This window comes from Pezoporus flaviventris, unplaced genomic scaffold, assembly GCF_033815535.1.
Source record: "Pezoporus flaviventris isolate CSIRO_AGI_PZ_B2104156 unplaced genomic scaffold, CSIRO_AGI_Pfla_v1 ptg000031l, whole genome shotgun sequence".
Classification (NCBI taxonomy): Eukaryota; Metazoa; Chordata; class Aves; order Psittaciformes; family Psittacidae; genus Pezoporus; species Pezoporus flaviventris.
In genome coordinates, this window is record NW_026892579.1 from 19,687,696 (window position 1) to 20,248,051 (window position 560,356).

The 560,356-nt window shown below is 39.5% G+C and overlaps 6 protein-coding genes across 19 annotated transcripts; 3 read left to right on the forward strand and 3 right to left on the reverse strand.

Annotated features, from left to right (window-relative positions):
- The first annotated feature begins 24,147 nt into the window (after positions 1–24,147).
- Positions 24,148–194,013, forward strand: ME1 (malic enzyme 1). The gene is made up of 14 exons (XM_061460391.1): positions 24,148–24,493; positions 64,547–64,680; positions 71,269–71,418; positions 95,362–95,437; positions 96,586–96,747; positions 119,012–119,115; positions 156,990–157,099; positions 165,743–165,840; positions 167,572–167,685; positions 180,348–180,453; positions 183,220–183,362; positions 185,145–185,318; positions 191,376–191,474; positions 193,663–194,013. Exons 1-14 carry the CDS (start codon positions 24,392–24,394, stop codon positions 193,813–193,815), a joined length of 1,725 nt encoding a protein of 574 aa, XP_061316375.1. The 5' UTR covers positions 24,148–24,391; the 3' UTR covers positions 193,816–194,013.
- Positions 194,014–195,234: 1,221 nt separating this feature from the next.
- On the reverse strand, positions 195,235–198,860 carry RWDD2A (RWD domain containing 2A). The gene is given in 4 exon segments (XM_061460392.1): positions 195,235–196,550; positions 196,553–196,649; positions 196,652–196,810; positions 198,646–198,860. Coding segments are annotated over 4 exon segments (873 nt in total). The 5' UTR covers positions 198,793–198,860; the 3' UTR covers positions 195,235–196,080.
- A 625-nt stretch (positions 198,861–199,485) lies between these two features.
- Positions 199,486–209,961, forward strand: PGM3 (phosphoglucomutase 3). Its single transcript, XM_061460402.1, has 13 exons — positions 199,486–199,590; positions 200,474–200,679; positions 201,716–201,900; positions 202,406–202,473; positions 202,781–202,914; positions 203,071–203,266; positions 203,966–204,123; positions 205,118–205,201; positions 205,881–205,979; positions 206,295–206,411; positions 207,126–207,248; positions 208,027–208,200; positions 208,939–209,961. Exons 2-13 carry the CDS (start codon positions 200,476–200,478, stop codon positions 209,023–209,025), a joined length of 1,629 nt encoding a protein of 542 aa, XP_061316386.1. The 5' UTR covers positions 199,486–199,590; positions 200,474–200,475; the 3' UTR covers positions 209,026–209,961.
- Positions 209,962–210,097: 136 nt separating this feature from the next.
- DOP1A (DOP1 leucine zipper like protein A) lies at positions 210,098–274,506 on the reverse strand. Of its 8 annotated transcripts, none has more exons than XM_061460394.1 (39): positions 274,402–274,506; positions 261,288–261,479; positions 259,798–259,979; positions 257,839–258,009; positions 256,051–256,240; positions 255,400–255,498; positions 254,151–254,250; positions 252,756–252,865; positions 250,317–250,425; positions 248,486–248,606; positions 247,727–247,846; positions 244,883–244,997; positions 244,408–244,437; positions 243,761–243,994; positions 240,525–241,149; positions 238,109–238,383; positions 237,340–237,492; positions 232,843–232,943; positions 231,322–231,581; positions 228,649–230,656; positions 228,424–228,535; positions 227,347–227,523; positions 225,593–225,718; positions 225,139–225,273; positions 224,618–224,673; positions 224,011–224,115; positions 223,292–223,358; positions 222,853–222,997; positions 222,325–222,404; positions 221,659–221,768; positions 221,335–221,484; positions 220,154–220,215; positions 219,173–219,325; positions 217,806–217,942; positions 216,979–217,034; positions 216,046–216,210; positions 214,458–214,587; positions 212,398–212,457; positions 210,098–210,690 (listed from the first exon to the last, which is right to left on the reverse strand). In XM_061460394.1, exons 2-39 carry the CDS (start codon positions 261,423–261,425, stop codon positions 210,388–210,390), a joined length of 7,470 nt encoding a protein of 2,489 aa, XP_061316378.1. In that variant the 5' UTR covers positions 261,426–261,479; positions 274,402–274,506; the 3' UTR covers positions 210,098–210,387. The 8 variants fall into 8 exon arrangements, with proteins under 8 accessions (XP_061316378.1, XP_061316380.1, XP_061316377.1 ...); XM_061460396.1 differs by lacking the exon at positions 274,402–274,506 and adding an exon at positions 273,671–273,865 and having other exon boundaries at positions 252,756–252,838; XM_061460393.1 differs by lacking the exon at positions 274,402–274,506 and adding an exon at positions 273,671–273,864.
- Positions 274,507–278,563: 4,057 nt separating this feature from the next.
- UBE3D (ubiquitin protein ligase E3D) lies at positions 278,564–368,078 on the forward strand. Of its 7 annotated transcripts, none has more exons than XM_061460404.1 (10): positions 278,564–278,681; positions 279,218–279,417; positions 281,483–281,573; positions 285,363–285,594; positions 291,453–291,522; positions 293,962–294,031; positions 294,840–294,948; positions 299,704–299,873; positions 333,220–333,358; positions 366,415–368,078. In XM_061460404.1, the coding sequence occupies exons 1-10, from the start codon at positions 278,620–278,622 to the stop codon at positions 366,433–366,435; spliced, it is 1,164 nt and encodes a 387-aa protein (XP_061316388.1). In that variant the 5' UTR covers positions 278,564–278,619; the 3' UTR covers positions 366,436–368,078. The 7 variants fall into 7 exon arrangements, with proteins under 7 accessions (XP_061316388.1, XP_061316391.1, XP_061316387.1 ...); XM_061460407.1 differs by lacking the exon at positions 366,415–368,078 and adding an exon at positions 353,743–353,946; XM_061460403.1 differs by lacking the exon at positions 366,415–368,078 and adding an exon at positions 337,532–338,205.
- A 165,404-nt stretch (positions 368,079–533,482) lies between these two features.
- TPBG (trophoblast glycoprotein) lies at positions 533,483–535,280 on the reverse strand. Its single transcript, XM_061461810.1, has one exon. It carries the CDS (start codon positions 535,081–535,083, stop codon positions 533,959–533,961), a length of 1,125 nt encoding a protein of 374 aa, XP_061317794.1. The 5' UTR covers positions 535,084–535,280; the 3' UTR covers positions 533,483–533,958.
- Positions 535,281–560,356: the final 25,076 nt, after the last annotated feature.

Here is a 560,356-nt window from a genome sequence, read left to right on the forward strand (position 1 = left end):
CTCTGAATCTGCAGAAAACTATAGAGGGAGCCTAGAAATATTAGCTCAAATGGCTAAAGTTACGTTTTCGGAATACCTCATAGATGCCAAACCCTCAGGTGGCTAAATTTAGATGAGGTAAATCCCACTCTCAGTGTGGTGTCAATTCAGTGGTGCACTTAATCATGAGCTGTTTTATAGCAACTGTCTCCTACTGATGAAAATTAGAGAATAATATGATGTTGGTTTTTTTTTTCTGGATCTGGGTTATGAAAAAGTATACTTAAGGATAATTTTGAAACATACTTTCTTGATAAAATTATATCAACATTTTTGAATTAGAAGATTTATTAAAGAATAAATATTTTTTATAGATTTATGGAAAATAAAAAGATCCAAGCAGCAAGAAGATAATAATTTTTTAATTATTGCTCATTTGAGATACTTGTGTTCTTATGGGGAAATGATTGTGAATTCCTAATTAAAGTGTTAATGCCCAGTGACTTTTGGAATAAAGTCTGAAATATCATATTTTGTGCTCCTAATGTCTCCTTTGGTATTTGTTAGGATACTGTAACTGCAAAACATTTCTGTAAATGGGAACTGTAATCCAGATCTTTATGTAAAGTGGAATCCGTCTCTCCACAATTTCCAGAGTTTTGTCTTTTATGGGAAGACCGGATCAACATTGTTCTATCTTTCTCAAAATGTGTAGCAGGGGTTGTATCTTCAGACTAAATCTCACCCAGTATTTTAAACTTCATGATTGTGTTTTCCCATGTCACTGCTTTACATTCTCTGTAAGAAAGAGCAGATTGAAAAGAGAAAAATTCCAGTACTTGAGAGGTGGTTGTTTACACAAATTCCTTTCTCCACTGTATCAGTTACAGAGAAAAGTGAGATATTGGTGTTCTGTGCTGTCATACATTTTATCAAGCCATGTATCCAAATTCATTGTAAGAACACTGAATTTCAAGATTTTCTATTTGTAGCTTAGCAGAAATGACAGGTTTTCTTTCTTTCTTTCTTTCTTTCTTTCTTTCTTTCTTTCTTTCTTTCTTTCTTTCTTTCTTTCTTTCTTTCTTTCTTTCTTTCTTTCTTTCTTTCTTTCTTTCTTTCTTTCTTTCTTTCCTTTCCTTCCTTCCTTCCTTCCTTCCTTCCTTCCTTCCTTCCTTCCTTCCTTCCTTCCTTCCTTCCTTCCTTCCTTCCTTCCTTCCTTCCTTCCTTCCTTCCTTCCTTCCTTCCTTCCTTCCTTTCTTTCTTTCTTTCTTTCTTTCTTTCTTTCTTTCTTTCTTTCTTTCTTTCTTTCTTTCTTTCTTTCTTTCTTTCTTTCTTTCTTTCTTTCTTTCTTTCTTTCTTTCTTTCTTTCTTTCTTTCTTTCTTTCTTTCTTTCTTTCTTTCTTTCTTTCCTTCCTTCCTTCCTTCCTTCCTTCCTTCCTTCCTTCCTTCCTTCCTTCCTTCCTTCCTTCCTTCCTTCCTTCCTTCCTTCCTTCCTTCCTTCCTTCCTTCCTTCCTTCCTTCCTTCCTTCCTTCCTTCCTTCCTTCCTTCCTTCCTTCCTTTCTTTCTTTCTTTCTTTCTTTCTTTCTTTCTTTCTTTCTTTCTTTCTTTCTTTCTTTCTTTCTTTCTTTCTTTCTTTCTTTCTTTCTTTCTTTCTTTCTTTCTTTCTTTCTTTTTCTTTCTTTCTTTCTTTCTTTCTTTCTTTCTATCTTTTTATCCAATATTTCTCAAGCTAGTTTTATGTTTCTTTTGCTTCCTTCTGGTTCCCACTGTTCTGGAATTCCAGTGCACGATAATCCTTGCACAAAAGGAAAACAAAAAGTAAGACTGCACATGATCTTGTGCCTTTTGCAGACGTTACTCTGTGAACTGTGAAAGGTCTATATAAACTTCAGAAACATCATAATGTTGAGCTGCTAACAGAAAGAAAATTAAACAGCAGTCTCCAGTTTATAGGCCTATCCTGTCACCTCATGATTTTGGAGAATGCAAAATACCCACATAAATGACATTCATGTTTGACCTGTTCTTGCAGAAACAAGTGATGTAAGGACTAAATACAGATATCTGCAACATATCCTACTCCAAATGCTACTCCAGGTTAAAGGACTCTTCTTTTTGCCAACAACACTAAGACTTGACTCATAACTGTCAGATCTTTGCTCTATAACACATATAACTGAAAACAAGACACAAAATGAACATGCACAGGAAATTTCATGAGCTACTTTAGCCACATGAGTGTTTTACATAGTAAACCATTGTGACTCTTCCTTTAGCTGTCTGTGGGTAAATATTCCCTGTCAAAGCAAGATTTGTAATTTCAGGTTTCAAACGAAATCACCATTAGTTTTGATCTGAATTTGGAACCTTCATATTCTTACTGTATCTGGCTATCAAACTTCTCTTATAATAATAAATTATTTGAAGTTATATGAAACGTTTTCAGAATTAAAGGCAAAAGCAGAATACCATAACATATTTCAGCATTTTTTATTTTAATGAACTAACTACAGTTCTGTTTATAGCTACGGCAAGTCTGGCAGAGACATCAATTATAGAAAAAAATAAAAAATAATTAAATAGACAAATTACACCAGCAAATTAAAAGCCTTTACAGTTTTGCCAAGAAAACCTGTGGCTAGTGAAATTAAATACTGGATCAAGCACAGCTTGGCAAAAGGGAGACAGGAAAGACTCATGAGTCTGGGAATCTGTGCCTGAGAACATGGACAGGATTAGTAAAGGCTAAAGTGCATGAAGAGAACCAATGCCTGCTTGAGAGGAAGATGTAAGAAACACCCCTTTGGCTCCTGTCCCCAGAAGTAAAAGGACTTCTAGTATTAGAAATCTTTGTCATACTGTTTAGGGTTAGAGGCTGCAGGGCTCAGTAGATAAGGAAGGAAGAGATGGAAGGAATCAGCTTCTCTGTACAAGTTAGCCTCAATTCCATGCCAGAAGGGAGAGGGCTGAAAAGTCTGGTGCACAGGGTAAGTACTGAGTCAGGGAACCTGAATGCCAGATGAGAAAGGCAGCACTCTAGCACCCTCATGCCTGTTTGGGAAAGGGTGTAATTCACAAGGCTAACTGCTGCATTTTGTCATTCATTAAAGAGAACAGCTGAATTCCCATTTAATTTACTGACAGCAAGTTTTAATACATTACCTTTGCCTTTAGCTTTTCGGTTATCTACCTTGAATATTGCATTCTGCATTCTCAAGTCCAAGCATCTGGGGAAATAAATGATTTGTTTTCTCAGGGGATTTTTCTGAAGTTAGATCATAAACTTTCCTGCCAATTTAGCTCACAGAGATAATATATGAAGACTGATGTTTTAGATCTCTGACTGTAGAAGAGATCCGATTACTTAGGGAAGAAATGGAAAAGGTTATCACTGGTGCCTAAGCATCCTCCTCTGAGCTTCAGGAGGTCTTCTGTTTCTAAAAGCAGCCAGAGTCCACTGTGGAAGGGGAAGGTAGGGGAACATTTGCCTCCCATGAGCCAGAGTTTCTTGAAAATTTTCTCTTTCAGCACACCCTTTTCCTTCAAGCTCTTAAAACAGAAGTTAAATCCAAGAAAGACCTTCAAGAACAAAGTAGGTACCATTGACAATGCTTGCAGGTGTATTAACTTACTCACTGAAGTAAATTTTAAAGTATGGTCATTACAAAGAGATGCAAAAGTAACATAAGTGTGATGTGATTGAAAATCACTACTTGTCCAAGTAATAAAATGCCAGATAAAATCCAGTAGAGATTATCATAAAGTGATATGTATGGGAAGAAACAATTTCAGCTTAACATATACTATGGTGGGCCCAGAGTAGGCGTTTAACATTACGGTCTGAAATCATGTCATATAGTTACTTCAATGAAAATATCACCTCAGTGCTCAGCAGACATAAAGTTAGGAATTATTAGGAAAGAATAAAGAAAATAAATGGAAAAGAGTACTATGCCACAATAAAATAAATTTAAGATGTCGCCACATCTTGACTATCGTGTGCAGTGCTCTTTAGCCATCTCAGAAGTTATATAAATAAAACAATGGAATGGCAACAAAGAGGATGCAAATCAAACAGGTTAAATATGAGCAAATGGAAAACTCATTCTGGAAAATAGTTCATCTAGAAGAAAAAGATGAAGGTTTATAATATCCATGATTAATCTGTGAATCTCCCTGCCACATGATGTTGTGGATACTAAAAGTTCACTTAAATCAAAAGTGGCTTGGACAAACTCATGGAAGCAAAACCTATTCCAACCTTTTAATGTAAATGCAGCTCCTCTAGATCAAATGCACTCTCTCTATCGCAGTTAGCTTTGAGCCAGAATTCATTCAGGACAGTACTCTGAGGAGTGTCACTACAATGTTTGCTAGTAGCCACTGTTATGTTTTTTTTTTTTAATAGAGTTTGACTTTGCCTGGCTGCAGAAGAGAGACAGAGAGCACAGTTTTCTTTACAGTCAAGATGTCTATTGACATATTTTAGATGTAAAAACAGCTCCCTCAACTGAGACAGGTATCTCAGTGAATCTTCTCAGAAGTGGTGTAAGCTGTGTAAAAAGAACAGCTCTGGGCATTACAGAAGGAGAGGGAACACCTTTTTTCTACAGAAGGCACATTAGCTGATGGGATATTGTTAATCTTAAGATGCAGCTCCAACACAAGATACCATTTGTCATATATTTTTTCAAAAGAAGAAGAAGCCTTTGTGGTTTTTAATGCATGTTATGCCATGAATTTCTGGGGAATTGTCTCCAACAGCTCTGGCCTTTTGCCATCAGTTCTCACAAAGTGTGCATCTCTGAGAGGTGCAGGCTAGCATTTCAGTTGAATACCAGTGCTTATTTCTTGTGCTACCTTTTGTTCACCTTTATGAGCTGCAGGATACTATCTGCTTATCAAGTATTCAATGTGCTCAGTATGCACATTTGGAGACTGTGTTTAGAGTTAAGTGTGTCTTTGGTTTGACTCAGTACAGTTTTCCTAATAGTCTTTACTTATTTAAGTGCTCTCCTATTGTCTTGAATAAAGACTCCTAGAGTCTTGAATAAAGGACTTTGTCCTTGTGCAATTCCACTACAAATTAGTAAAGCCTAGTGAGCTCACCTAATTTTTGGAGTGAGTCTAGATCAAGCTGTAGATGGAAGAATCCTGCCCAGTTAAGGTCTATTTGAGCCCTCTTCTGTGGTACCTAAACTTGAAGGAACACAAAAGTACCCTGCCCTCCCTGGCCTTATTTGCTGCACAGTTTCAGTAGCTCCAGCCCAGCTAGTCAAGTACGCTTGTGAAGCATGGCAGATGTGAAAGACACTATGAAGCCATCAGGCTACATCAGGCTGAAAAAGAAGGTGGGCCGAAGAATCCCAATTACTTGGCAGCTGCTGTAACCACTAGGATATTATGTGGATGGGGAGTATTAGAACCATTCAAAATAGTATCTACAAGTACATTTTAGGAGCACCAAAACCTGCAGGTCTGAGTGGACCCAGAAGACTCAGGCACAAGAATGGCTCATTGCATTCTCCCAGACTTCCCCTCACCCCACAAGGACAGACAGGTGTAATTCTGGGAGAGGCCAGAAACCACATTGTGCCCTTTTCCTATGTAATGGGGAACTTAATGCCAGTTTAGGCAAAAGTTGGATGTGGGAGGATAGAGTAAGACTGCAGATTAAGACCTTGGCCTCCCTCAGTTCATGTCTGGTCTTGATCATGAGTCTGATTAGCTGAAGTCCTCTATCACGTTACCTTTTTTAATAACGAGAAATCTAAGGCAAAGATTAGGGAAAAATAAAAATAAAAAAAAAAACAAAAAAAGAAAAAAGAAAAAGGTACATCTCTCAGGGGAAGTTACATGGCCAGTCTTTAGACACATTCCTAGTAGGCACTGCTCTTTCAACAAAAGATGTTTCCGCTCCTGGTAGGAAACACAGCTCTCAATACAGTCAAGGACTGAGAAGGGAAGTGCTACCTTCTTTAGGGAGCCATAACAAATCCCATCACCAAGCCCCAAGACCTGCAAAGAAAAGCAGGGATTCAGACCCTGTTTCTGCAGAGTGCCTCACTGACTGAGACCAGCAGCAATGCAGAGACTGCCTATACGGTTTCTATAGCAAAATCATTATTAGTTTATTTGTCAGTTGAGCTGAAGATATTTCCATTTATACTGCCTTTCCCATAATTTGCATGTCTTTCCCATATGCTAAGAAGATGCTTGAAATGATCCTAGATACAGGGGTAACAGCCTCTATACTGAAGCAGTCAATGAAAGATAGAAACAATACAATGTTATCAGCTGTAAGGGTTATTATCTCTTTGTCTTCCCAATTAGTGTGGCCAGCAGCCTAGCAATACCTTTTCTGCAAAGTTTAAAAGTTTAACTAACATGCTTAGGACTGCCAAAATATATGAAACACGCACAATTAATATCTATGTGAAATATATAATTAGATATGGAATATATGAATACTTCATAACATTTGAACTCAACAACCTCAGTTAATGAGTATCTACAGACATGAATCTGCACAATTAGACTGTTTGGAATAGTTTGTTTCTTTATATCTGCAATGCAGCACATTATGCTGTTGATCCTGTTGACACAGCAGCAGTCAGCATCTTGTCTCCTTTACTCCTTTTTTCTGTTGCAAAGACTCTTCGTCCAAAAGCTGTGAGAACTAAAAATTACTTTTTCAGGTATTTGAACAATTATTTTTTTTTCAAGTTTAAAGGAAAATCCAGTAAGTTATCATAACATGAAGAAGTGCTTTCACACAGCATCTCTTTTCTTCATGGAACGGTGTCTTAAATGTTTTCCCCTCTCCATACAGAAGAATCAAGTATGGTTAAAGGTTTTATAGCAGCTACTATAACACAAATGAATGACAATGATCCCCTCGTACAAACCCCAGGCTGGATATCAGAAATCAGGCCTTAACTCCCAAGTACAGCATGCCCTTACATCATCCCTACCTGCGGATTCCTCAGACTACTGACTGTTACTGGGTGGGTCGGTCACAGGAGGGACCCAGCACAACTGTGGAGTGCAGTGAAAGTCATCCCTTGATTCCTGGTGACCTAGATCTTAGCTATGCCCCCTGACGTTGTTTTTATGCTTCTCAAACTAATTTCTTCATTGCTTCTGCAAAATATATTACGGTCCAGGTGCTGCTACATTCTAAAGTGTTTTAGTAAGTAGCTTTACACTCATTTATCAAATAATTGAACCTGGCACATTCCTTAATACCTTTATTTTTTCTAACTAATTGTAAATCATTCATCCTAGATCAAATGTAATCCCTAATGCTCTGCTGGACTTTAATCAAATAATAAAACTACTGATACAGAAACTACAATAGGATTTCAAATCAGTACAGATTATCAGGATAACATTACAAATGCTTCCATGTCACATGCCCAAAGACTGCACTTACAAAATGCCTTCTTACTGGATGTGGTGGGTTGACTGGCTGCATGCCAAGGTGCCACCAAAGCCACTCTATCATCCCCCTCCTCAGCTGGACAGGGGAAAGAAAATATAGCAAAAGGCTTGTAGGTCAAGATAAGTCAGGTACATCACTCAGCAATTACTGTTGCAGTCAAAACAGACTCAGCATAAGGAAAACAATTTAATTTATTGCCAATCAATTTAGAGTAGTATAATGAGAAATCAGGACAAATCTAAAAAGGCACTTTCCCCCAGCCCATCCCTTTTTCCCAGGCTGAACTTCACTCCTGCCTTCTCTACCTCCTCCCCCTCCAGTGGCGCAGTGAATGGGGGTTGTGGTCAGTTCACCATGCGCTGCTACTTTCTCCTCACGCTCTTGCCTTATTCCAGTGTGAGGTCCCTCCTGTGTGAGACAGTCCTGCATGAACTTCTCCTGCTTGAGTCCTGCCCCAGCCTGCAGTTCTTCATGAACTGCTCCAGCTTGGGTCCCTTCCATGGCGTGCAGTCCTTCAGGAACAGACTGCTCCAGTGTTGGAGAATAGTTAATAAATAATATGTGCAACCACTTACAACCCCTTCTTAAGAAACAAAACCATTTACAGCATGTTATGCCTTAATAATTTCAGTGCTTTTTGGATGTTTTTGCTGTTCATTCCCATTCCTCTAGCTGGCTGGCATTTCCTCAGGACTTTACAGAGTTAAGAAATCTATTTTTGCAACATACTGTAGCGCAAGGTCTTTGCTGACAAAGTGGGACAGCCAGTAAATGCATGATCACTGAAGTGTGCAGGCAGGCTCTCTGGCAGAAGGTCAAGTCCTTTTCAGAGTTTGAACTACAAAGCTCTTCTACCTAGAAAGTGTCTTTATAATATCTGTGTTCCATTTACTCTTAAAGCAAGTTCACAGGTTTCCACTGTTTATTCAGGGACAAATGCATCATGCAGTTTTTCAGTGCCACTGCCAAATCAAGTTATTGCTGGTATTCTCCTCTCCCCAGCCTTTTTGCATCCCTTCCACGTGCTTGTGTATAGCTCTATGTGGGTCATACAAAGTGCAGATAATTACTTAGGTTAGCAAAAGATCCAGTGGGAAATCGTCAATTTTAATCAAATTGAGCTGCTGATCCACTTTACTGTGTCACCTCCTTGAACAGCTACAGCAGCACAGAGGTGCTGTGGAAGCGAGTGACTCGGAGTGGCACCCCTGCACATCAAACCATGGCTTTAGTGACTACAGTCGATGCATCTACCTCACACTACTTTGTGTCCATCCTTAATTAAGTATATACTTATTACATAAGTGTTTAATGACAGAAGTAGGTCAATTCTACATGTTACCAACAGGCTGTAACATTCATTTACTCTCTTGGGGCTTGAAAAATGACATAAGAGGTTTGTCTTGTGGTAACAATTTACAAGATGGCATGGCTGTGGACAATAAATTCATTGTCTTGAGAGCAGCAACAGTAATGCAGTGGGTGCTGCAGTGAAAGCTGAGATTTTCTGGACCTTCTTAAGAACATACTTGGAGATCCTGACTAGAGAGAAGGGAGCACAGATAAGAGGTTCCTCTTCCTCTTTGCATCTTGCCTGAAATGGCTCAGGACTTAAACCTTTATTTCAGTTGCTTGAAGTGAGTCAAGCTTTATGTTTTATGTAAGGGGGGCCCTTATAGATCAACATTTTTAAAAAAGAATGTCACACTTAAAACTTATTTTTCTTTTTCCCACTAAAATGCATTGTAAATATGAGTGCCAGTTAGATGATCCAGAAGAACATGCCCCCTGTAAATTAAAGTGTTTGCCTTTCTCCTCTCAGATCATGGATTAAGCTGCTTGCAATTCCTAACTCCAAGTTGAACTGTCTTCCAAAAAAAAGGTTTGCTTTTTATTGTTACCATAGTAACCATATACCTGAGTCAATTTTTTCATTGTTTTCCTGTGAATCCATGTACTTCCATGTTTCTAATTAAAAAATAATGTGGGATTTATTAGCTATGTTTTCAGTATACTGGGCCGAACTCACTGTTCATTATTGTTTGATGAAATAATAAAAAATTCAAATGTGTTAGATTCTTTTTGCTATTTATTTTTGTCATTAATTTAACTTTTACGCAAACATGTACAGTTTATCATAACCTTAACATCATTACAGAGAAAAGCAGACGGGATTTTAGGGCCCTCCAGTCTAGTGTAATAGTCTTCCTCCTGCTCGACAAACAAACCAGGAAGAATAGATTGACTTCCTTATTTTGGACCCATCATCTGACAGAAGCAAAGACCAAAAGATCCTTCTTGGAGCAAAGCTTTACCCTTAAAAGTGTTAGACACTGATCTTAGTCCAGCAGCTAAGTACCCAAAGACTTTGATAAATGAGGGCCCTAGCTCTCAGCACCTCGCAGGAGAGAGTTCATAGTGAGGCAGCCTCTGCAGGAGATCACTGCTCTTAGAAATAAGCAGGCTGCTACAATAGGTGGTTCAGTTTACAGGAGAAAGAAAAAAAAAGCTGAATATAAAGGCAGATTTAAAGTCTTTGCTTCATGCAGAGTCTTTTTAATATAACTTGAACTAAATCTATGGTGCCCAGGAGTCTGGATCACCGTTTGAGAGAAATTAGTTTGAGGTAGAGGTCCCTTCCAATCTCTAGCATACTGTGCGCGTGTGTGTGTGTATCAAACACATTTTGGGCAGTTACAGGGAAGGCTCATCATGCTACAGATTGGTATGAATGCCACCTATAGGTGTAAAGGAGAAGATTCAGGAGCTAAACCTTAACTCCAGTAGACCTATTAAAGAGCTTGTGGTGGGAAGGGAAAGGGAGGACTGAGAGGCATTGCGAGGCTGGCAAGATCTGTAGAGCGTTCAAGTCTTATGAAGACAGCTGCTAACAACTTCAGGACATAATACCTACCATGTCAAGGCCAGTATGAGGAGATCAGTATCAGTCATCAGAAACAAATAATATGGAAATATGACAGTTGTAGTGTGGAATCCATGGACAAGATAAAGAATATATACTTAATTCATATGTTTTTAATAGGTAAGGCATAACATAGCTTCTTAAAAATACATTACAGTATTACAACTGAGGGAAATAATTAATTAGAAAAGGAAGGCAAGGCATGGCTGAGATAGATAGCACTTCAATTTGATTTCTTTCAAACCTCAAAACTAAATTCTAGTATGAACTGCCTCAGGATTGCTTGAGCACAAACCCCTTTGTTTTCTTTAGAAATCCCTGCCTGAAGAGAAAAAGTGCTTCCTGGTTATTAAAGACAGTGGGTCACTGGTTCCTGCATTCAGATACATTTAAATAATGTAGTTTTTTAAAATTTAAACATGTCTCATTGTATATAACCCTTAGTAAGGAATGTGCACTTTGGTGCATATGAAAATATCGGTTGAGACACCAAGACGCTTGATTTACTGCACATACACCATTCATTAATTTTCCCTGACAATTTATATGCATAGCTGTTGGGTTATCCAAATATAAACTTGCACATACCCTGGGAGCTTGGAAGGTTCACACCCTTTTTAAATGCAGGCAACCTTTCTTCTCTGTGAATTCCCATTAGGCCTTGATAATGCACTTGCCAGAATGCTGAAGCTCAGCAGGTGTGGTCTTTCTGTAAATTTTTCCCAGTGGAAGTTTAATGGGAACCTCTCACACATATAAAAATATAATACTAGCACAAATGTTTGCTGGATCAGGACCTCAGTTTTAAAACTCAGGGGGGCAGGGACTCTGTCTTTTAGTATACTAAAAGCACATCGCATCCTGACTTTAGATCAGGGTCCTAAATGCCACAGAATGTGTAACAATAACTGAATAGTTGCTGAAATATTCCCTAGGAAAGCTGCAAAATCATTTAAAAGCACAGTTCTAGAAAAGCCATAGGCTCATTCTGGAAACCAAAAGAAATTCAGCACTTTGTATGATGGACACTTATTTCCTCTGTATAATGTTTTGCAAAATCAAAGTTAAAGAGTGCAGCTATGTGTTTCCAGATAAGTGCCACAAAGATTATTTACTTGGCCTTTAAAAAATAGTTTGGTAATTAAATGTTGTGCAAAGGCTACGTGTTACTAAAACACACTCTCTCATTGCATCTTTGCACTGTCATGCTTACATTAGGACACAGTAATTATAGTGGTGCTCTTCTGAGATAGAGATTGAGTTTCTGACCGCTTCTGTTCCTTACCCAACCATAAAATGTCCTTATAGCTAAAACTGAACATATCAACATCTGGCCTGAGAGCAAGCACTTTGTACCATTTGAGTTGAAGTACTATTTAAAGAGAAGTTAAAATCAACACCTCGTAATACAGGAAGGTTATCCTTGCCCTTTCAGCTGAACAATCTGTTCAAAGCCCCAAGTCTGGTTTCACTGCATGTCCCATGTAGCTGAGCCTTAGAATAAACAATTCCTTTGGGGATTCAAGTCTAAAACACACGCTGGATTCTGGCTCAGTTGGAATAAATGTATTTCTAGCAAGAAAGAAATCAAATTAGCTCAGTTTTGAGGCACACATGATTAGAGAGGGCAAAGCAAGTATGCAGTATAATTTCATTACAAAGGAAAAATCAGAGTTAGTTTCAAGAATAAGAATTACAGAGAAAGATACTGCCTTCTCAGCTATCTATTTTATGTGTGGACCATGAACACCATTGCCTTCTGCAAAACTCCTTTCCAGTCCACCTAAATTTCACTAGTTAATGTTGTACCTACATTACACAGTGAAAAAAAATAATAATCTGGGACTCCTGAACTGGTAGTAAATAATTATACTTTTATTAACAGGTATTCTGGTAACAAAAAGAAAAAAAAGCCCACCACCTTTAGATGCTTGTTTTAGGAGGCAAGATCTGTCACCTTATGATGGAGCAGCACTATTTCATGTGATAAAGAATACTGACGTTTCTTTTTAATGTATGTCAGTAGTACTGCCTATATCCCTTTGGGTTTCCTCATGCCCAAATCCACCACCTGCAGTCTGAATTACCAGGGATAAGTACATACTAAACTTTATACTTTTGGCACCTCAGGTACACTATGATTTCTGGGAACATGGACCGCATTTATTGTGCCACACTAACTGGACTTGCTTTGGGATCTGTCTGCATTGCAAGAAGCCCTTTGCCCTTTCTCACCCTTCATGCAGATGTATTTGAAGATATTTGTCAAAACCCTTAAAGTTCAGTTTTCTATTTACATCTTTCAATTTCTACTAGGGTATAAACTAGTAAATGGATGTGATCTATTCTTGTTTATAAACTTAAGGTGGAATAAGCACATAGTGATATCACAACATACAGGTCTTGAAAATGACAATTATTTCTTCATGGCTGGAGAGCCACAATAAATTCATAACTTCCTTTCTGTAGACCAGTGCAAATCCAACAGAATTAACATAATACAGTGGGATCACTGTTATGCTGACTTTAAATGGCTAGTTGAGTCTGAGCAGCTGATTAGTGCAGAGGTAAGTTGCCACTATAGTTACCAAAGTATAGCTATGTGCAAACCGCGTATGTCTCCTGCAATCCTGATTAGTGTTGGCCAATCAACCATTAAAACATTTGCGACCATGGAGGGTTTGTGATTTGAACAAAGATTATGGGCACAAGAAATAGAAGTTCTGTCTTTCTGTGCTTAAACCACGATGCTTTCAGAGAGCGGGGAGCTACACTTTGTAGGGAACTTTTGTATGTATTGGAACAGGCTTCCCGGGGAAATGGTTGAATCACCGTCCCTAGAAGCGTTCACAAACTGTATAGATGAGGCCCTCAGTGACATGGTTTAGTGGTGGACTTGGCAGTCTGGGGTAATGGTTGGACCTCATGATCTTAAAGGTCTTTTCCAACCTAGTTGATTCTATGACTTTATGAACAAAGATAATGCTTGCAACCATAGTTACTGAAGTATCACAAATAATGTTACCTGTAGTATTTGTTCACTTTGAGGGCAAGTTCATGAGAACCATTCCAAGAACCACAGGAAAGATGCATGATACCAGGATGTTGAGAAAGTCTTGTCTTTTCTGACTCAAGAAACTGTCTTTATGTCAGAGAGCTTGGCAAAAGAAAGTCTGACAGTACACTTTCAGCTGCAGGAGGGACATGGAGTGAGATGCAGTTTCAAAATCCTTGCAATACCAAGTGAGTGGGTAGTAAACCAGCAGATTACATTTAATCCAAATATTACACACAATGGATTAATTTACTTAAGAGCACTTAGGAAACAGGTCACTGAGCCACTGCAGATTATTCTCTGAAAACTGGCACACAGTTTTAGAAGCAATAAAAAAAGTGAGTAGTTTCAGAAGCTATTTATACACAGAAACTGAAACAAAAGACAGATTATGACCATGATAAAATCATACATAGCATACTTGCATCTTGGACACTGTTTCAGTTCTAAAGGCTTTAGTGGTCATTTTTACTTCAACGATTTTTAGAAAAACTAGAAAAAGTATAGAGGGTAGTCTGAGGTACAAAAAAAGGATTTGGATAGTGTAAGATTCAGCTTGGGCAAGAAATTACTGCAGTGGGAGAAAAGAGAGTTCTCTGTATTTTGATGGTTGTGAAGAGTATAAATAGGTAATGATTATTATGAGAGCTGAGAACACACACCACCACACACTTTGAAACAATACATTGTTAATTATGAAGCACATCTCACCAGGATATTGTATAAACCAACAGAGAGAGAATGCCAAGGAATGCTGTGTTTCTTATGATCTTTCCCAAAGAAACCACTACCTGCTGCTCTTAAAAACGCTTATTGTGATAGACAACCCCTTAGTCAGACCAAACATGACAGTTCTCATATCTGCTTGCACATTACTTAAATTGTAGGTAAGATTTTACTGCACACAGAATGATTTGGATACTGATCACAGTGGTTAATACCTTTATATGATTGTGGCACACTAAGCTCTACACCTATGCAAGGCTAATTGCAAGTGGTTTTATATGTTGTGGTTCTGTGGCTGTAGACATAGTATTACGGTCCCAGCTAGGCTAAGCCCACGCAGTTAATCATCATAAGATGTCTTCTGTGCTCACATTCAGGTGTTACAGAATAATGGAGGATAATGCAATTCTTTAATGGTGGCATATATATGGGAGCTTAAAAGATACTCTTAAAGCTACTCTGTTTTAGCAACAGTGCCTTCCTTTTGAGTCATGTTGGAGCACAGACTGCATAGCCTGTATAGAGGTGGGATTTACTGAAAATAACACCCTGTTTTTAATGGTGATTTAGAGATTTGTGTAATGACATATGGGAAATCCATACTGTGAACATTCCTTAAAGAGTTATGAGGACTCTACAAGCAGTACTGGTAGCAACAAGTAGTGGTGTGTAGCTTTATTTAGACAGAATGTTCTCTTGTGATAGGATTGAACCATTTTAGGGATTTTTTTTTTTTATAATTTTACATAAACACTCTTAAACATCTTTGGAATAATGTTTTTGCTCAGGAAATCTCTTCTTACTTCTTACAAGTATGAATCAGTAAAACAGCTCACAAACTTCAGCAAGAAGACATCTGATTGTTTGCCAGGTAAGATACCTAGAGCTTATGGTGATATTTTTTTCAGTCCACTCTCTGTATTCTAACCAGAATTTACCATTTACTCATATTTCTCCCCAGAGCTTGTTTATAGCCCAATTTTTTTTCATATTTGAGAAATGCTTCCTGAAATAAATAAACTGTGTCCTTCAACTGTCCCTTGCAGTTAATTATGTTAACTGGGACAGCTATTCTTTGGACATTTTATAAAACACTGAAACTCTCATCTGAATTAGGCCACTAACTAATTGCTATGCACAGGCAACAAGGCCACATTATTTCTGAGATCCTGTCATCACTGCCCTGTAAGTGAAAATCCACAGTAATGGTGAATTATCAGAAAATTTGCTGTTTAAACAGTCTCTGTTATTCCTTTCTTGGGTATGACAGAAAATAATACTAGATATTTTTCCAAATTAAGTTTCAGGAGAAATAACATTATAAAAGGACATCATGTTATTTGGAAAATATCAAAACTCAAAATGACCAGGTTAGTTCATCTTCAAAATATTGTCTTAGAAGCATGGCATCCTGTTGGATTTTTAGTATGGCAAATTACTGTTATATGTGTAGGAATAGAGCTTTGTTTATCTTTATTAAATACTTGTTAGCTCCATGTTAAGAATTTAGGGTATGCATAGCCACTGCATAAAAGCTGTAGTAAGCAGACCTCTGAGGGCCTCTATAGAACTGTATAGAAAAGCTCTTTGGACAACAGGGAGAACAGGTCTATCAGTGAATAAATTTATGGGACATTGACTGCTACGACCTGATGTCAGACACCTGAATAATCACAAGATTAAGAATGACCTCAAAAGTAGTTGGAGAGAAATGCTTTCCTTTATCCTCTACAGAAGTGTGAGCTGAAAAGAATCATCTCTGGGGACTACTCATGAGCCCTTACTCAAGTGCTCTCTTTTAAATGCTAAGCTTGGTAAAATGATAAGCAATATTATTTTCCCCGTATGTTTTGTGCTCATGCTAAAGCTGTCGAGGCCTGTTATGGATATTTACAAACCAGGCATCATAACACCCATTGATGCCTGTGATTCCTTGTAGCTGCTCTACAGACTCCTGTTAAAGCAGAGTGGTAGCAATTCATTATCTCAAAACCTTTTGCTTCATTCTTCTTCCCTGCTGATTTAACTGATTTTAACTTTTAATTGGTCTTGTCTAAATGATTTTTACATAAAAAACCTATGCACAGCTGGAATTTCATGCACCAAATCTCCTGCGCTTTGGCAAGGGAACTGCATGTAATGGACCCCACACAGCTTCCTTTGCATAAGGGAGGGTTTCTGATGAACTAGGAACAGAGCTTGAGCTTCTGCCAACATTTTTGTCAGAAGGTTTGTTTTTAATGTTGCTAATGATTTGGAAAACAAAATGGAGTTTGTGCACAATCTTCAAAATGTTTATGGTAATTAGCACATGGAAAAGAAAAAGCCCTCAGGCTGCCCAAATCACCTGCCCTTCTACAGGAGAAGAAGTAGTTAAAAGAGGAAAATTTCTGAGCATGCTTTGTCAGTTGCTAAACCATTAAAATTTCTGTGCCAGACATAACCATGGAAGCAAACAATGGAAATTCACTCACTAATACTATTCCAAAATTATCCTAAAGGTGCTGAAGTTGTTTGGAATTATGTCTGTAATTGGCAGAGCTGAAAGAATTGACCCCATTTTTATAAACAAAGGAAAGAGTCTCGCACAGTTACGATTCTTATTGCTGGAACATACATCTGATACAGTAATTTAAGTAAAAATGCTGTTTGGAGCCTTTTTCCTAAATCTTATTATTCCTAGCAAGACAGTGAACTCCCAGTATTAAGACAAAAATCATTCCATAAAGTCATAGTAATTTAATTTTGGCGCAGAATAATCTTCAGCTCAAAATTCACTGTTAGCGCAACTAAAGTGAAGCCAAGAAAATTTGTTCTGGGACATTTAACCAAACAGTCTAAAAAACTGTAATTCTACTAATCTGAAACATTCTTCTACATATTATCTCTAAAATATCTGAGATGGAGACATGTGTGCACATCTTAACCACTAAATCGATACATAGTGTTAAATGAAGGCATTTGCACTAGTGATGAAAGGATAGCACTGTCAAGATTTTGTATCTTTCACAGAAGCCGGCTTGGGAATCTAGAAATATTTTACATTCCTCATCACCAGCCAATTCAGGAAATTAATTTAAAAGGATATTTCAAGGAAGATTTGCTTCAAGCATTTTGTGTAGTTTGAAGAGAAGGAATGTGATTTTCCATGCTTTTATGTAGGTCACTTAAGTCACTCCAGAGTGTCTGTATATTCAAAACAGAAGCATTCTAGAGCCCCTTTTCAAATCTATTACTGCTCACATTAGACCTGTTCTTGTGTGATTAGGTGACAACTAAAGCAGCAAATAGTTAGGCCTCTACAGGTTGGGTTGTTGGTTTGGTTTGGTTTGGTTGGGTTTTTTTCTGGTAGAAATAGGAAAATTTTTAGGGAAGTCTGTGCATTAATTAAACTCCTTAAATCATAAATTGGGCCAGAATAATTTTTGCAAGCATGTTGCATGGTAGCATATGTATTTTATTTGCCTTTTGATAGATTTACTACCATAAGAGGGACATGGTCTACAAGTCAGAACAATAAGACTGGGATGCAGAAAAATTAAACAATGGAAGTTGTTAATGGTACCATACATGCATGGATATTTTCTCACAGTGTTTCAACACATACAACAGCATAGGCTGGCCAGGCATGATTTTTTTTCCTGCAATGGCAACTGTTAACAGTGTTAACTAAGAAAAATTGCAACAGGAATTTTTACTGACTCATTATATTTATACATATTTTATGTATATGTTATACCAAAATAATTTTAGTATTTCTATGAATCTGGTGTCAGAATCCACATTTATGGAGTCATAAGGTATTTGCCACCATTGCTGAACAGTTTATTAGATTTAAGGCGTGTGGAATAAAACCATTGCAAGAAATCGGTAATGTGTAAGGGGTATGAAGACAGTGCTGGGTAAAACTCCCACTGGCCAAACAGATATATACGTCTGCGGAAAAAAAAGACAGAAATAGAACAGTAAGATCACAAAGTTGGTGTGCCTTCATGAAGAGGAACAGCCTTTCGTGGCTGTGATAAAATTCCTCTAGAGAAGCCTGCATGTTCAGGGAATTTGTCATTCTCAGCAGTATTCTACCCACAGAACCATGTAACAGACCAGGTTGGAAAGGATGTCTGAAGATTATCCATCTCAACCTCCTGTTCAAAACAAGCCAAACTTCAAAGCCAGACTGTCAAGTTTTGAAAATTTCCAGTCGTCAAACTCCTTGACCTCTCTAGACAGCCTGCTCTGGTGCTTACCACCCTTCTGGTGGAAAATAATGTACTTAAGCCTGACCGGATTCTCTCCACAAGCATCTAGTTGCTACCACCTCTTGGCTGCATTCCTCATCTCTGACAAGAGCCTGGCTCTGCCTTCTCAATAACTATCTGCCATGCCAGGGTGCAGTGGGGGCCAAGGGCCTGGGGGCTCCCTATGTGAGCCACCATGCAGTGTCTCATCCCTTGACTCCCAGTGAAGGAGGAGGGCAGGCTGGGGCAGCCAGGGGCAGCCCCCCTGTCAAGGTCTGCTGCAGTGCTGAGGCTGATCTGAGGCTGAGCTGGGAGTGTGAAGCAGGGTCAGGCCCATGGAGGGTAACCAGGGTCAGATACAGCCCGTGACAGCTGCATGGGTCTATAGTGATGAGGCTGCCTGAGGCCAGGCTGGGAAGGCAGCCTGCGGGCGGCCATGGTCCAGGCCAGCAGGACCCATGGCCAGGCACAAGCAGGGCTGTGGTGGAGCTGGGGACCAGCAGTGTCATGCGTCGCTGGGGCAGTGCCCCATGGCCCTAGGGGGTGAAATAGGATCCTGGGTCATGGGCAGCCCTGGGAGGGAGGGGAGCCCTGGGAGGGAGGGCAGCCCTGGGAGACAGGCAGGGCTGGTGGTGACCTCAGAGTGCTGGCACTTGGGATATTTCAAAACTACTGTTAGATTCCTCCCTTAACTTCAGAACTGCATTGTCCAGTTTAAAATGAAAAAAAAATAAATCCACCTTTGTGTTACAAAGAACACTTTCAGATAGTAAAAATCAATTTTGTAAAAAATAATAACCTTTTACTGCATATGCTGTTTAATTTTTGGTTCTCCCTCAGCTTAACTAACTAAAAACATGCTTCCCGACCACCAAGTACTAGTCAGGATTGCTAACGCTACTGTAAAATGCTTACAGGACAGACATTAAAGGCTTCAGGTCTGGTTTTATATCATTAAACAATTCCTCTTCTTTAAAGCTAACATTGTGCCTCTGCCAAATTTTACTTGATTTTGCCAACTCAATAAACAAGTTCATTTGCTGACCTGGTGAGTCAGCAAGGGAGCACCTGAAGAGCAGCACAAAGGATTTTCAGCCACTCCAGCCTATAAATTGGCTTTATCTGGGGCCCAATTTAAATGCCTCTGTGCCAGTGCATGTAGCATGGGGACCAAGCAAGAGGAGTTAAGAGATGTGGGCATGTCTGCAGGACCTTACTGGCATTATGGAGATGTGGTGGGATGGCTCCTATGACTGGAGTGTTGGAAGGGAAGGATCCAGGCTTTTCAGGAAGGATGGGCAGGAGAGACGAGGTGGTGTCACCCTCTATGTCAGTGACTAGCTGGAGTGTGCAGAGCTCTGCCTGGGGATAGACGAGGATCCAAATGGAAGCTTATGGGTCAGGAATAAAGGGAGGGCAGGGACAGGAGACATTATAGTGGGGGTCTGCTATTGGCTACCGGTCATCTGACTAGGAAGGCTGAGTGGATGAGGCCCTCTATAGACAGATAGGTGCAGACTCATGTTCATAAGCCCTGGTCCTCATAGGCGACTTCAACCATCCCAGTTACCTGTTGAGGGACCACACAGCAGGGCACAAGCAATCCAGAAGGTTCCTGGAATGCACAGATGGTAACTTCCTTCTCCAAGTGACAGAGAAACCAGTGAGGAGAGGGGCTATGCTGAACCTTGTTCTCACCAACAGGGAGGGGGAATTGTGAGACCCCACCTGGATGACTGTGTTCAGCTCTGGGGCCCCCAACATAAGAAGGATGTGAACCTGTTGGAGTGAGTCCAGAGGAGGCCACAAAGATGCTCGAAGGCTGGGGCACCTCTCTTGTGAAGACAGGCTGAGAGAGCTGAGCTTGTTCAGCCTGGAGAAGAGAAGGCATGTACCTAAAGAGCGCCTACAGGGTTGGGTGGGACTTAGAGCAACCTGATGTAGTAGAAGGTGTGGCAAGGGGGTTTGGAAATAGATGAGCTTTAAAGGTCCCTTCAAGCCAAACCATTCTATGATTCTATGAAATTTAGAATTCAATAAATATTTATAACTCAATAAACAAATTTATAGAAACAAAGGTTTTTATAAGTACATTAGCAAGAAAAGGAGGGCTAAGGAGAATCTCCATCCTTAATTAGATGCAGGGGAAACACAGTGACAAACTATGAAGAAAAGGCTGAGGTACTCTGTGCCTTCTTTGCCTCAGTCTTTGATAAGACCAGGTGTTCTCTGGGTACTCAGCCCCCTGAGCTGGGGGGCTGGACTTGATGATCTAAAGGCCTTATACAACCTAAAAGATTATGTGGTTCTATGAACTCATTCAGCCTGCATCCCTGCCAGAAAGGGCATGGGGTTATAGCAGATCATGAACACAGCATGAGTTAATGGTGTTGTACTATTGCAAAAAAAGCAAACATTGTGCTGAGAAGCATAAATAGAATCACCATCAGTAGAACACGTGAAGTAAAGCTCTCAGCTGATTCAGGGCTGACAAAGTATTGGCTGGAGTACCATGACCCACAGGAGCACCCAACAGTTACCATCAGTTGGTACTGGTCTTGGTGGGCTAAGTCAGAAATGAAATACAAGTGCCATCCTTAAAAAGCTCGATGTTTTTGTAACAACGTAGTAGTTCCCTTTCTCCCAAATCAGCGGTCTTCCTCAGTGACACAGCAGGATATGGAGATCTCAGTGGTCCAAACAATGGTTCGAGGGGGCCCAAATCCTACGATCCACCCACCATAGCCTGAAAGAGGGACATTTCTCAAGTTCCATTTGTAAATATTTAAAATCAGTCAGTCCCCTTAATCAACTGCTTCAGCAAGAAGGAAGTATTTTTTTTCTGTACTTAATCTCTCCTTACATTTGGTTTAGAAGGTAAGTTATGAAGTATCATTTGCTGAAGCTTTTTAACACTAAGGTGAAATGTGCTTCTGGTCTAGTTGCAGATGCCCCTGCTCATTGCTGGGGGGATTGGACTAGATGACCTTTGAAGGTGACTTCCAACCCAAACTATTCTATGATATGAAGGTACGCTAGATGACCAGTGTACCTGGTCATCTAGTCTTTTCTTTTACTAGGACTATTTCAAGTAGACCTTTTCATATATCCATAGTACTTCTGAGGTGATTTGAGAGAGTCAAGAAGCTGCGACTGCCCCATTCCTTGAAGTGTTAAAGGCCAGGCTGGCCAGGGCTTTGGGCAACCTGGTCTAGTGGAAGGGGTCCCTGCCCATGCAAAGGGGTTGGAACCAGATGATCTTTAAAGTCCCTTACAACCCAAACCATCCTGTGATTCTGTGATATAATTCTATAGCGGGTGGGAGGAAACCATAAATACAGGTACTTATAAAAAATTGTGAGTATGAGTTTTAAAAGTATACCATATAGAAACCATTTGAGAAACAGAATTAGGTGCCTTCCAGAAGGGCAGAAACACCTTGATAAAACACCTTATTTTCTGTCAGAAACACCTTGATAATATAGAATGCTCACTAATCATTTATCTGAATGTAGGCTAACATTTGCAAAAAATACCTGTATCATGTACACAGTCATAACAAAATAATTCAGCTACTTACAAAAGCTTTATTTATATTCTTGTAATACAGCTTTATCGTGCAATGCAGACCTCTTTCAGGATATCCACCTCCAACTGCAGATGAACTGCTGAATACTACCCCTTTGGCTCATTTTGAACTATTTTTGCAGTTCAAATATTGTGAGGTCATGGAAGAGTAACTCTAAAATTGGTCTTGCTCAAGGTACTGTGCAAAGGCAATACAAACATGACAAAAATTGCAGGAGGTTACAAACACTAGCAAGGAAAGCAATCACTAGCAGCAGACTCAGACAAATAAATCTCTGCTAATCCTGTTAAATGCTAAAACATTCCAGGCCTCAGGTGGAAGACTTCTACAGGTGACAGAAGACACCACTTTTTCTTGTTTTTCTGGTCTTGCTTTTGAACTAAAAAGGTCTGTTGCTATCCTTATAAATTAGAGAGACATTTATCCTAGCAGATAGTTATGATTTTGCTTTTATTAGTGTTTGAACATAACAAACAGAAATAGACTCTATTTTTAGGAAGACAGTGAGGAGTAAATTTGTACTTAAAACACAGCAGTTAATGGTTTCTAAAGTTTGATTATATATATAAAAAGATCAAATGACTTCACCTGAATCAGCTTTTTCATTGCATACCTTGTATAACTGGGGCAAGGTAAGTGAGCACAAGTTCTTATCAGGGGGTCAGATCTCGGCACAGGTACAGTGGCTGAAGTAACTTTTGGCATCAGTTTTTTTATAGACAGTGTTGCAACACAAAGATAAAAATTACATCAGTACACACTGCTTTCTCTGGGGCATAAATATTGCATTTAGGCTAGCAGTCTATCAGGATGGTTTCAGTGTTCCCACAAACAAAGGAAAAAGAATATCTCCATATTGCTTTTTATATTTACCATGACTCTATGTTGCTTTTTATTCTTACCATATCTAAGAAAGACCTGAAGTGCTACTGTGATACCTATTGAACGTAATACTCGGGGCTTGGGTAGGTAGATCCTTGGCTATCCAGGCAAATACAATGAAGGCTGAATAATCAGTCTCAAAGACTCCAGGTTTAAAGTTTGTTCAAATCTTTTTATTAATACTGATTTCCATAATACTTTCTGAGATGGTGGAGCAAGGGAGAAGTTTATTTCCTGAATTTGCTGCTGATTTGCTAATCAAGTTTCCAGAAACAGAGACTTGGAACCCTTCCAATTTTCCTACATTAATTAACCCCAAATTAATTTTTTGGAGCTACTCAGCAGGGAATTCTGTGAAAGCCTTTTTTTAAAATAAAATATGATGTAGTAGAATGGCTACAAGGCCTACAGATCAAATGTGAAGAGATAAGTTTAAAAGAGCTGCAATTGTGATCTGTTTGCTGCTGCTTGACAACAGGTAGCAAAACTCTCTATCCTTAAGTATTTTTATAGCCACATTATTTCAAGCTGTGTCATTTCTGTAGCAAGGCTATGGTGCCCATATGGAAATCACTTCTGCTTTTCCATACATGAATTTAGAGGAACAAAGTCACAGTCATGCAGTACACAACAGATTGTATGCAAAAAATTTCAGAACATACTGCAAACAAACACTAGGGATACCAGTACAAACCAACTCAACAGCTGCTCTGCCCTAATACCCTGTCCATCCCCATCAGGTGTAACCACAAGCAGCATAGCTGAGGCCAGCACATGGTTACCTCCGCAACCCAGAGCTAATTACATCAAACACATGCTCCCGACTGCACAAAGCTATGCAGCCCATCCCCTCTGGAAAAGGTTGGATTTCACAGTCATTTAATAGTAGAAGTGAAATTTGACTGTTGTTAAAGAACACAGGCCTACTTTGTGCATGTGGCCAGCTCCAGGGGGTATGGCTTGCGTGTGGGATCCCACTCCGGTCCATGAGCTCTATGTATCACATACGTGGTGGTCCCCCAGCGTTAAGTGGCCATGGCTGCTGCACCAGCTGCTGCACCAGCTACCACCAGGCTCTGGATAAAACCCAGTGTTATAATGGAGAGCCGCTAGTAGGATTCCCCTCAGCAGGTGATTAGAGCTTAGCCTGTTTCTAGAGGGCACAGAGCCAACCGGAGGGGCTCTCTGAAGCGGTAAAAGGGAGGGCGGCCTAACCCTTTAGCAAATGCCGGGCCCGGAGTGATATCACGCCACCGGGGGCTGCCGGGCGCGGGGAGGGTTGCGGGCCCGCACCACCCACGTTTCTCCCCCTCACACCTGGCTGCCCACCCGGCTGTGCGCGGAGCTGCCGGTGACTCAGCGGCAGCAGCGCCCGGTGACACTCCTAAAACACACCCCCCCCCCGGCGGCGGCGCCTCGCCGCGGCTCTGCCCCCTCCCTCCTGCAGGATCATCCCACCCCGCCGGGCGGTCACCTCAGCAGGAGGAGTCGCCACTTCTCCTCGGCTCCCGCAGCGACCTGACGGCAGTGAGCGGAGCTGAGCCGAGCCGCGTCATGCAAGGAGAGAAGACAGCCGAGTGCCGGGACGCCGGCCGGTCCCGGCAGATCACCATGAAGAGGGGCTACGAGGTGCTCCGCGACCCTCACCTCAACAAGGTAGGGGCAGGTGCGCCCGCTCCCGAGCCCCGAGCCCCCGTACGCCCGCCCGCGCGGGACGGAGAGACCTGCCGCGGCTGCCTGCGGGGCCCGGCCCGAGGCGGCGGGGACGCCCGGCGGCCTCTCGTCGTGGCCGCCGCCACCTGTCGCAGCGCAGCGCCTGGAGAGCGCCCCGCACAGCTCCGTCCGGTCCGGTGCCGCACAGCGGCTGGCGAGTCGGGGCCGCCGGTGGGGCGGCGGTGCGGGGCAGCGGTACTTCCTGCGGGCCGGGCGGCGCTTCCTCTTCCTCCGTGGCGGCGGGGGGCCCGTGGGCGGCCGTGTGCGCCCGCGCCCCGCCATCGTCGGCCGGGGGCGCGGAGCTCGTCGTGAGCAGCGGCAACAGCCCCGCTGTATCTTCTGGAGAAGAGAAGCAGCAGCAGCCCAGGGAGGATGCTGCTGAAAGTTACGCAGCTCTGATACGAGATCCCGGTGCCGTGTCTGTGCTTTCCTGGTACCCTCCTTCTTTCCCGTCTCTCTTTCCCACGGACGCCCCAGCTTGTTTCATGCTGACAAGCCTGGCAGTTCGTGCTGTCCCCTGGTAGGTGAGAAAGACAATTTATCACCACTGTTCCATTTGCAGTTGTGAAATTCAACTCCAGTTTACCCCCCTGCTCTGCATCAGTCAGCTCTTAAGAGATGCCGTAGCATAGTAAAGCCTTTTTGTCACATCTCTAATTTGTTTAAGAATAGTAATTCATCATGTTAAAATTTACTAAACATGTTAAACTAATCTGGAAAAAATTAATCTGGATGTTTGCACACCTCTGACAAAGATGTGAATTTCAGATAGTAAAATACTTTATTGGTGTGACAGGCCCCTGAATTTGCTGCTAAAATGAAAAATGCGTTAAAAAGGTAGCTAATAAGCCTCACCTAGCACATAAAATCTTGGCCAGCTCCTTAGCCCCAGCTGTGTTCTTGCAAGTTACCTTTAATGGTGCTCTGCCTTGTACAGCCTCTGCATTAGGCTGTATATGCAGTCATTTTAGTTATTGCTGAGTTGGATAAATTGATGCAAACTATGTCTCTAGTTTTATTGGGTAGGTTGACTCATCATTAAAAGCTCCATATATTAGATGAATAGTGCTTTTATTAGCCTTGGTGCTCGACTACAAGGTTTCCTCAGAGGCTGTCTAATGTCTCTGTGTGTAGGCCCATGAAGGTCTCCTGAGGTTAGGTAAAAGGAAAATTAATCAAAACAAAACTCCCAAGAAGAAACCAAGGAGAGGCTGTTTTGCTTGGGATTGCTTTTAAGCAGCTCTAGTATTCATGGAAAAATCTTATTCAGAATAATCAGGAAAGCCAACCCAACAAAAAAACCACCTTGTTTTAAGAAGTAAAATGGGGCTTATTCCAAAATGTATTGAATACAGGGTACTCGGAGGCAAAGCAAGAGCATTGCTACCTTCTTCCTCTCAAATACATGCACCTTGCCTCTGAACAGCCTAGCTAGAGATGAGGTGCTAAAGAGGAAGGGTCTTGCTTGATTTCTTGGCTTTGGCTTTCTTTTTCCCTTCCCCCTCAGCTGTGGTACTTGTACCATAGCAGAGAAGCTGGAAGAAGGAGTTGTTCATTACCAGCCACATTTACCCAGCTAACAGAGAGTTCGGTGTTAGAAAATGTCAGCTGAAAAACCTGGTCTTTATGCCCATGAGAGTCTGGTCCTGCTCTGCTGAAGAATGGGTAATCCAGTTTTCTGACTGAGATAGGTGACTTTTGGTGAGTGTGGGTATATTACACCCTACTGTATACATATATACACATGCATATGCATATGCACACCCCTTAGTATACATATATTTTGTTGCCAAATATATATATGGGCAATAAAATATGTTGAGTACTGCCAACATGATTGCCAGTTTGATAGCTTGAGGCCTGCCTGTGTGTGTGGGAGCTGGTATTCCCAGTTCACTTTCTATTGCCAAGGCTGTTAAACAATCATGAGGTTGCAGAGAATTCAATTTGAAGTTGGGGGGAGGAATTTCCTTTAATGATTCTAAAGTACAGGGGTTGTTTACAGTTCTGCAGAAGTGCCAGAACTTTCTGCTATCTCCTGGGCCCTGTCTAAGAACCGCAATTCGTCTGTATCGGTGCTTTCTCTTGGGTACAGTGCTGATCCTATTTGCATATACTGGGTAAGAGTAGACTGAAAGTACTGAGTAGTGCTATCTAGCAGCGACTCGTACTAAAACAAGACAAATGATGTTTCAGGGTCTCTTAAGCCAAGACAGCTGGGCTGTCAAGCAGGTAAAGCTGAAGTATGCTACAATATGGGGAAGTATGGGGCTTGCGTCCTCAAATAGTACACTCCTTTTCTCAGACAAGTCAAAATGAAAATTTTACAGGGAACCATTTATACTGGGATATCTTTAAAAGTAGATGTAAAAAGAAATAGGGAGCTATTTTTTTAAAATATTTTTATTAATACCTATCTTCATTTTGTCCCCCACTTATGGAACAATAAAGCTGGATTTCTGCACAGTCAGTGCATGCATTACTTTTTATACTTTGGCTGGTGAGAGGTGAGAGAAAGGGCTGTGGAAATGTCAGAGTAAACATCCAGGTTTCTTCTTTTCCACTTGCTTTCTACTTCTGCCTGGACGGCAGAGTTTCCAGAGCATACTAAGCACTGAAGTATGTTGAAGCCCTAGGCAATGTCATTCTTAAATCTTTTATGTTCCCTTTGTAAGTAATTCACAAACGTGTATGGACTGTACTGAGGAAAAGCTTAATAAAAATGTTTGAGGTTGTTTTATGCTGGGGCATTTTGCCTGTATGTAAAATCATTGCTGCTTTTACAGCTCCATCTCAGCAGCAATGATGCATCAAAAATTGAGTCATCATGACTTTAATTGCTTGAGGACGCATGTCCAAGTCTGTGGACAGTTACTGTGATTCAGTTTATCTTCTGAGATTTTAGGTCCATAGTGTTTAAATGTGTATTTAGAACCTTTTTGTTAGGTTTTTTTTTTCTTCCCCTTAGACAACTAAACACATTGTAAATAGCAATTACAAGGAAAACGAACATAATTTCACTTCTTTTCATTGAAATAGATCACATTTAGAAACCTTTGGCTGGGATTTCTATGCTCTTTAAACTGATGAGCTACAGAAGTGTGAAAGCAATTTGCTCCACTTCTACTATAAATCTCATTTATGCTTTACTCAATGTATGAGCTTACAATTTTAAAGCACACAAATAATTTGACACTAAACCTTCATCTAATTTTTCTTTTTTTTAACCATTTAATGTTTAAACAAATGATAGTTTCCCATAAGCTACTTGTTTGCAGAATCTTGATGTGAGGATATGCAAATGCATATTTCAATACTAAACTTTTTCAATAGCCTGTATTAGTTGCCAAATCTAAACACTTGAAAACACTGAGAAACTTTGCCATTGGAGTAGCGCTTTGCTTCTAGGCTGCTTTTGTATTCTTGCAGAGTAGTTCAGCAAGCAGGAAATGAGTGATTCTGTGGAATCTAAGTGCTGGAGGGCTCTTGTCCTTCCCCAGCTGCTTAATTGTTACCCCTCTCCTGACAGTGCTATCATCGTTGCCGAGTGTAGTGTGCATGTAAACTGTTGGTCCCTCTTTTTTATTTTCCTTTTATTCAAGTTGTCCTGAGGCGCTGGAGAATTTCAGAACAGACTGTGATGGGGCTGCTGGACATCCAGGAGCTCCCAATCAACCCCACCTGCCAAGACATTTATGTTTTATCCTTACCACCTCTTGTATGTGATACTGTGGGGTCTTAGTAGGTTCTTAACTAAGCAGTGATATTAGTTGTTGGCTGGAGCTGGCTGTCAGACGTGCTATAAGATTTACGAACCATAAGACATGTAAAATGCTCACTATAAGACAAAAGAACCATAATGGAATAGACCAAAGGTCCTTTTATCCCAGTGTCTTATTTCAGACAGTGGCCAAACTGAAGATCGCAGGAGAAGTGAAAGACTGAAGGATGCCTCTAGTGACACTTTCTCAGAATAAACAATTCCAGGCTGAGGGAATGAGCAGTTTATCAGGGGGTTATTAAGATATGAATGCTTGTCTTTCCTATCAGATTACACTTGCTATCTGTACTAATTTAGTATAAAGACAATTGTAAACCTTTTTTTTTTTTTTGAATTTTAATTCAACTGAAATTATCATCTAGCTAGACAGAAGCATGGACTTCCCATTTTGCCTGTATGTTTCAGAGAGTGGGAGGAGAATGCTTGTGAAAACCAGATATATTTTGTTCTGTATACAGCTAGTTGTTTCACTAAAATCAAATTTGATTTTGAGAAAGTATCATCCTGTAAATGGTGTGAGTGACACATAGAAAAGGTCTTGTGACTGACATTTGTTGGTGACCCTGTAATAGGCCTCAGAAAACCTGACTTCAGTAAAAAAAACAGGAGCATCCCATTTACTGGGTAAAAGAGAAGAAACATTTAAGAAACTCCTCTAAACAAATCTATTCCTTTATCAAATACCAAGCATTGGAAGCCTTTCTCTCCTTGCATTGGTAATGTTTATATTTTCACATCATGTGTACTCTGGATGGGTCCTCTGGAGTGCCCAGTGCTCGCTAGTTGTTGCATTTGTCTTAGCTGTAGATAGATATTCCACAAAGAAAAGTGATGAACCTGGGGTTGGGGGAGGAAAACACTCCTTAAAATGGCATATTAGCAGTATCTATACTAACTTGTAAAATAGGTTTTCTGGAGGTTACTTGATATTGCAAAGGATGATTTCATATTAAGTGGTAGTAGGCATGATAGTGTCTTTTAGATTGGAAGATGGTCAGTTCTATATGAAAGTAAAGGTATAATTTGAGGAAGTCTTTTGTGGGCATAGTTGCTGATCGCTCTCACTGTCTTCTGCCTCCTTTTTTCCTATGAACATTTTACCCTTTACAACCTTGTAGTTTTTAACACTAATATTTCCAAGTTCTTATCCCCATCAGGTCACCTCGCATAGAGATAAGCATATGCTCTTTTTCTGGTGTTTGACAAAAGTAAATGGTATGGTGGTTGTGCTAGCACAAAAAGCAAATCAGTCTGGTCTGTCTGAAATCTTTTAGAGTGAACTTGTGTAGATTTTGCCTGTTTTTTGAGGGCATTGCAGTTTTGATGTATTACTGGGTTCTCTGACACTGGAGTTGCTGTTCTGTGGACTGGCAGCCTAAACCAGGAGGTTCTTCACGTATGAGGTTGGTTCATGCCAGATGTATTTGCTCTTCAACAGCCAGGACCATAAGCTGCAGACTGGCAGAACTGCAGTCTGCAATTTACTGTGGCAAACATGGTGCCAGTGTTTTCCTTCTTGCAATCACCTTTTTGAGATGTGAGGGAGGGTTGAAATGCAGGATGTTTTTTGTATGGGTACTTTTATTTACAGTATGTATGAAGGACTTTAAAAATTAATTCTGTCGTTTTTTTCCACCTTTCTTACTTTAAGGCAGGTTTTTACTGCATACTGTTAATGAGGAAAAAGTCTTGGGAAAAGCACAAAGTATTTCAATTGGGTTATTTTACCACCATCTTCTGTTTCATGTATACAGCTTGCAGCATTCATTGCTTCCACCTGCTTTGTTCCTGACCTAGTAGGTAATTTGCTGTGGTTGGTGTTGATATTATTTTCTTCCTGTTGGCCTCTAGTTCCTTGCTTGCAGTTACGAAAAAGAGTGCTGAGACAGCGAGTTAGGAACAAAGTTCTGTGACATGAATTAAAAGCAAATAAGATGGAGAAGTTGTGTAGTAAGCAATATAGCAGTGTTAGCTGAACAGTGGTATGAGTTGTCACAATTAGAATTATTTTGCTGTGAAGCTGTTTCAGGTATTAAAGATGCTTTTCTGTTGTGCAATTTTCTTGGGAACTTCAGTAATTGAATACAAAATTGACCTTTTTCTTTAGACTGAGGAATCCTTCGCCTACTGGTTCTAAATGCTACTTGAATAGAAACCTTAATCCTGGCACAGAGCGCCTTGCAACAGGATTTGTTTATGTAAAATAAGTTAAATGCACTTTTCTATACTAGATTTTATACAGATGCTAGGCACTGAACTTTGGTGGTGTTATTTTTAGTCTTACTGATGGATGCTGACACCAAGTAGGATAAGAGCTCACTGAGAAACTGTACTTCTGTTTAGGTAAAATACACTGCAAAGAATATTTGTGCTTTCTGCAGAAAGTATCTCTCAACATACAGGAGTTCTTATTTTGCATTCTTCACTTTATATATACAGTTCTGCTGAGTCAGTCTCTTGTGTTGAGCTGTCTCTGAAAAAAAGTTTTGGCCATAGCAGCCACAAGCTTCTGTCCCCTGTCCCTGCTTCCTTCTCAGAGGAGAGGAGGAAGTGAAATGTGTGACAGAGATGTTTCTTATTAATCCATGACCCCAAGTTAAGTGTACCATCTTTGCTTTGTCATACCTTTCCTTTCCCTATCTTGCCCAATCAGCTGAGCAGTGTATTTGGTGCATAACTGGCTCATGGCTGCTGTAGCCCAAGCCCACAGGGGTTGGTGTTGGACTTCACACCAAAGGTCTCATTGCTCCAGATCCTGGTTAAGGGACCTGTTGCCCCTGTGCTAAATATGTTTCCAGGGAAGTTACGGAGCCACGGGTGGAGGAAGGCTTACCCTTACAGCTTCTGAGCATAAGGGATTGTCTGACTCCAGCTGGGAGGTTTTTCAAGATCCAAAGCTATTCTGCAACTAGGAAAGCTGCCAGTTTTGGGAACACCTCCTGTGATCATCCACAGTGGTAGCTCCTGTAGAAGTGGGTGCAGAGGCTACGTCTCTACTAACACAAACCAAATGGATTAATGCCTAGTGCTGTACGTGTGTGCTGACTGGTAGGGTGATGCATCTCCGGGGCTCTGGCTGGTGCTTCTGGGCCTCTTCCTCTCATCTGTTTTTTTGACTCTCTCCTTTGCCATGATTTAAGCCAGTAATTCAGTTTGGCAGTAGTAGGGTGTTAGTTAAGCTTTGTTTGAATGTCCTTCTCTTTTATGGAGGGGCTTTCTCTTTATTTTGTGCCAGGGCAGTGAGGGCCAGGCCTATGACTTGGAGTAGTTTTACAGTAATTATCTCTGTTGTCTGGTTTAACAAAACATGAAAGAGCTAAATCTGATACAGGAAAAAGGCAATAAAATGTTGTAGGATTACCACTTTGTAATACATGGTAGCCAAGGTTTTGGGCAGCAAAGCTGCAGACAAACTTGAAACAGTTGTCATGTGTTTGCAAAACTGGAATGGATGGGACTTGGCGCTTCCTAATAAAAACAGCAAGATTTTGCATTAATTTGTCAGAGACCAGGCAAAGTCTTCAGTGTTTCCAGTGTTTCACCTGAGACAGGAATTCAGGTCTTCAAATAATGATGCTGACATTTTCTAGTCAGAGGAGGAAGATGAAAGGGGAGGATCTGGTTTGAGACCATCTTAAGAACCTTAATGTACACAAGTCCATGGGATCTGATGAAATCCATCCGCGGGTACTGAAGGAACTGGTGAATGAAGTTGCTAAGCCACTGGCCATCATATTTGAGAAATCATGGCAGTCAGGTGAAGTTCCCGATGACTGGAAAAAGGGAAATATAACCCCCATTTTCAAGAAGGGGGAAAATGGATGATCCAGGAAACTGCAGACCAGTCAGTCTCACCTCTGTGCCTGGCAAAATCTTAGAGCAGATTCTCCTGGAAGGCATGCTAAGGCACATGAAAATCAACAAGGTGCTTGGTGACAGCCAGCATGGCTTCACTAAGGGGAAATCCTGCCTGACCAATTTGGTGGCCTTCTATGATGGGGCTACAGAACTGATGGACAGGGGTAGAGCAGTTGATGTCATCTACCTGGACTTGTGCAAAGCATTCGACACTGTCCCACACGACATCCTTGTCTCTAACTTGGAGAGACATCAATTTGATGGATGGACCACTCGGTGGATAAAGAACTGGCTGGATGGCCGCACGCTAAGAGTTGTGGTGTCCAGCTGGAGACCAGTAACAAGCGGTATCCCTCAGGGGTTGGTGTTGGGACCGGTCTTGTTCAACATCTTTGTTGGTGACATAGACAGTGGGATTGGAGTGCGCCCTCAGCAACTTTGCCGATGACACCAAGCTGTGTGGTTCAGTTGATATGCTGGAGGGAAGGAATGCCATCCAGAGGGACCTTGACACGCTTGTGAGGTGGGCTGATGCCAACCTCATGAAGTTTAACCATGCCAAGTGCAAGGTCCTACACCTGGGTCAGAGCAATCCCAGGCACAGCTACAGGTTGGGCAGAGAAGAGATTCAGAGCAGCCCTGCGGAGAAGGACTTGGGGGTGTTGGTTGATGAGAAAATGAACATGGGCCAGTAGTGTGTGCTTGCAGCCCAGAAAGCCAACCGTATCCTGGGCTGCATCAAAAGGAGAGTGACCAGCAGGTCGAAGGAGGTGATCCTGCCCCTCTCTCCTGCTCTTGTGAGACCTCACCTGGAGTATTGTGTGCAGTTCTGGCGTCATCAACATAAAAAGGACATGGAACTGTTGGAACAAGTCCAGAGGAGGGCCATGAGGATGATCAGGGGACTGGAGCACCTCCTGTATGAAGATAGGTTGAGAAAGTTTGGGCTGTTCAGCCTGGAGAAGAGAAGGCTGCGTGGAGACCTCCTAGCAGCCTTCCAGTATCTGAAGGGGGCCTATAGGGATGCTGGGGAGGGACTCTTCATCGGGGACTGTAGGGATAGGACAAGGGGTAACAGGTTCAAACTTAAAGAGGGGAAGTTTAGATCAGATATTTGGGAAGTTTTTTACTGTAAGGGTGGTGAGGCAGTGGAATGGGTTGCCCAAGGAAGCTGTGAATGCTGCACCCCTGGCAGTGTTCAAGGCCAGGTTGGAAAGAACCTTGGGTGACATGGTTTAGTGTGAAGTGTCCCCACCCATGGCAGGGGGATTGGAACTAGGTAACCTTAAGGTCCTTTCCAACCCTAACTGTTCTGTGATTATATGATTCTATGAATTTGGCTTGACACTGGAATATTCTGTCTTGTCGTTCAGGGAGAAGGGTATCATGCACAGCCAGCAGCCCTGCTTCCTAGCTTCCTTTTTACTGAGAGTAAATTAATGGTAGAGGAATTCAAGAGGGGAAGGTGGTAAAAAACTGGCGTCAAATTAGCCCTTAAAAAAAACAAACCCCTTTGTCACTGGGAGAGCTTGAGTGCCTTTAACCTCCGCAGACTTCTAAAACATGATTCCTAGCAGACCATTTAGAAGGAAACGCTGAAATATTCATTCAGTGTGCAAGGTAAATGTTTTTGGCTAGCGGAACCTTTCAGAGACTAGTCTGGTTTGATCTAAAATGATGAACATTGTGGTATCTATTTTTTTTTTTTGCTTAATTAAGATGACCTTAAATAGCCCAAATCTATGGGTGATTTCAGAGAGAAAAAAAAAAAGGCTGTGAAGAAAGCTAAATGTGATTCTGTTAAAAACATCTCTGACTTTGCATGAGAATTAATTTGTGCGTAGTGCTCAGTATAGATTTTTTTTTTTTTTGGTAGGAGTTAAAAACATGAAGTGCATGCATAAGCAAAGAAGTTTTGGCCTTATCAAAGCTTAAGCTTTGCGAATATAATTTGTTGCATAATTCAGGAAGCAGAAATCCTGACTTAGAAGGAGGAGGTCACAGGGCACCCTGGAGGCGGTTCTTGCAGGCGCTGTGTGCTTTCTGCTGAAATCAGTGTCTGTAGTTTATTTGGATACTGTTAGTGCCTATTTCTGTGTGAAACACAATACTCTGTGCAGGGCTTGAGGTTGTTTACAATGTAGAGGAAGCACAGGAATTATGGAGTAAACACTTTGTACGTACATAAAGAATACATAATGTAGAATTGAAAAAAAAAAACAAAAAACAACAAAAGCTTGTATGCTCTGAATACTTGTGTGGCTCCCAGCCAAAGATGTAGAAATATGTCAAGATGTATTTAGCTGGTATAAGAGTTCTGAAAGCAAATTATTACTGTTTTGCTCTTTAAATATAAATGAGGCATAGAGCAGCAATGCATTTTCTCATTACATACATACGCTTGTTCAAGCAGCAACTGTTACTTGTTTCTGGCTTAGAAAAACTGATTTTTTTTTTTTTTTTCTCCAATAACCAAGTTTAACATTAAAACTTACGTCAGTGTTCTGCTTATACTTTTTGTGTATTCATAAAATAAATATCCTTATGGTTTGAAAAGTTACAAACATCTTTGGTTCAATGTAACTTTGCTTAAATGAATTCAGTCTTCTATCTCGAGTTAGCTCTTTAGATTCATCTGTCTTATTAAAGAATTGTGTGTATTTTTGGAACAGAGTAGGTGCTATGAGGCATTAAATGATTTTGGCATCCAGTTCAGATGGGATATCACAGTTTAGCTTTCTTCCTCTTGTGCCCTGTGAGTAAGATGCTTTTAAGTTTGCTTTTGGCATGGAGATCAGATAGTACAGAATTACTGCTTTGCAAGAGAATTAACAAAAATTGCTATGAAATACATAATTCTCTTTTCCACAAAGGCAAAAAAAAATAAAATTGGCTTTTACTAATGAAGTTAAAAAAAAAAAGTCTGTGTCTTAAATCTATCCTGGAGATAAGTGCTTAGTGGTAATTATAAAGCATGTTATAACATTTTCGGTACTAGTGTCTAGCTGACTTATTGGATTTCTTCCTACAGATACCTAACTTTAGAAAGCAGATTTGTGTGTGGAGGTATACTTACAAAAGAGGCAGTAAAGCCTCCTTACTGAAATAGTACAAAAGAGCTCAATAGTTACAGGTAGAAGTCAGAATAGAACAGTGTATTGCTAAAATAAAATGAATGCCCAAGTCTTTGAAGTGCTTAATGTTGGTTTGGTTTGTCTTGAATATTTTATTAAAGTTCTGTATTTATTTTTGGAGGGGTTGAATGGGAGCAGTGCACCTGAAGCAGAGGAAGCCTTTGTATTAGATGGTAGGTAGAGGCCTTTTTGAAGGCACTGATCACGTTCCTGCATCTTTGCTTCTAACACGCTTCTGCGCTCTCTCTTTGCTTATCTGAAGTTATCTAGATGATAAACTTAGGTTAAATGTATGAGGCATCAAAATGCTCTGCTTCACCAGATCATAGCTGATTAAGTGTATGGTACTAAAACTCTTAAAAAGGATTTTGCAAGCTTTTTGTAGGACCTTTTTTGCCATCGTTAAACATGTTTAAATAACAACTATGTTTCTTTTTGTAACATAGAAAAGTAATTTAATAGCAGAAAAAAAATTTAAGATTCCTTTAAGTACAGAATATTGAACCTTGATTTATGTCTCCAGGGCATTCAGTTTTTACAGTCTGAGAGCATAAGAGCAGTGTGGTTATCTTTTTTTGTGTTGTTTTGTTAAGACAACATTTCATGCCAAATTCTCTGAGGTTGAGGCTTATCAATTGCATTGCTTTTCCTAAGTGAAGGCTGGATAAAGCCTTCCTCTTGCTCATGTGACAGGGGATTTGGCATGGCTGTCTATTAGGTCAGTAAAGGTTCAGGTAAAGAAAAAATGAATGGCCCTTAAAATAGCTTTATAATCCTGATTTTTTTGGTTGTTTTGTTGTGGTGATGGTTTTTATTATTATTTTTAAAATTTTTTTAGTTTGAATAGAACATATTTAGAACACTGCAGTAGTTGAATTAAATACGGTGATTATAGGTGAGGATAAATAAATATATATGAACATGTAAACAGTTACCAGGAGAGGTGTCTTACTGTACAGCTTTTTTTTCTGTATTGAAGGTGGTGTTTGCCACATGCACTCAGCAGCTGCTTGAAAGGAACACATTCATCTAAGCTCAGGAAAAGCAGAACATCTCACTTTGCATCTTACCTGGAGAAACAAGTCTGGCTCTGGTTCTGTCTTGTAGCCAGTGGCCTTGTGTTTGCCAGAAGAGTGAAAGTGTTTGAGGTCAGGAGTCTGAGTGAAACTGGAGCCTCTGCTCTCCTGCCAGGCTCTCTGACATACTGAGCTCTCGTGCTTCTTAGAGTAACACGGGTAAACTCAAAGTAGAAAATAAAAAGTGAATTCTTTCTTCCGAGGTGTAATTCTTAGGAAAAAAATAAAATCAGTAGGAGAAAGAAACACACCTTTCAAACTAGTATTATTTTCAAAACTTTTTTTTTTTGTAGTTTATGGCAGTATGTACAGTCTGGTTCTATAGTTACAGAGTCCTCTAACTTTATTCTACTGTGGGGATGTAGTGGGTAAAACACAAGTAAGAAGAATAGATGAATATAGTTTAGTTGTCATAATGTTCCACCAGCAATTTAGACAGGGTGTGTGACTGACGCCCTTTCTGGTTTACTTTGAGGTACAATTCACAAATGTTTAAAGGCTTTCTTTGTATTGCTTTGTAACTATGTAATGAGTACGGGTACATAAATTTCCCTTCTCATAATTAGTGAGCTCTACTTCAGCAAGAGAGACAGAATATTGTAGTAGATTGGGCACTGGACTGGGAACTAGGTCATGCACTTGTGATTATTAAATCTTAGTCATTTAGTTTTCTCACCTGAAAAGGCAAGAAGCATTTGAGAAATGCTGAGGATTAAAACTAGGATAAAGTATTTGGTCTTGTATAATTAGTCTTTTTAGATAACATTTTGCTATGTTGTCTTTTTACAGCTATAATCTAGTTTCTGTATATGCTTTTTGTTTTTTCCTTGGTGACCCAAATCATCTTCTAGTTTTTGTGGTTATCAGTCTGCAGGCTGCTATTTGTTTTAAAGTCACATCTAACTAAACCCATGTCTACTCTGTATAGTACTGACTTGTTTTGTTCATGTTGTTCTACCATATTGTAATTACAAGTATAGAGGGTATTAGTGGATGTGCAGTCTGCTGCATGTACACTTTCCTAGATCCATGAAAATCCATTAGACAGGAGTGCTAATCATGGCCAGTGTTGAATTCTGGGAGGGGGTTGGTGTGGGGGGTGCAGTGGGGGGATGAAGGAGTAGTTCTGAATAGGAAGGAAGAAATCATCCATCTGTGTAGCTAAACCTGCTTCTGGCTTCAGGCCATGCTGTGCCACATGCAGATTAGTTCCAATTAGATGAAGTGGTAGCTGACCCTTGGCTGCCTCCTGTAAGCTTCCTAGGCCTGAGCAGCATTGGTAGAGTTGCATTCCTTCCAGCTGAGTGGGGAGTAGAGGTGAGAAAGTGTTCAGTATTTATCAGCTGAATGCCTGAGGAAGCTCAAGTCAATGCTTCCTGCAAGAAAATGTATTTCAACCTTAAGCTAACCACTACTTGCTAGTTTTTAACTCGGTGAAACTTCATTTCTTCAAGAAGCTAGAATCCATGTCTTCAGGACTAAAATTCATGCAATGATGTCAGTAAAGGCTGACTTTTTAAGGGTATATTTAGCCATGTGAAGGTTTTGCTAACTATTGCATAGGCAGGGTGATATAAATTTGAAATACACTCTTTTCCCACTGTTAATATGCTAGAAAAAATATCCTGCATAGAAGATGTCTAAAGGCTGAATAAAACTTATGCCATACCTTGTCTAGTGGAGCTGCTATTGCCCTCAAAAATATATTTTTAAATATCTTATTATTCTTTTCTTTGATAAATTTGCTAAAAGCGATGCACATGTATGTCCTCTAAACACAAGGAAGTCCATGTATTTTCTCTACATATTAATTATGACATTCTTAGAAATTATGCTTCAGTGGTGTAAATAACCAGCAAATTAGGATTTTCTTTGAAAAATGACTTGCTGAAGGTTTAACAGTAAGCAAAATTAATTACTTTTCTTGTCAAAATATTGAATTTATTTTAATCCTCCTATATTTTTCAATAATTTATTTCAAATTGATTCCTGTTTTCTATTCAGCAGTTACCAGAAAGCCTATGAATTAATATCTGTGTACCTAATCCTGAAAATAATTATGTAAGTAGCTACAGAAAGGTAATGCTTGTCTGGCTGTGCTCCAGATTGGCATTAGCGCAACTCTCAAATTATATAGTGGCAAGCATTACCCCCCCCCCCCCCCCAAATGCTTACATACATCTATTTGCTTAAACACATAGTAATAATCTTTCAGTTACTATGACGAAACATGGCATGTACGTACAAGCCCTATTTATTTTGTACTGGCTTCTTACACTTCATTACTTAGGCAAAGCTGTTATGTGGAGAACAGAGCAATAATGCAATAGTTAGACATACAGCTGTAGAAAACTGAAGCTGGATCTGTTATGATGAATCTGCTCTGCATTCTGTGAATCTGTTATCTTCAGCAAATCTTAATAATACTAGCCTCGTTAATCTTGTTTTGGTGCTGTGGGTGTTGGAATCCAAGTACTAGCACAGAGAAATTCAGCTTGGGTTGAAGGTGGTATGACTTGAACAGGAATTTACCCTGCCTGTCTTTTCTTCAGCTGACAATATATGTTGTTATAGGCAAATGAATTTCTGTTTGCAACACCAAATACATATTGGCAGGAGCAGAAGCTGTTCTGGGTGCAAACTTTTCTTTTGAGTCACAGCATAAAGAGAGTGGCAGCATCTCTAGATTATGTATGCTGCTATTCCACTCTGCCTTGAAATGAGTAGTTAGAGGAAAATGCAAGTTAATGATTGAGAGGCATTGTCAGGTGGTGCAGCATATGGGACTGAAGTATTTGAAGTATTCACAACAGCAAGTCCTGGGTTTTAAAATAATACCTTCTAGACAAAATTACTCCCCCTACTGTAGTTTTCCATGCTAAGGAAATTGCAAAGAGAGTGTTTTTGTGTAAACTACCGAATTTAGTTTGTGCTCTGATGTTTTATCTGCCTGTCGTGGTTTAAACCCAGTCAGGTAACTTGTTCACTCACTCCCAGTGAGTGGTGCCGAGCTGACAACAATTGAGGTCCGTGTCCGTCTCCCCCCCCCTCCCCCCCCGCACCGGGGCTCTCCCCTTCCCCGCTCCCGGAGGAACGGGGAGGAGGATCGAGAGAGTGCAACTCCTACGGGTTGAGACAAGAACAGTCCAGCAACAAATCACCACCGCTACTATCAGCTAAAACAATGATAAGGGAAAATAACAAGGGAAAAGCCCCTGTCCTTCCGGGTAACTCCCAGTTACCCTCCACCCCGGGCATGACGTGCTGTGGTATGGAATACCTCCCCGGCTAGCCCGGGTCAGGCGCCCTGTCTCTGCTTCCTCACAGCTTCCCCTCCTCCCTGGCAGAGCATGAGCCTCACAGAGTCCTTGGTCAGGGTAAACATCACTTAGCAACAACCGAAAACATCGGCTTCACCAACACTGTTCTCAAGCTAGAAGTCAAAACACAGCACTGCACCAGTTAACACAAAGGAAAAACATGACTGCTACTGCTGAACCCAGGACACTGCCTCATAGGTTTTGACAAAGTGTGTTGAATTTTGGGGAGCCATTTTTTTTTTTTGTGTATGTTTATTGGTCTGTCTTCCAGTGCTTTGGCCCACATTTAGCTGGTTTATGCAGATGTGTGAAACCCACATGAGTGTGTGTTCATTTCTCTTCCCCTGCTTGACTCAAAGAGTAACACAGAACAATAATACAAACCAATTGAAAATTAAAGTACCTGGCATTCTTCCTCATGAAGTTAGTTATTTCCAGTGTCTGGTGCTAAAAACTGTGATTGAAATGATCCTTTTTTTCCTAAAACTAGAAAGACCACTGTCTGAATGATACTTAGTGGAAGGAGCTTGGAAAATATCACAGGGAATGCAAGTGGAATATTATTATAAAACCATATCCTATTGGCAAGGATCTCAGGAGGTCTCTAGTTGAACCTTCTACCCAAAGCAGGGTTAGGTATATAGAGAGAACAGGTTTCTCAGAGCAGTAGCCTGTCAGGTCATGAAAACCTCTGTGGACAGAGTCTGTACAGCTTCTCTGGGCAACTGTTGCGGTTTAACACTGGCTGGCAACTAAGCACTGCACAGCGTGTTCACTCACTTGCACTTATTGGGGTGGGGGAGAGAAGTGGAAGAGTAAAAATGAAAAAACTCATGGGTTAAGATAAAAACTGTTTATTAGGTAAAGCAAATGTCATACATGCAAGCAAAGGAAATGAAGGAATTCATTCACTTCCCATCAGCAGGCAGTTGTTCAGCCATCTCCAGGAAAGCAGGGCTCCATCATACATAATGGTTATTTGAAAAGATAAACACCATAATTCCGAATGTCCACCCCTTTCTCCTCCTTTCCCCAGCTTTGTATGCTGAGAGTGCTGTCACACAGCATGAAATATCCCTTTTTTCAGTTGGGGTCAGCTGTCCCAACGTTTTCCCCTCCCAGCTTCTTGTGCATCACCAGCCTACTCACTGGTGGGGTGGTGCGAGAAGCAAAAAAGGCCTTGACTCTGTGTAAGCATTGCTCAGCAAGAGCTACAACATCCCAGTGTTATCAACACTGGTTCCAGCACAAATCCAAAACATATCCTCATAGAATAGTTAGGGTTGGAAAGGACCTTAAGATCATTTGTTTTCAACTCCCCTGCCATGGACAGGGACACCTCGCACTAAGCCACGTCACCCAGGACTCCATCCAACCTGGCCCTGAACACTGCCAGGGATGGAGCATTCACAACTTCCTTGGACAACCCATTCCAGTGCCTCACCACCCTCACAGTAAAGAACTTCTTCCTTATATCTAACCTAAATACTAGCTACTATGAAGAAAATTAACTCTCTCCCAGGCAAAACTGGCACAGCAACCTATATATGTGTTTGTGCTCACAGGAAGAGGTATTTTCCCTTATATCCAGTCTGAGCCTCTCGTTTTATCTGGTGCCTGTTGTCTCTTGTCCTTCTGCTGTTTACTGCTCTGGAGAGCTTGGCTGTGTCTTCTAGATGACCTCAGCACAGGTGCTGGAAGGCTGCTGTTAGGTGTCCCCCCAGTCCTTCTCCAGCTTCAAGAAATCCAGTTCCCTGGGGGTGTGCTTCAGCCCATGGTTATCTTGGTGGCCCTTCTCATATTAGGGACCCAAAGTTGGACTCCTGTCATAAATGCAGTCTAATGAATGTCAAGTAAAGCATTATGATAATTTTCCTCAATCTGTCATCCTATTAGTATGCTATACTGCTGCTAATATAGCCCAGGATACTGTTGGCTGCCTTTGTTGCCTGTGCATACTGGTGGTTTCTGCTCAGTTTGCTGTCCGCCAGGTCCTTTTTGATAGACCTACTCCTCAGCCAGTCAGTCTGTCACCAGCTTGAATTGTTGTAATCTGTGTTGTTTCCTTTCCATGCTGAAAATTTCCTGTCAGCCATTCCTCCAGGCTGAATTCATTTTGGTGGCAGCCAACCCTGCTCTTGGGTGTATCCACATTACTCCTATTTGTTGTCATCTGCAAACCTGATAAGAATATACTCCATTGCCTTCATAAATAAAGATAAAGGATGGTCCCATTAGAGACTCCTGCAGCACTCCAGTTCTTACTGGCCTGCAGGCAGAGTTTAACCCATTAACTGTTTACTTCTGAGACACATCATCCAACACCACTTTTCTTTACACGGATGGTTCTCTGCTGATCTAGACTGTAGCATCCCAACTTGTGTGCAAGGATTTTTGGGAGTCAGTTTTGAAAACCTTGCTTAAGGTGAGATAAATGGCTTTCTGTCTCCCCTTGTCCATAAATCCAGTCATTTTACTATAGAAGGCAATCAGATTGGTCGGGGACTTGTCTTAAGTCCAGTCTGTAATGTCCTACTTGCCTCATTCAGTCCCCTTAGAATCTTGAACTGTGCTGGTCCATGACCACTTCACCAGAGGCTGGCATTTATTGTTGTATCCCCAGTCAGGTCTTCTTACCTGTGAAGAGCCAATCCAGCTCTGCATCACCCCTGGCTGGCTCACCCTGCATCTTCTGTGTCATTCCTGACATTCTTCAGTAATATCCTGTATTTTTTTGTGTCCTCTTAAATTGCTGTTTGATCAGAAGTGGAGGAGATTGAAGTCTACCATAAGAACAGGGGCTTGTGATCTGGAGACTCACCTTGGAGGTACTCAAGGACAAGGAAGGTTTTGTTAGCATCCACAGAGATTTCAGTTATTCAGCTAAGCATTTATATTCTCCGTATATAAATATCAGGAGGGGAAGAAATAGCTGCATACACATAGCACATGTGCATGACCTCTCCGTCCAACTCATAAATTCTGTTGAATACAAGTCTCTTGGCAATATCATACAAGTTTTGGAGTACTATAAAAAAAAGAGAAGCCGTTGTGCCTCTGGTTCCTCTGCTGCTATCTGGGGAATTTTCAAAGAGCTATCAACGCTTCTGTAAAGGAAATATAGTGCAAATAGAGCACCTCCTTGAGAAGCTGGGAAATATTTATTCAGGCAAACCCAAGGCAGTGCTTCATTTTGTTTGCAATAAGTAGCTGTTGAAGGGGAAAGGTCTAGCAGAATCCTGTAGTTCTCATCCCATCCTGTTCTGTCTGGCCTGAGAGAAGGCCATCTGGGTCTGTTTCTAGAGCAAAATTGTTAATATTAATTTCAAGGAATTCTCTCGATAACTAAGTGGACAATCAATCATCACTAAAGAAATTTAAATCTTGGGTTAAATCTTCTGGCTGGGTCTACAGAGGAAATCAGCTGTGAGAATTTTCTTTTTCTTTTTTTTTTTTTTTTTACCCCATTTGTTTCCACTTTCCTCAGCTCATTCATTTCTCTGAGGTTTCTCTGCATGGAAATTAAACTGCAAGCCACAGCCCATGCATGCTGCAGAGGAGATATGTCAAGTACAGGTTTGAAAAGCCTCCACACCAACTATTTCAAGCTGTCATCTGTTTCAGTTGAGTGAATTGTTAAAGTAGTTCTTGCCTCCATTACTAAATAAACTAATATGAAAGCTGGCACAAGCAACTTGAAACTTTACTGGCTAGCTACCTACAGGTGGGTTGCTGTAACTGAGGGTTCAAACTGAGTGGAAAAGATGGTGTTTGTCTTGCTGTTGTAGCTGGTTTTGATCACCTGCAAAAGGGGGCAGTTCATCTTGCTAGATTTGTGTTTCCGATGTTTGGAATATTTTGTTCTCCTGTTTTTCCTGACCGTTTTCAGCTATAAGCTGTTCCCATGCCAGTTACTTTTCATAGCTGTTTTACAGTTTTGAGGTTTGTTTGAATTTTCAGTGGTTTCTGGGTGCCTTAATAGTAGCCTAGAAACTGAGACCCAGAATCACAGAATAATTTAGATTGGAAGGGATCCCTAGAGCATATCACAGAATCACAGAATGGTTGAGGTTGGAAGGGACAGCCAGATGTCATCTAGTCCAATCTCCCTGCTTGGGCAGGGTCACCTAGAGCACATGGCTCAGGATTGTGTCCAGACAGCTCTTGAGTATCTCCAGGGAAGAAGACTCTACAACCTCTCTGGGAGACCTATTCCAATGCTCAGTCACCCTCACAGGAAAGAATTTATTTATATGTTCAGGTAGAACTTTCTGTGTTTTAGTTTATACCTGTTGCTTCTCATACTATTGCTTGTCACCACGGAGTCTGGCCTCAACCTCTTGACACTCTCCCTTTACATAACTTACATGCATTTATGAGATCCCTCCTAAGACTTCTCTAGGCTGAACAGGCCCAGCTCCCTTTTTGTTCAAAGCAGGGACAATTTCATAATACCTCAATGTGTGAATGGAATGAAACCACATCAAATAATCTGGTGGACCTACGGCTGATAGGAAATGGGATGCCTATGTGCTTTTACCTTTGGTTTCCTGAGAAAAACTTGCCCCACTGCACTGAAACCTTGCTGAATGTGCCATCTGCTTCATAGAAGATTTAAAGCAACTGTCATGGCATTGACTAGCTAACTGACCATCTTTCTTATGGTTTCAGACTGATTGCCTTCCTTCTTGTGATCTTAGCCTGCTCAGGCAGGCTGAGCTCTACAGGTTCAGTAATCTTGGTGACTGGAGAAGAAACTCATCGTCTAGAACAAGGTCGGTTATGGAGGTCACAAAAGATAAGACCAAATTATAAAGTTTGGCTAATGAAAAGAAATCATATTAGGGCTGCAGTTGACCTGGGCAGTGATAGTGGAGTAGAAATAGCACAAATCATTGGGGTGAGTCAGAATCTCCATTGGCCAGGAACCTCTTTTTAGGGAGAAAGCCAAAATCTGCTGCTATTGCTCCTCTTGGAATTACAGGCCTCCAGTCTGCAGTTGTTCCAAATAATGTGTAATACTTTGACTGCACAATTCAGAATAATTTAACTATATTATTCTTGTTTATGTTCCTGTGTCAGTGGAAATGTAACAAGTATACCATAGAAAAGAATGTGACACTTTCCTATATTCTATTGAAGAGAAAAACAGAGCACTCTTAGCGTTCTGTGCTCATGTTAGAATAGTTTCTTCACCAATGTTTTACATCTTAGTTAATGTGCTTACATATATAGATTTGCAAACTGTATGCAAGTAGTAAACACTGTGTACTTTATGGCCTGTGTTTTCAATAGGAAATAGTGTTGATCTGTAGACCAGATGCACATGGTATACAGCATAAATTATTTTTTTTTAGGAGAGTCTGAGGCTTGGAGCTATTTAAAAGTTTATTTTTAAATTTTTGTGGAAGGTGGAGGGTTTTTTTCCTACTTTTTTTTTAATCTGTTTTATTTCATTTCATTAGTAGGGAGCAAGAGATTTGGGGTATTTTTTTATTTTTTTTTAATTAATTTATTTATTTTTCCTTTTGGGCTAACTGTAGTCAGATCCTATGATCCTACAAATAGTTTGCTGTAGTTGAGAGAAATATGTTATTTATAGAATGTAATAGTGAAAGAGTGAAAAAATTTACATGTGGACCAACCTATGTTTAACATGCTGTTGTCTCTTTGCACTCGCACATAGAAATGGCTTAGGGAAAACCACCTCGACTGGGACAAGTGCTTACTCTGTGTGTTTGTGTGGCTACAAAGATAGGGTCTAGTTCTTAATAGCCATCAAAATATTTGGTGCTCTGAGTCAGACTGATGCAGATGTATATCCTGCAGTTGCTTTACCTGATACTCTAAAAATTAAGTGGGATCCAGTGCATAGATACATTGAATCTTAAGAATCCAGAAGTGTTTTCAGAGAGCGGTGGTACCAGCAATCCCTCCTGTATTTATTCTCAGCTTCAAGAAAAGCAGAGCTGGCTGTTTTATTCTCTCTCCTTCCTGACAAAAGTTTTTGTATGCTTAAACCCTTAGCAAGCATATTTTCAGCTTCCTTTCCTTGGCTCTTATCTAATCACTTTGGATAGATAGTCTTTGGGTCACTGGTTTTTTGTGTGTTTACTCCAACCATATTTGAAAGTTAAAAAACAAAGTAGAAGGACATGTAGTAACAAAGTCTAATCTTGAAATTCCTGTGGCTGTCACTACTGTTGTATGGCTACTGCTATCTTCCTATGTAATGTCCTATAAAAGTACTATTTTATATGTGATATTGAAAAGAATAATACAGCAGACTGCCTTTATGTGTTTTAAGGTGTCTCTCACTATTGCTTAGGATCAAATAAGATGCAAACAGTTGCATCTGAACTAGAGTTCAAATGGGGGAGATCTCCAGTCTCGCTCACCTGCTGGTGACCTGCTGCCAGGATGCTATTCTGTCAACAGCTCCTCATGCTGGCAGGCACACATCATTTAAATTCCCAGACTCCACTGGCTTTGAAAATAGTTTGCAGCCTCTCTCATTGACACATTTTTCTTCTGCATATTCATTCAAGGCACAAACCCCATAAAATAAATTAATAAAGGCATCAGTAGAACTTGTTTTAGCACAAGGTGAAACTGAAGAACAAAGAACAAGCTTTTTAGGTAAAGCATCTTTTATTAGCCTGTGAGGCCATCCATGGGTTCTCTTAGAAAGTTTTGGAAAGTATGAGATAATATTTGTATACATTAATATTGGTGATGTATCCCCTGATTTTTATTTTGCTTCACTAATGTGTGTATACCTAGGAGAAAACTCCTTCCAGAGTTAAAAAAATCCTATATAGGAGTATCACTTGGAAAATTGGTTTTGCATGGTTATGTAAATCTTTCTGATAGCTAGACACAAATCCCTGCCAAAATAAAAGAGGTTTGTTTGTAGAATATAGAGCAGATCTGGATACTGGCTTTGAGGTAGATTTCAAACCCGAGGCAGAATACAAATCATGTACTTCAGCATTTCTAATGTGTCACAGCCTGAAAGGGTTCCAGAAAGTTTTCTTATTATAAGAGTAGTTATGTTGTCTCTTGTATTTCTAAAAGAGAAAGTTGATGAAGTGCATGCAAGAATCACCTCATTCAAGGAGCTGGAACACTTCAGGTTTTGTAAATATGTTCTACTTGGAAAGTGTCCTGACTGATGATCTATTTCCCTTTCCCTGCTTCAGTAACGACCTGTGTGACCTCAGTATCTGCTCTCCCTCAGCAAGGAAAATAACAATGCTTTTAATTTCAGTTATGGTACTGCATTAACCATATTATAACCATATGTAAGCATCTATATTTTAGTTCCATTTCATTTGGTACAAATCTTGCTACAAATGAGCAACTAGATTGAATCAGATTCTGGTGTTTAGTGTGTGTTTAAAGGGCTGCTTGCACGTACTGTTCCGCAGAAACAAGCTACACAGACCAAAATTATTTAACCAGAAATGCGTTTTTCTTCTTCACGGCAATGAAGTGAAGAGTTGCTCTTGAAGGCTCTCTCGGAGAGGGACGGGCTGTGGTTTTGTGTAGGGATACCACAGACTGCTGATGCAGCTGTGTCAGTAGGGCCCTCTCATGGAGATGGGATGTATGCTGGCAGGAGGAAGTAACTTGTCACTATAGCTTTGGTACTGTCTTCAGTAACATGGCCTGATACTCCAAAAGCATTCTGGCACGTACATCAGGGCTGTTGCTTATGTAACTACTTGGCTATAATTTGTGACTTCCCTCCACACGATCCAGCCTGACACAACTGTCGTTGGCTTAATGTGGACTGTTCCTATGTTGGGCAAAAGCAAGCATAGAGGCCCTCCAGGTCTTGGTCTCTGTATAGCTCAAGCAGGAACAATGCGAGGGAGGTTTTCTATCTTTCTCCCTGTGCTGTGCTACCTTCTGAGGTATATGTATTTTTTCTAATTCTGAATTACATTTTTGTATGCACATGAAAAATGATCCCTTCTGCAGTTCATCTCCTCAGTGTACCTTAGAAATACATTAAGAAATTAACAGATACTGTAGGCAGTCTTAGTGATCTGTGAAAAATACAGCTGTTTAACATCAGAATATTTACGATCCTCTTAGTTTACTTCAGTTTTGCTACAACGTCCACTGGCTATTTTTTTTTGTTTGTTTGTTTTGCTTCTCTTTTAATAAAAACTGGCCAAGAATGATAACTGACCTAAAAAATTCCTCCAGCAGTGTCTTTTTTGTCAAGGTGGGACTTCAGATTTTGTTTCTAAATTTTCAAATAGTGTAAGATGAATAAACACAGTAGAAATAAATATTTGTCTGTCTCTAATTATCTGTCCTATGCTGAAACAAAAAAAAGTCACATTGATGCTATAAATATTTCTATGATCTAACTTAGAAGCAATATTAACTGCATTTAGGAAAGTGTGAAGAAAAAGAGGGGACTATCTTTAAGCCATTAGGCACTTGAATTCAACTATTGATAACATGAGGTTGTTAATTAGAGAAAATGGGTTAGAAAGTATGCCTTAATTTTTGGAACTTTGTTGGTGGACTTCTGCCAGTGCTGTGTATTTTCATGCAATTCATGTTCATCTGAAAGAAAGAAAGAGAAAGAAATGGTTTATTTCTAAAAGACTTTGAATTTCCTGTAATGTAGAATTCTGCTTAGAAGGAGGTGTTTTTCAGTTTTGAACAGGCAGATTTCCTTAACAGTGTAACTGTCAGCAAAGAATGAAAACTCATTCAAACTTGACACAGTTGTGAATACAAGATCTGCTAGGAAAGAAAATGGAAAGGAGGACAGAGCTATGCGAGGCCAGCTAAGGTAACACCTTAAACTAGGCTGTCACTGACGCTTCAGAAATGATAGACATTAGACACCGTAGCATCAGAGGTAGCAACTCAAACAGAAAATTTGGGACTTAATTACTTTTACTTTAGAATTGAGTTTTTCTTTTGTTGTTTGTACTAGAAGATGTTTCTTCTTTGGCAAGTTGTGCAGTCTACAGAGAAAGTTACCTAGTTGGTCAAGAATATGTCTGTGTGTAATAGAATAAATGGCATGGATTCTGTACACACAAATCCATATTTTTTTAATTATCCATGTTTATTTGAGTTGCATATGTACCTTTCACAACTTGTGTCCCTAATTTAGAGTATTAAAGGTTAGAAATCTCTAAATGCTGTTCAGCTCATTCTCCCACATGTGGGAGAAATTACAGTATCTAGTAGGGCTTTTTTTTATTGTTTTCTGTAATACTAATAATAGACTTGTTTAAGCCCTTAAACAAAAACATCCATTTGCAAAGAACTAGTAAATATTTCTGGTTCAGCACAGTAATTTAAAGATTCCAGCTTTAAAAGCTTGCCAAGCTGGGAGATGGTTTCCCAGTAGGTGATGTGTTTTGGGGACCTGCTTTGTTTGAGGGACCTCTGTTATCCCCTCTAAGTGTGTGATTTGTAATTCCCTCTGAAAGCCAGCTGGGATTCAAGCTTCATTCTTGTGAACTTCCAGTGGGGTAGTGCAACACATGAGAACTGTTTCTCTGGTACCTTTTCAGGAAGTAGTTGCTTTTCCCATATTGATAAATTAAGGATGTTGCTCATGTGCCTGGAGTTACTAGGTGTGCTTTGTGCTGCTCAGTGGTAGGGGATGTCACTAAATTGTTGCTTCAGTTTCTTGTGGCAGAGAGTCATCCTGGAAGGGTGCACATAGGCGTAAAATGAAAGTTGTACACAAATACTTGTACTGTCAAGGTATGTGACAGTAGTTTGGAGATGACTGTACTGGTGAGCTGTGGGCTCAGACTGTGATTACTAGGTGGAAACAGGTAACTTGGCCAAGGCCATTAATTCCAGTGCTTGTAAACGTCCATTCACCGAGTTAGTTTTTCAGTGCCGCTGGAGAGCACTCCCTCACTTTCCAATGCAGTGTCCATCCCCTGTGATCTGGAGGCTGCTCACCCTTGCCTGGGAAATGAATCACCTTTGCAGTGTGATTTAAGCTTTCCATCCAGGCATAATTAGGAGCAAACAGCAAAGTAAGGTGCTTTTGTATGTGCTGTGTGTGAAGCAGACTGCAGCAGCCCAAAGCTCTTCTGGCCCATTACTTGCAGTACCTACTTTTTCATTTTTGTGTTCATCTGAGCTCAGTTTCTTCAGCCTTCACATTTGCATTCACGCATGTTCCCTGATCTTAGTGTTTCCATGCACAGATTGGACTTGCTCAATATCGTCCATGAGTCCTACCTTTGAGCTCTCTTGTAATTATCCATAGAGAATAAGTCCTCTTACTGTTTTGCTTAGCTGGCTTTTCGTTCCCCTCATGCTTGGGCCTTCTGCTTAACTTTCCCATTTCCACTGCTTTCAGTCACATAATTTCAGTTCTGCACTTTTTCTCTGCTTTCTGTTGTGCTCTTTCAGGAGCTCCCAGCAACTTCTTACCGTGCCTTTCCTGTTTTTTCTAGCAAAGTCAGCTACTTCTTTTGGCCATGGTGAGGGGCAGATAGACATACCTAAGTTGGGTCTGTGTCCCCAGGAAGGCTAGTTACTTTGCAGTATTAAAGCTTGCTTCCTCTAGGCAGTGGGTTTTTTAGTATAAGGGAACCAGTTTTTCTCATGAATCTTATGAACAGATCCTAAAGTTCAATCTATGTAAATCACATTTGCTACTAGAAAAAGAAGCTGTTGGAAAATTTTGCATATTATAGCTTAGACATATGGTCTTATTTTGAGTGCCAATACTGGTGAAAAAAATCTGTTCCTTTCAAAGATTGCTTTGCTCTGCTGAGAGACTTAAAACTGATGCTACTGTACAACACCAGAAACTACTTTGAGACCAACTCTTGGAGAAAAAGAGCCAGATTGGTCCCTCTTGAAATCAACCATGCTGATTTGGAAGATTGCCATTCCTACCTCACACAGCAAGTAGTGGTCTGCTTGCAAAACAGTCAGGACCAATGGTGAAATAACAAAAGGTTTTTAGGTTGCTTTCAAACTGTGGGTACCCAGTCATCAGAAGTGATTGTAAACATCTGAAAGGTCCCATACCTTCATGTGAAATGGTCTGAATAGTGTCTGGCAGTATTACTACAATGTAGGTAGTCAAGGTGCAGACAGCCACTGTAAATGTGGTCCACCTGTCCATTTAAAGTTTCTACCATAAGCTTTCTAACACCCCCCAAAAGGTAGTTTAGGTGACAGAAGCTAAAGAGTGGGCTTTTGTGCTCTTAGAAACACTTCTGGTTCAATTTGTTCTGATGTTTGAGTTGAGAAAATAATTGTGTATTTTGTTGTTTAATTTTTCGAGCCTTTTTTATTGTGATCCTTTAATCTTTTTGAGGAAGAAAAGAACTTGACATTCAGAAAAGGAAAATTTGGCTTTGGTGTCAAAACATGTCTATTAGTTGTTTGTTTTGTTTTTTTTTTTTAATTGCTGTTTCTTTTCTTACCTCCCTGTTTCTTGCCCTTGAAGACAGTGCAGATCCTTAACATATGCATATGGGAGTTCCCATAATAGTGTGTGATAGATATATTTGAAGATTATCTATTGCCAGATTAGAAATAAGATATATTCTCAGATATGTGTAGAAATAGTAAAACTAGTAAAAAAATATCTCCAGTAATGGTTTCAGCTACATTGAATGCACTAAGTTGAACTACAAGTACTTCTGTATTATGCCCGCGTTTTCTTCATCAGGTGGTCTTCTAACCGTTGGGTACCTTGTGAATATTAAACTTTGTTTAATAAGAACAGCAGAGACGGGGCTGCACTTTTCATACCAAACAAGACATATCAAAAAGACAAGACATGCTGTCCTGCATGATGGTCTCCAAATTGGAGAGATGGATTTTACGAATGTGCCCCTGGGTGGATAAGGAATTGACTGGATGGCCACACTCAGAGTTGTGATCAACAGTTTGATGTCCAAGTGGAGACCAGTGATGAGTGGTGCAGTTATGTAGCTAGAAAAAGCTTAATTAGATACTAGTAAATGTGAAAAGCGGGAAGGGAGGGGTGACATTTTCTTCAGATTGAATCAGATATGCTTGTGTTCAGTATTTAATTCCAGGGTATAGTTTTCAATGTCAGCACAGGAAATTGTTTTCTTAACATTATTTTTGTTCTGTTTTTTTTTTTCTATTTTGTTTTCATGTTGTTTTAGACTTTAGTTTCTTGCCTATGAGTGGCACAGGTGGATAAAAGGGCGAGTAAATCCTGTTTGCTTTGAAAACAGTAGCAACTCGAAATGAATCGGGTCTACTGGGAGAGGATTCTTGGCATTTCTTCACTTTTAGGAATTTTCTTTCAGGTAGAACTCTTGTGTGTCTGATAGCAAATTCAGATGGTTTTATGTTGGCTGGTTTCCTTAAGTACCATTTAGATTTTATTTCCAGCATTTGCTTTGATGAGTCTAGCTCTTTTGGAGAGCAGTCAAAGAAAAAGAAAAGCGCTATACCCCACTTTATCACAGGTTTTTTCTTTTATTTATGTTAGCCTGATCTTTTCTGTGCAGATTCTAAGCAGATACAATTGATATATAGGTTATACCCTAGCAAAAGCAGAGAAGTATGACTCTGTCTGGTCCAGCAGTTTTAAAAAATGGGATTGTTCTGCCATTAGTAGAACTTCCTTAAATCAATTAACTTGTTGCATACTCTGGAAGACTTTTTATATGACTACGTTCTCTCTATAACTGGTTAAATGACAGTTTCTGGTAAGAAAAATCAGGGCCTGCACTAAGATTCTGGGCTGGCTTTATCTTATTTTCCCTGTTGAGTTTATGTTGTAAGAATTTGCAGTATTAGTCAATCTGGTCCTTGATTTTTTCATTACCTTTTCTCTTCTCTGTCCAAGTGAGGAGGGGAGGGGTAGAGTACCTTCAGTGGGCACCTGGCATCCAGCCAGGGTCAACCACACATTAAGTTTTGGTATTGCTGACAATGAAGCATGCAAATATGATTATCAAATGCCAAAAGAAATATAATAGAGTTTTTTGTTATATGTATGTTGGCTGTATGTGTATAATTAGAAGAATGTCTTGCTTCAAAATAGGAATGTTTCATTATTGACTTATGCATGGCCAGAATTCTGTGAGGCCCTTGATGGTGCAGCTTTTTAGAGGTGTTAGGGATGTTTCCATTATCTGAAGAGGGTTTTTTTTTCTTAATGTTTGAATTCTTGACTATAAAAGCCATGTGCTTTTATACTTACACTCTATTCCACTGTGTAAAGGAAAAAGAATAGCCTCAAAACTTCTTAATGCTCTCAAGGATTCAGTATCTGGCACAGGGTTTATAGTGAAGGTTAGTGTGCTGCTTTTGGTAGTGGGATTTTTTATATTAAACATGATGAAAACATTCACAATTAATATCCACATAAATTTCTTTATTTACATTCTTGAATAGCCATCTGCTGTAGTCTGGAAAATAAGAGTTGAGGCCATGGAAATTAAATGACAATTTAGGTAATATAAGTCTATCTAGCACAGTTTATCAGATAGTAAATCATAATGACCTAGTCATATAATCTTTCACAATATTTTTTATTAATTCTATATTAAGCCAGTTATGTTGTCTAACATTTCTACTTAATGAAGAAAGCAGTGCAATTTAGAGTTTGCACTGGTTATGTGATACTTCCTTTAATAAAAGAGAAATTAATGTCTGCACAATATTGATCCAAAAATAGATGATTCGATTGTAGACCAGAATTTGTTCTGGAGGTTGCAAGGCCTGGCTAGTTGATTGGATTTAGGATATCAGGGTAATGCAAGTCAACTGTGTTAGAAGAGTGGTTTACTACTGCAACTACATACTATATAATTAATCGCTTACATTCTTGCCATGATTATTCAGTGTGTCATCATATGTTTGTCTCTCATTTTTGTATGCCTTAATTAGAACAATTTTGGTTTCTATCTTCACAGTTACAATACAAAGCTGGTTTTAGCTGGAGGGGCCTGAGAAGGAGGGAGGAAAAGTTGCTTTTCAGAGTGGCAGCATTGATAAAGTCTGGGGCCATTGAATGAGAAAGTAAAACTTCGGTGATTACAGTCTCAAGGAAAGGTCTGCAACTCTGCATAAGCACTTTTTTTTTCTTTTTTTTTTTTTCTGTAGAAACTGCAATGTTCTTGATAGCCCTGTACATTTCCCAGTACTGATAAACACATACTGTCAGTAAAGGAAGTGCATCTCTGTGTGGATGGTTCATTTAGAGATTAGGATACTGTGATTACTTACAAGCTATTCCCTGTTGTTTCTAGACATCAGTGACAAGTGGCATCCCTCAGGGGTCTGTATTGGGACCAGTACTGTTTGATATCTTCATCAGCAACATGGACAATGGGATTAAGTGCACCATCAGCAACTTTGCAGATGACACCAAGCTGAGTGGTGCAGTTGAAGGACAGGATGCCATCCATAGGGACTTCGACAAGCTTTAGAAGTGAGCCTATGTGAACCTCATGAGGTTCAACAAGGCCAAGTGGAAGGTTCTGCACCTGTGTGGCTGAATGTTTCAGTACCCTCTGCTCTCAAGTCAAATCTTAGTAGTTCATCAGGCTGGCTAGTCTCCTGATCACACATTGATGCAGTAGGGATCTGCATCAAAAAATGATGCTGGTACTATTGTAGGTGGGGAAGGTACTGTTCCAATGCCATCATCTTTCCGCCTGGGGAGCATGAGGGTAGGAGCTGCTGTGGGTCAAGGAAAACCACCTACCCAGGATGAAATTGGGATGGAAGGAAAACATAAATGTCAGGCATCTGTATGTCAGCAGCTGCAAGCCAAGAGGCACTTAGTAGCTTGTTTGTCACAGGAAAGATTCACTTCTTTTTGAGTTGCTATAATTAGGAAGATGCTTAAAAACACAATTTTAAGATATGCCAATCTGTATGGAAAGGTTTTTTTTTAATTGCCCACTAAACAAATTTGAAGTCTGCACCCTATTTGCAGTAGTTCTGCAGAAATGTGTCTTTTACTGTTTATTTCTGCTCAAATCCTTTTGTGTTGCATTATCTTAGGCTGTTTCTTTAGATTTCATTTATAACATTGTAGTAGTAGAATCTCAGATCATGGTATTGAGATTGGCCTCTTCATTGCTCTGAGTAAATCTGTGTTACAGTATTTAAAGTATTTGTGTTAATTATTTATCATGCTAGTAAAGAGAAATTTGTTGTTGTCTTAGTTGAAATTTGTTGCTGTCAGAATCTGTTTAGTTTCTGTAATCTGTTTAGTCTCTGAAAGGCAACAATAAAATCTGTTAAGCATATCAGGTTTATCAAATCCCCTCAGAATTTAAGGGCTTACTAACCTGTATTTGCTTAAGTACTTTAGACAGATGGAATTTTTGGCAGTCACTGAAATTCCTTTTCTACCTACATGGAAATCATGACTGACCCTCAAATAAGATATATGAATACTGTGTATTGGAGGCTGCATACTGGAGATTGTACTTTATTTGTAAAATTATTAAAGTTAGCATTTATTTGGCATTATATTTGGAGTCATTGTAGTTAAGAGTGTATTTCACATCAGCTGTGATACTATGGTCATCTAAATTTCTTTCATAAACAGAGATTCCGTATTAGGTATTCCACTGATAGCAACATAGGCATCCTTGATTAGAGTTATTCCAATATTGACTCACAGCATCTACTGTACAAGTGAATTAATTTATTAAGTAGAATTTCAGATATGGTCTGTTGAAACTTAGTGACATCTTTCTTTGTAAAAGAACGCTATCATGCATTAAGTATTTAATTCCTGTGGCTATAAATTAAATATCTCCAAATACAACTGCACATAGATAATCTGTATAAAGCCAACAATATTGACTAAGGCAATTAACAAGGTTAATTTGGTTGCCATGACTCATCCAGGGGATTAGAGCTTTACAGTGGCCTACAACTGGTGTTTTTAACCTGTAGTATAGGTAAGCTGTGCCAAAAATTCACACCTGTTATGAGAACACACTCAACAAGTTGGAAAGCAATTTTGTAAACTGCTGTTGTTGCTTTCCAGAATGGTTCCCATAGCCAGAGCTTTCCTAAGTAGGCTTCCTTCAGGGTCAGTACATGGCAAGTTTTAAACTAATAAAATTAATTAACTAATAAAACTAATAAACTAAGTAGTTTTAAACTAATAAAAATGGCTCAGAAGTAGCCTGGGACAAAAAAAAAACAAACCAACCAACCAAAAAAACCCAACAAAAAACAAACCCCCAAAACCCAACAAACAAACCAAAACCTGAGTATTCCTTCAGCTTCTTTGGCTGTACAGTTTAAGCTGTGTTTCATGCTGCTGTTTGATCTTGTCTGCTAGGAGCAACCAAGGAGCTGAGACAGGTCATTGTATGCTGGTGTGATGTCCCTGCTATGGGATCGAGTCAGGAGAGATAGATCTCAACCGATATTTGTTAGTCTGTTATTAATTTAGCTGTTATTACTAACAGAATCAAGCTGTTACTGTGTTAGCAGATAACTGCCCATTGAGCCAGCTCCCGGTTCATCCACATGTTCGTTGTAGCTCCCAGATGGGAGCCTCCCTCTTTGCTGGAAAGCAGAGGCTTTTATTAATGCACCTTTGTTCAGAAAGTCCCTCAGGGCCCCTTGTTTAATCAGGTATCTCTCTGCAGTCCTTGTCTGTACACAGCAGCCACCGCCTTTCTGGAATGTGGTCTGAGTTGTGCAACTTGAGGGGAACGTGTGCCATGCTGAGCTGGTGGCTCTGGGTGTGATGAGTTTATCAGTTCTCTTGGAGTCAGCAACATGACAAGTGTCTGGAGCTCTGCAGGTCGTGGGAGACTTTACGTACTGCCTCTGGGAAGGCACACTGTTGTCTCCTATCTTCCCAAACTGTTTCTCCACCCATGGACCTATGGAGGACATTCACACCAGTTCATGCCTACTAAATACAGAACTGTTGCTCTCACATGAAAAGTAAGAAGCTGAGCATCTCTGCAGAGCTTACTCTAACACAGCTCTCCCTGAGCATCTTAATCATTTCAACTGCAGGTGCTGTAAGATGTACAGGTCTGTGAGTTTGGGGGCTGAGGTGCTGGGTGTTTCTGTCCCCTTATGTGTTGCACTTTTAAATTATTTTACGGCTTTAAAATCACATTAAATCTTCTTTTAAGACAGCCAGCTGTGATTGAAGGCATACAAGTGCTGCTCTAGCAATTTTTTGGTTGCTTTCAGATTAAAAATTTGTGGAATAATATTGAAAGATTCAGGGTAAAATGATTTTTTTAATGGCACATGTGTATTGCAAGTCAAAAGGATGATCACGGCAGTGTAGCAGGCTGCATATAGGCAATTAGTTCCCTTTGAGATACAGAGGAGTATTGTACCTGGCTTTCATCTGTGGCAGTGCAAGTTGATTTATTGTAAATGTCATTGCCATAAAGACCTATGCTATGTTGATTTCTTCAGTACCTTCAAGCTTACCAGTTGGCAGTAGGTGCTTATGTGTGCAAATCTGAATTTGGTCTAAAGTTAATATATTCACTGAAGCAATTTGGATTACTGACTGCAAGGTGCCTGTTGTAGGGTGAGCTGTATTTATCCTTAGGAATTTTATTTTAATCAATACTATATATCCTATAATTATCATGGGAGGATAGGTGCCTAGATTGCATATGAACTCCTAAATTTGGTGTCTAACTAGACTCAGTCCCATCCTATATTATAACATACTGTGAAATATGGTTTTATGTGATTATCTTGGTGACTTGTTTTACTGTTCAGCTTGTTATTGTCTGCTGTTTTTGTAATACGGCCTTCACAAATTTAAGGTGAAGAGAGTTACTCAATGCAAAAAAAGCATTTATTTTGTATATGTATAATATGCAAAAAGTTTCTTAAAATAGGGTTGTTTGCTTACTTGCAGATAATAGTTTACAGTAGGTTAAAGGAAGAGTGCTAAAAAAAGAATGCTGTGATGTGACATTTCTGATGTGCTAATCTGAATCGCGCTTATATGCAGTTACTGTAATCAGCTCATTGCAAGGCTGCCAAGCTGCCCACACGTTCCCATGATGAATTTGCCAAGAGAACTCTGAACTTCTTGTGGCCATCTGCATTTGTTTTGAGTCATAAGTCCCTGGGTGTGTTTATTAGCTACCGTATTTATTTGTGCTTTATTTGTTGGAAGCTGGTTTTGACTTTTGCTTCAGTTTCCCCGTTGAATTGACCTTTTCAGTTTGCTTTTGAAACTCTTATGGACTTACAGTTGGGGTGTGAATATACTTCAGGTCTCTTGACTTCCCTGAAAATTAAAAGAAAATAGTGCATTCATCACACTGCAGTACATCTATCACGACTCCGAAAAAACCAGCTTTGAAATTATAACTATCAAATGTTAGGATATAGTTCTTCCACTTAAATACTTGATAAAAAGCTGCATTTAAAAAATGTGCATAGACCAAAACCTGTGACTTTTGGCATTTTACAGCTGAAACTGGGACAGTTCCTTCTTTTCTTATATGGTCAGTGCTGTGCCCATCAATATAGTATATTATTTTTCATTTCCCTTTAGCTTGCCTTGCAGTTTTACAAGTCCTGTTGCATATCTGTGCACCAGGTCTTATCAAAAGGAGCACAGGCGCTTTATCTAAACTGAGTTTTGCTATTTATGCTTTACCAGCTCTCCTTTTTTTGCTTTCTCCTTCCTCCTCCCAGCCAGGGTAGTTACCTGTGTGTAATTGGCTTTTCAAACTTCAGTGTGGGTACTTAGTATCAGGATTCTCTGCTATTTTGGAGAGCTCGAATGAAAGCCAAGGTACAAACAAAACGGCAAGGAAAACAAAATGACAGTTCCTCTGCTGAAGAAGGTAATGGATTGCTCATCATCAGTTTGTATACTGATTTTTAAACAATAATCCAAAATGCATAATTCAGAGCTAACCAATGTGCCTCACTAAATGTCCTAATGGCGATCTAAGCATAGTTTTGGGGAAAATAACATTTTTTTGGAAAATAGAAGTTCTGTCTCACCGCTGAATTTTCTATTTGCAGTCTAATAATGATGTAGGTAATGTTTGCATTACAACTGGTTACTGATCTTTGTTTCTGAAAATTTGTTGAGCTTTTTTCTCTCTGGGTTGCCAGAAGGTTGCAACAGAAAGCTTGTCTTTTCATATTCACTTTTCATTTCTTAACTCAGTGCTGCCCATCTTCAAACTGTGGTCATCATATCCTTTCCTCTTAGCAACTTGTAATGGTATTTGTCATCTTTCTCCTTTGTCTCCATGAATGCCATGAAAAGGATTATTTTGGTTCTCTAAAATTTTAATAATCTTAATTTTTTTTTTTCTTAATCAAAATTGGATTCAGCTATTCAAGCCCTTCTGTTGCAGATAATTTTTACCACAGATCATTTCTAAGAAGAAAAATGAAGGTCTAAGTTAATGTAAATTGACAAGTTGCAGGGCATTTTTTTCCTCGGGTCCTAAAGAAGATGCCTGAAGACAAACAGTCTGGCCTATAGGGTATGCTGCAGAAGAGATGTTCATCCAGATAGCTGCATTAGTTGCCTGTGCTTGTAATATTTTTGGCAGTCATGACAAGAATGGGTAGAGAAATCAGCGCTAACATCTTTAGCCATATATACTGCTCCAACCCAAGTGCTTTGCCATGAACCACATTTGTTTTTAGCAGAATGAGTTTCTTACACAGTGTGTGCTCTGATTAGTTATTCTAACTATTTCCTGGCATATTGTGCCTTGATACGAGCGTTGGACATGGTGTATTTTTCTGGTTTCTCTGAAGTCATATTCAGATAATAAAAATGCAAAGTGGAGGGGAAATGCTTGTAGCTCATACCTAGCAGGTCTATACATAAGGGTTTTTTTGTTTCCTTAGCCTAAGAAGTTTTTTTTTTGTAAAATAAAGCAAAATTAAATTTTTTAATTAATTTTGACTTGGATTCTTCTTAACAATATTAGAGTAGTATGAGAAGCCAAAATTACTGAAGCAAAAGCTTGACCAGCAGAAGAATTGCTTGCAAGCAGTTATGCATATGACACAAAGATCATGTTTTCCCAAAGACTGTGTCTGGTTCTGCTGTTGAATTTCTCCTGGAGACAACCGTGTGCATAAAGTGGTGTGAGCAGTATGGAATGATGTGTGACTGGCAAGTGGTAGTGATGCCACTGATTTTTTTCTTTTGGGACATCTTGAGGAAAATATTCCTGTCCAGTAACTGGAGGATGTTTTCAATCTGTCAGCCAAAAGCATTAGTTTGCATTTCCTTTTTTTTTTAATCTATTTTTTTTCTTAGGAATATGGAATTGCAGGTTTCTGTAAGTCTGTTTGTTCAAAGAATTGATTCAGATCTTGAACAGACTTGAATTTCAGGCAGCTGTGGGATCTTCTCTAGCTTTATCTGGCAGACTGCTCCCTGGCCTCTTTAACTCTGCTCAGGGTTACCAACTGCTGCGGTGGGAGGCTGCAAGAGGTGGCATAGAGCCAACAATCCCATTCCAGTCATGGCAACAGATGTTGTGCATTTCTGAGTCCCTCAGACTGGGTGGTTCCTTCATGGTATCTTTGAAATTGGTTCACTGCACTGCTATGATTTAGATGTACAGAATGAGTTTTTTATTGGAGACTTTTGGGTTTATTTTCTTTTTTCTTAGTTTTTGAATGGTCTCTGAGACAATGAGAAACTTACTTGTCTGTTGTCCCCAGAATATTCTAGGTACTGTGATTTTTCTGTGATAGTATCTTAGATCAGCAGAGATGTCTTTCCTGTAGAATAGACAGTACTTCTAGATATACTTCTGTGCTACACCTTTTTACCTTCCTCTTCACTTCTTCCTTCCTCCCTTCATGGATCCAGTCAGTTCAAATATGTATCTGTAGTACTTGAATTTGGATGTTGGTGTTGATGGTTATCTCCTGAGTCCCAGGGATGACCTGAAGTCTTACATGCCTTGATCTGCTCCTACCAGAAGCTGGGGGGAGAGTCACACAGAGAACCTTGGATGAGGACATGGTTTCATCTTCTAAGCCAGCCTCCATCTGGATGATGCCAAGCTAATAGCTTTGTGCCATACCTACAGTGAGGTGGACAGAAGGAAATAAGCTTTTTTTTTTTTTTAAATGAATAGAAGCTTCTAAAAATGGAAATTTTGGCCTAGAGGGCTAGGTCTGGAAAGAAATGGGAGGGGGATCCCTGCAATGAATACTGTTTGGAGATGGTTCTGGCTACCCTTTGAAGCTGAATCTCAGTAGCACATAGATAGGATGCACACGTTACTTTAGTGCACTCTCTTTTTCTTAAGAAGTTTACATAAACTTAGCAATTACATGAGCTTTCAGATATGCTATCTGAACAAGATCTGTGTCATCGCAATCTAATTTGTATTGAGAGATAAGACTTGTCTTTGCTAACTATGAACAATGGCTGAGACAGCTCCTGAAATATTTTGAATGTGCTCTCTATCTTTTCAATCACTGCTTGAGAATTCAGTTGAAAGCCAGTGCATAAAGGTATCTGATAGAACATTATGTTGTGCTGTTTATTCTGTATTAGGGCTTTTCAGTACTGCAGCTGAAAAGAGAATTGATGCATATTGAGCTACATTAAAACAAACTTGTGGTTGAGGGCTTTTAGGGGAAGAGAGAGGCTGGGCAGAGGGCATATAAGAGGACAGTTAAGAACTGAGTTGATAAACTGATAGTGGTTAAATAATGACAGAATACTGAGCAATGTGCAGTAATAGAAATCACTGCTACACTTACAAAACTCCACAATATTACAAATAGAGAGATGAATTCTAGATTAAATGTATTTGCAATGAGTATTTGCAAATAAAAAAAAACCCAGAGAACTTTCTGTACAGTTCATAATATGAGATGGCATTTGTATCTAAGGAGCAATAAAAAACCTCAACCCAACAGTTCAAACAAAAGGTTTGTGAGAAAGGAAGATCATGAAGTGACTGAAGAACAACTTAGTTTTACCAAAACCAGAGCATATAAAGAAGCGTATGAAACGCAGTCCTTAAAGAACTGCAAACTCTTACCTGGGAGGCTTAATAATAACTCTAATTTTCATCTCTGTGATGTATATGTTACCTTTTGGTGGCATAAAGCAGTGAATAACTCAAAACAAATTAGGCTTCTGCTTTTAGACTGTTATGTTGTTGTTCGTGGACATTTTCTTTGTAATACAGAGTGCAAAATAAAAATGTCCACATCTTTTATTACAGTTTGGGTGCACTTTAGGCGTTTGAAATCTGTCCCATCCAGGTGCACACAAAATCCGGATTTCAGGAAGAGAAAGGATTGGGTAAAGCAAGCTGGACCTAGAGCCCTCTCTGCTGGATGGCTGGGAAACAACATTTCAAACAGGAAAAAAATAAGAATTCTGATGTAGAAAAGAAAATCTGTGAGGCTAGTGCAAGAAATCTAGACATAAACGACAAAAATTATGTAGTTGAGCTCTTCCTGTTATAAACAGATGAAAGAACATACATTTATTGCATAAAATTGCCTTCTTTTATTGAATCATCAGGAAATCTTTTTTACTGATAACTCTTTTCTTTTGAGCTTGTATTGTATCTGAGGGCTAAAAAGGAACTAACATTCCCTCTTACAAATTAGAAAAAATCATTGTATCTGTGCCAAAGAAGAGTATGCAAGTAAAGCATTTTAAAACCACGTATAGCATAGGAGGGGCAGATGGGTGTGGTATTTTTGTAGTGATGCCCAAAAGAAATTAACACTTACTGTAGAAGCTGTAGCAAGATGTGGAAAATATGCTATCCCAAGACAAAGTACCTTTTTAAAAGGGCACTTGGCAAGATGTATCAGCTTTTCATGTGACTGTTTGAAATATATTTTCCAGTAAGAGGGGAAACCCTATCGTAGTAATTCAAGTTCCTATCTTATTCCTGAGGTGAAGGCAAACACAGGCTTTTGAATATTTTTCTTTCAGAAAATTTGACTGAGACTGGGGAAAAGAGAGATGCAGATAAGTGAATTGCCTCTTTATTGCCAGCACTAAGAAATCCACTGAAGCTATGCAGTTCCCTAAGGCACATCCATTTGGAACTGATGCTGAAGTGTGTGTGTGTGTGTGTGAGAGCACACATGCACAGCTTTTACGTGTTTTTTTTTTTTTTTTAAGTCAGAGAAAGTTTACTGGATATGAGAGGGGTCAACACTGAATATACTTGTGGGAAATGTCGACTCTCCCTTCTTCCATGGTCTTTCAAATGTGGTAGCAGCTGAAGACACTCATGACATATCTGGACACAGAAAATTCATGTAGAGACGGGAGAAAACAGGGTTTGTGTATACTTTCTGGGAAACCATTGGAATCTGTGTGCATGGAAAACAGTTATTGACCTTTATTAAACTTGGTTTATGTGTGGGAGAAGCATGTTCTGGAAATGTTTGATGTTTGGTAAAGCATTCGTAATGAAATTTCTTTTTCTTATTTTATTTGTCTACTTTTTTTCAAACAACAGTAATATAAGCATTTTAAAATTGTTTAGATTAAAAATACCTTAAGAAGTATAGCTTAGTAAGAGACAGGAAGATTTTGATAGTATGTTTTTCTTGCTTGAAAGTAAGACCTGTGAGGTGAGTGTTCTTTGGGGAAAGGGAGGTAAAAGTAGGGAGAAGCCTGTCCAGTTAAGCAGACTGACTGCTACGAATTTATCATGTATCACCCAATAGGTGTGCAAAAGGCAGTAATGGCATTGGGTAAAGGACTGTGAATTTGTTCTCTTCAAAAGGCAAGAGCAGTTCAAATGTAGGATGATCTGCCAGTACTGCTTCTGATGTGGAAGCAGTGCAGGCGTGATGCCAAAGGAGGGCCGAACATGTCTGAGGAGCCACCAACCAGTGGGTATAATGTGAAACAAATAGATGGAGATTTCATAGGTCATTTATGGAAGAAACTCCTCTGACATTCCTTTTTATCCTCTAAAACTGTCAAATGTCTGATTGTGTCCATCAGTCCTGCCTGGCTGTAGTTACTATCACAAAGTAAAGCTTCAGTAGTCAGAGTACTTGGTACTACCGTGCTAAACCCATGGTAATATTTCTGCTGTTAAGGCATCCTCTTTCTTACAATAGCTTGCATAATTTCTGAAGATCTGTTGGACCAGACAGACCTCGTTAGAGCAGCTATTTAGCAGTCTCTGCCAGTCCACAAGTTGGATTTATGTATTAAGCATTCTCTGACTGTTCATGTAACATACTAAATACTTTTAAATGTCTTTTCTGGATGTAATAAGGAAATTCAGTAATTCTGTACAGACTTTTCTTACTGTAACTGAATGTGAATTTGAAAAACAGACTAAGTTTGCATCGAACTCACTATCACCGTGTTTCTGTTGACTGACTTCATTAGGCTCTTTGACTATAAAATGATACCGATGACTTTATTGTACCACAGAGTTGTGTTAAAAATTTGTATGAAAATTTGAGATATCTTGAAAAATTTCCAACTATTAAAAGCAAAATTTTTACACTGAAGATGAAAATGCTTTGTGTTTAGAAGATAGCCAGAAAAATGACTGACTGAGAATATACTGCTGCTCTCTTCAGCTGTAACTTAATAATTTTGCAGGTAACAGTTTTGCAGTGTCAGAATACCTTAACTCATTCTTTGCTGGGATGAAGTTTTGTACTATACAGGCCTGTTCTCTTATGACTCAATAAAAACTTTTTCCAAAATCATTGCATAATTAATTATGTTTAATATTAAATATTTTTTCTGATGCTGACTTTACCTGTGCTATATTTTGCTGCAGTATTTTATTAAAAGGGTTATGTCATATATAAGTATATCTGGTTTTTATTTTTCTTTTCAGGGCATGGCTTTTACCTTGGAGGAGAGGCAGCAGTTGAATATTCATGGATTATTGCCACCTTGTTTTCTCGGTCAAGATGCCCAGGTTTATAGTATTCTTCAGAATTTTGAAAGGCTGACATGTGACCTAGACAGGTAAAGTATGGCTATGAAACTTTATCCTATTTATCAAACCATAAGTCCCTTATATTTTTCAGTGGTACTACAGATGAAATTTTGTGGTTTTTTTTTCTGAGCAATGGTGGTTGATGATTTAGAATCATTAAGCTAACTTTATACTTGTGCTAAAATGCTTTCTTCCAAAAATCAGCCTCTAAACTGTAATATTCCAGTGCTGTTCATATGAACTTACTATTTTCAATAACCAAATGATACAAAATTGTATTGTGGGAATACTTTGCAGAAAACTTGCTCTATTGTGTTAAAAGAAAGAAAAGAAAAATCTCTTTTGAGAGTTGGGGAGGGAAGGAGCATTTTTAACTTAATCCACATACAATGGAGACAAATAATACAAAGTAAAAGTACATATAAATATGTTTACAAATAAATGTAAATAAAATGCAGACTTTTTCCCCTAAATCTGTCCCTGTTAATGTCTGTATATGATTAATTAAAAACTCAACGTCATTATTTTCCACCTATGAGTCTTCTATTGCATTTTCTCTTTTCCAAATAAATAGTTGGGTAAGGAAGACATTTGTTTCCTGCTCCTGTGACCAGACACTTCTAAAATAGAAGTGCAAACATTATATTGCATCCATGTGTCTCGAGCATTAGACTGTAGCTCATCGTTTTATACCATAAAGCCAGTTTGTCGTGTAATGTCGTGACGTTGTACTGTGCAGCTTTGCACAGTATGCTATTTTTGTAAGTAGAGTTTTAGTGATGTACTTCAGGTGAGAAAACTAGTCGGCCTTTGGTTCATAGAAATAACTTTTTTATTCTCACTAATAATATGATCACTAGTCAAAATATTTCAATTAAGAATTCAATAATTAAAATCATAAAATATCTAAAAGCTGTACTTATTTCCCAGTCTTATTCTGTGGCTTGTGGCACTGGTATTTTCTCTACCAAAATTTTTGGTCCAGGTATTTGTATCTTCTCCTTCCCATTTTGTATGAATAAACAGTGTGGCTCCATTTATAATCCTGGATAAACTGGGCTGGAGTCTCCATCCTTGGAGATATTAAAAACCTGATTGAATGTAGTCCTGGACAACCTGCTCTAGTTGACTCTGCTTTGAGTAAGGGATTGGATGAGGGGTCTCCAGAGGTTCCTTCTGACGTCAGCTAGGCTATAATTTCATAACACAGATCTATAACAATTAAGAAATAAGCTTTCAGAGGTAATCTTGGAATAATACGAATTTGGGTAAATTATCAGGCTGGCCCATAAGCATTTATAATTTTATAAATCCACACCTCCTTTCCCTCCAAATGAAATTGTTTCTATAAGAAATCATATGTACATTTTGTACAAACAGTCAGCAGGCCTAGATTGAGTATTCACATCATGCAATGCTTTGGTAAAGATATATTTTCCTCTTATGTTAATAGGGCACTATATTGCTGTGTTGTTTTGTCCAGTTTTTAGCAAAATAAATTTTTTTTTGAGTTACATTAAAGACCACTGATGGAAAGGCTTTGTAACATTTGCATGCACAAGATACTTCCTTTGAAGACTGTCAATGATGACATCTTGGGCTCCTTTGCAGAGATAAAAACCACTTGTGTGATGAGCGTGCCAAAACTTGCACATGCAAAATGTGATTTTGCAGCTGTGTTTGAAATTGTCAGACCCTTGACTTGCATTGGAGTATGTCAGTAGAAACCCTGCTCTGAGAACACATGCATTACCATGTGTGGGAGCTCAGGCCTTCAAGGCAATAAGCAAACTCTGGTCTCCTGTACTTATACTCGTAGCATAGCACTTTAAAGGGAAGAGTGACTGTGATCCTGCCGCAGTTACTCCTCGAATACCTTTACTGATGGAGAATACTAGAAAACATTGACTGTGTAAAGTGCTCCTTTTACAGGCAGGTGCTCAAGAACAGCCTTGCATAAGAGCTTGCATCTGTTGCTTTCTACTGAATGTAAATCTACTAATTCTAAAAAAAAAAACCCCACATTTCCTCCAGTATGCATCTGGCATAGTCTTTGCTTCCATAGGAACAAGGATTGAAAAGAGATAAAGGGAAGCTGTTTTTTTTTGTCCTAGAGCATGGGTTTGATAGTAGGTGTATAGCTGTGTGTTTTATGTCCAAATACAAAAGATTAAGCACAAGCATTTGAATACTGCAGAGGTGGAAGCTGTTAAGTACCTTAGACAAAAAGGTATTGTCTGATGAAACATTAATGCTGTGTATCGCAGCATCTGACACTGGAAGAATTGTAGCTTGCCTTGGTTTTGACTGGCAAGAGTGTGTGTGTAAATTCATAATGCTAAGCTGATAGTACCATGGCATGACATGTTTTGGCACAGATGGAAATCTTTTGCTGACTTGCAGCATGGAATTGCTGTATTCTGAAATACCAAGACTTCATACACAAAATAAATGTGAAACAGCAGCAAATACATTGCCTGGTATGCTTGGCAAAAAGCAAGCCAATAACAGGAAATAATTCTGTTCCTCTAACTTAATTTGGAAAAGCTGCAATGGGTTCTGCAAGTAATTGAATTTTCTTTTTTTTCTTTCCCCTGTATGGTCTAAGTTGTCTTTCTTCTTACTCTATGTTGATTTTGGTCGATGAGAAACTTAACAAGAGCCTGCTTCAGTGTGTGCTCGCGGCCCAGAAAGCCAACCGTATCCTGGGCTGCATCAAAAGGAGCGTGACCAGCAGGTCAAAGGAGGTGATCCTGCCCCTCTACTCTCGTGAGACCTCACCTGGAGTGTTGTGTGCAGTTCTGGTGTCCTCAACATAAAAGGGACATGGAACTGTTGGAACAAGTCCAGAGGAGGGCCATGAGGATGATCAGGGGACTGGAGCACCTCCTGTATGAAGATATGCTGAGGAAGTTGGGGCTGTTCAGCCTGGAGCCTTCCAGTATCTGAAGGGGGCCTGTAGGGATGCTGGGGAGGGTCTCTTCATTGGGGACTATAGTGACAGGACAAGGGGTAACGGGTTAAAACTTAAAGAGGGGAAGTTTAGATTGGATATAAGGAAGAAGTTTTTTACTGTAAGGGTGGTGAGGCACTGGAATGGGTTGCCTAAGGAAGTTGTGAATGCTCCATCCCTGGCAGTGTTCAAGGCCAGGTTGGACGAAGCCTTGGGGGGCATGGTTTAGTGTGAAGTGTCCCTACCCATGGCAGGGGGATTGGAGCTAGACGATCTTAAGGTCCTTTCCAACCCTAACAATTCTATGATTCTATGCTTCTATGACACTGAAATTGTTACCCCTCACACAGCCAAATCTTCTGCCTAGTCTTTTCTTTCTTCAAAGAGTCACACTGATAAAATGTTACACTGGATGTGTGAGCATTAGGAGAGGTGCAATCAAATCACTTTTCCTGAGAATGCTGTTATTTTTTTTTTCTTGAAGTTTTCTGTCTTTAATAACATTTCTGTATAGATAGTGATGATGCATAGTAATGGAGCTTAATTATCTTAGGTTAAAATTTAGGTTAATTATTATAGGTTAAAAATAATAGCATTTCCTCCCACTTTATTTGCTCTCATGTTTTGCAAGATAAGAGCAAATAAATCTTTTGTATTTTTTGTTGTTGTTGTCTTTTGTTGTTATGGTGTTTTTTTTTTTGTTACTATTCCATTTTGTCTTGTAAAATGCATTGCCAGTGATGGTACAGCCAGTTATCCTAAGGAATTATCAGTAATTTTCTAATAGTTATATTGGTTTTCTTCTGGATTTTGATGATATTTGGTTTATATCCTTTTGTTGCTACTGTACTTCATTCCCTTTGTAATAGCAGACTAACAAGAAAATTTCTTAGGTGAATTAAAGGCAAGGTGGAGAAGTGACATACTGAAATTTGAATGCTTGGCAATCTCCTATCTCTTACTTGCCAGGCCTTGGTTTTTATCCTCTGAAACTATTCCCTGAAATTTCGTTCAAGACTCCTTGTCTGAGGACAGATAATATTCTTCTCCCTTTTTATAGCACAAATGATTGTTCTGAGTGTTTATTGCTTGTTTTCACTATGTTTTCAATTAAGTGTGGGGTTCTGTAAAAGATTCCATTAAATACTTTGTTTTAAAAATATCTTTTTTTTTTTTTCCTAACACAATGCTGAAAACCACTTCATGCTTTTAGTTGTGTAAATTACTTGCTAAAAGATGCATACTTGTTTAATGCATTATAACCAACACCACATTGAGTGTGAAGCATTTTTGGTTTTCCACTTACGAAAGAATTTTTGACAAAGTCAGTACCCCTGAGCAAGTTACTGTGCCAAGAAAGAAGTGGTATTTTATACCTGCCACTGAAAAGTAGCTTTCTGATCAAAATTATTCTTTTCTGGAAATGTTTTTCACTTTCTTATATTATTTCTTATGCTGATTTGGGTACAGCCAAGTATGTAATAGTTGAAGGTATAAACAGTATGCAGTTATTATTGTTGGATTTTCTTTAGCATATTCTAAATGTAGAAGTGGTATGATAAATGCAGATAAGAAAACAACCCCTCAATTTAATGCTATAGGACAGTAAAAACAAAATGGGGAATTTTGCCAAATAGCTTTTTGTTTTGAAGCCCTTGAGGATGCCTTTTGCTAAACCTTTAATTACTTCCGTAAAAGAAGCTGTGCCTGACCCATCCCTGGCAGTGTTCAAGGCCAGGTTTGATGGGGCTTTGAGCAACCGGGTCCAGTGGAAGGGGTCCCTGCCTTGTGGCAAAGGGTTGCAACTAGATGATCTTAAAGCCTCCTTCCAATCCAAACCATTCTATGATTATGATTTAAAATGCTCCAAGAATTCAAAGATATTGAATGATATGCTATATCGTAATGAAACACTGGAAAAATGAAAGGTTAGTGGGGAAATGCAATAACAGAAAACAAACTTTTGTATGTTTGTATATATTTGTAGCTGAAAACTACAAGTGCAGGATATAATTTAACCTTGGAGAACAGTAAAATGTGTATGATGGAAGGTAGCTCAGGATATCTTATGGTGATGGTGTTCAGACTACATCTTCAACTCTTTGGTTTCTAGATCTTTATCTGTTTAGGGTCTAAAGTACCCTTGGTGACACAAAGAGAGGGACACCATTTTGCCTTACTTCTGTCACTTCATTGCAGTACCGCTAAATGGACAGTATTAGCTTTGCTTATAGCAATTGCTAAAGGTTTATATAGCAGATCGTGAGAGAAATGCTTCCCTTATACAGGAATAAACAAGCTAAGTGTGAACAAAACAAATGCAGATTTACTAAGCTGTTCATTGTTAGACATTTACCTGAGTATATTTCTGTCTTCCCAAAGCATGAATTAGATTTTATTGATGCATATAATGCATAAGCATCCTGAATGAAAGTTCATGTAAATACTATTTAAGCACACAAACCTCCAGGCTTTTGGAATGAATGTGTTGTATACATTTCCTCAACGCTTGTGTAGTAAAATAATAGGAATATCAAACTTTTGGAGTGTAGTAGTAAATCATTGTAAATGAAAAAAAAAAAAAAACAACCCACAACCCACCAACAAAATCACACCCCCCCCCCAAACAGCATATGTATGTTGTATGCATAAATTGTATGCATAAATTAAGTTGAAGTTTTTATGGAAGCTTTTTGATATAGAAGACTACTTAATTTCTTAAGTAATACTTAACCTTACTAAAACTAGTGAATAGAGAGGTGAGCTTTAGGATCATCGAATTCCTAAATATTAAGTGTTCACAAAGTGACTGGGGTCATACCTGTGTGAACTAATGTAACCTGAAGTCACTCATAGATTTGTATCATCCGTCATCCTCAGCATTGAAATATGGTTTCCTAGTTGGGATGTTGGAGCAGTAGTATATTTATTCAAGACTAAAGTGATGGTAGTCAAAAGTAGATCAAGCTAAGCATGAACTCTTTTCACTCTTGTTTCTCTGATTATTTTTTTTTTCCTTATTGGTTTTCTTTTTAAATATAGAAATTCTTCAAATGCCGTCAAAACTTGATTTCCATTAAGAGATAAAATATTTCAGATTTCATTACTAACACAGACTTAAGGGATGAAAGGCTGTATGTGTATGCTTTGTTTTTAAAAGCTTTGTCTGCAGTACTCAGGTAGACATTTGAGGTATTTATTTGAGGTATTAGTCTGGATTTAAGAGAAATTTCTGTCAAGTCAAGAGCAGCAAAAGCTAACATTTTTAGTTTCGTTTTTGGGGGCAAGAAAGTAAGCTTGTTTAAGTTTTACTTAGTGGTGGTCTTATTTCAAGTGGAACAACTGATCTGAATGGATTAGGTTCTGACAGGCCAAATACTCAATTGCAGCATAATGTTTTATACCTTAGAGGGATTATCTTCCTTTATATGTAGTGTTTGTCAACTTTGTGATGTTTTCAGCTTCTCTCTGTCTCAACCAGTTTGTTATCTTTTGTGTCTGAACCATTTTGTGCTAGTAAGACAAGGAAGAGTTCAAATACTCTTAACAAGAAAGAAGCTGTTATAGAACGAACATAGCTTCAGTTGATTATCTAAACACCTATGTATTTTGGAGTTTACGTTATATGTTCACTTGATGTCTAATTATATATAATTCTCCACAGATACATTCTACTAATGAGTCTTCAGGATCGAAATGAAAAGCTTTTCTATAAAGTGCTGACTTCTGATATTGAAAGGTTCATGCCTATTGTTTATACTCCCACCGTGGGACTGGCTTGCCAGCAATACGGTTTAGCATTTCGGAGGCCAAGGTAAGTAAGTGTATACTTCAAATAAAAGTAATTGTATCTTATTTTCCACTTGGCAGATTTCTGTAAGGGTTTTCTAACATAGCTGAATGTAAGACGAAACTGAAATGATAATTAAAATTATGCTTTTGATGTCCATTAAATAATAATTTGTATTGCATTAAGAGGGCAAATAGTTGTTTTAGTTGTATTAAAACATGGGTACATTTTTATCTTGTTAACGTTTTTGGAATCCTAGTTGCATGTTACAAGACTAGAGAAGAACGGATCTTTAGTCTTAGAATAATTTACTTGCAGACATCTTGAAAATAATCAGCATCATCAAAGTGTCCTTCTCATTGCTTAGAAATGTATTGTTTCATAGGTTGGTTGCTGGAATTCTTTTATTCTGTATACAATATCTGTATTTATAGAGTGATGAGGAAGTAGTATGAAAGAAGGATATGTTTCTCTGCACCTTTGAACATCAGCTCACAGAGCATGAGATTTACGATGGTTACTGTTAGAGAACCTTGTGTGTACCAGTGCCTTCAAGTGCAAACTGGAACAACGCTTTGGAATCTTCTGTACGATTTTCTGGCAAAAGAAGAGATAAATGGGCTGTATGTGCATAGCTCTGTTAACAGACATGGGTTTTTACAGTCAAGGCATTGATGGAAAATAAGAAGCTTGCAAGATGAAAGGGAACAAATGACTGCTCACAAATCTTCAGCAGGAGGTATTTGAGGGAGAAGACTTATGGCTTCAGGGTTTTGTTGTTATTAATGTAAAAATCATTTTGGCCTTGTGACTGACAGAATGAGTCAGGACCATCTGGCCAACTGCAGAAAACAAGAATTCCCACTTCTATGCACATTAAAAAGTTCAAAAAGACCTCAAGAATGCTTACTTAAACCTGTTTAACAATCTGGCTTTCAGGTGCCTCTCCTAGCCAGAGAATTCATCTCCTCCCCCCCACCTCTCCCCTCCCTCAGTATTGAACACCACAGTAATTTTATCGCCCTTGAAGGAAGTGCTAAAATGGAAATTAAGTCTTTGCTTAAGCTGGTCTCATTGCCCCTTGTTTTTGATATCCAGTGCTGTATAAGATATTGCACAAGGACTACCTCTGCACATGCATGTACTTCTCACTTTCCCCCCAGACCTGTGGAAAAAAAAACACACCCCAGTTAAATTAGGCAACAGTTCAGCTGTCAGTCTGTGACTGTTGAGACACAGCTTGCAAAGGCAACTGAAACAATTCACCAGCTCCCGTTAGAGTTTTCAGACTCCTGATCCTCATTCTTCAGTCTGAACCTTAGCACACTCTAGACATGGGGAAAAAAATGATTGGTGAGTTAGGGACAGGGAGAGGGAGCACTTCAACTTTTTGTCTTCTTTTTTCTTTTATTATTATTTGGTGGAATTTTTATCTGCAGAGGACTTAGAAAAATGCCTTATTTTTTCTCCTCTAGATATTAAGACTGAAGTCCTAGTTTGCATAGCTCTGTCACTAATAAATTTATCTATATAGTTAACTTGAAACAAATTACACTATAGCATCCAGTTAACATATATATTGGGAAACAAGGAATTCTGAATTATCTCATGCAACTAAGCCACTCTTTATCATCTCCTGTAATGACAACTGAGTAGACTTTAAAACTTTGTGAATTTGTTTGAATCATTAATATATGTCATCACAAGCTTACACTTTATTTTCCTTTTAGTTTTAGATATGATATAAAAAACTTTCAAAAGCAAGGCATAATAGCAGTAATGCATACATTGTGCAGACTTTGGAATAGCAAGCTGAACTCTCTCAAGTCAGCAAATGACTGCAAAATAAAACTACCAGTGCATATAACAGTGCATGTTCCCTGTGGATTTTCCTTCGTTCTACTTTAAAAATCTTGTTATTCTGGCACACAGGTAGCGGAATTCTGATGAAATATTTAGCTATTCTGAGCAGTGACAGTGATGATCCAAGTGCTCATTGAGCATCCTTATATTTGTATGTTCTTGAAAGTATGGTTTTATTTACCAGTATTGGAATGAAGACTGATTTTTTTTCTCCCCAAAAAGTATTCATTTCCTTATAGAAAATGAGCAAATTCAAGGTAGATTATACTACTGAGATGATTTCTGTCCTTTATCATTCAAGTTAAAAATTACATAGCTTTATAGGACATCCCATAATTTAATATTTAATAGTGTTTTTCACTGCAGTTGTGCTGCTAATTAATGAATGACATTTTAAACAATATTAAATCATGTTTTAACTGATATGTCTCTTGGTATTCAGTTGTATTCTTGAGCTACTGAAGTCAGCCTTGGCTATATTCATCAGTCTCCTGCTTCCCCAACTACATGTGTGCTTTCTGTGCGTGACTGTCTGGAGAGATGTACAAGATATTTATAGAAGTCTGGTTTTATTTCTAGTCCTGCTGAATTGCCTCACTACTTTCAAATACGTGCTTTTAATGACTCATTGAAGTAAACATGGCTGAAAAACGTGTACAGTCTTCTGTCTGATGAGGATATCATATATATATATATTTTTACTTACGAGCAAAATGTCATCTGCCAAGTCAGATGCTTATTCCTCCCTGTAAAGTTCCCAACTGTTATGTTCATGTTATCTCACTACCTCCTCTCATTTTTGTCCACCACCCAGCTGATGCCAGTGTTTATCAGAGGTGTTGGAGGAAAGGACTGAAAAGAATTTTCTTTTTGACAGACACTTTGCTGCTTAGGAAATACCTCTCCTTTGTGATCTTCCACTGTGATCTATTACAGAGATCTGTTTTTTTCTAAGAAAAACTTTTTTTAAATTATTCCAAAATCAACTGTGCAAAGCGATCAATTTCATTTGGTTTGAAATTATATTCTAGACTGACTCATTTAGTATTAAGCATTATATATTAGCATCCCTCATAAACAGCATCCTCTGTGGATTGTACTCACAGAGAATTTAACATACAGAAGGAGGAGTAAAAGATAAACTCTTGTTCAATCTATACATTATCATGTTTTTTATTAATTCATTTTTTCAGTTACAGTTCATGAGAGAGAATTGTAGTTGTTCATCAGTAAGAACTGTGTATCTGTTTTATGCTGACTCATATCTAAATGCTGTCTTTACTGATGTGAATTTTTTCTTTCAGAATGTTTTTTATTTCAAAATATTTTTCTTACTGTTTCTTCTTACAGCTCAGGAAACATTTGATATTTCATAGTTTAGATATCTTATTAGAAACAGACTCGTTTGCATAGGCAAATAAGTTAATTACCAAAGTGCTACAGCTTATATTTATCACACTAGAAGCTGCAAGGCAATATCTTCCTATGCAGTTTAAATGTGCAAGGGTTTGTTTTTTCTATTAGTTTTATTTATGTTCTGAAGTGAGTTTCAAGCCTCTGGCTCACAAGTTATGTCTTCAGGCAAGGAATAATGGAAATTAATTTAGGGCTTACAAAATAGGTGTCTCATGGGATCATTAAATGAGATCATCTTCTGCGACTCTCTTACATCTTCTGAGAAGATTATAGAGGCTCACATGATGTGGTTACAGTTATAGAAGGACACAGTGGCTCAGGCAAGATGTTTTTCATCCTGAAGCAGTATTTTGCAATTATAGAATAAACATTCATGGCTGACCAGCTGAACATCTGATTAAGAAACATTTCTCAAGAGAGCCAGCTGCAAAGTAATCTGACTCACTGGTTTGAAGCTTGCCTGGGTAATTGACATTTGTTTGTAAAATTGAAACTCAACTCAAGATTGCGTGTACTTGCTCATTCAGCTTAAAAATTCAGCATATTTAAGCTGAATATTCAGCGTAAAATGCACCAGTTTTCATGAATGAGTGTTCTTCTAGAATTAAACAGTACAGATCTGATAACATACCTGTAACGTGCACCTGCCTACACCACATAGTTCCAGAAACATAATTTAGAAGACCAGTATCACTAGTCTTCCTCACAACCTTTGAGGAGGATGAGAGAAGAAAGAGGCTTCTCCAGGGGGTAGGTCAGAAAAGTAATTTGGACCTGTAGAGAGAAAAGCTCTAAAGGCTTACACTGGAAATGTGATGGAGTTGTGGTTTTATTGCAGTAATCAGGCTATCTGTAAGGGTGTTATTTCAGAATTTCTACCAGGTGGTCGTTTTTTGGTGCACAGTTTCTAGCTGTCATTTAAAAATACATTCCTAAGGTAATAAATTCTTCAGTTGCTCAAAGCATGTCCATACGTATGACAACTTTTGCTGACTTACCAAGAAACAATCTATTTCTATAAATGGATTTCTGAAATATCAGTTCTTTCATCCAAAAAGAATAAATATGGGAAAGCTCAATGGAAATTTCCTCCAAGAATCCAAAATCAACTTTTTATATTGTGTAGAGAACACCCAGGAGTTTAAGGTTCTTGTGTAAACTCGGCATTCAGAGAGAGGGGGAAAAATTGCCAAGTATTGCTCTGCTGAAGACTTTGGATGTTGTTAAAATGTTAGGTGACTGTTTATGTGTTTCCATTCCTAGAAGGAAAAGCCATTTCAAACAGAATATGAACAGAGCCAGCCCTGGTAACAATTGCAGCCACACAGGCATGGCAGGGTTCCTTTGAAATAACTTCCTGATGCAGTCACACTCTGTCAAGCTGACTAGGAATGATTTTTGAAGTAACTATATTGAATCTGATGCTGCGTACTGAAGATACAGATGTAATCTCTTAAAAGGCAAAGTATGTCAGCCTAAACTTTGAAGCTATGTTTTTTTTTCTTTTTTTTTTTAAAAACTGTATATAAGCAGATCTTGTCCACCAAACTGTTCTCATGGAAGTTTTCTTCTTAATAAGTCTTTCAACTCTGTCTTTCTTGTTTTCCTTCCTCACAAATGACTGGCATATCTAGAGGTCTCTTACCCCGAGGCTAAGCAAGATTACATTTTTGAGCTGACTTTTAACAAGTATTTAAAAATTTTGTTTGGTTTAACTCTGTTAATATTTTTACAGAGCACTTGGAATGTTATTAACAGTCTTTAGTAGCAACTTTTCAGAAGGCAATTTATCATGCTAAATACTCAGTTTACAAATGCTGATATTATACCAGATTGCTGCCTCATTGAAGTGCATGACTGGCTGAGCAGATACAAATCTGAGACAGGTTCCTTCCTCCGTATTCCTCGCAAGGAATGTATTTATTTACATTTATTGTAGGTATTTGTATTTACAGCGGTTCAGATGCACTGTACTAAATGTAACTGCTGCAAGCGCGAGTTCTTTTTTTTATTGCCATAGTAATGTTTACATAGGGAGATTGCCAGCTGCAAGATAGCATTTTTTTTTAATAAAGAAAATTAATTAGAGAATAGGGAAATATTTATTTCCTGTGACAGAACACACAAAGACCTTGGCGGCAGAAGTTGAAGTCTGTTTGCCATCACAAGGTTGATCCTGTGGTACATTTCACATTTTTTTGTTGTTGTTTCTAATGAGGCTTTCATTGGAGTCTAGATTTTTCTTTTTCTTAATTTCATTGGATGCCTTTGACATCCAGATATCTTCAGAAACCAGATTTGGTTTAAAGGAGGCCAAAATCTTGTCATGTACTCCTGGATCACATGAACCAGGAAAGTTCAGTTCCTGGTGCTTCTTGCTGAATGTCTCCCCCTGAGATACATGGCATTTTCTTAATTGGGACCAGAAGGCCTGGATTCATTTGACCTATCTTCTTCACCAGTATAACTGCCCCCTTAGATTTCTTTTTAGCACATCTAGATGTTTTTTCACAGGCAAAGCAGATATATATATTTGTAGAGACTGTCTTAATCTGATTGTTATTATGGATAATTGTCTTAGTAGCTTCATGTAGATAACACTGATTATTGTGTAACATCAAATTATATTAAAATATATAACAGAGCAATAGTTTCAGAGTTATTTCTCCTAGCAGTTTTAATCTGAAAACTATGCAGAATTGTCATCTGGCAGCGTAAAAAGAAAGTATTTTGATTTTTTTTTTTACATGGTCTCTTGTAAGGGCTTGATCCTTATGGCAGTCTCCGAAAGGAAAATGTGTTGTAATAAAGACATAAAATACAGCAAAAGGCTTCTTTGAAATAGCCTGTTGGAGTTCCATTCTCCAACAGATACTGGTGTGGGTTGTGTGTACTAACAACATGGCTCAGGTGAATTATTCCAACTGAGAATTAGCATAGCTGTAGCATTTCTTCTAATTTTAGACAATCTTTCTCTTACTGACTTCAAAAGCTTGATGATCATTGGCAGTTGAACCCCCTCAGCAAGCACTTTTGAAATATGTGTTTGTCATTTTCACTTCTGTCTCTTGTGAACAGTGGTCGACACTTTCTAGGCAGCTTTTGTCTTAGTTTTTTGTTGTTTTGTTTGTTGGCTTTCTTTTTTTTTTTAATAACCTTTCTATTTAGTTCAAACACCATGACATCTCATGACACCCAGTAATTCTGTTCTTTGGCATGCTCCAGTCTGCTCTGTTACCCTCATCAAGCTAAAACATTTTGCTTCCTTGGTTCGAAAGAAAGGCTAATGGATCCTCCTAGCATAACATGTCCTGGTCTGAGAAGTTGGAAAAGGAGAATTTGCACAGCATGAGATGTTGAATTTTTCTCCTCTTCTAGACTCTCTTCTGGAAACACACTATGCTGGAATGTGTCCAACGTGGTCTGTCAGCAGGCAGTAATGCTGGGGAGGTGGAAGGTGTGAGAATCTTGCGTAGAAGATGTCAGTTTGCCTCACTTTGGTCTTGGAGTACTCTGTAAATGTTAAGCCGATTTCTCATTATAAGAAATAATTGAATGAAAAAAAGTTATGTCTTGTTTTTTGAAAATATTAGGACATTTGTTAGGTTATACGTGTACAGTAATCTGTTTTTTTTTCCTGAATTGTGTTAAATTCATGGCTTTTGGTAATATTTTGGCAATAGGTTTCACCATTTAGTTACAGTGTCAATTACTCTATTTTCATTAAACATGTGCCTCAGAATAAAATTGTGAGTGATTAGCCTGTGCTGAACTGAGGCTGCATAGTCTTGACCTAGCATTATGAAATACAGCGTCCTACATGCAGTGTTATTTTTTTTGTATGTACTCAGTGCTTGCATGTAGATATTACCTACAGCATTAGTGGAAGAGGATGGTATTTGAAGAAGTCATGCTTTGAGTTACTCTTTCATTTAGTCTTGTCTGAGTTGGGGCTTTATGTGTTATTAGTCTCTTCCTACTCTCATGAGCCGTGCACATGATTTCTTATGCAGGTAATCTTCCAGGGGCTTTTCATCATGGTCATAAAAGCTTTGTCCTAAAACACATCACAAGCATGGAATTTTTTGCTCTCAGACCCAAGTTTGTACCTCTTGATGGTGCATTGCTCTGTTTTTTCTGGAGGGAGTACATCTGGGCTGTGAGCAGGAGGAAATGAGGCCATCCCTACTCCAAACATGACTCCCAAAATGTTTGGCAGCCGTCAGTGTTTGGTTTTTTTCTTTCCCTTTTTAGCACAGTCTTCTGAGGAAGACAGCTAGCAAGCCTTAGGGCTCTTCTACAGATACTCTTGTCGGTTTCTGTGCCAGAGCATCAAAATTAAACTACTGGCCATGCCTGTGTGTTTTGCCTGGTCCATTTTCTTCACACAGTCCTGGATATTTCCAGGGGATTTCTCTCCTCATTTAGTTTGTATTGTTATTTTTTGCACATTTCCATTATCTTTTTCTCTGAGGTTAAACCAGAAAGTTTTCCCTCCTCCATGGGTTTGGAGGACTCAAATTTATCTCTTCAAGAGTGTCTACACTCTGAGCCAATGGGAAATTACTTCTGTGGGTTTTAGTTTATGATGATTATCTTCTCATATCCCTGTTGAGAGAGTCTCCAGAAACAAAGACATTTCTTACTGATGCATTTCACCACATGGGAAATACAGTTTGAGTGACATACTAATGCAGTATTAGTATATATTTTATTAGACCCTTCTCATTTGATGTGTTATAACAGTCATCTCGTGGATCTACGTGCAGAGGACTGGACAGAAAGTACATGATCCCACGTTAAATGTCTTTACTCTGACTAATCTTTTCTCTCTAATGCCAATACCACATAAAAGGTAAGCTATATCCTTTTCAGCAAATAAATTGTATGATTGCATCTTTTAAAATAGGGTTTTGTTTGTTGTTTTTTTTTTTTGCAAGTTTCATATCAATAACTGGGACTTGTACCATATATATAACAACATCACTCTTCAATGTCTTTTTTGTTTCCTGCATTTTTAGAGAGATTTTGACTCTATGCCAACCCTTCTGGTTACAGGCTTTCAGATTTCCTAAAGTAGTACACTCATTAATGAAATGTCCTTTAAGGGCAGAGATTTTACTTAGTTTTCACACCTTGACAAGGCCAGAGACTTATGAGTGACACTGAAGTATCAGGTAATACAGTACGGCAGAGGTCTACTCTTTGGCTCTGTCCTACTCTATTCAAGTAATATTTATCTTCCAAAATTTTCCCCTCATGAAACAGCCTCTTTAAACCTGCCAGATTTATACAAGTCCTTAACTGTCAACATCATTTGGCCCCCAAAACAAACCTTTTAAGAGTCACTTGCTTCCTTAAGAGAGCCATGACTTCCCTTAGTTAACACCTTTTCAAGGACAGACTGTCAAATGCCACTCAGTGTTTGCAGATGGATGGTACTTCATAGAAACATGGTTTGAGTTGGAAAGGACCTTAAGACCATCTAGTTCCAACCCCCTGCCGTGGGCAGGGAAATCTCACACTAAACCATGTCACTGATGGCTTTGTCCAGCCTGGCCTTGAATGCTGCCAGGGATGGAGCATTCACAACATCTGTGGGCAACCCATTCCAGTGCCTCACCACCCTCACAGTGAAGAACCTCTTCCTTGTATATAACCTGAACTTCCCCTGTTGAAGTTTTAATCCATTGCTTCTTGTTCTATCACTGCAGTCCCTGATGAAGAGTCCCTGTCCAGCATCCTTGTAGGCCCCCTTCAGGTATTCCCTTCATGAGTTTGCGCTACCCCTGGACTGTTTATGTGTTTTTCACCCGATTGTTCCCACTAGTTTGTCAAGCACTGCAGGGCGACCTGCTCCAGATGTGGGGTGTGGGAAGTTTTGGAAATAGCCAACCCTACACCTTGGGATCCCTGCTGTGTGGCCACCCGCATGCCCTCAAGGACAAGTGAGGCCACTTCTTTACCTCTTGTACAAAATGATAGCTATAATTGCCTCCCAGCTGGACTGGGGGGCTTTGAACAGCCCTGAAGTGACCTGCAGTTGACAGTAGTTTGCATATTGCATCCATTCCACTGGGCTGAAATTTTGCACCATCCTTGCACGCATTTACAGCAATGCAAACAAGTGGCATCTTGCACCATGTGAACAAGCAGGATGGTCCAAGATTTTTTTTCTGGTGTCTTACCAGTCTTTGAAACAGGAACTTGAATTTTCAGCTTTTCTTGTCTAAGGAGTGTGGATGCCTTTGTGGATCCTCTAGGACTGTGCCCAGAGTAAAGTGAGGAATAGAACTGATTCTGGTGGCTCCAGCATAAAGCATGTGATAGTTTTGGTTTTAAGATCTGAATCCCTTGCGTTGGAGACTCAAACTTCTTTGCAGTTAGTGATCTCCAGTACCTTGTTGTCAGCTTTACACCAAAATGTCTCAAGCCCTAATCATTTGGACTGGCTTTCAGGAGAAGAACAGGTTCATTTTAATCTTTAGGAGCATACTTAGTAATAACAAATATATTTCTGCCATCAGTTTCAATTGACCCATATTTTGCTTCAGGGATCTGGCCATCACATCGCTGCTTATGACATATATGCTAGTTTACTACTAGGCTCCTCTCTAGAACAATGCAGTTGGTTTGCTGTAGGAGATCAGGTAAATCTTTCAGTGCAGCCAAATACAGCCAGAAACCATAAAGTTATAATCTACTTTATCTGTGGATAATAAATGGTCTAGGTTTTGGTGAAAAGAGGTTAGGAACAGAGGAGAAGCCACAGCTTATTTACTGATGCGGTTGTACACACCTTCAGTGTCAGACATGCTTTTAGACTGACAATATTGGGTCCTTCTAGAAGACGTATTTTATCTTGCGGTGTGCTGAGACATCTAAAGGACTCTGAAAGAGGGGGACAGGAATTGTATGGAGGCTTTGAAGTAGTTACAACGAAATCACTTTTTCTCAGTAAGTGGTGTTCATTGCACAACTGGAGTCAGCTGATCTGAACTTCAGCAGCTGTGCCTTCTTTGCTGAGTGTTTCTACACTAGACACCTGTGCTAATGGCTAGTTAATGCTTATGTTGAACTTGCTGTTGCTGGGGCATTAGGAGTTGTTTACATTTTGGATAGCAGTCCTTCGGTTTTCATAAGAGTGCCTATCCTGAAATCCTCCTAGAGGAGGTAACACTCCCCAGGGCAAGCACTGCAAAGGTTGCTTTGAAGGGTGCACTTACATATGGAGGAGCACTTAACAGAAGAAGAACTGCTACTTTTTTTTAGCTGTTAGCAAGCCGTGGAAATGTGAAGGGTGTGCAATCACAGGCTATACTCTTACCCTTCTGTGTGCTATTTAAACTTGCAATTCATTGCTTGGGAAGTACTAAGAAAAAAAGGCTTTTTGCTTTCTCCCTTCCTAAGGCTAATCTGTGGAAGGGAAAGGGTGTACTTCCAGATACAAATGTGATATAAAGGAAAAAAAAATGTTATTATTGCATGTATTTACCAGCAGCAGGGGTGTATGAGTTGGCAATGTGAGGACGTACCAAACAACTGTTACAGGTGACTGACAAGCATTTAGTGTGGCGGTTTGGTTTGTTTTTTCTGTTTTATACCTGCCTCTCCCTCTAGGTAGAGAGGTTTATCCAAGTCCCCAGTAATTCCCATTTCTGTCTCCTGATACTGCAAAATGAGGCACGAGTATTTTAGATGAGACACCAGTGACTTAGTAACATAACAATACTTCATTAGCTCATTCTGTATGTATCCCAGCCCATGCCCAGATGATGTTTTCCTTTAGGGGTGTGCTTACACTGGAATTTCTCCAGCTCTCATTTTCTGTACATTTGTTGCACGTTCTTTGGCACCACCCAAATCCCCTGCTTACATATTCAGCGTCTTCGCTGTTCAATAATACTCTCATTACTCAGCAGTCCAACATCATCTCGTTGCATTTCCAATACAAGATATAGCAGCTTTTAGAAAGCCCCCCAGTTACTCCTGCAGCTGTGTTTGGTGAAGTCCAAAAGAGAAAGGAAGAACTCCAGTGCACTCACTCTAACTTTGCAGTAGTTTGAATATTTTAACATAGCTTTCTGTCTTGGTCTAAAAGCTTTCTAAATAGATAGAGTAAATAATCAGATCTTAAAATGGAAAATTGAAAGTGAAGAGAAGGCATAAAGATTTTTAGCCTTTAAGAGCATTAACAATGGGACAGTTGTGTCTTTTAATATACCTTGTGTTTCTCTGTATGCATGGCTAGATGCTTTTAGTCTGGGAGATTATTACATGCTACTTTTGAGACTGTCATATGCTGCTAGTGTTATGAAGCTTCTGAAAAAGGCAAGAGACAAAAGTTGAGAAATAGTTTATTGTGAGGTGTCCCTGCCCATGGCAGGGAGCTTGGAACTTGATTATCTTAAGATTCTTTCTAACCCTAACTATTCTATGATTCTATGAACAGGAATGAATCCTTTTATTTCTTGCATGGCATTTTCATCCTTTTTAGCAAGGTTTTTTATCTTTATACACTGTTTTCTTATGTGCACTGTTAAATAAGATGTTTCAGCAGTGTGAATTATAATTAACTTAAGAAAAACAAACAAACGTAAAAAGACCAGGTCATAGTAACTTTACCAAACCATAGAGTAGCATTAACATAGTGTAATTCGCAGTTGGGTGGAGAAAGGTTAGGTGGGCTTTTGTTATCCTGTCCAGTGCCCTCTGAATTAAGTGATGGCATTGAAAGTCAGTTCTGCTTTGTCTAAGCACCTTATTCTGCTAATGAATATTAAATAATTAAACTACATGCAGGAAAAATGGTATTTTTTCAACAACAGCTGAGTGTAAGTGTACAAGAGGCTGCTGGGAGCATAGATCAAATAGATAAAACAGTAAGAAAGCAGATAAATCAAGTGATTCTTGTAAGAAAAGCCAGAAGCAGATATTGATAGGGAAGGCATATATCAGTTGGCAGAAATAAGGGATGGACTCCAGGGAACCATTTCTTGAGAAATGTTTATATAAAAAAAGGAAAGCAAACTTCTGTTTGAGCTGAATGAGAACCTATACCTTTGGCACAAAGATGGTCAAAAGCCAGTTCTCATTTTTGCCTCTTTATTCTGCAGTCAGCTACATCTGGTCTGGATTTCTGCTCAGTCTTAAGGAAAAAGGGAATTTAGGAGACCTCAAAAATTTTTTTTAGTGTCTACTAGAATAAGGAAATTAACTACTGGTTTGGGCTTTTTGATTCCATCTAAGGGAAGAGCTTGCTGTTGCTGAGATGAAGCTTTAATGTATCTTACAAAGACACAGCAGTGTCTTCAGAGAAGTTCATCATATTATGGCAGCTTTCTTATAGCAGAGGTTATTTTTTGTTTTAACTTCTGGAGTTCTGTAGATTCATCCTAAGCTCATACTAATGCACAGGTTTGCTGCACTTTATATTGAGTGGCAGGTTGTTCATGCTGCCTTTTTTAGGCAACGGTATGTTGATGCTGACTTTATGAAATGAAAAACTTTGCATGGGGTCATGACTGGATTTATATAAAAAGGAGGAAAAGTAGAAGACCATTTGCCTCTAATGGATGAGGTTAATTTTTATGACAGTGGGCCAGATACATTCCAGATGTTTAATGCTTAAAATGTTTCCTTGGGGTTCCTTCTAGGAGAACTTTTTTCTCAAATTTTACAATAAAGGCTTTTATAATAATTTTTATATATTTTATATATAAATATATATAATTTTATAATAATTTTTGAGTGAGAAAATCACTAGTTTATTCTTAAATATATTCAATTCCATATAATTCAATACACATTATAAGATAACATAATATACATTTCCTGGGCTTTGCTGGTAAAATTTTAGTACTCATTTTTTTTCTGTGGGCGAATTTCAGAGCACTGGTATGTCAGAACTTTGTTAACATCAGATAATGCAAGTCTTAAAAATAATCATGTATGCCTCTTGGTTTCTCTGTTTGAAATAGAGCTGGACCTGCAGCTTTTTTCCCATGTTAAAAACTGTTGTTGGACATAGTCCTAAAAATTTGTCTGTCTCATGCATTCATGCATGTTGTAAATTGAACAGGAAATAAGAGAAGTAGTGCTGCTGATCAGATCATTTGCATTTTTCTGGTTTTAAGCTTATGTTTTTGAAACAGAAAATATAGACATAAAATTAAGGAAATGACTGTGCTTTTGCTATAGATGCAGTGGTTGTAACAAATGGGTTAAAACTGAGAGGCCAAAAGAAAACAAAAATTGGATGTGGGATGGAAGTACAGCTGAACCCTTCTTATGCCAAGGGCTTACTACCACAGCACGTTTTTGGAATTCAAACTAAATTGATCTACATTTTGACCAGTTCTTGCAACATCCAGTTGAATTTTCTAAAACATTTTAGTTTAAAATCTGTATTTAAAAATTACTCAGATTTTAACTAAGGCTCTGTTGTAGGAGATTTCTGTTATTATATAGTTTTTAAAGATGAGTGCTTCAATAAGTCAAACACTTCAGTTTGGTTTTGTCTGGATTAGTTTGGTTTTTAGAAAGTATTTGTGGATATGTGTAGCTTAATTAAAACATTATTGTTAAAGCTGTTATATTTTTTGTAAGAAATTTGTCAAATTATGTTATCAAGCTATTCAATGATCCCAACCACTAACATAAGAACAAATAGGAAATGAACAAAATACCAATTAAAAATCACAATTACTAGCTTCTTAGAGTGAGAATTATACAATATTCCAAATATTTGGAATTTAAGTTTAATACAAAATTAGTCACATTAGTACTAGACAAAGATTTATCTATTTTGCATGTTAATTTGTAAGTAATTTTTTCATTTGGTAAAAAAAAAGTTGCTGATATTAGGTGTCAGTTCTGTGATAGGATTATGTGTTAGTAGAGAAACTTTCGTTACTTTGAAGCTGTAACTCAGACCTAAAATTCCCCATTTGCTGTTAAAGATTATTCTGTTTCCAGGTGGCCACGGAAGCCCAGCTCATTTGTTGTGAAGGTAGAACAACAGAATAAATTATCATGCACAAGTGGAATAGTTTTTGTAGTTGGTGAACATTTAACAGATACCACTTAAATGCCATTTTAAGATGCCAACACTTTAAAACCATGTTGTTTAGGATCAGAAGTAAACTATGCCTGTTCTCTCCACTCTGCTGATTATAGTGGAAGGGAAACGGTTATCGTCAAAGCAGCAGTGTTTATTTGAAAATTAATTTTATCATCTTTTAATAACAAAAGTTTTGCTTTCAAATGCTCATCCTTTGTGCAAATAGCCTTCTAAAAGCTTCATGCTGTGTATCTCACTCAAATTTCCCATTTTGTATCACAGTAAACCAAAAACTTGTTTTTTCTTATGGCCAGGATATGGGTAATGTAGAAGCAGGTGGGCAACCTTGATGAAAGAGGAAGGAAGGGGTGTGGGGGTGTGTGTGTATGAGTATGCTCTTGTATCCTTCAAAATGGGTGATTTCAGACCCAAGTGGTTCTTGAACAACAATGCAGGTACCCTTTATGCCTCCAGCTGTGTCTCTCGGGCATTATCTTTCCGCCCGGTCTCTGCGCTGTGCTTGCCTGTATAATGATGAGTTGAGACACACAGAAGCCAGCCATATTAATCTCTTCAACAAGTTAACTTTCAGGAATGTTAAAAACAGTGTGGATGTATGAATATCCAATCATATGGTTTATTTTGCATTAGCAAGACTTCATGCTTCTCCCTCAGATGACGCTCTGAGAGATGGTGATTGACTGTGAGATCCCAAGGAAGATGCTGTATGATCTAGCTGGTGGCAATAAACTGAAGCCCAGCTTTTTATTTGTTTGTTTGTTACCTCATCAGATACTAAAAGTTTAAGGAGAAAATTATTTGAATGTAATTTCTGTGAATGGTAGGAGAATAGTCTGTGAAATAACTGAAGCTGAATAATTCTTGCTTTTCAACTCAAATTGCAGTATTTTTAATCTCTTCTACAATTTTAGTAATTGTGGGGCAAACCACTCATGCTGTACCTATAGTCAGTTCTAAAAAAAAAAAAAGTTTCTAAGGAAGAAAAGTCCATTTTGTAGGGGTTTAAAAATGGCTCAAATAACTTCTTTCCTGTCTCTTTGTTACTTCTCTTGCTCAAAGAGAAGTTACATCAAGCTTGTGATGTAGAAGCTTGTTTGATTTTGTCCTAAGATTGAATAGTTTGAGTTCATCTTAAAATATGCTGGTGGTAAATTGAGATCTGTACTTTTTCAGTGTTATGCCTACTTTATGTGCTAAAATACAGGAGACATTTTTAATTGCTGTCTGCTGAATTTATTTCCACCGAAAGCAGAAATAGCTTTCTGTGTATATTTGAAGTGGAACACCATCCAAAAAGCATTTGATTTTTAGGAACAGCAAAGCCCACTAGGACAGCTATTTTCTTTTTACTGCTAGCATTCCGTACCAAAAAATTGGGAAAACTCACAGTCTGTACCGAATTTTCACCTCAGGGGAAGCCAAGGCAAAATAACTGCTCTAGCTGACCAGGTTCTGGAAGGTGGCTTGGACCATGTGATCGCCAGTGGCCCCTTGATGATGCTGTGATTTCTGTGCCCGTGGGATGCGTATCTCAGAGATGTTGACAAATGCTGTATACAGACAGCTCACACATGGCTGAAACAGCACTCCTATGGGCTTGGATGCTTACTGGCGACCCAGTTTAACCTAGACGCTTTCGCATCAGCTGTCCTGCCTTCCGACTTGTCACCCACCTCTGAGCACTGCAGCTCCTCACATTAGAAACTGCTCTGTCCCTGTGACATGAACTGAGTGGTTTCCTTGGTTCCTTTCCAGCAGATAAGGTCAGCTCTACAAATGGAAGATAGTGTTTCTTTTCAGCAGTGACTTCTTCATTACAGTGGAAGTCGAGTAGGGTGTGCCGTAAGAAGTGGTTTTAATAAGTCTTCACTTTTGTCCTTGTTCATAGTTATTGAGAGCAAATTATGTGATTTAAAGGTCAATAAAAACTGGCTTTAAAGGATGCTATTGTCTAAATACTGGAAATATTCCATGTTTTAATGAGATGGAGCAGCACAAGTTGTTGAAGTAAATGGAGGGACAGTGATTTCCCTTGTTTGAATACTTAACGGTTTAAATAACATTTAAAAGGTTTTTTTTAAAAAACATCATTAGCATTGCAACATTCCTAGTGGATAACATGGTTTATGTTGTTTGTAGATGTTTTTTTATGCAGTTAATATTACTATAAAATAATACAAACATGATAGCTATTGATGCAGAGCAGTGGGTTATTTTTTGTCATAAATGAATAGATCTGGCTCTGGTAAATGATTCATTCACAGTCTTCAAATAGTTCTGTTTGTGTCTGTTAGAGTGTAAGTAATTAAGTTATTTATTGAGCAGTTGTCAGAAGAATTTAAGTAGCTTCTGGAGCAAAACAGCTCTGGGTTTTAAAACACAGTATTTCTTAAAGTCTGCCTTTTCCTTTTCAAAAAAACACATCCCATTGAATTGCCATTATGTGGTTAAGCAACGGTATGTAAAAGCTGATTGTCTAGATGAATGGTACTTTAGGAATATAGTTAAATCAGCAAATTCATGCTTTAAGAGGTGAATAAAAAGATACTATTTGATCTAATCTGTTGCTGTATGAAGAGGACGCATCATTGCAGTCTGAATATTTAGGTTGCAAAATGCTGTGCTGTTTGCTTTTGTAAGTAAAGGAGTGAGGCACTAGTTAAACCCCAGTGTTTTCTATGTATACAATAATGAGTATTTTATATAAATATACAAAGTCCATGCAGTGTTGTTTTTATTATGAAGTATTCTTGATTTTCATCTGAAATAGGTTTGAGTGCACATTCTAAAATGAAATAGAGACTTTTTCATTATTAGCAAAGTTATAATTGCTTTCTTGTACCATGTAAAATTGGTTTTAAGGTTTTGCTGTGTAAGGCTTATAATACTTTACTTAGATTATTTTAACAATGTAATGGGTTTTTGTGTTGAATGAGAGCAAGTTGTGAAATTACTTCATTAGATAGGTCTTTTATTGTACAGAGGTCTGACTTCTTTGCCCAGTTCTGGAGCCTGATTAGCATTTTGACAAAGTGAAAGAAGAATGTTTCAAGCAAAAAAAGTTCCTTTTGCAAAAGTCTAGAGTTTACATGCTTTGCTAGCAAGAAACAGACTCTCGGAGGGCTGGGAGAGTCAAAACATGTTGGAGAAAAGTAATAGGATGGCACCCAAGTGCAGGACTTTCTATATTTCTTTTTCTTTTACCTTCAGTCTATACTGCTGTGGTCAACTTGTCCCTTTTTTACTCGCACCCACTCTGTTGTGTTACAATTTATACACTATATACCTGCTGTGGAGCTTGTTTCAAATGAAGAAGGGCAGATGGGGTAATGTCTGTATAATCTGGCTCATGTCAGATGGATTAGGAGGGTTATGGCTTGCTGTGTTGCAAGTTATTGAACAGCAGCCCCTGGTTCCCTACTATCCTAATCCCACATAGGGTGGAAGAGCAAATGTGCTGAGACCTGAAGTTGCAGCTCTGGGCAGATCTGGATGTATCTGAAAACGCACCCAGTGCAACTAGTGACATTTTGCCAGCTAAGTTTGCTGGAAGAAAACACAAGCTATGGGCAAATGGAGTCTATCTGGAAGTTCCTGCTATACCATGGAGCTGTTTGACCCAGCTTTTCTGACCATAGTGCTACCTGGGTGAGGTTCTTTGAAGCACACAATATCCATCATCAAAGAGTCAAGGCAGAAGTATGTGAGTCTGTTGAAGTTCTTGGGCAGGCCAGAGTAATAATGCAGACACTGTGTTTACTTTTGTTCTTGGATGTGCAGCATCTGGAGCATTGTGGCTTGCTGATAATCTTAAAAAAACTACTACCCCAGTAATCTTTTTTTTTTTTAACCATATTTATTAATATCTTAACATCTACACTAAAAGATCCCCTAATATCTCTCTTTGTGTCACTACAGTTATGTGCCTTTTACTCCTCCAAACCCTATTCTTTTCTGAAACCTCATTCCCCTTAGGTCATATTTTCAAATGCCAGGCTTACAGTCTTTCAGGTTAATTTCATCACTTTTCTGCTCTATTATATAATCTTGACAAAAAATAGGAGGTAATCTCAACCAGGGACTAAGGAAGTAGTTTACCTCTTGCAAAGTGCAGGAGTTTAGGTCAGTCTAGGCTCAGAAATAAACTGGGGCTGTTCACTGAGATTTTATATTGCTGTTTTAATTCAGCTTGCTGATTTAGGCTGCCTGGGGAAGTGAAGTCACCTCTACTATAATTGTATGTGCAGTTCAGAATCCAAATAACGGTTCTGAACATGTGGGGTTGTGAGAAAAGTTAGAACTTTTGTTAAAAAATGTTTGGCATTTTCTGAGACATGAAAGATTGCCTCCTGTTATTATAAGAAGAGGAAAGAAAGGATTATTCTGTTACTGTGACACATTCTTCTAAACTGTTCTTTAATAGATAATAGACAAATACGTTGCTGGTGGACCATTACTTCCTTGAAGCATAATAAACAAATACTCCATTTAATTCTGTTTGCTTTGTTCTCATAGATCAGATTTCTAACAAAACAGAGCCAAACTGTGTGATGTAGAATGATCTCTGCATAATTGGTAAAATGTGCTACAGTGTAGTGAGCTTAGTGACCCAGAATAGAGCCATAGAATAATTTGGGTTGGAAGCGACCTTAAAGATCATTTAGGTCTGCCCCTTGTTGAGTGGATCCCAGTGTCTTAGCATGGGTTCTCCCCTCACTCTTCAGGGCTCTGGTTTTACTGGTGGTGTGACAAGAAGAAAGGAGGCACAGTTGCTTCTCTGCATAATTATTCCTCCACTGTAATTTTGGGTATTCTCTGGCTATCTGAAATGGTGTTGTGGTTTAAACCCAGCCAGACAGCTCGTTCACTCACTCCCCCCTTCTTTCCTACTGCTGGAGGGACGGAGAGGAGAATCAAAAAGAATGCAACTCCCATGGGTTGAGATAAGAACAGTTTAGTAACTAAGGTATAACACAAATCACTACTGCTACCACCAATAATAATAATGATAAGAGAAATAACAAGGGAAGAGAATACAAAACCTCAGCACCAGCTGACCAATAACTCGCCCCCCGCAGCCCAACCAAGCACTGACCTCCTCCAACCCTGCAGTCTACCAGCCCTTCTGGGTAACTCCCAGTTACCTCCTGGGCATGATGTGCTGTGGTATGGAATACCTCTTTGGTCAGTTTGGGTCAGGTGTCCTGTCTCTGCTTTCTCCTGGCTTCCCCTCCTCCCTGGCAGACCATGAGGCTCACAAGGTCCTTGGCCAGACCAAAACATCATTGTTATCAGCTCTGTTCCCCGGCTGAAAGTCAAAAACACGGCACTGCACCACACCAGCTACCAAGAAGGGGAAAAATAACTGCTACTGCTGAACCCAGGACAAATGGGCATAGGTAAAAGTGATCCCTTTGGCTAGACTGCTATAAATCAATGCTGACCTGAAGTCTAACTGGGGTCAAAGTGACTGAAGATGAGCCTTTCTGCATATGCACTCAGACAAGTTCTGTGTAGATTTGCATTGTGCCAGGTTCAAAATGAACATGTTCGTTTGAAGACTAATCTGCTGCTGCAAGCTTCAAGTCAGTTTTAAGCCACAGTTTTGCTGATTGGCCTTTTAAGCCTCAACAAGTCTCAGTTTGTTGCCTCAAAGGAAAAGATAGTATATATGAGATGTCAGTTTAAATAGAAAAGACTACTGTATTGTAGTGTCAATGCTAGCTTTTACAGTGAGCTTGTCAATGTGGGCTGTTCTGAAAGGGCGTACAGGAGAACTTAAGCCTACTTCCCCATGAGAAGCCGTTCTTGCTAGATATGTGTCCTGGGTTCAGCAGTAGCAGTCATTTTTCTCCTTCTTGGTAGCTGGTGCAGTGCAGTGTTTTGACTTTTGGCTTGGGAACAGAGCTGATAACAATGATGTTTTGGTTTGGCCAAGGACTTTGTGAGCCTCATGGTCTGCCAGGGAGGAGGGGAAGCCAGGAGGAAGCAGAGACAGGACACCTGACCCAGGCTAGCCAAAGAGGTATTCCATAGCACAGCACGTCATGCCCGGGGTGGGGGGTAACTGGGAGTTACCTGGAAGGACATGGGCTTCTGGGTGGGACTCGTTTCTTGGCTGGTGGTATCGTATTCTCTTCCCTTGTTATTTTCTCTTATCATTGTTGTAATTGGTAGTAGTGGTGATTTGTGTTGTACATTGGTTGCTAAACTGTTCTTATCTCAACCTGTGGGAGTTGCATTCTTTTCTATTCTCCTCTCCATCCCTCTGGGAGTAGGGGGAGGGAAAGATAGGGGGGAAGTGAGTGAACGAGTTACCTGACTGGGTTTAAACCACGACAATATGTGAAAACACTGTATTGAAAAACAAGCAGCGTATTTTTCCTCTTTTTATTTTTCCTTTTTAACAAACGTTATCTTTAAACATTCTCTTTTTTCCTGTATCTTGCTTCTTTCTCCATGTGTTATTTGTCCATCTACTGTAGCAGCCCCATCCCGAAGTCAGACAGATGCACATCATGTGGGCTGTCTCTTGCTCTGCATCCATCAGAGCAGGGTGTGTGTCACTGACATGACAGCAGTTATCGTCATCATCATCCTCCTCAAATAGATAATTATGTTTTGGTTTTTTTTTTGGACTGAAATATATGTATAGTTTAATCCAATTTAAACTCTGTAGTTTGCCCCTTTCTTGATTCTTTTTATGGCTGTGCTCTGACAGCCAAAAAACAAATATGTCCACTAGGTAGCCAAATAGTTGGCTACCTTGTCAGCTTGTGTCATGTAGTCCCAGTTGTAACAACCTTATGCAGTTGGTGCTTTTCCTGAACATAGCATGACCTCATGGAAATGAAAAATATGTAGTGCTACCTTTTGGTGGTTGCCTGTCGATAGAATTGCTAGCAAGTTCAGTCCCAGTAATGCAAGCTGAATATTGCTGTGGCAGACACCATTGCAAGCTGGGGTTCCTCTTGCAACCTGGTGTAGCTTCCTGAAGAGGGCACGTTAAAGGAGAAAAGTGCTTTAGCTAAAGAAATGAAGGATGAGATAAATGTATCTAGATAAAAGAATAAAAGATTCTTATGTCTTATTCTGTGCCCTTAAATCTAAGGGTATCTTCTCTGTCAGGCCAGTGTATCTAGAAATGTTTTACTAATCTACAGAAAGAATGGAGAGAAGAGAAGAAGGAGGGGAGTGAATGCTTTAAACATGACTCTGTTTACACTTCGGCCCTTATTTTCCATTGTTGTTTGAATGTGATCCTGCTTGGACAGATTTGTGAAGTACACTCTCAATACTTATTCAAATGTCTTTACAAATGTTCTAACAAAATTCCTTCTGGAGCAGCCACCCTGCCTTTATTTTCCTCTGGCGGGGAATTTATTCCATGGAGACCTCTCCCCCTAGCTTTCAAGGAGAAGGTCATTTTAACCACACTGGGCTGGTCTCTGGCTCTTTAGAAAACCAACACAAAATCTTGCTTCATTTAACACGAATCTATTAGGTCGGTGTAAATTGGAGTGTGGTGACAAGGAGAGGGGTGATGCTTAATAGAGCTTTCCTTCTGCACTCTTCATTTCCTTTTGCACACTCATCTCCCACAATTGACTCTCTGAGGCTAGCAATATTGATAAACTGTATTTTATGATTTAACACTTTACACAGTGCTTTATAAAATGACTCGCTGTACAATACATTGAAAGGCAGCATCTGCATTTACTTTGCTGCTTTACTGTGTTTCACTATTAGAGCCATCTTTTTTCAGATATCTGGCTCACAAATAGAAATGCTGATATGCTGTGAATGCCACAACTTCTGAAAAGTGCTATAAATATTAACTCTCCACTAGGGTGGAGGAATTAATCTGCTGACAGGCATTACTTAATAAGAAACCATTGATAGACATAATCATCCAGCATGGTGTGTTTGTTCTGAGGGGAATTAATTGGGAATGCCAGGATCAGAGAAGAAATTCCTAGTTTTAGTGGGAAATATATAAAATGAAATTTAGACAGCTAAAAATCAATAACCAGCAATGGCTGGTTGTTGGGTTTTTTTCCCTTATGTAGTGCATATATATTTTCCTTTCAGAACATGCCAGCTTTCCTTTGATTAGCTACTTGAGGTCATAGTTTCTGTTTCTGAATCATCAGCTTTAAAATTTAGAAATACTTTGGTGAATTGCAATGTGCTTTACACTGCCTTTGTCAATGAACAATTTCAGTTGTATATTTTTGACATCCAAGACAAAAACACATTTAAATATGAGATTAAATGTACAATTCAATATAAAAATATAAATCACGTGGTAATAGAAAAATACATATAATCTAATATGTATGAAATAGATAAACATTTAATGTTTGGATTAATTTTGGTGTCTTGACTAACATATTTTTTAACACGGCAGGAAATTTTTTGCTTTACTTGGAATACTTGCAGTCATATCTGAGAGGAATTTCTCTGAGTTACCAGTTTTATTTAGACTCACATGGGCGCTCAGCCACTTCTATGAATATAGAGATATTGTAGTACACTTACATTATTTTTCAATACTCTTTTCTAGTTTTTACTTTAGAATTTTTATAATAGGTGTATGAAGTACTTAAGAATAATTCCAGAAGAAAACTCCTTGTAGTTACTAACTATACTTACTAAGTTTAATTATAAGAAGGCATCTTTGGCATGTACTTCTTCATGGATGTTTTCTTCATGGTTTTTGAGAGATTGAATTTAGTTGGATAATTTTTTTCCACTGTCTCACATGAGAAAAGTAGGTAAAGAATGGAATTAAGTCTGAGTGCACCTGGATGTTTATCTGCATGTCAAGTAAAATAAATAAAGCTTAAAATGCTGAACAGTATGATAAGATACTACATCAATTTTGCTTCTATAATAAATAAAAATATGAAATAAGAATTACACTTTTCTGTCATTTTGTTTTGTACTCTTCTGTATTGGTGTAACTAAAAACCAATTTCCAAATATTCTTCAAAATAAAAATTTGGCGTGCTCAGCACTGTAGGATGTGTGATGTGCTTTCAAACCAAAGAGATTTTCATATAGAGAAGATGATTTCCCACTTTTGTAAGTGTCAAAGGGGCAAACTAATTAAATAGGCATAAAGTTTTCTAAACACGCAACTGAACGCATTTTAATTATTTTATGTAATGATGATATGTGATTTATTTCAGGATTTGTTCATAGATTAAAACTTTGGCCTATTCTTCTCTGTAAATGTTAGGACTGCTGGAGCAGTAGTGATCACTGTCATATGATGAATGTGTTTTGTCATCTGAGACAATTAACAGACACATTTGAACAGATCAAGTGCTCAGTGATCTTTAAAATCAAATTTAGTAATTTTCAGAAATGACTCGGAGGTTCTCACTGCTCACTGAAGCTTTACTGACTTACACGTTCCCTGACTTCTGTGAAATGGGGACATTTAATTTACTCATTCACAAAATTGAGCACTTATTGAACTGCATCTGTGTATTTTGGAAACTCATTTTCACAGAGGTAATTTATTATTTGATAGATTTATACTGAAGTATTTAATTGCCTGTTTATATAAGAAGGTGTTTTTTTATTTTAATTTTCAGAGGTCTTTTTATTACTATCCATGACCGGGGACACATTGCTTCAATGCTTGAATCCTGGCCAGAAAATATCATCAAGGTAAGCTCAGTTTTAGTGGCATGACAAAGCTGACACTATTTTGTACCCAGCTTGACTTGGTTAAGATATTTTTATAAGCTTTTTATCAATTAGATTTCAGTGATTTCTTAGCTCATTTTTTGAAATAGAAAAAATGCTGTTACAGCCAAACTTTGAGGCTTTTTAAAAGCCTTACTTGTTCAGCTATAGGCATCCTTTATTGATTAATTGGTCAATCACATTAAATATTATGCCTAAAAAAACCCCAAACAAATCTGAATGCTTTTTCTGAATTTCAGGGTGTCACAGACTGGTTGAGATAGGAGGGCACTTCTAGAGATCATCCAGTCCATCCTTCTGCTCAAGCAGAGTCAGACAGGGCAGGTTGTTGAGGGCTGTGTCCAGCCTGTGGCTTTTGAGTATTTCCAAGGGTAGAGGCTCCACAACGTCTTCTGGCATCCTGGGCCAGTGTTTGAGTTAATAGTTCTCCACATAAAATGCCTGATGAGCTCTAGCTCAGAAACTTATTAAATTTCAACTAAAATGGCTTGTCAGAGAGTATGGCAATTAAACTGTTGTGTTGCTAGCTATTTTGCGGGGTTTACTGAGTCATTGTATTTTCTGTCAGTGAAAACACATACTTTCTCATATGTTTACGTACAATGGTGTGTTATTTGCTTAAGGGAAGAAATACATTTTTGAAGGGTAATAACCAGGTGGCTGTAGACATCCCTGTCAAAGGAAAGCAGGAGCGTCTGGTTCTGATTCTGCTGAAAACAGCCATAACAAAATTCAGGAGTCTGGGGCTCTTGTTTTTTTGTGGATAACTTCCTTTCCCTTCTTTTTCTGTTTTCATACTGCTGACAGAAAAATGTAAGAGGGAACAATGCCAGTTTTCGTGGAATATAATACTAAATATCTCTCTTGTGTATTTTAAAAAGTTTTATATGAAAGTCCCGTTTATAGTGAAGCAAGAGTCTAAAATAGTGGAAGAAAACCACAGTGAATTACAATAAACGAGTTCTGGGCTTTTTTTGGCAATATTGATTTGGTTTTACCTGTTAGAATTTATACATGAAAATGAAAAGAATATGGTAAGAAGATAATGGAATACATAGTACATACAAGGAAATAACTGATTTTTACAGTGCTTTTACTTTTACCTCCAGGCTATTGTAGTGACAGATGGAGAGCGTATTCTTGGTCTTGGAGACCTTGGCTGTTATGGAATGGGCATTCCAGTTGGTAAACTGGCACTTTATACGGCATGCGGAGGAGTAAAACCTTATGAATGTCTACCAGTGATGTTGGATGTGGGAACAGATAATAAGGTAAATCCTTTTCTGTGGTCTAGTGAGTATCAGCTGTTTGAAGGGAACTATATGAAAATTTAATTGTGAAAAACTGTTTTTCTTTACTGGCTTTGAATATGTGCAAACTAAGTAGTCCTTTAACCTATGGAAAAAGTCTCATTCTAATACACAATGTACATACACTCATCCTAATGCACAGTGTAGACTGTTTTACAAGACTCAAGTAGTTCAGGACATTGTTGCCTGTAAAAATGTGCTGCGTACACTGTACATGTTAAAAAGTGGTTTAAGAAATCAGATCTCAAGAGGGGAGAGTTAAAAGTACATAGAATTTAAGGCAGCATTCTCTCTCAACTTCTGCTGCAGAATTCCTCTGCAGTGATTTCAGATGTGAGTTCTGATTTTGTCGCTTGTTTTAGTGAACAGCTTGAAGCTACAGCCTGATCTATGCTGGGAATGCACATCTGCGTACTTCAGCTGTACATATACTTTAGCTATAGAAAGAACTGTAATGCTATTAATTTCCCCCAGATGAGGTCCTAGTACTTCAAGTAAGTGGACCTTACCCTCTAAATGATGCCAAATGAAATATCACCAGCAATATCATTATGCTTCAGCAGAAGTAAACTATAGTAAACTACACTATAAGTGATGCAAGTGGTAAACTTTATGCCTGATAAATGCATAAGATGTATGTGTACTGTAGCTAAATAAAGCATTTCTGTACCAGTAAATTTAGCTGGGACTTCTAGATTGTTTGGGTGTATGTGCATTTTCAGCTTTATACACACAGCTCTACCCTGCCCCACTGGGATAATTTTAGACAATGCGCCATGAAAGCATTACTGAACTGAGAAATAGCCTGCTACCTTCTCTCTCTGTCCCCCAAGAGCCCTCTTCTGAAACTGGACAGACTTACTTGAGAGATGTATCTGACCACTGCAGCACATCACACACAAGTGTATCAAATCACCTACAAGTCTCATTAGCTATAAAATGTTTTTATTCTTGGTTTGGTTTGGGCAGCTGAGCCTGTTAGCTAAACTATTACTGGATTTTTCTAGGCAGCTAATTGCTTCAGCTACTGCTGATACTGCAGCAGGCTTTACATTTTGCTTTTATGCTCGAGTTTCATTGTAATTTCTATTTTTTCATAGCGCATTGTTTTCTTTAAAGATGTTTAACGTATACATACATACACACACAAATAGCAAAACAAGCTTACCCATGCCAATAGCTCAATTTTTGTGTCACTGCTCTTGTGAATGAACAATGAGTTCAATGCATGTGAAAGACTGGCAAACCTAAAGTATTACAAGGTGTATAAAACTTAGGTGAGCCGGGGCTTGTTAATATTCTGAAATATTAACATTCTTTTGTTGTTTCACTTTGGAATATGGCTTCTTATTTTGGGATCGTATTATGAAGTGTTACAGTTTGGTCATACAGTGTAATTAGAGGTTAAGCCAGTTTCAGTCCCCAACCAGCACAGCATTTAGCAGTATAGGACAGGACTGCTTCCTCTGGGGTGCTTTTCATTCCTGCCCAGGTGTGTATCAAGTTCAGACATGCATGTGCTGCTCAATATTCTAAAATCCCCAGCTAAATCTACTGGTACAAGAGACCTTAAACTAAGTTTGAATGAATGGGAGGTTGAGTAAAGAATTATTTTTGGTTTTGGTTTTGTTTTGGTTTTTCTCCCTGGTGCTGTAGCAGATGCAGGGAATTATCATTAGCGGACGGATCAGTGCCACATATGCTTATCTGGGTTTTTGCAGTGTGAAGAGACATCAGCAGCGTGAGAGAAATCAAGCCTGTGAATCATGGTTAGGTTATGGTCACCTCTAGAGGCAGCACAATTGCTCTTTCAGGGTTGTGCTAGACTACACTTCAAATGTAGGTATTTGGTGGCTTTTTCCAGTGGGGACTTGTTGCTTGGACATTTAAGCTTTTATGCAACACCTGTAACTGAGAATGAGACCTCTGAATTTTGCTGTTGGTATATGAACAGGTGAGACTTTATTGCTGTACCCCTTGACTGAAGAGATGCATGGGCCTGGTATTTGTTAATGGGAGAATGGGTGTAGTTCTCAGGCTACTTCAGTCAGTCACAGATCTTGAAACACCAGCTCCCTGACTTTCTTCCCTCTAACATCTTCCTTCGTACCAACCAGCACATCCCTGTTCTCTCCCTAGTGCTGGTATTTGTGTAAGCAGTTGGTGAGCCACTGCAGACAACTGAAATGACCAAAAAGTGATCACATTTTGCTGGCTAAGCTGATCATATTAGTCAAGCTGCTGTGAAATTGTACTGCAGTTCCTTATCTTAAAATCTAAACTTCTTGGACAAATAGCTGTACTTTTATGCTATATTTTCATACTCTAGCCAAGGTTTTCCATAATAAGACACAATAGAAATGACTCTCATAACTTGAGCATATATAAATAATAATTACACTGAACATGTTCTTTGAAATGTGCAGATGTTTCCCATTTAGATTAGTTACTTCTCTCATTCTGTGGGGGCCTCACTGCATTAAAATAAGTTCTAAAATACGTATTTTTGGCTACTATAATGCAGTTGTGCACAACCTGCAAATTCTCCAGAAAGATTAAATCTCACTCTAAAGCAGATTGCAAAAAAACCCCAAACAAACAACCCTTCACAAAGTCTCATCCTGTAATGTAGGACCCAAAACAGTAACTGAGAAGCAACTAATTCAATTTCTGATGATTACTAAAAGCCTTATTACTATTAGTTTTAGCAGAGGCATTTTTAGCTGGGGTATTATCCTGCTACTCATAAAACCAAGGGAAAAGAAGAGAAGCAGAGAAAGCATGTTTATGTGATTTCCTAGATAATTATGCAAGAGAAATGGAAACTGCTTATTTATGCATAAAAATTGACCTAGAAGAAAGACTTGTGTGGACAAACTAGTAAATTACTCCATGTAATCAGTGTGGGACCGAGTGTCCAAAAGAAGTGGATTTGGCCACTGCCAAAAATAATATGCCTGTTTTGTAAGTCTTTGCCAAATTGGAGGCAAGTAATTGCTGACAGGACATTTTATCCAAAGCGTTTAAAACATTATTTAGACTACTGTTAGTTATTTACTGTGACAATCTCACTGACAGTTGTACTACCTTACCCAGTAGCTGTGAATTTTTCAGGTGTGAGGATAGTGCTTCTCAGGTGGGATTTCAATCCAAGTAAAGCACACTCAGGCACTAGTCTCTGTATTGTTGGAAATCCTGAGGTGATGTGACCTCTGGATTCTGGGCATTAATCTACTGTTATAGAGATATACATTAATCACCTTGAAATGGTTAAAGAGAGACTGCAGAAGAAAAAGGAATGGTTATCAAAGTACAAGCGATTACAACTTAATGAAGACTTGCCTGAAACACACGTACTCAGCACTATAAGTGGAATGGATTAAGGGTGATAGAAATAATAAAGCTGAATCAAGGGAAAACATTTAAACATTAAAATATGAGTGCTTGTTTTCTATTTAAAGCCTGTTGGTTAAAGATCAGCCTGGCTTACAGGGGTGTGAAAACTGGTGGTTAAAAAAACCCCAGCAAACTAACAGCAAACCCCAGTAATATAAACCAAGTTAAAAACCTGGGCTTATAGGCAATAAAAAAGCAAAAGACAGTAAAGAAAGGAAACTTAATCTTTACTAATTATGAACAGTGATAATGAGATTTTCTGTTGCTCCTGATGCTTTACCTTAATGGTTGTACTTGTGGAAGTATTAGATTGTCAGTATAAATATGGTAGATATTTCAGTTTTATCTGTCTTGGCGAGAAGTCTTATTTTCTGTTTTATTAACAGCAAATGAATATGTTAAAATCTTTTAAAAATTGTCAAAATCCTCAAATCAGAATGTCCAAATAATGCTTTGGCCAGTTCTTTTCAAAAAAGCTCTGCTAAACACTTTCTGGACCATGCTGAGCAGAGTGGGGAGGGAGTATTGTTTTAATTATATCTGAGATGAGTTGAGAAGTTCTGGATTAAGTTAAGACTGGAAAGTTAAGGCTCCTATTTAAAATATAATGGTCCTGATTGCTTAGATGAAGAATTGGGTAAAAACAGAAAGTGATTAAGAATTGAGAGTAAAATAACTATTGCTAATTAGCATGGGCTGATTAAAAACAAATTTAGTCTAATGTTAAAGTCAGTTTACAGAGTTTTTGTTGACTCTTACTTTTTATCTTTATTGAATGTATACTCTTCGTTTTAAGAAACTGGACCAATGAAAAAAAACAAAGAGGGTCTCGTGTGTTACTAGAAAAAAAAAAGCAATTTAACACATATATAGCTGTGTGTTTATGGTATTTCAGGGCTGCTTTTGAGCTCTGCACTGTTTAATATCTGTATCAATGAGTTGGAGTCAATGATTTTAGTGTCCAAGAGGTACAGATGAGACGTGGTTTGATTGAAGTGCTATTACCCAGCCAGAGAAGGAATGAAATCTAGGAAGATTGATGGCTTGTATTATATAAAAGTCAAACCAGTGGTGAAAGGGTTTCTGCTGATCATAAAGCTCTTAATCTAATAATGGATGCTTAACAGAGACATGAGAAGTGTGTTTATTTGGTGTCTTACAAGAGAAGCTCTGACAAGTTCAGGGCTGGGCTTAAACCACGACAGGCTGTCAGAGCAGTCCTGGACTGATGGCATGTGTAAATTCAATACTGGCAATGACCAGCTGTGGGGACTTTGGAAAGACTAATTGTGTGTTAGCATTTGAACATAAACCATTTACCATAAATCACACCTCAGGTAGAAAGCATTCAGCTCTTTTAAATAGTACTTTCACGCAACACTGAAAAGCCAAGACAGCTGGTATTGAAAGAAGTTCTTACACAGGCATTTTCTAGCAGAAGGCATCTTGGTGCTCTGAGTGCCTGGACAGTGGCCGTACTCCTGCCATTGGGGTTGCTAAGGTGGCAGAACTCATTCCAGCTGCAGCCGTAATGGCTTCAGTGAAGCTGGACAAGCAGTCGTTCTTTTACCCTAAGTAGGCATAGTTAAATAGCCGGCTGGTCATATATATATGCTATTAATGTACAGCTGGATCATGATGTTCAGTTCACTTTTTGAAAATGTGTATCTGATACCATTCTTTTCGTTTGTGTAAATGTCAAATACAGACATTTAAGTACTGAGCAGTGCACAAGAGATAAAAGAACAGGTGGGGCGACTGCTAGAGCAGCTACTCCTTCATCTGCCACATTTCAGGGACTTGTACACTACTATTTCAATTTATTTCCTACACGTTTGCTTTGGAATATTTTTCTGCCTTCACTTAATACAAATATTTAAATGCAGGAATGTGACAGTTGCCACAGTTGCCCTAAATAGGTCAATGAGCGTGACTTGCCTCGCGGTTCTGATTCCTCTGGAGTAATGACGGGCATCCAGGGTGGACAACTGACTCCACAAAAGCTGAGGTGCAAATTCAAGCTCAGCTCTTCAGCTTGCGCTAATTAGCTTTTTGCATTTCCCAAAGTTATTTCCAGTTGTCATGAGAACTGGTACCAGCCTTTCAAGATTGTTGTGCTTGAAAAATACCTACCTATGAATGTGGAGATGGAAACTCTTGAGAAAAAAGAAACAAACCTGCTTTTATTATTCATACTCCAACCAATATAGAAACCTAGACAGACAAAAGCTGGTATAGAGGAAACCTGCGGTTTCATATCTTATCAATCTAAAGATGTAAACATATCATGCAAATCATATAAATAGTGTACAGCTTTAGGGATTTCTAAATAAAAGACAGTCACAATTGTCATTAATACGTAGATGAGTGCAGTTTTACACCATTTTTTAATGGAGTAAATGTATTATGGAATGGTTATACTCTTTTTAATGAGGTAATTTTGCCTTCCCCTTGAATGATGGTTGTTAGAAGTAGAGACAACATTTCAGTAATAGTTTTACAGTAAAACAGTAGTAGCATTTCCTGAATTCTATGAGTAGAGATGATTCCTGTCAATATAAAAAGGATCTATTTTTGTATCTAATGCATATATGAGAATCTGATTTTTAGGTTACTTTCTTCAGTGCATTCTGTGTTAGTCTCATTTGTATTTCAGAAATACTCAAAACTGTGAGTAATCAAAACAGGAGGTTTCTAGATAGACAGCTTTTCATTTAGCTACATTAAAATGCCACTGACCAAATTAACCTCGTTGACAAAGAGAGGCTTTTTTCCATGTTCAACAAAGCAGTCAGGCCAGGGAAGGTGCTTGAAGGTAATGATATGGGCCAATGGTGCTGAATTTCAGGCATGAAAATTTGTAAGACTGTTGCTGGAGTAAATCTTAGATTTTTTTTTTTTTTTTTTTTTGTCATTTGGCTACTGCCTGTCTGTTCTGTTCTCGTAGGAGATAATTGCCTTCTCCTTCGCCAATTAAGTTTTATTTTACAAGCGGAATTTTTTTCCCCCATAGATCTTGCTCCTAGATCCTTCCTGGTAGCATGCTGCCAGCACTTGAACAAAGGAGAAAATACATGAATATTCCTTTTTTCTCCACTTTCCATGCTTCTAGTTGGCAAGAAAATATTGTGGTAGGATATTACTTTCCCTAGAGTCAATGTCATGAGTCATATTTTCTTTTCTCTTTTCCATATTCAGAAGTACTGAAAATTAAAATAATTTCTGAATTACAGTTCTGTCTAGCCCATTGTGTAGAAGAAAAAACCCACTTTTTTTTTTATTTGTGGGAATTTGTAGTCTCCTTTTAAAGCTATTCAGTTATTTGGAGTGGACTGAATTTTGTTAGAGGAGGGAATGGACAAGTACAGTCTGTTTTTATAGATGCATCTTCTAAAATGGCAGGGGGGAAGGGTAGGGTAATCGTTCTGTTGTGTTTCAGAAGATTCCACCACTAAAATAAATATGGCATAGTCCATCAGTCCTAAATATGCTTTATTTAAACAGCAGGGACACCTCAGACTTTGCCAGCATCCGTATTACACTTGCCGACCCAAGGAATGTATTGGGAAAGGGATGTTACTTATAGGAGCCACCATTTCCCCTCAGTGCAGGGGCTGTTGGGTGATGTGCTTGAATGGACCACAAGTATCTGACAGTTGATGTTTTTCAGTAATTTTTTTTGAGGGCTTTCCTTTTCTTACTCTTCAGTGCTCTTAGTGAAGAGTTACAGTACATCTGGTAATACATTCACAACTTGAAAGTTTCAGAAGTTGTTTTGATTCAGCATTTTAACTCAGATGCGTCAAGAATTTGTAAGTGTAATAACAAATCTAGATTTACCATTTGAATACATTTCTGCAGTATGCTGCTGATTTGTTATTGACACATGTCAAACTCGGTCTTTTGACTAAGTTGTAGCTTGCTTTTTCTGGCTCAAAATATTTCTTTATGTTAGTCTGTTCTGCAAATTCCTAGCTTTCTATTTCTCATGTATTGAGTCTTGTAAGCTTGCCAGGTAAGACTGTCAGTAGAGCACATAGAAAGTAATAAAACAGATGAGGAAGAGAAAATGAAATCACAGGCTTTAGGCAACAGACAAGAAATTACATTAAATAAGATTGTTGCAAGGGAAACTTGAAATTAATTGAAAAGTAAAGGTTTATATATGTGATCTTGTGGTGTATTGTATATCTAAAGCAATAGCTTTACGAGCCAAATGTACTCTTAGAAGGAAGCATTGATCAAAAACTGTTAAATTTTATCAGAATGAGAGTATAGTTTGCACAGGTTTCTATGCATGCTATTGAAAGTAGTGATTTTAAAATTAGTGTCATGCAGTGACAATTTATCTATCATGAGGCATCTGCTTTTTAATTTAAAAGTTCAATTGCTGCCAAAATTGCTCCAGATTCTGGGTGATAGTATTTAGGTGGCATATTCAGTGAAGCATCTAATTAATCATGCAGTCATGAAGTATATGTACTGGAAACGTGATTCATGAAAAACTGAAGGAAAACACCTGTATTGTATTTAAATATTTTAATGGAGTGGCATTTCTATCATTGCAGAGGAATTTTTATTTTATTTTTATTGTTACAGAGGCATTTTCGCTAGATACTAGTGCTTTATCTGTTGCAAATCCATCAGAAGCATATCATTGGTGAATGCTAACATCCCCTCAGGTCTTCTTTGGACTTCTATATGTATCACCATCTTTGCATTTTTTTCATGCATATTGAAATTTCCTGTGCTTTTTAAGCCATATGTTATCATTGCTGGTTTTATCTCGGTATTTTCATGGCCTGAATAGTTTTCTGTTTGTTATAAACATCAGGTGAGTACTTCATGAGATATGATAAACTTTATTTTTTTCATAGAGTAATATGTTTCCTATGTTACAATCCACTCCAAACTTCAGGCCAAACCTCCTGTATTCCAAGTATTCACATCTGTGGGATGTTCTAAAACCACTGATAAATAGGATAGACTAGTTTTGGGTTTTACTTTATATATTTGGTGGAGGGATATTGTCATTTAAAACCTAAAGCTGATTCCAACATTTTCTTTGTATGGCTTAGGCCTCAGTATTTTTTCTCTGTGGATTGTGAATTTCTGCCTGATTATGTTTCCTATGAAGCTTCATGGCCCCCATGTTGCTGAGCTGGTGAGGTACACTCTGATGTGTGAACTGGCACAGAGCCTTACAAACAGGTTACTGTAGTGAGCAAGTAGGGGCATAGGAATATTTAATAACAATTACAATTTTCACACAGATTTTTATATGGAAATTTTTTATTTCAAAATACATTATTTGCTCTCAACTGAAGTAATGGAAAAAAAAACCCATACGTGCAAATATCCATAAAAATATCAGAATGTTCCCTCAGTTCCAGTTTCCAAAGAAGTCTTTAATCAAGCCTCAGTCAAACCTCTATAATATTCGGTCTCATTATATTCCATCACAAAAAGTTAGGTAGTATTCCTTGAGTAACTTGCCTTGCTGTTTATAACATGATGAGAGGAGGAATGAAGTAATACAGAATTCTACTGTATTTATTTTTATTTCAATAATGACAGTAAATTCTACTTACTCCCATCTCAATCTAACCATAGGTGTGTATTTAGACTTGCATTCATTTCTGTGGAAGTGTTTGTGCACAGATACATCCATGACATCATACATAGAATTAATATTTCTGGGCTGTTACAAAACTCCATGTTTTCATGGGGCCCTGTCATCAATAAAAATGGCTAATTGTTACTGAATAGATAGGTCTTTATTGCACAGAATATTCCATGTTTCGGAATACTGTGTTTTATTTCGAAACCACTTTCCTGTTTTGATGTTGTTAAATGTGTCAGTTTGCATGGTAGCTTGCGTCTGACTTTTGTCTGGTTTTTTTTCTCCATATGTTTCTTTACCTTCTGTTCAGATCTATTCTGAGAGCTATAGTCATCACAGACCTTTTTCCAAAAAAACATATGCAATGTGATGTGTGTAAGCATGCTCACTGATAAGATGCATCAAGCAGTGCTCATGGAGAGTTAACAGATAATAGCTACAAGAAATAAAAGCAAGAAAAGGACATAAAAGCTTACTGGTGAAACAGTTTCTCTCTTTAGTCTTACAAAAGGAAAACAGCTCATTTGCCACTGTTGGCTTTTCTTCTTGAGCCACTAAGTGCTCAAAGTCCTACTGAGGTGGACCTCAGCTTTGAGCAAATACCAAGGAAACCAATGTTAATAATCAATGTTACCTGTCAGGTAGCCTTAAAAAAACAATTCAGTAACATTCAAGGAGACCTCTTTCATCATGATTTTCTTGCAAGAAATCATAAACTAATTGCTGATGGTGTGTTCTATGCAGTTATTTTCATTGGTTTTAATAGTGGATGTCGCTGTATTTCAGAATTCACTTCTACAAATAAAAATCTAAGAATCAAAGTTATATTTTCAGTGAATACTCAACTAATAAATTTCTTTGTTTATGCTTCTAAGTATATAGAGTTAGTCAGGAAGCTTTTTACCCTCCATGTCCTAAACCCCTTGCCTGAAGGGCAACATGGTGAGATTGGGTTCCAGGAGGGGATCTTGAGAGTCCAGATTTACCCAAGATACTGAGTTTTCCAGTGTGTTTGTGTTTTAAAGACTGCCTTGAAGAATATTTGAGTTTGTCTTCTACTTTGTTCATAGTCTTCTGCAATTTATTATTTTTAATTACTGTTTCTTCTGTATCTTCTGCCTTACTATGTGTTTCCTTGGTTGTATTAAACCTTCAGTAAGAGACTGGATAAACAGCTCTTGCTTCCCAAAGGGTGCATTTTAGTAATCATATATCGAGAGCTGAAATATCAGACACTGCCTGCCTCATTTATGAAGTAATTGCATGCAGAGGGGAACAGCATTTCCCACCATATTTTGAGCCATTAACTCTTTTGACTTATTTGCCACGTAGAATATTGTTTGCTATTCTTTACCATCGTATTCCTAGGGGAAAGCATTACATCACATCCCTTGTTTTCATTTAGATGCTTTTCTCCCATTTCTTAGTCATATCTCAGCAGCTATGACTACCAGCAGTTTTGCCAATACAAATCAAATATAAACGGGCTTGGCTTTTAAACATTTATTATCTTTAAATATTTTTCTCAGTTTCATAATATGTGCACTACCAGCATTTTGTTTAATGCTGTATTTACTTATAATGGGCTTTATTCTCTAACAGGAGAAAGAGATTCTCTGTTTACATTACTACCGTTACACTGCTTGTCTCCTTTTAGCCCTAATAGGGGGATGGAAAATACCTTGATTTACATTTCCTTTCAGTAGCAGCAATTCTTACAGTCTTTTTAAAAATACATAGATAAATAAAGAGACCATGGAAAATGTGGCAAAGCCAGGTGGTTCTTCACATTTTCACATTTACCAAACAACATATTTACAATGATTTTAAGCCTTGAGAAATTGAAGATGAGAGGGTTTTAGCAGAAAGAACATACATGGTGACACGGGATTTAAGCCTCCGTTTCAGCTGACCTTAGGAAGAACGATCTGTGTGCTTATGTTACCTGCAGTTCCCTTGGTCCATTTAATTTCTTACTTCACTTTTCAACATAAAGGGATCTATAAAAGAGGGCAGAAATGAATATCTGGAAATGCTTATTTTGGATAGCATGCATGAGTATCCATAGACCAAACTGATGGCAGACTTTATTTCAAGATATGTTAGACATTTCCAATTCTTCATACTCAGAAGGCAGCAACAGACAGTGTTTGCTTTGGTTGGCTTCCAGTCTTTCTGAAATAGTAACTGCTAGCTGTATGCCTCCTCAGCAATCTGACAGGCAATAAAGAAGACAAGAGAATGAGTGAGCCATAAATGTAGCTATTATCACAAAAGGTGTGATAAGATGCATCATTTTTCACTCCACCTCCAAGTCAGCCTAATGTCTGGGATAAAATGTGTCATCTGTTGACTGATGACCTTGCACTAGTATTTTGTGCACAGAACTACTTTTCCCTTTCTTCTTCTAGTGCTAGGACAGGTTTCTAGTAAACAGCTGAGATGCCAGAGCTGAAGAAATATTGATAGACTTGTTTGATAATCATCAGTCAGTCAGCAGTACATTGTTGATGTGACTTGTTTGTGTAGGAAGAGGCCCAACACATTTGGCTCTAGTAAAGAAGATGGCTGAGTGTCAGCACAGAAGACAGGAATGTTGGGGTTACAGATATTTTGCGAAGGACCGTGTGGGAGTAGCCTATGGGAATAAGTGAAATAAACAGACATAAGTTTAACAGAACTGAGAAGAGGCTGCAACAAGTGATGGAGATTTATAGTTGCATGTGAATGGAAGAAAAAACTCAAACCGAAAGATCAGAACTGTTAATATAGAAATGAAATGTACTGATAACAGAACAAGATTTTCAGTTTTGTAAATGGTGTATCTGTTGACATATTAAAAGTCTATTCAATTAACTATGTGATGGATACAAGACATACTATGTGCTGCCAAAATATGTGAGCTGATACAATATTAGCAAAATCCTTTTTATTAATAGAATATTAAACATGAATGAAAAAGAGATCTTTCAAGACCTTTTTTTTTTTGTTATCTTTGTCATTTACCAAATGAAGGAAAATTATTAAGATGGCATTTTTCTGAATATTATTACTGAATAGCAAAACATTACCGAAGTCTTCAACAGAATAAGGCTTTGCTCTTCTCTGATTCATTTTGGTAGTGGTGGTTTGTGATTTGATTTCTTTTTTTTCCTCCATTTTTTTTCTGGTTTCAAAAGTTTGATGACTCCTTGCATTCAGACATTTCAGCTGCCTGTATTAAAAAAAAATAAATAAAATTTGGAAACATAACTGGATGAAAATAAAAGGAGTGATGTATGTTGTTTGCTTCACAAAAATGGTGTAGGGAAGTTTGATGTATTCAGAGTGTTTGAACGACCTCAAGCAGCTATATCTTGTAAGATTCTCTTGATTAAGCTGAAGAAGATAATTTCTTAAGGTAGCTACACTTCTGATAACTTGGCAAGAAAAATGGAAAAGAAAAATATCTTCAACTTCTGTAAAAAGTTTCACTAAGGCTAGACTTGGGTTCAGGGTACTATGAAGGCTATTGTGGTTACTGTTTTGGCCCTTCTTAACTATTATTGTTTGGCTACCTTCTGTGATTTATCATAAGCACTTACTGCTGGACCCTCAGGGAGGATTCAGCACATCCTCCCTAGTGTTTTTTGTGAGCAATAAACTTTGAAAGTTTGGTTGTGGTAATCTAGCTCTGTAGCTTCCAGTTCCCTTTATCCATCAGCTCTGTTTCAAAATGTAGCATCATGTGTATTGTTAAATGTTTCTTGATGTGTGACAGGACATACAAGTTGGTGTTTTAGCCATGTAGTTGGTGTGATTCAAGAAGAAGAAATGATAGTCATTAACTGCATGGGGGCTGTTGAAGGTCAGTTGTGTAGAGAGCTTAATGATTTTAGTCTGAGCCTTTTCTGAGATTCGGTAAAAGCTTTTATATAAAATAGATGTCAGGGGATTTAGGAGATTTCTTGTTAGGTGGTCTGAAAAATTACATGAATAAAATACAAGAGACTTCTCAGATTGCTTTGCTTTCTGACTATTATTTGTGTGTTAAAATATTAGTGATTATATGCAGCATAATCTGCTGAAGTCTTAAATGATAACGGATTTTTCAGGACTGTTGTTTTCTCAATAGGCAAATAATTAAGTTTTTCAAGAAATGCCACTGGCATGCAGACAACCGTTCGTTTTCAGTTTTACTGTATAAAAGAGTTATGCATCCTAAAATTGTGTCTGATGAAATGTTGATCTGAAACCTTGGTTCTGAGTGTCTTCCAAGTTCCAGCTCAAATTACAGGCATTTGTGGAACTGGCATCATCCCTGTCCCTGCAGACAGGTACTGACATCAGGAGAGTTCTCTGAGACTGTTAAACATAATGCTGAGTATTTATTTTACTGTTTATTGTTCTTAAAATACACAAAGAATTAGGTGTCTCTGATCTTTTTACTAACTCTGCTAGATACAGTTCTGGGACTGAATGCATGCTAGCCTGAATTACTGCAGCAGTACCACCTTAGGCATTGTGGTGATGATCTTTTGTTGCTGAGTATTCAGTGGGACTAATGTGTTATGTCTAAGGAAGATAAGGAAGAGAAAGAAATTTATAGGGAGAGGAGCAGGCTGTTTGCGCTCTATTGGTGGGAAATTGCACTTTTCAGAGATTGTCAGAATTGCCTAGAATGGAATTTTCTCATGACTGGCTGAGACTAGTGGCTCCTCCTAAGGGTTTCCTCAGGGCAGGGCATCCTTCAGCTGCTCTTGACTTTATCTTGCTATGTGAGAATGAGGGGGGTTTGCTCTTACTTCATTTATTGAAAGATAATTGTCAAGCTGAGGAGCTGGGAAAGGTTTTGTTTTGTTTTGTTTTATTTTTTGTTTGTTTTTTTGTTTGGTTGGGTTTTTTTTTTAGCTTAGTAGCACAACCAAAAAATCTGCATTGAAACAATACCTGTAGCTATTTATGTGCAATCTCGTTATTTCTGTCTGGCGAAAAAGACAGGTTATAGCCAGCTGATGATGAGAAGGAAGAAGAGTTAGAAAAACCTCAGGTGAACTTTACTTAAATCTGAAATAGAATACATCAAACAATAAGTAAGTAAGGATAAAATAAAAATTTCAGGAAGGTTTTATGCTGGCTGTCCCTACAAAAATTTCAGGCTTCTGCTACGAGATGTAAATGCAGGCTTTTTTAAAGAGTTTTGCAGTAAAGAGAAAATGAAATGTTCACTGAAATATGCTACTGTAGATATGTTGCTTGTGTCCATTTAGTGCTCCTTCCCGGAATACAGCTGCCTCTGCGTTCTGCCCATGGTGGCAGTGCCCTGTTTATACAAAGCATGCCATTATATTCAGGTTGGCACAAGTCACACAGAAAATGGATCTTTCTATACTTTTTTATAAATCAAGGGAATTCCAAAATTAGAAATTGTTTCCTTTTCCTCCTGGTAATCAAGTGCCTTGGTAATGACCTGCTTGGCACAGCTGCTACTTGGTGTAGAAGTGTAGATTTAAGAAGGATTTGATGCATCCTTTTGTGGTAGTACACAAGCTCAATACTAGGAACAGAGCTCTAATGCTATAAACCTAAGAAGGACTTCGTGATTTTAGTTTGAAAGCTAACTTACAGTTAACAGATGTTGGCACAACCGTATGTTTATGATTGAAAACTGTTTAGTTTTTAATTTTCTGGTCTGAAAAATCCACAAACTAACTTGTTATCTTTGAAGATGGGTTTTTAATTCAATTACAGTGTTTTCATAGACAACATCTAATCCAGTCCCAAGGAAAAAGCCTGCTTTTCTTCTTCTGAGCAGTGCATGGCTTGTGCTGTAGATTCAGTATTGTGCTTCTATGATATTTGCTTCTAGTCATTTTTAGAGGTTAAGCTTGCTGAAAAGCATCAATGTAAGCTGTTTTACTTTAAAAAGTTCTGATGGCATTTAAATTTCAAGCAAAGACCACTATTTTTTGCTTTTCTGTTAGCTAGGAAAGATGTAGTCTGGGGTGTGCTTCAGTGCTCAGCCACATTCCCAGGTCTTTCCTAATTGCAAACTGCTATAAAGAACAAAGTTCACGATCAGTTTTTGCTAGATTCTCCAACTAATTTTATAGCAAGAAACATTTTTAATAGCAATGGAAACTTTCTGGAAAAGCTTTATCACTTTTGTATGAATCTCTTATACTGTGGACCAGGAAGATGAGCAGGTGGAACAAAAGCCTAATTGCTCTTAAAAAAGCTGTAATTCATCTGAGGTGCTACTGCCTTTTAAAAGAAAACATTTTTTAGTATTCAATATAAAGTATGACAAAATATACAGTTAGCATAGCTATACGTTGTATTACTTGTAATTTTCAGAGCCAATCCTAAAGAGAATTTCAGTTGTCCCTACGAATTCTAGATTGTTGAGAATAGAGAAGTCAGTCTAGAAAGGAACTTCTTGGGCATATGCATCTTTTATGAGCTGTAGCTGTGAGATTCAAGTGCTCAGAAATCTTGAATAATGCCTAAAACCATGAGCTAAACTTTGGATTTCTAAAGAATATTTTGGAATTTCCAGTATTTTGGAAGTAAGCCAAGAGAATGGCTCCAATGTGCCTGATGGACACAAACCAGAAGGCAGCATTGCTCCCCGTCCCTGTGCCAGCAGCAGCCCTTAAGCTTTTCACCCAGCACTTGATTCCATAAACTGCCTCGTGGATGCTAACACCAGTGCATTGCTTGAATTGAAGAACAGACAGCACAAGAGCCTCTTGAGAAATAAAACGTATCTTGCTTCTTGCTGCAGCAACTTTTTGCACTTGGTGCTCCCTTGCTACTGATTGGCTCAAATAGGTCTGTACTTATATATGATAGTGAATGTTACCCTTAGGGCCTGAATGGTTTTTACTTTGCATACTTATGCAAGGGAATGAGTTTAACTTCCTAAGAGAGCCCTTCTGGTACCCATAACAAGGAAAGGAGGGATGCAGGCGGAGCGTGCTGTGCAAGAGGGCTGGAGGGGTGGCGCCCACCCGGCACGCAGCCTGCCATCTGCCCTCAGCCCTCACACACTGGGCCCTTTATTCAGTGCCACATACATGCACCAGAAGCAGCCCACAGAATGTCCTTGGCACAGCCTGGCTTTGTGCAGTCTCTTGCTTGGGGACAGGCTGTGGTAATTGCATAGCATGTTACAAGATTCCTTCATGAAGCATTCTTTCCAGCCATTAAAGTGATTTTTGTTCTGTTGTTAAATTAAGGTTTGCTGGAGCTGGCAATTTTTCAACTGGGTAAAGCTGTTTGCATGCGTGGGAAATAACTACAATATAAGTAGCAGGGTTTATGACGTATCCAAAGCTACAACTAGTAATTCCTGAGCAGAAGAAATGAGTAAGCCTCCTGGACAGATAAACAACCTTATGAAAGGAAAGAACAAGTTGGATTGGATACGTAACAAGTTGGATTGGATACGTCAAGGCTGTCTTTAAGGAGAAATAACTGAAAGTATCTAGTGTAGCTGTGCAAAACTATAGTATCGCTGTACATATATGGAAGAGAATATATTCTCTGTATTTTTTAGGACAATCTTATTTAAAGCAGAATTTGAAATATTGCAACATCTGTTACATTAGGATATTGCTTCATCAGAGTATTAATAAATAGTTATATTTTGAACTGCCTCAAAAATGTATAATATTCTTTGTGATTAATTTTTTTTTTCCACAGAAATTTTTCCTTTCAAGCACTGACTGACTGATGTTAAAGGAACACTATGAATGCATTACCTTTTAAATTCCTGACTATTTCAGATCTAGAATTCAGGTCTAGAATGTCTGACAAGACAATGAACAGTTTTCACTGATGTTTTTAAGGTTACAGGTGGGAAAACATTAATTATTGTACGACTGCTGTCTGCATATGCAATATCTTTGTCTCTTAAATACTGGCAGCCACATCGGTTTGGCAAGCCTAGCACAGTTGGGCTCAACTTTTCAAACTCATGTCCAACGTGTGGGTTTTTTCCTCCTTTATTTATACCTAAAATGACCCATCACGATACCCATTTCTTGGCTTCCTATTTTGGGATCTTTTGTGACATCTTGTCCTATGGAGGAACCCCTGGAGTAAATTGAAATGCAAAGAGAGGTGATGCTCTGTATGTCAGTACCTGTCTGTTGGGGATATCCAGATAGAGTGTTAGCTGAGACTCTCAAAGTTCTGGTCTCCTCCTTTTGGAGAGAGACAGAGGATAAGGACCCTTTTTTCATGTGCAAGAGGCCCCTTGCAGTTTGCAAATGTGTTGACAAAGGTCTAGTCTTTAGATAGGAGGGGCCATGATCTCTTCTTAAGTATGTCATGGGGCCAGTGTAGGTCAAAGAAATAAAATCAAAAATAATAAATCTTTAGCTCTCAGATTATGAAATTTATTTTTGCAAAGAATTCTACACCCTCAATCCCAATTAGCAGTGTTCAGCACATCCAAAATTCAGTTATCATTTGGGAACACATAATCTGTTACATATTTTGTAGCCATCACCCTATATTTCAGACTTCAAAATAAGCTTACTCGAAGCAAAAAAAGATTCCTAGTCTAATATAAATTGAAAACATATACATTCTTCCTAATGCCATAAAAAACACTTCCCAGCTCTAAGCAGTTCTTGCAGGATGGAAAATTGTGATTCAGCATGTTGAGTGCTTTCAAACCAGAAATGTAAATGAACACAGATTGATTACTGCATAATTAATATTGATAGAAGCTGAAGTTAAATCCAAAACATTGACGTAATTTCTGACTGGCTAACTCTTTTGTTGGAAAAAGTTTCATATCGAGTGAAATTTCAATCTTGTGAAACCAAAAGAGAAGTTTGAAATATCTGACTTTCCTGGAGAACAGAAATGCCCCTGTGCTCACCAGCCCTTCCCCAACCAGTGAAAACTGACACAAGTTGTTTACAGAAAGAGTTTACAGTCAATCTAAAAAAAAGCAGCAGCATTCCACTGGTTTTCTTGGTAACTGTGTGCCCTGTTAGACCAGTCATACTCTGAAATGCGTTTCATTTCTGGCATGTGTTTGTCCAAAAGCTTCTGATGATACATACAAATGTAGTTCTCCTTTAATTTTATAACTGTGGCTCTAATGCAAATAATTTCCCAGTGTAGAACTCTTGAGGGGCTTTGACATTTTAATGATGTGGGGGGAGTTGCTGCACTGAAGCATTACCATAAATCAGATACTTCCTAGGTGGCACTGAGAGGTTCTGAGTGCTGTCTGCTGCTAGCTTTGTGCATGGTAAGGCTCAGTGTCTTGCAGTTCTTCACCTCCAAATTTCCATAAAGCTGTTCATTAAAATATTTATCTATTCCAAAGAAATGTCTCGGAGCCAAGCTTGAGAAGAGGTGACGTTTCACCATGTTTTTTCGCGTCTCACGAAATATATGTGTGCAATTTTCTGTTTCTCACTAGTTTGGCTTTTATACCTAAATCAGAGCCAGGTGCACAGCTCAAGCCTTGCTTGAACTTTGATGGTTTGCTGATCTCTTTACTATAAGTGTGCACAAGTAAGATGGTATAAATGGTTTGCCTTTTTCTTAAAACCCGAAAGGTCATTACAGTTTTAATACACTCAGGTGGTGCTTCAAAGAACTCTTTGTTATTTTACACAGCTAATTCTAAGTAGATCTACATGATATTTCCAGTACCAGAACCTCAATTAAGCCCTTTATTCTTGTAAACCTCGTTTCTGTTAAAGCTTGAATGTAGTACATTGCTAAACCTGAATATTTTAGAACTTTTTTCTTTTAAACTTTAAAGTGTGTCTAAAAATAAACTGGCATCTACTTTTTCAGTATCATTTAATACGCATAACAAACCCACTAACCTGAAAAAAAAAGGAGAGTTATGTTTTGAAGGAGATTAAATTTCCAAAAGAACAAAACAAAGTTTAAGCTTTGACAACAAGCTGGGGAACAAAAGAAACCCAAGTCATTGAGGAAAAGTACCTAATCATCATGTCAGCTTGACATACTTGATTGTAGGATAGACCTTTCTTTTCAGTAATCTGTTTTGAAAGCCATGAAATAGTCGATAGCAAATGTTAATCTCTCAAGATGTGTGAACCCTCAAAAAAACCCCAACCACCATGGACCCGTTTTGCATGGTGTTGACCTGAATAAGGGAATAATGTGCTTAAGCAGCTTATTCATTCTTCAGTGCCTTTTGGAAAGAGAGCGGCTCCACAATGATTTGCCACTCAGGGCTCAGACGTGACCACTGTTCTTTTCACTTGCTGAATGTTTCATTCTTTTGTCTCCGCCCCGGGTTTCTCCGTATGTTGTTCCAAACAAGACCATAAAGGAACTTTTGGGGGCTATTTCTTGTCGAACTGTAACGTTTGTGAAGCCGAATGCACTGAGCTGTAAAGGAATTTTGAACTCTGGGTATATAGCTGGCCAAGCTTTTCATCAGAGATGTGTCACTGAATTAATTGTCTCTGCTTGTGAGACTTCCCAGGCTGGAAGTTTAAGCATACCCAGAAACATTTCATTAATTGTTTTAAGTGTTCCACGTTATATTTCAGCATCAAAGGTATGTGAATAAATTCATGCCTTATAAATGGAGTTGTTTCCGAGTTCTGAATTTTAGTGTTATTTATAGGCTTAAATGCTCACAGACATGAAAGATGCAAAAGTGCCAAAAGGAGTATATGATCCTATGTTTCAAGGCAAACCCGTGGCTTGTTTAGCACTTTCCGAACGGCATAATGCCCATTTGTCTTGAACTTTCAGAGAATCATTCCCCAGCTTAAGTTGGCTTCTTGAAGAAATCAGCGTGACTCAGTCTGGCCCTGAACTGTTTTGGAAACATTATCAGAATTTAAAAAATAGAGGGACCAAAGACATAGATAGATTGAGTGATTTTTAATTTTTTTTTTTTAAGCATTGTTTTATAAAATGGGAATACAGACATTGTTTAATAAAAAGGTTGTGGAAGTATGTTAAAAAAGCAGATCAGTTTAGTAAGAGTTACGGATGTTCAAAAGGGGATAAGTCACTTATGCTGAGTTTGACTGGAGCATGTGGTATGCTTGCAGAGGATATGGAGCAGCAGAAGCCTACTGGTGTGGAAAGCTGTTGCAATGGGATTTTAGAAATGGGATTTCTCTTTCTGAGTCCTACCTTGATGTTCCTGACAGAAGCTCCTGCCACTTGGCAGTTCTGCTTTCCAACCTTGCATGCTCAGCCTGGTGGGAAGCACATGCATCTCCCACAGAATTTCCAAACTTGTCTTGTTTTCACATTGCTAAACAGTTCATTTGCAATTTGTGTGAATTTAACTCCCAAAGAAGTAAAATTAGCTTTGATTTGTCAGATTTTCCTGTGGTAATTTTAAATAACTAGGCAATCTCAAAAGGGAAATGAGAAAATAATTCCATAAATAGCTCTTGAGTGCAAAGTTGGAAATCATTATATTAAAAAAGAAGAACCTACAAAAGGGAAAATTACTTTGGAAGGTATCTGACACCAAGCTCATGCCAGCTTTTCCTGCAGTATCTGGAATAGGTACATGATTTTGATTTTGCTGCTGGAATACCTAGAATAATGTGAAATTATTTCAGTCAATGAATCTGCTACTTAAACATGAATACTACATAGAATTGGTGAAGGGAATTAATAAAATACAATTTAATGACTTCACCTTCATTTATAAAGAAATTTTAATTTTGAGCTTTAGTCATTCTCCAGTTAAAACAGTTGCACTAACAACTTCTGAAAGTCTGTAAGTAATGTTTTGGAAATTGTTTTGAAATTGTGATGGATTTAGTAACAGCTGTAGAAAAATAATCTTTTTTTTATCCTGTATGCTTTTTTAAGCATTCATTATAGAAGTGGAGAGGAAAGTGAGGGACAAACAAAGATCTCTAGCTGTAGGTCTGCATCAGAATACTCCCAGGGGAGGCAGAATACCACCAAGGGTTTTCAGTTTCACACTGATTCAGGTCAGTCTAACAGGGGCTTGTGATCCAGAGGGTTTTTGCAGTTCTACAACACAGAAGAGCTATGAAGGGAATTTAGACACTTCCTTAAAATAAAGAAATCAGATTTTTGATTTCCAGCCTGAAGCAGGCTGAGCAAGCTGTCCAGCCTTTTTGCATCATGTTGAACATTGAAGGTGACATGATCTGTATTTTTCTATATGGTGGTTTTCTAGTTAAAGTTGGTAGACACATTTCTGCAGCCGTGTTGATTTTAGCAAACTGGTTTTGGATGAAAAATGTTTGGTCAAGCTCTTGACCGCTTCTGCAGGCTGTTTGGCATGTGTGGGAGGATTGCATACTAGATACGATAGAGAAATTAGCTTATTCATTTTCAGAGGCCTGTGGAAAAAAATGTCCAAGAGTGTCTTTAAGTGAGAGTTCCTGGAAGAGCCAGTGAAAGTGTTGAGACTGGGGATTTACTGTAGCTGGAGGGAATTGTCAAAAGTGATTGCAAAACACTGTGAACATGTTTAGTAATTTGTATGTTATGGTTCAGAAATGCGTCAGGCAAAACCAGGATCTTTTAGTAGTGAAGAGAAGGAATAATATAGGCTTGCCATTTTTGTGGACCTAGAGAAAAGTCTGGATCATAAATCTAGCAGAAGAAAAAGATTTAAACGTAGACAAATTCAGAAATCATGCCCAACCAATGGACCTGGGTATCTGAAAGTGAGAATGCTGGAATATAAAACTGATAATTTAAGAAGCTTGGAAAGAAAAGGTCAAAGGCTTGACATTTTCGGCATACTGAATTTTAGAAAGCAGCACAGAATATCAGCTCATCAACACAGTTGAAATGATGGACTCTTGAGAGAGAGTTGTGAAACATGATTATAAAAGTAAATAAAATGGCTTTTCAAAAATGTCAGAGCATTGTCAGGATGTAAAGGAAAAAGAGAAAAGGACCAACTGAAGCTTTAAAAGATACTTTTGAAACCTGATTTCCCAGAATAAAGTTTTACTTTTTCACTGGGAAACAGTATACTTCCTTTGAGACTAGGGTATCCCTTTTCCTTGATACAAAATGGTGTTTCTTTAATCTCTTTGTTGTGTTTCTTAGGTCTTTATATAGAGGTGGATAAATGGGTATGTGCATCATATGCTTGGGTTAATCCTCAAACCCTGTGTTGTTGTCCCCTTTTTATTAACTTTGAGTGTACTCATGTAACTTGCTCATGTAATAGTTCAAACTTTTTTTTTTTAACAGATGTTGTTGACAGATCCTTTGTATATTGGGCTGAGACACAAGAGAGTCAGAGGTCAAGCCTATGATGATCTTCTTGATGAATTCATGGAAGCTGTAACTTCAAGGTATGTGAGGTATCTGTGCTATTCAGTGGTGAATTCCACTGTGAACTTCATCTTTGGAGAAATAAAGGTCAGTAGCTTATGAAAGGATACAGAGCTGTTAGGTTACTGATCATTTTTATTTTGAGTGTAGCGTTTTGTAAGTTTATAACTGTCTGAACTACATGCCTTTAATATTGCAGTTCTATGAATTCACTGCATGACTGGTAAAACTCATCTTGAGATAAACTATTTTTTCAAACTTCTTTGAGATTTGGATTGTATTTGCCTAGTAATTTTCTATGCCTAGTACTGTGCCTACATGATTGTTTCTGTGTTTTCATGTGTGAGATGTCAGTAGCCTGCAAGAAGCTATCAGATCAAGAATCAAGTATGAGGGGGTCATTAAGAGCAGCCAACATGGCTTTACCAAGGGGAAGTCATGTTTGATCAACCTTATAGCCTTCTATGAGGAAGTAACTAGGTGGATGGATGATGGTAGAGTGGTAGATGTGGTTTTTCTTGGTTTCAGTAAGGCATTTGATACTGTCTCCCACAGCATCCTCATAGATAAGCTAAGGAAGCGTGGGCTTGATGATCAGGTAGTGAGGTGGATCAAGAACTGGTTGAAAGGAAGAAGGCAGAGAGTTGTGGTCAATGGGGCAGAATCTAGCTGAAGGTCTGTGACTAGTGGAATCCCTCAGGGGTCGGTGCTGGGACCAGTGCTGTTTAATATTTTCATCAATGACCTGGATGAGGGAACTGAATGTACCCTCAGCAAGTTTGCTGATGATACTAAACTGGGAGGAGTGGCTGACACACCAGAGGGCTGTGTTGACATTCAGCAAGACCTGGACAGGCTGGAGAGTTGGGCGGAGAGGAACTTGATGAAATTCAACAAGGGCAAGGGTAGAGTCTTGCATCTGGGGAAGAACAACCCCATGTACCAGTACAGGTTGGGGGCTGACCTGCTGGACAGTAGTGAAGGGGAAAGGGACCTGGGGGTCCTGGTGGATAGGAGGATGACCATGAGCCAGCAATGTGCTCTTGTGGCCAAGAAGGCCAATGGCATCCTAGGGTGCATTAGAAAGGGTGTGGTTAGTAGGTCAAGAGAGGCTCTCCTCCCCCTCTACTCTGCCTTGGTGAGGCTGCATCTGGAATATTGTGTCCAGTTCTGGGCCCCACAGTTCAAGAAGGACAGGGACCTGCTGGAGAGAGTCCAGCGCAGAGCTACAAAGACGATTAAGGGAGTGGAACATCTCCCTTATGAGGAGAGGCTGAGGGAGCTGGGTCTCTTTAGCTTGGAGAAGAGGAGACTGAGGGGTGACCTCATCAATGTTTACAAATATGTAAAGGGTGAGTGTCAGGATGATGGAGCTAGGTTTTTTTCAGTGATGTCCAGTGACAGGACAAGGGGCAATGGGTGTAAACTGGAGCATAGGAGGTTCCATGTGAACATCAGGAAAAATTTCTTTACTGTGAGAGTGACAGAGCACTGGAACAGGTTGCCCAGGGGGGTTGTGGAGTCTCCTACATTGAAGATATTCAAGGGCCGCCTGGACAAGTTCCTCTGTGAGGTACTCTAGGTTAGCCTGCTCTTGCAGGAGGGTTGGGCTAGATGATCTTTTGAGGTCCCTTCCAACCCTTAGGATTCTGTGATTCTGTGACTTGGCAACTGCTGCCTCTGCCCCCACAGAAACCACAACAGGACTTCATGTTCATGTTTTGTTTTTAAATGTCATGGTATGGACCTATACCAAGTCAGATCTTTCTCTTGCCTCTTTATTTCCTATATAGAAAGTAGTTAAATTTATTATTGGACCATGATGCATAAAATAGTCTTCTCACATGTCAAATAACACATTTGCTCGTATTTTCCTTGTTTGTTAAAATATTTGGAGTTCTAGCCCTGCTTTCAATGTAAATACCTAAAATAACCCAAGTGCCAACATCCTTAGCAGAATGTATTTTCTGAATCTGCATCGCAGAGCTGGGGCCGAGCTGTGGGACCTGAAAATACTTTCCAGCTCCTCAGTCTTGGTTTGTGCCCCAGCTGCATTTTCACTGCATGTTGTGACCCTGCCTGGACGTGCACAATCTCTGTTCTTCCTGCCCTAGTTTCTGTGCAAAAGAGACTTGTGCAGGCTGTAGTATTAATTTCCATACCTGAAACACATAGTCCTTTGTAGATTACTGTACTCTTCCCTGTCAGCCCCAGTTGGTTGATATCCCCTTGTTCATAATCTAGCTATGGAAGTTGCTGGTTTGGCTCCCCTACAGTGTATTTATTCCTTTTCTGAGTATTCCCTTTCAGCTGAAATGGATGCATTTTCACCTTCATAATAGAAGCTTTAGAGCATTAGAAATGCTCAGTGGACTGTGTTTTGAGTATCTCTAACTTAATGCACTCCCTAACTCACCATTTCTTTAAAATGAACCACAGTTGTTCATACTGAGGGAAATAATCAAATAGATCATCTCAGGAATGTCTGAAGGTCTGGTTGACATGGTTTTTATTATTTAAACATCTTTAAAACTATAATTCTGAGCAATTCCTGTTTGCTTGACCTTCTGAAAGATCACTTAGTTCTCAGCTAAATCTGTCGTGGTTTATAATGGTGTCGTTTCTTGTGTGTTTAAAGTGCAGCACTTACAAATTATAATTCAGACTTTATGCGGTTTGCTTTTGGATTGTTTTGGCTCTAGTGTGACGTGTATATTGATTATGATGTTCATTTGATAAGGTGAAGGGAAAAGTGATGGTAAGTCAAACTGAAGTCCATTTGCTCAATAATTTCCTATGTTCCTAAATACAAATCAGTGTTTGGCATGCTGCTGGCAGACTGGGCACTTGCAGCTGAGTGTGATGGGTCTGACTGTTAAAGGTGCAGGTCATGATTCGTTTTATTGTGTATTACTTTCTCTTTCCAGCCATTGTGGTGTTCTAAGTGTTATTATACTCTTGTTAAATGTTAGATACCTTTTATTTGTGAAAGTTTCTTTTCCTCTTTCCACTTTTCTTAGCCTTCTGCTGGCTGTTGCACAGAGGGAGCATTTCCTTTATTTTTTTTAGATGCATATTTAGTCAGTTACATTTTAGGTTAGTCCTGTTTATTAGTTATTGCCATAGTAGTCCAGAAGAGGCTTTCTTTTTTGGTGTTGTGTAATCAATTCTGACAGTGGGGGCATTTCTGAGGAAACCTGTTGTCATGTTTTCAGTACCATGCAGTATTCATCTGCAACAGATACATAACCACAGACATCATAAAGCACAAGGCTGCCGTGTATTTTTAAAATACAATTTAAAGACGGGCTTTTAAGGTGATGACAAATATTTTCCAGTTGGAAAACTATGTGAAATACCTGTTTCAGATCTTTTTCAGCCTCATAATTCTCCAGAGAAGCCAGCTGCTAACAGAAGTGAGAGCCAGGTTTCAGAGGGACTGCCTGGGAACAAGCAAAACACGCAAAAGCAGGCAGCTGTACAAAGCAATGCAGTTTATATGGGCTTTTCGTTGGCTTCCATGGGATCTTTCCAGACATGCACATCATCTTGATTGATTGATAACATTTGAAAATCTACATTTTTATAAGCTGATCCAACATCATTTATAGTGTTTCATGTTGAAACGTCACTTTTACACAGTAAATGTCATGATGCATGATAAAGAAAATGCTTTATAAAAATGCATGTCATATGAGGGTATAGTTTCATCAACTACAATACTTTCCTCTTCTCAGGCTGCACTGCTATTCACCCCCAAAAAGTTTTTCTGAAATTGAATTATTTATGAAAGAATCAGGATTTGAAGAAAACCCAAAACAGCACAAGCCATTCATTACTGAAAGATTTGGTACAGTATCCAGTGCGCTATCATGGCAGAATGGAACTAGTACAAAGTGATTTTTCCCAGATGTGGGAAGGCAGAAGCATATGGAAAGTGTCTGGATTTATGCTGACATAAATCCAGTGAACAGCTTGTATTTATTTACATATGTATACATTTATCTGTTTATTTATTATCAGTGCCAGCAGCTGCTCTCTCTGAGGGCAGGTGTTATAATTTCTTTGGACATTATCAGGTGTTTCTTGCTTTTGTGTCAGTGCAGTCATTTATGGGAACAGGAATATTCTAATGGAATTCTAATGGAAGGAATGTTTTATAACATGAGAAAAAAAATGGACAGTTATCTTCATCACTGAAGAACGTAAATCGAGTAGAATTCAGAAACGTTTGTTTCTGCCCTATACAGAAATAGGTCATAAAACATTTTATACAGAGAAGTAAATTTTTCCAAATGACAAGTTGCTCTTTAATATCTATGTTTACAGAGGAAACTCTGAAAGGAGGGATTGCTAAGCAAGACTTTGGTAGGTATGATCGATCCACCAAGGCTTGCTGTGTAACCAGAGGAAATAACTCTTTTTATTCCAGTTCCTATCTCTTCCCTATTTGCTTGTGATGATGCAAAGAGAAATTTATCAGTGTCAAAGAGGTATTCAAGTACAAAAGTGAGGGGATTATGGAAACACTTGAGGCAGAAAAATATGTAGAATGGAGATGGAACAAGAAATGAAGAGGGAGAGGGAAAATGTGCCTTTTTAATAACGAGGATTTGAATTTCCTTGTCTCATGCAGAAAGTAGACTTAAAGGGTCTGGAAACTTTTCCCTTGCTTTGAAGGGCAGTTCATTTTCACAAATCTGGTAAAGATAACTCCACCATAAACTCCTCTCAAAAATGTCAGAGCAGGGAGGAACAGCATCCTACCAATTTGCTTTCTGCTGCAGACCATCCCCAATGGAAGGTGCAATACACTATGAAGGGACAATACTAACCTGCACCTCTGGTTTTTGAAAAGATAGAAAACTTTTAGAAAAAGAAACTGGTATAATTCCCATTGGTTATTTCCCTGCCTGTGTACTGCAAGCCCAAAGAGTTTGGCTTGATTATTACGCTGAGCCACATGGATTTGTGATGCATAGAAGCAACCCTATGTCACTGAAATTATCTTTGTGTGTGTGTGATGCTGACTTTTCAATTTCTGTTCAAGATACAAATAAGAGTGGTGGGCCCCCAAAAAGTAATATCATGTCATTTATGTTCTCTTCTGTAATAATATTTTAATTAAATCCTTCCCCACTCTTTTTATATGCTGTACTTTTCTCATGTTTGTGAACTATAAACCAAGCTGCTGACAATTGTAATTCAGTGTGTTCTGTCCTAAATTACCATGATGTAGTCATTATTCCTTATTTGCCTGATTACATTATTCACAGATGTAGCAGGGTTTTATTTCACATCATGTGTTAGTTTTAAACAGTGTTTTATGGTAAATACGGTTTATCTTACTTTGAAAACAACAATAGAAGTAACATGTCCACAAAATAAAAATACACAAATATTTTAAGACATGCTTTCATTTAGTAGATTATATTAGAATATAATTCTATTTATGAATAACTTAATTCAAACGGTCCTTCTGGCAAGAAGTCAACATAAAAATTGCTTATGCTGTGCATCGTTAAGGAAATGGTTGGACCGCACAATGGTCCTGACAGTGTGTTCAAGCACAGACTGTGAGTATAAGAACTTTGGTGGCTCTGTCCTCTTTTGCACTATAGTGGTGCAAGACCAAGACTTCTGTCATGCCTATACATTACCATATTGTTCAACTGGCTGTCAGAAAGTGTGCAGGAAGAAATACTGCTGCAACAACTCCCTCCTATGGCAGAGCTGGTGAAGATCTTTCTGTTTAGGGATCTTGTCCCTCAGTGGGACTTAGGCCCTTTGAGGTTAGTTTTTCAAGTCTGTGGCTAACTGCTCCATCCACTGTTCAGTGAACATTACCTTCCTAGTGAAGAACACGGTGGATAGCAGGATAGGGAAAGGATGGGTTCTTAGGCAGAAGGCCATATACCGCCTTGACAACAGGTACAGTTGCTCTTCGAATCTACCCTCAGTTCCATCCTGTGCTTACATCTGAGGTTCATTTCCAGTCATGGGTGGGTTTCTGTTCTTCCTGAAACTGCTTGGTGCCAGGGCTCAGGCTTCTTTGCCAACCTAAGACTCCCAGGTGGACTTCACTTTTATAGTGACTGGCAGGGTAAAACCATTCAGTAAGATTCTTAGCTTGTTTGCCTATGAAAAAAGGCCCTCAAACAATTCAAAAACGTTGTGGTTTTAAAATAGGGACTATTGCTTTGGATATTGGAGAGTGTTACGAAAGAAGAAACCTCAAACAATTTGCTAAGCAGGGTTTATTTTTATTCTAGTTTAGGCAGCTCTAATGGTTTGTCTGAGGAAAATCTTCAAATTTTGTGATTACCTGTTATTGCCTGTAGCATTTCAGTGCTCAACAAATGATGCCACATCCAGGAAGTTTGCTAAGGAAACCCTGAACCCTTCCCGAGACTGTGGTACGTAGTAAGGTACTCTGCTTGGAATCGCCATCACCTGCCTATATAGAGGAAAAAGGGAAGTAACTTAGCTGTAGTGTGGTTTTTGAGATGGGATGCTTGTGCACATATTTGCTGCTCCTTCACTTGCCAAATCCAGGGGACTCTTTAGATGGATGAAAGAAGACAGGGTAGAAGGCATCTAATTCTGTATATTCCCTTAGGTAAGGTAGAGCAGGTTAATTAATTCTCCCCCAGTACAAATTTCATTATAAACAATGTATCACAGAAAAAAAGAAAAACGCAATGTAAGTAATCTTTCTTTTGGTTATTTGGTGCCTACTACCCCTCTTTTTCTCTTTCCTGCTGGCTCATTTGGTGGTTAAATTATATCTGATTGCTCGATATGTGACAAATATAAGCTCTACAAACTTTTCAGACACAGTAAGTGGCATAAGGAAAAGTGAATCCATCAGTAAAGCAAAATCATAGCAGGATAGACAGACCCTAATCACATCAAGTTTATTTGTAGAAAGAGTCCTATTATTGTTTGTAATGTGAGACTTCAGAGAAATTCTTAGCAAAGATCAGCAGAGGAGCCTTGAGGAAATAAAACCTCATTCATCCCTTAAAGAAAACAAAAAGTAATGAAATCCTCAACCACTGTACTGAGGAGGAAGGTTTGGTTTTGTTTTTGAGAGACAAGATAGAGTGGAATATTTTTTTGTATTTTTAATATGCCTTTTATACCAGGACTGATTCCGGAGTGCAGAATTGGATGTATCCATGTTTTAATAATGCTCACCTATGTCCCAGACTTGCTGCTGTCATTCAAAACTCAATAAGTGAAGAACATGCTGTTCTCAGGCTTTTCTTCTCTGAACTATTTAAAGAACAGATTTTTCAAATGGAAAAGGCTTGGGTAATTACAGTTGCTTTCCTTCCTCTTTTATAGCTCCAGTGAATGATGGTCAGAATTCTCAACAAAAGTTAACTGGTGCAACTGAATTCTAAATGGAGTGACTGTTGATTTATTTGAATAATTTGTGCAAGTGTGATATTTTAGCAAGGTTTGTATTGTTGTTACAGAAGTACAGTAGTTTTCCAGGCTGTCAGAAGCCATTTCTGAATTTACTTTTTTCCTTTGGAAACTCTAGTAAAGTAAAATATCAAATTTTTGGCTGAAGTTCACATCAGAATGTACTAAGATCTCTGTCCATCTTATCCTAGCTCTGCCTCTCTCCCATTACAAGTCAAGAATGTTTCCTACCTAGATTTAACTCTCAGGAAAACTTCAGTTCATTCTCAGTCTGGCTAATGTGATTTGATACCTCAGTGCTTCATCCCTCCCTGGTCCTTTACCCCTACCAGAGAGTGACACTGCATGCTTTATGCAGAGTATCCCACCCAAACTGCACTTGCTCCCTCCTGAGATTCCTGATCCCTGGCAGCGAATCAGCCCTGCCTATGGGTACCCCTGCTGTGGTTCACAGTCTGGATGTCAGCAGCAGTGGGACTTTGGTAGTCTGAGATTAGCTAGTAAAATAAAGCCCTGCTGTGGGAGAGCAGAAGGCAGCAGATACTGTTGACGCCAGAGTCAATGGTACCCTCCTGGACAGACCTGGATGTCTTAGCCTGTCCAAACAAATCTTGCCTTGCATGAGAGAGCCTGGACCAACGGAGGGCTGTAGTCATCTGCCACCTATGAAAGACTTCGATCTTCCATTTCTGTGCACCCTCTGAGGCGTATGTGCTAGTTAGAAGGTTTTAACTTGGCTTGTTGACTGTCCTGGATAAATGACATAGATGAAACAGCTGGTAGTCTGAATTTCACGATCTGCATGAGTACCACTTTTAGAGTTGAATCTGTTTCTTACTGTCACAAAATAAGTATCACAGGGGGGAAAAGGAAATTTGGATATTGCTATCCTGCCCAAACTCCTGACACTGCAAATATTTTTCTCTGTTGTGCTTCATAATAGAAAGATGTTTCAGGCAGTGCAGTTTCTGTAGCACAAAACATCGGTTTTGTGTCTAGGACAGTTCTTCTTTTAAAGGAAACAGCAATTACCAGGTAAAATGCAAACTATAGAACACAAAATATTTAAGAGGGGGATGGTGGGGCCACTGTCTTTCAGTTAAACATAATTAATCCAGTTCTTAGGAGGGTGCATGGCTTTACCAGACCCAGAATTTAAGAGCTTGATAGGACCATGAGTTTGATAGGATCTAAAAGCCACCACCGCCCAAGTGTCAGTTCTTGTCTGGAGCAATGCAACTGTGGCACGTGTAGAGTGTAATTCCCTTGTTTTATGTCTGCTATGGATTATTGGTGTCTGATTGCATACAAATAGCTATTAATATCACTGACATAACCTATTCATCATTTGGATATTGCTAACTTGTTTTGCTGCTGGCTACTTTTAGTAATAAACCTCAACTTTTATTTTCCGTTGTTAACACATCACTCTTAAATTATTTGACTGGATTAATGTAATTAATTCATATACCTGATAGAGAATTTGGAACAAGTGTATGAGTGTGGTAGAGAGAAGTTATTAGAGGTGACTGGCAGATTAAATGCTTTAAGAAATTGTATCTTCAGGCCCCAATTGTACTTTTGGCCCCAATTCAGAAGGGAAGTGCTGGAAAACTGTAAATCAGCAGGCACCATTTTGAAAATACAATTTTTATATAATCTGGGCTATTATTTTTTTTTTATTTTTTTAAGAATTTACACAGAGAGTGGTAATATCTATTGTTCTTAGTTATTTTAAGATGATCCCTTATCACTTGCACCTGGGAAAGGGAGTAACAGGCCAACATAGGTTCTGCCAGAAAGACTGTCTCGCTTGGTTGTTCCCAATAGATAGTCTGTGATACTTTCTCTGTTCCTTTGCTGATTTACTGAGTAAACCTGGGTCTGTGCTGATGAAATAAATATAATCTGCTTGACATTAATGGTGGACAGCATCAATGACCCTAAAAGATTCAGATAATGCAAAAGATGGAAAAAAAGTGTTGCAACACAGTAGATGTTTTGATGCCGATGTCATCCACTATTTTACAAATCTCTAACATGGGTTAGGGAGCTGTAACTGGATACAAGGATCTTTTTTACTAACATCTTGCATCCCAGCTTTATGGAGCTGGGGTAGGAGACAATGTTCTTGGGCATCAAGTACCTGTCACCAAGGAACTTCATCCCATAGTAGTGTCTGCAGCAGGAGGCAACACTGAGTGGAATTTACTCTGTCCCCAAGCATATGGGCATCCCCAACTCCGCATAGGTCTTTCCCTTAGTTATTTCTGGCCTGAGGTTCACACAAACAGATGATAGTATCAACATCTCATGTTTTTCATATGGTATGCTTTTAGATTTAAGATGCTGCTCAGGTGTTTGTGTGTCACTTGTCTCTCATTGCACTTGTCTCTGATGCACTAATATATAGTGCATATATGCTCGTATCAAATATTTGTTTCAGTCAAAGTTGCACTCGTTACCTTACCTATCATGGCGCACCGTTTGATATGTAAAGATACAAATTGCTGTAAAACTGTATTTTTATAGTGTTTTTCGCTGCAGTTGTATCCATTTTAAACAGAAGTTATCATGAGAGGATAGATACATTACCATGGATTCTCAGTGGATATCTGAGAATTTAAGTAAATTATTTTTTATTTTTTTCATACCTAAGTATAAAAAGTTTTTTCTTGTAAGCATTATCATCACTGTGTGAAAAATCCATAGTGACATTAGACAAACAACTGCATTCCCAGGTTAGACAAACCACAATATTCCCAGAATTTAATTATCCATGCTCCTTGAGATTGTTGCAGGTCAGAGCTCTTGCTAGAATCAAGGGTTCACAAACAAGTTTTTGTACAGTCTTCTCAGGAAATTGCAATGGAAACTTCAGTGGCTTCCCTATCCATCCTAGAATCTGCAGTAGTAATCCATATGTGCTTACATAGCAATATAGCTTACTGAACAAGGGTGACATACGACACTTCTGAAAATCAGGATACTTTGCTTTCAGTGTTTAACTGTGGATTTAAATGCTGACTTCTAAAATGCAAGTGTTTCATCGTATCCTGAGATTATGGCCATATTAGTCTTTCCACTGTGCAAACCTTGTGAATATGAACTGTCTGGCAGGGGTTTGAGACTAGAAAACTAAAGCATGTCAGGTCTGAATCCTGAAGTTGTATACGTTATCAGTATCACTAAGTATGATCCATTTAAAAATAATATAGAGTACCTCAAGAAAACCCTACTTAAAGACTTTTTCAGTGTCTTCCAGTATAATAAGCATATCCTATTCTGTTACTGCATTCTCCATCAGTCTGGCCTATTTATAGTCCTTAAAGCAGTTTCAGAATAAAATTTTTCCCCTTCAGTTTGTAGGAACTAGAACATTATATTAAATCAGAATTTGATTTAGATGTCTTCTTGGGCACAGTCCAGTTGCCTAAACACAGGGGTCTGGTGTCATAACCTGTCTTGTCAGCTGCTGGTCCATTTACCTTAGTTGCCCCATACATCCTCAGTCGTATCTGCCAGCTCTGTGTGGGTGCTGTGGATACCCTTGAATGTCTTGAGTGGCACTAGATTCCTGTGTTTGAGCATCTATATTAAGTCTCAATGTCTATCTCTAGGTGCCTGAAGGCTTTCAAACACTGAGTGACTGTCCTAGTCAATCAGAGGAAGGTTGCAAAGGAAGACTATAGAAAATAGAGGAGAACCCTAAATTTCCTTTGGAGATTTCCACCTATACAAATATCCCTGACCAACCTCTCATATGGATATAGTTCTGGTAAAATGAGAGATTGCATGCAGGTTTTACACTTGACTTGTTTTAAATGCTTGGAACTGCCTCTCTCCTGATCCTGCAGTGATTCTATAGCACTTTCAGGCCAGTAAACTACAAGGAGCTAAAGATTGCTGCTTTTAATTGCAAGATTGTGTAATCGATTTAATTTACTGATCTGTTGTATTTTTATTTAATCTGTAAGTAAGGAGAGAGCATTTGATATCCGCAGAATTTTTGACACTTCTTGGAAATTCCAGATACACGTCTTATTTCTGCATTAGCAATCACTGGTGTTTATACACCACTGTAAAAAATATTAGCCTGGAAATAGCTGAAAAATGCAATATGATACTTCAGACCCAGTCCATATGTAAATGTGGTCAACCGATACTTTGTTGACACCCACAGTGGTGCCAGTGCTAACAACAGTTGAATAAATCATGTAATCTGTTTAGTTAATGTGTTTGTTTACAAAATTACTGAAGTTCTGTGTGGTTTTATAAGTGAGTTTATTTGAATACCCAGATTTCTGGAGTTCCAAGGGAGGCTCACTGTGTCCCCAGAAGCAGGTAATAGTTATCTGGTAAGTCATCTTTATATAACTGGGGGTGGATATGAGAGAGAAAAGGAGCACAGTTTGAGAAATAGACTGGATTTCAGTCGTTCAGAGATATTTTTCTCCTAATCCCTCACTCTTTTAGATCTTGCTAGTAATTAGGGGCAAGAATTTCTACTGCTCTCACTGCATTGGCTCTTGCAGAAGGAAATTTTTTACTGTTTTATCTCCAGCATGGCATTACTTTGATATTTCTCCTAAAAAATGGGATTTAACTTAGTACAAAACCAGAAAGTTATCTGTTTCAAGCATTATACTTTGGAAAGTGCAAGAGAAGTATCACTTAATTGGCCAGCTTTATTTCAGAATTTGGTGGATTTTGCCATCAAAGTTAATCATTCATCTACTTGCTGGTCTGTAGCAAGCCTAAATGGCCACTGGAAAAAGATTACTGGCAGGGTTTGCTGAAAATGAACTATGCAGATTTTAATAAAAATGGAATTAAATACTGCTAGAAAAAGTTAAACCTTATTTCTAGACTCATAGTTATAAAAGATAATATTTCTGCAAATATTTATTTAAATAATACTGTAAAATTAACCTTGTTATAATTGCTTTGTGATTAATTCCTAAACTGCTAAAAGTCAAATCCTTCTTTTCTGTTCCTCTGTTTTTAAAGACATTAATGGAATAGATATTTGCAGTCATTGCTCTTGTTTGGGATAGAGTGCTGATCTAGAAAACATGCACAGGGGTTATTTTTCCTTTTACAAAACATAGGAATAGGAGCAAACTTATTTGTGTCTGTTAGATAAATTGAAATGTTGTAATGAAAGTTACTAATATCGGATGACCCTGCAAATTTTAAAGCTTATTGAGAAAAAATGCAGGAAAAAAATAATGCTCTTTTAGTAAGCCATTAACTGCCAGGTATAATTTATATAGTATTGATTTTAGGTCTTGTATAAGCTTTGAAAATGTCTAACCAGCTTATTCTTTGCCTAGATGTCATCTGTGTCTGTGGTTCCATACTTAAGGATAGAAAACACTTGTGGTGCAAGTCTCTGACTACAGTTCTCACAGTATTCTCTTATCCCAGATACATTAACAATCTATGAGAATCTTCAAATTTAACAATAATATTTAAGTCCACATGCTTACATATACTTGGTCCTGCACTATTTAAATAATGTGTTGTTTGCTTGTGGTTTTGGGGCTTCTTTGTGGTTTTTTGTTTCTTTATTTTTTGGGGGGTGAGTGTGTGTGTTGATTTGCGGGTGGCGGGGGGAGGGGTTTAGCTTCTTTCAGTAGACGCGGATTAGAATGCCTGCCTTGTTAGAGGTTTTGCATCTGTCAGCCCTGGAGTCATCTGAAAACCTATGGAGTCCGTTTCTGTGGCTGCGTATCATGGTCCAGGCATTTAGAGATCTTTTTACGGTATCAAGTTTTTATTAAAAAGGCTTTGATTAATCTTTTCTTCTGAAAATTTGATTATGATCTGAACATGTGTTTTACTTATGGAATACTACATTTCTTCAGCTGTAGGACTGCACAGATTCTAATGAATTTATACTGGAAAAAGAAGTATCATTGATCCTTCACATTTATACCAGCTGATTTAAGAATGTCTTAACAGCTACAGAGAAGTGGTCTATTAAATTTGTTAATGATTCTAAATTTGTATTAAGAAAAGTGACTTTTCAGTGTAAGCCAGACTACACAGCCTTAGGGTTTGTTTTCTTTCCTTTGCCAGAAAAGTATAGAAGCTGTAAATTATATTTTCAGGAAAAGAGAATGGAGTGCAGCTGGTTTTGTATATTTTCCAAATCAGATTTCAAAATGGGAACCAGCTGCTCATCTGTTGCTCTTAGCCAAAATGCCAGCACATGCTGGTTGTTGCACGATGGCCATTTTAGAAATAATATACATGAGAAATATGATTATGGATTTGCTCTCGATGTCAGGTTCAGTTGCAAAGTATCCTCATCTGGTTACAGCACCGTCTTCAAATGCTTCAGGCCCTATCCTACAGACATTTTGAGTGACTTGTTTGCAAAGAGTCCAAAATAAAACTAAGGAGGGAATTGTGGTGTCCACTGGTCATTTTCCACAAGCTTTGCACCTGAATTAATCAGTGACTTGCAGCTGTGCTGTTCGACTGCATTAGCAGACACCACCATCTGCACAGGAGGCTCCTGTGCATTGATCTCTGGGCATAAGAACTGGTGTCACTTTGCTTTTGTCCCAGATGCCTTCTCCTTTGAGCTCTATAGGCAGCTATGCTTTGATGCTGGTCTTTCGCACAGGAAGGAAAACTGAGGTAGAGGTGTGCTACGTGGCTTTGTGGTTAATTCACTAGGAGTGTGGGATACATGTGTTTTAAATAAGACATGCCTTTTCAGCAGGCGTGCTGACAAGCAAATTAAGAAATCGACATTGGGCCGTTAATAGGAATCAAACACAGGGCTGCAGTGAACAGCGCATTCGTTCCTAAGGCCTTTGATTTAGACTTGGGACCAAGTTTGGCCTCAGTGCAGTTTTTGTGTTCAGTAAGTTTCACAGGGTTTTGTAGAGCTAAATATTATTTCATATTTCTTTCCTGAATATTAAACACAAGCTTTAATAAACTGGGAGATTTTAAAATCTAGATTTGGTCAATATGAAAACACGCTGTAGCAATTTTTATTTCTAAAAATATATTAAATATTGTAGAGACACTAGATTTTGTGCGTGAAGTACAGGAAGAAATTGCCATTCCTTGTCCTGAAATTATATTCAACAATATTCCTGTTACAGTGACTTTGTAACAAAAAAAATCTTGTCATGCTGTCCTTGGAGCTAATCCATATATGCCAGAATTAAACTCATTCCTTCTGTAAACATTCAGCGTTGATGGAAAACCTCTTCTTCCACAGGATGTGTTGTAGCCATCTTTCTGCTTCTCTGGGCTTTTGTTATATTACAAAATACCAGATTAGTGGAGTTCATAATTGCACGTATTGGTATAAAAGCATGTTATTCGGAAAACTTGAGAGTACAAGACAAGGAAAATGGCTGTATTTCCTAGGACTCAAGTATCTGCACAACATACTTTTGTTTTAGAATTAGCTGCTAAAACAGGTTTTCCTATTCTGTGTTTGGGAGCAGGAGGTCAGATGGTTGAGAACAAGGAGCTAATATTCATTTTATGCTTTTAAGCAGTTTGAAAGGTTACTGGAGCTATAGTGTTTTCTCAGTTGAGGCTTGTTGGCAGCAGATTTAGCTTAAGGAGCAGGGACAATGTCAAATAACCAATTCACAGAACATAGGACAAAACAGATTCTTGACAGAGAACATAGTCTGTGCTCCAAGAAAAAACACTAAACTAGTTTCAGCTTCAGTAAGTACTGCCACACTGTACTATATAAAAGTTTCTGAATCTCATTTTTATCACCTTGACTTCTTTCTTTTTGGAAATCCTACTGTGATTAGGAAGAGAGGGAAAATCACCTCAGTTACTCTTGTTGGCTGATAAATATAGCTATGTTGCTCGTGGAGCTGGAGGTTTGAAGTAATGCTAGCATGCTACTCACTTGTCAGTTATAAGGCACGACAGTGCTATGAACTAACTTAGGTTTTGAGTGGTGCTGATGGTATTGTACTGTCACCAAAATCATATATTCAGTGAAATACTGATTTAATTCATTATCAGTACCAAAATAGACCTGGTTTAGATTGCTTTTATCATTGTGAAATGTTGCACAGTTTGTAGTAGTCATAAACTTAACTACCATCTGTGTTAGGGACACTTCATCTGACCCTTGATTCAGGTAGTGCCAGTGGTTGAAGATGTTGTTTCAATATCACATTTACAGGAACCTGTGTTCCTTCATTTAAATAAGATTAATATTTGTTTTTTCTTATTTAGTTATTAGGTAATTAAGTTCAGGGTTCCACTGCTCAGAAGTGTCACTTTGAGACTCAGTGCAGGCATGACTGTCATATCCTCAGAAGGAGGATGTAATAGGAGATGCTCATCTGCTGGGAAAAATCTGTTGGTTTGGGGGTCTTTTTTGTATGCTTTGCTTTTCTGTGTGCTGTGTGAGAGGACCGCTGGTGCCTTACACTTTTTCTGTTTTTAAATGATAGCTGAGATTCCTGACTATAGGGGCCACTAGGAGTAAGTGAACTACAGCACCACTAAATGACTGCAGTTTCTATCACAGCAATGCTACAAATTACGGATGTAGAAGTCATCTAAAAAAATAAAAAGTAAATTGCCAGATTTTGTGGATTCAAGCATTCCTGATGGAGGAGCTGACGGCAGAATGACCAGTTACCCATTTTTTCCCCTAATATGGTATAGACCTTAGTTAGGTTTTGAAAGTCATGGCACAATAATTTGTGGTCTGCTTGAATTTTTCCTTCCCTGGGGGGTTAGAAGCTCTTAAAGACAATAACCTTGTCTGCTGTGATGTGGCTTGGATGTTCTTTGCTTAACATGACAGCACCCTACCTCACCAGTAAATGGGAAAATGAACCCTCGTGTTGCCTGCAGCAGACTGTCTACTGCAGCTGGTCAGTGCAAGTACTGCCCAACTTTGCAGCCTGAGCAGTGCCTGAGCTTTAGATCAGTGTGGAAATCAGACCTAAAGGTTCTGAAAGGCTTGCTTGCAGGTGATAAGTCTGCAACGTTTCATTGACTCACTCATTCCACATTTTTTGTCTGTTTATATTTCTGTTTTTGCTTACCTCCTATAGCTGCCTCCTACCAGTGATATCTCATCCTGCTGCCTTTTTTTTCCTGATTGACTTTTATAAGTTCCAACTCTGCCTCCTTCTTTATTGCCCAGTTCTCTCTGGAGAGGTTTGTTCACTCCTAATTCTACCTGTGTTCTTTCCCATTTTTGTTCTTACCTATAATTATCTAATGCTTCTATGTCACAGCTGTTCCCTCCTTCATATCCTTCTGGATTGCTGATTTGTGATTGTGAATCTAAGGTTTTCTAAAAGTATTGGTTTCGTTATTTAATTACCTCGCTTCGTTATCTCCTAACTTACTTTGTCTCTGATGCTTTTGCTGGCTGCGGTATGTCCCGCAACCTTGGTTCCATGGCTGCCTCTGTCATAGGTCCCATCCTTTCTAGTCTCTTAAGAAGGGATAAACTGATGATAAGCAGCAACTACTACTCTCCAGCTTTTTTACTAATTCCTTGCTAACACTGTCCCCACTAAAAATAAGAAAAAAATGTCATAATGTAACTAAATTGTGTTCATTCTTTCTCAAACTGATTTGCTTGTATATTCAGTCTTAGGAGGGGCACAGGATGGTTTCTTTTCTTCAGACCAGTAGCCCTTGAAGGCAGAGAGTCTGTCGCCGTCTGCCACCTTCCACCATGGTGGAGTAACAGTTCCTTTTGTCAGCCTCAAGACTGTAAATATTTAAATAGTTTTTATGACTGTTTTTATAGTTTACTGAAGCATCTCAAACTTTGCTTCTTAACTTTAGTCCCAGATGGGATGTAAATGAAGTATTTAGTAACCTTGAGCAGTACTTGAGGACTCAGCAAGTCCTCTGCAAGACGTTAGAGTCTTATTTTGAAGTGATTAATACATTGACTGTAAGAAAGGAGACAGAGTTTCTTTCCACAAACATCTGTTTATGATTTAAATTCTGCAAAACATCCAAGAAAAGATTGTGTGGTGAATACTGACTTAGGACTTTTGCCACGTATCCTACTGTCCCAAGGACTGTTCCTACACTACTATTAATTTTGCTGTTTTAAAATATTTGTAGTCAAATACGGTACTACTAAACAAAACTAAAAAGTGAAAACTTTAATATATTGATATACACCATTACTTGAACATTGATGCTGCAATGGTCAAAAGGATCTGGTCATTATCAGTGAGTTGTGCTGTAAATGGCTCAAACACATTCAATGCTGTGAATGTGTTTGAGAAAGTCAGGTTTGCTCCACATGCCTTTTTCCTCTTTTTGTATGTGTAGCTGCTCCTTTCCAGTGACAGATCTCACCTGTTTTCCATGTAACAACCATCTGGTCTCAATGCCTGGGATGCAGCCTCCTTTTCCACAGCTTGCTGGGTCTCTCCCAGTTAGGTCTGCTCTGGTCGAGTAATAACATAGAGAATTAATGCGTTTAAAGGGATACAAGTAAACATTAAATTTTGTGCAGCTTTACTTTTGCACTAACAAGGTTCTTTCTATTTCCCAGCTGTCCTTTGGACAAAAGAAAAATACATTATATCAGTGTTTAAGAAACTTTTGGACAATGCCTTTAATAATACGCCTTGATTTTTGGTCAACACTGAGTTGGTCAGTTAGACTAGATGACCATTGTAGATCCCTTCCGACTGGTACTATTCTATTCTGTGTGAGCTTTGGCTTTGTTGAGAAAAGTACATATTTTTCACTTTGGATTGTGTAATATGGTGAGGAATTGTTCTCGACATTAATCTAAATATGGATTCTACAGTTCACAGTGTTGCAGTTTTCAGGTAGTCCTGGTTAGGGTATATTCTGTACTTCTAGAAGAACAAGTTGTCTGTCTCTTGGCATGAAGATAAAGCTATCCCCTATAGCAGCACTATTGGATTGATGTTTAAATTTATATCAAGCAAATACTGCAAGAATATCAGGAAAAAGATGAGATTCCAGCATCTAAAACCAATTTTATCTATTAAGAAGTTACTTAAAGTACTTTGAAACTACTAAAAAAGGCAATAGAGATTTTATTGGACTACAGATTTAAAGCTGAGAGCTAATGAAGGTATTTTTGCAGGACAGAGTGAAAGATACAGCTTCACTCTTCCTCACGGGGAGGAAGTTCCTTTGGAGCTCAGGTCATGGCATGATTGCTCATGACTTCAGCAGTCTTCTTGAATTTTTGTTGGAGACTCAGGCCAAGCTTTGAAAATGTTTAGCTGCTGAGTACTACACTTAAGACCCCATCTCTGGGCATGTTTGCTGAGTGCCTGCTAGCCTTCATAATGCTTCTAGCCTCTGTTGATGCTTGAAGGATAGAAAAGATCGTCTGGAAGTTGACAGATGGACATCCAGAGCTATTATTTAAAGGGATTGTCTGTGTAGGGATTGTTGGTCTTTACACTATGCATTAGCTTGTACTTGCTAGCCATTGTGGACTGACTTTGAGTGCATAAGCTCTCTTTTCTGTGTTCAAATGTTGTTAACTATTTTCACAGCACTATCCAAGCTCCCAGCCAGGAACTTAATGGAGGAATTCCTAGAGACAGTCTCTCCTCACTCTCATGAGTTGTCCCAGGAATGGTATAATATTTATGAATTTACAAAATGTTAATGTGCTTTTTTTGGTGTTTTGGTTTTGTTTTTTTAATTTCTTAATTGCTCAAGCGAACGGAAAGAAACTGAAACTATTTTGGACACATCTATACTTTAAATATTTAGAGGTGGGTGGGGACTTGATTGTGTAGCTGAGTTTTGTCAAGATTTGAAGCACTAGCTGTCTGAAATGTAGACATTTTAAAAGGTACACGTGTATTTATAAGTATGAATTTATAAAACAAAAATAATTCCAGGCGTATAACATTGGCTGTAGTCCTAGTTAAAAATAATAGTACTGGAGATACTGAGTGGAATCTTATGGCATTAAAACTGTTTTACCAGATCATTGCTAGATGCTTTTCTTACTTAGTAGACTTTAAACGTTTCCAAGAGCTCATTATTCCCATCTCTAGGGAAGAGACTTTGCAGACAACTACAGTTATTGTACATCTTTCATGGCTTTCTTGAGGGAAGTGGGGGGAGGGAAGCAGTGTAAGGGATATGTGTCTCCTGACCAAAAATCCAATCCCAGTGTCGATGTCTTTTGAGCATTTGGATCAGAAACTGAATAAATTCAACAGAAAGAAACCCTGACTGCAGTAGCTAAGGGCTTGGTCTAGCTCCCTAAATCATACAGGGAAGAGGTGCAGAATAAGGGGAGGGGAGGCTTTCTTCTGTGAGTTGTCAAATTGTGAGTTTACAGAACTAATCTCGGTTCACCATCTGATCCTAATTTTCAGCTGGGTTCAGTTTATCATTGCATGTCAGAGGCCAAAGAAAAATGAAAACAAAAAGAAATTGGCTGCATTCTGTGTAAGAGGAAATTTTCCTGAATTCAGGAATAGTTTCCTCCAGAATCCTCAGGGGCGATGTTCAAGAGTGATGCAATCCCCTACTGACAGTCTCCATGGTCGGTGGTTGTTCTTTCACTAAGTGGTTAGGGTCAGATGGCAGTTTTCCCCAAACTCATGAAAAATACATTTTGCAGTTTATAATTTGCATTAATATAAATTACATAAATAATAATTTCTGTTGGTTATTACAGCTCTTAAAAATAAGTTATGAAAATGCAAGCTGCTTCAATAGTAGGATAGATAGACACTTTTATATTCCTAACCATTTGCTACTATATGACCTTCCTTTTTAATCTATTAAGTGTAACATTGCAACTGTAAGCAAATAGTTTCAAAGCATAACACTTATTCTCTCATGTACCGTACTTATTTTTTAGTCAGCCTCTTTTTTTGTAGCTTCTTGAAGAGAAGCAATGGTCTTTTCATTACCTTTTGCATTGCTTGAACATATGACTAAATATGATACATGGTTCTGAAACAGTTTTGGTAGAGACGTTTGCTGTTTACTTTCTACTTACTTTTTTTTATTCTTATTTTAATGTACAGATCATGCCAGTATGACAAATCTCTTGATGAAATTATTCTGTCCTTTTTTATATTTTTAGCTGCTAAAGCCTACCAGCAAATAAAAATATTAATCAAACCAAGTCTTAGCTCTGTCTTGAATTCACAATGGTACGGAATTTGGAGACTTAGGGACCAAGGAGAAATATAGATGCCAAGCTGTAAGCTGTCTTGTGTAAGAAAAAAATGATCAGTAAGCAATTTTTCATTGAGGGAGTCTGGATGAGCTACTTTGACAGTTTACAGAAGAGAAACAGCATTTGATAGCTTAATTCTGAATATATTCAGTATGTTATTGATCATCTGCATTCACATGGGTTTGGGGGGCCATCTCAGATGCCACAGTGAATGTTTGACATGCATGTTTGAATATCTGTCTGATACTGTACAAGTTGGAAGCATTATTTAATCTTCTAAATCACATTTCTTCATAAGACTTCTTCCCATGTAAATATTTCTTCCTAGAATGGTAATATGTGCATATGTGTATTTGTTTCTGCGTGACTGGAAGAAAAATTATTGTAGCATCTTCCATTTGCTTACTCCCTGCATTTCTGAAAACAGTAAGTATTTTGAGAGTTATCCAGTGCTACTGCTAAAGATGGAGAAGGGTGAGCAGGTTCACTCATTTACAGGCACCCATTAGGGTGTTGGGTCACACAGTGCTTTTGTGGGTGTTCTGTGCTTACTGTCATCCCAGCATGTAATGGGTTGGCAGCCTTTAAAAAGGTCATGTGTATTAGCTGAGTGAGGGAAGATAGATTTCAGACAGATAGTTGGGAAAAATAGATATAGAATAAGTGTAATTTACCTTTGGTTACTTTTTTACTGTGTAATCTAATACCATGAATACGTTGTCAGACCTCTTTCAGAAAACTCAGTCATAGGAAGTACACAGACAATTCAGTTGTTTTGCTTTATGCTTGGTAGTGATAATTGTTAGTATGCTAGAAAAGCTCAAGCTGGACTTGTTTATTCTCAGGAAGGCACTGCGGAAAGAGAAAAATCCTTTGATTTTATTTATTATGGGCTCAATTACATGGTGTAGACAATTGCACAGGAGTAGAATGCCATATTTTTCCCACATCCACATATGTTTTCCTGCAAAACCTATTAAATACAATTTTCTTACTCTAGAAGATGAGTTTCTGTCTGGCTTGAGGTGACAGGATGATTCATCTATGCAAGCAAGATGCTTTGATTTCTTCTGTGATGTTAGATGCTGCTTTTTTGGGTTGCCAGGTGGCCTTGGGCATCAGGAGAATCCAACTCTATAGTTTTGTGAGTGCGTAACTGTAAAGAAGAGTAAACTATATCAACTGGCATTCTTAAACTGTTCCAGTATGACCAATCTGAGTAGATGCTACACTGTTCCACATATAATGCACTCAAATAATGAGTACTTAAATAGCCTAAGTAATTCTAACTATGAATGTGAACATTTTAATACCGACCAGGACAACCAAGATCAGAAGTCAGGTTGCTGGCTAGTGAGAAAGAGTATTAAGTAATCTTAAAAGACATATGGATCTCTAATCAATGCATCATGAACAGATGACTTAAACTTACTGAAGTAACTAAGATGTCATTTTTTAGGCAAGATATCCTGAATACGCCTATTAAAACAATCCAGTTCTCTAAAGTCATTGGAATACATATGGATTAATAACTTTGAATGATTAGACTTAGAATTTACCTCTAATTACAAGTAATTACAATTAATTACAAATAAATACATTTTTTTCTCTTCAAACACCAAAGTAAAAGAATCTGGAATGAGTGTAAATTTCTTTCCTTGTAAATGATTTTCCCCAGAAAGGTGTGGCCTGTGTCTAGTTTCAGAAATACTGTGCAATTTACCAAGTTCACTAAAATATATATATATATATAGCTTTTTTTGTTAGATTAATATTCAGAAATCCAAGGAATAAGTTAGTTATAGGCAAAAAGGCAAATAACGTAGATAGAAATAAAACAAAAAATCAAAATACTCATTTTAACCATTTGGTACATCACACTTTCTCAGTGCACTGAAGTTGGTATCTGAGCCAGCTAATTTGAAGTGCCCGTATATTCTGCAAAGTTTATATGCTGCAGTCATATCCAAGGATTCTAATGTAGATGTATTGTTAGTTTCTAAACAGCCTGAAATAAAAGCAGAGAAAAACTGCATCTCATTAATGTACTGCCTGTATAATCTAAAATAACATGTTAAACATTAATTTCTTACTTGACTCTGTGCCAGAAATTGGGAGACCATTTAGTATGCATCTGAAGTTCCCAGAGGAAGGCCTTAATAGTACTGTGAAAATGATAGATAGCACTGGGCTTAGCAGAGGATGATAAACAGTTCTAAGGAGTGTGCAGCCACTTCCTTTTCTCACCTAGTCCCCAATTATAAGAGCTATAATTTTAAATATTACTCTTTTGAGATCACTGATATAATCCCCAGAATCTTGAATATTTGAGGAGACCATGAGGAGGAGCCATCTAAAACTTCTAACCACCTGTTCCAAATGTTAAAATAGATTTAGAACACTTCTGGGACCTTCATTTAGTCTCCAATTAACCTTTTTTCCAGTCATTGTTAATAAATATTTGAATATAAGTTTACCAGCGAGACATTTTTTGGACTGAAAAGTTTGACCTTGCTTCAAAGGCAACTTTAAAGAAAGTTAAATTCATGATGGTGAAATGTAACAATACCCACTAGCACAGGCTGCAGTAGTAAGTCCAGTGTAGGTCAGCTGAAAGCAATGCCAGTTTTTAAATGTAAAATGCAATGTTCATACACCTTCTCTATAGGGATTTTAGAAAGCTCTTGTTTCTGCAATGAAAGCAAGAGGGGCTCTAACTTCTTTATGATGACTTCTGGAAAAAACATTACTCTTATAAATATGCCATTTTATTGAGCTTGAGTATTCCACTTCTATGGCAAAGTTTATAAACATTCCTTGAATTTTTCCCAAGCACAAATCCAATTAAGGGTGATTTTGAGCTTAATATGTAAAGTCTTGACTTCATTGAAATATAAATAGTGGTGGCAACCTTTTTAGTATCAGGGAGGCGTGAAAATGGATTTTGTTAGTCTTTGAAGGTTTATTCTCTGTGAAGTTTTGAACATTGTGATGTATATGAACCATATTACTAAAGTTGTAGAAAAATTAGTTGATAGTAATAAGAGTTTCCCTTAAATTCTGGCTAATATTTCAAAACAGTTAATTACATGATTACTTCAGAGAAGTATTGTTTTCTTTCTTACCTTTAAACATGTAATAGTGAATTTCATCAGTACAAAGTTTTGGTTGTGATGTACTTCTGACCTAATTTTCCATGGTCATTGGTGTAAGAATGTTGGGGTTTCTCCCCATCTGAACTCCTTTCCTGGTCCAGAATAACCAGAGTTGTCCATCACATGTGAAATCAGAGAGCAACCAAGCAGTTGCAACCTGGTTTTGTAATGTTGATGTGATTGGTTAGAACACCACATGTACTAAAGGAGATGCAAACTTTTTTATATTTAGGTAGGAAGTGCTCCAGTTCTAGGCCAACCATTACAAGTCTAGGAGAATTTTTCTTAAAGGCAACTATTTAAATGTAAAGCCTGTGGAGCCTTTCTGAACTTTCATGAATTTCTGTGCTCTTTTGAAAGATAATGATTTTACTTCAGCTTGCTGGTGCCAACTTCTGCAGATTACATGTATCTTCACTAAATTGGGTCGCTGTTTCACTTGCGGAGCTGATTGGAAAAGTTTTTTATTAAGACTGAATGGTAATCCTATGGCATGACTCAAAAGTGCCTGATGCATTTATCTCTAGAGGATCTCTGATCCTCTTAGAATAATGCATGGTATGGAAGCTATAATCCAGATTCTTACTGCCCTGGAAAGGGCAGAAAGAAGGAAGAATGCTGTCTAAGGAATGGCAGCTCACTAATCCCATGTACTGAAGAGTTTGGCTGATCACAGGCAAATTCATTTTTATAATGTTTTTTGGTTTGAGGTATCTTCTATGTGATGCGCACTGCTAGTGTTACCTATCTTTATTGCTGTTTAATTTCTGATGAATAGCACTGAGCTGGAAAATTAAATCAGTGCTACTTAAACAGAACCCACCCAGCTTCTCCCAGGGAAGGAACAGCACGCTCCATCTCACTAGGGGTGTGTAAGGTAAATGTGATGTTTTTCCCTGGGCATAGTTCTTCTCTATGCTTTTATTAGAAAAGATTTCAAATCACTTAGAGTCTTGGGCAATCTCCCTTGTAAATTACAGTAATTTCTGGCCTTCATGATACACACTTGGGTTCCTTCCAGGTGGTCCAAATGCTGCTGCCAAACTATTCTTCCTCTCTGGTGCTTTCTTCACCGCTTCTCTTTAGATGATGTTCTTATTTGCTGCACATTGCTTTACTGCACCAAAATAGTTTTGTTTTTTCATGGCTCCACACAGCTTTATTGCTACCTCTGTTTCATCTCTGCTTTAGTTACACAGCTCTTCTACCCACCACATCATTGGGTTGGGGTTGGGGGTTTTTTCCCCCATTTTTTTATTAAGAGGATTTTTTTCATCTTTAATGTGGAATGCTTTTCCATTACATCAGCAGCACAACTTTTTTTTTGCTTCCTTCAGATTTCTGTTCATAATCTACCTTTTTTAAGTCCTTTCAAACATCCTGTAAATTGCTGAGTGTGTCAACATAATTGAATGTTTGGAGTTGTATGTTATTTAAGCATTCTTCTAACTATGTTCAGTGTATTGCAAGTTTATAAAGCCAGAAAAAATTTTTGTAAACTAGTTCAACCTTCTGCATAAAATGGGGCGTTTGATTAGGATCAAATTGGTTTTGATGTTCAGAAATGGTCAGAGTATTATAGCACTAATTATACTACACCAACTATAAAGGTGAGAGTATGCCATCTGTATTTGGTGATCCCTTATCTGTACAGCCATTGTGCATGTTAACCTTTTTGGCTGTGATATTTGCTGAGCAGTGGTAAATATCCATTTCCTATAGCTTTCTTTGAAATAACTCTTTCGAGTTCTTCACTTTTGGTCTTTGCTTTGTAAATTGAAATAAATATATATTGCCCAGCTTACAAGATAGCACTCTATCTCATAATTTATGACAATCAGTCTTTGTGTCATGTGTAAACTTTATTAGCAATGATTTTATTTTTTCCCCATGTTTTTGTTACTATAAATATTTAGTAACATTGTGCCTTTGGATTAATTCCTATAGGGCTCACCAGAGGGGTAAATGCTGCTTTCTCTTTCTTTCTCCCTATCTCTTTTATATTCATTTGCCCCTGGACCTGTCTTCCCATAATATTTATATTGTATGTCATGAGGAACAGAGATTTAGTTGTATAGTTTAATTGTCTGAATGATCTTAAGAATGCAAATAATGTGGAATGGAAAGAGATCAAATGCTTAAGATGTATTGCAGAAAAACATCCCACGTAGGTGGTGTTCTTGGAAAAGAGTCAAAAGAGAAAATGGAATTTTTGATGTCCTTTGGGCCTGTATCTGACACAAGATTTAGACTACAGAAGAGTTGTGGCACACTGATCTAGTGTTTTGCAGAGTACTGCCGTCCCAAAAGACATGAGATTAACTTCAGGCAATTGTAAATGCCAAGGTTATTTCTTCATATGTAAAATATTTCTGACCAGGATGGTGGCAGAACCTTCATCATTACAGCATGACTATGGAAGTATTTGAAAATTGCATAAGCTGATTTCAGACTGTCTGGGAAGACCTTTTATAATGCAGTGCTGAGCATAAAGCACATAAACTATCTGGATATCAACATAGCAGATGGTCCATGCTTCTTTCTTTCTCTTTTGAGTCAGAGTGGAATGAAGAGTTCCCTTTAATAGGTCATATTCCCTCTGTTTAAGAAAACCTCTAGGGCTCACTGTGCTCAAGGACATACAATTTACTGATTTTTCTTAGGAAGCCTTGAGTCCCAGGTTTCTGGACTAATTTGATGTGGATGACCTGCATACTGGGAAAGCTGGCAAGCACAGACATGGAGATTTTGCTGGTTTCCTGAAATTTCGTCCTTCAGCATCTCCTCTAGGTGTGATGACTAGAACCTAAGGTTCCTCTTTGTTGTAAGGCTCTGAGAGTTTAGTCTGTTAAGCAGGCATCCTATAGACTGGCTTTGGAAGAAGAGTGCATCACAGAGACCAGACTGCCATATTTCTGTCCAAAATACAGAAGTCCATACAATCCCAGCTAGTACCTGAAGATACTGCTGATGTTCCCTCCTGCATACTGTTGCAAGGGCATTCATTCCACAGCGCATAAGACTTATGGAATACACCCCAGGCATAAGACGCAATTCTGCTTCAGGGTGCTTAAGATAAGATGTGACACTTCCTTTCAACCCTTGTCTATCTACTCCCACTGAAATGTCACTTAGATCTCAACCCATGCATTCACTCATCTAAGAAAATTATTTCATATGCCTGAGCCTCTTTTCATGAGTCAGCAGTACTGGGTTTGACTGAAGGGATTCCAAATTAATTTTGAGCTTTTTCTACTTCCCCAGTTTTGGAATGACTGCATGCTAAAAACTGTTTCTAGCATAAACTATCGTTGCTAGAATATATTATCTACCAGTGGCTGGGGTGAGACATATTACAGCATTCAGTGGTTGCTGGACCACTGAAGTACCAGCTCTCTTTCCTGGATGTTTGAGATAAATTTCTGTTACATGCTTCACTTCCCTCCGACAAAATGCTTAAGGAAAATAACGATTGAAGGAATATACTGTGCTATCCAGTTAGACCGTGGAATAATTTTCATATAAGTAGATGTTGACATCTATATAAGTAGTATAAGTAGTGTTGACACTATGAGATATTTCAGAAAAAAAGCAACGCTGATGTGTCCAAGGTAGACTGCAATTTTTCATGCTATTAACTGTAGAAACTTAAAATCAGTAATTGTAAAACCCACAAAAATATTCTCTTGCAACCTACTTTACCTCAGTCTTCGGGAAATATGAGGAGAGACTTAAAGAACCGGTTTCTTTACCATCAAGCACCATGAGAGTGTGTAGTCCCCAATGGCTTCTCAAATATCCTTGCTGAAGTCCCAGAATCTTGTCTGATCCTGGCAATTCTCCACTGAAGTTGATCCTGGAATAAATGTAATAAAGGTGAATCTTCTCTACATAGTGGAATAATAGCTTCATTGTGAGGTACAGGGGTTTCCAGTTTGAGATTTCATACATAATTGAGATTATAGTGGAAAGGCAGTATAGCATGCCATGTTGACTGTGGAACCACTGTGCAAGAGGAAAGTCTGTTCTTCAGATCCAGCCCTGTGATATGTCAGCTACCTCCAACTTTAAGCATCTGTGAGATCTAAAAGCATGCAACCCCTCACAGTTAGTGTGGTGTAGAGAGGCACCAAAGGTGTAATCCAGAAAGGGGAAACCTTAAGAATGGTTCAGAAATGTAATTGCTCTTATATGTATACAGAAGAAACTCTGTTTCCCCCCTATTTCAACTGATGTTGGGTAAAGACTGTCATCAAGCCTAGACATAATGGAGTTACGGATTTTGTGTACAATAAAGGGCTTCCTTCGTAATTACTGTATGCATCACCTAAATCTAGTTCTAAAGACATTAAAAGTGGAAGAGAGTTTGGCATTTGAAAAGCTGGCCAAATACCATCGTATCCTCATTTTCATTAACTCTCATTACTTATGTATAAGTTTTCACACTGCAAAATTTGTCTTGCCTAATTGAATAACAAATAGGTCTTTGTACTATGTCAAATAATTAATCACTACACTAATCATATGATTAGTTAGATTTTTATCATCTGTATTCCCTGGAGTGCTGAATCCATTTTTGGCTTACCCAGTACAGGAGAGATATACTGGGGAGTAACTAGTGAAGGGCCACTAAGAAGAAAGACTAGAGCACCTCTCCTGTGAGGAGAGGCTCAGGCTATTTAGCCTGGAGAACAGCAGCTCAGAGAGATCTAATCAGTGTGTAGAAATATTGGAAGGGTTTGTGTAAAGAAGAAGGAGACAGGCTGTTTATAAGTGGTGCCCAGTGGCAGAACAAGAGAGACATAATCATTGTGCTTAAATGTAAGAAAAGTTTAAGCTTAAGAGAAAACTTCTTACTGTGAGGATGACTGAGCATTGACACAGGTTGCCTAGAGAGATTGTGGAGTCTCCATCCCAGAAATATCCAAAGCCATCTGGACGTGATCCTGCACAGCCTGTTTTAGCTGACCCTGCTTGAGCAGGAGGGTGGAAGAGATGAACTCCTGAGGTGCCTGCCAGCCTCAGCCATTCTGTGATTCTGTGAAACCCTATTGTAATGTTCAAGTCCAACAGCATGCTGTCCAAATAACGCTTTGAAAATAGTAAGCACCTTCTTACTAAAATTCTACCTTCTCCATTTCTTTGGTCTAGCCTCCAGTATGCTTTCTTTTCCACAAGTGTAGTTTGTGTTGCAGGTACCAAAGATATTTTACCGCCTTAAAAACACCATCAAGAATTTGGGGAGGGAGAGGTGTGTTTCATAAATGATCAAACAGTACAAACATTTGTGTATTGGGTCAAACAGAGTGTATTGGATCTGTTAGAAATCTGTTAGAAATAATTTAAGTACTCCTGACACCACCTTCCTTTGACATTTCTGGAAGGTCATTACATTACTTCTTTGCCTTTTAACAATCAAGGTGAAGGCTGTCAGTGGTGGAAGTGAGATTTCCATCTGTTCATTATACCTTAAGTAGCAGGGGAAAATAGCAGATGTGTTGCCCCAGGCTTTGTACTAATTTGGCTATCCAACTGAATCCTTTATTTTAGGGAAAATATCCATAAACACAAATATAATGAAATATGTAAGCAAATACAGGCTTACAGGCTTGTTTTAAGCTCCTAAAGCCACTTAGCAATCTTTAGATTCTTCAGAATCTGGTGAAAGATACAATATCTTTTCCAGAAAGGCATTGTATTTGCTGTAAATCACTCAGGCCTGATTCAGTAAGACATCAAAGCAGGCATATAAGTCGAAGCAAAGGAATAATCCTGTTGACCCAAGCTGGAATTCTCATGTGTTTAAGTAAATACCTTAATAAATTAGCCTTTATTGAAGTACTATTTTTAAATGCTGCTAGATACATTAAATAAATGTGATAGAAATATATGATGAAACTTTCTGGTGTAGAATTATCAGCCAAAGATCTGTTTTTATTTCTGTTGCTGGAATGCAAACCCTCTCCTTTTTTGGAAAATGGGGAAAATTAGTGTCTGGGCAGTGAATATATGAAGGTTTCTTCTCAAGAAAATAAGATGCAGCTTGTATAACCAAAATGCCACCTTAACATACATACAGTCAATGCAAATCTTATTTGTGCAGCCAGATTGGAACCTTCACGTTTTCCAAGTGCAGCTCTCATTTTAATACAGAAATCTGAGAACTTGTCCAGAGAAATATTTCATGTCCAGATTTAGGAACCCAGGCTTCTCAGAATAGATGGTTCCACTAATCACAGTAATTACAAATAGTGAGATATATATCACTATTTTTATATATATATATATATAAGATGTAATATCTTTCCTGTGACAGCCTTATGCTGTTGATCATTGTTCAAGTGCTGCTGTACTTACTACTTTTTGATAACTTTTGTCAAATTTTAGAGCATTTAAAATCTTACTTATAAAGTGTGCAGGTATGTGCCAACACAGGGAAAACCTCAGAACTGTGGCTTTTAGATGCTTTTCTTGGCAGTGGCCATCTAAAGCGTGCACTAATAACCACTGACTTAAACAAATGCTTGAAGATTGCAGTCACAAAGTGACCAGAAGAAAGCACCCATTTGAAATCAGATTCAAATAATTTAAACTGTGTAGGGTGACTTACCATGCAGTGTCATGTATTTTACACACTTTTTTTTTGATAATGACAGGGTTTTTTTGCTTTAGTGTAAAGCTATTCAAATAAATAAAAATTAAGCTTGAAGGGCTTACTGGGGATCTATATGTGTTTTGGAAAGGCAAGATGTGACACAGCTACAGCTGAAGATTCATGAGGAATAAAGCTACTCACTATTTACAGCTGAGATTGATTTCTTTCTTGATTCTCTGTTTTTCTGATTTAGCCAGCTCAGACACTTGACCAATCCGTCTGTTCAGTACCCTTCCCTCCCTTAGCCAAAGTGTCACAGTGCCAAGTCTCTAAAGAGGAATTGAAGAGGCTGAAAAGAAAAAAACCAAGTATCTCAGATCATCTGTCTCAAATCTGCACCCATCTCTTTTAAGTGAATATAAAACTGAAGGTAATTTGAGATTGTTCTTTGGTCTAAGTCACAGTTAAAGCAGCTAAGCGGTAACACTGGAAAAAGCAGTCAAATAGCTAGGAGAGGTAGAATGACATTTTCAGGCTCCAGGAGTTTTACTTTCCGCTTAGGTGGGGTCAGGATCAGGTAGCAAGTGAACCAATACAAATTCATGAGAAAACATCACAGTAATTCAATTTGCTGTTCAGGTTGAATCCACGTGGAATGATTTGGGATTTTTTGTTGAGTTTTTTTTTTTTTTCTTTAAGGCGAAAAACTAAAAAATTGCAGTATAGTTTTCTACCTCCTCAGATTTAACCTGAGCATCAGCCAAGGCTGCGTGCCTCTGTGTTTGTGCAAGTTTACATAGTATGCTTTTTCAAGGCAGTGATCTAGTCTGCTGGGGCTGATGCTTGTGTTTATCAAGAACTGAGTGCAAGAGTTTGGCTCATGATTTTGTGAAGTATTAAAAGTATAATTTATTTTTATAGCGTGCATTATTCTGTATCTCATCACTGTGTCATCCAGCCACCTTCCTCCTGAGGGGACTGTTTCACAGTGGAGAGGGGGGAACTTGGTGCAGTCCACCACAGGAATTTGACAACACTCAGTGCAAGATCTTATGGGAGAGAGAGGTTGTTTTATGTTACAAAATCTCTAAACAAGTTGATTTTATTCAGTCAGTATCACACCTGTGTACTCAAAGCATCAGGATGTATGTGTTCACATGGTCTGGCCAGGATTGCTCATGTGCAACGCTGAAGACAAAAAGGGCTTGGCTGTCAAGTCCTCAATGTTTTTTCTGGGCTTACGGTGATGAGCGGTGGTAAACTTGATTTTATGCGGGTCTTTGAAAGCAAGCTGATATAAAAATAAGTTAAAAAAACACCAGACCATCTTTTTCTGGTAGTAATTGTTTATGTTAATACACCACAAAAGCTTTCAATTTAGCTTTTTGTATGTGAGAAGCCATTTATGTAAATAGGACCTGATTGTGGACAGAGAAAATCTGGTTTTTCTTCTCTGCTGACAGGCGATGACTTCAGGACCGCCAACTACAAGACCCTTCCCATTCAGCACTGCCCTGCTCCTAAGCCTTGCTATTCCCAAGGCTTGCAAAGTCCACACATGGAGCAGTGCTGCTGGCTGGCAGAAAAAAAAAGGGGAAATTATAAGCCAACTCCAGCCTGTTGTCCTCAACTCCTGGGATAGAAAGGCCATGGAGATGATCACCAAACCTATTCTGGAGAGGGAAGGATCAAGCGGAGGAGTGTTAGAAGCACTGGTACAAAGCAGGGTTGCATTGCAGACACTGTTGTTCCCTGGTTGTGCCAGGGAATAGTAACGTGGAAAGTTTTTGTAGATTTATATTTCCTTAAGGAGAATGTGAATGAAACAAGGGTCTGTTGCTGGTACTAGGGAGGGTGCTAAATGCTGCCATCTTTCCTACACCCATGCCTAGTTTGGATATATACTGAACTCATCGGGACAAGGCTTGGTTTGGAAACAGAAAATAGTTATGAAACATACTCATAAGAAAGTAAATGCTTTCTGTAGATAAAATAAAAACAATGGCTGTCTGCATCAAAAAACAAACAAACAAAAAAAACCCAAAAAACCCTGTTTCATTCATGTGGAAAGCAGAGGTGCTGACAGTTCCTATTAAATCTCTTCCTGTGAAGAATGTCTGGTCTCCGACCTGCTGGTCCAATTCAGGACAGACAAAGTTATCTGTAATTTAATGATACCTCTTCTGGGAAGGTATTTGCATTCTAGCACTGGCTAGAGCTCAGTACATCTTGGGCAGATTTCTGTCCTGTGCAGCTGTAGCACATCAGGCTATTAGAGAGCATGAGTAGTAACATCTGCTGCAGAGTGGCTATAGTGCTTGCTGGAGGGTTTCTCATCTTGGCTACCTTTTTCCACAGAACATATATGTAGCAATTATTGTGGAAAACTCTATCCCCCTTGGTCAAATTTGGTTGAATTTAACCAGTAGGTTAAAATTGTAGTGGAAGAGGTGCTAGGATGGATGTGTGACCTCATTACAGCAGTTTAGTTACTTTATGAAAAGAAGTTAAAGATAGCCTGCAGGAGAGCAGGAAGAGAATGCATCTGGATCGTAAGAGTTGTAAGGAGAGAAGGTGAGAAGGCATCCTTTCATGAAAGCCCTGGCACAAAGTGGAGTTTATAGCAGTAGCCATTGTGGTTTAAATCTGTTTTGAGCAGTGGAATATATGGAAATGAGCTAGCTTACAGTATTTGGAGTGGGGAGGAAGGAGATGATTTCTACATCGTCCCAATGTACTATAAATGGTTCTGGCTGGTGGAGCAGCTGTGTGACGCACAAGGCAAGGGAGAGAATGCCAATGTTGCTATCATTTTGGTTTTGCTCCTTCTTAGGAATGGGTGACAGCAACCACTTCTGATGGTTTCTAAGGCTTTTTCAGTTCCAGGCCCATATGAACAAAGAAAATAGTCAAATAGGCTTTTGGAACCTCTGAAAACCTAAAAAGCAACTATTTGATCCTTTAGGAAGGTTTCCAAAACAATGGCTGGCAGTAAGAACAAATGATCCAAATATAATTCCAGAAAAAAATTCTTAGCTGTAGAAGTAAGTATGGATTTTACTGATCATATGGTTTGAATTCAAAATTATGCCCAAACTTTTATAGCTCCCACTGGATTACTGAGGGTTTTCCCCGTTTGAGGTTCTTAAGAGCTTTGAGTTGCCAAATGTACTGTATATTTGGGATGGTTAAAGAGCTGTGGACATTTTTCTTCAGCCTGTTACATAAATATATAATTCTTAGAATGATCTGAAATATTAGCATTGTTGTCAGAGACAATTCAATATAAATTTGTTTATAAATGGAGAAAACTAAGCTAAGACTGTCACATAAAATATGTTGTCAATTGGGAGAATTATTGGAAACTGTTTTCTAGCAACCACACATTATTCAGTGAGATGGTTCTTTTTAATCCATTGTCCAGCATTTGCCTCCCGTACTTCATGGCAAATCTGATGTTGCATGCTTGCCACCACTGTTGTCTGTATTTTCTGTCCATAACAGAAAAAGGAGAGGTGGCTTTGAACTTCTTTCAGATGGATCCTATTCAGACTGCCTGTGTGACTTGGAGCAGGAGACTAAGATTCAAGTACACAAAAAAGACGTGGGTGACAAAACAGGATTTACAAGGGGGAACAGTGATCTGGATTATCACTTTCTAGGGATGGTTTATGTATGTTTAATCATCTCCCACAGTGACAGATTCCAAACAGGCAGAAAAGAGGAATTCACAGCTACAAAACACTTTCCTGCAAGAATCCAGTTATTCTAGCCAGGCTACTCAAGCCGAGCTATTGCTGTCAGAGAAGTGCTTTCCGGAGCAAAAAAATAGTTAAGAATTCACTAGGTCATTTGTTGTGGCTGCATACTGAGGAGAAACGTTTCCCAGATTTTCATGTATTTTCTTAGTTTGGGAAGTCTAGGAGCAGATCCATCATTTCTTTCACATGTTCTGGTCGAGACAGTTGATGCCCTCTGGGTAGGTTCTCTCTTCTGTTTATTTGTACTGCCTATCAGTATGAAGACGCATGCTAGTTATGTGTTTCTTGATTTCCTCAATTATCCCCTACATACCCCTGGGTTAAGAGTGGTGGTAGCTGGAGAACTGTTGTCTTTTTTGGGCAAGAAATAAGGCGTGATGTTGTATGTGACTAATGTGTGCAGCACTGTAACCACATACAACTTCTGCTTGCTCCCAAGACTCTCTTGTTGGTGACATGTTCAAATTAAAAGGATTTTATGTTACAGTTTAAATGTGTATGCCTTAAAATTTCATATAGGAAGGTGAAATACTCCTGAGTTATATGATGATCAAGTTTAACTATGCATCCATCAGAGTGCAACAGAAGTGGAAGGTTACTGCAGAGTGATACAAGAAGGGAAGTGGAACTAGGCTGTTGGCTGTGAACATACTTTTAGGTTTTGGCTCAACTTTCTACTCTAAGAGATTGCAATTGTAAGATGTGGAAGTTGGAGAAGAACTGATGGCTATTTGAGTGTGGTCGTCACTTCCAGAACTGTGTGGCACCTTTGTAACCAATTCATTACTGCAAGGGGATTTTCTGGAATGCAAGAGATTAACTATTAACTATCTCTATATCTCATCTCCTAGTGGTTTTGCGAGCATGAATATTCCAAGCAGAGAAACACTGTGTCGTTTTCTTGTCTATCATGGGTACCCGGTAACTGGATTTAATTAGATTTTTTTGAGGACATAGACCTCAAACTTCATGAACCTTGTAAGGTATTACTGGTCATAGGCAGCACTGAAGTGTCAGGTTTTTACCTGGGTGCTGTGTATAGCACTTCCAGTGAATAAGAAGGCTGCTTAGAAATTTTTCTGCTGTAATACCAAAGTCTCAGGGGCCCAGAATTAGGTTGCCTGCATTTTTTCCATATTAATTGAACAGCCATGATCTCTTGCTCAGAGAATTAGTATGGATAGTGTGCCCAGTATAGGATATGTGTTTTCTACAGGGACATTGATTTAATATGATTCACAGGGCGTTTTGATTTGTGTCTACAAAGGCAACGGGTAAGAAAATGGAGAAAAATGAAATGCAGATGAGAAAATGGAATGTTATATATGGTAAAATAAAGAAACAGACATTGGCTTAATGACAACCAAGAAACACTTTTAACCAAGCTTCAGGGTTCCAGAGTGTTAATCTCATTAGGTTCATATTAGTATCTAACTGTCATCTCCTGAACTGCTATGAAATCACAGAAATTTGTGTCAGATACAGAATCAGGTTAGAAATTTAAGTTATTTTTTTAAAAGTAGCTCCAAGTTTCTTATTTGAACTTGGTTGTGATTTTCTGTACTGAATTATTGACTTGCCAGATTCTCTTTAAACAGTTGCCTGTCATTGTGCTGCTGAAAATTTCCAGGTTTTTCCATAAAACCTGAAGATGTATTTATTTTCAGCAGGGATTACCATTCCTGCCAGTGGAATCCCAGTAGTTCTGGCTAATTGTAAGATGGCTGTAAATATGTGATTTCCATGGAAATTCATTTAGTCACAGGAATTTTTGTCCTTTTTTTAATATTGATGGCTTTGCTTAACATGGTTGCCAAACACATGCAGGGTTTAAAGAAAAGCTCTACTAAACGTTAGAGAAAATTGTTTATACGGAACTGCTCAGTACATGTGTGTACTGCTTTTATGGATGAAGCAGGAACTGCTTAAACTCTCTCTTGGATTTGCGCTGTTAGCAGATAAGGGAAAGCCTCCTTTAGCTCAAAGAGTTCATGTTCTGTTAGACCCTACTGATAATAATTTCATAGCAACACCTATGGGGATTTTTTTGTTTTGTTGTTTTAAACCTATATTGTGTTCTAGTTTTTTTTTTCCCCATATGAGCTTATGAGATTGGACAGAGGAAAAACCAAAACAAAACACCCCCCCCCCAAAAAAAAAAAACACAAAAACCAAAAAAAACCCCACAAACACCAAACCAAAACCTCCCCAAAACAAAAGATCCCCCAAACAAGCAAACAAGTCCCCAGATGCCAAACCAAAGACCCCATATTTTTTCAGTGTGCTGTGAGCTTAAATTCCATCTTTACATAAATTTTTGTATAGAATTTTTTGTGATTTTGGGGGGGGTGGGGGTGGGGGTGGTATTCTTGTGCTTCAGGTTTTCTTTGTTTTAAGGAAGTGTTTGAAAATGCCATGTGGGAATGTTAAGCAAGGAATCCAGAGACAGTACCGTTACAAAATGCATCTGGTGACTGGAGTATGCAGAGCACTAATACTGAATTAATTTAACATATTATTAACTTTCATTTTAGGAGTAACCTTATTGGCACACCAGGACAATTTTTTACTTGTTAGTTATTGGCATGTGAGTCTGGTGCCAGGATTCTGGAGTTTCCTTATTAAAAAAAAACCCAAACAACAAGCTCCTGTATTCTCTTCAATAATTTTTAGATATATTTGAGATGCTTTATGCCTCTATACTAGAAATGTGCTGTTCTTTCCACCCTGTTGGGTAGTGCAGCCTTGGTACATGATGGGTCCAAGGCAGCAAGGTAACACAGTGAATTGTCTCAAAGAAATTTAGTGATTTGCATTGACTTTGAGAGCATTACCAAAAGGTTTGTCAGAAGTTACTGACCCCTGTACCCCTGTTGAGCTGACTTAGTCATATCAGCTAAATGGCAGAAATTGTTCATCCAATGCAACTGCATACTGTACTTTCAAAATATAGTATATAGATTTCAAAGTACTATAGAAAATGTGAATTTTAATTGTTTCATTAGCTACAAGGATGAGAAGATATTCAAGCGGATGATAACATTGATTCTTAGTATACTGTTTAAGAAACATCTACTATTCATATGGAAAATTCAGTTTTGACAATCCAGTGAAACAGTAGACAAAAGAAATGTAACTTCATTTCTGCATATACCCAAAGTTTTAGTATATGTTAGCCAAGTGTAACTCTAACTTCATTTCTGCATATACCCAAAGTTTTAGTATATGTTAGCCAAGTGTAACTCAAATCAAATTTGCAGCTATCAGTTTCTTCCCTTAAGTGTTCTCACATGGTTATCATCTATTAACCTTGTTTCTGATCTCTGTTATAATAATGGTTGAGCATCATGTTGAGAGTGATGTCACTCATTATGCTGCTCACTTGCATAATGACAATAAAATAAAATCCATAATTCTGGATGTGTAACCTTTTTACTACCTTCTTTATGGGGCCAGCTTTGTTTGCTCACTAGCTGATTGCTCAGCGAAGACTGCTGTTGAGGTGTCTGCAGAGAGATGAAGGCCTTTTCTCCTGGTCTTTTATTCTTAACTTAGAACTGAATAATGCATATTAGCAGTCTAATTATGCCTTGTAAGTAATTTATATGAATGCAAAGATACAGAATATAGCAGAAATATATTAGTAGGTATATAAATCACATTACGTTTTTATTCAAAAGCTGACTGCAAATGTTAATAGCTTTTTAATGTACAATTATGTATTAATTTTAATGTAATGCACAATATTTTCTCTTTCTAGGTATGGCATGAACTGCCTCATTCAGTTTGAGGATTTTGCTAATGCTAATGCATTCCGCCTCCTGAATAAGTACCGTAACAAGTATTGCACTTTCAATGATGACATTCAAGGTAACAGACCCTTTCTTGTCTCTTCACTCCTGTGATACTCACAAGCCATAAAAAAAAAAGAGTCTTAATTGATACACCAGAGGAAAAAAAAATGTATCAGCTTTTCTGTGATGTTTGGTGATGTTCACTACAGGTCACATTTTCCCTCGGGTTTCCTCAGCATGGGCTTCTGGTGAGCTGTCTTTGCTCTTAACCTTTCCCCTCTCATGTATGCCCATGCTTTATTTAGATGTTCACTTTTCAGGTTTTGGGTTTTTAACAGTTTAGTCTGTGAATGGCTATTTCATATAAATTATTAACTTCAGATCTCTGGGCAAATGTCAGAGCTCAAGCCTGGCCTGAACTTCCCTGCATTTTTTTGTCACTGCAATGACAAGTGCTCCACTGTTCCTTCATGTGACGGTGCTTGCTTGATAAATGTCAGACTGTATTTCAGTTCTTAAATTGGCAGCTCAGTTAAATATCTTCCTAGTTTTTCTTGCAGTCTCAGGGCTGCATTCAGTTTTATAGGGAAATTATCCCGTGACTCTGCTTTCCCATCTGAATCATTTGTAGCAGCTGGCAAAAGAAAAAGATCAAGGATGGAAATGTCAGGAGTGGTCAGTCTAGATGGGCATCTTGTCTCTTCCCTCCCCAGGATAAGGACAAGGAGAGCTGAAGTAGCAGATGTTGCTGCTTGCATGGTCCTATTTCTTGTCAGGAATAGAGCACTGGGAAAAATAACTTATTCTAGGGCAGTAAGTGCATATTCTTATAACTTAATAACTTATTCTAGGGCAGTGTAGTGGTTTAAAACCAGTCAGGCAGCTCGTTCACTCACTCCCCCCCTTCTTTCCCTCCCCCTACTCCCAGAGAGACAGAGAGGAAATCGAAAAGAATGCAACTCCCATGGGTTGAGATAAGAACAATTTAGTAACTAAGGTATAACACAAATCACTACTGCTACCACCAATAATAATAATGATAAAGGAAATAACAAGGGAAGAGAATACAACACCTCACCACCTGCTGACCGATAACTCCCCCCCCAGCCTGACCAAGCACCAACCGATACCTCCTCCAACCCTGCAGTCCCAGCCCTTCCAGGTAACTCCCAGTTACATCCTGGGCATGACGTGCTGTGGTATGGAGTACCTCTTTGGTCAGTTTGGGTCAGGTGTCCTGTCTCTGCTTCCTCCCAGCTTCCCCTCCTCCCTGACAGAGCATGAGGCTCACAAAGTCCTTGGCCAGACCAAACATTTGAGCAGTAACTAAAAACATCAGTGTTATCAGCTCTGTTCCCAGGTCGAAAGTCAAAACACAGCACCGCACCAGCTACTAAGAAGGAGAAAAATGACTGCTACTGCTAAACCCAGGACAGGCAGTAAGGCTGCCATCCTTAAGAGAGGACTGAAGTCAGACAAACTGCTAGAGAGAGGTACCTAAGAAGGACCCTGGGCACCCAGATGCCTCTTACCCCCTCATTTTTCCTTGGGTAGATGTAGGTCCTCAGCCATGACAGGATCAAAAATGTGAGTTTAACTGTCTTTCTTTCTAACAGTTTGCAGTGACACTTTAAGCCAAGAATTAGGAACTTGAGTTTTGTAGAAATCCTTCTTGAGTCATTCTTGGATCTTAGATCTTACTTCAGGAACTCAGTGCATAGTGGTAGATTGAAATAGCCCTTGTCTTTCTGATGTTAGGGATTTTGCTAGCTACATGGCAGGGGGGTTGGAACTAGATGAACTTAAGGTTCTTTCCAACCCTAACTATTCTATGATTCTATGAACTATGTTTCTGTTGCAAGCCTGGATGAGTTTTACTCCTGCATCTGAAACAGATTATGGAGGACAAACTCCTAGATGGGAAATAAACTAACTATAAAATATAATTTCTCTTTGTAAGAAGCATGGTGCTTCTTACCCTGCAGGGTCTAGGTGTAGCCATGGCTATGACAGTCCAATACAGCAGACCAAACAGCATCTGGTAGTTTCCCTAGTTGTTTAGAGACCCAGCTCCCACAGGGAATTATCTTTCCCTTTAGGATGAAAGTCCTTGCCCCAAATCAGAGGGAGGCTCAACTAGAGTGTAGTTTCAAAGAAATAGAGGGGAAGCTTATCAGCAGAAGCATACCAAATATGGGTAAACTAAGCTGAGAAAGTCTTCTGTGTCTCCAGATGCATTTTCAAACCACTGCATTCTCTCTTTTGCTCCTTGGAAGGAGGTGTCTTCACATTCAAAACCGTTTGAAGGTATCTGTTTGGCTTTTGGCTGAACTGCTGTAGTAGCTCTTGGTCTTCCTTAGAAGTGCAGCCATGTGCAGGGTTTTAATTTATTCAGTTTCTGCAATCTGTGTTTCTGTGTCTTTTGATGTTTTCATAAATGAAGTCTGGGACTTTTGGGTAATCTCCATCCTTAATGCTTGTATAGCTTCCAAGAGGTGAAATTGGATGTATTTAGTCTGCTCTCATCTTTGTCATTTGTCATCATATCCCCATAAATACCTTTTGTATGTTTTATTTTTTTTGTGGGCTGTCAAAATTGTAAAGAAGGTTTGGGGTTTGTTGTTGTGGTTGTGATGGGTACAGGGCTTCCAATTCATTCTCTAACCTAGGATTTGAAGAACATGATGTTGAATGACGTGTTATAGTTCATATGTTGATAGCGTATATCTCAAATCCTGATATTACTTGCAAACAGCAGAAAACCTCTTCCATAATATGAAGTGACTTTTGCTTCCAGGTGAACCAGACATTGGGATTTTTAAAAATAAAATAATAAAAAAAAGCCTTTTAAGACATAGGGTTATGTAAAAGTTTGTTTTGGATTTTTTTTTTCAGTATATTCAGGATGTCACCTCTCCATTACTCAGTGTAAATTTACATTGAAATCAGTATGCTTTCAAGAAACCCCTGCAAATGTATTTTTTTGTATACTTTTCCATGTGTATATACAAGTATGTGTATGTACAAGTAGTCTTCTGTTTCATTTATTGCTCATTATCAATTAAAAAAAACCTGTTCTCACCATGTTCCTGGGCAGCCAGCTGCTGCTTGAGCAGGGGGACTTGCACGAGATGACCTCCCAGCCTCAGCCACCTTGGGCTTCTGGGACTCGGTATCCCTTTACAAATATACTAAGTGGTTTCTCTTTTAAGAAGGCTCCCTTTCTCCTTGGCTAGAGCCTTTCTCCCTCTTCACGCTGGCTGCCTGTTGCAGCTGCAGAGCAGGTCAGCATGCATACAAAGCTTTGAAAAGCCAGTTCATGATGGGGAGCAGGAGCACCCATCTCTTAAGATGGTCCTTTTGAACTACCACAGCCATAGCATCTGCCTTACTAGCAGCTGTTACACCTTTTATGTAGGATCTTTACTCTCACCTTTTTTTCCCAGTAGGTGTAGGAGAGGGGAATGGATTTATTTTTTCCCTGACACTTTATGCAGTGTTACTGACTGGCCATGTTACCATTTGATTTCTATTATGCTGTGTATTGAGAAGTATGAATTTTACTTTTACCACTTCCTAATGTTTTAGTTGAGAATCAATACCCCAGATTTTAGGATATGCTGCAGAAATTCCTTCCCTCCTTGTTTGCAAGGTTTTTAAGATGAGATAGGGAAAATGACAAAAAAGAATTGCTACTAATACTTGATAACAAGTTTTATATTTTGAAATTTAAAATATTGGTCAAATGCTTCCCTGCTGTAAGCCATTTCTTGCTACTTTAAATTAAATAAAACTGCATGAAATTAAAGTTAAATCCTTGTTCATCGTGTTTTGGGGCTTTTTTTCCCCTTTTACTTTAATTGTTGCATCTGCTGAAAGAAGACTCTGTGCTCCAAACCATTTATAATGTGCCAACCCCAAAACGCTGTGGTCTCTAGGATTTCCTTTGACATATTCATGCTCAACCATACAGTTTACAGTAAAAAGTAAGGCTAAGGAATCTTGGACAGGAAACAAAGACTTGATAAAGAATAGTGTACTTTAAAATTTCACATCTACCATATTTTTATAAGTTACAACTTGCCTTCCTAGACAGCTGTAATGAAGTGTTTTCTGTCGCAGCAGCTGCGGTGCATTAGAGAGATAGTCTTCTTTTAAATTTGCTGAAGTTATTCTAGCAATTTGGGGAAAACAGAATCGGTTTTCAAAATCAAGTCCATCAACAGTGTCTGTCTTATTCTGCACACAGAGGATTTAACGTGTGCTCTGTGAGGGAGAAAGGTGATGCCGTTTCTCTCCTTCCTTTAGCGATGACAGTAGGAAAAGCAGTAAAATTCTGTTTCTGCTTTGTAATGTTTGCGCAAAGTGGTTAGGCTTTGGCAGATGGATGTGAATTGCATTTTGATTCTTTTCAAAAACTCGAGTCAGTATTCAGGGTGAAATTTAAGGTCATGCTGTTAGCCAGAGCAGTTCCGGTTAAACAGATCTGGTATTCATGCTGACGGTGCCCCCCTTTCAATAGGGAGGAATAAGGGAAGCTGCTGAGGACAAGTGATGACAGGCGCTGCCAGCAGCAGTGATAGTAGGCTCAGTAATTTAATAAACTGGGTTATTATACTTTTTAGAGTCAAATGGCTGAATAAAACCAATGTGGAGTGCTTTTAAAATACCATTTTTAGAGCAGTTCTGTGCAAAACATGATTCGTGAGAAATGCAATTTTAAGCCTTTATGCATTGTTACAGCCTTTCTTCTAAATCACCCTCATAATGAACATACAGGTAATGGTAACTCACATCCCATGTAAATAACCATCGCAAAATGTTACTGACATTCAATGTAGCATTTTATTCATGTTTTGTATCTCTTTTCTTTTTCCTTAAAAGAGAAGATAGTATTGTAACAGAGTTTCTAAATGAATCCTAACTGGTAATATGTAACCGTAGTCCATTTTTCTGGCTAACAGCAACTTTACATCAGCCATGAATAGAAGCAGGATCCCAGGATTCCCATTCGTTAGAAATTTATGGTGTTTCACTTTGCCTCTGGCATCAGGAAGTGGCTTGAAGAGCAGCTTTCCCAGCTTTCTGAGAAGTCCTCTGTTGAGGGTAGGGTGCTATAGTGGCCACAACTTCTGTCTTCAAGGGCTCAGAAGAAAGTGGTCCTTACACTGCTCTGGCTCAGCTTTCCAAGAGACCAGATCAATGGTCTTAGGAATAAGCTATGTTATGTAGGCTTCCTCCTCCCCTGCAAGCACAGCTGTGCAGTATAAAATAGAAGAAAGAATTTGGCATCCAACTAGAGGATAGGATTTATGTTGTTGGGTGTTGGGTTTTTTTTGCTGGTTATAAGGATTATTTGGTAGAGTACCAAGGGAAATTGAGAGCACATTCTGACTTCTGTCTTTTGCCATTTTTGGTCTTTGCCAGTTTGGCACTCACCAGAGGAAGACTTAATTTCATCTGAGAAAGAAACAAGCTAGCTCTTGGATGGGTGGATGGGGTGGAAGTGTCTCAGCCCGATGGATTGTTTGTTCCCAAACCCATGCCTCAAAGGAACCTTTTTTTTTTTTTTTAATTTGTTTTTGTTTGGTTTTTGTTTTTGTTTTTTTTAATTGAGAAATGAGGGAGAAGAGAGTAAATGATCTCAGCTCTTAGAGCATGTCATAAAAGTCACTAAAGCCTTAAAAATGACAAATCTGTATGGTCTAAACATTAATTGGGCTGAGAACCAGATGTCCTGTATTTCTCATGTTTTAAGGGAAAAGTCACCATCAAAAGCACTTAACGGACCTAGTTCTGAAGACATGTTTTTGAACTCTTCAGGCAGATTTACTTTAGAAAATGACTTTCTAAAGGACTTCCTAACTTTAACTTTTAGTAACGTTTACCTTTTATTTTTGGAGAAGAGAAGGCTGTGTGGAGATCTCATAGCAGCCTTCCAGTATCTGAAGGGGGCCTATAGGGATGCTGGGGAGGGACTCTTCATTAGGGACTGTAGTGATAGGACAAGGGGTAACGGGTTAAAACTTAAACAGGGGAAGTTTAGATTGGATATAAGGAGGAAATTCTTTACTGTGAGGGTGGTGAGGCACTGGAATGGGTTGCCCAGGGAGGTTGTGAATGCTCCATCCCTGACAGTGTTCAAGGCCAGGTTGGACGAAGCCTTGGGTGATATGGTTTAGTGTGAGGTGTCCCTACCCATGGCAGGGGGGTTGGAACTAGATGATCTTAAGGTCCTTTCCTACCCTAACTTCTATGATTTTAGTTTTGAAGATGCAACTGTTCATGAAACTAAGATGGTCCTACCTATAAACCACATATTCAAACCCAGTCTTCAACACCCAAATGATGTCTTTTAAGGAGAGGTTTACCCAGTACTAGGGTTCTTACTACTTCTGTTCTTTTAGCTCCTTAGCTACATGTATTTGAAACTTAACAGTCGGCGTACCTGCAATATGAATACCTGTTTTGAGCATCTCCTTGAGGTTAATATAGAGATAACTGCTATCTCAGCTTTAACTTTTGCCTTGTTTATGAGAAAGTGGACTTGTGAATAACAAAAGTACATTCTTCAGGTGAGCTGCACATTGAGGGCAAATGTCCAAAGTTCAGATTCTGGACTTTTCCTGAAGGAAAAATCAGGAGCACTGTGAATTCTCCCCTCAGAAGGAATCGGGCAGCTTGTAGTCAATTGCACCTAGGACTGTGGTGATCAGGAACGGAACTGCAGGAACCAGCAGATCTCCTTGCAAGTTCTTTCAGGCTTCTCGAAATCATTTATGGCCTCATCTTTGGTTTCCTCTCATCAGTTAATGGCAGCTGCTGTCTGGAGAAGGAGGAATTCAGTTCCTAGTCCCAGAATGGAACAAGGAGGACATCTCAGGGCCTATGTTTGTCTCCGTGTGGTTCAGCTGTCACTGAATCAGATAGGCATCAGAACTCTTCAATGACAGTTGAAACCCATTTTCCCACGTTGAATATCTTTTTGTTAGTGGCTGATAGAGCTTTTTCAGTCCTAATGAAATCAGTGCTGTCCACTGTCAATCCTTCAGAATCTTCTCTAAAAAGACACATTGAGCACAGCATTTCTGCTGGCATCATCCACCTCACTACCTTATCCCCATTCACAGGATGTCTTTATGGGTTCTCTAAACCTGTTGAAAACTGATGCACTTTCTCAGGGGTTATTATTTTAATATTTGGTGGGTCCAAGTTCCTGGCAGGAATAAGGAGTCTGTCTTTTTTGGTCCACCTTGTGCCTGGGAATTAGTGAAGATGATAATTTGTGAAAAATACAGGCTTGTTACCTGGAGTCAATAATCCGTGAAAGAAGGCCTTCCCTCTCCTGTAGCCTTTGCTGGGGAGAAGGAGCAACTGGTCTTCAGATCAGAAGAACCAGATATCAGACCCTGGTGACTAAATACCACTTCCTTGAGCATGACAGAAGCTGAGAGCTAGACTCAGCAGTGCTGATGATTCAATTGTAGTGTTGTATATAGATTTGGATGCTGCAACTCAAAAAAAGATAAGAAACAGATGGATAAAGTCCAGAGGAGAGAGATGAGTGTTAAGTGTTTCAGAAAACATAACTTTCTGAAAGAGCGGAAGAATTGGAATCGTTCCATGTAAGAAAAGCAGGCTGGGACAGCCTTAGTCTTCAAATATGTCTTGTTGCAAGAAGAAAAGAGCAAGTGGTAGATTAAGACAGGAGGCCAAAATAGGAGAACTAAAAAGCCATTCAAATTTGATTTTTCAACAGAAAGCATACTGAAGCACTGGAATAGCTTGCTGGGTAGATCATAGGAATATTTGAAATAAGATGTTAGGAACAAGTTAAACAGAGGTCTGTCAGAAATCACAGAGGTATGGTTGATCCTGCCATTGTGAACAGGTTTGAGTTAGATGCCTGCTTGAGATCCCTTTATTGCCCTATTTTTTATTAATAGGTGTTTCTCATGATGAGGACCAAAATCTTTCCATTCAAAGACAGACGTTCTTTGTGATTCTGCTTTGGAGAAGAAAGGCCTCCATGGCATAAATCATAAAATTAAATGTTAGCCTTTTTCCCTGTGTGACGTAACTCGAAAATAGATTTAAAAGGTACTTCTAGTGTTTTAGATGCTAGTAAGTTGGAAACCCTTTTACAGTGGACTGGAATCCTGAGGGCTTTCAGATGCAGTAGAACAGTCAATGTCCTAAATAAGCTGCCCTTACTCTTTCAGCTAGTTTAGCTTCTCTGTAAATGTTCACAGTCTGCTTTTCTACTCTGACAACCTCCCCGTGAGAAATAAAGTTTTATTTTAGTCTTGTCTTGTACTGTATTCCAAGTATAACTGCTTGAAGAGTAAGACCAGTATCTTCATTTTTAGTATCTGGAGTCCTTCAAAATACTCTTGTCTGGACTCCCACACCCTTTCTTTCTACAAAAGGTCATAACCACAATATTTTGTAATAGCTTGAATGGCCCAGCCATTATGCCCATCCAGCAGAATCAATCAATCGTATTTTATGTAATGTTACTCTGAAGATATTCCCGCTTACATTTATCTTTGGTGAGAATAAAATAGAGCAAACTCCAACTCCACTGAACTTTTTTGTTACTACCCTAAGTACTTCTATCTTTTAGCCAAAAGATACTGTGGAATTATTTAAAATGCAGTGCTTTGTAATTCTTTCTAAAATAACCAGATGTATTCTTGTTTTATTGTTATTCCTTCAGGAACTGCATCTGTGGCTGTTGCAGGTCTTCTTGCAGCTCTGCGTATCACCAAGAACAGGTTATCGGATCACACAGTGCTGTTTCAGGGAGCTGGAGAGGTAGGTATGAAAAAAGAAACTTAAGCAGGTTACATGTATCCAGTTAACAAGATAAAATGTGTAGAAACATCACTAACATCTGATGAAAGTTGGTTCTTAATTAAAATGTAAACTTACAGAAAAATCTGATCATCTGGTCAAGCCTTGTTTTTTTCAAGAGACATTTTACAGAAATCTCTTCTCTTTTTAACACTTCAGAGTTTAGCTTGCCAGCTGTAAATTACTGAACTGCTCTCATTATAAATAAGCAAACTTTTTGGAAAGATGAGGAAATATATCAGGCCACCGAAAAGATGTGAAATAAAATGCATTTACCAAAGTCAGTGTTATTTAGGAAGAAGCAGTGCCCCTTTGAATTTTCCTGTTATTAAATACCGTTTTTCAGTATTCTGCATGTTGAGATTTTCCATTTATGAAGATTTTTATGCATATAATTTTTTTATACTAATTTTTAAGTATAAATTTCTAATCCACTGACACGTAAGTGAATGTTGTACTTATCTGCAGTGTGGGTAGCTGTCATCTCTTGTATGAAGTCTACAACCCCATGAAGGCTTCTGAAAGATATTATTCATGGTCACCAAACCCCCTTATACATGCAGTATACTAATCCAGCTTTGTGGAGTCCAGATATCATTAATCTCATTCAATAATCTGATGCTACTGAGATGAGGTGTGTAGTTTTCAGGATGACTTGCAGCCGTGTCTGACATGTTAACCTTTGTGCATCAAGACTGTCTATCTCTTTGAAGTTCTGTCTTCTGTTTTTGCTCCATGTTCAACAGGTGGATGTATCCATGCTCTAATGCTTATTTTTTTCATTAGTATTGTGAGTGTGCCTCTTGCTGCAGAGGCAATTACAGTTATCATCCCTGTTGTGGGAGCTCATTCCTAATAAAGCTACTTATTTCTGAACTAAAAAAGGCAAATCTTGCTTGATTCTCACTGAAGCTGAAAAATAAAGAACAAGAAACAGAATCAACTCCATAAAGATGTAAATGAGTAATCAGAAACACTGAGTTGTCTGTTGGCTCATTTTGTTGCCTGCTTTTCAATCTGTACCTGTATGACATTTGATCTGCTAGATGAAATATTATAAAATCCAGTAAGAATGATACATGTTTCAGCAAAGTATTGATAAGCTATTTTTTTCTTGCCCCTGCTTTCACTGGGACCACAGCCAAGTCTAAAGTTACCAAACACATGAATAGTAGGTAAAAGGAGACATTTAAAAAAAAAAAGGGAAAAGCAAAAAGTCTTTTAGGGCTCCATTTTACTTTCTGGTATGCAGTGCATGGTATCCTTTGGTTTAAATTGCCAAAAATGTGGTGTAAGTTTAAAAAAAAACCTAAAACAAACGAATGGGAAAAAAAAGAAATTTCAAAGAAGAAACAATAATTAATGTATTCTGAGATGATTATGTGGAGTAAATAGTAGTTCTAGTATGTTTCATTAGAGTTTAAACATTTATTACACTCTCCACACTGTAAATGCCATCTATGCTATGATTATATGATTGAAGATTTATCTATGCTATTTATCTACATTATGGTTTCTAATTACCAAATGGTAGCAACAGTTGATTATTAGTGATTATGAAAAAATAGCAATATAGTTTTATTGTTAGATAAAATAACAAAACTTACCTAAATAGTGCGTAGAGGAAACAAGTGAGCATGGCATTTCTTTCATTTCCAGTATTGTATGCTACTTTTCTTCTCTTTCCTTCAGGCTGCACTGGGGATAGCAAACCTCATTGTTATGGCTATGGAGAAAGAAGGGGCATCTAAGGATGCAGCTATCAAAAGGATATGGATGGTTGACTCAAAGGGATTAATAGTAAAGGTAATACAAATTTCTTATTCCTTTAAATATCATGATAGTTATTTACAGTCTGTAGATAAAGGCAAGACCATATTGTTTATGAAAGCAACTATAATGATTTATCTTGACATAGCAAGCTGTTTTTCTTTTCTGAAGTGTATTAAATGAATGACAGACTCCAAGTTGCTCTGAGAGGAGTGGGGTGACATGATTATGCTTGGAGTTCCTGCTCTATTTTTATTAGGGATGAGCACATAATGAAGAGATTTTTTTCAGCAGTTCATTAAAATATGTGTAAGGAAAGAAACGTTCAACTTGTGGGTTTAATATTTCCCATGTTAACACAACTCTTGTTAGTGCAGTCTCGCACAAAGATGTACAGATACATTATTAGGATTGCAAGCATGTCATCCTTATGTAAGGAATGAGATATATTGCATCAAATAGCTTCTATGCACAGTGATCTAGCTCATGTTGCAGATGTTGTGGTCTGTACTGCTATCAGCACTGGTCAGAATTTGAAGCTGCTGAGAGACTTCATCTGTCACCCTTACCTCATTCCTTCCATGTGCCAAAATAAAGAAACATATGAATTCCATGTGCCAGAAAAAAGAAACTGGTATGTTTTAAAAGGTGGTTATGTATTTAATGGTTTGTGAGCTACTTAAAAGCAATGGATCAGAGGCTGGTTGGCTTTGCTTTTCCACTGTGCCTGTTGCTTAGCAGTGTTTATAGTCACCCTTGTTGGTACTGCACACTTGTGCGGTGTTCTTTAGCTGTCTAATATCTAAGATCCATTGTAGTTCATGTACCTTTGCTCCTGGAGCATGCGTTCTTCAGTCAGTATCTCTGCTGGTTTATTGAACACATCACGGCACCTTTCACTCATTCTGTTAAAAGGAAAACAGTAGGATCATAGACATTGAGACAGCAGAGTATTAATTAAGGTCATCTTGAACATCCCTTGCCAGAAAGCACAAAAGTACCCTGATTAGGTACAGAAGAATGCTGGTTTTTCCTACTATATATGATACTTTTTTCTTGGTGTGTGTTTGTTTTAATGAGTGTTTTTAATTGTTTAGGTTTTCATCTAACAGTCGTAAAGTGCTTCTGCATTCAAACACAGATGATTGAAGGCCTAAAACCTACAGGTTGCCTAAGAAGAATGTTGTGTCACACATTTCCTTCACCATAGAGACTGGGATTATCAACTAATACAGCTGAACTAAAATCACTCCTGGTGGTGTTAAGGAAACAAACTGATGGGGAGAGAAGTATAGAAACTTCACAGCCCTAAAGCAGTAAAACAGGTCTTGGCTGCATGTCTGCCCAGCCAAGGTGGTTAACCAGCCCTTCTCTCCTGCTCATTTCTTCTTCCTGCTTCTTTTACACCTCTCACTGCTAATTTGCTAGTCAGCCGAGAAGCTGTGTTGTTGCTCTTGGAACACAGCAACTCATTCTTTTCACACTTTCTAAATTTTTAGTGACTCGGTGACTATATACTTTCCTCACCATCCTCTAGCTTTAGCACTCTCAAGTAGTGCCAAAACCAATCAGCATCATACACAGCCTCAAAGTTCCTTTCCTCTGCTTATTCTTCTTGGTGAGGATTTAATTTGGGTTTTGTCCAAAAATCAGTCCACTGAATTTCACGTTCTGCCTGGAATGTATTTGTGAACTGTTTGTGATAGCCAGACATAACAGCTCTCTGAGATAGATTAGGGATGAATTTGTGGCCAGATGTTGATACATCAGCAGGAGCTGACGGTGCACATTTCAGGTCACTGCTGGTGTTCCTGGAAGACTTCGGAGTGCAAGTCTTCCCTTCTGGCTCAGGTCCTGTGAGAACTGGTGGGTGCTTATGGCAGTACTGTGTTTGAGTGCAGAGCCTGCTGGACCTACGAGCTGGATATACTTCACTGCAAGTCCTGAGCTGGGTATAAGGAAACCCATCCTTGGTCTAGGGCTCTGCAAATCCTCTCTTGGATTTCTTCTGCAGCTAAATGTGCCTCCTAAAAAGTAAAAAATACTAAAAAAATGCCATCCCCCAAAAGAATGAAAATATAACTTAAACCTCTTGAAGCTTGTGATTTAACTGCTGGGAAGTCATGTACCCAGAAAGTAAACAATTAAGCTATTCCTAGTTCCTTTTTCTGGCCTGAGAGCGAATGCTGTACTTAAGTCTGCGAGGAAGAATGCTGTACTTAGGTCTGCTTAGGAAATTATTTTGGCTTTAGCTGATTGCAGAAAAGTGCTGCAAGACTTGAAGGGCTTTCCAAATGCTTAGAAATGAAGTGAGAGAAGTAAAATGAGAAAGATTTGTGAGAAAAATATACAATGGGAAGGACTCCGTTTTCAGAAACCTTTATAGAATCACAGAATCGTTAGGGTTGGAAAGGACCTTAAGATCATCTAGTTCCAACCCCCCTGCTGTGGGCAGGGACACCTTACACTAAATCATAAGGTGTCATTGTTGCAAAGGTAAGATTTGACAAGCAACAGCATAGATCACCAGTTAACCCGCTTTTGTGTAAGCTAAACTGACTTTCGTTTCTTACTACAAAGGGGGTTTATCAATGGAAACCTGTTCAATGAGAGTCCCTTAAAATTTTCCTCACCAAAACGTGTTTGATCAAAGGTGTTTTACTTGAAGGAGGGAGACCTTTTCAGTCCTAGAAATATACTGACCTGTTTCTTTAGCAGTATGAGAAATAGCAGAATCTCTGAACACTCAGCAATTTCTTTGTCCAACTAAACATATTTTTACATAATTTTTATACCATGCTGTCCTTTGATCATAAATTTTGCAGTGCATGATCACAGATTTAAACATTGTTTCTCTTTTCATCTATTTTCTGTAGTATTTCAACCACTGCAAACCAGAGAAAAATAAACTTGGAACTTTTGTTGTCTTGACCACAAACATTTTCCACCTTTTTCTTCTTCTCCCACCAAGAGCTGCCACGAAGTCACTTATCAGGCTTTTGTGGCTTTTTTTTCCTTTATGGCTTTTTAATTTCAGTTGAAGTGCAGCTGTGTTTTCATTTCCCTGTTAATATTTCTCTTCTCCTGCTCCCTGAACCATCTTTTTTCATTAAACCAAGTTTGATGACCAACTTTTATGCTATGTTGTGGTGAAATAGTTGGTCATGAAGGTTGTATTTGTTATACTGCCTATAGTTGTGTTCTCCATTCTAGAGACTTTATAATGTTGGGAGTTTTGTTTTGATTTATTCAGTATGCTTTCACCTTTTCAAACTATTTTTTCTCCAAGTGTGGATAAAGAAAGTTTCTAGATCCAAATACCCTTGGAATTTTGTCGTTTGAAGTATAAGGCTTTTTGAAACAGATATTACTCCCCTTGAAATGCCTGTCTTAAGTATTCCAGTGCATTCAGATGGACGTTTTAATGTTTAATCAAATTACACTTTTATTTTAAAGTTGCTTTTTCAGTCTTGCATACTTGGATATTATTATGCATAAGCAGTTGGGACTCCTCTTTAAGTCTGAAATTCTGAATTCTGTCACATTGTCACGTTCTGTCTGATGAATATATATTTACTTATATGAACACACTAATGGATATATCTCTCACATTCTTTTTCTTTCCCATAGTTTCAGTTCCCTTTTCTGTTAATCACACAAATATTCATAAATGTGTGATGCGAGGTGAATGCATTTTGTGTCTTTAAAGCTGTCATAGAATCATAGAACCATAGAATAGTTAGGGTTGGAAAGGACCTTAAGATCATCTAGTTACAATCCCCCTGCCATGGTCAGGGACACCTCACACTAAACCATGGCACCCAAGGCTCTGTCCAACCTGGCCTTGAACACCACCAGGGATGGAGCATTCACAACTTCCCTGGGCAACCCATTCCAGTGCCTCACCACCCTCACAGTAAAAAACTTCTTCCTTATATCCAATCTAAACTTCCCCTGTTTAAGTTTCAACCCGTTACCCCTTGTCCTATCGCTACGGTCCCTAATGAAGAGTCCCTCCTCAGCATCTCTGTAGGCCCCCTTCAGATACTGGAAGGCTGCTATGAGGTCTCCATGCAGCCTTCTCTTCACCAGGCTGAACAGACCCAACTTCCTCAGCCTGTCTTCATACAGGAGGTGCTCCAGTCCCCTGATCATCCTCATGGCCCTCCTCTGGACTTGTTCCAACAGTTCCATGTCCTTTGTATGTTGAGGACACCAGAACTGCACACAGTACTCCAAGTGAGTGGAGTACTCCCGAGAGCAGAGTAGAGGGGCAGGATCACCTCCTTTGACCTGCTGGTCACGCTCCTTTTGATGTAGCCCAGGATACGGTTGGCTTTCTGGGCTGCGAGTGCACACTGCCGGCTCATGTTAAGTTTCTCATCATGTTAAGTTTCTCATTCATGCTTGGCTGTATTAGTGGCTGTATCTTCACCCATGAACTTGAAAGACAGTAAATTATTTTGTGTCAAGTCGTTGAGAAGAGGCAGAAAATTGTAAGCTGTGTAGGGATGTTCATGAGGTTCACCATTGCTTGAGCATTTCAGTTATGTGCTGCAAGTGCTTCTTGCTGCTGCTGCTTTTTTTTTTTTTAAGGCAATACAAAGTAGGGAGATAGGCAATATGGTTCTTGGAACTGACCAGGAATATGGTACAAATAATAAGACATTTTTAATACTTAAGGGGACTCTAGAAACCCCCTGCCCTCTCCCAAGGATGGATGCTTCTCTGCCAAGAGTGGATAGGCTGATCGGAATGTTCCTGGGCTGCCAAACATGCCTCTCTCGCAGTGAAGTTTATTTGTCATTTGCAAGACAGCATTAGATTTTTGTATGACACAATCTCTAGTGCACAAATGAAGTTCCCTCACATAGACATGAATGCCATCCTTGATTTTAAAGAGTATGTCAACATGGAGTAATGTTGCTTTTGACAGTTGTGTACTCTGCTTTCTAGATCAGCACAGTAATACTTGTATCTAATCATGTGGTTTGTATTTTAGATGTTCCTTAGATGTGTGATAGATGTGTGAGTATATGTCCCCTGTAAGACTGTGGTTCATGTGAGTGAATCCCAAACTGAATGGCAAGCACAAGAACATCAGTTGAGATCTGATAGTTGAAGGTCACGGAATATCAATTTTGCTAAGAGAATCCCCAAATCCCAGTTTCTGTGGTGCTAATTAATTAGAATAGAGATACCCAGTAATCCTTCAGATAATCCTCTAAAATGTTTACATTTTCCATTCTCCCTCGCCCATTTGAATGTCCCTGGCAATCTTATACAGAGAAGTCCCTCACAACCAAATAGCTGGTGGTGGATACTACTTTTATTAGAGTTTATTTTTTCATTAAAAATATACATTCATAGTTCAGTATTTGCCCAGAGAAGAATGGAAGAGAAATTGGGAAATTTGGGACTGATACCAGAATTTCAGTGCTAAATAGGTGTGGTAGCTCCCATTACAGTCAGCAGAGCTCATATAATGTGTGGAAGAGCCTTTAGAACTCACAATCAAGAATCTTAATATTGAACTGAATGCCCTGAAGACCATCTGATTGTTACTGAATTTTCTTATATTTTAGCAATAATAACTTTCTTCAGAGTTTGGATTTCATTCTAGATACTAATTTGAGAATGATTTTAATGTTTCATATACTGCTTAATATTATGTCTGCCTCTTCTGCTAACTTGTAATCATTTCTAACTTTCCTTTTACCAGCAGTCAGTTATTCTAACTCTTTACTTTTGTCCTTCATCAATTCATTATGGCTGACTGCAACTAGCTAGGACTTTTTGAGCCAAAAAAATAAAAAAATGATTTGACTCTTGGATATCTCCAAGGCCACCACAGTTACTTAAAGCAGTTTCTGCCATATGTAACTCATGGTCTATCCCAACGAAGCAATCCTTGTTTGCTTTGTCAGTTATTCTGATGTCTGGGGAATTAATCTGTGCAGTTTCATCTTGCATTTATCTTGTTCTGTATGAAGTATAAGTTCTGTAGAAAGAAAACGCAATAATTTGTCTTTGAATGCTCATTGCATTACTCATACTTGGTCAGAAATGTATGAAAACAAGCGAGGACAAGGCAAAAAGATGATTGGTGGGGTGTGCTCAAGGAATACCCACTTTATTTTCTCTAAACAAGACTCCACCAAAAATTCAGGTGTTAAATTTGCTAGCATGTAACTATTTCCTCTTTGACACTGTGTACTTTAGATGTACTGATGAGATGGTAACTTAATTCAGATGGTTGATGATTTCTTTAGCTTACGCTCTGTTTAATCATTGAAATGAATTACTGTTTTACTCCATTATGTTTCTGTTCTGTGGCTTCCTGACTTGCCCAGCTTCTCAGATTCTCCGACTAATTGTCTTTATAAATTTTGTCGTGCCTGTTAACTGTGTGTGCTTATTTACAGGGGAAGGGTATTTTATAAATTGTACAGGACTTAAACACCTCTGATCTTTAACCATGTCTTTTAAAGTCAACACCAGAATTACATTTCTTACCTAAATCATATCTTTTACTGCTAACCATTATGACATTATCACCTCAAAATGTTCTGCTTTTTCACCTAGTTCGCAACAAACTGTTTATTAAATCTGTGTCCAGGTTGCCTCCTCTGGTTTTAATCTGCTCTCTTCACCTTTAATTGTTAGGTGACGGGCCTGATCAAGAGGCACATTCCCTTTATAATTAGGGCCTCAATGTGGGTATTTGGGTGGGCTTGCGTGTCTCTGGTTTTGTTTCCTAAACAAGGTAGCACAGGAGCGCCTGTCACCTGCAAGCCCTTGTGCTTCAGTAACCCCTGACAGTTATGGACAGGAGTCCGTACTTACACCATCAGTACTGCCCTGGAGTTCCGGCTAGGGAGGGCAGCCTGGCCTCCTGGCACACCCTCTGTGCTTCTCCTGTCCCTTCCCTTTCATGTTTCTGGGGGACTCCCCAGGGAGGTCTCTCAGCTCCCAGCACTATCTACAGTCCCTGCCTAGAGCCCTCCAGATGCTTCATCAACAACCTTTAGACCACGGGTTTACTTGTGATGAAAGAAATAAGAAGCCATGTAGAGATCATCTCCCAACAGAGAGATGTTTCACCACCTTCTCCCATGACTCTTAACCACATCCTTTTTTGCCCTTCTTCCTTGATGCTTTTAACAACTGCTTCTTTGTTTGTTTTGCTCTTAACTCTGCAGTAGGGAGAAAAAATCACACAAAAAATACAAGTAAAACTAAAACACTTGCAGTTGGAAATTCTCTGCTTATTAATGGACTGCTTTAGCCTACAGTTCTCATGGCTTTTATGGTTCTCATGTCTTCAATATTTAAGGACCTCAAATGAATTCATTAATTTATCTGTGTGCTGATCTCTGTCCTCTTGTTTAAATAAGCCACATTTGACACAGTCAAATGGAGGCAAGTGTTTATATAAATAGACTTGTGCCTCCCTGGTTGTGAGACGGGACGAGTGCCAGCACCGCCTCTAATGTGGGACAGTGCAGTCATCAGGGTGCTCTGGGTTATTCTCAGCTGCCTCCCAGCTGATGGAGAGAGCAAACCTTGAAGAGCTTCCAGCCCTGCCTCTCTTGCCTTCCTGACATAAATCTGCTCTGCTCTTCAGCCCTGGTTCATGGGGCAGCCCTGGCAGGACCAGCTCAAACAGGCCATGGCATTAGACTTCACATTGGAGGTATTTGTAAGACTTGCCTTCTGGTTTGTAATATCCCACTGTGCAGTCTGGTCTCCTGTTTTTACAGCTGTTTTCTATAAATTTTCTCAGGGTTTTATTGATGGGTGGCTTTTGTTTGTTATCTGAGCCTCAACTTGGTTCTATAATGTGATGATGATATGAGTTATTTTCTGTGGAAACTGTGATGCACATTTGCTTGAAGCCTGATCCCAGTATCTCCTTTGCTACTTCTACTGTTGATCAGCCACTAAAACTAAAAACTGAAGAACCCACCCTGAAGCTATGAGCTGCTTTCAGTTCAAATCCAGAATACAAGAACTGAGGCCTGCTACTAACTTTTGCTTCTTGAATTAAAGATCCTGGTGTCCAAATGAGTATGGTTTACTATTTGTAATAATAATACATAATACCAATAACTCATCCTATAGGGAGTATAGACATTTTAGGATTGCCAAGGTCTTTCGTACATAATGTCACCATGAGAGAATGAATGCTACTATTGTTTCTTTATCTCTGTACTTCATCTGCTAACTTAACACAGTCCACATTGTAGCTCATTTGCTAATAAAAAATTCAGCTCACATTACTTTCCATTGGAGACACCACAGTGGCTTCTAATATAGAAATGTATCCGTTTTCAGGTTGTTCTCTTTTGTTCAAACCCAAAGTATCCCATAGGTTTCTTGTTAAAAACTAATACTGTGATAGAGGCAATACTTTTGCCCTCTGAAGTAATTTCTCACATCTTCACTCAGTCTTTGGATTTAAGGTTTATTATTCTGTGTTTTTAATATTCTTCACCTTCATCATTCTAGTGAAGTTGTATTGAATAGTTTATTCAGGCACCCTGAATACACACTGAAGATGCTGTAGTTGTCTTCCTGGTTACCTTAGTACGTAGTTTGTTGGGATTTTTTCTTTTTTGAGCAAACTTATTATAATGCCCCTAGCAAATAACTTATTCCTTGACAGATGAGGAGATAATGTAAGAATACATAGCATTGCAAAAAGTTGTATAATGAAATGTTGGTGCTTTTTTTTTACTTCTTTCTTGGGATGTTGAATATCTGTGGGAAGTTAAAAGCAAGAAGGACATATAGCCCCTTTTTCTAACTTTACCTTCCTCCTCCTAATGAAAGAATTTGTATCGTCCCCTCTGAATAGCTGCACAGGTATCTGGCCAAGTCTCTTAGTTCATCTGTGGATTTCAGTGTGAAAGAGTTTCTTTTTGGATTTGGAAAAGGTGCTCGTTATACATAATAGCATAACAACTTCAGACAGCTGCTGTCTGGCCTTGTGTTGATCCTCTACAGCTCATTCTTAGCAGCAGCAGCCACAGTACAGAAGCTACCTAAGTCAGGGCTAGAAATGGAAATGTCAGAAGATGGGTTCTGCACTTCTGGAGGATCTTTTAGTCAGAGCAGTCCTGCACTGACGAATCCATCTGCTTTGCATCTCTCCAGCATCAGGAGAGAGACAAGACAGAAAACACACAAACGCAGAGCTGAGACTTCTGCATTTCCACTCCATCCTCTTCTCTCTGCTGACAAAAACTCCGTGATTTCTTATTCTGGCTATAAGCATACAGGGGCGGATGTCTGGAAGCTTGTAGTAAATGGACTGACAACCCCTTAGTTTGAGGCTAAGCATGCACAAAACTCAGTTGTTTCTTACTGCAAGTCATTGCTTGCCCTGTTGGCAGGGCACAGAGGAAGGATAGCCAGGCTCTTGCTGCCGCCTCTCTACTTTGTGGAGAGCAGAACTTAAGAACTTACCAATCTGGAGAAAAAAATAAAACAAAATACTATCTAAAGCAAAGTTTTCTAAATCATTGGCCTCTTGTAACCAAATCAGCTGGCCGGTCTTGAAATCTTGGACACGTTTTTGAGGGAAGTGTTATGTCGCTCCTTTAGGATCACTGAATTAATTTCCAAATACATTTCTGACCATCTACTTAAAATTATGTGTTAAAAAAAAAACCAAACCCTAACTGTGAAATTTCTTTTATAAACATTTTCCAATCAAAAATCTCTGTTTCCATAGCTGTATTTTTGCTAAGCCACAGAATTTTGTATTTCATTCTTAGTTAATATACTAGAAAAATATTTACTTGGAGACATGATTCATTCTGACTAATGGGATCGAGCTAATTCAGAGCAAAGCTAAATAAAGAAATAAAGTTGTTTGGGGTTTGGATTGGGGATTTTTTGTTTGTTTGTTTGTTAAGACTAGTAGGATGCCTTGTGTGAAATTAAGATACGGCAGAAGTGAATCTCGCCTAAGCTGACCCCATCTGGCTAGCGCTAGTCTCAGTAGCCAGTGGCCCAGAAAGGGTTGCAGTGGATCACATCCATCTTACTGTTTGAGTGCTCCTTTGTAGCTAAATAAATGAGAGAGGATCATCAGTGTCAGTAAGAAATGGGGCTTTGAATCCTTGGTGTTACATCAGTAAGTGTTTTAACAGCTCTGCCATTATCTTAATTAAAAAATGTTGAAGTACCCCCTCAAAAGCCAATCAGGTGTAAAGCTATATAAAGAAGTAACTCTTTCAAGCAGGATTGTGGTCATTTGTTCTGATTAAAAATGAAAATGAGATTTTTCTCCACCGAGAGGTCAGCCTGGCCTCTTAGCTGTTATGCACTGGGAAAAAATATCAGAGGTCATCTTTCCTGAGAGATCTGCAGATCCTGGAGACACTCAAGGGCTACCAGCCCACCACAGCCTGAAGAGTGAGCTGGTCAGAGCTCTTGGGGGTGATTTCTTTTTCCATTGGTAGCCCAGGGCAGTCTCCTGGAGGCTGGATTTTAAGGCCAGATCAAAAACTGGCTTTCTCAATAGCAGCCTGATAAGCTATTAAGGAACCAACTGAAGCAGCAGTGTGGAATCAGATGGTGGCCCACAGCACCCATTCCCAGCTCCCCGGGAAACCTGCTTCCAAGTTGGGCTCCATTGAGCATTTTGATTTCAGCCAACCAGCCAATTAGAATGAAAAGTGGGTTTTATTATAGTCATTCCTAGCAACAAGCTTTTGGCCTGGAAGTCGTAAACGTGTTTTTTTTTTTTTTTCCTTTGGTGACTAGAAAGAGAACTTTGTGTTTTTTCCCTTGAAAATGTTAAGGAAAAGTCCTGCTTTAAAATGAGATGCAGCTAAACCGTGTGTGTAGACTGTGGGGACATCTGCTGGAGTGCTGGGAAACGGCAGCCTTCAAAATGCGTCTTGATGGTGGAATGACTCGAGCTTGAATATGCCAAAAATTGGTAATATTGTGGCATTCTCTCGAGGCTCAGAAATTCACATTTTACCCACATAGGAAACCAAGTTCCTGTATCACAGTATTTCCGTGCTAATTGCTCTAGGAGAACGCTTCAGACCTGCAAAAGCCCATTTGGACATAACCCTCTTAATAGAAAAACCTCTGTAATTTGGTCATATACGAAAATCTGTAGAAGAGAAGAAATCTCTGGAAATTCCATGTAATCATGGGTGAGGCAGGGTAAGTGGGCATCCTGTGAGGCAGACCAGCTCAGTCAGCCCCAACCACATAACAGCCTTCCGTAGCTTCCTGTAGTAAGTACCCTTGGGATAGAAACGCTTTTTTGCAGCTGGAAATGAAAAATGTCCTTCCCTCCTGTCTACCAGCTCTTGCAGTGGCTGTCCAAAGGACCAGCAGAAGAGCCATTTTTGTTAAAATTAAGCAAAAGTGCTATTAAGAAACTAATCCCACCTTGAATTCGATAGTACGCACAGCCCTAAACTGAGCTAAAATTGTCAAATTCAGAGACTTTGGTGGAATCATAGAATAAATTCTGTTCCAATATGTGAGTATAGTCTTAATTTAACTTGATAAATTTAAGGAAACTTTCATCTTATCGGTTGGAGAAGATGCAGCTGGGGAGATGATATATATCTGTTCTGGCTATTTGGTCGAAATTACATTTAGTGTTCCATCTTTCATGTGCACTTCCCTATATAGCTGTATAATCTGCTTCTTGCTGTCTGACTCTGTAGGATGTTTGCAGGGCTGGCACTGTCTGAAGAATGCCTTTGCAGTAATGTTTTCTGCAGGCATGATAATAAAATGAGGGGTGAGGGTATATGCATTTTAAACTCTTCAGCTGAAGTTTTCAGGTGCCTATGTACAGAGAGAAGTCCATGTAGTTAGATAACTAATACAATTTTCACAAATTCTATTCCCTTCTTGCCCTGCACTCCACATTACTTACACTGTTTGTCACACAGTCAATGTCAATGATATTCTATAGCCTTTTTTCCAGCATCTATCATATTCCACTTGGAAACCTTGTTGGGCATCGATAGGTGGAAATTGCCAGTGTAGATCAGGACAAAAGTTTTTTCACAGCTGTGTCAATTTTGTTAATGCAAAACCAGTGAACCAGACATCTGGATAGAATTTATTTTTATTCCATACCTAAGGATGAATAACTTAAATATGAAAAATGCGGAGCGCAGTATAGGCTCACCTATAGTCTATATGCTCCCCCCATATAGTCTCTGTGCTTTCAGACAAGACAAAAGCCAAAAAAAAATAGGAGAAACTTTTTGTTTTGCTGAGTTACAAATCCCCCTGCTCTGGTGCGTACATATTGTTTGCTATATAAATATATTTATACTTTATCATTAGTAGCTTTAAGCATTTGACCTAATGTTTTCACATAAAACAGCATTAAGAATGCTTGAAAGAAGAAATTAATTATGCTTTCATTTCACTGCTAATACAGTGGTGTTCTACAGCTGTTACTCATTCAAAGTAAAAATACTGAATTTAATTTACCTACTGGTTAGAGAAATACATTAGTTCTAAATTATCCTGAACGTGTTAGCTGTACGCAGTGTAACTTTGTCCAATATGGTACTTAGTGACAGAAGCAAAAGTAGAAATGAAAATAGGACATGTTAAACCAGATACTTTGTGAACTGTTTATCCCAGGTTATTAGGTTCCATTAAACTTATAATAACCATCTTATTTTTCCCTTGCTCAGGGGCGTGCCTTGCTAACATCTGAGAAACAGCATTTCGCCCATGAACATGATGAAATGAAAAATCTAGAAGATATTGTTAGAGATATAAAACCATCCGTGCTAATAGGTAATTCCTTTTACTTTAAAGCAATGACCTTCTTCTTTGTTGGGAAAAAATGGAGATGTGGCTTTGTCTGAAGACAAGATCAAGTTCCTCTGAACAGAGTTTACCTTTGTGTGTTTTTAGAAAACACTAGGTGCATAATGGACTCTATTAAGCAACTGAACAAATGGTAACTATCCAAGCATGTAACACTGCTTTCACTCCAAGCCATCCATTTTACAGGGAGAATAATCCAAGTTGGTTTAAACATCTGATGGAGACCCTTATCACGTTCCTAAATTACTTCTGTGTATAGTGTAATACAAATAACCTCAAACTTAGACTGAGAAAACTGAGCTAAGCACAGATAAAGCTGTGCAAATATGAGCATGCTGTATCCGAATCATTTCCCCTCATATTTAGGTCCTTAGCTGCCAGTCCTTCATGCAGACCAAACCACAGATTTTACAAAGACTTTTTCTTTAGTAAAAGCTTCAGGATTGTGATCTCAGTAAGGAATTGCTGGGCTCTCTGTAGGTTGGTTGTTATTTCAGTGACAGTTTCAGGAATGAACTGCAAGTACTCTGTGGAAGACTTGAAAATTAATCTGTCTGGCTAGTAAAACCATTCATCACAGGCTGGAAAATCTGAAATGCCACAGTGAAAATTATCCTACATTTTAAGAGCTGCCTTTTCGACTATGTCTAGACCACATGGTCCTTGTTCAGTAAAATCTGCTTTTCACAGTGATCATGAATGAGGTAAATGAAGCTTATCTTTTCGTATGCTACATAAATGTATGACTGGAAGACAAAGACCAAGTTATCTATAGAAATCATTTAAAAGAATGCTAGGCTGAAAAAGCTAGTGGAACAGAAGAACAGGTTGATCCATCTGTGATATTTTTCTAGATAAAGGTGTGTGGATACCTATGGAAGATTTGCTGTCATGAAATACAGATGTTACTGTGTATCATTTTTATATATATAAAACTATGCAGCACTCCCTCAAGGTAACTTTCTTCTATCCCTACTATATAATGAAGGCTGTTCATTATCCATTACAGAAACAGCATCTTAAATTAATATTGTTTTTTGTTTCATTTGGGTGACTTGTCATTCAGTATCTTCCCCTGGGCAGCAGGAATCATAGGGAAATATGTTAATGTCCTTCTCCCAATGTTTTACTTAACTCTGTTTTAGGGAATCCTCATACACATTTCATTGCCTGCAGTGGCTCAAGCAAAAGCCTCAGTTTAGCCTAAAGAAGTCATTAAACATTTGGCAAATGCAGACTTAGCCAGAAACTAAGGTGTATACCAGGCTCTTACACAAGTGGGTCAAAATGGTGACTGCCGTAACTGTTCATCAAACATAGAGTGGCCCAACTGGTCTAGTAGACCTTTTTTGCATCTAAGCATCCTTGTCCATTCACAGAAGGTGAATTGACAGAGAGCTCAGATTTGCAAAAATACGATGTGACAGATGATACGCTGCTTTCTACACAAGCAGTCGGAAAATATTCAGAGATACCTTAGAGGAATGTTAGTTCTGAAGCGTGTATGACCTCCTAGCCAGCTCTGCAAGCTCTGCAAGGCGAGGACCCCTTCTTCTCTCCTTAGGTACCTTCTTCTCTCCTTAGGCAGATACCAAGCTGCCCTTTTAAACTGGGCAATGCTGGGATGCTCATTTGAGCATGAGTGATGAGAGGTTTGAGTACAGACTCAAGAGAGACCCGAGCTCCAGTCACTTCTCTCTCAGCCTGGGTTTTAATCCATTCCAACTCCCCGACGAGAAGGAAAACCAGCTTTTTTCTGCTTTTGAAAGGGGGATGCTCTGTGGAAAGCTGAGCAGGGTGCCAGGCATCAGGGGCAAGAAAGAGGCTACCTTCTCTACAAGCCAGGTGAGAGGGGCCGCCCCCAAAATAACGATCCTTAGTTTTACTGCAAGGTCTGTTTATTTGTTTTCCACTGAAGGTGTGGGGAGCAAGGACCTGATCCTTGGATTCCCAACTCTTGTAGATTAGGCAGAAATGCAGGTGTACTTAGCATCTCAAAAATATCACACACCTCTTTTTGGTTGTGAAGCATCTAAGGTCCAAGACATGATACTGGCTACGTGTCCGCAATGCCGCAGAATCCAACTTAAGATGGTTTCATACTAGATGCTTTCATACTGCAAAACTGACAGTCCCTGTGAAAAGCATTTAGAAGTGTGGACTGTATGGAGAATAGAAAAGCATGTCCGGTGGGATGGAAACGGATGTATTAAAAGGGTTGTTGCTGACAGGTTAGACTCAAAACTGGGATTATTCATCAGCTGAGGCTGGAGATGACAAAATGTTCAGCTGTAGAAGGCAGAGACTTGACTCACCGCATCATAAAAAAATGAAATCTGACAGACTGGATTTTGGGAGAAACTGTCGAGTCTGTTGCATGAGACTATAGGAGCCAGAGCTGAACCTCTCTATTCCTTATTGAACTTACCTGCAGGTTGGGTGATACACTTCTAAGATATATAAAGGGCCTGAGAAAAAGTGAAGTGATAAATTCACCAGGCCGTACAGGGGTGAATAGGTTCTGCCTTACGTTAGGGATAATACTGAAGTTTCACTTCCACAAAATCTTTTATACAAAACTTTATTTTAACCACATGTTAGAAAACAGGTTGAACTCCATTTTAAAGAGGGAAGCCTGCAGTAAAAGGAGCTCTGTTCTTTTAAAAGTGACACGCATGTCTTACCTGAACTGATTTTATTTGTCTGTTTGTTCTGTCTGGTTTTCTTCTTTAGGAGTTGCTGCAATTGGTGGTGCTTTCACTAAGCAAATTCTTCAGGATATGGCTGCTTTAAATGAACGTCCTATTATTTTTGCTCTCAGCAACCCTACCAGCAAGGCAGAATGCACTGCTGAGCAGTGCTACAAATATACAGAGGTAACCAAAGATTAACATCTCTCCAGTGTACATAGTGAAAAGTAAAACTGAAATTAAAATGGGAGGAAGACAGAGGGTGGCATAGCAAGTACTAGTCACGTCTCTGTGTGTAGAGAAAATGAGTTAACGTGGTTTTCAGATGTTATCAAGACAATTTCACTGAAGTCAATACATGCTTGCACCCTTGTAAAAACATTTGATAGCTTTTATTGGTGTCAGGCAAGACTTAAAATCTTTATTATAACTCAAACATCAGTAACTGTCAGTCATTAAAGCCTTACGCCTGTTTTTGAGCTGCCCCACTTTGTGTAATATATACACACAGTGGCATGGTTTTAATTTGACATTTTATAAATACTCTTTAGAGTAAGAAAATACTTCAATACATGAAATAGAATCTTTAAAAGAATTCTTTATTAAGAACTGGGGTAATTGACTCCTCCTCACAAAGATTTCTATTATGGAAACACAGGTGAAAATGAAGAGAATTGCACTCATTTATTATTGTATTCAGTCTAGAATTTGAAATGTATGAGTACTTGACTGTATGTGTTTCACAGTGGATTGTGTTTGGATTTCTTGTCAAATACAGGGCAGTTTGAATGACAGTTTCACAGTGTTTAAACGACAGATTTAGCATGCTCATTGCCCACTGCACACAATTACAGCACGATGCAAGAGCCAGGGAAGCAGCCTACATGGAGGGTTGGTTACAGTGTGTAACATCTGGTAGGCAGAGTAGAAGACACACTGAAGTATTTGATCTGTCACCAAAACGTATAATAAGCTGGCCATGATAATACCGTATGACACCAAACCAAACAGAATATTCTTCTGAAGAGATGAATAGCAACAGTGGCATATTTTAAAATGCACATTTCCAGTTCTCTGAAATAGACATAGATATTTCTGATACAAAGCACCTCTGAAGTATTTAACAGTGACATTTAGCACTTCAGCAGTGCTAGCATAAATAAAGGCTGGCTGTTCTTCCCCACCTAAATTCACAGGGGCCTTTGGGCTGTGGGCATAGAGCCTGCACAATGTTATTCCTCTCAGTCCAAACCTGCATTGCCTGCTGTAGAAATTACTTCTCTCTCTATGTAGCAGGAGTGATCTGGGGAGAATCAGTAGTGCTGTAGGTGAGTCACCTCTGAGGTGCCTCTTCTGCCGTCCTTGAACAGCCCTTGATGGTTCCAGCATGTGCTCCCATAAGGGTGTTCCTTACTCCAGGGGAACAGTGAGATTCCATCTCCCTGAGAGTCCATCTCTTAGTGCTCTGATGGTATCACAACTCTGATCATGCATACTGCTGAATGACACCAGACCTAATATTCCTCTTAGCTATTAAGCCACTGTTGCTGCTTCTGGGCCACCCCACACCCGTTGTTACCATGACAGTATTGTCCGCTTTGAGTTTTACAGTTCCACGTGCATACCTTCTTCCCACATACCCTTCTTCAGGTGTAGGTGCACAGAGTGCACAATGAGGGCGAGCTTTCAGTTTCTCCTCTTCTGAACTGTACAGATATCTCTTACCCGAATAAGGCAGTCATTACTCTTTGACATCAGATAGTCACAGAGAATCACCACTGATCTCTAGGATCAGCATCCTGATGTTTTTGAAACATAGTCAAATAGCTCTTAACACCTTCTTGGAAGAGACACAAAATAGATGCAACCCAGCTTCCAAGGTGATAAATATTTAAAACGATGTGTGAAATATTTCAACAGTATCCTCTTAACTAACGTGCTTTCTTCCGCTTTCTTGTTCCAACTTAGGGCCGGGGTATTTTTGCCAGTGGAAGTCCTTTTGATCCTGTCACTCTTCCAAATGGAAAAACTCTCTATCCTGGACAGGGTAACAATTCCTATGTGTTCCCAGGAGTTGCCCTTGGTGTCATTTCGTGTGGACTGAGACATATTAGTGAGGACGTGTTCCTCACAACTGCTGAGGTACTGTTAAAAATTACTTAAATTCCTTAATTTAGTAACTTGGTAAGAATGAGCAATTAAACAGAAAACGCTAAGCATTATCTTCAAAATTGCTAAAATAGTGTTTCCTGTGTAAGGTCTTTATTTACAAGGTGTATTGGCTTTTATAAATCCTGTTTGAAGAAGTTACTTTAAAAAAAGTGAATGTGTGTTCCAAAGATCAGCTGACATAAACCACACCTCCTGTTGGCAAGGGAAAAAGAGAAAAACCAGTACTGTATTACCATAGGTGAATGCACATATGTTTGCGTACACACGCACATAGGTTTGATTTTTAGATTGAAAGGAATTCTGGTTTGATGTTGGCAGCTTTGGGGTGACTTGTGGGTGTGTTTTGCTTGCAAAAATAGACTGAATTTCTTTTAGCTTTCTGCTGTTTTTAAATAGAGCTGTTGGGGTCATCTTTTGTGGACCTCCCTTGTCAACAGCTGGTGGAAGTGTTTCATTGCCTTGTGGCTCCTTCACCACAGTTTTACACAATCGCCACATTATTCTTGCCATTTTCTTTTCTATCCTTTTCTGCATTAGTTATTTTCTTTCTTCAAGCAACTTTATGACATTCTGCCATTACCCAACATGTGACCTCTCCTCCTTTATCTCCACTCAGTGGGCAAGAGATGAAAAGAGAGCAAATACTGTCTCTTCTGGGAGTTATTCACCACCTACTTCCAGTGAATGTTCAAAATCTAACATCTTACATTATGATATCATAAGTGCATAGGATTATATTATATATATTTATTAATTTAGAATCCCTTATTCAAACAAACTCGATTACGAGCAGTGGTTTAAATCAAACACTTTAGGTTTTTATTTTTTTACCAAAAAAAATATCCCCCCAAACAATAAGTTAATCTGTCTGTAGCTGTTTCTCACTTAACAAAATTGTAACTTTCTTAGATTTTCTGGGTCCAGCATCTTTTTCCTCATCTGCTATAGTGTCATTACACCCTTACCGCTCTTGCTTCTCACCTTTCCCTTCTCCTTCTCTTCCTGCTCTGGCCTTGAGTTCCTGCCTCCTTCATTGCCTCTGTTGGTTCTGCTTTTGGCTGGCACCAAGATCAATATAATGAGCCTTGCAAGACTCAGCTTCCTTCTGTCCACAGTGATGGGGGCTATCCTTGCCGAAGTTCCTGGCTGCTCAGCTCCCAGGAATATGTCCCCAAGCTCAGCCTTCTCAGAGAGAGCTCAGGTTCAGAGACTAGAAGTGCATGAAGATCTCTGACTGTGTCCAGACAAAGTCATTAAAAGCTTGATGCTTTTGGGGGTTTTCTTAAGGGTATTGAAATAAGGAAGAAGTCTAGCCTCAGTTTACCAAATTAACTCTAATTGACCTAGATTCAATTCAGTGGTAATTTCCTTCTGTAGGAGAGAAAACTGCACTGATTAGCAGCAAGTGAGAGAATGCCTAACTCAGCTCTTGCAGCTTCTGTAAGGGGCATTGCATTCCAATTCTTGCTCCTTCTGTCCTCTTCATGGATTACAGGAAGAAAATGGTCCTTTACTATCACTCAGAGGCAACTGATAGGCAGTGTGATCCTCTGACTGGCAGTATGTCATAGGAAGCTTTTATAAACAGCAGGCCCTGCATGCTGTCCTTGCTGGATTTTTGAAAGCTTTCTTTAAGGTCCAGACTATGGCATCTTTAAAGCAGTTTGCCAGCAGCTTGCCCTTTATAAGAAAGAGATTCACAGTTGCCATCTTTAAAATTAGTAAAAAGCCCAGACTGTCTCCACTGGCTTTAACCATCCTAGGAGGGCAATGATCCATCTTGTACGTTTTTGGGTAATTATATCCTCCCTTTAAATCCTCCCCTGTAATTTCAGTTGGATACAGTGATCCTCGCTTGCTGGTCTAAAGTGCTGTGTTAAACAGTTGTCTTATTTCGTTCTAGGAGTTGCTTCATTTTGGTTTGAGTGAAATGGTTCCTATATATAGAGTGCTTATGGATGAAAGGTGGCATATGTGTGGATTCAACTGCATTTCAAGTGGCAGTCTACTCAGAAAAAAATCTGTCCAGAACAAAGAAATTTAACTGAACAGAGACATGTAACAGGGAAGTAAAATAGTATCAGAAACTGCAAGGAAGCTTTAAAATTCTCTCTTGAGGTAGAGGTTCTTGCCTGACTTCTTTTTTTTGGTAAAGGTTTTGCTACACAATTGACTTCCTCTAGTAAAATCCCTAGAAATTTTGACCTGTGAAAATGTTGGTGGGTTTTTTTTGCATAGAAGGTCTCTGCTGGTGGCAAGATCAGTGGATGGCTACTGGCCTCACAGCTGGAGCTAAGAGCATTCACATTTGGTCTCCTTACTTTGTGCGAGGCAGTGTGCGAGAGGGACAGGCGGCTACTGAGCAAGGCAACCACGGATGGATTTCAGAGAAGCCTTTGCTAGAAGATGTGTCGGGGTGTGAAGGCTGGGAGGGCTGTGTAGGCCCTCAGCTGAAATTACAGTACGTAGCAAAAGCAGAAGTGCTTTTTGTTAGGTTTTCTTGGCTTTTTTAATGGAAGGATAAAATCAAAATAGCTTAATGTGGGTTTTAGAAGAGTGGTTTGTATTCTCCGTTTGAGATGGAAGCACCCAAGATGGTGCAAAATTGAAAGCACCAAAACCGTTCATTTTAGACAGAGAGACCTTCTCAGATTGTAGCAGTAGTTTACCTGAAAAAAGCAGTTATAAAAAAGAAGCATCCCAGGCTGCACGCCTGCACCTCCTGTCTTCTTGCTTTGCCACCTCTCCAATTAAATCCAATAAATGTCACAAACAGCTTATTGTAATTACAACAAATTCTACTTGCAGTGTTCTTTTCTTTCTGCCAAGTAAAATAGGATGTAACTTTGATTTTAGACAATAAATATAAGGTGCTGAGAGCTGTAATAACTCTTAATTTTAGGCAATTACTCTGTGATGACAAGGGACATTACCTGTTATTCTAAGTTCTACCAAACACAACAAAGGGACAGAGAATTATGAACTAATGAAATATTCTTGGCATGTATGACCTACAGTTAAGTTACTCCAGAAATAATCCTGTTAAATCCTTTCATTATAGAGAATTTGTCCTCCAAAACCCAAGAAGCCCCACTTGCTTTATGCCATTTGTTGTCTTGATTGCTTTTCATTGAAGTTCTGCAATAAGGCTTAGCTAATTTCTGTATTAAAAACTTGAATTAACTAAAATTTAAAACATGAAAATAGCCAGATAGCCCTACTGGGTTGCATGTAAGGGTGGGTTCTGCTTGGTGTCTTCCTGTGAAAGGAAGCAGTAGCAGAAGCTGAGGAAAAATACAGAAGGGAAGATACAGAATGATCCTTTTGTTGAAATGGCGTCTCAGCTTCTGGCAGCCAGTTCTATATGGCCTTTCTGCACTGGAAATTTTATCCCTGTATGGATTATCTTTCATAAACGAGCCTGGTGGCTTTTTAAACATGTTTATACATTTGAACATCATTTGGCAGTTAGTGTCACAGTCTAATTATGAGTTGTGTGGAAAAAGAAACTCTCATAATTTTCTGCTCTCTGATGAGTTGAGTTCCCTATAGTGCCATGAGAAACATTCATCTTTGATTGTCTGATGTATTTTCTTTCAATAGTCTCTTCTTTTTTTCCTCCCAAGACTCGTTTATAATTTTGTTTGTTTCCTTGTAAAACAAAAATAACCTTTTGATCATACCCCTCTTGATTCTGTCCCATTCTTATTTGAAGCAGGAGGAGCAAAAATGCACACTGTTCAAGCAGTAGCACATTGAGGATTTATACATTGGTGTAATTACATTTTCTGTGTCACCTCTTATTTTCTTAATAACTCCCAGTGTTAATTCATCATTCTGTCCCCTGCCACTGAACTGGTGTTCTGGAGGAGCATTTTTGAGAGAACACATGAGGAAAGTGTCATTTGCTTTGAAAATGCTTGTTTCTGTGGTTTTGCTTAGTTTCTAAGGCTGTTACAGGAGTCTCTCAGAAGGAATAGCCTGGCATCTAAATAGATAAGCTTGCTATCTCTCCTACTTCCAGCAGCACTCAAATGTTTTGTGGCTTGCTTTCCATCAACCCCATCACACAACAGAAGTACTCTACTCCTGACCTTTTTTTTCAGCACATCACACTAACAGCAACTTGCTGTTGATTTCTTCAGATTTCATCTTTCCTGCTGAGCCCCATTGAACTGCTGACAGCAGAAACCTCATGTTGTAAGCTCCTCATTACACATTCAGGTGCACATCTTGTTTTACCAGAGGGCTGCCGATCAATTTTAACTAACCTAGTTGCTATTGTGGAAAGCACAACCTACAATTTACGTTGTCTTAGCTCCCCCTAGTGTGGTTTTATCTCTGCTGCATTTCTCAGTATTGGATTAAAATGTAAATAAGTAATTTTCCTTTACTTGTTATACTCAACAAGAGGATGAACTCTTGTTGCTCTTGTTACCATTTGCACTCTGAATGGAAAAACTTATTATGCCTACCAGCATGCTGAGTACATTGCAGAAGAGAACTTTGCTGTTTTTTCTTTGAACCTGGAGTTACTATAGCATTTGCTATTTAATTCAAACTATTTACCTACTTCTGTCAGAAAGGCTGAATTGATGATAGCCAGGCATCTCTTCTGACACAGGCCTACCATTTAGCAAGCAACATACACAAGGTCCTCTTTCCCACATACAACGGGAACTGTAGGAAGCAGTTTGTGCTCTGTTACTAGTGTCTTCCTAGGACGTTCTCTCAAAAGTGCATTTCTTGCTTTCTCTCTGGCCCATGTTAGCAGCTTCATTTCACAGTGTCTCCTGGACTTCCCTGTGTTTTCAGAACCTCTTGATGGGTCATACATGACAACACCAGATGCTATCCAGACCAGTTTTCCTTCCATCCACAGAGTACCCTTTGCAGGTCACATCACACAGTAGTATCCTTGCGCTCCTGGATCAGTCAGTGATTTGGTTCTAATATTTTATTATCTAAGTTTTATTTCCACAAAAGTATATAATTTCTACTGATGAGAACACAAAGGGTGCCTCTATGTCACTCTTCTGTTTTGCATCAGAATGGTCTCCTGGAGCACATCTCCCTGGTGTCCCTATAGACTCTACCTGTGTGCACGGTGTGGCATGGTACTGGGCGGAGAGGGGCACTGGTTTCCTTTTGGATTAAACTAAATGGAAGGACACACTCCAGGAGCAAGCCCAATGTACTAAATGTCAATGGAAACCGCTTATAAACTGTAACAGCTTTAAGTATGAGCTTGCACTGTACAAAGAACTTCCTTTCCTTGTGACTGTTACGTGTTCCCAGCTGTTCAAAGAGCAAGTGACATCCCCTCCCCAGAGTCACTCCTTTCTGTCCCAAAGCAAGGTAGAGAAATTTGAATTCTGCTGATACAAATCTCTCCTAATGTTTTTTACTAGTTTGAGAATTGTAGCAGAGGATAGGATGTTAGTGGAGGCAGCCATTAAAAACTGCATGCAGTCAGACCATTTTTAATGTATTGATTTTGTGCTTAGTTTGCTTAGAAGATATTTAGATTTGGTTCTAACTAGCTGTTCCCTAGAAGGTACAAATATGGGCACTTAAGATATTGAACCTTCAAGTCCACAAATGAGATTACAAGGTAGAAGACAGGTTAGCTAACTGGCATCAGCTGAATCCCAATCTGGATCACTTGAAAGGCTATTTGCTATTTCACATCTCCAAATGACAAACAGATTTTAGCTAATGATAGCATAACTATCATTAGACCCAAAGGCAGCCCCAAGACCCTTCACTTCTTAAAACGGATGTGTTGGATTTGAATAAGTCTTACTGTCTGAGTGAGAAAAGCGCGTAACTCCCTAAATTTCTAGCTCTTGTGTAGCTACTCCTATTGATAAGGCTGGTTGTAAACCACACTGCCTAGGTGGATTAAGCAGTATCTGTGTGATTTGAGAAAGCAAAACCATTTCTTTGCCTAAGACTAGATCACTGTCTTGTAGAGGCAGAGCTGCATCTGCATTTCAAGTTAAACATGTCTGCTTTTTTTTCTAGGTAATAGCTCAGCAAGTTTCGGATGAGAATTTACAGGAGGGTCGTCTGTACCCTCCGTTAGTCACTATTCAGCAAGTATCGCTGAAAATTGCTGTAAGGGTAAGTCATTTATTTCAGTCTGTTGTGGCTTCTCTTCTCCCACACTCTCTACGTCATTTAGCATTTGATTTGATCAGCTAACACACCTCCACACAAGTTGAAGTTGGTTCACGTCAATCAGTCTTGGACAAGTAGCAGTTTCAAAATTGAATTTAAATTCATAAACGTAAATGTAACTCAAGTACAAGAAGGAAGGATATGGAACTATAGTAAGTGTTTATGTCTGAGGAGCCCAAACTGAGCCATGCACCAGTTATGAGTGGGTCCTCAGGCTTACAGTTGTGTGAGGTGCACAGCTAAGGGTGTTGGCCCTTTGCGGTGATCAGTTGCCTGTCAAAATGTCACCCTGTGTCCAGGGACTACTCCCTTTTTATCCCGTTCTTACTCTGGCCTACCAAAATAACTAACTCCAAGGGATGCTTTTTGTTTATGGCTCAGATTGGGCCAGCAGTTGTTCATTTGGTTGTTTTTTACTGGTAAATATTGAGCTGATACAGGTGGATTTTCAGTAACCGACTTAAACCCACAGAGAGAAGAGGAAGTTTTCAAATAATGTCTTTATCCCAGTTCCTCCCTTGTTCTGTTCTTTAGGAAGGGGTTTGTTTTTTTTTTCAGCATTTTAGGAGGTTATTTTGCTACTCTTCCATGACCTTGTTTTCTCAATTACTGTTTTCTCTCTTGGTCACCATGCTGTGAATAATTCCACTTACTGCATATTCTTTGGAAAGAACAACGAGGAGCCCTCATGTGTGAAACAGTTCCCCTAGCTTCACTCATTCGGTGTATTTAACAAAAATCCTTCTCACAGTTCACATCATCTTAGGCAAATAATAACTGTTCTGTAGGTGTCAAAACGTTACCTGGATTCCTCAGGCAAAATCAAACTGCTGGTGTGTTTGGCAGAAACACAGCGACAGAAATTCCTCCTCTGCTTGTGCATGTTACAGCAAATACAAGAAAGGAAAATGTTACCAAACAATTCTGTCTCCCTGATCTTTGTTGAAACTTTATTCTTGCAAGTACCTACTCTGGCTCATACAGCCCAGGAGGTTTAGCAATGGCCTCTGCCTCTTCCAGGGGAGGAATACTCTCTCCATTTTTTTGAATACCAAACATGGGGTGTAAATTCAGAGTGTATTCAGCTACAATAATTATGTGCACAGACCTGAACTCTTACATCAACACCCAAAGTGCTGCTCAGTCAGATCAGGTTGAGCTTCAGATTAATCCTAGAAGGGAAGTCTAAATACTGTAACTTGAGGTCTTAGCTTCTCACCAAGCCAAAACATTTATGTTTTAAAGAGAGAGCTAGGGCAAGCAGGACGGAGACCATCTTCCTTTTATTCAAAGTAGGAGCATTTGTCTGATTGCGAAATACAGTTTGAAGCTGATCTTTCCAAAGAGTGCTGCTGCATAAAAGCAGTCTTTCAAACTTCCTTGGTTTCATTGCTGAATGTCCAGTCTCAAGATAGACATTTCTCTAGTAAGTGTTCTACGGACGTGAGAGGCTACCTAGATGTGTTGAGTGGGCTCCAACTCCTTCTAAACTTCACTTTTGCTACAGCTATACTTGTGATGCACAATTGAATTCACTTAGGTATGGTCTGGGGGAGGAAAAAGCAAGCAAATACTTGTATTTCCCCCAAACATCTTAGAACTGAACATACACATTTTATAGGACTAATTTTTTCTCCTGAGTTTACGTTTAAGAAATATATTATCAAACTGTGGCGAATAATAAACTTCTTTGATATGCAGGGAGTGTGGAGGCTTGGAACAAACTTTTCTTACGGTGCTTTGGAGAAGATGGTAAACCACAGTAACCTGATGATGAAAACATATAAATTGTATCTCAGTGCTTGGTGTTTGTGGAATGTATTATCCACTGCTGCACAACAAAAGCCAATATATTACTGGATGAGGAAGAGTGCTGTACTTGTAACAGCAATGACACCTAATCTGTTCAAAAGTAGCATGTGTCAGATTCACTTAAATGCAAACATCGTCTTTTCCCAGTCTTTCTCACTGTATACTAGCCTAGATTCAGTGTGAATACAGGAGACTGTCAGCACCAGGGAAGATGAAATCTTACCTTGATTTTGAACTAATTCCAACTTTTAAATCCTATTAAAAGTACTCAAATAGTTTATAAATCAGCACTAATTATGATTTTAATGCATCTTTCTAGATCGCAGAAGAAGCCTACAGGAATAAAACTGCTTCCACCTATCCCCAGCCCAAGGACCTAGAAGCCTTCATCCGCTCTCAGGTTTACAGTACCGATTACAACAGCTTTTTGGCCGACTCCTACACCTGGCCTGCAGAAGCCATGAAACTGTAAATATTGAATGAAGAATGAACAAACTAGCAGCAGCTAGAAAGCACTACACTATCCAGAACATCCCTGCCTAGGAAGCCTAAGAATAGCTAATTTTTTAAGATGCAGAAAACTTTTTCTAAATTGTAATATTCAGTTAGAAACTCAGATCAAGAAACCGTAACTGCACATCAGAAAATAAAAGTTAATCTGTGAAATGTATTTGTGATGTTTGGTCATTTTGTTATTTTAGTTGAGATATCCTACACTGTGTTTTGAGAGATTTTTCTTGTTACCGAAATAAGTGGTTGTATCCTGAAAGTTTTATCACAGATGTCAGTAAGAACTCCAAACTGTCTGACGATCCTCCTGCACAGACTTTCTGACCTATGACAGAGTTGCCTTTCTCATTTCCTTCTGGTTGAAATCTCATTGATAGGGCCTGTTTCTAAACCATCTTGTTTTGCTACTTTAAAGGAAAAAGTTTATAATTGGCAACTTCCCAATAGGACTGGATGCAAATTGGCTTATTATTTTTGAGTCCTGGTCATGTGGAATCTGCACTCATGCATCAGTGTTCTAAAAAAAAAAACCCCAAACTCTGAGGAATTATTGCTTGTTACAGAATTACCACTCCAAGACAAATGTAGTGTGCTCTTGGGACAGTTCTGGAAACAAAGTGTACCTGAATTCTTTTCCTGCTATCATGCTAGAGATTATTTCTACAAAATTAACTTCATCTGTCCATCTCCTGAGCTCTGCCACAGCTCAGCCGGCAGGTCCTCAGTTCCAAAGAGGAGGGGCACCTTCTCCCACACTGCAAAATGCCTGATTGGAAATATTTTTTCGGTACTGTGCTTTTGGCCAAAGTTATGATCATACGAACAAGGTACTCACCACAGTGAAGGAATGTAGGTTAATCTTCATTCTGAGCAACCAGAAATACTGCCTTCCTCTGTATTTTGATCTATGGCTATTATGAGAGAAGTACTAAAACACTTCCTTGTATTTTAGTTGAAATAAAATACTATCTGGTATTTTTGTAGTCGTCAGCTGGGTGTAATGAAACAGTCTTTAAATAGCTGCTGTCAAAACAGGCTGATTGTTGGAGTCAAACAGCCAAAGTTCTAGAGCTCAACAGTAAGTCTGCTTTTATTGATTGGCACCAATGTCCACAGTATGGTGCTCAAAGACGAAGTGGAAAGCAGTAAACTAGTGATCCTGTAAGGCCCATTCTTCTTCCACATATTATATTGATGATCTTTAAACATGATAATCTATTATGAATTGGAAGACTGAATTGCAACTCACTACCTAAATACACACACTCAACATGCTATCCCTCAGGAAAGCGTTGCCTAACGAGCTGTTAATATCATTTCCTGTTAAAAGCTGCTGGAAAATTTTCTCTCAGTACTAATTTCACAGAGAAAAGATGGGTAAAATTACATGTATTTTTATTTAATATATAAAATATATATAGGGCTTTCATTTTTCCGTATTTTACATGTATTTCCTTATGTAACATAGAGAAAAAACAGAGGAAACACTAAGTTTTGTCTCATTTTACACATTTTCTTTTCAAAGGTGCTTGACCTAATAATGTAAATATAAAATGCCATGAGTTGGGCAGCTGAAAAACTACTATTAACGTAACCAGACCGTGTAATGAGATGATAGGAAGAGGACTGCAACAATGCTGGTATTGGCAATATAACTACATAGGTACTACCTAAAGTGTACAAGGAATGGGGTGACATGGGCTTCTTCCTCCTTCCCCCCACCCTTTATTTAAAAAGTAAAACTTGTTCCCGTGCTTGGACATAAGCCTTTGCATTTCATGGATTAGCTGAATGAAGTGAGAGCAGATGCTTTGTGAAGCAGCAAAAGACACTAACCCATGAATGCAGCAGTGAGATTTCCTTGAGCTGTGTGTGCTTTTATATTGGCAACCACGCTCAGCTGTGACTGCAGGCACTTTGGTATCCCACAACTGTATGCAGAAGTTAACTACAGGTCTGCACTGCAACTTAATAACACACAGCAGATATGACAAGACAGCAGCGTGTAAATTAAGGATACAGTGTGGAATGTTTATCACCTTGCAAGCACTTTGGGGTATGGCTCATAGTGACAAATGCCAATTCTAGGGTCACAGAAAATAAGCAAACACCTCTCAGAGATACGGGGCAAATCTGAAGAGAAGCTAAAATGAACTATTTGACTATTCTTTTTGTATGTTAAACTGTTTCCCTTTTCACGGTAGCTGTAAGGCACAGTATTTCAATGTTAGAGTAATCTTTTGCTGTCCAAAATTAGAATTCCTTCCAAAGTTTCTCTTGTCTGAAAGTTTGCCTTCAACATCACATCAAATAAGATGTGAAAAATGTGTCCACTTTGATGCTGTTTCAGGAATTCTAGGATCTGGCCAAGATCTATGTGGTAGTCATTCCTCAGGACATAATCACCATGTGCCTGAAACTGCAGGTCTTCGAAAGCACGAAAGAGCCGAAGATCGTTGATGCTTCCCTCTGTTTCTGTGTTCTCCACATGCTTGCATGAAATATGCTTCCAGTTGGGATACCTAATAACCCGCCAGAACTCTTTACAGTGTTCTCACAGTCCCTCCACACAGATGACACCAGGTTTCCCTGTCAGGCAGAAGCCAGTCAGATTTAATTTCTTTGCACAGTCAAAAATCTTTTTCCTCAGTTCCTGCCTATATATATGATGGCTGTAGATCCACATAGACACAACTTTTCTTTAACTGCCACTTTTTCTGAGGCACTTTTAGAAGAGATCTTGCTGTTTTCCCAGTAAGGCAGGCTGTTGTCTTTCAGCCACTGCACAGCTTCACATATACACACAGCTCACCTGAATCCAAAGAGCTCATGTGAGAAGCGAGATGAGTGTTGATTTCCAGCTGTTGCTGTCTGTGCAGCGCATCTGATCTTGTGAAAAGCTGAGGAGCTACATGGGGGTACGTACAAGGCAGCAGTACCTGCAGTTCCACTTTTCCCTTAAAAACCAGAACACACGCACAAAAGGAAAATTAATTCTGCAGCTACTGAAAGCCCTGTTAGATTCTTTGTCCCTGTCAAAAGCAGGTTACAAGGAAATGTAATTAAGATTGCAGTATCCTTATGACTGGAATTATTTCCACTTTCCTTCTGTCCCCATAATGTATTTTTTGTCTGCTCCTTTTATTGCACCATGCTGTGACTTTCCCAATGTACCTAATGATATCAAGGCTGCTCTCTTCTGCTGTTTAGAGGTACTGCTAGAAAGAAGGCACACACTTACCTTCTAGGGATATTTCTAGTGCATGTACTCAGGATGTGCTCGGTGCTGCTACAGCAATAAACGACAAGTCTGTCAGTCAAGGGGCAAGTGGCTTCTGAGAACCTTGTCCCTTACCAAATGCACAGCTGCCCAACAAACTCAGACAACTCCCGGGATCTACACCAGGAAAACAAGGCCAAGAGTTATATGGGAGAGTGTTTATGATTAGAGGCACATGGCAAGGGGCTTGGAATTAGATGAGCTTTAAAATCCTTTCCAACCCAAACCATTCTATGATTCCATGTATTATTACCATTATTTTAAGCAAGTATTCATCCTAACAGAGGAAGCATTCTCAGGATTATAGGGGATAAGAAGATCTACATGCATTTTAGGCCAGGGAAACCTCTAGATTGGGTAAAATAATCTCCTACAAACCCTGGGCTGTTGAATTTCTCTTGATATTCCTACAGTGCCTTAAAATGGAGCACCTCAGTTCTTTGGCAACCAAGCCCTGCCTCTAGGTCAAGAGCAGGAGAGGATTTACAAGTCCTCAGTGCTTGGGGCACCTGTGTACTACCATTAGGGGACCTTCACTACAGTATACATCATATGATTAGTCCTGCAGAGAGAGAAGTGAATCATGGAATGACCAATTACCTTTCCAAGTTCCTTGACAACCTGCCATGGAAAAAAATTTCTTCCTGCACAAGCCCTCCCTGCACAGTTTATAAAACCTCTCTCTGAAGGCCAGTAAAAGGGTGTGTTTTCAAGAGACCTAAGCTTGTACTTCAGTTTCCAAATAATCATGAGGTTGCGTCATTACCCAGTAAATTGTTCTAATGTTTAGTTGTCCTTACTCTGAGAAAAATGGCTTCTAGATTGTGTTTGTTTCTTCTCAATTTCCAGTTACTGCAGCATTATGCACTCAGACTTAAGTTCTCTACGCAAGTATTTGCATCACTTCATTGTCATATATGACCTTTTCTTGAAGCAGATAAATTACTGGAACTCCTTTATGCAGTAAGTTTTGTTTCCCTATTCATAGGCTGGCTTTGTTTGAGTGTGTGAATCTTCTTAATAGTATTCTGCCATTTGGGGCTATTTTTAACTTTACCATATTTCAGATACAGATCAGTGAATTTCGGTACACTTGGCAAGGGGTCAAAGAGAGAACTACTGGGCAGCTTTCCTAGGATAATATAAAGTCCAACATACGTATTCCTACAGGGGCAGCATTGCCTTTGTAACACACAATTCTTTGTAAACCAGTAAACCAACAACCCTGATATAAGCACAACCCTAGTTAAATGCTTGTGAATGCTGCGCATACCACTGGTGCTGGTTGTCTATTCCTATCTGTGATTCTATCAGCCTTTCTTGCTCAAAGGAAGTTCGGACTCAAATAAATGATAAAAAACAATACTTTTTTTTTTTTGTTACTCCTGACTTCTGAAGCAACAAACAGAAATTAGGTGGCGCTTTTTTTTTTTTAGGGCAGAGTTTAAGTAAGTATGTGCACAAGGAGTGAAAATCCAACACACATGGACACATACACATGGAATTTCTCACCTTTGCCTCTCCTACATCAATAGCGACTGAATATTCGAGCTGCGGGGGCAGAACTTCATCAGTGTTTCTCAGGTAGCGCTGCACGCTGGGGACAGCGTCCTCATTGGGATTTACTTCCCCTTTTTTGGGAAACATTGAAAGGAGCATTTCCAGTTCTATCAGCTTGAGTTCCAGACAACTCTTACTGTGACAGCCATTACGCTGCTCTCCACACACACCTGGAACAAGAGGGATTTAACACACAGTTAAGTTCAGCACCACACCACGCAACCCAACAAGCCGGCCTTTGCTGGTCAACCCCGTCACTTAAGGACAGAGGACGGTTAAATAGCTAAAAAGTGCTTAGAGTTAGTCCCTTACAGGCATGTTCCACAACCAAGATGGAGATGCCTCACCTACGCCGCGCGTTTCAACACGCCACGGTACAGCACAGCCGCTACCGGGAGCAGAAGCGAGAGAAGGGAAGCGAAGGGAAGCAGGCTCCTCCTGCTGCCGCCTTCCTGGTGGCAGACGCTGAGGGGACGAAGTGCCATAAACCTTTCAGCTTGGTGCCGCCACCTCAGCGCCACAGACGCGGCGCGCATGCGCAGTCAGCGGAGAGGGGCCGGTCCTGCCCCGACGAGGCCCGGTGTCACGGGGAGTTTTGATCTGTTAAAGACGAAAACGCCCAGTCCTGACGTTAACGGCGGGTTTGCAGTTAACGTTTACAGCTCTCCGGAACGGCTGTACCGGGGAACGCGGGAACCTGACAACACGCCCCGTCCCACCTTCCCGACCTCCGCCTCCGCCGCAGGCTGGCGAGCGGCCGTGACCCAAGTGCCACGTACGAGTACCGTGCCCGCCCTGCGCGCTGCCATTGGCTGGCCGAGGCTTGGGGGCGTGACCAGGCTGACTGGAAGGGGAGAGCGGCAGTGGCGGTAGGACCTGGGGGGAGAGCGGCTCTCGGTGAGACGGCGGAGGAGGGGGATCCGGTCCCCTTGGGCCCGGGTGGCGGTGCTGGGTGCTCCCCGAAGCCCGCAGCCGTGCAGGGAGGTGGCTGCTGGAGCTGTTTGTGTGGTTATGGTGGCCTGTGGCTGGCTGGCTCGCTCTCCCCGGTCTCAGGTGGCTGGGGCGGGGTGAAGGCTGTAGTGTTGGCGGGGTGGGTTGGTACAGAGTTACCTTAGCAGAGCTGCGATGCTGGTAAAACATCAGTGTTGGGGGGTTCCCTAAGGGAGGACAGGCTGCTTCGGTACTCAGAAGTTAATTACTATATGACCAGGTGCACCGAGGGGGCATGTTACAGGGAGAAATGGCCAGCCCTTTGCAATAGGTTTATTAGGATTCCCGGATCCAGCCAATTGGAAATTGTGGCTCTCCTCACCTAAATCACATCATCCCTTCGTGATCTGGTGAAGCTGTGTTTATCTAGTGCTGCACTGGGAATGTAGAGGCTCCTTCAAGGATTGGGTTGGTAGTGGTTCCCCTTTCAGTTCCACCAAGAGATTTGATAGGACAAGGGGCAATGGCTTTAAAATGAAGGAGGGTAGATTCAGATTGGACATTAGGAAGAAATTCTTTGCCCAGAGAAGCTGTGGCTGCCCCATCCCTGGAAGTGTTCAAGGCCAGGTTGGACTGGGCTAAGGGCAATCTGGTCTAGTGGAAGGTGTCCCTGCCCGTGGTAGGGGGGTTAGAACTACATCGTCTTTGAGGTCCCTTCCACCCCAAACCATTCTATGATGCGAATGGTTTAAGATACCTATGGGCTTTAAAATAAAATAAATTGCAGAATGTGAAACTAAGTAAGTACAATGTCTTCACTCATTTGCATCTGTGTTACTTCCTTCTCTAGAAATGGATTGTGAAGCCCTTAAAAAATACGCATCATTACATCCTAAACCTGCTGGACTTACACTGCAGTATGGCACTGCTGGATTTCGCACCAAGGCCGAACAGCTTGATCACGTAATGTTCCGCATGGGTTTGCTGGCAGTTCTCAGGTCCAAAGCTGTGGCATCTACTATTGGCATCATGGTTACAGCATCTCACAATCCTGAAGTAAGAACAACTTTTCCTTTGAAAAGAAGGTAGATGTAATCAATCTGGTGAAGTCAAAGTTCTTCGTGGTACCAGGAGACCAGATCCTGAAGACACTTGGACCCACTTAAAGCATATGCTTGGCCTGCTCCCTGTAAATATCATCTCCAGCATGTTTGAAGTTACTTTTCCCTGTACCTATGGTTGTGGTTTAGACCCAGCCGGTAACACAGCACCATGCAGCTGTTTGCTCCTACCCCCCTCTCTCATCTTTGTGGGATGGGGAGGAGAATTGAAAGAATGTAAACTCCAGAGATTGAGATAAGATCAGTTTAATAACTAAAGTACTAACTACTACTATCAGTTTAATAACTAAAGTAGTACTACTACTAAGCAAAATAACAAGGGGAGAGAATCTGAAACTAAAAGTGTAAGGAAAACAAACAATAAACACAAGTGGTGTACAGTACAATTGCTCACCACCCACTGACCAATACCCAGCCTGACCCAAGCAGCGATCTGAGCCTTCTGGGTAGCTCCCCCCAGTTTGTATACTGGGCATGACATGCTGTGGTATGGAATACCCCTTAGGCTAGTTTGGGTCAGGTGTCCTGCGTCTGCTTCCTCCTGGCTTCCTGTGCTCCTCCTCACTGGCAGACCATGAGACTGAAAAGTAGCAGAGTACCCTTGAGAAGAGATGAACCTTTGAGCACAATCTGCAAGTTTAAAAAATAAAGAGATGTAGCAGTTACAAATCAGACATTTAGATTTCTGCTGCTGCTGTGGAGCATTTGAGGTTATTATAATCTCTATCTCAGATCAATTTCATACCAAAATTATAAGGAGGAGAAAGTTGGTATATTAAGTATAATGTGCTGGTTATGTTACTCTGGGGGGCTTGAAGGAGGTTTAAGTAGACAGCTAAGCTATTGGTTCCCAGAAGTGCTCCCCATTTAAAGCAGCAATATGATGGAATCACGTGCCGGCTGTCTTCAGAGAGATTTTATCAAGTTTCTCCCTTCTAAGCTTACTATCTTTTGTTCTGTTTTCTTCTAAGGAAGATAATGGTGTAAAGCTGGTTGATCCTCTTGGAGAAATGCTGCACCCTTCCTGGGAAGAGTATGCCACACAGCTAGCAAATGCAGAGGAGCACGAATTACAACAAACAATAATTACGATCTGCCAAAAAGCAGCAGTGAACCAGCACAAGGATGCTTCAGTTTTTATTGGTAGAGATACCAGGTAATTCAAAATGCTGTGGAGGTATGCTGGTTTTATGGGAGTGCCGACGTTTTGTTCATTGGTGCTTTTGAATGTTCAGCCCTCTGCAGCCAGATTATGCTACTTTTTTTTCTTTATGCTTACTCTGCTACATGTTAATTTATGATTATAGCAAATAGAAAAAAGTTTTCCAATGCTGTTCCTGTATCAGCTTCCCTAATAGTTATGACCTAGCAATGTTTCTGGACAGGATGATTTAGTGTGGGTTTGGGTTATTTTTGATGGGTACAGTGCAACATCCACATCTATTCAGCAGTTTACTTGCCTTTGTAATTTTCTGGGGTGGTGGCTTTCAGGCTTCTATATTGGCAGGTGCCTACAATAGGTAAAAGTATAGAGTTCTTCATATTAAATCTAAGTCTAGTGGCAGGAAGCTTGTAGAGTCTTCTTCCACATGTGCTTCTTCCCCAAGTTCATACATCAGTGTCTCCTGCAGAGGTTAACAGTTCTGTTTGTTGTTTTCCAGGCCAAGCAGCGAGAAACTTTCACAGTCGGTCATAGATGGTATCTTTGTTCTAGGTGGTCAGTACCATGGTATGTTAAGCTTTTGCAGTTCTAATCTGATGTAAATTTTATGTAAATGTGACTCTGTTATGCAGACCTAAACCAGTAGCCCAGATGTCGTTTCCATTTTTGCTAGTAATGATCTTCTTTCAGGGCAGTTGTATGGCTTTAATGCAAAGAGTGGGGGGGAGTTATTTTGTCCTAACAGAACCTGAAAACTTTCATATGGTTTTCCTGCACTGCATTTGTCTGTTTATTGAGAATAGCAAATACTGTGCAACTTTTAAGGAGCAATTAATTTAGTATGCTATTTCTGAATATTGTGCCTTTATGCTAGATTATGGTCTGGTGACAACACCACAGCTACATTACATGGTCTGCTGTCAAAACACTCAAGGGCAGTATGGGAAAGCAACGGTGGAAGGTTACTATGAAAAACTATCCAAAGCTTTTACAGAACTGATAAAACAGGTGAGTACTGGGTGTTGTCTTCTTCATGCAGATGTTCAAAATCAGTATCTTCTGTCTGTTATCCTGTCTGGATCTGAAGTTTTGAATGCAGCATGCCTCTAGTTGTGGTTTCACTAGGGTATGAATTCACTTTGCCCCTTCTTCCCTTGTGCTAAGTCTTCCAGCTCTGGAGAGAGTCAGAAGCACCTGAAGATTGACTGTGCTAATGGAATAGGAGCCCTGAAACTATCAGAAATGGAGCCTTACTTTCCAAAGGAGGTGCTAATTCAGCTATATAATGATGGAACCAAGGAGAAACTCAATCACTTATGTGGTGCAGATTTTGTGAAGGTTCACCAGAAACCCCCTAGAGGTACGTAATCAGTTTCACCTCCTTTCACCTCCTCTCCAGATCTGAAAGTGCAGGGTCTAGTAATGGTGTATCATCTTTGGGTGAGCTGAGCTCCCTGTTTTCATTAAGTGACTGTACGAATGGTTCTGCTTGTGCAATGGAGAGGATCGTATGCCTGGGTTTGACACATCCCTCGACTATGTTAATCTGAATGGTTTGGAGGAGCACAGTACATCTCTGCCTGGCTTTGTTTGACAATCTGGTCTGAATGTTAAGATGGTGGAGGTGGTGACATGTATCTTGGTGTGCTCTGTGATGACTAAGTGCATGAGAAAAGGGGTGGGAGTTCTGCTGCTTCAAGGTTTTTAACTGACATTCAGCGCTTATTTCCAAAATCTAGAGCTATGACTACACACAGTAGTTCTGGGACTTATTTTCATACACAGCTAGGGAGAAGGTGTAGCATAGTAATTATTTAGAGAACCTGTTTTTTTGTTTTATTAATATTTATATTTTTGATGTGAATATGCACTGTTCAGTTGCATTCAATACAGCATCCCTGTTTTGATTCTCTTAATGAAAGCTATGTCTGTTTCAGAGCATTAGTTTTGTGTGTGCGTCTGCACAGAGCCAATTTCCACATGAGATCCACACTGGCACCAATTTAAACATTTTGTATCTTTTTTTTCTCTCTCTTTCATTTGTAATTCTGTACACTAGGGCTGGACATGAAGCCCAATGAGAGATGCTGTTCATTTGATGGTGATGCAGACAGAATTATTTATTACTATCAGGATGCAACTGGCCTTTTCCACCTAATCGATGGAGATAAAATAGCAACTTTAATTAGTATCTTCCTTAAAGAACTTCTTGCCAAGGTAATTCTAACATAGAAAATTAATGTTGACACTTTAATTTGTAAAGTGTAAAATAGTGTAAGGAAGCTGTATTAATTTGTACGTATGTGGTCTCTACCTCTATCTAAAGTGATTGCAGTTTAAAGGGAGATCAGTCCTGAACCTCGTTTTTAGGGCCAAATGTTGTTTTTACAAGGGTATGACTTCCATACTCCAAATAAAAATCTGAGCACTGATTTTTTTTCTTTAACCTAGAAGCTTTTCTTAGTGGGAAAGAACTTTTCCAGTTTCAGTGTACTAAGTATTGATATTCCGTTCTCTTAGTTTTGGTATCTTTCATGTATTTTGGGTTTAGTCCTTCTCTCAGCATTTTTGTGAAGCTTTCAGTTTTTTTGTGGGCATTCCATTTGCATGAGAACTTGGTTGTGGCAGCCAAAGAGTTTGTATGTCCTCATTCCAAAATCCTTATCTGCCATATAGCATCCTTTCCTCACAGGAGATAGAAAAAGCTTTTCTTTTTCAGAAGTCCTCTTAGACTTGGTGTCTGTGATACCAAACCTACACAAGGTCTCCTGGTTTTGTGCTCTTGGAGACCAGCTTGTTTCTTACCCTGTGGCAGAGAAGCTGGCCAGTGAGGAAAACTTGTGCTTGCCACCAGCCTTTGCTTGCTTTGCACTGGACGTTTCGATATTACTGCTTGTGTGTATGGCCTCATGCAATGCCATGTGTGTGGCCATGCATTGACCTTGCTGAATTTGAAAAGGGGGTTGGAAAGCCTTAAACTGCTTTATGCCATCCACAAAAAAACTGTGATATACAAAGACTTGAACAGAATTAATTTGTCTTAAACGTATAGAAGTTATCTGTGAGCTGTTGCCTTCATCTGGTGCCTAGGAGTTTTATGTGTCAGTAGGAGAACCTGTGTTTAATGATTTTGATTATCCTTCCATTTATCCTGCTCATCTGGCTATGTGCCTATTGGACAGTAAAGCTGTTTGCTGCTCGGTTTGCTCAGGTGGGACAGACTTTAAAGATGGCAGTGGTACAGACAGCGTATGCCAACGGGAGTTCCACACGCTATCTTGAGGAAACACTGAAGGTATTCTCCTTTTTTTCCTGGTAGTTTTCTGCAAAGGTTGTTTACTGCAAATTTGTTTACTCTTAAAATAAATGCTGCTATACTATGATTGCTAAGATTTAAACTAGGCTAAAATAAATGACTCTTTCAAACCTGCGGAAGCAACTAAGTTCATGGTGGTAAAGGAGACACAAGAGAACAGAACTGAAAAAGTCCTGGTCAGCTTTTACTAGTTAAAAAAAAAGTTTGGCAAAAGCTAAACAGAATCCCTTCTTATTGCTAGAACAAGTTGAGGACTTTGTAGCAAACACATAAAGTGAGCAGTTAAGGGCTCATTGATACTTTGACACTGGTGGTTTAATTTTTTGCAACAGGCTAAATGTGTTTCACTACATAAATTGAAGTAAGGTGGTATTTCAGCTTGCATAGAAAATTGGGTATGTTCCTTGAAACCTTAAAACGAATTAAGTTTTCTTGGCTTGCAGGTTTGTTTATTAAAAAAAATATCAGCCTTGAATAAATCTTCTTTTTAATTGGGTCTGCAGAACTAGGGGATAGTTCTAGCTGTGGGGAGTCAGTACTTGTGAGACACAGGTTGGTTTGTAACAGTCTGTGCTGGGTGGTGCTCAGTTGCCAGCACTTCGCCTGTGGTTCCTGCCTACTGCAGAGAGTCTGTAACATTTACCTTTCTCTGCTGCAGGTACCTGTGCACTGCGTTAAAACAGGAGTGAAACACTTGCATCACAAGGCCCAGGAGTTTGATGTTGGTGTTTATTTTGAGGCAAACGGCCATGGAACGGTGAGTATGAGCATGTAATGCTCTGCCAATATGTACAAAAAGTTAGCTGGATTAGCTAGAGAAGGAGGTCTTTTCACTCTGTGATTACATTTATAAATGAAATGTCCTGTCCTTGTTTGAGAACAGACTTGTTTCCTCGTTCTGTCTTTATCATAGCATTGCCACTAATTCCTCTGTTTTATGTGGGGATTGAAATTCATGGTAGCAAACATTAATGATTGATTGTTATTTTGGTTTCAACAGTAAAAGTATGCTGCACATACCCTAGATTGTGACATAGGCTGATCTTGACATGTTGTTATTGTTTAATTCTAGGTGTTATTTAGCAAAGCTGCTGAAACTAAAATAAGACAACTGGCAAAAGAGGAGAAAGACAATGAAAAGAGAGAAGCGGCGAAGATGCTTGAAAACATGATTGACCTGATTAATCAGGTAAAAACTGAGAGAAACAAATCACTGTGGTGACAGCCATGGGGCTAACACTGTGAGTATCAGTCAGGCTAACCCCAGGGCCTGCTGTGCAGGAAGAGGGTTGCCATCATACAAGAGGCCAGGAAGAAAAGGGCAGGAACAGTCATCTCTCTTTAGAAAGTTGTAATGCTTTCTCAGTGAGTGGATGTAGACTGCTTTCAGCTGGTGCAGGCTTCTGACATCACCACCCAAAGAGGGAACAGGATAACATGGGGTCCCAGTGATAGGATGGGACTTGTTCATGATTCAAGAGCAAGTCATCTTTTGTCTTATGTTTTTCACTGAGGGGGAATGGGAGGCTGGGGGTGTTCCAGCGCCCATGCCCACACAGCCCTGGGAGTCCCTGTCTTAGCACAGATGTTATTCATCTGGGGCAGTGCCAGCTTTAATTGTCATGACCCCAGAACAAAGGTGAGCTGCCAGTCCTCCTTAGGAGAGGCGAGGACTAGCACTTGTCCTTGGCATAGCAGTACAAGTTTGCTGCTGTCCTCCTTCTTACTTTGTGGTAAGGAGGAAAAACCAAAACACTCCCCCAAACGAACCAACCAAACTACTTCAGCTACCCAGACTGGGACAGGTCAGCCTGGCTGCATTTTCACTCTTTTCAGCTAAGAGGCTACTGCCTTCATTTCTTCGCTGTTGCTGCTCCAGTGTCTCTTCCCTTCCTGTTAACAGACTGTTGGAGATGCTGTGTCAGACATGTTGGTTATCGAAGCAATCCTGGCTTTGAAAGGTCTGACTGTGCAACAGTGGGATGCTGTCTACACTGACCTTCCAAATCGGCTGCTCAAAATTCAGGTGAGTTACATACCATGCTGGCTCAAGTGACAGCAGGCTCTTGGGGCCCTGCCATGAGCACCTGTTGCCTGCATCTATTTAGATAACCTTTAGTTTAAAGCTGGAACAGGGCAGAAGGCCAAACAAGCCATGAAACCACCCAAGGAGGGACCAGAATTTCACTTGGACTAAGATACTAATTGTATGAAATAGTGGCCAGCTGTGGTAAATGGAAAAACCTGACCAAAGCTGTTCAAATTTTGACTTAGAATTTTTCTCTTAAGTTTCAGATTAGAAAAATCCTGTTTTTCTAAGGCCCCTACTTCATGGCAGCTGGATTTTTCTTGCTGTGCCACTTTGTATAATTCAAGTATTGAAGCTCTCCTTTATCTTTGCCAATATTCAGACAAAGAGCATAAGCCAAACGGGTTCCCATGTGTCAGTATTCTGTTGGATGCAGTGAGGGAGCTCTGGGCTCTAAATTAACCAGAGGACAGAGCTTAAGTTTTCTGATCTAGTGGAAGAAGATGCAGTTTCAGCTCAGAGGCTGGCCAAGGGGACATGTTCAGAACTGAGCCCTTTTCGAAACCGAGCAGCTGAGTCCTATCAGGACTTGGTTAATACATGCTGAGCAGAGAGCCTAGGGATCCCAAAGTGTTAGTTTAGCCCCAAATAAGCTCTTCTTCAGGCAGTGCAGTGCATCGATACCTCAAGTTCTGTCTTACCTGTGACCTTTTTCATTCTGCTGTCACTGTACAGCTCCAGCACACAAATAAATTGGCTGCTTCTGATGCTGCAGGTTGCAGACAGGAGAGTCATTGACACAACAGATGCAGAACGGCGAGCAGTTACACCCCCAGGACTGCAGGAGAAAATTGATGCCCTTGTAAAGAAGTACAAATTGTCACGAGCATTTGTCCGTCCATCAGGAACAGAAGATGTGGTTCGAATATACGCTGAAGCAGACACACAGGTCAGAGCCTAAACAACTTGTGTATGAAATGATGTCAAACAATATTCTGCTTAGCACTGGGTGATGGGAGGAAGTAGTATGTTTACATACTCCTCATCTAATCACACTGAACAGGTGCTAAACTTGGAAAGCAACTTAGTGATCACCAGAAGTCTCTTTGGATTTTCTTTTATTTATAAAAATGATATAAAGAAGAAGTTCTTTACTGTGAGGTGGTGAGGCACTGGCACAGGTTGCCCAAAGAGGTGGTAAATGCTCCATCCCTGGCAGTGTTCAAGGCCAGGCTGGACATAGCCTTGGACAACATGTTTTAGTGCAAGGTGTCCCTGCCCATGGCAGGGGGTTTGGAACTGAATGATCTTAAGGGCCTTCCCAAGCCAAACCATTCTGTGAATCTGTGATTCTATATTTAATGTTCTTAGTGTTTATCTTTAAAAGTTAAATGTTTAGAAAGACACATTTGACAGTAGATGCTTTGAAAAGAAAATATGCTTTCTGAGAACTCTTTTTTAGGAGAGTTATGAAAGAAGCCCCAACCACACGATTTTGTAAGAGGCGAAATGAAATAAAAAAAATAAGCAAACTTTGGCTCCTGTTAAGAATTAGTCCACATATGAACTGAAAGTTGGCAGCAAAAGCAGCATTCCAGCACTTGCCTGGAAATGCTGCTGTAATATCACAGATTTGCTCTAAGCTCATGCTGACACCAATGTAACCAGCTTCTAAAATGTTCCACAGGAGAATGCGGATGCCCTGGCCCATGAAGTAAGCCTGGCTGTTTACCACCTCGCTGGTGGAAAAGGAGCACCACCCCAGCCCATATAATGAGTGATACAACTGCAGTTAACATTCATTACTTGACTTATTTTTAAATACTCCTTTCTTTACCATTTCCTAGTGTGGACATACAAAATCCTTCCTGAGAGCAGAAAGAATTGATCAGAACTGAACAGAATATTCTTTACCTCTATAAGCAACTTACCTCTTAATGAGATGCTGAATGTTTCCCTCCTGCCCTGAGTTTGTCTAACTTCTGAAGCTGGTGACTCCCTTCTTGATAGGCAGGGGCCTAGTTGTGCCTGTAAGGAATTCCACCTCCCACCCAGCTTATTTCATAGGTTCTTGTCATGGTGTGCCTGACATCCAACTCCCACACCCTCAGAAAGCTGGCAGCAGCTGCGTTTGACTCTGCTTACAGATCCCCATGTTTCCCAGCAACCGAATCATCTAGGGGCAAACTGAGTAAGGCAGAGGCTGGTCCCCAGGTTCAGTTTGCCTCAGCTCAAGAGCCTCCGCTCAACATAATGAAAAAGAGCATTTGCAAATAATAATGTATTACTGCAATAATATCTTCATTAGATACTTTCATGAAATTAAAGTATTGCTTAGAAAGTAATTCATAGTAATAGCATTTATAATCACATTGAAGAGGGAAGGAAGAGACAAGTTTGTCTTCTTTAGGTTAGATGTAATGAAATGGATCTTTACTGTGAGGGTGGTGAGGCCCTGGCACAGGTTGCTCAGAGGAGCTGTGGCTGCCCCATCCCTGGCACTGTTCAAAGCCAGGTTGAATAGGGCTTTGAGCAACCTGGTCTAGTGGAAGGTGTCCCTGCGCATAGCAGGGGGGTGGAACTATATGATCTTCAAGGTCTGTTCCAACCCAAACAATTCTGTGATTGTGGCCCTTTCTACTTGCCAGCAGTGCAAAGGGCTAGGGCCAAGGGGATGTAATACTTTAAATACACACCTACTCTCTGCATATTTCAGTTCAGGGTATCTACCTCTGACAAACAGATTTTTCAGTGTAGTCCTGTATTAACTCCTGGCATAATGGCATTTTCCTAAGTAAGCACAAGTTCCAATGGATCAAAAAAGACAAAAATAAACTGGAAACAAATTGAAAAAATGTGCACCTTGTATTTTTTAGGATTTTTTAAAGACAGAACTCAAGACAACAAAACATGTACTGTAAATAGTAGGCACCATAATCAATATGAGCCACCGATATTTAAACTTGATTCAGGCCACATCCAGAACTTCTCTCTTATTTACAAATATTTAACTTAAATACAACATTAAGTATTTCATTACATACAAAGTAAGAAAAGAATACTATACAACTGGGAAAGATACAGTATTTCCTTTAAATAGTTACACTACATATAAGCTGAGCGGTACTGGGTGGGTTCATGTTTTTATGATACCTTCAAGAAAATCCTTCTCCACCATTTCTTCTATCTTCTGTCTTGCTTTGCTGGAGAGCTTAAGGTTCTCCATTTTTATGTCCTTAGTTGGAAAGCAGTTGGGGTAAAGGACAGGGCTCCCTGAGTGTCCAACACATCTGCTTGTGACTTTGCTGTTGAAAACCTGGCTGAGTACATTGAAGAAAGGCAAAAGTTGCTCAATGCTGCGAACAGTGTAGATGGTTAAAAGCAAGTGGCCTGGTTCCCAGCTTAGTGTTTTCCCTGAGCTGTCGTCCTCCGGGTTTTTCTGTAAATACAGATAAATGGGAAATAATACAGGACAAAAAAAGCACTAGTAAAAATAACACTGAGTGCACTGCCTCAGCCCGGGGCTGCCCTTGGCACCTGCCCCACAGAGATGCTGCCGGTGCAGCTCCTGGTGCTGGCTAATGCCAGCAGGCTGAGCTGGCCATAGCCAGTGGCTATGTGGGGCTGTGGCTGTGGGGGGGGAGTTGTGTCCTCCTGCTGCCGCTTCCCACATCAGGCTGGTCTCTGATCACTCACACTTCACCCTAGTGCAGCATTTGTGACAATAATTCCCAGAGGAAGTTAAAACAGAAATGAAGTATTTTCACTTTGAAGCTGGAGTTCAGAGTTTTCAGTATCTTTTAGTACCAGAAATAACACACATGGAGGCTCTGAGCAAACACAAGTTGTCCTCAGAGGAAAACGGTTCAGTTGCTCATTGTGTGTTCTCAGATGACCTCAGTTACACACACACCTTCCATTTCATGGAGGAATTTCAAGGGAGAGAATTTCAGGAACCCTACCAGCAAAGGCAGCAGTCACACACCAGATGCTCTCAGGCAGTGTCAGCATTCTGCTGTGACCCTGTTTAGGGTTGCCTTAAGTATGTGTCAACTAAAATAACTGAGCACTTACAACTTCTTGTAACTGTAGTCTTCATTCATTTCCTTTTCTTCTTTGAATCAAAAAAGATGTTAAAATCTAGACAATAAGATGCTATCACCACCAGAAACACCTTGTTTGGTCTGCTACTGACAAACGACTTGGGAAAGCTGTTACTGTGAACCAGAGTTCTAGCGATACTGGGTTTTATTCCATGAGGAAGGAGAAAAGAAGCAGAAAGGCCACACCAAGGAGAGCCAAATCCTGATCCACCTCTGCTGAGGAAGGCATCCACGGCCCCTATAGGTCCCAGAGAGCAGGCTTTGTATTAGAGTATTTTAACCTGGTGGTTTGGCTCCCTGTCACAGAAGATTACTATTCTTGTTCTGAGCCCCAGGAAAAGAAAGGCTCACAATGAACTAGAACAAAAGCAAGTCTGAATTCCAACACAGAAAGAGTTCTTGATGCCTCCCACTTTGAATAAAGCTACCAGTTTTCAAAGTTTATCCTTTAAAAACATCATGTATGACTGAGAAGAAAGGCTTTTCAGCACTTCTCTACTACACTTTGTATCACCCTGTGGTGAGCACGGAGTGCCTCCAGCATGCAGCAAGTGTCAGTGTTCCACAGCACCAAGTAAGTGGGCTGCAAATGCAAATACTAATTCTCCCTCTGAACCAGGAAATACAATCTGCCCAAGACATTTCCTCAGGGCAGGATCTGCTAAGCAAACAACACTAACTACTCAGATACTTGACAGTTATTTTGGCAGAGACCTGTTAGGGATTGTACTTTTCACACCTGCTATTTGGCAAAAATCAGTATTTAATTTTGCAATGATTTGCAATCATAATTCTCCTTAGAACTAACATTAACTTTTTGTAATCTTTTCACATGGGAAACCAACTTAAAATTTTAAGGTTATCTACAAAATTAAGGGCCCTCATAATTCTCTCACTTCAAAAGTCTCTCAACTTTGTCTCCTACTGTAAGTCTGATCCCTCTCAGTTCTTACTGAAAGCTAAATACTGCCCAGGGCCTTGAGGTGATGGTAGTTTTAATGGCAAGCTTGTTTCACAACTCAAGCATCAAAGGCCACCCTCACCTGATGCTTGGCCATCTCCATTCCCTCCAAAACCACCGTCTTAAAGTCCTCCTGTTTGTCCTGTGGAAGGAAAGAGGAGAACTTTCAGACTGCATTTCATATATCAAAATCATACTCTGCCGTGAAGGCCGTGCGGTTGCTTGGTTGGGTGTTGTGCTTCAGATGGGAAAATCACCCGTCCCCAGAAAGTCCATGGCCCAAAAATGGCAGACTCTGGAGCTTGTGTGGCCAAGACACTGTTTGACAATAACAGCGCTGCCAGTTTGTTCCTCTGTTTATTGCCAGTAGTGCTGAAGGAGGTTTTTAAGCATGTTTCCTCCAGACAACAGAGCCTGAGCAACATCATACTGCATGAATCTAAGCACTGGTCAGAGTGCCCTGAAGGAAAACTAAGACCCACTGGAACATTTTGCTCAGAAAGTTATTTCCAAGAAAAACCCACAGCTACATGTAACAGTATTCTCCTCTACACAAAGAAGAAATGGCCTGGAAGTCAATACTCATTACTTCATGTTTACCTCCTCATCATACCCCTAGATACGGTTCACAATGTGCAACTGCTGCCGTGACTAGGGGGTTCCAGGAAATTCTCTGTTATTGAAGCATACTGTGGAAGTCCTGACTTCAGATATCCATCTCAACACACATTACTTACCAGCATTCATATTTTATACATCATATGTAATTTGTAATTCGTGCAGAGAGCATGTCTGGAGCATGACAGCTTTCTAACAGGTATGACAGCACACTACAGCAAACGGCAGGGTTAGAGGCTATGCCCGACTAGCAGTCAGTTAAAACTGGTTATTCCTTTATATATGTGAGAAGAGAAATTTAGTCCCATCTTCATGGTTCCAAAACAATTAAATGAGGAATGCAGATGTGCTTCAGATACTTGTTTTATCCCCTATAGTTCTCAGCCTTGCTTGAATAGTTCAGATCTGCCTACAGCTGTTATCCCTAAATTTTATGTAGCCACTTATATGTCAGTAGTTTCTTTAGTCAGTAAAGACATTAGAGATTGTAAATTCAGCAGCTACAGTAAGCTGTCAGTGCTACAGCCCTGAAAATGCAATCTGTTTGGAGGGAAATCCAAGAACGTAGCTTCAAAGCTTTCTCACATACCACTTCAAGCTTCATCCCTGTTTCCCTGCCCACCCAGCAACCTTTCCTGGTAAAGCACATGCCCAGGGGGGCTCTGTTCTCAGAGCAGGAAGAGCAAAGTAGCTGACAATGTTCTGTCTCTGTGGCAGCAGAAGAGAACTCCCAGGGACAGGGCTTGGCCAGCTCCTGCCAGGTTCATTACTGCATCAGGTCCCACCTCACAAAAACTAGGGTTTAAAATACCTGCCTCATGCACCAACATAACAACTCCAATTCCACTCCCACCCTAGAGACTGCAGCCAAGATCCCCCAGAACCATTTCTACTGCTCTCTGCCTTCACTTCATCATGACTGCTTCAGAGAAGGAACACAGCCCTCCTTGGCCCTGCAGAGTCCCAAAATTCTTGGTTCTGTTATGTTTAAGAATGCAAGTTTTCTGAATGTTTAAATGTGATTATTATTAACAAAATTGCTTTTCTACTTCTAAAGGTTGTTATACTAGTACCTACATATGTGACTGGCTATCTGAAAGTGATTTTGTGTTACATATATTAGACAGTGAAGCATATTTTACTTTTTTCTCAAATAATACTAATAATAATTTTAATTGGGAACTCCAAAGCCACCGATCATAGTCTTTTATTTGACCATAAAAGGTTTGGGGTCTTTTGGTTGGTTGGTTGGTTTGGGGTTTTTTCAGCTTATGTACTTGGCAGTCCTGAGGCAATGGTTGGATTTCGTGATCTTAAAGGTCTTTTCCAACCTAGTTGATTCTATGATTCTGTGTGATTTTTCCCTGATGCTGACTTGAGATTACTCCAGTGGGAATCCCTCACACCAGATAAACTCTTTTCCATTCTTCATTGTTTAAGAAAATATCCAAAACGAAGCAGTGCTGTAAGTTACTGTACATGAAAGTTTCCAGTGAAAAGCAGAACTGGAAGAAAGCAACGTACCTTTGCTTTTTTGCGCAGCAGTTTTGCTAGACGCACCACATATGGTTTGAATTCCCTCTGATGTGTTCCCTGTCTTCGTACTTCCAAGCCTGAATCATCAGACGCTTCCGGAATAAAAGCCCAACGATACCTGTCATAACACAAGCAGACAGTATCCTTACTGAACATGTAGCTTTTTCTTCCAGATCAAAAAATATGAGTGGATGAGGAAATGTAGTTAAGTATCAAAGAAAAGGCTGGGGCGGGGGGCGGGAAGGTGCTGGGGAAAGACACACACATGAGCAGAACCCATCCCCACAAGAAAATCAGACAAGAAAGAATACGAGAAGCACATTCTGAAAAGCGGGAGGTGAAACCCTCAAGACAGTAGCACTGTTGATTTCCTTTAGAGTTTCTTTGAAGTATTTAAGGATATTAAGAGTAAGACAAGGCAGTGAAGCTAAAACAAGTAATATTCACATCCTCATTGTGCGCAGGAGAACTGGGGGGCAATTTTGAATTATAAAGTATGTAAGTTACATAGAACGTTTAGCTGTGTATTTGCAATGCTTATGTAGCACAAAAAACTTCCTCAATATACTTTGTTGCTAATAGAAACTCATTTATTTTACCTATTCATAGGCCAACAAGACCAAATGCACCATTCCATCCACTCCCATGCCTTCCAAGGTAGCAATCCACAGTAATGACCTAAATAAAATTAGGTTGCCTAATAATGGGGATTAGGACAGCTTGGAGAACTGAAAGAATTATGAACCAAATCCCCAGAAAATAAAATAAACGAAGGAACCCTTAAGATTAGCTTTAGATTTAGAAATAATACAGGGCGCAAACAGACACAGTGCATGCAAATCCTTCCACCCTCTAGTGCACAGGGGCATCTCTTAAGTAACAGGATAATCAGAGGTGACCAAAAGCATACTGAGCTGTGCCAGGGCAGCAGCTCTCACATGGTCACCACTGAAGTGAAAACGAACAGACAAGCCACCTTCTTTTGTCCTTGGCGGTCTCTCATTTCCATGGTCTTCAGCAAATGACAATTGTTTTACACCCTTTTTTCCCCAACAAAACAGGATTGCAGAGGCACTGACGAAGCAGTGGGCACACATAAACACAAACTGACCAAGGAAAAACCTATGGGGTCCCCTTCACAAGCAGGTTTGTTGCAACATCTTTGAGACAGATCATGCAGGAGTAATTTAAGTGAGTCATGCTGAGATGACATACAGTCCTCTGATCTCATGCATTAGTCACTGAGACCTGTGGGTGTATTTTGAGTACTTAGACATTACTGCAACTAAATACTTGAAAAAATAAGATACTTGAATAAATCACTATTACTGATTAGCTAGCAAGTGTGGAGAACCTCTTGCCACATGCTAAATCAAACCAGCTTGAACACATTTGGTGGGTAGCATCATTTGCTCTGAGGGCCACTTTGACACTGGGAGGGAGTGAACTGTGGGCTGGCCTCGGTGAAGGCCAGAAAAAGAAAGGAAGTAGGAAGACTTTTTATATACTAGAATTTTTATTATCAAGAGGCATGGAGAAACATCTAAGAACTTAAACGACAGTATCTTCTACTTACATCTGAAACTGAGGCAGGTTTTCAGATGGTAAAGCCAGGGCCAAGTCCAGAAATTTGCAAGCGGACAAGTACAGGTTCAGCCATCTCTGACTGTTGTAGGACGTGGAAAAACCATTGCCACCTGTGTACGTTGTCTCCAGACCAGCAACAGATGGACCAGAAGTTCTAAAATGAATGATAACAGGCAGGTGAGTCACAACAGCCTTCTGCCATTATGGGAACTTCATCTTTCTTACTTGCCTTTATGAACATCCAGCCCTTTATTTACCAACTTAATCCTGAATCCATAAATCAAAGCAGAACTTTAAAATTGAAGTCATGTTGATATTACTTTGTTTTAGGGAAAAAATTCTTCAAAAGAACAAAGAGAATCTAGGAAAAAAAATGAGGAACAAGACTTGGGCAAATAACTCCTCCTGTCCTTTTGAGAAGTCTGATTCTACTGCTAGCATTGACTGAAATTGGATCTTACTGTGCAGAAGGTAGATAGGATAGAAATGGACAATAAAACAAAAAAAATATCTACCTCATCCTTATGTCTAACACTAGAAGAAACCACAATTTTATTTAGACAAAGAAAAAAGTGCATCAGTCTCATTCTAAATAAGCGTATAATATAGAAAAGCTATGAAGTCATACCATGCATATGCTAATTGCAGAAGCAGTGTCATTTTAGGCAGAAAGACACTGTAAGAACTAACATACCTGTACTGGATAATATATCTTCATGATTTATGAGCAATCTGACAGTGGAATTTTTTTGTTTTGTCCTGAACAGTATATCTGTGGTACTGCAGCCAGGCTGAACTACCCTTTGTCTTTCTTACTGGAGCTTGCCAATTCTAAGGCAAATTATACTAAAGGATGACCCAATAGGTCAATATGCCAATAGACTGTTATCAAGTTAAACAAGTAGGAAGTTTGTAAGTTTACCTGGAAATGTCTTCATCAGCAGTGAGCTCCTGTTCCATCAGTAAAAACACTTGCACCTAAAGATCAAATGCTACATTTTAATACCATTTTTTATGGACTGTGACTCATGAAAATTCTGCAGGGATGTCTGAGTAATAAACCTTAGAGGAACTGCTTGGAGCTTTATTTCCATTCCTGGATGATGAAATAACCCCCTTAACTTAGTAGACACTGCACCCTAAAGCTCTTTCACATCCTACATATAATCTGAGTAGCACAAGGGACATAAGAAACTGGCTCTTGACTAAGAAAACTCTTGGAGACTTTTCCTCTCCACTACTTGGAAAAAGTTGAGTTGAGCCTTGTATAAATCTAGTTACAAAATTTCAGCCACAATGTGATCTGAATGACCATCAAATGCCAATACAACATGGATTCTGACTCCTCCTTTACCTGGGTTCTCATCCTCATTGCTGGAGAAAAAAACCTGAATGATCAGGCAAACAGAAACGTGGAAAACTGAACGGATTGTGAGTGTGAATGGTGAAGAAGGCACACATACGTAGGCAGAAACTGAAGTAGGAGTGAGCAAGAAACAATGAGTGCAAATGTAAATTTAATTCAGGAGACATTTGAACAGCTTAATAGCATAAGCCAACAGATACTGTATTTCACTGCAAAAACCAGTCATTAGGACTATGAAAATAAGGCAGCTTTCAACTTGTGTCCATTGTATGTTTACACACACAGTATCTAGAAGGGATTTTCTTAAAAACATTGAGGATGAATAAGATTATGTCTCAAATTTGCACCAGGTCTCCAAATCATGAGTGCTAACTGCAACTCACCAGTTCAGTGATCATAGTTGGCCAAAGCGAAGTAAGATGCTGTGGAGACATTCGCAAAAGCAATACTCTGAAAAACAGGAACACTTGGGAATGAAGGGTGGGCACCTGTGGCAAACGGAGACTTTCTACCAGCCTTTCTGAAACAAAAAGCCAAGAAGTTTTCCTCAGTTCAGAGTAATTCCAACTCACATTTTCTCCTTCCATCATTTATTCTCCATTTTTACATTATTTTAAGTATCTGCCATGTTACTGTTTCAGTACTTTGCTACAGCTTTACTCTGTCAACATAAAAAATAACCATTTTCACCAAGCAGCGGACAAAAGAAACCTCAAAACAGTGCAGTTGCACATTTTGATTAAAGTTCTCCAAATAAATGGAATGAGACATCTGGGAGTTTTGCTCATCTTACAGAGTTTCATTACAAAAAGTGGATTTAACAGATTCCAAACAATCTAACAACAGCCTGAACACCAAGGATATATTGTTACTATTAAAGGGCTGCATCATCATAGTACAGTGGGCATTACAGAGGGACAATATGTTCTTATTTAATCATAACCACCTCACCTCTAAGCGTTCAACACATACAGAGGCACATACATAAGGAAATTTTTCAGTCAAACCAACACATGCACTCTGCAGTTCAGACCAGTAAAACCACCCGATATCTTGAATATAGTAAACACAGCTACTGACTTAACTGAGGGAAAACCATAAAACTCCAAAGAATAAATCCAAGAACAAACGAAACAAGAAAGATGATGAAACTGTCTTTCCATATGGAGGAAAAGACTAAAGTGTCTGCACTGGTAGCACTAAAAGATAATATAGCTAGAAGCTGCTGCTGCAACTATTTGCATCATCTTGGAATAAAACCAAATGGCTCCCATTCCCAATCTCTTAAAGTAAAAGGTCACTTGAAGTGGTATTCTTCAGTGACAATCAGGACAGATAAACAGAACAGCAAAAAAGAAAAATAGAACCACCAGACAGAGAAGTTAAGAATTCAAAACTTCAAGTTCAGCCCTTCCATTTATTCTGAGTCGGTAGGTGTTTATACATTGGACACTCACGTCAAAACCCATGTTGCAGGTACCCAAGCATATTATCAAGGTATAAACTGACAGATCAGTGAAATAACCTGGATAAAAATCAACTGGCAATAATGAAGTCTCTGTAGTTCCTAATTGTCTAAGACTGAGAACATTCTAACCAAAACATGCAGAAACTTTGCATCCAGCAATGGGAACAGTACTGCACACTGATATTCCAGGGGAGAAAACTACCTGCTGTTACCCTGTCATACAAATATTCTTTAGTTCACAACAGAGTTCAGAAGTCCACTAAATGATGTATTTTTACTGACCTTGTATGTCTGGAAGGTATTTCTGGTATTGGTCTATCTCACTACTAAAAATTGCAAAAGCCAGCCTCTTCAGTAGCATAGCACGCTGTTCCAGCTCTGCTTCTCGATTAGCGAACAGATTGAGTGAACTGCTCTGAGCCACAGCCACTCGTGCTGAAAGAGAAAACACATAGTATAGAGATGAACTTCAAAATTTCCCTTCTGTTTCACTCTACAGCACAAATGACTCTTACTTCCTTTGCATTAATGCAGCTCAAAAGCAGATATTAAGATGTTGTATGTTCTGCAATTTGTATTTTTAACCACAGTGATTTAAAATGCATGTTGATTCAGGCTGGATGGGGGTTAAAAAACTCTTGTGGTAAAATACTGGAACAGGTTGCGCAGAGAGGTGGTGGATGCACCATCCCTGGAGACATTCAAGACCAGAGGCTGGATGTGGTTCTAGGCAACCTGATCTAGCCGAAAAGGTTCCTGCTCATTGCAGGGGGGTTGGACTAGATGACCTTTGAAGGTCCCTTCCAACTCAAATTATTCTATGATTCTAAATCTTGTAAGTATACACAGTAGTGCCTGGGTTTAGGGGTTTTTCAGAGAGAGTTTAGACTTTTTTTTTAACACACATTTTGCAGGTACAGGTACTCGGATGTTTAGAATGTACAGAATCAATTTTTCCTTAAGCAGAGCTAGTGTCAGATCTTTAAACAAGCAATCAAATAAAACTTCAATAAAAAATAATCCCACATGGTCTGCTTAGTCGACTTAGCCATACAGGCAAAATTCACTGTGTGCGAGGATGGTCTCAAATTCTCTCACTTCCAGTTATCTTACTTATGGAACTCCAGAGACAAATAGTTGAAGAAAACATGAAAACCACTGAACAAACAGATTGAAATTAATGTTGAACAAATGTTTTCAGGATATTTTTCCCTCTTCTAATGTTTCCCATCAAGAAAAGTCACTACATCAATAAATACTTACTCATCAAATCTCTGAATGTAGTTTTATCATGTGTCATCAAATTATCCATAATTGCTCTCCAACTAAAAGAGGAAGATTGTACACAAATCAGAAGAAAAAAAAGCACAAACTTAAACAAATATTTACAGAGCTTTTTCTGCTCTTTTAATACAGGCTAAGGCTTCCAATTCAAACTTTCTAACACATACGTAACATTTACTTGGTGCAATCTGATCTGAAACTATAACTACAATTTCAAACCCCCTTCTCAAAGAAAATAATGGATGCTAACCAGAAGGACCTTGACAGGCTTGATATGTGGGCCCAAGTTCAAGATGGCCAAGTGCCATGTCCTGCACCTGGGTCAGGGCAATCCCAAGCATTAATAGAGGCTGGGCAGAAAATTAATCGAGAGCAGCCTTGAGGAGAAGGACTGGGGGTATTAATGAATGAAGAAGTGAATACAAGCTGGCAATGTACACTCACAGCCCAGAAAGCCAACTGGGCTGCATCTAAAGAAGCGTGACCAGACGGTTGAAGGAGTTGATTCTTCCCCTCTAACTCCGCTCTCATGAGACCCCACCTGCAGTACTGCATTCAGCTTCCCAGAGCCCCCAACGTAAAAGGACATGGACACGTTGGAGCAAGTCCAGAGGAGAGCCACAAAGATGATCAGCGGGCTGGAGCATCTCTCCTCTGAACACTGGCTGAAAGAGTTTGGGTTGTTCAGCCTGGAGAAGAGAAGGCTCTGGGAGACCTTAGAGCAAATTCCAGTACCTAAAAGGGGCCTGCAAGAAAGCTGAAGAGGGACTTTTCACAACGGCATGTAGCGACAGGATAAGCGGAAATGGCTTTAAATTGAAAGAGGGGAGATTTAGATTAGATATTAGGAAGAAATTCTTTCCTGTGAGGTAGTGAGGCACTGAAACAGGTTGCCCAGAGAAGCTGTAGCTGCCCCAAACCATTATGCGATTCTATAAAATGTCAATCATTTTTTCTCATAGAAAAAGTCCATCTTGAAAGTGAAAAAAATAACTTGTGCATAGAAATACATCTTAGGTAAGCAAGTTTCACATTTCACATGGTAATATAAAACTGAGTTCTGTTGGGAAATTTTGTTCTACTTTATACATGCTCTTGTGTAATGGTATACATAAAATTTGTAACAGCTATCCGTATGAGCAGGAAATAGAAAGTCTTACTGGTTAACACACGAAGCATCCATCTGGAAGAAACTGGAATCCATAAAAAGGTCAAATGCTTCTTTTTTCCATGCTCTCCTTGTATACTGATACCCACTAAGACTGCTTAATAACTGGACACAGGCCCGATAGCTGGATGCATTGTGAGCACTGAACAAAACAAACCAACAAAGAAAGTCAACATGAAACAATTTTGAATGGTTACTTTGTAGAAAGACTGACAGATATCTAATACTTGTCATGCCTGTTTCAACTTAAGTGTTACCCACCAAATTTCAACTGGCTGTAGAGATCTACATCAATTCAACAAATTGTAAAAGATACCTGTGATTGCGGAGGTAGGGAACAACATAGTGCATAATATTTACAAGCAAAGGAATAACCCTCTCTTTTTCATCACTGTAGAAAACCATATCCAAGAGATGAGCCAAAACCTACAAAAAGAGAGAAAAATATGTTATCATGCACTCTCCAATTACTTTTTATCTACCTATTCAGCTTTTTTCTTTTTTAATAGTATCTTTTACTGAATATTCAAGTTTATGATAGAAGTGATCAAATTTCAGGTACTATACAAAATCCAGAGTATTAAGATCTCATCATTTTTAAAACTAAGGTAAAAACACAGAAGCATAAGCTCCTGCACAAAGGATTCTACAGATTAAGATACAAATATAAAAATGATCAAAGATTGACTGCAATTATCAACATTAAATAACACATACCACTAACAACACACAAAGGTTGCCACCAAAAAAGTTTCCCATACTACACATCTGAAAGGCCACACTTTACACCTCATCCATCTCACTGAATCTTTATAACTGGCTTAGTCACAAAGTTTTATATTTGTTACATGCCAGGACCTAGAATCCAGGTCATATCAGTGTTTCCCATAGCATCTTTTTCCCTAAGCTTCTAGTCCAAAGCTTTTCACAATACAAAAGTTTATTATAAGGCAGTATTTATTACATCTGAAGAGACATTTACCTCAGAAAGTAAGGTCAATGCATGGACACTATAAACAGATGGAGTAATGTTTGAAGTTTCCATTGCTGGAGACAACATATCTAAAAGATAATAAAAAAATGTCCAAAGTTAGTTTTCTTAAGCCAATATTTACCTTACAAGCATATTTTAATAGCATATATTTTGAAGAGGTACAGACTTTGCCAGACACACTGTGTAAGACATGAATGCATGAACGACACAGAAGCATTTTTAATGTATCGAAATACAGCAAAGCTGTCATCTTTGTTCATTTTGGCCTGATAATTAATCACAGAATCCCAAGGGTTGGAAGGGATCTCAAAAGATCATCTAGTCTAACCCCCCTGCAACAGCAGGGTAACCTAGAGTACATCACACAGGAACTTGTCCAGGCAGGCCTTGAATATCTCCAATGTAGGAGACTCCAAAACCCCCCTGGGCAACCTGTTCCAGTGCTCTGTCACTCTTACAGTAAAGAAATTTTTCCTGAAAAATGTTTTGTTTAAAATAAAATTAAAATGAAACTACCTTCAACATCTGATTCTAAGTTGTTTCCATCAACCATAATCTTGGGGGAAGGCTTAACCTCTAAGTTTCGTCTTAGCCAAGTAGTCTGCTCCAAGGAAGAACCAGCAATTGCCCCAATGGCATCCACTATCTTGTGCGTTACATCCTGGTATGAGAAAGAAACCAAGCATTTTAAGGATTTCGTGCAGAAGGACTGTATTTGTTGTCCTGACCCATTCTGTAGCAGTATGGAACTGCTTTCAAATCACTTCTATATTATCAGTGATTAATAACTCCATAGAAAATGAGATCTTTTTTAACAGATTACAAATAGTATTAAGTAGAAGATACTAAAGAGCCATTTCTGACTACAGAACTGATGTATCAGATAATTCTGGTACATTCAAGCATTTATTGTTCAATATTTTCAAAAGCGATACACACAAAATACATTTCTTACCTGGAGATCCCTTTGATCTTTCTTATTCTCCAGGCTTGGGTTTTTCATAATGAACTCATTAAGAACACTGAAAAAAAGTAGATAGATTTTCTTCTCACAGTACATTATTCAGTAACTTTAAGGCCTAGGGCAAATCTAGATATATTTATGTGCACAATACTTATTTATTAAACCTTCAGTCACTGCTATTAACAATATTCTTAAAAACATCCTTTCAGGTTTAAGTTAATTTTGATCATACCCTAATACTTTATCAAGAACATATTTTGCTAGACTATACACAAAAGTAACTTTAAAGACACTTTAATAGGGAAGATAAATTCCAGAAATTAAAGAAAATGGTCCTTGTAGCTTTATGCAGAAAACCACAGTTAACATTTATTTCTAACAATCCACAAACAGCTTTCATGCTGAGAATGAACCCTTTCTGTTGGCTGAAAATCTACATATACCTAATAAATAGTCATTGTAGTTATTTTCAAAGAAAAATCAGAAACTTTAGCCTACTGTTTGAAGAGCCTGAATTGCTTAAATAAACCATAAAGTAAGACTGTGGCTTATATTGTATTATACTGTAAAAATGAATATATGTTAAGCATTCCTCAGCTCTACCATTCAAAAATAAGTGGCAGAGATTTGAAAACATTAAAATTTCAAGTATGATTTCATATATTTAGATTTGAGCTTATTTTGAAACTGCAAATATCAAGAGCACTTACCCAAGTATGAGAAATTGTCCTGGAGCTGGAAGACCAACCTGGATGGAATCTTTTAATAGAAGCAGCAGTGCTGCCCAGCTATCTACTAAGCTGGTCACTGGAATCCTAAAAAAGAGAGATAGATGCAATGGCAATAAAATCAGCATCTCCCCCAGGTATTCCCCATTTTCTTTCTATCTCACAATTCTACTGTCAGATATTGTGAAATCCACATTCATATCGACTCTTTGGTTTTCTGTTTAATATTAGGTGCATACATCAAGTTATTAAGAAAAGGAAGAACAGTGTACTCTAAAGACATGCTTTTCAGAACAAGGTTGGAGTGGTACTAATCAGTTACAGCATATTTAAGATCAGCTATCCTTGGGCAGGGGGCAGACTTCCTGCAGAATTCTCAGGTGAGGGAACAAAGGTGATGTAAAAGGAAGGAAGTCACAAAATAAATTACTTTTTTTCTTTATGACACCTACAGTTCAAAACCATTCTTTCCTCATGGTTTATATTACACAGGTTATTTCTCACCCTAAGGATTATGAAAAGATGTAAAATATTCAAATTGACCATCTGTTTCTTGGTGACAGAAATATAATTTAACTTCTTGTCTTACCTTTGAGTATAGGCATAGAAAAACTGCAACATGCAGACTTCCAGTGAAAGATGTTTCTAGAAAAAGATAGAAAACCTGTGTCAAAAGGAAGAAGAGACCTTTTCTCCTCACTTCCCAGGGCAAAACTGATCATACTATAATGTTACTGCAGTGTCTGAAGATATAGCTTGACTCATTAACAGGATATTACAAGTGTCCATTCAGACATCTCTATAAAAATATATTTTGTTCCCTCTTTTCCCCACTTTTCCTCTTTGAAAAAAAAATAAAATAACCTGCTGCTATGGTAAGCACATGTTTGCTAATGTAAGCAGTAAACAGGATTCTGGAATTGTTCAGTAAATGGTAATGGCTTAAGGAGGTATGACTTCCCTTCAGAAGTTCATCCATCTATTAGATATTGTGAAAATTTTCCACATTGTACTGCTCAGCTTTGTGAATGAAGTTCCCACATCACCAGTGTTCTAAGCTTCAGTAAGAGGACACTCAATAAATCAATAGCACCTCTATAGTTTTCATACCTTGTCCTTTGCTATGGCTGGAGGCTGCTTCAAAACCTCTTTCACTGTTTGTATAACAGTCTCTGTTCTCATAACACTGATAGAGCGAACTAGCTCAACCAGTAGAAGTTGCTCTTCACCTGCTGTAGGAATAACCTAAAAGAATCAAACGTATGCCACAGATTATCATCATAGATCAAAATTAAAGCAGCTAGCCTCATGGGATTGAAATGTTACTCTCAGACCATTTAGAGACTTGGAATTACTTCTCTTTCTGAAGAATTCAGGAATATTATCCCTTCTAAAATTAACTGGTGGCTCCCTACAGTACAGCTGCTAATTAGAAATATAACTACTCTCCAGATTTCGTACTATGTATTTTTTCACTGGAATGTCTCAATTTTCTTCTTCCTGCTGCTAAACAACTTGGGAGGTATTACCACTATTTGAAGTGACCATAGTAGTATAAACATACCGTTGTCCTGGAAGTATTTTTATTCTGCCTCCTTTCATTCCATACAAATGCAATAGCAGCCATGAAATGAACACCATGATTCATTGAAATTGGACCCAAAAGTTCAAGAATCTGCTGCCTCAAATTCTGAAATATGGAAGCAGAACACATATACCTTTAGATAACCATCTCAGCATTATGTTCAAAACAGCTAGCTATAAAGCCATACTTAGAAGGTAATTATCACTAGTTTTTTTATAAAAATGGAAGGATACACTCAGAGGGTTTATAAAGCCATAATTTACATCTGATGCTCTTCAATCGTGTTATTCATGACTAGGACAAGGGAAAATAAAATACACTTGTTAAATCTGCAAATGATAATGAAGTAGGAAGCAACTGATAGAAAGGTACAGAACTAAAAATAATCTGACAAACTCAAAAAGCATCCTAAAGAAAGATACTGCAATAAAGCCTTGGTCTTTGCATGCAAAGGTAAGCATACACATCAGTGATTCAGGATGAGAAACTATTTAGACAGTGGTGCTACAGAAAAAAGTCTTGGGATTATAGTGAATTGCAAACGCACCATGATAATTTTGCAAGGAAGGGGAAAAGAGCATTCATAAACAGCAACACTTATGAAAGGCATTAAATATTTCCCCTGAGGGAAGACACCATATACCATGTCCAATTTGGACACCTTACTTAGGGAAATGTACCACAAACTGCCAGAACTCAAACTACAAAAAGAAAGACAAGTGCTATGGACTATGACCTCCAACAAGGGACAGAAATGGGTTTGTATACAGTCAGGAGAAAATCATTAAGTTGAAATATAATAGTTATCAAATGCGTACATGGTAATTAGGAAGAAGAAAGGAAGATGATGCTCATGTTTGCCATACACAGTAATGGACTTGCTTTGTGGCAAGCAAGATAAAGATTAAGAAGGAGGCGTGGTGGAGAAATCCTAAAAGAAAGAATATGATGATCTGGGAGACTGTAATATTCACTGCTGGAAATCTCCATAATGGATTTTTTAGGCGTGTCAGACGTTATTTAGGTACACGTAGGTCAGAAAAAGCATTTCCTGAGCATTGTCTTGACCTGTTTTCTGGGATAGGAAGACTTCAGACAAAAATGCACTTTATCTGTTTTCTGAAAGCCATTTTTACCTTGATCAGAGATATTTCAGTAGGAATTGTCTAAGCTTACAGGAAACTGCTATACATGATCCCAGAGCTTGCCTATACACTTTTTGCGCCTGCAAAGCCCAGCTGCCAAAGCAACCTAGTTGTAGTGAAGCTTAAAAAGCTTGTTTAGACACACAATGCTATAAAATTCCACAATTTCATGTCCTTTAACCACATCCCTCAACTCCAAGGCAGCTAAAAAAAGCATTACCTGAAAGCAACAAGGTGAAAAAGTAAAGTAACCTATCCTGATACTACATCAAACAAGCTGAATTCAAACTGGACTTTTTAATATATAGGACATGTTGAACGCTTAATGAGCAGCTTTATTTTTTTTTCTAAGACAGATTGCATTTTCTTTATAGAAAGAAAGAGGTGAGACATTGTTGTCTTGAGTTGATATACTCAAATTGAAAAGCAGATTCAATACCCATTTGTAACCCCCTTGGGTTTGATTGGATGAGTAGATGAGGACAAAGGTATTAAAATTCAATTTACATTTAAGGCAATGGAATTTGATTTAGTTTGACAGAGGTTATTAATGAACAACTTAAACGACATTATCCCTGATATTCTGACCTTTGTTGAGCCAAGATTAATAGTGGTAATGGATGCAGCAGCAGCAGTTTTCTCTGAAGAATCTGCAAGGTGAAGGATGCTCCAGAGCAAAGTCACAGAAGACATGATCATATGCAAGATAGACAGGATCCCATTTCGTGCTTCAATCAAGTGCTTCTGATCTACGTTAACCAAAAGCTATTGGATTTAAAAGGGAGAGAGGAGTAAAAGCATTAAATATCTCTATAAATAGCATAAATAAAATAGTGTAAATTTAGACTTAATGGTCATGGAAGCTTTCAACCCTAACAATTTTGTTAAACATTTTTTCTATAATTCTTACAGTATGTACAGGTCTGAGTCTATTAAAAATAACAGTTACAGAATCTTTTGAATCAATTGTACAATATCAAATGTATTCTGAACATGTGAGCCCTCATGTTTATAGCAATCAATTCTGTATCATCTATCTATACCTTTACAAAAACAATTTCAAAATTTTAAGTGTAAAACTAATACTCTAGGCAAAATTATTTATTTGCACAGATAATAAATACTTTTCAGTTACTTTTGAATGAATGGAACAACAACAACAAAAAAGTAGATACAAGATTGCAGAGAGAGCAGGCTAAAAATTCTCTTGCAGAATACAGGCCAAATTCTTAACAGAATCTTTGCTAAGAATATCAGATCTAAAAATATTGCTTGACTAAAGACAAATCATGAATATACAGAAGGAACAGAAAGGGAATGTTTTGACATACTGCAAGATGAACACAGTCCCACCAGAAAAGTAACAAGTTATGCATCAGTCTGGGGAGTTTCACAAAATGAAGATAGCTCGCTAGACAGACGGTAGTTATTTCAGGGTAACCAAAAAAAAAAACCCAAATAACAAACCAACCAAGAAAAAAAACCACCAAGTATGTTTAGTAGAAAATAGTTTGTCTGAGCTGCATGTATGATCAATAAAAAAACATACTTATAGCTAAGACAAGCTCTTTATTTGGTATTTCCCTCACCCAGATCTTCATATCTGCTAATATAACCGCAGTCTTTAATTTGACATGTACTACATAGACACCCAGATAATTTTACCTGATGATACTGAGTTGATGGATCCAAGAGGCAGTAATGAATTATTGTTGTGATCCCTTCTAATAAAGTAAGAACCATGTCTGGGGGAGTGACTGATGCCATCCAAAGAGGCCTAAAACGAGATTAATTTTTTTTTTTTCAGAACAAGTTAATCTGGTTGTAAAGTAATTCAACATAATAAATCTGCTTAAAAAGATTATACACCTCTACATACCATACACATACCTATTATCAGATAATCCTGTTTCATATTTATACTGCTGAATTAAGTTATCCAAGTTCCTGCAGAGCTGAAGAGTCACTGAAACAACCACCCTTTGAAGAACTTTTCCCATGTAAGGCAACGTAGAAGTGATAAGGCCAATCCACTGGGGATGCATTTTACAGGCACAGTGCTGGTGTAAAGCTCGTATCACTGCGCAGAGAAACATGCCTTGGCAGGTTATTGGCTGGGAATGTAAATACTGAAGAGAAGTCATCGGCTGCTGGGGACCAATGTGCTCCAAGTCTGTTATGACAAAGTCAAAGCCCGTTTCATTTTCCTCAGGCACAGTCATTACTCTGTGTTCCAGCACAATCAGCCTCTGGAGTACTTTTAAAAGCTGGGACTGCAGAGTACTACCATTGTCAAACTCATCTTCAGAAAAATTTATAAGGCTGTCTTCAGAGTAACCTTCCTCTACAGCCACTATGTTTTTTCCAGCCGTCTTTTCGCTATGCCATTTCTGTGCACTGAAGATAGAAGAGAGCAGACAATGCAGGATCACCTTCTGTACCTTGCACTTGGACAACATGTCTGAAATAAAACTTGGAAAGCCCTTTGCAGAGCTTTCTATCACTTTTGCCAACTCAGCAAAGAGAAGTGTCAGAATTTCTATACTCATCATTTGCATATTACGGTTTCCTATTAGATCTTGTGAGGTTACTTTAACATGAGTTGGATAGTGGCTCCGCATATAGTATAAACACAAGGAGATGAGAATTTCTATGTACATAGAACTCCTAAAGTTATGGTTAGAATCAATGGGGATGTGACTATAGAAATCCTTGCCCATAACAGATATCCGATGCCTGGCGAGAAGATTCTGGAGCAACGAAAGCTGAGGAGTGTATGCATTATTGACACTGGTAGTGGAGATAGCACTTACAAAAGCCGAAGGATTTGTTTTCAGAATTGCTTTAATTGCAGAAAAAGCATACAATGTCCTTGAAGAGTCATAGAGCTGGAGATAAAGCAGCACATGTTGATACAATGGATGGATATTAAAGTTGGGAGATTTTCGCACTCCTGGGGACCCCACATCACTTTCTATTTCTGAAATTTCTCCTTCTCCGCAACTGTACCAGTTTTCTAAATCAAGACCATCACTAAAGAAGATGTTTGTTTGTTTAAGCTTTTCTGATTGTGCTTTCTTCTTTTCTTCATCTTTCTTTTTGGCTATTTTCACCTTAGGTTTTGCACCTGGTTGCTTACCAGCTTCTTTTACAATTGTTTCTTTTTCTGACATTTTTTCTGGTAGCTTTCCTTTAAAGCTGAACTGGATACTACTGTGGCTTTGCTTTCTGGACTTTGATTCAGTGGAAGAAAGAGTGAGATCAGAGAGGGACTGCTGGCTTTCTGCAATACAGGGTGAAGAGTTATTTCTAGAAATTTCATCTCCTAAGCTCTCAAGTCCAGTCTCAGTTGAGGCCGATAGCACTTGGGAGCTGTCGTTACTAAGCAAACTACTCTGGCTACTTTGAATATTTTGATCTTCATTTTTTGTCACCTCCACAGAGTTATCCAAAGGACTGAATTTACATGAAGTATCCTCAGAATGCAGCCTATGTTTAACTGGTTCAGCCTCTTCTCCAAGATCGCTTACAACTTTGCATATAAGATCTGTAACCACTTGTTGCACAATTTCATCAGGTGAGTCTTCTCTCAGAGTCTGAGAGCTATCTTGAGCACTCAGGCTTTCTGTTTCCACTTCATAACTAATGTTGTCTCCAGTAGATGACTGGGAACAGCCAGAGTCAGAACTCTGCAGTATTTCAACTTGATGGTCAGGAAGGTCAAAGTCAGACACAACCATTGGTATAGTCTCACTGCTGGTACTTAACAAAGAAAGCCTGTCACTCAGAGGGTTGACAGTCAGGCTGAAGTTCTCCATTTCATCCATAGTAAGTTGTTTTTCATTGCCTTCTTTGGGTATAATAAGTTGTTCTTGGCTTACAGGCACATGCGAAAATGCTTAAAGATAAGCAAAATAAAAAATTATAAATGTAATACTTTGGTTTTCAGAATTTAGAATTAAAAAATTGAATTTAAACTATTAATAAGACTTCAAATTATATAGGCATTGTAAACAGTGTCTTTCCACTTCACATCAGAAAAAGAATAATGTTATGGCAACAACACGCATTCACATAACCAAAGCAAGATTACTTTAGCAGTAGACCGTAGCAAAATGATATAGTTCTCCCATGAAACCTTTTGCCATCTTATCTGATTGTGTTTTCATAAAAAAGAATTCTTAGTATGCGACTAAGATTACACAATACATACAAATGCCTTCAAACTTATCAGTATGTTTTCAGTCTGCCCCACATTAGAGGTCCTAATTCATAAAAGCAGTTAATTTCATGATTTTCAAGCCATATTCTTAAGATCTACTGAAATCTAGTTGTGCATTAAAATACTTGCATATCATCTTAATTTGAGAATAATAAAACTTTCAATGATGCTTGGGATATCCAAACTTAGAAAAAACACGCACAAATGCACATATTATAGCAGTAACTATTCCAGCACTTCATTTTGCCAGTTACGCTCAAAAATTCCTATGTTTTTAATGCTGCATGCAAATAACAAAGAAATTAAATAAGGAATTTCCTACAGTCTTCTTATGTACATACCATCAGCACAGCTAAACTTCTGCATAAAATGTTTTTCATTTTCTTCTTCAGGGTGATAGGGAGATTTAGTCCAGTAACATTCAGCTTGTACTCGCTGAACAGAAACTCGCTGAGTTTTTGGATGGAGAAGCAGTAGGAGCAAAGGTTCAAGAACCCTTGCAATATCATGTCTTTGAAGCACCTGATTTAACCAGGCTTGTCCCACTGACCACGTAGAACCATCCAAGCTATTAAGGCTGTCCAGCATGATAAACAAAGATCTAGAACAGAAAGAAGAATGAACCTAGCATAAACTCTAAACTACTCACAGAATAATCCCATTTTTATCTGATATATGATAAATTTCAGCATGTCAGTACCTACTCAAGTGTCTTCTCCGTATTATATAGTATTTTCTTTGGAATTCAAGCTTTTCAACCTGAAATTCTGTATTTTACTCTAGCCTAATGAAGAAAAGGCCAGAAAGAGCTAGTGATAAAGACAGTTAAGACAGCTGCTCCAATAGCAGCAGTTGTATAGTCAGTTCAAGTATTTGTACAGCTACTAATAAAACAAACTGTAGTTGCCAAATAACTGCTAGTTTTAAAGATAAAACTTTAAAAGCCAATTCACACAGATGCATGGGAAAGAGAAGACAACTTATTCAAAGATTTTTCAAGAACGGAGAAGGGAAATATACTTGACAATTCAGCACTCCCTACTGTCATTATTTTCTTCTTTCAATAGTTTTAGCCTTTAAAATCCTTCTGAGACTTGCAGAAAAACCAATATATATTGGACTCTGAATTTATCTGACTGTTTTACATTCTCCAGTAGTAGACATTCATTCGCTCTTTGCTGTATGAACAGAATTTATCACCATGTCTGCAATGAGTGACAATATCAAGGCAAAGAAATGACAATATTTAACTCTGCTTCCTACAGCGAGGAATACATTAGGAAATTTAAATAAGCACTTTTCCACGTGTTAGCTGAGGAAGACAAGTTCAGCATCTGGATCATGCAGTTTTTTTCTAAGAAGGTAGTCCGATACCAGAACATACACCAGAAATCCTCTGCTTCTTGCCATGAATGACATGTTACACAAAACACATGTTAAACAAGGAAACTTCCTTGTTTTAGTGTTCATTTGTAATTTTGCTCTTAAGTGTTCTTAGCTTTACTGTTACATCTCTTTTCGTACAATTCACTTCTAGGTTGACTTCTCTTTCCTGTTTTTGTTTTTACCAAATCACAGCAAGAAATCACATATGTTCAATATACACTAATATTTTAACCACAGTGATGGTTAATTAATCATGTGACCATTCCTGTCCTACTCTTTACAGCTACCAGAAGAATTTCAGCTTACATAATCATCATTGTGAAAACAATTTTGTCTAACATGAATTAATTTCTTGTCCTCCTTCCTTGCTTTCAGAGTTCCCACTGTAGTTCTCTGAATTCTAAACACTCTATGCTTCCAGTGTAACGCAGTTCAAGCAAACTTATTTTAACTGAATCATGCTTATGATCACCAACCTGTCAAAGGTACGGCCAAAGGAAGATGACTTGTTAACATGAAGGTCACGGGTGAGATGCCATAGCACTGCAAACTTTGCATGAGCTTCCATTCTTATTTTCTGTGGACAAAATTATAAGTTAGATCTATCAGAATACAAAAGCCTCTGAGAAGAACTGGATAAAAAAATGCATACAGCAGCTTAAAAGATAAAATGAAATTCTTAAAATTAATTTTGTTGACTATGCATTCAAATCCTATTTTCTAACATTAAAAACAGTAGTGGGCAACAATAGGTCTCTGCAAACAATTTAGTAGCATGAAAGGATTCTCCCCCATCTTGATCTTGGCAGCCTTATTTTCAAAGTTTAGCTTGAAAGTTTTAAATACTTAATATAGTTTACTCTCACAGGTTGCACAGCTCTGTTTTCAGTGAGTTTATCTATCTGTATCAAGGCACTAGAAGACATAAAGAGAGCAGGAAAATACATGTAAGCTCTTCAATATGAAAAGTCAAGCATACAGAGGCAGAGAGAAGAAGCAGAAAAAGAAATTTTTACAGATAGTGTCTGGAATGGTACGATTAAATACAGTATGCATGGAAATAAGGGAATGAAAATAGGTTGGGTAGAGGGAGACAAGAATTTTCCAAGTAGCTTTGATCTAGATAGAGTTCATCACTAACATGCCAAATTTAGCTCTGGAACTTAGAGTTTTATTTGGACAAATAGGATATGCTTACTGCCCAAAGGACTTCCAATGACTAGCAAAAATATGCAGAATATTTAATGTGAAAGTAGTATTAAAGTAACAGTTTTTATACCTTTCTCTCTTTACTGTGACTGATCAAGACAGTGAGTTATTCTAGCAAGGCTGTAAATAATAGCAAATGCCATGCTATGGTATGAATATACAGGTACATGTATTAAAACCAACTTTATCCAAAAGACAAGGAAGTTACTAAGCACTTTAGGGGTAAACAGACAATCAGGATGGTTATACTGAATAAAACATGAAAATTAGTTTCAAATATAATCAGGACTTAAACTAAATTACTAGATGATAAGCACAGATGAGAGGAGGAAGATTTTCACTTTGTTGTTAAATATGTACTTAAAAGGAATGAACAGTAGGTATATTTACCTCTAATCAAAACGAGATCAAACTGTAACCTGTTAATGCCACTGTGACAATCTGGCATACTTCCAGACTTAATTTACAACACACAGCTAAAGTAGCTTTGGGCAGCTAATACAAGCAATATCTGCTTCAAGTAAAAGCTAGAAAAACTGAAATTTACAGAAAGGAGACAAGACAGATCACATCAAGCATAAACTAAAGGGAAAAAAAAAAAGAAACAGCAACATTCTGGAAAGTAAAGCAAATACCACGTGTATTTACTAAAAACATGCTTCTCACAGAGAAAAACACCTAAACCCCACACCACTGCTACAAAAAATATACAGTCACACGAAACAGCTCACTAACATCTGCTGAATAAAGAGTGAAAACACCAATTCTCCAACACATAACAGTAAGCCCTTGCAATCCCTGCTGGGAAGATGTAAGAAATCACTGTTTTCACAGTAGAGCTGGCAGATATGAGCAATTGCCATATCCACAGTCACAGCAGTTCACAGACCTGCCTAATAAGTAAAACTATAAGTCATCAGCAGTTTTATCAATATGCCAAGCTGTGAAGTGCAGTGACTGACAGACTGGCTCACATTCACTTTTGTTGACCTGGTTACTCTCTGGTAGAAAGACAAAAAGGTAGCTGCTTCTGAAGCCACAACCATGAGCTGGTAGAGCATATGAACAAGTAATTCTCTATTGTTCGTTCTGTTGAGGCTGTAAAAGCAGTTCATATACCTAGAATTTAAAGCATTACAAAGGCCTCAACTCAAATGTCAAATTGACAGCCTCCATCTGAAACAAATTTCTAAGGGACAGAGGGAAAGGAAAAAAACCTCCAAACCCCAAAACAAGCACCCATCATGAAAAGTAGAACTCCTACAAACAATAGTAAAAGCTAAGCATGTGCTTTATATATCAGGAAGCATAGCATAACTTTTGATAAGTGATAACATCTCCTACATAAGTCTGTTGCTAAATGCTGAAAAGCCCCCTTTGTCTAGCATAAGATTCATCACAGACCTAAGAAAAACACCACCTGTCAACAGTCTGAGTACCTGCCAGCTTCAAAAGGTTTTGAAACCATTATTTTATTGAATTGTCTAAACTGATAGCAAAACAGAAGCAAGCAACAGAATAACCATGATCACTTCTGAAAAACAGCCAGCAGTGAGATAAGAGACCTCTGCGTAGCCATAAGGAATGACAGAAATCCACAAAGGTGGGTCATGTGCAAACATTATAACCTGTGGTAGCAGAACAGGAGACAGAACAAGCGGTAAAATAACAAGAAGCCAAACTGTGTGGAAAGGAAAACAAGCAGCTCTGGTCACTTGAGAAGTTCTACCAAATTAGAGTCCATGGCTTTTGACATGACTGAGAAACGGAAAGTAAGACCTTCAAGAAAAGAGTAGCCTCAGTGCCCATGCTGCAGAGAAATGCACAGGCAACTCAGAAACCCAGATCCATGTCAATCAGAGCACAGCAGTCAATCACATTTCCCACAAAGACACGAACAATGGCAATTACTGGTAGACCAGTTCACTAGTTACCCCCTAAAACTGGCAAACATGACAGAAACAGAACCCAAATTTTCTAAGGACAAATAACTAGGTGTCGTGGTTTAAACCCAGTCAGGTAATTCGTTCGCTCACTTCCCCCCTTTTCTTGCCCTCCCCCTGCTCCCCGAGGGACAGAGAGGAGAATCAAAAAGAATGCAACTCCCACCGGTTGAGATAAGAACAGTTTAGTAACTAAGGTATAACACAGATCACTACTGCTACCACCAGTGATAATAATGATAAAGGAAATAACAAGGGAAGAGAATACAACACCTCAGCACCAGCTGACCGATAACTCGCCCCCCAAGCCCGACCAAGCACCGACCGATACCTCCTCCAACCCTGCAGTCTCCCAGCCCTTCCGGCTAACTCCCAGTTACATCCTGGGCATGACGTGCTGTGGTATGGAATAGCTCTTTGGTCAGTTTGGGTCAGGTGTCCTGTCTCTGCTTCCTCCTGGCTTCCCCTCCTCCCTGGCAGAGCATGAGGCTCACAAAGTCCTTGGCCAAACCAAAACATTGCTATCAGCTCTGTTCCCGAGCTGAAAGTCAAAACACTGCACTACACCAGCTACCAAGAAGGAGAAAAATGACTGCTACTGCTGAACCCAGGACACTAGGGAAGAGAGGGGCTACATGAGATTGGAGAAAAATTGTACAGAAGCCTCTTCATAGAAAAGTATCTAGTTATTGGAATTCCCCCACTTCCCAACACGGAGAAAGAATTTCACAGAAACACTTTATCTGGAAATAAATTAACCAAGACAAGCATCAGAACATGAAGCTCAAAACTGTATAGCACAAGTCTCTTTTTTATCTTCTATTTACATTAACTCTTAGAAAAGAACCAGAATCAGGTAATATAGAAACACAGTCAGAAAGACAAAAAAAAAAAAAGAAGAATAAAACCACCCCAACCAACCAACCAACCAAAAAAAACCCAAACCCCCACCAGCCAACTAGATTCACTGCTGGTTTAAAAGAGAAAGGAAAGTAAGGCTGAAACAGCAAATTAATAATATCAAATGCAGCAGACTAATATGGATGCATCTTACAGAAAGGGAAAGGAATTGAAAACAGATCTCAAACTGTAAAAACTAGGTGGTGACACAAAAAGAAAGGCAGCAAGAACATCACAGCTGAGAGAGAGAAAAGAGAAAGCAAAATGATAGATAAAGGGAGCCACAGACGACTGTCATAAAGAAGGAATGCAACTCCGTTATCAAGAAAAGCAACAGAGACTTGGTGATGAGAGTAAGTTGGCTGCTGCTCCTTCTCCCAGTTCTGTGGAGGAAAGGAAGCATAAAGTCTAGATGCTGAAGTAGCAGAAATCATTAGACAAGATGCAAGAATTAGATTAAATAGGAGAGAGCACGTCAGAGGACTGAACTGCAGTCAGTTAGGATACAGCAAAAAAAAGTGTGCTTAAATTTGATGAAGCTGTACAGGGAAAGAAAAGTGGTAAGGACAACTGGAATGGAATCTAGAAAATCCATATTAAATTCCTATGATTGCAAACACTTCATAGATCTGTGAAACACCAAGATGTCATGAAAACAGGGCTCAACTACTACAGACATAAGGTTAAGATTTCTTCTGAGTGGGAATATAGGAAAGAAGGTGGCAACGTCAAAGGGTGGACAAATCTGATGTTCTGCATGCAAGTAAAAAATAACCAGTATATTTAATGTTTGAATCAATGTAAGTCAACATTATTTCAATACTGAAGTTATTTATACCCTCCTCTAAGGTACCAAGTCCTCCTTCTAAACATCCTTAACTCATCTTTCAGTATCTTTTAGTAAACATAGGAACAACTTGCCTTGTCTCTGTGAGTCAGCTGCTGACTAATAACATCTTCACAAATGCTAGAAGATGGAACAAGGTTATGCAGCTGGTAGAAGAGCTCCACACTCTTCTGGTGATGCTGAGGAGTTCCATCACCCAACTGGTCCCAGAGAGTTAAAGCTATATGCTGTGTACATGAGAATAAAAGTGGCAAGAGACACAAGTGAATGAGTATCACGTCTTTTTTAGTTTCAGATGATGTTGAACAATATGCACTGATGGGAGACATCTGACGATAACATATGATCAATAGACAATCCATAGAACTATTACTTTTTGTTTGTACGTTGTATGAATATAAGGAATAGTTTGAAACACCACAGTAATTTACTATATATAAAAAAAAAAAAAAAAAAAAAAAAAAAATCAGTCAGAACTCTCAGGTATCTCCAGAAATAAATTTTCATCAAAATATAATTAACTATGTAATATGCCCTGCTGCTTGATTATCCTTTGGAAATTTCCTTCCATAAATTATACAAATGCAGAGTTTGTATTTTACCATTTATATTTTAAAAATATTAATTCAAACAAGGTTTTTCACCCAAGCAGTCAGGAAGATAATCACAGTGGGAAAACTTACTGTGTACTTTCATTTAGAGTCTAACAGGTTACAACTCTTACTAAAATACTCAGCAAGAAAATTTGGTTTACCATACCACAAATGGTAAAGTGGCCAAGACTGTCAGTTTTTACCAGGAAGAGAAGTCTAAAGAAAACAGCAATGAGATACTGCATTGTACCTTGAAGATATCTGTCTTCTCAGCCATATATCTCAGATTGCCTTGAGTAAGAGGAGGTCTGATAACCACAGCCACTCTTCCCTGGTTAGGGCTAAGAGGCTGAGCAGCTTCCACACTGTTCAGATTTTCTCCAGTGACAGGAGCAACAGACTGGGTCAATCCAACCAAGTCCATCACAAGGGAAATAGTAACACCCTGAACACTGAAATCACTTGCTTGCTTGCAAGCATTCATTAAAGTCTGTAGCCACAGCGGAGGTTGTACTTGTTCACAGTCTGAAATAAAAATCACAGAAGATACATTCATTTAAAAAAAATTAAATATGATCGTTTTTATTCTTATATCCTTTAATGATATGCACAATTGTCCTTTAACTTTTGTATTTCAACTTGTGGGTTCTATGGGTTTAGGAAAACGCATGCACGAGAAAGATAATTCTTCATGTAACTCTAAGATAACCTAATTAAGAATGCAATGCTTCAAACATTCACTAACCAAAAATAAATAGGAAAATTTGAACAAGGAAGAGAAAAAGAAATTTTATGGAAATGCATCCACAGGATTTAATGTTTTAAATAAAATTGTACTTTTATCAATTTGGACATTGTTTTATTCCCCTTTCTCCTTCACGAAATTCCTGACCAGCAATTAAGTCTGAATATTGTAATTTTTAGTCTGAATAATTCTGTAGTATTTTATATATATTATCTAAAATATTATTATATGTAATGTTAGATTACATAGAAATTATAGCATACATACATACTGAATTATTTACATATATTATTTATAAACTAAGTTTATACTGCCAAAAAAATAGATGTAAAATTTCCTGGCAATACTTTGAAAGTACCTGTGAAAACTGACATTTTGGGTGGCAGAAACTCGCTCCTTAGATCCTACTCTGATCATACTTATATCATACCCTGCTTTTACTGTAGGCAGTTGTTTTCCCCTTCTTACCATCCCCTCACATAATACTACACACTGGCCTGATAATGAAAGTGTCTTTCTCTGAAGTTCACAGTCAACTCTCCAAGTTGAATAATGTTCCCTTTTATTTTAGAGGTACCAAAGTACTCAGTCTTAAAACTTCAAATGGACCCTATTGATTGTGTTCCTAAAAAAAGGCAAATGCTTCTTATATCTGACAAAAGTGTTTAGTAGGCACAAATAAAGTTTCTATTTAGAATTAAGAGGACGATGCAATCTCTAATTTATATCCACAACAGTTAATTTTGCAATGTAAATTGGAGCCTAAATATACCTAACAATTCTATATAATGTTTTACAGTTTACAAATAAAAACATTATTCTGAACTCGAAGCTCAGTTCCTTAATTTCTTCAATTAAAAATAGCACACAATTATCTGAGAAATTAAGCATACAGCAAAATTTAAGCACTATTATGTTCTATCAATATCAGATTAATTTGGCTTAACAGATTGATGACTCTTGCTGTCGATTAAAGGCAGCTGGGTCACATCACTAATGCAAACCATCAAAACCATGTATAGAATTTAGGAACACTTCAATAAAACCAGCCTCTTTTACAGTACAAAAACATATCAGTAGTTGAAGAAAAGGCTGGTGTGCAAATTATGGCAACTATGCTCTCCATGCCATGTTCCACTGGCATTCTCTGTTATGGGAGGCAGAAGTCACAGACAAGAAATGTAACCAAAATTAGAACTGTAAATTGAAGACTTCACGAACTGATGGAAAGGATTGTCCATCTAAAATGTCCCATTTTACAGTAATCCAGAGCTGTCAACATCTGAATCACATTTCTGTATCTGTATCACATTTCTGTATTCTGCATCACACTTCATAAACCCCACCATTTTTTTTTGCTTTCTAACGCAACTGTAGCTAGAAGAACTGTTTGCAAGAACTGTTCCTTTAATAGAAGCAAAGTACTATTAATTTCTATCTGGGATGAGCTTTATTGGACAGAAGCTTGTAATTTCAGTGTATTGCACAAAGTGATCAATGTGCACATCAAAATCCAAAATTGCTAAAATGAAGCCAAAACTATACTTGATGTCAGCTGTAGTTACTACAAAACATGACAAGGAAAATATCAAGAGATCCACAGAGAGGAACATCTGAAAACCTAGATCCGACTCTCAGGCTTCAGTTTGCATAATTTATACTTGCCACCCCCATATTAATTAGTATCAAATCCCATGGCAGCAATAGCCTAAAACTCTATAAGAAAATAGTTTAGTTTCAAAAAAGTAAACCAACTGATACATAAGGAAACTTATATTACTGAGAGTAAGAGCAAAAAGCAATACATGCAAAGCATGAATATTATTTACTTCTTTTTTTTTTTTAAGCAAAAAAAAGGAGAAAAAAAAAGCCAACAAACAAACAATTTTAAAAGCATAGAACAAAGAAGAGTGCAGCTTACCAACTTCGGGCTTCCCAGGATGTAATTCCGAAGTACGGTTTCCTTCAGCAATGTAAACGGGGAAGCTTGAACATTCAAGATACAGCTGACAAGCAGCAATAAAGGCAGGAAGGTATTCTTTTGGTGTTTTTTTCTTGTTTGTTTTCTTCACTTTAGCATCACCCTGTGATTCTCTGTCCCATTTTGTGGTCTGTCCTTGCTCTTTAGTGGGGTCTAGCGGAAGCTCTGCCCCTAAGGGCTGAGACAAGGAATTACTCTGAATGATATACAGGTTGATAAATCTGGTTAAAAACTGTTGGACATATTCCAAACAGCACTGCATTGCAGTCTTTTGGATCGTTTTCCCACTTCGAGTTGCTGTCCCCTGTGTCATCATGGAAGAAGGCTGTACAATGGTTTCCTCAGACCCCACAGTTGATGCTGTCTCAGTCTCTGAGGATGTGCTACCAATAATAGGAATGCCAGGCACACCGTGACCTTCATTTAGTGCTCTATCAATGTCATCAGTTGTATCTGCCTGGTACTGTACAAACTCAGTGAATCCACTTTCTGATGATCGACTGCTTGGAGGATTTTCACCATCTTCAAACACATCATTAGGATTTTCAAGTGAAACTGACGGCACCTAAAATAAAAGTTTAACACTTGTTCAAAATGTGTTATTTAGGTTCTAAGGTGAAAATACTTATTTGATTTTCCATCCAAAAGCAACAGTTTCATTCCACAGTTTAAAATCTATTCATATAAATACATTTTATGCAAAATGATGTTTTGGTGTTTAGTAAACTTGCCAGACCAAGCTAAATATTATAAGAAAAAGCCTTGTTTATCAAGTAAAATACTTCAAATATTATTACATGAAGACATGTGATAGGCACAGGTATTATTAATTTATACAACATCATAAACCAAAATATTCACATATTAAAGGAAACCCCTGTCTTCCAGGAGGAAGCAGGACATCAAGCTATGTTGCTTATGGTATAAATCATTAAAAGAAAAATTCTTTTAATGATTTAGATTTTAACATGTTCTATAAAGGACAAGATATTTATCTGTTAATCAGAAACTGCTGCAGTCACAAAAGAGTGAAAAACACCTTCAGGCAAAGAAGACAAAAAGATGCCAGCCGAGAAGAACGGGAAGCAGTAAGGGATTAGGAAAAAGTATACATTTCTTTGATCACACTTTTCAAGTTTCCACTGCACAAGTAATCAAACACATTAGATATTAAATTATTTTAACCTAGGAACTGCCTAGATATACTACTAATAGAAGAATCACAACTACTAAAGTCTTGTCTCGTTGGGAAGGCAGGATCAGTGTCATTTAACATTACAACTGTAAGCTGACAAAATACCTTAAACAAGTGAACTGTGGAGCTGTAAATGAAGAATAAAATCTTTCATAATCTAAAAAACATTCTTCACCCTTCCACATTTATACTAATAAAGCTAGCCCAATTTCTCAGTAAAATTTATGTTCTCTGACTTAAGAAGTTGTCTGATAAATGCAGATGGAAACGTAATTCATAGATATATTTATCTGGTACAACTTCAACTAGCATCTTGCTTTTAATATACCAATCCTGAGATTTGGAAGTTAGGGATTTCTTTCAAATACAAGGCTATAATTATAAAAGAAGAAATAAACTTTCATGTAAAAACTACTAACCATTTTCAACTATAAAGAAAAAAGTAATCTCCTAGAAACAAGAAAGGTTGTTCCAGCAACAGCAGTTCATCCTGACTCATTTCACCTTAATTGCCTATCAGTTTAGAATATGCACAAGTCTGATGAATGAGTTCTACTAAAAAAGAACCCACAGCAGCTTTTTGGGCTGCTTTAACTCCCTGTAGTCTTGTTGGTAACTGGTAGAACAGTCTTTGCTTCCTGGTGAGAATGTGAGGTGAATAGGAAAACTTAAAATAGAAATGCATGAATAAGTGGGAGTAAATGCGGTAAAGAGCACTCCCACACACTTCTCATCTAGCTACCTTACTGGCAATGACAGATACTGCCTGAGACCTAGCAGGCCTAGAGGTTGTCTTGCTGTCTGACATCCTAATCACTAGATGCCTTACATAAAAAATTTGAGCAGAATCTAAAAATCTGAATAACTTTTATGAATAAATATAAACAGAGACATCATTATATATTGTATTTATTACATCTTGCTTTACCAGAGATGGCATAAGAATAAAAATTTGTTTGAGATAGCTTTCACTGCCTCCTGTGTTAACATGTACAAAAAAATCTTAGAAATCCATTAAAGACAACTCTGTCTTATAAAATACAACATAAAAAAGCTCAGGAATACGGTAATTAAAAATTTCACTCTATTTATTAACAGAAGCCATGGCCAGATAAGAATTGGTTGTAACTGAAAGAAAAAGGTGGCTGAAAGTTCAAAGGGCAACACCAATTAAGACAGGCTTTATTAAAAAATATATATAAAAAAATAAATAATAATAACAATAACAATAATAATAAAGTGGTGGATTCCCCAACATCAGAGACTTTTAAGATTCAGCTGGACAGGGTGCAGAGCCATCTAGCCTAGGTCATGCTTGCCTAGAAAGGTTGGTCTACATGATCCTTGAGGTACCTTCTAACCTGGTATTCTATGATTCTATGACTCATCCTTGGAGATACTCAAAACTATGCTGGATAGGATCTTAAGTTACCTGACCTAACTTCGAAGTAGAATCTAACTTTGAGATCAGCCCTGCTTTTAGCAGTGACCTGCAACTGTCACTTCCAACCTGAATTATTCTATGATATTCTTCTAGTTTCTTCAGCTGGAGAACACAGATTTCAAGACATGTCATTTAACATACCTGACAGAGCCATGGCTGCAAAGAACAAACATGACAATGTTAAAAGAGAGAAGAGCTGCTAGCTGGTTTGTTTCTTCTGCTTCTCTCTAAATTATTCTAAGAACAGTGACAGTAAAATAACTGATGGATATTAATCTGATGCACCTAAGTTAGATGAGAGGAAAATACATAACCAAAATAGAGAATTCTTTGAGTCCAGCCTTCTATGTGATCAAACTTCAAACCCTGATTAGGTCATTCTTAGGCCCTGATTCTGAAGTGATTTTCATATGTATGATATTAAATCTAGATAAACCAAATCTAATCAAAGACTCGTAGGCGGTTCAGCACAGACTTAGCCCATTTTTTCACATAAAAATCATTTTTCTGAGATGCTACAAAACAATAATCAGTTACCTTTTTATTTTCCCATTCTTTCATGGAGCTGCTGTGTCCACTAGGAAGCTGCAGGATACCTTCTGTGCCGGCAGATAACAATGGAGGTTGAACCTTACTAAGGATCTTTGAGCAGAGCCTGAGAGAATCAGTAAGCTCAGACAAGTGCAAAGTATGAAGATGGCTCGTCAATGCAGAAATCATCCTGAGCAACAGCTGAGGCAAGTGCTCTGTCTGTATTTCAATGTAAGTCTCCTAAAAAAGTAATAGTAAAACTCATCAGTTGCAACATCAAATTGCACCTTGAATGTTATCTTCTAAAACAGTGGCACTGTCAAGCAAATGGTAAGTATTCTAAACGTATGGAACACGGAAAAGTTAAAATTAATATCTTAACATTCAAGAGTAAAAAAATACATGCTTTACTTGAAAAAAAAACAAACCCACAACAAAATTAACTTTCTAGTTGGGTAACCAACAAATAGAAGTATTCAGGTCCCTTTCAGAATTTTACATCCTATTCATTACAGAACAAACACATTGCAAAACATAACAATAAGGCTAAAGAATGCTACTACTATTATTTTAATAACCTTAATATAAGAGTTTGAGAATGAAAGACAAACAAGTTATTAAGAACAAAAGCAAAAACAGGCTGATTGCCATACCTGACACAGCACTCTCATACTTCTAGTAGGCTTTGAAATGAGAAAGCAAAGAATTGAGGAAAGACAGGTACAGAAAAAACAGTTCCAACAGTCTTTGCTACATTAAGCAATGCCAACAGAAAAAGAAGGCACATCTTATCATGACACTTAAAAGAGCTTTATAAGAAAGCTGCACATCTAAACTAGCATATCAAGCTACGAAAGCCTATACTTGTAATTAATACAGTGTAGTTTTAGAGAAAAGAAATCGAGGACAGACCAAAATTTTCAGGTATAAGCATTATAAAAACCACTTTGGTTATATCCAACCAGTCTATTAAGAATCATACAGTGAAATCAAAATTTCTTCTAAAGGTATCCACCCTTTTATGGCAATATAATTTCAGGAAAAACTATTTATAGAGTAGATATAGTATTTCTGTAGACTATAAATATACAGAATCCAAGTATTAGCAACAAATAAAGCAATTCTTACCAAAGAAACTATATCCAATAAAAAATCCACTAACAAGCAGAAATTTGTCAGGGGTAACTCAGACTGCTCACTACCACCTCCAGGCCCAGTTTGAAGTCTGGCATGTAAAGTCCTCCTGCAAAATTCAAATAGGGTTTCACAATATTTATCCTTCCCCCTTAACACTGGCCATGTTTCTGTAACTTAATGCAAAGCTGTACACATCCATGATAATACCTATAAACAAATAAGGATTCTGTCATTTGGCTGTTAAATAGCTCATTTGGGCCCTCGCATGCTTTCAGAAAAAAGCAGCAATCAGTCTTGCTGTAAACCAGTTTTCATTCATAAAATTAGGAAATTGAGGCTACAGAAAATTGCATTTGAAACTCTGCCATATACAATACTTGCTAGTATGAGCATGGGCACCAATAAAAGAATTAAGAGATGTGGCTACTGGAAGAACAATAATTTTGAAGAGTTGTAAACCCAAGACATTAAGCACTTGAGATAAAGACAAACAAAAGTGAAATAAAAAGCCCATGAGGCTTTAAAGCTGTGCAAGAGGAAAACAAAACAAGCTCTTCTAAATGTCCACTTCAACTTCAGCTGACTGCATTGTTTTACTAGACAAGAATTCATAATTCTGTTGAGCTCTCTCTCCGATTGAAGATGGAACACAAATTCTCCGTGAAACCAGGCTGCAATCTGAAAATATTACAAGCAAAAAACATGAACAAAGGAATAATATTTTGTTTCTCCAATTCATTTATTCCGCCGGGGGTGGTGGTGGTGGTAACAACATTTTCAGCAATAGTTAGTTATGCTAATCATTTCCCTCCGTTTTGGAAGGGTTCATATGTGCCAGGACTAAAAAAAGGATTTTAAACAATAGAAGCATTACAGAAACCAAGTCTGAAATAGCGTCTTTATCAAAAGTTTTTTTAAATCATATTTAAATTGCATTCTGTCAGTAATCTGTATTTCAGAAGTAGCACACTACTTAGCCCACACCTCCGCTGGGCTACTGTATCTCTCCGACAGATAATTCTCTTCATAAAACTAGCAGCCTGCTTTCCAGTTCAATGAAATGGTCCGTTTGCATAAGACATAACAGATTTTTCACACTCTGTGCTCCTACCCAGAAAGATCTACCATTTCAGAAACTACTCAGATATTTGTTCAACTCTAGTATCTAAGAAAGGATCACTTGAACTAACTTACTTATCAAAAATAGCTTCAAGAGAAGGCACAATAGCAGTGAACAATACTTAAATGGGAGAAAACATCAGATATAAGAAATCCTATTTTTACCGGGGGGGAAGATCATTAGACAAAGCCCAAGACAAATGCAGAGGGATATCTAAATCGCTTGAAAAGTAATAACTGTGATTCAACAATCAGACTAAATGATACAACAATAACTTAAAAATTCACAGCTTAAAATCAACTGGTTATGTTTTCGTTTAATGGTGTATCTTTTTAAACAAGACAATAGCTTACATAACACATCAGCTGAGGTAGAAAAATCAAAACAAATAACCCAATCAAAACAAAAGAAAACCAACAAAAAACATTCTCCAGATTCTATTTATTTATTAATAAGGCAATCTGGCATCCATGCTTACAGTAACATCCACTTATATGTAGTGAAACTCTCACCTGCTTGTTAGCTCATTGTAAACTGTGTGCTTCAGCAATTCAGTCCAACACAAAAATTAAGCCACAGACATGTTGGAAAGGATTTCATCTAGTTCAATCTCTTACACTGAGCAGGACTACTAGCAACATTAGATTAATTAATCCACAGTTTTGTCTACCAGAGTCTTGGAAATCTCCAATGGAAGCTCCACAACCTTCCTGGGTACCCTGTTCCACTGCTGCACTATGTTCCTAGCAAACCTTTTCTCAAAGCCCAGCTTGAATCCCCAAGCCAACACTTGTTGCTGTCCCTTGTTTTACCATCAGCCATTACCAAAAGTATGGCTGTATCAGCTTTATAAATGTCCTTCAGGAAGTCACAGGCTGCTATCTAAGCTTCCTCTGCAAGGCTAAATCCAACTCGCCTACCTCAACCTCCCATGCAGTGTCCTATGACTATCTTAGCAGTCCTTTACTAGAGCCTCTTTACTTTTCTCAAGCAGGGTGCCCAAAGCTGGACATAATGTTCCACATGTGACTTTAGAAGCACTAAGTGAAAGGACAATTAACTTCTTTCCACCTACACTGCCACTGAAACAGCCCAAGACACAGTTTTCTTTACTTATAAGAGCATACAGTTCGCTCATATGCAACTTCGTGTCCAAAACACACTATTAAGTTAATCCATAAATAATTAAAAAACCCAAAACAAAAAACCTCCAAACGCTTCTCTACAAATTTCATTTGAAATCCCTGCATCATCTATCCGTTGCCACAGCAACAACTTCTGCTTGATCCCACTTCCCTCCAGTTAATACATGTTCTCCTCATTTGCAGGACTCACGCATTTTTTATTTCCCTAAAAGTGTGGGACAAAAGTTAATACATTCTACATGTAACTCTTGGTAAAGCTGACAGGTTTGCTAGACACCTAGTGAGTAATCCTGTGCTGGACGGACATAACAAAACAAACTGGTGGTGAGGGCACTCTGGAGTCTTCATTTCAGCAGAGGTGCTAACTCTGTCTCTTGACACTAAGTTTGTGAGAAGTCACATTGCTGAGACTACCAATCACATTTAATTGAAACTGGCCAGAAGATTAAAATTAAAAGGATGGGAAAGAAAAAACTTACACACCAAATGACATTAGAATAACTTATTTGAAGAAAAAAAAAGCCTATAAATCAAAAATCAACTTTATGCATACAAAGTATTATAACGTACCTACAACATTCTTCAAACCAACGAGCAATATAATCCCACATATAATAAGGCTCAAAGGAATTAAAGAGAAGATTGGCAGTTTTAATCAATTCTGCTGTTTTCTTGTTTTCTCTTAGTTTGCTGTAAGAAAATAAAGAGAACATTTTATATTTTTATACTTCATTTCCAAGTTATGTAACTACATAGCACTGTGAGTTTACTGACAAATTATCCTCCCCTCATCCCTACAGTACTCTAGGGCTCAGTATATTGGCAGGCTCCTCACATCAATGACTTTTCACAGTTGCTAGGTTTCTTCTCTATCCTTTCTTTAATCTATCTTCTAACCCCATTTTTAATACATCTGTTTTCCCATAATAATTCCTACAGTTGCTTCTCTCCACCAGCTCTGAACTTCCCTCTTCTCTCCACCTTTTAAGATATTCAACTCAAACCTTGAAACTTTTTCAATCTCCTGTCTGGCTGTCTTGTAGCAGTGTTTGTTCTTCTCTACAAGAGCACTCATCAGTCCCCTTTTTTTTTTTTATTTGTGAACACAGATGTAAAGAACACCAAACTCATCTACACCATTGACATACTGACTTCCAGCTGTATCAGTAAAACCTTCAAACATCTGCACTGAACACAGAAGTGCAATTACTTTCAATGGATCCTGTATCATGAAGAAACAGGGTCACAGTCCCACAGGCTTCACATTCATTACTTCAGCAACAAAAAGATTTATTATTTAGTACAAAATATATTATACTCATTATTCACCTGCTTAGCTGCGTGTGATCTTTGTTGAAAGAAGGTTCTGCCTGAAGTTCCAGTTCTGCTTTGCACTGTGTATATAATGTTCGAAACACTTCAATCAATACATCCTCTAGGATGGCAGGGCCTAGGGAGAAATACCAGCAATAACAGTCTTAAGCATTGTAGCACCACCAGAAGTCCACATCCAAAAACAATCCAAATCATTAGCTAGCTTTGGTCACTGAAACCACAGAATTCCTTCTGTTCAATTTCATAAATGACATCAATTTCAGAAGTGGTTTTGCATTCCAGAAATACACAGTCAGTTGTACTGCCAGGGAGTATACAAACAGTTATTTTCCCATACAATAGGAATGATGGCTAGAGACAAACAAACCTAGTTCAAAAGCTGCACAGGCACATCAGTATAGCCTCTGTTCAAACCAACATAGCGTCTTCGGAGGATTATTAGCTCAGCAACATGTAAACATGACTACGTGTATTCCTGAACAAATGTAGCTTACAAATGGTTTCAAATGCCCACCCATAAACTAGCTTATGCTGTTATATGGAAAATATACTCAACTATTTAAATGCAAATATGAGGTAAAATACTTTGAACATCTTCTATAATACAAGCTGAAATATGTTTAGCATCTTCCCTCCTTTTAATCTGAGGCAGGTTTTCTTTAATTGCAAATATAGTCTGCAAGATACTTTTTTGAAATAGCACCTCCTTCTGATTTGAGCTAAATCTCAAGTTTGAAGAAAGAAAAATAATTTGAAAGGAGTTCACAAAGTAATTCTGCTTGAAATATCCTTTGCTATTCCATGCCTTCTCCTAGCACCACTGTGCTGCTTTAAGTGAAAGTGAACTGGGTTAAGTAGAAATCCTACCAGCTTCTTCCATTTCAGTTTGCTGAAAGAACCCTCATAGCTCTGCTTCCTTCATGAAATCCTAATGAACAGACTGCCTCTGAAAATTTAAACTGACCCCTAGGAATCACAAATTACCAGGAAGATGACAAATTACAACATTTTTTTCTTTGGGGTTTGTCTTAACCATTTCCTTTCACGTACTCTTTCAATTGTTACATTTTTATGCTCTTATTATCCTGCCTCCAAATGTTAGAATAGACTTCAAAAATTATTTTGATTTTTTTCATTCACCTTCAGAACTGTCATTCCAAAGAGAAATGCAAAATATCCAACACTTAACAGCTGCAAATACTTTTGCATCATCTACTTTTATCCCATAGTCCTCTGCACACACCTGCTAAAAAGTGCATTTAAATGCTTTTAGGTATGGAAGGCAGGGAGGGGGAACACCACACAAAAAACAACCCACAACAACAACAACAAAAAACAAACAAAAACCAGCACATCAAAACCCACAGCACAACAACAACCCCTCCCAAACCGCCCACAAAATAATTAAAGAAAATCTTCTGAAGATAAAGTTTTCTGGTTGATATCTCTCGTCTCAATGTATATATTAGAAGAAAGAGCAGATTATTCCCCCAAAGCAACAGCTGACATTTAAAATAGTGAAAGCCACTATTCAATTAAAGAAATGGAAAAGATCCAATCTGCATTTCTTAAAACATGCAGTCAGTTCTCCCCATGATTTTAACTTAAAATTTCCTCTGCTGAAAGTAGAAGAAATTTCATTAGGTAAAATCTAATGAATACAGTAACTACAAAACATACACAAAGATTGGAAGATCTAAGAAAACTAGCTAATCTGCTAGTACTAAGAATACAGGTTTTTCAATTTGACCAACAAGACAGAAAAAAATCTCAAAGCAAAACCATGTAAAACAAGCTAAAGACTAGAAGTTAATATGAAAATTACCTAGTTCAGGCTTATCCAGCAAACTGATAAGAATTCGAAAAGGCTTTAAGTCTTGCATTAATGTGCTTTCTTCTCCATGCCCATTAACTTGTAATATTCCAACCATTGCCTGCAAAGAGCAAAAACATATCAGGAAAGTAAAGCTCAAACCAGAAAACAATTTTTAAAAGAAACATGCAATAAAAGCTATGCATTAAGGGAAAATTCTCAGTGGGGAGACCACTATTTCATCTCACTGCAGCTCATTCCATGCTTAAATATTCTCTCAACTTTGCCTGAGAGTATATTTCATATTTCTGTAGAACAGAACATGATATCATGTATATAGTGAAAGTCAAAATAAGATATAAACAGATACCAGCTCAAAGTTTTCTAAGAATAAAAGAGAAGACATAAAAAGTGATAAAGAAATTGTTTGAGAAGGTAAGGCATGTAGGTATTAAGGGCTTAATAAATAATAATCTGCCCATCTGGGATCTACCAAAGTCTTGGTTTAAGCCCAGTCGGCCACGCAGCCTCTCGCTCACTCCCCACCCTTCCTCCCCCACCCCGCTTCTGGAGGGATGGGGAGGAGAATCGAAAGAATGTAACTCCCACGTGTTGAGAAAAGAACAGCCCAGTAACTAAGGTATAACACAAATCACTGCTGCTGCCATCAATAATAATAATGATAAGGGAAATAACAAAGGAAGAGAATACAACCGTTCACCACCTGCCGACTGATACGCAGCCCGGCCTGAGCAGTGATCTATGTGGCAGAAAACTTTCTTGACTAAGTTGACTAGATAGTAATGTCAACTTCAAAACAAATAGGAACACTGAGTTTCTACACAGAAGCAGTTTAGGGAATGACCTACAAAATTTAAAAAATGCCAAACAAAACTGCCACAGATTCTGCTTAGCTTTCTCTCTGTGGCTTGCTTCACAAACAAAACTAGTTTGTCTATTTCCCAGCTTCTAAAAAAGTAGGACAAAGAAGAGAGACTGGAAAGAAGGGGCAGGAAAACAGGTTTGACCTTGCTACAAACCAAGTATTATCAGTCAGGATTACCCTGCTTTATTGAATATGCCGGTAGAAGGTCAGAATTTTCAGTACACTGTATCAAATGAGTAAGATAGGTTGGACTGCAGAAAAGAACACACAGACTGATAGAGAAGGCAGAAAGAAGCAATACTTTCAAATCTTCCAAAAGACAGCAAATGATTTTAGAAGGCATATGCAATTTGTAGAGCAAGTCACTGACTTTAATGTCTGTAAAAAATTTGAAAGCAAAAACCAAGTGAATTATCCTTGTTATAAAAGTTGGACACTCTCCATTCTACTGCAGCAGCAGTGCCTGCTACCAAAAAGAGAAAAATAATCAAATGGACTATATCAACTCTATACCACTGCTAATCTTTCCAGCCAGAAAAGCTCTGACAACACTGATTAAGCTAGAAAGTGCATCAGATTTAAAAAGAAGACTGCAACCTACTGACAAATGTCTAAATTTTCCTAGAAGCTCACCACATTTTGTACAGAAGGTACAAGTAAAATTGTATCCATTCAAGCCTGTCTAGACTTGGATAAGTTCTGAACCATCAGCCACGGGAGGCAGAAGGGTGACAAAACAAGGGTGAGAGTGCACCAAGGAGGTCCTTACTGCACTGGAATTCTGCAGTCTCTTCCTCATCAGCAGAAAAGCAGATCTCATTACCTTAAGATAAAACTGAAAGTGCTAGCTTTGTGCTAGATACCAGCTTTAAGTTGTGATGAGCTAAATATTCTTATGTCAGCTATTAATATTGGAATCCCCATTTATTCCTATATACAGCACCACAATTCTGACTGAATATCAGAGAAATCCTGACCTTATTAATTTGCCTTAATGATAAAACATCTTCCTGATTTCAAGGTCAGATTCACAGCATCTTGAAAGCCATCTGTATGCTTTAATTAATGTGAGAGGAGGAGCACAGTTCTTGAGGCCAGGTGATCCCAGCTCACTTAGTAAGGCTTTAGAGGTCAAATAGGATGACTGCCAATCTGCTCAACTATTCTGACTGCCAATGGACAGCAGAAAAGACATTCCCCTTGCCTAGAGGTAAGGAAGATCTTTCTTACTCAGACCTTCTGATAAAATTTTTCTGAATTCCAAGAGACAGAGGAGTTTCCAGGCTGCAGTGTTCTGGGCTCACAATCAAATATGTTCCTTGTGTGCTACATATTCACTGTGGAAGAGGAGAGAGAGAAATCTAGTATCTGTCCTGATCATACTATTATTCTAAAGAAATCCCATGTCTCCATTTTTCCTCTGATAAGATTCTAGAAGCATAGGACATAATACCACAAAAAGACAGAAAATATATGGTCACACTGAAAAGGGAAGTCAAAAAGATAAAGATTGACTAGCATCCATTTATGAAGATATATGCCACAATAAAAGATTGTATAGATACCTGGACTAACATCTCCTTAGAGAAGGTGTTGAAATAGTAAGTGGCATGCTCCTCGGGATTGCTGTGCCTTGTACTTCTGGGTCCTATAAGGGCACCATTGTTATCAAAACCTTCAAGCAAAGAACAAGACAAGGCAAATAAATATTTGTCTCTTAATTTTTTGCCAGTTTCTTTAAACTAGAAATCAACACGCTAGAGTTGATAACTTACCAAAAGAAGTCCAAGTAATGTGGGCAAGAGAAAGATGATTTTACAGAGTTTAATACAGGAAACTAAGTGATACCTCCATGCAAACAGTTTGCACACAAATTACAACCTTTAGTTTTATGCAACATTATTGACCTAATTACTATTTATACAAAAGAAATAAATGCTAGCATTGCACAAACCACATAGTCCTAGAGTATCTTTCGAAGAAACCCTGTCCAACAAAAGTATTTCAATATTATGGGAACACAAACTTCAGTACTTTAAAGAGATAATAAGCAAAACACTCTGACATGACTAAGGTGCTTAGAGAGAATATCAGTCATATTACACAAAACAATTTTTTTTTTTTGAAACTAAATGAAGGAGATAGGTCTTTGTTTTGAAAGTTTGTATCTTTTCTTTTACCAACTAAACCTTTTATTCTACAAAAAAAAAAAGGCTTAAAGAAAAAAATTAAAAAGAAGAAAATCAAGAAGTTGGTCAGGATATGACCCGATTCCAAAGAAGTGTTTTCCACAGTTTTTGTCCTGAAGTAACAAAACTTTGAAATAATGTTCTAGTCACATGGAAAACAGAAGAGATTGGCCATTCTTTAATCCAAACATGCAAATCTCTAAGACAGTTTAAAATTTGCATGCTCAAGCCTCCATCAATGTAATATCAACGTTTTTCAACATTCTTTTGTGTTCTATTCTGTTGTGTTCCAACTGCCACTTACACTCTATAATGGCTGTTCTCTATTTTTTGCCATTTTAAGTTTCCAGTGAGACAAAGGTTGCTTTTCAATGTCCATTTACACAGGCCTAGTGCACCAGGCCCTAACCCCTGAATGTGGCCCACAATTGCTGCTATAGAAAAAATTTATCAAGATAAATTTATCAAGATAAACCTGGTTTTGGTTGGGACAGAGTTAATTTTCTTCCCAGTAGCTGGTACAGTTCTGTGTTTTGTTTATTTGGGTTTTGGGTGGGTTGTTGTTTTATATTTTTGACATTTATACAACAGGAAAGAGTTAACATTCTTCATCTTTTACATCCATGGAGAGAGACAGTGCCTCTCTTTATGATACAAATTAAGTACTGTATTTTTCCAATAATCTTTCCCTGCAACATGTTAAAATACTGCTAATGAACATACAATACTTCCTCAACTTTTATTGAAAAATGCAATGAAATACAAACCCACCTAGAAGCCATGCATAAAGCCTTCGGTTGAGTGACATATCTCTGCGCAGCACTACATGAAGGGCTGCTGACAAAATTCTTATCATGTCTGGACGTGTTGCCTGAAGATGTTAGAAACACGATTAAATTTGATTATATTTAACTATGAAAAGTAATGTATGCTAGCAGCTATGTTATCTATGCTAGCAGCTTAATGTACACCAAAATGTAGTCAATTTCATGTTCTGACACTTCTGAATCCAGAATAGTACAAGAAAACACGCTTGCTCTTAAGATACCAAAATACAACTATCATTTGGAACAGAAACATTGCAATAGCATGCACCTTTTATGAACAGCAAAAAATCCTTGACTCCATTGACAGCTCATTTTCGTTATGACACATTTCATTTTGTTCATTAGGCAAAAGCCTTTGAAGCAAATTCAACTAAAATCCAATGTAAACAAAAAATCTGAAATTTTTTTAATACCTTTCAATCTGTTATCATTTTAAATGTTTATGTAAATCTTAGTATTAAAAAAATACCTGTGTTGATAATTTCATCATTCTAGCACCTGAACAGAGACATAAATATTGCTATAGTAACTGATAGACGTGAATGAACCACTTTAAAAAGCAGGAACACTGCTCTTTTTACAGGAAAAAGCAGATATTCCATAATTTCTAACAAGACAAGAATCAACTTTATGTAAGTCTTCCTTCAGAAGTAAAACGAAACGTGAATAACTTAGAAACAGGAAGTGGCTAACAAAAAATGCAGGGGGAACAAAAAAAAAAAAACACCTAGAATTTGTGAGGTCTATCTCCCACTACTGCTAGCTGAGAGCTAACTACTTACCTAAAAGCAAGAATAATTTTCAGTTGTCTAGTGTTCTGAATCACTCATGATAAGAGAATTAACTTTTGCTGTTTTGGAACACTGGGAATTTGAAATTTGCACATGAACATGTAATTTGTTTTCTCATCAAATTACAGCAAATTAAAAGCTTATGCATAGATTAAACATCATAATTTATATTGGATTTGTGTATACAGAAGTTAAAGTTAAATCCAAGGTTAACACATTAAGTTAAAAAGCAGAAGGAAGATATCCTGACATAAGAATAGCCAAATCTATCAGAGAAACTCTTACATGTGACTCTCAATCTTGGAGAAAATCATTAACAAAGACCAACTAATACTGCTACTGACTTAAGAATTGGAGTATACTTAGGAGTTTGCCAATTCATCTCTCATGTTAATAACCTACCTGGCTCATGTGGAAAGGAAAACAGAAAAGGATAAGGTCCAGCGTGCTCCTCTGCACCAAAACACTGGTATCTTGCACTGATGTGCTAACTGCTTCCACCTGAAGTAACAGCAGACACCCCCCCCAAAAAAATATTTAGTTATTGTATTATTTTAAGAAGGTAGATAAAAGAGAACACTCACAAAATAAGAACAGCTGTTTATAAATAGTGATATGTGCAAAATGAAGTTATTCTAAAATTTTGAATAATGAAACAAGATAAAAAAATAAAGTTTCACCACTGAGGAAACATATAATCAACATAAATTCCATGAACTATGAAAACACTGAACTTTTGCTTTTTTTATATTACCAATGAATACCTTAAGTTTAAAAGACAAAGTAACACTTTTTAAAAAAACAAACAAACAAACAAACAAAACATACAACAAAACTGAACCACTTTTAATTGAAGTGTGTCATGAATGGCAAATTTTATACAAAACCTAATTAGCTCTGAAACATTAACTCATCTTTGCAATTTTTATCATGCACAAGTACTTGAGCTTAACTGGAGCTATAATAAATGTGCATTTTTATCTCTTCAAAGGCTACGTTCAAAAATACAGAAAACGTAAGACCCATATCTTCATTGTTCTAACAGAACATTACCATTAATTCAATGTCACTGCCAATTATGTAGAGTTGATCCTCCATTGAAAGCTTCCTGTTCAAATGGGAGAGGACATAGGTGATGCCAGGCAAGCGAACTGCAGGGCTTGTAAGGAGACTACCCCAGAGAGCACTGTAGAACGCTGACTGATCCACAGCAGAGGCAACCTTCTCCAACAGTGTGTTCGTTCTGCAGTAAAATCAAGTCAACTGAATCAGGGCATGTATCGCAGCCCTTGCCCCAGCCTCCAATTTTTATAAGTGCAAAAATTAATTGTTACAGGAAGGTCAAAGCTTTCTTTATGAGAGGCCAAAAGAAGCCTTACTTATAACCTTATAATGTAGCCTGAACAGTATGATCCAACTAAAAAGCCTATGGGACAACCTGGCTTGCAAAATGCTTCCGCCTGCCCACGGTTTCTCCTTATGTACTTCTATTCAAAGAGCCAAATAACTTCCTCATCTGCTACTTAAAGCCAAATGTTGCTACAGACAGAGGTTTCAGAGAGACAGCAGGAAAGCACAGCTACTGAAAAAAAAAAAAGATTCAAGCAAATGACCTTTCATTCTTTGCACTAAGCACCACTGGCAATAACAGGGCACAAAAATACCACAATTCTTTTGGCACAAGCAATCCCTTCCCCTGTTCTTATTTCTTCCCACTCATGTGACAACACCTCTACATGCTATGGCAGGCCCCAGGAGGCAAGCTGAGTAGCCCTTGTTCCCTGCTACAATGATGCCAACTACACTGCTGTATCTACCTACACAGAAATAGAAAAAGACAACATTAAATTGCTCTTCACATGCAAAGTCATGAAAATTCTAGCTTTTGAAGTTGGAAATATCAAGAATATGTAAGTGTGTGAACAATTTCAAAAAATCATAGCCTTGAAGTGTAACTTCATCCTTTAATATGTTAAGATTCTATTCCAGCGCTCCAGATACCACAGTCAAGATACCTAGCAAGCCTAAGCCCCAGCTGAGATAAGAGCTAATACCTCCCAGGCCTCTCTGCTAGCAAAGGAGTAATAACCTTTATAGGTGGATTAGATACATGTATTACTGCTGTCTCTTACATACTTAATGATTATTTAGATATCTTAACAAGTAAATCTTAATGACGGAAGTTTTGTTTGCCATCTTAAATTCAGTTAAGGTAAGTATTTTAGACCAGGAATAATACAGCAGCATTTCGAGGAAATCCATGGAAAAGAATCAAAGATGCTTGTTCCTAACACATTATGTATCCCAATCCGTAACAAGAAAACCTCTTCAGATCATTGAGTCCAACTGTTAACCTAGCACTGCCAAGTCCACCACTAAACCATGTCCCTAGGTATCATATCTACACGTCTTTTAAATACCTGTGGGGTGGTGACTCCACTACTCCCCTGGGCAGCCTGTTCCAATGCTTGACAAAACTTTTTGTCAAGAAATTTTTCCTAATACCTACCTAAACCTCCCCTGGCACAACCTGAGGCCATTTCCTCTTGTCCTATTGCTTGTTACTTGGGAGACCAACATATAACACTAAGTCTACTTAATGTCAATTCCTTTTCAATAGCAAGAACAACTAACAGTTAATTTGTCATTAATGTTAAGAATCTTCTCTCACACTATTCCATTGCAATTAATATGACTGGATGAAGTTAAACACCAACTATCTTAAAAAATAAAATAAACCATATACAAGTTTTTGATGAAAAGTTGCAGAAAAGAACCAAACAAAACCAAAAAATCCCCAACAAATCAAGCATATCGCCTTATTAAGTTATCTAACCTTACCTTTCGTAATATTCTGACCCCTCCTCTAACCCAGGCAGAATTCCAGTTAACAGTCCTTGCAGTCCTGGTTTCAATGTTTTCCCCAAAGGGAGGTAATAAATCTCATACAGACTCAATAATGTTGGCTTGACAGACATAGCAGCATTGGCAAGAAGTGGAAATAGTCCAGAACTGTGAAAAATAAAATGTATCTTTTTTAAGAAGCTTCTCATGTGAGACAATTTAATTATACCTTAAGAATGTTGCCGACTTAAATTTAACAAACTAACAATAAACCCACTAGTTATGATGTAGCATTTAAAGGATTGAAAACATGGGACTTACGTTTACAATGTTTGTTGAACATGGTATATTTACCATGAATGTAAATGAAACTTCATGAAAATTACAAATGTGATCAGCTAAGCAGAAGCTACCTACACACTAAGAACATCTTTGCAATTGTAACTAAATATCATAAACTAGTACAAAGAGTACCAATAACCAAAGACATGTGAACACAACTGTAGATTTCAAAATCACTGAGAAAGCAGGTCAGAAGACTCCAACATATGAAGAAAAATGAAAGAAGAGTAAAAAAAAAAAAAATAAAAAATCAAAGTTTGAGCCCAGGGTCTTAAAATATACACCTACAAATCTGTAACTCACCGAAAAAAAAACAAACCAAAATCTTTGTGGACACATCACAATGTTATCCATGTGGAAGGGAGGGGATATCGTTTTAAAGTACCAAAAATGTTTATAACAACAATTTTTGCTTTTATCTATCCACTATCCAGAACAACTACTGTTTTGTCATTGTCGACGGGTTTCTTTCTTCTGCAGAAAATGTCTTTTTGTTCTGTAACCAGTACACTACCCTACAGTGTTTCTTTGTAAGGCGCTTACTCATCCTTCAAGATTTGATGTTCAGACACTGTCACTCTGCTTTCATGAAAATACTGGAATCTTTGATAACGCCTTAATGTGAATGTCAGTCTTCTTCCAAGCAGCAGTAACAATGGCTTTTAGTTACATTACACTAGGTAGCATTTTGCACTATCCTAGAACTTACTGTTAACAAGATACTGCAGCTACTGAATCACTGCACAAGCCAAAAATGTAAGCTACAAATTCATGGTATCTTTCAAAGCACGGAAACACAGAAATTCCCCCTTCCCAAACTGTAACTATATATAAACATCTTGACAGTGCAAGATAGAACAGCTGATGTTAAGGCATACAATTTATCTCCAAGCATTAACACACCCCTTTGCTATCTGAACAGAAAAGCAGAGCTCTATTTTATTCCGCTATTTCTCAAACTGATGAAATTCTAATCTCTAGGGATAGCTAAAGATGAAGAACCATGTGTGACCGCACATATGCACACACCCTTCTATGCATTATATATTAAATAGCCTAAATGTCTTGCCCCCCCCATGCACTCAAAGGTCTTTAGGAATCGGTATATTTTCACTACATTTACCTTTCAAGGTTATCCTTCCTTTTAGTATCATCGGTTCTAGAGGCTGAGAAAAATTTTCTACTTGCACCCCATTCTAGCAAAATAGACAACCTTTTGATTGCTTGGAAGAGAAAGTTTCTTTCAGTAAACCATATTCAAATTCTTTCCAATACCACTTAAAACAGAAAAATGAAATGTGAATACATCTGAATAAGCATTAACACTTCCATTACTTTACATATATGCACAAAACTTCATTTATTTCAATGAAGATATAATAAACTCTGGGTTTTCTAGTTCTAAAATTGGTTCCTAACATAAGTTTAGGGGATATGTTTATCTTTCAATATACAATATTTGTGAGACAAGTACTACACAAGCACCAGTTAACATGAGGGAAGGAAACTGATGGATTCTTGCTGCATAACAAAACAACATTATTAATATAAAATGCATGAAACCAAAAACATCTCAACTATGCATTTGAAATGGATTTGTTTAAATTATTGTACCTGTAGAGGAAAAGATCTTTGGCCAAACGCTTGGGTCCAATGATTTTGAAAATGATCTCGTATGTTTCAAGTGCCTTCCGATGAACCCCTCCCGGTAAAGCTGGATGAAGACATTGTGCCAAGCGCTTGCCTACAGTCAGCTTTTTTGGTACTACCTGGTACTTTGCGTTGTTCTGTAGTACCTAATAAATCAACAAATTAAGAAAAACCACACATTTATAAATTAGTTCCTGAACATGGTCAGTAAGTCACAACATATGCCTAGGTTACAACACAAGAGAAAAAAAAAACAGAACACACACTTTTAAGATGTACCATGCAGATTTCTCTTTGCAATGCCTTTCACTTGCATACTTGCTATAGATGTATTACCAAGCATTTAAAACTTCACTTGCAATAGGCTCCTTACAGCTTGTCCATTTCATTTTACTCATTCATTTTATTCATTATTTTGAAGACAAAAATTATGATCTCCCTTTGTTAAAATCAATTACCAGCAGCTCTCAGAAAACTACAAAACTGTGGGTGGTCAATCTGGGATAACTTTAAGAAGTCATCATAGAGTGAGACAAGAAATGTTACAATAAAAAAAAAATTAAAGAAATGAGAGTTTATTCAAAGCAATTGTGCCACTGGCATTGCCAAATGTACTATCATTCTTGATTTTCCACAACATTTAGAGGGTAGAACTTAAATGCTTCAGAGCTGTAATTTTCTATGCCAAATTCTGCAAAGCTTCACACTGGCAAAATATATGTGGTAAAGCGTACTCTATGACCTTGACTAGAGATCCCTAGAAATACATAGAACTGATTAGAACAAGGTTTTTTCCAGTGGTGAGGCACTGAAACAGGCTGCCCAAAGATGTGAAAGCTCCATCCCTGGCAGCGTTCGAGGCCAGGCTGGAGAGAGCCTTGGGCGACATGATCTAGTGTGAGGTGTTCCTGCCCATGGCAGGGGTGGGTTGAAGCTAGATGATCTTGAGGTTCTTTCCTACCCTAACCATTTTATGATTCTAGGATATCAGGATCTGTATTTATTTGTAAACTGCACTTAAAGACCGCAATGAGATTACACATTCAATTTATTAACTGTTAAAATGAATCAGAACAATAACATTATCTGGTCAATTAATGATTTGAACCCCATTTTATTATTCATGCTTTGTAAAAATACTGCTGAAATTAATCCTGGCTACTATTTTTCACATTATTTCAATAATACTGATTTAGAAGTAAATATTAGTGATGAAAAAGATGCTGCATTTATTTCCACTGAAAATGTTAATACCTTTTCCCTTTACTTACAGTTACAAATGGTTCAACTGTCTCAGAAAGGCATTTGTTTGCTCCTTAGACATACACAACATTTGATTCACGCTAAAATATCTGCAAGAGTCTTGGACTGCTAGAACCTTGCACTTGGATAATTTTAAACCATTACCCTTTGTCAGTTCCTGAATCTTTTCCAAGAGCACCTGCCAGGCATACCTTGTTTAGCTTTCCAAGTGCCGATATTAGATCTGCCCATTCACTGGAATATTCAAAGTTCTTCAATGCTTTGTCAACAGCTGCTACATAGTTTCTGTACTTGGAATCAGTCAGTAGCTCTAGCTCTTCTGTGTTCATCCTCCCACGGTGTCCCCACTAGAGACCAGCTTGCAATTCATGTACAGACATCACCTATTCAAAATAAGAAATAAAAACCCCTGAAACTGTTGTTTCCAGACACTATTAAAACAATTTTGTATAGAGAGCACCAGATTTTCCTCAAAGCCATGACGAAATACCAATCTGAAATCAGTTTACAGCAAATCCTGAACAAAGCTAACATATTGCACAGATCTCTAACACATCAAAAGTATACTTGTAATCGAGTCCTATTAAAAAAAATTAACTAAAAAAATACAACAAAACCCACACAAAAAAAATCCCACAAAACAACAAAACACCCTAGAAAATAATGCCCTGCCCCTCCCCAAAAGCAGTGTTTATTCTAAACAATGCAAAAAAGTGGTATTTTTTGGTTGTTTTTTTTTTTTTCCTCCTCCATGTCCATCACCAGAAGAACCAACTTTTCCACAAATCAGCCCTCCTGAAAACAGAAGACACCAATTTTTCTTCCAGGCAGAAGAAAAAAGTGAAGAACACGTACTATTCAAGAGTATTTTCACGCATCAACACTTCCTTTTACAAGACCCGGTATTCTAATTCAGCAATGCAGCTCTACTTTGTTTTTATATTATCATCATCCAGCACAACAAAAGTATATGTTTACTAATGTTTCATAATCAGAGGCTTTTGCAATTTGCTCTATATATTCTCATCACATGGTAGTCTACACCAAGTAATTAAGATAATTCTAATTCCAGAAATACCACCTCATATTTCTATAGACCATACACTATTTATTTCATGAAATTCAATCACTATTAAAAAGAAATATGTTTTTAAAGCTACTTTAAGTGCAAGCAGTCATAACCCATAATGGGAAATCCTATTTTAGCATGTCTGCGAAAAAGGCAGCTTCTGCACCCCTTTTAATTGGGGTCTTTTGGGACTTCTCCCTGATGCTCAGCTTCAGAAGAGACTTCGCACTCAGCAGATGCTGCTCTCTTCTGTCTTGATTAAAGAAAAAAGGGAAGAAAATTGCATGCAGATGCACAGGCTAAAGCATGATAGACCAAAAAAAAAAAAAAAAAACCAACCAAAAAACCCAACCAAAATAAACTATGCAACAGGTATAAAGACACTATTCATCAGACTGTCTACCAGGTATGACAGAGTCAAAACAGCAGCTTCAGTGAGCCCTTCCGAAATGACTGGAGAACATGTCTCCTTGACCCCAATTCTCAGTGAGCAGCAATGTAATAAAATAGCAGGACGGTTTGAAATGAACATGCCCACAAAACAATAGAGCAGAAGAATTAGCAAAAATAAAAAGTGACATTGTGCTTTCTGGTGGTTCTACATTTGAGGTAGGTAATAAAAGCTCTTATCTTTAAATTCTGTCCAGGAAAAAAGTTGTGTTTTTAGACCAATCAGAAAAGACTAACAATTCAACTTATATTAACTCATGTAATAAACACACTAATTTGTGCAGGCTGCATCAAAACCATGAACACTTGTCTGCCTTTTAGCATATATGATAAATTTCAGAAGTTTTATATGGATGCATAAAACCTTTATTTGATTTGTAGTGTATCCATCCCTCCCTTCAAACAGTATTCTCCCCCAAATGGCTATAAAGCTACTGTTCAATAACTTTGTCAACAGCCCTCATAAGGAGTTACCACTGACTAAAGAACATAAAACCCTAAGTCTGGTTACCCAGTATTTTCAGCTACTTTCAGGTCAACTCCTTGCCATGTTCTCGAAGCAATGCTAAAAAACTACAAATTATGTCACTACAGTATTAACTGTTGTACATTTTCAGCACTCCAAAACGTAAAATGAAAAAAAGCTGTACTCTGACATTTCCAATATTAAGACAGGCTTAGTACATCAGGCTCAAAATTTCATAATCGTGATCTCATCAAGTTTATCACAAAGTGTCCTGGCAGATTTTTGTGCCCTCCTTTTTGCTCCTTTAATTAGTAGAAGCTTCTGAAGATAAACTGATAAAAACCCAGTTTTAATCCTCCCAAATACTTTTTAAAGTGTTGCTTCAGTCAGAGACTGTATGCTGCCACCCTGGGTCATGGATCTTCAAGAACCTTCACAGCCATAAGGTGCCAGACAAGCCTCTCTCCTGTCGTCACCACATTTACCTATCTTTTCTTCTACAGAACAACCAAAATTTCACATCAATATTTTCTTTATCCTTATTACTATTGCTCTCCTCATATTGCTCATCTCCTGGTTCCTCAGCACTGTAAGGGAAGTTGCAAGAAAGAAGAAAACCAAGAAAAGGGCAGACATAGGGAAAAAAAGTGCTTGGATAGTAGGAGTGAATAAAAAGGCCAAGAATTACAAAACTTGTACACTCCTAATCCTGATGGCAGACTAATAATGACAGATGACTTCCAAGGCAAAACAGAAATGCAAACCATTACTTAAGAACCATATTCTGGGTGCCAAACTGATAGACTTCGTGATACCCCAGGTGAATAAAGCAATTAGATCACACTTTTCATTTAAAGAAGTATTTCATGTGGCTTCATTTTATAATAACCATCTTTCTTTGGATTAAGTCCAGAAAAAAATCAAGTTTGCTTTGAAAAAGCTGTAGAATGCCAACAGGTTTCTGATTCAGAGAAAACTCCAGGAACAAACTCGCCAACAAAGTTCTCAAGTTGACAAGCAGGTATTCTTTATTGTGGCACCGGGAGACATGGGGGATAGCTCCTCCAAGCGTGTCTCTCCCAGGCATCAACCAGGCTGTGATTATATTGTCCTTAAACATACATATTCATTAGATTATATACATTACATCATACTTCTTCGAGAATGCCTCCTGTATGCATACAAAAATGCAGCAGTGGACTTTCGGACCCATGGTGGTTATTTCTTCACCGCTTATATCTTAGGATCATTGTCATATCAGTAACCACCAGGTGGTTCTGGCAAAGCTTATCTCAGTAATTTCATTTTCTCTGTAGTTGCTAACAAAGCCTAACATTCTTGAGGTTACTTATTTACAGCCCTATTCTTCAATCAACCCCATTCTTCAATCCACCCTTATTCTTCAGTCAACCCCACTCTTCATTTCTCAAAAAAAGACAGCTGCACAACTGCAAATGCTGCATCTACAAAAGTAAAGTATTAACACTAAAAAAGAAGATCAACATACAAAAGCAGTACAATACTCATTTTTCCAAACATAAGAGATGGAGAAAGAACTTGACACAGCAAATAATACTTTCCGTGAAGAAAGCATCAGCATCCTTTTTTTTTTTTTTAATCCACCTAAAGCATAAGTGTAACCACTTACGGCTGAGTGGAAAACAGGGTTTTGTCTTTCTCAAGTGCCTGAAAAACCTCAAAGTGGACTGATTCAGGATTATCAAAAGTTTGACAAAACTGCTAGGAACACAGAGTTGAAACAAGTAGCTTTTCTTTGGACTTACTAACTGATTAGAATATTCTCTTCCTTTTAAAAACAAATAACTTTGAATAACCTATACTTAGGTCTATCATGGCACAGTGGCTGATACTAATGAACTTACTCTAGTCATGGAGTCATTTACATTTATCCATGTTATTAGTCAATTTAATCATTATGAGGTTTTGTATAGAGAAGAAAAAACATGCTCCATTCACTTACTACCCTACAGTTATGGTCTCATTTTCTTAAGAAAAGCTTTATATATTTTGAGGTTACAGAGAAAGAAAGAATTTATTACATATTTTTTCCGCACAATGAAGAATGTCTATTTTCAACAACATATCTTTCAAATCATATCAGTAGTCATAATAAGCCAGGGACACAGAAAAGATACTAAGTAAATATTATGATTATTTTTATAAACCTGCCACTATTTTTATTCTAAGATTACTGAAAATACCGGAATGCCCATTTTTATTAGCTTTCATACATAAAAATAGACTTTCCCTGCAAGGTTTACTTTTTCTTTAGCTTGAAGTTATTAAAAAAAAATTTTTTAATCTTTCCTTGTTTCTATCATGTGTTTTTACTGATACTTTTCTGTTCTCATCTACAATAAAACTGCAGATTTAAAAACATTTAATTTTACAGCATTGTATTTTTATACAATGTTAATTAAAGCTTAGTAATGTCTACCTCTTTATAAGTGCCCCATCCTTATTCTTTCATGGTTTATTACTTTGAAAAATTAGATGAGTAATAAAGTTTAATAGAGCAAAATGACTGAAAGATAGCAGTTTCTGTCATGCCAAACAGCCCAAAGGATAACTTGTCATTCCACAATCACCATTTGGCATGAGGGACAACTTTCCTTGGCATGTTTTTTATTTATTTCTTTTTTAAACAAAGGTATGAAGAGTACCATCCTTTGCTTTAATTGTTTTCGCTTTTTTTTCCCCTTTTGGTATACCTAATGAGAAGACAAGACATGCTTCTCAGATTGAAGGTTCAGCCACTCATGAGTCTGGATATAGGTAGTCACTGACCTGTTAGGTGACTATGCCTCTTTTTAATGGATAACAAAAAGAAAATGGAGGTGGCTAAGCAGAAAACTATGAGGAAGAAACTATCAAAGAAGTACTATATACTTTCAAACTACTTCATAAAACTGTATTTAAATCACATGTGATTGTAGAAGTAGCTCTTGGCAACTGTTACCTTCAACTTCACCTTGTCATGGGGATTCAAGAGCAGAACCACACAATTCTGGATATACGTGGATGCCTGTAGAGCCTTCAACTATGACTTTGACAGAAAAAGCAGCTACCTGGGGCTGTGGATCTCCTTCTGCTAGGGGTTGTGTGTAGTGTATTCACAGAGAAGGCTTCACCAGTGAGGTGGTATTGGTTTTCCCCTAACTCGTGTTAAAATGGTACTGTTGCAGCTGTGTTTTTCATAGCAAATGCTCATCCTTCACAACTCATGTGTGTAAAAGCCTTCTGTCTCACATCAACAACCTGTTTCAGAGGCTCTAAACAGTCTTCACTGAAGCTAAAGAAACTCAATTGGGATGAACAATAGCTCTAATACTTATTCAATAAAGCAGCCTTCATCTAGATTCTGTCTCAATTTAATCACAATGTTGCAAGACTTTTCCAACGATTCACAAGCTCTCCAGTATATGTTGTACCCCAAAGCTCCTTTACAGGTTCAATTTGTTACTGTTCCACTCTTGCGTTTTTCAAGCCTCACAGAATTGCTCTGTTTGTCTGCTTCAAACCAATCTGCAATACTGAAATGGTTGCTTTCTGCTACAGGTCAAGGGGCTGATCACTGTGGAACACAGATCTGCATACATCATGTCAGTTCAAGAATTCTCAAGGTGTGTCCCAAGAACTATTAAGAACGTGAGCTCACAAACTTGCTCCCTTTGAATTCCTCAGAGTTTCAGCTTTGCAATAGTTCAAGGCTTTCTAAAATTGTTTATTGTTTCAAGCATGACTATGGAAGGTACAGTAAAAGAACTAATCAATTATTAAAATGAGAAAAAATTCAAATTTCACAGTACCAAGCTATTGCTTTTTATGCTTTGTACAGTGCCCACATATCAAGCTGGTAACTGCAGAAACAGATTTTTATTTAAAGAGACTCAATACAAACACAGATTTGAATACATGGAAAACAGACTTGTCATTTGGTAATTTATTATGTTTTGCTTCCCCTCAGAAATATTTAAAAGCATGAATAGCAAAATAAATACTGCAAATCCCAGGCAAGACTTTTAAGACTTAAAATCAAATGTGGAAATATTCTTCTACCATATATCCATCTATCACCAAAGATAAAGATTTTCCAATTACAGCTAATTACTCTATTTCTAAATTGACTTTTTACAAAGTCCTCTTATTTCAGAAATTTTCAAAGAGACTTCTCTAATGTCTTCTGAAGAATAAAAACCACTTGAGCTTGTTATTTTCACCAATTGCTACTCAGTACAGTAATGAAAGCTGCAAAACACACTCATATTACCCAAATAAGCAAAATAGAAAATTCACCAAACTGTATGATTAACTATAATTAGCTATGAGTTCATTAGTATCCTGCCAACAGTATAGAAAACTTAAGAACTTCCCAGTACACTTTTCTACCTTGTCAAAAATCCTAAGTGGCAACAGCTTATTACATTTTTTTCCACAGAAAAAATGACACTGCTTCAGTTGTTCAAATTCCTTTCCATGACAAAATTAAATTAAATCAGTATAACAGCCTGTGCATTACCCATACTGACTACTTCTAAACCAACACAAGATGTTTTTCTGAGAGTGATTCTCATTCAAACAAGAATTAAAAGAGACAAAAATCTATGTCTTGTACTACAGAGGTTAGATTAGGTACCCACTGACTTTGCTGTCTCCTGGCTTTAGAATCTACAAAATATGTTTGTTATTTATTACATTTACAATTACAAAGCCCCAAATTGTTGATAAAAAGAAACTAAGTTCTTCTTTTGCATCTACAGGAAATCACTGAAGAAAGATGATCTGGAATAAAACTGCATCTCTACCACTGAACATCATCTGATGGAAATACATATGGTCTGTAAAATATTCTTTTTGCTATTGCTGTTTTATGGAATTCCAAAGTCGGACTTAGACCAAACAGGAGTTCATGAACAGGAACAAGTAACAAGCTTAAAATGTCATAAGGAACATAGAACAAGCCTTCTCGGTAATCAACTTCTCTATTCGATGTTTAAGAAAACAGATTTATAATTATGAACAATCTCTAAGTGAATGCATTTGCTTTAGAACATAGCATTTCAGCAGAAAAACAAAAAAACAACAAAAAAAAGCCAACAACCAAATCTAAAAAACTCTATGTCTGTTTATCAGTGGGGAGAAGAAAGTGACCAAAAGTTTCTCACTGTCATTGGTAAACATACGTCCCTTCCAATCACCTCTTTAAAATCGTTTAGGGTGACATTGTAATCCCTCTACTCACTTTCACTTTATTACAGCTTTTCCATATATACTAGGTGAATTACAAAACATTTTGATATACTAAAGTGAAATTATGATTTTTATTCCAGGCCTGCCAACAAAACACTACTGATTCCTTTTCTTCCAGCCCCTGTGCACTGTGACTGCATACTACTGTCTTACTGTTTGTCAAAAAGTACAAGGGAAAAAGCAGCCCTGCTCATTACAGGGATCTTCAAGCACTGCTGTAAGAAAGCAATCAAAGTTTTCCTCTTTGACTTAATGTCAAATAATTATTTTAATCACATCTAACAGTTAAAGTAATTAAAAAAATCTGAATAAACTAAATACATATTAGCCAATGACAGCAGCGTAGTGGCATACAACAGATGCACAAGCAACAATGTGATACTCAGTTGTAACATATCTAAAGTCCTCTTGCAGTATATGAATGCTGGAATCTTACAATAAAGTTTCTGCCTTTGAAATATCATCAAATCAAATCAACATTCAGATTTCACAGATCTGAATTTATGTCATTCAGTAGATGAACATGATTTGAATCTTCTTCATTATAACCCAGATCAACCATTAGCTGAAAATACTTTCTTCTTCCTAAAATATTTTCCCATGTTTTTTCTTTTCTAGTCACAAATAATTCCTGAGTTATCTATCTAACCAGCATGCATTTTACATCTAAAAATCAACAAGACTCCAGATACCTGTGCTTCTCACTTTAAATTATGCATCATTTCTAAGATGTCTTATTACAAAGCAGATGGCAATTTAATTCAGCATAACACAACACAGATAAAAACGGGGAAATGCTCCCCTGAATTTCTGATTATCCTTCAATGCTTACTGTCGTGGTTTAAACCCAGTCAGGCAACTTGTTCACCACTCCCCCTTTCTTTCCGTCCCCCTACTCCCGGAGGGACGGAGAGGAGAATCAAAAAGAATGCAACTCCCATGGGTTGAGATAAGAACAGTTTAGTAACTAAGGTATAATACAAATTACTACTGCTACCACCAATAATAACAATGATAAAGGAAATAACAAGGGAAGAGAATACAACATCTCACCACCACCTGACTGATAACTCACCCCCCCCAGCCCGACCAAGCTCTGACCAATACCTCCTCCAACCCTGCAGTCCCAGCCCTTCCCGGTAACTCTGTTACATCCTGGGCATGACATGCTGTGGTATGGAATACTTCTTTGGTCAGTTCGGGTCAGGTGTCCTGTCTCTGCTTCCTCCTGGCTTTCCCTCCTCCCTGGCAGAGCATGAGGCTCACAAAGTCCTTGGCCAAACCAAAACATCATTGTTATCAGCTCTGTTCCCAGGCTGAAAGTCAAAACACAGCACTGCACCAGCTACCAAGAAGGAGAAACATGACTGCTACTGCTGAACCCAGGACACTTACTTACAAGTACTTTTCTTGTCCCTTTCTTCCCTTTGTTGACCACTGTATTTGAACAACTAACATTTCAACCTACATCTAGAACTGGTCACTATTTCCTTCTTATTCAATTGCATATTTGAAGGAAAGAAAAGCACACAAAACACCTACCAAGAATTTAACCTGCATCCTTTTGACCTGTTTGCAGAGTTTCCTCCTTAAATTTCATCTAATTTCAACTCACAGTGTCACCATCTTTATTCCAAATTTATATTATAGCAGTAATGTATCCATCAAAGAAACGTAGAAAATCTGGGTAAATTTTTGTTTTGTACTCTTTAAATAACCTTCATTACAATTTCCATGCTGACATCCCAACAGTCCCAAATGCAGAATATAACATTGAAGTTGGGGAGTTGGGGTTGAGTTGTTTTTTTTCTTTGTCTAATATATGAACTGTAATATATGACTTCCTGCAGTCAATCAGTGTCTTTGACAATGCCAAGCCAAACAGAAACACAAAATTCTTGCTCAGAAATTAAGTACAACATTGCATACAACGTTTCACCTATAGTTCCCCTGACCTAAACAAACTGTTGCCATGCTGAAAAACGTTGGCTTGTGCCCTGTGTTGGTAGGGCCTTTTTCAACTATCCACAGTCAACCCAGCAACAGTTTCCCCACCTCCACAAAAAGATCTGAGACTGCATGCAAGCAGTAAGGCTGTTTGGCTTACTCTAAACAGAATATGGGAGATATTTATCTGACTTAACTAAATTCCTGGTAACCACACAAGTTTGGTGGGTTGGAAAAATGATTAGCAAAGAGAAAATGGGCATGTTCTGGTGTGACTGCAATTGCACCTCCCCATGGATCTGGTATCACCTGTCAGTACACTGAGCTATTCCTGTGCTTTTCCTGTCCCACAACGGAACTGCTCAGCTCTCACATGCACCAGCTGGGCTTTGGGGCCACTGCCCTCTCTGTTGAGGAATGATTGATAAGTAAATACATGATTCCAAATAGTTACCTTCTCTCCAGGTACCTGAGCACAGTAAGAAGACAAGCTTCCTAAAATAAACTGCAATTTGTTTTCACTTTTACATGTTTCAGCCTCATGCTTGCAAATAGTACTATACTCTCTCTGAAAAGAATTACTTTTTAACTACCTAGCTCTCCTGCTTTTTTCCAAACATTTACTGATGGAAGACTTGACTTGAGATATTCTTTTTCTTTCTTGCTTATTTTTTACTCTCAGCAAACCAGTAAATCCAATTAATACAGTAATACAGTTGAAATAAAGAACTAAACAAACAATAAAAAACATAGTGAACATAATAACGAAAAACAACTTGAACCAGTATGACTACTTTTAAACCTAGATTTGCATCACACTTCATTTTAAAGGAGAGTTTGTCAACTTCCAGACAGTTTTCAGCTTGGAGGAAAAAAAAAAAAAAAAAGAAGAGGACTAACATGAGTTTCACTGTCTTACATTATGCTTGCAGCCCTCTACTGAGAGAGAAGCCTTGCTTCCAGGCTAACACTGTGCCATCACACTGTGACCTCTCTATAAATATTCTGACACACAGTTTAACACAGTATCTAACAACTTTGAAAAGAAAAAAAGAAGAAATAAATGGTGGCCTGATAATTTGTTTATGCTTTGTTCACAATAACTTTAAAGTTGAAGATTTAGACAAAACTGTTATTCCTCTATACCCCCTGTTCTAATAACATTTAGCTTCAGTCAAGTTTAACATTCTGTCTCCAAATTTCGCCAGTATTTATTTTCACAAAAACATGACAGAAGTTCTCATATCCTTACCACTGACTTACGTGGCCAACCTTTTAATATAAAACATTTGGGCAAGACTTTGTCCAACTTCCTTTTTGTTATCATACCCTGAGGTCCCAAGACACTACTAATTTATTAATTTCAAATTTCAACTCATTTCTATTATTTTATTCCAAATTTAATTCTGAAATAATGCCATATGCCTTATGTATACCTGCACATTATCTAGACTGTGGGTATATTTTGCAGTACATCTTATTTCACATACTCTGCAGATGGATTTCAAATGCATTTGTAAAGCAGAATCCTTTTCTGACTCTTCTGAAAATGGCGGCTGCACCAAACCTGGACCTTCCTCATACTCGGAAGAAAGCCAGAAAATACATAAATATAAGGTTAAATTCCCTTTGATTTTTGCAAATGATACTAGAAACCAAATTAGGCAAAGCACTGTTCCTCATCTTTACATAGTTTTTTATGCTTATATTGACATGCAAGTTTCTGACAAGAACAGAGATGTGTTGAGTAGTGAAATCGTTTACTGAGTCTCTTTGGTGCTTTCATCTCATTTCTTCTTTCAGTTACTGGGGACAAATCGTTGATCCTGCAGTGTTTTTCCTCCCCAAGCTCTGTGAGAGATAAACATATCGCTTACTGTTTCTATTTATCACTAAACTTGTTTTCAGCTACAAGTCAGGGCGACATGATTATTAATCTGGAAGACCATGATGTGCATAAAAATAAATTAATTTCATTTTTCTATTCCATGCTTTAGCAGGTACCATTTACTCTAGTCTCTTTTCTATCTCCTATTTTTCTCAACAATTTTCAAAATAGTCTTTTTTACAACATACTTCATACCTCTTCTTGGTTCTCCTCTACACACTGCATATTTAATATAAGATAGCTCTACCAAAGTAAGAAAAAGAAAAAAAAAAGTAGAATAGCAATAAGCATTTTCAGTCAGCCCAGCCCAAGCAGTCATTCCAAGCTAAGCGAGAAGTCACTGAAGGTGGACAGCAGTAACTCTGGCCAGTGATGAACATATAAAAGCATCCTCACCTTATTCAAAGGGAGAACAACGGATGTCAGAAGAATACAGGCTGAGCCCACTTACACCCGACAGGCTATATTCTTACCCAAGTAGCTTGCTGCACATACTATGAGTATTTCTAGTGGTCAGTGTAGCATGCCAGTATTTTTACACAAGAAAAGCACTACCAGTAGTACAAGTATGGCCTAATCTGCGAACATAACCATCTACTCACATGCATGGCCACTCTGCTAATAGAAGATGTAGAATAACTTGTCTTTGCAAGATGCTGTTTAAACATCTACTGTCACAGATGCTACAAACAAGTTCGGAAAGTAAGACATTCACTTAGAAACACAGTCTCTTCTTCCCTATTTCTCATTTACAGGCTGCTTACTTTCCAAAAGCATCTATTCCCATTTCAATTAAAACAAAACCAGGAATTATACTGCTGACGTTTTGCCTGCTTCCAAACTGCCATTTCTCCACATGACATTCATCCATATTAAAGATGACTGGACATTTTGGATAATCACAATATTTAGACATCATAATATTAATTAGACCTGCAAAAAGTCTACCGTATTTCAGCCTGGTTTTCAAAAGTTACCAAAATTTCAAACAAAAAAATTGGCAGATCAGACACCCAGGCCAGCATAAGCATTTAACATACAGACCAAGGCTTAGAAACAAAATGAGAGACCTTCAGTCTTACATTATGCCCCCCTATTTCCTGAAAGGATCTACCCCATTACTATTTAGATAGACACTTCCCACCACTTCACACTCCTGTAGTTGAAATTCAGGTATCATATTATGTGGTTAACCTGAGAAGTATAATACACTATTACTGTATACAGAAAGAAGATCCAGGAGTGCAGGGGCTCTTACTAATCAGCAACAAAAATATAAGGGTTGAGTCACCCAGAGCAAGCCCATCAAACCCTGCAGCTCATATCCAACATATTTTAGGATACTTAAAGAGAGAAACTGTTTATGTTTTTATGGTTGTTATTATTACAGGTATTTAAATGTTATTTCCAAAAACCCTTTAACACCAGAAGCTGTTGCGTATTTATGCTTTTCAAGAGGGCATCACAAGATTTAAGTCCATACCTGCATCAACAGATGAAAATTAACCCAGCACTACACAAACTATGGACAGCCACATGCCCCTCGTATCCTTCCAAACATCACATGTAACTACTCAAGCAGCCGAGCCAAGCACCGAGGAATCCGACCCAAAAGAGGCCCACGGCCCTTATACGTTCAAGGTCAACGCAGGACGGCTTTGTCAGCCCAGCTCCGAGCTTGCTCCCGGATAGGTTGCGGGCCCGGGGAAGCCCGTCTACGACGGGCGAAGCCAAGGCCCCGCCGGCAGCGCCCGTCGCCGCAGGTGTCGGGATGGGGGTGTGAGGGGAGGCTGGGACGGTGACAATCTGTAGCCTCGAAACCCCTCCGGCCGCTTTGCGCTAGGGGGGGACAGCACCGGGGAGCAGAGGCCACGGAGCGGCAGCAGAGTGAGGCAGGTGCCACAGGTTAATTGATGCCGAGCAATTAACAGGCTAACCGCTCTCCCCAGGCTTCTCGGCACCTCCGACACGGCCCAACCTTCGCCCTCCGCGATGATGCCCGCGGCCTGGCACTGTGAGGGAAGAGGAGAAGAGAGGGCCGGCTCCAGGGGCGGACCCCTTTCGGCTGCGGCACCCCTCCCCAACACAGGCGCGGAGACCGGGAGGGAGGAGGGGAGCGGCCACGGTCCAGCCCCGCAGCCTACCCGCACCGGAGGAAGGAAGAGAAGGAGGAGGAGGAGGGAAAGGACTGAGTGCCGGGCCGAGCGGCGTTACCTGAGCGACCCGAGCCGGAAGAGCCCGACCGCCACCAGCACCCCCGCGCCGCCCTGACAGCTCCCGGCATGCACTGCGCCGCACCTCCTCCGCGCCGCACAACGCCCTCTGGCGGGCCGCCGCAGGAAAGGCGCGCGCGGGAGAGAGAGAGAGGGAGGAACGGTGGCGGAGCCCCGCCTTCGGTGTGGTGGTGGGAGCCGGAGTGGGGGACGTGAGGGGGGTCTGCTCGCCGTGACGTGCGCTGGAATGTGGCATTGCGGCTTCATGCTGTCGAGGCGCTACGTATAGGGAAAACGTGGAAGTGGGCACATGTAGACCACATGATGGAAATAAACATAAGAGGCGTATATATGTATGTATTTATTTTGCCTGATCTTTACCTAGCTCACCAAATACAGCACACGTAAAAATGTAAGGCAAGGTTAGAAATATTTAGAAAATATTTTCAGTTCTATGAGTAGCGGCTGTATTCAGAATTTTCTAAAATCTGCTCTGGTTTATATGCTTGACCATCCTGATGACACAGAAGGGTGAGGGTGGGGTGCTCACCTGGACAACACTGGGTGGAATTTTTCATTTCAAGAGGATTCTCAAGTGAGCAGTTCCACAGGATGAAGGGGACACTTCTTAGATTGCAATCTTTTAGTGTCAAAGTCATCCTTTTGGCTCTCAAGTTTAAGCAGGCTTCATAATTGCAAATAGTTATGGTTATAAATTACTTCAGTAACCAAAACCAGAAAGTGCATTCAGCTTCTGTAATAAATCTTCTAGACTTTGTCTGAAGACAATACATATTTCTGAAATATTGCCAGGGGAAAAGCTCATAATATTTATAAATGTTCTACTCAGAGTCTTATGTTATCATCCAATACTTTATGAAATCTAGTTTTATTCTCCAGGCTTGGGATAATCATAAAGAGGGAATGCCATTCCTTTTCTCTAATATTAAACTATTCCACGATTCATTAGGTGAGAAACAGTTACTTTTTGGAAAGCTGACAATTCCCACTGGTTCTGAGGCCAGAGTACAAATCTGCAGGTCATGTATTTCCAATTAAGATGGTGCATTTACATTTACTTTTCTTTAAAGATACCTACAAATGCATTTGAGATCTAATTCTTTGGGCTGGAGCTAAAAGCTGGTGCTTTTGGAGCTGTTTAAAAGTGATCTTCACAGAGGCAATGGTACTTTCAGTAACTATATTGTCGCATGCTCCCACACTGTGAAGTTGTTGGAGTCCTAAGCTTTCCTTTCACTGAATTTAGCAGTGATGGTTACATCTTGGAGGTCTGAAATTGTCTCAACAACTTCATGTGCAGTGGCAATCAAAAAACTCCCACAAAACATATGCTATTGAGAAGAATATTGAGAATGAGATAGAGGTAGTTGTTGGGCTGCTGTTGGGTTGCTGGCAGTGCAGCCTCAGAATGATTGCTGCATCAGTTCTTGTCTTCATAGCTCAAGAAGGATGTGGAGTTTTTAGGGGAGGCACAGAGGAGGAATGGCACTGCTGAGAGCAGTAGCAGCTGCAACTGTTCAGTACAGGGAGAGCAGGCTGAAGCAGGCTGAAAGAGTTGGGGTTGTTCAGCCTGGAGAAGAGAAAGCTCCAGGGAAGGCTCTTAGAGCAGCCTTCCAGTGCCTAACTGAGACACTGGAACAGGTTGCCCAGAGAAGCTGTGAATGCACATCCCTGGCAGTGTTCAAGACCAGGTTGGGCAGGGCTTGGAGCAACCTGGTCTAGTGGAAGGTGTCCTTGTGCGTGGCAGGGGGGTTGGAACTAGACAATCTTTAAGGTCCCTTCCAACCCAAACCATCCTATGATCCTGTGAAAACAGTGGATGATTGTTTTTGAGATGTGTAAAGGAAACACTTTTCTGCAGTTTGTGAACTTTTAGAACATACTGCTACCAGAGGCGGTCTGCTGTCCGTAAGCTGAAGAAGGCATTATTCATAATGATGGCAAACACATCTGTAAGTTGTCACTGAAGGAAACAGGCATCCCTAATAGAATGAGATGGAGGGGAAGTACTGCAAAGTGACCCCACTGCGGAGCTCTTCCTAAATAGTATATCCTGTTATTGACACAGGAGTCAAAATACTGGACTAGGTGCACCACTGGTGCTAGCTGTGCTCACTCTGTTCGACATTTACCTTCATTTCTGTGTAATTATTTCACTACAGAAATGGTGAGAAACCTATAATAACCTATAGACAATTTCAGATGAAAGAAGCTCACACCCTGTGAATACTTAAGATTATTCATAACTTTGTAGCCTTGTGTAAGCCTTTGTAAAGTCAGGACCTGAGGCCCTTTCAATAAGACTAGGAGCCGATTCTCCTGTAATTACATGGATTTTATCTCTGACGTGTGACCTGCTTGCTCAGAACAATTTAACCTGCAATATGTACCTTGCTTTGTGGAGTAATTAGAAATGAAAGCCACCGTGTGGACTAAATATTTTTCTTCCTAAAAAGAGCAAGCAAACAGTAACAAAAAAATCCCCAAAACATCACCCTTAGAATTGCATGTGGAAAGTATGGTCTGCATCTTTGAATACTTAGAATTCCTGCTCTGTAAAACAAACAAAAAATACTGGTTGAGGCAGTTTAGCTGACTTGTCATATTTCTCCTACAAAACCTAACTTATTCCATCTGCTTTGGGACTCTTCTAAGAGATCTATGTGGTTTTGCCAACTCCATGATTACTTCAAGTGATCTTGTCTTACACAGTAAATTACTATGAAATTGAAGTGTACAAATTTGCCTTTTTGTTTGAAGCTTTGCAGGTCATGTCTTCAAACAGCTCTCTGCAATCACAGAAGGTCTTGTGACATTCATAGAAAGTAAACACTTCACAAAAACTTTGCAAACAACTTAGGTGTTTGGGTTTGTTTTTCAAAGCAAAAGCTTCTTTTCTTGGTGTCCTTGAACACAGACCATCAGCAGCCTCTTATATGCTGTGAGGCAGGCATGCTGCATGAAGTGGGCAGGGGTGACAGTGCTCATGAGTTAAGGGACAGTCATGCACAGATATCAAGGTGGAGTAACAGTCTCTGGGTACAAGACCTCATGAGAGGCAGTAAGAAGCCTCACCCCAGAGCAGCAGATGCCTGTGCCAAGGGTGTGTCTGGTATGAGTGCAGCGTGACAGCATTCAAGAGCTGTGTGAACCCGGATCAGGAGGAATTTGGGTGGACTTGGAATATTGCAAGAAAGGATGGAGAGGGGGTTGTTTGCAAGGGCAAGGGTGGGTGGTGGTGTAGTGACATGCCACAGGATGCAGTCCCCAGCACTTGGTAGGAAGCCTGCCCCTGGGTTGGCAGAGGCCTCTGCTCAGACATGGTGGTCTGACCTGGGCCAGCTGCTAGCTCACTGCTCTGCAGGCGATCCAGAACAGCAAGAAAAGTTGTGGGTCAAGGTAATAATGGTAAGTGAAGATGAAAATACCCCCCCCCCAAAAAAAAAACACATACAATCACTTACCAAATCCCACAAGCAGACTGCTGATGCCCAGCCAAATCTCCAAGCAGTGGCCACTTTGGCCTCCCCAGTTCTTATTGCTGAGCATAATGCTATGAGCTATGGAATATCTCTCTGGTAAACTCGAGTCAGTTGTCCTACATCTCCCCCACCCCAGCTTCTTCCGTCTCCAGCCTACTTGTTGGGCCAAGCAGAGTGAGACACTGAGGTAGCCTTGGCAGTGTACAGAGGCTGCTCAGGGCACAGCCGAAACGCTAGTGTGGTACCAAAGCTGTTCAGTCACAAGTCCTAAGCACAGCATCATACGGAGCGCTGTGAGGAAACTCCATCCCAGCTTAGGGGTGGTGGGACTCACCACAGCTCCCAGTGCCTATGGGGAGGTGCCAGAGAAGCCGAACAATTCTCCTCACAGCGGTGGAGTGGCAGGACAGGCAGAAGTCGACACACAACAGGTTCAGGCTGGGCATAAGAAAACCCCGTGAGGTCAACCGAGCCCTGTAGCGGCTGCTCGCCCGGACAGTCTGTGCAGGCCTCGCGCTGGACACTCCGGGACCTGGAGGTACCCAGTCCCGGGCACAGCTGACCCGACCCTACAGCGGAGAGCGAAGCGAGCGGGTGGCGTGCGGCAGCCACTCTGGGGGGGCCGCCGAGCTGCAGGAGGCGCTGTGGCGGGCGGGCGCTCCCCGCGTGCACAGGGCTGGAGCGTCGCTTCCTGGGCGAGCCGCTTCCGTGTCGGCATGGCGGCGGGGCTGCTGCTGGAGATCAGGCGCGGGACGCAGAGCGCGTTGCTGGTTATCCGGTAGTGCGGGGCGCTGCCCGCCTTCCGCTACTCGTGCCGTGCGAAGCGGCCGGTGCTGGGGGAGTGGAGGGTAGAGGGTGGGACGGCCGGGTCTGGCTTTTAGTGTCCCTAGCCTTGAGCGGGAGGTGGTGGTGGTGGTGGGATAACCGGCTTGCGCACCGGAGCCTCCCGCTACCCTTCTCTTCTTGCGCAGCTCGGAAGAGCTTGACTTACTCTGCAAATAAATGCTTCTTGAGAGCGGTGCTTTATTTCTCTCGATTGCTGTTCGCCCCGAGAGGAGACCCCAATTTACCGCTTGGGTCCCGGGCCGCGGAGGAGCTGCAGGCTGACCCAGTGCTCAGTGTACCCGGGCTGCGGGCGAGGCGTCCCGCGACCCCTCTACCTGACGCTGAGGCTGTACAGCGATGCGGGGGCTTAAGCCCAGCTCAGGTCCCTTGGCCCTGGGGTCCTTTCCTCCCGCTTTGTCCTGCCTGCATCAAGCAACAGCTCGCTCTGACACCTCCTCTCAGAGGTAAACCCCTGCTTTGCGTCCCCAGCGAGACGGATCCCCCGAGCTCGCCGGTGGATATCTCGGTGGCCGCGGACCGTGTGGAAGCGAAGAGCGGCGGGAGCTGCGAGGCGGCGATGTTGCCGCCAGAGGTCAGGCTAGCCCCGTCCTCCTGCCGGGGCCTCCACCGCCTCCCCGGCGACGGCCTCCACCTGCGCATGCGCCTGCGCTGCCCGCCTCCAGGCGCTGGTAAGGAAGGTGTGCGGAGCAGGCGGGGGACAGTGTAGCCCGTGGCCTAAAGAAGATGCTGCCTGCTTAGGGTTACCTGAGACCTTACAGCTTTAAATCATACAGTCACGGGGTGGTTGGCATTGGAAGGGAACTTAAAGGTCGTCTAGTTCCAATCCCCTGCCACGGACAGGGACCCCTTCCACTAGACCAGGTTGCTCAAAGCCGCACCAAACCTGCCCTTGGACGCTGCCTGGGATGGCGCAGCCGCACCTTCTCCGGGCAACCTGTGCCAGCCCCTCAGCATCCTAACAATAAAAAACATCTTACGTCTGATCTAAGTCTACCCTCTTTCAGTTTAAACCATTCCCTCTTGTCCTGTCACTGCATGCCCCTTTAAAGGAACATGCTGTTGCTTTTTCTAAAATGCTCTTTAGCTCTGAATTGAAGATTTAAATAGGAACTGGTACAATTTAGTAAGACTGTCAGTTTTAAAAAATGAAAATCGCAGAAAGTGGCATAATGAAAGGGAAACAGTTGCTGAGTAAGTGTTCTGTGTAGGTGTTTGAGAACTGCTCTCAGTTCCTCCCCCGTGCTTTCCCAGATTACTTCAAAATTATTTCCTTTCCCTCCTATTTCGTGTTTGGTAGCTGAAAATGCAGTAACATGATTCATCCAGTCTATCGTGCTAAGGTTGTCACAGGCCACTTCATCACAAATGATTGTGATTTTGTGTTGGAGGTTGTTTTCACTGCCTTAGTTTGCAGAGTTTGATGTTGCAGGTAACATAGGCAAAGTTACTTTCTTTATTTCCACGATGCTAATTAAGATCTGGCATGTGATTGCATAGTAGCTGATGTTTTAATTCTACCATCGAAGTTCAATAAGTTTAGATTTATTTAATAGGTCATGATACAGAAAGATATATTAAATAACACAAAATTGTCATTCTGTGGTTTTGAAGTAGATACTACCAATAAAGTATGTGATGTGCAATGATGGCTTCAGCAGCAGAAACATGGTGGAATACTCTTTTGATTTTATGGTATGCCAAGGTTGTATCTTTACATTAATCAGTAATTATGCATATACTTTGACAGTTTAATTATATAAAAATTATTTAATGTGTCTTAATTAATGAGGCATGTTTCAAAAGACCGAAGATCAGGTTTTTTAAATTTACCTTTGAAAGTCATTCCAATGAAAAACGTGTATGCAAACCAGATGGTAATTGATACATGCCTTGGATAACCTTAGTTACCTTTAATATTTTGTATTAGTATGGAAAACCAGTTGTCTCTTCCATGAAATTCTTCAACCTTTTAAAGTACTTTTCGTATGTGCTTTCAATCTGAATCTTAAATACTGAATGTCAGTGCTGAGAATATACTTTGATTCTTAAGCTTGAGAAAGTGGGCAACTCAAAACATAATCATATATAGATCTAGGCTTACAGTTTTACTTTTCTCCACCTCATGTTATTTGATGATTTGTGGAGGCTTTTATAGCTCCTTTTTAATTTGGAAAAGTTGTCTAAGCTGGCTTTTGTGAGACTGTTTTTGCTTTGCTGGCCTGCAGAGGGTATTGCTTGCTATCTGTTCCTCAGGTGGTCCCACAGTGGTTGGTATCTTACCTGCCTGAATATTTTAAGTTAATGCCCTCCTCCCTCCCCCCTCCTCCCCCCCTCCAAGCTCTGACTATTTGGGGTTACATATTGTGATGTGTCCTCATACTGCAGAGACACTGATTAGCAGAAATATCATTAAAAACGGTGGCATTGAATTTTAATTTATAGTATAACATATCAATACCTCATCTCCCCCTGTGGAGAGGATTTGCACCTTTAAAATAATTATTCATGTACTCTTAGCAGTATGGGGCATGAGGTGGAGATGGCATGTTTTTCCTAAATCTCAGTACTTGCTTCTACAGGAAAATAAATAAAGGCAGTGTTTAAAATGTCAGCATTTGTTTTGTTTGTTAGATTCTCAGATTTTATTAGTTTGAGGTACTTGGCAGGATTTTTTTGTACAAGTGTCTGAAAGTTTTACACAGTTTTTAAGACTAGTATATCTTCTATCTACAGATTTGGTTTCTACTTGGAGGGAAAGCCTTAAACCACAGAAGAATTATGTCTTTTACTGTCAGTCGTGTGGTGACATCATAGTAAAAGACCGGTGAGTACTGCAGTGTCTTGTATTTGTAGTGATAAATGCCATAGTGCTTGATATTCATGTTATTTTGTGTACTTAGAGAGACACCTGAAAGGTATTTAGTTTGAAATTGATAGATGAGAACACTTTTGAAGCGCTATGGATGACTAAAAGCAAAATTACCTGTAACAGTTTTTCACCATTTACTCATTTATTTCTTGATTTCATTCTGTCTGGAAAGTACAAACACCTTACAAAGGGAGTTGATGCTTTGCCCTGGAACCTGGGAAATCTGGATTCTTTTCCTGCTTGTCTTTGAGTGACAAGCTGGACTTTTGTAGCTGGACTTCCCTAGGTGTAAAATTTCTGCTTTGAGAGCTATGCTTTTTGTTCATACAGAATCTCTTTGCAGTCATCATAATTGCTTCTTGTTTTGTGGTGCAAACAAAAAGCTGTAACATTTTGGCTTGAAAATATTGCAGATGCTCATAGTTTTCATTGATTTAAAAATACATATAGTCTATTAGCAGTTGACATTTTTGGTATGTTGAAGAGAATAAAAGTCAGAAAACTTGAGCCTGGGCTTCTTTCTTTCTCTACACTTTCAGGGATCCTCTTCAGTTCTGCTCAGTCTCTTATAAATTCCCTTCAGTCATCATGCTGTAATTGTAGAATGGTTGCTCAGAATGGGGATGTTGACCACGGTTCCCTTCTATCTCTTAAGCAAAGCCAACCTTCACATAGTTCAGGGATGCTGAATTTGCGAAACACAAGAGCTGCTTCTTAGCTGTGTAACTCAGCTTTACTTCTCTTCCTTACAAAGTCTGCAGAGTGAAAGAGAATTTTAATAAAAAGCTACTGCATTTTCTGGCTCTTCTGATAAACAATTTTGACAGCTTCAGCTGAATATATAAGAACTGTTAGAGATGCACCTGCAGCCTTTATGATGTATGTCACTCCTAATACACATAATGATAATAAAAATGTGGTAAACTCCTGTTACTTTCTTGTCCTATATATGGATTTATGGCTGGCTTGAATGTAACTGAGTGAGGATTTCCTCACTTTCTCCTCTGAAATGTCTCATCAGAAAGTCTAGTAATAAGTCTTATTTTGATACATTTGTAGAGTAATGAAACTTCTAATTTCTAGTCAGTAACATTTGCTTTCAAAACATTTTGCGCTTTTGTATTTTTGTCTCTGAGTGGGTGTTTTCCTGAATTTCAGCGCATCAAATTCATATGCATGGAGTTTACATCTTTTGGTTCTGCATCCTATAAAGTGATGCAGTCAGAGTTTTTGATAAAGGAAAAAGGAAGAAGGCATTTTCATGGCTCTTTGCTTGGTATTTCTCCTTTCAGGAAACCTTTGAGCCCCTCAAATGGTATCACTAAAAATTATTAAGACAAAAGAGTGGAGCTGCCAGTGTATCCAGCACCTTCTGTTCCAGCTCTTCCAAAAGGAAGACAGGAGTGTAGTCAGTACTTTTACCTACAAAATTTGTGTTTGGTCTCCCCAGGGAGAGTGAATATAACAGTGGTAGCACAGGCCCTGTGATTGAGGGGAAGTTACAGAACTGTTTGAGGGGGAACTAACTGAAGTGTGAATTAATAGGAAAGGGTCTATAATAAGAAAAAAACTAATGTCTAGAAAATTCTACCTTTGGGAAGAAATTGAAATAAATGGGATTTATTTTAGATAAGGCTGTGGAGAAGATGCAAGACTTCCAATGCGTAAAAAGTTGTTGCAAAGAAGGTGGCAGTAGTCTTCGGCTGAAGTGAGAGGAATTTAGCTTAAAAGGAAAAAAACAACAAACCAACCCTCAAATGTACTCTAAAGCTTTTTGTTTTTACTGTTAGAGACTGCAGAGGAAGCCATAATTTTAAAGACTGGATTAGAGAAATATGTTAGTAATGGCTTAAATGTAAGTGCTTCTTCCTTGATGCAAGAAAATGGACTCTATACCTGTCTTAAAATCCCCTGGCTTTGTCTATTTCTTTCCATGAATTTGATAGCTCTTCAGAGGCTGAGGTTATGCTGTTGGATTCTTTTCCATTACCCTTACATTACCCCCATTGGAGTGCCCCTTCTCACTGGCAGAGCATGAGAGACTGAAAAGAACTTGATCAGGGTAAGTGCTACTTAGCAACAACTAAAACATCGGTGTGCTATCAGCACTGTTCTCAAGACTAAAACCAAAAGGCAGCACTGCAGCAGGTACTAGGAATAAAAATAACTCTATCTCAGCTGAAACCAGGACAATTATCAATCAAATCAAAGCAGGAAATAAGAAATGAACCCTAAATCTTAAAAACACCTTACCCCAACCCTCCCTTCTTCTGGGCTTCATTCCTGGATTCTCAACCTCTTCCCATCAGTGGTACAGGTTCAGTCAGTTCATCACATGTCTCTGCCACTCATTCCTCCTCAAGGAGGACTCCTCACATTCCTCCCCTTCTCCAGCATGGAGTCCCTCCTATGGGAAACAGTCCTCCATAAACTTCTCCAGCGTGAGTCCTGCCCCAGACCGCAGTTCTTCACACACTGCTCCGATGTGGGTCCCTTCCGTGGGGTACAGTCCTTCAAGAGCTGACTGTTCCAGTGTAGGTTCCGCCCCAGGGTCGCAAGTCCTGTCAACAAACCTGTTTCAATGTGGGTCCTGCCAGGAGCCTGCTCCAGCACAGGCTTCCTGCAGGGTCACAGCCTCTTTTGGTCACATCCCCCTGCTCCAGTGTGGAGTACACCATGGACTGCAGGTGGAGATCTGTTTCACCATGGACCTCCATAGGCTGCAGCGAACAACCTGCCTCACCATGGGCTGGAGGGAAATCTCTGCTCTGGTGCCTGGAGCACCTCTACTCTCCTTCACTGACACTGGTGTCTGCAGAGCTGTTTTTCACACATATTCTCACTCCTCTCTCCAGGCTGCTGTTGCACAGCAGTTTTTTCCCCATCTTAAATATGTTACCACAGAGGCGCTCACCGATGGGCTCAGCTTTGGCCAGCAGTGGATCTGTCTTGGAGCCATTTGGCATTGGCTCCATCAGATATTGGGGAAGCTTTCAGCAGCTTCTCACAGAAGCCACCCCTGTAGCCCCCCTCAGCTAACAAAACTTTGCCATGCAAACCCAGTACAACTGATAATGAAAGCAAAGTCTGGTATTGCCTGGAACAGCTTCTTTGGTCTATACAGTCTCAGAAGAAAGGGATTTGAGTTTTATTTTGCATGTGACTTCTGAAAGTTGAATCTTGAATCTAAATCTAAATTAAGATTGTATTATCCTTTTTTTTTTTTTTTTTGATGAAGGTATTCTGTGGTATTTTTGTCAGGATTTAGCTTTTTCCAAGTCTGGTATTTGACTTTGAGGGGCTTCAGAGGACGTGCTTTCCCTTGGTGTTGCAGCAGTCTGTTTCTGTAGTTTTTATATCAACATTTGGTGCAAGGAAACTCTACAAGAAGTAATAATAACTGTAATTGAAAAATATCCATTGTTATATTTTTCATGACTGGCTAGAACTGTTTTATTTCTGCAAGGTGACTCATTTCAGGAGAGTTTATGCCAATTTCTGCCTTACAATCATTGGAGATTCCCCCTTGGGAAATGCTTCATCACAAACGTAGGAGGAAAAATACAGCCATTGCTTTCTCAAAAAGCATATAAGGAAAGTGTTTCTGACTGAAAGGAGGTTCAAGCACTTCCTTTTGAGAAAATGCTGTACTTCCCACTTTTTTGTAAGGAGTCTAAGCTCTCTTTTAGTGTCTTAGAAAATAATGTAATATATCGAAATACATTTTTTCTTCTTCCCTTTTAGGAAATTCCTCAGAGTCCTTCCTCTACCAAGTGAAAACTGGAGTGCTTTAGTTGAAGAGTGGTGTTGTCACCCCAACCCCTTTGCCAGAAGCACTTTGCACCCTCAGCATGGTGACTGTTTTCTTGGTGACACTTTTTTTCTGATGCATTCAGGGAGTGAATCACATGTGCCTGAATCTCCCATGTGCTGCTCAGAGACTGGACACCATACTTCTCAGAGTTGCTCCAACTTGGTAAAGTATTTTGTTTGAATAATTCTTAAGTGAATGTATTTGGACTTTTTTCATTGTAAAACACTTTTTTTTGTCATTTGTTTATTTAATTTTTATGTATTATAGAGCTGTTTTGAATGTCCTAGGAAGTTGTTGACATTCTCTTGTACAGAAACCAGAAAATATTCTAAGCTATGATTTACATTTACTAAAGCATGCACCATGGTCTTGATATTGACCTAGATATGCAAGAAGAACGTCTTCCTATAAACTGAATTAGAAACTATTTAATTATGTAGTTCTAAACCCAAATATTTCCCCAAAAATATATCCCAAGTGAAGGACACCAACATTTAGTGAGATAATAACTGTAATGGGTTAAGCATTTGTCAAAGGATAGTGGAGTGAAAAATGAAGAGGAAACTGGATTAATACCGCTTCTTCTTAAATTGTGACTGGATGCATAACCATAAATGTGATCAAAGGAAGGTATGATTTTTATTAATATTTTTTTCTTTTTTTTTAGCTCTAGAAAGAAAAATCAGAATGAGTTTTGAGTTCAGATGTGGCTATTTTATACTCTTAGAATATAGTAAGAAAATGGAGTTTGTTTGACTAGCTCTGTCTAGTGAAAGTGACTTGCCACTGCAGATTATAACTCTTCATGTTAATGTTTCTGAGATGTTCTGTGGGGGATAGATCCTAGTGTTGATCCTCTAGGAAGAAGACTGTCATTTGGCTTAGGAATACCAAAATTTATTGTTGCCCAGGAAAAGAAGAATTCGTAGGGATAGTGATGTTTCAATGGCTGGCCAAAGCCCACGGAGAAAGAAAATTCAGTGCTTTACTCATCTTGGAAATCTACCAGTTGTATAAAAGGTCAAGAATATGCAGGTAGTTCACCAAAGCCTACATTTCAGTAAAGCCTTTTCTATTAATGTTCTGCTTGTCTGTATTTGTGCTGACAAAGTTTGCGCCTGTAGATACCATCTTTTCTTCCAATACCATGTGTTATGCCTAATTACTGAAATCCTTCTGCAGTTGTGGGAATGGTTGCTGCCTTGGCAATTTATGCCTCTTGCAGCTGATTACTAGCTATGTACAGATTCCCAACCTGAAACTTTTAATCTGTTGAGAAGTAACACCAGAGACTCTGATTCCTGCCTGCTGCTTATTATCATTAGGGATTTGTACTGTTCCCCATTAAATCACTGGAATTCTCACAGGTCAGTGGTTGCTGGTGCAATGCATCCCAGCAAGCCATCAACTTGGGGAACAGTTCTGTCCTACAGTCGCTATCTGCAGGTGTTGCAGCTTTGGTCTTTGGTTTCTCGTTCCATTGTTCTTTGAAAAGCACAATATGTGGGGAGGAAAATAAGAACTGATACCCAGAAAGGATATAAGCATGGGAGAAGCAGATTAATTTGGATTAACTCTGTGGCAGTTGAAGTTATTTTTTCTAAGTATCCTTAAGAAGGGGCCTGAGCAGAAGATTCTGAATTTCCAGGAGGACAATGCTTTCTGCCAGAGATCTCCAAAATTAATTATCTCACATTTCAGTAGTCTTAAAAAAGGTCTTAGAACAATGGGAACAAAGACAGGAAGAAGCGGGGTTCATGGAGTTCATATTGCAGCCCAGAGACAGGGGAGCAGTCTGCCCAACACTCTTCTTCAATCAACCAAACAGAATGTTTGCCAGAATAGGGTTGGTTTTGGGGCAGAAACGGGATAAAAGGATGTGGGACAAAGATGTTACTGACACGTGGGTCAAACCAGGAAAACAGCAGAACTTTTGAATAAGGGAGGAGGCTATTTTCTGTCAGAGGCATACAATAGTAGTTTAGTGTGATGAATTTTCATGTTTGCTTCCTAAACTTGCATTGAAGTTGAGAATTCTTTCCTTGTTTGTGTTAAACCCCTCTTTCTACATCTCACACTAGCAATGAATTTTCATTTTTGTGTTTGCTTATTTCCAGCATCACTAGTTTGCCATGTAAATGAGAAGAACTGTAAGATCCAGCAGAAACTGGACTAATAAGGAAAAAAACTCTCATACTGAAACAGAAAATTCTTCCATAATACGGGTAATAGAAAGTTAGAGGCAAGATAGATTGCTATTGGCATAAATGTTCTCATTTCAGAGAATACTGTTGCAGTCTGCCCCAGTATGAAAGTTCTTTTTTTAATTGCATTGCAGTTCTTTGGAAAGTGTTTGCTTATGACCAAAATAGTAACAAGAATGTACCAGAGATGCTTAAACAATCTTTTCCAGCCTCCAGTGGGACCAAGACAGCATCCGTCCATTGCAAACATATTTTTCACATCTATTAGTCTTCCAGTGTAACGTAGTTTTTAAATGTCACATGGTCTCACAGCATCCTAATAGTATCTCTTGGGGAAAATATTTTTCCTGACACCATATCAGGGATCCTTAGGAATAGAAACAGAAAATACTAGGCTAGTGATCTACCTCCATCTGCAGATTGCCAGCAGCTGCAAGTTGTCAAATAGATATATTGATTTAATTAGGCAGGCTAAAACTATTGCTTTTTCCATTGAAGCATGATACAATGAGTTAGTGGTGGGTTTAGGTACCATACTGCACAATTCTCAGCTAGCACCTGTGACTGTAGTCAGAAAAAAAACCCATACAAGTTGTAGCTTTCAAGGAAGTACTATATCTGTATGCTTGTACTGTGAAATACTTTTGCCAGCCTCAAATATTGGTTTTCACAAAGCCCTGTCTACTTATCCATGCTCAGCAAGTTAAACAAGTTATTTTACTGTGTGTGTTTGAGAGGAGTAGCAAGGTAGGAATTGGGAAAGGATATATGAACCAAATGTCGTTTCTGATATCCATAACAAGGGGTCTATTCTTCCAACATAGGCAGCTCTCTGAAGCTTTAACAGAGGCTGTTAGGCTCTCCTTGGGGCTTTTAGTTTGATTCCTGGCTTGTGAGGAGCAAGCAGGACTTTGTAAGTTTACATTCCATGTGGGATGCTTTCCATTTTTCGTGGAGTGGTCCTTTCTGTTCATTTTATTATTTGCATAGTACCGACCAGGGAACTCTGTTAGGTATTTCCAGCATTAAATCCACCAGTTCTGTCTGAGCTATGGCTTTGAGAAAGATGTCCAGTATTGATTTAATACTTCAAATGATGGAAGTTTTATCACATTCTTTCGTAAGGTGTTTCAGTGGTTAATTATATTGACTCTTTCATGCCTTCTTATTAAATTAAGCACACTAAGAATTACAACTCTGTATCTATTTTTATCTCTAAGTGTATCTATTTTCTATAAATTATTTTTGTAGCAGCTTTCCAAACAGTTTTCCAAATTTTTAGCATACTTCATAGATCCATTTTTGCAGTAATCGTCTTACTAATTCCGAAGATGTTATATTTTTCCATTTATCCATTTCGACTATTCAGTTGTTTATGCAGTCAGAGATCATATTTGCCCTTTCATTTGTAGCATTTCATTAGTAACTCTGGCTTGGTTAGCTGCCATCATCTAAATTCTTCTGACTTTTGCTGTCTTCCACTATTCCTTTACTCCTTCCAGTGTTCCTTTATGTTATCATCACAGGCTCTTTTGTCCATGTTGTTTCTCAATATATGATCTGGCATTTGGCTATATTTTAGTGCCAGATTGTTAGACTGTTAGACTAAGCACAACCAACCTACTTAATGGTCCAGACTGGTGTGTGTATCTCCTCTATCTCCCTTGTTTACTACTTCCCTATCCTTGCAGCAGGAAGTACTTAAACCTTTCCGTACAGAAATTGAAAAAATGGGCCCAGGATGTCTGTTTCACTTGTCTATAATCGCTTTCATCACTTGCCTAATCACAGACCACCTGTACTTCAGGGCACCTGAATTAGACTAAATAAATTAACAATGCATTATCTTTTATTTTTTTATTTTATTAGGATGGTTGTGCTTGGAAATCTGCATAGTCTGAAAATCCACAACCCATGTTCTGAAACCTGTGTAATGGATGTATCTTAAAAGTTACCTTTGTAAGATGAGAAGTATAGCTGGTATAGCTAGGGCCGTTGGATTTACTTCATGCTGATTGCTGATGGGGATGAAGTTTTTTTTTATTTTTGTTTGTTTGTTTGTTTTCTTTTAAGAATTTTGTGGTGTAATAAAGCCACAGAGCACCACTGTTTGTTCTGGACATCAGTCTGGCGCATCAGCCTCATACATTTTAAAATTTGAACACTAAGGAGCATGATAGTGGTGAAGAGAAACCATGCTTCCTGGAGAGCGCATGTGTATTTTGTGCAGTTCCTGGAAACTGTCATCATATTTTACAAAGGTTACTGAAAAAGATAAATTTGGAGTTTTTTCCTCTCAACTAGTTTAATTTATGCTAAATTTGGATACTATTCTTGTAGGCACGTGCTGCAATATGATTTCTCAAGTTGATAATGACTGGTTTGGATTTATAAACCAAGCCAATAAACAGTAGTTGTTTGACTACACATAGGTATTTTTATGCACTGTATACTGCATGAACAATAACGTTGATTATATGAAGACCACATTTAAAAATCCAATTTAGATGTCTTCTCATTGCATTCTCAGGATTTCTGGCTCCAGAAGGGTTTATTAACCCAGGAGCATCATTGTGATTATATTTACAGACTGTTTCCAGACCAGAGCTGTACTTACTGTGCTACACCCAGGTTAATAAACCAGCATAGATCCAGTTCTGGAGATTAGATTTTGGATTAAAGAAGGAGTTGTTCATACTTGTATCTTTATACTGATACTGAATTTAAATATTAACAGTGGATCTACTAGGGCAGATCACAGGTTCATTCAGAAATGAGGTCTTTTTCAGTAGGCAGCATTGGATACATAAGCATAAGGCAAGTATTGAATGATGTTTTGGCCAGTGTAGAGACTTCTTGAACCAGATGTTATCCACAGTCTTTGTTTTTAATAAGCCCTTGATGAACATTGCTTCCCCTGAATTTCTGAAGACTTTTTTGGAACTTGTGTGTACTTTTAATATGAAAAATACTTTCCTGTAGTGAGTACCAAACTGTATTATGTATTGTGTGAAAAATACTTTAATACAAGCCAGGTTATAATTTCATAATATGACCTATGAGAGTAAATGTTTCTTTCCTCTTAAGCTTTTCCTAAATTTTTGTTATTTTATGTATGTCACTGATACCCTCAGCTTTCTGTCTTTCATGCTTTCTCCCATTATGTGTGTTCTCTTGCCACAAATGAAAACTGTTTTCCACCTCTGATTATTATTCTTTGTCAATACCTTTTCTGGTTTTACTTGAATTGAGGGAGTGGGGTTGCTCAAGAACAGAATGCGCTACACCTTTCTGGAATATCATGCTATGATGTGTTCTTCAGCTGTTTCTTAGTAATTCAGAATGCTCTGTAGACATTTTCTGCTCTTGGCTGAACAGTGAACTGGTATTCCTGTAAAACTGTTCACAGTGGCTAGAACGTTTTACTAATAGATGCCAGTCACATTGCAGCATTGTATTTTATGCATGTATTTTAGAATACTTCTTTTCATGTGCATTATTTTGCCTGTATGATCAAATTTCCATTGTCATTTTATCATCCAGTCACTCAGTATTATGAGATTACCCTTTTAGCTATTACAGGTTGTGCTTTGTGGTCGGCATATATTGCCGGATTTTAAAACTAGTGTGAAACCTGCAAGCAAGTCAAAGTGTAGAAAGCTAAAGTAGTCAGTGCGAATCTGTGTGCACGTAAACATAAAGAGAACAGAAACAAGTACAAAGTTCACTGTCTGCTCTGGAGGGTATGGTAAAATTATGCATTCTTTTTTTCAGAATAACTGAGTGACATTTAAATGACATTTCTTTGTCCTACAGAAATCAAAGGAAAATACCAGAGTAGTTTGCAAGCGCTGCAAGACAATGCTGGGAGAAACAGTATCATCAGGTATGGGATGTACAAAACCAAACTAGATGTGACTGTATCAGCCATTGAGCACTGGAGGTTAAAAACTCTGGAAAATAGTTTTATCAGTAAGGTGTAGCGCTGATTCATGTGTTTATCTTATTCCCTTCTGGAACAGATGAGGTTGTTGCTTCCACCATTAGACCTTGAAAGTGAGTTACAGTGGGGTTTTTCCTCATCCTTTTTCCTGTGGTGCATTGGGCTAATTCCAGAGTTTTAGAAGACTCAATGCATGATTCGAGTTTACTAAGAATTCCAGTGAAAAAGGAGACCTGTCAGTCCTACAGAATAATGGAAAGGTTAATTCACAATTTGATAACACAGAACTAGAAGCTAAGGATATGATTGCTGACAACCAGCCTGGTCTTACGGGAAGGAAGCCTTTGTCAAAGAAATAGGTTCTCTCATCATCATTTGGTGATGAGATGATGAGATTATTGGTTTAAAAGCTGCCATTATATTGAATCAGCAGGGTTTACCTGAGGTAGTGTAAAGATGAGTCTCTGGTGGTTTTTAAAAGGCAGTTATTAACAGGAGAGAAGCAATGTTAAGATTGTTACTAGCAGGGTTCATTCTTTTATTCTCTACTCCACTGCATCAGTCAGCATGAGCCTGGCTCAATTCAAAGATCTGGAGAATATAAAAACTTCTCAGAAAATGCAAGCTTGTTTAAGAAATAAGTCATGAGGAGATGCAAGACAGAAGGGTGTCTGTTACTGAAGGTTCCAATTGTCCTGAACAGAGATTTGAACAGTACAGGCTTTAATAAAACCAAATTGAAGGTAAGATGTATGAAAGCCAGCCAAGCAGGTTGTGACTTTGGGAAGGCAGTATTTGGAAAGAGCTTCACAGATCTTTGTGATTAGTAGAATAGATGCCTTAATCTAGCCTTCAGGTAACTGTAGCAGCCAGTAATTGATATGATCAGTGGGTACGGGAAAAGGAAAATACTGTGTAGGTGTGCAAGGATTTGGTCCTCCGAGCATGGCTGAAGTTAGATAAATATCCATGTTTCTTAAGTACTATAGAAAATCTACTAGAGTTCAAAGAACAGACAGAAAGACTAGACAGAAATATATGGTATAAATCTAGGCAGAACCCTCTTTGTGTCACGAGAATATGGAGCAGACTTGACTGTCATGCTTTGCTGCTTCCTCATGAGCAGATACCAGTGCCAGATAAAACTGGATTAGAGTGGTGTAGCTGTGGAGGCCAGATTTGCCTTTGAAATGCCCCTGTCAGCCTTTGAAATTCCCCAAATCTATCCCCCTATACTTGTGTGATTTTTATTCTTGGGAAATCCTACCCTTTGTCTCTCACCAGGCAAACATCTTCCTCATTCCCAATGCCCTTGCAGCAGTAGCACAAATGCCTTACCAGGTTAACACCTGGGTAGCTAGGGTGAGTAAATTGGCTTCTTTTCCTCCTGTCTCTGAGAAGTAGGGACAGCATGGAGCAGACTAAAATTACACTCAGAGGTAGCATATAATTTCCCAACAAAGGATAATTAAAAAAGTGTAGTATTTATCTGGAGAAAGGGTGGGATTGTTAAGACTTTGGATTATTTAAAACAGATCAAGTGTCTTCCTGAAATGCTTGCTTTCATCCAGTTTTAATGGTGTGTGTGGATGGAGATCAGATAACACAGTCCCTTCAACCCTTAAAATTTATGGAACTGGTGAATCTTTACTGTTGTTCACATGCTAAAGCTTAGTGGAATGAAGTTTATTACTGTGTATGTTTAACCTGTTCTGATGGTCCTCTGGTTGGACTGTTTGTAGCATAGACCCAGAGCTGCAATATGATCATCTTTGACCTGACTTTACTGATGGGGATTAAATTCTGTACTCAAACACTTCCATTTAGTGTTAAAGGCACAGTGGAGCTTTTTGGGAACAATTACATTGAAACCCAGAATGTGTGCAGTATTAGTGTAGAGTTAGTGCGGTTTTTGGAAAGAAGTTCTATTCCGCTCTTTGAGCAAAGAAGAAAATTATTCCCCTGTGTGTGCTGTTATTAAAACTGTCTCTTGTGATTCACTGCAGCAGAGGGTACTAAAATACTTACGCAAGCTGTGCTGATCTCGGTACTTTAAGAAAGTTCTTTCGATTCATCTTTCAGGTTTGGCTTGAGCTCTTGCTTTGTTTCAAGATGATTGTTCTCATCATTAAACAAGGATCGATATGAATGATAAATTGCTGATCATGTAATTAGCTCAGAGCAGTTTTCTTCTGGCAATGTATGTTTTCTCTTATTGTTTGCTTCTCCTCCCCCAAACCAAAGCAGAATTTGACTACCTGCTGCACCTCTTAATTGAGTGCTGAACAGAAGCTTAATTACTATAGTGATAAAGTGACTTGCAGTCTACTCTCAACAAGTCGGTTATTCTACTGTACTTGAAAAATGTCTTTGTCGTTTTAGATACCATTAAATATTATGTCACTGAGGTGATTATTCAGCCATCTGATGGAAATTTCAGCCCAAAACCCAGGTAATAAACATTGAAAAAAACCCAAGTAATTTGCTCAAGTTAGTGTTTTAGAAGGGATGCTTGAAATGCAGTAACATTTTAATTTCTTGAATAATTATATATAATAAAAAAGTGCTGTCACATTTTATGTAATTATCACAGAATTAAGCACTGTAAAGGTAATGTAGTATGAAGTCACTCATGTAAAATTTTGTTTGCTTATGTTTGTGTGTGATGCAGGAAAGAGATTGTGTATAATTTGTTGCAGTGTCTCACTACCTAGGTGATAAGCCAAAATCCAATACTTATTTTTTTTTAACTTAATAGTTTGCATGACTAAATATGGAAATGCAAGGTTAAATTATGTAAAATTAAGTAAAGTTTGAATTGTTTACTTGGAAGTAAGATTTTTGAATTTTCAAGTAATTCAGATCGAAGTTAAGACTAAGATGAAATAGAACATCATCTAGCTGTCTTGTATCATGTACTATATGTTCTTTTGTGAATTGTATTTGAAATATGTGCATCATTCTGAACTTTATGTTCATATGTGTAAAAGAAAACAGGGAAAAGCTTTTATTCAGCATTTGACATTTGATGTTGGTCAAAATAAAGGATGTGGAGCTATCTATTAAAAAAATTTATCTGCGGGAAATGTTTTGCGGGAGAGAAAGACAAAGAAGCCCCATCTCTCATTAAAAACTGATTGTAGGATGTAGTGGAATCAATAGTATGGAGATACTCATCTACTTGCACTGTATTTATATGAATGACTTTGCCCATGTAGTTGTTAATGGAAACATATAATAAGGGGCTCATTTTTAAACAGGTCTCAGTTCATACAGGGTATGGTTGCTCAGTGTCTTGTGGAATTGTCCTCTGCAAAAAGCACATTTAGATTCACCTTGAAAGGGGATAATGGAAAAATCTACATTCTGGTAAGATTTTTTTTTTTTTTTTTAAACTTTATCCTGCTGAAAAAAAGTTTAACCTATGAATCGTAGCTCCTAAAATGTATTATTTATGCTGTTCATGATTGTATGCTTAATGAAAATTAACAATTTCAAATTCTTGAAGTAGTTCTGAAAAGATATGTTCAAGTAAGAAATTTTCCCCTGGACTTTAATCAAGGTAGATATACATAGAGAAATTTTCTGTATTAATACAGTAATGAAGGTACTACAGATGTACTGCAAGTAGCACAGAAATAACGCTGTGTTTTGTATTCAGAAAATAAAGCTTATTTTTTTACTTCATAATATATATATTCTTGCTCCAGTGCTTCTTATTTTAATCACTAGAAGTTCATCAAATTGTGTCGCATCTTTCACAAATATTGTCTTAAGTCAGCAGAGACTAGTAATGTAGTCATTACATTGCACTGCAAAGTGAAGTGCAAACAAAAATAAAATTGCCTATTATATTTAATGTTCTAATGCTGTTAAACTTGGTTAAGCTTGATACTTAAATAGTGACAGCTGAATTCCTCAAACTTTAAAATGGAAAGGAATTTGGGTCTGGAATTATCTCAATACTATATACTTGGTATAACAAGGGATGTTTTCTTTTGGTCGTGAACTAAATATAGGCAGTAATTTTGGAGTTTGTATGAGTAATTCAAAGACACATAAAAAATACATGATTATAGATTCCTGCCCTGTGCAGTACAGGTGCACTTTTTTGAGGTAGGAAATCTAATTAAATAAACCATTTTACATATACATTGTCCAAGTTCTATGATTTCTGAACATCCAGATTCTGAGGTGTCTGTCTATTGTTTTTAAATAAATTTTACTGCATTTACACAGCCACTGAGAAATGCTTCCTCTGTGATGATAAAGTCTCATAACAAGGCCCCAAATTGTCACTGTGTATAATCTAATTGAGAAGTCATTAAAAATTGTTGTGGTTTTCCCCTTGTATAGCTAGGTTACATAATATTCTGATGCTTAAATCTACTGGCTTGTGTAGGACAAGCTGGCTATTTTCTATCAGAAAAATCACCTTATTTAGCAGATTGCAATTAATCTTAGCTAAGTTGCTTTTTTGCCAGTGTATTGATTAGAGGAGCAGGCTGAATTAGCAATAGGGGCTGGCTTCTGATTGGCATCCCTTCCTTTTTATTAGTGAGTTATTAATACTTTTTGTGTTTGTTTAACATCAGAAAGACCTTACTCATGTTCAGGGTAAGGTTCTAGGTACTGTACACACACCCACAGGTGTTCTGGTGTCATTGGTTAAGTCTTAGGACTCAGAGGCCTTGTGAAGACAAGTGTAATGTTAAGCACTGCTAATATTAATGATTGCAAACAGCTAAACAGTAAAAAATGTGGGTGCTTGAGGCTGTGAGTGCACAGCCAAGTTAGACAAGTGGTCTAATCACTGGTGCATCATGGACCAGCTGTCCCACTTGTTTGTTTTGACAACGAGCCAAAGATACTTATTCACAGTGTTTGTGCCTACATATCTGAATGCACACAGCTTAGTCTTTGTATGTGATAATTAAGATTGAGTCTTTTTAATATTTTTTTTAAACCACAGATATTATATATACTCATTTTCCTTCTTTGCTCTGCATGTGTCACTTAACATTACCAGTAATAATATTTGCATATACCATGAGTTTCTGTTAAGTTGGTCATAACCAACTTCCTGAAAGTTGTATAGGACTTATTTGTTGTTTTTTTTTCTTTAAAAGATGACAGTAAATAAAAGTCTTTGTTTCAGGAAAAGAAAAAAAAAGTGACATATACAGATTTCCTTATTTATCCTAAATATATATCTGTCCTCTTCACGTTCGCTAAAAGATGAATCACTTGCCTCCTTTCTTTGCTCCACTGTTGAAGGGCTGCCTATCTTGGAGTTGCATGACTTGCAATCTCAGAATAAGATGTGGACCTCAAACGGATAGTGAGAAAATGGTACATTACTGGTCATTATAGCAGCATCTTAATAGATGTAAGGTTTTTTCTGTACTATAAGGATAGGTTTGAAAGAGGTAAATAAATAATTTTGTGGATAGATAAACCCACAGAAGATACACCTGTGAAAATCAAAATGTGTATGGTAGAGTTAGGAATGTTTGAATACTGACTGCAGTCTTCCAGTACTGACTGAAAGATGTTTTTATTGTAGTGGGATTAATCTGTAAAGTACTTTGAAAGTAAGGTGCAGTTTGTATTTCAGGAGTGAGTGGAGAGGGAGTGGGAAGATATCCTGTTACATAGATAAATATATGATAAATCAGAGGGACCTGATCTGTAAATCAGGTACTGGTTCTTGTACCATGTCTGGGAGGCATGAGCAGAACAAGTTTGCCTTGGTCAAGGTTTGAGAGGTAGATGTTGCAGTGATCAGGATGTGAGATAATGAGTACCTTGTTGAGACTATCCAGCTCTCCTAGAAAGCTTTATTCTTTGTGAAGTATAATGAAACCATCTTTATCTGAACAGTCTGAATGTGAGGACAAAGGAGCTGTCATGAAAGATGTTTACATTACTGAGCTTTTCTCCTAAGAACATCTTTGAAGCCTACTGATAAGGTGATTTTAAAAAAAAATACATCTAACAAACAAACAAAAAAAAATAATGAAAAAACAGCCGAACACTTTCTCTTGATGTTGTCATTTCAAAAAAGGTCATTAATCTGCACTGTGAATGAATTCTAAACTTTATATATTTATCTTTCTGTAAAGGTTCTTTTCATACTGGAGATAATATCAAAGGAATTTGGTTCTTCAGGCTTTGCTGTACAAAATGGTAGAGAGGAAGGAAAGATTGTACATTGTAGGTAACAGTTGAAAGCACAGTTCAAAAATTGAAACTGTGTTAGCCAGGAATAACATTTATAAAGTGCTTTGAGTCAACACACAGTCTTAGTGAGTGATTGTTCAGACAAAAGCAAGATCAAAAATAATTCATGCATGAGGAAAAGGAAATTACTGCCTGAAGAATCAAATGTAGTTCAGATGTTGATTTTCTAATGGCCAAATGTCCTTCTGCCCGCAGAGATGCATTTACTTTCTCTGTATTGTTTGCTAAATTATTAATGCAGATCTCTTGCATTGCTGTTGAGACAAAGACATACTCTGAACGAGTGGTAGAATGTTACTGTCAGATGCCATGTATCAGATGCCACTTGTGGTAGAAGGAAGTACTTTTCTAATAGGCCATGTTGCAAAATAAATGGTTTGGTTGCGTCTGTAAAGCAAGTTGCAGAAGGATTCTGAATGCAGCAGACAGCCATTGCTACTTTGTTCCCTAAAATAGTTTGAAGGATATTTCTCTTCTGAAAAGCATCCCAGGAGGCTCCTTTACAGGGAAGTTTTGATAATTTCAAAAGGAAGGAACTCTAGTTAAAGGTAAGCATATTAGCAGTTCCCTCTGTGTATAGGACACTTCTCTTTTTTCCCCATTTTCTCTGACACATCTTCAACACTTGGCTTAAAGTACCATCTGTAATGGTCCTAGCTAATGAGGTATTTTGCAGTTTAGGCTATGAATGTGTACAGTGAGTTACTGGAGCAAAACTGATGAACAGCCACTTGCTAAGCCAAGTGCAGTTGCTTGTCATCATTTATGTGCGTGTGCTCAAGTGATTCTCCTCCTCCCATCCCTCCCAAGACATCTTTATCAATATATCTCATTCCTCCTTTATGAACCTTCCACTGTAAAGTTCTGAGCCTTGGGCTCTGATAAATTGTGACTGTCACATTCAATTACAACATATACTATGTGTCCTACAGGGGATATAATATGTCTGCTACCTAACATCATGTAAGTTGTTTTACTTGAAGCTGATTAGGTCATGAGAAGCAACAGATTATTCTCTAGTGAGCAGCACTGCATAAATCCTGTTTTCTATGATAAATATTTCATATCTAAACATCTCACACAGGCTCAGGACTTGTATAAATTTATTTCCACTGGTAAGTCAGATCACTACTTCAGGTTGAGAATAAAGGAAAAGCCTGACTTTTTTTTTATACAGTGCTTATCATGAAAGTCCTGAATCACAAGTTGAAACACTTGCACAGAGATTAAATGCACCACATTATGCACGATCGCGAAAGATTAAAAAAGTTCCATAATGTGGTGCAAAATGGTCAGATTTCTCAAAACACTCCTCTGTGAATACCCAGTGAATTGCAGTGAGCAAGTAGTGCTGAAGAATGCCAGTCCCATAGTCAAATATAAAAATTAGACTTTTTCCTTGAATGTTTTAGCTCCATCCAGTCATTACTGTCGTGTTTTTTCTAAAAATCCTTAATTTTTGGTAGTTCCAGTGGGCTGTCTTTCGGTTCCCTGTGTTTAGCCCTCAGTTGTTGAACACCATATGCTCAACTAATTCATAAAAAAACACTATGAAATTAGAGAAATAATCTGTTTGATACTGAAACAGATGACTCAGGACTGTTTCTTCTGTTACCACCAAAGGGAATGTGCTACAGTCACAGAAAGAGGCAGCTTCACAGAAATAATGATCTTAAGAGTGACTGTGATTAATCAGGCTTCAGTTTATTGTATTAACCCACTTTTCTCTTTGAGAGGCTGTGCAGACTGTGCTGAATAATAAAATGTCAATTTATGTCTATTAACACTTAGTTAGAAACATAGTAAGAATGCGGCTTTTGTATCAGCTGATTTAGCATCAGAGTAAAGGAACAGTATAATAAATAATTTCTTCATTTATAGATATGGCTTTTAAATTCTGACACTTTGCTGGTGGAGTCTTCAGGAAGTTCCTCCTCCCATGATGTTTTTATACCTTTTGGAGATATTTTCATGCCTAGCTCTGGACCAGCAGGAACCTGGAATGCTGTCAAAGTCCTTTACCAGCCATGCATTAAAAGCAGGAATAAGGAGTAAGTACAGCCTTTTCTGACCTCAGGTTCTGATCTTTGCATTTGAGATGTATCTCTTTGAAATAGCATATTTTTTAATTTTTTTTTATTTTTTAAACACAATGCTGGTTGAATATTATTTGGTTTCTATTACAGCCAAAGAGAATCTAGTTGTTAAATATTTGCATCATAATAATAAAACACAAACCAAAGAGTTATGTTGTTTGTAGTGGCACACTTGGGTTATATGTGTATGTATATGACACAAATAGAAGTTGTTTCTGTTACATGTGAGAGTAATGTCCTTTTCCATTTATGGTTTGTTTTTTTTTTTTTCCTGCTGTCTTAACTTATAAAACCATAGAATAGTTTGGGTTGGAAAGGAGCATAAGATCTTCTGGTTCCAACCCCCCTGCCATGGGCAGGCAAACCTCCCACTAGACCAGGCTGCTTAAGTCCTCGTCCAGCCTGGCCTAGAACACTAACAGGGATGGAGCATTTGTCACTTCTTTGGGCAACCCATTCCAGTGCCTCACCACCCTCACAGGAAAGAACTTCTTCCTTGTATCTAACCTAAATCTCCCCTGTTTAAATTTGAATTCATTACCCTTGTTCTGTCACTACAGTCCCTGATGAAGAGTCCCTCTCCAGCATTCTTATAGGCCCCCTTCAGATACTGGAAGGCTGCTCTGAAGTCTCCACACAGCCTTCTCTTCTCCAGGCTGAACAGCCCCAAATTTCTCACCCTGTCTTCATATGGGAGGTGCTCTACAGCCCCCTGATCATCCTCGTGGCCGTCCTCTGGACTTGCTCCAACAGTTCCATCTCCTTCTTTGAACACTTTTAAAGCCTAATAATATTTCCAGCTCTGTTGGGAGAAGCTGGAAGGATAGTGGTGTAAATCCCATGGAGGGTCAGTGAGTTCCATACAGTCTCAGAGCATGCCACTCTGCAGCTGTAGCTCCAGGTGATGTAATTCAAGGAGGAGGCAAAATTGGGGAGAGATAAGGAGTATGGGCTGACTTGTGCATGATGCATGAGTTTAGCCAGATCTCCCTCTTCACCTTCAATTTCTTTGTTTTTTTTTGTGAAAATCTGATCTCAGCTGTGAAGTTGTTTATGGGAAAACTCTCTGCACTCCCACAGTAAAGAATTTGGACCTCTTTAGTACAGCTGAAAACAAGAGGGTAGAAGTGGGTAGTTACTAGTTTAGCAAATTGTACCTGTCTGTTCCATCTTCGTTCTTGACCTTTTTTGCCTTAAAATTGTGCTTTGTTTTGTAAGAGAAATTGCTGTTTACAGGACTGGAATTTGTGTGCTTAAGCCAAGGTATTTTCAGTACTACAGGGGTTGTCTCATGGGTCACAATAAATTAGCGGAAAGATCATGTCTGTATACATGGACAGTGGTGGTATTATTTCAGAAAGAAATGAGACCCTAAGAGAAGGGGAAAGAGGTGAGGAAGGTGGCTGAGTACAATGCCATATAAGTGATTTTATTGGATGTGTTCTGATTTTCTTGGGTGTGTCTAAGTCTGCTGGAGGCCTCATAAAGGAAACACTTGATTTCAGCAAAGTCTGCGTTATGAAAAACACACACTGCCTAACATGTTAAAGCCTTTATTTGTTGGAGAGCAAAGATGAGAGAAAATTGATTAAGCAGTGGCTCCAGTGTTTGCAGGTGACGGAATATGATTTTCGCATAATTTTCTCTTTTGTTTCTGCAGTGCAAAGAGAAAGTATTGGTTTTGCATAGGTCATACTCAAATAGTGGCTTGGTTTTGTTGGTTTTCCTTTAAACTCTTGGAAACTGGATGACAGATTTAAATAGGTACAACTGTATTTAAAATTTAGGAGACATTCCCTCCAGACTTAGAACACAACTAATTTATAGCCCAAGACCTCGTAAAAGTACAACAAAAATGTTGTTTCACACAGACAAGCAGACATGTGCTTATGAATTTAAATATTTTTCTGAAGAAATACACACCTTACAAGAGTGTATAATTCATCATAGTCTTTATCCTGAATGTGGCCAAGTGCATCCTTTTTATTTTTCAAACAGATCCAATATTGAATAGCTGAAATGAACTCTGACATACGGAGAGAATTCAAAATTGCAATATTTAGAGAAAAGGTCATACTACATTATTAATGTTATTAATGTAAGAGAAAAAAATACCTTTATTAATGTAGTAGTCTCAGAAGGTGGCATTGGAAAACATCTGTGATCTAAATTGTTATTTGATCCAAACTACATCTTAAAAGTATTATAATTTAAACTGTGTACTCTTAGAATGGGAGATACCGCAAGAACCACTACCTGCTCTAAAATACAAGATACTTCCCTTACCACTCTTAGGTTTTACAGAAGCATAACTTACAGTTTTGCTTTTCAAGTTTTGATTCTTTATCACTGAGAAAATTTAATTACCTTAACATACGTTCAGATAAAATGACTTTTTATTGAGATAAAATTCATACCTACTTGGTCACTTACCTAGCACTCACAAATGCTTTTCTTGAATGGAGTTCTCAGCAGCGTAATTTTACCATGAGGTTACATTCATTTCTTTCCATTTCCCCAGACAGACTTGTTACAAATCACTTATTTCTGAAGATTACATTGTATTTATCTTTGGGACTTTACAGTGAGCAGAAGGTGCAACTGAGGTTTTAATTCTCCTCTGATGGTAATGGACATCTTCCCTACCCAGTCCCTGGACAAATGCAATAACAGAAGAGAAAGAACAAAGAGTTCTTTTTAAGGTTCAGAAACCAAAGTAACTATTGATTTAGTATTGTTTTCCCATTTCTATATTTTTAGTAAAGAACAGTAGAAAGGACATTAGCACTTCAGTCTGTTTCCACTAACTCATTTATCAGTTGGCTTGAAGTACTGCCTGGATGTGTGCAAAGAAACTGAAGTCTTTCTGTATTGAACAGGAAGGTAAACACAGCAGAAACAAAAATATGAAAACCAGTACAACTTATTTAATGCAGTGTATTTGCATTTAGATCTCAAATATTATTTCTGATAAAATTCTGAGCAAAATGTCTGATTTCTTGAACAGTTCAAGTTCCAAATGTTTTAGATGTCCACATTCCGATAATAATTGTAATACTTACCTTGCTTGTTTCTGCACACACACCTGCCTTTGAAATAACAGAAAGGTTCCAGAGCACATGGTTTGCTCCACAGGAGTGGGGAGAGAGCAAGGATACCCCCTGTGTAGGAAGTAGTCAGCAGGAGGTCTGCTTTTGATCTATACCCCAACATTTGCAAAGGATAGGCATGCACTCCAGTATCCTGTTGCAGGTCAGAGAGCCTATTCAGCTGTTGCAAATCACTGGCTACACTTGGGTCCTGTCTGATTCGTGCAGTGACAGAATCTGATCAGTGCAATGGGAGGGGAAGCACCTTTCCTAACTCTGGACGCTATGGAGTCTGTGGTGGGAAGCTTGGCCATAGGTTAAGACAGATTAAGGTAAACTAGAAATAAAGGCATTTATTTGTAATATGTAAAAATAATAGCATAATCACACGTTTGTAAAACGTGGATGAAGAAATGAAAGACAATCTCTACTTAGTCTTCTTCCACAAGCATAAATCTTTCTCTGAGATAAGTTCCATGGTAGCATTTTTGGTCTTGGGCTTTGTGAAATTCTCTGCTGGCAAACTGCCTCTGCTAGAGAGAGCCTAACTGGCATTGCACAGTAATTCACGTTCAGGCACCCCCTTTTTGAAGGAGCCCTTTGATTCAAATTCCTTGAGATGCACTTGAATGTTTCTCTTGAGGGGAGCATAGTATCTTTTATATGTGACCTTTCTTTTCAGGACTTGTACCATGTCAGCAGAAATTCACGGTCTTACTCCAAACCTCTCTTTATTCTTTACTCAGAGCAATTTTGCAATTATTCATAATTAGCATAATGCTTATTTCTCTTCCTCAGATGCAGAAATGTTTTTTTCCCTTAAACTAGGAATTATGTCCTATGAGCAATACTGTGCTTCAGTGAGCAACAGAACTCTCTTTCCTCCAGTAAATCACTGGCATATTTATCACTGTCCTTATATTCAGTATTATTCTGAACATTAACAATGCAAAGGAAACAAATGTTTAAGTAGGGTAAATGTTCATGGTTCATTGCTGGCTGTAATTACCGAGTTTGAGATCATCAGGACAGTGAGAAGAGCATGCAGCAAGCTCACTGCCCTGGATTTCAAGAGAGCAGACTTTGGCCTCTTCAGGAACCTGCTTAGTAAGGTTCCATGGGATATAGCCCTAGAGGGCAGGGGGGCCCAAGACTCTTCCTTGATATTCAAGGATCACCTGCTACAAGCTCAGGAGTGTTGCATCCCAACTAGAAGGAAGTGCAGCAGGAGGGCCAGGAGACCTCCTTGGATGGATAAGGAGCACCTGAGAAAAATTCAAAGTTAAAAAGAGGCTTATAAAAAGTGGAAGCAAGGACAGGCAGCCTGGGAAGAATACAGGGGTGTTGTCTGGGAAGCTGGGGACCAGGTTAGGAAGGCTAAGGCCCAGTTAGCATTAAACTTGGCTGGGGATGTGAAAGATAACAGGAAGGGATTCTGTAGGTGACTTGGCTTGGCTTTGCAAGCGAAGATTTGGGAAGGGCTTTAAATATGCTTACTACAGGCACAATGACCAAGGGCAAGTGGGATATCCAAATCTGGTTGGAAAAAAAGGCTGCTTAGGCAATCCGGAAGTGTCTGACCATGACTGTCAACTCCTGAGCTAACTAGAGCTACCCATGCTCTGGTCCACCCACATGCAGCGTTGGATCTGCAGCTTCCCATGCACCTTGTCACCTACCATTTAGACCCTTGCCCATCCATATAGACAAGTGAGAGTAAGCCCTTCCAGCCTGTGCAGTGGATTTTTTAGGTGAACCTCAGCTTGCGCAGAACTGGCCCCACCCTTTAAACCTGAGGTTTAACTGGCACAAACTAGTTAGCTAGGACGGTAACAGCAAGGTCCACGGGTCATAGGTTTTGTAAGTGTCCTTCTCTTTGATGGAAGACCATACAAGGCTAGACGAGCTCCATCAGTCCGGGTTTGAAGATAGGAGTTTTTCTTCTCCTATGAGGAAGGCCTGTCTTCGCTAACGAAGATTCGGAAAGAGCTTTACCCATGCATTCTGAACAAGACTGCCATCTCCTGGGTCAAACACAAGTGACCAGTGACACAATAGCACAAGCGTCTAGGCGGGTTCTTAGAGGCGTTCAGTCATAAGCCTGCAGATGGTAGCCTCACACCAGTGGCTCCTCAGCCAAGCGCACGCACCAGGGGTCTGAGCCTGCGGTTTCTCTCATAGTGAGCAGGATTACTATTGCAACAGCACATCATCAGTAGAGTAAAACTAACCTGTCTCACGATTCTGTAGGTACATTGCAAATAAAAGACAGACTAGGGACGACGTGGGTCCTATCCGGAAGCTATCAGGAGAACTGGCTACCCTGTATTTGGAGAAGGCTGAGGTTCTTAATGACTTCTTTGCCTCAGTTTTCACTGGCAAATGCTCTGACCAAACCACCCAAGTCTTGGAAGGCAGATGCAGGGACTGTGAGAATGAAGACCTTGGGCCCACTGTAGGAGAGGATCTGGTTTGAGACCATCTTAAAAACCTGAACTTGCACACAAGTCCATGGGATCTGATGAATCCATCTGCAGGTCCTGAAGGAGCTGGCAAAATGAAGTTGCTAAGCCACTGATCATGATATTTGAAAAATCATGGCAGTTCAGGTGAAGTTCCTGATGACTGGAAAAAGGGAAATACAGCCCCCGTTTTCAAGAAGGGGAAAATGGATGACCCAGGGAATTACAGAGCAGTCAGTCTCACCTCTGTGCCTGGCAAAATCTTGGAGCAGGTTCTCCTGGAAGGCATGCTAAGGCACATGAAAAACAACAAGGTGCTTGGTGACAGCCAGCATGGCTTCACTAAGGGGGAATCCTGCCTGACCAATTTGGTGGCCTTCTATGATGGGGCTACGGAACTGATGGACAGGGGTAGAGCAGTTGATGTCATCTACCTGGACTTGTGCAAAGCATTCGACACTGTCCCACATGACATCCTTGTCTCTAAACTGGAGAGACATCAAGTTTGATGGATGGACCACTCGGTGGATAAAGAACTGGCTGGATGGATGCACACACAAAGAGTTGTGGTCAATGGCTCAATGTCCAGCTGGAGACCAGTAACGAGTGGTGTCCCTCAGGGATTGATGTTGGGACCGGTCTTGTTCAACACCCTTGTCACTGACATGGACAGTGGGATTGAGTGCATCCTCAGCAAGTTTGCCGATGACACCAAGCTGCGTGGTTCGGTTGATACGCTGGAGGGAAGGAATGCCATCCAGAGGGACCTCGACACACTTGTGAGGTGGGCTGATACCAACCTTATGAAGTTTAACCATGCCAAGTGCAAGGTCCTACACCTGGGATGGAGCAATCCCAGGCACAGCTACAGGTTGGGCAGAGAAGAGATTCAGAGCAGCCCTGCGGAGAAGGACTTGGGGGTGTTGGTTGATGAGAAAATGGACATGAGCCGGCTTCAGTGTGTGCTTGCAGCCCAGAAAGCCAACTGTATCTTGGGCTGCATCAAAAGGAGCGTGACCAGCAGGTGAAAGGAGGTGATCCTGCCCCTCTACTCTGCTCTTGTGAGACCTCACCTGGAATATTGTGTGCAGTTCTGATGTCCTCAACATAAAAAGGACATGGAACTGTTGGAACAAGTCCAGAGAAGGGCCACAAGGATGATCAGGGGACTGGAGCACCTCCCGTATGAAGACAGGCTGAGGAAGTTGGAGCTGTTCAGCCTGGAGAAGAGAAGGCTGTGTGGAGACCTCATAGCAGCCTTCCAGTATCTCAAGGGGGCCTACAGGGATGGTGGGGAGGGACTCTTCATTAGAGACTGTAGTGATAGGACAAGGGGTAATGGGTTAAAACTTAAACAGGGGAAGTTTAGATTGGATATAAGGAAGAAGTTCTTTCCTGTTAGGGTGGTGAGGTACTGGAATGGGTTGCCCAGGGAAGTTGTGAATGCTCCATGCCTGGCAGTGTTCAAGGCCAGGTTGGACGAGGCCTTGGTTGGTATGATTTAGCATAAGGTGTTCCTGCCCATGGCAGGGGGGTTGGAACTAGATGATCTTAAGGTCCTTTCCAAACCTAACTGTTCCATAATTCTGTGATCTGTGTTGACCATAGGATCATTTCCAGTAGATTGCAGTCTGATAAGCAGCCTTCCTCTCTGGTTTTGTGCAGTTGTCCTTTGTCAAATTATATCCTACTTTTGTTCTGAACCTTTATCGCTGTTGGCCATGGCCCTTTTGTTTTCCAACATGTAGCATACTGATGGCCCTTGCCACCTTTATGTCATCTGTGAATGAAAGCAGCATCTCTCTTGCTCCAGTTTCTGAGAGAGTGGCTGAGCTATGGAATAGGACCAAACTAAGAGCACACTGTGTGGAGCCTCTCTCCATAAACCTTTTTTCAGCAGTGAATTATGAACAGTTTTGCTCTGGGTGTTCTCTGTATGTTAGACTGTTGCTTAAGAATGTTCAGTAGCTTTTAAGGCATAGTGAAGTTAAGACATGCTTTGATGTGTCCAGACTTGCTATTTATAGTTTAGCTCTTGGTGTTTCTCCTAGCAGAGCCCTGTTCCTCTGATCTTCCTGAGGGTAGCCTTTAAGTGTTGTATTGATTTGTATCTATCTTACTCCTTCAGCTGTTAAACAGGGCTAGAAACACTTAGGTGTGTCCTTGTAGGAGCTTTATGAGCAATCCTTCTACAACAAATTAGTTGAAATGATATGCTGTCATTTCTTGTCACTTACAAAAAAAAGTATGTTACGAGTGTAGTTGAGTGCCCCACACGTTTTCTGCTGTGTTCTTATTTAGATGATGTGTATGTGATTATGTTGGTTCCCTCCACTTTTCTCTCAGCAAGGCTCCTTTCTCCACCTACAAATATGCTGTGCAGACAGAAGGGGTCTTCCTTTCAAGTAACAGGTTCTTGGCAAATAACACCTTATGCAAACAACCTTGACTGCTGGGAGTGATAATGGTAAATACTGCTGAAGTGAGAGAGTTGTAAAAATGTATGGAGAAAATTGCAAATACAGTTACATGACAATTTGACCATGACTTGATCTCAGGAAATAATATGTGACAGTACAGTTAGAGGAAAATTACACTTTTCTCTTTATATTGCTCAGCAAATCTTGTCAAATAGTCACTGATAGCTTTTTATTCCTCATATGCATCTAGAGTCTCTCTGAATGATTTACAGTTTGTTCAGAAGCCTTCTCCTGTGTAAGAATTTGCTTCTTATCATTTGAGAGTTGAAACATGACTTCCAGGAATTGTTCATTTTATTAGCTTTGGAGGGACAGAATGAGCTAGAAAATTGAGTTTGTGGCTGAAAACCTGGATGTTTTGAGCCCCAATGCTTTTATTATAGTCCATATATAGTGAGCTGCTTATGAAGCTGTTACTGATGTTTTCCAGAATGTTATTTGTCCCAGGAGTGACTTTCATTCTGTGTATGACTCTAGAGTAATTCATCTCTTATAAAATCACCAAACAAACACAGATCTGATAGATCTTTTTAACTCTTCAGAGGTGTCATATTTCTTGGTACCTAATATTTTGAATTTTAAATAGTCTTAGAAGTGCTGACTGAAATAGAGAAAAATGCTGGAATAAGCCTTTTGTCTACCAAATAAAGTTTTGTGTATTTTTGCTCAAAAATTTTGCTCATGTTACCATCCTAGCTGAGCTTGTTGCCTTTTTTGCTCATCTTTTGAAATATAGCATTGAAGTCAGTAACGCTTTAAAAAGCGGATTTGCAGTCGTGAATCACTAGCCATTTGTTAATAATCTTGACTAACAGCCTGCCTTTTTTCTTGTGGAGCATGACAGATGCTGGTGTGTCACTACTCATCTGGCAAGGTCCTGCTGTGGTACCCTGCATTAGAAGTGGTAAATGCTATATGCATACTATTTGGCAATGTAAAAATAAGAAATTCGCTGTAAGTGCTATTGCTTAGCTACTTCTTATGTTCTGATTTTTTAGAAAAAAAAATCATAAATATGCTGTTAAGATCTCCTATCATATTTAATATGCTTCTTAATTAGTATTTTGTTTGTAGAATGAAAAATACAACTCATGCTTGTATATTTTTTTCCATATTATTCTTCATACTTATTTATGAAACACTGTAATTAAGGTAAACACAATTTTGGTTGTTCTTATCTCTCAGATTGCTCTTTCGTGAATCTCAGGATCGGCAAGGAGAAAAATGTCAAGTTGGGTGGGAAAAAATTGTTAATTAAATGCAGCGAAACTATCTGAAACTAATTTAAAATGTATAGTCTAAACCAGCTGCATTGCCAGGTAGTTTATTCTGCTTTTATAGGACGATAGGAATGTAAAAAATGCCATGCTGGCCCAGAGCAGAGTGCCATCTAGCCCAGTATCCTCCCTCCAACAACCAGAGGTGTTCTTTAGAGCAGCATGTGAGCTTCAGCACTTCCTTGTACTGCTCAGCTTTGTAGCTACTGTATTAAGGATGTTAGGGGGTACAGCCCTGCTTACTTCCTTTACTGTCTGTTAATGCATCTTTTGATCGTATGTTTGAATAAACACTTTTTGACCTGTGTTGTCTGCCTACACAATCTCTTGTAACAGCAAACTCCAGAAGTTCACTACTGCTCTATAGTACTCTTTTAACCTCATCTAAACAGATCTGCTGCTGGTTTCAGAACGTTGCCTCTAGGTCTAGGTTTGGGGATTTAGGGAAAAACAATTCTGCATTCATACTGGCAAAATGGACGTGGGGTTCCTAAACTACAGCATGCAGTGTTCTTGCTGATTACATTTAGGAGTTAGATTTACTGATCAGTTTGCTGGAGGGACAGCAATGCCACATCTGTTGAAGTCTTACTATAAGACATACATGACATATCTATTATATTCATTTTGTTTCCTGTAACACTGCTTTTTTGAAAGCCAGATAGCCTGAATGTGATGGTGATGATCCATTGAGAATAATTTTATAATCGTATGTCAGACTGTTGCAGTTTACCACTTAGAGGTGTACAGTTTGTTTCTCATAAACTTACAAAGACTCTTGGGTTCACTTGGGAACTGTAAGTACTCAACTCCTATAATGTCTTTTAAATGACAGCATCCATTTTAGCAGGCAGGAATCCTATAACAAGCCAAGAGTGAAAAAAACAAAACTTAAAAAAGCCTGTTGGGCAGATTGCAGACAAGAACTACTTAAACCTCAGAACTTGATTTACTGAATTCTAAGATCTTGGACTGGTTTAAATTCATTAGCATTAGTTGTTTCTATTGTATTTCTCCATGACAGGCTGCATAAACATGGTTTAGGCTGCTAATTTTACTTGCAATACTTTTTAAATTGGTAAGGCTAAATCAAATTGGGAGTGTATTTCTTGAGATCAAGGAAGATTAATTTGTGAATTTGTTCAGGATATTTCCATTTGTGTGTGGAAACCATAGGACATTGCTGTTGGTTGCTTATTTTGAATGCTGTAGCATCAAAACGGAACAAGGAATTCTTCTGCTGGTTTCTCTGAATATTCGCTTTAAGCTATAAACAAATAATTTGTATAACTAGTAGGCATAATAAGTGATACTTACATGTATAGGAATGTTTGAGGAAGAAGAGGAGATCTGACTGGAAAGGTAGAAGGTGTTGTTCCAGGGAATAAAATTGCTGCAGAATTTTAGAATTTCAGTCAAATAAATGCCAAAAGGAGGACCATTAGATTTTCTCAGATGTGAGCTGTTGGATTGACCATGCCCATTTACCCTCTGTGTTTGCTTGGTGTGCAGCATTACCATTATACCTTTTAAGCCTTCAAATTTTTCCTTACTTCACAACACTGATGGGATTCTGATGTTAAGGTATTGTCCATAGTCCCAGGGGCAGGAATGAAGAGTGCTCCTGTGGGCCCTGATTTTGCTGGCTTTCCTGAAGAAAGCAGAATTGTACAGTGTCTCAGTGAAGATGGTTTTTCAGGCAAAAGACTGCAGGCATGTGTGTCGACTGGACATCCATGTTTCCAGTGCTGCACCTGGGTTTTTTCAGCTGGTGCTGATAGGCAGCATCATTATATCAGTAGCAGTTAGAAGCTGGGTTTTAAAATAAGCACAGTTTTCTTTCCCCTGAGGAGACTGATTTTTCTGAAACCTCCAAAAGTGTTTTATTTTAATATAGAATTGTTGTTGAGGTAACTACACTTGACTGGCTTCCCAGCCATCCTGTGTCTCTCACAAAGCAATATGGTTGAGCAATAAAATGTGTTTCCTCATTAAGTTGTTATCTTGTGATGGAAACAATTGCATGGCCTACAGAGGACACCACTGAAGTGTTTCTACATATTTTTTACACTATTTTTTTTTCCACATTTTAAACTTCCTCCAGAAGTTGGTGAGTTGTTTGTTTGTTTGTTTTTTTTAACTGGGAAAATGAAAAAGGAATCCAGCAAAGGTTTGAACAGTTGGAATTAATACTGATAATGTGAAGAATCATCTGAAAAAGGGACGTAAAGAGGGGTCTAGGAAAAGCAATCAGGTAATTAATGTTTTAGTGCATTTTTAATCTAACATCATTACCAAATGTAAGCTTTATTGTAGTCATACCTGAAATATCTGTCTGTTGCTATTCTCTACTTCCTTTTTTTCAGCTGTTTGCATATTATTTCTGCAAACTGCTGTTCAGTTGTTTTTCAGACAGAAGTGGCTGCATGTCGTTTATTAAGGCCTCTAGTTTTTCAGGTATGTGATAATGATTAAGAAATACAAACTTTTGCCTGAGTTGAGATATTTTATTGAAAACTCTTGTTTTTCTGAAACTGATGAAACTTTCACTGGCTACTGCAAGAAGAAATCCGAGGAGCCTGTTTTTGCCCTTTCTACATAACAGTTCTGCACTTTTAGCACCTCTGCAGCTGTCCTTTACCCATAGGATCATTGAATTAATGCAGTTGTCCAGGTGAGTTTCTTATATCGCCAATTACCTCTCAAGTCTAATTTGGCAAATATTTCAAGAACATAGTGTAGTAGTGGCTGCCAGATAACTGTAATGTTCATTGTTTGCCTTCAGGAGAAATTGGAGAGAACATACAGATAGAGTTAATTATGAAAAAGTTCCAGCTGGGGATTGGAAGCTCTCTGATATCAGAGCAGTGTGGTTCCTGCAGAGCCTTCTAGTAGGAATCATATTGCTAAAAAACACTATCGCTTTTAAGATGAAGTGTGATAAAACTTCAGAAAGCAATGCTTCAACACATTGCCTGTTTTTGCAGGGAGGTGATTTTTTTTGGCTGGGAGATGCCTTCTAGTTCACTTTTCCAGTTCTGCCACTGACCTGCCAAAACACTTTCCAGTTCACCTTCACTGTATCTATTTTGCTTTCTGGAATCTCTTCAGAGTGATGTGTTTGAATGTGTGTGGAGAGCCACACTGGTGCCTTGGTCTTGATTGGGCTGCTATTCAGTAATGTAGTAATTATCAAGTGTGGCATTATTTCTTTACCGATGGTGTGTTCTCCTATGTCTGAAGTCCATTCTAACTGACTTTATTTGCAGAGGATTTATAGTACTTTGTCTGCAGCTGTCTTACTTTCAGTTGTTGCATCTCCTCTTTGAATGAGGTCATCTGCTCAAAGGCTTCTTTTCTCATTGAGCTGTTCTCTGTGACTCCATGCCTACTGTACTTTCTTTTCTCAAGAAAAAGGATTTTAGTCTGTATGTAACATCAACTCCTTCATCAGCATTGACTTAACTTGGCTAAATCTAGATTTAATGTTCCACCTAAATTGTTTCTCTCTTCCTTTTTTCTTCTGCTCTTGCAGCTGCCAGGCTGTATGTCTCCCCTTCCTGTTCCTCATATGCTTCTAAACTGAGACTAGCTTTCCTTCTTTCCCTTTTGTAAAATTTTAAGAAAGCTCAGAAAACTAAATTAACGACCCTAATTAATCTACGTTCACTGATCTGACTGTGTCAAGGTGTGTGTGCAGTGCAGCCCCCACAGTGCTATCCTGGGACAGTGGCTGTTTGCCTGTGTGATTCCTCCAGCTCTGCTTTGTGTCTGCAGCAGGAAGGCAGGACTCTGGACAGCTTCGTAAGTGTTGCAGGGAGCTCCGTCAGCATTAGCATGGATTATACAGACACTGTTAAATCTCTGCTATAACGAAAGGGGAAAACTTCAGAATAGTTGAAAGGGAAAAGTTGGGAATTAGCTCTGAGGAGGGAAGGTGCTAAAACTAGGGACAGTTTTGTGAATGAAGGAGGGGTTATTTATGGGAGAGTATTTCCATGCACAGGAAAAACCTGACCTGTACTGCTGGGACACATACTGGCTGGGGACAGAGAAAAGGGGCTAGTGGAAAGTTGATCTTTCCAGGTTGGCAGTTAGTCTGCTGTGAGTTTTCATAGTGGACCGTAGGATGTAGTAAAATCAGGTAGTTTGGGCATTTGTGACCTATGTCAAAAATGTTGCTATGCCAACTTACAATTTGAATTAACTTTATGGGTTTTTTTATTTGTTTTTTTTTTTTTCTAGGAAAGGAAGTTGTGTTCTTGATTGATAGCTTTATTTATTTATTTAGGATTTAATTGCTTGTCAAATCTGACTTGTAGCAACATCCGCTATATTAATGCCAATGTTGTACTTGCATAGAGTGAGCATCTATACAGATTTTGCACAATCTTATCAGTGAAGAGGGAAAATGATAATACAAATAAACTGATGCAGGAAAATTATAGTTTCAGTGGGAAAGGGAAAATCTGGCGTATGTGAAGTTCTAACTTTAGAATTAGACTTTTATTTGGCAATGGCTTGGTTTGAGTTAGTGGAAATAATAAATTTTGTTGTCAGCAAATTCTCAGGATCAGCCAATTCTGTAATTTGTGGTGTTTCTTACTTCACTGCAGGTTCATGTAATTACGTCTTAGAATACTGAATTTTCTTCTCTTCTGAAGGCAGTACATCAGAAAAAAACCTATCTTTAAAGCTGCAAACAGAGAGCTTTTTGTGAACAGTGATTACAGCTTTTATTTGTACAGCGGGGTAACTTCTCCCTTTGGATTCAAGTGTAACATACCAGAGTGCCTGATATTTGTGAATACCTCTATATGGAATATCAACACCACTGCGGAAATTATTTAGTTTTACCCGAAGGTTTGATAATGTCCTGGGTTCAGCAGTAGCAGTCATGTTTTTCCTTTGTGGTAGCTGGTGCAGTGCTGTGTTTTGACTTCCAGCCTGGGAACAATGTTGGTGAAACCGATGTTTTCGGTTGTTGCTAAGTGATGTTTACCCTGACCAAGGACTCTGTGAGGCTCATGCTCTGCCAGGGAGCAGGGGAAGCTGTGAGGAAGCAGAGACGGGGCGCCTGACCCAGGCTAGCCAAGGAGGTATTCCATAGCACAGCATGTCATGCCGGGGGTAGGGGGTAACTGGGAGTTTCCCAGAAGGACACGGGCTTCCGGGTGGGACTCGTTTCTTGGCCGGTGGTATCGTATTCTCTTCCCTTGTTATTTTCCCTTATCATTGTTGTCGTTGGCGGTAGCGGTGGTGATTTGTGTTGTACATTGGTTGCTGGACTGTTCTTGTCTCAACCTGTGGGAGTTGCACCCTTTCGATCCTGCTCCCCTTTCCTCTGGGAGCGCGGAAGGGGAGAGCCCCGGTGGGGGGGGCCTTGATTGTTGTCAGCCCGACACCACTCACTGGGAGTGAGTGAACAAGTTGCCTGACTGGGTTTAAACCACGACAGTTCTTTTTGGCGCCCAACGTGGCTCCTGCTCTGAAAGACTGGATAACAGCAATGTCTCCACCAATTAATAAGAAAGAAATGCAAGCTTTCTTGGGTGCTGTGTGGTTCTGGAGAATGCACATCCCAAATTACAGTTCGATTGTAAGCCCTCTCTATCATGTGACCCGGAAGAAGAATGATTTTAAATGGGGCCCTGAGCAGCAACAAGCCTTTGAGCAAATTAAACGTGAGATAGTTCATGCAGTAGCCCTTGGACCAGTCCGGACCAGGCCAGATGTAAAAAATGTGCTGTACACTGCAGCTGGGGAGAACGGTCCTACCTGGAGCCTCTGGCAGAAAGCTCCAGGGGAGACTCGAGGTCGACCCCTCGGCTTTTGGAGTCGGGGATACAAAGGATCTGAGGCCAGCTATACCCCAACTGAGAAAGAGATACTGGCAGCCTATGAAGGGGTTCGAGCTGCTTCGGAAGTGATTGGCACTGAAGCACAGCTCCTCCTGGCACCCCGGTTGCCCGTGCTGGGCTGGATGTTCAAAGGCAGGGTCTCCTCTACACATCATGCAACTGATGCTACATGGAGTAAATGGGCTGCACTAATTACACAACGAACTCAAATAGGAAATCTCAGTCGTCCAGGCATTCTAGAAGTCATCATGGACTGGCCAGAGGGCAAAGATTTCTGAATGTCACCAAAGGAGGAGGTGGTGCGTGCTGAAGAGGCCCCACCATATAATAAACTGTCAGAAAGTGAAAAGCAGTATGCCTTGTTTACTGATGGCTCTTGCCGTATTGTGGGAAAGCATCGGAGATGGAAGGCAGCTGTATGGAGTCCTGGACGACAAGTTGCAGAAACTGCTGAAGGAGAGGGTGAATCGAGTCAGTTTGCCAAGGTGAAAGCCATCCAGCTGGCCCTGGACATTGCTGAACGAGAAAAGTGGCCAGTACTTTATCTCTATACTGACTCATGGATGGTGGCAAATGCCCTGTGGGGGTGGTTGAAGCAATGGAAGCAGAGCAACTGGCAACGCAGAGGTAAACCCATCTGGGCTGCTGCACTGTGGAAAGATATTGCTGCCCGGGTGCAGAACCTGGTGGTGAAGGTACGTCATGTAGATGCCCATGTACCCAAGAGTCTGGCCACTGAGGAACACCAGAACAACCAACAAGTGGATAAAGCGGCTAAGATTGAAGTGGCTCAGATGGACTTAGATTGGCAACATAAAGGTGAATTATTTTTGGCCCGGTGGGCCCATGACACTTCAGGCCATCAGGGCAGAGATGCAACATATAGATGGGCCCGTGACCGAGGGGTGGACTTAACAATGGACACTATTTCCCAGTTTATTCATGAGTGTGAAACGTGCTGCAATTAAACAAGCCAAGCGGTTAAAGCCTCTTTGGTATGGAGGACGATGGTTGAAGTATAAATATGGGGAGGCCTGGCAGATTGACTATATCACACTGCAACCAACCCGCCAAGGCAAGCTCCATGTGCTTACCATGGTGGAAGCAACCACCGGGTGGCTGGAAAAATACACTGTGCCCCATGCCACTGCCTGGAACACTATCCTGGGCCTTGAGAAACAGATTTTGTGGCGACACGGCACCCCAGAGAGAATTGAGTCAGAACTTTTACATATTGTAGAGGGGGACAAAGTTCCCGTGGTGCATATGAAGAATTTGCTGGGGAAGACAGTTTGGGTTATTCCTGCTTCAGGTAAAGGCAAACCCACTCGTGGGATTGCTTTTGCCCAGGGACCTGGATATACTTGGTGGGTAATGCAGGAAGATGGGGAAGTCCGATGTATACCTCAAGGGGATTTGATTTTAGGGGAAAACAGCCAGTGAACTCAATTGTATGCTGTTGCCTGTTGTTTAATACTTTTGTAGCCCATCAACTAGATGTCTTCAGGTCACCAGCGACTGGCCCTGACTTCCCTCCAACCATCATCCCAACGGAGAATGAACTTTGATAGAACCGGATGAGTTCCGCAGTAAAGGAACGACCAGCATCAGCAGGCAACGATCCAATACTGCACACAGGCTTTCCTGCCCTGAAAGATTGTTACCAGAGATGGAACCTGACATCATGGACTGAATGGACTCGGCAGCATTATAGGGATTGGTCCATGCACTAAGAAAATGATCTTTTTCTCTTGGCCTGTGTGTATATGGATGTATATATGTGGGAGAGCGATGGTGTGTTGAAAATGTGGGATCTGAGCATGACGAGAATGGTATGGAATAAGGGGTGGATAATGTCCTGGGTTCAGCAGTAGCAGTCATGTTTTTTCCTTTGTGGTAGCTGGTGCAGTGCTGTGTTTTGACTTCCAGCCTGGGAACAATGTTGGTGAAACCGATGTTTTCGGTTGTTGCTAAGTGATGTTTACCCTGACCAAGGTCTTTGTGAGGCTCATGCTCTGCCAGGGAGGAGGGGAAGCTGTGAGGAAGCAGAGACGGGGCGCCTGACCCAGGCTAGCCAGGGAGGTATTCCATAGCACAGCACGTCATGCCCGGGGTGGGGGGTAACTGAGAATTACCCGGAAGGACACGGGCTTCTGGGTCGGACTCGTTTCTTGGCCGGTGGTATCGTATTCTCTTCCCTTGTTATTTTCTCTTATCATTGTTGTCGTTGGCGGTAGCGGTGGTGATTTGTGTTGTACATTGGTTGCTGGACTGTTCTTGTCTCAACCCGTAGGAGTTGCACCCTTTCGATCCTGCTCCCCTTTCCTCCGGGAGCAGGTAAGGGGAGAGCCCCGGTGGGGGGGGGGGGGGAGGGGGCCCTCGATTGTTGTCAGCCCGGCACCACTCACTGGGAGTGAGTGAACAAGTTGCCTGACTGGGTTTAAACCACAACAAAAAATCAAAGGCCAGAAAACATATTCATCTTTACATTGTTCTGAAAATCCATTTCAATGTCAGAAATGGCCTCCTGCTTGGTATAATAGGTCTTAAAAAGGGAATTAAAGTTTATGGAGCATATGCAAATCTTCATGTGGCACAGCTGATAGGAATAACCCGCGTGAGAACATCCAGGGTAGGGTTTTATGCTGTGGCCAGGAAACCCAGGGCTTTTAGGTACAGGGCAAGAGAAGCACTGTGTCTTCACTGGTCATACAGACTACTGGTTCATTCAACATTGACTTAATTTGATCTTTTTGAAAAAATAGTTTTCTTTGCTGCTTGCCTGGTTGATTATGCTGAGGAAATAAGTGTTGCTGTTTGTTGCTAGTCTAGGGCCCTGAGAATGCACACCTATTTCAACACTGTTAGGACACAGTATCAAAGACACCATCTTTCTGGTACTCTCAGGTGTCAGTGTTGAGGCTGCTGGTTGATCGGACAGCAGTGGTGAGGAGCAGTGGGAGGTAAGCAGTCAGAGAGACCTGGTGGGAAGGTACTGGTATCTAACATGAGTACAGTTCACATTATTTACCCAGAAGTTTCAGCAGGCAGCTCTGTCCTAGTAAGTGGTAGATCAGCTGTGAGCTTTGTGGGCCATATTTTCTACATTGTGCCTGATGTTGTGCTCCCTTGGCTTGTGTTTAGAGTCTTTAGTGGGGACTGTGGTGTGACCACTAGTAGCAAGGCAAGGGGATACAACAGTGCATACTGGGTTTGCTGCTTGGCCATGGGGCACACCACCTCTCTGCTGCTCTCCCTGCACTGCTGAGATGAGGAACTTAGATTGTTTTGCTTAAGCCAACCCTGCTTTTTAGTCATTGTCTTAGCTGAGGTTACTGTACCAACTGTTCCCCCTGCTTTTGAAGCACAGATGCCTAAGCCACTTCACAGTCAAGTTCTCAACTGCTGCAGTTTAGAGCATATGGTTGAAGGTAAATTGTTGCCAATTTTGGTTTGCTTAAAGGCGCTGCACCATGAACCATGGCAGTTTAGAAAATGAGTGATGAGCAGTTTATATGTCTAGGCAGGATCAACAGCTGGGACCAGTATCTTCATCAGCTGTCTCATACCTGATCATCAAGCAGGTCTCTCAGTATCTAAAACTGAGCTAAGTGAGTATCTCTCAGTGTGCTCACAGTGCACAGGACCAACAGGTCACACCAGCTCTACAGCATTTAAGCATTGGTTCTTCATGTCTTGTATTTTCAGATCTAAGTACATTTTTTTTTTAATGAATCATTATTTAATAAACCTATGCTGATTTATCATAATTGCATTTGTAAATCCATTTCTAATGGCTAAACACGTGTATTTCAACAGTCTCTTCCCTAAGGACACGTTAGTCATCATGATCTCAGTCTGATATGTAGACAATTATTTTTTTCCAGACTCATAAGGCAGTGTAAAAAATGTATGATGTTACTTTAACAAGGCCCACTGAGATTTGGGATTATTTATCTAAGACCTTATTAAAGACAAAAACTTTTCTACGTTTAGCCATGCAGAGCAAAGCTGCTCTTCAGACAGTCCAGTGCACTTAAATAATGAAGAACATAGAACTTAAATCGTGGGGAGAAGTATGAAGGATCTTTCCTCTGCAAAGCCAAAGTTACTATTAACCACTAACATAAAAAGAAAAATGGAATGACAGCATCTCTTGAATTTCAAGGCCATTTCACTATACTGGGACTCAGCAGCGGAAAACTTTTATCATTGCTAGAAGGAAACTACTTGTGACACTGAGGAAAAAGAAAAAAAAAAAAAGCCAGAAGATGAAAAAGATGTGCTTCATTCCCTGGGAGGAGGATTAATTCTCGTGTACAATTAGTCTGATTTCTTAACCTCACTCTTCAGCACCCAAATCTCTATTCTTTCTCTGTAAGGTAATTTTTACTCGTGTATATCTCTGTTGAGAGCTCAGTTTAGCATCTCCCTACTGCCTTCTCCCAGGAAGCTCTAGAAGGAGAATTAAATGGAATGTATTTCATGAGATACATTATGTTCAATTCCCTCTTGTTTTCTTTCAGTAATTAGGAAATGAAAGTGTTTCTAAGGGCTTGGAAATTAAAAATCTGATGTAAAATTAGACCATTTAATTAAAGTGTGAAAGTTGAAGCTAATATTTTAAGGAAAAATATATTTTACGAGAGGTCATAGTGTGGTTGGTAGAAAGTTTTAAGTTACACACTTTCAAAGCAATAGAGTTGCTTTAGACTTTTTCGCTTTTGTAGATGTGAGCAATTTCTGTATCCAAAAACTTAAATGCATTCTTTGTCTTTCTCAACAAATTAGCCATTCCTCCTTTTGTGAGAGCTGATAATTGATAAATACCTATGCTATTTCATGCAGTTTTCCTTTGGGTGATTTCCTGCCATTTTCATTTTCAGCATTTGCTGTTTAGAATTAAGATTTGCTTCTGACTTCTTTTTACTGAATCTCTAAGAGTGTGCCTCTGCCAGCATTTCAGAGTTAATATATGATTTCCATTCTGTAGATCATTCAGAGACACAACTGAAGGATCAGACACAGTGATGTTGCTGTCTCATGAAATTGAGTTCACCACTTCTGCTGACATGTCCAGATGCTATTGTATAGGGTATTCCATCCTCAGATTTAAATTCCCACACACTACCAGAAAAAAACATATCATTGCACATTTGCTGCAATGCCTAAGGGTGTAAGTTACTTAGCGAAGGTTAATTTTATGTTGCCAGTGTCAGAAACCTGATTTGGAACTGTAACTGAGAAAATTTACTTCTTCTTCTTTGCAAAGGTCCCTGTTCATCAAGGCTTTCTGACAACTATCTCTGAAAAGCTGTTCAGTGAGGTTCCTCTGCATTCACTGGCAGCCTACACAGGGCAGTCTGCAGGTAAGCAGGCTGCACCATCCTAAAAAAGCATTGAGGAAAAACCATGAGCCTGAATGTGTCTGGGACTGGTATTCCCATTTTTACAAGCAGTGACACTGAATATTGTATGAGAGGATGCAGACACATAAATGTTCTAGATGACTGATAAAGCTACAAGTGCTGACGTTTAAGCAGCATGTGCATGTATTTTTATACTGTAGATACAACAGGAATATGTAATCTCTCCCATGCCCCAGATAATAATTAGGTTTTATTTCAATAAGTAATGGGAATATTGTCTTGGAACATCATTGTATTCACCTTGCTTGTTATAGAATGATTTAGCCTGGATATAAAATTCTGCTTTTTTGGATGCAGATTTGGTAAAATAATCTTCAAATCTGACAAAGCTCCAAGCCATTATCTTTCATCTCTTGAATTGTTTGTTTTTTTTTTTGAGATTAGAGATTTTTGTCAATAATGGATATTGAAACTGGGCACACATGACAGTTGCTGCTATTCCGTATTTTAATCATATTTACCAATTTGGAAATCATCTGGTAGCTGTTTTGGGCAAATAAACCAAGTATTTTTGGACTGACTTCAGTAATGTCTTGGTGAGCAAAGGAGGACTTCAGACAGATGAAACTGGAAAACAAGTCAATCACAGTTGACACTAGGAGCTGAAATAAAATAATTCTTTTACCTGCATTTGTGATGCTTAGAACTATTATAGGTGGTCGAGAATGGTATGTATAGACGTTGTCCTGAAATCTTGGACATTGTATACTAGTTTCTTTTGGAATAGATACACTAATAAAATGCCTTGCTACAGTGGTGCACCTTGGTTCACTGCCTCTTTTTTATGAGGTGTTCTGCTCCTCCTTGAAAGCTAAGTTGTCTTTACTGTCTCTAGCTTTAAACTTTTGAATAATTTGCTCATCTGAGAATTGGCTGGGGGAACTGAAGTGAATTAAATGCAATTTCAAATGACATGGGTCTTCTCTTTCTTAAGCCTCTGACCTTCAGTGAGTCTTACCACTCTGCTCAAGGGGTTTTGGAACCTTTCATACTAAAGTAGTTCAGAAATTTAACTTTGTATTTCATGTTCCTTGCCACTGTTCTGAGTGATGGATTTGGGCTTTTTGATTTACTTTTGATCAACCTTTCACATTTTACATGGTGCTAATTAATTCTCAGATACTGAACATAGTATTTATACTTAGGGAAACTTTATGTTTGAGGTAAAATGCCCTTGTATTTGTGATAAGATACCTGATACCATGTTTCGTGTTCTGCAATTTAACATCTCATTATGATGATTTTTAAATTAAGATTATAATTTCATGAAGAGTTTAAAAGGCTCCTCAGGAGAGTAGTGCTATTGATAGCACCTGGTAATTCAAAACTCAAGACATGCCAGTGTTGATAAATACGTCATCCCCCTGAGTCTTCCAGTGTTTTCTCCAGTGTTTTCATTGGAGTTTCCAACCTGTGGGAGGGAAATGAGGGAGGAAAGAGTCTGTAAAATCATTCCTGTATGAGAGTTTGGTGGAAGTGTAGCCCAGGAGAAAGCACAATTGTTATAAAACAGGTGGCTGTATAGAGGAGAGCATCCTTGTTAATGTTTCTGATCAGAAAAAAATATAGGTTGAAAACAACAATTACAAGAAGAGGCTGCTGAGGAAGGCAGCAGATCCTCCAGACATCTGTATCCCATAAGCAGATGGAAATGCTTTCTAAAAATTGCATGAATCTTTAAAGGGGAGTTATCTGGAATTACTTTGCATTTACTATAGGGTAACCATATTGATGTCACCAGTAGCTGTGAAGGAGCTTTTACATAGTACTTTGTTTTCTTGCAGCCCTACTGTGCACTTCTGCCCTTCGCAAAGTAAGAGTTACTAAAGGAGGCTTACTCCTATTTGCCAGGGCAGTGGCCCTTATTTTTCTACATACCTGAAGTGTTGGAAGGTTTAAAAGAAAGAGAAAAAAAAATGTAACCTCAGAATTGGAGTCCTTGGTTGATACATGCTGGGAAGAGAGGCTTTTTAGGTCATTGGTGCTGCTGCTCACATTTGTTATTGTCTATAAGTAAGATGGCACCAGTCGGGCTTTTAGCAATAGGTCAGTAGCACGCTGCTCTGTGTCCTCAGCATCTAACCCAAGCACAGTAGTCTACAGTTATTGCCATGCATTAGGGAAATTATGAACCATCTGTTCTAATTTAGAGTAATATGTATCCAGGAAGGAATCAAGATGTGCTAAAGGTGAAGAAAAGTATTTTAAGGAGCAGGCAAAGCTATTCCTTCATTCTGAGCTGTAGGCATATCCAAGAAAACTGCAGTCTAGAGTCATAGTTGCTAGTCTAGATGGTGATGACCATCAGCAGTGCCATCATTGCTCCACGATGGTGAATTATCAGCAGTGATCTGGCTACAGCAGTTTGGTCTTTATTGTTTTCAGAAAAATTATTTGACTTCTTTCCACCTGGGATGCTGTAAGACATTCAAAACCTGCAGCTTAAAGCCTTAACACAACCATTAAAGTGAGGAAGCACATTCTAAAGCTTTGACCGTGCAGTTTTTATGAGATTAATTTGCTTCTACTTTTAGTGGGACCATGTTGCTTTGCTGCTGAGAAGTCTGCAATTACATTGTACTTTGAATCTGTGCCAGCGATTCTGCATGGCGTGAATGTTCAAGAGCAGTCAGAGCAAACTTTAGGCAATACCCAGCAACAGCTAAGCTCCTGTGCTTTTCTTGGTTTTGTAGAACTTCTAAATTAGCATGTGAGTTCTGCTCTTGCACCCAGCTAGGCAAAAATGATGTGAGAATTTAAAAAAAAGTAGTTTCAAGAAAATACATTGTGAATCTGTTTAGCTCTGGCTACCATGTTTTCTTCCTATTAGGTCTATATATGTTTAAGCATCACAAGCCCAGCAGGAGCTGTTTTCTCTATGAGCTTGTATTCCTCAGTCAGATGTTCTAAAGCATAACTTCATTGTAACTGAAGAGATTTGCTGCCATTTTCTGCTTTTACAGCTTCAGCTTTTGTTAGAAACTCTTTATCTTATAGATGAGCAGGTTGCCCAGATAAGTTGTGGATTCTCCAAATCTGGAAATGTTCAAGGCCACGTTGGATGGGGCTTTGAGCAGCCTGCTCTAGTGGAAGATGTCCCTGTCCATGGCAGCAGGGTTGGAACTAGATAATCTTTAAGGTCCCTTCCAACCCAAACCATTCTATGGTTCTGTGATTCTATGAATCTGTAATAATATATGAATTTATGATTCTATGAATGAAGAAAGAATTTCTTCCCATAGCAGTTACTATTATGGGGTATGCACTGTTAGTAGGACATATCCTGGGAAATATCTGGCAGGCTTGGGATTTGATATGCAAGGTCAGTTCCTGCAAAATTAAAATTCCTTTCCCTTCATTTTATGATGAGCCTATTTTTGCTTACCTGGTGCTGAAATGAAATAAAGATGATAATGTCTTAGTTGTACTACTGACCATCAGGACATGGTTTGATTACTGTCATGAATTTTAAATTCAGTATATTTGGAAGTGTTCATGGTCCCATGAAGTGTTCAGGTGTCCCACTGAACATAAGTCTGCTTTAGACATTGTTGATTGATTTAGCTTTTCATACATTCATTTTAGATATTATGAATCTTCAACTTAAATGTTGCAGAATAGATGAACACCTAATCCTCCCCTGTGATGTTTACGCTTTATTTCAGTGTTTCTTGCAGGTGAAATTCTGTTTTATCTTCTGCAGAGACTGTACAGTTGGTGCTTTTTTGCAGTGGAATAAAAATATTTATTGGTGATATAGGTTGCAACTTAAAATTAATGCTTTTGAAATTGCATAGCAGGCAGCTGGAGGGAGGAAGGAACGTAATATAGCAAAGCAGTCGGTGAACACCCAAAAATCTTTAGTCTGGAGAGTATGTTGAGCATTACTTTGAAATTCTTTTCTCCAAGGCAAAGTCATTTCTGGATGGGATTAAAATCTCAAGATTTATTTCCATGCAAAAGTTGCATTATGTTGAGATAGCTTTCTGTGCTTCGAAGGAATAATCTACTTATAAACAACCTTGCCTGTCTTGGCACAATATACTAACAGGTTTTGGTTTTCTGTTTTTGCCCTTTACCACTTTCCTGTGTTCAGTTCTGGGCCGCTTGTTACAAGACAAATATTGAGTTACTGGATCAGGTCCAGGGCAACAAAGCTGGTGAAGGGGCTGGAGCACAAGTCTTACGAGGAACGGCTGAGGTAGTTGGGTCTGGAGAAGAAAAGGCTCAGGGAGGACCTCATCTCTCTCTCTAACTACCTGAAAGGAGGACAAAGAGAGGAGCTGGCTCATCTCTTTTCCCAAGTAATAAATAGACAGGACAAGCAATAACAGCCTCAAGCTGCACCAGGGGAGGTTTAGATTGGATATTCGGAAAAATTTCTTCACCAAAAGGGTTTTCAAGCACTGGAAAAGGCTTCCCAGGGAGGTGGTGGAATCATCATCCCTGGAAGTTTTCAGAAACCATGTAGATGAGGCCGGGACATCGTTCAGTGGTGGACTTGGCAGTCCTGGGTAACGGTTGGACTTGATCTTAACTTTTCCAACCTAGTTGATTCTGTGATTCTGTGGGCTATACACAGGCTTCATCTGTGCTAACAGCATATTTTAAATAACTGTCCCAAAACCAATGTAGTTATATGTAAGTTAATATAGGACAGTTGAGTGTAATGAAAATGTTGGTTGGAAGCAAAAGGAAGAGAATTTGGCTTGTGCTTGTACTTGTACTGGGTGAGATAGGCAGCCTTAAATACTATAGACTTCCCTTAAATAGTTTAAAATAATCAAAGCTGTGGCCGCCCCATCCCTGGCAGTGTTCAAGGCCAGGTTGGACAGGGCTTTGAGCAACCTGGTCTAGTGGAAGGTGTCTCTGCCCATGGCTGGGGGGAGGTTGGAACTAGATGGTCTTTAAGGTCTCTTCCAACCCAAACAATGCTGTGATTATGTGATTGTATAAACATTCATAACAAGAAGTAGTGAAATAATTTTAAATACATGAATTTAGGTAGTTTATATTTGTATGCGTTTGTCTAATGGAAACAAGATCATTTAATCTGCTGCCTTTTAATATATCTTTTAGCATGAGTTGTTTAGTCTGTGCTACATATTGGAGTTAGAAATAAGAAAACTGTATGTGGAGTATCTATCTTAAATCACAAAAGCATTCGTTGGAGCAAATAGCATAATTTTACTTAAAAGGACTTTTGAAATATTACAAGAACATTTGATACTTCTTGTGTCAGAACATTGAAAAATGTTATGGTAATGGGCAGACAATACTCTGGTGAGGTTAAATTTGAATTTTCTTTATAAGCCATTTTTATGGGTCTTAAATAACTTGTCCTTTTCAAATAGTGACACATTGAAAGTTCAAGAAGGACTTACATTTTGTAGAATAAGGTATTTTAAACCTGCTGAATTGGTATTTTAGTGGATTTCTAGATAACTTTTTGACCAGACTCCAAAAATACATAGTTTTTCCATTCAAAATATGCATTTTTCAGAAAAAAGACAGAAGACTCATAGTAATGGTTGTGTGTTTGTGTATGAACCTATTATATCTATTTTTAATAATTTATAGAAGTATGCACAATTGTATAATATTAATTGATATGTATATTTAATATATATATGTTGTATTAAAGTATATGTACTATGTATAATATGTAAATTTATTATAAGGATTATATATCAGCAGCTTTCTGACAAGAATACTTTACAGGAGAGAGTGTTTAAGACTACATGGAAGTGTGGAAGTTCAGTTAAATAAGCCTTCATCCTCTCTCTGTAATGATGCAGTGAAAAAAAATGAAGGTTTAAATCTTAGAGGTGAGCTTCTGATGCTGGCCACTGTAGTACATTACAATAAATCTAAAAAACACCTCCTCATGTGAGTCCCTGGATCACTGCTCTCTTGTCTTCTAACTTTCCTTGATATGTTGCTCTTCTCTCGCTCATTTCCTTGCAAGGACATCAGTGGGTTAAATTTCCATTCTTCACTCTTTTGTCTCCTACAGGAAATTTAGTACCTGTTGATTTGGGATACCATGCGACTAGTAAAGATCTCAGGGAAGATTTGCTCAAAAACCATGCTTGACACTCTCAGCTATTGAGGATGAATAACGAACAGTGTTAGAACAAGACGACAGATGTTTGCTTTAGGAGGGCAGCAGTGATTCTGTAAAGAAAGTTTTCTTTCCAAAGGAACTTGCTGTAGACTGTGGAAGCACTGCATTTCTTAGTGTTCCATATTATTTAAATTTTGGCAAGAATTCAGTAGCTGATGAGCATGCATTGATTTTTATGTCATTTTTAGATCACTGCAAGGATAATTAAAAGTATAAATAACTTAGCCTTCCAGTATATTAAGTATATAGAGAAATCATCAACCATAATTTAGAATTGTTTATAGAGTAAATCATTTTTTACAAGTAGTTATTTAATTTTGCAGGTTTGTCCTTTGGCTCAGTAAAGTCATCTGTCATTTATATCAGAGCTATAGCTTGCGGAAAGGGCAGCTTTAACAGCATTCAGTGAACTCAGAGAGTTAGGGCTGAGCTTCTGTCAGCTTTTGTATCAAGTTCTTCAGCACAGCCTTGATTGAGCAAAACACTGAAGCCATAGCTAACACAGTAATCTCCTTTAAGGGTTTCACAGCATTTGGAGCCCTGAACGCAGAGCATATTTACCTAAGTCATAACTAAGCATGTGAAGTTAATCCAGTGCCTTGGTAGCAATACCGAGTAGTGCTCTGAGTAAGAGCTTTTTTTGATTTTCCAGTTTTGATCTCTGCAGACTACACTAGGTTTATGTATTTATAGAAATAGCCTTGTAGATTAGAGGTGGTGATGGGGGGTGTTCTGGAAAGGAAAAAAGGGCTTAGCTTTCTCTGTTGCTTTCTCTGTTGCTGACACAGTTCCATTTTGAAGTGCATCTCATGCATGGTGGAAGGTGATTTGTGCTGATAAATGGCCTCGGCACTGGCAGAAACAGCTTCTTTTGAAAGAAATACAGTCGAGTGAGAAGTCTAGTCCAGTTTTTCAAAGCCTTGAGAGAATCTTTAATTTTTTCCTGGTTTTGAAATACAAAGATTTCTCTTGCTTCACTGACATGCTGCGAATATTCTGGTTTTCACAAATTCAGGACTTTATGGGTGGGTACCATGTGAGCTGATGAATGACTCTGTGTGTTTGCTAGTGTTCAAGTAATTCTGAAGTAAATTTATTTCATGATTTTGGTGTCTTAAACCTTACTGGTTTAAGTAAGTTGGTACATTTACTCATAACTGAAACGTTACTCTGACTTACGTAGGCATTTTAACAATTCATTTGGATCAATTCCATAATGAGCAGTGGAGAAATACCATTCTCTGGTGTACACTGTATCAAATGTGCTTATCTGAAAACATTCTGATCAATTACTTCTGCTGGGGGAGTAATTGTCTTAGTCTTATATGAGTAATTGTTTTCAAGTTTTGCTCATCTCTGCTTTCAGAATTAATTGGTTGAATTTCAGATAACATTTGCTTTTTTAATTTTTTTAATAGAAATCCAAATTTCCCTGGATTTCCCATTATCATGAGCTTTGAAAATACCACTTCATTTTTTAAAACATCTTTCACATATTGCTATAAAAGTTTCACTTACTGATTATGGGAATGTGACAATCATATCATGCTCTAAATTTCTCTTTCAAACAACCTGTTCCATAGAGAAAGCATTGAAAAAGGACAGAGGGGAAGATAGTCTCGGCCTTTCATCTTTATTTCTTACTTGTTTTGAATGTGCCCTTCTGACAGTTTAGCACATAGCACATAATTATTTCATAATAGCTTCTATCACAGTAGCCAAGTATCTTCCCCCTTGAGTAGAATTTTACTCTGTTCACTTTCTCTACTACTTTAATTCAGTTCTGAAATGTATGCCAGAAATACATTAAGCAGCTTGATTAGCATTCATCATATGTGGTTCTGTCTTTCTCAAAATGAAAGTTATATGAAAGTTTTAATTATATCTTTTAATCTTATGTCTGTTTGTTGTCTTTTCATGGATGGGACTGCTGTATATCTCGCAGATGGAACAGAAGGGGGTTGTTGGAGGTGTCACTTTAATCTGCAGAGGCTGCATTTCAAGTTTTGTTAATGCTGAGAAGAGCTCTGACACTTGGTCTTACTGGGGATCAGTTCCATTACCAACCCTTCTTCCTGCCCCCAAACTTAAAAGGTTTTCTTTTCCAGTTGTCCTGAACCCACATAATTGAGTAGAAGCATCAAGTCTTTCAATTGAGCTTATTCATTAGGGAGTAGAGTAAGCTGTGAAGAGCATGTTTACTTCGCTTATAGTAATTGGTTTTGCTAGATAGAAATGTCGTATTATTGAGTTTATGCTAATATTGTGCTAGGTAAACATCACTTGATGTTTATTCTCATATTGTCACTAGGTAAACATCTGTTCCTGAGCTCTGTCAGCAGTTTCTCAATGTAGTCACTAACGTGGATTTCTCCTCACTACTCGGACACTGATTATCAGGAAAAGATGAAACTTCCTAAGAAATTTTGGTTGAAATAGGTTAAGAGGTTTAAAAGTTCTGAGAAAGGGAGTGGGGTAAAGAAAAGAGGGAGAAAATGGGAAGGATGGAGTGACAGACAGGCTGCTTAGAATGATTTGGGTTTTCCTGTTGGTGAGATCACTGGCAGGAAAAACTGGATGATGATGATTTACAGAGGTGGATTTAATGTGCTGTGAAAAAATTCACTCTGACATGTCCTTTTCCTAACTCAGAGCATGCTCCTAGTTTGGACCATTTTACTGAGTATGTTTTACTACATCTTACTGTTTTAATGCCTGGTTTCTAAAGCTGACTCACACTGTCAAGGTCAATATGTAGTGGTGAGATTTTACTTGTCATAAACTTAGTCCAAAGTAGATGCAGTTTTATGCCCTTCTGTGACTTAGGGAACCTGTGTAGAATTAATGAATTTTATTTGATACTGAGAGTCATAATTTTTTTGTCAGACTGAGAAGTCCAGAATCTCAAGGCTTCTTTGAAGTGTGGAAAAGTTGAATGTTTGCAGAAGGAAGAACATAAAATAGCATTATTTCTCTTGTTAACCATAACTCCCTCCAGGTAATGTCTCACCTCCCTCTTACTCCTTTCAGCCAGCATGGCAAGCTGTGCTGTGCTCTCTGGGAATTATGCTGACTTCTGCTTTTACTCACAAAAGGAGCAGGTTTGGCCCAGCCTATTTTCTCTTAAGGGAAGGCTAGAAGCGGTAATTCGTTGCTGAGTAAAGGTATTAAGGAGCAGGCGAGGAGGGCAAATGCATGTGAAGTCCTGTTTGCATCCAAAGTTGCCAAGTGCCCATCTGAGTCCTGCTGGTTTCGTACCTGTCATTTTTAGCTCAGCCCTCCCAAAAACTCCTTCTGAAAATTTGTCCTATTTTAGTGTCAAATTGGATTTTTCTTTTTTTCAAGATCGGGAAAGCAAAACACATTTATTTTCAGGGCTGAGGAACTCTCAGCCAGCTCAGGCTGTTGGCATTTGGGATTGGGCTGAGAGGAAGCACTGAGCTGATGGGCTGAGTTGTCCTCCATGTGTGCTCAGTCTCCTGAGGGGCACTATCAGCCAGTCTGACTCTTTCAGTAAACATAAAGTAGGTAGTCTCCTTACCTGCATTGGAATTGAGGCAACTCTCCCTATGCAAAAAAATTTTGTGATACTAAGGTGAAAAAACAACGGGGTGTGTGTGTTTTGTTTTGCCTTTTTTTAAGCATAGACATTTTTGTCCTTCTACAATGAAGATTATGGAAAAATGCTCCCAAGAGTAATAGGGATAAATAAGAACAAAGAGAAATGATCTAATAAGGCAGTGACTTTCCACAACCACTTGTGTTAAATGCTGTGAAAATGACAAGTTGTAAAGACTAATTCCTAACATGAGTGTTCTTGGAGCAGTAAGTGCTAGGACACACATGGTTTGTTTGTAATAAGAGAATACACTGGCATTGTTTCAGGAAATACTAATAACTAAGCCATTAATAAAGAAGAATTGCTATATAATTCGATGTCTTTAAGCAAACAGTCTTTCCCCAAATAAACAAACAGACACGCACACACAATAAAAGCCTTTGTGCAGTCTCAGGGCTGGAAGGGTTGGACTTGAAAATGAGGAGGCAGCTCCAAAAAACCCTCAAGTCAAAGCACAAGAATAGATTCAGGGTGCTAAAGTAATTTGTGATGTTTTGAACGTTGCTTGGAGTTCTGAAAAGTTTCTTTACAGAGAGGGTGTTAGTCTGCGAAAACACCTCCCCAGGACCCAGAATCTTAGGATATCACCTCCAATCTCCAAAGTCTCTAGCTGTGTTTGATGCCTGCACAGTGCTTTGTTTAGACGTGCCGATCTCTGAAAAATGGAAAGCCTCAATTTTGCTAGCTTCGCCTCAGTTTACCTGTATCACCAGACAAGATTTTAAAAAATGTAGAACAAAGACGTAGTAGGGGGCATATAAAGGTAAGCTTCTAATTATGTGTAGAAATGAAGTTAGCATATGAGACTGAAATATGAACTCAATTCTGGATTACAATTAAAAAGACTCCTTGGTTACTGGCTGCTCAGTGCTCATCATCTAAAGCTAGATGCTCCTCCAGGAGCATTTGCAGAATCTCTGGACCAGCCAGGGCTGTCTCTTCTGGAATTGGCCACTTGCAGTCTTTTTAAAAGAATCCTGCTTCCTTTCAATACAGACAAAATATTTGGGGCTTAACTGTAGTCTTGTACCTTTCAGTAGTGAAAATACTCCATGTATCTTAGAAACTGCTCACCTTTCTATCCTAGTAGATGTTTGTTGTTTTTTTTTTTGTGCTAGCTTTAAACAGATTTTCCGAATCCATCTAGTGCAGTATAAGTGTCCAGTGACATACTACGTTTTGTGAAGGCTGTTAGCTGTTAATGTGTGGCAGGTTTTGGTCTCTGTCCTTTGGTATGGTCTCAGCCGTATGTGGAGACCTTATGTGGAGACCTTAAATGATGCACTGACATTAGAGGGTGCCTAACCCTGACCGCTTTTCTCCTTCTTACCATGTACAGTTTAGACCCCCTTATGTCAAAGTGACCCTGTCACTCTGGTGAGGGCTGAGAAAAGACATGGTACATTTGGTAATTTAGAAGTGATATAATTGTCTTTGATTTTGATTGTGGATAAAAAAAATAAGAGTGAGAGAAAGCACTCTTTGTTTTAGGGAGATGGAAGCCTCTCTGACCTTGTGTGCATTATGGGTCTTGCTTCTGTATGTTGAAGCAGAAATGGATTCTATGGATTCTTACATACCCTTAGGTAAATGAGGAAGGAGGAAAAAAATGTAAAGATTAGAAGAAAGCAGTTAAAATTCAAGAGGCCAAATGGAGGTAACAAAGTAAAAATACACCCATTCTTTGAAGAAAGATGCATAAATCATGCTACGTAGAACGTCTTCTAGAATATGCCAAGAAAGTACTATGAAGAGTCAATAATGGAAGCATATGTACAAAACCTGTGTATGCAAGCCTGTATCTAAGAAGTAGAGCTTTACAGAGAATTGGTGGTTTTGCAAAACTTGAATGAGAACCATCCAGAAGGACCCAAATATTGTGAAGAGAATATTTGCTCAGTTTTCACCATGCTGAATGTTAGAGCAATGCCTGCTCTTCTGGGTGCTTAATAAAAAATGCACCTGTTTCTAGATAGGACATTAAACCAAGCTGATACGTTCACAAGCAGCAGTTAAGTCAGATTAATATCTTTCCAGAAGAGCTGGAGGAATTTAAAAGTGAAAGCTGATGCTAAAATTATTTATTGAAATTGTGAAGTCTTGGACATGGAAGGCAAGGACTGTCTTCCAAAGTGATGCTCTCAGATCTGCTGAGAATGATCAGCATCTGTCTTGCTCTGGAGTATCTGATATTAGCTGCTCAGATAAAATAATTAAACTGACTGGATCACTGATCAGTCTGACAGTTTGTGCATTATGGAAGAAACAAGCCTGAACAATAGGAAGCAGAACATTCTTGTGTTTTGAGTTAATCTTGTTTAACTAATCTTGTTTTTCAGCATGTGGTAGCAGGAACAGTTTATAGAAATGTGCTTTCAGAATGTTTTTATGACTAGCTCCAGAAATATTAATTCTTTTTATCTATCTAAAGCAGAAAGCTGTATAAAATGAACTGGGATTGAATTTTTGCTTGGTATAGAATGTTAGTAAGATTCCAGTGAGAGCATCATAAACATCAATTTTGAAAGTCACACCTGACCTTCTGTCTTTTCAGAAGTGAAAGGACATTCTTCTTTCTAGAAACAAAATTAAAAACAGAGGCATTATGTTCTATGTAGAATACTCTGTGTAAAAGCAGTATCTGATGGGAAATTGCTAGTGGTAGATGAAATTCTGTTCAGAAATAATCAAACTCTGAATTAGAAACACGATTGGATTGCTCTAATGCCTTCCTTTTGCATTATATATCTTTTTCTAAGATTGGTGCTATGGATAAGGTACTCTAAATGCATCTGGTGTTTCTGGTAAAACACACCAATCTGTGACTTTCACAAGGAAAATGTGAAAAGAATCTTTTATCACACTATGATCACATGTTCTAATATTTATTTGAAACTTGGGATTTAGATATGTTTTAAGATAATGAAAAAGTTGTTTTTGTTTTTTAAACTTTATAGGCTTGCTGCTGCATGGGAAAATGATATTGGAGTTCATCCTTTAAAGTTTCCATCAGAAACATGTTTGGAATTACTGCTGATACTGGGTTTGAGTACCACCTCTCTGCCACCTTCACTTCGATGCATGAACTCTTTTCAGGTGAGGAACAGCTGCTATTTCAATATAAAGGTGTTACTTCTAGGAAAAAGAGAGATCCCTGGAGCCCATAAACCTTTTCAGAGTAAAGGTTTGTCTTCTCTAGTTGCATTACTGTCCATGATATTAAATATAGCAATGGAAAACTTCTTGTAGAGTTCTGTTTCTTTCAATTGTATTAAATGTAGACTGAGGCAGGAAATGTCATTGGATTTTTGAACAGTGAATCACTGTTTAAATTAAATTAGATGTTTAAAGAAATTTCATGAAACTTAGGCTGCAATAGATAGAATCATTATGCAAAATCTTGTTGGCTTAAAAAAAATCTTCTGCTAAAAATAAAAATTTCCTGTGGCAAAATCCTGTAAAATTAGGAGTGAATCATTCACAATTTTGTCCAGTGTTCTTCTGTGTGTTACTGCTGAAGTTCTCAGCAGTCAGAGAATTTCTCCCAAGAAAACATTGTTGCGCGCATGTTAAATTGTGATTGTGTTTATCGTGTTTGAAGACATTCAATTTTTACAAATGAAAAACATCTCAATTCATGATGATATGATATAAAAACTCAACCTTTTTATGGTGCTTCTGTCTTCCCTTGTCGTTACATAGTCCATCAGTTGTGTACTGATGTAAATTTAAGGCTGTTGAACCATACACATACCTGAAACTGTGTTTTCTTTGACAGCTACAGAAGAATCATCATCTTAGGGGGACTGAGTGTCCTAAACAGTTTATAGTGCGAAATCTATTAGCTTCTATTTGTCCATACTCCCAGTTAGGACACATTTAATTTGTGTCTCTGAAGTGTATTTACTGAAAAATAATCTTATTGTAGAACTTTGGAGCCAGAAAGAATTTGGTCATAAACCAAAATCAAGTAATTGGTTTTACTAGAGTTACACTGATGTACGACTGCTGAAAAAATGCCAAGGTGTTAGCAAAGAAGTACAGACCTGTGTTGTCTGCTGCGTTTACATCTTGTGAGCTTGGGAACAGCGAATCTGTGGTTGGTGAACTCTTGGCAGCGGCCATTGGTCGTGTCGACATGATACATTAATATCCAAGGTCAGAATTGTTACTGGGTTGTACATTCAGAGGCCATAAAATTGAAGATTCACTTGGATGCTGGCAGAATGAGGTCACAAGAATTACAGGTTTCAAGGATTAGCCAGTACAAGTTGTCAACCTTTCCTGTTAAGAAGTGAGCATTTTGGTTGTTTAATCTGGGAGCGTGTACTTGTTCATTACATTGCCAGTTATCTGTGGTAAAGTTTTCTCTTCCTTACCCGCAATAGGATAGCACATGCTGAGGCTGTATGTCCTGTCTTGTTTCTGTTCATACTCAGTCCCAAATTGTACAATAAGGCTTTCCTTTGATTTGTTATATCTGGGTAGAGATAAGAAATGATAAATGACTGTCAACTGCTCAAGATATGAATCTGTACATTCAGGAACCAGTTTGCTTTAGAGTACACAAAACACCAGGCTTTTCTTTTTCCTTGTCATTCTCCCCATGATTGTGCTTGATTGCTCCTGGGTCTTTTTAGCTTCATGAGCCTTCCTCTGGAAACAAGCTGTTGCCATAGAGGCCCACCGTGCATGTTGTGGAAGCAAGTCAGGGGTAGGGTTATGTCATTCGTGGAGCATGAGGTCCCCATGCATCCCCTAGAGATCCTCTGACACAGCCTTTCAAACTCAAATTTCAGTGGAAGAGCTGAAAGGAAACATCACAGTGCTTTGCTAAACTGAAATAGTGTGTGGGACAGCTTCCAGGCTTCCAGCAGTGGCCTGTGCAGGTCTTGGATTGCCAGCCTGTATGGGAAAGTAGGTGATGTGACAGTGTCCACTCCTGGCTGCGAACATGTTTTCAGGCTAAAGAGACTACATTTTGAGTTGATTCCCAGTGTCTGTGCTTTCACAGCAACACAAAAGGCAAAAATTCATTTCTGAAAACACAAGGTCTGAAGCCCACTGTGCTAAGGGAATGTTATATTTTGCCAAGTGGGAGGTAAGGAAAATGGCTGTTTTGATAAACTTCTGGCTCCAGCTTTCACTCTCCTTGCCAGACAGTCAATATCACAAAGTGTTTGTCCTGGAGGGCAAACACTGTCCAGGAAAATATTGTTTTATTTATTTTCATCCTTACAAGCCTTGTTTGGATCTCAGCATGTGAATTCATGAAGCAGAAACAAAGTTTGCCCAAGCTTTTCACTGATCCTTTACAATGATCTGTCAGCCTTATCAGTTTGTTGTTTGGTTTTTTTTCCTGGCTTATTTCTTTGTACTCATGTTCACTTTCTATACAGCAAATACTAGAATTACGTGTCCTAGATTTTCATTATCTTTCTTACAAGAAGTTGTCAAGGTCTGTAGAGAGCCTGAATAATGATATTAAATTGTGCTGTTGCCTGAGCATAAGATCCCTCTGGATCCAAAATACTGAAGATTGTGAGTCAAACAGAGAATAATAAAAGGCCATTAATTGAAAACTGATATTTCATGTGTCTTAATGGAGTAATGGCAAAATGACAAAAACTGGTTTTATTTTGTGGTAGACCTAGACCTGGCAGTGGTCTAGAAAAAAATTAAAACATTTTAATTCTATATTACAATAACGGTTGTATTTGAACTGAAAACAATTGCACAGTTTCCCATTATCCGCATGTGGCAGTCTTATCCAACAGGAGGCCAGGCTCTCAAAGCTGAATGCTTGCATCTGAATGCTAGGGGAATTAGAAGGAAAATGACCCCAGAAAGTGCACAGTTCTCTCCTTTCGTAAGTGTTCCCACTGTTGGACACATGGTGTCAAACTAAACGGACCACTAGATTCCACTGCCACGTTGATTTGTGTTTTGATACAGTATTTGAAAATGCATCTAGCAGCAGCTGTATATGTACCGATCTAAAAATTAAGTTTAACTCCTGATATCATATAACTAAAAATTCCAATTGTTTTTAATTAGGTAGCCAGAAATGATCCTGCCACACCCCTGTGTTTTTTGAGACTGTATTTACCCTCCCTCCGTATTATACTACAGTATTGCAGATTTGACAAGCCAAAGTTTTAGTTGGTATATGTATGAACTGCATGATGTTTAGGTTGTAAAAAGCACATGAAGGAAATGTGCTTAGTTGCTAATCATCTCTGTAATAAACTCTGTTCTGCTTCGTGATCTAGAAGTCTCTCTGGGACTAGCTTAGCAGACACTGTATCTGTGCTGAGATATAAATTACATTTTATTTTCCAGCGGTGTGCTACTGCTTAGTAACATAATATTTGAAATCACTTTTCAATTCCGTTTTGACCCTGTGAAAATCTTTCAGCGTGATTTATGTTCCTGGAGGAGCCTGGAGGAGAGGAGGTGCAGCTGACTATTACGTGGCTCTTCTGATTTTAAGTTGCTCACTGCAGCAAGCTTTTAAGCTTCCCAGGCTGCTGATTATTGGTACTAGATTGTCTTCGGCTCATCTCTCATTTTACCTCTGCAGTTACGCTGACATTGTTCTGGTGTACTGTAGAGCGTTAAATCTCAGGAAGCCTGAGCCTGGAAACTCTGAGGGACCAAAGTGAATAGACTAATTCTTGCTGGTTGATGGCTGCCCCTGGATTTACTGGAGACCATGGATTTGCAACCCTGACTTGCGCCTTCCCAAGCTTGTAATCCTTCACCCCAGACTAAGGGAGTCTCAGATCAAGGGAACAGGATTCACTGAGGCACTTGGTGTTTATCCTGTAGCACTGCAGAAAGCTGTAAGAAGGGAGAGAGGAGTTCACTACTAGAAAAAAAAAAATTTTTTTTTAGCTTGCTTTTGCTATGAGCATTGTTTTGTTGCTCTCTCTTCAGGTCCGTTACACTACACAGAAAGCTCTGTTGCCTTATTATGTTCTTCATCTGTCTGGCTCTCCACCCACCTGAGCTGTCAGTCCTTTGCTTTAGGAACAGTTGGGCTCGACTTTGTGTATTATTCTTAATACTTGCAAGCACTTGTAACTAGCAGCCACTTGACTTATCATGTATTTTATCACTGAACTGTTCAGCTGCTACTCCTCAATGCAGTCTGTTGGTATTTTAAAGCTTACAACACAGAACAGTTAACACGGGGAGATGCTTTAAAGTGACAAGTAATCTCTGCTGTGTTTTGCTAACCTTATCTCTTCTTTCTTTGAATTCAAGCACAGTGAACAGAAAATGTCTTGGATATTGAATTCTTATGATGATATATGAGGCTGTTCTGAACATTCTCTCTCACTGCCGTTACTGTGGGAAACAGCATTTTACTTCCTGTATCAAGGCACTATTCACAAGGCCACAGACTGTAACGAGAGTTCTCAGAGTTAAATAAATTGTGGTTTTATTTTTACTTTTAGAGTTGTATGAAATCAAAAGAAGATTGTGATTGAGAACTGCTGAGCAGTTTCAAAATTTCAGTTGAAATAGTCCTTGATATTCTTTGGTGCTGCACCCAATGCCACTTAGTGCATGCTGTCCACTTTGGTTAAGAGAAGCAGAGCCAGTGTTTAAGAAAAAAAACCAAAAAGTGCTCATTGTGTTGCTGCAGTAAGAATTTCTAGAGGTGTCTATGAAGGAAAAACTCATTTGCAGTTACTTTGCTTCCAAAAAAAGGAGGGAAAAAAAGAAGGTTTCTCGTAGAGCAGCATGTCAAGTTCTCTATCATTCCTAAAAGCAACACGTTTATACATACAGAGTAGCAAGTTGCTCAGAAAACATGAGACTGAATAAATACAGTGTTCATTCTAGTCTAATGGCTCTAGTATGTGTGTCTCAAAAGTATTAGAAAGACTCATGGAAGGCAGAATACAAAATTACTGCTGTCTGTCAGGTCTGTACATGATCCGAGCTGAAGTGTGCCCTGATACTCAGTTTTTTTTAATATTGATACTTTTGGGGTTTATGTGTGCGTATGTTTTTATATATACTCACATATGTATATAACGTACATTCAAGCTTGTTTATTGTAAAAAGAGGTTAGCGGTAGAGGACACTTGCAGGTGTACATGTGTTTTCTGATAATCCTTTCTGAAGTGCACAGCTGAGTAAAATTTACATAAATCTGCTCAGCTCCTCCTTTTGTTTCTGTTCTGGGCATTTGGAGCTGGAGAAGTCGCACAGGTTCTTTTAGGTTGGACTCTGCTCCTTTGGAGCACTGTCGAACAATAGCAAAGACAAGAGGAAGAGCTACTTTGGTTCAAAATGATTTAAGAAGCAGTGATATAAGAAATCAAAATATCAAGAGGGAAGAAGTGGCTTTCAAAATATTGTGTCTTTTATTAAACTATCTGAGAAAAGTAACTGACTCCATTTATGCAGTAAAATAACTTATGTTTTTTAACGTTTTTTAAGGTGACGCTCTGTATTGCTTGGTTACTGAGCATCACAAAACAAATCATACTTTTGAATATGTATATTCTGTAGTATGTTTGAGACAATGGCTGAGATCCATTTAGGATTTTCTTTTTTTTTTTTTCCACAATTAGGGATTTTCTTCAGTATTTCTCTGAAGCTTGTGGACTTCTTAAGTCTCTGAAACTTCTTAATGAACGCTGACAGTAACATGGCGAAGTGGCTACAAATACGTTGTGGTCTCTGTTGAAATACAGTCATTTTCCGTTTGTTTAATTTCATATTTGTTTCTCTTAACGACCTATTTTGCAAAATGTAAACTACAGTGAGGAAACCAAGTGCAGTTAGTATCAGCCTCTTTTGGCTACTCCTATTTCCCCCAAACTAAAGGTGTTTTGATTTTTGCAGATTAGTATGAAAGTGCCTGCTATGTGCTTTTTTCTAGTTTTAACTAGCATGGATAGGTTGCCAGGGTGACATAGGATGGCTTAATTTTCTGGTTTATTGTGATAATTATGTGGAATTTTTTATTTGATTTCAAACAATTTACATTAAATAGGAAATAAGTACCCAAGCCTTATATAAGAAAGCAGTTGTAATTTTCTAAACTATGCATACAAATATTTCATTGACTAAAATGAAAGAAGTTGTAACGTGTATATTTTGGAGTCTTGATTGTGTTAGTCTGCATTTACTAAAAGCCATAATAAAACTATTCAAACACTTCAGAATAATTTGGAAAAAAAAATGAGGTTATATTGAACAAATACTGAGAAGAGCAAATGATATTAAGAGAGTTAGCATTTCAAAGGCAAACCTTAATACTTCTTTGCAGAATGATAGAGATGTCTAGGTTCAGTTAAGAGATTTTCTTATTTTTCTTGTCTGCTGCTTAATTCTCCTATATAAGTTGGATTTTTATTATGCCATTCAGGTTATCTTACTTTGTGTTCACTGTAAGCTATTTTCTTTTAAAAGTATCTATCTCTAGAGTGGTTGGTTGTATTTCTTGAACAATGAGACTATCCACTTACAGAACCATAGAATCATAGGGTTGGAAAAAAACTATGAGTCCCCTTGAGCCTTCAAGAATGGGAATAATTATTTTTTTACTTAATTATAATTGATATTTTTAAGTCTTTGTTGAACCTGTGCTAAAAATGTTTCATACTACTGATTCAGAAAACTTTATTAAGTTTCCCACGGGGTCACATCCTCCTTCGGGCACATCCCCCTGATGGGGTCCTCCATGGGCTGCAGAGGCACAGCCTGCCTCACCATAGTCTGTGACAGGGCTGCGGGAAAATCTGCTCTGGTGCCTGGAGCACCTCTACTCTCCTTCACTGATACTGGTGTCTGCAGAGCTGGTTTTCACACATATTCTCACTTCTCTCTCCTGGCTGCTGTTGCACGGAAGTTTTTTCCCCTTCTTAAATATGTTACCACAGAGGCACTACCACCGCTGCTGATGGGCTCATCCTTGGCCGGTGGTGCCTTGGAGCTATTTGGCATTGGCTCCATCAGACATGGGGGAAACTTCCAGCAGCTTCTCACAGAAGCCACCCTTGTAGCCCCCCTGCTACCAAAGCAGTCATTTACTATTAAAACGTGAATGTACAATTGAAGGGAGAAATCCAGTTTAGATAGTCTGGTATAGTCCATGTTATTAACCACTTGAAAGAGGTGAAGACAGAATCATAGAATCATAGAATCATAGAATAGTTAGGGTTGGAAAGGACCTTAAGATCATCTAGTTCCAACCACCCTGCCGTGGGCAGGGACACCTCACACTAAACCATGCCACCCAAGGCTTCATCCAGCCTGGCCATGAGCAACACCAGGGATGGAGCATTCACAACTTCCCTGGGCAACCCATTCCAGTACCTCACCACCCTAACAGGAAAGAACTTCTTCCTTATATCCAATCTAAACTTCCCCTGTTTAAGTTTTAACCCATTACCCCTTGTCCTATCACTACAGTCTCTAATGAAGAGTCCCTCCCCACCATCCCTGTAGGCCCCCTTGAGATACTGGAAGGCTGCTATGAGGTCTCCACACAGCCTTCTCTTCTCCAGGCTGAACAGCTCCAACTTCCTCAGCCTGTCTTCATACGGGAGGTGCTCCAGTCCCCTGATCATCCTCGTGGCCCTTCTCTGGACTTGTTCCAACAGTTCCATGTCCTTTTTATGTTAAGGACACCAGAAATGCACTCAGTACTCCAGGTGAGGTCTCATGAGAGCAGAACAGAGGGGCAGGATCACCTCCTTCGACCTGCTGGTCACGCTCCTTTTGATGCAGCCCAATATAAGGTTGGCTTTCTGGGCTGTGAGCGCACACTGCCGGCTCGTATTCATTTTCTCATTGACTAATTAGAACTAATTAGGAATGAAAATGCCTGAGTAATACAACTCATTTTATATCCTTTTTGCTTCTATTGTGAATGTTCTGCTTTTCCTAAGTAATTTTGAAATCTAAAAGTGTAGCTGTTACATCCTAATTATCCAGTACTTGTGTCTATAATGTGCTTTTAAACACAAACTGAGAGTTTGCATTCTTTATCAACAGGCACCACACTGTGAGTCTGTTATGGAAAGAGGCCAGATAAATACCCATGTTTTATTTACCTGAATATATACATAAAGAAGTCTTGAGGCCTGATACACTTTTAGAACATACATTTCTGTTTATTAATTGAGGCTGCTGCCTTTTATGACTGAGTAACAGAAGAAATATTTAGCCTTTTGCACAACCAAATGATGCTGTGCATGTTCAAAATGGGTTTTAGGTAATTTATTTAGCAGCTCTTTAGGGCTGATTCCCTCTGAAACCTTTGTTTCTCTAAGTTAGACTTAGCGCTATCTTGGTAATATTTAATAGATTGACTTATGTAAGCAGTAAGTTTCAACCTTTGAGCCAACAAAGTACAGAAATCTGGTTATCAGCTGCATAAAGCTAGATGTTGCTTTGAAAATAATACTAAGTCATTGGATATCAATGATTCTGTAATGGAAATTATTCATTGTGTGCAGTTCTGGTGTCCTCAACATAAAAAGGACATGGAACTGTTGGAACAAGTCCAGAGAAGGGCCACGAGGATGATCAGGGGACTGGAGCACCTCCCATATGAAGACAGGCTGAGGAAGTTGGGGCTGTTCAGCCTGGAGAAGAGAAGGCTGTGTGGAGACCTCATAGCAGCCTTCCAGTATCTGAAGGGAGCCTACAGGGATGGTGGGGAGGGACTCTTCATTAGAGACTGTAGTGACAGGACAAGGGGTAATGGGTTTAAACTTAAACAGGGGAAGTTTAGGTTAGATATAAGAAGGAAATTCTTTCCTGTTAGGGTGGTGAGGCACTGGAATGGGTTGCCCAGGGAGGTTGTGAATGCTCCATCCCTGGCAGTGTTCAAGGCCAGGTTGGACAAGGCCTTGGGTGATATGATTTAGCGTAGGGTGTCCCTGCCCACAGCAGGGGGTTGGAACTAGATCATCTTAAGGTCCTTTCCAACCCTAACGATTCTATGATTCTGTTGTTACGCTGTGTGCTTTGTGAATGAGTGTTGCTATGGGAAGAAAGCTATGATGCTGTTTATGTCCATTAAGAGCCTGGATGGAAGCTTTGAAGCTACTTAAGTCCAGAAAGCTCTGCAGAAAAAAAGGCCTATTTGTGAGGGTGCTTCTTTGGTTTACAGGTGGTTTAAAAATGGATGGATTCAACCCTATTGGGTTTCAGCTGTAGGCTGGAGTAGGTATGATGTTATCACAGACTGCAAAATTTTGAGGGATCCTAAAGGAAGATGTCACTGAATTCTAGCACTGTGTTAGCAGATGTGGCAGCTTGCCAAGGCACTTAGAGCAGCTCAGGAGTGTTACGTGTTAAAGAGTTGGAAGCAGTAACGATGTCTTCAAGGAGACAAATGGACAAATATACAGAAGTCTGCAAAGCCAGAGCATAATAACTGAATCGATGGCTTGACTATGATAAAGTACGTGGTGGATGAAAAGGAAGAGGGTTATTAAGTTCTCCTTTTTTTATTGTCAGTTGAAAATGAGCCTGGAATGGATCTTTTGGTGAAGTCGTCAGTAATGCCTCCAGTGAGAAACATACAATTTGCCTTCCCTTAGAAATAGAAGTCCATCATTCTGATGCGATGTCACTGAAGAGAGCAGTGTGCTCTAAATCTCTGTGCTTAAATCATAGGTCTTTGATCTGTGAGGGGAATGGCTGGTGACGAATGGTAGTGCTTGAAAGCTCTTGCTTGTTAAGGAGGAAAACTTCAGGTTTGGATTTTAGGAAAGATAGAATAGGCAGAAACACTACATGGGGAAACAGGTCAGATCACTGTCTGCCCAGAGGCAGGGAAAGACCTGAAGGGAAGTGTAAAACATAAGGTGGACTAGCTACTCTTGCAATAGGTGGTGCTGTTCCCATTGACAGACACCAGCACAATTATGACTATAAGAAGGGCAGGATTATTTCCATCATCTGTAAGTTGCTTGCTGCTTTGACCCTTAAAAGTAATCACTTGTGTGAATATTTGTACTATAGCTCCACTACTTTTGAATTAAAGGAAACTGTTCTACACATGGGTGTGTGAAGAGGTATTTCAGTGTGTACGTTTTGTAGTGCTCCTAAAATAAGATTTGGAATGCTGCTACAAGAAGAAGAAAGAAAGGCAAAAGGGTGTGTAAGCATAAACAAAACCTACCAAAATAAGGCAACCATTTTGCCTTCAACAAAAAAAACTGTTATGCCTTGAGGTGAAACCTGGCAACCATTTAACAATATGTAGAAAGACTTGCAGGAATTGGACGATGCCATAGCCAAGTGAGATCACAGGGAGTGTTGGGTGGGCAGAATGTGATTGCTGTTTGGATTTTTGCCAGGCATTCTGGTTAATGTTTCTTTACCTCCCAGTGGCTTGACAAGTAAAATAGGAAGTGATTCTGCTTATGGAAAAAAAAATAAAGATATTAATCCCGTATTGCTAACATAAACTATAAACGCATAGCATATAGAGAAAGAGACTATTTTAAAATGCCACTTCCCAGACTTCATTATTTTTGTGAGCTGTGGCATTGTGAATTGCTGGAATAGATCAGGGAGCTATATTCCTTCTGTTGCTTTTAATGAACTTGAATTTTATAAGGAAAATAGAAGAAAATGGAGTTAAGCACCTTGGGTACATGAAAAAGGATCTTGCCTGCAAACTTGTACAAGTGAAGATGTTATTTAAATCTTACTGACCGTTTTGGCTGATCACTCCACCTCCAGGTTCTTCCAGAATGCCTTTTGTTCCTAAATGTGATCCTGAAAAAGACCGAGCATTGTACTGTTCAGATGTTCTCACTTTCTGTGACGGGTACCACTGACTCTAGGTCTGATTCTTATCAACAACTATTTGTCTGTATAATTCGGTTTTAAATAGAAATTTTTCTTGCTGCTGATGCCCCAGTCCTTGACACATTTTCTGTTTTCATTTGTAGATGTCCCACAAAATTAACAAAAAGCTATCATTGCATAATGGGGGGTGACTAGCTAATACATTCCGTTTTTAACTCACCAGAGAGCCTGCTGCTTACTCTCTATTTTGTGTTTTCATACAAAGCCTATGCCATTCATTGTCTGACAGCTTTTCAGAAATTAAATTCTAGGACTGTCTTGTTTTCCTCTCTGTTGATCTCTGGATCTCTGGGTTTTTTGCTCTGATAAGTTTCTATGTTATGTTCTCTTTTCTATTAGATACCAGTTTACTTTTTACTTTAATTTACTTAATTTTACTTAGTTTTGTACCATGTATGGAGCAGATAGCCCTGTAAATCTCTTACACCTTTTCCCTGGTTTGAAACTAACTTTTAGTACTTACAGTTATCTAACTGCATATGCTTCTCTTCAGGTAAGGTGGAAAAACTGAGACAATAGGGGAACAGTAGGGCTTTATATCCTTCTTTGTAACAAAGTAGAATTAACTTTACTTCTTGGTTGTTTTTGTAAAAAAGACCAAAAAATCTGCTGAACACACAGAAACCTTCATATTTCAGGTTACATTCTCTCATATTTCAGGTTACATTTATTTCATATTTCAGGTTACATTCATATTTCAGGTTACATTCTCTCCTTAGCAGAAAGGAAATGCATTTGCAGTGTATTTTTATAGAGTGGTCAGTAATGATTAGTTTAATTAATATCCTGGGGATATATTCCATTAAGTGGCTGCTTTCCCTATTTTAAGGTGATGTTCAGAATGTGACAAAATACTGTCTGTATAACTTAACTGTATTCTCTTCTGTAAACTTTTACTTGCCTCTTCCACTTTTTATTTTCTATCCATTTTTGCCCTCTCATGTATGGTTTGTTCTAAAATCTGAACTTAGTACTAGTGAACAAGCTTAAGATTTTTTTTCAGTCTGAAATGTTCAACCTAGAATTCTTTGAGAAGAAATTCAAGAGCAGGTAAACTTAAATCTTGTGACATCCCCTGTTATAGCTAATAAATCCTCACGGATTTAAATTTAACCATTTAAGTAAATATGAATTTTAGATTTCTCTGCCTACATGCTGATGCTATTTGAGAGCTGGAATTGGAGAAGTACTCCCCTGCTCCAGCAGTGTACTGCTGCTCTGGATTCTCTTACAAGGAGCTAGGATACTGCTGAGGTCAGAATTTGACAAGATTTGAAATTAAATGGGACTTTGAAGTATGTGAGTAAGAAATGTTGAGCTATATGGCTTAATGGGAACATCAATTTTGAAAGAGCTATTGAATCTTATTCTATGGTTTTTTAAGCCACTCCCATGTGAGGCATATGGGAGGAGACCGTTATCCCATTTGCCTGGTTTTTGGAGCATCTACTGAAGCCTTTAACATTCAACAACACCAGATTTAGGTGAAGCAGAGCTCAAATTCCACTTGGAAATTACTGTGCTCCTATGATTTGGTTAAAATGAACCGTAAGAAGTGAGATACTGTTTACATATTAAGTACAGCACAGAAGCTGAAGAAAACCCTGGTGACACTTATTAGCTAATCATTTCATGTCAGACAGGAATGTCAAGGCAAAGCATGCATTCCTAATACAAAACGATGCAGAAGTCAAGCATGGCTCTTTTACAACAGTACTGATAACTGGCTTTTAAAGTGCAGATGCATACATCTGAGAATGTCACTGTTGGATTACACTCCTTCACCAGCCTACACTCAGATCATTTACAAAACAGCCGAGTGCCTTATTTAATCTTCCAAAATAATTCTCAGAACAGTACAGAATATGTTTTTACAACAGGGAATCGTCTTGAAGAAGATACAAGTGACAGGAAAAAGAATTTCCTGTAAAGAAATTATCTTAGTCTCACGTGCTGCTCTGCTTATGCAAAAGTGACTTGCCAGTCCATTTTTGGCTATTCCAATGAAAATCACCAGTACTTTGAATTACTTGGAGTTCTCATTCAAATGAGCAAATATTGGTGGGTTTGAAAGTCAAGCAATCTATTTAGGGTGTCCACCTGAATATTTAGGAGCCTTTTTCACATCTTGTAAGTTTAAAAATGCTAGAGATGGTCCCTTAGTAGTTTCAGCTTTGCTTTAATTAGTTTGTGTCATATTACAGAAATGCACCTGGGGCGTTTGTGATGATAGCTCAGCATTGTAGGAAAGGACCTGAACCTGTTGAAGTTAATGTCAAAACTCTCTTTGGCTTCAGTGGTGCAGAACTGGACTGCAGATGAATAAACCAGCCAGATGGATATATTGTAGAGAAATAATTACTGCAGAAAAGTTCTCTGAAAGTTCCTCGTTAACACTGTTGCCTGTGAACTTTGCAAGCAAATGCTTGGGGCTAGTCTCTGATAGCTACTCATTAGGCAAGTGAATTAGTAACTGTGGCTGCTGGTTCATGCAGAGGGTTTTCTGTTATTTTTTGTCATTTCTTTGAAGACTTTGAACAGTATAAATGTTTAAAGCTTCCCTAGATGGGGAAAAAGGTGCTTATAGTGTAGTACTTGCTTACATGCTGCAGTTATTGATATGGTGTAATATTTTTACACTTGGGTAAGTATAGATTTTGAATAAAAGGATTTAATTAACACTGAATAAATATTCCTCATAAGGAAAAATTCTCTGTTTCATTAATGCTTCATGCTTCTAGGAGTTAACTGATTTGTTTTTAGTCCTGGTGTTCAAGGCCTGTGCTTTTCTTTCCTTCTGTTTTTCAGTCTATCTGTCTTTTCAGTGGCTTTGTTTGTGTTTTGGGAAGAGAAGATTAGCCAGAGAAATAAAAGAAAAGGAGAAGTGCAAGGCTTTTTTTTTTCTTTACTTGGGTTTTGTGTCATGCATGGTGGACATGTATCTGTGATTGTGAATAAAATACATATAATGTGAAAAATCACAGAATCATAGAACGGTTGAGGTTGGAAGGGACCACCGGCGCTCATCTAGTCTAACCTGCCTGCTCAAGCAGGGTCATCTTCACAGTTGAGTTAGAAGATTTCGTGCAGAAATGTTTAGTGCCTGATTTCAGTCTTTGCTAATTCTTGATGTTTATCTTATAAAGCTGATAAAATTTTGAGCAGCTTCAGGTTATTTCATGCTTAAGGTCATGCTATGATCCTCAACTTTCAATCTTGCACTTTTTTAACTATGTATGTTCTTGGTTGTTGTCTGTCTACATTTCTGCTAACTTGTGCTATTTTTCATTCATTGAATTTTGTGAAGTGCTGGGGGGGGGGGGGGTATAATGCAGGTAATTAGGTTTTAACAGCATATTTTTTTAGTGGCCTTGGTCTAAGGAAGGAGTTTTAAACAGTATTTCAGAAGTCTTCGAGCAAACCAATGTGCTATAATAATTATACTTCAACAATCCAGTATGATAGCTCAAGGAAGCTATGACACCAGTGTATAATTTGTTCATGTATACTTGTCCTTGGTGGTAAAATTGGATTTAAAAAATAAGAAAAAGAATAGAAAGAAAGAAGCCAGAAAATTCGTTCTTTTTGAAGGTCATTAATGTTTTCTAAAAAGAAGATAAAAAATGAACATGAAAATCTCATTGCTAAAGAAATTGTGTTAGCTTTGTTTTGAATAATAAGATTTTTATCAGTTCAAGGAAAGGTCTCATAATAATAAACCCTAATGGTTATTTTCATCTGAAACTGGAGTATTTGGTGGCTGGAAAGCAGCCAAAATAAAAAAAAGGGAAAAAAAAGAAGTTTGAAGAGATTAACATGGATTGCATGGAATTATGAGCTGAAAGACCGATTCATTCTACACTCTAATATAAAGAGGGTGTGAAGGAGGAGGGGAGGAGAAGGCAAGTCAACCAAAACTGCAAGATAATGTTTAATTCAGAATTGTTTTCTGTCCAGTATTTGACTAAAGTGTCTTTCAAGTGAATGAAAGAAGTTGATATATAAAAAGAAGCTTAGGGAGAAAACTGTGGAATTTTCACTGCGTCTAAACTGTCCAAAAAAGAGTGGAGTGGAAAAGTCCAGTTTGGAGGTTTAACAAAATGTGAAATGGTTTGTCTTGAAGGATGCCTTAAGGACCAATCTTTGTAAATGAGTTTGTTCACTTCATAAATCTATGCAACAAAAATATATTTACAGAGTCATTGACTCTGGAAGTGACCTCTGGATATCATCTAGTCCAGCTCCATGCTAAAGCACAGTCAGCTAGAGCAGGTTGCCAGGGACCATGTCCAGTTAGGTTTTAAACATCTCTGTGGATAAAGAGAGACTCCACAACCTCCGTGGGCAAACTGTGCCAATGTTCTACCATCCTCACTGTAAAAAAGTATTTTATTGTGTTCGGAAGGAATTCCATGGTCTTTAATTTGTGCTCATTGCCTCTTGTCCTGTTAGCGAGCAATGCTGGGAAGAATCTTTCTTTCTCATCTTCATTCCCTCCAATCAGGTTTATACACACTGATATGATGCCCCTCAACCTTCTCTTCCCCAGGCTGAGCACTCCCAGTCCTCAGTCTCTCTTCACATGAAAGGTGCTCAATTCCTTAATCATCTCTGTGGCCCCATGTTAGCCTGTTCTTAGGCCTTACCTTACTTCAGCATATCTCTCTTGTACTGGGGACCCCAGACGTGGACCCAGCACTCCAAATGTGACGGTACCACTGCTGAGTTGAGGTGAAGGATCACCTCCCTGAACCTGCTAGCAACACTTTGCCTGATGCAGATATATGTCCACTTTAAAGTGCTCCAGAACCTGGTCCTCCTTCACCAAGGTGAAGTCGCCTTCATCCAGACTTGCCCACTGGTCTCGGGGCCTGTGATTCCTTCAGGCTGGTCGTACATGCGAAGACTGAGGAAAAGAGGGAGTTGAGTAGCTTTGGCCTTTCCGTGTCCTTTGTCAGCAGGGCCCCTGACAACGCACAGGCTAATGCTGTGCTACTTACTGCTTTGTGTCTCATCGAAAATCTGAAAGAACCACCTCCTGACTCGCTTAGTTCTCATCCTCTGCTGAAAGTTTGCTGTTCATATCCCACATACCTGTGCATGTACGTGTAGTTGCAGTTAATGTCTTTTACCGGCACCGGTGTTTTAACATCTATTTTATTTTTCAAAATATGATGGGTGGCCTACTTTTGTGGGGATGGAAAGTTATTTTCCTGTTCTTTTGTAACACAGAATCATAGAACCATAGAACAGTTAGGGTTGGAAAGGACCTTAAGATCACCTAGTTCCAACCCCCCTGCCGTGGCCAGGGACACTTCACACTAAAGCATGTCACCCAAGGCTCTGTCCAACCTGGCCTTGAACACCACCAGCGAGGGGGCATTTACCACTTCTTTGGGCAACCTGTGCCAGTGCCTCACCACCCCCACAGTAAAGAACTTCTTTGTTGTACCTAACCTGAACTTTCCCTGTTTAAGTTTGAACCCATTGCCCGTTGTCCTGTCGCTACAATCCCTAATGAAGAGTCTCTCTCCAGCATCCTTGTACGCCCCCTTCATATACTGGAAGGCTGCTATGATGAGTCTTGTGAACTGTTGTGTAGTCTTTTGGAGTAGGTGGCGTTATTGGATGGATATTAACTATTTTCAGGCTGCTGATACATCTCTGCATGATCTATATTTATCTCTCGTATGTTCCTCATCTCTTGCTAATTATAGGTGGTCTTGAGGGAATAGGCTTTCTAAGTTAAATAGGCTAGTGTAACACACAGAGTGTTTCTGAAGTGTGTTCAAGTGAGAGTTGATTCATGTCACCTACTTGCATGTTCACAACCCCCAGATTTTTCCACAGTTCTGTGGTGGGCATATGCTAGTGTTGCTATACACCCTCCCATCTCCCCGAGAGCATGTAAATTCCTTTCTCTTGTTTCCAGGCATGTTGAGCAAAGTGTTTATTTTGTTTCTGCTTTAAGAAACATCAATTTTTTATGTCTTTTTGCTGGCTGTTAATATTTTCCCTCTGTTCTATCCGTTACAATTTTTTTAAAACCAGATTTTTAAAAGCAGATTTTGCGGTTACTGTTAAATCAGCCATCTGAAACAGAGAAGGGAATGAGCTTGTACAGGTTTTTTCTGGTTGTCTATTTTGCTTATCTAAAAAAGTTTCTCTCTGTCTTCTTTTTTCTATTCTTTCTTTTCTCTTCCCCCCACCTGCCAGCCCCTGAAAATTGGAAACATGAGAAGCCTTGTCTGAGCATCAGATTAAGAGCCAGGAAATCCTGACTCTTTCCATGACTCTGTGTGTGTGTCCTTGGACAGTCTGTTACTATTACAGACAAAAGCTGTGCATAGCAGTTGGCTGAAAAATTAAAAGCACGGTGCATGATCCAAGGAGATTATTTGCAAATTTAAATCAAAGCATGGCAAAAATGGACAGGAAAGAGAGGCTGCAGAAAACGAATACTAGAGGAGTAGTTTATTTGTGAGCCACATAAATTGTGAAGGGAGATGGCTCACAGTAATTTCTTTCTTGTTGAGACCTTTGTTTCCATCACAGTGCAAGTATATACTGTGGTAGATGATGAACAGACAGCCCTCAGTTTCAGAGCTGTTTTGTTCTTATTTGAAGTGAAGTAGATAAGTGAGAGTGATGGAAGAAGAGAGGGTGCATCATTGCACAGCTGAATCTGCACTCAACTTCGTAAATCCAACCCTCTGAGGGTTTTCTCGGGAGATGAGTTTGGTGGTTTCTGTTGAATGCATGTAAATGCCTGAGGATTCTCTGTTTGTTTGCTTTTCTTTTTTTACATTTCACATATTAAAATATGTGAACTCTTCCTCATAATTTAGAGGAAGTATCTGAGATCTTTGGAAAGAGCAAAGGTCTGGGGTTTCCAGGTAGTGTCACTTGGAGGTCAGGAAGGATGAATAGGATCATTTACCTGTATTTTCCAAGTTAAATCAGACATGAAAATTGCTTCCAAAAATAACAGAATATGATATAATAGAGAAAGCTGCCTTCTGTATTGCTTATATGATTTCTTCGGATAAGGCTTAATGACATGAGAAGCTGTCCACCAGACATGCTGCTTTCAGAGTATATTTCCAGATATTTTAATACCATGTCCATTCACTTTTCATTCACATGACATTGCCTATAGCTTTATTTTGACCATTTTAATGGCCTGTACATTAGCTGTCATTGCTGGACTATCAAGGGCAGTAGTTTTATATTCAGCAGCAACATCTTTGATCTGGTTTAAGGTAGCTCTTTCATCTCCCCTGGCCTCTTATGCATGTGACCTTGTCTCTTCCTTCTGTTCCTTCTGAGTTATCCAGTGACTATGTAGCTGTGCCAGCACAGCAGGGAGAGAAGTTTGCAAGAACATTAGCTTATTGTTTAAACTGCCACCAAAGAAACGCATACTTCTCTGGGGAAATACATTAGTGAAGGCTGTTATGGTTGTTGCATATCTTTGACATTTCATTTGGAAAGAAAAAGAAGGCTATGCTGGGGTGAGGGGTTTGGTTTTGAATTACTATATGCCTATGTTTGGGGGTTTGATATCGATGGTTTATTGAGAGGAAGGATGTCAGGGTTCTGAGATTCAGGATCTTCTGATGATGCTAGGGTATGTAAAAGGTCATTGTCTCAAAAGGCCAGTCCTGCCCCCACAGTGGAGGTTACTGTCCTGGTGCCAGAGAGAGTGGGGTCCATCTGAGCTCTGCTTGCAGAACGTTAATTTGCATTTCCCACTGTTGCTTCTCTGTTGATAGGCTTGGGTGGGAATCTGATTAAAAGACTCTTTCAGAAAGGGTTTAGTTCTGGATTCTGTGCTGTCAGATGTTTATGCTAGATTTTGTGATCACTTTTTACCCCATAGACTTGCAGTAATTGGTATGGTTTATAGCCAGGACCACATGGAACTCTTGTGTTTCATTAAATTTAGTCTCTTGCTATTGCAAATAACATGTCGTGTATCATCAATTAGTCAAGCTCTGTCTTAAAATCTCTGGCTCCTTATGCAACCCTTCCTTTTGGAAAGCAAATTCATTTTCTTTCAGTGGCTTCAGAAGTGATCATTAACTGATGTATTCATTAAAATTTTCCAATTCTATCCCGATAGAGAGTAAGTATTTAGAGTTGTCTGGTGCCTGTCAGGGGCAGGAATCCATAAGCCATTTATGAGTCTAGATTTGATTCCCATAAGCACTTCACCACATGAATAATTGCCTCCTGGGTTAAATGGAGATGCTCAGAGCTGTTTGAATGTGTGTGCAGAATCAATGATACAGGGCCAAGTTCAGCTTCTGAATAACCATGTTCTTGTTGATGAAGTCATTAGAATCAGAAGGATGTGTGAATTTGTCTCAGGTCAGAATTGTTTTCTTCAACATTGTTTTCAAAGAGATAATCCTCTGTCATCAGTCATTTTAAAACCTTCCTTACTGTCTTGCTAATTTAGTAGGCTAATTCTCTTATGGGTGACTACAGATAAGAAATACTTAGAAAGGTTGCACCTTAAATGTACTAAAGTCTAAGATAATTGTATTAAATCTTGAAATACAAAAATCATAATATCAGCAAAACAGAGATCTAGTGTGCAGAAATTACATTACTGCATTCTTCAGTCAGTTGTTCTGCATGCCACAGGAAAGCTTTTCCATAGTGAAAGACATAAGGGACTTCAATATAGTCTTTACAACCATTTTAGTTTCTTAATATATCCTCAGTCCAATTTCTGACTTTTGAGAGTCAACCAGAGCTGAGGACCTGTGCTGCACAGTCTTGCCTGTATCTCTACAGTTGAATTTTTATTTTGTACATTATGTTCTACTTTTATGAGAAACCATAGTGGACTATGGCAATAAACAAAGCATAGACTCATAGAATAGTTAGGGTTGGAAAGGACCTTAAGATCATCCAGTTCCAAGCCTCCTGCCATGGGCAGGGACATCTCAAGTAAACCATAGCACCCAAGGCTCTGTCCAACCTGGCCTTGAACACCAGCAGGGATGGAGCGTTCACAGCTTCCTTGGACAGCCCATTGCAGTGCTTCACCACCCTCACAGTAAATACATCTTGCAACACCTTTCACCCCATAAACATTTGTTTTTAAAATTCATTGTTTTATTTGCTTTTACTATTGTATGAAATTAATAGTACATCTTGATATGAACAGGTTTATCTTGCAGGACTGAAGCTTAAGCGTAGTCTGCTTTCAAAAAAAATCCACTTCAAAGCCTTTATCTTCAATTGTCTTATTGTTGAGAGAAAAATAGTCTAAAAATGGTGAATATTTCTTATGAAGTTTCAAGGTCAGTAACTGCTTTTTTTACCAAAAAAATAACTGTTTTCATGAGTTTGAGCCTTGAAGTGGACGGTTTCAGCTTTTCTTCTGGCTGCAGCTGGCAAAAGAATGTTTTTAATCCCTAGAAATAAAAATAAGTTTGACCTAGTAATGGCTGTAAAGTTTTAGAGGCCAGAAACCTACACTGTAAAAATGCCTGTTATAATCTAAGCCTTAAACTCCTCCACCATTTTGAAGCTTTGAAAATGTTTTATTACCGAGCCAGCATTAAGCAGTGAAACTGTTGTTTACTCAATGCCTGGCCTTTTAACAGACATCATGAGATTGTACAAGAACTGGAGGACCTGGGACCAAAGGACAGCCCTGCTCAGACTGTGTCCCCCTGGGAATGAATCACAGCAAGATAAGACATTTTTCTAAATATCTCTTAGTTGTTGTGATTTTGCATTTTCTTTTAGGTTTCTCTCTGTTTCATAGGATACAAATGAATGCCATATTTGAATTATTTTTCCCTTCACCATCTTGCTTAGTGCTTTTATTACAGCCATATCGTTTTCCAAACACCTGTTCCCATTTTGAGTCAATCCTAATCTCTTGCCAAAAGCAGAACTCAGGTAGGAACACAGTAGTCCCAATAAGGTGTTAAAAATAAAATAGTAGTTGATACTTAAATTCCCATTTATATACACAAACAAATTAATCCTCATACCTCATGCAGGGAGGTATTTATTCTCATTCCAGTTTTAACTGCCAGGAAGCAAAGAGAGAACTTAAGCAGCTAATTTTTCAAAGTTACTTTTTTTCCATTAAGTTTTCAAAAGATAACTCAATGAAGGCACCTGCTCAAACTCACTAGTTTCAAAGTGTTATTTAGCTACCACATTCTCCTTTTAATCACCTCTACCTCTTGTTCTTTTGAGTTATGGTAGCTGGGCTGTTTGGACCATATTCATTGCATGTAAATGTGAGCTCATAACCAAATAGCTTTCATTAAAAGATGTCATTTATTTCTGTTCTCTAATGCATCCGTTCTATGTCATGCTCCCTCTGCCCCCTCCCCACATCTTCCTGGTATTTCAGATGGTACTTCAGGTAGCATTTGGGCTTGGTATATTCAGAAATGGACATGCACATGGTGATGGTTGTGTCTTACACTGTGGCAACATTGCATATGTGACAATATATTCCAGCAGTTTCAACATGTCGTCATGGTGTGCTCTACTTGTGTTGCACTTGCTAAGGGAGACTCTTAGAAACCCAGCTTACATCTGTGTACTGGTTTCTGTGACATCATTAGCTCTAAACATTGCAGGAAATTAAGATAGTAGACCATTTCTTAGCTTTCAGGTTTGGGCAAATTTTCTTTTTATATATAAATGAAATAGAGTTTGGAGAAAAAAGGAAGAATAAACTGGAACTCCCACCAGCCCGCTAGCAGATAGAATATTAACCGGAAGTGGTTGGTTTGTTTCATTGTCGCCTTCTTGTACCGCAGTTGTTTTTAATATAGCTTTTCCTAACTCCCATTTAAGGCAGAGCAGGTGACCTCTGGTGATGCTCCATAGTTTCTTCTGTGGGTTTTACCTGTCTCTTGCGTTTTCTATAGGGTCTTGGTGTAAGAGATGAGAAGGTTGTCTTATAAGTGGCCTCAAAGAGACTCTTAACAGGCAGCTGAATTTGGACAAAGAGAGAAGGATTAATTTTCATTAAATTAAAATTCAAATGTGCATTGACCTACACCATTAATATCTAATTGCGTTGGTGTCTTGCCAGTGCTGAATCCTGCAGATAACTGTACTGCTATTACACGGAGAGTTGTGGAGAGCATGAAGGAAACCCGAGTAATTATTTTAGTTGGTACTTGTAAGATCGCCTTTATAATACACCACACCAATTACTTTTATTTAGTGGGGATTCTTGTCTACACTGCAGTTTTTAGCAAGAGATAGATACTTTTTTTTCCTCCTTTCTCCTTATGTTTCCAGTTCAGTTCCTTCTACTCTTTGACTTTCCACCATGTTGCTTCAAAATTTAAAATAATCTTAGCTTGCTACTTTTTTTTTCTCCTATTAAGGGCAGAGGGGGAAGGAAAAAAAAAAGACAGGAAACACAAGCAAAAAACAGGCATCTCCAGCCAGGCCCTGAAGGGGATTTTGGCTTGCAGATTTTTACCTGCTGCTGCAGCTGGGGAACAGATAATTATTTTTGTAGTAATCTTGCTTTTCCTGGGGAACAGTTTGAGCAAGGCTGCTTGCAGACTTTGTCTCCTGCTGTAGTATATGAGCCGCAGCACAGGCTGGAGGTAAACCCTGACTGAGGGTGTATTGTGTGGGTTTTAAGGGAGAAGGACTGATTGGTGTGAGGAGAAAAATATTAGAGGTAGTGGTTAAATATAGGAGAAAAAAAACTTGAGTTAATGTGGTGAATGGTTTGGTATTAGGGAATAATAGAAAAAATACTAGTTTGCGGTGAAGGAATCATTTCAGCTGGAAAAATAAGCTGGTAAAAGAAGACTATGTTATTCATTTTCCTGGTTTGCATGATGCAGTACTTGAAAGTCAACTTCTTGTTTTAGAGTTCGCTGTAGGACATCATGGCTCAAGGGAAAGGAGAAGAAAAGGAAGGAAGGAGATGTTTGCCAGCCTAGAATCCAGCTGTGCGTGTTACTGTGCAGTAAAGTTCTAAACCCAGTGCTTCTTTCTCATTTCTCAGTGCTCCCCTCTTTAAGTTATAGTGGGGTTGGAATACAGTAAGGGGGTATTTTACTGAAATAGAATACGTCCTAAATCACATTGAAGAGAATACCACCGAAGAGCATCTGGTTGAGAGCAACAGCCATGCAAATGGCCAGAACATCTTAAACATCTGTTTAAGCCAGCATCTTATCAAAGAAATAAATGCATAGTATGCTGACTATTCCCATTCTTACACCTGACATACACAATATTTTATCAGCTTACTTTTGAGAGAGGTGATTTGATGATACTGTTAGAGAAATTATGTTGCTGCTTATTTGGCCCTATTTATTCCCTCCCGAATTAGGGGCAATTTACTTACTTCGTGATCAACGAAATAAATCCATGTATCTTTCTATTTAGACCTTTCTTTTAAAAGACCTCAAACTATTCATAGTGTCTTGTTGGGTGTTTTTTTTTTTATTCTTTTCTTCATTGATGAGATACCTTGACACTGAGACATTGAAATACATTGCTGAAATACTGAAGAGGTGCTATTGCTGCATACTACAGCAGAAGCAGTGTGTCACTCCTTTCCCTTTCTGGGGAAGACACAGCCATGCTTGGGTATTGTTGATACTGGTGAGTTAAAACAGATTGCCAAAAGGGCAAAGAAATTGAGTGATACAAGAACTGCAGAAACAGAACAGAGCCTTAGACTGACATGACTTTGAGGAAATTGGCCGGGAGAAAATCCTCCTGTGACAGCAGGCTGTGTGTGTGAAAGTGTGAAGCGGTGATCTGTGCGTTGGAATGCAGGTCTTTGGAAGGCTGGCAAACGCAACCTTCTCTAATTCAGCCTTGTGTAACACCTTTCAGCAAGGCTAAAAAGTTTATAGGAGCTGCATCGTATATTCCAGTTTGGTGTGCCGATGATTAATTTCTTCATGTGTCTCTAGCTTTAGGATGCAGCTAGCTTGCCGTAAATTGACACAGCTGCTTGGATTGCTTGATTAGTATGATGTTTGGCATGGTAATTACTACAGTAAAAACCAAACATCATCTCATGTTGACTAAGAAATCCCTAAATTCTGTGGGTTTTGTAGCCTGGTTTGCTTTGGATCAGTAATTGCAATGCAACATTATCAGTAAGTTCCATTCCTCACTGTGGTTTGCATTCAAGAGAGAAACTGTATTTAAGACTACCAAAGGTAAATAATGCTGCTGTTTCTGTGCCTGTCTCCATGATGGGTACCACAAGAAGTAACTTATGCAGTAGAAAGAGAAGTAGTACAGGCTAACGAGAAAGGCTTGGCAAAAAGACAAAGTAAAGACATGAAGTTTTGGAGCTTCTAGTATCTAAATGTAGGGAAACAAAAGATTAATAGCATTCTCAAATTAACCTGCGGAAAAAAAAAAAACCACACCCAAAAACTCCCAGAAAAACTAACTTAAAAAAAAACATTCATTTTTTTCACAAAGAACTGCTTGATCTAAAATTTAAAAAAAAAAAAAAAAATCCAAAAAAAAAAGTTTGCCCTCATAATAAATAAAAGCACAGAGAGATATATTTCCTACCTTTTTTCAGCTGCTTGTAGTTTTCCCCTTAAAGCTTTTGCAAGCTTCAGCATGCAACTGTTACATAAGCAAAGAGATAGCTTGCTGTGCATGTGCACAGCCTGGGACTGCAGAGGAATCTCTAGCTTTTTTCTCATTTATCTCCATCACATTTTAAATCCTGCTTCATTGTTATAGGAAATTAATATTTTTAGGAAAGATCAGTTGAAAGAGTGCATGCTGATTTGTAGATTCATTTCGTATAGATTTATAGGCAGGGGTCTGGAACTAGATGATCTTAAGGTCCTTTCCAACCCTAACTATTCTATGATTCTATGATTTTGTTAATCCTGATGGGATATTACCAGATTGAGAAATCATAGTTAAAAAATAAGTCCTTGCTTTGCTTAGAATTAATTCCACTAGCAATTGAATGAAAGGAATCTAATTCTTCTTCTGCTTTGTTGTTTTGGTTATATTTTATATCTTCCCCAGCTTGAGCAGAAGACTAAAGTGATTTATCAGAGTAATGTTCTCCTGATTAGTTTCTTCCTGCAATGGAGAATGAAAAGCCCACAGATGTACAGCGCCTTTCACGTTGTACAGGAGAGGGGTTGCCTTTCCCTGGCCTTCTCCTAGAAGTCCTGAGGAATTTGGCTGGTTAGATGATAGGTCTACTAAACACTAATTCTCCCCAGCTTTCATTGGCACCTGTGTTTCTCTGCTGCCGTGGTATTACAGCACTGACCAAAAACTGTTTCCTGTTAAGAGTTATTGCTGCTTGAAACCGCTTCTCTTTGAGGTGGAAATTCCTTGCAGTTACATATGCTAAAAAATTACTTTGTTCTTCTGTGGACTGAGCAAGGTAAGAGTCCTTCCTTCACAAAATGTCCTTTCCTCCACACCCAGCCCCTTAGGGGTTAGTGGGTCAAGTTGCCATTCCACATATCTTTATTCCCAATTTGGATAATATTCCCAATATGGATAATAACCCAATTTGCAAGGGTTTAGCTTGTCAGGATAATATAGTTCCACCATTTGTGCTTCTGTTGATTTCATTATTGCCATCACCACATCGGCCTGTCCAGCACAGTGCTGCCATGTTTGGCTGTGAGAGTATTCTGGATATGTTTTAGTCTCCATTGGGATTCAAGCATGATAGTGATGGTCAAGAAGACTTTTATACTGACCCTAGATTATAGCTTCTTACTTAATTAAATATTTGAAAGTTGGCTTGTCTGACTGTGTCTGTTCAGTCAATATGTATCATGGTATCACAGTATGCTAGAGATTGGAAGGGACCTCGAAAGATCATCTAGTCCAATCCCCCTGCCGGAGCAGGAACACCTAGATAATGTTACACAGGAATGTGTCCAGGCGGGTTTTGAATGTCTCCAGGGAAGGAGACTCCACAACCTCCCTGGGCAGCCTGTTCCAGTGTTCTGTCACCCTCACGGAGAAGAAGTTTCTTCTCAAGTTTAAGTGGAACCTCTTGTGTTCCAGTTTGTACCCATTGCCCCTTGTCCCCCATTGTTTGCCACTGAGTAGAGCCTGGCTCCATCCTCGTGACACTCACCCTTTATATATTTATAGACACTAATAAGGTCACCCCTCAGTCTCCTCTTCTCCAAACTATAGAGACCCAGCTCCCTCAGTCTTTCCTCATAAGGGAGATCCTCCACTCCCTTAATCATCTTTGTTGCCCTTCGCTGGACTCTCTCCAGCAGCTCCCTGTCCTTCTTGAACTGAGGGGCCCAGAACTGGACACAATATTCCAGGTGGGGTCTCACCAGGGCAGAGTAGAGGGGAAGGAGGACCTCTCTCGACCTACTAACCACCCCCCTTCTAATACACCCCAGGATGCCATTGGCCTTCTTAGCCACAAGGGCACAGTGTTGGCTCATGGTCATCCTGTCGTCCACTAGGACCCCCAGGTCCCTCTCTCCTACACTGCTCTCTAACAGGTCGTTTCCCAACCTATACTGGAACCTGGGGTTGTTCCTGCCCAGATGCAGGACTCTACACTTTCCCTTGTTATATTTCATCAAGTTACTCCCTGCCCAACTCTCCAGCCTGTCCAGGTCTCGCTGGATGGCAGCACAGCCTTCTGGCGTGTCAGCCACTCCTCCCAGCTTAGCGTCATCAGCAAACTTGCTGATAGTACACTCAATTCCCTCATCTAAATCATTGATGAATATATTAAATAATACTGGTCCCAGTACTGACCCTTGAGGCACTCCACTAGATACAGGCCTCCAACTAGACTCAGCCCCATAGACTACAACTCTCTGGCTTCTCTCCTTCAGCCAGTTCACAGTCCACCTCACTACCTGATCATCCAGACCACACTTCCTCAATTTAGCTGTGAGGATGCTGTGGGAGACTGTGTCAAATGCTTTGCTGAAGTCAAGGTAGACCACATCCACCGCTCTGCCATCATCCATCCACCGTGTTATTTCCTCATAAAGGGCTAAGAGACTGGTCAAGCATGACTTCCCCTTGGCGAAGCCATGTTGACTGCCCCTCATAACCCTCTTATCCTTGATATGCCTTAAGATGGCACCAAGGATAAGGTGTTCCATCACTTTCCCAGGGATGGAGGTGAGGCTGACCGGTCTATAGTTACCCAGGTCCTCCTTCTTGCCCTTTTTGAAGACTGGAGTGACATTTGCTTTCCTCCAGTCCTCAGGCACCTCTCCCGTTTCCCAAGACTTGGTAAAGATGATGGAGAGCGGTCTAGCAATGACTTCCGCCAGTTCCCTCAGCACCCGCGGGTGCATCCCATCTGGACCCATGGATTTATGGATGTCCAGATTGCTCAACTGATCTCTAACCCATTCCTCATCGACTAAGGCAAACCGCTCCTTCGACCTGACTTCATCTGAGGTCTCAGGGGTACAGGGCTCTTCAGGACTGCCTGCAGCAGAGTAGACAGAGACAAAGAAGGCATTCAGTAACATGTAGTATTGTAGAATTTTTTAGTGATCTTTTCAAGTGGCTCATATTCCTCTAATCACATTTTTGTTTGAAATTGGTTTCCATAGTAAAGAATTTAAGACTTGCCAACCTAGTGGTGTGAAGTTCTGCTGCTATGAGCCCAGGCTGGTGGTTCCTCCAGCCAGGGAGCTTGCAGGCTACCACGAGTCCATCTTAGGGCAAGTAAATCATACGCCTTCAAGGTAGGTTCGTTTCTGGCTCCTCTCATTCTTCCAAGTAGTGAATATGCTGCCTTACTCTCCAGTTTCCTCTAAAAATGCCTTTGCACTTCCCAGAAGGAGCCTCAGAGGTGTAGGGGTAATATGCAACAGCTTTGTAACATTCAGTCTGGAAAAGACAGCTGCTTTTTTATGGGTCTGTGGATTCAGTGGGAGCAAGTGTAAATATAGCAGTTAATGTTCTCTCACGTCTCTGCTCATCTCATGCCATCTGCTTTGTGTCCGTTCATTCACACTGGTGCCAAAACGTATTTCTGGAACAGGTTATTTGTGCATCAGTGGACTTGGTCCCAGATTGTTAGGTGAGAGCAAGTATGTAAACTGTGCAGTATGGGTAGGCAGGCAAACTCTTGAGCTGTAATGTGTGCCAATAGTTACTAATCCACACCGTAATGGTAACAGCTGTGAGACATTGCTGCTTCTGGTGGTGGTGCAGCAATGGGGAGAGCACTGCTGCACCTCAGAAAAGGCAGTTTTCCTTTGGGTCTCCCATCCCTCAATCAGCAGCTGTGGGAGCACCAGACTTTGAGTAGAGTTCATCAGAAATTAGATATTTATGGGGCTGGGACCTTGATATGCTGCAGATGCTTTAATCCTCTGACTTCAGGATCTATCTTTGTTTTACAGGGGTGAGAAGTGTATCAGGCAGGACTGTGGCCTTTTCTCTGGATGTTATTGCACATTGTTGCTGTAGTTGTACCAGTGCATTGTTAAATACAGGATGCGGTGGAGGTGTGGAGCGGTGGTGGAGGTGTTGGCCTCGTTATAGTCACAGGAACGTGTTCATATAGTATCACAGAATTATAGAATGGTTTGGGTTGGAAGGGACTTTTAACGATCATCTAATCCACCCCCCACTGAAATGATCAGGGATATGTTCAACTGGATCAGGTTGCTCACTTTCTCTGATTTTTTTTCAAGGTAGAGGTGTATACTATGTACAGGGCATCTTGATTGCACTGTAATTCCAACCACCTAACAGTTGTACTAGCTGTAATTATTAAGGCTGAAAGCATAAGACTTAGCACTAGCCATAGCTTTTGTGGCAGCACAAATCTCTATGTGAATTTGACTTTGGTATGAGGCTATGAGTAAACATTATCTTCCAAATCCAGCTGTACATATGGAAAAAAAACCACTATTCTCAGCTTTTCATTCCTTTTTCCACCAGAGTTTCATCTCTTCCCTTGTTTGTGTGAGCCCTCCCTTTCTCGTTTCTAGGATAAATCAGTCCAGTTAGTGCAGCATGTTGGTCTGATTTCACCACGCAGTTGGTAGAATGCTTGAAATGCTGTTTTGTGGGGAGAGAGGAACAGTAACTTGCACAGAGGGATACTGTTGAGCCTGTGAAGGTAATGTCTTTCACCAGCGCAGCTGGATCTAGAAGCAGAGGTCTCCTCACAGCTGTCCATGTCTTTTGGTGGAGGTTACTCTTTTTGTGTGCACATGGATGGCATAGCATTGCTTGGTTACCTGTTAGCCTTGGGTGGAAATGAATACAACATTTGATGTTGATTGTAGGCTGCAGCCTTACTGGCATATAATCAATGGTTGATCTGCAGTCGTTCAGTCATGCCAGATTTCACCCTAGCACATGTACAGGTTTAAAGCATGGGTATTTCTTTATGTACAGAATGTCTCCTTGCAGTACATACGATTTAAGATAGTAGGTTTTGTTCTTCTAAAACACAATGTACTCTTAAGAAGTGTTTGTGGTAGTGTTTCAAACTCTTCAAAGAAGGCAACAGTAAAATGTCTTTTATGTATTTAAGTTTCAGTTCAGATCCTGGTGGTGGAGTTTTGTTCTTTGTTGTGGAATGGAAAAGCAAACCCAGGGCAGTCATATTTCAGGAAGCGTTCATAGGTTTAACAGGTTCGTTTTCTTCTGCTGAAACTGAAGCATATGTAACTACTTTCAATCCACTATTTTCCTCTATAATTACACACAAGTAAACAGAAGTACAATTCCCTCTCTAATACTGAAGAAAAAATCTGTAGTACATCTTCTACCTACGTTTGTTTAACTCTTTGAAGAGATGTAGGTATTAGAAAGTCTATGTCCTCAGCTTTGAGACATACATAGAGATCTTTGTTTATGCATGATTCACTTGTTCTCCTTTAAAGAGAATGCAAGCATAAGGACAGTTTAAAAATTTGTGATAGAGCATGGGAATGCATCTTCTGGCATGCGGGTTGTTTTCCTGTTTTGTAGAAATAAGGATCTGGCTTCATTTTAGTTCTTGCAGCTGATTGAAAGGTTGAACTGCTTTTCTTTCCCTTAGCTGAGAAAAGAATTTTCTCTTAGTGCTCTGTTTCCTGCGTGTGTTGTCAGCTCCACAAGACAGATTGTATGCACTGGATTTGCAGATTGCATTTCTTTAAAATGTATTGTTTAGCTGCCTCTAGTCACGCTTCTGCTGCTCTTACAGCAGTCATCCACTCTGCGCGCTCACCCAGTGCTACTGCTTGGGTAGAAAAGATTTCTTTCCAGTAGCTTCTGCCATCTGGAACCACCTTCTTTTGTTTTCCTAGTACATTTAGTTTTCCATAGCTTTTAAAATATTTTCTGAAATTGCAACTTTTTTCTTTCACCTGTTCCTCTTCTGTGTTTGACTTTGTGACTGAATGCTTAATTCAGTAGGAAATATCCTTACCCTGCTGTTTTCTGCAAGATTTTTTTTTTGTATGAAGCCAGGAAAAATGCTTTGAAGCAGAGCTTGATGAACCCACAGAATGGTTTGGGTTGGAAGGGACCTTAAAGATCATCTAGTTCCAACGCCCTGTCACGGACAGGGACACTTTCCACTAAACCAGGTTGTTCAAAGCCCCATTCAGCCTGGCCTTGAACACTGCCAGGGATGGGGCAGCTGCAACTTCTCTGAGCAGCCTGTGCCAGTGCCTCACCACCCTCACAGGGAAGAATTTCTTCTTCATGTCTAACCTATATCTCTCCTGTTTAAGGGGGAGAACTACTTAGTCCCACTTTCCCAACCTATAGTATTTCATCTATTATGTAGAACATAAACAGCTTATGGTTTACATGTGTTGTCCTTTTTTTGTTGGGTATGTCAGTTGTAGAGATGATCTAATGTATTCTTTTCATTCACATTGTTAGTAAATATAAATACAGACACTGATAAATTATTCCTTTTGATGTTTTTTAATTTATTGGGCAGTAGGGGAGCCTAGCAGTCTAGGAAAATATTGTGTTACAAATAATCCTCTCAAAGGAGTGACGCAGTATATTTCATGCATTATAAAATATAGCAAGTAGTCAAATTAAACAAGTATATCCACTCCAGTGAGCCCTCAAAACTGTGTATCAAAGGAGCCTGCAATCTCAGGTAGGAAAATCTGCTTGAAATTTTGGCTCTTGTGTATTGAGATGGTTATTGCTCTTCTTGATCTTGTTTTTTCTTCTTTGCAATACAAGGACAAATTTCTGACCTTGTTACAGTCAGTGTGGGTTTTGTCTTTGATTTAATTGGTGCCAGGATTTCATCCCTAGCCTCTGTTACTTATGACTTCTTCTGCATCTGTAAGACTTTACATTTGCTATTAATTATGCATCTGTCTCTATTCATCTGAGTGACTAAATCGTGAGAGAGGTGACAGGCATATTGATTTTCCTTTCCATTTTATATCTTTGAGGGTAGGAATCTTTGGCCTAGTGGGTATATTTCCCTACATGATGAGTAGTCTCTAGCTTTTGCAACACCCCTTGGTTGAGCTGACAGAAATGTTTTTCATGTAGCAACTTAGTTTTGGAAAACGCAAGTTGAGCTGAATAAAAACAGTGGGAATATGTCAGTGTGACATTCATGGGAAAGCAGGCAGACTTCTACCCTGGCCAGCCAGCTGTTTGCTGGCCAGCTTTGCCTATAGAAATTTCTAAAAATTTATGTCCTACATGAAAATTCTTTCTGAATTTTAGTTCCATTTGGAAGAAGAAAAGAATGGTTCAGAAACATGGAAGCTTTTGGGGATCTCAGTTGTCTTAGCTGTTACAAACTCTTCCATGTAGTAATGTTGCAGCTTCCTAGTAGGTTCCTGCTGTTAGTCTTTGGAGTAGCAAAAGAGATGTTCAGGAAATAAGATCACTTGATTTTTTTCTGTTCTTAACCAAGAACTGCTATTGTCATGTCCCATTCATTGCCTCATAGTCCTACTATTTTACACCTGAATCCTTTGAATGAATATTTTTCTGAGAAGCCTCTTAGATATGTTAAAACTTGGTTAATTTTTCACATCCTCCATAGCAAACACATAACTCTCTCTTAAACATTCTTTGGGCATAGGATCCAAAATAAATGTTTTCACTCTGTTTTGCCCTCTGTTCTGAACACTCCTTGATATTTTATGCGTTAATTCAATTCCTTCTGGTTGATCATGCTTCATGCATTCTTTAGTCACAGCCTCAAGCAGAGTGGTGATTGAGGGTCAGCTCTGAAAATCCAAAGTGGTAACTAATGGTGATTTGAGTCTTCACTGAAGTGACTGTTGAAAGGTCTCGGAGAGAAAACAGAGGAAGTGTATGGTTTTTCTTGTGTGCTTTTTATGGGGTAGGAGAAGCAGGTTATATTTTCAGAAGACTGGTGCTTTTTTTTTCCCTTTTTGTTTTCCCCTATTTTTTTTTTTAATTGCCCTTCTGTTCATCTTTTTTTTCTGTCCTTGTGATCAGCAAAGTTCTCAATTGAATATCAGAAGTAATCTCTTTGGCAAATGAGAATCTGGACATGTGATAGTGTTTCTAGTCAGCTTACTTAACTTGCTGCGTTACTATCCTGCAGGTTCTAAAGAAAGCTAAACACAAATAAAACCATACAGGAGAAACTGATACATGCATCTGACCAAGAACAAATTAGCTGGGACACCAGATATCCTATAGGTCTCTTGTATTCAATAGATCACCTTCACTCTAAATAGCTGTTAGACATGACAGTGCACGAAAAAGAAGAGGTACATCATTTGTTGTCTTCTGATCATATATAAGTATTTTCTTCTCTCCTAGAGTAGGTGTTTTGGTTCCTATTCTTTTTAAAGTATAAGGTATTTTTTCTTGATGATTTTGGACTTTTCATCAGGACTTTTCGTCCTGACTTTGGAATAAGTATTTCACTTATAGTGATAGCATTGTTCAAACAAGCTAATATTCAGCAAAACGGGGAAATGTACCAAAATTTAATATAAGCTAGTTTCAAAATAGTATCAAATAACATTTTAAGTTAGACAAGATGAACAACTTGTGCTTTGGTATTCTGGAAAAAAAATAAGGTTTTGATATGTAGTTCAGAAACCTGTGCAGTGCTTGAGCAAAAAGAGTGATCTTGGGACTTTTAGGAGACAAATTAGGTAGAAAAGTGGTGGGAAAGTAACACTGCTCTCAAATATAGCCTCCGCTCTCTCATTATGTTAGAGTGTGGTTTTTTTTAAAGTGAGATGATTATAATATGTTATATCAGTTACTGCAATGAAATATATTTGTTTTGCCTGCAGTTTTGCAACTATTCACATTGTTGGGTTTTCTTCCTTTTACAGGTTGCCTTTTTGAAGATGTGAAGAACACAGATACCTGTGTGGAAAACTATTCTGAAATTCATTTTCAGCAGATAACTTTGAATGGTGTGACTTCTAGAAACAAATCCACTGGTGATAAAAAAAAAAATGGGGGTGTGGTATATTATTCTTCATATCTGGATGTGTTTCAAAACCAAAGACAGTCTTAACTTATGCATCCAGTGCATTCTTATATGCCGTTCTAAGAGAGACTTACCTTTCAATCCTGTCGCATCCAGACTGTGATGGTTTCTTCAATGCCAAAAAGGAATTATCTTAGTACTATCTTTGTCAGACAGTACTTGATGTGGCCTATATGTCCTTAGGAAAATTTACAGCTGATAGCAAAGAGAGGTTTAACTATATTTAACGTCATAGTTAAATGATGTTAAATATATTAACTAATGTAAGTTTATTACTTTCTTTGCTCTAGTGAAGTTAGAGGTTCAGTGTTAAAACATGAAATCTGTTTTTCGTCACACTTATGTTTATCATATATATTGTTTCCAAATTAAGGTTTACCTTCCTACTTGAGTGTGAATGAAGAGAGTTTCTGTATTCCTACACCTCCTGCAAAATTCTCTTAAATCAGTCCTATTTTGGAGAATCAAAGTTTTATGGTTACTTGGAATAATTCCTTGAACTTAAAAAAAAAGAAAAAAAGTGCATGTGTGTAAAGGCTGGCCTTGCAGAAACTGCTGGAGGTGAAAACTACTTGTAGCAAGTCAATACAGCTACTCGAAATTGACGTTCTCTCTTGTGGATGCTCAGTTGCCTTCCATGGGAGCAGCAGTGCATTTCTGTGTTACCATTTTTGGTTTCAGAGTTGATTGCTCACTTAGTTGGCAGCAATTTTTGCCCTCCTTTGTCCAGAGGAACAGGATTGTGTAAGTGCATAGTCTAAGGAGCAGAAAAGATGCCTCCTGGCATTTTTGTCTCAGTTCCTTCTTATTGGGATGAACTGCTCTGGATCTACAAGGTGGTGATCCTTTAATATCAACCATCCCTATTGGAGCCCTCATCCCTCCAGGGTCTCATTGCATATCTGCCTTGCTTATCTGTAGTTTTCCTTAAACAACTGCTCTTGGCAAATCGCTAAGATACTGGAATGGCTCATCTGACCTAGTGTGACAATTCTCATGTTCTCAAAATGAGTACAGAAAGGTATCCAAGCAGATTAAAGAAGAAAAAAAAAAAGAAGGAAAGAGCCTGTTTATGTAGGCTGACGTTTTCAAAGTCCATTGTTAAACTCTTAAGATAAAAAGATGCTACCTTGTTGGAAAAGCAGCTGTATTTTGGGAGAGCGGATTCTGGACGGAATATTCAGGAATCTTTGAAAATTCCTGAATTTCAAGGGAAGTTAACATGCTGTTCACTCATTAAATGATCACAGTGTAGGAAGTGACCCTGCAAAGTGTTGGAGACCTTCTTTGGGTTTTACACATCTAAAGACAAGTAGCCAAGGCTTCCCAGCGTGCAGTGTGGGTATCTTCTTACTTTCTGTTGTTATTTTAGTTGTCAATATTGAAGGAAGAACAAAAATATTCTGAGTTTTCTATTCATGGACTAAATTATCTATCCTCAAGATAGTTTGTATAGGCATCAATGTTTAGCCATTTTATGAATAAAATATATTTTCTAAACCAGTTTACTGTTTGTTCTGCTTGATTTCTATGGCCGTTTCAGCTTCCCAGAATACGACTGAGCAATTTGCAGATGAAAGACATTTGTATCACACAGAAATACTCCAACTTTAAAATCTTTTCCAATCTATTTAAATGAGCCCTGTTACGGTTTTGCATGTATGGAGAAATCTTAGGTCTGGGAGTACTTATGCTTCTCTGTCATGTCCTGCCTCATTTGGTACTGTGGCCATAAAAAGTTAATCTGCCTCTGGTAATATACATGATTCCAGAGTAATGAGTGCAGACATTTCACTGGGAGTATTTTGTGTGGGGAAAAACCCTTCCAGAGATGAAAGACAAATTGACCCTGTCCTGCTTGGTCTGTCACTCACCTGTAGGAGCTAAAAGGTCCAGTCATTCTGCTACGATGTCAGTGCTGCAGCTGGCTCGGGAAACAAATCCTGAGAGTGCTATGACTAGTGTGTACACTTAAAACATTAACATTTTAGGAGCTTTCCCTCTGCCTACACATGCTTAAAGCTTTTCCTTGTTCTTTTTTACTCTATACATTGGTGAACTTGGTTTGGCTGGGGTGGGGTTCACATTCTTTGTAGCATCCTGTATGGTACTGTGGTTTGGATTTGTGGCTCCAACAGTGCTGGTGGCACACCGATGTTTTGACTACAAATGACTCTTATTTTTTATTTCTCACTTTGCCCCTACTTCCCCGCAGTGAATAGGCTGACTGCAGAAGTTAAGAGGGCCAGACACAATGGGGACAGCTGACTTGAATGGGCCAAGGGGATATTCTGTATAATACACCATTATGCACAGCAGTGAAAACTGGAGGAGGAGGAAGAAAGGGGAAGAGGGGTGTCTTCCAAGGTGGTGGTTGCTTGGGAATAGCTGGGTGTAAAACTGTTTGTGGGAGATGACAAGTAACTGCCCTTGCATCACCTAGTTTTGTTTCGGTTTTCATGGGGGTTTTGGTGTGGGTTTTTTTTAATTTTGATTGGTTGGTTGTTGTTTTCTTTTGTCTTTTGTTTCTTGTTTGGTTTTGGGGGAGAGAGGAGGGTGTTGTTTGTTCCTTTTTTTTACTTTCCTTCACTTATTAAACTGTCTTTCTCTTGACCCACAAGTTTTCTTGCTTTTGCTATTCCTGTTCTCTCTGTCATCATGCTGGTGGAGTAATGGGGGTGGGTGAGGGATGAGTGGGCAGTGGAGTTGGTGCTTCGCTCCTTGCTAGGGTATACCCACCACAACTGGAAACAGAAGTTGTGAAGTCACCAAAAGAAAAAGAATAAATCTTTCTGTTCCAAATGCCCTCCTATTTATGGACATTTTTCTTTCTCAGGTTCCCAATGGCCACAGTTGCCTCGCTGTGCCCATACAAGGAGCAGGACAATTTGACATGCTTAGTTTCATGTTTGCCTTTCCTTGGTTCTAGCTCTGAGACTTCCATTGACTTTTAACCATTGACATTATCTGGAAAATATCAGAAAATAACTGAAAATATCAGGGCATATATATACATAATAATATATAAATGCCATGGATGGTTTCTATTTGAAAATAGATTTCTTTGGCTGTGTTCAGAAAAAAAAAAAAAGTTTTTGGTACTTCTCCAGGTACCAAGCAAAACATTATTCAGAACTCCTTGTTCAGAAGACAACTTCCTTGTTGTTCCCCCCCCCCCCATTTCTGACATGATCTTTATGACTGAGCCAGAAATGGATTTGAAGTGTCACATCTGCTTGCTCACACATCTGCTTGCTTTGCTTTAGCAAAGCAAAACTTGGCCTGTTTTTCAAGATTATCTCAGCAATGAACCATGGCCTCTCATAAGCAATGGACTTGGGTGCAGAAAACCTGCTGAGATCCCCTCAAGGCTCCTTCCTTGACCTTTGCCTATCACTGCTCTCGCCTCCGTTTCTATGTCTGTTCAATCACATTGAGCAGTTTCAAAAGTGCACGGACAAAGTGTAATTAGTTACTGTATTATTTTCTTAGCATCCAGAGTTAGTGGCACATTTTAGTCTAGTTTAAATACCATGTTTGGATACATCCATAACAGCAAGCTTGTTTGGTTTGAAGTGTGCAGACTGTGTCTTCATGTAGGTGGAAGAGCAGACACCAAGACAGGAGTTGGCCTAGAAGCTGAGTTGCTAGAAAATGTTTGGTCTTTCTTATCGCTTGCCTTCTCTCCTCAGTACTTTTAATCTGCTTTTTTCACTGCAGAAAGTGTCTTAATTTTTGCTTTCTGTAGTGCCAAACACAGTGTTAGTATTAAAATAATAATAATAAATCAACAAAGACATTAAGGAGTCCCCAACTCACATTAACTGAGATAGATGTGCATCCTTTCCTAATGTGTGGTTTCCGAATAGTGTATGGCAACAAGAAGATCCTAAAAATGTCAGCTTTAGTTCTAATATGCTATTGGGTTACAAAGATGGCTATATGATGTGGAGCAGAAAGCATGCCTAGCTGTCAGACCACTACTGTTCTCTCCATTAGCAACAACAGGTAACAATATTGTTTCTATCATTAGCTGGTCACAGGGTGATTATATTAGTGTAGGGCTTGTTACTTCTAAACTTCTTTTAAGCTTTTATCTGGGATAGTTAAATTGGCATACTAAATTGAGTCTAAATTGTGTTATTTTAATTCCAAAATGAGGGTGGCTTTCTGGTTTAGTTGAAATCCTCACTAGAGTAGGTAAACTAAGTAATAACTCTACAAGTTGAAGGACAAGTTCTAGCTTTCCCCCATTTTCTGTGTAGGGAAACTCATATATAAAGAGCACTCAGACATTGTGGGTTTAAATGAAATTACTTGACAGTAATTTTATTTCTATTTTACTGCCTTCATTTTTGTTCCTCCAGAACATCGCTTTGTGGTTTCAATTTTAGGCTTTACATCCCTTCCTTTCTCACCTAGCCAACTGTGCTCCAGTATAAATGACAAGTTGCTTGTTTGAGGTACTGTGTTTACTCATCAGCCTCATTCCTTTTGGTTTTCCTCCACAGGTTTTCTTGCTACCCTTGTATCACCATTCTAGAAGCACTGCAAAATCTGCAGATGGATTAATTGTAGAAATACTGAGCAACTCTGTCTTTACTGGGTATCTTCAGTTTCTTCTTTCAGAGTAATCTGAACAGTCTCATAGCAGAGGTCATGGAGCGTTAGGCACTGTTCACAGGATATCTGGAATTTTGCAGTTCCACATGCTAATGGCTCAGTAGCAACACATGTTTTGCAATATCTGACTGTGACATTAAAGCATGAAGTTTTCTTACTTGAGGAAATTAATTAACTAACTTAATTGAGGAAAGCAATTGCTGTATTCAGATCCCGTGGTTCTGTGGTTCAGCATGTTGGGATGGTGAACTCTTAAACATGGCAATAATGTTACTGTCTCACTGAAGTATTGTGTCCAGTGGCACGTATTTCATTCCCATCCAATCATCTTAGACATGGATCTTGCAGGTCTGTGTACTGAGTCCTTAGTGATAGATACTTCTCTTCTTCTATCTGCTTCTCCTTTGGTGATATAAAGCATTTTATTTTATTATTTATCCTTTTTTCCTTTTTTTTTTTTTTTTTGCAATAACTGGGGTTTCTCTGGTGCAGGCAGGAAGGCAGAGCTGCAGATGGGCTCTGCCAGGTATGTGTGTCACTGGCAGCTCCACCAGCTAGGGGCTTGTGAAACAGACTTTACACCTTCATTTTAACACCAGTTAATTACAACCCCCCTTGGCTGGCCATCTTGTCTTTGGCCTATATGTGTTTCCTCACATTTAAAACTATGACGGTATCATAAGGGGTCACGGCTCCCCTATCAGTGAGAAGGTTGTTTGCTCAGCAGTGCAACTAGGATAAAGGTCCTCTGTCGGCATAAACTGAGTTATACAGTTGAGGGGCAGAGCATTAACTATGATAAAGCTGCTGTAGTTGTTCTGACTTTAATGGAGCCATTGCCAGTTTGCATCAGCCAACAATGTGCAGTGTGAACAGGAGGGAGATGAAGTCTTTCATCTTCCCCTGTCAGTCCCACTTCAGAATACAGAGTTGAGTTGGCACACATGTAGAAATGGGGCTGGCTGTGTCTGAGAAAGGCCCAAGATCATGTCTGGATAGGCATGGAGTCCTTTGTTTTCATTAAGCCATCATAACAGAGATCACAAGTGGAAATGCAGCAGTAGGACACTGGCTGTAAAACAAGAAGAGGGGAGAAAGAGATTCAGTCAGTGCTCTATCAGCCCTGCATGATGAAGTCCAGATTAACTGGTTTATGGAGTATATCCATGATGTGATGGTTCTGACTCAACTTCTTTATAAACTTTGTCAAAAGTTTCTCTGTGACTAATGGGAAGCATGACATATAACAATCCATTCATATAGTTAGTGTAGGCTGTTTTCTCAGATTACTAGTCATGCCCTTTACCAGGCTTTGATTTATGTGGACTCGATAAGAGAAGGGCAAGAACAGTCTTTTGATAGAGCTTTGAGAGAAAACAGAGGTAAGGGACAATTTACAGCTTGTCCTTTGTTGCTGGAAAGGGGTTTTGTAAATTTGATGTTATAAATATCCTCAAACACATGAAGCAAAATTAAATGCACTAAATTAAGAGTGCCTTTTAAACTAATGGCTATTGAGACAAAGGTAAGAGTTATTGTTTTAGTTCATTCACTGTAATTATTAAGATCATATTTTGTGGCTGAGATGCACAAACATGGTTTGCCTGTTGCAGCCTCTTATCTCAAGAGTAAAAAGAGCAGTGTCTGTTCTGATCCAGCAAACGCAGCTCTGGCGGTTCTCTGTGTAGGTAAGTAAACAAGACATGAGTGAGCCCAGCAGAAGATAGGGAGCATAGTGTGACAGAGGGCTCTGTAAGATGCTTAGAGGGAAAAGTGTATTAACAACATGCCCAAAGGAAACTTTTTCCTGTCCTTAAAAGTGCTTTTTTAGATTGCTGCAGACATGTAAAGAAACATCTTTGTGGTTTGGGGATTTTGAAATTGGTGTCATACTTTGCAAATGAAAACATATCTTCTAGTTTGTTGTGTTTTTCGATGATCACATGGACTCAGAAGAACATCTTGTCGTATCGCAATACTGATTTGTCTTACAAATATTTCTAATTACCTGTGGATTTACTAGGGTATGCGTGACATTCTGTACCTTCCTTGTCTTCTATATTTTGTCACTTGCTCAGAAAGAGTCACCACTTACACAAGAGCATATTAGCTTTCACCATCTTTAGAAAAATGTGGTATAATGTAGAAAATAGTGGCAATTTGTTGTTATAGTTACCAGAAGACTAGTAGGTAAAAAAGACCTCACATGGGCTATTTGACCTCTTGTGTACCGTTTCACATTTTAAAGTGGATTTTTTCTGTCTTACTTTGCTAGGCAAATGGAACATTTGCCTAATATTACTCATTTTTATTCTGAGTATTTATGAGTATTACTCATTTTTATTCTGGCCATAGAACATAATTTTAAAGCATATTCAAAAGAAGCGGAATTCAGAGCCTGTAAAATTTTTTTCCATCCCTTAAACCCAATCTCCTGTTATGGCTGGCACTCTTCCACATGGTTCTGTCTCATATGACTCCTTTCATACCTTGATCCACCCTAAATTTAATCACTTGGGGTTTTTTTTTGTCCTGCTGTCCTTACTGGAAACATGACACAGAGCCTCACTCTTCTGATAGAGATATTCTTATTTCTGGGATGTATCCTTGGCTAATTTACACCCATTTGTTGTTGTGCAAACAGCATTCTCTAATGCAGGCAGTTAGTTTTCATCCTGGGTTCCTACACCTCATTCTGTGTTTAGGGAACAATCTTATCCCCTCAGTGTTAATTTTATTAGTGAATTCTTTCCCAAAGATAGACTTTGCATTCTACAGATTCTGTGTCTGTCTTATTTTGACTTAATCTCTCTTCTGCAGATGTGAGCACATCGTGCACAAAGTGTGCATCTTAGCAAAGTGACACTAAGGCTTCCTTGTTTCTTCTGGGAAGACCTTGCTTCATACATTAGAAAGGGCTTCTCTTTTTTTCAAGTCTGCAGCACACTGGTGGTTCATAGCAAACACCCCAGCTCTTCTTCCCTTTCATTTCCACCTGTGGAGACTCAAAGAATGCCATTATTCTCTCACAGAAAAATCCAATTATTTTATAAGGGCATGACCTTGTACATTGCACATTTGATCCTTTCCTTAGTTTTCCTGGATCCTCATCTTTATTTATGATGCTTCTGACTGTCACATCAACAAATGTTCTTGAAACATTTCTAGTGGCCCATGTCACTGTGCTGTGGTCACTACTGAAAATAATAATATTGGCTCATAGGCAGAACTACTATTCCCTCTGGCCAGTCACTTCTCTTTCTGGTTGAACCGTGGGGGTTCAATTCAGAACTCAGCAGGAATTAGGCTCTCAATGTCATCATCCCAAGCCCTGTGCCAGTCCTGATCTACCAAGTAGAATCAGCCTGTCAGCTGCCATTGACACGCACTGGACCAGGCATGTTCCTCATAGGTCATACATGTAAGACAAATGCTCTACTGAATGGAGTCCCGCACCTGCAGGAAACAGGGTTTGGTGTATTGTATGTTTCAACTATTTGGTAAAAATTGCAGGTTATCTTATTTAGAACTGGGCAATTCATTCCCTCCCCCCCCCTCCACTGAATTCATTAATTTTAATGTTTGGTACAAAGAGAATGTCATTCCAGTGACCAAATGCTCCTGTAAAAACATGGTGTTATCTTCCATTCCTTCTGCTACACAGCATGATGATGTTGTACCCAACACAGCCTGATGATAGACTGAGACCGAACTATAGTAGTAGGACTAAGACACTGGTCAAATTCCAGTAGTTGTTCATAGAATGTATTGCTGCTCTGAGATTGGACACTGGATGTTTTAGCCTTGATAGCTTTGTGGCTATAGACATGACCTGGGAGATTCAAACTTTTCCTGAGTGTATAAACTTTTAAAGAGACACTTTACAGACCTCTGACAGATCCATGCTGTTGTATTCCATATGTAATGTTATTTATAATCTAGGCTAATAATAATGCACTGTGCCCTGTATAAGCTTTTTTAAACTATGAGCTCCTCAGAACTGGCATTCTGTGTGGTGTGAGCTTGTCATCACTGTAGTGTCAGAGCAGCTTTGTGCATTCCATAACACAGGTGGCACCTCTCAAGTGTGATTTACCCTTCCTCTCTGCAGGAAGGGTAACGTGCCTGTTGGGTGAGCAGTGAACAGTCACCTGCTTGTTTTAAATGTATGCCCTGCTTGATGTATCTGTTAGAAGATGCAAGTGACAGAAGTGTACCTTGGAGGGGAGGTGTTGGGTTTGCCAGGGTCCAGAGTTTTTGTGTGAGGTCCCTCTAACTGGAGAGGCCACTGTGAAAAGTTTCTCTCTTGTGGAAAGTATGATAGCTATCCTGAGCCCAGGTTCTGAGGTGTCTTAAAGAGAGGACTTTAGGATCATGGACTTGATACAAAACTCTGTGAGACAGCAGCACAGACAACAATTGCGGGGTCATTGACATATTTTATCAAAACTCAGTTGGAAGGAACTTTTCTGTCATCCAGCTATGTTCAAAAATCTTATCCATTAAGAATACCTTGCATGATTTTCATCCCATTGCTACTAGTGTTTCTAAAATGCATGCTACGTTGATCAGCCAGAAGCTGGTGCTTCACTATGGTGCTCTGCATTCCTCTGCCTACCACTACTAATTAGAAGTGTTTTGTCTTGCTTAAGTCTATTTTAAGTAACAATCCATGTCGAGCATCGTTCAAACATAAGACTACTAATGCTAGTGGCCTGGCTTTATGAGGGGAAGGATTGGATGAATGAGTAGAGTTTCTGCAGGAATCTTTGTCTGATTAGCGATGTGTTTTGTATATTAAAACATATCATGGCCATGTGTACAGCTGCAGAAGATAATCCAGGCTATTATTACTTATTATTTTAAAATATTATTCTCTTCTTAAAGGTGATAGAGTAATACACAAAAAGACACATGCAAATTTACATTTAGTATTTTCTGCCTTGAAATTTTTTGTCACATAATCTAAGCACAGCTTTAAGTTTCGATGATGTGTCTTGAAAAGGCTTTTGATTATGTGGAAGAAAGCATTAAGGAATTCTTACCTTGTATTTAGACACAGCTTCATATACAGCTTCAGGTACTGGGCTCGCCGCTTCAAATGATAATATCTTGCTCATCCAATTTCATGAAGAATTCAATATTAAATGTCACATATGAGTAGTCTTAATACTGACATAGTTTCTTGATAATAAAGCACAATTTTGACTTCTTATCCTAATGAAATGGTGTTGCACTCATTGCAAAACTCTGGTAATTTCATTTTACTGTAATTCATAAAGAGAATAATAGGCAAGCAACAATGCACTGGGGTGTTTTATTAGGAAATTGAGGGCCATCTTCACTAGTTTTTCCAGATAGATTTTCTCCTTCCCTCTGTGTTGTTTTTCAGAATTGTATTGCTCTGGTACTATCTAATTTCTGCAAAAGGCAATTTTGTTAAATGTATTCCTGAATGCACTGATGAAGTTACAACTGTTTGGCAAAGGCTTGGAGACAATGATGCTGCCATGAAAAATGAGTCTTGTCAACAGAAAACTGATTTGTGATCACAAAATGAGGACAATGGTCAATGTTCTATTATCTGTTTGTCTCCAACTTTCAGGTGTATCCACTATCCTGAGGGAGTTCTTACATGTCAGGAGCATCTATGGACTCTGTCAACCCTTCTTCATTGTCAAATCATATCAGAGTGGAGACTTTTTTCATCTCTCTGTGCTGTGGCTTTTGCCCAGTGTAACTGGATATCCTGGGGGTTTGTGGCTGGCTCTAGGATTTAGGCACCTAGTTATTTTTAGTGCATCTGTACCAGTCTCTAGCTGTTTCTCATCTGTGCTTGTAAAACGGGAGAAAAGCATAGTCTAGTTTTGAAAGAAATGTGTTAAAGACTATCAGTTTTGGGATAAGCAGTGAAAGTTTTAATAGATAAAATATGAATTTGCTGTAGACTGTTTGTAAGAAACGGTGTATCTTGTTCCATATTAATAGTTGTGTGGCACTTTGGCACATATGTGAAAAGCTGTTGCTCTCAGTGTCTGCTAGGAGATCATATTATTTCCTTCCCTTCCCTCATAATGCATTTACCCTGCCTGTGATTTATGTAGCCAGGAACAAGAACTGAAGCAGTTACACAGGGGAGAGGATGGGTTCCTTGTATGCCAGGACTATGAAAAGCTAAATCTTGAGATCTTTAACCCATAAAACAGTGTTTCTAAAGAGGATGCCTTAAACCTGTTTGTATTTATTTATTAGATTCACTACTGTGTTATTTCTACATTGTTTAACAGCAGCTGATATCTTCCCATGTTTTCCAAGGTCCCAGAGTGTTTACTGTAGTTGCAATCATTCTTTTGTTGAAATCAGCAGAGTAGCTGGGCTTCTACAGCAAACACAGACTGCAGATCCATTTTAGCCAATGAGCCATTAGTTTATGCTAGTCTGGGAAATTCTGCTTTCTATTAAACTGCAGCAGCTTATTTATACTCTCAGAGTTGGCATTAATATACTATCCGGTCTTCTTAAAATGTGTGCTGCTTGTTTTGTTCTAATTCATCTGTTTGAATACCAGAAAGTTAAATGGGTTACACAGTATGTGTGTTGCTTTGATTACGGATTTGGAATTTCCTGCCTCGGATAAAGGAATAAGGATTAGCCTTAAAGATGTAATTCCACTTCTGCTGTCCAGATCTAATGCCTGCCTCCTAAAAGGGAGGAACATTCCTGTCTTTACAAGGGATTCTAGGAGATGCTTTTCCAAAGTGGAAAAGCTGTACTCCAGATGGTCAGAAAAATCGTCAGGGGTGTCTTTTTTACAAGCAGCTGCTAAGACCCAGCAGAGATGCAATCTATCCTTGTTACCCTTGACTGAAGGGTAAAAGGTGACTTCTCAAGTATGTGCTATTTTTGTGTAATCTGAGTTTCACTGTATTATCTGGGCTGAATATCCTACAGGTCACCAAGAAGGGTATGTAATACATGCCTTTAACAAAGGTGCACGCAGAGAAATGCCCTGTCCCTCGTACAGATAGTATCACACAAATTTTCACCTATTTGCTGAAGTTCCCTTGCTACTTGAGTGCCCCACAAGAGAAACACCCGAAGACTGAGATTCTAAAGCAAATATTGCATTAAACAGGCTAGAAAGCTAAAGTCTGAACTCTTCCAGTGAGCCCTGATAACTGCCTGCATTCTCGCTAGAAACCTGCAAGGCAGGTAGATTCCTTTCATGGTATTAATGCTCTTGCAAATACTTCTATGTTTATGCAACCTGTATCTCTTATGTCAGTAGGTACGTAGCCGTCTAAACATTGAAAGCAGGACCAGCTTCCCTGGGTAATTACTTTGGCCCTTTTGTGCTAGAAATGGTCCTTCAGTACTGCCCTAACTTTTAAAAAAAAAGAGTTTTAAATTACCCCAAAGAAAACTTAAAAGGTAACGAGCAGGGGTGAAGGGGACTAAGAGAGGAGAAATAGAAGAACTGTATTAGGACTTAATCTCTTCATGTTCTGTGCCTAACAGAGCCAAAACAACATAACACCCCCTCCTTTTCTCCATAGCAGAAAACATCCTTCAGGATGGTTCTCCTCTGCAGTCACTGTAAAGGAAGTTAAAATATAGCACAGACTCAATGAAAAGGTTGTGAGTGGGCTCTAATTTCCAGCATCCTTGTTCAACACTGAGGCATCCGGAATTTGCACAAGCCGAAGTCACCGCAGGAGAGTCTGAAGCCGTTTTGATTGTTGCTTGTGTAGGTGTTAGTGCTGAACACTTTCCCACCTCTGAAATGCAGTGGAGGCTTTTGCTTTGCAGTTTCGTGCTGTTGCAGTCTATCTGAGATTGCCCTTGTCGAGGGTTCAGGTGATCAGGGTTGAAGCTGTTGTTCCGGTCCAGCTTGTAGAGGGTACGGAAGTTGTATGCTCCTTGGAGTGCCTTTCTAATTTTTCCTAGTGAGAACATGGATGAGAAAATAAGTAAACATGGATCCTATTATGTCTTTTTTTTAATGGGAGTTTCAAATGAAGTTAGGAAAGTGTAACAGCTCTATGCAATGCTTAAAACAAGAAATGAATATAAACACTTGCAAAACACTTTCCACAAGCATTCCAAGTCAGGAAAATGAAAAAGGAAATTACATTAGAAACCTAATTAAAAAAAAAATAATAATTTCACATAAAGGTAAGGAAATTCCAATTAGAAAAATAGCCAGTGTCAGAGGGGCAGCACTGAATGCTGTAGGATATCTGAGCCCCTAGCTGACAAAGAGTTTCTAATTTAGGGCCAAATTAAGCTCTCATTTATGCTGGCATGTATCCCCAGGAACTCTTTTCACTTTGTCAGGGTACTTGAGTCTTACTCCTATGTAGCTGAGACCATAAATGAGCCCTTAAGAAGCTTTTTTGCTGCTGTGAATTCTTTCAGAGCCTTATAATTATTTAAGTTCTTTCCTGCATAATGAACAGGCAGAGGCAGTAGGGTGAAAAGTCTGGCAGGCATGAGCTTGCAGCTGTAAAATAATAAAGTGCCCTGAAACTTGAGGATTTTGACTTTGTTACAGACACCACTAGTTAAGTCTCTGCTGCTTACCTCTGACCTCTCAATAGGCTAAACATTGGGAATCCAGAAACTCCAGATTATTGAGAGGGTCGTGGACCTGATTGCAATATGTAGTACTGTGTTATTCATATGGAAACTTTTTGAAATTGTCTTTCAATAACTTCTTTTGAACCCCAGATCTCTACATCTGGACATTTGTGTAGTGTAGTAGGTATGTTACATATGAACATGACCTTCGAATACTAGCTTTTATGGTCATGCCTCTTGTGGTTAGTATGATAAATGATGTTACACTGGCTAATTAAATCAATACATTTCATTAGCATCTTGCAGTTTCTGAATTCCGTGTCACTCTTCAGTCCCATGGATCACCTTCCATATCTGCTTTTTTCAGGTCAACATGCAATTTTTTCCCTCTTCTTCCTCTGCAGAGATACAGCAGTTCCAGTAGTCTCCATCTGAAAGGATGTTTGAGAAGTATATTTAGTACATCCAAAAGGAGAATAGTTAGCACCTTTGCTTCCCCCTTTAATTTGTTTTCACCATCTCACAAATCAGGGCTCTTCTGTGGCTTTTGGAATTAAGTTATAAACTAAACAATGAAAATAACTTTCTTTGTTGTTTGAACATGCTGTGAACTGTGATAATACAGAGAGAGAATAGGTGCTGCTGAGAAATGTTATACGAAAGAATGTAAAGAATCCTACAAGGATTTTCACTCTCTTGCAGCACTGTCAAGGATCTGCGTTAGGAATATAGCAAGCCTGTCTCTATGGTTCCACATAACAGCCTTTTTCTGTTTCCTTCTTGACTTTTGCCACATATTATATACCTAAAAAGAGGTTGAAAATCTTTTCACAAAAATTTTGTGTCCCCCCCCGAAGTTAATAGCCTAAATATCTCTGAAATATGTTCATTCTCTTGGATATTTTTCACTTTTTTTTTTCCCCAATAAAACGTGTTTTCAATACCACCCCAGAATAAAAAGAAAAATGCTGCTGTTTTGGGAGTTTCTTTGGCTTTTTTTTTTTTTTTTTTTGTCTTCTAAGTCCCTGTTTACAAGTTTTTTTTTCACAGGCAAAGCAAGAGAAGACAAGGGAAGAAATTTCTCTACCGTTAAGCATTTCTCTGAAAAAGCTTTGAAGAAGCAGGTTTCTACAACAGCTACAAAGCAAGATGAGACAAAAGAGCAACCACCAGTGTTTTAGGCAAGCCTAGCAACAGCCCATGTCTGGATAGCTTGTTATGATTCAAGTGTATGTTTTAATAGGGGGAAAACAACGTTGGTTTGAATGCACTGAATACCGGTAATTCCCAAACAGAGAGAGCTTCACGGCTGTAGGCAATCAGGACCTTTGACTTAGATGCTGTGGAATAAACGCATTTGATCATTACACATGGACCTGCCCCCCCATCCCTGCAGCATGCCAGGATGTAGGATCACAGCCTGGCTCCTCTCTGGGATTCCTGTCTTGCCTTTCTTGATTTGTAATGAGAGAACAAAAAGATCCTGGAAACAAAACTGGGACAGCAACCCTCTCTGCACCCCTGCAGCCACTAACTCTGGTACCCGAAGCTGTGATTCAAAGGGGAAGAGAAAGGTGAGGAATAAGAAAGCTGACCTGAAGACTTGTTAGGATGGAGTGCTGCTAGGGAAAAAACATTGGGATGATTTCACCCACAGCATCTTGCTCAAAGGCTTGTCCGGGAAGCCTTTTGCAGGTAACTGAAATCTACTTTCTGCTGGGCCTGGAGCTCTTATGCAGGACTTTTCCTGCCTTCTTTGCTGTATGTATAGTAGCTATGTTAATAGAGGCCCTGGGTATGAAAGAAGTCCTTAGGTTGTGTTGCTTCATTTACCACTAGCATGTCACATCACAGCTTGTCTTACAAGAATTTGGGCTGTGTTCAGAAATCCAGCTCATTATCCAGAGGTGATACAGCAGGCTTTTGCCCATCCTGTTTCTGCAGCTAATAGAGCTGTCAGCTCCACTGTCATTGGCTTGTCATCCTGTCCAGAAACATACCAAAAGCTGTAAAGGAAACAGGTCATCCCTAGAGCAGACTCCTGAAATAAATTTTACCCTTATTCAAATGTGCAGACAAAATAGCTTGGACTGCCCTTTGATTGTAGTTTGTACTGGACTTGCCTTTTGTTCCATAGAGTCAATGTGGGTTGAAAATATAACATATTTTCCAGGAAAATATCTGTTATACGTGCCAAAGGCTGTTCTGCTGTCAATGACTTGTGGATTTTCATAGCATATTTGGAAGAAAGGCTTTCCTCTCTGTCTCCTTCAGTTGCCTTAAGCCCAGCGTTACCATCTCATTCAAGGGATGATAATGGTGGTGCTCACTTGTGGCATTAGATGTTTGTACCAACTGTGTTTATGAATGTTCTAGCTGATTTTAAATACAAACTTCAGTGCTGGAGACACCGTCACACTAAAAGCGATTGAGTCACTGTAGCAAGGAAGGAGAGGTTCAGCAGGTAAAGCAGCAGTCAGTCAAGAAGGTGCTTGTTGGCTAGTAAAGTACAGGGGATGACAGCTGGTCTGACAAAGTGACATTTGCATCTCCAGAGAAGTGAGACTTTCTTAATTTAACTGGAGAAGTGTCAAGATCATCTGCTGAGTAAGTTAGAGCGAAGTAAGTTTCAAATGGAAAGAAAGAAAGTTTCAAGAGGAAAAATTAAATCTGCTCAGAATGCCTGGAAATAAGTTATTGATGCTGGAGTGAAGGAAAGGTTTTTCTCTCACAAATGTAGCCTACAACACATGACATACAGGGCAACAGCATGTCAGGAGAACACATGCAGCGAATAGGTGGGGTACTAAATAAAAAGGTCCTTTTATACTTTCTCTTGTAAAAAGACTGACTATAGCCTTCTTTCTTATGCCTTAAAGCCCCTTTATTACTGTTGTGTCTATTCTGGATGCTGTAAATAAGTACTCCCTCATGCATTTTTCTTTAACCCAGCTGGAGTTAAAGTACTTGGTTAAAAACAAGATGTTCCTTGCCGAAGGCTGCCTCAGCCCTAATAGGCAAAAAGGGAGGTGGAATTCTAGGGGTGAAGAGGGGGAGTCACCTCTTCCTGCAGTGAGGGTTCGCAAAGGAAGCTTTTACCAGGATGCTGGTGAGCATACCTGAATCTCAGTGGTCCCGGGAGAATTTATTACTGGTGCACTTGAGTCATGCTGTGTCTTTATTTCTCTCTGAAAGAATGCATATCTGTGTTAAGGGTGAGCTTATCTTTTCCCATTTCTTTCTTTGTTCATGAGCAGCTTCTGGTTTGCTGGGGATGCAAGTAGTTTAGCAGCACTCATGTCAGAACATTTGCTAGCATCATGCTCCCACTTTTAAGTCATAAAGCAGTAAAGGGAATTATTATTGTCGTCTCTTAAGCAAGGTGACAAAAGCATAGATGTAGTAACGAAAACCCATAAGTATTTACCCAGCTCTTTTCACATTCCTCTTTCTGTTTTCCCAAGCAAAAAGCAGCGCTCCATAGCAACCATTTTAAGGCTGAGGGCACTCTGAAAGCAAGCTTGACAAATGAAAGTGAGGCGCTGTGGCATGTGGGACTGGCGGAGGAGCCTGATGGAATTGCGAAGCCCACGCTGTGCACAGCCCCACTGGGCTGCATCCCCTGGGGTCACAGGGGCAGGAAAAATGCAAGCAGCCGCCACCTAAGCCAGTGAGCTGGAGGTGCTCAGGAGGCAGGCTCTTGTGTCTTAGCAACTCTGAACACTTTCCTGGAGTTAAGCACTATATTCCTAATAGTCACCACTAAAAGAGTGGGGACTATTAGGCTTCCTTTTTAACAGGAGTGGACAAGTGAAATTCCCAGTTTTAAATGTGACCAAATGGGCAGAGACCTTACCTGAGCTGTAGAAGGTGCAGATTCAAATCCCACCTTTCCTATGCCAGCCATATAGTCCTGCCTTTTTCTCCATGCCAGTTCTGATGGCTTTGTGTCCACACAGCACACTGCTATGATTTATTAAGCAGAAGACACTTACCTTGGTTTTGCTGGTTTAGTTTCTTCTGGAAGGGGAGGAAGGGTATCACTTATCATCCCACCTGTCAAAGCTACTCAGCATCTCACAGAACTGTAAATCATTCCCTGAGCTTGAGGAAGGCTATTTAGCCCATAGCTGAGATGCTCATTTAGAAAAGAAGAGATACTGACTTTCTTCTCTTGCCATGCATTTCCCACTGTGATTTTCTCTCCATTTGAAATCATACTGACCTCATTTCAGTTGTATACCTGTCATATACAGTAAGACTGAGATTCTGCAGTCTAAGAGAATTGGCTAGGTCTCTCAAGCAGAGAAATGGAGGATTGACTGTGTTTTGATTCACACTGTATAATCTTTGGTTAGTAAGTAAACTAGAAAAGCTAAGTGTTCTCTTCCAAACTCAGTAACACATTTTTGAAGGACTTCAGCAAATGTTCTGGTTACCTGCCTCTGGCATGGCTCCCTATATTGCTTATGAATACTGAGCTGGATAACTGAAAGTCTTCTTGTTCTCATCTGTCACTTTGTGCTCCAATGGGTTCTGCTCGCGACAAATGCTACTGAAATGAATCAGCTGTAGAGGAGATGCACAGGAAAATAATAAGCTGAGGTAGGTGCCAGGTGTCTAGGCCAGAAGGTATTGCTACCAATCCCCAATAAATAAAGTGTCAAACCTGACAGTGTGACCATCACTGTCGCAGCTGAGTTTTGGTTATTTTTTTCCAGTTCTTATAAAAACTGGTTGTTATCATTCTTGGGGGTCTTCCTACAAAAAACTAAAGAGGCTATATAAACTCTGGATTTTTTCTCCATACTTTTTTCTAATGCCACTAAAAACTTGGTGTTTCCCAAATCCATTAGTGTTGGTAGGGGCTACACATTTGAGAGCCATTTTTTGTCCATCCCCCATGCACTGTTTAGAAACTTAATGAGTGATTCAGAGCATCCACTGTCTAGTGTCTGCAGTCCTGCCTTATTAGACAGGCAATGACTAAAATAATTTGGTGTCCATGACATGCATCCATAGCAGGATGTTTGAACTCAACCCTAAACCTCTTTGTTATCTTTGAAATCTCTACAGAACATCCAATTTATTGCTTTTTCAGATTGGGAAAAAAATATTTTGAAGTTTTATGCAAAGGAAAGTGTGATAGAACTATGAAGGAACATGCTTTTGTTGTCTGATCACCAAGCCCAAAATATTAATATGCACAGGGGTAATAAATGCTACCAACTTAATTTACTTCGAAGATGGTGACTGAGCCCACTGAAAGTTCAGTCCTCTTGTTTCCAGTTACCTTGTTTCTTACACTCACTAGACTTATTCCTACCAAGTTCATCCAAAATTACATGGTAGCACCCAGATATTCTACTTTTTTCTTGACCACAACTGCCTATTCTCTCTCTATCAAGGCACAGTCCTGTTTTGTTATTAAATCAGTGCTTATTCTATTTCCTTATTGTTCTGTTTCTTTTAAGGTTCTGCAGTTAAAACAGTAATGCTTCATTAAGGGGAAATTGCCATATCTAAAATGATCAGTTACTGAAACAGTATAAACTCTTTTGCTTCAGGACATTTATCTTGGGTTTCAGCAAATAAGTTGCTCTATAACAGCCAAATTTAGGATTTGGGCAATTTAATTTTGAAATATCTCACTTTGGCTTACCAAAAAGAGCTCACCCTCCAAATTAAACATTAGCCAAAGAATTTTACGGACTCTGTGTATTTCTTCTCTAGCTTCACTGCATCTTAGCATATATAAAACTATGCGAAAGTTACATGGTAGGTTTTATTCATATTAGATAGCAGGACATCTGCTGATAATGCCTGTATATTTAAGTTTAAAGTATGTGTTAGAAATACAGACAGTCTGGAGCATTATACAGTCAAGTTCTGTTTGGTTTTGTTAAGGTGACTCCAAACTGTATTAAGAGCTGGGGAAACATCATCAGCTCCTGAGGCAGTCACAATAATGATAGCTTTATCAGCAGTCATTCACCATTTTAAAGAACAAAGGTTAATAAACAGGAGATAGAATATTTATTCTAATATGGGTCCCTGGGGTACTAAGTTGTCTTTAATGAGAAATGAGGTAATTACAAGATCTGTCACCTTTTGTCTCTCAAATACACTTGAAACTGTTTAATATGAGGCATGTGTTGTTCAATGGAAAATAAAGACTTAGAAATTATTGTAAAGCATTGCAATATCAGCATAGTGAAGACAGTGAAGCCTGAATATCAAAGTGCATATTTAAAGGCCATTTAAACACTTTTCTTAAACTGGAATAGGATGAGGTGTCAGGTCAAGAAAATACATCAGTTGTCCTGGTCTGTATTCATCCTAATCATTATGACTACTCAGGTCCTCAACTAGAGGTGTTGTAGGTTCAAAACAGTGAAACATAGTGAAAGGATTGGACTGTGACAAATTTTTGAAGGACGAATGTCTAAGTTTGTATTGCTTGCTTTATATCCAGCAAACACACGGGGAGTGATATGAGATCAGCTAGGATGATTAAGAAATAAATCACAAAGCTAATGCATGTGAAGAAAGAACAAGGAACAGCTGCTGCAATTAAAGAAAATACACAGGGTCAGTCTTCTGGAAGGCTGTAAGCCCCATTTTACTTTGCTTTACTGTATTTGCTGGATCAAAGATTCTTGAAGTCTATTTAACTGCCTGTCCCTTTTTGCAATGTCAGAGCAGTGTAAAGGAGACACGATGTAGATGAGAACCACGTTCTGCAGAATTAGGTTATAGAAAGATAATTACACAAACAGCCTTCATTCACATGCTGCTCAGCGCCACCAGGATTTAAATGGTTCATGTTATGGAGGGCAGAATAAATAGTTACTATAAGGTCACTGGTGGGACAGGGACATGGCATTCTGGAGGGCAGTCCCCTTCAATCATTGTTGCACCAGGAGTGCCTCTTGGATGGAACTCAAGGGTCAGTGAGGCATGGTTTTGCCAGCATCTGGCTGCTCTCTGTGGCAGAGCTGGGAGTGGGGCTCCAGCCTGGACTCCAGCTTTGCCTGCAGTCATGGGCTTGCCCTGTAGGTGAGGTGGGTCGGGAGCATGAAGATGACACAAAGGTGGCTGATGTGCCAGATGTTTGTAGTGCTGTTTGGAGAAATGAGTTGACAGGAACCTCATGCAGTTCAACACAGGGAAGTGCAAATGCTCCCCCTCTCCCTGGGGAGGAGCAGCCCTAGGCACCAGGATGGGCTGGGGCCACCCAGCTGGAAAATAGCTAGAAAAGGACCTGGGAGTCTCGGTGGACACCAAGTTACTCATAAGCCAGCAATGTGCCCTTGCTACCAAGAAGGCTAATGGGCTGCATTAGGAAGAGTGTTGCCAGCAGGTTGAGGGAGGTGATCCTTCCACTTAACTCAGCACTGGTAAGGACACACCTGCAGTGTGTGCCTAGTTCTGGGCTCCCCAGCAGAAGTGACGTGGAGCTATTGAAGACAGTCCAGCAAAGGGCCGCAAAGATCATGAAGGGACCAGAGCATCTCACTGAAGCTGTGAGATAAGAAGGCTCAGGGGAATCTTATTAGTGTATATAAATACAAAGGATGCAAATAAGTCAGAGCCAGACTCTTTTCAGTGGTGCCCAGTGACAGGACAAGGGGTGATAGGCACAAACTGAATCAGGAGATTCTGTCTGAACCTCAGGAAATACTTTACTGTGAGGGAGACCAAGCACTGGCTTGCCCAGGTTGCCCAGGGAGGTTGTGGAGATATTTATAAGCTGTCTGGAACACAGTCATGGGCAACAGGCTGTAGGATGAGATGTCCTCCAGTGGTCCCTTCCAACTTCAAGCACTCTGTGATTCTGTGAGGACTGTGTATTACCACTGGAGTAACAGCACTGTTGGCATTTACCTCCCAGGCAAAGCAAGGAGAACTCTTCATCTTGTAGACACTGTGCTCTACAGGACAAACCCTTTGTGGCTGTGTTTGCTTAGATTGTAAAATGCCAAAGGCAGAGAGGCCCAAAGCAGGGTGCAGAGGCAAGGGTGCTGGTGGGACAACCAGTGAGTGCAGAGGGCTGAAGAGGAAGGGGAGAAACAGGACACATAACTTCCAGATGAGGAAGGCCTGAGTTCAAGTGGCCATTTGGCTAAAGATCTGGTGAAAAGGCAACTGGCAGGCTCCTGTCTTTGGAAGAGTAAACGTAACAATTGCTAGAAGCTGTTTTGGGTAGCAACAGCAGGAGAAAGGTTTGGTGGACCTGCTGTAGCCTGTCGCACTTTTGCAAAGGCATCATGGAGATCAGTGGGTTCCCAGGCCGCCTCGTCTACTCCTGGCCCTGAAAGGAGACTTGGAAACAAAGCAATGGGGACAGACAGCACACTGACAGTTCAGGTGTATATTCACAAAGAAGTTGCATTCATTTCCAGCCTCTCCTGCTTTTCTTCATGTAAACATTTATTTAGCTTAAAAAAACCACTGGCAAATGGCTGATGTTCTCAGGTTATAGTCACTAAACCAGCTCCTAGCTTTGCATCTTCTTGTTTGCTATTCAGTAATTGTCCTCTTGAATGAATGTGTCTATTGACCTGAAAAAAACATAATTGTGTCTCCCTTCAGCTTTCAGTTTTTTAAAAGCATTTCTCTGTTGAACTGACTTTCTCCAGTAATGATTGTATTTTTTTATAGATTTCCCTGGTAACATAACAGTATGGAAATAAGCATTTGTACTACCCTTTCCACTTCTAATATGCAATAGTCATTTTTACAACCACAATCTAGCTTTCCCTTCAGTATAAAGGTGAAAGATCTCCTCAGCATCACTAGTGCAAATGCTGTGTCTCTCAGCTTCTCTGTGTCACAACTTCTCAGTAGCTCCTTGTTCCTATTTACTAACCAGGGATGAATTGCCTCTCCCTTCCTCTACAGGTGCTGAGGCATCTGCAATGGATTGACATCTACTTTCAGTCTCATCAATAAAGCCAGTTTCCAGAAGCACTAACACTGATAAACCCACTTAAAGATACCAAGGGCTTGCGGATTCTAATAAATCAACCCACTTTTTTTTCTTATTTGAAGTTTGGAAAGCTCCCAAACCATGGAAAGTTTAGAAGTGTATTGCTCCTTCCCTCCTTGGAGCACACTAGCTAGGGAGTAATTGGGGAATTCTCCCCAATGTAGCCAGGGAAACACCACAGCAAGCTCCCAGCTAACTTGATTTGGTACCTTCTCCATACTGAAAGATCAGCTGGTTTATTTAAAACTGCACAGTAGAATTCTGCACAGCTAACTACTGTTATCAGTGGCTTTGATCCCCTACGAATACTGCATATAGCACTTCTGAGTGTAATTTGATGTGGTAGTTTTATTACCTTAATAGGCAGGAGAAAATTTTCAAGACCACTCCATGCAAAATTAGCAGTTTTGTTACATTTAATTAATTCAGATTCATGCGATTTTAGTGCAGCGTAAACAGTTAGATGTTGAGAAATGGAGAACATAAAAATAAAACAAAACCCACTTTTTTCTCCAAACTTCATGATTTCAGCTTAGTTTAAAAGGCTGGAAGTAGCTTCTGCTGGGAACAATGAGTCACTAACTTGGCTAAGCACCGCACAGGGTCAAAATATTTTTTAAGCTTTGCAGTATGATCACTTGGTGCAGGAACCTAAATATTTAGTTTAAAATTCCAGCATATGCTTGTTCCACATGAATAGCCACTGCAAACAGTCCCAATTACTGCTAATTGATTTAAACCTCAGAACTCAGTAGGAAATCACAGATGTTAACTGCTCAGCGATGCACTAAAACTTCACGAGTTTCTCACAAATGGTTTGGCATAATTGCAAGATATCTTTTTGAGGCCCGGGGATTATATAAATCTGTTCCAGTGAGAGCTGTTCCATGGAAAGCATTGATGTTCGGCTTGCAAGGCTGTTATGGAAAATAACTTTATATTTGTTTCAGGAACTTCACCCTGTAGAAGACTGAAGAAAATGTTTAATGTTTTTATACTGCAAAGAAGAGAGAAACTCTCTCCTTTTTGGGCTTCCATGGAGGATTTCAGAACGTTTTGGAAAGAAAGCTGGTTTTCTTGAAAAGCTGAAAAAAGGTGTGGCAGAAAGAAGTCAAAGGAAAATAGATGCCCTGAACTGATGTACAACACAGGACAGAGAATTCTAGGGAAAATTTTCCAGAAGTCTTTGATTAAAAACGCATAAAGGTTGACTATGGACTCCCTGGGAGCCTGAAGTTAAACAACGCACATAAGTGCAGAAGAAGGATGCAATAACCACTTAAATGTAAATGAAGACAAGCTTCAGAAACCAAATTGCTTCTAGAATTAAAATGACCCTGTTCCCCTCCTCATCCATAGAAACTACCTACAGACGCTATCTGCTGGCTAATCCTCATCTTCATTTCCTTTCCTGTGGCAGTTATGGTGATGTTCTCTCTAGCAGACATGATTTTTTCTGGAAGTGACAGGAATTTATTTTTCTTAATACAGCACTAGTAATATAAATTCTTTAATATCATTAGGAATTCAGTTATACGCCAAGCTGACGGCGAATGTCGCGGCAAGATGAAGTATCACAGATCAGTTACTGGCAGGTTTCCCAGCAGGTGAGTCAGGATCTCAGCTTGTATGGTTTAAGGCTCGAGGGCATCTCTGGACTGCAGATTATTTTTTGCTAGGGCACCAGGACTTCAAGGGTTGGTGGCTCTGGCACAGCATGGACTAAGAACAATAGCTTGCTGAGGAAAATGAGTTGGATAAAATGTGAATTGGAAAACAGGAGAGTTGGGATCTATGTGACTGCCATTTTCCTGTGCCTCTGCATGCTGTTTGTAAAATAAAAGTATTATTTTCCCCCTGTGAAGCTTTCTGAAATCCCATTAGAATGTGCAGCATGTCAGGAATGTGGTGTTTGCAGTGCTGTTGCGGGTCCCAGCATGGCTCCCAGCCCAGAAGATGACAGAGGGAGAATCCCTTTCCTAGAGAGTGCTCTTTGAAACAGTAATAGCAGCATAATGGAATGAAAATGGCCACCCTTCTGCAGCTGCGGTTATGCTTACATCAGTGCAAGTCGATACGTCTGACAGAGGTATCTGTCCCTAAATGCACTGGCCAGAAGTTTATGGCCTAACAGGCAGACCAACCATGTGGAAAATGCATTCTGGCCTCAGGTAAAGAGGACACTGCCCAGTTATGCTGTCAGGGTTAGGGGATCATCTGCCTACAACTACCCACCAGGGCACAAAGCTTACCCTGTCTCTCCTTCCCACCCCATCCTCTCCAAAACCCAATGAGACAGTAACAAAACATCAGTTAGTGATCATCATCCTAGACCTACGGGGTTGCGTAGGTTGGAGAGCACTTTGAGGGTCATCCAGCTCCAAGACCCTGCTCAAGACTGGACCAACATCCACTAGGTCCCTCAGCCTGCCTTAGGGAAAACCTTTGTACAGCAGGAGCACAGGCAGGGTCTATTAGCAGTGTCAGGGTCCTTCTCTGACTTGCTCCTTACCATTTGCTCCTTCTTGGCAAGTCTGCTAGTCTTTATGGAAAAGCCCCTGATTTAGCTGTAGCCTTTTCCAAACATGTTGCCTGGATTAGAAGACTCCTTCAGCCACCCTCTGTACTGTGCTCCAGTACATGCGTATGTTTTATAACCGTGTCCTTCTTATATTACAGTTTTAAGTATGCAAACTGAAAGAGATCCAATCTTTATGTTGTCTTCTTATACATCATCTTAAAAATACAGTTGGAAAACCAGAGGTAGACAATATTTACACTGGGAATAACAGCCCAGGAATGAGGAGTAACATATTTCCCTGTGTTATGTGTACGTTTCAGAAATGTTATCCTGCTGTTCATTTAATGAGATTGTACTGGGGAAAGAAGAAGAAGGTTGCAGGCATGGCAAATGTGTCTAGCAAATCTTTAAATGCCTGAGTGGTGATGATGATGTGAGCATGGGTTTATTGCTCTGCATTTTAGAAATACATTTTAAAAACTTCCAATTTTGCTAGACATTTATTTGCATACAGGCAATTCTGCCTCTCCTTTCTGTAATTTTATTGCAGCTGTAATAGAGATTTTGGAAATCAAATGCATTCCACTGTATTTCAAGGCTCTGCCTGTGCTATTGGGTGATATCTGGTTTATGAAAAGAAGGCATTATTTGCCCCACTCTCTGTGTATCTGATGGAAAAAATACAGTAAATTGAGATTAATATATCCGTTCCTTGTGTATGTGGGCGGATATAAGGGAGATGCAAATTTCAGTCTCATAGAGGTTTCTCCTCTCACCTTATGTAAGCTTGAAACATATTATTGTTTGGGGTTTTTCATATTTACTCCTCCAGTCTCATGCTGGATGCTGCTTATGGGATGGCAGTTTTATTGGCATTGAGTCTTCCTTGAGACTGTTGTGATTGCAGCTTAGCCCTTTGAACGTGTCTCTCTTTCCTGACTCCTTCAAATTAAAACAGGGGATGGTAAGAGAGAAGTTAACCTCTCTTTCTCCACTGAATTGGCTACTGTCATTATACTGCTTTCTTTTGGACTCCATGCTAGTCCTAGCATCTGTTATTTTAGAAAATTACTTTTCAGTCAGTATCCCATCACTAACTGGAGATATTATTCTTGAAAGCAACTCAAATCCCATTATTTGTATAAGTTACACGTCAATTTTATTTTTAAAGTAGCACTTGAAATCAGATTTCCCTCCTCCTACTCCTTCCTCAATCACCACTGTCTGTAATGGAAGTATTGAGGTGATCTCTATGGAAAATCCTTGGCATTCTGGGTTTAAATAGGTGCATGAAAAGGAAAGGCTTTTGCTCTCCATCCTTGCCAGGCTCCTCTGTTAGCAGCAGTACTAGGTGCTGATCAGCACCCTAAGAGATGAGTCTTAATTTATTTTGGTTACCAGGCAGTATTGGATATGCTTTTATTAGGCATTTTCCCTTAAGTCAAACTCTGATTACCTGTTTCAAAATGTGTGTGGTTTCTGAAACAGTTATTTTTATCAGATCATATTTAAGCATTGGGAAGAGAGCTGAACAAGCTGCAAAGAGAATGTTATGTTGCTAAGAAGTTAAGAATGGTGTTGATGGAAGATAATGTTTTACAGAAAAACTGGATAGACTGAAATATAGCCTTGTTACATCTGGATACTGCTTTCGTCACGTCGTTAGATAGCTATAACAGAAGTGTATGCTGTCTTTCCTGCTGTGAACCAAGAGGTGAGAGAAACAAATTTTTAGCTATTTTTACATTTCATTAACAAATGGTCTTGCTTGAAAATGCAGTTCTCTAGGTCTTGGCAGTAATGAGATGCCTGCAGACAGGATTATAAGTCGCCTCTCAGTAATCTGTGGGGCTGGAGAATAAACCTGCAAAATTCTAAGTGTACCTGTCCATGCACTGTAAGATGAGAGTGCTGATAATGTTACTGCTCAAAATACCCTCTGTAAGAACCATATAATTCCATGGTTGAGTAGCAAACTACAGCTTCCTATCGTCAGACTTATTTACTGTCTTCCAGATGAGGCCAGTACTCAAGGAAAAGTAATATCTAGCTTATTTTCAAGCTGCTGTAGCTCCTTAGGCCTTGCAACAATATAGAAATGTTATTCTCAAGCCTGAGAATAATTTTAATCTACCCTTAAGATATCAGAGACTGAAAACAATAATGCAAACGTTATTATACACCTTTCCTTCTTCCAAATTACTTGCAAGGGGTACAGTTATTATGGGCAGGGCCTGAGTGCCAGGGTGCTCACGTCCCCTGATGCACAACCAAGGGTGGGCCAGTGCTGTGCCCTGGGTGCAGCTGCCTGGTGCTGTGGGGGACATGGCGTGCGAGGAGTACACCCTCAGATGCAGCTCTTCTGAAGACATTTCTAATATTATAGTTGTGTTATTGATCTCTGCTCTCCCTGGAGCCAGGAAAAAGCCTATTGAAAGAAGCCAACTAGGGAAGTAAGGCAAAATGTGAAGAACTGGCTTATGTTGTTAAACAGTTTTGAGAAATGCTTGCTGTGGAGCTTAGATCGTCTGCGAGAGAGTGACGAAAATCATACTAGCATGAGCGTTATGCATCATTTGTGTCTCTGCTTTGCTCTTAAAATGAGACAATTGTGGTTATAGAGAAATATATGCCATTCTGAGGCATTGTGCTAACTTAATTTCTCCCCAAATGCTTACAAGTATAATGGAATATATACTTCGAACAAACTTGCATCATCCAGTGATGAAAAAGTTGAGAAAAGTTCAGATACATGCTGCCAATCCAAAAGCAGAAGTCCATAAAAAGCCACTGAAAGTAGGAATGGTGTTTACCTAAAACATTTCAATTAAACATTAAAAGTTATGCATTAGGCTCGGGTAACCACAGCAGGTTCCTTTGGTGTCACTGGCCCTGCATCAGCATATTGCCATATATAACAGCACACACAAGCAAGCATGCAATGAAACCACAGTGCAGAGTTGCAAGTTCTCAACCTTAGCTGCGTAGTTCAGCGCTTCCAGCCTGGGGGCCAGTGTGAGGATGCAGAGGACATCACAGCTCACATTTTTGTCCAGGCTATTTAAACCCAGCTGTTGCTGGTTACATACAGACAAGGCTGCATGCAAGACCGATGCTGTGTAACATGCACCATAAATCTTGCTTGTTTTAGTGCTAGTGTATCAGAAACCTCTTTGACTTTTGACTAAGCCTTCCTCGTTGTTGATATAATTAGCCTGGAGTCAACTTACAACACCCTCTCTAAAGAGCTCAGGTATGAAGTGAATTAAGCTTTCTGGGACTGTTACAGGATGTGCTTGGACTTTGGGTCCAAGGCTGTGGTTGCATGGTATGGTAAATCTGGCTGCACAGCTCCTGATAGTAGACCCAAAATGTGCACTGACACGGTATGAACTCACCCCATGGTTTTAGATTTGTTCCAGAAAAGTTGGATGGGCTAACTCTGAGAAGCTTTACACAAGATCAGGTTTCAGCTGTCCTCTTCAGCCATTGCTCCTCATCACATAAAGCTGGAATAAATTCCTTGCTGGTTGTGGTTGTTCAACAGAAATCTGCCTGTGCCTGCTCTGGATCGTATTTGTACTGTTGAGTAACCTGATAGCACTGATAAGCAGAAGTGATCACGGGACTATGGTCTTACAGGTATGAGCCTGAGATTGAAAAACATCTTGAATGGTCAGGTTTTTCCCTTAGCAGTAGCTCTAGTACCTATTGTTTCAGATATCCACTTACAAAAAGACAGCAAGGGGGAAGCATAAACCTAAAGGGAAAGAGTCAACCCAGCTTTCTGCTGCATTATTATCTTGTATATTTGTGAGAAAATGATGCCCTGTACCTTCCTTTCTTCTCCCTGATACAGACCTGAATCGTTAAGACTGCTAATAAATTCCATTTTGGATTGTCTGCGCTATTTCCTATGTATTTAACAAAGGAATAAATTCAATCAAGTGTCCATCGGTTAGCTGACCAACTTCAGTTGCAAGCAAAAGGAAGCAGCACTGTTCTGCCCAAAAGCAAGCATGGGTTTTAATCCATTGTTGAAAGTGCAGTATTTTACAGTGTTCTTTTATCTGTCCGCTACCAAAGGCATCTTTAACAAGAGCCATAGAGACACTTGTCGCAGTCCTGCTGTCTGTTACCTACCTCTAATTCTTACAGAGCACTGGAATTTATAATGCTACATTAAGCTTGATTCATTACCGCTTGGTTCACTCACAGCAGTCCTGTTTGTGTCAACAAAACCGCGTGAAAAGCATTGCCTGTTACCCTGAGGGGGACTGATAGCTGTGTTCCTTGTACCACGGCCCTGTTTTTCTAAATAAGATTTTATCTACAGTTATTTCAGCTCTCCTTCTGCTCCTTTATTCTGACTTAAGTTTAAAACTGTAATAAGAACTTGTCAGTAGCTTTTTCTGTTAGGCTGTTACTAGGACAAAGATAAAATACTCTAATGAATATCCCAGTTTTGTAAATCTTTATGACGTGCTTTACTTAATGCCGAGGGGAAGAAAAGGAACATCACATGATGGGATGCTGCAGGGGACAGGCTCTGCCAGAAACAGCTTTTCACTCACTCAGACACCCCCCATCAACTGAGACCTGCCCTTCTCATGCCTCCAATGACTTAGTGATACTTGTTCCATCTGGTCCTAGTGGTGAGCTTTGGGCAGCGACTTGAATCCAGAATATAATGGTGACATCTTGGATGCTACACAGTGTCAGACATGGTGTGACAGTGTTGCCCTTGTCAACAGCCCTGGGGGTCATTATAAACCACGTGGCAGAACTGGCTGCCAGTCCCTCTGGGCACGATGACATGCCACTGCACCTCTGTGATGGTTTCAGGTATGCTGTTCTGTCAGGTGTTGGTCCATGTTGGTCCCACATAAGGCTCATGCCATGGTTTGCATTGCCCAGTTGCCAGTGACACCATGCTGAAACCATTTGTAACAGCTCAGGTGAGGTGATGACACTCCCATGTCACCTAAAATTGTGGAGAGGAACTTCCTGCAGTTAAGCTTCGCATCTTTTGGGACTCTGGGCCTAAATGTCTCCCTTTTGATTAAATACAGAACTGATGAAAGATGCATATATATGTTATTACTGGCTGTTGTATTGCAACACAACAGACCAGAAAACTGACTAATAACAAAGATAAGTAAATAACTCCTTTGTTATTCTTTCCAACGCATTGCCATTTCATGTAATTCCTGTTCGCATTTCCCTTGTCCCAGCTGCAGCTCCCCCTTCTGCTTGGCTGGATGAGTGCAAGGGTCTCATGTTTCTGGGGGCAGGGACCCATACTCCAGCTACCAACGGGGGCAGATTTTGGCTCAGTTGTCCAGTCGGATGCCAGGGCATAACTGTCCATGTGAGTCCTTGTGGGCAGCCCCTGGCATCCACCATCCATCTCCCTAACTTGTGATGTGCAGTTCTGGGAGTCCATAAGACTGGTCTGTTCACTGGCCTAAAAGAGAAAGCACAGGAAACGTGTTTGTGTGAAAAAAAAAAAAACCAAAAAAGGAGAAACAACTGAGAAAGAGCTTCAGAAACAAATCCCTTTTCTCTGATGTGTTTGAGGAGCAGCTGGCTGCAAATTATAATTATCCTCTATTTAGGAGCAATAAATTAAAGCAGAGTGAAATAAAGGCAGTAATATTCCCAAAGACCTAGCTGATAATTTATAAGGGTTTGCAATCACTCTAATTAAATGTATATTAGAAATCTATAGCTACAGTATAAAGCTGATTTAAAATGACAGTTGCTTTCTCGCATCATGTACCTCTTCCTAATGATGACTTGTATTTGACAAAGTTGTGTTAACAATGTTTGTATTAAAATAGACTCAGTGCATGCTTGCAATGAACCTATCGGACTCAGTGATGACATCCTTTTCAAAAACATCTCCAGACCTTAAAAGGGCACTGTGGCTTCTGAGTTTGGGAAATACTGAGCAAGATCATGTACTGCATGGTAAAAATCTGCAAGTGCAGGATTGTCCACAGCAGAAGCAGATAAGGAAATAAAAATCCCATCTCCCTCTCTGTGCTTGCAACGTTAAAAGGCAACTTTCTGAGTTTCAGAGCCAAGGTGATCACATTCCTTTAAGAAGTCATTGCCTGTTATATAGCACACTCCTTTCAAAATTTTGTTACATAGCAAAGCCTGGTTTTCCTTAATGAGATTCCTAATCAGTTGCAGAGTACTGCATTGAGTTAAAACCTACAGGTGTTTAGAATCAAGGGCCCCAGACTGGAGATCTGAGAGCCCAGATCCCCAAGGACAGCAGCTGTCCCCAGAAGTGCAGCAGTAACATTTCTTGCTCATGAAAACTAGTCTTAAATCTTCCAATAAATGGTTCCCATTAGCAGCTGTTCAGTGGTTAATTAAGTCTCACTGCAGAGTTCTTCTGTGCGCATGTGTGTCTGAGTGCCTTCTTTCCTCCTGCCTTCAGAGATATCTGGGGAAGGTCTAGGAGGACAGTAAGGCAGATACCATTGCCCTCTCAGTGCCCTGTGTCTCACCTGCATGTGTCCCCTAGCATCTGCTTGGATAGGATATGGAGGAGAAGTGGGGAAGTTATACCGTGAACATCCTGACAGCCAAATTAGCCCTCATACCTCAAATATCTCAAAATGAATTGCCAAATTCATGTATGTCACAGCAGCTGGCTGCAGCTGCTAAGGAGTCTAACCCATTCCTCATTCTCTCTTTTGTGATGTGCTCTAAATTGTCTTTTTTTTTTGCCTGAAAATAGAAAGTGTATTTTAAATATACATTTGGAATACTTTCTGGACTTGCAGCTTTTAATTGCTCTAAATGTAGTACTATGCTGTGATGGGAAAAAAACAGGCTCTATCATATAAGTCTGATTTTGTTGCAGTGCTTGGATCAGAAGGAATGTGCTGGGATAAAAAGTGCTATGCATTAGTTGGAAATACAGGCCAGTTTAGTGCTCTGAAGAAAAAAGCAAAGTAAGAATAATGTGGCACACTGCTGGAGACCTTCCAGCAACTGGTGGAAAGAGAACTGAATCAGTATTTCAGCTGTGAAAATGAGGAAGGTTTATCATTAATGGCCAAATCCTGCTAAAAAGTTCAAACGCATCTAAATGGATTGCAGAAATGTTTGACCGAACTGGAATAAGAGGAGAGCAGAGCTCAGGCAGGGCTTGAGTCTTGTTTCTGAAATTCTGGGCTTGATGGAAAGTCTCTTGGGTCTGAGGGATTTAGCACACAAACATCCAAAGACTTTTTGTTGTGGCTTAGCCATGGCTAACAGCCAAACTCCTACCCAGCTGCTCATTTCACTCCCTCCAGTGGGATGGGGGAAGAAAATAGGAAAAAACCCATGAACAAGAGAGCAAGTGGCTTGAGATAAATGATGGGAGATTGCCTAGCAATTACTGTTTTGGGCAAAACAGATGGGTGAATATTAGTTTTAATTCATTGCCAGTTAAAATAGATCAGTGAGAAACAAAATGACAAACATTAAAACAGCACCTTTCCTGCCCACTTTTCCATGCTCAGCTTCACTGCGTCACTCCCGATCCTCTCTCCCCAAAGCAGTGCCTGTGGGTGGGGAACAGGGGGATTGCAGTCTCCTCATAACCACTTATCTCTGCCATTCCTCTGCCTGGAAATGTCTGTGCCTGGCATGGGGCAGCCCTTGGCTGTTTCTCACATTCCTGCGCCCCCCCAGTGCCTTTGACACCTGCACTCGATGTAATGCCTTTTCAGTGAAAGGGCAATTCTTGTGCTTTACTGAACTGAGACCAAGGCCAGAAGTCAGCGCTGTTTTGTTCTCTCGTCTCTTGCTGGATGGTCACCCAGAAACTGAATGGAAACCCTTGGAAAATGAAAGGCTCACTGTGCATGCTTAGAGAAGTGGTGCGTGGCTAGGTAAGATCAGAAGTGCTAGCAAATTTCTGATGTCTTACTTCCTGACAGAGGAAAACAGTAATGAAACGCATGCAAAGATGCCAGTGGACATGAACAAAATGTAAACATGAATCTAAGCAAGTCAGCAAGGGTAAAGATGCAGTGCAGTTAGCAAATGGAAATTTCACATGAGAAATGGGACAAAGAACTTCTGCGATTGCCTTATTTCAACTACCCTGTATATGCCAGCACAATGTGCTGGCATTTCTGAGCAGCGTTTTGCCAGATAGCTGCATATTGCAAATACTAAGTATATTTACCCCAATTACATAATTATGTACCATTATACAAGTCAAATAATGGCACTAGAATTGACAAAATCCTATATATGTGCTCTCTTTCTAATATAATGCTATCAGACTAACCTAAACACCCACTGAAAGACAGAAATAGGCACATAAGGGAATATTTTCCTCCATGTATCTATATGCTTCTATGTTTAAATCACTGTTAATTAGGTATAGGTATGTAATTTCTTTATTGCTGTGAGCAAACAGGAAGAGCTCTGTTCATTTTTCAAGGGAAAAAAAATAAAAAGCCATCAGAGTGAAGTGTTTATAGTCTTTTCGTGCAGATGAATAAGGAAAACATTGGTGTCAGTCAAGATTTATATTTGATGTTTCTCATTTAAACTTGTAATTTTAAAATATGAAGAAGCCTAGAGGTGTAGTGGTACAGCTATGACCTAATGCTCTTTTTATCCTTTCTGTCTTTTCAGTGCAAGTGATCATGGTACTGAGGGCACAGATGACTTAAAAGACACACAACCCTCCTCCCTTTCTTTAGGGACAAGTTTTAATAAAATCAGTATAAATCTGGGGATGATAAAGGGTGGGGGCAGGGAGCAGAACTGCTTTCCTTCCCTTTCCTAAGACTTGTTTGTGAAACAGATCTGTGCTCTTGCTCTTCTGGAACAGGTCTAAGAGCAAATCCAGAGGGGGTCCATCCCATTTCTCCAGTGTCTGCCCTCCTGCAGCAGAAGGGGCAGCAGCACCTGCTGCAGGGAGCAAGACTTGCCGTCCTTAAGCAAGGCAGGGAGAGGGATGTCCTTTGCTCCTCCTGGAGAAGGGGGAAGAGCAGTATTTAGGCAGGCACACGGCACAATGGAAATGCAGCACACAACTTCCAGGTCAAGACAATCCCTTGGAGGTACCTGTCCTGTGCTGTGGAGGTCACAGGTGTCCTGTCCTAATGAGGAATTTGGAATTTGACCCAGAGCAGATGAGCCTGACACTGAGCTAGTCCATAGAACACTAAAATTTTACTGCGATCACTTCACAGTGATTTAACAGTGAAAGTGAGCTTTGGAAAGGTGAAACAGCAGGGGGAAGGGAAAAGAGGAGGGGAAGACCATGCCTTCTGCTCTTTTTGGGTTTGATCAGAGGAAATGCAGGTGATGGAGCATCAGAGAGCGGTCGCTGAGAAGAAGAGAGAGCACAGCAAGCCTTCCTTGATGACACCAACATTAGACAAGCAGCCTTTGATAATACAGCCTTTGCGCTAATAAGAAATATTTTTTATCCTGTTACATGTTTAAAGACTAAGCTGTTAAAATGTACATTTCCATGTCTGCAAAATTCAAGACCAAATCAATTCAGAAGTCACTTCAGTGAAGGTTTTTAACATGGACATAAATATTTTTTTAAGCTTTAACATTGAAAGCATAAACTAAAATGTCTTTCCTTTCCCCTTAAATGGCTTGCATTCAGTAGCATGTAATACTAACGATATTCTCTGTGTATTCTCCTAAATACCTTGGTGTGATAGCAAAACCGCAGGTCTTAAGAGCTGTGTAGACAGTTTGCTACAGTCACTTCTGTTTACCTCAGTGGACAGGGTTTTTCTGGGAATTGGGAAGCAGAAGTCAAAGAATGATGAGGTCAGCTGGAGATTCTGAGAACAAGTGGGACAGTCAAAGGTGGTATGAACACAGCACAGGAGCAAAGCAATTTCCTCACTCCATTTTCACCAGAAGATGCCAGAAAAAAGGCTTTCCCAGTCTTTACTCTTATGTAAAGAGCTGACTCACTGTTAGAGATTAAAGATGTCAAGAGAAGATGTGGTTGTCAAACCATAAAATTTGACAGACACTTTCTGCCCGTTTTGTAGACTGTGTTAATCTGTGTAATCCAAGCATACAAGCTTTAAGAGTCTTCCTAGGAGTTTGGTAGAGACTTTAATATTAACCCCAGGGGACTGGAAAATGCCAAATGCTTATTCATCCAAAAAGAAAGCCCATGCCCACCCCCCCAAAAAAAAAAAAAGAAAAAAGAATTAATAACAATGGCTTTAGTAATTCTGGACCAGTATTTCTTTCTTTAGGAAATTATAAAACATGTTTGAAACAATAAGAAATTTCACAGGCTGCTCACACATCACTCTTTAAACAAAAATTTTCCTATGTAGAGTAGGAGAGTGCCAGCTCTCAAAGCAGGAGGACTTTCAAAAGGCCTGAGATAGATACATGTACCAAGTGAGGCACGTAGGAGAGCAGTGCACAGTCTTGCACACCTCTAGTAGCCAATTTCCCTTTAAACACAGAGCTATTGGAGTAAGTTTGTGGGGAGCGCAGGACAGAGAGTACAGCTCTGCCCTGTCATCCTTCCTTTCTGTGCAAGGCCACGTCCACAGATCAGCACTTTTCCTCTTTACACATTGCTCCCAGAGAGTGATAAGGACAGACACCAGGAGTGCAAATTCATCAATGTTTCTGCATGGAAAGACGAAGGCATCTCTGAGGAACCATTCAAAGAGTCTGAACAAGTGCTGAGCCAGCATCTTGATCCAGACACTATACCTTCTCCTTGATACGAACGGCAGAAACTGAGTTACCTTTAATAAATGGGCCTCAAGAACTTTTTATATGTTGGAAAAAATTTAATAGATGATATTTTGACTTTTTCAAGAAAATACAATAGACCTAACTTTTTCTTAATGCTGTATGTCCTGAATTTACTTTCACATATATTATCAAAGTACTGTAAATAAAGACACTTCTAATAATGGATCAAAGGAAGAACAGAATAACTCTGCTTCACAACCATTTATTATCTCCCTAATTAACTCAATGTTTTGGATGGAAATTTGTTGGAAAAACAACTCTTTGGGATGTGCAAAGGAACATAAAAGAATGTAAAAGAACCCAAAACCTAAGTACAATTCTGTCTGTTGTTTAGGAAATGGCTGATTAAATCTTCTCTAAAAATCTTACTTTTTCATGGACCAGTCTGATAACTTTGACTAAACATATTTCAAACTTTTTAAGGTCATTGTGGAAGAATCCAATGGAAAATTAAAGCTTAGGTTGTGTTTGCCAATCTTGACAACATAAACTCTTCTCTTTGTCACCATTGCCTTTACTTCGTATCTATATACCTACCTATATGTATTTATTGTAGCAATAATGTGGGAGAAGAAACCAGTTTCGATGAAAACATCTCTATTATAGCACAGATACAACACCACCCCCTCAAAAAAAAAAAAAGAGAAAAACAAACGATCTTTCCTCAAACACCTTGAAAATCTTAAGACCTTTCCAATAATTTAAATTACCCTGCTTGGAGAATTGCATTACAATGGCCAAGTTTCACTTATCAGGCAATATCTGTTCACTTTCTGTTTTGGAAGAGTGGTTCATGTTGATACATGCTACCAAATCATTGCTTCAATCCTATTAGTGCACATGAGTCCTCATGGCTAAAAGACACTTGCTTTAGTTTTTGCAACATCTAAATATGGCCCATAAAAGAAAATTACTTCCCTAATCTTTGCGAGGAGCATCCAGATGCCTGAGTGGAGCTGGCAGGGAGGAGAGGAGAAGGGCAAGGTAGCCTCTGGAGATAGAACAGCTCCTAGAAGCATTTCCCCTCATTCAAATTCTCATTCTCTACCTGAAGAAGAATTAACTTCTCTGCTTGAAAAAGTCAATTCAAAGCAGATTAGAGAAGTAATCTTTGCAGTTTTATTAAATTGGAATATCTCCTAATTTTGCAAAAACCACATTTCTCATAAGTCTCTAACTAAGATATCTTGGGCTTTCTGAGATGAGTCGTACACACATTTCATTTTTAGATCAAATGCATAAGGTAGCTTTGAGAAAAAACTGTTGTAAAAATCAGTTATTAAAAGTGTGCTTTCTGTATGGTACAGAAACCTTTCTAGTGCAGTGACATATTATACCAGTGTGTTGGTTAATTCTTTAGATTCTGCTGCTGAGCAAAAGTTTTGTATAAGTAACTCATCCGTTTTTGCTGCACAGCCAAAATTCAACCCTCTTACTACAGTGAAAAGCTGCATTATAATAGAAATTAAAAAAAAGTCTTTCAGTAATGCAAGCATGGAATCTAGTTCTATTCTTATGTTCATTTAGGGTGTACATGTGTGCTTTGGTCTATGCACAGCAAACAGTCTGGTGTATGGACTGCTTTTCCATTTAGTGGAGGAAGCTTCTGATCATGAAATTCACCCCTTCATGATGAAGTTCTAAACCACAGCTGTAGCATGTCTAGTAATCTAATAATCTCTCTCATAGACCATCTTCTAAGGACCTTTATCACTATTCCAGCATTGAGACTTCTTTAGCTGCACAGTGAAAACTGTGTACATTTGGGAGATAAGTGTTTGTGCTTCTGGGATTCCTTTTCAGCAACCCGTGATCCAAAGCCCTGTGCAATATGAGAGGTTTGTATAATTATGATTCAACTGCAAGCTTTCAGTTTCCAGGTGTATTTGAGGTGTCTTTCCCACCCATCACTCTAGACCCCATGAAGATTAGTTTTTCCATCCTTCTAAAACACTTTGTAATGGGCAGTGGACTGCTCATGTGCCCTCCTGTCAGGGTTGTTCCTCTTACCCAGAGGTTTGTATGCTTTAATTCCTGTTTGGCAGCATAAAGGGACTGTTGTATGCTTGGAGTTCTGGAGCTTATGGGCTGTGAATCATGCCGGAATGAACTCAGATTGAGTGATAAAAGCAAAAGTGAAACTTACCTTCCTTCCCAGTTTCTGAGTAATTTCTGGTCTACTTTCTCCAGCTGCTCAGGTCCTATTTCAGCACAGTTGCAAGTGTGCCTTCCTGCATGCCTCATTGAAGTCATGAGACAGAGCAGCTTTCTAAATCCAAACTTAAATTAATATGGCAGGCAGGAAAGTGGAAGGGATAAATAAAATCAGACTTGCATTTGGTCCTTCACAGCTAGCATGAAGAACCACTCTCCAGAAAACTTCAGTGAAGACAGAACTGCTTCATGAATGTTGTGGATGATTACTAGTGCACCAAAGAGATGTTAATGCACGATGATCTTTCCAAGCTCTCATGTAATGCTGGTGGTATAGAAGAGTTTTTCATGTAGTGTTTTCAGCTTGAAGAAAGCTTCCCTTTAAGCACAAATGTAATAGAATATACATGACTTTCTTATCTCTCAACATTTACATTGGGTTATGATTCCTGTTCATTAGCATGATTACACTTGTTATGTGTTCAGAGATCAGCAGTGTTTGTTTTCTCATGCACATAAAACATCAGAATGATGCTTAGATGCTGCATCCTAAATATCAAGCTACCTGGATATCAAATTCTTACAGAAATTTGTCACTTTCTTAATCTAATAAATACTTAATAGTTTTACAAGTTTGAAAAACCACAGTGCAGAACGTTAGATTTACCAGCACTGGTAGGAGATATTTAAAGCAGACACATTTATAAAAGCAGAACACGTGGGAATCAGCAAGTAACAGCCATTTCACTTGCTGCAGTTTGCTTATTTCTAAACCACTTTCTAGTCCATTCTCCTTCCTGAATAATCCCAAGGTCACCACCTCACAACTTTGAGCAGCAGGTCATTTAACCTGCTTACTGCTATGAGAGATGAAAAGTGATTATTTTAATGCTTACTTTAAATTTATTTTTCTTTAACTTCCATTTGTGTTCTTCTTATCCAATCTTCTGCACTGAAGCTAAAAAAGAAGCTTCTGTTATCTCAGTTATTTATGACTTTGGTCACTTCTATTAAATCCCTACTTATGAACATGGTTTTCTAACTTGTTCTCATAACTCATTTCTTTTAATCTTGGGATTACTCCTGCCTTTCTTGGTCCTTTCTGATTTTTTTTCCCAGGAGCTGCACTTGCAATGGTTTCTTGTCAGGGCTTTTGTAATTCAGGGTTGAGTGTGGCTTTTTTTTTTTTTTTTTTATTTTTTTTTTAATAAAATGCTTGCAAGAAAGAAAAGGAAGCCCACAGAAAGAAGTTTACCAAAGAATAATGCCTAGCATAGTATTCATTCATATTTTGTGTCTTGTCAACTAAACAGAAAGATCATGGGGGAGAAACCTTCTTTGGAACATGCAGTTTGAATATTTTTTTTTTCAGATCAAGTACCACTTGTGTTATACTTGTGTTTTTATAGGGAAGCCAGTAGTAGTCGTATATTTAAGGCGAGTATTATGTGCCAGTATAAAAAAACTTGGAGCCTTTTTATAAGAAAGTATAACGCCCTTTGCCTGTTTGTATCAGCATTTTGAGCCTTTCAGCTGAAGGCAAGTGCTTGGGGTAGATAATGCTTTTTCCTCTCCACTTCTGCCAATGAAAATTCATTTATACTTATCTGAGATACAAGTTGTTCAATTGCTGTTCAGATGGTCCTTTAGTGCCAGTGTGCAGCTGCTGCCACCAATGCCACCAGGAGCTGTGCAGTTAGGAGAGGGTCAGGTGAGAGCAAACCAAGGAGATTTGGTCTCTGCCCACCTGACCTGGGGCCCCACCAAGGACCTCCCTCCATACCTGCCTGTGAAGGAGAGGTAGGGCAGTCTGATTTGGTATGGGAAGCTTCGCAGACCCTCTCCAGCCCATGGTGAGATTACCCTGATGGCCAGCTGCCATCTGCAGGGCAGCAGGTATCCATGAAGGGCCAAACACTACTAATTGGAGAGGGTCGATTTACAAATACAATTAACAGTCTTTTATCATCCCTTCTTCACTCATTCCTTACAAAGAAAGAAAACATGGACTCCTGATGATAAATAAAAAGCCTTTGGTGAACTGAAGTCAGTTATATTGCTGAACTGACTGCTGCGTGCTCCCCAGTTGGCTCCGTGGGACAGCTGGCACTTCTCTTCGCCGTGTTATACAGTACCCATGCTGGGCTCTTCCACCTTTCTCATCTGTGCAAGGTAAAACCCCCACCTGCATCATCCAGAAAGGCTGAGGAAGGATGCCATGAGTCCACTTGCCCACTCCTGGTCACAAGAGAAGTTTCTTCAAATTAAGAGGACATCATTTCCTCTAAAGGAGCTCCAGTTACTAGCACTGTGGGCAGTTTGTTTTATTCTATCCCATCACAGCTTTTTGTCTCTTCTTCACCCCACTGTCACTTGTAGGGTGGTTGGGTGTCTTCCCCCTAATATCTCTCAACCTCCACACTTCACCCTTTCCTTCTGGCTGTAGGAGAGGCTGTCTTACAATAAGCCACTTCGTGCTGCACAGCCATGAAAAATAGCCAGCCTTTTAGTCCCAAATAGGACATGTCACAAGAACACTGTCAAGGAAATCAGCAAATAGCTTAATCTTTTTATTTTTTACCTTGTGAACACTGACTTAAAGTGTGTATAAGTAGTATTTGAATTTATGTTCTGCAGCAACAGATGGGTTTTAGTTTTTGAGGGTTTGTTGTTTTAAGTATATTTATTCATAAATGCATACTTGGTTTCATCTGCTTTTAAAATGCCACCACAAAGTCTTCTCAACAATTCCCTCCAGAGAGAAAAGGGAGAGGGAAAGAGGCTGTTTGTAACATCTCCAGCTGTTTGGATGGTCTTGATGCGTCAGGAGGAGTAAAGTGGGGCTGGCAGGCTGCAGTTCAAGACAGCTGTACCAAGCTGTACAACTACCAAGACAGTGCTTAAACCCTGCCATGTGTAGATGCAGCTTTCATAGTCTAGCCAACAGACCTCATATATCTTTCTCTCATGTAATATTTCTGAGTGTTTGTACAGCATTAACCTCATGTCTCGGTTAGGCTTTGACTCCCATTGAGCCATTTTTGCTACTGTCAGTTTTAACTCAGAGCAGTATTGTGCAGTGCATAAATCACACTGTAATATACTGAGACATCCATTTCTTCATCTGTCTTCTTGTGGCTGGAAATGCAAGTCTAAAACCAGAGTTTTCCAGCCTATGTGATTTGGCATGCCTGTCTCTTTTCCAGATCTTTTGAAGGAGATGAATTTTGGGATGATAGGAAAAAAGGCACTGTCAAAGCTGGAAGTCCTAAAGCCTCTTCTTGTTCCTCAATAGTCTTCCATCCCTGTAACCATTTCGTGCATCATGGTTGTAGGAGACCTCGCCTTACAACCAGTGTTGCTAATGAAAACACGATTTTTATTGATCAGGATGACTTCTTAATACGTATGACCTTGGTTGCTTGGAACCTTGGTGCTTTGGTCAGGAATGGAACAGTTTGAAATAACCGAAATAATATGAAATAACTTTTTCAACATATGAAAATATATATTGTTTTCTGAACTTTCTTGACATTTTTATTTCAAACAAAATATTTTTGTACAACTTCGGCTGTCCCTTTTTCTTCAATTTTTTCTTTTATTCAGGCTATAACTATTCCTGTAATAGTATTTTCCTAAACCTTTAGCTTTTCAAAGGAAGGTCTATAGAATCAGCTTCACCAAGCATTTTGCCAGAGAAAAATGTTTAAGAAGGCCATTGCAATAAGCTTTATTCCCTCTCTTCCAACATGTCAGTGGGGCTAAAACCTGAATACACTGGGTACTAGTGCCCTATAAATACCTTTGATAGATAAATTACAGACTGCCACACACTAGAGCAGGTTTTACTTATTCTGTGCACTCAAGGGCAAGGGAACTAACCAAAATAAGAACAGGCTTGCTGGTAGGATAGAATATATCATAAGGACTTGGTTTGCCAACTGTTGTCATCACTATTTTCTTTACCTAAGCACAGGGATAGAAATATAGTCATTATTGTTGGTAAATGTGACTTCATATTGCTGACTGCTGTACTTTCCAAGGACTCTTGTTACTGTTTAATCATTGCCAGTTTTGACAAATGGCTTTTGATTAAGGAAAGCTGTATTTCTTACGCAGCTTCCCCTCCTGGGAAGTCACCTACTTGGGTAGGGAAGGAGAAGGCTGAAGGAGGATTTCACTGGGGTTTTTTAGAAACATAAGAAATCCCAAGTGTGCTGCCTGTGGCATTGCTAGTCTTCAAATACCCCAAACAGGGACACCGGCTGAAACAAGAACATTTTAAAACAGAAGCAAGAAAGGCTGCTCTGAAAGCAGGCGCAGAGCTTCTGGAAGTTCGCACCACTGGACCTACTTGAGGACATGTCAGCAGGTTGAAAAAGGTGTTAAAAATGTTTCTGGCCAACAAGTATGTAAACAGATACCAGCAGGAATCTAATAAAACAAAAGTAGGAGAAAGTGTTGAGGCTTGTGTGCTGCTATAAATAACACATTCTATGGCTACTGCTGAGACCACACTGGTCGGGAAGGACTGCTGGTCTACCCCGGCAGCACATTATGTCCTTAAAATATGGAAAACACAAAGCTGCTGTTTCTGACCTAGATGCCAGCACAGAAAGCTTTGGTATATCATCATGGAATAGGGAGTAGAAGGAATAGGATAACCAGCATTACAGCTGAGATTAAAAGAAGTCAGAAAGTACATGTAATAGAAAAACACACTTCCAAAAATGTCGGGGGTTACTCTGAAGTTGAGCTCTTTACTTGTACACATTATTTTTACACATACGTTTCTATTGTTGTGAATTACAGCATTGAGCTCTTTTCTTAATTTGTTGCTGGTTTTGTTTGGCCTGTATCTTCACATGTTTAGTGAATATGGCTAGTTAAGAAACTCAGTGAAGCAGTTTGAACTTAGGTGCCCAAATTTGTCTGCATTATTTTTCAGCTGCCTTTGTCTATATTTGGATCTGTCCCTCTCTCTTCTCTCTCTTAGAACTCTTTGGAGATTCAACATTGGCCAGAAGACACAAATATAATTGAAAAAACCCTTTTGTTTACAGCTCCCTTCCCTCTGCTAAGAGCTGCTCTCAGTGGGAGGTTTAATCCAGTTATCATTTTTCTGCTGATGAAAGCACATTTTTAGGTTTTGCTTTAATTTTAAAGGAAGTCTACATCCTCTCCTTGCTGAATCGAAAACACGGTCTTTGTTCCTTGCATGCCATTCATCACAACCTTAACAGGGAGAGACTGAAGACAGGTTCCACTGGGAGACATCTGTGCAGACATCTCTGCTGCATTTCTATCCACCAGGTTTTAATCTGGCCCCCTGCTTTTTTTTCATTTTTTCCTTCAGTCCTGTACAGCAATCTCCAGTTTCTTTATTTATACTCATCATAAACTGTCCAGAAGCCACCGTCATTGACCAAGACCCCGTTGTGTGAGGAAACAGACAGCTGCTGTCTCCAGTTATATTTTGGGGGTTGACTTGAAAGCACTTGTGCCTTCAAGCCCCTAAGAAAAAAACTCCCTTGCAGCTGTCCAGTTCATAAAAAGCATTTCAAGGTATGTTAAAGCTCACTCCATCATCAAGTAGTTGCTGAGGTGAAAATGTAGAACTCTCCTCTCTTGTTGTAGGAAAAAGGGTTAAGTCCAACTGACTGATTATGCTCCATTTATAAAGCCCAGTGGTTTTAGTATTTTATTTAGTATATAACTTATTTTAATACTGATACTAGAGTTCAGAGGCAGAGTTGAGGAGTAGGGCTTACTGTGTTGGTCTTGTCAGTCAAAAACTCGACAAACTGTAGAGATGATGACTTCCCTCAGAAATATCCAGGATTTTTGTGGCAATGTTCAACCACTGAATTTTGTGGAAGCCAAATTGAAAGCTGTATTCCTAAGTACTTGGATTATCAGAAACATTGATGCCCAGAATTTGCATTAACTTCACAAGTAATTTCAACATCTTCTTGAAAAAAGAAAAGGAAAAATAGAATGCTAGTTAGGTGTCTAACTCATCATCCAGATTCATAGACCACATTCCCACTAGAAATTACTTGTGCAGCGAGTAACTCTTGTAAGTTTTTATTGAGAACTTTTTCCCTTCTCTTGCTGACAGTGGTTTTACGATTCTGATTTATTCTGAGCTGTATTCTCTGTACTTTTTAATCTTTAATGGGGTCTTATATTGTAATCACAGCTGAAATCTGCAGATTATGCTGCCACAATAAATTATTCAGATGTGCTACTTAGACTTAATTTTACTAAAATGGTTCCATCTCTATCAGTGACTGACAGTTATTTCTGAGTATTATTTAGCCTTTCACATTACAAATCAGGACTCTTGCTTATTGCCAGCTCCAGCTTCTAGTGCCAGATTCCCATCTGGCATTGTAACAGGGAGCATTTGAGTAAGACACACGGCCTTTTTTTAGTATCAAATCCATAAGGCTAACAAAGGAAAAACAGTTTCTTTTATCTACTGAGCTCAAACTCACATCTTCTTTATATTATCTTAACTTCTCGAATGTCGAGATGACTTTAATAGCCCTAATTGAATGGAAAATCATTCTTCAACTTACATGTGGAGTTAGAAGTCTTGGTAAGGTAAAAAACATCTTTTTTAATAGCTACTCTATTAAAAAAATAAAGTTAACCTCTGTGTTATGTAGACATTTCTATCATGTTCCTCCCTGAGCAGTAATTAGTTCTGCTGCCATCTGGCCATCCAGCTGGTTCTCTGGGGAATTACAGAGCTTTATCAGCAAGCTACCTGCATCTGTGATACCCTACCAAGACCTCCTGACAGTTGCAGGCTCTCCTTACCTGTCAAAGCTTTTGTGAAGAGCATAGTGTCCACCTGCATGTCTCCCTCTTCCTGCCTCCCGTGCAAGGGGCTCTCTACTGTGCTGGCCAGGTGGATGGCAGGGCTCTTTTGTAGTCTGACGATGAGGTGCCCCCAGTGCCCTTTCATTGTGCCCTTGGCTGGTGGTTTGTTGGCAGCATATGTCTCACGCAAAGCCATATGCTGGGCCTAAGCAGTGGATCCTGGAAAGGTCTGTGGGATGTGCTTTGGACTGTATGGGAAAGGTATGTCTGAGCAGGGATCTTGCCTGTCAAGTCTAAGATTATTGTGCTAATCCCTCAGCCTTTATTGTTGTCACCCACGTAACAATAAACAACAGAGGCAATCTCAAGAAGTGTTAAAGGATGAGAAACTTTGATGCTAATTTTAAAGTTATCACCTAACAGTCATACTGTTATGACAGTATGTCTAAGATAACCTTTCTGTGCCCAGTTTTTTATTAACCCAGATTTTATTTTTCACGATTGACAAAATTCACTTTGTCTCATCAATGGCATTTTTTGTCATCACAAAATTATCTCCCACAAAATTTCCCTCTCTTGATACTGAAATGTCTTGACCAGGTTTTTCTCTCTCAGAAGGAGTTTTTCTTGGTAGTCATTTTCCTCAGGAACCACATATCATCTTCTGCTGTCAGAAATTCAATTGCAATGCTTCCAGAGCAAATGCAACACGGCATGGGGCTTTTAAAATGCATTGTGTTAATGTATTTCCTCTTTTTTGATTTGTTTCTAAGATCTGGTGTCACAAATGTAACTCTGAGAAATCAAAGCTCCAATATTTCTGTCAAAACTTGTCTCTGCTCCTAATACTTTAACTAAAAGCCAGTGGCAGTGGCAGTCCCTGTTACATCTGTTTAATGACTGCTTCCTAACTCAATATTTTGTGTGACAAGTGACATGGTCTTTATCAACAAATGACTAATATGATACAAATACAAGGTTAAATTTATACATGGAATGCGTGATATCAGGCTGAGTACAGATATTTTATGTGTCATATGTTAACAAGTACCAGTAAGAGCCTGAAGTTGTTGTGAATATTTGATATTAATGGTACTGAATGAACAATAGACTTGAACACCATGAATTTCCATGTAATTAGCAGTGGAAGCAGCAGTTGACAAAGAGCTGGAATCCTGAGGATTAAGACACCTAAATATATTTACATACAAAACATAGCATACATACTTAAGTGGTGTAGAAGTAGGATCGACAGAAAGCTGGAATGATGAGCGAGGAGGAGTGGAAAGGAAGTTTCTATATACACAGACGGCATCCCGACTATCTGACGACTGCTGCTTTTAGAAATTTTGGATGTATATGTGTATGTGCTTGTACATCTATGTGCTTGTATATATCTGTGTAGGTTTATAATAATTTCTACTGCCTGTTCTTGGCTATTAGAAGGATTTGATATAGCTCATTAGAAGGAATCCTGGCTTGTTCTACACAGATTCAGTATCCAACGTGATACAATTTATTAAAATGAACTATACTGCCAACTCCACCATCACAAGCTCTGCAATAACTTCTTTGTATGATTCTTGCTAAGTGAGAGCAGCATAGTTGTTTTGTCATATTGTATTCCATTCATTCTGCAGTCTGGCATAAACAAGCTCATGTTCAGCTTTATCTTAAGCAGACCACAAATTTGCCCTTTGTTCAACCAAGTGTGTTATGTTTGCAGTTCCTAGAGAACGAATTCTAATTGCAGGATGCAAGTCTTCATGGCTGTAGCATTAAATGGCTAGAATAAGAGACCTTATTCTATTAAAATAGGTTTTTAATTTTCAGATTTAAAGCTGTATCAGGTCTCTGACCTAAAAATATATCATTATGAAGGTCACTTGCTGTGCCCCAGGACTTTGTGGTGTATTTTACCTGATTCTGCAAGAAGGGTATTGAGGCACTGCACAGTGAAAGGGCAACCAAGGGCCTGATTCTTATTCATGTGGGGCCCCATTAATCTGTGGAACAGCATACAGTTAAATAGATAAGGAAATCATATTTGAAGTTTCCAGAGAAAAAAGATGTGTTATGTTAGAACCATTTTCTCCATGAGTACAGGTTAAAGTCTTTGCAAATCTTGCTGCCTTTTTTAGAATGAAGAAAAGGAAAATCAAGTTTATTTTAAACTAGGGCTCTTTTCTTACTCTTTGACAGCTCATCCTTTTCACCATCTAGAATTTGTACTAATTATCCGTGAATATTTCAGTGGCCTTGTTTCACTATCAGATGTTGATGGGTTTTTTTTCTGCACTAACTATAGTCTTTTTCTGGTTGTTGTGATTTTGGTGAGTAAGGGCCATAGAAAGAAAGCGAGCCCTTTCTAATGAAAGCTGCCTGAGGAATACTGTCACAGGGATGACTCCCACATCTGAAAACAACTCCAGAACTTGCATGTTCCCAGCCAGCACAGCCCTGATTTCTGCCTGTAGATGCTCTCCTGCACAAAAAAATAACTTGGGAACTATTTAATCAGTAAATACTATTTGATGAGTGAGCCGAGTCAGTTGTGCAGCTGACTGTAAAGACCTCCTGTACCCTCATTTTCTTGGCTCACCTTTGTTATTGGTAAGATCAGTGAGCCACCCTCCTTCCTTCCCATTTATTCCCTGGCTGTAGGTGCATTTAATGAGGGCAAGAACTCCCTTAATCACCCCCAACCCAAGGAGACCAGTAGAGAAATCAGCTGGCATGTGGGACTGTCCTTGCTGAGTGGTTTCCTGGAGAAAGGTTAGTGCTAATAGATATGTTTCCACATTTTTTATAATAATGTCTGAGTTTATGCATTTTCTGGCCATCAGAAGATGTGGTGATAAAACTTGGCTGCTGTGGTCAACGCAGGCAGTAGAACTATCAGCCACACACCAAACTTACTGAGCCTTATGTGAGAGAAAAGAAATGGTGCTGGAAGGAAGATGATGCCTTAGGAAAAGTAGGCTTCATTTGAAAATATCTAGAATATGAAGGATTTGGTATTTAATTTGGTTTTTGATGACATCTTGCTTAAAGGTTATGATTTTCTATTCTTTAACTGCTGGTGACACCAAATTACACCAACTTCCCATGCTGTCATCCTCAGAAGTGTGGTTCTGGTGGTAACACTGGCTGCCTCCCTTGGCAAAGTCGAACCCCAGTTGCTCTGAGGCTCACCTTGATTTTTCACAGGAGTGAAGGGATGACTGGTGCCACAGTTATGGGATTTAAACTCCTGTGAAGGCTGATGATGGCAACGTGGAATTCAGTGGGTTTTTTTTTTGTGTGAAAATCAGGAAAAAATCCTTTCAATAAGCGCTGCTTAGCTTGGCTTGAGCTGCAAAGCACCCTTTGGGGCTGGAGCTTTCCCAGACTGTCACCACAGATGACATAAGTGCGTGGTGAATTCAGGTGATTCAGTCCATCTTGATTTTTTTCAAGGTACATACAAGAAAGAAACACTCATGAATGGCCAACAAAGAGAGTAGGTGTGGATAAAAACAGATCTCGGTGAACAAGGAAAAGAAAGAATATAAAACTTTCTAATGCATTTATTTCAACCTAATTTTTTTGTAAGTCTAATTACAGAATCACAGAATGGTGGAGGTTAGAAGGGACCACCAGTGATTATTTAGCCCAATCTCCCTGCTGAAGGAGGGTCACCCAGAGCACATTGCTCAGGATTGTGTCCAGCAGACATTCTGTTCTGTTTCTTCATGATATTAAGAGGCAGCATTAAAAACTTCATTCTTACAACACAATAAAGGAATCCAAAATGTAAAGCACCTCACATAAAGCACTTCTGGTACCTCTGAAAAGCACTGAAGGGTGATTTAATTACATATTTTAAATCTAATTTGCTGTGAATTACCATAATATTCTGAAGACAGTTCTCTTTGGTTGGTTGCTTTTCCAGTTGGAAACTTATGTTCCAGTATTGCTCATTTTTTCTAAAAAAAAAATAAACCAAGCCCTCTTTTTTTTGGTTATGTTTTTCTAGTTTTTTTCTATTATTATTATTTATGTTGTTTATTCTAACACAAAATAAATGGAAAATGTCACACCTTTCCAATAGAGCACTTTGTCATAACATAACTCTTCTGGGAATCACTTCGAAAAAGTCAAGGACAGCAGTGAATTGATTATTTGGTGTTACTCCAAATAATATACAGTTTAGGTTGGCATCAGGATTTCTGGAATATTTTATCCTCTGATCCCATCTTACCCATTCAGAAACTTCCTCACAAATAGTAACCTTAACTAATGTCAGCATACATTGTGTTACTGCTTCGTAGTTTTTTCCACCTGTCAATAGGCAGAACACTTAAAACACTTGAGAAATGAAGTGACTGGTGAATTCTAATTTTCATAAACATATTTCATCTATTTTACTTATTAAATGGTTACATTATTTAAATTAAATACATAGAATCACAGAATGCTTGAGGTTGGAAGAGACCTCTGGAAGTCATCTTATCCAGCCCTCCTTCTCACCGCAGGGGTGACCCCAAGAGTCACCTAGAGTAGGCTGCCCAGGACCGTGTCCAGATGGCTTTTGAGTATCTCCAAGGATGGAAACTCCACAACCTCTCTGGGCAGCCTGTGCCAGTGTTTGGTTAACCTCACTGTGAAAAAGTCCTTCCTGATGTTTGGAGGGAATCTCCTGTGTTTCATTTTGAGCCCTTGGCCTTCCTTTGGTCCTGTCATCGAACATCACTGAAAGGCACTACAAAGAGGCTGGCACTTTGTACCCCCCCTTCAGGTATATACATTGCTGAGATCCCTTCCAAGTCCTCTTTTCACTGGGCTAAACTGTCCCAGCTCTCTTGTTCTTTCCGCATAGGAAATATTCTCCAGTTTCTTCATCATTTTTGTTATCCTTCACTGGATTCTCTCAAGTAGTTTCATGTCCCCCTTGTAGTGGGGAGCCCAACATCGTTATTGTTAGCTAATAATGTTGTTATTTAGTGTAACTGTGCGCACGAAGGGACCAACTGTCCATATTTTCTAGGAAACATGCATAGCAAAAACTATTTGAACACGTGCAGAAAAAAAATCTCCATGTTTTTGAGGAGCATTCTACTCACAGAAACACAGCTTGTCTTTACTGTTGTGTACCATCCAGATAGATCTAACAACACCGTGTTTCCCAGTCCTGCACTTTGAGTAAATCTGGTCACTGACTGGTGGTCTCCACTAGCCCCAGTCTACATGCATGTAGTTACAGTAGATTAATAGATTCATTGTGTAACATTGAAAAATATCGGTATAATAAATTATCTTTTTCTGGCACTGGAGCACCCACACAAATACGTTCAAGATAGCCCTTAAGGAACAGCGGACCCCTAGTCTTTTGGTCTGAAGCTAAGATGAGCAAACATAATAGAGTAAGTAGATGGACTAAGAGCAGCGGCAGAAGCACCGGAAATTGCTGACGAGTGTAAAGGAAAACGTAATTTCTTGGGGGCATCTGTTCTGGATCTATGTCCTCATTATCCAGGCCTAGGGCTTTTTGACCTGTGTAAGGGCTTTGTATCATGTTTGTTGCAAATGCAAGATAAAAACTAACATTTTTCCCCATAAACATTAAAGCTCTGCCTCATTATACTTAACATATCCAGATGACAGATGATGAAGAGAGGACTAGAACACTGTGTTTTGTTTGTCCTGGCATTAATGAGCTTTTGAAATGCTGATGTGTAGGCAAATCTATTTTTGTTTTCATATTTTGCATATATATTACTTTATAATGCCTTGTGGGGGGAATAGGAATTTAACATCTAAGTATTTTAATATTCAACAAATAGTGATACATACAAAATAGAAGGAGGAATGATTTTCCCCTTAAAACATACCAGTGAATATCAGTTTGGCTTCAAGCAAGCTATTACAATGTTTGTACTAATTCGTCCTCTAATTTAGGGTCGATAGATGTTCATGTTTGTCTTCAGGAAATACACAGCTCTTTCCTTGTTCTTTCCATTTACAAGGCCACCTCATCATAGCCCAGAATGATGCACACTGGCAGAAAGGGGTTAGGTTTGGTATCCCTTCATTTTGTCAGTGGAAGATTTCACAAGTGTCTTGAGCTGAATCAGAACTCCAAGCAGAAATAAGATGCTTGTTTTTAACATGATGTATCAGAGGTACACAGTGTCCTTAGCTTCTGTGGATGGCCACAGCCTGAAGTCTTTAATCAAGCCTATGTGCCCCTCTGGAAAACACATGCTGGCATAGCCTCATGACATTGATAACAGCAACCTAGCAATAATTGGATTACGTTCCACATCCTCATTATGAAGACCAGAATACATAATCACAGAAGCCCCTTCTGTTCTTAAAATATGTCAATTAATTAACTTACTGTTTTACTTAATTTGATTTAGATAAATTATAGAGGTATTTCTATATCCTGAGAGTGGGATGGAAGGAGTGATCTGTCAACTAGTGTTGTGCTAAGTGTTTTTGCCCTTAGCATATAATAGTGTGCCTATGACATCTTCTTCATTGGGCTTTGTCATCTATTGAAGTTAACTGACACCACTGAAGGGCACTCCTGTCCTAGTGACCAGTCATACAAGATTTTTCATGAGCGCAATAGCATTCAATAAGATATTTGCTGGCATGAGATTAGCCAGAGTAGCCCATCAGTATACAGCTCCTCAAGGTCAGAGTGCACACAATGTATCCAGAATTACAAATAATGCATGATGCAGCCACTATATTCCATCCATACATAAAGTGTCCCTGAAAGCAAGGTTTCCATCTAGCTCTGTGACTACTGCAAAGAGCAATGCATATATGGATAGATCTTTTTCAGATAAATTATATGTATGAATGTGTTTCACAGGTTACAAAAGATTTTTCTTTTTAGCATACAAGGTATGTTCTTAGCTTGTAAGTATTGAAAACACAATACCCACTGAGGTCCTCCTAGATACACTTGTTTTGCTTCTCGCTCATTCTCTCTTACATTGGAGCAATGATTTATCGTGCAGTCTGCTTACCTTCCTCATTAAAGAGATTTTAGTTTAACTCATTGTTACCTTCACACCGCCATGTTTTTCTCATAATACCTCTTCATTCATGTAATCCCTTCCTAGAAAGCTGAAACTCTGTGATAACATTTACTGACAATGTTGCAACATTTTTTTCCCTCTAAGTTGATTTAAATCAACGCAGTTCAATTAATTACTTTCTTGATTATCTGTCAGTTGTACCAAGCTGATATCAGAGTTTTGCAGTAGGGTCTATAACGTTGTTTACTGTCTTGGCACAAGGGTTACTGGACCAAATGTTGTGGCCTGCACCCTGTGCAAGGAGAATCAAGCTTTCACTAAAAAAGCCAGTCTGTTCCAGCTACTGACTCTCATGCCCTGGATTTGTACTCTGGGCTTTTTTGCCTAAACTGCTAGATGCAAATGTAGAAGAGCTCTCACTTCAATATTTGTAGAAGCCTCCAGTTTTCACGTGGAGTATTTTGGTAAACTGGAACCTGCTTTGACACTTTGGCAGGTGGTTGGAGTACAAGATTATTCATTTGAAAGTAGACTTGCCTCCAAGATGGAGGTTTGGTGGCTGTGCATACAATACACTGACTTCTTCTTCCCCACATCCCACCATATAAACAAATGGATGTTTATATGACTCTTTCCATTTAGGACTTCTTTTAACAAAAACCAAAATTAAAATGAACAATTGAAGGATGACTTCAGAATATTTGTTTCTGTTTATACCTTCTACTGGGATATAGTTCCTCTAGCTCATGGGAAGCTCATTTGAAGAGGAAAACAAAGCTTTCCAAGCAATTTTGTAATAGTTTTTGTTGTTAAAATTATTTCCATGTGATACTTTTCACCAGATCTGTTAAAAATCAATATCATTTTAATTTCCCTCCATCTCAGCCTGTGCAGCTCCCAGCTGTGTGTATATTTTTTTCACTGAGTTCAATAAAATGAATTTGATTCAGAGGGATTTTCCTCTTTCTTTCTTACTTTCTTTTTCAGTTCTTAACTTTTAAGATTTCGTTGACTTTTGTAAAGTCTTAGCAGAAGAAAGAGAAAAATTAAAGATGGCATTAATTTCCATTTTAGCAGTCTTGAAACTGATACTCAAGCTTGAGAAAGTTTTCAGAAGTTCAGAGAAACTGGAAAAATAAGAGTGAAATTAGAAAACTGTAGGCATTTGGTGATAAAGGAAACAGGAAAAGAATAAAGAGACACCTCCCTCCCAACTTTGTGTTTCGTTTACAAGACTTAATACTGAATGAAAACAAAAATGTGAAGTTAAATGAATTGGAAATGTTTTTCTCTTTTTAAATATTACTGCTGAGAACACCTGATGAATATCAAAATGGACCCAAATCCACCTAAATCACTCCTGATGTGGGAATTTGCTTACAATTCGCATATGTTACTTGCAGACATGATTATGGCCAGATGTTTGTCCGCCCTTTGCAAAATACCACGTGCACCCTGAGTGAGGCACCTTTTCAGACTCTGGCATTTGGCGCATCACACATCTGGAAATGCACTAGTCAAGGGAGAGGTTCAGAGAAGCAGATGTGAGCAATCATGACAGCTTTTTGGTTAGGGTAGGCAAACAGCTATAGAAAAAATGTATATGCGTTTACATTAGACCATAATTAAAAAGACAAAAAATAGTTCCGAGGCTTCAGACCAAGCTCATCTGACTTAAAGGTATTTCCCCAGATTTTCAGGGGAGAAAAAAGAAAAAGGTCATCACAGGCAATGAGTTTGCCTTCCTGGAGTGGATTGAGGAACTAGACTGAACCAGTCTCCTAGTTAAGGGCTCACTTTGAAGTCTAATAAATCTGCACTTGACTGTAAGGCAGAAAGAAAGTGAGCAGCAGCCACATACCAAAGTGCTGCTGGCTGGCCGTTCAAGAGGAGCCTCAGCAGAGGAGACAGGAGTGACACTGTGGTCACCCAGCACAGTGCAGCTTATCTCTTCATTCCCTGGGAAGACTTCTGATGACAGAAAGCTCTATAAGTTAGCAAGCCAGGGCATAGAACAAGTAGAAAAATAAACCACCTAGATAACTTCAGATTAGAAATGAGTTGTAGGAATGTAGCTGAGCAGCCAAATGCCCTGAAGTATGTGGTGGATCTCGTGCCACTTTAAGTTGGGACTGCACCCTGTGGAGGTGTAGGAGAAATTACCCAAGAGCTCCAGATCCTGGTGCTTCATGTTGCTGTGCCATGGAAGCACAAAATAACCTAAGCAGATTTGAGCACAGAAACTGATGTTTTAGTTAAGAATGAGTGCAATTTTGGTGAAAAGTGACTTTCTTTTATTGCTTTGGCTTTGAGCTCTCTCCCCAGTACTCACTGTATTTGACCAGTCAGTAGCTATTCAGGGTTAATAGCTCACTCTTGGCCTGCTGTATGTATTCATGGTTTCTTCCACCCTCATGTTTTCTTAATAATGCTCTTCCCTGGAGAAGAGCAGAGGCATAGTGCTGCTGGTGATACTCTGAATGAGATTAGATATGAAGGAGCTGTTAAAAACCTTCTCTTTCACTTTGTGTGTATATTATCACAACAGCTCTTCAGAAGATGTAAAATCTGGCAGGTAAATGAGGAGAACTAACGCAGTATTTGGACAGGATGGAGTCCAGGAACAGAGAAACTTATAAGCTACTTGTTTTGTGATGAGCTGTGAGGTGCTGAGAAAGTCTGCAATGTTTGAAAAGTTTTGAAGGACTAAAAATAAACATCATTGTTTCAAACACTTCTTCCTATACTTGCTAAAGAGAAAAGAAAGGGAAAAAAAAAAAAGTGTTTGGATTAGTCTTAATGTTTACTTGAATAAATCCCTGACAGAGTGCAAAGCATTTCTGAGAAATCTGAAAAGGGCAGAATGGCAATTTTGGAAACAAAATTGCAGAAAAAGGTAATATAAAAGTAATGCACAATATGGTAATAGTGTGCTAAGTAAGTTATTAGACTGTAGGATTTCAGAGAAAACTTGATGTATTCTCAGGTCTGTTCAGTTTAAAAAGAAACACAAAGGTTCTGTAAAGAGAGTTAATGAGTTGCATGTATTACCTTCTACCTGAAATGGGAATGCTAACGATTTACAAAGAGACTTTTTGTGAGAGTGATTTATTTAAAAGAGCTCTTTGAAGCTGGTACTGTGGGCTGACTTAGAATTTGATTTAGGGTGAGCAACCAGGACAATTGCCTCCAAAGGCAGCAGAGGAGCTTTGCAAGGTTTAAATGGGGAGTATAAAAAGCCGAAGTGCACGGCTGAAGAGACATAATTTAACCTCTGCATGCAGACCCTACAAGCCTAATGTCAGTTATGAACAACCTCACAACATTTCTTCTGTTCTGGGGGTGGTGGTGGTGGTGGTGGGTTGGTTGGTTTGTTTCTTTTGTTGTTTTTTTTTTTTGTTGTTGTTTTTGGTGGTGGTGGATTTTTCTTAATTTATCATAATAGTTATTAAAAATAAAGAACATCTCATGAGTAAAACTTTCACCAGGAAGAAGAGACCATGCAAAACCTGAAGTTGATGCATATCATGGAGAGAACTAACCCTGAAAAATGAGCTGAGGCTAGCAATATAAAATTAATCACATGGCATTAGTTCACATACCAAACCCTTTGGGTCAGATGATTTCAGGGCCCTGACAAGCTGACACAGGAAGCGCAGTGAAAGAGTAGCGGGGGAATTATCACCTAAAGTTTAGGGTAAAATTAAAGGGTAAAACTAAAGGCATGGATGCTCTCCTGAAGCAAAGCACTGTGCCTGAATCCTTGGAGCTCTTGTAAGCAAACGTATGTCATGGTGGCAGTGGCTGGGGTAAGGAAAATGCCTCCTCTTTGCCTGTCTTCATCTTAAGTGCTTTGCTTTGTTTAGGTAAGCTTTGGAATTAGGGGAGTGTGCGCTATTAAGACGTTTGTATTTGCCTCATTTATCATCTTCCAGATGCAGCTGAGAGCTCAGAAGCTGATGCTCCAGTTGTTCCTCCCCTGAAGTCATCTTTGTGCTGGTGGTAGTAACACCAGATGGGAGCTCTTGCCAGCAATCCTGTGCCGGTCCCGATCACACCCACTTTTGCAGGTTGATGTACACCATGTACACACATACAGATCTGCCCTTGTTATAATCCTGCTTGTTATAATCATATCTATAAATAAAAGCTAATTCTTCTTATTCATTGGAATAAAGATGCATTTCATATATATAAATTTTTACTCAATTTATAAATTTTTACTCCTGCTCTTCATTCCTTAAAGCCATAATATTAGACACTGTAATTGTTCCTTTTGTAACCAGCCTGACGAGCCAAAGAGAATTATGACATTAATAGCCAAAGTACAAGGCTCAAAGCAAACATCTTCAATAAATTTATCTTCATTGATGAAAAGAAATTCAAAATTGCTCACATTTTTCCTTGAGACTGCATCATGAATTTTAAATTTAGGTGTTCTGGGTTTTTTTTTTTTGTACTTCAAACAGTATATCTCTAAACAAAAAGCTTTGAAATGTAATTTAACTACTGACCATTTCTCTCACGTTACAAGCCATCTACAGCTCAGAGTGCTCAGACAAACCTTGCTTTGGTCACCCCTTACGCTATGGTGAATCTCAATTGAAGTTTTCATTGTATTCCTTCAGGTCAGCTATACTGAAAATGAGGGTCCAGATTCCCCTCCCTGGCAGAAGATTTAGTGCTCTGGTGTAGGGGGAAGGTATCAGCTGAGGGAGGAGCTGAGTGAGGACACTCCCCTGAGGGAAGGGCTCAGGTTCGCGATGAACCACCTCCACTGCAAACTGAATAGAACTGAGATGTGATGGTCTGTACAGATTACCTGTCTGTATTTAATTTAGGGGTACAGTTGCTTTGTCACACCACAGAAAATTTCCTGGCCAACTTGACGTCATTTCTTCCCTACCATTCCAGGTCCCCTTCCCTCTTGCACCCAGATGCACTTGGAAATTTGCTGTTCTGAAAAAGCAATTGATGCTTTGCAAACACAACCTGATTGAACCCCAGGGGCAAAGCCATTGGATATTTTGGTGATATGTTAGCTTTAAACTTTCCAGCAGATATTTAACAATGACTGCAGTACTAATGTTAACTTTCTAAATCTTCTGCAGACAATGCTGGCAAAGAAAATGTACTGAAAAGCTAGAAAAAGGTGCTGCACTCCCAAGTAACTGCAATGCCCCTGAACTAGCATATGTGTTGAAAACAGAGCTGAGCTCTGCTTATTCCTGAGATAGCCATCCATGCTGAAGTATTAAGTTCCACAGATGGGTAAAAGTAAAATGGAAGCTTGCAAAATGAGATTTCAAATACATAAACAGGTTTTTGTCGATAGTAACCTAATAAAGGAGGTAATTCTCTAAACATATTGTTCCCATTTTGTTTCTAATTACAGTGAACTACGAGGTTAGTTCTGCTCTTTAGGTGCACTTTAATTACTCTCTCAATGTTGACTTTCTGCATTATGATTCCTTTAACACTCCATAGGAAATAGACATTTAATTAACCAGATGTCACTCAATAAATCTCAAATTCTATTCTTTGAATCAGAAAAAAACAATGTTAACAGGCACAAAAGGGCCAGGATTTTAGACTTAATTTACTTTTTATGTTTTTTTTTAGGTCTTTGTTATAGTAAAGAAAATGTCTGTAATGAAGGAAAATTAAACTGATGTTTGTAAGCATTTAATTTAATGAAAAATAGCTCCACAAAGTAAAAACAAGATTCTAATGTTATGTAAGTGTTGATGTTTTATAACAACAGGAAAGGCAATTGACAATGGTTTGGTTAGCAGTGTGGTATGGCTACAGCCTGATGTAGGCTCACTTTTACTTCATCTTTTATATACTCATCTAGTATCTTCAGCTTGTGGGGATTGTTTTTTTGCATGTACCTCTATAACCTCATAGACCCTGATCATGCCACCATGGTACTCCAGAATCATTAGCTGTAATAGAAATACACAACAGGACATGTAGCAAAGGCAGACTGAGACAGGTGCCCAGCGTGACAGCTAAGAGCATCTCTGGCTGAGGAGGAGGAGGGCAGAGTTTGGCCTCCTGATACTTTGCTGACCCTCCCAGCATACCTGTATAGAGACCTGGTTTGTGCCACACTGCAACCATCATGAAACTGGTGCACTGCATCCCAGTGTACCCATTAATCCTCTGCTTAGAGGTTTCCAAACATTTTCAGCAGCTTTAAGGTCAAATGAACACAGCCAGATACTCAGGTGGCAGCCTGAAATGTTTTTAGTGTTTCAATAGTTGGATGATCTCTTCAGATTTGTTACTGTGGTGTATCTAGAAAAGTTGCTGGGGCTCCCCACAGTAACTTGCAGCAGTAAAGTCCCCTTCCTTGACCTTATTTCCTTAGGGTCAATGTCTTGTCAAACCATAGTCCCATTTCTTAAGTATTCTTGCTTTAAATTATAGGAACCTCTTTTTCACAGCCACATCATTCTTCCTTTCTCCATTCCCTCTATGTCAGCAGTACTTTTAGCCTTCCTTTGCAATGTCACTGAATATGGCCAGAGTCCCATAAAAGAATACAACAGGGCATGCTCTTCCATTAATAATTGCAGTGCAAAGCTCCTATTAAAATTAATGGGCACTCCACGTGCATTGGAGTGTAAAAATAACCCCCTTATTCTCACATACTATTTCAGTCTCTTCATTCTTTCTAACCAATATTTCCACTTCCATTACACCTAATGAATGCTGTGGGAATGCAGTCATCCAGCCCCCCGAGCTTAGTGACATTAAAGTTGTCCCTCAATCTAAGATGTGGCAGACTGTAGACGCCCAGAAGAGTTTCTTCTACAAAATAGAACCAGGCACATGTTCTGCAGCTCAGACCTTGTTTTAGCATTTTCCAAGACCGATAATGTATGATAATAGTACTGAATCTTTTTTGAAACCAACCCAAATGCAAAGGAAGGTAGTGACATCAGGGAATATGCTATTCCTGAAAGGTAACTGTCAAGGATTAATTGCTTTTCCAGTCTTTGACTCTTTTGACGTCCAGCCTACTTTTTGGCAGAACAAGGACAGCTTTTTGCGGTTGGTCTCTCACTGCAAGGTACTTTTCTGCTAATCTGTTAAACCAACTGCCAGTTATCTTCTTGCACCTGCAGAAGAGATTTTTTTCCATAAGTTCTTTGTGCCCTGCTAGAAACAGCAGCATTCAATACATTTTATAGAGAATACAATTCCATCCAAGTGACCCAAACAAGGAAATAAGAAGCAAAAGAAAGTTAATTTTGCATGTCGGTCCCTAAAGCTAGTGAATTTGATAAAGCTCCCCAAAACCGGTGAGAAAACATTGCTCAAATACCTCTTTCAAAGTGTGATTAAAATCTGGTTGTCCTCAAAACATTTCACATGGGCATCTACAGCCCTAACACAGTCCACTTATGAGACAAATCCCCATGCTTAAAAACTCTTTAAAAAAGAGTTTGTCTAATTCAAGAAAGCATGTTATGAACACTCCCACGCCTCTGCATTTGCTAGCATGGAAGACATGGAGCTTCTCATGTGATCTCCCACGCTCTGAGTTTTCCAAAGGCAGCAGTGTCTGGAGCAAGGGCTTGGTGAAAGCTGCTCTCTGGAGACCCTGCTGCAGAGCTGTGAGGTTGTGGCTGCCGGTGCACGGAGAGCTAATGCAGTGTGACACTTATGCTGGCTGCCAATGAAACACTGGAAGATGGAAAACAGGGAAAAAAATCAAAGGATCACTGTTGGAACTGTTTTCTGTCCTCATGCAGAAGGATGAATTCCTCTCTCCTATGCAGATGAAGAACGCATAGCTAGAGCACATGGCATGATTCCCTGCACGTTCCCAGGAACTTTTCCATGCAGAGAGGTGATGGATTGGTTAGGCACAATGTACCAAAGTGAGGTAGGATGAATGTTTGAATTCACAACCCCCTTCTCAACAATGTAACCCAATAATTGACAGGAGGTCTTGCGGGACTTCAGGACAGTCCTGAAGGTCCCTCAGGCAGGCCCTTCCATGCCTAGATCAGTGAGGAACCTGAGTGCCCAAACCTGTGCTCTGGTAAGTGGAGCTTGCCTCTGAAAATTACACTAAAATTTTGGTTTCTGTTCAGCATATAAAAATAAATTACTCCTAACTAACCAGAATTCCTTGCTAATTTTCAGATTAGCATTACCATGTCTGGGCTGGAATTTCCTACCCAAACCATGATTCTTCCACCTGTGCTTAAGCTCTCCTAAAGGAACTATCTCTTTAGTTGCTTAATTGAGCTCTGAGTTTGGGAAGGCATTACCCATTCAGAAAGCCTCCAGTGAATTCCCATTTGTACTAAACAGACCAGGTGACTCATCACAACCTTTTTAAGATAAAAAATTCCCATAATGGTACTACAGTAATAACTTCAGCCAATTAAAGTGAACAGTGTCAGGCAAAATAGCCACTCAGTGAGGAAACTGCATTTTCCAAAATATGTTTTTTTGGGAACCGCACAGTACCCTCTTTGTAAAGAATCCATCTTATGGCTATGCCTTCACTTGCTTCTTGAGAGCTGGACTTTTAGTAGGGGTTCCCTATAATAATAATATATTCTACCTCTGCCATGTCAGTATATGTGGCGTCCATTATAATTCTCTATTTACTTTTCTCACTGAAATCCAGTAATTCTATCTGCAAAACCAGATTCTTAAAGGGGCTGGGCTTTTGTAGCATTCTTTTTACCAGTACATTCCCTACTTCAGAATGGGACCTCCACTTTTCAAAAATGTTCTGTCACATTCCAGTGAAAAGGAAAGTAAAGTAAAGGGCCACCCCAAAGGAACAAACAAAAGCCGTTGATCCTGGAACAAACAAGGGGAAAAAAGAGATTTTTGGTTCCTCACTCCTGTGTTTCTCTGGTAAGCAGCAATTATCCAAGCCCCAAGAAGGTTTCTGCGTAATATTTTCTTCCTTGTGCATACTCAGTTGAGTCACTGGCCGGATGGAGACCTGCACTTCCTTGACTTGTAAAAGTAGCTCTGCCCATTATCGTAAAATGGTTTATACATTTCAAAAAAAGTTATAACACAAGAACTAATGAATCCAAAGAAGAAAACTATCTTCACTTAACTTGGGAACTGTGCTAAATTTGTGCCTGATAAATGGGAGTGTGGAGCCAGAAAATAATATATGTAGTGTTGTATTCGGTTTGCGTGGCAAGGTTGTTTAGTGGGGAAGCCACAACCGTGGCTTCTTTGAGAAGCTGCTGGAGGCTTCCTTTATGTCCAATAGAGCCTATGCCAGCTGGTTCCAAGGTGGACCTGCTGCTTGTCAAGGCTGAGCCCATCAATAACAATGGCAGTGTCTCTGGGATAACATAGTTAAGAATGTGAGGGAAGGGAGGATTTGGGGGGGGGGGGGAGAATCTGGGCGACAGCAGCTGGAAGAGAAGAGTGAGAATATGTGACAGAAGCAGCTCTGCAGACAGCAGGGTCAGTGCAGAAGGAGGGAAGAAGTGCTCCATGCACCAGATCAGAGATTCCCCTGCAGCCCCTGCCACAGACCATGGTGAGACAAGCTTTCTCCTGCAGCCCATGGAGGACCTCATGCTGGAGCAGGAGAAGAGTGTGAGGAAGAAGGAGCAGCAGAGACAGCATCTGATGAACTGAGCACAACCCACATTCCCTCTCCCCCCCTTGTGCCACTCTAGAGGAGAAAGTGGAGGAACTGGAAGTTGAGTCTGGAGAGATGGAAGGAGTGGGAAAAAGGTAGTTTATGAAATGAGACTTCCATGCTTTTTCTTTGCCAATCCCCAGATCTCCTCTGCTTTTGCTGGCTATTTCAACAGGTGTATCTGACCAGTCCAGTACCTTTTCCAACACTGCAGTGCACCTTATGACTAGGACAGATGCTAAAACCAAAGGTTTTACATGTTCTAGGGTTGACATGAGCTCAGCTGGGCTCAGAAGGAATGACAGGCTGAGTCCTGGGCTTGTCTTCCTCCAGCAATGAGTCTTCCTCTGGTAAGAGAAACTGTTCAATATGGAGGTGGGGTTTTCTGTCTTTGATGTTGATTTTTCTATTCTTTTATTTTGGGTTTTTGTTTTTGTTTTTTTTTTGTGTGTTTTTCTTTTTGTCTTGCTTCATCTTCAAAGAAACAGAACATGTCACAAATGACATTAATAGCAGCGCCTTCTGTTCATGTCAGCTGTTTCCCATTATCTCCAAAGGAACCTTGCCCCCCCCAACTTTGATACTATATAGAAGACCAGCAGCTTTGGTCTTTAAGTCTTCTCTGTTTTGGGGATAGGGCTTTGTTTTGTTGGGGTTGGTTTTTTTTTGTTTGTTTGTTTGTTTTTTAATGTTTTGTGTTTTGTTTGGTTTGTTTGGTTTTTTTTGTTTGTTTGTTTGTTTTGTCTTTTTTTTAACACACACCCCCCCCCATCTCCATGAGGCATATGGCAGACTTCATGAATGAGGATGTGATTTCATGTTAAATGTATATGATATTTTGATTGCTGCCTAGTAATCAATCAGTTCTTTTCCAGTGGCCTCTCCTAATCATATCACTTAGACTGAGTTTGAAGAGCACATCTTTGCCCCAGTATACAACCAACTAGTACAAGATTCACCCATATGCAATTTCAAAAAAATTAAATAGCATTGTCTTGTGCTGTTTTGTGCTTGTTTAAAAAGGGTCTAGTGTTGTTGCGTATTTTAAATAACTTTCCAAGTTCCCCAGGCAGGTGCAGGAGATGGGGAATTTGCCAAGAAGCACAGTCACTTACCTTTTTCACCAAGACCAACTGCAAAAACATCAGCAGTAGTAGCACTGCACCCTTCTGTGTTCCTGAATGACCATGGCAGTCGTTTTCACATTCAAATTATTAATTATTGGTTGCCATTTCAGTCATGCTGAGTAGGAAGCTGCAGCTGTAATTAGTGGCAAATTTTTAATTAACAAGTTAAGTACTTCTTATTAACAGCTGTTTGAGAAATAAGCCAAGAGGATTTAATGTATCCCTTGGATCTATAAAATATTACTTACTTACATTCTCTGTTTTATTATGAATGCTGCCATCACACTTATGCACGTCTACAACTCTATATCTCCATAAAATATGTAAGATCTTATTATAGATATTGGCATTAAGAGTAGGATTTGGTTCATGTGTTTGGTTCATATGAATCATTCTTTTGTTATTTTCCTTATTGAACTCCTATATATTAATACTGGAACCTTAGGAACTGTTTGACCTAAAAGAAATACATGAAGACTTGGGAGGAGAGTAAATAAAGGAATAAGGCAGTGTTTTAGCATAGAAATTTGTCACTGAGGAATTAATGTAGTTTAACTTTATTGCTATTTTTTCTATTTATACAATCTAAAATTTAAAGTATTTTGCTACAGGTAATTATTAGATTGTATTTTTTTCTTACAAAGAGTATATACTCTCATGTTACATGTTTGGTGTATCAGCATGGTCCAATGATCATTCCCAACGGGAATGGTAGATGCACCCACCTAGTTTGGAGGTGACAGAGTAGATACAGGCCACGCTATGCCATAGGGCATCAAGAATTGGAAGATGGCACATTGAATTTGGTAGTAAAAATATAGGTTCCTTTTTATTTCCTAGTGATTATTTTTATTAATAATCTTACTTTAAGAATTTTCCAAAGCTATACTGAGGATTTTTGTGTACCTATAAAAACAACTGGCAAAGCCATTGGAATACCCACAGTCTACTTTTCCTTTGCTAATGGACTTTTAAGAATTTATTAAAGTTATTGCATGGCTCATCTCACTGTTCAAGAAAACCTGATGAATAACTACAATGCATGCATTATTCATTTGAACACTGAGATTTTTAAAATGTCTGGCTTGGAAATACCTGTGCAACTTACACATGTGGTTTATGATTCAGGACACCTCAATCTCCACTTTATACATCCAAGAACCACTTTCTCCTTTAGTTGAAAGCACATGAATGTTTTCAATGGAAAACAAATTCTGGAAAGCCCTGTCTTCCCATGTTTCACAGAGATGGAAAAAAGTTACTCTCATTACCCACCAAAGTGCTGATTACAGTTTCAAGTAGGTCTCAAGTGAGTTTCGTGTCACTTGCCAGAGGTAAAGCTATCTTGCTTGAGATACCTATAGCTTTCCTAATCTCTGCAGAGAATGACCAGGAGTATATAAAGTACAGGGAACAGAAGAGGTTGTTTAGTGGCCTGGTTAGTTTTGTGAGAGAAGTGAGACTGATACTTAAGGTCATGTCTTTTGCCAGCAGAGGGAAAAAATACATGACGTCAGCTTGTTTTTGAAGATGGTTCATGACACACAAGAAGGCAAATTGTGTTTGTGGTCTGCTGCAGAGTTTGTGGCTCTCTGAGGTACAACATTTAGAGGGACAGTGGTCACTGGGGTGAGCAAAAGGTTTCCCTGCTCTTGGGCTCATTACACATTATGTAAGGTGTTTGCATCCAGGGGCTGAAATGGGACTCGAGAAAAATGGTTTGAGTGTTTTTAAGTATTGATACGTGGGAGATAAAAACATATCATGTCATTCTTCCAGCCCATATTTTACTGTCTATAAACGCTAATCAACATCTTTGCAGAGCGAATATAGTATACTTAATACTATATTACATTATGTCCTCTCTTTCTGTATTGAAAAGGGTGGCTAAATGGATTTCAAGATGAGTAGAACTGAAAGAAAGGAGAAACTGTTATTCTTTCAGGATGGAACTGGTAAGACCCCTGCTGAGTCCTGTGCTCACCAGGTGTCCTGTACAGATCTGACCTTTCAGACTGGTGCTTCTTCAGTCTTCCCAGTCTCCTCCTCTTCTGCTGCTGCCAACATTCCCCATTCTCTTCACATCTGTGCAATTATGAATATGAAACAGCCTGTTGCCTCTCTCTGAAAATGGAATAGTCCTTCCTGCGCTGGTAAGACCACAGCTTAGCTCCAAACCCCATGACAGCAGGCTAGTCAATAATATCAATTATTTTTATATCCATGCCTTAGGGGCATTCTTTGTCTTGAATAGGACATTTTTCTGATGATCTGGGTAGAAGTTACTCTAATTGTGAACAAGTTTAGACAAGTGTCATCCTCTCAGTTCAGTAAACCAAATCAGCCTGCAGGCAGTCACCTACTGTGTGGAAATATTGTTTGCATTTCCTCTTCATGCACCAATATTCCATTGCTTGATATATTACTAATTGCATGACCTGGAAAATACTACAGGGCCAATTGTGTTGAACAGGTCATGCTTGTCTGTTTTTGTCAGTATCACAATTAAGGGTGAACAGATGTTTCCAACTAAAATAAAAATAGAGTGAAAAACTTGCCCTCTTCTCAGATGAAGCCCACCTTGAGTTTGGGAAGATTTTGTTAACTTTTTCTCATCCGTTTTACTGTTTAGTTTTTTCCTGCGTGCCCTCATTATGGGCAAGAAATGCAAGTAAAAACATTACAACAATTCTAAAGTGGTATAAAGAAAGTCTTTGTAGTCTGGACATGAAAGTATTTAAAAACAAATGTGAAAAGGGAACTTGTTTCTTCCAGACGTAAACTAGGTTAGATGATTGGCTGGTGGATATAGAGACCCTCTACTATAGGACACCACCTTAGGTTTTGGTTCCTTTTACATAGTTTTTATTAAATCTTTTAAAATTCTTTCCTCTGTTGCTCTTTCCAGGCTTCATTGTGCTTGCAGATACCATTCAAATACTGATTTTCAGAACTGGATAGCTTGTTTGCATAGCCCTAGCCTGCCCCAAGCTTTGTGTAACTGCATGCATGGCCCCAGCTCACACCTGTGCTTTCCTGCTTTAGTCCTTTGTTCTTTCAGCTCAGTGTATGCTTTGTAATTTTTTATATTGCTGCTTTAAGCAACGTATTTTTTTTTCCTAAGTAGATTTCATTTGGTTAATACTTATGCTCTTATCTTTCTAATCCTCATTATATTGTCATCTCAGCGTTGCATGGTTTTGCTAGTCTCCCATCTTAGCACCACCTATACAAGTAGTGCATTTTTTGAATCACCAACAAAAATTCCTTACAAGGCATTAGTAATTACAGAAGTGTCCAAGTGTGTACGAAATTAAACTTTCTCTTTTCTCAGAGTCAGCTCTGAACCCATTAGATTGGAAATGTGATTATTACGCCAATGGATTTGAAAGTGTCTCTTGAGATTTTCTTTGGTTTTGCTCCCTAAAGGGGATCAAAATCTAGACTTCTAAAGGACTCGTGTTTTCTTGGAAATATTGTCATACTCTACAGCAATTTCTTCTGTATCTTATCACACAGCTCCTGATACTTTATCATGAAAACTGTTTGTTAACCCTTGTTACAATTTTTCATCTCTTCGCAAACCATTTGTTCATCTTCTATCTAATCCTGGTGTAATCTTTTTATAGATTTCATACCATTTTTTCACATGCTTTGCAAAATCAAAATAACCCATCTACCTTAATCTTATTTTCCATTTATTTTCATAATTCCATCAAGTACAATAGTAATATTTCTGGTATGATTTATTCCTTATAAATTCACTAAATTTTTTATCACAAATCACATTATCTTCAATATAACTACCTGTGTATTAAACTTGAAATGCAGATCTTCATCATAACTTCTGAATTTCCATCACTGTTAACCTAGTGGATAAATAAGTTTTCAGATAGGAAAAATCTATGCTTTGTATGCATGTATGCACCAGATGCTATTATTTTGGCAATAATATTTTGAGCCTGCTAAAATGATGATAAATTGTTTTTTTTCCTCATGTTTTCTCATTGAGGTTTTGCACAATGATGTTTTTCAAAAGCTGCAGCAGAAAAACACAAGCAAACAGTGAAGATACGCCAAGTAGGAGATGCAAATGAAAGGTTAATTTCTATTGGATGGGAATCTATTCTCCCTTTACTGTATAGTGCTCTTGTACCTAGTCAGAAGGATTAAAAAGGTTGGCACTCTTAAGGAAAGGATAACTAACACAGAGTATTCCAGCCTGGAAAGGGACAGGAGACAGAACTAGAGCCCCTCGGTCTGCAACTGCTGCCTGTCTCTCCTTATGCTCAAAAAAGAGCAGACACCTTTAACAAGGAGAAGATGGAAGATGAAACTTGAAGTGGCTTATTTTTAATGGCATACCCTACAGGGTTCTTTTATTTCCTTATCCCTTTTCCTTTGTGCTCTTGTTTTTCTTTAGTAATTGTTTCCAATATTCCAGTTAAATGTCTAAGCTTTTCTCCTGGTAGGATAAACATTATTTTGCATCTTTCACTATCATTTGCCAGTAAAGTGTTGTGTGTGCAATCTAAGAAGCACAATCCTCAGATGTTGACTTATCAGCCAGTGTCTACTGGGGAACTCCTGGAGCAGTCTGGTGCAAACTGCAGCCATTCTCTGGAGCAGGGCACATCTTTGATACCCTTCACCAAAGGCAGGGTGCTAGAGCCCAGCTGGGGAGCTTTAACTAGTGCTGCTTTGGCAAAAAGGGTAATGAATATGAAAGTTCATGACTCAACTACAAAGCTATTGTCTCAAGGCTGTTTAAGGGGTTTTCATAAGTGAGTAATAGGTCTGGAGCTTTTAAACGGAACTGTGCAACTATATAGATCTGCAAAACAGCCTGTATGAGCCAGGTATTCACTTGATCTGCAGTAAGGAAGGGAGGACAAGCATGTACATTGGTTCAGTTCACTTTCAGCACAACAGAAACCATGAATTATGTTTTTCCAGGTCACTTTCTAAATATACACCCTCCCCCTGTAATTCTCATGTGCATTCCCTGGAGATTGCCTGCAAGCTACCCTCTCACTCAGTGACAGAGCAACAATAAGGGCCATGTTCTTCAGTAATGTAAATTAAAATACATTTCTTTATCCCTGTAGACTCCTAACCCAGATCCCATATCCTGCTTCTTCTACTGCCTCTAATTCCCCACCACAGCCTCTCAGATGCAGCTGGGGACATACTTTTTATAAAGTTTCTGAAGGTCTTCTGAGTTGCTAGTCATGCACATGCCAATGTGGCATGGTACACAAAATGAAATAGCATGAACTCTTCAGTTTAAAATCAATTCTGTTAGTGCTTGTAACATGACAGACATAATGCCTTAAGAATTTCATATACTACGCCTTTACTGGGTCTCTCTCATGCGTATTGAGCTAAGTCTTTCTGCCCACCCATTGAAAAAAATCCAAAATTGCTAATAAATATATGAGATTTTTTAGTGGGAGCAGAGATGCATGCTAAATTACTAACAGTAGGTGTGAACACGGGCTAAAAGGTGCATCCAACACTTAATGAATAGCTGATTCTTACCACACAGTCAAACGTACTTAGGAAAATTACGTTCTGTGGTCATTGACAATTAAAGATTAAGCTTTCTTTGGGAAAGCCACAGAGCTGCCTCTCCAGCTGTGTAACACAAGTGGGAAATTGTGAGGTCTTTGGGGGACTCTGAAGCACAGGCAGTGCTGGTGCAGAGCCATCTGTACCACATGGGTCAACCTGCCTCTGATTTACCCTGGGCTTGGGGCATATCTGGGAATATTTTTAGTTTTCATACTGCTCGTGTTCAAGTGACTGGGACAAAGAGAGTTCTCTCTTATCTTAAACTGTGTATTGCAAATTAAAGCTGCAGTAAAGCATCTTCAGTAAGAGTTCCTGTTTTGCTCTAATTTCTTAAGTTTTTGCTTCACAAGTATTCCCTGATTGTGGGATGAAGGACAAAACTGACTACAGCTAACAAAGTGACTACAGCTAACAAAGCTGATATGCAAGGTAGCATTAGAGTGCCTGGTTTGGCTGGGGTTATCAGCTGGGTGGCCATGGCATGTGGGACTCGCTGTGGGTGTCCCATCCCACTCCTCACCCATGGTGTACCGCAGGCCTTGCATGAGGCTGTGCAGTTGCAGTGCTGTGGGTGTCCAGGACAGATCTCTGCATCCTTGTCCTGTTGCAGGCACAGACTCAATGTGCCCTTAGAGGCTGGGAACTCGGTAGTGGGGAACTGGGTAGAGAGACATCTGTTTCTGCAGGGCAGGGAGAGAATTTATGGGCAGGGTGAGGGCAGGCCTGAAATAAAATGTATAGTCCAGAGTAAAGCAGATAGCATTATCAATAGAAATTGCAAGGAATATGAGAAACTGAAAGGCTTTGCAAATCCAGAACTCCAGGCTTTTAAGCTGGAGAGTGTTGGTAGAAAGTGGCCCTGGCATTCAAGAAAAAGGAACAAATAGCTTAGCTTCCTTGTTTAGCATCACCAGGATAAACTCAAAGGACAGGAAAAAGTATTCCTGCACAGAACCCATAACTACATGATTTCCATGTTTAGGAAAGTAAATGGTAAACTTCCTACCTTCTCCAAACAAAAGAGTATCTTCAATTACAACCTGTCCACCTAATTCACTATGCCTGTAGCATAAGTAAGATTTAAAACATAGCATAAATTACATCTTTGGGTTCTTTTTTCCTTTCCTTCTGCAAGCCATACATTTCTAAAAGTGTTTCCTATAATACTCTCATTTTGCCTGGAAGTCTTGGAACTCTTTTGCATATATATATGCAAGGTTATACAACCGGATTTTGGGAGAGCACCTCACATCTGCAGTTTGGAGTTTGGGTTTTCTCTTCTTCAGTTAATTTTGTAGGATCATGGGACCTGAACCCCAAAGAAAGGTCAGCTTATTTTCACGTGCAGCAGCGAGTGCAGTGATAAATGACTCAGATGAATCACTGCAGCAAAGACCTGCGAGTACTGCAAGCAGAAAGGGAGAGAGGCTTCTGGCAGAGGGAATGATCAGGCATCCTGCTTTTCATCTCCTCTCTCTGCATTGACAGGCTTACCACAAAAAGCTGATGGCCTTCTCAGGACAGCATCAAGATAAATAAGTGTGTGGTTTGGGGAGGACGAGCACTGGAGGGGTTACAGTCAGTGCATGTGTTTCTTTTTGTTTCAACATCAGGGAAAAAGGCAGCCTTCATGAGGCCCATCATCCAGGTATCCGCTTGACACCCTAAACTGCTGGTTTGGGAATCAGAATAAATGACAACTGCATAAGCAGAACAAGGGGAACTATTAGTGTACAAAACAAAAGCTCTTCTTCTGAATGTTCAGACATTTTTAGTTTCACTGTCCCAGAAATGTCAGTGAATTAAAGGAACGACTTCAGCCGTAGCTCGGCTCCGTTGTCATTTACATGTCAGGTTCTCACACTTTGCTAACTGAAGGCGATGGTGGTGGGTGTGAAACAGATTCTTGGCAAAGGCTTTCAAAAATGGGTGTCTAAAAAGTTAAACACCCCCTCTCCCCAGCTCTGCAGAAGCTGCTGGATGTTGAGAGCCTGGAAAAACTCAACCACTCATGTACATCCAGATGTAGGCATTAGGCATTAGGTACCTTTTAAAAAGAAATAATCTTGTACCATTTGTAAACTGATGGTGCCCAATTCTGCTGATTCTTCACAAATACAAAGGCAGAAATTACTCAATATCTCGGTAGCTCAATTTTCATTCAAAGGCCAGAATACTTTCCATTGACTCAAGAGCTGGTGAGAACCAACATTACATGTTTTGCCAGCTGTCTGGTCCATTTACACTAAGGTAACACCAGTAATCTCAGAAGAGAGAGAAAAGTTTAGGAAAGCTGGAAAATTGAGTTATTTCAGTCTGAGGAATTGTTGCTTCAAGTCAGGTCAAAGGCTTGTTGAGATGAATCAAAAAATACATCCTGCAAAACCAAAGACAGCATTTATTGCTGCTGAGATTTATTTCTGGATCTTCCAGTCCAACTCTTTTTATAAGAGCTATATTCATATTTAAATAAAATTACAGATATGAAACTTGAAAAGTGAACAGAGGTTTATGTTCATTTCTGAGCGGATTGCCTCTCTTTTCTTCTGCAAGCACAGAATCAGTGTTGCTCCTGATTTACTTGGCTGTAGTGAAAAGTTTCTTTGCAATTTTAATGGCTTGCAAAATTTGAGATTAAGATTTAATGGATGGTTAGCAAAACACATTTTTGACCTTGTAACATGATTTCATGCTATGATGCCTACATTGACTGGTTAGTTCCAAACCTGTTTCAATTCCCCTCTACCAGTATGTTTCTAATTAATGCAAGTATGGCTGAAATATAGAAAATCTCCTCCTTGATCAAAGAGATGTAGAGCCTATAATTATTCTTCCTGTTTTCCGCCTTCCTCCTCCTTCATTCCCAGAAAGGGATTGTGTGCTCTTTAACACCTCAGAAAACCTCATTCTTTCAGCAGCCTTGAAACCTCCCCCCAATTCCTGAACATTGCCCTCCCCCTGCATGTGGGTGATTTATTAGAGCGCTGAGTCCACGAAATTGCTCATGCAGAGCACTAACACCATCATTCATTTTTTATATAAAATGCTTTACAGGCAGTTTATGGCAGGATGACAACAGGGCACTGCTGCTTACAAGAGCTCAGGGTTTGGCTTGCTTGAACTTCCCACTGTGGCTGAGGAAATGCCATGGTCTTGGTAGAGGGAGCCACTTTGCTTGGCTTCCTGGTAGTCTGACATGGACTTCGGCGCCCAGTGTATAGCTGAGAAGAGTGAGTTGCCAGACCTTGGTACAATCAAGGGAAAGAGGTAGCTTTATATTGCCAGAAAAAGACACTTAACTTCTATATGTCCCTGAATAGGAAACCCACTGCAGGCAGCCCTGAACAGTGGGCCTGAATTTCTCTCTGAAGCTTTGAACATCTATGCCATGACTAGTTTCCAGAAAACAGCTGTAAAATCTTTTTCTTATGGTGCATTTTGCATAGGGAAAGCAGGAATGGCTTCGTCAAGAGGCGACTTAGATGCTTCATGAACTCTGGCCTGCATACTGTTAAGCTGCTAAAGTGTGGAAATACTATTTATAGAGCAGTGACTTGAGCCTGGAAGTGCACAGTCCTTAGAAACTGAGCAAGATGGAGTCCTTGCTGCAGCCACATTATCAAGGCCGATGGTATTTGTGCTGGAAGAAGCAGCACTTCAAGTAGAAAAATCCACTACTTCGCATGCTGGATTATGGGGATACAACTTTGGGAAAATCACAGGATGGAAGATTTTGAAATATGTCTTAAATCACAGCTAGGTTAGAGAGGGGACAAGGAAGGGAGAACAGCACTGTGTGACTATGGTTCACATATGTCCTTACTGTTCTGTGTTGTTCTGATCTCCCCTTCCACCACGTCAGGAGAATTGTAGTAGGTCTGGAAGGGGTTGAGAGGAGGGCGATCCAACACAACTTCTGCATGAAGAGCAGCTAAGTGAGCAAGGACTCATCAACCTGGAAACCAGACAGCTGAAGGGCAACATGACAGAGGTCTTTAAAAATGAAGGAGGCTTGGAGGAGGATGAATGGATAGGGGTGGACTGACTGTTTTCTGCCCCGATAAGGCATGAGGAGGCATCAGATGAAGTTAATAAGAGCTAGGTGCAAGACAAACCTACAAGTTGGTTCTGTGTTAATCAAGCAATAGGAGAAATAGAAGGAACTTATGTTAAAAGTGGAGCAACATCATGAGAGAGATACACCAAGTAAAACCAGTCTGAAAGTCTTGGAGCTTCAAGCAATTGGAGGCTGGGGACAGCTGGCAGAACATATTGCATGGGCTTCCTTTCTTTTCGGTACTCTCATATTCCAGGTATTTGCCTCTGCCCACTTCTTGGACACAAGACACTGAACCTGGTGGACTTTTTCTGAGTAAAGCTGTTCCTATAGTCTACGTTTGTTAGACAATCCCTAATTCTCCTCTGAAATCTGATCCACAGCCGAAGAAATTAAATTGCAGGGACTGTCACTATGTATTCAGCCAAAGATTGTGTATCCTCACTGGGACAGGCTGAAGCAAGACTCATCGCTGTATATACATGGAGGACTACAGAGTAGAAGCATCATTTCTGTGCTGTGTGCTACATATACCTTACTATATGTGACAATGACTGTCATTTGCTAGCAGTCCTGTTTCTAACCTGACACTGTGAGTTCAGTGAGAGGTGATAAAGAAAAAAAGCCCTTTGGACATTGCTACATTTAATGTTAAGAATGAGCAGCTGTTACATGAGATGTGTTTTGTCAAGTTTATAACAGTTAATAGAAAGCTGAAGTAAACAACGTCTGCAAGTTCAATATTTTTAAGCCAATGCTCAAACTCATTCACCATTGAAAACAGAAGACGTAAAGACAGTCAGAATCTGGAACTTTGTTTCTCTATTCTGCTCCATGCAAGAGACCAGATTTTTTAGCTGGTGCATATTCTGGCTTTGCACTACAGCGCATGCAAACAGAACTGTCAACTTTACAATTAAATGAATATGGATTGAGGAATGCTTGGTGCCATTACTCAATAGGACCATTTTACTGGGTGTTTAAGATTGTAAAAAACCTCCAGTGAATCAACACTTCATCATTCTGTTATCCATCTCCATCACTCTACATCCTGGCAGAGGTAGCATTAGCTCTGCATTTAAATCACTGTGCACAGCTATGAGTTGTGTAAAAAAAAGGAAGGGTAGAAATCCTGCTGTTCCACTTATCAGCCAAACAGAAGTGATTTAGGGTTATGCATTCTCCCTCCTGTTTTGACAGTCTTTGGTTTCATATTTTCATTTGTGAAACCTCTGTAGGAATTACTTGATGTTTAAGAAAAAAACAAAACAAAACAACAAAAACCAACCACAGTTCCTGCAGAAGTTTCATCAAAGACCTTCATTTAGACTAGCTTAATGGTCTTCTCTTCAACACTTTCACCACTCTTCTGGGAGCCTCAGACTCAAGCATCCTTTTGTTTTAATGCATGTAGTTCATTTTTATCTGCCTGTCACTTAGAAAAGAAACTGAAGTTTTGGAAGAGCTGTCAGCATATGAATAGATGCCACTGAATGTTGAGCTTCTTGTATGTCCTGGATCTTGTGGGTCTTTTCATCTGGGTCAAGTGCAGTCACATTTACTTACCCATTGGCACTGAGGAGTAATGGCAATGATCTCACGCCTCCTAGTTGTACAAAACATGATGTGTTGATCCCCACTTCTTTGTGGCCATTCTGTTCATTACAAGTCTGAGTGACAGATCTCAACTGCAGCACAGGTAGATATATTTTAAAGGATACCAAAAAAGGCAGAGCAGGGTTGCAGCTATAGCTCCTTAGGTGCTTAATTCAAGAAAGGTAGTATACATATCTGAGTCTTACAGATCAGAAAGAACACTAACATGCCTTGGATTATTTTCTTTGTCCCTCCATCAAATGTGTGTGCTTTACTTGTAATCTCACCCAGCAATGAGCTCCTGTGTTTCTAAGGCAGAGCGTGCACACCAACCTCGTGTCTTTTAATCTGCCTACTGAAAGCATATATGAACTGTTCCTACTGTTTTGGAAAGCTTTTCTAATGATGGCAGACAAAAGGCCAGGAAAACAGACCTCACTTCATGATGCCAGGGCAGAGGCTGACAATCCTATTCCAGGACAAGTATCTGAGATGCAGATACAGCAAAATGGGAAAAGGGAATCAAGTGGATAATGGAATTAGGGAAAACTACTAGGTAGAAGATGTTGCATAGGAGGTATTGTATAGGAATCAAGTATTTGGGTTACTTACTGTTGGTAGAAAGATACAGTTCTTACACAGGAGACTGAAAAGAGTAAAAAGCTGCCAAAAAGCCCGAGAGACCATGGAGAGTAATAGCAACACATACCCTAAAAGGTGTCTTTCATAATGGGAGAGACACAGAAACTCTGAACCTTACAGGAAAGTCCGCTCCCCTTTCTAAACCTGCCATTATAACAGTACTGGTGTGACCATGGCTATGTTCATCTTGGTGTCAGGAAAGCATTCACAGAGGAGCTTGCTTTCTTGAAATTAACACCAAGGAGACAAAGAGGAAGGTTAGGGGCAAAGTATTTGTCTTTACTAGCTTGCAAAGGAATATTCAGTGTTGCAGAATGTAGAAGTCTTATTAGAATGAAAAGCTTCCTTGCACCTCCCTTTTCCATATTCTGCTACCATACAACATTTCAGGATGGCAGAAATGGCCCTGGGGTAACTCTTACTTCATCCTTGCTGTCTGGTGTGTGCCTGCTCTTTGTTCTATTCAAGTTCACTAATCATACAAATAATCTTGTGGCCTTTTGAAAATGGAAACAAAGTAAAGATTAAAAAGGTTAAAATCTGCATCCATACAAATATCACCTGCACCTCAGGGAACAGAACGGCTCGAGCGTCACAGCAGTAACTCAATCCAAATTAGGAAATTGTGGCTGCTGCTCCCTGGGTCAGATGAGGCTCTGCTCCTCCCATGGGCTTCCCCAACCCCTCTGTACGATATCTTCATCTTGCAGAATCGGTCTCACAGTGATGATCAGGATACAGTATGAAGTAAATATTCTTTACCTTCCTTTCTGTCATGTGTCTGCCCACGGATGCTACCTGGCTTAAGGGATTGATCATGCAAGTAGGTCTCCTGATTTTGAGCCACAGATAGAATTATCTAAGGCTGAGAAAGATACACCTAAAACACTGCCCCCAGTGTGAATGGTTGTCTCCAGGCTGCATAATCGTACCAGTGCCTTAGTTATGTTGCTCAAAATTCTGCTTCACCACTTCAGGGTCTTGTAGCTTTGGAAAATTTCCATCCCGGCTGAAACTCCCCACACCGTACCTGTGGACTTCAGGCTGATATTCTCAGGAAATTGTGTCATTTTTTACTAATAATAAGCCAGGGGAATAAAGGGAAAGTACTATTACCATTCGGACTTACTGAAGTTGGTGGATTTACTTGGCGTGCTTCATTTAAGTGAGCTTAACTAATTCACTAAGCTTATCTATGAAAGCAAGTGCCTGAATCACTGTAGACTCCAATACACAAGCATGTGCCTGCAGGAACAGCCTCTGTGCGGTTGTGACCATCCCCTGTGGTACAGGAGCAGATGCTGCACAAGCTGAGCAGCCAGACAGGCTACAGTTTCTTCACCTGCCCCTGACAATCTGTGCTTGGTCACCTCTGCTCAGAGAAAGGCAAATACAAGATTGCATTTACAAATACAAGGCATTTCAGACTGTCTGGAGAGAAGGATGCTCCTGAGTGTGGGCTTACACAGGAGCAGCAGAAGCTCGAGCAGCACTGGTGCTGGGATAAAAAAACATCAGAGAAGATGGCACAGAGGTGTATCCAGGATGAATCCTGTACCTGGGATGGGTCCTCAAGCCCACAGTTTAAGCAAAAATATGATTGAAATTGTTACAAAATCACAGTGCACCAGACATCATGCACACCAAAATAGTCAGGGGAAAAAGCTGTGAGGAAAAGCTGCAATCATTAAAGAGTGTATTCTCAATAAAAGAAAAGGGGGAGGAGATCAATGTTACCCAGTCAAGAAGCTGAGTATTTGACTGCAGCCTTCTCTTCCTTCTAGACCTTTTATCTCTAATGTTAATGGATATTATCTAAACTCCAGATAGTGTCCGTTACCTCCTAGCTTCTTGGAAAGGGTGCCTCCAACATACTTAAGTAGGATAATCTTTATTTTTATGAGTCTATGAGTCCCTGGTGTGTTTCTTCTTTCCCAGAAGAGTGGGAAGAGCGTATGATGTAGATATTCCTGGAAAATGTTGGCTTTTTTTTTAAAAACCCTCCATCTTGTTGGTCAGTGTCTTCTGCCTTTGAGTCAGAAATGAGAATTGTCATGACAGGTCTTATGTTTAAACATTTACTTATGTTTAAATATTTCCTGTAGACTGCTCCTATAAGGATGCCCTTTTGGCCTTCCACTGCTGTTCTGGCCTTTGCAGAGCATTCTTGCCAAAATCCAGATAATAAAAGGATCCATAGTATAATATAAAGCAAAATGTTGGTTTCCACTTTGTCAATTCTGCTGTGAAGTGTGAAAAGTGCCTGAGGAGTACCCCGGTGCCTGTCAGACTGACATGCCACAGGCAAAAGCCAGCTTTTCCCTTTAAGTACGACGGAAAAGCCCTCTTGATGCGGCAGGGTTCATGTTGCATGTTCTCTCCCATAAACTAATCCTTCCCTGTCACAGATACATTGCCACAGCATATTGTGAGAGACCAAGGACTGCGGCTGCTTTCACTTATGTCGTGGGTTAAACCCTGTCACCAAGTTAACCACACAGTCCACTCCCCTCCCCCCAAACCCCCCCACCTTTTCTCCCCCCCTTCCCCGCCCCCGGAGGGACAGGGGGGAGAATGGAAAGAATGTAACTCCCATGGGTTGAGATAAGAACAGCCCAGTAACTAAGGTGTAACACAAATCACTGCTGCTGCCACCAATAATAATAATAAGGGAAATAACAAGGGAAGAGAATACGATACCACCCGCTGACCGAGCCCTACTGAGCAGCGAGTGCCCTTCCAGCTAACTCCCAGTTACATCCTGGGCATGACGTGCTGTGGTATGGAATACCTCTTTGGTCAGTTTGGGTCAGGTGTCCTGTCTCTGCTTCCTCCCGGCTTCCCCTCCTCCCTGGCAGAGCATGAGGCTCACAAAGTCCTTGGTCAGACCAAACATTTGAGCAACAACTAAAAACATCGGTGTTATCAGCGCTGTTCCCAGGCTGAAAGTCAAAAACACAGCACTGCACCAGCTAGAAAGAAGGAGAAAAAATGAATGCTACTGCTGAACCCAGGAAAACTTATATCCCGTATCAATTTTTTCTCTTCTTTTCTGGTGTTATATTTCATCTATGGGAAAAGAAGACACGATGTGAATTTTCATTTCAAGTATCCTGCTGTCCAAACAGCATTTTGGGTTAACACTATTTTTTTTTCCCTTCAGAAGCTACAGTGTGCAATACTATCCCTAACTCTGCACCCCAGGTTTTCTCCCTGCTTGTGTCAGAAGCTGTTATCCAACCACAAGAAGTGCCCATCACTGTCCCAGTAAGGCTCGTAAGCTCCTGGTAAAACAGAAGATCAAGCAGTGATTCTGAGCTGGATGGCTAATAGAGAAAAAACATACACTTTGGAGAAGTAAAAACATCTTTCTTGTCCTTTTCTCATCAGTCAAGTGCTTCAGGAGCTGCTTTTTCCAAAATGAAAATTCATATTACAGCTGCCTGAATGACATTACTGTGGTCCTTTTACTTCATTCTTCAGCCATGCTCATGACTGTCAAACTCCAAACCTGGCCTCTTCCAAGGGGTGTCTGTCTGTCTGTCATTGATTTTATGCATTAAAATCTGCTATGCCATGAGAGGCAGGGGCACAGGCAGGTGGTGGTATGCCTGCTGGCTGATGCACTTATGCAGGTATCACTGGGGGTCTGGAAAGGTTCCTGCCTTTCTCAACCATGCTAGCCCCAGGCATGGTGTGGCATCTCTGGAAGGAATTTTGACTTTTTTGTTCTAGGCAGCAATTATGCAAAGGATAGTAAATATGATGAGACAATTTGAAGCAGTGTTATTGCCCTGCTGCAGTGCCTGCTGTTGAGACTCCCTGCATCCTGACTGCAGTGTTTCCAGATGTGAATCATTCAAACTGCAGCAATAGTCCAGCCAGAAGCTTAGACCAGAGCTATGTTGCACTGCCTGCTACTTACCTGCACCAGGGTTTGGATGTCTCTGGGGACAGGTCACAGCTCTGACTTCAGTGGAAGTTAGCAGGGACTGCAAGGTAATGAAGTTTAATGGCTGTCCCTGAGCAAAAGATTAGAGGTCTCACTGTGACTAGGCACAATTCAGTCCAGAGGACTAAACAGGATCCAGTGGCATTAAATCCATGCCTACGTCTTCATTTCTCTAATAACCTTGAGATGGAGAGGAAGGTTGTGAGTACCCATGCTCATCCTGATTGTGGTGGCTGGGAGACAGAGCCCTCAAATCTCAATAAATGTTTGCTAAGTATGTCATTCATACACTGGAAATAAAATAAGCCTGCTCACAGCTGTGTCAGTTGCTATTTCTTCTTCTAGATAAGAGCTGCCTTGTTTTCCCTCTTTCTGTCTCTTGCTGGATATCAGATGTCCTGGGATTTCTCTCCCACTCATCCAGCATTCTCTCCTCTGTAGAGTAAATACATGTGGAGCCTGAGTGCTTTAACAGCTAGGAATTTATGGCTGTCTTCAGATCATAGATAGTTTGCAAGCTGCTGTGTAGTTTTAATTAGGAAACAATAGCTTTTGTTTGCAGTTAGCAAAATACAGCAGTTATGGAATGCATACTGTTGCATTTTTTGCTAATATTAATTTGTATATTTTAAAAAAATGTCTCAAATTCCATGCAGAATGCTCATGTAAAAGAAAGCAGTATTTTGCAGAAAGGATTGTGCCCTTAGTGTTGCTGATTTCATCAGGATGTCTGAAATATTACAGGGATTTTAAAACAGATGGAATGAGAATTAAGCAGTTAAGAGCACAAGCAAATTGCAGTGTTCTGTTCAAGTTCATAGGACTGTGTTGATTACTCTAACTACTGCGCATCTTTGTTACAGTTTTTACCTGTCTTTTATTTTTTATATGCAAGTATCTCCTTTCTCCAATTTTAATACTGGCATCCTTAATATTTTAAGAAAACAATGGCAAAAAGGCCTGTCATAACATGTTCCTTGTGCCAAGTAATTTACTTTCCTATCCTGCCTGTGTTGCTCTTCCCTTTCTGTCCTGTGATTTCTCTGGCCTGTGTTTTTGCCTGGAGCAACACACCATGCCTGACTGAGGGGTTCAGAGCAAGCAAAAAAATCTTGCATCTCCCTGCAAGCAGCCGGATCAGGCACTGTGGTTTGTTCACTTTCGATGTCTATTACCTTATTTGTCTTCCCTTGGTCTTGCCTGTTACTTTCTCCAGCTTTCTCCACATGTTTAGTTCTGCGCACTCCACCTAATTCATTTCAAAGACCTTTCTAGGCTCTGCCGAATGCCTTACTGCCTTCTCTTAAGTGTCTCAGAAGAGCATGACAGCACTTAGCGGATGAAACATTGCGATCCCAGAGAAATGCTATGAGGAAACACTGGGATCCCAGAGCACCTCTCAGCCCCTTGGTCTGGGATTGGCAGAGTTTTCATGTCCCAGCTAAGCAGAAACCTCCTGACACCCCAGAGGTTTTGTGTGAGGGAAGTCCAGAGTGATGTGGCCAGGACCCTGGTTTGGACAGGCAGAGCTGTAAACCTGAATTTACAATCCAGGGTCTAAATTTAAAATTTAAATTTAAATCTAAATTTAAACTTAAATCATTCTGTAAGCCTTAATGCATGAAAATGAGTATTTAGAAATATCTTGGGGCCACAATATATGCATAACAAGCTACTACTGAAAGACTAGGAACACTTTAGGCTGTTGCTGGACTTATTCAAGTTAAAAAGCTGGAAAAAGTAGAAGCTCAGCTGACTGAAAAATAAAGAATCATAGAAGTCTTGCATGGGCAAAGCCCAGAAAGCCAACTTGTTCACAGCAGCAACAAACGTATATATGAATTTAACTTATGTAGAATAAGACAAACTTGTACTAATTCTATCTGATTACCTTATATAGATTAATATGACTTTTATTAGCGGAAAATTTCCTCTCAGAGATCTATTTATGAAGCATTGAACCTGGCATATGCAGAGATGCCTTGAGTTCTTGTTTGAAGAAGATTCTCTGCATTTAGAGAAGCCAGGTCAGATTTTTTTCCTAACAGGCTGGCCAACTTATAAGTTTTTATAAAGAAATAAGTAGAAGCAGCCAAAGTCCCTTGAAGATTTGTCCCTGTAGTCTTCAGCAGTGTCATTCCTGTTCTGCAAAGTGTTAGCTCATTGAAGCCCTTCCTGTGGCATAAATGGATGGAGAAAACTTTCTCCTGCCCATTTCAAAGTAACGACACGTAAGACTAATGAACAACACAAGATATTTTGTTCAGTGACATCTCCTGAGTGGATGGAGGTTAGCAGCTGCTCAGAGCTTTGGAAGGACAAAACTACAGTATGAAGGAGTGACTTTGAAGACTGAGAGCCACATATTGCTGCTGTTCAGCAAACTGACAGATTCACATAGAAGAATGATGAGAAAAGTAAAAAAGACATCTTTTTATGTAACTCAAACTTCTCATTTTCACAACCATGGAGCAACCCAGAAGTGGGCTGCATAAAGATGTACTTTTTGGCTCATTACCATAGACCGTGGAGATGCAAGAGCATCTATAGCTTCAAAACCAAAAGCTTTGATCTGCATTACTGCAGAAACCAGAGAGGTGAGAGATATGAAGTGGCTTTCTGCCTTCCCTCTTCTCATCTGCCCTGGTTCTGGCATGATGAGAAGTGTGTAGTGTCAGTGCAAGTCTAAATGGTGCATGTTAGAGTGATTACACTCTAACTTCATTATGCTAATCAAATAGCAAGGCATGGCAATGTTTCTCTTTTTCATGGGGTCGGGGCACAACCCATTCTAGTTATCTCCTACTCATAATGTTTTCTGGCCAGGGTGAAGCCCTCGGGTTCGGAACCAAGTGTTCCAAAAGCCCTCTCTGTAAGAATGATAAAAATGCAATTTAAATTCTAGCAGGTTGGCCTTGAGTAACTTCTCATTAAACAGCCACAATGATCATAATCATGGTTAGGTAAATTAATAAATAATAGAAATGCTCTCTAGGATGTATAAAATTATTAATGGATAAAGCATAAACTAGAACTAGATTAGCTGCTTTATTTGAGGATACAGTAGAAGACTAATAAATCCTGCGGGCAGATTAGTTGGAAAAAGCCAATAAAAATTATTTACCTAACCAGCCAGCCCACTTGCTATTTGGTTTGACAGATTCAATTTATTTGCTCCTTTTAAACTCATTTTTTTCTCTCTTTACTGCAGCTGTTTCTTGGTTTTTCAAAACAGCTGAGATGGAGTGTAAAGTTGTGCTTGAATTTCTCACAGGGTCTGTTAGAGGCTGGGGAGCAGTGAGCCGAGACTTTAAGGCTAGATAAGATATACTGAGCAGCTGAACAGCTTACATGTGATCTATAGGCAGAGAAGCTGAAGTGACATAATCTCAAAACATCACATTTCTCTTTCCATTCACACAATGGGAATATGGAAAATGATTAAATAAATGTTTGTGCCAAACACTGAATCATTTTAATACTGTAGGAAGCTATGGAATGGGTCACAGGAAAGTCTATTTACAGACTGTCAACTGGTTTTAATAATGACCTGGAATGATCAACCCTCAAGGTTGAGAAAATGGTCTTCTATCCTGAATGTGAAATGCCATTTAAATATGACTGAGTTATTTTCACAGCCACCAAGATCCCCACTGCTTCACAAATAACCAAATAACAGGGCCTCTTGTTTGAGAAACTCACCTACTTCACAGCCAACAGATTTCACTTTCACCTTCTCACCTTGTGAGTGAATAAATTTGCCTAACAAAGACCAAAGTTAATCTGTAGTGCTCCTAGTTGGTGGGGCTGAAGGACTTAAGGGTAAAAATGAGTAGGAATAACAACCTGCCCTAGAAAAGCCAGGCAGGCTTATTAGCCAAAGAAACCTAAGCGGGTATCGGCTTGCAGCTGAGAATCACTGTGATGTGGCATTGAGGTTAGCAGCTGCAGCATTAGGCTGGGGTTTAGCTGGCCCTCCAACCTCAAGGACTGGCACCCAGCATTTGCTCTTGGAGTGTAAAAAATGTCCAAACCTTTCAGAATTGCAGATCTTCCCACAAATCAAGCCATCAGCAGGGAGAACGCTAAGTGGGAAATTACTGTTCCTGACAGAGAGTGGATGAGACAGACTGCTAAAATCATGATGAACCCGCTAAAATTAGTAACTAAGCATCTATCTTTACCACTTTCAAATGGTTTCTTGAAGCTGTGTGGTTGTGTACTTCAATACAGAATTAAGGTGAGAAAAAATTGCAGTTTACTTTCCCTGTCTAAATTTGCTCTTCATTAAGACGTCTGGCAAGTTTGATTCCTGTGAGGCATGAAAGAATATGTATTAGATTTCTCTTTTCACTGCACAAGGACCACCCTGCATACCAAGGTAATCTCCCATGCTGCAGCTCAGAGGGGCTGACTGAGAAGGTGGAAAGAGATTCCTGAAACATCATGGCTACTCCATGTGGAAAAGACTGGGATGAGTGACTCATCCCAGTGACAAAAGGCAAGATATTTTTTAGGGGGCTTTATAATTGTTTTGGTCTTGGTCATTTTTCTCTTTCTTGTATCTGTGTGTGACTCATGTAAGGGGGAGAGCAATGATAGTAGGGTAGGGAGTATTGGATAGATATGGGTAGGGAGTAGTGGAAACAAGGCACAGTTACCTCAATTTCCTCCATGTGTAAAAAACAAAGATTATGATAACTGCCCTGGAAATGAGGTTAAAATGAGATTAATAAGTATGGGGTGAGCGGAAGTTAATTATTTCTACTCCAGGTAGAAAGGCCTACATTTATGTGGAAGAGGATCCTAACTGCTCTCAGATGCAGCTTGGGGATACAATAAACACACTATGGTTTTGGTTTAGAAAATTCTTTGCAAGTAAATCTGTAGCAGGGCTATGCAATGTGTCAGGCATTGCTGTGTGAAACTGTGGATTGAAGTTTTAGTAGCAGGCTGGGTAATGGTGACATTTATGAACAGAAAAACACCCCTGATGTGTAACCACTCATGCTCTCTAACTAAAAAAAAAACCCTCTACCCTGCTCTAGCCTAAAGCACAGATATTAAAGACTAAAAAACCATAAACTGCTTATTTAAGCTGAGCCACTGAGGCAGTGGAGACCTCGAAACTATTACTGATGGAAACTTATGTACTAGAGAAATAAGATGGAATCAATTACATACAGTATAATTGAGTATTTTAGTTTCAAGCCCCTGGCCAGGTGGACACTTCTTTACCAACTGTCATCCCTGACCACTGCGACAATGTGACAATATTGGCTGTCAAAATAAATTGAATTTAAAAAGGGAAAAATTCTATGTCAAGTGAAGGTAAGTGACTGAACAAGGATAAAGTTTATCTTTTTGAAGAGAACAGATTAGAAACAGATTCTGAAGCAAAAGATTTTGGAGAGACAATGCTGGAATGCAGAATCTGGGGTGCCAGCTGTGGCCAGAGCATGGAGAGGCCAGAGAGGGAGAACTCAGAAGCAAAACCCCATGCTCAGAAGCCCTGAAATGTACTGCTGCACTGAGAAACAATGAAATATTTAGTGAAGGAAGAAACTGAATTACGCAGCTGAAACAGGTGTGTTTAACAACCTGGTATTGGTAGTATTGTAGGATCGGTTGGGGAAGAAAGGATACGCTAGTAGTTTGGAAGAGGTGGCCTTGTGTTGCTGTTTTTTGCAACAGACTTTGTGACCATTGGGTTTTTCATGCCATTAGAATAGGCTGTGAACAAATCTGAGCTTCTAACAACATTTCTGCTGCTCTCATAGACTTTCTCTAATGGCAGCTACTTTTGATCTACTAATTAACCCAGTCTTAAGCCATTTAACATGGCACTGTTGTTGATACAATGTGCTGCTTATTCTCTAAGAATATCTTGTAATACCTTTTCTCAGGAGAAATACAGGTGGAAAATATTGCTACAGATACCTTTATTACATTTTTAATTCTACCAGGGAATTAAATTCCATCTCCAACAGCACTGTGTTTGCTAGCATCGATTAAACTACAATTCTGTCATTCCTCTTTGCTGCATCATGTGTCAGGTACTCTGGGCTGTCACCATGGTCTGATGCAGCACATGGGTCACCCTCCAAGTTCCGTGAGTAAGGACATTCTCTGCTAACACTCACAGTTGAGTATTTTAGCCAAGACAGAGCATTGCTCTGGCAGAGCTGTGCCATTTGTATCACTCAGGCAAGGCAGTGGAGAGGTCCCTTGTCTGGCTGTGCATGGCACTGTGCCCTGACTGTTACGTGGGAATTTCCTCATTATTGCACAGAGAAGGAAAATCTTTCCAGTGTGAATTTTCCCAGTCAGGATCCCAGGTGGTCTTCTCTCTGTGCTCTCTGGTTGTTGGCTTGAGTGGCCAGTGTCAGTTCTAACATGGCCAAGGAAATTCACATCAGCCAGACTGGATAGAAGTCTACATCTTCCAGTGTGCTCGTGTGACCTGAGAAACAGCTTGAGCTAAAGTCAGTGGATGCTCCCTACCATTTGCCTACATTCTTGAGGACAGAGAAAAGGACTAAAGAGAGTGAAACAGTAAAAAAGGTGAAGAAAGCAAAAGAATTTTTTTTACTCCATTGACTGGCTTTGTTCTACTCTGCAGGATAGGAAATGCATCTTGCTACTCACTTTGGGTTCTGGATTGGAGGATATCTTCAATGCTTCTTTCCAGTGTTAGGGAAAAAAGAAGGCCATTTCCTTGCATGTTTCCAATCAGCAACTTTTCCTGGCTTCAAAAATCATGAAATGGCAGAGGTGACTTGTAGATTAACAAGATTGAATCAGCCAAAATCAACTCATGTTTAGGTGAGGGATTCTGGGTGAGATGTTTGAAACAGGTTTTTTTAGAATTATGTGGCTATTAAATGCAGAATGCTTTGTAAAAAAAAAATTTGATTGAATATTAGTCTATCAAGGGAAAAAAAAATACCAAACTACATCAGTCATTGAAGCTTTGTTTATATTCAGTTGCTTTTGTGGGAATGAGGGAGCCAGAAGGAGATATGCAATAGCTCAAATAGAGCTGCTTTTAAAGCAACAGACCATCCGCTTGAATACTACTTTCTTTGGATGCTCATACCTCTGACTGGATGCCTTTTTGAACAATTTAAGGTTTGTTCAAAGTCTAACCCTTATCTCCTGGCAAAAACACTCCAGCCAGTAAGTAGAAATAGAAGTAGTTACAGGGCACCAATGTTACTCAGTTCTTTGAAGTGTGTCAAGTTCAAAGAATTTGTTTGCCCAATTTAAAGAAAATGGTATTTAAACCTATAAAAACATGCAAAGAATAGCATTTTAGAATACAGACACTTGAACAATAAAGTTTAAAAGGTCACTATTCCTAAGAGCTGAAGTCAGCAGCTGCTATAGAAATCTTAATGTTTCCTCATCTGACAAATTAAACACATTGGTAATATTAATGGAGGCTTCAGCACTTACCATGTTTCATTAGTTAAAATACTCATTTTTCTTGTGTCTTGAAGAATAAGAGTAATTACTTTAGCACTGTTTGCATTTCTCATAATAAAAATGTAGAGCAAAATACCCTAGCTAGTGACTGTTGAACTGTACAAGAGTCACTGTGCAATAACAGTGCAGGTGATGCTAATCGAAGATAACTGCTAATTGAGCTGCCAGGTAACTGCTAATTGAAGTTTGCTTTTGGTGCCTCAGTTTTTGTTTGTATGATTGTAAATTTAAAGGTTTCATTTTTCAGCCTGGACTGCTCAGGTAGTGAATAGCACACGAATGAAGCATAAGGGGTATTAAAAACCATCATTATTTCATTTAATTCATGCACTGTGAAAAGGAATTTCTTTCAGCTTTCAGTGACTTCCATTTTTAATCCAGGACTGTATTTTTTTTTTCCTTAAAGATCTTTGTAGACATTTCATCCTTTTTGTAACAATCATCATTTTTAGAATATTTAACTTTCCAGTGTCTGTGACCAGGTGCCTATTTTAAGCTGGGTCTATAGAGAGCAGTTTTTAGCATGAGTCCAGAGCAAGTTGAATATACATCCTTGGCATCACAATGCATCACCTTACCTACTTTGCTTCTGTGCAAAAGATGAGTAGTTACCTAAAATGCAGTTTAGGAAACTCATGAAGGATGAGAACAAAACACCCCAGATTTATCTTATTGCCTGTTTTTGGAAAATGAACACAGGATTCACATCCCCCTGAAAAGTCTGTTTGCATTGAATGGTAATTTACCTAGCTTTTTGAGAAGTAAATAGTAGGATGAGTAAACGTGAGAACATTTTGTTAGTGAGGTCTCAGTGTATAATTCATGATGGTTTTTGATACTGAATAGTTCTCAAGTGCAGTGGGAAAACATGTACCTACGATAAAAATGGCATGTTGAGAAATAAGGAGCTATTCTGGTCAGTGGTATGATTTGGAAACACTTCCTCCACTCTGGGTGGGAGGTTTTTGTAAGAGAAGAAATAGATCTAGCTAGCAGTTTGCTGAAACAAATGGTGGCTGCCTCTAAAACAAACAGTCTATTATGGAGTGAAAAAAAAATGACAATTTTTTCCCCAGATCTGAAAAGTCTTTGATTAATTATTATTTTTTTCTTTTTGCCCAGGAAATGTATATGATTTACACATTGCAAGGGACTGGGAAATGAATATTTTGATTGGGATTGGGATCACTGTGGTTATTATGATCATTATTTGTGCCACCTTTTGTGCATCCAGCATCCTTTCTCTGTTCTTTCCAAATCCCTTAAACAGGTCCTCTTCTCTGCTATTTTGTTCCCAGGGATTCGTTCTGTGCTGAGTTTTGTGCTGATAAACGATAAAACCACCTCCTTCCTCCAAAACTGAACTGCTGTCCAAGGTGGCTGTTCATTAGGCTGAAGGATCCTCCTGGCAGGAGTCACCCATGAAAGCTGGACCCCCTTGAATGGGCAGCTAAACCTGTATGAATTTTGGTAGAGGCAAGTGGCACAGACCTATCCTAAAACCAATCCCTAACGATATGCGTTTGGGAAATATTTCTGTCTGTATCCCAGATAAGTTTTCTGTGTGTGATACTGCATAAAATAGAAAGACAGTATTAAAAACACTTATTGCACTGCAAATGAGACTCCTTTTCACGTTAAATTTTGTACCCTTAAGTGATCTGAGAAATTTCTGCATTTTCTGAAACAAACAACAGCAGCTCTGAAAAATAACAGGATCTAGACTTTTTTTTTTCTCTCTCTCAATATCACCACAACCACTTGTTTTTTTTTTTTTTCTTTTTATTAACTTCAGAGGGAAATCTGTATGAAGATATCTTTTTTCTTTTTCCTTCTTGAAATTAGCAGTAACAGAGGCAAAAGAGAGCTCATTCTCATAACTGAAAGCCTTGCTGCTTCACTTCTAGTAATGCTTCTTTTGTAGAAAAGCTTATGCGTAAAAATATCTTTTCCCAAAGTTAACATTTCAACAGTAATTTCAGTAGATAGGTGCTGTTTGTAATTAATGCTGCATTTCATACTGACTGCTGTGCCACTGGAATTTTGTGACACCGACTACATTAGTTATGAATGTCTCTCCATGTATAGGCAATCGAGGGGATATATAATGTTGAGAGAAAAGTGCCTCCTGAGGACTTGGGAATGTTACTGTTGAACTACAGGTACAAAGTGATGAAATTGATAAAATCCTCACAGGACATCACCTTGATGCATTAAGCAAACAGGAATGTAGGCTGCTCAAGATGCAGGAAGACAAGAGAGAAAATGGGGAGGAAAAAAGCATTTGTTTGGAAATTTCCAGCTGCAACCTTCTCTTAGACATGTTTTTGTTTTGAATATCCCCCTGGTCATACTACCTATGAAAACATTCACTGCTGTGTGTGCTGCAGTAGCAGATGATATTTTGGATTCTTTGTAATACGTACTGAAAGGAATATTTTGACATTGTAATTTTAAAAAGTCCCTTTTCTCTTTTACCATTCATGAGTATCCAGCCTTTTCTCTAAGGGACTGGTTCAGTAAAAGGTGTGGATAACTTCCACACCACATTGCAGAAGCTTCCAATAAAAAGGACTTGAGGTTTCTTTCATCATTTTCTCATCAGCCACACACAATGATTTCAATCTGCAGTTTCACATTAAACAGAGGTGGAACAAGCTGCTTTCTTTCCCTTATATTCACCAGACTTCAAAGGACTGTTGCAGAATGGAGAGGACACTGGCAAAAACACTGTGTAATTTTTGCCTGGCTATTCCTTTTACTAGGATGTGACCCCCTGAGCACTTGTGTAAGAAACTGTCTCCATCCCCTCTGCTCTGCTCCTTCTGCTCCCGGCACTGGCTGAGCTTCCGTCTGCTGGCAACTGACATAGGCACAGAGGTGGCACAAACCAGATCCAAAAGCACTACTGACAGCACAGCTTCAGGGAAGTGAAGCAATTACGGTAACCATAGCACACGTCCATACCCCTTTGGCACTGAGGTGTTTTATCGTTCCAGCTCAGTGGAAACATAAGGAGAGAATTGCCTGAGCCACAACAGTTATCAGCAGGGAGCCAGCATCTCCCCATGACAACCATGTGTCTCCTGTGTTTCTGATCGTGACAGATTTCTGGTGATACTCAACCTGAGAACTGATCTGCTTTAATAATATGAACACCAGAGGGGAGAGGGGTGGCAAGGTAACTTTCCATGTTTGCTTGTAATGGTTTGAAAGACTTAGGCTTATGATGAATAAGTGGCTGCTTCAGGAGAAAAGTTTGGCATACTAGAGATACGCTCTGTTTCATGTCCAATCTCTTTTCTATGCTTACATATATTTACAAGGATTTTCTATGCTTACATACATTTACAAGGATTTTCTATGCTTGCACACAACTGCCTTCCTGAAGTTAAGGCATATGCCACTGTGGATATGAGCTGTGCTGTATGAGCCCCTTGTCTGGTTCAGCATCAAGTCATCATATGGCGTCATGTCCTCTTTTTGCTGTGGGCATGTGCAGCTCTTCCCTTTTCAGATCTGCCTAATTCTGGTGGGAGAGCAAAACTGCCTATGTCAATGGCAGACATTGGTATTTGCTGCACAGCCTGGCTGGATTACCCAGCATGTAACAGCATAATTAACTTAGCCAGTTGGAAGATCAACTTTACCCACATGCCTTGGGAAAGTCAAGCAAGTCAGGCAGGAGAGGTATTTGTTCTGAAACTAGAGGCTTTAACTTTAAGGCTGTATGAGCAAAATCAGAGAGCATAGTGGGCTTTGTGTTGGGGAGAATTTTATGTGAATGTGTCTGATCAGCAGGATGCTAGTGTTAGACCAACATATGCTCCCACTGGGAGTGAGGTCTCTCTGTGTTTGTGTAAATAAATAATGAGAAATATGTCCTCTCCAAAGAGCTTTGTGTCTAAATACTGCAGATCAGCTTTAATGGAAATAGGGAGTAGAAGAGATTTACATAAGGCCAGTGAGAGCAGCAGGGAGTGCACGCTGCTTTTCTGACTCTCCAGACACCACTGTTTGAGCGGTTTTTGTGTTAGTAAGTAGGACCCAGAGAACAGCAATGATGGGGCTTTCAATGCAACAGCTGGCATTGCTCTCCAAGTTGCAGGTGGGTTTTAGTCAAATCAACCTCTGGCAATGCTGAACATGAAGACTAACACAATAAAAGAGTAACTGAGTGAGTTTTGTGCATAGGTATAGGTTTTTCATACAAATGTGCATTTGTATGATTATATACAGGCTTACGTATACACTGTTCAAAAAAGGGGTGCTTTGTCTGGGGGCAATAGGTGTGCCTTTTTGAGATATCTTTGTTCTACTGCTGGAACATTAAGGAAAGGACCAGCAGACCTCATGGCTCTCTGCAAAGAACCTCTATAGTTAACACCATATCGCCATTTGGACCACCCTGCAAGCGATCACTCAAACGATCACACATAATAACTTTAATTACTTCTCTTTGAGAAAAGTTCCAGAATTTTGCGAGTGTTGAAAACACTACAGAATTGGAAAATCAATTAGGACCTGGTTTGGCACAATCATTTCTAATGGCAACAGCTTGACAACAGTAGAAAATCAGCTCCTTGTTTGATTTCTTAAAGAATGAGGAAGGAAAAACTATTTCTCAAATAGAAAAAGAGTAGAACATTTTTACTACCATCTGTTGAACACATGGTCTGAGAATCAGGAGTTTCTTTTTCCACCCACAGGTTTCTGTGCAGATTCCCCCCACCCCGTTCAATTCTTATTCACATTTTAAACAGAAGAGATGAATCTGCTGGGACCTTTCAAATGCATAAGGTAAAAACCAAAAGTTGCCAGCCAGAAAAATGTCAGCTTCATAGATACTGTATTTGGTAGGAAAATAACTGAGGCATGAGGATATTTACTTCAGAATCAGGAGAACCCAGTGAACTGTGAAGGCAGCAAGTTCATCACATGAAATCTCCAGGTGTACAACCAAAGCTTGGGTGACCGAAGCTTCAAAAGGTTATGTGCCTGGAGCTGCTAAGCATGGTGATATGTCTGCACATCTTGCTAAAAGACTGAACAAGTTTAGAGAGAGGCAATATGGATGGAGCATTCCCTCTTTGCAACAAGAATATCGTGCTCAAAACAGATTCTTATGTACTGTACAAAAATAGTGTAATCTATATTCCACAAGAAAAACATTAGGGTCCAGAAGATCATCCAAGGACAGAGAAGAAAAGGCTCTTAATAGAGAGTGAAATGAAAGTAACGTTTGAGGCTGGGGTTAATTTGTCTCTTTGAGCAACGAGGAAAGAGCTAGGAGCAGTTTTCTGGAAGGGTAGGAGGAGCAGGGTGACAAGGGGCACTTCAGAGTCCTTTTCATATGGAATTTCTTGGGGAATGGGGAGCTATCCACATACAGTTCAAGCTTTTGAAAAATCACCCGTGAGGGTGCCAGCTCCCCTGCTGTGATGGATTGAAGCATGGATAGCTGGAGCAGCCCTGTGTTCCACTCTTCCTGGCAGCAAAGAGCAGGTGAACAGGTCAGGCATCTTCTTCCAGAGTGCCTCCATTTACAGCTCAGCATTTTAGCAGAAACCCTTTGATCTTCATTTTTACATAACACACAGTAAATGACAGCCATTCAGAAACAGATACCCCACTGATTTATGGTCTCCTGCTGGGGTCTTCCTGCCTCAGGGAAAGCAGCAGTGTGGGATGTTGGTAGCAACAATCATTTCAACTCCTTTCCTTTGTCAGACACTTCCAAGGAACCAACTGCTTCAACTGCACCAAAATGCCTCGTGCTAGGATACCTCCATAATTTGCGTGTCCTGCTGTTTATCACTGAGCTGAATAGAAGCTGGGAAGTTTATTTACCTGATAAGCACAGGATCTGCAATACATTGCACCACAATGGAGGCTGCGACAAAAGTGAGAGGACTTTCTTGACTTCCTGGTGCCTACACTGGGTCTCTGAGCATCTTTTAATGTTTTTCCCATTCTGCTTTCAGTGACTTCAGCTACTACTCTGGGAGTGCTGAGCCTCATGCATCCTCTGACACAGGTGTCCTTCTGAAATGCTCCTATATACTCCTAATAAAGAGCCATTCAGGAGAGAGCCTGTGTGCAGCACCTCTGAATACAAACAAGGTTGGTTTTTTTTTTTTAATAACTAATATCTGGATGAGGTTTCCAAAAAATCCCACCACTACACAAAGCAGACGCAACCCATTCCACTTTTCTATAGCACCACGACATACAAGCTATTGGCTGTAACGGTGCTTCCCTGTGGCTGGACCATGCTCAGCTGTGAACCCTGCTCTGGAATGGGGAGATACCTGTCCTCTCTCCACCTGGCTGAACACAGTGACTTAAGGGATAGGTGGCAATGGAGACAAGTTCCTGCCCAGCAGAGCAGGCGCTTCTCTTCTGTGACTTCTTCACCTTCCAAGGTGCCCTTGTGTAGTAGAACTGAGGCTCTGAAAGTAGAACTGAACTGGGAGCACTCTCTGCTCTTCTGGCTTCTAGGTGTCATTGAGGTTAAGTCAGCCTATGCCTTGTGTCAAAACTGCTTCCACAAAGAATAAAAGATGTGTCTTTGTACTGAGGTGAACAGAAGGCCCAGTATGCATACTGGACCCACTTCCTAGGGAAGTCTGCTGCCTCCCTGGGGCTCAGGTTAAAGACATGAAGAAGGTATTTAAAAGACATGCAGGAGTGACATTTAGGGACATGGTTTAGTGGTGGACTTGGAAGTGCTGGGTTAATGGTTGGGTTTGATGCTCTTAAAGGCTCTTTCCAACCTAAATGATTCTATGAAATATCAGAAAGATTTTGGTGAGGCAAGATCTGATGAAGGTGCCACTCAGCTTGGGATAAGAATTGATGTGTCAGCCTTTGAAGAATCTGTATGGAAGTGTGCTTTTCTGCACTGAGACTTTCTACTTGTGTTGTTAAAAAGAGAGGGTGAGAGGAATTGTCACTGCTGACTCTTCTTTCCAAGAACTTGCTAGCACGAAGGAAGGTGTTTGCCTCAAGCCTACACAAGGAATAGGGAAATGGTATTTTCTTGTGTGGATTTCCCCAGAATTTCCATGTAATTATGGCATTGCATTTATTGTTGCTGGCAGCCCACGTGCCAAGAAAGATTATAGCTATCTGTTCCAAAGGAGGACAGAATTAGGTAGCATGAAAGTGCCTCAAAAGCTGGAGAAAGAGCCTGTAGAGCTGGAGAGAATAACAATAATAACAGGGAGTATTAACGATGACAGCAAAGTAGGTGACCTTTTTCCTAGTCCAGAAACCATGTATTACTCAGGTGAAAATTGTTCTTCAGTGTTAAACGTTTTTTAACTTTTGTTTTACATGCCCTCTGTGTCTATTTTTGCTACAGAGCACATTGCTCAAACAATACAGCAAGTGAAGGACGTGTCTTCAGATCCTCTGGGAATGATTGAGGTGCCTAAACATGCATGTCTACTGTTGTTTGTGCTGCCCTTGTTTTCCTTCCTGACTTCAAGTGGCTGATGCAGAAGGGCAACTGTTTTCCCACAAGTCTGGTGTCACAGCTGACAGCCCTGCGAGGAGGGTTCAGATACCCTAAGGCACATAAAATGGCATTTGATGGGCAAGTTTCAGCACACCAGTCATTCCCTGTATTTCAGAGTTATTGCTGAAACAGTTCACTCTGTGTTAGCAAGAATAAAGACACCTTTCTGCTCCACAGTAGCCACATGAACAGCTACCAACACCAGGCAGCAATCGCTCTTTGCTCACCCCCACTGTGTCTGTGGGGGCAGCATCAACTCTGTTAGTGGATGTCAGAGAAGGGTACCCTCCAAGGGTTTCATGGTGATGGAACGATTCAACTGTTCTATGGGTTTCATTATCCATGCAATGCTTTTTCCCAAGTTTTATTAATGGTTTGATCTATCAGGACTTGGTGTCAGACTCTGACCTCCACAGCTCCCCTGAAATTCTTGGAGCCAGTGAAACGCTCCCTAGGTACACAATACAACAGACAGGACAAGCAGGGCACTGCAGATAAGTGGTCATGAAGAATCCTCCTGAGTTGGTCCCCATTTCCACAAGAAAGCCAAGCAGATGCCAACTAATTTGGACTGGCTTTTAAAATCACGTTGCTTTTACCTTTTTTTCTGGAAACGCTGGCAGAGCAGAGCTGCATAAACAGGTGTGGGGACCCCAGCTCCCAGCACAGACAGTGCTGGAAGGCAGCGGCGGGTGGAAGACATGAGTGCTCTGCCAACTGCAAAGCCTGAAAGGAGCAACCAGGGGCATTAAAGGGACTGTTTCCTTTTTAGGAAAATTATTAATGACCATGAGAAGAAAAAGTGATTCAATACTGAAAACTTGCTGTGCACCAGCTGTTGTTTGGGGATGGATTCATCTAAAAAGAGTAACACAAATGGTACAGTGAATTTACCTCACTTGATCCAATGCCCAAGCCAAGATGCAGTGCTATTGCTCTTTGTTGCATTTCCAACTATTATTCTACATTGTTCCCTTCACTGACAATGTCCTCTTCCTTGAGAGCCATTGTTTTCACTTGAACATAAACAATCTAGAAAATGGGACTGAAATCCCAAAGCAACAACACACATAACTTCAGAGAGGAAATTAATTCAACACAGCTTGAAATACTGCACACGAGCTGCTTTTTATGTAGGGGTAATCAGAAAATGTAAATAGCATGGGCTGTCCTCCACACCTGAATTTGCTGCCTGATTTCCCTCCCTGATGTCAGGATAAGTTTGCTTCTGCTTGTAGGGGGTAGAAGCTCTTTCTGGCTCAGGGAAATCCCTGCTAATGGTGAAAAGAGGGTAAAAGCTATAATTTGGTCTGTGCTAGAAATTTGCAATATGCTGGGGAACCTGTCTTATACTAGATAAATGATGTGGAAAAGATTTTTCATTGTGATTTCTCAACACTGCTTTGAATATGAGCTGCATGGTTCTCATTTTGTGATTTGCAGATACTAGCAGAAAAATCTTTAAATTCACATTCTTCACTTATTTTTTCTTCCAATGATAACAGCCTGACTTTCTCAATTCTCCCTCAACTCCATATGTTAATATGTCAATAATGTAACTCAATTTAAGAGTTGTCACTGTAAAAGGAAGTTTTTTATTAGGAATATTGGCTATGCTTGATTCTTCTATTTGGCTATGGATTTCAAAATATCCTTAATGTATGAAAACTCACAAATGGAGCAAAGGAAGGAGGAATGCTGTATCTCAGAATCAATTTTGCTCCTTCCAGTGGTAGCTGTGGGTCCCTGTGGAACTTACAGTCTCCACAGAAGTTTATTAGTTTTACACATAAATCCTGTTTAAGTCTTCATTGTTTAAAATGAAAAAAAAAAAGTTTTCAGTTTTGCTTTTTTTTGTAGAAGTTGTTGTGTTAAATGTTCTATTTGTTATTGAGAATCTATTTTCTCTACAATAATTTTTAATGAGCCACCTAAAGTAATTCAGTAACGCCTTTTTTTTAAGATAAAAGGATAACTGTCAGGAAAAAAATATTTTTAAACAAGAATCAGAAGAAAATCCTTCCTCAGACATCCTCCACCCAATATTCTTATTCTATGTTATGGAATAATCATAGGAGAGAGCTGGAAGAGCTCTTCAAATTGTCTTCCCACCATATGGGAGTTGATGTAAGCAAATCTACAGAGGAGTTGTTTAATGTTTTTTCTTCTTGGTTTCAGAGATACTTTTAAAGCCTTCACAGCTGCTGTGTAATTAAGCTTTACTTTTTTTGTGGCTTCAAGAGCAAAAAGCGAAGTGTTAAAAGTATCATCCTGTCCTCAACACCTGCCTCCTTGCAGCCAGGTTCCTAGTTTATACTCTCTGCTCAGGAGCACAGAGTTGTTCCAGTTTCTGCTGACAAGCCTGATCTTCCTTGCTGCAGTTCCCTGGTGATCTCATTACAGGTTATCTCAGACATATTCTGAACCTCTTTCCTTCCTCCCCACTGTAGATATTGATCACCCTCATGATGTTCAAGGTGTTGCCTATTGACAGATCATTGCCATATGCTACTGAAAAATCCTTCTATGATGGGTTTCAAGATCTCGTCACATTTCCGTGTAAGTACCAGTCATTACAAACCCGTTCTGCTTTGCTGCTTAGTGTAATAATTTTGAAGCAGAAATAGTCTGCATTGATGCTATTGCCTCTCCTCCACCCCCTGCCCTTTGGGTGCCTGAACCACCCTTGAAACATTTAAAAGTATGTCTTCAGCATTCTGTATATGGACCTGTGCAGTAGAAGCTGACGTTACTTGCAGTAACCAAGAAAACAAAACAAGTGGATAATCAGCCTCTGTCAGCAAGAAGCAGACCTTTGGCCCACGTGTATGTGAGCAGCACAAGTTGTGGTTCATGGCAGGGAGAGGCACGGCTTCTTGGGCTGCCACTCAGGCACTCCTGTTTGTCTGTACCTTTCTATACCAACTTGGGGGTATCTAAAATGCATGGAAAGTTCCTGGTGGCACTGGATCTGACACGAAGTCATTAGTGTGTTGGGACTATTGAAATGGACAATGACAGGAATGAACAGACCTGGGAATAGTGCTCAGCAGCTATTTGGGGACCTATCTGGTGACTTTGCTGTGGCAGAGCATAAGACAGCAGTAAGGGAAAGCTGTGTTTAAGCCTTGCCTGCTCAGCTTCCAGGGAGACCAAAATCCTCTGATCTCCAAGCTGGCAATGGGGTGGTTAAGGAAAATTAGACCTTTGTGCAGCTGTGCCATGTCAAACAGCTCCTTTTTTCCCTGTAGGCTGCTCTAGCTGTGTTAAGTCAACAGAAGAAGTAAGGGGTCTCACAGACCCTCCAGGTGAAGGATTGAGGGGTTAGTGCCCAGGGCCTGACTGCTGGTTTGCAAGAGGAGAAAACAGCAGTCCCAGCCTCCATGTCTCTCCCTTTTCTCAAATCATGGTAAATCATGGTCATGGCTTTTCTATTCTTGACAGTACCTAGAGAACAGAAATGAGTATGTAGTGGTACTGTGGCCATCAGCAGTGGTTGTAGTGCTGGTGTGCAGAGGGCCACCTTCAATGCTGGCTGTGTTCACTGAGGCCTTCAGTAAAACCACACAACCACATGATCTGTAGCACTCTGGCTTGAGGATGGCTTTTGCTGCCTAGCATCTCACCTTCTGTCAAAGTGAAGACACCAATTTAGATTAGAAAATTGAACACCTGAAACCACTTTAATGAAAATAAGAAATCACATCAGACACATCCTGTGCCTGTACGGGCCAGAGAAGCATAGCTGAGACCATCAAGCCAGTATGGTTTCTTCATAGACAATAGACATATTGTTTTTTCATAGCCATAGACAATCTAGAGGCAGCAGCCTGTAGTTTTATTTAGAGCTAACAGGAGACGATGTAGGCCGTCAACTGATTCAGACGCTCTACATCTCACTTCTATCACTCATAAGTATTGTGTTTAAGTTACTCAGTGTTAAGAATAGGCCAATTTTGGTTATACTGTGAAACCTGCATTTCATTAATAAGCTTTGTAGTGAGCTTGGTTTTAAAGGACTTAAACCAAGAAAACCAGAAACGTGTTAGTTCAAATACACAACATAATGTATATCAAAATTATTTAAGAAAGAAATGGCTGATCCCCACCCCTGTGTTGAAGAGCACCAGCCCTAAAGGTGATTGGCACATCTGCAGGAAGAGAGGCTGGAGGGGTTGCACCACTCTATGCAGGTGAAGTGGCAACTTTCCCAGAGCACCTGCTCTGTATCTGCTATTCATCTTAACACAAGGAAAAAGGTTGTTGCTCTAAAAGACTTTCTGAGAGGTGCTTGCCCGAGGTGAGCCATCAAAACCCTTTACTGAGGCTCTCCTCACAGCTAAGATACTGAAACAGCTGAGGAATGTTGCTACATTTTATGTCTTTAACTTCGGCAATGTGTTTCCTTGTTTTGTATTTTTGTAGTTTTGCTTCATTGTCGCACTCTCCTGTGTCTTTATATGAGAGTACTGTATTGTCTTTACGTCCTGCCTAGGAATAAAGCTGCCCACAGGTGAGCTGGTGAATAGCATGGCATTGTGTTACTGCCAGCTCTGCAACTCTTACAGGCCAAGCACTCTTTCAGTGCTCAGCATTGTGTTTCTGAGAGTACTGCCCCACGGCATGCAGATGGTATCAGGGTATATTTCCACTGAGCTGCACTGCCCATTGTACTAATTAATAAAGTGGGAGGACCAAATGGAAGAAGCCTCTGCTGCAGTTTGATATATAGTGACTCCTGCAGGAGAGTAAAAGTACTCCCATTGTGTGAATCCTGCAAGCTCCCATTTCCCATGGCGGTGCCCCTCATCACCCAACATAGCTATTTGGTACTTATCCTGGCTGTTAATGAAGCTGCTGGAGAAATGAGTGGGAGAAAATAGCATTAGCAAGGAATGGAGGCAGGGAGAGATGCTGTTCAGACTGCTGCATGAGATAACCTGTTAATGGTATGTCTCAGCTCTATCTAATTCTAGTCTGTAATGAGTGATGAGGGAGTTGAGGAAGTCTTGCCTATTCAGGTCCCTTTCAGGAAAATAGAGCAGGTATTTGAGAGTATGAATTCTACTCTGGCCACACTTGCAAAAGACCCATTTAATGTGGTATTATGCTAAGGAGAGATCCAGGAGAGAGGCCAGATGCTCAATATACTACTTTTGATCACTCAGACACCAGCCAGGTTGGTCTGGGACCACCTGGAGTTTCTCTCAGCTGAGACTTAATTCAGAGAGCTTCCAAGTTCATCTCTGACTCTAGCTGGGCTGTGAGTGGGGGCAGAGGGTTTAAAAACCCCAGAGAGAGACTAAAAGAAAGGCTTGTTTGAGTCAGGTTGCCTGTGGCTGTCTGAGGTTGCCTGGTTCTTGATGTGTGGGAATGTTGACTGGCCTTTGTTACCCTGGAGAGAGTAGAAGCACATTCACACACAGCACATTCACACATTTGTCCTCAAACCCCAGATTTCTCTCCAGATACTGGAAAAAGGCAGGGGAGCCACTAGCGGTTCTTCAGTGGCTTTCATGCCAAAGACCTCATGAAAAGTTCTTATAGAAATGACTTCTTGCTGCCATGAAGACAGGATCCTGAACTGCTTTGTGTTGGTTTGGGGAGTTTGGGAGGGGGTGTGTTGGTTTTTTTTTTCTCTATTCAGCTACCTTGTTACATATGTTTCTCAGTCAGATTTCCACTCTGCTGTATGACACCTGGATAACATTTTTTTTCTTCACCTTGCACAATCATGTCAGTGTTGGGTAATCCTTTGCTCATCCTGGGGTTTTAGGCAGATCTTTAAAATACCTGATGCAGTGCTAGAAATGGAGAGCAGCTTTGTAACCTGGTAACGACGGATACTGAAAAGGGGATGCCAGTGAGAATTTGGTGGTCCAAGGCATTGGACCACCAGAGGAGATTGTGAGACTTGCTGGGGGTGAGGCAGAGCCAGCTGGGTCCATATAGCTTATAAGAGTAGGCTTAAACAGAATCCAGAGTGGAAATCATGAGCAAGCAGCAACTCTGGTCCTGCATACAAACTCAGGGCTGAGCCTAAATAAGCAGATGTGTAATGTATGCCATGCAGGAGCTACTGTGACAGTAAAGGTGTAATTTGTGTCACATAGGATAGATGCTGTGCTCTTCTCATTGCAATGTGCCAGTATTGTGTCAAAAGACATGAATAGGAAAAGCAGTTATAAAGTAGCTCAGGAGTTGAGTCTTTTTATTGATTCAAGCACTTATATCACACATAACAAAGTAGAAAATCCCCATCAGAGCGACAGCTGGTAACATGTGAGCTTTAGATGGGGATGAATCATTTCTTAAAGGTTTGCAAGGCATGCTGTGATTTTTCCTGCTTACTAGTCCCTTTGCTCTTGGTGCCTAAGGCACTTTCCCAGAAATGGTTCAAAGGACACATTCCATATCCTTGGATACTATGATAAAGAAAAGTGATTTCTTCTCAGAAGAGTCTTCTATGTGAGGAATTTATAGTCATCACTCTATGCCACTTGATAATCTGCTAGGACTATATATATATATATTTATAAGGAAAAAATGTGGTCATAGAAGAGAGAAAAAGAAAAATCCATCAGAGATTTTCCTTGAGATTACCCAATGGAGAAAGGTGTGGGAGGACACTAGAGGGAGAGGAAGAAATTAGGACTACAGAGAGACCCAAATGGAAGACCTAATCCTCCTGGAGACTGCAACTAACTCCATTGGAGTAAATATATGGTCTAAATATTTAGTCAAAGTTTAAAGAAAATAATGGAGATATATTTATAGATGGAGCTTGAATGATTGCAGTCCATTGTGCTCTGTTTCATCAGTGTACAAAACTGAAGCTGTGCCACCTACTTCAATTGCTCTGCAAAGGGTTTGGGTTTGGGTTGGTTTTTTTTTTGTGTGGTGGTGGTTTTTTTTTTGCCAATAACAATAAAAAGCAGAACTTGGCCTTCAATTCCTTTATGTAAAAATAGCTCTTGCATTAGATTACCCAATCAAAAAGTTGAACATGAATTTTTTTTTTACAATCTACACCACCTGTGAGCAAAAAAGTACTTATTATATATATATATATATGTGTGTGTCCTGGCTTGTTAACAGACATTGCAATAGTCTACACCTTGTTGACACAATTTTTCAGCCAGTGGGGTTTCTTGTGGTAATGGGCAAAAATGCAAAGTGGAATGAAAAACAAAGCAGAGGCCAAAAGTCACAGAAAGAACAAGGAGAAATCATTCTAACAACCTCAGGGGCTGACTATGGTGTGGTATTAGTGTCATGAAGGGTGCAAAGATCTTCACTGTCTGCCAGAAATCTTCTGATATGCTGCAAAGGGAGAGCTACTTACTTGATTTTGCTCAATTGTAGAGCAGGAATGGCAAGGTCAGTTCTGCAGGGGTAAGAGATGTTGGGGGAAACACCTTGTTTCTCTCTGAGATGCTTTTTTGAAACAAACAAACAAACCAGAACAAAAGAAAGAATTCATCCTTCCAGCTGAAGAACAAGGTGGTTCTGAAATGATAGGAAAGCTGGCACAGTTCTAACTTCTGATTTTGATCATATCCTTACTTCTGCAGGATCTTGGCATGGAAGTTCAGTATGTAGGATGATAACAGAAATTATTATATATATCAGTAGCTATGGAGTCTCTAATCAATCTGATATAACTTTATTTCTGGAAAATTCCAAATAATCATTCATAACCCCTCCCCTCTGATAAAAATGCAACTCTGCTCATGATCAGAACTGAGGTGTTGCAGGAATAGAAAGAAGTTTGTTTTCTCTTGAAAAATAATTTGAAAGGAGATATTTGCCTGATGCTTATGTTCCATAACCCCATTTTGGTTTAAGACTATGACAAAGGTTACTATGTCTGATTTTTGTGTAGAAAAAACAGTCAGAAAAGTTACCTTTCAGCAATTCCCAGTGGTAAAATACTTGAAAAATAATCTATCAATTTGAGGAGATTCTAATACTGAGGGAAATTATTTCTCTTCCCTCTCTTCCCCCCCCAAGTTTCCATCTACTCACAAACTCTTTGACCTCTTCCCCTTTTTTTGGGGAATGAGGCAGATCTGAAAAGCCTGTTTTGATCTGGCAAAGTTTGGCAGCCTTAGCTAACTTGGCAGCTTGAGCATTTTTAACTGGAAGTTTGACGCTAGATGTGACTTTATTTTTAAATTTGAAGCAGATTGATATCAAGTTTTAATTTAAAAAGACAATGAAAATGTTAACATTTTTCTGTCTCATGATATCAGTGGCATTATCTCAGTAAGATGTATTTTAAAATGTATTTTATAAATTTCTTCTTGGATGCAGCTGGTTTTCCTTTCTGCATCCTCCTATGGTATGTATTAAATCCTAAATAATTATCTAGGACCTGAAAGTAGATGTACATATATATATTGTACAATACTCTTATTTCTTAGAGCATTTTAACTTCAGAGAATGCACACTATTAAGTGTGCAACATAGTGTACTGTCTACATTTTCATAGTGAAATATTCATACTTTGGGTTGATTTTGGTTGATTCTCTATCAGGGATTCAGTGGTGTTGATAGATGTCCTGAAGCCCTAATTCATCCAGTCTTCATTACATTAGCTGAATTTTCACTGAAGAAAGGAATGATGGCTGAATCAGAGTCTGAAAAACAGAAAAAATCAGGTAATTCAGGGAGAATTCTGGCTGTCTCATTCTGTTTCCACCATGACCACATTATAGTAGGTTTATAAATAATGTTCACTCATTGGCAAAGTGATGACAGAATTTCAGGTGAGAGTGTTGTCACTGGGTCTACCCTGATGTTTTCCATGCACTGCTCCAGCATAGTTACAATGAGCAATGGAGAGTGCATGGAAGGTGATTCAGGACCTATGAAATCATAATTAATGTATTGCTCCATGCTGGCTATGAGTGCCTGTTAGGCTGGCACCAAGCAGTCTCTGTTCAGCCACAGCAGCTTTTCAGACCATCCCGTGGCCAGAGAGGTGAGGATGCAAAACCAGTGCACACAGAGGCCAACAGCCCAAGACCAGAAGAGGAAGGAAAACCTCTTGTGGGTTTTTTTCCCTTGGTCTCAGCTGGACAAAAATGGTTGTACTGTAGTTCGGGATAATGTTAAAGGACAGATGCTGCTCCTAGCTCCCTGTGTGTGAGTTCCTGCTGCCTGCTCAGTTCACCCAGCTGAATGCTTACTGTCAAAATGTGTTGTTTTGCTTTCCTCTGCCCCCTCCTTTAGCATGCAGTATGGTTTCTGTGACCAAAGAAAAGATGTTATCAGTTAAATCTGTTTTTCCACAAACAGAGACAAATATGTCCTATAATGAATCCTTCTTACCCCATGGAAACTGAAGGGTTTTTTCTGACTTTGTGGATTCCCTGTTGACATCATTATACAGATGTTAAAGTCAGGCACTTTCAGAGAGATTAGTGTGAGGGGAAGGAACATAAATCCACACAGAATAAAAGAAATTTCCACTCACATAGCAACAGCAAAGGAAGAAGAGTGTCCATTTCTTGTACGAGAGCAGCAGCCTGATGGCATTTAACAATTCCTTAAGGAAGTCAATGTGCCATAAACCATAAGCCTAGAAATGGAAGGTCCGGATATCAGTACCACCATTCACTACCAGAAGTGTCTCAGCTGAATCAGAAAAAAAAAGAACTTTTTGTATCTGGCACAAAATGTTTGCATCTTCATTGGTGATTGCAATGAAATTACTTATGCGTGCTGAGCTATGGATTACATTACATGGTAACATACTGGAAAGAGCCCCAAATAAGGCATTGTATAGGTAGCACAGTTAAACACAGGTCATGCTTCAGTGAAGAGAAAGTGGAGGTGGAAAATAGATGAATTGATGTCAGTGCTACATTAGGGGTCCATCAGGCTCCTGCAGCAAAGTCCAAAGAATATGTCCTGCTGTTCAACAGGGAATGAAATTTAATGTAGATCACATTGTTTTTCATCGTTATAGTAGAGATTGCCAGCAAGATGATTTCCAGATGAACATGTCCTCTTCCAGTCTCAGTGACTTTTAACAAATGAGAACAAAATTACCCTTAGAAGCAGGATTCCTGCAGCTCTCCTTTTCACAAATGGGAGCTGAGTCTTTGTGTACATGCAGATTTATTCTAGCCCGTGAAAGAGTGTTAACTATTTTGCATATGAAGAGCTCCATCAGGTTCAGGTTTCTGAAACCTTGATGCAAAATCAAGTATGAATTTATGTATATACAAGGAATGTTTTTATTCAGTGACCAAAATCTTTTATCTAGAGCACCATAAAGCAGCCAAAGCATTAGTTTTCAGTATTTGTAGTGAGTGAAGAGGGTCAGACTCTGCTGTACTGAGAGAAAGACTCTTGCCAGATTCTATTCTGTCAGACAGGACAGTTGAAATGTAGCCGGTAACTTCAATATCTACAAATGAAAGTATATTACAGACCAAGAACTTACTCTGGCTTTATGTATTTGTTTTTCTACCAGCTGCTTGTCCATGTAGTTTGTAGATTTGTTGTGACAGTCATTCCTTTAAATACATTTTCTCATATGTGTGTGTATATGCATAGAATAATAAAAAAACAATCTTTGCCAGAAAAGTCTCTGGATTAGTAAATGTCCCTGTACTACAGAAGAATGTGGGTCATTGAAACTACTAAGGGCTTAAAAATGCACAGTGCAAATATCTGATTCGGGGAAAAAGGGTAAATCCTAGGAACTGTAGAGTGTCCTTTGAGTCAAGTGCTTTTCACTACATGTATTCAAACAAAGGATACTAGTAAATGACACAGGATAAACCTCATCAAGGGCTAAGATCATTATCACCTGGAATCAGAAATGGATGTTCCCCGGTTGGTAAAGCAGGGAAGGATTGGATGCAGTGCAGGTGTTTTACATCTTCTTGGCAGTGCAACCAAAGCAACACACATTTATTCTGCCTCTACCTTTAAAGAAATTCTTGTTTAAAGGTGAAGGCAAAAGTAAATCTATTCCCTTATTTTCTCTGGTGGTCTATATGCTGTGTATGCTGCTTTGTTGAGTGCTGCTCCACTGGTTGTCTGTCAAATATATACAGCTCTGCTGGGAGAACAGATGAAGGTAGAGGAATAAAAGAAAAGACAGGTGTGTATTAAGGATGATTGACACTGTGTAACAATTGGCAAAAAATGTACACCAAAAGGATTTTTTGCAGATCTTACTGTGAAAGTGTAGCAAAGGAGGAATAGCAAGTACAAGACCATCTTCAGTAGATATTTGTATCTGAGAAGCTTGAAAATGAGGGTAGACAATGTAATGATGTTATTTCATCTACTAAGCAAACATACAGGCCTGTACCAGCAGGGCTGCACTTCTGATGTTTTTAGAGGCTTCCCATGCACGCAAAGGCAGAGATACAGGTCCAGGGCAAGAACCTGCCCATAGGGCCAGGTCCCTTGAGACTATTAATGCTACAAGATCACAGCCTAGATTGGGCTGTGACTCTGCCCTCTGTTAAACCTCTGAGTTGATGGCTTCCAGCTGCAAGTATCAGTACCACAGATGTGTACAAAGCAAAGTCTTGGCAAGACCCCAGGCCAGCTGGCAGAGCTCATAAAGGAAAAAGGAACATGCAAAGCCTTTGCACCATATCTGGCAGACAGCTCTGTATATAGCTGTCCACATGGTGACCTCAAAGTTGATTGGGAGCCAGTTGCTTCTCCTTCAAAGCATAAGGTTTGCTTAAATCTGTTTGGAATGAGAATTTAGAAAATGTGAGAGGGAGAAGGAAGTACTCCAGGCCAGCAGCCAAGCTTAAGACTGAAAGAAGGGCAAAGATGCCTATTGTTCTTATGAGAACCATAGACTGACATGCCTCAGTTCTTGAGGAGACACTTCAGCAAATCTCCCCTGGATAATGAGGCTCAAAGTTGCGGATGTTGGAAGGCCCTGAGTTTTTGACAGACTCTACTGTAACAAACACCTTCTGGGGGAAAAACGGTAACAATTGCTCCCTGTAAAGGCTGTTCTTTCACCCACGGATCAGAAATATTGCAAGTTAAAACTCATTAAAAAGATTGTGTCTGGGTCCTGTTCAAAAGTAGTGCCAACTTTCTCCAAGCATTTGAGCAAACACAACTGCCACCATTAGGACTGCCTTCCTGAGGAAAAATCCTCTGATGCTCGGTAGCTGTGATAGCCAGGCAGCTAACAACATATATCTGCAGTTTTCCTACTGCTGCCTAGAGGGTACTACACTGAACAAAGCTGCATGGCTGTGAGCTGAGCTACCGCAGCACAAGGACTTCTAACCCTGATGACTTCCCAGCCATTGCACGGCTTCAGGGGTGGGTTATCTAAGTGGGTTGTGGATGTGGTACAGGATAGCTGTGTAAATGCTAGCACAGAAGCGGAAAATGATCAGCTCAATCACAACAATATTTTACGGCAGCAGAGTGTCATTTGGCTTTTCCACCACTGCAGGTGTCCAGTGTTCCTATGAAACTCAGGGAAAGAACAAGACTGCTCATAACGTGATGGAGAGAGGCAAGCTTCCTTGGAGCAGAGTGCCAAAGCTACTAAGTAGAAAAAGGTGGAAGGAAGGAGCAAGTCTGAACTCGTGCTCCTTTTGGGAGTGTAATTGACTCACAGTAGGCTGCAGTGCTGTAGAAATTCCTAACAAAGATTCATAGTCTTCCAACCACCCATGGATTTGGATGCTGAAACCAATCACAAAGGATGGAGTTAGTGAGTGGCGGCTCTCCCCTCTGCCAGCGCCAATCAGACACCAGTAATTCTGGTGTCAACACCAGAGATGCTTGGGGAAACAGGTAAACGTCAATGTTGTGTCTGCAGATGTCATATGCCTGCAGGATTAGGTGGCCACGGAGCATGGGGTCGAAGTCAGGTGCCTGTAGAAACAGGTAGCATGTAAATGAAACTGCTGTGAGATGGCTTTAATGTGAGAAACACAGGGTTTCTCTGATGGGGAGGTAATGGAAGAATTGAGAGGGACTGTAATTTGGTAGGTCTCCTTTGGGAAGCCATTTGTGCTGTGGGGTATGTTCCAGGCAAACTCCTGCTCACTCCCCAGTGTGCTTCACAGCCAGCACTTCTTGCTTCAGGCAGGAGTTTCAGGGCCAGCTCCTTGGACACTGAGTCCACTGTGCTACCATACGACTGGGATCAGGCTTGAGAAGCACTTGCTCCACTTTCTCTACCAACTTACTGTGAGGGGATGAGGGGGCTTTTCATTACTGGCTATTCTTTACTTGGACACCCTTCCTGGCCTCAGTGCTCATAGCTAGCTGAGATATTTGTTTTTTTTCCCTAGGAGAAATGGGAGTTTTAAGAGGTCACTTCTGTTCCTTTCACTGGATAAAAGAGAGACTTATCATTTCATATCTGGAAAAGATCTACAAATGTTTACTTTGTTCTTTACCAGGGTTGGATTGCCCATTATTTAATATTACATGGCACTCACGTTGTGCTAGTTGAGGACAAAGTACTGCACAAATATTAATCAACCTACACAAGAGTACGAGAGCTTCAGTTTTCAGAGGGGAAAACCCAGAGGGCAGATATCTTAAGTGAGGTCAAACACACAGCATCACTGTTGTTTTGATATCTTCTGCTTTGGGAGAAGATCCTCAGGAACAGGGGAATAGCCTGAGGAATGGAGACCTAGTTGGGACTGCTGAAATGGCTGATAGGTGAAAAAGGGGAGAAACCTTTTGCTGAGTCAAGCAATGGAGAAATACCTCAGGGATATTGGAGAGCAGGGGTGGGCTGCAGAATGTGCTCGAGGCCAGTAATAGCAGGTGTGCCGATGAGATGAAATTAGAGTGAACTGCCTCCAAAGCAGCCCTGACATGTAGGGATTAAAATAAGTGAAACGTTCCTGACCCATAGCACCACGTACAAGGTGTTAGGTTTCACCTGAATTGGTCAAATAATTGCTCTAGCAGTGGCACTTCAAAATGTCAGCACTTGCCAATATTTATGACTGGGTGGCTAGCTCAGCTGCGGGTCTGAGATGCAAAATGTTCCTTTGTGATTGAAAGGGAAATATGATGGTAAATATACTGGCACATATAAGTGGGAAATAATTTTAAATGGTGGCAAATATCATATCCCCTTTAAAACCAGATACAGCAGAAGCTAGTTTTAATTTCACTGGCACTCACTGTGTGAAACTACCACACAGAGACTTGCGGTATATTGCAAGATAATACCAAACCCACAGGCTTCTAAAAAAGATGTGAAAAATACGTCTCAAAACAATTATAAAACGTATTCCACAGAATTAACTAGTTTTTTGTTTCCTGGAGAATACATTTAGAAATTAACACTCAAACTCTTGCAGATGTTCTCTCCTGAGACATTGGTTACCTTTGCACATCTGGTAAGACACTTGCAAAGAATTTAGTGCATGTGCCAATTGAAAAAGTCACTTGCAGTCCTGGGATTACTTTTGACTTCCTACTTTCTTTTTAAAGCAAAGGAATAATACAACTTGACAGTATGGTATTACTTAGCTGCCCAGAAAGGCAGTTTTATAAGATTCAGTGCCTAAATGAGTGTTTCAAATAGTTTTTACTACTTTTCTTTGTACCCAGCCCTACAAATTACTGCGCCATTCTGCAGCAATTTGCTTGTTTCTTTCTAATGTCTCTAAATAGCAAACAACTGCAAATGTAGAGATCAAGTGGAATATATTCATGGCATAAGACTGGCAAACTTTGAGAGTAAGGAAAAGGTGGCCACTTACAAAGTAAAATGACATGGTTTCCCATCAAGGACAGTTGTGGGGTCAGAAGCATAAATTGTACCTTCTGGCTGTAAGACTGGTTCAAAATTAACAAAACAGAATTGCCTTGGAAACAGTGTTGCTGTCAAATAAGCTATGTAATTCTGCTACATTTTGTTATCTTTACAAATAACCACTTTAAGCACACCAGCAAACTAATATAACTTGGCAGACTATTTTTTCTGGAGTATATTGATATATCACCCCAATGTATTAATATTGTGATTTATTAGTATAGCAAGCTTCACTACTCCATTTGGCCAGTTCTGGAGCATGATTTCACTGGCTTACTGTATCTTAGTTACTTACAGATTTAGTACAGCAAGCTTCCTTCCTCCTTAAACTACAGTTCTTCAGCAAATCTTTCCATAAATCAAAATGTAAATTTCAATGTCTGCACTCAATAAGGTATTGTTACCTCCATCAAAAATTTCTATCTATCATAATACCATTTGGGAAAACTAAGCCTATTACCAGAAAATTCAGCTGTTTTCAAGTTTCTGGTTTGCACTTGAAAAGTCAGTCATTAAAATAATAGATGAGTGCTGCAGAGCCCACACTCCAAGTATGTTCTACCTATAGGCACATGGGATAACTTAAAACCTGGAATAAAATACTTCATAAAGGAATAGCTATAAGATAAGCAGACTTTCCCAAAATGCTGTTTGTGAGGAATTCCTAAGACTGAAGGACCAAAATTAATTTTAAATTATCTTTTGGTAGCTATAAATTACATCTTATTCAAAACCAAAATCAAGAGCAAACACTATTTTGTTGTACCTTGAGCTTATCACTGAAGTTACTGAAGTGTTACAGAAAACATAATTTGGCACATGATGTATTTGTTACACTTGCATATCGTTCTTGCATGACAGTAATCAGAATGATTGCAACTGTAAACCTGCATAATTTTGTTCAGATGAAAGTCTGGGGTGATTGCATTGATTGGGGGATCCTATTCAGCAATAATGTCAGAGCCAAATTTGCCACTTCACTGTTTAGTTCTTCACTATAGTCTGGAATTTCTCAGTGCACTGGAAAATGTTATGAGGCGACTGCTGGGTTATGTGAGTTTGGCACACAGCACTGGGAAAAACACAGGGCTGTAAAAGAGGCTTTAAAAGGACCCTCAGTGACATGGCACTGCTGACACCCATTATAAGCTTCTGAGTCTTTCCAGAACCTAAAGGTTGATTCTGAACCCCAGAACTCCTCCAGTGCCCAGTTGCACAGTGGTATCTGTAGCACAAGAGACAACCTGCAACCCTACTTACCAGGTAGAGACTGAGCACTCTGTTGATGTCTAAAGCACTTGCAGTTTACAACAGTCTTGTAACTTTCAGGCTCCATTTCTCTGTGATCAGTCTGTGCTTGCTCTTTCACCTAAACAGACCTCCTGCCTCCTTGGTGTTTACAGCCATATACCTGTATGCAGCAGACCCCTCTTCTTTCAGCCTTCATTTATCTGGTGTTTTAGCATCTTCCCACATGAAGGCTTTCTCCAGTTCCTCATGCTGCAGTAGCTGCTTTTTGTGCCTTTCCCAGATTGAGATCCTCTGTCTGTGGCAGGAATGACCAGCAAGGATAGCTACATTCCTTGCCAGTTCTTGCTTGTTTTTTCAGGTGCACTAATATTATGTGTTCCACTTGTTGCATCAATAGATCTATTCTATGTTGCAGATGGCTGCTCAATGTACTGAGAGAGTAACTGTATCAAGGTGGGAGCTCTTAGCCATCCTTTGCTCAACTACTATGTCCTCTGACCTTCTTCATACTCTGGTTTAAAATGGAAGTATTTTTTATTACTTCACCTAATGCCCAGGCACGGGGGAATCGAAAGGAGCAAGAAGTAAGGTGACAGGAGAGGCTGTCACATCCCCTGCTGAAGTAAACCATGGTGGAGATAAACTATTACAGAAGCTGTCACATGCTATGCCCCGTAGCTGCGGACTGCTCCTCTTGTGGCAAGAATCCCACTTCAGTCTGGTACCTTAGCTGAAACATCTAAAGTACATCCTAAACTACCAGGCTATAAGCTCTAGTGACTGAACTGAGGATGTGTACCCTTTAGCTGTAATGGAGCAGAAAGGTTTGCTGGAGGAAGGGGAGAACGGCTGGATGCACTATGAGCTTCAATTGCACCAGCAAGAATCAGCACTGACTTTCTGCTAGAGCCTTCAGTAAGCCTACTTTCAACATCACTGATAAGCTAGGAAGTTAGTCACTCATCTCAAGTGATGGAGGTCTCCTTTATTGGAGTAAGACCTCGGTATCCAATTTTAGTCAATAGCCCTGCCAGAGGGAAGAGCAGCCTTGTCTGCAGACAGCAAGAAGCTCATTTGCCTTTAAAAATCCAATATAATCCTCTCTTGGTGTTATACAAGACAGCAGTGTAATAGATGTGAGAGTTACTGATTTATCCTTCAACTTCTGATCTGTCCTTCAGTTTATTAACCTAACTTTATATTACAGGGTTTATCATGGATAGAAAAATATAATTCTATTTCCATTTGCAAGAAATGTTCCTTGTGCCCCTTTCCTTAAAGGAGAAAGTGATCAGTGATACAATCTATGTGTCTTTACCACCGTCTATAATCACCTGTATCATCTATAATGTGCTTTTGCTATTCAACCAGAGAATCAGAGCAGTTTAAATAGAAGTGCAGATGTTGAATAGCAAATAACAAACCTTACTGATGCTCACACGTGAAGAAGAATATTTGTGTGAAGAGCAGCCATACTCCAACTATCTGTTCAGACAAACACTTGTTTTTTTTGAATGCTCACAAATAAGAATGATGGTCGAGCTGGACAACAGCTGCTTCAAATATGAACCAATGTCATATTTAGCTAGTTCTGTTACTTGCATGAGTTTTCTACCACATTAGATCTGAAACTTTGAGAATATATTGACTAGCTGCCATTTCTCATTTCCTACTTGCTGATGGATTCCTCTCCTGCATGATGGTTTGCTACAGTATACCACTGAAAGATAATGGCACATTTCTTAACTATACTGCATTCTCATAAGATAACAAAATAGAAAAAGAAATACATAGTTTGTACCTATATCCTACTTCTGTTGTCAGTCACTAAGACTGATGGACTGTCTTCTGTTCCTTTCTTTTCATTCATGACTGTGTTTTTGTTCAAATAATTTATTTGTCATGGATCTAATGATTCTTTTCTGGTTTTCAACTTGAAAAATATCCATGCCCCAGCTCATTACAGTAGTATTTGTCATCAGAACACCACCACCAATCATTTTAGGTTTAGGATCAGACTGGGAAGGTGGTGGAAGGTCTGGATGATTTAAAGGCAATGTGCAGAAGAGATCTGAAAAACTTTTCTGCTGTAAAGAAAGAATTTACTTAGACAATAATAATAATTCTTTACTGGAATTGAGGTTTCTCTAGGAAATATGTGCTGTGAACTATGGGTGTTGTGAGAACAACACCATGGATGTTTTAATAACTTGAGAACTTTGGAGCTATCTGTCCATGAATTTGGGTATTACACTTCTTCACTATGAGGGTGCTTCTTCACTGTTAGGGTGGTGAGGCCCTGGTACAGGTTTCCCAGAGAAGCTGTGGCTGCCTCATCCCTGGCAGTGTTCAAGGCCAGATTGGACATGGCTTTGACCAACCTGGTCTAGCAGAAGGTGTCCCTGCCCCTGGCAATGGGGTTGGAAGTGGATGATCTTTAGGGTCTTTTCCAACCCAAACCATTCTATTTTTCTGTGAGTCTGTGTATTGCCAAAAAAAATCTCATATCAGCCTTAGCTTTGGTTTTCATGTTTAAACTCAACGCTTATAAGCAGTTGTCAAGTGAAATATTCAACCAAAGACCTTCTGGAAGGAATCAAAACCATGCGTGGAATCAAAACCATGGCTTCTCTCAACACAGGAAGAAGGGAGGAGAGTTATGGCTTGTCACAGTCACAGGGAAACACCACAAAAGAGAGCTTGGCTGTAGGTTGTACCATAGTGGAGACAGGACTGAAGCAGAGAGGTCAAAAGTACAGCTTGCCCATAATGACTGCTGTTCCAGGTCTTTTTGTAATCCCTGTGCTCTGACTGCTGACACATAATATAATTTCTGTCCTGTGGAGGTATCTTTAGAAGACATAAACATACAGAAGTAGGTTGATAACAAGGTGCATTGATTCTCTTTCCAGTTGTCGTGGTTTAAGCTTAGTCAGCCACGCAGCTCCCTCTCTCGAACCCCTCCCTTCCTCCCCCCAGTTCCCAGAAGGATGAGGAGGAGAATCAAAAGAATGTAACTCCCCGGGTTGAGATAAGAACAGTTTAGTAACTAAGGTATAACACAAATCACTACTGCTACCACCAATGAAAATAATGGTAAGGGAAATAACAAGGGAAGAGAATACAACAGCTCACCACTCGCCGACCAATACCCAGCCTGACCCGAGCAGTGATCTAGGCCTTCCGGATAACTGCCCCCAGTTTATATAGCGAGCATGACGTGCTGTGGTATGGAATACCAATTTGGCTAGTTTGGGTCAGGTGTCCTGTCTCTGCTTCCTCCCAGCTTCCCCTTTTCTCTGGCAGAGCATGAGGGTCACAAAGTCCTTGGTCAGACCAAACATTACTGAGCAACAACTAAAAACATTGGTGTTATCAGTGCTGTTCCCAGGCTGAAAGTCAAAACCTCAGCACTGCACCAGCTACTAAGAAGGAGAAAAATGGCTCTGCTGCTGAACCCAGGACACCAGTGAAGTCCAGGCACTTTGGTATCTAGTCTAAATTTAATGGGCATGAAAAACTATCGCATTTATGAATTTTAAAATAGGTGTGATATATATATATCAAGATGATCTTTCAAATATAAATTTTATATATGCCCAATAACACAATCGATAAAACAACACAAAAGCCATATTGCCTTTTTCATGATAAATAATTTAAGCAATTTTGGTTTCTTTCATTTTAAAAAGGGCAATATATGGCTAAAATACTTAGGTCCAAATTAATCCTTATTATGGCATAATATTTTCCAATAGCACTTCTGTGAGGAATACTTTCTTGGTCTATAAGGATCAGGCGAATATCTGGTCTCCCTCATATCACATGTCCTTAGTAACACCATAATGGTATCACTAAAAACCAAATCTTATGCGATCTTGTTAATGTGCCACTTAGCTGGTGTCTAACTTACTGTAAAGTGACATTTATGAGGTTTGGAATAATACCCAAATTCTCAGAAAGGTCTAGAGAAATTCTTCAAATATGTTTTAAAAATTTATTTTACTGACATACTGCCAAAGAGATACACAAGAGAAAAAAATGTTACCAATGCCTTTTTAAATTAAGAATTTTAATTTAATATAATTAAGAAAAAAAAAAACAAAAAAAGATAAAGTCACATCTAGAGTTAAGCTTTCAGATAAAGATGCTCAAGCTGCCTATTGGCTAAGGCTGCCAAATTTTACCAGATCAAATCTGAGCTTAAAAAACAACAACCTGAGGGAGTAATGGTTTTGATCAGACAAAAATCTAGGAATGTGTACTGACACACAGAAAGGAATTGATGATAACTGCTGTGTGCAGTCTTCATATCAGCAATATGCCCACAATTCACTTAATATAACAGAAAACGGCCAGCTAGTCCTGTTGAACTGAAGACAACAAGCTGTGTTCCTCTGCCACTAAGCTCAGAAAAAAACACTTCTTGAAAACTAAACTTTTCAAATTACTTGAACTCTTATGTTTTTTTTTTCCCAAATACTTCCATAAATGACTGACTTGTAATTATGACAGAAATCTTTGAAAGCAGAAGTTTTGAGTTGTGATCAAAAACATAACTGTTCTCAGAATTTATTTTTCAAAGAAGAAAATGTAGCTGATCTTTTAATGTACTGTAAGGTGCAAATAAGGTAACAGAAGATTAACAATTACAATATAATTTTTTTCTTAGTATCTGAGCTATATATTGCTGCTTTGTATCTTGAAAAGTGTTGAGTAGAGCATCATTATTGTAGTAATCAAGTTTTTGTGCTCGGTTACAGTAATGGCATTTGCCATTGTCCTCAAGTAAAGATGGGAAATAAAGACAAAACCATAATTAGGATCCCTGTATCCAAACATATGGAACAGCGTGTTGTGGTTTAAACCCAGTCAGGGAACTCGTTCGCTCACTTCCCCCCCTTCTTGCCCTCCCCCTGCTCCCAGACGTATGGAGAGGAGAATCGAAAAGAATGCAACTCCCCCAGGTTGAGATAAGAACAGTTTAGTAACTAAGGTATAACACAAATCACTACTGCTACCACCAATGATAATAATGATAAGGGAAATAACAAGGGAAGAGAATACAACACCTCAGTACCAGCCGACTGATAACTCGCCCCCCACGGTGACTAAGCACCAACCGATACCTCCTCCAACCCCCAGTGTCCCAGCCCTTCCGGGTAACTCCCAGTTACCTCCTGCTGTGGTATGGAATACTTCTTTGGTCAGTTTGGGTCAGGTGTCCTGTCTCTGCTTCCTCCCTGCTTCCCCTCCTCCCTGGCAGAGCATGAGATTCAGAAAGTCCTTGGCCAGACTAAAACATCAGTGTTATCAGCTTTGTTCCCAGGCTGAAAGTCAAAACACAGAGCTGCACCAGCTACTAAGAAGGGTAAAAAATGACTGCTACTGCTGAACCCAGCACACAGCGTAAAATTGTCTCTTATATGTTGATCCTTTGAGATTCCAATTTTTTTCTGGCTCACCCTCCTATTTAAATTAATTTACCAAATATAAAAAAAAACAGTCTTATTTGGAAATTTTTTATTAAAAACAAAACAAAAAAAAACAAGAAACAACAAAACAAACAAACCAGAGAAAGTCCCATCAAACTTCACAGTTTAAGTTCACTTTATACAAAGCTTATGTTATAAAATAGTAAAGGAGCACAGGTATTGCAAGCAGCTTGTGGATGGAAACAAGCTGCCCTTTTAGAAGTCTTTGTCCTCTACACAACTATTATTTCCTTCCTGCAGTGAATCTGTACAAAGGTTTCCCGCACAGGGAATAAATTAATGGATCTATTTAAAAAGGACAAATATTAGACTGCAAGCCATGCTTATGCTATCACAGCCAAACAGATGCTAGAGAAGTAGCATTTGGACATTGTTTTTGCAGGAACAAAAGGTTTATCTCTGGAGCGGTATAACGTTAACAGAAGTGCTGACCTACTTACGCACTGTAACGCTCTGAGGAGTGTCTGGGGAGATAGGAAACCCTGAAGCAGGGCATGTTTTACAAGCCAAGCCATGAAACTATGACCAAGAGCAGAGCTTTCCTTGTAGCAGCTATTTATCATTGACAGAGAAATATTGGGCAAGTTTATTTCCATCTCAGTACAGATATTTAAGGTTTAGTTGTCTAATTCTCCACTGATTGCTCTAGGCTTCCACTACATTCATTGGAGAGCAACCCACACATGCAACCTCTCTGACTTTAACTGCCTACCTCCAGACGAGATGAACTTCTCCCTGGGTATGCCTGCTTCTCCCAGCTGCCTATAGCGGGAAGCAGGGTAAATAGCTGAGATTTTGACAACTAACTTTTGAGATCTACATAAGCTAGATCCCACCCAAGGAGACAATCACTGTTTCCATGACATAGAAATACCTGAGCTAAGTCATGTAAAAAAAAAAAGAGTATGTTCTCATGAGTTTCTTGTGAATATACTAATGAAATGACCACTAGATGAATTGATATGGGGTCTGTCCACACTGCAACACAGTCTCTTCCTGGTGAGCAAATTGATAAACTACCCAGCTTTTCCACTTAGATATTTTCATAGTTCATCTTATGGTGAAGCCTGGACATACCTGGAGTGGAAAACCTGGACAGCATGACATCAGCTCACTGTGTTGACAAAGCAATGGGAAAGGTGTAGCAAGCATAGAGAAAATAAAATAGCTGAACTAATTTTACCGAAAACGGTAAATATCTGTTAAGCAAAGACATATTCTCTCAGTCATTACCAGCAAACTGCTATTTATTTCCTTCATTTTCTCTAAGGATACAGAGTACATATACCAAAGTAGTAAATGTCACTTTGCAGTAGTGTAAAGAGGTTACAAAAACCTGGTTTATTGAAATACATTATTGAAATTATACAAAAATACAGACAGATTTTTTACTAGGCAGTTGCTTCAGCTCAGGTGATTCTTCTACTGGTGAGTAACAAATGACAGTGACACAGAAGTACCCAGTTAGCAGCATATTATCACAGGGCAGTAGCACAGCAGTATACCACACTTTCACATCACTGATGGCATATACAAGACAAGCTGTTTTTTATATCTCTGCCATTGAAAAAGGTAAAATGAGAATGCAATAAACTGAGCTAAATTTTGTGCATTAAAAAAGACTAAAACCCCTATACTCATGAGTGAATTACAGCCAGATTTAAATCCTATCAAAACTTTCACTAACAAAATTTCTACAGCTTTGTAACTTAGTTTGAGAGGTGCCTGCTATGACATGCCATAAAACCACAAAAGAAAAATAGTTCCTGGGTATCATTACGCATGTGTTTCCAAAACATCCACTTCTTGGGCTGGGTTGCCTTTAACAGGTCAGTATGCTGATGAATTCCTATGTTCAATAGCGTTTCTGTTTGTTCTGAAAAACTATTTTTTATAATCTTCCTTCTTAAAAAAAGTGTTATATAGACTCTTACTGTCTTCATAACTGATTGTCTTGCTTGGGAAGAAGCTTTGAATTCAGTTTACCTAGGGACAGAGGAGGGAGGATTTAAGGAGAGATAAATCTCCAGCATGGCTCAGAGATGTTTTGTTTCTCTGTTTCTCTTCTCACATGAATCTGCATTAAAACTTCACCTGGAAAATGCTGAACAAAAATGAGTGCAACCTCATCTTGTTGTGAAGCTGATCTTGTTCCTGTCTTGGTGCTCTGGATCCAAAACCTGGCTTTCCAGTGGGCACTGCGCGAGGCACTGATATGGCAAATCCAATTAGTTTCTAGCATAAAAATAATATTCCAGTACATGGACTTATCCTGCCTAGTGAGCTAATTTCCATTTCAGAGAGCAGGTGTTGTATCCCAGCTCTGGAGTTAGTGGTGTTCTGTTTTACCTCATTTGGCAGTTAGCAGTTCAGAGGCTCTATTTGGCACACATTGCTCATGGTAAGATACCTGGTATTTCTGCAACACTATGTGAATATTTATTATAAGCTCCTGACATGTCTTAGTTGCTCTCATGTCCAAACCTCTTCTGCAAGGTGACACATTGCTATGCGACTTTGACTTCGAATCCTTTCCTGAGTTTTAGTTCTAGATTAGATCCTACTCACCTGTAGAAACAATGAATCCCCAGTGCCTTCCCTGTAACCTGTATGGCTTTTATGGGTTTGTGTACTATGGCTTGTTTTGGCTTCGTGAATGAAGATTTGGGAAGGGCTTCCTACAAGCGCGATGATGACAAAGAAGCAATGTGGGATAGGCAAATCCAGTTGGAAAAAAGGCTGTTTGGTCATTCAGGATGTTTCTGAACAAGACTGTCATCTCCTGGGTCACTCTCAAGTGACCAATGTGCTGAACCACCTGCATGCAGAGTTGGATCGGCAGCTTCCCGTGCACCTTATCACTTGCTGTCGCTACAGGGCTTTGCAAGTGTGAGTAAGGTTAGTTTTACCCTACTGATGATGTGTTGTTTATGTACTATATAGCATACATAACTGATATGTGCTGGTTTTATAGCAAAGCATCAAGCCTAACTAGCTGGTTAGGAAGAAACCAGAGCTGTTAGCATTGCTTTTGAGTCTACCACTTGTCAATATTTGTATTACAGCAGTACACAGAGGCTCAGCCAAGACCAAGCTCCCTGGTGCTCCACAGGTGCCCATGCAAACTCCAGTCCCTGTACAGCTCCACAGGTTGTGAGAGGAGGCAGCATACAAGATGTACATATTTAACTTTTAAACACAGCATTAGTGCATCAGCTCTGATGCAACAGCAAAGGGGCTGCCTTGCCAGAGTGCTGAGGAACCAGTGCTGTGGCTGTTAGCTAAGCTGCATCCCCACAGGGCAGAGCTGGGGCAAAATGGGATGCATTGCGGTGCCAGCAGTGGGAACCCATCCAAGAGGGGATTGCAGTGTCACTGAACACATGGCACTGCAGTTTGCAGCTTGGCAGAGCAGGGAGAAGTCAAGAGAACCCCAAAAAACTAAAAAAAAACCAAACAACTAAAACCCGAAAAACAAAAGGCACCAGGTAGGGTGCTTTTACTTTAGATTTGTCATAACACCACAGAATCACATGGTAAAATCCTGATGCTCTAATTCACTTGGTGTTTGCATTGCTTTGTAAGCAAGCAGTTATAAATTCAGCCTGAAGAAAAGTGAACAAGATGTGGTACACAAATATGCAAACTGAAAAAGTCTGGCGTCATGATTTTCCTTGAGAAATTTTGGGCTTTTCAGCATTTTATTGTTTGTTAGTCTTTTTCCTCTCGTATGAACCTACACTGTTTCTGCAATTAAGTTTACAGGCACATACCTTTGATGTGCAGGCAAAATTATTTCTGTTCAGTATTCTGTTAGTCTATTAGTCAGCCATCATATATCTTAATATGTAAGACTGAAAACCCAAACCCAAGACAAACAAAATATATACACACTTGTTTCTGTGTGTATGTACATATTTCCCTTTTTCTAAAGTTAGTTTTAGTTAAAAGATTCATAAATATCTTTATTTTGTAACTGAAAAAGAAAAAAAAAATCCTGTGAGAATAGCAGAAAGCAAAAATTCTGCTTTTCTGCAGAGCTTTGTATTCCTCTCAACACAGACACCACTGAAAGCAGCTAGCAGAGTGATATTTGCTGGTGAAAATTAGGCTCTGAGCAGCACAACCAGAGAACACTGTCCATGGCTGATAATAGATTGTCAACATTTGGACATGTTAGATGCTGAAAAATATACTTCCAAACCACACTGCAGAGTCTTCTCGTCAGCTTCTCATTTCCGTGACTTTTTTCTCTTTTTACTGAGAAACACAACCTTCCCCTAACTTTTCTTACCATTGTTCTTTTTTAATGCTGAGACTTAGACCTGGTGTACTCAACACAGCCTGTGCAACACAGTCACAATGTGTAATGACATGTAAGGTTTTATTGCTTTTCATTTTCTTCTGTCATTTATATGGCTGCAACACACAGCTCCCAGAGGTCTTCACCAGTTCTGCTGGGTTGTTCTGGGGCAGTCCTTGCTCCTTGCATCAGCTGTCACAATATGTATATGATTTGCAGTGTCACCACACTGCATTGGGTGTGTTGTTTGTGGTACTTATCTCCAGAGCTGTTTGACCAATTTTACTCCAGTGCATTGCAGGGAGTTTCCTGCTGGTTTGCTGTCTAGTTACTCATAACTGCTACCTTAATCTAGCAAGGGCAGGGGATGCTAAAGGCGGACTAGGATTATAGCTGTGGAGACACTTCTTTTGAGAGTAGCTTGCCTCTTCATAATGAAGAGCACTAATCTTCCAGGGTTTCACCATGTATCCCTCCCAGCCTCTTTTTTTTGCTTTCCTGACTTTTATACTGTTTTCCCTTTTGGCTCCACCCTGGCCCTGGACACCCCTTCAGCGATGCACTCAACAGTTGATATAAAGTTTACATCCAAATTCAGCCCAAATTTGATTTCTGCTGCCACTTTTTCTACATGCTCCTAAATTTTGCTGCTTTTACTTTAGAGTGAAACTCAAAGTACCTCATGAGAAAGTTTTAGTCAGCAGATTCGGGGCACCTTGATGGAAAAAGCAGAAAAATATGTTGTTGTTCCTACCACCCACCTAGCTTTGGCTGAGCTTAATATTAAAATGCTGCTCAAACCAGAAGGAGCAAATTAGCACAGGAGGCTTCTTGTTAGCTCAGAAGTCCCAGTCTAGCTTCTGGTTTGGCTGGATGTTAATCTTGTGGTATGAGGTCTCCATGTTTATAGTCCTTCTTGAAAAAGGTCACCTCAGAGGTTTTTCTGGGGACAGAGCGGGGAAGTGTTTTAAAATATGGAGCTGTCATACTTCAGCACATCTCAGCTGCTAAACACTAAACTGAACCTAATTCAAAATAATCAGGCAAACCTTTCTGACCTTAGAGAAGGCAGAGACATAAGCAAGCACTTTGGTGTTTCTCATTCTGCTGAGTTTGGGGTCTGCTGATAAAGGTTTAATTTGGAGGGCAGTGTGCTGTCTCTAGCCTTTTTATATTCAGTGGACATGAATCTCACCCAGCCTCGGAACAGCTTGTAGCTGGCTGCCCATCTCTCAGCACTGGGCATCAAAACACTGTGGCCCTCTTGCCTAACTCACCTCCAAAGAAGAATGAAAAGTAAAGAGTGAGAACATGTTTTGCAAGGAGCCACAAAGCATGGAAACTCTGTCAATCTGCAGTTCTCGCCAAAATGAAATCTTCTTGTCCTGCGAAAGGACAGAAAACCTAATAACTTGGACTTGCAGTTAAATCAGTAGCAAATGGAGTTATGCAGTGCTTCAGGCCACACTTATTTAGGGATTTAAATATGGGTCTAGGTACCAAACCTGTGTCATAAAAGCAGAGCTCAGACCATAAGCAAGCTTCAACTTGTTGTTTTATTAAGATAACAGCTTACTTATGTAAGTAGTTAGTCTAAGTTAGTTAGTTAGTCTACTAAGTAGACTTAGTCCTACATTTATAAATAAAATCCCAATAAAACAGTAACTCTGTTGCTACTCTGTTCAATACGGCAGGCTAAAAATATTCCCAAACCAATCTCTGGTAGAAAGGTTTGTGAATTTAATGAGCTTCCCTAGTTTTTTTTCAAAATTAAGGTTTACATGCTGCTGTCATTCACAAACCCTTTATGTATCAGAAGGTAAGACTTTTATTAAAGTAATCAGATATGGGGGCAAGTGAAAAATAGAATAAGACAGTTTAAGGTGTGATGGATTGTACTGTAACTGTCTAGGATAGCTGTTTTTAAACATGAAAATGCAATATTGTATCTTGGATTTAAAAATGCATGATACATGATTAAATTTGAGTATTTAGTGTTCTTATCAATTAATTTTGGGGAAAATAAAATCGTGTGGTAATGAAAACTGCTGCTAACAAAAGGTTTAGAAGTACGAGCACTGCAAACAAGGATTTGAATATCAAATGAAAACTTGGCTGAACCTTTAGAATGGAATTACAGAAGTGGGAGAAAATTTATGAGGGACTAATAGCAATAACTACTATTATAAACCTGAGATTTATCATTTGGAAAGAAGATACGAGGAAACATGCATCTGATGGTCGGTCATGCTCACTGAGATGCCCTAATGAAGAAAGCAAATACAAGGCTAAAACCTGCCAGATTAAATATTTCTATTGCAGATAAGCAACTATTAACCCTTGTACAAGCTGCTGTTACAGTCTCTCTGGGAAGCTGATTGCAATGCCAGTCACCCAGTTTAAAAAAAAGCAAAAGAAGAAAAACCTGGATTCCAGCTGCTGCAGGTGCAGAGGAAGGTCATTTGGGTGGTGGATCTGAGACTTCTTTTGGGGAGACTGGAAAGAGCTTGGCTTGGCAAAGCAAAGATTGGATGGGGATAGAAAGGCTATTATGCAGACTGAAACTGGGGGTTAATGCTGTACAGAGTGAAGAGACAGGATAAAGGGTCTTCATGACAAGAAACTAAAGTGTACAGCTGTCTCTGAATAAATTTAAGATGCAAGTTTGAGGAAAATTTCCATCCTTCAGAATAGAGCTTAAAAAGGCTTAGAAATTGGGCAAACATCCACAGCATTTTTAATATGGAACAAGACAGATATATGAATTGGTTTATGTGGCATGATTGCTGGAGATAGCAGGGGTCTGGATTTGATGACTCAGAGGTGACTTACAGTCTTGCAGAGTACTGAACGTTCCTCCTATATGCTGGGGCTGGAGGGGTCAATTTATTTCATTATTTGCTACAAAACCACAAATTTCAACTTTGCAGCAGACCACCCAGGAGGAACAGGAAAAAAATTACACTCCCACTAGTTTTGTCCTCTCAGGTGACTTAGATGAAATGTGTGGGATTGCAAGGAAATAGACTGAGGCTTGACAGGGGGTGGGGTCATTCAAGCATTCCTCAAAGTCACCTTCCTCCTCAAAGAGAGTTTGAATACTTACATTTATTTTAAAGTCACCTTGCTCCAAGTCACTCAAATTCTCTCCTTTTTATTTTTCAGCTGTATCCTGCGTTCAGAAAATACATTTCATTGAACTGTCTCTGTTGCTTTCCTGCTACTGCTAGATTTCAATAATTTGGGGCTCTTCATCGTCTGTTTTGGACTCCACTAAACCTAGTGTCTTCATCTGTATTTTTTTATAAATCGAACTAGATATCTTAATTGAACTTTCCTGAACTAAGCCTATGAACATGGGAAGGAGAAGGGGAAATACTTACAGCAGGAAAATATTCACTTTCCATAAAATTTCACAATTGTGATAGGCTGGTCCTTGCCACTTGGCATTCTGCTTCTTTTCTCACAGCAAGTTGAAGACTCTTTTTTGCTCATTATTAGTAGGCAGATTCATAACCATATCCTCCACTTTCTGGGTCACATAATGACAACATTCTGACACGTGAGTGTCTACATCTTCTCATTCTTCCCACTGTCTCCCCCAGAAATAAGATTCCAAGATGTGATGGGAGAAATGAAGTAGGACTTTGGTGTGTGGGGGAAGGCTGGCGGCCGTGAGTATATATTTCCCGGTGTATGCTTAAAAGATGCCTCTTGATGCTGAGCCTTCATGAATAAAGCCCTCTAGGAATCACACAGACTGTTTTCCAGCAGCTTTGCTAGCCATCTGAGGCACCTCTTTGGCCATATCTGCACTGACCTTGCAGCAAAGAGCTAGGATTAGGTTAACTGCCTTACACAACAGCTAGAATCCAGCTGGGACAACACTGCGCTTATGCAGACAGAGCAAACCACCCCTTTAGGGAGGATCTGTAGCCCACACTGAGCTCCTGGCTACTGCAGCTAAGCTGCTATCAATCATAGCACAGGTGGAGCAATGACTGTATTGTAGACATTTTCTGTTTGCAAAGTGAGATCAAGTTAGTCTCACAGCTGTTGCAGAGAGGTTTTCTGAGAGCTATGCTGCAGCATAGAGCCTCCAGCCCTCTCTGAATTCCAAAATGATGGAAGGGCAATATACTTGCACTGTTTCCTAATGCTTGTTCCATGCAACAATAAATTGAGTTCTTCATCTTCTAGTTGATAAAAGTTGTTTGTCTCCTTCTGAGATTTTGGACTTGATTTGTATTAGACTGCTTTTTCTTTTGTAGCCACACTGCCTCTTTATAAGGATCCCAAAGGATTTAATTTAGTTTGTACTGAAGCGTGTATTGTTTTTTCTGCATATTCCAGCAAAGGTCATTAGTAAACATAACACAGGATTGCAAGCATGTAGGGCTAGATAAGACATTCGAATATTTCATAATCCCTCCTGCTATGGAGGTGGGTTTACCTTCCTACAGACTTTTACTGGTAGACTGAAGTACTAATACACTAAATGTGTCTGGAAGTTCTCTGATCCCAAAACCAAACGGGCTCTCCTACCTTGCTGTGAATGATGCTCCCATTGCACCTATCTGTTTGGAATGGTTCCTGGCCCATGTGAACTGCTAGCCCATGCCCAGGAGTTGTCTGGGGAGTGCTGATGAACCCAGAACAACTGATGGTTTTGCAGGGAGGATGACTGAGTGTTCTTATGTTCTAGTATTGCTGAATTGCTAATATTGACATAACCTGAGCATCCTGCACTGATGGAGATTTCATAATCTCCCGGGGTCACCATACCACCCTCTTTCTACCCTCACCACTAGGAAGTCTTCCCCGATACCTGTCCTAAGTATGCTAAGGTTAGAAAGACCAATTTATAACAATCTTTATGATGAAGAAAGATTTCCATTTCTTTCCCAGTCCTCACTTTCCAAGCAGAGCAACCGTAGTTTTTTTTCAATTTTTTCTTCTCTGTAGATTTTCTTTTCCAGACCTTTTATCGTTCTTGCTGCTCATATTTCTTTGTATTTTCTTTGACTTACCTTCAAGTGCAGAATCCAGGTCTGGATGCAGTGCTCCAGGTAACACTTCACGAGTACTCTGCATGACAGAAGAAATATCCTCTCTGTCTTATTGCACACCCCATTTCTATAATGTTACCCAAAATGAAAGTTGTCTTCCTTCTGCAGTACTAGATTGCTGCATCTGTACCAGTTTTGTGACCCCTATAAACCCAGCTCTTTCATCAACACACAGCTGTCTAGCTGATTGTTATCCCCATTGATTTGTTCTGTAATAGCTAGCCAGGAATAAACCCTTCACATTGCATTTGAGGCAAAGACAGGCTAAATTAATCTTGTTGATTCTGGACAACTACATCACCAGATCATTTTAAAATTTGGTCTGATCTTCCACAGCTTTTGCCACCCCAAAAGCTAGTCATCAATCATTTTACAGCTCTACGTAAATGAAAATATTGAGTAGACTGAGTAGAAAAGAGACTCACTTGAAAAAGCAACTCACTTGAAATGCCTTCCCATTCTGTCTCTCTGAGTGTATATTTTATCAGGTGTGGACTGCTTTTATGTGTTTTAAGCTAGGCCTCATTTCCTTAGGTAACTGTGGGAATGGTGTGGAGGACAGCACTGGAATCCTACCCCACTCCCAGCTATTTTTTAAAGACAAAGTTAATTCTTTGTTTCTCACTAGGTATGTCTCCAGTCTCAGTAAGAAAATACTTTTACTGCACAAAGTCAGAAATAGGTGATCTGTACATGCAGTACTGGTATAAACCTTCATCCTGGTGGAAACCTTAGAAAATGTTTCCTCTGGAGTTTCAGTCAATGCATGTTCAGCTGATCTGCCATACAATACAGCATCTCATTGCAGAATATAACTGGGTTGTGTTTTTCTGTAGGTAGTAATGTAGTTGGAGCTGTGATCCTTTTAAGATCAATCTTTTCTAAATTACAGATCTTGCTTGCCCAAATAGGTAATATTTGTAAGCAGAGGCAATAACTTATATGAAATTGGCTGATGTAGTTCCCATTTAAAATAAATTATTACTGTAACAGTAAAAAGAAAGGAAGAAAAGAAATTGTTTTGGTGCTATTATGGTAATGAATGCATTAGAAATGCATACAAAGAGCATCTCAGTGACTTAAGCAATTGCTCATATGAACTGTTGGCTTTCAGGTTTTTGTGATGGCTCTTCTGTTTTCTCTGCTGTGGTTCTCAAACTGCTGTAACCTCCATTTGCTGAAAGGATAAAACCTCAGGCCTGTGAACAGCACTATGTTCAGCTAGCCAGGAGGGAAAAGACATGGTACTTGTAACCATTGAGTGCTCATGCCAGGTAGAAAGTTGTTACCAGAGCAGTGAATCTCACAGTAGGATACACTTTCAGTTTTGCTTTTTGTCCTCCAGCTGTCTATCTGCATTTTGGAAATCTACAAAGGAAAGACCAAGGAAGAGGTTGATTTGTAGCTGGGCACTAGTTGGTTTGCATGTCAGTTAGGATACGTAGGATGAGATGTCTTTTTTGATGGTCTGGATGCACAGCTCAGGTTGAGACTTGGGGCCAGCTAGAGATCTGAGACAATGTAGGAGGCGAGTGGACATAGGAGCATTAGTGCATCATGTAGCAAAAGTCTACATGTAGCAAAATGGAACATTTTCCAGTTGCATGTTGCTTGTGGGATCTGCTTAGTACACTAATTTTTAAATACATGCATACTCCTGGGATCTGTTTAGTGAGACTTGGAGACAATTGAGACTAGGAGAGAGAATGTTTGTATTCAGCTCTTCAGTGTGCATATCCCCTTGAATGAAATATCAAGAGGAAAATACCTACCAAATCAGTGAAAGCATAAGGGCCTGATTCTGAGAGCCATCGGATGCTGAGTATCTGTTAGCTTTCTTCAGACAAAGCTTTAATCCAGTCTGCTTTGACAAGACTAAATGACAATAAATGTTCCTTTTTCTATTTCTATTCTTTTGCCAGTTTGCAGAGCTCAGTATGCAGTGTGTCCTATTTTTATTCATGAGATGTGGTACTAACTTAGCAAAACTACTTGTATCTGCAGTTTGCAAAACTAATTTCCATGCCATGATGTAGAAGGTGATGTATTACGTCTTTTGTTAATTAAACCAGAAAATACAGATTTTAGGGCTGCTACAAAGTAGGCTTAAACCAACAAAAGCCAAATTAGAAGCAAAACTTGTATTTTAACTCATCCGTTGTTTAAGTCTTGCACTTACAATGTTTGGGATGCAATTGTGAGATGTTATAATGTAAGTAAATCACCTTTTACTGCTCAGCTGCTATGCCAAAACAAAAACTGCATTTTAAAGTCTTTTTTATTATATTTTTAATTTTTTTTTTTTTTACAAAAGGAAGAGCTTTGTCTCTTGCTGGGAGTTTGGCTTTTTTAGAGTTCTTTTTCTGATTACAGATGAAAATACAAAACACTTTTCAATTTTGAGCTGTGTGCGAGTGACAGTCTTCTGACACAGGCAATCTTCCTTTCCTGTCTAGGCAAGGTTCTCTCATCAAAATCACACACTTCTGTGTACATTTTGCCATCTACAGATACATATCAAGAATTATATGTGTAGATGCTCACACCAGTGCCTGTCTTGTGCATCAGACATGAGCAATTTATATATTTGGAAGAATACTCTTTGTACTTTCAATTTTTAGCCGACTGATCCTCTGAGCTGGAAGCAGCTTATAGAGGTCTTTGTTAATCAAATCTAACTTCTAGTGTTTTCCTCTTTATTCTTGGAAATGAAACCAGGTTTCTCAGTAAGTTGGAAAAGGAGACGATGAACATTTAAATCGCACCACGTACGTTCCCATGAATATCCATGTATATCTACTCACTGTCTTGCGAACAGTGGTATGACATTCATCATGCTGTTTTGTGTTGCCCTGCACTGTGCTGGGGTAGACTGCACTTTTCAAATTCTAGCCTAAAATACTGACCTTGTTCTGTTTGTAGGATCTCCCAGCCCTTCAGAAACATGCCCATTAATAGTGTGACTTGAGCAGAACTCCCCCACTCCTCTCACTCTTCTTCCACGAGCTGTGCACCTCCAGCCTTGCATGGCTGGGCTTTACAGTCTGGAAAAAAAACAGCCAAGAGGTCATGCAGAGCATGGAGTGGCATGGGGAAGGTGGAAACTATTGTTTATGGTCCTTTGTAATACGAGAATGAGGGGCATCAGGGGCTACCAGAAAATTGAGGGTTAAAACAAATCAGATTGGAGCCATGCACATAGTTTAGAGGAATGGGGAATTCCTTGTCAATGTTTGTTGGAGGTGCTAATAGGTTGCATGGGCCTAAAAAATAATGGGAAAGTTTTGTGGCAGAAAAGTCCAACATGGACATCTAATTGCAAGCATACCACTTGAGAATTTCTGGCTCAGGGAAGTTCCCAAACTAGAGATTATTTGGCCTAGCAAGCTATTCTGGAGAAACACTGCTATAGGCTTACCTTGTTGTTACACTGTTCTCTTGGCATTCACTAATGTCTGCTGTCAAAGAAAGGGTTTTGGGAGAGATAGCTTCCCAGAGGATGCTGAGACATGCACGATGATTAATTAGTGTCATCTGTAGCTGGTGCGATATCTTGATTCTAAAAGTCCAAGTTAAGTTGTGGGAAAACTGAAGAAAATAGAAATGAGAAAGTAAAAAAATGAGAAAAACTTTCTCCAGTGCCCAGCTATAGAGAGCTGTGGTGAAGCTGCAGCTGATCATCCCCCATGGCGACTGTCTTTAACGCAGCTAGTACAAAGGATGAAGATGACAAGGAGTAGGATGACTTTTGCTATTCTTTTTTCACTATAACTATGTGTTTTTCATCAGGACCTGCCCAAAATCCTTACTGGTTGTTCCTGTCAGTAATCTTGTTAGTGCTGACTGGAGCATGTTAATCAGATGCAAATGTTGCATATTTACTGGTGCTTAAGCTCTTGCACATTTACCATTGCATCTAGCCCTAGCCATGCCTCAACATTACCAGGGCTAAGGCTCAAGGGTACCTTGGGCACTGGGCAGCAATGTGGTGTGGAGCAGGAGGGGAAATGACCACCTAGAAGAGAGATAGCAGGAAAGCCAATAGCAGGCAAGGGGATGTCACTTTGAAATGACCTAGTGTTCATGTATTTGCCAAATAATATCTCAAGGAGAGAGAGGAAAAAACTATGCTGTTTTAAAGAATTTTAGAATATTAAGTAAGAGGAAAACTGCACAGTTAAAAAAGCATGTTGCACAAGATTCATTTAAGCTACAGCACAGCAGTTACATATTACATATAATATTTTTAAAAAAGAATTAGCATTTTTAAGGCTTAGTTTGCCTGTCATAAAGAAACAAATTAAATGTCCCCGTTCTTCTCTGATAGGAAAACCAACTGCGTTCAAAATGACTCAAAACCAAGAAACAAATGAATAAAATTGGAGTATTTTATTTACTTACTGTCCCAACAGGATTAAAACAATCCAGGCTCTCCAGCTTGCTCCTTTGTACATTATTTGAGCTCCTCAGCCTTGTTTTGTCAAGTGTTTATGGTTTCATATTGAAAAGGCCAACAGGCTTTCTATTATACAAGTGCTACCGGGTGCTTAAAAAGAAAAATACTTCATAATAGAGCCTTATTTCAAGCTTGAGGGATTTGTATCTTTTTCAAACATCAGCAAAGATGGGTTCTCACCTGCCCAGATCTCATGTGCATTTTCATCCTCATGAGGTTTCTTCTGCATCTACCTATGTACGCTGAAGTCAATGACATGATAATTTCTATAAGTGTCCCCTTACATAACTGGGTCCTTGCCCATGTTTACAGCCTGTGTCTCGTTTTACCATGCATGTATATAAGACATAATAAAACTTGGCTTAGTACAGGTTACAGATAGATAAAGACAAACCTTTCTGACTAACTGGATCAATGAAAATCAAGAATATACACCTATGTTTGTGACATGTATAAGTTTTGAATATTGTTTTGATAATTTGATTGTACAGCCTTCTTTTCATCACAAACTGCAACAAAGAAAAACACATAACCCTGGGCAAGGATACCTACTTAGTTTCTTACGAAGCAAAATCTAAGGGATTCCTTAACTATTCTTATACCTAAGTCAGTATAAGAATAAGTCAGGCAAAGAGGTGTATCACAACTCAGTGCATATGGGCTGACAGGGCTAATGAGAACACCAGACTAAAGAATCAAGATTCTGACTTTCAGCTGAGTCCTAGGTTATGATAAAGAGAGACAAAGTATATTGTAACAGGAATAGTAGTAGGAAAAGTGGATCTATTTTTTAATGACTATAAGCCAGCACTCTTTACGTAAATATGAGGAACTGAAATAATACAGATACCTGATTACATGAGTTAAAAGGGTAGTAGGGCAAGTAGGCAGAAAAATTCTACTCCTTATCTCTCTACTTGGGAGTGTTTTGGTCTTAGCAACTCAGACAAGAGCTGCAGAAGCTGTTTAAAAAAAAACGTTAGTTTATAGAGCTAACATGAAATACTAATATTTTGCTCTAGGGAATGATGGAGAAATCAATACGAACAGGTTAACTTGGTCTTCATCCAAGGAATGAAGCAGTCTGAAGCTGTGACAGAAATGAAATGACAAAGCATGATTAAGGGAGTGGAGCATCTCCCTTATGAGGAAAGACTGAGGGAGCTGGGTCTCTACAGTTTGGAGGAGACTGAGGGGTGACCTTATTAGTGTATATAAATATATAAAGGGGGAGTGTCACGAGGATGGAGCCAGGCTCTACTCAGTGGCAAACAATGATAGGACAAGGGGTAATGGGTACAAACTGGAACACAAGAGGTTCCACTTAAACTTGAGAAGAAACTTCTTCTCAGTGAGGGTGACGGAACACTGGAACAGGCTGCCCAGGGAGGTTGTGGAGTCTCCTTCCCTGGAGACATTCAAAACCCGCCTGGACACATTCCTGTGTAACCTTATCTAGGTGTTCCTGCTCCAGCAGGGGGATTGGACTAGATGATCTTTTGAGGTCCCTTCCAATCTCTAGCATACTGTGATACTGTGATACTGTGAAAGCATGGCATATGGGAGAGCTCATGCTACCTCATGTTTGGGAATAACCTGTCTTTAGCTACTTGTGGAGCCAGACTTCGTTGTAGCAACCTGGTTTGCATCTGGTTTTGTGAGTGGCACGTATACTTGTTACAAAACTCAGTGCCACAATACATCTGTATCTTTTGAAAACCCTTCAGATGGCAGTAACTAGATAATTTCACATAAGAAAAGTCACAGAGTTGGGTGTTGGATAGAGTTGGATCCATGGAATCCTGAATACATAAGTCTGAAAAGAATTTAGGGGTCAGAGAGAACAGAAAATTCAGCATGAAATTCCAGATTGGTGCTGGCACAGAAAGGATTAAGACAGCCCTTCGCTATTCAAGCAAAGAAGTCATGAGTCAAAGTAGGATGCAGTTTTACTTTAGTACATTGTACTGGGGAGCCCAGCACTGGAATAACAGACTGGGGTTCATCAGTACTAACTTAGAAGAGATGAGTCTCATGCAGAAATAGATATGCAAGCTGGGTTGAGATGAATTATCTGGTAGCAGAAAGTGATTATAGAGGGAACCTTTTAGAGGTTTTCTCTCTTGTGAGATGAGTGCTATATTTGCTCCTTATAATTCACTTGCAGGATGTTAAAAAGCTGAAGACTGGTCAGAAGAAGGCTATGAAATTATTTAAGAGCAAGAGGGCTGTAGGTACAGAATCAATCTGTTTAGTTTATCAAAAGAAATCTTGGAAGTGACGCGATTTAAGTGTACTTAGGTGACAAAACTTGGGAGCACTTAGGAAGAGACAAAATCTGGGCCCTAAAAATTTCTTTATCTTAACAGGAAAAGACAACCAGGTGATCAGGTTTAGTCATGATGGGTTTATGAAGAGGAGGTCCTGCTTGACTAACCTATTCTTCTTCTATGACAATGTGACCTGCTTAGTGGATGACGAAAGGGTGTACTGAGACTTTAGTAACATCTTTGACACTAAAAAAAGACATTGAGGTGCTGGAGCATGTCCAGAGAAGGGTAATGAAGCTGGTGAAGGGTTTAAAGCACAAATTTCCTTGTGATTTCCTCACTGAGAGGGTGTAAAGCGTTGGAACAGGCTGCCCAGGAAAGTGGTTGAGTCACCATCCCTGGAGGTATTTAAAAGATGTATGGATTTTGCACATAAGTACATGGTTTAGTGGTGGATTTGGCAGTGCAAAGTTAAGGGTTGAACTCGATGATCTTAAGGATTTTTTCCAACCTAAATGATTCTATGATTCTGTGATAAAAAGAACTAATGGCTGTATGATCAGGCTTGTTAAATACAAATGAGAAATTAAGAACATTCATTTTTTGTAATCAATGAGAAACAAATTACCAGAGTTGGTAGCAGATCCTCAGTTTTTAGACAACTTCAAATTATGACTGGATGGAAGATATACTTTAGCAGAACACAAGTTATTTGGCTTAGTATAAACAATCACTATTTGCTGTTGTTAATAGGAGTATTGAATCTTTTCAGTCACTAAGGTTCCAGAACCACACACTATCTACAGATCCCATCTCCTTTTCTGTAAAATACTAAATGTAATTCTGTTCTTTGGGTGTTTTTAGTTGTTGACTTTGGGTTGGGTTTTTTCAACAGTGACTCTGGGGGAAAAAGGGACTGAAAAACTGCAGTATAATAAATACAGAACTAGCACATATAAAATTCATTTTCTACTTTCCCTCAAACAACTTTAATCTAATATTCATTCCAGTCTCAGCATTTCAAGTCCTTCAGCAAAATTCATGCTAATACACCCAATAGTTCTGGATTCTGCCTCTACTGCCCTGACACAAATAAGAATGTCATATTAAAACAGCAAACAGAGGAGTAATTCCCATTAATATTCCAAGCAAACAAATTGCCTTGGAAGCAGAGGAACTAATGCAAATGCTGTAGTAGGGATTTGTTTTCTGTGTTGCTTTGCTTCTTCACAACACTAATCTAGCACCTTCCCTACTGCTGCCAAAATAACACCAGCTGTCCTTTCAGTTCATTACCTGGCTTCCCCTGCAACACCTCCATTTTCCATCTTCCTTCCTTTCCACCCTCATGATATGCCTATGTCTCAGTTGTGTCTGTTTCTCCATGCCTAGGCAAGGGGCTGTGCATGATTTGAAGTCGCACATGTGCCCACCCATCTGCCAGCCAATGCACATGATGAATTTGTTCTGACCAGGTTGTTTGCAATTGCAGTTAAACTCACTCTGCAACATTTCCCTCACCACAGAACATTAATTTAGATCTCTCATCTGCCCAGACACAAACTTCCATGAAATTTGTAGGAAACGATTTGTCATTGATATCTTACCTTTCTGTCAGATGGGCTTGTAGTCAGCACATGATAGATGGATGGACTGAGACGGCAAGATTACATAAGCTGTGTTCCCCTAGGAAACCAGATTGAAAATACACAAGGTATGTGTTACAGACCACACTGGCTTAACTTTTCTGGCCTGTATATGTGTTTAAATCACAAATCTCCCATGGGATATACGCAAGTTAGTGAGAAGCAGAAGGGAGTAAAATCCAGATGAGCTCAGGATGCAGAAAGTAATTATCTTTCTACAGACAAGTATTTTTAATATTACTTTTCTTTAAATAAAATGATATCTTAATACACCATTAGCTATTACAAAAATTCCTAGAAATATACAAGTGGATTTCAGAAGCACATGATTGTTCTCCCACTTACAGCTTGAGAAATACTGACAAGTTTTCCTTCAAAAGACTGAAAAGTCTAAGCTAAGTGTGGAGTTACATGAGATCTATTCTTCTTTTTCATGTATCTTTTGTAAGTATCCATGTCTACGTTACTGTCATCAGCAGGACCTGTGAAGGTAACAGCATGGAACAATTGATAAGATCAGGTCTTAAATCTGCAGTTCTGTTGGTTTCTAGTTTAAAAAACACAAGAGGCAACAGGAGTCTGATTCCCTTTGTAAGCTTATTTAAGTCAACTCTAAATTGACTGTAGTTATACTGAGTTACTAGCTGCTTGAATAATATTTGAAGTATTAAGAATGAAAACAATGATAATGAAGTTAAAGTTATGAAAGTCTGCAGCAGCATATATGAAGAATAATTTTACATTGTGGAAATCCTTTTTGGTAGACCAACTTTTGCAGATTTCTCTGCAAAATGATTGTTAAAAGATGTTAAAGTGCAGACAACGAACACCACTATGAAGTCCACTTCTAAAGGAAGCCCCATGTTCCCTGAGGTTCTTGGAGGAAAGTTGAAAAGTAAAGCCTAGAAGATCCAGGTAAATGATTTAAACTCAACTTGGGTATAAGTTGCTATGAAATCAGTTGTATAAATATGCTGCGTATAAATGTGCCGCTGACTTTCCAGTTTCCTACAAAGAACTAACTGGCATACAGAATTACATGGGGACAACTAATTTATTTTAGGTATTTCATATTCACTTCCTTATTTTCACATGGTTGTATCTTTTTAAAGAACTGTTGTTACAGAAATGAAAATTTGTTCCCCCTTTTTATTTGATTTTTTTACAGGCAATTTCTTTTTAACTAGAACTGGGCTCTATCTGCCCAGTAACCATTTTTTATCTCTGCCAGACTCAATGTCAGGTAGGATGGCAAAAATATTACATAGTAGGGATAATGGATAGCGTCTCTAACCCAACTGGTATGCTAGATGATGTTTTCCCGAGAAAATGTCACCCTTTGAGGAGAAAGGCAGGGTTTTTTTTTTTAAACAGATAGATCCTTTCAATGCTGCCACACTGAGGAATTTTGGCTTTTTCTGTGTTTATCTGAATCTCTGATTATTATTAAAGAAAAGTTATTTTGATTGCGTCTGCTTCTGGTGGTTGAGTTTTGGGTTAAATATATTCATTCAGAAGAGCAGGTACAGAAGCACTTTCAGAGGTTCTTCCCGCAGGTGAATATATACTCAGTAGTTCTCTCTCATTTCTAGGTAGATGAAATACTTCCATAAATGTTGGAACTATCACCTGCCTCAGCAAAGACTCTTCTGCAAAGTCACACTGTCTAAAGGGTGTAAACTGCCATGCTTACTGCTCTTCTGAGACAAAAAATATGGTAGTTAAACCAACATTGATACAGCCATAGAAGAATTAGTGAGAACTGAGTGACTGATTTGTTCATTTGGGATAAAGCAAACCTGTGACAATAGCTTTCATAGCTGTAGCAGGACCTCTACACCAAAGCTTAAAGCTATTTCTTATGAGTGAAGCAGAGAAGGTTCTTGGCCTGGATATCCTACATCTCAGAAGCATCTTCAAATGACTATGATGTCTCCTTGTCAATCTGTTTTGAAGAATATCTCAGGAAGTTGTCACAAGATCCACCAATGTACTTAGGCTTTTAGCTCTCACTCAAAAACAGAGTAGGAGGTACAGGCTTGATGCCTTGAGAAACTGCCTTTTAGTTTACAGTTGTGCTGCTGTTCAGAGGGACCTTAACAGGCTGGAGAAATGGGCTGAGAAGAAGCTCATGAAGTTCAACAAGGACGAATGCAAAGTCCTTCTGGGGAGGAATAACCCAGTGTATGAATACAAGATGGGAACCACTGGTTTAAAGGCATTTTGGCATAAAAAGACCTGGAGGTCCTGGTAGACAACCAGCTGACCATTGAGCCAGCAATGCATCCTCACAGCAAGGCAGGCCAACATCCTCTCCTGGATTGCATGAGGAGAAGCATTTCCAGTAGCAAGATACATCTGGAAAGCTGGGTCCAGTTCTGTGCTCCATAGCCTGAGACATGGACATTCTAGAGAGAGTCCGGAGAAGAGCCATAAAGATGGTGAAGAGCCTGGAACATCTGACATAAAAATAGAGGCTGAGAGAGCTGGGCTGTTCAGCCCAGAGAAGAAAAGGCCCAGGGAGATCTTAACAATGTGTATAAACACCTTATGAGAGGAATTAAAAACAGTGGAGTTAGGATTTTTTCAGTGGTGCCCAGGGACAGGACAGACAATGGGCTAAAACTGAAATACATGAAACTGCATTGGAATGCAACAAAAAGCTTTATTTGCTGTGAGGATGGTCAGACGCTACAGCAGGTTGCCAGGATAGGTTGTAGAGTCTCAATCCACGGAGATACTCAAAACCTGACTCAACACAGCCCTGTACAAACCTGTTCTGGGTGACCCTGCTTGAGAGCGGGGGTGGACAATGACCCTGTGATTCCTAGTCTGGAACCTCCTGTGCAGGTCTGGCTAGCCAAAGATCACTGTTTTGCCTCCTGGCATATTTCTAATGCTCCATAATAAATAATGTAATATAAAGTTTAAGCAACTTTCTGTTTATTTTTAACACAATTTCTCTCTAACCTCTTCACCACAGATTTTCATGTGGAACTTTCTAGTCAACACCAATTAGACATGTTTCAGCAGGGAAGATGCATCAGGCCTAATGCAACACTTGTAATGTGAAAGGTATTACATAGAGTAAGAGCTGACAGCTCACCCTTGGGAATATATGGAAATCAGGTTTAGAGCTGCAGTTTAAACTTGGATTTAGCTTGTTAAATTCCCAGCAGGTCAGTGATTCAGTGTATGTATTCGGATAACCAGAGACAAGATATCTTGAAAATGACACCTTGTTACAGAATAGAAAATGTGGGATGAGCTATTAACTTTCCTTCCTCTTCCTCCTGTTAGTTTATCTATCCCATTTTTAACTCCTATATCTATCAAGAGAAGAAGAAAACAAAAGGATAACACATATGCTTTTCATTATCATTATATGGCATGTTACAAGCACATGCACAGACTGGATCACTTCGTCAAGTTCTGGCAACAGGCTGTATTCAGATGCCTCCCAGTTTTTCACAAAGCACGAGCAACCTTTTCCAGCTACCCCCCAGCAATGAATACAAGCTGCTACAAAACTAATACCAAATAATTTTGAAAGGATTAGCAAGCCTGCATAGTTCAGCATGTCCTACTCTGTCAGAGAGGCACATAAAATTCCCTCTTACAGAAAAAGGTTATTTTCACCTCTCCAGTGGCAGCCATGGGTGTATTCTCCATCATTCCCTTCCATTGCACACGTGACATGTGTTCACAGAGAAACTCATGTCATTCCCCTCGTAAACCACAAAAATCTGTGGGATTTTTTTCTTTAGTTCTGTTCTGTGTCTGATATATCACTGCCTGCCCTCTTCTTCTCAAACTCTTGTTTTTGATGGATGGTGTTTATGAAAAAGAAAGCACAAGCTAGAGCTGAATGAATAATAAAACAAACTAAATTGTGAGTATTTTATTTAAACTTTTAAGGAAGATTTTCCTTCTATATGATGTGAAAGTAATGAAAAAAATCAATAATGCATGGGAAAAAGAATCAGTAAATGCATTGAGTGGCTTATTTGAGGAATATTATTCAATAATCCATATAGAAAACAAAATGTGACACATGCCATGCTTCTACGCTGACATACGTCTGCTTTCCACACACCAATCAAATCTTTAGGTGCTGTATTTGATGCTGTTACTAAACAAAAAGATACACTGGTAACAACCATTACAGGGTTAGGGTTAGGGTTAGACTTCATGCTCTTTGAAGGAGATAATTTCTTTTCTTCGCATCTTGCATAATGGCAGAGCGTTAAAATGTGTGGTCACTCCTACCTCTGTTCCCAGTATACTTGTGAAATGATCTGGGAAAACCTAAAGTTGTTGCGGTCATTGTGAAGATCTAGTCTCCAATCCTGGAAAATTCTAATTCTTCTTAGTTTAGTGAACGTGCTGCTGACAGACTGAGAGCATGCTTTCTGGAGCTAGAAAGAACAGGAATACTCATTTAAGTGCATGAGTAGATTCTGTGGCTTGAATCAGCAGCTAGCACACTGCTGGGAGGTGTGATCAGGTAGGGGAACTCCTCCGCTTAGTGGCAGAGCTGAGAGGAGGTGAGGATTCCCTATCCTGTCTCCACCTGGCTGAACACAGTGACTTAAGGGATAGGTGGCAATGGAGACAAGTTCCTGCCCAGCACAGCAGGTGCTTCTCTTCTGTGACTTCTTCACCTTCCAAGGTGCCCTTGTGTAATAGAACTGAGGCTCTGCAAGCGGAACCAAACAACCAGGAGGACAATGGCTCATCTGGCTTCTAAGTGTCATTGAGGTTAAGTCAGCCTATGCCTTGCATCAAAACTACTTCTATAAGGAATAAAATATGGGTCATTGTCATAGGAGATTATCTCCTGAGGTGAACAGGAGGCCCAATATGCACACTGGACCCACTTCCTAGGGATGTCTGCTGTCTCCCTGCAGCCCTCAGTAAGTTTGCAGATGACACCAAATTAGGTGGGAGTGTTGATATGCTTGTAGGATCTAAAGAGAGATATGGACAGGCTGGATCAATGGGTCAAAGCCAAGACCCAAGTCATGAGGTTCCAACAAGGCTCAGTGTTGTGTCCTGCACTTAGATCACAACAACCCCATGCAACATTACAGGCAACTGAGAGTGCTGGTTGACTGTCAGTAGTGTGCCCAGATGGACAAGAAGGCCAACAGCATCCTGGCTTGTGTCAGAAATAGCGTGGTCAGCAGAATTAGGAAAATTACTGGGGCCCTGTACTTGTCAGAGAGAAGTGATGGTCACCCTGTACTCATCACTGGTGAGGCTGCATCTTGAATAAAATGTTCAGTCTTGGGCCTCTCACTACAACAAAGACATTGAAGTGTTGGTGTGTGTCCAACGAAGTGAAATGGTGAAGCATCGAGAGCAGGAGTATTATGAGGAAGAGCTGCTTAGGAACTGGGGTTGTTTAGCTTGGAGAAAAGGGGGCTCAGGGGAGACCTTAGGAGTTTGTAGCAAGGTGGGTGTCAGCCTCTTCTCCCAAGTAAAAAGCAAGAGGACCAGAGGATACGGCCTTAGGCTGTGCCAGGGGAGGTTTAGATTGGGTATTAGGAAAAATGTCTTCGCCAAAAGGGTTGTCAAGCATTGTCTAGGCTAACTATCCCTGGAGGTATTTATAATACAGGCAGAAGTGGTGTTTAAGGACATGATTTAGTGGCAGACTTGGCAATGTAAGGTTAAAAGTTGGACTTGGTGATCTTAAGGGTTTTTTCCAACCTAAATTATTGTATGATTCTATGAAACTCATTAATTACCTGGTTTTAATTTCTTGTATTGCTGGTTGATATATGAAGACTCCAGGATTTAGAATGCATGTGGCTGCTCATCCCTCCCAGCTTTCCTTTTCAATCCTCTGTAAAGGATCCTCTCCAAAGCTGGACATGGGTGCTAACAGCAGTTAATGGCACAGAGTCAGCCAAAACTCTTTACCAAATACAGGTGCAACACAGTTTTCCAGGGAGGAATAATACAATTTTTCAGACTAGGGGCTCAGTGTCACTGATAATCAGCAGCTATCCCTGCCTCTTACTCATTCTTGAGAAAGATTGTGACCCTGATTCTCGACAAAGTCTCAGAACCACCCACAGTGTTGGATCCCAAATCACTTTTCTCTTTGCTTTCTCGTGTACTTACCTGCCTTTCAAACTCAGCATCTTGCCTTAAAGTCTGAAAGCACCTTCCTGGCAGAGTGCTCTCCAGGGCATCAGTTTACCAGATCTACAATTAAAGCAAAGAGAATCCAAAGAGGTGAGCTGTGAGAAATTAATTTGTGCCTTAGGATAGAGGCAGTAGCTCATTAATTCTGACGACTGCTTTTACTTCTCCTTCTTATGTGTTGGTTTCTTTTTTTTTGATTTTCCTTGCTTGAAACATGATAGATATTCTCTTGGTGGACCCCTGGAGGCCCAGAAAGATGCAGAGAAGGTTGTGGTCACAGATACTGACTGAAATTCAATCCTCATTTCATATCTTCTTATTTCAAATCTGCTTTTGAAGTGAGAGTCAGGTTATTTTTTGGAAAACCAAAATCTTCAAGTGTGACTGTTGTGTGCCATCAAGTAACAAAAACAGTGCTAATTCCTTAATAGTTTGTGAGGGTTTTTTTTTAATTGATGCCTAAAGCTGTTATGACACTTTTTTTTTGCTATAGCCTGTGCCAATGTGATGTAATGCGTGTTGCTCCGCAGGCAGGTTGCTGTAGCTAATTTTCTCTAGTGTTTTGCTTTGGCACCAACAGCATCCCTCATTAGTTTCTTTATTAGCACATTTAAATACCCTTGTAGCACCATTAAGTCTGAAATGGCTTTATTCTTTGTTCAGCAGTATTTGTGTTCAACATATTTTCTCAGTGCATCCTACAAGGTTCCTTACAACAGATGTTATGACGCAGTTGAAGGAACGTGAACCAAATTGTAGGTAATGGTCCATGCTTATTTGTTTTGTGTAAGCTGTGGTTTCTATAGCTACTGTGCATCTGCTTCATGCCATTTGCCGATCACTTTCTGTAGCTGTCTCAGTCAAGATATTTAAAGTACACTGTACTGATTCTGCTCAGCACAGCAATCTGATAATGGCTCAACATGTGAACCAAGCTACAAATTTGGAAACATGTTTGAAACCACCTGTTAAGTTTACATAGTAATTCTATATCTACTACCAACACAATGGCCACCTTACCAAAAACTGAAACACACAGAGGTCCAGCCTCAGCAAAAGACTTGAAAATATGACTAACACTGAGCAGTTAGGTATGGTCTCAAGCTGGTGGGTAAATTGGTGAGGGAACCCAGAGGCAGAGATGGCGAATCTCTCTGTATTTTGCTCTTCTACCAATAATCAAAATCTGCTCCTGGCTGAGGGATATAATTCCATTTGGGTCAATGGAATTACCTAAAAGCAGCACCAAAGATAAATCCGACTCGTTGTTTTTCTATTGAAGATTTTCCTTCTGATATAGAAGCAGAGTAGCAGCATCTTGGCCTTTCAAACTTTGCCTTTATTGAAGGAATTCTTCTTCTGTCCTGAAATCTCTGCTTCTGCCCTTGAAAATAATGCTATTTTGTTTAAACTGCTGAGGTTAAAGAGTGACAGTAAAGGCTAATGTTTTGTAAATTTTACATCATTTGTGCACTTTTTTCCCTGACACCAGCTGCCAGTCGTCCTAGCTGCTGCTTCTGGTTTTGCTTTGTTAGTGTGTTTGCTTTTCTAAGTGTATAAGGGAGGCAAAAAAAAGATGAAATGGTCAATTCTGCATTTATAGCTTACTTCCCTAAGGAAGTTGGGCTTACATTACCTGCTTTTCAGGTCTTGTTTTATTATTGTTCATATGTCAGATACTTTCAGCTATATTTGACCAAAAGGGTAGAGATCTCAAAGGTATTACATGCCTACAAACTGCTTCTCCCTCCATGAAATACCCAAATTAGTTTCTCCATTGAGAAAAAAGGTTGCAGTGGTAGGCTGCATTTTTAGACGGCTGAGAATCCACCTGGGAGACAGACTCTGGAAATGGGACCTCTAAAGTGCTGCAGTACACGAATCTGCTGGTTTCAGATACTGTTAAACACTACTCCAGCTTTCATGGCAAAACTTAGGGGGCTGTATTAATTTTCATCATTTTTTTTTTTCACTGAATTTTAAAGCATTTCTGGTCTTGATGGCAACACAATAAAATTTGAATCAGTTACAGTGTGAAAAAGTTTCTTTATATTCACTTAACAGGCTCATTTATTTAAAATATGATGAGAAGGTACCTGACACATTAATTGCCTTCAGCAACTGACATGTAATACCTGGCTGGGTTTTATTAGTTCATATTATTGGTCTTTCTGTCATAATCTGATGTTACGGATTTTCTACATAAAAAAAAAAAAAAAAAGAATAAAAAGAAATGTTCCCTTACTCTCTTCTCACTTCTCAAATTTCAGATGCTATCTATCTGTACTTTCTTTCAGCTCTGTCAGAGGCCATGAGAACTGTAGTTTGTGAGGAAGCAAAGAATGCTTATTGCATATGAGAAGTTGTAGCTTAAAGATAAATGTAAATTAGATCCAGAGGAGAAAAAGAAATCAGATTCTTTACTCTTGGAACAGTGTGATAATCAGCAAGAAGAAAAACTTACTTGGCTCTTACTTCCAAAGTAGAAAAGATTTTCTAGGACTAGATATGCACATTTTAATCATGAAATGCATGAGTTTAAGCTAAGCCTGTCCTAAGCAAGAAAAGCGCAGTCTGCTTTGTACTGAGCCAGAGGCATGCAGGCTTGCTCTACCTGCACAGTGCAGCACCACAGCCCACAGAATCATGGAATTATAGAATATTAGATTGGAATGGACCTCAAGGATCATCTGGTCCAACCTCTCTTGGCAAAGCATGACCTAGAGTAGATGCCCCAGCATTGTGTTCAGCCAAGTCTTAAAAATGTCCAACTCTGGGGAATCCACCACTTCCTTGAGAAGATTATTCCAGTGACTGATTGTTCTCATTGTGAAAAATTTCCCTCTTGTGCCCAGTCGGAATCTCTGCAGGAGTAACTTGTGCCCATTACCCCTCCTCTTTTCCACATGACTCCTTGTAAAAAGGGAATCTCCTTCTTACTTGTAGCCATGCTTTAAATACTGGAACAAAATACTGGCCATGGTTTGTACTACACACACTGCTGCAGCGATGAAGGTGACGGTTTTCCCCCATTTTGCTCAGAAAAGTTTAATTTTTCACTTGGAAGTTTCCGTTTCTCTGCTCCAGCAAGTTATAGCATTGATGCAGCAATAAAGCTGCTGTTGTGCTGCTGGCAAGAGCTGCCTGAACTTCTCACCCTCCAGGGAGGGAGCAGGGAGCTGGTGGCTGCAAAGGAAAGGTAAAACCATCCTATGGCAGCGGAGCAGCCTGTGAAACACTACCTGGGCAGGCAGGAGATGTGTGGCAGCTCTCCTTCTCCAGGCTGGGGTGTTTCTGTTTGGGTGTTGGGCACAAACAGTTGTGTTGGGTCAGGGATAGTGCTGCTGCTGCCAGGTTGTTTGCTCCCCTCGGGCAGCAGACACGTACCACGGCAAAACAGGCACCACGGCACAACAGGCACCACGACACAGGCAGCTTGAAGGAGTCATTGGCCGAACGTGGTCAGTAACAGGGCTTTTCTCCAAACACAGCCCAAGTCAATTATTGTCCTGTTTGCTGTTCCAGGACAAAGGATGTTAAATGTGACTAGTGTACGTTTGTCAGCTAGTGTGTGATTCGATATGGCGTATCAGAGAAAGGGGTGGATAATGCCAATAGAATAGTATTTCCTACATGAGGCAGAAACATTGACTTGGATGCATGGATCAGATTTAATATTCAGTCTTTCTTTTTTCTTCTCCTTTAGCAGCATTGTTTCTAATCGTAACATATTATCAGTTAGCACAGTACGACATGGTGTTAAATAAGGAAAAAACAATGTTGGTGAACTGGGTTTTTTCTTCCTTGGATACACAGAAAATCATGGACATCACTAAATGAATAAAACTTATTGTGATATTATAGCAGCATGATCTGGTTTTATGATACTCTTTGAACCAGAATACAAGGAGATAAGTTGCTTTTTTATAAAAGCAAACATGATTCAAAAATCTGAAGCAAAACTGTTTTCTTCCCTGCATATCACTGAAGGATTTAAAAGAATTGCTGAAGTATCTGCTTACCTCTAACCTAATTTCTAACCTCACTGAAAGAGCCCACCGGTCTAATATTTTTTTTTTACTTCTAGGTTTTAGAGTACTTTTCAGACTATCAGTTATCTGTTATATGATATATCAAGAAAGAAATCCGGGTATATTACATTTATATAAAACTCTCCCTCTAGTGCTGGGCTAACTTTCACACTTTCCCTGCAGCCAGAGAGGCAATGATCCAAAGCATGAACAGACTTAAACACATTTACTTCAAGCAAAGGGTTATGACCTGGTTTAACTATATCCTGGAGCCTAGTTTGACTGGCAAGCGTGTCAGAATTTGCAGGGTTGGTGCCTTAATCCTCCAGGCCTTTCAATGATATCTGACACTGTATTCACTCTGTCAGGGCTAATAAATGGCCTAGTGGTTGATTACCTTTAAATATTATAGATGTTGAAAGTAAATTGATGGACATTACCTCATTTCTTTGAAGATAGCTTTTACTTCTATTACATTAAAAAATAAACAAAATTAGAGATGGATCACCATCTCCCTGGTCTAAGGAAAAAAAAAACCAAACTTTAATTTGAACTGTTAATCTGAATTAGAACACTATTTTTGATGATTTTTTAAATTTATTTTTGTATTTGATTTTGCAATGAAATCAGTGTTGTTTTTTGGTTTCCAAAAAAAAATAAAAGGAACAAATAAAACGGCCATATACAAGTTCTGGTGAATCATTTGGTGAGTTACATTTGCAAAGTGTAAGTGGATGCTGCATAGCTTAGTGATCCTTTCTGGGTCTTATGTGCCTGACTCAGAGGGAGGTGGAGAAAAATGTAGCTTCACTGAGGATTCCCACACCACAGACCTTCCTTCCAGGAAGGCAGCTGCAGGCACAGTGCTCAGCCTTTGCGCTGGGCAAACTGCTGCCTCTGCTGCAGTGGGCAGAGGCTGCAGCACAGGTGAGGCACAGAGCTGGGCACTCAGTTGTGTATCACAGTGGTGAACACCCAGCATGACGGGTTTTGCATACAACTGGTGGGCAAATATGGGGAGAACACGCAGCTCCCCATCAGCTGGAGGCATGAGGCCACCTCATGTCCATTCTTTCATGGCCCCAGAGACCTTGCATCCCTTCACAAGTTTCTCTGAATCTCTCAAGCTCTTCATGCTCTTTACTGTATACTGGCACTCAGAGCCAGCATGTCCTGGGATGTAGTATGGGTGTCTGCTGCCCTGGGACAGTGAACTTGATGAGTTTATTAACAGAAACACTGCTCCTTAGCACAGCTTAGAGATCTGAGAATCATATTTCTGTATTTTGGATACCTAATCAGGAGGAATTGTCATACAGGAGTCCAAATAGACGGAGAATTTTCCCCTTCCTCCCCTTCCAGAAGCAGATCAAACCTGTGCTGCTTCTCTGCGTTGAAGGATACAAGGCTTGCCTTTCAGGCTTCCCTACCTTACTGAGACCAATGATTGTAGTTTATGTCATTTGTATGAAATTTTTTAAGCACTGACAAAAACTCTGGCATTCAGAGTCAGAAGCTGCTATAGCTGGGGTTTCTGTTCCCAAACCCCACCCTCCTCAATCAGTCACTCTGTAGGACCACTTCTCCACTTCAAAGAGGGTTGAAGATGGAGAGGCATGTGAGGAATGCTGAGCTGTTAAATCCCTTAGCTCCTCAATTCATTCCTGCAGCCACAGGGGGGGCCTTTTTTATTTCAAGAGTGTGCATGTATCTTTTTTATAAAGAATTTGAGCTCATTTCTGAAACAAACCAGTTAGTTCTCTCTAAAAGAAAAGCCCGTGAACAGACGATGCCATCCCACAGTCTACTACAGGACATAGTCTTCAGGTGCAAACCACACCAACTTTAGTACCATCCCAACAAGCACTGCGGATACTGGTTGATCCCCTTTCCACACTTAGGCAGTGTAACATGTACCACAAGCAACATATTATGCACACGTTTTTCCTGTGCACTACAGCACAGAACTTGCAGTTGCTGTGTGGAAATCATTGTAGTGCGGGACCAAAGGACAACCATATGGTATAGAAACAAAAGAAATACAGCTCCTCATTAGAGATATATATATTCATAGATACAGAGATAGAGATGTGTGTATGTATATACGCATATAGGCACAAGTATAAGCTGGATGTTTTCACAAGGAAGCTGTACTTTAACCAGTAGCAGAAGCACTATTTCTCATTTACATGATGAAGAGATACCATGTTTGCAGTAAGGCTGTATTTAACAAAGCTGGGCACTCTGGTGCTGCTCTAAAATAAGAGTCTGAGAAATGGGGAGCACCTGCTTCCTTCTCAGCTCTTCTGCTGTTACTGCATTAAATACAGAGAGCAATTGCTGTTCACTCTGCCTGCTTCCCTGCTTAATACACAGCTCGCCAGGCCTTGCACCTACTACTTGTATTTGGGCCAGTGGCCACAGGACTTGATGTTGTGGTAGTTCTGGTGCTTTCTATTGAAAACTGGCTGTTAGTTGCTAGAGGGGCACCTGGAGGAGGCTCTGTGAAATGAGTATGCAGCTTGGGAGTGCTCAAGGCCAGGTTGGACAGAGTCTTGGGTGACATGGTCTAGTGGAAGGTGTCCCTGCCCATGGCAGGGGAGTTGGAACTGGATGATCTTAAGGTCCTTTCCAACCTTTACCTATTTTATGATTCTATGACTGTATGCAAGCATGGTCAGGCTGCTCTAGCAGGGGCCAGTCTCAAGCAGTTAGGGCACCAGTAACCATGTAACCCTGGTTTGGTACGAGAACAAGCACTGCTCTCTTGGACAAAAGCTTTTAGCACTGGACATGTAGCCACAGAGAGCAACAGTTCAGGCGCTCAGAGGTACTCTCTGAAAAGGTCCATCCCTGTTGATACAATGGGAAGTCTAGAATAGCCAGTAGGTAACAAAGATGCTACAGGTGGCTGAAGAAATATTAGCTCCCACCTCCCTTCTTGGTGCACTGACTGCATAGAAAGGCAGGCAAAATCACTGCAAAAAGACTAATAGAAATGGAGTAGAAATTGTCTCTTTATTTTTCTTTACTGCCAATGGGCAATTTGTAGGCAGTTGTGCTGAATTCTCAGAATGATCTACCTAAGGTTGTGCATTATTAAAATAATTAATCAGACAACTAAACAGCTCTTCACCATGACAGCCTGTAATACATTTCCAGTATTATAGGCACTTACCTTCTAGAAAGACAATAATATGAGCCATGGTGCCTCCAGTCACCTCTTTCCCATTTACTTGTTGTAAGAGATTAGTTATGCACATCTCCAGCAATACGTACAGTTCCTCATATGGATATTGTAGTTTCTTTGGCATGTCTGCTCTGGCCTCTCCCCTCTGTTTCTTTAGATGTTAGAAACAACAAGACCTTATCCTTCCTCACAGTCTCAAGGCAAGCAAAAATAACTGCTGCCCTACCTTCTGGGGACTGATCTGGATACCGTTATCCTAAATTTCTTCCCTTTTCTCACTTATCAGTACAAATCCCAGTACCGCTATTCCCATCTTTGAAACACAGGTAAAACACAGAAATGTTTTTCAGGACCACAAGACTGATTTTAGGCATTTCTCAATACCTGCAGAAAGAGGCACTGTGTTCAGGATTTGACATTTTCTTTAACACAGCCAGGCCTCCCGCTCTCTAGGTAGCAGTTCTCAGAGCTAGAGAGTGCTTGAAGAAGGGTACAAAGAAGAAAGGAACCAGATTCAAGGCTGAAGCTGTTGATTTCCTTTGAGTAACATCCTGACTATTAACAGGTCTGGGTAAAGCAGAGGTTCCCAGCTCTCACTGCCATTTTGCAGGAGCTCTGGCAAGACACCATGGGTCAGCCAACTGGCAGGAGCTCACCTCACTGGGCTGATGGCTCACATACAAGTCACCTGCAGTGGGGCTGGAAGAACCTGCTGAGCATTGCCCTGCTCAGCATGGTCCATTAGTGCAAAGCCTCTTAGCATTGTGGAGAAATATTTGTTCCAATGCCACTCCAGCTAAAAAAATGAAACAGGATGGTATTTGCTACACGTCACCCATCTCTGAGCATGAGAGATAGAGGATATAGCCCATGTGAGTGCAGGAAAGCACTTGAAATTGAGCATGTTGTCCTAAGGCTGCTGAATCCGAACTGCTACATCCATCTCAGGCAGTTCAAACAATGAAATTCTGGGGATGACTCTGCAGGTTTCCTAGAAAATAGTCTTCTGGTCACTTCCTCAGCTGTTGTTTACCATTTACAAGAGTATATGCTCTTTTGACGAATAATTCAGCAATTACATTCATTACAGAGCATTAGGCTCCCAGGATTTCAGATTTCTCTGCCATTCCCAGAGCAACCTGAAGAATTTCCTCAGGTTTACCCTCCTTTATCATCTTTACCCTAAAATTTAATACATGACTGACTTAAAGATTGTAGAATATTATGGCAGATGCAATAATATCTTTGAGCTTAGAAGAATCAAGTTTTTTATCCATATTATTGAATTCTGAGCAAAGTACTCTTTTTTTACTCTTGTAAGTACTCTTTTACTCTTTTACCCTATACTGCTTTATCTTTTTTTATTTGAAACAGTTATCTTTGAATCAATAGCCTGTTCATAAGACCAAAGGAAAAAGGTAGCAAGATTGTGATCCTCAGACTAAGTGAGATGATGGTAAATCTGAGTTTGTGATTTTTTTCTCCTGGGTATCAAAGAAGACTAGCTTTGCTACTCTTCTTGGCTCTTCCAAGAAATACAGTACTTTGCCTCATATAAAACAATTAATATTGAAATACATTCAAAATAACCAGTTGAAGGGAACTCATCACCCAACAAACATAAAATAGTATAGTAAGTGAAGACCAGGGCTGCTCTTAAGTTCTTCTACCGCCATGACACTTTTTATTGAAGGGGATTGCAGTACCAAATCCAAGTTCGGAGACTCTGGAGAAGAGATGTACAGTTTCCAAACTCCATTTTTTTTTCAGTTAGAAGCACAAGCAGGGTAAAATCCTGCTTGTTACATCTCTGCTAGATTTATTTAGTCTGAGACAGAGCAGAAGCACCACCTAATATTAAGGTGTCCTGTACCACAACCTCCTCCAGCCACCGCAGCAAATCTTTCCCCAGGCTTTTTTGTCACTGGTGGGAAATGAGCAACGTCATCAGGAAGGGATGTATACCCTGTTTTTGAAGACTACTGCAATGGCCTAATTGTAGGAGATGATAATAAAACATACATTGCTTCACAGGAAAGATAAATTCCTTTTTTTCCCCTAATTTTTTCCTGAGAAACACAATGGCCTTATGCTCCAGCAGCAGGCTCCCTTCATTCCTGCAATGAGTATAGAACAGTGTTGGAGGGAGTAAAAGGAAAATCTATGCTACAGGGCTAATTGGCTCCATATGGTACCAAAACAGTGAGACTAATAATGTATAGACGGTCTCCCACTGTTTCACCAGCACCAGTCAGTCTCTGCTATGACAGTGACGCTAGTGCTCCTCTGGACTGGGACCTGGTATTCTCATTGTTATCCCATCTGAACCAAACCTGTGCTGGGATCTGCAAACTTTGGCAGCAAATTTAAGGTGGATTTCTGAGTAGAGAAGGACCCAGAATTAAAGGCTGGATGGGAAACTGTGGGTCTTCAGCCTCCAATATAGTGAGAGCAGAACTAAATCTTTCTAATTTTTTTGTTGAGCTTTTTCTACCTTAAATTTCCAGCAGTATCATAGTTTGTGTGTATGAGAAGTACCCTCTATGCTATTTTTTTAAGCTGAAGCAGTTGACTGTGCAGTGCATTGGCCAATGCCACTGTCTTGTCGGGAATGTGCAGGGGGACAGTGACAGGTCACACTAAATAAATCTCTGTGGGTTTTTACCTGTTTTTTTTTTTTTGTACTTGTAGTACTACATGCTCTTAGTTTCCACCACCATCTGCATCAGCAAACACATGAACTTGCTTCTTTGTACACATTCAAACTGGACATAAATTTCTATGGCAGAGTTTACTGAACTTTCTATACAAACACTGAAAAGGAAAATGAAGCATACGAGTTCATGTTTCAAAGGTGACTCACACCAGATAATGATTTATCATGGGATCTTTTGCAGGCCTCTTTTTGGTCTGCTCGCAACGCACACAACATTACTGAAGACTCCCATGTGTTCTGGCTCAGTGATGTGATATGGTGGGGATTGACCTGAAACAAGTGATTGTGCTCATTAAAAATGATTTCTGGTATGAAACAGAGACAAGAGGCAGTTAGAACATCTTGTTGTGACCCTTCTCCTCCCTGCGGAGGTAGGATGCACAAATGTGGCTCATAATAATGACAACTTGTTCTTAAAAGGAATGAGTGCAGGCCGGAGGCAGAGGAAGGATTTTTGGTTTCTGTGCTGATCAATGCCTGCGTCTACATATTTGACTTGCACAACTGAAATTGCCTGATGATACTTAAGGATTTGCATTTGAGGAACAAATACACAAGAGAAACAGCTATCAGCTAATCAGTTAAATGCAGCATTTCTGTGGGTGGAATAAAACATAATTAAAATGAGATTTCTCTTTAAAACTATTACTTTTAAATATGTGTCTTCATATGGTAAAACTCAGCCCAAATTTAGATGGGATATGAAATTTGCTCCTCAGGATGCCGGATTAAGAGGGGGAACTAAATGAAAACAATTCAGTTTTCTATTAGTTTTTTATTATTATTTTACATTTACACTCTTATTAGATTTGATTAACTTTTCCTAGCAAAATTAAATAAAGTGGACATCCTGTCCTATGTCACAACTTTACATACCAAGTGAGAAAATTTATGCACTGTATATGTTATTTAACTGTTTAAATACAGATTTTACTGGAAAATAAATGAAAACAGATCTCATGACTACAAATTTCTAGTAGATGCTCTAACTGCTGGTTTGTATGTCACTGGGCTCTACACTTAAAATACAAGGTTTTGTCTGGTGGTTGGACTACTCAGTTTGAAACCCAGAGACAGCTGCATATGACGAAGTTTTAAAAAATATTTTTAAACCACATATCTTCTATTCCTATTTAAACAGGAATGACTCTTTCTACATATTTCATTGTTTTGAAATATTTTAGTTTGTGGAAATGACCAAGAAAGTTGTTAACAAAAAGCCCTAAAGCTTGACAATTACTGCTAACTTTCTCTGCTTGCCCCTTTCTTCACAATGTATTTCTTTCAGCAAAGCATTCTGCACAAAATGGAAATGCTGAAACTTCCCTCTGGAATCCTTCTAAAAGGGAGGTTATAAATGTTTTATATTGCATCTCAGGGTATTATGCTGTTTCCCCAGGAGGCCGAGCCTTCCATACGCAACTTTAAAAGTGCTGTAGGTTAGTTACCTGCTTCCTCATTTACTGTCTGCATGAACATAATGTCCCTTACACTAACCATGCAGTAATGAGTGGCAAGGAGAGTAATTTCTTTGGCTGTACAAACACCTCTCTTAAAGACTATTATATTTGCAAATGAAGTGATCTTTCTGTCACTGGTATGTTTTTTACAATTTGCCACTGCTGATCAGCATGAAGAGTCTTTACAGAGAACTCCCATTTCCATCCTAAGGGTTTTTTTCTATGGCTATTGTATTTTAAATAGAAACAATTTCATAAACTAGAGAACCTCTTCTTCTCCCTGAAGGTCTGCCTTTCACCCTCTCTCTTTACAGACGCAAAAATCCTAGTATTTTTACACCACAGTGGCCAAACACATTATGCACTGGTCATGTATTTGAAGAAAATTTTTCTTTTTTCTTTTTTTTTTTTTTATTTTTGACATTCTACCTCTGGCTACACTGAGACTGACACCATAACTCTTTCTCGAGCAAAACCAGAACTCCAAGTGAGTTTAGGAGTGATGCCCATCATGCAAGTGGAGATGCACGTGGCAGAGGACTCATGTCCTGTGTCTGCGTAATTATTCCCTCTGGAAAACCCACAGCTGCCCTTGCCTGGCTCCATGTGATCCCAATAGGCAGCTCTACATCTCATGTGAGTTGTAACTGTGCAGCAGAGCCTCTAGAATCCATTCCGTTTCATTTTTGCTGAGCAAGGCTCTGTACTATTTTTATTATAAAAAACCCCAAACCAATTACATTGTAGAGAGCAGGCACAGATTTTAGCCATGATATTTACAACCTGTGGCAGTCAATAAGGAACTGAATAGTTTTAAATACATTCCAGATACAGCTGTGATCATGGTAGGGAGAAATTTCACTGCTGGGAAAGTGACAGGTAAAAAATATTTTGATATTACTGCTCAAATTTGAATAGTCTTTGTTAAACTTCAGAGTTAACATCTACAGCATTTAATGGGACAGTTCCCGTCTCTTAGAATTACTGCTTGGAAACTCCTCTGTCTGCATTTGAAGGTGACCTCTGTAACTGTAGAGGTGAGGTATTAATGAAAGCTAATTCATTAACTAATTCATGGAAACTAATTATGCAGGAGCCTAAAAGGAGTTGTGGAACTACACATTGTGGTTGTATTACTCCATTAAACATTGAGCTCTGACTTGTGTAAACAGGCTTAAGTCACCAGACTACAGGCAACTCTTGTTGATGAAAAGGGATGGAGAAAGTTATTGCATTTCACAATGTAATTTCTTTGCAAATGTTTGCTTTAATGAACAAATCTTGTACAAAAAAAAATGTAGATGAGTAATAACATTCATACTTATATACATAAAAATATAGCTTTTACAGTTTCATTTAGTAAGTACTTTGCAAATGCTACCAGTGAAAAACTCAATGAGAATATACTCTAACGAAACAGGAACTGTATTTTACAGCATGAAGCTGTTTCATGTAGCTTTGTGTCATGGTTTAAGCCCAGCTGGTAACTCAGAACCATGCAGCCATTTGCTCACTCCCCCTCTTCCCTCCGCTCCCCCCACTTTGGGTGGGATGGGGAGAAGAATCAAAAGAATGTAAACCCCATGGGTTGAGATAAGAACAGTCCAATAACTGAAGTATAATATAAAACTACTGCTGCTACCACCACCAATAATAATGATAAGGGGAATAACAAGAGGGGAAAAGAAAAAAAAACAAACAAACCAATAAACCCAAGTGGTGCACAATACAACTGCTCACCACCCGCCGACCGATACCCAGCTCGACCCGAGCAGCAGCTGGGCCTTCCAGGTAACTGCCCCCAGTGTATATACTGGGCATGACGTATGGAATACCCCTTTGGCTAGTTTGGGTCAGGTGTCCTGTCTCTGCTTCCCCTCACTTCTTGTGCCCCTCCTTAATGGCAGAGCATGAGAAACTGCAGTCCTTGATTGGAGTAAGCATTACTTAGCAACAACTAAAACACGGGTGTGTTATCAACATTGTTCTCAGACCAAAGCCAAAACACAGCACTGCACCAGCTGATAGGAAGGAGAAAAATAACTGTTACAGCTGAAACCAGGACACTTTGTAAAAACATCTTTTCCTTAGATAAAAGAAAGAACTTAGAACTTCCATGAAGAAGGACAATTCTGGTGTTACCAGATAACTATACTGCAAACCATGCTTATTACCTATGTAGTCATTGGCTTCTTAACAGCATCTGTACCATCTGTACCACTACTAATGAAATTTTTCCATACAGGTGGTAGGTCCTGAAGAAGGTGAACTGATAGCTTCTGCCCATCACTTACTTCATTGCTTAAGAAAGGTTTTCACACAGTATGTTGTAACTGAAGTTGCTATTTGTTCTAGACTTCTACTCTGGGAATGCCCTGAGAGGCTGCTCTGACAGTACAGGGTAATAAAGTACACAGATGGGCTACAGGAATGTTGGGACAGTCTTCAGTGAAGGCTTCCTATTACTGATATCCACATACTGCCATGTGTATGATCTCACTGGAACTATTGGACTGACCCAAATGCTTCCCTCTGCACAAAGAAGAGAAATTCTTACCTGAAGATACTTAGCAGAAGGGACAAGCCATGTCTTTCCAAGCCACAGAGGGCATATGGATCCACTCTGGTGATTGAGCACCATCACACTCCAACCACTACCTCACTTCATGGTTTTAACTGGCAGATCTGCAGATGGACTAGGCAAAGTCATTTGGATTCAAGCATTTAGGAAGCTGATGCCCTCACAACCTTAAAAAACTGTGAGTATTCTCTAACTGTTCCTCCCTTCACCTCTGCTCTACGAGACCCCATGGCACAGCCCTCCCATTTAAGTGTTCAGCCTCTTCCTCCAACAGACAGCAAAAAGATGTGCCTGTAGGAGTAAAATTGGGGTAAGACTTGAGCAACAGGGATGAATTTTCCAAGAGAAGAACTTGGCAAGCAGAGAGTGTAGTTACTTGAGTTTCAGTTTGCCTGTTTCTTGAGCCAACAGGTAAAATTGCATTAGCTGTCCTCTAAGTCACATTGTCCTGGAATTATTGCAGTGTAGAATTATTTCAGTCTAAAGTGGTGTGTGTGTATAATTATCTATACCTGACACACAAATTCAAAACACATATGGAAAGCAAGATTGTGTCATAATTTGAGCAAATCATATTCACCTTGGCAATGAACTTTTTAAAGATGTTTCGCTGCAGTGCAAGATGAGCCTTAGGAGTTACTGGGGCCTTTGAATGATACAAAGGTGTAAAAATCTGACATAAATCACACCATTAGAGGAGTATGCTAATCTTATTTTACTAAGAAAGTACTAACAATAGGGTTTAGCAGCTCATCGTATTAAGTATCTTTTCTAGTGATGAGTCGCAAGAATTATGAGACAAATTACAATATGGTCTCACAGAACAGAAAGTAATTTAAGTGAATCACCTGCTCTCTCCAAGCTTTCCTCCTTCCTCACGAATTAAGAAGTATCACTGATGCAACATGATCATGAGCAGAATGTACTTGAGCTATTTCAGGATAAATGAGCTACAGTGTCTAAAGAAAGCATGTCTAGTTGTTTTCCTTTGGAGTGGGTTCAAAATTCCCAAGGCACAACACAAAAGTCTTGAGAAAACCTCCTGCTGCTCTGTGTTAAGGTTCTTTAACTTGTAAAACTAACACATTACTTTGTGCTTGTATTGCTCCGAAGTTGAGGACAAGCTTATTTTGCTGGCATGAATATTAATAGTTTGCTCAGAGAAATCGCCTGCTTTAAGTACTGGCTATAACTTCCTGAGCTCTCAACTACCTTCAGTTGCCTCCTGTGCAGCTCCTGCTGAAGCCTATTACAGTCCCATAAACAGAACGAGACCTTGGGAAGTTCAGCTCTTCTGAGAAGGGTAACGTAAGGTGGCCAGCTGGAAAAAAACCCAGGAGGAATGGAGCAGCTGCACACCTGCCTCTTTCAAATGCCTGCTTGCAAGTGCTGCTGTGTACTCAAAAGTAGTTCAGCTCCTGTAGAGGATAAATATTTGTTACAGCTAACAGACATCTGTGCATAAAATTAGCACATTTGGAAGCATGTGAAAGAAAATAAATGAAAGAGTGGTGTTTACGTTACTTTGATACAAATACTTCAAAGCAAACTAGCCACAGCCCTTAAGACTTACAGGGCCAGAGCGCACCACAGAAGTTTCTGCAAAGTCTCTTGCACAGATCTTTTATCAATTTATTTATTAAAAGAAAGTTCACAACCCACTTCCCTGCTGTCTTCCTCCCTGCAGAGTTCGCTATGAGCACAGGAGCTGTGATGGCTGAAGGAAGGGCACACCTCGCCGTCCCCGGGAAAGGCGGCATGGCTGGGCTGGACTTTTGAAAGGAGCATTGGGCTGAGGCCAGTGATGTTCAAAGGACATGGACTCCAGCACAAAGCCTATTTCTGGTAGGACCTAAAGCATTTGGGATGCTTTCATCCTCTTTCACCAAAGTCTTTTCACAGCCTCATTCTTGGTTACTAAAAAGGATTTTTCTTAAAAAGGATTTTTGTACCAGAATTCTGTCCTGCATTATTTTTTCAGTATTTTCTTGAAGAACTGTTATGGCAAAAAAAACAAACCCAAAAAACAACCGCATCTTTTTGTTGTCACTCTTGAAAGAGGCATCTCCCTGACAAGTAAATTCTCCTGCAAAGAGTTTTCTATTGCCACAGCCAGGCTTCTTGTACACAAAGCAATGTATTTAAAGATATCTCTGCATTAAACTTGAGGCCTTCCCCTGGGTTTAGCATGCAGTATTTAGCTGTCTGAAGAAGAATCCTAGGCCTGTCTCAACTATCTCTGTTAAAAATCTCTTTGCTGGCAGAGCCTTATTATAGGATTGAATACTCTGTGCCTAGAAGGTGCTATTTACTTGACGCTAAGTCTTGAAGGAGGAGGTTCAGCTGTTTGGGGGATTTGTTATATGATTCCAAAAGCATTGGTGCTGTTAAAGCAATAAGTGTTATTGGGGAGCTAACAAAGAAAATGCAGCGTATTCATCTGCAGAGTATTTATTTTGCAGTAGCATTTGGATGCACCTGACAGAGAACAGCAACCTAACGTGCCACGCAATGTGGAAATACATAGAATTGTAGAATGGTTTGGGTTGGAAAGGACCTTAAAGATCACCTAGTTCCAACCTCCCTGCCACAAGCAGGGACACCTCCTACACAACCAGGTTGCTCAAAGCCCCGTCCAACCCTTCCAGGGATGTGGCAGCCACAGTTTCTCTGGGAAACCACTCTTACAGGGAAGATTTTTTTCCTAGAATCTAATCTAAATCAACCCTCCGTCAGTTTAAATACAGAAGCAGCTTTCACTACTCCCTACTCCAAAAAGTTCATAATAAAACATGACGGTATGCTTCTAAAAACATTGTTCTTAATATAACATCTACCTTTTTTCCTACTTCACTGTACTTTATTGTTGAGTCATAAAAGTTATCACCTAACCTCTAAAAACTCATTTGTGCAGTATTCATAAGTTGTACCTTGTAGTATCCACTAGTTAAAACAAAGTTGCAAACAAAATCCACGTGAGTATTCCATCTTTTCCCAGCCCTACCTGTTACTACTTTGTGCTACAAGAAACTGGCAACTGATGGAAGAGAGCTCTCACGAGTCCCTCATAAAAATGATGCCCTAGAACATTTTCCCTGTCACCACTAGAACTCTGCCTCCCTGAGCAAATCTAAATTACCTCTGCCAAGAATGACTTATCCCCAGAGCTTGGGAAAATACCTCTCAAGCTCCTGTTCTCCTTGCAGAAGTGCCCCAGGTCACACCATGGGTCAGTCATCTTTGTATTTTGGAATGAGAATAGAGCTCTAATCCTCCTATCATCAGTCTGGGTTTGTCACTTTATCTGTATGAAACAGCCACAAAGCCAGGACAACTGCTCACAAAAGGATCACTGTGTAGGGAGATCCTACACCATCCAAAATTGTTCTTTGGCCAACTGACAGACTGCCATGGCTCCAGATGTAGGAGGGCTAAAGAGCCATGACACGATGTCTGACTCTGGGGCCTCTTGAAAGTTGCAAGGTATTGGCACAATGCAGAGGCCAATCTCCTCTACAACCCAGCAAATGGACAATCCTGGATAAAAGCAACACTGGGTCTTAAGTCCCATTTCACAGAGATGCCCTCACTCCCCAATTGCATTTGAAGATGGAGACCCTTCCACATTTCAGAATCAGGATTCAACACCTGAACAATGCACTAACCATACTGATACTTTCTCATAGAGCATAAACACCCACTCTCCCTTTGCCAAATTGTATTGTCTCTTGATATTTATCCTGTTGGTGTTTAGACAGGAAAATTCAAGAATATCCTAGTCCCTTGCTCTTTTTCTCTGAAGGCATGTATTCAGAGACAGAGCTACACAGATTTTAGGGAGAAAAAAAGTGTCAAAATATTGGCAGCATACTCGTGCTGAAGAAGTAATAAAAACAAAGTGAAGGCAAGGGAGTATTTTGTACTAAACTATTCACCCAGAATAGGCTTCTCTGACTGTTTTACAAGTTATGAATTTTAAAGCTACTCACAAGACTTAATAGATGCTAAAAACTGCCATGCTAACTTGCGCTATCATTCCTGTTATCAAAAGTGTTTACTGCAAAACCTACTGCAATAATTAGTTCTAATATATTAGACTCTATTTCCTTTATCTTTAAAAAAAAAACAGTAACTAAAATATAAATAGCTTTTCATTAGCATTATTTGCAAAAGTCCACACGAGGTAAAACTGAAATGTTTTCAGCAAGAACTGTTTTCATACATAAATCAAATCTCTAAGAATTTTAAAATGTATTCTATAAATGTGCTTGTGTATATATATATGCATGTACATATACAAATTGAAAATGAATTCTATTTATTTGTGTCATTGAGAGATGAAGGTATGAAGAACAAAAGTGTATGGGGATATTTCCCCTCGTAAAGGTAGTCAGAGCAGTTCACAAGATGACTAAGTTGTGTGCTTCTCTCCAGTTAACCTCGTATTCCTCATGCACTTAAACCGCAAAGTTCAGATCAGCATGTGCTAAATTTTGGCTAATGCAGAAAAGACATTAAAAACAACCCTGAGGTGTAAATACTGTGCGTCCAGGAAGGCAGGAGGATGAAATTCACATTCTTTTAGCTGGATGGCGAGACACCACAGTCAGGATAACACATTACTGCCTGCCCAGATAAACTGAAATTACAGTCAAGAATAAACCCTCTGCGTGCAATACAACTACCTGCAATGAAATGAAGCAAAGATGTAGCTGACTGGCAGTTTCAGGTTAGAGAGTTCTTGTCATCTGCACTCTGAGATAAGGATTTGGCAGGTAGGACAGGAAAGGAAGGGAGAGGAGAGAGAGGAGAAGGAGAGGGAGAAGGAGGGAGAGGGAAAGGGAAATGGAGAGGGAAAAGGGGAAGAAGAGAGGGAGAGGGAGGGAGAGAGAGAGAGGGAGAGAGGGAGAGGGAGGGAGAGAGAGAGGGAGAGGGAAAGGGAAAAGGAGAGGGAAAAGGGGAAGAAGAGGGAGAGCTCACAGGCTATCAGGGCACTCACATTTGAGAGCTTTGCATATGGTCTGGCCTCTTGCAAATATAAATACTACAGCAGACTCACAGAACGGACCTAATACAGAATTTCAAACCTCATTTTGCTGCTGAAACACTTCGCCTGGAGAGCTGACTATATCAATAACACCGGGGTTTCCGCTTGGAGCGTTGCTCCTGTTACTAGGAGCAGCAGGGATGTCTGCAATGGTGTAAGCTTAGGTAGGATGCTTATGGAGGGAGTTTATTCCCTGTGATGTAGTTGAAAAACTTGTTTAAAAAGTTGTAAAAATTTAATTGGTAGGATCTTTACTCCTTATTTTTCACTGCTTCTAAACAATAATTTTCCTATAGGTTTCATTACGCTACCAAATTTATGCACATCTTATGTTCTACTTCCTGAAGCAAAAGTCAATTTTGAGACTATTATATTCCTTTGGAAAGATGAACACTTAGAACTAAATTAAAGAGAAGACACCAATATTTTCTCACAAAGAAGACAAAAGGCTTTTTGCACAGGAAACAAAACTTTCTCAAAGCAGCACACTTTACAAAGGAACTTATTTGTCCTGGAATTAAGGAATATCACAAAGCTAATCAGCCTTCTCCTTTAAGTACAAGGTGTTTTGCTTATCACTTCTTTCAGAATCACAAGGCAAGACAGTGCATACACTGCCCCTTAGCCAGTGTACACACTTCCCTTGGGAGGGAAGAACAAAAAGAGCTTCATGCGTTACTGGAAGTTACAGAGCGCAGCGTAGAAATTATGGAAACGAAATATATAGCACATTCTGGCACTGTTATTTTCTGGTGACCTACATTAAATGTTGATGCATGAATTAGCTATGCCTCCAACAATGCAAAACCCTGAATAAACCTAAATAATCTGAAACTTCTGTATGAAATCTCACCTTCTGCTACTTCAGCATCATTAATATTGCCACATCATTCTCCAGCGATTGCAGAAAGAACTGTCATTACAGGAGATTTTTGGCTCTATCATCTTTCTTTCTGAAACTGTTTGATCAAAGATCTTTCCTTTTCTACTTCTTCCCTGGCATGGCAGAATAATGGAAAATAAGACTGGCAGGGTCCTCAGTAGCATTTCTATACCATCTACTGGTCTCCTTGTACCTGAACGTTGCCCCTGCAAATTTCTGTTTTCGGTGTTGAATGTATAATAATGAAAAAATACGTGAGGCCAATATATTTCTGTAACCAAAATTTCTTGAATTCTCCTTGTGAGATCAACCACTATTATTATTTTCAGATGAGATTTTTGCCTATTAATTTGACTCACATTAACCAGTTGTTGTTTGCTTCAATTTTCCTTCTAAACCACAGAGCAGACATACAGTTTTCTGTGAACAATTATGCAACTCATAAACGAAAAACCTAAAATTGATGTGGTGGAGGTGGTGCTTCACACCTATATTCAAAGCCTTTTGGATATCTTATAGTCTATATCAACTGCTAAATGATAAGGAGAGTTTATATAGCTCCCTACAGTGACTAATACTTAGTTCTTCTCCTGCCAGTTAAAAACAATGATTCTAGCAGTGTCATTTATCAAATCCTACCTGCTATCTCTGTGATTTTGATCAGAAAAAAAAAAAAATTGCTAAAACTACAAAATCTGGAGAGCTTTATTAAGAACAACAGTAACCCCTACTGGATTGTGGCTGTCTCCCTGGAAACACAGAAGATAAAACACCTTGTACTGCTCTGTGAAAAAGGCATACCCGCATAACTACAATGAAGAACGAGTAATTTCTCTGCTTGCAATAAATTTCAGTGTCATCATTTCTGGATTAAATTGGAAATCCTGATGAGTTTACACTCCAGCTTGCTGAAAGACATCTGTTCCTTGCAAATTCAAATTCAGAACTTTTTTTTTTTTTGTATTTACAGATAAGTTATGAAACCAGCCATACGCCAGCTAGTTTGTTTCTGTGTTAAAAATTACAAATACTAGAACATATTTATTTACGTGCCTGAAAATAAAGGCCTTCACATACGAATAATAATGTAAACAAATTACCACAGCCTGCTGAATGCATGTCCTGAACTCAGATGAGTCCTCTTCAAGTATGTTAGGATGTGTACTGAGCTGCAGGGAGGAGAAATCGGAGCAGAGGTACTGTAAGCTATTGTAACAGAAATCTCCCAGTCTTGTTACGCAGCATATATATCAATATCACAAACTCAGCGTTCCAGTTCTTTCCGCATATTTCTGACAAATGAAGAATATGTTAGCAGAGCTATTTTCAGTTACATTTTACTCTGCTGTCAGAAAAGTTTGAGCACTGTTTCTGCAAGCTTTTTCTAGCCTATCATTTCAAAGTAAGACCTCTTTTTACTGGGACTGGAAACTGGAATCAGAGAGTTCCTTTGGGCTACCACAGAAGCTTTCTGGTAACCTGGAAAACTAAATAGAAAGGGACAAACAGGAAAAGGGAAAACCTGAATGAAAGTCTAACATCAGATATAACCTTATTAATTAATCTGCTTAGTGTTAAACATTCAAAATTTGATTTTATGCATGGCTTGTTTCATAGAAATTCTACCTTTGCTTACTACCAATGTGAAGTAATCAAGCTTGGTTACAATACAAAGGTGACAGAAAAAAGGCATCTGCATTAGGGATAATTAAATAAGTGAGCTGAAGGGGAATGATATTCTGAATAGACGGTGCTACAGAGATCTCAATGAATCTGAGAAATGACAGAGCAAAGACTGGGGAATTTCAAAAGCTCTTACAAGTATTTCTACTGTCTTTCAAGTATATACCACACATATGCCTTTTCACACTGATTTTTTTTTTCACATTTAGTTCAATTCACCTTAAAACAACTTTTGAAAATCAAACCCCTTTATTTTGAAAGCAGAACCCCAAATTGTGACCACTCAGCATCAATTTGTGTTAACTTGCTGCTAATGGACACACTAGGCATGCAGCAACATGAAACATGTCTTAAGTGCTTCTCAGAGGCATACCTACTCCATTTAGCCACTCAGGTCCCCTTTGCAATGTGTGAGAAGAAACAGGCCCCTAAGTTAGCCAACAGTGTACTGGAGACAAAGGTGTGCCCTGGACTCTACTCTTCAGTCTCCTAGTTTTACATTATATATGTGTATATTTATATATACACACATATACACGTGTGTGTACAAAATGCATATAGGTACATACAAAATACAAATTCTTTTGTGTGTGTAAAATTCATATATGCACATGCAAAATATGAATTCTTTTTTTCTGATGTATAAGAGCCATCTCTTTAGTCCCCTCCAGAAATACAATAGGCAAAATAAAAGCACTGGGGTAAAGCCACTGTCTTAAATGGATTCTAATTTATAACTATAGATTAACTACTGCAGAATTTGGTTACTGTTCATAAACTGTTATGGAGAATGAAGGAAGACACCTGCCTGAAGAAAACTGTCAATATAGTAACTACATCTTTTTCCTTCTTCAAAACGAGCTTACATTATTCAAAGGCCCCAAAGTGGTGTCAGTTCACAACTGCTTACAGTGTTCTTGCAACAAATGACATTCTTTCTTATTTGGTATTTTGCTGCTGCTTTGATGCTTCCAGATTGTCAACAAAATATATATACTATATAGTGGATTCTGTTGAAATGTCTATTTGACATTTGATAATGTCAATGTCACAAATGAGTTCTTTATTGCAAAAATGCCCAGAATTTCACATAAAGCTATCCTGGGCTATGCCACAGCTAAAATTTTTACTAGAATGAATGGAATATCCAAAATAGACTGTGGACAAACGTTAAAACAAGTCAGTCTTAAGATAAAATTGATCTGCCATGTATAAAGCCAAACATCCTTTCATATAAAGCCAAACATCCTCCTGTGTTATGTATCCTAAGAATGTGAAAAAAAAAAAACCCAGTAATAGGAAACAGCTTAAGACACACAACTAAGTTATCAGTTATGCTTCTAGGGCAGACCCAAAACATCACTCCTTCCTATTAAAATTTCAGACATCTGCACTACCCATTTGTGAGAAGATGAAACGTCATTCCCTTTGAATTTTTATGTAGTCACAATCTAAATAATTGCTTTTAAAAGGCTGTAGGAATAAAAGAGTTGTAGGAATAAAAGAGAATAAAAGCGTCAGAATGCTTTTTTTCTGGCTTTCACCCTTCATTCTCTGTTTCAACAGTACTTTTCCTTAATAGTTCCATCAGTAATAACTGTGCCTCTGTATTTCACTAAATAAATACATATTTTAAGATTTCAAAACACACAGTTTGATCTAGTCATTAAAAAGCTGAAAATACATTACTGTTAAATTTAGAATTAGGCACCCAACTTGAAAATCAAAACCGCACATATTAAAACCTGAAAAAGCTATCAAATCACATCCAAAATAACAAAAATTATTAAAACACAATCCCTTATATTCACTGACAAAATTTGTTTCTAAAGAAATTAATCAGGCTATCTAGAGGGAAGACGCTTTTTACCATTCTATCATGCAAATTCACAGAATAATCACCAATTTGATCTAAAAAGAATACAATCACACCTTTAGCAAAGCTCTCAGTATCTCTAAGGATATACAATAACAAAATCAAGGGTGAACAAATAAAATTTCTATGCGATCTGATAAATATTTTATTGTGTTTTTCTTCAAGAATAATTTTTAATTAAGAAACAAAACTTTAATCTGAAAAAGTTACAGCTGTTTCTTGCACATCTAGAACTTCTACAATCGTGAAACATTCTAAAACACAAGATTTCTAACATTTTCAGCTCTGTATGTATTCGAACAACATTTCTAATTTATTCAGATGCTTTCATGCACAATTACTAGAAAACACAAATTTGTTATTGTTATTCTTTTCTATAAGAAAGGAAAAACTATCTAGTGAACACTGAAAAATATAAATAATTGCAAGTATTAAATTATTAACTGTAACATAATACACCATCTAAAGTACCATTTTAATTTTCTTAATAGTTGCCTTCTTCCCTCAGGCTAACACTGGGAATGCAAGGCCTGATTTCAAGCTTTGCCTACGCGACAGATGACTTCTGGCATAGCAAGGTTTTCCAAGGATATGACAACACGTAAATTGTAACACAGCTGAGAAAGCAAAAGCCCTTTTTAAGGACATACTTATACTGCAAACCTGTACTCCTAAAAGCTTGGTGGTTTTTTTCAAGCTGGGAGAAGAGAGCTATTAGGTTTATTGTGCTGGTACAAAGCACCACTTTTCTGCTTCTGCTGTATTGACTCTTGAAGCTGAGTATTTACTCCTGTATCAGCAAAGAACCCTCAGCTCCCACATGGTTTATGTCTCTTTTCTAAGCACATCTGAAATATCTAATAAATGTTACACCCCCCAGACAGAATGCTGTCTTCCTTGGTGGGCCTTTGTTTGATTTCAAGACAGGGTCTTTGCAACTGGTAAGCAGCATGTCAGCAAAAAGAGAGCATTAAGTTATGGGCCTGATCTAGTCATTATTAATTCAGCAGATGCTGAATTAAATTTGATCTTCTATTATAGCTCACAAGAACCTCAGAGTGGAAACACCTGCATTACAAATAGTATAGGACGTGACACCACTTGTTAGCAAAATCTTTCTATTTATAGCAACAGGAAGAAATTAGAGCTGTATCTGTGAAAAATGACCAGATTGCAACAGACAGAATCAATCAGCAATTGCTACTGAGCAAGCAATAGTGTGGTGATTTCCAGTGCTGACCCATTACGGTTATCTCTGTTTCATTTATAAGACTTTCCCTTTCACTTTCTCTCAGAGAATATAAATGTCATTTGGAAGCTTGAAACCAAAATGTTTTTCTTACCAAATCCTATTTTCCTTCATCATATGCTGAGAATGAATGGTTCTTCTTGAACATTCAGCTGCTAAAGAGAAAAAAAAAGTTCATATCAAATTTTCATTCTGTCCACTTTGACAAAGACTCTTTTTCACATTAAGGCTTAGGGGGAAATGAAGATGCTGAACCTCAAAATTCAGGTGCAGTCAGACCGATTTCTCCACCTGTACAGGTTCAGGATACTCCTTTTAATGGATTTCTTAAGAAAATGAAGCAAAAAAAGGAATTATACAGATGCATAAAGAGCAGAGCATAACACGGGGAAAATGCTGAGAGAATAATGAGAGCTGGGATTGTAGTGCAGTCATATTTTGAATATTTTGCCATGCCTGTCTTCAGTGACATCTCAGTCAACAACTGAATACAGGTCTGAACAGACTGTTTCGCTAGCTGGCATGTCATTGGGGACTGTCACCAGTGCTCACAAGGTAAATTACCCTGAATGAAAAGATTCAAAGCAGTTGTGCAAAACTTTGAATCCCTTTCTGGATGTCAAAATCATTGGTAATATTATGGCTTGCTGAAATAAAAAAAAAAGTGTCGGATGATCTAATATAAAGCAACCTTGGATAAAGATTTAGGGAATTTTCTATTTCTCACCTGGCAACAGCTTTGCTGTACCTAAAGTATTTTAGGAAAATATATTAAAACTATGGCAATTTCTTGTGCTATTCTTCTAAGAAAATTTTAAGCTTATTATAACTAAAACTAGTTTTAAGAAAACAGTTGAAAATTGGGCAAACTATCCTTTCTGCTTCTTAGCTGTGCAGCCTTCACTGAAGATTTGCCCACTACTTTAGGCTAGATGTTTTCTTAGAATCATCCATAACAACTGTCATGCAGAACTTCATGGGTTTATGTATACAAAACACAGTTTAGAGGCATTTAGTACTGCATGTGTTTTATTGAAGAATGAATGAATAAAACAGCCTTGCTAATAAAGCTGCTCTGGAAATAATAATCTGTTAGAATTCAGGTGTCAAAGCAGCGTAACATTATAAAATGTGCTTCAGAAGATCCCTTAAACTAATGCTATTCTATAGTTTTTAACCAAGATCTGAAGCACTGTGGGAGCTACTTTCTAAATTCCTGCCAAGTTCCACTGTTAACTATATTGTAAAAGGAAAGGAAACAAATTGCAAGCACTATTTATGGAAGGGGATTTAAGATCAAATAATGCATTATACAAAATACCAAAGCATTCACTGTTGCTTAAACACTGTAGGAAAACATTATCCAACACAATACATGCTAACTGTTACATCCTAATAAATACACATATAAGCAAATGGCAAAAAAATATTTTAAAGTAGCCATCACCAGGGCTCTAATAAAATTCTATTACATTGACTTTCTATGATACAAAAATAATAACAATCTTTATAATAATAGGTGAAGTACAACAGTTACACTTGCTCACTATTACAAATACTCAGTCAATTGGTGAGACACCTCAATAAAAGTCATTGCCTGCCCTTGCACAGCTCTGTAAATGCATGGCCGTTACATTAATACATCACGAATAATTGCTTTTACTGTAGTTACTTTAAAGTACCTGTTAACAAAACCCATGAAATTGCCCAAGAAATGTCTTGCTTTATACATATTTTATCTATTATATTACAGGAGCATCTTAAGCAAGGATGATGCTCTACTCCTCTTGGCACTGCACAAATAAGTGTAAATTGATAATCTCTCAAATGACTGAAAGCACACTGCATAGCTATTGTAAATTCTAGCTTCTTATATAAACTATCTGCCATATATGCATACAAAGTATGAACAGTTTGCATAGTTCCACAGTAATAGTTATTCACACTGGGGGGTTTACACTGTGCATAAAATACGAGCAGCCAACATTCAGACCAGCAGCCTGCTTTTTAAGAATTCACAAACTTAATTCATATGCTGTTAACCAGATATTGCTCATACATTTAAATTACAGCAAGAGAAACAGGCTAGCACTTAACTTACATTAACTGTAGAATACACTGATTTATCAAAACAGTAATTGTAGTTCTTCTTTTTTTTACTTTTGAGGGCATATGTACAAAACCACTTAAAAAAAAAACAAAACCAAAACCCACTGCTATTAAATAAAGCCAATTTAAAGCAATAGAAAATTAGCCTGAACCAACTTGTGCTACTTGCTTTGTCTGAAGCTGCAAGGAGAGAAAATTGCATTTGAGTAATACGGACGCCCAAAATGGATTACATTTCTTCTGATACTTTAAGGACTATTTTATATTTATGAGCTCTTACCAAAGATGTGTATCTATGAAAAAAACATCACTTTTGAAAGCAATTAACCAGTAATTCATAAAATTTCAGAGATGCTCAAGAGCTTCAAGTAACAGTGACCATGGAAAACGCTCCACAGATTTACTGATAAGTTACCAACTCACATCACACTTTTACAGTTGGTGTATTTTCTTTTCATTAAGAATCTATAAATGGGTTAGAAAAAGTGCATTTATTACTGGTGGCCATTGCTAACCTTTTCATATGCCATCAGAGTTGCATATTAAATGATAGGTTTTTTAAGTTTTTCTTTGCATGCTTTATCTGTTTACAAGGAAATGCATTCCCAAGCAAGTAATGAGTAACATACAATATAAAATGCACCTGTTAAAATATTTAAGATAAAGTCCCACCCAAATCCTCGATGTAGATCACTACAGGACGTCAAGAGGACCGAGAGCTTAAAATGAATCAGTAAGCACTTGGATAAGTGCTGCATTGATTTACAAGCCCAAAGCTCACTGACCACATGACTGAGCTGCATTTAATTTAGTTCAAGACATGTAAGTATGGGGTTATGGGGTTTTATAATAAACAATTCCATTCAGGTAAAATTTTCTTTAGCTTACAAACTCTACAACTTAATTTGGAATTTAATTTGGTTGGGTTTTTTTTTTCCTTTGGTAGAAAAGATATTATGAAAATTCTATCAGCTTGTACCTTCACAATAAGGTGGACCCTAGCATCTGTCTCCATGTTTTGCAGCTGCTTTGAGAGCAAACAAGAGGGGGGGGGGGGAGGGGTTGCGCCAAGTGAAACAGATCTCCTCATTGATCAGTGCTAATTCTCCTAGTATATTTCACAAAACTGTCAAACATGTCTCTAAGATACACATTTATATAAAACTTTATTCAGATTACTACTGCAGGGCTATTAATTCAGAGACTATAAAGCTATCTACATTCTTAAGATGTATAGACATTTCTTATCGAACAGCAAACTTCCACACAACAGTTCTTGTAAGACTGTTTATTGAATAGTTCAGATGGAGTTTAGGTGCAGTCTGTATAAAAAAAAACCTCTCTTTTCATGTAAACTGCAATCAAAAATAACTTTACAAAATAGTAAGAGACTTACTGAGATTGTAAGTTTCCTAACATGTAAAACTACAAAGTATTTGGGCATGCTCACTATTCAATTTCCTTCTTTGTAACAAGAGTTCTCGTTAAAAGGATCTTCTTTGTTGTTGTTTTTTTTTTTTTTTAAATCTTAATGTAGCCTATGAAATGAAACCATTGTCATCACAATTTGGATATACAACATCAAAATTGGCACAGAGAAACATAACATTTTTTTCCCCAAAAAGTTGAGACAGCTTTTGTTGAATGGTGTCTGCATCAGTAACGTTTTAATAAAACTCTGGTGGCTTTGAAGCACCAGAGAGAATCCTTTTTTCTTTGACATCTTGAAAAAGAATTTCCCACAAATATAATGGCTAAGGGGGAAAAAGAAGTAGCAGCTTCTTTCCTACGGACAGTCCAACGCCATGTGCAGCTGCCCAGCATCGCAAAACAAAAATGAACTCGACAGCACAGGAAGGCATGTCCCCCTCAGGTTACACGCACGTCTTGAGATTTCTCTGTGGAGAGGGAACCAAGCATGAGGGTAAAGCGTAAGTCTACTTTTCATGCATAGCTACTGTGCGCTGCCCCGTGCCCTCGGCGCTTTGTCAGACATCTGAGTTGGTGCTGAGGTTTGTTAACCTGGGGTCTGCATTGATCTCGTATCTGTAGTGGTAGCCTTCCATGTGATCCCTACAGGCATCCCTGATGTTATGCATCCACTTTTTGATTCCTTTTCGGTTCAAATACAAAACCAGGAGGAAAATGGCCCCGATGAGAGCCAAGACTATCCCTAGGAAGACATACGAAGTCTGTAGCTGGGAAGGCAGGTCTATGGGCACAGAGCAGTTCAGGTCCAAGCTGCTGATCTTCAGCAGGGCTTTGCCCAGCATCTTGTCGGGATAGGCACAGGTCAGGGCTTCTTTGCCCTCCACCTGATCACTCTCCTTGAGCCAGGCCACCAGGTCCTCGATGGTGCAGTCGCAGACCCAGGCATTGCGGCCCAGGCTGATGCGCCGAAGGGCGGGCAGGCCACGGAACTGGGCCAGGGTGTCGTTCCTCAGAATGCCCAGGGAGTTGTCGCTGAGGTTGAGGCTCTGCAGCTGGCTCAGCCCCTGGAAGGAGACGTTTCCCAGGCCCACCAGGGAGTTGTTGCTGAGGTCCAGCTGCTGCAGGGCGGGCAGGGCCGTGAACATGCCGGGGGGCAGCAGAAGCAACCCGTTGTCCGCCAGCTCCAGGCGGCTGAGGTTGCGCAGTGTCCCGGACTGCAGCATGGTGGCCAGGCTGAGGAGGACGCCGTGGTCACGCAGGGCCCCACGGAGGGACAGCTCCTCCAGAGGGCTCCCGCCCTCCCCAAAGGCGTGCGGGCTGAGGGACAGCAAGGGGTTGCCGCTGAGATCCAGCTGCCGCAGGGCGGGCAGGGCAAGGGCGCCTGCCTCCACGGTCCGCAGGTGGTTGCCGCTGAGGTTGAGGGCGCTGAGGTCGGGCAGGCGCTGGGCGGGGAAGGCGCCGGGCGGCAGGCGGGCTAGGCGGTTGCCGGTGAGGAAGAGGTTGCGCACGTAGGGCGGCAGGTCGGGCGGTACCGCCGCAAGGTTCCTGTTCACGCACTTCACTGTCTTGGCCGGCTCCGAGCACTTGCAGAGGTCCGGGCAGCTGCCGGGCTGCTGCGCCGAGCCGCAGCCCAGCAGGACGTGCAGCAGCAGCCCCAGGCAGAGCGCGCCGCGCCCCGGCATCGCGCCGGCCCCGCACACAACTTTGCCCTCCGGGCGCCTTCGGCTCCGGGCGGCGCGGCGAGGCGAGACGAGGAGAGGCGGGAATCGGCTCCCGCTGGGGCGCTGCCTGCTCCTGGCAGCCCCTTGTCCGGGGACAGGCGCTTCCCCTCCGGGGCTGGCTCGGCTCCGCTTTCTCAGCGAGACCTGGCGGTAGGGGAAGAAAGGAAGAGGGCAGCGGTGGGGCGGCGTGGCTCTGCTCGTTCACCCGCCTTCCCCAGCCCCGCGCCTCAGCCCCCGGCAAGTGGCTCCCCACAGCGGTCCCGGCCCCGAGGAGGAGCGGGGGATCCCGCCAAGGAATAAGTTTTCCCCCACTTCCAACGCGCGCCGCCGCCTTCCCACCTGGCCGGTGTCTCCACTGGCGAAGCACGGAGGGGAAGGAAGGGTTTAACTCGCCGCGTCCCACCACTCCTGTCCCAGGGCTCTCCCCCCGCTCCGCGCCACGACCGATGCAAACTCCCGCCCGCAAACCCCGCCACGGCACTGTGCCCCGTGCTCACCTTCCGCCCCGCGCCCGGAACAAACTCCCCCGGAGGAAAACAGCCGCCACTGACTGCCCCCAACTCCACCACCCACCCCCGCCGCGCCTGGCCCTGCCTCCACTGACAGGAGAAACCAACCGCGGCCCGGCCGGGGGGGAGCCGCCGGCCACGCCCCGCCAGGAGGGTCCGCTCGGCGCCCCGCTGCCTTCGCCCCCCAGTTGAGGCGGTGCTGCCAGAAGCTCACCTTGCTGCCGAGCGGAGCCGCCCCACGTGGAGAGCCCCTCAGCGCGGCGGGTGGCGCGGCGAGTGGCGCGGCGAGGCTTGCTCGCGGAGCTCTGTGGAGGGAGAGCCGGCTGCGGGGACAGCCGGAGAGCCCCGCGCCCCCCTACCCGTCTTGGCAGCGCCGTACCTGTGCCCGCTCCGACTCCGTGGCAGGGGGCACCGCGCCAGAGCCTGGCTGCTCGGTGCTGTGCTCTGTAGTGTCCCCACTCAGCGCGCTCGGGCCGTGCAGGACTGGGAAATCCCAAGGGATTCCCAGGACGGGGGGCCGGGACGGCCCTGCGCGGCCCCGCCCGAAGCCCACCCTGGGCCCGGGTGCGGCGAGGGGGCTCGCCCGCCTTTCCACGGAAAGGGGGGAGTAACACCAGAAACAAAATACACGGAACGAGCTCCAGAAAAGTACAGGAAAAAAAAACACCCACCTAATCAAACCCCCCACAAACAAACAAAACCCGAACAGCTACAGCAAAGAAATGCAAACCAACAAACAAGCACACCATCAAAACTCCGCAAAACAAACCCACCAGAATCTGTAGAGCTCTTAAATACTAATAATCATTAAAAAAAAGGGGGCCATAAATTGACAGCTTAAGTCTGAGATTTAAACTTTATTGTGGTGAGGAAAAGCAGCCTAAATATCTATCTGCATGTAAAGTATTTACCTGTTCCGGTCACTATGGCTGACCCAAAATTGCCCTGGCATGCCTGAACACTATGGGTAGTACAAATGCTATTTTGTAGATGGGTGACTTGCTTGGGTACTCCATGGACAGAGATTTGAGGAAGAGATGAACGGTGGGAGCTGTATAGGGGCTGTATTTGGCCGCTGGTCCTTAGGAAGTGACTGAGATAGTCAAATAATGTCGAATTAACTGGGAGACATATCAGTATATTCAAATAAGCAGTTTTAGCAATGTGAAGCTTAGCACTTTGTGACTCATTTGGACTTTCCTTACCCTTCTCATAACTGCTTACACAAGACTTCCTTCTCCCTGTATATCAGTTATGCTCCTTCTCTCCTGCTTTCCTGATCAACTAGCTTCCTTTTTTTTTGGTAAAGTCAGCAGAAATCTTACAGCTGTCAAAACCCACCGGGGAAATGAACAGATGAATCCAGTATGAAGTGTTAAGAAGATCAGCCTAGGAATCTGGGGATTAATAAGCTAAAATAATGATTTCTGAAGGATTGTTCTCCTCTCCCTGTCTGGGGCTGTGGTGGCAGGCAGGGGCATGAAGATTATGGAGAAAAGGAAATACGGAGTGGCTGAAGTAACAGTGATACAAGTGAGATCTTAAGACTCACAAGTTGTTCCAGAAGTTTGGGAAGTTAATGCTTTGATGTTGAGTTAGAAAAACACTGGCACTACACTGGAGGAGTTTTTAGTGTGTTAAAAAGTATGTGCATTCCAGATACACATGCCTTAGTATAGTGCTTAGGAAAGTGGATAGGTAAAGATATCCTGCATTTTGTAAAGTCATGTTCTCCTAATCTATTAAAATTCCTTGAAAAAGGCAAAGAAAGAAGACCAACCACAAATTGGCCGACTGGACAAGTGAAATGCTGTGATCAGTAAGAGGCAGTTTCCAAAAGGAGATAGCTTTTTAAAACAGGTAACTGAAAATACTAGCAAAAAATCTGAGATAAATCATAGAAAAAATATTTATTGAACATTTACTGAGCATCCCTATAACCATTTAATGTAATCCTGCAATTAAGAGCAATTGCACTGTTCTGCTTGTCATGCTGACCAGAGTTGTCCTGGCAGCTCCTGGCTGTCTGTGATTCTCCCGTGGCTGGGTCTGTGCCTCTTGCTCTGCACACCAGGTTACCACTTGGGGCAGGGAACATGATTTTGTTCTGTTTATGGAGTGCTCCCTGACAGGTGCTTAAATATGCCAGTAACACAAATAATAAATAACAAATATTTTCCTATTGCTTCCTATTATTCCCATAGTAAATTGCACTGGGTAAGCCTGCTTAAGCTTGCAAGAGGAAGAAAAATACTTGCAAATCTGCTCTCTTCTCGTTTAAATAAAACAATTTTCCTCAGAGGCATACTGCAAAAAGGAAATCATACTTTCTGGTGAATACACTTACACTGAATGGATCTCCTGGATGCGTTTGTAATCTGTACTAGCAAAATGGAGAAAAACACCCCTGATGTATTTCAGGTCAGTTTTGGCTATTACAGTTGATTAATTTCTGAATTTGCATTGCACAGCTCATACAATTTCACCTTACTGGACTTTTCGCACAAAGTTGATGCAAAACTTCTGAGTTAAAACAGTATTTGAAAATCTATCATCTTGGCTAAAGGGCTCAAACTGGTACATAACTTACCATAAGGAAGCTATTCCTGTGGCTGATATTCATATGAGTTGACTGAGAGGCTCACGTTAATTTGCGAGGATTGAGCGATGCTTCAGTCTCTCCATGGTTCTACTGGGGTCTCCAGACTGGGGCGGGGTGACATGCCGATCATGTGGAATCAGGAAGGAAACTTCTCCCCATCCTCCTCCAGGAGGTTAAAGCTTGCTTCATATGACAGTGAACAGAACTGCTTGCTTTTGAAAATCAGTACACCAGTAATTCAGCTCCCCCAGACTGAAAATGTGACACCTGAAAGGAATGCAGAGTCATAGGGAGAACCTGAGGTAACTGTACTGCTTGACAGCTTTTGAGTCTCTATACCCCTAAGGCTCTCACCTTAGCAAGAAATAAAGTGGCATTTTTAGATGCTCGTGTCACCCCACCGTCCTTAGGAAAACCCAGACGATTATTTCAGACACTGAAATTTAAGGTTATTAATTAAGTCAGTTGAGATGGATCCCATCCTAAATAATTTTCACAAAGCCCCTTGGCCAGATACACTGGATGCCTTTTACGAGATTCTGAGTGGCCTGACTCCAGTTGATGTCCAAGAAGTTGGAATAACATGGAGTAAGACTCCATGCAGTAGCTATAATCTTTCTTTCCTTTTTTTTTTTTTTTAATATTTTATGTCTTTACTGAGAGGGAAATTTATGTTTCATCTGTGAAATATTGCTATGTTGTCTCAATATTGCATGAAGATACCCAGCACTTCATAGGAAGCAGCCTTGGAAGGGTATTTATGATGTGCTAAAGATTATACACCAAGTGAGCAATAGCACAGATACCAGAATTCTTTTCTATTACCAAAAATATCTTCCCACAAAGTGAAAGAACAAGCTGCAAGTTCCATCTGCTTCCTCATATGGCGAGATTGAGCAGGTCCCCCAAAGGACACCTTCTGCTTTCCTCGGGACTTAGCTTCATTTGAAGAAACACCATCAGAATCCTTAAAACAGTGCCATAAAAATACATAGGCAATGAAATGCTGCCTTGAATTCCTTTTTGAAAGCTTTATTCAGCATTCACATGCTCACACCCTTAAACTTTCATGTTCTGGTTTTCTTTTTAAACTTACATGATAGTTTAAATTTTCATATAAATTAAAGCAATGCAGAAGACAATCTTCAAGTGTTGTTTTTTGTTTTTTTTTTTTTTAACTTAGCACTTTGTTCCAGACACAGAAACATTCTGTCCAAATGATCTGCTGGTCTGTTCTGGTTTTCACTGTCTGTATGATGAATGCAGGATAAACTCTGTGATTATCTCTGTATCTACATGCAAATCATGCAGCCATTCATGGCTATACACGGTAAGACCACGTTTACATTTTCTTGTATGGTGTCCAATTTTTATTAAAATAATAAAAATCAGTCTACTATAAAGAATGTTGAATTTTAATACTGTGGAAACATATTAAATGCTCCCATTGCTAACAGAAAAAAAAAATAGCTTTAAGTAACCTCTTTGGGTAGGTGTTTTAAAATATGTGAACTGGGTATCTCTAATAATGCACTGTTGTAAATTCTGGGAGCTCCTGCATGCCTTAGGTGGAGGGGTGGGAGGCAAAGCACCCCCACCTGAATATAATCAACTCTGAAAACTGGTGAAACTGTGAAGACAGACTCTTTACCTGCTCTCCATGTTTCCAGTAGTGGATTATTGTTAAAACCTGTTACTCAGATGAGGAAACAATGGTGACAAAGCTGGCTGTGGGAGCTAGGGCTCAAGAATACACTAGGAAAAAAGACTTGGGAAGAGGACCTGCTGAATTCCAGGTGCTGCCACTGTGTGTGCATCCCTGTCTGCACTTCAGCTCTGCATGCTCTGACATGTAGAGTATCTGCAACAGGAGCCAAGATGAATAACCCCTTACAGGTTTTTCACAGTATAACAGAGAATTTAGCATGCTTAAACAGGTCAAGCTAACCTTTAAATCCTGCTTTTGTTCTTTCCTTGTTCAGGAATGATGCATGTCTTTTACTTTCAATCTACCTTTGATAGATTGCTGTATGGATTTTAGAATGTTACAGGTTTTTTTTCATTATTTTAAGATGTAAGGCTTAGTTCTATAACCTAGGCTAAGTTCCATGTCAAGTCTACTTAGAGTAAACCATTACAGCTAATAAAACTCTTCCTTTTGCAAAATAAATAAGCCTCCTGATTTTAGTCCTTTCTGAAGGATCAAAATGACCTGTCTTCTGATTACTCCCTATTCCTCTAACTTTCACTGGAGGGCATTTTATATGAGCAGGCTTCAGTTGTCAAGCTTGTATATTATGTCCACTTGGGGTGTCCTGTCAAGGAACAGCAATCTAGAGGTCTGATGGCAACATGGGCTATCTGTTGGATTAGCGTTGCTCTGTGCCATGGTAACTTGTCTTGCTGCACACAGTTGTTCTCCGTGGATAGTGAACTCAAAATCCTGGTTTTTGGGCCAACTTGTAGTTTTGTCTTAGCTCCAGTGTATGAGGAAGACACTTGGTTGGACTGAAGTATCACATCAGCTTGTGGTTTCTAGGTGACTTTTAAAAGATGGCGTAGGTCAGGGTAGTCAACCTGGCTGCAGTGGGGAAAGGGAGAGCTGAAACACATTGCTTTCCCTCCTGGCTCCAAAAAGCAGAAACCCAGATCTGCAGGGAATCTGGGCCAATGTGTTCCTCACAATTCAGACAACAGTCCCACTTGTTCCTCACTCTGCAGGCTGTGCTGCGCTGAGGTTTCACAGCCCATTGCGGTGCCAAGGGTGTTTCCTGGTTTGCCCTGCTTCCCTGGGTAAGAGTGGCTGGCTTCAGAGAGCAGGCTGCTGGAGCTATAACCACAGAGGACTGCAAGTTGGGCGTGTTTCCATGTAAAGCCTTTTTTACGAAAACATGTCCATCTGTTGAAATGGAAAATCTTTGTAGGGAAGAGTTGATTTTGATGAATTTCCCATTTGAAAAAAAAAAAGGCATATAAAAGGATCAGCAGATTTGAGAACATATGGAGTTTGATTCTCTACTGTCTTACACGTTATGCCGTTGTTTACAATCTGACAAAGCAGATGTAAAAAGCAACCTCACTGTCTAGTTAGAATTTGCCTCCACTTAGTTACAAGTATGATTGAATACAGAAGATTAAAAAGCCTGGAACATCACTTCCCTGCTTCTTTTCCTGCGTGATCACTGATCCTTTGTTACCAACTTTTGACCACTATGACACATGTAGGTAGGTATATATAGTCCTCCTCTACGGAATTCTTTCTCTTTTGCTTTGCCTGCCCAGCCTTCTGCTTTATCTCAAGTCTTAGCATCTTTCTGGATTACTGCATCCAAAGTCTTTTGAAAGGTATGCATACTTAGAAATTGGAAGAGTGGGAGGAACAACAGACCCAGTGATTTTTTTTTTTTTGTGGAGGTCACACATTCTGTCAGCAAAGGAGGAAAATGATACCTTCCTTCCCCATTAACACTGGTGACTACACCTGAAATACCACATTCCATTCTGTCACTTGAGGACTGGAAAGAAAAAAGGCAGGAAAGAAGAAAGAAAGAAATGAGCAGTAAAAGAGATTTGGAGGCTAGATGTACACTGACTAATGTGGAAAGACTAGATTAACTTTTAAATGTTTGGGTAGAGGCTTGCCCAGGCAAAAAGCTACACAAGATACCTCTGTTTCAAAGCAGACTGTAAAACAGAGTGAAGAGGGAGATAATTATAGTAATTCATGGTGGGTAGAGATGATGGGATAAAATACAGAAAAGAAAAATGTATGCTTGGTATAAAAAATAGGCTTTCCCACACTGTAGAACTGACTCCTTAGGATGCTGTATTAGTGGTAGTTTACCATACCTAGTTAAAGAAAGCACATCAGAATTCACAATGGGTTCCCTGTGCTGTATCAGTTGAATAGTGAAGACAGAACTCTAATACATGCTTATATTTCTGTCACACTTGAAAAGAGTCTTAAAGACCACAGTGGCAGGTGGGTGTATGTAAGTCTGTAAGTATGAAGGATAAATCTTTGACTTTTCCTGACCTCTTCTGCAGCTTTGGGAATCTTGTTCCCTTAGTTCATGGCTGTGAATACTTGTAGGTTTTGTTCAGTTTCTCACTATTGCTTCAGTGCAAGAATCTCTCACTCAAGTCCAGTCTTCGTGTCCCTTGAAAGTCCACTATCTATCTGTAAGCCCATTATGGTGAGAGATGGAAAGGCAAAGGGAGTTAATGGACTAATTGAGAGTTTTAAGGAATTCATGTCCTTAATTTTTCCTTTCTGTTTTATGTCATGGCCAAGATTCACAGGTCCTCTACAATTATATACCTCAGCTTTCTCTGTCCAAGTTCACGTTTAAAAATATGCTAGTTTTAAGGATTTAATTCAGTAATGAAACATCATGTGTGTTATCACCAGCCATTGAAAGTTAATGTTACCGGTCTTATCAGACTATTTTAGTATCCTTTATGGGTATTAGATTCATTTTACATTATAAAGTCTGCTGGAATTATTAGCTTAATGTCATAAATGGTTTGAAGTCTGCCCCATTAGGTTTATTATTCCTGAATATAAACTGGAAAAAACTTCAGTGCCAGAAAAAGAGCCAAAGTCTTGTATGGCATTGGAGCAAAAATTACATAGCATTTTGTCTCTTATGGTGCCTAACACAGGTAGCTGAAGAAAGACATTAAATTCCATACAAATACGAACTCCCCAATATTTTTTCCCAACCTCTAGTGATTTGTAGCTGAGGGACTTTCCAAGACAGAGCTAGCAAATCTTCAGTACTATGAACATGAGCCCTGATTGATAGCTGAATTTTTTCACTTGAAAGGTATCCCCACCAAAAGATTCTCCCTTTGTTGAAATATGCTTCTCTTTTAACCTAAAATTTCAAAACAAAATTATGCAACCTTAGTATTTTGAATGTTTTGCAGAAGGAAGTAAAACAGTTAAAAGTTTACAGCATCTCTTTTCATTCTCTGGCTCTGAGAGACTACGATCGCAGGAGGCCAATAGAATGGAAAAAATGGAAGTGGAGCAGTGCACCTCATTAAGCCAGTTTCATTCTGTGGCCAAACAGAAGGAGAGACAGGAGAATAAAGGGGCCAAAATTCAAAAATGTTAAAATTTGTAGGTTTTGAATATAAATGTTTTTGAACATTTGATTTTTTAAAATCTATTTTTAATCTATCTTCCCTACATTATCACTAACAGGTGACAACAAAATATATTTGAACTTTTTTCTGGGAGAAATTTCTTTTTCACCCATTGTAGTTATGAGATTCTCTGGTCATCTGAATATATTTATTAAAAAAAAATTATTATAAATATTTGTTAATGAATTTAAAACTTCCTACATTTCAACAAAAGTAGCAATACATGTCCTAATGCTAAAAATGTTAATTTTAGTTTTTGATACATTTGTAATGCACTTCAGAACCATAGTGTATGCTTGTTGAATAAATTCTTAGAAACACGCTTGCACAATATATGCTCTTCAAAGTCCTGCAGATAAAGTTGTGTTGTTTCTTTATTAGGGCCTCCTTGTTCCATATTCACAGTGTATAAATGTCTTTAAGGGGGTGAAATGGCTTTCTGAAGCTTTTTCTCATTCCTGGGTGGAGATGACCTCCATGGAAATGTGGTAAGGACATGGAACACTTTGAAGGGTCATACTAGTTTCAGGGTGAACCATGTATACCAGCAATTTATTTCATGGGAATTGAGGAGAGCAAAAAATAATTGGCAATGCTTTGGCTCACACTTGGGACAGAACAGCTACAGTCTACAGGCTTTCAGTCCGCACGTCCTTCTCCCTCCAATTCATACGCCAAAAAGATAAAAGGAAGAACAAAGGAAAAGGAATAACTGAATGAACAGCTTTCAGTTGCTGATAACCTCAAGGCAATCTGACCACACAGATAGAGAGGTTCCCATAAGTGGGAGAAATCTCATTGTACAAGTTACACACTTTTTTGAAAGACAGAATTAAAACATTTTTGTTATGTGATGCTGAAACAAACAAACAAACAAAAAGATGCATCACTTGAAACACAGCAGAGTGAGGAAACAGTGGCAGTGTCACAACTACCAGCCTGAGCGAGCGTCCAAGGGAAGTGATGCAAGACAGTGTAACAAAGGTGTTCTTGCTGAGGCTTTCCTGCTTGAAGAGATTTATTACATTAAATTAGACCCAGCCTGGCAAAAGTTGTTTCTTTTACAACTAGGTTAAAATATTCCAAAGTTCAGGATGCTGATACCAAGTAAATAAGCATGACATTTTAAAATTAATGTGCTGCCAGGGAAAATGGCCAGAAAGTTTTAAAGATGGTTAAATCATCTTTAGGTCATACTGGGAAAAAAACCACCCCGAAACACTGAAGTTTTCAGTGGTGGATATGTTTTATTGCTTCTGATATAGATTCACTGGTAGTAGTTGTTACTGACTAAGAACTGATCACATTGGGCGTGGAGGTCTTGGGTGCATTTAAACTGGGCTAATTGATACTAGGCTGTGAGTGTTTTGTTGAATGGAAAACAGCTTCAGTATTTAATGGAGTTTTGATGAGAAAAAGTCATTTTTTATTATTTGCAAAAATACAGGGGCATGGCTTGATACATTTAGGTATTCCAGTGAATAGGAATTGTGTAATACCTTGGCATTTTTGAGGCTGCAAGTAAAGTTTTTTCTTAAAAAAAGTTTACTATTCTACAGTGACAGAAAAGTATCTTGCTCTTTTTTTTTTTTTTTTTTTTAGCATGTTCAGTATTTCATTTATTCCTTGCAGCCAATTTGTTCTTTTTGGCATTCTTAGACAAACTGCAAACTCATGTACCTTTTATAGAACTGCTGCAAGCCAGGAAGCAGAACCAGATAAGATGACTGAGGAAAAAAGGGCAGGATGCATTCATTTTTACTTCACTGTGTTTTCAATTGAAACTCAAAAAGCCTTATGAAGATAATAACCTATTGCTTTTACATAAAGTAGAGGTAGCTTTTATATATGCCATGACAGCTGAGTTTCCAGTCTGTTGGCATTTTGTCTGGCATCGGGCATCAGTTTGAAAAATGCCCTCACTTTGCCAGTCTCACGTTGCCAAGTCACAGTTCAGAGTCACAAGAGAACAAAGGCAAATTCAATAGCTGGAAAAATACATGAGAAAAAAGACTGGCTTTGGACATGATTTCATTTAATGCTGCTAGGAGCTCTAGTGCTGGCTAGAACTGTTTCAGAAGCCTATATTCTTCTGCTCTTCCTTCAGGAAATATGTTAGCGTACCTCAAACCCAGTGAAGCCACCCAACGGAAAACTAATTATATAATTCACACACTGCCAGAGCTGTTCTTTGTAGCTGTGGATAGAGCACAGGTATCCCAGATAACTCTCTCTGAGATGATTCAAGTATCTCTAGGCTTACACTGAAATCTACAGTAAAGATAAAGGCTCTTCTAAGCTTTGTCTTCAGAAGTGACTGATATGAAGAAGCCCAAGTTTCCCAGTTTCTTTTTGATGTTTTTGAAAATTGTACCCACATTCTAGCAAATCTACCAAAAAGCATGCCTGTTAGTTGGTATGTAACCTGTACAGACAGTATTGCCACTTGGGACAGTAATGCACACACTAATATTAATGGACATTTTTAGATTCTCTGTCGCCTCTCCCCACCTCTTACTTCAAGTGTCATTAACATCAATAATGATCAACACAGACAAAAATCTGTCTTTATTACAGCAAAGAGAAAAAATGTTGACCATGTCATCATGGACCTTTCTGGACAAGTCTTGTCTGGTTTTGTGGATTTGTGATGGTGATCAAATACAGCTTGCAACCCTTTGTCAGCCCCACTGACTAACTCTGAAGTTAACAGAATGTCTGAGAAGCACAGAGCTCCTTAGGCAACTTGACAACCATACTGTGGCACCCATCACTTGCATCCCCTGAAAGCCGAGTGCCTCTCAGCTTCCCACCAGCATGTTCAATTCTTCTGCTCCTTAACACACAGAGACCTGCATGGCCACAGCTGACTCCTTAGCTTGTGTGTCTGCTGTCTGACCTGTGAACATTTGTCAGATCACAGCTTGACTTGTCTTTTATCCCGTTACAGAGGTGCCTTTAATTATGTTTATCTTTTAGGCTGAGCAAAGGGTTTTTGATTTTCAAGGATGCTCTTAAAATCACACTCCTTTTCAGCGACAGCATGTTACCACCTTCTAGGAGCATAGGACGATTGCCAGGACTATTGGCCACAGTTTCATGAGTCAGAGATTTTAGTGACTTGGTAGGGAGTAACAGTTCCCCAAAATCAGATGGATCATTGAAGCTCGTGCTTTGCCTTAACTGTCAACACTTCACTATGGGTCTTCTAAATCTCTTTGAAAAACCCAAATAAACCCCAGATGCATGGGGCTGGCTGATTGAACATTGCTTGCTTTATTTTTTATATTTGCTCTGGATGGTGTGTGTTTATTTTTAAACAGTGTTGACTGCTGTAGTAAATGAGCCAGTGTAAGCAGGGAAGGTAAACATATGCTGAAAAACTCTCACAAAAGGCTAGGGCTGGCATTTTATTTAACCAAGATGTGTATGAGACAGACAATGCTGTAAAGTCATGAAAGTCTCAGCTAATGTGACACTCTGCAGATGTTTTTGTTGGGAGCAGAAGCTCCATAGAAATGCTTTCATCTGATTACACAATTACTTATGTTGCAGGCTGAGAAGTAGAACGTTTTCCCCATCAGATAGGACGAGGTAATTCCCAGCTTTTATAGTTGCCATTTACACTGGTAGAGATACAGAACTCAAAAGCTGAAACAATCATGCCAAATCTCTTTTGGCTTTCTCAGAAACATGTTAACTCTTTTCATTATTTCTTCCTCAGTTAAGGCTTTTGTTAATTTTCTTCAGTTAAATTGTTAATAGGCTAAGGAATAATCCATCAGCATGTGAATTCAGCTTTCAATTCTGTGTGAAGATGAATTCCTTCATTCAGAAAAAAAAAAAGCAAATCCGCTTTAGCAAATGCTAACCTTGTTGTGGTTCCAGGCATTTAATTTATTCATTGTAAGTAACTAAATTCTCAAGCCTGGGCACTTGTTAGGACTTCTAATTCTTTTTTGGTTACAGAGATATTCTTGTCCGAAATACTCAGTCAGTGCCCCTAGAAGATAAATTTATACTGTTTGCAAACTCCTGACGAGTAGTATAGCACTACTTAAAAGTAAAGTATCAAGATATTGCCCTTGGGAATAGGGACAAAAAAAATGAATTAGCATTTCTTGTTGTTGCCTGAATCTCACTATTCAGTCTACAAGGCAAAAAAAAAAAAAGAAGAAAAGGATATAGAGGGTATACATATACTTATTACATCTCCTGTCTTGCCTTGCCCAATGTAGTCTTAAAGAAGGTTTATTCCTTGTTCAGGTAATGTCTTTAGTAGTAAAACCTGAATGGGAAGAATGTATCCCACAATTACTTTTTAATGGCAGCTTCATCTTGGAGAAAGAAAATAAAAGAAGTACTGTAATTATTTAATCTAGAAATAAAGATAATTTGTAGAAAAAAATACCCAGTGTGTGAAAACATCAGATGTTGTGGTTCAGAATAAAAGAGCTAAATATATCTAGGCATGTGATAATTGTGTATAGCAGCGGTCTTGAGGTGGATGGGGAAGAGAGCTAGTTTTTCATTCCATTAATTAAAAATATTGCCTTAAAGCTTGGAGTAAATTTGAGCAAATCATCATTTCTTTGTTTAAATTATGGTTGCTACGGGCTGAAACTTTTTTAAGCAGAGAAGTCAAGTGAATTTTGAGAGGAGTATTTTTAGTTTGTTAAGCCTACAATTGACTCTGTATCTCAGTGGTTGCCTTGTTTACCTGCAGTAATAAAACATTTCTGGTTTTGGAAAATAAACCTAATATTGCCATATTGAGACAATCAGGCTTGTTTATATTTTTGCATTAGTACAAAACTACTTTCTCATAGATCTATGCCGCCCCTGTGTAAATGAGCATGGGACCATATGTATACCTCTGCCTGATGTAGAAGAGAATAGATCTGTAACAGAAAGCCTTTGCATGTGCCTATCTTAGACTGTCACCTCAGCCACTACACAGGTTCTTTTTTTTACTACTAACCATTTCCTCACTGGCAGTGACATTTTCTTATCTGAAACTGGTCCTGATAGAATCATAGAATCAACTAGGTTGGAAAAGACCTCTAAGATCATCAAGTCCAACCATTACTCCAGGACTGCCAAGTCCATCACTAAAGCATGTCACTGAGGGCCTCATCTTCACGGTTATTGAACACTTCCAGGGACAGTGATTCCACCATTGCCCTGGAAAACCTGAGCATTTCTCCAGCCTCAGATAAGGCTCCTATTACAGCTGTGATAGACTTAATTATAGAAAGGGAATAACTGCTGGGTTAGAACTGATTTAAAATTGCAGAAGCTATTTGACTAAATTTCAATGCTGATTCTACAAACAACTCCGTATGTTACATTTCTGATCCTAGCTGAGTCCTGTGAAGTGAGCTGCATTCCAAACTGGGCACTATCTCTACAGGGACAGAAAGAAGATCAGCCCTGTTCTAGCGTTCATATTAATTAAAATATTTCTTCTTGCCTGTGATTCAGTGTAAGAGTAACAAACATAGATCCTAGAGATAATGCAGTGCAAAACCAAAATCTGTCCTGCTTTGCTCCTTTGGAAGGCACTGATTTCCATTCAAGCAAAATTAGTACTGAGCTCTTTTGACCTATTCCTGTCCCTTAATAATTTCTCCCTTCCATTTCTGGACTTTTCTGATAGCCTGATTAAAGCTATTCACTAGATTGCATTGCTTAGGTCACACCATTTCATTACTGACATTGTTTCTTTTTGGTACTTCAGTATCCTAAATGTGTCTATAACTTTCAAGGCTCTCTGATACTCCCCTTATGGACAGAGTAGCTCTTCAGGTGTTAGAAAGTGTTTATGAAGATGTATGGAGCATCCTGGAGATGTCAAATGCTCTTCTTTAACTCACTATAAAAAGCGGCCTCTAGACAGCGTTACAGATTAACTCAGCTGAATCAGTTTATATTATTGCAAGTCTTTCTCACAGGATAGCTCCAAAACAGATTTTGAACAAGCTGAGAGTTACAACCTTGTGCAAAAATTATTCTTTCTTTCTTTCTTTCTTTTTTATCTAAATCTTTCACAAATAGTATTGGGATTTATGTGTTTATCTTACTTTATAGAATTAAAACATTGATATCATAGATCTAAAGGGAAACAAAGAAGTATTCCAAGGCAAAATGACTTGTGAAGGGGTCGTAGCTGGAGTACTTTCAGTCATCCCCATTTGCTTAGCTGCGTGTAGAAAGTCTGACTAGTATTGATGTATATGATTATATTATAAGCTGTATGTATAATACTAGGTATAACCATTATAAATACCTACTGCTGCATGATTTTAGTATGCATATTGCTACGAAAGACCAATTAGACATGTTACAGAGTCACAGACCTGAACTTTTTCCAGCAGCTGTAGTCTTATGGGGAGGCTGTCATGTTCCCAGGAGGCAAGAGACAGCAAAGGAACTCTCCTCTCTCCTCACGCAAGCAGCACAAGCAGCTTATGGTAGCCTGGCTTCCTTATTCAGAAGCATTAATCTTTCCAGTACTCCTCTTGCAGCATGAGAAAGGCAGTGGGAGTATTCTCTCTTGCGTTGAGAGAAGAAATTACCTCCCTACCAGTTTTTCCAGTGCATGAGGCAGATGCCTAGTGTTTCAGCTATATTGCTGTGCTTTCTGTCCATAAGTAAATACTGGTGAGTGCCATCTGATCATGCCATAGAATGAATCGCTGCTGTTTGTCAGAGTGACTGAGCAGTCTGTGCTCAGTATGACATTGCTTCATATGCTTTCAGAAAAAACTCCTGAAAAAAAATTTATGGACTTTCTTTCATTACATACCTACATTATGGGATCTGAGAAAAGCAATCCTAGATGAAGTGTCTGAGTTCATTGCAGATGTTTTTTTCTGCTTCCTTGACTGATGGGAGAATAATAGTTTTGTTTATCTTCTGCTGTCCTAGGCAGCTGGTAATTCCTATTCTCTTTTTCTCTCTAGATTTGTTTTCTGCAGGGCAGATTGGAACCACAGACCTAATTGTCTCCTACTTTATATCCCTTGCAGCCAGCTACAGGTGTGTGTATAAGTGTCACCTTACCAATATGGCAATGCTTTAAAGAGACAAAAATTAGAAGGCACAAGGAGTACAAGCAATATAAAGAGCAAGACAGGAGATAATCAACTCCCAGGGAGAGAGAGAAACTATGTTTAAGTCTCGTACCATCTGGACATGACTTTTTGTGAGTGCTTATGAGTTTAAAATATCTGTAGGTGCTGAAGCATCTCAAGGTTCAGCGGCATATGCCACTTTTATGCGAGGAGCAGCTGAGTCCCAGATCAGAGACTTACTAGCTGTTAAAGGGAGATACCCCTTAAGAGACTGGAGCACACAGATCAAGCTCCTTACTTTTCAGAAGCTGCCTCTATGAAAGAAGTTTTCTGTTATTTTCTTCCCCTCTGGCCTGTCCTTTGCATAAACCTATGCCAGCTTTGATGTTTGGCTGTATGTGAGGACAGGGGAAATGTGGTTGTGCAAGGATATTGCCTGTACTGGTAATAATATAGAGCTCTTTGTTGGAAGGAGTTGAGAAAAAGCTGGCTGTAATCTGCTCAGGCTGAAAAAGGCTGAATACAAAGCTTTAAGTCTTATAAAAGCAGGCTGCACAAAGAAAAGGACCCTCAGGAAGGCTTGTAACAGCAATGTCCTATCAAGTAACCAGTGAATCATCACACTGACACCATGATATAATTAAACCCCATTTATTTGGATTGGTTTATTACAAAAATCATGTATTGTGTCTCATCATTTTCACAGCTGTGCAACACCAGTCACTCAAAAATTCCTTAATGGGTCTCTAATCTTGGAATACCACCTCTGAGTGTCTTCTGCCTTAGCCTTGTTTTCACGTGCTTCAGTGGAAGGACAGCATAATGGCACTGAGAATAAAATGTGCCTGCACTGCTAAGAACATAATAAAGGTTTCGTTGTGCTGCCATATAGCTGAGCCAAGACCTAAGACAATGCTGAGGTGAGACACTGCTGCAAACTCTTTACTGAGGCAACTAAAAGGTAGACAAAAATAATTTCTCACAGGTCAGCTCATTAAGGATGCTACTGAAGTACAGGCAGAAACAGGCTCCCAAGTTACTTTTTCCTTTCCTTTTCTTTTTTTTTTGGGACCTGAACCAAATTTGCTTAATGAGCTTTGGCATGAAAAATGATCTTTCTTTCTTTCTTCCTACTATTGTCTATAAGAATAGAGCTGAGGGAGCAAGGTAGAGTACCTGGCAAACAAATGAGTATGTTCAGAGAGAAATGACCATTAGCAGGGAATTAAAAGTGGCAAAATAGCTCTTCCTATATTCCCCAACACCTACCCCAAGATAAAGCAAATGTCAGGGCACAGTGAGGTTGGGAGGCCAAGTGGCAGGGTCTCTCCTAGGGCAGGCAAGGTCTTGTAGCCACGCATGTCACTGGCTCAGCCAGCAAGCAGGGCAGGCCCCTGGGGTTTTCTTAACTATGCCATTGGTGGGTGAAATAATACCAGCTTTTACAGTTGAGAGTTGCCTCCAGTCGTTCTTTTTTTTTAAACAGACAATTTCATACATTAGCTTTTCTTACCTAATCTTTTTCTGTACTACTTTGCAGGACAAGGAGTCGTACTCTTGGTAGTCCCTATTACATTTACGCTGTCATTATGTCATTTAGTGATTCTGAAGCATTTCACGATTTACCTGGAAGATGTTACATATCTCTGCTGAAACATCAATTTATGGCCTGGACAGTATTACACTAGTATTCTAGTGTTGGAAGGGTTCTGTGAGCTGTGTAACAGACTGTGGATAGTCTGCAATGCCTTCTTTGTTGGCAAAGCTGGCCCACAAAATTCTTGCCTCTCCATCGTACCCTCTGCCCTAGTAAAATCATTCCTGTGTCTGTGCTGCAGTTTAGTCAATTGTGCTCAAGCAGGTTTGTGAGGCTCTGCTGAAAACAAGATCTGGTCTGGTTTAGGTTAAAAAGAGGAGTATTTTTGAAATCTGCATCACTTCAGGGTGTAGTGTAGATCTAGCTATGTGGGTCTACAAATCTTCCCTGACTTGAGCAAATACTTACTGGCTTGGTAAAAACTTAATCCAATTCTGTATGTAATCTGCCCTCACAGGTTTATCCTGTTTAAGGAAGATTTTAAAAAGCACCAAGCTGATAAGACCTTTTTTAAGAAGTAGCAGCTTCGTATTCTGGAAGCAATTTACTGCTGACCAAACTCTTCAGCAGTGACAGCTAGGGAAGATGAATGCATGGTAAAAAAAAGACTTTTAGAAATTAAGAATAATGAATGTCTTTGCATTTTTAACATATTTCTGAATTTCAAATACTACAGGTTTTCATTTTTTGAAGAACTGAACATTCACTGAATTGCCACTTACAGGTTCTGAGAACAAATCCTTTTATTTCCCTTCCAAACAACGCCAAATTAAACAGTCTTATGTTTGCTCAAAGCAGCATCGGCATTACAGCAGTCTCACTGTTACTCAGTCAGCACTTCAGGTCAGTCTCCCTATTCTGCTAGCCTGCCTGAGCCTGGAAAGGGTCCCACTGCCTGCAGGTACCATGGCAGGAGATGAGCAATATTTAGCACAAGGATAGCTGTTCGGATAACCACCAGACCAAACAAATGCAGGAGCGTGTGGACACATTCTGCGTCAGAAGAACTGCAGATGACGAAGGGAGGATTTCAGTTTTCAAGGTCTAGAAATAGGGTTGCAAATTTGCTGTAGTCCCAGCCAGATAGCTGGATGGAGTCATCCTTCTCCACACAATACCTTCAGGCTATTGGGGGACTTCTGAATTTCTTCTCTATTGGGAAAAGAAGGGGGAAGAATGGCCCAGCTTACAGGTTCTTTTCTTTTTCTCCTGGCTGTTGGTTATTAGCTGTCTTTCACGTGAGAAGGAATAGGCATTTCTAAACTGAGTGAGGAAAGAATATATTCCCAGACAAGAGGACTTTGGCAAAACTAGGGAAGAACTATTGTTTTCCTCTGGACAAATTAAATAGGAATCTCACACTCCACCTTCCCTCCCTAATTTTGATTTTCTAATATATGAATGAGCTTGTGATTAGATGAAATAAATTCACTCTGTCTCTGAAAGGCACTGTAACTATTTTAAACAGCTAAATACAAAATGAACTCATTTACTTGCAATAGTCTGAAAAGATTTTTCCATGGTTCTACTTCAGGAAACTATACCATATTAGCTATAAACTTTAGTTTCTCCAGCTGTATTTTCCCCTCACCTTTTAAGAACAAGGCTTTCCAAAATGCTATTAACAAAGGTATCTTGCCGGCTTTTTTAATTAGGTTTTCCTGACTGCCTTTGCAAAGGGGATCAAATGTGTCTCTACAGTGCCATCTAGTGGCAAAATTTGTACGAGGCCCTTGAGCGAGCAGCAGCAGCTGAGCTAGGCATCCAGCCAGCCACTTTCTTTTACACACTGATTAGTGACCGATGCTCAGATTTGTACTTTTTTGGGAGGCCTCCCTGCAGGCGACTTGAAGCAATTTCCAATCCAGGTGAGAGAATATCACTAGCAGTTTGCAGAGGAGATGAGGAAACCACCCATCTTGCTGTGGGAGAAGAAATCCATGCTTCTAGTTCAGTTGCTAAGACAGATTTGCCCTTTGGACACCTAAAAATATTGCCTGTGTAATGAAACCATGAAGGAAGGTTGGTATCTTACAAGACAGAAGTGTTCTTTAAGCTAGCCTGACACAGAAAGTCAAACTACATGAGAAAACTACATGAGCATAAGGACTATGAATTTGTGAGGGAGTGGTACACTGAGTGCAGAAGAATGTTGTCTCTGTTAGAAGAGGCAATGGGAAGTAGTCAACCAGTGGGATATTTTTAAAAAGACAGGGGGAAAAGATATTAATTAATTAATTAATTAATTAATTTATTTATTTATTTATTTATTTATCTGTTTTCCAAATAACTTCACTTTACTTATATATGTGTTACTGTGCTCTGGTGGGCTCACCACGTTGCAGAAATGCAGCCTACCAGTCATGAAGATATGGATCATCATCTTGTTTGTCATCTGGCAGCATGAGATGTATCCTCTCATTCAGAAGGGGAGAGAGGAGCATACCTATAAACAGCACATGTGGCTGCCCAGCAGCACTAAAGAGTTTAGAATGAATGTAAATATAGGAGCTAGCTTGATTCTTCAGGGAAAACTTCTGTGAAAATAAGATACAACTATGAATGCAGTGAGATAGATACCCTAAAACTGTATTCTTTGGGCTCCCTTTTTTGGAGGTGTTAGTCTCAGGCCCTAGAATCAGGTCATTGAAGTTACTGTCCATTTTGGAAAGAAAGCAGGAGAGAGCAGAGTGGGTTTTGTACTACTGATGTTCAATCCATGCTGTCTCACAGGCATTTATGATCTTTTGCCCTACTGTTCTATTAAAACCCCCTTCTCTGCCTTTAGACTTACACTGGGAGTTTACACTGCAGCAACTAGTGCTGGTAGAGGAGACAGAAGCCCACTTCAGTCTTCATACTTGGAAGAAAAAAAAATAAATCATCAGAAACAATTACATCAAACTGGGGATAATTTTATCAAACTTACAAGTTAGCGGAGTATGAAACTCATCAAGCATCGTATGTTCTTTGTGAAACCAAAACAAGCCACACAAATGATCATTTCCATCACAACTGCTAATCAACTGCTATATCTAACTGTATTTTCAAGAAGCTTTGACAGCATATGAAGATATAATTTTACATAATGGAAAAATGCTCATAAATCTTCAGTATCCTTAGAGGTTATGACCATGGCTCTATGCTGATAGGTCATAGAAAAATGGTTATTATGCCCATTAGAATGGCAGTTCACAGACAGGCTGTTCCTTGGCTTTTGCTATTAGAATCCTCAGCAGAAACTCAGACAGATGTATCAAAGTTGCTAGAATTAACTAGCAACTATTAATAACTAGTTGAAAGCTATTAATCACAAATCCCTAAAGCTTTTCTTTTTTAAAAAATATTCTATACATTTCCTGATATATTATGTCTGCAATACAGTGTATATACGTGTGATCTTTTTAAAGTGGTAAGCTTTAATGATAGCTGGGAATTACTTGAGAGAGAAAGGGATCCTTTTTAGCTTTTAAGGGTTCCCCCTCTCCCCTAATTTGGCATGTCTTTGTTTTGAAAACTATATAAAAACTACTCTACTCATGCCTTTTATTGTTTTTCTTGCATCTTCATTTGTAATTTCATCTTGAAACTAAACCAAGGCAGACTACCAATTTTTAAGTACTGATATTTCAGTACTTAAACATCCAGAATTTTAACATTTCTTACACAGCCTTTCATTCACAGGTTTCAACACACTTTTCATAGCCCTATTCCCCCCTGTTTTGCAGGGCAGATGATGGTCAGAAACATCTTCATACAAGGGACAATTTAAAGCAGGTAAGTTAAATTCCTGTTTTCAGCATTCCTAGTAGAGGAGCTCACTCTGGTTCTGCATGGAGACAGACCACACAGGGCGCGAGGAATGATGAATATTCTCCCTGCTGCCTGAGCAGTATTCGGTGAGCCACTGGCATAGCTAAGATTAGCCCAAGACAACTACCTTGAGTCCTAAGTCTGCACTTGATAAGATCTGCATGTAAAGAAAACAGCAGTGCTAGAGTTCTTCCTGCAGAACTGCTCTGCTAAGCCTCCTTGTTCCTAACCAAACACTGTTGTGGTCGTCTGAGTGTGAGAAGTTTTTCGACTGTAGATGGCACTACAAGTTAAATGCAAAGATGTCTACCAGCTGTGCAGCTTTTATTCTCCTCAGTTTTATTTTTTTATTTCCCAAACACTCAGAGAACACCTAGAAGTAAGGTAAGACCAGAGGAGGCCTGTCTGGAGGTGATGAAAGGGGAATGGCATGTACCATGCTGTCTTTGCCAACACACTATTTAATGCAGGGCTATCCCATTTTTGGAACTGACACCACCACAACAGTCGTGAGTCGCTGCAGAAATGGGCAGGAGTGGTGATTCCAGTTGCTCCTGGATCATGAAGCTGGAGCAAGACACCTCAGACGTCAGTTCAGCTGGGCCATGACCCCATGTGCGGACAGCACACTGGTAGACTCAGAGAGACAGGCTGTGTCCCATTGTGCCCCCTGCTGTGAAGTGCATCCTGACCCTCAGCACTTTGCACTGCACGCAGCTGGTAGGTGGGCGCCCTCTGCCACCCGAGACTGAGCGCAGCAGGACCAACTGGCAGCAGGTGCTCAGTGCAGAGAGATCAGATGCCTTGTTCAGGGGTAGCATGATATAGCACAAATATGTTGATCATGATCTTGCCGCTCCTGTGTCTGACTTCCACAAGCCCAGCAGTATTATCTGCAATGGCTATGGAGTCTGAGATGTGGACTGGAAAGTCCTTATGAGCCCAAGAGAATGTCCTTGATTCTCATGTCTTTCCATCCATCCTCTCCCCACCATAGGAGGCCGATGCTCTGAGGTAGTCTGCAACTTTGCTCCTTCTATTCAGGAAGATCAGGGTGGAAGATGTGCAGGACAGACAGGCCAAAAAATTAGTTTTCTTGCTGCACATATACAACAAACTTCCCAAAGAATAGGAAAACACTTTGTTTAGAATTGTACTCTTCTGCCAAATATTTCACATTGCAACAGATAACATCGACTTCACATGTACTGCAGTTTCTGCTTGTAATGAAGATTATATTCCAGTCACTGAAAGTATCTGTCCTTTTACCCTTTTCCACAAATGATTGTATTTCACTACCTAGGGTATACAGAACAATTTTTATATACATTATGCCCTTTACCACAGGTTTTGAATTTTTTTTTTTTTTTTAAATATGGCAATTCTGTACAAATGTGGGACAATGTGTTCTCATCACATATGACCTTGTATCACTGGTGACAATCCATCCTTTTTAGGTGTCTGAACTATTAAGTAACAGAAAATAAACCTTGGCCTCCCAAGTTCTAAAAAGACAAGTCGAAATTTTATGAGTTAAAGAAGAGACATCAAAGTGACACTACATGGCTACATGGAAGCATTCCCCATCTTTTCAACCTAAATGATTCCATGAAGAACCGGCTTTGCTGCAGCCATGGTTTATTGAGTGAAAGCCCCTGGGTATTCACTGCATGTCCATTTCCTACTTTACCTTCACAGGAGAACTCTCCAGTAGATTGAGCAGACTTCACGGAGTCCACATACTTCATCATCCTCCTTTTCATGCTACTGGATCCTCAAGATTCTCCACACTTCTCTCACACAGTATTGGTATATGGAATTTAGTAACTCTACCTCTCTGAGTAAGAGGATAGACTTTCTTAAAGCCAGATGTACATATTTTTAATAAATTTGGAGCTACTTTACTGGTATAAAAGTTTCCTTTGAATGGTTGGCTGATAAATAAATAGTAGCCTGTTTTGTTGCAAGCCTACCCTGCTAAGATGCATTACACTGAATCTTCCTCCATTAGTTCTGTAATACAAACTTCCTAGTGTTTCATAATCTTTTTTTCAAGTTCATAAAAGAGAAAGATCATAAGGAACTTATTTAGTATCAGCAGAACGTAAGCCTGAGCTGATTAATTTTTTCTTCAGCAGCAAGTACTACTGCCAGTAAGTTATTACTCAAGGCTCCAGAGGACACTGGTAATAATTAGGGCAGCTAATGCACATAAATAGAATGTGGGGGGGAAATCTGTCACTCAACACTCAGTATACATGAAAAAGAAAAAATTAATTCTTTTTTGTTTAGATATATGCACTGAACTTTTTGATTCCTGGCTGATAAAAGTAATTACTATAATTTTTCAACAATCAGAATCAATTTCAGAAATCTGTTATGAGGAGATTGTTACAGTGATAGCATAAAGTACAAAGTACATTTTTTCCTTACTGTTGCTTGCATCTTCTCCTCTAATTCTTCCATTAGCCTAAGGCTGGTGCAGCAGACAAAGCATAGAGCTTTACCTCAATATTTCTGCAGACTACTCTGGATGGACAGAAAGGATCCATAGGTCATCAGAAAGCTGCCTAATGGGGTAATGTCCTTTCTATAGCCTAGATTTATCTCCCCTAACTTTAAATGGCTACACACATCTGGAGCACAGTCAATCTATGACTCTTCAACAGTCAGTGAACTGAGATGCATCCTAAGTCAAAAAATACACTCTGCCAGCTAATTAAGACTCTCAAAATTGATGTTCCTCCTCAAATTCTGAAGATGCTATATCGGTTTTCTTTTTAAGTGCTTCTCTTCCAGTTATTTTTTGAGTCAGAGACACATTTTTTGCCTATAATTACATGTTTATTTGTGATAATTCAAACCTTTTCATCACAGACTGAAAAAAACATATATGAGCAATTCTTAACTGTCAGGCACATACTGTATGCTTCAGGAACTCATAAATCTGGCTGTTGTACTACACAATTGAAAAAGACTCTTCAGTGATTTGTTACTGGCTTCTCATCACCATTGCTTGCAACTTCTTCTGAAAGGCTTAAAATAGTGTATTTTTACGCAAACAATGTCATTTTCCATCAGTAAAAAAACAAACAACAAACCTGAACAACAAAACAAACCCAATAATTTAAAGCAGATGCTCAAGTTGACATGCTTGAGCTGTTTTTTTTTTACGCTACCTTATCACCTCATCTCTGCAAATCAAACTATATTGCCCTGATTCTGTGAATGATATTCATTATTTTGCTGCTTTTGAACAGGCAGCATATGATTGCATGAGTTTCTATTACTGACCTATGTGCTGGAGACAATTAGAAAAGCCTGAACAATAAACAACAGAAGAAGTATTAAGTACCCTATTTTTCCATGAAAATAGCGAAAATCCTGCAGAGGAGATCAAAACTTTTGCATAGAAACTCATTGCTAGAGCCTTTGGTTATTCTATCAAGGTTTTTACTGACCCGTACTCCATCAGGTCCTATTCATGACTGGGTATTATTTTCCAGCTTTCCTGTGGCCCTTGCTGCAGTTTTCCATTCTTTATAGCATTATTTTGCATGAAAGACCCGAAGGGCAGTCAGCTTCTTAGAAAATATTTTTTCTCATACAGAATCTATTCATGTTGTCCTGGGCCTTGTTCTGCTTTAAGCCTCTTGCTGTTTATCTCTCCAAAGGATTCCTGTCCCAGCTATTCACTTGAATGCATTACAACAAAGCACTGTTTATGACTGGCTTCTGCTGTATTTGGGCCTCCTTATCTCCCCAGATGGTCATTACTGTTCTTAGGCCAGCTGGAAGCATACTTGGAGCAAGGCCACCTATGAGGTAAGTTTATGACTGAAGAAAGAAGTTATCACTAGGAAAATAATGCAGAGACAAATTTCACATAGCACGCAGGGTTAGTTACAATGGTGAATGACTGCTGGCAAACCGAACATTTATACAGTAAAATACAGAAAACAGATTGCATAATTCACATTAACTGGATCTGATGGCATGGGTGAAAATACTTGAGATCCACCTATATAAACTTCTACTCAATCTTATCCGTATTGATTTGCTGCTGAAGAACACACGTAACCTTTTTCCACTTCAAACGTTTTGTGGTTTAAAAAATAGCTAGGCTATTTGAAAATCTTCTAATGCTTGCACCATGTGGGATAAAACTGTGGGTTTAAAAAAACACAGAATCTGGCCATTGGCATTAACTCTGTCATTAATGTCTTTCCGTGTTTTAGAAAAAATAACGTGTCTTTTTTCTTTTACTCTGTGCGCTATGCTAGGTACTGCTTTGTACATTATTTTGGGTACTGCTTTTTTTGGTTCCCAGCTACCCACCCTAAGCCACCCCACCCTAATTCTCTTCCAGATTTAATCTGTAATCTATAGCATTTATTACATCATCCAAGACATTAATTAAAAAGCAGAAATGAACTGAGCCCTCACGGAGTTTACTTGAAACACACATTAAGTGCACCATAGG

Coding starts and splice junctions, on each gene's coding strand:
- TPBG (XM_061461810.1), bottom strand. CDS start 535,083: ATGCCGGGGCGCGGCGCGCTCTGCCTGGGGCTGCTGCTGCACGTCCTG.
- UBE3D (XM_061460403.1), top strand. CDS start 278,620: ATGGCGGCGGGGCTGCTGCTGGAGATCAGGCGCGGGACGCAGAGCGCG. Junction 278,682..279,217: donor AGCGCGTTGCTGGTTATCCG/GTAGTGCGGGGC, acceptor TTGCGTCCCCAG/CGAGACGGATCCCCCGAGCT. Junction 291,523..293,961: donor GGGAGAAACAGTATCATCAG/GTATGGGATGTA, acceptor TTGTCGTTTTAG/ATACCATTAAATATTATGTC.
- PGM3 (XM_061460402.1), top strand. CDS start 200,476: ATGGATTGTGAAGCCCTTAAAAAATACGCATCATTACATCCTAAACCT. Junction 202,474..202,780: donor TCTAGGTGGTCAGTACCATG/GTATGTTAAGCT, acceptor CCTTTATGCTAG/ATTATGGTCTGGTGACAACA. Junction 202,915..203,070: donor TTACAGAACTGATAAAACAG/GTGAGTACTGGG, acceptor CCTTGTGCTAAG/TCTTCCAGCTCTGGAGAGAG.
- ME1 (XM_061460391.1), top strand. CDS start 24,392: ATGCAAGGAGAGAAGACAGCCGAGTGCCGGGACGCCGGCCGGTCCCGG. Junction 71,419..95,361: donor TTAGCATTTCGGAGGCCAAG/GTAAGTAAGTGT, acceptor TTTAATTTTCAG/AGGTCTTTTTATTACTATCC. Junction 183,363..185,144: donor AGTGCTACAAATATACAGAG/GTAACCAAAGAT, acceptor GTTCCAACTTAG/GGCCGGGGTATTTTTGCCAG.
- DOP1A (XM_061460394.1), bottom strand. CDS start 261,425: ATGAACACAGAAGAGCTAGAGCTACTGACTGATTCCAAGTACAGAAAC. Junction 243,995..244,407: donor GTATGAGAGTGCTGTGTCAG/GTATGGCAATCA, acceptor TTACTTTTTTAG/GAGACTTACATTGAAATACA. Junction 219,326..220,153: donor TACATTCAGAGATTTGATGA/GTAAGTATTTAT, acceptor TTTCTCTTTCAG/CACGAGTGGCTGTGGCTCAG.